At 39.6% G+C, this 576,716-nt stretch overlaps 4 protein-coding genes across 24 annotated transcripts in view; 1 reads left to right on the top strand and 3 right to left on the bottom strand.

Annotated features, from left to right (window-relative positions):
• Positions 1–47,545: 47,545 nt before the first annotated feature.
• On the top strand, positions 47,546–232,707 carry SULF1 (sulfatase 1). 18 transcript variants are annotated; one of them, XM_059861979.1, is made up of 25 exons: positions 109,327–109,695; positions 110,954–111,046; positions 125,579–125,622; positions 131,956–132,020; positions 133,940–134,037; positions 168,315–168,469; positions 168,786–169,020; positions 174,438–174,677; positions 186,950–187,101; positions 189,153–189,322; positions 198,810–198,960; positions 199,959–200,134; positions 200,684–200,812; positions 201,074–201,130; positions 202,113–202,242; positions 215,923–216,139; positions 219,430–219,676; positions 221,363–221,459; positions 221,547–221,641; positions 222,050–222,115; positions 222,607–222,779; positions 223,754–223,896; positions 224,001–224,124; positions 225,050–225,083; positions 230,303–230,474. In XM_059861979.1, exons 7-25 carry the CDS (start codon positions 168,849–168,851, stop codon positions 230,331–230,333), a joined length of 2,604 nt encoding a protein of 867 aa, XP_059717962.1. In that variant the 5' UTR covers positions 109,327–109,695; positions 110,954–111,046; positions 125,579–125,622; positions 131,956–132,020; positions 133,940–134,037; positions 168,315–168,469; positions 168,786–168,848; the 3' UTR covers positions 230,334–230,474. The 18 variants fall into 18 exon arrangements, with proteins under 18 accessions (XP_059717889.1, XP_059717935.1, XP_059717880.1 ...); XM_059861856.1 differs by lacking the exon at positions 225,050–225,083 and having other exon boundaries at positions 109,166–109,695; positions 168,315–168,478; positions 230,303–232,707; XM_059861839.1 differs by lacking the exon at positions 225,050–225,083 and having other exon boundaries at positions 109,166–109,695; positions 230,303–232,707.
• Positions 232,708–234,668: 1,961 nt separating this feature from the next.
• On the bottom strand, positions 234,669–307,798 carry SLCO5A1 (solute carrier organic anion transporter family member 5A1). The gene is made up of 9 exons (XM_059861993.1): positions 306,698–307,798; positions 274,769–274,901; positions 268,452–268,672; positions 260,979–261,143; positions 257,463–257,661; positions 249,512–249,671; positions 245,641–245,882; positions 244,027–244,091; positions 234,669–242,842 (listed from the first exon to the last, which is right to left on the bottom strand). The coding sequence occupies exons 1-9, from the start codon at positions 307,629–307,631 to the stop codon at positions 242,397–242,399; spliced, it is 2,565 nt and encodes an 854-aa protein (XP_059717976.1). The 5' UTR covers positions 307,632–307,798; the 3' UTR covers positions 234,669–242,396.
• A 74,048-nt stretch (positions 307,799–381,846) lies between these two features.
• PRDM14 (PR/SET domain 14) lies at positions 381,847–388,778 on the bottom strand. Its single transcript, XM_059844685.1, has 7 exons — positions 388,238–388,778; positions 387,904–387,960; positions 387,677–387,834; positions 387,241–387,511; positions 385,510–385,712; positions 384,144–384,245; positions 381,847–382,074 (listed from the first exon to the last, which is right to left on the bottom strand). The coding sequence occupies exons 1-7, from the start codon at positions 388,776–388,778 to the stop codon at positions 381,847–381,849; spliced, it is 1,560 nt and encodes a 519-aa protein (XP_059700668.1).
• Positions 388,779–395,704: 6,926 nt separating this feature from the next.
• NCOA2 (nuclear receptor coactivator 2) overlaps positions 395,705–576,716 on the bottom strand; it is a 188,357-nt gene continuing 7,345 nt past the window's right edge. For 2 of the 4 annotated variants that reach the window (XM_059862013.1, XM_059862005.1), the window contains exons 2-24: positions 574,241–574,320; positions 514,512–514,755; positions 470,129–470,230; positions 469,081–469,253; positions 447,218–447,321; positions 442,956–443,133; positions 441,351–441,536; positions 440,427–440,528; positions 440,190–440,330; positions 436,727–436,874; positions 433,344–434,613; positions 424,616–424,826; positions 421,302–421,511; positions 419,315–419,530; positions 418,552–418,681; positions 415,377–415,542; positions 413,259–413,537; positions 412,341–412,418; positions 411,601–411,838; positions 410,710–410,887; positions 408,274–408,472; positions 402,771–402,860; positions 395,705–399,827 (exon numbers count right to left, since the gene is read on the bottom strand). In XM_059862013.1, coding sequence (XP_059717996.1) covers positions 399,816–399,827; positions 402,771–402,860; positions 408,274–408,472; positions 410,710–410,887; positions 411,601–411,838; positions 412,341–412,418; positions 413,259–413,537; positions 415,377–415,542; positions 418,552–418,681; positions 419,315–419,530; positions 421,302–421,511; positions 424,616–424,826; positions 433,344–434,613; positions 436,727–436,874; positions 440,190–440,330; positions 440,427–440,528; positions 441,351–441,536; positions 442,956–443,133; positions 447,218–447,321; positions 469,081–469,253; positions 470,129–470,211 — 4,392 coding nt within the window. In that variant the 5' untranslated portion in view covers positions 470,212–470,230; positions 514,512–514,755; positions 574,241–574,320 and the 3' untranslated portion in view covers positions 395,705–399,815. Of the gene's footprint in view, positions 399,828–402,770; positions 402,861–408,273; positions 408,473–410,709; positions 410,888–411,600; positions 411,839–412,340; positions 412,419–413,258; positions 413,538–415,376; positions 415,543–418,551; positions 418,682–419,314; positions 419,531–421,301; positions 421,512–424,615; positions 424,827–433,343; positions 434,614–436,726; positions 436,875–440,189; positions 440,331–440,426; positions 440,529–441,350; positions 441,537–442,955; positions 443,134–447,217; positions 447,322–469,080; positions 469,254–470,128; positions 470,231–485,493; positions 485,636–514,511; positions 514,756–574,240; positions 574,321–576,716 lie in introns of those variants that run through there. The other 2 variants (XM_059862021.1, XM_059862029.1) reach the window with 2 other exon arrangements.

The following is a 576,716-nucleotide window of genomic DNA, read 5'->3' on the forward strand; positions in this document are numbered from 1 at the left end:
TTCCTGCCTCATTGCCTCTTATATAATGATCAAAATATAAATAAATTAAGATTTGGGGAAGAAAAACTTGTCATGTTCTTTGTGAAATGAAATATATTTTTTAAAAATTTGTCTTAAAGTTTTGTAAAATTCGAAAATGAATTAACCTAATAAATCATATCTAATCAGTTCAAGGTTTCTAGAATAATTTAAAATATCATTGGACTACCAATTGTATCATTTACCTTCATTCTGCTATAAAATCGCACGGGAATTTTTTAAGTGGAAAATTCAATAAATGGAACATTTTTAGTTACTAGTATGGATCAAGAAGCTAAAATTTATTTACTGTCATGGATAACTAGATTTTAAGAAAATTTTCAGATCAAATTTGTTAGTGTTGCAAAATTGCTGCACTACAAAAGCAACTGTATATCAAATACTCTGTGCCTTTGGAGCAAGGGGAAACTAAATACTAAGCAGGTAATTTCTAGAAGGCTTTTATGACTAATAGAAGAATCATCAATCATCCAGAACTCCAATCATTCCACTTACTGGAGCTGAAAGAAATCATTAGCATGGACATTTGTTTTTTTCATGCTGGACCCCTGTGCTGAATAGCTTCAACAGCTTTGCAGGTGGTTTCTGGACAGTCTCATTTGTTATGGAGTTGTCTGCTGCGTAGTTAAAAGGTGCCTGTTTAATCTGGCGGTGCAATTGGTAACTGATTTGCAGGATTTTTAGAATTATTTCAATGTTGTTCTGCTCAGATATGTGTCCTGAGTGAAATAAAGGATTTATACTTCAGAGAAAAAAAAAATGCATTAGCTTGGACATTGGGGAGCTTAGGTCATGCAGCAGCCTCAGGCTCTTGGAGACATACTTTCCTTCACCATCATTATTGTTACAGGTATAGTATAGCATTCCTTATACTTGAAAATTAAAATTAGTTTTCTTCCCTCAGAACCAATTTTCTTCTAATAGCAGATGTAACCCTTCTGCCTTCAGGAATGAGTAGTAATACTGGACATAACCACATAGCATATTGTCCCTTAACTTTAAACTTTTCTAACACACTTCTCAAATCTAGCAATTTGTGGCCTTACACTTGATGTCTCAGAGGCCTGATGAGAGCACCCCAGTAACCACCGTGTGTCCTCTCCAAGTCCTCCAACAATGCTGCATCCTGATTAAAACTTTAACATTCAAAGCTCACTGACAAGTCTATTAGTGGCAGGAATAAAAAGGAGTTTCCTCCAAATATCTGAAGAACCATTGTTAAGAAACTGAATTGGAGATAAGTGGAGTACCCTACATGTGTTCAACAAACAGCTTTGGTTTTGTAGTGTGATTTTCTAGGGCTGTGAATCCTAGAATAGCTGATGCCCAAGAGCAAACCCCAAAGGTTTGGCACAGTAGCTTTTCATCTAGATCTAACTCCAGGAACTGGGAATTTTGATGCAGGGACATTTAAACTGCTGTGAAGGAGCCAAGATTTCAGAGAGAGCAGCTAAACTAAGCGAAGTTTATCTGACTGAGATGTGAAGCTGATCAGTGGTTCACATAAAAATTTACCAAACTCTTATCTGCTGTCATTTTGCTGCACTTTCTCATGCCTCAAATATGACAGGTAATCATAAGAAATATGTACCAGGCATCTATAAGAAAGATAACAGAAAATAAAAACTCAGCGGTGCCTTTTGACCTTGACAGGTAGATTGGACCTAATTACTCACAAGAGACAAAATGATCATAGCTTAAAAGAGTGTCCATTGAAGGATCTGTGACACTTTTCTACTTAACCACTAAAAATCACTATAATTCTAAAATAATTTTCCTCAAAAAGTCTAAATTCATATCAAAATTGTTCAATATGAAGCATATCTCATGGCCTTAAGGGTTTAGACAGGAATTCAGGTTCTTCCTAGAGATAAAATTCTGTCCTCATAGGAAACAAAAAAGGCATGCAGTCAAGAATGATAGTTTCAGGAGTTAAGGCAAGATAAATACAGTCTGAAAGACTAAGACAAGAGACCAGAAACAATCTGTTCAAAGTCTAGAGCCTGAAACATATTGGACACTTTTCAGACCTTACTGGCACAGTGGCATGAAGCATTCATTCAGTATTTATTCAAGTGCAGGAAACTAAGGAGACTGTCAAATCCATAAGATTTCTCACGGTCATACTCTTAATACCAGTGCTAGAATTACCTGGCTTGTGTCAGATAAGCTTTGCAGCCTTCAGTCAGAGTCTGTGAGTGTATGGAGAAGATTAATACACTCACAGGACATGGCCTTGGTCACTCAGATCAAACAGAACTCAGTTTCACAGGATTCTATTTATATCTTCAAATACTGCTCAGCCAAATAATCATCTCTTCTTCTTTGTTTAACATTTATTTGAAATTCTATTTGTAGAACTTAGAATTACAGAAAAGTTGTTGTGGAATAAATCATCAATAGTATCCAAAATCATTTGCATCTTCAGCACAGAGGTCCAATGTAAGCAGAGCAGACTTCCAGATGTTCTAATGCCTGATTGGGATCAAGGCTTGCATAAAGAACATACGGGTGAAGACAACTTTGGGATGAGTTAGGTGATGTTGATAGAGTGAAATTATTACAAAGTTGCTCCCTTCAGAATCCTCTCTGTAAGAGTGCATCTTCCTTGGGAAGATGCATTTGGACACACTTCAGCTTCTTGAATATTTGAATCACCAAAAGTGTTGCTTTCCACACACTGTGTGTAAGAATCTCTTTGCTCAGCCTTAGACTTGCTGACTAACCATCATTCCAGGGTGAAATCATAGCAATTATCTTTTATTAGATATGCAATCTCTAAAAATACCTTGGCCGAACATTTCTTTACAGACTCCATGATTGTGAAAAGGACAACAGCCAAGTTATCTAATGTTATCAGTGTTTCCAAAATGTGACTGAAGTCCCTCTTTGGGGGCAAAACAATCACTCATAAATGGCCAAATGGAGTCCATGTATTTTCTAAGAAAGAATGCTGCATGTTAAACTGAACTTCTTAAAAAAAAAAAAAAAAAGGTATTCCCACTCTACATAAACTTTGCTTTATAATTAAATGATTGAAGTAATCCATGCCACTCTTGTTAAATTCTGTTAAACACAAAAGCTTTAAGGACATACAGTGTGCTGAAGAGCTCCTAATAAATCGCTGGCACAAAGGTTGTCCTAATGGACCAAGTAGCTAAGACCCTAATGTCATCCAATACAATCTTACATCATTGCCAGGGGGTAGGGGAAAGGGACTCTCTCTCACTTCCCAGAAGAAAGGTCATCCCTTTTCCAGTTGGGAAAACATGTCTGTGGTCCAGTTGGGTTGGGCTTCATAGTGAGTATTTTTGAATGTGAATCATTCTCTCTGTACACTTTTGTTATTGGTATTGTTGCTGTTACTGTTAACTTTCTTGCTTCATTGCAGTTTCCAGTAAATGGTTTCTTATTTCAACCCACAATTTTCACCTTTTTGTTCCTCCAATTCTCATCTCCGTCCCTGGAGTGGGAAGGGAAGGTGTGGGGCAGGAGCAAGCATCTGTGGATGGGCGAGTCTCAGAGTATGGCACTAAACTGGGGAGTACCATTCCTAAACCATGACAAAGGTTTACTCTAGTGGCCTCACAGGACTGTCAGAAAACCAAAATGCAAAAATACTATCTGTTCTTCAGTCACGAAACGCATTAGACCCCTAATGAAGTTGGTATCCATAGCAAAAATGCAAAATTTAATCTCTAAAGATTATAAGGAAGAAGAAAGAAATATATCTTGTGTTACCTTGCTACATTCAGAGATACAATAATTATTATCACATGAAGACTGGAATAGGCTGAAGGATGAAATTAGAATTAATTGGCCAAGGAATCAGTCCAGGAATTCTCAGGTAAAGGAAAAGAACATTTTATAGACAAGTACTTGAAAGTGTATTTCAAACCAATATTATAGAATTACCTGTCTGTAGGAACAGAAATAAACCCTTTAATGTGTTTGTGTTTATAATAATTTTGATTGTTTTTCAAAGCAAGGAAACAATACAATATCCAAAGTTACTACAATTATAATTTTCAAAACGTGTTTGAACAGATCCCTTCTACCAGGCTTATTTAAGGCATACAATACAAAGCTAGATACTTTCAGGTCTGTACTAGCAAAGCATCTGATCAGAGCCAATTTGCAGCAGTGAAAAAGAGAGCTGAAATATCAGATTGCTTCAAAATCTGTTTTCCTCCCTCTCATTTATTAAATGTTAATTATGTCCTTTTTTTAGAGAAATTTTTTGAATTGATTGTGTGTGAAAATAAACAGTTGTTTGGTTTTAATGTTTTTCTTCCATGCATTCTGAAATGCCTTAATCATGTTTTTGAAATCATAATCCCTATCTGTTGATTAGGAATGATTTAGCACCATAATGAAATGGTTAGAAAGGGCTCCATAAGGACCACATATGGGAATTTACATCAAAAGGCAAAATATGGAATTCATAATGTATATAAAAATACATGTATTAGATCAAATAGACTCTTTTCCACGAAGCTTTTACTCTACCACTTAGAGTGAATAGATAATTTTGAGAGACTCATTACTTGTTTGATCCTTGAGCATCAGAATATTTTAAGCAGAAGGTAAAGACATTAGACATTCCTTCAACACAGCAGTATGAAATCATTCCTCATAAAAAATGTGTAGTGGTCATAAAACTTGGGAATGCACTAGAATAAAGGTCTATTTGTACTATTATCTGTTGTGGGTTTTCTGACGTGATTGGTGCTGCTTCAATTTCAGCAAAAGAAGATTTCATGTATTGTTGTTGCATTCAGTCCATCAGTGATGCACTCTGCCTCATTGGCCTCTACTTCTAATGGCTTAAACCCAGCATAACTCTGTGGCTTCTTTTGATCAGAGTGGATATAACCAACACCTCAAAGACTGAGGCTGGCTAACAAGGTTCTGCCATCTGAGACTACTGGAGAAATTATACCTGCTACTGAGCATCCTTGATGTGAAACGTAACCTTAAGAGTCTGTTTTCCTTTTATAAAGCTGTTCTAACATCCATCAATGGTTTCAGCAAATATAGCATTTTACCTTAAAATCTTTACAGTTACCTTAAAATCTTTACAGAATTCATGGATCTGATCTACTAGGCATCCAATTCCACTGGGTGTGGAGAATCCAAGATTCCAGGAAGGACAAGTCAAACTGCACTCCAGCACTGAGCTGTGAGTTCCTAAGAATTCCTTGTTCAACTCATAGCTGAACACTAAAGGATGCCCAGCAGACTGTGAGCAGATGATTCTTTCAGCATTAGCCTGAGTCCTTTTTTTTTCCCCAAGAAGTAAAATAAGAGGAGATAACCCAGGACTTTGGGGTCTCCATGAACTCCCTTCTGACATTTCTCTATGCATGGTTGTGATTCTTTGCACTACTCTCTTACATCTTCAAGAATATTTCATGTTTCTCTATGACCTCCAGAGTTTTTTAACACCAGTCTCTTCTGTAAGGCTCACCTTTTTCTGTTAGACTTTCTTCCCTCTGTCATTACCATGTTATAGTCTTCTTTTTTTTTTTTTTTTTTGTCTTGTTTGTTTGCTGAGTCTGGTTTCAGTTGAACAATAAAGTTTTTGGAGCAGGAACTTATCTATCAGTGTATCGCTTTTATGCATCCACAAATCTTTGGGATTTTTTTCAATGTAATAGATTTGTGGGGATATAAATTTTCTAAACTGCCTGTGTTCTTAAAGGTAGCATTTAATTATGAATTAAAATTTTAAAGGAATGGATTTTGTGCCATAGCAGTTCAGATTTTATTTTCATAGTTATCTGCTCATTCGTGTGGCTATGTTGATAAGAATGTGTTTTGGGTTTGGTTTTTTATCTTTGCTATTTTATGAGCATTAATAATTCACAACTCTTGATAAATATCAAATTATATTATTTTATATCATTTATCACTGCATGTCTGAAAACATAATATCCTAGATGAAGAAAGATTGAATTTATTTATAATCAGGAGTATAGTGAATGCTGCTTCTCTGTAAGTATTATTCTAAGTCCTTTCAAATATGGCAACATTTTTGAGTGCGTCAAACCTGTCCATTTTGAGAGGATCATTGCTTTTGTCACAGATTTTATGTTCATTACCTTGGTAACAAATAGCATTAATCTGAATAAAAAGCCTGTCTTGGCTTTTAAAACCTCTAAACATAGGAATTTCTTTCTGGAAAAAGTGCTTAGCTTTTGTATACACTGTCAGTGAAATCATGTCCACCTTTTAGTTACAGTAGCCTGTATTCACGAAGATATTCCCTTTTATTGCTGACGTGTTGCCCCAGTTGAAATGGCAGTACTTCAAGTTTGGAAGGGGTAATTCCTATGCCCTATCCCTCTGGGGACACTCCATTAGAGTGAGCCAGAAAAAGCACAAAGCTCATTCTTCAATTCAGCAGCTAATCTATATTAGGAAATTGAATGCTTGCATGGTCCCTTTTCCCAGCCTGGATCGTTGGCATATTCTGGCCATGATCAGGCTGTGTAATGCCACTCTGGTGAGGAGTGGACCATTGCCAGCTGACAATACTTCTAGGACTGTGCATATTCCCAAACTCTTTTTGGGAAATATTTTGGTTGGTGAAAGGTGATGCAGGTAAAAAGATTAGCAGCGACTACTCTATTTAGCCTATCAGCACCCTGAGAATGTTTCATTTTCTTATTTAGATACAGCCACCATGGCTGAAGTTTATGGGTGCATTGGAACCAACTGCATAAACTCAAGGGAATTTAGCAGGGCTGGGATGACAGTTCCTAACTGTGATTAAATCTTTACCACAAATTGTGAGTGAGTCCTTTACGAGCTAGAATGAAAAACAGTGTTTAGTTCAAGCCTAATTAATTAGCAGGGAACTTTTCTAATGACTTTTTCTGTATCTGAATAAGGCAAAGCCTCAGAATTTAAGTAGGTTACTGTTCTGTGGCACGTCCATCCTCCATTGTCCTCAAAGGCTTCCCAGCTCATATTTAGGATAGTCTGTTCATTCAGTAGGACTCCTTTCATTCTTCCTGTGGAACCATACTGCTTTTCTTGGAGTCTCTCTTTGCATCTCTCATTCATCTGCCTTTCATCTGTATGCCTCATCAGATAAAGTTTTCAAAATCCCAGCTGCGGTTTTTTCTCCTTATTGCACTTTTTAAATGGTTCACCTGCAGGCATTTCAGAATTTTGCTATAATGTCATTCAAGAAACAGCACTTTGTTTATGTGAATTTTAGCACAAATGTTTATTCAAAACCAGAAAGTGGTACTAGAGTGAAAGACAACTCCATCCACAGCATTTGTTGAGTGACATAGTTCAGCTTTACACTGGCAGGCAGGGAGGCCCAGAGGAGTGGGTTAACAGAATGTAGTGAGGCTGAGGAGCTAAAGATACCACTGTATAAGATTTGTGTATTCATTTTTTTGCTAGTGTTAGTCTGGTCATGTATATTCAGTGGTCATTTGTGGTTGGAACAAATTACTCCTGGTCTTCCAGCTTAATTTTATGCAAATGTATCCAAAATGCACACTCTAAGATGACTCAGTGATGACGTGGGGACAACTGGGACATCAGTTTCAAAGTACACCCTGGTTCAAGTTCTAATCCACTCCTTACTTTATCTGTGTCAGTAAGAGGTCTGAGGTTATCAGAAGAAATTTTATATGAAGGTTTTGCAAATATTGTCAAAAAATGAATGTAGACAATACTAAAAACAACCAAAAAAGGCTGTCATATTTACCAGAATATCTCAAGTGAATAACTACTGTCATATTGAAACACCTTTGCCTAGTAGCAGGTAGGATATTGGAATCAAAATAGTGATATAGTGTCAAAAAAAAAAAAAAACCCAAAACAAGGCATTGATTAGTAAAAATGCAAAACAGTAGAGAAGGAACATAGAAGTGAACCTCAGGAGCTGATACTTAAAGGCACACATCTAGTCTATGCTAAATTGCAGATGTGAGACAATAAAGTTTCAACTAATTTTTAATAAACTCTTTCTTAAGGTAATTGAATTTAGATTCATACTAAGACTTTACTGTCTATATATAGCACAGCTATAAATAGCACACACATAAAATAAAAAAGTCATTAGCAGCTGTATCTCCCTTGATCCACTCAATTAGGAAACATCTGTGCTGTAGTCAGTGTTCTTTTCCATAATTGCTTAATATGGGACAGGATGATATGAAAGCAAAATATGTGTTTGGGAGATTGTAGCTCACCAATTTATCATGCATATGTTTTAAATGTTTTTAAAAGGTGCATTTTCATCATAGAGAGAAATCATACATCATGGAAGCCACTAAGTTATAAGATGTCAACTGCTTCCAGCTTCAAAAGCCAGACTCTTTTCTTGATCAGTGGGTGGTGGAAGTTAATCTTTTTTTAAGTGAAAGTAAAGTTAAGGGATGGGGTGCACAGACAGAATTTGGAATTTATTAATATAAATTCTTTCTTTCTTAGGAATATTTTTGCACACAGGTCTTGCAACACACATGATTTTTAAATTTCCTAAATTGGCAAAGGCCTCTGAAAAAGTGACAAAACTGTAGATTAAGAATGCTCAAAATTAAGTCTGAATTCCATGATTTTTTTTTTCTGTTGAAACATGAATAGTATTAATTTCTAAATGCACTTTTCTACCATGCCTTTTTTATACCTAGTAAAATAAACCAAAATCTATGTACTGCTAGTTAGTAATATTCAGTGTCAGTGAATAATTAAAATTTAGTGCATTTTTCTCCCGCTTATAAAAAAGCAAAAGAGATGAAAGGATAAATAAGGGAAAGCTTGTTTATGAAAAAAAAAATGTAGAGAGAGAATTTAGCTGTGAGTGTCTGGGCTTGATAGAAAAATACCGTGTCAGAAACAAGTTTTTAAACATTGATTTTGTTCCTCCCATAACAACAATAGTTGCCACCTTTAGCAAAAGCTGTTGTTTCATTTATGCTTCTATGTCCTTTAAAAATCTTTACAGAAATTAACTGTGCACTGTTGAGCTAAGATAACCTGTAAAGCATGGCACGTCAGCTTTAAGACATAAGAGTCTCATAGGATTTGAATTAATGATTTTGGTTGCCTGATAATTTCTTTGGTTTTGTAATTTTTTTTCAGTAGATAAAATATGTAGGTTAAGCAGAGTGGTAACCTTTTAGAGGAGGGACTGTGAGAATGAACTTTCATTGCTCTTCTCTTCCTCTTGTTTTCCTATGGGCAGGCCTCAAATATTACTTCCCATCAGTTTTTGACCTGTGGACAAAATAATCTTGATTAAAAAAAAGAAAAAGAGTGTTGTTTGACCTCTCATTTATTTGTATTCACATGATTCTGTCACTGAACTGTTGAAAAGCCCCCAGAAAAAGTGCAGGATGGTGCAAGGGGAGGCACTGGGAAGACTGGAGTCAGGGAAGAGGTAAGGAGTCAGTCAACAGAGCCTGTAAATTTTGAGATAGCTGTCTGGCTGGTTTTGTTTTGGGAGTATAGACTTTCTCACTCTTAAGTGACCAAATTATTTTTCTTTTTGTCCACACTGGACTGTGGAATGATGAGGGCCCCTGGAAGAATAAATTGGAATTTGATGGCTGTGGTAACAGAGGGGCTGAAAAGTCAATGTGGTTGTTAAAACAAGCCTTTCCTCCCATGTGTTGCCATACATGCCAGCATCAAGTGCTCCTGACAGGAGTGAGAAAATAAGTGAGATAAAATCCCAATTGGATCAGCTTAATTCAGTGATGAAGGTGATGTTGTAAACACCAAGAGAAAGGAGTGAGACCAAATAGCAAAGGTGCTATAAGAAAAACTCCAAGTATAATACATGGATAACAATGTTAAAAAATCTTGTATTTTTTACTTTCCTCTTTGCTCACAAGGAGTTCTTTTTTTTCTGACATGTTTTCCATTCACAGTCCCCCCAGATTTAACAATGTATTCAGCTGGTGTCAGAATTAATTCTTAGAGAGTGACAGCTTCTTATAAATACAATTAAAAGTCACTACAGGATGAATAAAGCATTGTGAAGTAATCTAATACAGAGTCAGTGGAATTTTGAAAAATAATATGGGTAAATAATAAAAAATAATTCTTATTGAAGTTTTAAATTCAAAATGTCTTAAATAATCTCTCAATTAAGAAGTGTGCCAACCTAAAAAAATAGAGGGTGGCAAAAATTACAAATATTGTTGGGCAGATCTTTTAGCAATATGTTAGGGCTAGCTCCATCTTCTGCCTAAATCCAGTTTTCATTATTAAGAACTAAAAGAGACATGAAGAGTTTTCTAATGCAGGTTATGTTCTGTCACTACAGAACACAATACCACTCCCATAGTCAATGTCCTAAAACTTTTCACAGTCTAAGTGCTTATCTGAAGCAAATTTGGACAGTATAAATATTTTATGAAGGTATTCTGTTGATAGAAAGGAACTTTAGTATGTAATAAGGGCAGTTTTAGGCTTCCTGTAATTAGGACTGAGTCTCAGCACAAACATAAAGAAAAGCCACAAGAACTTGTGGACTTTGTTACCTTGTGCCTAGGACAGAGATTTTTAGAAGTCTTCTAAAAAGATAAAATAAGAAAACACTTCTCTCTATTAAATATGTTTATTGCCTATTGTTTATATCTTTTACTAATCCAAGACTTCAGAGTTTTCCTTGATCTGCAGCAGGAATCAAGATGTTATCCTCTTGCTTTATAAGGGAGAGAGAAGAAATGGAAGAAGCAGTAGCTAATGACCTGCTTTTATAGATTCAGACACTTGCCATACTTTGAGCATGTTGCATGGGGCAAGGTCATTCCTTAATAATATTAAAAATCTCATGGACTCCAGCAGCACTTTGGAAAACTACATTCTTTCCCACTGAGGGGTCCTTTGGGGTTGTCAGTTGTTTTGTTTTCTCCTGCTGTTTCCCTACGGCATAAAACAGCTTTGGAATTTTTTTTCTTTTCTAGATTGTAAGTCTTCAGCTATCAGACACTAGGAAGCAGTATTTGGCATAGAAATCCTTCAAACCTTTTTTTATTAGGTTTTCGCTCGTGGTTATAAAAATCTTAACTTTTTTATTCCAGTGGGTGGAGTGTGGGTCACTCCTCTTATGTTTCTAAGAGCTTTTCATCAATAAGAATAGTGATGCTGAATATGGAACAGAAGCACGATAGCTGTGGGAATGTGGGAAAGGAAATTACAACAACAGAGGTGGAAACCAAAAATCAAGCAACCTAATGTACTCATGTTGGGGGAACTAGATAATCTCTCTGCAAGGACTCACACATGAAATTGCAGATCTGGCAGCAGAGCTTTTAAATAAAACTTTTAAATAAATCTTTTAAATCAGGAAAGGTAAAACTGGAAAAGAGTCAACATAGGATATGTATTTATAAAATAGAAATTAAATAATGGCATACATATTATGTTACTTATATGCAAGACTTCAGAACACTCCAAAAATGTAGAGGTAAATGAAAATGAAACGAAGCATAGATATACCCAACTTGCATTCTGCCAAAGCAATAAACCAAAGTCGTCTTCTTGCATCTACCAAAGTCATTTGTAGATGACTGGTTCTCAAAGACAGGGAGATAAAAATCAGTCTAATTTCTTAGAGATCCAGTAAATAATTTTATGTGACTTCATGCAAAGAATGTATTTTGTTATGATAGAGACAATTAAATTAAGAGTTGCCAGACTTTACTGAATAAAAATATCTTTATTCAAAAATTGAGTGGTTCCACTAGTGATCTTGACACAAAAAAGTAGGAGCATGCAATCAATGATTTTTATTAACAAAGGTATAAGGTGTTATTAATAAAGAGAAGGTCAGGAATATCTTATGAAGGGCTGAATAATTCTGAATACACAAAAATTCCACACATGTAATGCAAGTAATAGTACAATAGTGACAAACTGAGTATTATTGAATTAAATGGAATTTCTGCTGTAAGATGAATAATGACTGAAACAAATGAGAAGCTGATCAATCTTGGAGAACTAATTGATCATGTGACGAAAATGTGCCCGTATCATGAAGTATTCTGAAGCTAGAAAATTTAATGAAATATTTGTAATCTTATGTGGGAGCTTGTGAAATATTTCCAGGAGGTTTTTAATAGTGGTGCCATTATCAGAAGCCTTTTAAATAAGGGGAAATTCAGAAGAGCTTCCCAGACTGACATATCTGTGCAGTATTCTGCTTTTCTCTCTATAGATTAATTCAATCTGGATGGGAGCAGCAGAAAACTATTAGCAGAGCAAAAATATTGAAGAGTCAGGCAAAAGAGCTGGCTTGTTTTCAGTGCAGGGAAATGACTGATGAGAAAGCATATTTTTCTCTCTTAGTAAGGAGAGAGAAGCTAAGTGAGCTGAAGGATGTAGCTGGTATTAAGTTGAGGGGAGAGTAAAATGGCTGGTAATTTATGTAGGGTGGAAAGCCCTTAATCATGAGAAGATTTCTAGCTCAGTCTTCTTATATGGGTGTTAAAAGCACCCCTGTGGTTTCAAGATAGAACTTGGTAAATGTATTAAAGAAAATAATATGTGATTATGTATGTATTATGGCATTTACTGCCTGGAAAGTGGAATCCCCAATTCAACCATCAGTCCTATATTTATTCAAAAACTGGCCAAATCACAAGCTTCTTAACATAACAAAAAAAAAAAAAAAACCAACAACTTTCACTTTTCTTTTTTGCCCTCCAGATCTATTTTGTTTTTAGCCAAGCCTTCCAAAGGTTGAGGGCTACAATCTCACTTATTTTCTGATAAAATTCTAATTTCTGAAACCATAACAGTACTCCAGGGTCTAAGAATTACAATTCTGGCTTATAATAACACCCCAAAACCAACCAATTCTATATGGTCAGAAGACCCAAGAGTCTTCAGTCAGGCTGACACCTTATGATGACAAGGAACAGACAACTTATAGAGGCTTTTTTATACCTCTCCACAAATCTCTGATGTGCACACATTTTGAACACTGGTGTGCCATCCTCTTTCCCGTTCCCCACATCAAGAAGGATAGTGTAGCAACAAGTAAGTATTTGGGGAAGGATGCCTAGGGATTTGGAAAGGCATCCATCCATAAATTAGAATAGGACCCTTCAGCCTGGCAAGAGATTAATAAGGAATAATATCATAGATGTGTGTGAAATATAAGGAAAGTTGGTATGTATGCTTCCACCAGTTAAAAAAAAAGAAAATAACATTATATGAAGCTAGAATGGGGCAGATCCTACACACAAATGAGAGTAGCTTGTTTGTCAGTAGCTTGCAATCAAGATATGTTACTCTTTCCCTCAGGATGCTGCCAGACCTGGCTCAGAAAATCTCTGAGCTGTCTGCTGCTGGAGGTAAGCCAGTATTCTGGAGAGGCATTGTTAAAACTTGACCTGATCTTACACTTTTCCAGCCTTTGCTTCTGCCAGCATCAGCTATGCAGGTTGGAATTTTGTTTTGACCTGACACAGTCTCTTTTCAAAATAATTTTGATAAATTCAGGAATTGGTCAAGAGAATATTGCTGGGCATTTCAATAGGGTCTGGAGCAGTGACCAACTAAGAATTCATCCTATCTCCAATATGCCACAGTTTTTTTAAAAAATCCTTTACAAATACGCTCACTGGTCTCAGCTGCTTCCTCCCCCCTCAGAAACAGTTCAACAGTTCTAACTCTTGCTTTTCCTCTTTCTCAAGTCCCACAAAACCAAGTTAGGAGGGAGCTGCACTGCAGCTAATTGGAAGGAAATGGAGGAGGTTCAATTCGTCCTCCTATTTCATTGCAAACAGAATTGTTCCAGTCAGCATCTCACATGCAGTGCTGGTGAATACGTGTGGCAGAGCAGGCTGAGCCTTTAACTGGTGATTATTCACAAGAAACAGCAGACTTGGCTTGCATTTCAGAGGGCAGGCTCTGCTTTCAGTGCTTGGTAGGAAGAGAAAAAAATTATCTGTTTACTTGCAAGCTGAACATACTTTATGTGGAAATTGTGAAGAGATAATCAGTGTGAAATCCCATGCCATGGTTTCCAGAATAAAGCCACAAAATAAATTAGCAAGGAGAAAGTTGGCTGTACCTTTGCCTTACCCTATTAAATGGCAACTCCAACAGTTTTCTCAGTATTTTCAAGCTGTAGGATTTATGATGAACTCAGGTTTGGTTTTGTTTCATTTTAGGGTTTTTTGAGCAGGAAGAGTTTTGATCTTCTTTATCTCCTTTTCCTTTAAACTTTTGTGTACATCAAGCAATATAAAATTGTGATTCAGTGTGTTTATTTATGACATGTCACCTGATAGGTCCAATAAATGTAGTATCAATGTTATTTGACAGTTTTGACATTGACATTGAAGATGGCTATCACCTCCAAAAAGTGGAGGTCTTTTAAGCTCCTTTGAGAAATTTCAGAGGAAGATGCTAGCTTTACTTATGTGTTCCTGTGTCCAAATACTGGATGCAACTTGCTACCCATTGACTTAAAGCCATAACTTGCAATTAATGCAGAAAGGTTCCCTTTTTTAGTCATAGCATTTGTAGGTGCCAAGATGTACACCTGTTAGTTTGCTTGATCCTTGGAGCATAGTACTTGATTTCTCATGCATGTTTAAAAATTTATCAACTTGAAGACCAAAACTAATCAGGCAACTCCTTTGGTTCCAGTGCACCAGTCTTTCATGGCTATCTGTTATACAACCAGCTTTAACCAGGACATTTATCCAGCATGGAAATTGGGTGCTACTGTAAAACTCTTCTATCAGTAGCAATGTTTGAAATATGTGCCTTGGTCCCCTGCTGTTAAAGCGTTGCAAATTGTCAAATTATATGTGACAGACTGATTGTGATTTGTCTTTTTCATGACAGGAAAAAGTGTTTTCCTAACCCTGGGGGGAAAAAACCCCAAAACATTCAGCTACACTTGAGAGATGGTTTGGATCCTATTTAGTTGCTATTTTGTGAAAGGTTAGGGGTGGTTTTAACAGGCAAATATAAATATCTCCCAAGATAATATTTTATAGCTCATGTTTTTCTTTCCCATATTAATAGTGCTGTATAAATTTCATTAAAATTCTGTGATTGCACAACCCACCTGATGACTTGTATTAATGAAACCATTTGTCTCTTAACCTACAGGAAAATTAAAATATTTTATGTTTATTGCCTCTACTGGTGTTCTACAAAGAGAAAGTCATTCACTGAGAGCTACACAATTCCCCACTTCATCTGCAAAGGAACATCTGTAGTTGTCCTTGGTGGAAAATACTTGTGGTGTGAGCAGTGGGTGAAGTAAGGCAGCACATTCCAGTGTGAGCACCAGGGATGTACTGTGCTGGAGTCATACTTGGGTGCTGCAGTTGCATACCTGCCCCAGAGGCTTTACTTCTTAGGCAAATTGTTCTTCACATAATGACTGTGTTATAACTGGCAGAAAATATTCTCCTCTTCTCATCACAGTATAGGATAGACAATATCTGTTAAAAAGACCCTAAAATAGAGCTGGTGTGAGATATGAAGATCTTCTAAAAAATAAAACAGGAAGAAAGGAAATACCATTTTTTCAGACAAATGCAAGTATCGTATTTTTCTCCATTGGTTAGTTAATGGAGCCAATATATAGTGGTACAATTAAAACAAAAAAAATCAAATCTTCATTACCCACTGTTGCTGGAACGTGGCACAAAGTAAGCTGGAACAGTATTAAAAACAACTCCTTCAAATTTTTTTTAAAACACTCCTGTTCAGGATCACATTTTTAAATAACTAATTGAATTAGTTAAGCCCAGATGCCTGCTGACATCTTAATTAGATAATTATGTGTTAAATATTTGCTGTCTATAATCTACATCTATCTGTAACTGAAATTCAGCAATTGTGACTAATTGAGAATTCTGCAACGAATCTGAAGTCCAAACTGACTCAAGTGTAATTTACAACATGACTATGAATACAACATGGTATTCACAATTTTCTGGGCAACACATTCCAGTGCCTCATCATCCTCACAGTAAATTTCTTCCTAATATTTAACCTAAACCTACTTTTGGTTTAAAAGTTACCCTTTGTCCTGTCAAACTATAAATATAATACAGTATGATAATTATACATAACATTTTGGGAATTCATTTTGGGACTCTAGAGTTGGCTCTGCTTAGACTATTCTAGGCACAGCTGTTTATGTTCATTACCCAGTAATTTGTAATCTACTTCTCCTCAGGTTTCCACTACGGCTTTTTTTTTTTCTTTTTTAATCTCATTGTGTCTACGAGCTTCCTTTCACAATTCTGGGAGTCTAATATCTGCCATTTGTCCTGTCTCCTGATGTCAGCATCCTTGATGTGCTCATTAAAGCACTGTAGCATGCAGCATGCCAAGCCCCACTTGACTCAAGTCAAACATGCCGACACATCACTCTCTCTGACTGAGAGAGGAACCCCTCAAATGAGCCACAAACTGCCAGGCAGCAGTACACCCACACAACAGAGAGAGCTTAGAAAACTGGCTGTCATCTTCCTAGTCTTGTTATTTGGCCTATCCCTTGGAAGGGGGATTTGATGAGGCAGTGTGGAGACAGTTGTATGAAACCAAACCAGCCCACTGGGGAGGTGCTCTGAGATACCGATGCATTTCTGACACCTGCATCCACTGGCCATCCACAAAGGAATGCTTCACTTGGCTGGGCTCAGCCCAACCACACATAACCAGAGCTGCTTTCAGCTGCTGTCATTTGAGCCTCTGCTTGTTAAGCCCTTATCAAGGGACAGCGCTGAAAAATAAAGAACTTTTGCTAGAGACACAGCATATCTTACACAGAAAATTCGTTTGACCAAGTTTGAAGTGAAAGCACTTTGAAATGAAAATGCACATGACCTTTTAATAGTTTCTGTAGAACAGCATTTACAACAGATCTATTATGTAAAAAGTAACTAACTACACTTAATTCATATCCTCTTACCAGTGCTTGCCCTTCTTCTCAAGAGTGCAGAATGCATCTCTAATAAGATGGTTCAGGTCCTCACCTGCTGTGAAAGACTTGTCAAGTAGAGACTGAGTTTTACATTAACTAGGCTGCTCTCTTTTGGAAAAATACCCCTGGTACCTGTTTGGGATAGTCCTTCAGGTCACCATTATGCCTCAGAGTGCAGTTTGATTTAGAGAAAGTAATACCAAAAGCCTATAAATCTAAAAATATACTTCATGTAAACGCAGGTGAGAGAATTTCTCAGCTGATAGGGAAAAAAGTCCTCTTCAAATAGAAAATGTTGTTTGTTCTTCTTCAGGGCAGGTGGTAGGCAATGCTCTTGAGGAGATAAAAATGACTTTTATTTCCTTTCCCCATGCAGAAGATCAAAAGAAAAGTAGGCAACTGCCAGACTTAATGAGCCATGCTGAAGGGCTGCATCCTGACAGAATTAATGCATCATTTATAAAGCACTTCGTAGGAAAATGATTTAGCGAATCACATATGACTTTGATGTCTTGTAACACTACTGCATTTTAATATTCATGCAAAGAATTTAGCAGTTACAAATGACAAAACCATGCATGCCAATAGCTGGAAGAACACGTTTTGTGATCACTGGTGTGGAATGGCTACAGTTAGGAGAGTTGGGAGGAATCAGTGCACACTGTAAGTTTTGGGACCTGCATATGAGTCCTTGACTTGTACCCAAATAAGTGTCACTTAGTGTGGTGGAGAGATAAAAATGGTCTCTGGCAGGCTGTATGCTGCCTTTGAATGGTACTGCTCTGCTCATTCCAGTTGGGGCTAAAAGTCTCTGAGCAGAGAGCTGGCAATCCTGCTCTTACCCAAAGCACAGGGCCCTGCAATGAAGATCTGCTGTAGAAGGAAATGAAAAACTAAATAACTGTGCAACAGACCTCTGTGAAGGAGACTGAGTACTCCCAGATCACCCCTGTATGCAGCTGCACAGGTCCTGTTTCCAAGCACAGTGTTTTCTTCTGTTGATCAGAGGAGTGGAGCACATCTCCTATGAGGAAAAGCAGAGAGAACTGGGATTGTTCAGCCTGCAAAATAAAAGGCTTCAGGGTGACTTAATTGTGGCCTTCCTGTACTTGAAAGGGCCTACAAGAAAAATGGAGAGAGACTTTTTCACAAGAGCATGTAGTGCTAGGACAAGGGGAATGGATTCAAACGGAAAGAGAGTAGATTTATATTTGATATTAGGAAAAAAATGGTTTTTACTGTCAGGGTGGTAAGGTATTGGAATAGGTTGTCCAGAGAAGTTGTGGATGTGATTTTCTCCAAGTGTCTGTGGCCAGGTTGGACAGGACTTCGAGCCATCTGGTCTAGTGGAATGTGCCCCTGTCCACGGCAGGGGGATTGGAACTAGATGATCTTCAAGGTCTTTTCCAACCCAGGCCATTCTATGATTCTCTGATAGCCTACCAATTCTATATTTTTTTAGTAAGGATTCTGCCACCTTTTTTCAGTAATTAGGTCTGTAGGGTACTAAACAATGCAGTACTTTTCAAATTTTTCCTTGAGACACAAGACTCCAGAATGCCCAGACCTATGCCTCAGGTTTCTCAGATCTTGCAGTGGCTCAGATATTTTCCTCTAATTTCCATCCCACTCTAGGAACTCTGGCCTCTAGCTTAAACATCTTCAAACATAATTTGGCAAGCAAGCAATGAACATAACCTTATACAAATTCTTAACCCTAGTCACTTTGCTCTTCAAAAGGCACAGATGAGTCAGAGGGCTCCGGAAGAACATGCAAGTCCTAAGGCAGAGCTTTGCTTAACCTATTCTTCATCTTTCTGCAGTGAAGACCTTAGGCTAGGTGAAGTTCCTGTTCCCTTGTCTGCCCTGGCAAATCTTATTAAGCAACAGCACACCTAAAGTAGCACCTTCTAATGTGGTCTTGCTCCTGTGTATCCTTTTTCCATAAAGCCAGCCTAAGGACATGTAGTTATAACATGCAAGTTTTATTGTTTGATCCAGCAATTGAATACAAGCTCCCAATGCCTCTGTATGGTTTTGCCATTCACTTTAGCTCTAAATCATTCTTTCTGGGCAAAACAGCTGTCTGAAGTACTTCACAGCACGTTCCTTTGTCTTCAAATGGACAGGATTCCAGCATATTGCAGAAAGAAGTGGAATTCCTACTTGGAGCCAGAAATATCCTAGCTTATCAGAAAGGAAATTGGGCACTGGGTTGTCTGGATTCGTGGTGCATCCCTTACATTTTCTCCTGAACCTGTCACTCTGCCAATATACTCAGTTTTGTGTAAAATTTAGCTAGAACTAAATGTACTGGCAATCCTGGTGTGAGAAGTTCCAAAACTCAGTTTTGGGCTCACTGCATGATTTCACTGAATCAAGGATAGCCTAAGAGGGACTCTTCTCTCATTGTTTTTGCTCTTTGCCCTGGGGACAAAAAAGTATTACCCTTTTCCTCCTCCCTCAGTGAATATGGGGACTTATATATTCCTTGGAAAGATCTAGCTGATGCTGGAGATGGCTTAATGAATATTCTTTCATTTCCTGTGGTCTGCACTACATTCTCTAAGAAAAGGCAGAAAGAAAGCTCTCAAACAAAAAAACTATAAGTTGTTCACAAGAAAACCACAACAAAATTATTCTTTTGACCCCCTCTGGCAGCCTGCTTTTTACTGATTGTGGCATTTTCTATGCCTCTGAAAAAATTGATCTTTCAACAAGTTAAAAGCTTGCTTGGTTTGCCTGAATGCTCTAATGGGAAGATAAATATTACTTCTCTTTTTCCTTAATATGTAGAATGAAAATAGACAAGATCATTGGGATTTATGTGGAAAAGTGTGGCTGGCTTCTAGTATTGGATTATGAAATGCAATTTGGGATTACTAAGAACAAACATATATTTTGAAAACCTGATTAAGTACGTAGTTTGGAAGGTCAAATATGACAAGTAACTTTTTAAACTATTTTTAATGGTTCTTTTTAAGTTAAAAATTTGCCATTTCAGAGGAAATCACATTCAACTCTATTCTGGCAGATAGTAGTGCAGGAAAAGTATTTTTAAATGTCCATAATTGGTTGAGGAATACCATTATTTAATGGTTTTTAGAGAAAAATAACTGTATTTAGATGAGGGTTTTTCTTATAACTGCATTTCAGCCAAACCAGAATGAACATAGTTCATTCAGAATGTCTCCAATATGTAATATGTCCTAGAAGACTGAATAAAGAAATAATAGCATCTTACTGTGTAATACAGAAGTTTAACCTTTTATGATATGACTAAATAGAGAAGGATTTTGAGGACCTAATTTCAGGTTAACAGACTGGTTAACAATTTACTAAAATCTCTTCACACTTCAGTAAACTTTACATATTGTGGTTTTCATTCATTTCCTCCTTGACAGGTTGAATGAAAATATACAATACAGCTCTTGTATATTCATCTTTACTCCTTATGGCTCCTTTAAACAAACAAGTATTATTTGCTTTTATTCAGATCTATAAGTGAAAAAACCCTGATAGTACAATTCAGGCAACCTAGGAGGATGACACATATCTCTGAATACATTTGGAGATAAAGTACTTAAAATTGAGGACCATTTTAAAATCTGCTTCTGTTAACAATCATATTTCTAGACCACATTCATTCATGTAATGCACCCAATGTGTTGCCTCTGAGTAGTAAAATTGAATTTCATTCACAGAAATGTATCATAGTATTGCATTTCTCAAACCTAAATTGTTCTCTTGCTTAAATTGTTCTGACTTGAAAAAAAAGCTCTATCAAAACAGCTTTAAATAGTACATAGGTTTATACTGATAAAAGTGGATAAATGAAAATACACAGAGCTGAGAAGCACTTTAAAATTCTGTGTGAAACTAAACTTGTTTTTCCATTTCCCTAAAATAGTGTATTATTTTGTTTTTGAGCTTTTTGAGCAGACTGGTGTTTTTCAAACAAAAATTTTACTGATCATTTTTAGAGAGCTTGTTTCATTTTATAGAGTAATGGTTGCATTTACAATTCTACTCAGTAAATAATGCATGCAATTGAAGTTTGTTTTGAGCTGTTTAGAAGAGCTCATGATGATAAAAATATTTCTGTGGGAGCACAGAATGTTAAATCTAGCTTATTTGGGTTTCAACTAGCAAATAGTGGGATGCATCTATTTCTTTGTCACCTTTGCTGATATGTAAGCAGAATGGATACAATCAAATAGAGGTGTACCTGTACATTCATGAGAAATAAGGTTGATTTTACTCACACCTTTCCTCCAGCTCCCGTTTATCCCATATGCTCCTGTACTGGTCAGCAGCAACAAGAAGCTTTTGTTTTGTAAGTCAATGGAAAAGATCCAAAGTGAGAATGCTAGAAGATTATCTATCTTCACAAGCTCATTTGGGGTTTTGACATTACTTTGTTAAGGGCAAAATGAAACTTTCCCAATATTTATTTTGAGTTTTTTACTTAATTAACCAAGCAGGTTACCATGTTACCTGACGCCAAGAAATGGAGGTGTTTGTGTGGTAAATTACTTTTCAGAATGAAATAAATACTGGGGAGATTAAATGTTAAACAGGTGTCATATCTGGGACCAAATTCAGAGACAGTGTCAGCTGGTGAAAACCACACTTCACTAAATGCACATGCAATGTCTTATACTGATTAAACCTTATACCCCAAAAAGAAGGATTGAGAATATATGCAGAAGCATAAATTAAAGGGTGCAGGGTTTTTTCCCCTTTTACTCTTAAATCTTCTAAAATCTCTCTAGCAAGTAAATGAAGTGTAAAGGCAAACTGAAGTATACCCCACGACTTTTCCTTCTGACTTTCTCATCCAGGGCGGCTGCAAGAGGCTGCAGCAGAGTGAGGCACAGCCACATGGGCATGTGACCAGACTGGCCTTTGCTTGTAAAGGAGCCATGAGGAACAGAGCATGAAGCCAAGCAACTCTGAGCTTATCACTGCTTTTATCACTGCTTTTTTTAGAGGCAGAGTAGCCTCACAAGACAGGTCAAACTGAGACCATTCTTTACTTCTCTGACATCCTTTTTATTTAGTTGTACGTGCATAATTTCAACTTTCCATCTCCCAGGCTGGTTTACAGTCTTCTGGGATTCATAAGAAGGTCCTTCAGCACACAATCTTATCCTTCCTCATGACCAGGCCCTAATTCCACAGCAGCTCTAAGTCATGTTCATGCTTCACAAAGAGCCTCCTTGAGAAAATGACTAAACTTCAGGCACTTTATACCTCCTGTGGATTTTTCTGACCATATAGAGACATGAAAATATCTGGGCTTAGAACTTCTCCTTCATTGCCGGAAGATAGGGAAGCAGAAAAGATGGGAATGATGCACCTTTTCCTATCCAGCTACCTTTTTTGCATTTTGGACGAGACCTTCAGTCTCACTGCAGTGCAGAGAATTGTTACTCCAAAACATTTTGCTGTAAACATAGAGGGGAGGACTTGACTTTTAGTTCCATTCAAATGTCATCCCCAAGTAAATTGTCAAAAACTTTGTCTTTAAATCACCAGCTAAGGTTATCTGAGAGAATTTCAGCATCTTGGTGGCAGAGTGGGATGAAGTCTGTGTCTCTTTGACGTGTGGTTCTCATGAAATCTTCTGCCACATGAGTCTACATCCTTTTGAGGTTACTTTCTGGGAAACTTGAAGACCAGTAGTTGCTCACAATCACACAGACCTGCCTTTTCAAGACAGCACTTTGTTTTTAACTAGAAGGCTTTGTATTTCTATTCTTCAGAGTAGAGTAAACAGCAAGCCAAATGTGCATATTTGTCACCTGACACTATTTTCTGCTTTTTCACAAGGGAGTTTATTTCACAGCTTTCTTTTGGGAGGCTGGCTTAGTGCTTGCCTTGAAAATCTCATTGCTTCACTGTTTCCTCTGTTACACCTACTGCTGCATCAAGGTCTATTCAAAACTTTGTTCCTTGTTTTCACTTGCAGTCACATTAGCTTGACATGAGCTGTGCTTTCTGGTGTAGAGAGAAAAAGGGTGCTGTTCCTCTGTTACACCTACTGCTGCATCAAGGTCTATTCAAACCTTTGTTCCTTGTTTTCACTTGCAGTCACATTAGCTTGACATGAGCTGTGCTTTCTGGTGTAGAGAGAAAAAGGGTGCTGTTCCATCAGCTCTCGAGCTGTGATGGTCATTTGGTGGCTGCCTAGTCACAGGGAAAGCCATGAGAGTGACCTACCTGTGTGGTTACTGCTTGTTCTTTGTGGTGCTTTCTTCTTTTACTATGGATGGAAAAAAAAAAAAAGAATCCCTTAAATTCAGTGAGATAATTTTGTAGAAGTGCATGGGGGAAAGCAGAATATATATGTATGCGTGTATATAGATATGTGCATTATATAATATATATTTATAACTATATAGATTTGCCCTATGTAATGAAAATGGTTATGTTCTTTGTGGGCCTGCTTCTGTCACAGAAACTATGTCCTTCCTGTAGCATGTTCCCTGCATAATCCTATTGTTCTCCAGTTGAGGTGAGAATTAATTAGCCTTTGCTGTCTCCTCTGTCACTTCTTGTGACAATCCTCTTGGGTTACTCTTTAGTATGGATCTATCTACTGCCAATTCTAGCAGTCTCAGTGCTAAACAGATGTCATTTTTTGCTTTGTAACAAGACTCCAGCTCTCTCACACCAAGTCAATGGACTTCTAATCAGAAGTTTAGTGATACAGCATCTCTGCTGGTAAAGTACAAAAGAGGGTCTGGAGGGTTTTTTTTGTCTCACTAGGGTTCCAAAACAACAGATTATTTGAATATAAGTGAAAGAGCAGAAAATTAAGAATAAAATTAATTCCTTTTCTGGATTTAATTTTCCTCAGACTATTTTTCATGATTTTGGAGCTGATGCTAACTACTTTAAACTTCTTGATCATTTTAAATAAAGTGTTTGTGGGCATCCATTGTGTTCTGTCATTCTAAATATCACCCTATTTATAATTAAATTTAGAGTTGGCATACAATTCATGCTTAAGAATAAATGTGATTATGATATAGATAGTCTGAGAAAAACAATATATGTAAAATCTATACTGTTGATATTTTTAAAGTAGTCATATTTTATTTTAATAATTTTTTTGTTTGAGGCTGAGTTGCAAAAATAACTTTAGATCTAAGAAGCATGTACGTAACCACAATAAGGACAGTCTTAATAGACATATGCTGCAGTCCTGAAGCAATGGTGTTTTCTATCCTTCTCCATAGTTCCACTTTTATTCAGTATCAGATTGTACATAGATATTTCCTCCACAAGATGGTGAGTACAGTGTTTGTGTTAAGCAAATGACCATGCAGATTATTGACTAATGATGGTGTAAAAGGCTTTTGCTAGTTTATGGTGCTGTGGAGTCTTTTAGAATTACAGTAATACTTACCAAGGTAGTTGTGTCCCAGCTCCCCTTGGGCAGCTGTGCACACATCTGTATTCCAATCAGATGAAAGTTATTGTCCAAGTATTGTCCAATGAGAAGGAATTGACTAACTTTATCTCTAAAGTTCTACACAGCCCAGTTTTGAGTGTGTTTTATCTTGGACAGATTGTCTTGTAATAAAAGTCATTAGAGTAATAGAATCATAGAATACGCTGAGTAGGAAGGGACTCACAAGGACCATGGAGTCCAACTGCCAGGTAATTTTACCAAGCTTTAACTCTAACACTTTCTCTCACTAGGCCAAAAAAACAGATTTAAACGATCTCACTTGGATACTCTGATTCAAATAAATCTAAAATGCTGCAATATTTTACTTAAACAGAAATCCAAAACCATTTTGGAAAGCAAAAGTGAGCAATTGCATATTTCAATTCCTAGAAAAGAACCATTAATGATACACATACTATAAAAAAAAATGTGTAAATCATAGTATAGTTATAATCCTATTCCTAAATAGCCAATGAAGCAATTTTCTCTTCAGAGGGAAAATAGGTATCTCAGGTTAGTTGATGTTCTGTACCCAGAGGGAACATCACTGTTGATGTTTTTTATTCTAAACTGTCACCTAGTGCCATCTCTAAATCAAAATTCATTTATCTTTTCAAATAGAAAAGGTTTTTTTTTCATTTTTTTTAGATGAAGCTAGCAATTTTCCTTCCTGACTTTCACTGGCAATCCCTGTGGAAGGTGTGAAACACAGGAGAGCTATATTCTCTTTTTCCCAACACAGCAAACTTTCTAGATGGCAATTCTGCCCATTCTCACGACAGCATTTTCATCAAAATATCTAAACAGAGATTCTCACCTGGATTTTGTTTTAATTTTGCCTAGATTAGAATGAATTCTAAGACTTGGGATTTTATAATGCTACCAGATAGAACCTCCAAGGAGAACACCTATTTTTCCAGGGCCATCTTTCTTGATGTATTACAACTCCCAATGATGTGAAAAGTACCCTCCCATTCCTATTGAGAACACATTCCTAGCAAAAGAAAATCAAGCACTTACTTTTAAAATACTTGCCTTTTTTAATTGCATCAAAAGCTGAAAGACTTCTAAAGACTGAAGAAAAAAATGTTGTTTTCTAAAAGCTGAAGTATTACCAATTCTTCTCAACAACTCAGAAAAATAAGTTCAGGGAACTCTAGCAAGTACCAGCTTTCTGAAACTTCAGCAATTTATTTGAAACAGGTCTCTTAGTTTCCTCCACTTTGCTGAGTATTGGGATATTTGAATCATTTAACTTCTTGAACTGAATTATTTTGTGCACCACAAGCCAGATTTTGCAATATCAACAGCTCATCATGAAACAGAGCCAATGCAGCACCAGGAAATAGCTACAGCAAGAGAAGAAACAGATTTGTTTAATTTTAAACACATATTCCTTAGAAATCAGTGATGAGGGTAAAGAAAATCCAGAACACGGATAGTTTTCCTAAAAAATGTTTGGATAAAATTAATTTCATATTTGTGAAGTTTTCCACAGACTACTGAAGACTTAGTAGCAACTGTTGCCAAAACTTTAATTTCAGTCAGTTTTACGGTCCTTGACTTATTCCTAAAAGTATTTTTTTCAAAGAAGAGTTTTAGAAGACAGTCAGCAGTCAGGCTTTTAAAGTAGCAGGAATCTTTAAGAAAGTTTTATTTAATGCTATTTGAGATGATTTTTTTCTCTTTCTTTGGAAATACAGTTAACACCCATGCTTAAATTTATTAATTATGAGTACTGAGTGTACACATATTTGTTGTCTACCTGCGTATCGAATTCTATAAGAGCAAATAGTTTTGCCTGAAAAATGCTTTCTGGAAGAGTTACAGGAAAGTACAATCCAGACAGCTTTCCTGTGGCAGAGTTTCACACAATTTCATAATTCTATATAGTCATATTTGTAGGGGTGTATGGATAAGAGACAATTTTTCCATTTGACAGTTTCCTATACTCTATAAAAACTATATAAAAAAACACCACAAGAGACATAGATAACATACATTACTTCTGTGTGAGGTTCTTTTCACTCTTTTTATCTGTTAATACCAAGGATTGTAGCATTTGGAATATCTAATTATTTAATCTGAAAAAAAAAGTGATTTTACAATTTCCCACAGTTATGGAAGTGTCATCTTTGCATGATTTCTCTCGCCTTCTGGAGCTTGTTTATTTTATGTGTATATATAATAACTGCAGTACATGTCTCCTAGAGTACCCCATGGCTAGCACTACATTAAAAGAAGCTTTCTTCAGTTTAAAATAAAGTAAAACCAGAGAGGGATGTGCTCTGGAGTAATAAGGAAAACATGAAGATTGAAAAGTACTTAACATTACTTACTGCCGTGTTTGCAAATGTCAAAGACCATTCACAGATGGAGGGTTTTTCTGTGTTTAAAGTCTTTATTGTCCACAAGAAAGACAAGAAATATTTCCATGAAGATGTCAAGGGATACCAGGATGGTCATTAATACTGGTGTACTGAATGGGAAAAAGAAAAGGCAGAGTCAGGAATGCTTGTAATGCTGCAATGCAAACATGACCTGCAGCACAGAGCCCAACAGCAACAGGGAATACTGCAGAAACTGGGCCCACGAGTCAACTCCTTTTCTGTCACCATGGTCTCATCCCTTTAAAGTGCCTTTTAGCACTGTCTAGCTGAGAGAAGCCAGAATTTCAAGAGTAAACACACAATCTCAGATATCACCGTTGTAGAAAGAGAAAGAAATGCTAAATGTCTGGTTTGCTAGCCAGCAGAGTGAGGGTACACCTGCTCCCACCTCTTTTATAGAACTCTCCTAAACACCAGAGATTTTAAAGGAGCAGGGAGATTTACCAACACTTTTTTACACAGTGTTGTAGGACTAAAGGCAGATGCAGTCAAGTAGAGTTTAGTTTTTACCGCTAAACATGGGGGTTGTTTCAGAAACATGACCTCCAGGGAAGTTGAACAGCCCCAGATTCAACCCCAAATCACTTTCAAAGCAAACTGCTTCTGTATGGGAAACAGAAGGTCACAAAATCAAGTCTTTAGACTAAATAAAAGCAGCTACTTCATCTGAGAGATCTGTTTGATAGATACACTAAAACACAGAACGGCATTATCCAAAGAGTAATGATGTTCTATCAAAAAGGGAGGGGCAGATGAGCAGCTTTTAGAATCATAGAATCATTTAGATTGGAAAGACCTTTAAGCCCATGAAGTATAACAGTTTGTAGTGCTGACAAGTCCCCCACTAAACCACATCCCTAAGCTCCACATCTAAGTTCCTCCAAGGATGGTGACTCACCCACTTCCATGGGCAGCCCGTTCCAATGCTTGAAAACCCTTTCTGTGAAGAAATTTTTCCTAATATCCAATCAAAACTTCCTCTGGTGTAATTTGAGGCCCTTTCCTCTTGTCCTACTGTTTGTTACCTTGGGGAAAGGAGACCAAGCCCCACCTTACTACAACCTGCTTTCAGGTGGTTGTTGAGAGCGATAAGGTCTCTCCTGAGTCCTTTTCTCCAGGCTGAACAGCCCCAGCTCCCTCAGCTGCTCCTCATGAGACGTGTGCTCCTGACCATTCCCCAGCTCTGTTGCCCTTCTCTGGACACAACCCAGCAGCTCGATGTCCTTGCAGTGAGGGGCCCAGAACTGAACACAGCATTCAAGGTGTGGCCTCACTTCAGCCGAGTACAGAGGGACAATCACTGCCCTGGTGCTGGTGACCACACTATTCCTGGTACAAGCCAGGATGCCATTGGCCTTCTTGGCCACCTGAGCACACAACTGGCTCATGTTCAGCTGCTGTCAACCAGCACCCCAGATCTTTTTCCAATGGGCAACCACTTTCCACTTTCCAGCCACTCTGCCCCAAATCTGTAGCAGGGCATGGCATGGTTGTGACCCAAGTCCAGGATTCATCACTTCATCTTACTGAACCTCATAAAACTGGCCTTGGCCCATCAATAAAGGTGTCCAGATTCATCTGCAGAGCTTCCTGCCCTCCAGCAGACAAACCCTCCCATATATATGCCAGGTCATGACACTCAAGATAATTTGTTCCACATTGTGCTGGTTTTCACCTTCTCTTAAAGACCATAAAACAGCAAGACTTGATTATTTCAAGTTCTAATGTTAGAAGTCCATTTTGAAGGGAATGGATAATCAGTTGCTTGGATATATACCACCTTTTAATTATCAGAAAAGTATTTCTTGCAAGACCTTTATATGGGTTACAATTGCCCTTTCACTAGCACGGTTTCCCAGTGCCTGCCAGTAGTACTCTGGGAGACATGAGTGCACCTGCCACATGAGTTTTTTATCTTCTTATCCTCTCCCCAAAGCAGAAACTACCCATGAAGTAAAACATTTTTCCCTGGTAGGTTTTACTTTGTCATACATACATGCAGCAAAGTGTGTGTGTTAAATAGAGCTAGGTCAAAGAAATTATGGCTTCTAGCTCCTGTAGGAGTTCATTTCACTGTCTTGCACAGGAGTTGAAGATCTCTTGTCTGGTTCAAAGACTCTTATCCTTGAGTAAAATAGTTGTATTGTAATTGAGGGTCAACACTTGAATGGGAACACCCCTGTTTCACAAGACCCAGCAGCTTTTAATTTAATGACCTAATTAATCCTTATTCTTCAATTAAAGATCAACCATCTCTTTCCTTTTTTCTACTTTTATTTAACAGAAGATATTCCGTGAGGTTTTTCTCCTTTTTTGATCAAAGCACCTGAATGACTGGGTATGATGTGATGAAATTTTACAACTATACAGTGTTGTTCTGCAGAGCTATTGGTCTGCAAGTTCACAGTATTTATTGTTGTTTTAAAAATTTGCAATTTCATTTTGGTTTCCTCTCTACTTTTTTACAGGAGAGAAAAGTATCTCCTAAATTAAAAAGGCTGAAAGGATTAGGAAAGGAAAGAGTTTCAAGGTTCTGAAAAGATACAGTTGATTACAAGATGAAAAAGATAACTGAGTAAATATTTATACTTTCAATACATATTTGTTATGCTTTATGCACTGCTTTTTATCCTGAGCATTATCTTTCTTCTACCAGTTTGCTTATGGTTCCACTCGAATAAAGTAGATTCACTTTCAGCATGATTTATTACAATAAGTAAAGATTGATATCATATGCTATTAAGTCACTTGTATAGTGATGTCAAACCATTAATGATCCAAACCACTGAAATCCAAAGTATAATAACAGAGCAAATATTTTTATTTGAGCCACTGTGAAGAAATATTGGGATAGAAGGACATTAGAGTCACCTTCCAACTAATGAAATACGAATAAGTCCCCAACAAAACAGAAAAAGAAAGCAAAAGTGTGACTGAAAAAATATAAATTAATCTAAAGGATTTTGAGTTCACAGCAAAGTAGCAAAATGTAAGCAGAATGTGCAAAGATAATTCTCTCCTCAAAGCTGTAAGTTTACCAAAAGTGAAATTCCAGCCCCCTGAATGTAGGCAGTACACTGGGTCAGGGAGCATTTGTGTAAATGAAGCCATGTTCCTCTATCAGTTCTTCTTCCTTCCTTATCTTGTACTCAGGATGGCTAAGAAAGTTAAACACTCTGCTGTCTTCAGTGTGAGCCCTGCTTAGGCAGAACTTCCACAGTCAAAACACATGGGGATCAGGTCTAAATATATTATACCCAAACCCCTCACTCTATATATGAAAAATGAGACAGAAGGATCAGATTTCCTTAGAACAGGCAGAGAACATGGTGAGACTGTGTGATATACCTTTGTACAGAACCAAGACCAGCAGGTCAAAAGAGATTATCCTCCCTGTCTTCTACTCTACTGTTGTGATATCCCACCTGAAGTCCTGTATCCAGATCAGAATACAGGATCAGGAACTCCTCAGCACAGGGAAACATGGACCTGCTGCAGCAAGTCCAGAGAAGGGCCATGAAGATGCTCAGAGGCCTGGAGCACCTCTCCTGTGAAGACAGGCTGAGGGAGCTGAGGTTGATCAGCCTGGAGAAAACGAGTGTCTGAGGAGATTTTATAGCACCTTCCAGTACCTAAAGAGCCTGCAGCAGAACTGGGGAGGGATTTTGTACAAGGGCATGTAAGTGACAGGACAAGGGTTGATGGTTTAAACTAAAAAAGGGTAGGTTTGGGTTCCATATTGGGAAGAAATTTTTCTCTGTGAGGGTGCTGAGGCACAGGAACAGGCTTCCCAGAACATCCCAGAGAAGCTGTGGATATTCTATCCCTGGAAATGTTCAAGGCCAGATTGAGTGGAGCTCCACGTAACCTGCTCTAGTGGAAGATGTCCATGACCAGGGCAAGAAGATTGGAAAGAAATTAAAGTTCCTTCTGATCCAAACCATTCTATGATTCTGTGAATCACTCTAGCATTGTACATATCTCTAATTAATAATTAGCAGCTAGTCTTCTAGACGGACTGTAGTCTTAGAGAAGAGGTTCTTGTGTCCATACTAGAGAAAGGAAATATGCATTTCCCTTTCTATATCTTTGAAAACACAACTTTGAACAGTGAAACAGAAATTTATCCCAGCACATATAAAATTGTTTTAAAAGTCTGCTTTTCTTCCAAATATTTCAGTGATTTATGGATTTATACTAATCAATACTCCTTTGAACTTTTTGATATGTAATTTTGGGTAAATACCAATATTTTAATCCCACTGTCTAGTAACAGTTTTGATCCTGATTACTTTGATGTAAGACGTAGGGGAAATGAAGTAACAAAAACTTCATCTTTTCTAGGACTTTAGACTGTATATATGTGTGTGTGTGTGTGTGTGTGTGTGTGTGTGTGTGTGTGTGTGTATGTATAAAATGGTAGCTGTAGTATTGCTGTGCATAAAATCAGACCAAGAAGAGGGACCTACATCATTTCATTTATATGTAAGGAGTGATACTCCTATCAAAATCTCAAGTCATCCAGGCATATTGTCAGAGTGCTCAGGAGAGAAAAGTAATTGGGCAGAGACCTTTTCTGGCTGATGTTCTTGATAAGTAAGAAAAGTGGAAGATGAGAATAAGAGAGATGAGAGAAAAAAAGAAAAAATCTGCAAGCCACAGTAGATATCTTTACATTGTGTTTTGAGAGATGTCCAGATAGTGAACATGGAAACATGGCTCCGGGTATTGCTTCCCTGACAAGATGAGACAGCACCTCTTGGGCACAGTTGGAGGTTTGTGTGCTGTTGACGTGCTGTTAGCTCAGTGTGAGGCTCTTTGGATGCTCTCAGGCACACCTTCATTCTGTATCTGCAGGCTGCCTGCAAGCATTTCTGCAATCACTGTAACTGCTGCCCAGGAGTTGTCTGTATATACTGGAGGCAAGCAGAGTTGGAAATATGCCATGTTTCTGGCTTCTTCAAGGCTCCACTTGAAGACTGATATTGACAAAGCCAAAGACTGGTAACATGATCCTGAAAAAAACTCCAAACCCCCTAGTGAAAGTATTCGTGTTGGACGTTGATTGCCAGAGATTTGGTTTAAATTATGAAGGATTTTCAAAAGTAAATATATATGGACAAAATAACCTGAAATGAAAAAAAATCTTTCTTAAAGACAAATTGATCTGAGGGCAGGAGAAAGAAAAGGTGTGTAAATACCAGCAAGAGTGGCAGATGTTTTGAGATACAGTGAACTCTTCTTAATGCCATCTCTCAAAAGCAATAAGCAGTAATAATGCCTAACTGACATAAATAAATCCTGCACCTATCTTATAATATTAATATAGTGCAAATCTGTCTGCAGCTCTGTGAAAAGAGAGCTGCATCCTCAGCAGAGCTGTGCACCTTCAGAGACATGCAAGGCCTACAGCCAGGCGGGCAAGACATATCTTGTCTTTCTCCAGCTGTGCTCCTGCTTGTGGGTTAGCAGAAGACAAAGGGGGATAGCATTTTCTGCCCTGTGATTTTAAGGCATGTAATTAACCTGCTTCTGTTTACTGGATAAATGAATGCTCCTGGGAGAGTGAACTCTTCTTCTTTGAGGAGTGAAACAAATAAACAAAATGGACTGCCTGTTTAATCAAGTAATTGCCCTAACGATGCCCTCCTAGGCACAAACACTGGTGGGTATGGGAGAGAGCTTGAGTGTTGTTGACTTTTGGTCATGTTACAAAGGCCATTTATTTACTCAGATTTCTCCTCAGAGAAGAGCTAAATGGGCAGAGTTATTTCCTCTAATCACAGAGAACAGTTTTTAACATTCTGGACAATTTGGTTATATTTTCCCACTCTGTAGTTTTTCTTTTATTAGCTTATTTAAAAAATAATATTTTTAGAGATGTATTCCAGCTCACTAATAAAATAATGATTTTAAGATGAATGTACATATTTTCTGGGTTTAAGAATTAAGTCTATTAAGGAAATTCAAAAGAAAAATTAAACATTAATTTAGTGTGTTGCCTAATTTCAGTTCAATATGAAGTCTGGAGGGCCATATTTATAGGGAATTCACAGAGCCAACATAAATCCATGGCCAGTTGTATTCAAAGACAGAAGAGAAATACTTCCAAGACAAAAAATACTTGCTATTTAATTATTAAATTCTTTTCATACTGTCTTTCTTTCAAAACTTTGGTAATCCTTGGCAATTTTTTAAACAGCTATAGTTATAAAGTGGCAGTCCTCAGCAAATACCCACCAATGGCATTGCCCCAGGAGTATAATAAATCCAGAGAAATTTTTTACACCAGCAGAATAAAAAACATGCTCCTACATCTCCTTCAAATCTGAAGACTGAAACTGGTTTTTCATGGCATAGAACTAGAAACTAATGGAAAGGTTGAGAAAGGACAAACTGATATGGCTAATGAGGGAAGGGGCAGCTTAACAAGAGAGCCCCCAAACTGTGCTCCCACAGGAGCTGCAACAGGCTGCTGAATTGTTGTCTACAATCTGGAAGAAAGGAGATCCAACATCTCCTTGTGCAAAGCCTATTTACCCTCTCACACTGACCTCTTTCTTGTACCCCTTTGGCTGCCCTTCCTTTCTGAAGTTACAATTAATACCTCCTGCTAAACAAGCAACTCATGATCATACACACTGATCCTTCCCCAACTCATGAAAGAAACTTCTGCTTGACTTTACATAAGAGCAATGAGGTGAGCAATGATCCTATTTCCCAAAATTGCTTCTCTTCAGACAGTCATTGCCATTTTCCTCTCATTTGGTTGGACTATGTCGCAACTTCTCTTCCTCCATCAGGCTTTAGAGCTGTTGTTCTTAGAGGAACTCTCTGCATGTTCAAAGTGGGCAACTGGTGACTGAGGAAAGTAAAGTGGGCTCTCTGTCAACAAGACCAGAACCTACAACACTACCAGCTTCTTGTCGGTTTTAATAATTTAATTTTGAAGTCCTGGAATGCAGTACTGATGTGTTACCCTGTCATCATTTCTAATCCCATTGTGCCTGGTCTGCGCTCACTTTTAAAGGCCACTGTAGTGTTTTTCAAATGGTAGCTGATTGTCTCTCCTCTGACAAAGTGATGTCTGTAATTTAGGGCTGTGTGACAAATCTGCCTCCCTGGTCAGTGGCTAATGGTTCATCCAACCAGCCGGACACAGATGCAGCTAGCAGGGCAGAGACAGGAAAATGTGTGGGAGTTTTTTTAATAATGTGGTAACTTATTAATGACACTGCTTGCCTTTGGGACTTTTGTAACTCATCAGGGAATCCTATTATTCACAAGAATATAAAAGGGGGATAAAAATATATATTGTCCTTAAATCCAGACTGAGAATAACTCAGTAGACTGTCCCAAAACTTGATCTCATCAACATTTTTGTCAGATAATGTGATACAAATGAAAAAAAATGCAAACCAGCTGTTTGCCATTGTTTGCAGACAGTTTAAAACCAATTTCAAAAAATTTAATAAAAACTTCCTGTAGCTTTTGTAAGTGAAGATTTTTCCTGAGCATACTCACACAGAGTAGTGGTCTGATTTAGGGGGAGCAGTTATCTGTGTAAGGATTGAAGTTATAATCTCTTGTGCTTATCCTTTCTGGCTGTCCAGCAGGTCATAAACTGGGAATTTGTACTGCACATTTGCTAATAGTTTATGGGTGCAGTCCAGTGGCTCTCCTGACATTCCCCCTCTTACTGAAACATGTTGTAATGGCTAAGGTTGTGCATAACCTGCTAATGAGGTCATATAACAGTTGCTCTGCTACTCTCAGTTGTTACAGGAACCACAGTTCATTCTTTCAGGCCTTTTTGTAAGGCATTTTGTGATAGTTTAACAGTGAAGGAACTGTGTCTGACCAAATTTCATGCAGGCATGGGAGAGTTGTAAAGAATGCACACATCATATGTAGCAGAAAAACACAATACAGTGTTCTTTGGGCACAGTATCTTTTCTTTCTTTCAAGGAGAGCTCATGTCTAACTGGTACATATTTCATGATCCCTGTTTTTCTTAAGTTGTTTATATTTATGTTAGTATGTTAGACTGTTTTACTCCAGCAGGAATTCTTATATGAAAATATTGAATTCAAATATACTAAAGTCTTCACACAAGATGACATCTTTGTTGGTATTACTCAGGCAAGTGCTAAAGAAATGGGTGACTTTTAATGCTTATAATGAGTACCACTCTAGAGAATCAGAGGATGTAAAAGGTTTTATTTTATTTTATTTCACAATTTTTTTTCCATAGAGGAGATGGCTAACCACTTTAACAAACCTACTGCCTTGTTCAACAACTTGGCACCAACTTCAAGGGCTATTCCAGCTGCATCTGATCGATCCTTGCACAATGAATAGAGATTAAATAGGCCTTCTGGTATTACGGGTGTCTGTCTTCTTTTATTCCTACTGGACTACAAAAACTGCCCTTCACACTGGCCAGTTTTCAAACATGAGAATACAAAGTGGGGATTATTCTAAGGGGGAAGTGCTTTTTATTGGATCTAAATGTTTTTTGCCATACAAGCAGAACACAAAGATCTAGCAAGAAAAATAAACACACATTTTCTTAATTTATCTTGACATGAGAATTCAGTGTGTCCAAGAGAAACTTTGTTTACTTCCTTCTCAAAATACATTCCTTTGAAGTCAGAAAAACTAAAGGTATTTGATTTTTGTCCAGTATTCTCAGGATCATATGCCCAGTTGCAGCAATCTTTTTTTACATATTTTCTTTGAAGATGAGCTAATGAGTCACATTCACTGCACTCATTTATGTTTTATGATGGCATTTCAGAAATCATGTTGTACATGAGAGTTACGTACTCAGGCTCACACCTCTGCAGAGGCAGTGCAAATTGGCAACACAATTATGTTTGCCAGGAATGGGCACATTTTCAGAGCATACATAAGTTTATCTACAGTCAACAAAGTAACACAGTGAGAGGGGTCCACCCAGCTGAGCAAGACACTCAAAAAAATACCTTTATATAATGAAAGGAAAATTCTGGAAGGCAGAAGTTCATTTGCACAGGATATAAGGTGGAAAAATTGTACCATTGTCTTAAATCCATTTTCAGTACTGGAGTTTCAGGATGTTCTGAAGGGAAATTCAGAAATTTGTCTTAATTCTGACAGCCCCCAGTGGCAGCTCTGAGACCCAGATAACAGAGAAGGGGGCTGAGGGTATCAGGATTTCAGACACAAGTCTTCTCCACTGTCTTTACTTCAATACTTGTTCAGCTGCCTATGCTTCCCACACCACCACCCTCTTCGCACAACACACCTGGCTTTCCCTTGTTGGCCCATGTGTGCTTCCTCCAATGTACTCATGTCTTCCCAGTGTCAGGTGCCCACTGAGTCTACCATGATCTAGTCAACCTATATTTTTGTGTTTTGTTAGTTAAATTGTGTTGGCAGCACTAGAAATTGTAGAGTGTCAAAACGTTTGTCACATAGATTTCAATTGCCTCTAATCAGAGATTAAAGTGAGTGAGAAAAGATATAGGGATTTAACTTTTCATAAGAAGCATTGAGAAAAGAATTCAGAAAGCCTTCTAGACAAGATGAAGATTTTTTTGTATTGTTTATTAGTAGATTTGAGGGTCCAACATAAACCTAGCTTAAACAAAAAGGAGTTCATTCATTAAATTCACTGACTTGGGATCAGACTCTAAAACATAATCTTATTTTGCAGTCTACTAGCCTGTTGAATTAAAACATTGTGAAAACCAAATCAACATGAAGCGTTGGTTCAGACACACATGAATGTAAGATTTAAGAAATCTAGAAAAGTCAAAATGTCTTGTGTTAGCAATATTTTCATCTTTACAATTACAGCATGGTCAACATTCTTGAAAGTTTGATTTATTATATGACAAAGTGTTATGCAGGTCCAATAACTTTTGAGGTTGCACAGATATCAGTAAAATATCTAATGTGGGTTTTTTGTGAGCTTATTGCTCCTTAAAATTGCCGTAGACCACTTACTACAAAATCTGAAAGTAGGTGCTGTACAATTTACTGTAGAAGGGAAGATTATTAACTCTAATTAATTCACTACATCTCAGATTACTTAATGGCATCAAAATCCTGCTACTAAAGATAACACTAAAAATTTCCTACTAACTGAAACTTTCCTTTTCATCAAGTGACCAAATGTGATTTATCCAATGGGAACGGTCCTGATGCACTAATTTTTCTCAGATGTTTTCTCTGACTCTGGGGTAAGAACCAGTTTCTAGAGGGTGTCCTGCATTTTTCAAGGAAACGGCCTGGACAATCAAGTTGTGTCTTAAGAGCTTCAAGACTGGCTTTGGTACACAGCCACACAGCCACTGTGAGGAAATCCCAGGGTATACAGTCCAATACTGAGAAATGAAAGTTTCTCAATCACTGATTTATGACTGCTCACACCAGAGTCACTGACAGTTAAAGGAAATAATTACATCTAGCTTAACTGGAAAATATGATTATTCTTGTTTTGATATTACTAGTGTTGGTTGTTGTTGTCTAGCTGCTATTTATAACATGCAATTTTTGTGTTTCTGTTCCAGTTAAGTGTACCTTCTTCCTGACAAAACCAGAATGTTTTGTTTCTGAGTCAAGCATTGAGATTAAAAATTGAAACTGAAGGAAATTTCTAAAAGAAAGTTAATTCATTCTTGAACAACTGGAAAAAAAAAAAAAGAAATTACAATTGAAACCAGTGAGATTGGATTCCATTATTAAATTGATATTCCTTCACCACAGAAATATACTGGGACAATGTAATCAAACATTTCAGGTTAAGCTAGTTCTTATTTCTTGAAAATAATATATTAACAAAATAATTTTGGCAAAGATTTTGGCCCAGTTCTGCCAGGCATCCTTTCTGAATCAGCCCAAAATAAGTCATTGAGACCAGAAATTCATTATCCCAAATGATCACAGTTTGAAGGAAAAGTTAACCTTTACAAGTGGGTCCTAGATAAATTTCACTTATAAAAAGATGCTCCAGTTGTGCCAATTGATAGTTGGAAAGATAATATGTATCAGATTATGTGAGGCTTTTTATTCTATTTTGTTTACCAATAGATAGTAGGCAGGTGTCAGAAAGGAACATCACAGCTTGGTGTAAGATGCCAGGCTGCAATTTGTGACAATAAGAAACATAAATCAAGGGGGACTGAATCCCCGAAGACACTGACATTGTGGTACTTCTTCATCACTGCAAATAAATATCTTTACAAAAGGCCCTTTGCCAAACTCCTAAATATCTGTGGTTCAGTGCAAAGTTCCTTCAGAGATGTTCCCTTCTGAAAGCACATGGAGGCAGTCTGTATTAACAGCCTTTGGGTCAGCTTTAAAACATTTTCATGAAACTGAGTGTAGATTCTTGCACTGTACTGTCCCTGTTCCTTGGCTAATGCAAAATTTCAGTCCCTAAGCCTCTTACGTTTGCATTTCATGAGTTATATATGGAATTTAAGAAGAGAAAAGTATGAGAAACAGAAACTTTTAGACAATGAAAGCCTATGATTCAGTTGTTTCTTGAAAGCATGTCTCTCCAATCATTTAATTTTTTACTTTAAACAGTGTAAGTACTTTGCAAATCATTAGTTTTTATGCAAAATGAATTTATTTCCTCTACGAAATCTAAAAAACCACATTGGCACAAAAATAAAAGTTGCTGACACAGAAAAAAAAAAAAAAGTGAGTAGTTATTTGAAGTAATGATCAAGTTATTATATGTAAAAGGCTTACTGCCATTGCAGTAATTTTCCATCTTTTACTCTCTAGTATAGCTATTTATGATGATGAGGATGTTTCAGACATTTGGACGTTAATGTGTTAACCAGTTACCCTGGAGAAGGGAGCTCTTTGCCTCTTCCCCAAAGTCATCCATCACAAACCTTAAACACTTGAACATTTTCTAGGGAGATTAGCACTGTGTGAGTCCTAAAGCCCCACTTAAAGAGATGGGAACATTTAAGGTGTGACAGGGGAAATATGGGAAACATGAGTGATTTGAGATTTCCAGACGCTGCTAGATTACAAATGATAAAAAGCACCATTTGTAGAAAACCACAGGTGGATTGTCCTTAACTGTCCCTTCTTTGTTAAAATCCAAGACTTTCCATCCTCATAGCATTTCTCTCTAAGTAATGTGCTTGACATGTATCATGTCAAATAAGTTCCTTGAGAACTGACATTTTCCTATGCATTTACAAAGCAGATGTTAAAAATTATTTCAATTCCTTGTATTTCTTTTACAGTCCAACTTCACTAAGACCGAATACCACAGCAGCAGAACCTAACCAACTACTCACTTTTATCATTGTGGAGTTATGTAGTGATACAAGCTAAAAACCCCATAAAATAATTTCTACTTGCATTCCTGTAGTGCCAAATTCTAACACCTATCCATCTGCCAAGGAAGCATTCATCTGCAACTTTAAACAGTCCTTCCCAGTCCTCTCCCTGGTGTTTTGGTTTGGCATTCTTTTGTTGTTTTCTTGTTCTTTCTTTCTTTTTTTTTTTTTAATTTTAATTTATTTTACAGCATTTTGAATAGCCAAGAAATATCTGGTTCTTCTTCAGCCTTCACCTTTTCCAGAAAACTTGGGGATAAAAATTACAATTCCTAAAGCAATAAATGAGTCCTAGCAGTCTTTTTGTATTTTATATCTCAAAGATGAGAGAAGTGGATCTAGTGTTACAACTCTGCAGAATTCCACCATGATGTCTTAGGTACTCAAATCCAATAAAATATAATGTTCTCTTGCTGAGGGGATTTTTCTTTTACTTCTCCAAATCTTCTCCAAAACATACAGTGCATACTACACAAAATAACATTTGGGTGTTTGTTCTTTAACTTCCAAGAATCCTGTCTTGGACATTTGGACATTTTCACATTTTTCAATGCAGATAAAAAGATGTTTGAGAACGCTGTCGTGCTAGATGACAGTCACTCTCACGAACATGAAAGTGGTATTTGAAAAGACTGGGTGATTTACTGGATACATTTCAGAGGTTTCTTTGGAGAGACAGATCTTGATAAATGTAATTTTTTTTTCTTGTGTGCTTTTCTTTGTGGGTTTTTGGTTTTTTTGGGGAGGCAGTAGGGGTGGAGTTTTTTGCTTTATAAGACCTAACAACATTTTGTGCTTTTCTTCCCAGTTATAACTAATAGTTGAAGTCAGGGGAAAAAAATAGAAAATAGATGGTAATTCATTTCTATCTAAACAGTAGATATGTTAATTAACATTTCCCTCTGAGGGGAAGCTGTGTTTTCCCAACCATCACAAATATCATCCTGTGTCCAACTCACAATTCCAGAGTTCAACAGATCCAGATTTCATAGGATAATGCAGAAGGTATTTCAGAAAACTTTAAACTGTGCTTTTATAAATCCTCTACTCTTTCATATTTTGCTGATTATGTGTGTTTGCTAGCACATAGAAAGCAAATTGAAAAAGAAATAAATTCCATGAGAATAGCTTATTGTCTGAATGACAAATTGTTGAGCTTTCTGTACTTTTTATAAGTCAATCAAAAAGGTTTTCTCTTGCAGAGAATGTATTGCTCATACTCTTTTACTGCTGTCTCACTGATATCAAGCAGAATGGAGTTATACAAAGTCATACAAAGTGTTGTTATGCAATGAGAGACAAGGATTTATTAGGTAACTATGTATGAGAAACAGGAAATGATATGTCTTCATAAATATCTGAGATTTTGTTCCCTGACTGGAACACTTTCTGAACTTCACTTTCTTGGTTCTCATCCCCTCTCTCACCTAGTGATCAGTTGAAAGAAACCTTGAACAATTTTGATCTTTTATGCTCTAAGTTTACCCAAAAATTTCTAACACTGATTTTCAGATGTTAAACATAAATCTTAGTATTCATTAAGCTAAATAGAGATCCTAATTAATGTGCAATCAGTCACAGGGCACAAATAATAAACAGGAACTCAAAGTCCACATTTCATTTGAAGCGGTGAGCAGCTTCCTATGGGTAATTTTTGGGAGGAATTTTATTTATTTTTAATCAGCTTGTGCTTCTTTGGCTCTGTGCAGCTCACAGAGTTGCATACACACACAGAACTCCCTATACACAGTAGGGAGCAGCTCCTCAGTTTTGTTTTATTTCATTCTGTCTGTTATTTCTCACCTGAACAAGAAGGGATAGGAACATCACTTTATCTTCTTCCTGGTGGTTTAGGGGGTATCCAATATAGTTCTAGCGTCTCCTCTGGACTTTAGCAAAAAAAAACACCTAAAACCATCCCTCTCGCTCATTAGTGAAACATTAAATTTATTTGGCAAGGTGTTGACATTCTGATCTTGTAGGAAAAGTTTCCCACTGCAGTTGATTTGGGTGAACAAGAAAAAGAGAAAAAGACTTATTGTTTTCAAAATACTGCCTGAATTACAGGCATGTTTAGTACAATATTAATCCTCTAGACTGAGGCATGCCAGAAATGGTAGTCTCAAGCTGTGATTAGGAAGGAGGAGAAATAGAGAAGGAGACAGATAGGAGCAAGGAAGTTGCCTGTGAGAAATAGAAAGATTGTAAAGAAAACAGGAACATTTAAAAGATAGGAAACTCATTGATATTAAATTACAGCTGGCCAAAGCAGCCATCAAAAAAAAACTGTTCCCATATCATATAACTGTCCATTCCTTTCCCAACACAAAGGACTGATGTGCTGAGTAATTTCCAGGAAAAAAAGTATTAGAAGGGTTTTCTGAATTATAAAATCGAATTCATCTTCCTGTGAGGTGCAATACAAGCAAGGCTATGCAGTGGTCCATTGAGCAAAACTCTTGTTTCTAGCTCCAGCTAATGTCAAATGCAGTCTGAAGTGGAGGATCTTGTGATAGATAGACAGTACTAAACAACATATTTTTAAGAAAAACTTCTTCCTATCGACATTAGTCTTAAATCTAGTGTCTGTTTCCAACCAGAAGTTTTTTCCTAGTGGGTAGGCTTATTTTCTTCCCACTCTTCTGCATTTTATTCAGGAAGTATTTTGTCTCTATTTCTCTTTTGAATTCTCCCAAGGTTTTTAGCTTAGTGGTGCCTTGTAGTGACAAGCTTTAGTCATTTTGACTTGTAGAGATTTAATTGTTTCTACTGGTTTGGGGTTTTCTCTTACTTTCAAAGAATAGCCTCTTCTTTCATGGAAATGGGAACTCTCTTGGCTCTATATGCCTTCATTTAACCATTTAGTATTCTTATTCTCTCCAACTGACCCTTCCTATTTCTCTCCTTTCTAAATAAAGAAGTCACAGACAGTTTCAATCACTCTTCATGTGGAATGTTTTCTGCACCCATGACATCTCTTATCAGGCACTTCTATTAATAGAGAATTAGGGAATTGGAAATTTAAACTAGCACTAAATTTTGTGCCTGGGTTCTTGCTTGTAAAATAAGGCAAAATAATCCTAACTTGCTCACATACTTATTACAAATCTGTGTGCCAATTCTATTGCTTGCTTACACTTTTATTGAATATTTTGCCATTTTTGTTTTGAATCCAACAGCATCTGCTGTCTCCACTTCCACGCACAGTCCACCTTTGGGCAGAAGACACCATGATGAAAACTAATCTGGGTGTATGAAATTTGTTTTCCCTTTTGTAATTTATTTCTGCCATTGCATCATCAGTGTTTGATAGGTGACACTGGTTTTGTTTTTCTCCATCACAAATGTCACCTGGGAGGTCAGTACAGTCATTTCTGCTTCTCTTTCCCTACCCCTACTGACAGTGTGCTCAGCAGGGATGTAGTCTGGAGTAGCTGCTGGAGGATGGCATCTCCAAATGGGATTAATATGTTCTGCAATTCCTATAAGAATTCCATACCCATACCTCCTATTTCAGTCTTCTTTCATCCTGCTCATGAGCACTTTAAAACGAATGCAGCTACCATCAGGCTTTAATATGTCAGTGTTTATTAAGATTGTACATGACCAACTAAAGAAATTATTCACAGAAATTAGACATAATCTCAGCACACAATCCATGACTGAGTGAGCTTTTCTAAAATCCTAAGCAGGGGTTTTTTTTACATAGTTGCCTCATGGATCCAGCCAGCAATGCTAACTCAATACCCCCCAGAACATCTCGGCACAGCAAGTTCATAAGTTCAGCTAGCAATTTTCTTCAACACAAGTGTCAGGGACAGGACTCTTGCAGCAAAGTAAAGGGGGACATATTTCAAGGCATAGCCACAATTTTAATTCTTTTCCCCAATATCTGCCAAGTCATTCAAAACAAAAGGAGACTGCTGGCAAGACTTCAAAAGGAGGCTTGTGGATGAAGTAACTCATGATGCACTACTTTACCTGGCTAAGCTCTTGGAGACAACAAAGATAAAACACATAACTTTTGGGTCAGCCAGGAACCTCTTTGCAAAACTACAGATGGAAAGTTGCCTGGTCATTGTAAAGTAACAAGGTATTCAAAGATTACAAAGCAGTACATTGCTCTTTCATTTTGGATATTCATTTCTGCAAGACATAAATCAAGCATATGCTTTAGAGATGAGAAATATCATAAAGGTGAAGCAGAATTTTACTCTACATGGCTATTTCCTTGGTGTTACTGCTAGTTATCAATTGGCATTTTCTTCTACAGTCATCCTAGAATATTGAAAGTTCTGCCGTAAAAAAGCAGATATTTACATAATGGACAGCAGAACTGGCCAGCTTCTTTTCCTTGGTGCTAAATTTTGATATTTGGTTGCATTTTAAATTGGACTAAAAAGGCATCTCTGAGTGTTTTGAGCAAAATTGAGTCACCAATGGACTAAACATGTTCCCAGGGAGGTATGGTGATAAAATATCAACTGAATCTGGTGGTGCATAACCATTTCCTATAACAATGAAAAAGGAGGAGAATAATGAAGACTGAAAAAAAAACAAACCAAAACCCCAAAAGAGGCAAACTCAAAATGCTTATGGTAATTTGTCATCATGGCCTATTGTTTGAAGCAGCATCTCAGGACAAGATTAGAGCAAGGATCCTAAAGGGGATAACATTCCAGCTTCAGTAATGGCACAGGATAGGGTATGGAAGAGTTACTGGCAGATGAAACAGTGTTAGATAGAAGACCACAAAAATCCTCAGGCCTTCATAAGGGCCACATCAAGAAAATCACTAAAATGAAGCTAAAACTTACATTTGTTTGGCTGGTAGAGAGAGCTAGTAAAAGAAATCAAAGGAAAATATTTTGAAGCAGCAAGCAACAGGCAATGTAATGGTTGTTGCTAATTGCTGGCTGCCTTAGGAAAGCTGAAGGGAAGCTCCAAGGCCAGAGAAGTTGCAGTAGCAATGTACAGATTCCTACCTATGCACACATGCATAATGCAAACAAATACACATGCATACATCCAAGTGTGTATGTGCATTGCTATTTTCCTTATTGCCTCTTCTGGTCATTCCAATAACATTGCCAGCATAATAATGAAGTGTCCTGCCACAAGGTCTGGAAATTCAGCCATCTGTACTTGATTTCTACTAGATGGTATTTCTGTGAAAGAATGACAAGGTGAAGCTATAAAAGCAGTTAATCTTGTTTATAAATTCTGCTGTGTCATACCTGTAATGTGCAAAATTGGCCCAGAAGTGCATTACAATGAAGTAACATACTATTTTCCCATCATAAATTAGTGTAACCTCACCCAATAGCAAACACATTTCAAAATCTGTTTCATTCTTATACATTTTTATACAGAACTTTGTCTTCCATTGTGCTATGGCTACATAGCCTAAACCCACTTGGATAAAACAGATTCAGTACTTCCACTAGCCTTTTCCCCTGTCAAATGTTCCATAATTACAGTCAAAAGTTCGAATTAAATAAAAATCATTTTAATCTCATAACCTATTTTATGGCAGGTAGGTAGGGAAAGGGACTTGAGCAGCTTCTTAATCACAAGGCAGGAGAGACTGTCATATAGTTCCTATGTCTCTTACAAATGGAATAAGCAGGGATTGTAAAATACTGTCTTAAGCTTGTGTCCACACACAATGTGGTCTGTCATATTTAGCAGATTGACAACAGCATTGAAGTAAATTTAGTAACAAATTGTTAGATTTTTGGCTAGTTACTCTGAGGGGAAAAAAAAAAAGGCATGCTGAAAAATAACTAAGCAGCACTTTTTATTTGATAACCTTGCTTATAGGCAATTTTAGCACCACATCAATCCAGCAGTTCCATAGCATTATGTGGCAGCGTGAGTGTGAGAAGATGGCCAGGCTGGCACTGAAAAATAAAACCACAAGATTTATGGAAGGGAAGGCTGTCATCAGTTGAGATCTGTATGTGTCCTTGACTAGTAGCAGAGGACAAAGTGTGTCAAGACATTTTGCATCTTTCCAACCAGGCAGGTCTGTTTCGTTCAGTTATTCCTCAGCTCCTCCTTCTGCCTAGCCCTACTGGCTCCAGTGACAGAACTGAAATCCAAGAGGAGATATCTGTTGGGGACACTGTCTTGGGGGTATTTTACCCTCCCTTAAATAGAGATCGAGTACATGGAGTTTTCCATTCTCATTGCAATGAGAATGGAAAACTCTTCATCTCTCAGTATTTCTTTCAAGCTTGTTTTTTCCAGGGTTGGGAGAAGGGAGGGGGTTTCAAAAGCAATGTGGCCTTCTGCCAACAGAAGAGATGTGTTTCAGAGTCACTGGATGACCTGTTATGATACAGGGAAGTATTTGATGAAGCTGACAGGACTGTACTAGAGCAGATGCCTTGGTTGGTAGACAGGTGTGACAGACAAGAGTCTCTGCACATGTGAGCCAAAGTGGAACTGGAGAGTTACTGTTATTCATCATCAGTCTGTCAATGTTAAGGTGGAAAAAAAAAGAAGTCATATAAGCTATTTTCACCCAACAGTGTGGGATGTCCTCTGGAGTGTTTTTCGAACAGGTCAAAATTCATAAAATACTGTTACAATTACACGATTAACTTCTAGCCAAAAATATCCACAGAAAAACTTACAGATGAAAGTCTGAATTTACATCTTCAGAATGAAAGACTTTCATAGACCAAGGACAGATGCTTTGCACATATGGATGATAATTTATTATGCCTTAATCATCTTTATCTTATGTTTACTAGAAAAGTCATATAAATATGTCTGAAAGGCTTTTAAAAGATGTTTGTCATTTAGCTTTAGAAAGTGAGGAGGGTTTAAAATTACTTTGATGAAGCAAAAGATTAAAAAGTCTAAGGGAGGCTTGGATCCTTTCAAATGGGTCCCTTTCTATCCACGCTGAAGTTTTTACAAAGGATTTCTATGATCACACATTCACAATGGGGATGATTGTTCATGCTGTAAATATCTCTATTGTTCATATTCTAAATATCTCTAGTCTTTTTCTGTGTGGTCTGCCCAAAATTAAGGGGCTCGCTGAAGTACTGCAGTGTTAGACTGACATAGATGGAAAATCAGACTCCTGGCCATGTAAGGGTGCCAGAGTCAAGACAATGTCATGCATAAATATTGTGCTAATGAGTTATGTGTGGGTTGTATATGTGAATAAGTGTATTTCAGAAAGGTTTAGCTTGCTGAAGGACAATGCTTCCTCCAAAGTCCTGTCAGTCAGGAAGTAGCTGTAGCTCAGCTTCCCTCCCAAGGTATCAGAGGAAAAATCATATCTGTGGGAGCTGGAGAAGGAGAGTATTTCTTTGTTTCACAACCAGTGTTTGCTGAAGTATATTGGTCCCCAGTTCAGGGAAATTTTTCTGTCTTACTTTTGCACAGCAATAATTTATTTTGCTGTTATAACAGTCCAACCTTCATAAAAGAGATATTGCTCAGTACTTATAGTAACAGCTCTACTAATGAGCCTGATATGGGCAAAAGTTTTCAGTGAGAGAGTGACTATTGAAACTTTGATCTCCACTGGAGACTCCAAAAACAAACTCCTCAGGTTTCAAATTTACTGGCAGTCTGACACATCACTGCCATAAACACTAGGACAAAGAGAAAAGATTTTTTTATATGTCCACATATAGAAGGATATTAATTATGAGTTGTGACTGCCTGCAGAGCAGCTGTGGCTCTTTTAATGAGTAGTCTTCCAATGGCTGAAATAAAATGTCATGACTGGTGAAGATTTGCAATTGGAAAAGCTATATAAGCTATTTATAAAAGAAAATCAACCGTAAAAAAATACTTGCTAAACGTTTCTGGCTTCTGTAGTGCAGCTGTACGCTGAGCTCCTTAGTCAAATGTCTATCCTCATCACTGGTATAACCTCCCAGAAATAGCTTGGTTTAGAGTTTGAGGTCATTTAGATTAGAGTTCTCTCTCCTGAAGCTGGAGAATAACTTTGTCTTTTCTATAAAATGATCCCAAAACTATCAACCATGCTGATGTTTTCTAAGCGATTCATTAAACAGTGGTAGGACTCGTACTTTACCAAGGGATTTTCCCAAGGGATTTTCCCTAGAGTGATAGGAAGGTATCAGGACAAAATAGCTTTACAACCCAAATCTATTACAATATTCTAAAATTTTCCTGAGACTAACCCAACTCATATGAAATTGCATCATTTTAGGCAAGCTGACATATTCCTGCAAAATTGCAGCCAGGTGCACCGTGGTGCCTTAGCAATAAAAGAGCAGAGCAGGCTGCGGCGTGACCTTCCCGGCGGCGCGGCAGCGGGGCAGGGCGAGCCGGGCTCGGCGCTCCGGGCGCAGCGCGGCCCCGCAGCGCTCCGGGCACCGCGGCCGGAGCCCGCAGCTCCCCGCTTCCCCCGGCCGCAGCCTCCGCTCCCCGCCGAGCCCTCAGCCTGCCCGCCCGCAGCGAGGTGAGTCCGCCCGCTCCTTCCTCATCCTCCGCTCCTTCCTCATCCTCCGCTCCTGCCTCATCCTCCCCTCCTTCCTCATCCTCCCCGCCGCCCCGGGAGCGCCCGCGGGCGCGTCCCTCTGCCGCAGCCGCCCGGGCGCGGCGGGTGTCTGTGCACCCCACGGGACCCCGTGCGGAGGGAAGCTGTTAGACGGTTCCTAAGGAATTTCCCAGGTAAAACACACCGGAAAACCCCACAAACAGGCAAATAATAAAACCCCCAATTACGTTAGCTTGTCTTTATTTATTGCCCAATTGAAAATGAGCTTCAAATGACATGCTATGGAGACAAGAGAGGGTTTGGGAAGGACAGTGAGCACTGAGGGACTTTTAAAGAGTCGGAGAAATTCATCTTCCTTGTGGAGGAAATTAAATGTTTCTGGTGGTTTGTTGTTTTTGTCTTTTTGTGTTGTAATGGTTTGGGGTTGGGTTATTTTTTTGGTTTGTTTATTTGTTCATTTCCCAGTAAGTCACCAACAGACATTTTATGATGTTAGCCACAGCTCAACACTCTGTTGGAAAATATTTTTGTTTCAGAGTGGATAAAGCATCAGGAGTGCAGTAAACATTTTAAACTTAGAACTGCAACAGATACAGTAAATCACATGTTGTTTGCGTGTTGGAGCAGGAATCCCTGGAGCTGCAGCAAGTTCAGTCCCCACAGCAAGTTCACCTTGGGACAGTTCCCGGAGCATCTTTGGCTTTTGGAAGGCACTTTTTATGGTTCATTGTATTTTCCCTATGGCACACAGATCTCAGTACTGGTTGATAGGTAAAACTGGCCCCATTTTAGGCCCCTGACTTGTGCCAAATGCAGGAGATGAGAAAAACTAAGGTGCCTGGCTGAGTTACTTGGCAGTGGATGGAAACAAGAGATGAATCCAAGTGAGCCTCTTTCCCTCCAGATCTAGTTCTGGAAGTGGTTTGCCCTCTCTGATGGTAATACAGGGAGCCAGCACCCTAACACAGCCTCCTAACACAGATGTGGCAGTTGTACGTCCTCACTTGGGTGAAATCTAGCTCAGCTGTCATCACACCATGTCCTTGTCTTCTGCAGACAGTGGTTATTGATGGTGCACAAAGTACCTCCCAGTCTGACAGCTGTCAAAGAGAGGACACCTGTCAGCCAGAGAGAACTGTAGCTGTCTCATTTCTAGACAGCAAATAGAATGAAAACAAATGAAAACCTTCCATTCCAGTCTGTTTATTTTTTTATTATTATTTTTTCTCTTTTTACTTCCCCTGTGAGTTCATAAACTGAGTTATTGTAGCTGTTACAGAAATATTATCTGGTTACTGGTGGGATGGGAGGTGTCCCTCAGTCTGTATGGGAGGGATGTGGTCTCACTTAAGATGTGGTTCACAAAATGGAAAAGTTTGTGTAAAGGGAGTTGCCTCTGTTCCGCTCTTTTTTGAACAGGTGCCCACATTACAAACACCACCACAGCCTGCAGTCTTAGCAGAGAGGTTAACAAATTGGCTGATCCCAGCTATTCTTTCCAAATATCCTTGTGCTCTAAAATGCAACAGTACTGCTCAGTGAGAGTAAATCAGTAAGATGGTGGCCTGCCTGCACTGCCACATCTCTGTGTAAAAGAGTTTTAATTTTTGCTTCATTTTCTGTATTAGAAGCCTTTATTTAGGTTAAAGGATTTCTTCTTCCTTAAACTCCTTTCATAGCTTTTTGCATTATTAAGGCATAGAGAGGCATTCCATCATCAAGTTTTAAAGGACCTAATAAAGTTTGCCTGTAAATTAAGATTGTGTCACACCAAGGGGTTGGCGAAAGAGAGAACAGTTCTGTGACAAAGCCAATTTAATACAGCCATATCTGTGTAAAGCAGAGACTGGCAGGAGTAAGCGCCTCAGAGTCTAAGCTTGTTAGTTAATTAAGTTATTAGCAAACTTTTAGAGTAAGCTGTGTTCTCAGGAAATGAAATCACTGTAAAAAAATAACATGATAGCAATCTTGCTTCTTTACATGATTTTAAGAAACTATAGAAACTATTTAAACTATAGAAACTATTTAAAGAAACTTTCACTGATGTGCACACACAGTGCAACTGGAAATTTTCTTCCAGTTTACTTTCAGTGTGGGTGTTTTTTGGTATTAATTATAGCCTATAAATGCTTTCTTCATTAATTTTATCATAGTCTTTGTGCAATTTATTTTGAAGTTAATTATTATTTAAATGCATATCATTGATCATACTGGTTTAAGGGTACTATTCAGAGTATTTTAGAAAATGGAAAAAAAGTGTTAATCTAAAACTTTTCCAGATAGCTGATCACAAATATAATATTTTTTGTTTGTTCTGAGTGCATCCTCTACTAGTGTAACACATTTACACATGCCATATGTATTTAATGTGGTACTGTTTTTCTTGTTTGCTTTCCAGACATCATGTCAGAACTGTGAGGGCCATTTATCATCACATTTTCCTTTCTCCAACTAAATTCTGTTCCACTTGTTCTAATTCCTAACCTGTTGGTATGGACATTGATAAGACACAACAAAATTCAGGGATGCTTTGATGTTGTGGTGTCCTCCTTTGTATTTTCTTCAGCAAACACAGTCAGTGGTATAGCACAGATGACACTGCAGCTAGAAGGAGACGAGCAAGGGGAGTGGAAGAGCTGCTGGCTCAAAACCACTTGTATGATATTATCTAAAGAGGAATGAACAGTTGGGAATTTTCCAGGTGCTGGTTCTAGGTGCCATTGCAGCTATCAGCTCTCTGACTTTTAAGGTGACCTCCAGAAACATGCTGGTCAGTAATGACTAATAATAGAAACAAGGATAGACTGTTACTCCTCTGTTTTCCTAAAGACCTGGTACCACTCCATTTTCTAGACAGAAATGTGTTTCTCAGATTGAATTATTGCAAGTCACTCTCTCACAATTACAAAAATGGAAAGTAGACTTAGTTCAAATGAACACTCCCATGGCAATATTTCCCTTTCTATTGCTTCCCAAAGCAATACTTTCAGTGCTTGTATACATTTCATAAGTGTTACCAAGTGTGCATGGTATTACAGCTTTCTGGTAAATGGAGACAGGATATTAGACATAAACACGGAGGTCACTCAGCACCGGAAAGAGCTGCCAGGCACGCTCTAGCTAGAGGAAGGAACCAGCTGATACTGAAACCAACTGCTGCAATCAGTATCTATCTATATACATTTCAGGCATGAACAGCATTCAGAGTCATGTGAAAGAAGGTGATGTGATATTTTGGAGAAAAGTACACCAAGGGCATATTAAAGACACTTCAGAGAATTTAATGCAACAATTACTTTCTCTTTTATTTAAAAAAAATTCAATTAAGCTTAGATCAGAATAAATCCACAGTCAGGAGAGATTGGATAGACTAGACCTCCAAAATATAGTTCTGGAGGCCAGAAGATGCCAAGAAGGGACACAAGAAAACATCAAATTATATGACTGCAAAAAAGATGCCAACACACCTAGGGAGGTCATAACTTAAGCTGTCGGGTTTCCAAGAATATCCATTTGAGTAGCACATGGTTTCTTGTTTCAAGACAGGCATCAAAGTAGCAGTTCTGATATATTAGCAGACAGGCAGACTGAGGATGTCAATAAATGCAGCAGTCTTTGATGAGATGCTTTTCTCAAATGTGGCATGTTGATTAATCTGCTAATTAAAAGTGAATGTATGGAGCGACAATGATCCCAGTCTTGTCTACCCCACAGCTCTGCCATTGCTGTCACTGGCAGAGCACCCCGCAGCACATACTGCTCAAACTGACAGAAGGAGTTTTTCTGGCATAGTTACACCACCTCCCTAAGTGATGTAAGTTGAGCCAATATAAGCTCTCTCCTTCTGGCAAAGTTACGTCCACACCAGGAGTTCTGCAAACATAGCAATATCTGCTGGGGACGTGAATTTTTCACACCGGCAACTGACATAGCTATGTTGGCAAAACATTATAATTTGGAACAGACCAGGGAAAAAATGCATTTATCACCCCATCCTCAGCCATTTGCAAAGCATTAAAGAGTCCTTAATACTTACATTTCTCTTAACGGTTGTATTTTGCAGACAGAAATTCTTATTTCAGTGAGAGGGACAGTGTGTTGTTATATTTATTAAAAATGCACTGCTTCCTAATTCTTAGTGATTTCTATCTGTGAGGTGTCTCGTGATGGCATCTGGAGTATTTATAAAATATGAAAATAACTCAATACAGTTTGAGTGTTCTACAGAAGCATAACACTTTCAGTGACAGACTGAATCCTCTGTTTGGCTGGAATTTGTTTGGTCTTCCATCCTCACTCCAGCTAGGCTGGGAGTATACAGCACGCACAGCCACGGTACCTGGCACTGCACCACCCAACTCCGTGTGTGTCCTCCTTTTCAGAGTTATGGTCAGCATCTGTAGAGGACAAAACATGCAAGTTTTTTTTCAGAAGAAAGTAATTTTACTGTAAGCAATCTTAACAAAGTTGGTGAAGAAGCAAGTTGTTCGTGCAATGCAAACCAGAGTGACTTTTGCGCAAAGCTCAAGTAGGCACCTTCAGCCTGGAAAAAATGCAGCTGTCTCCTTGTAATCTCTAATTGTCTCATCACTAGTTGTTCCCAGTTTCCACAGAACACCAGGAGCAGGGGGGGAATTGCGAATGCTTGCATTGGCATTTCCCTTTCTGCTGCATCAAAGGTCACCCCGCCTTGCTGGGGGTTACCATCTCTCCCCTGGGCTAGATGAGATGGAGCTGGGAGCATTGTCTAGCCCGTGTCAGCCAGAAAGAGATGGGTAAGCAATAATTCACTGTTTAAACAGGCTTTAAGTAAGTTGGCTCATTTTAAGCAGCAATTCTAGCAATAGTTCAGCCAGAAAATCAGGAGTGGGAGGGTGTGCATAACCTCTAGGAAGAGGGTGGTGACAAGTAGCTGGCTGAGGGTTGCATATGGAAACCACTTCTAGTGGCACAGCAGCAGCCAAAGAAGTATGACTATGCTGACTGTTAGCACTGCTGGCAGCTTGCTACTGGCTTTATCTGGATGGAAATTGTCTAGATCACTCACTCAAAAAATGCCTATGACTGTAAAATGGGGAAGGGAGTGGAATTTCTAATATTCATGGGGTATCTTCTATCTATCACACATAAAAAAAAGAAAAGGAAAGAAACTTTCTTAATCAAAAGGAATAAAGTAAGGGTAAACGTAGGCAGGAGATCAAAAGGCATCTCTGCCAGTGAAATCCATTAGCCTTGAAGTAATCTCCTAAGGGAACTGAAGACATTCCCATTGCTTGAGATATTTAAAACTAGGTTAGACAAAACACTAGGAAGTGTACAATGGAGGACAATCCATAATCAGCAGGGAAAGGGATTAAATAGTCTTAATAAGCCTTTAACATACATTCTGTGATTTCAGTGCCAAGACTTCACATGTCCCTCTGCTCTGTCTCCTCCCTGCAGCTGCCATAATGGAAGATTATGAAATCACTGTAAATGTGAGCAATTAACTATTGTAATAGAATTTGATAATGTAATGGTGCTGCATTTTTATTCCTCTTAGTCTCAACTAAGACTCCTTTTACAGTGGATTTAAGTTGACTTTTTAGTAGAGCTATTGCAATCTTCCAGCACAGAGATTTAGAGTGATGTGTTTGTAGTAATTCCTTTGTGTTTCAGGCAGTGATTTTGTTTTTAGTTAAACATATCCTTTTTTCCCCCCTAAATTTCAAAATTCCTAAGTAGTTTATCTAAAAAACCCATCTTTAACTTCTGTGTTTAATCGCTCATCATTATTATCCCACATCCTTCTAAATTTTTTGTCTTTTGAGAGCTCAGAAGTGCCAAGAGGTTTGTCTTAGTGAATCAACAGGTAAAAGATGTGCTTTGTGGCATAAAGATGAATTAGTATTTATATCTCTGTTCTGTAAATGTTAAGTCACCGTGGAAGTATTCAGATCAACAATGTATGTTTATAAACATCTGTCTAAGAAGAATTTATTGCTTCGCAAATACCACTGTTTGCTATGATCTCTGATAATTTTTCACATTTCCTGTTGTGTCAGTTTGATACTGTGTCCATAGGTCCAGATGACTGCTTGAATCATGTTCACACTGGAACATGGGGTATTTTGTTTAGTTTCACCAGGGGAGAGGCCAGCACTGTGGTGCAGAGAGGTCCTACCAGGGGAGACAGCTCAGTGAAATCAAGTTTCATGCTTAAGGTAAAATGAGTTACAATGACTTGCAGTTGACAGCTTTTAGTTTACACTCTGATGGAATTCCTGGGAAGAATTGCTTTGTATGTACACATCCAAAAAGCCAAAGTCACATTGCAAATGAACTAAGTTTAAATAACACGTGACATTCTGTGGTTTCTTTGTGTAATTTTGCATGAGAAATATTGTACCCATAAATCAGGGCTAGTCAGTTTTGGTCTTTTGCATATTTAACAAATTTCTATAAGTAATAAATGACATTCAGCTTGGGTATAAAACTGTCTTCAGACAGCTGGGAATTCACAACTAGAATAAGAATCTTATGCAAAAAAAATGTTGTTTAAATCAGAAAAATGGTGATTTATAAATGGCTTTTTAACAGAGAGGTTATTACCGTTCTGTGGAGTTACAGCTGGTAACGCTAATGATAGATGTGGCAGTGGGGAAGGAATATGATGATTGAAAAGTGGGCTCCATTTTCTTTTTCACACCCAAGGGGTGCTTACAGCAGCAGATTCTCTTTTGTGCTCTCATTTTCAGTGGGATTGATCAAATGGTTACCTGCAAAACCTTCAAGTGGTACGCACATAAATCTAGAAGAAGCCCTGACCATAATTTCAAGATCCAGATTGAATTTTCTGTACGTAACATCATTAAGAAGAAAGCTTTGTGCTAGGTAATTGATTTTTTTAATGTCTTGAGAATTAATTTTCACCTGGAAAAATTATGGGAGCCTTTTTACAAATGAAGTAAACAACTATATTACACTGTGGGAGGTGGACCCTGACATACCCATTCATCTTAAAAGCATTCATTCTTATCAAACCACTTCAATTCTAGCCTAACTTTTTGGATGACAAAGCATTGCTCAAAGGTGAGGAACTTATTTGATGTTACTTGCCAATATTTCATTATTATTGATCTAAAATAGAAATAAAGGTCAGAGAATTTAGAACAAGGGTGAATTTGGCCTTTAAGCTGCGTCTATAACAATATGATTACAGCCTGTTTTTCCCTTGCACCTTAAAACTCAGTATAGATTGCTATATTAGCAGTTGTTTCTTATTTTCCTCATCCTATTCTTTTGACAATGAGAAAAGGGAACACATGGCTTATACTTTAGTAAATTTAAAAGTGCCAGTAAATGCTCTCTGGCATTGAAGAGCCTGGCATGGAGTATTCCACATCTACACAATTGCATTATTTTCTGAACAATGACCACCTGCAAACTGCCTTTCTCTGTACTGTGCCAGCTCCCAGACTCTGCCCAAAAACTGCCAGGAGAACTCAAGCTGGCCCAGACTGAAATCACTACAAAGACTATTTTTGCCATTTAACTGTTATGTGCATACTGCTGAATGTCAATTTTTCCGTGTTCAAAATTAGTTATGAGCTACAACCATGTCTTTAGGATTTGGTTTGCCACATTGGATGTGAGATCACAGATATGTTTGAAGCTTTTTTTTTTTGTTTGCTCTCTTGGTATTTGAAAATCTCCTAAAGATAGAAACATTAAGCCAGAACACACTGAACACACAGATGTTTCTTGGCAACATGTTTGATGTACAAAAACAATTACAAAGAGGCATAGTCATAACTTCTGCCCTATTCCTATTCAGGTAAGAGAAAGTGCAGCAAATGAATGGATAGATAATATTTTTCTAAGGTAAATAAGCTGTTCTGTTTCTGTTTAGGTTCTTTGGCATGGAGGCAGACGATTTTCTACTTGTCTTAGCAAAACAAATGCCATTTTTTCCCAGATAAAGCAATTACTAGAGAAGATACAGCAATGCACAACACCAGTTGGAGTTATCCAGATTATCTTCTCTTAATTCAGAGAATTTGATAAATAATGACACAAGAAAATATTCTGTCCCTGTGATATTTGGTTGCATTGAGATCCACTGTCACCCTTGGCACCACTGAGGTGACTCCAACATGAAGGCTTTCCAGTATCTAGGAATCCCTTCTCACCAGGAGAGATGATCCTGCCCAAAGCCCTTTTCCAACCCTGGAAACTGCCCTCACTGATATTACTGTTGTGTCATTTCAATGGTATAATAATTTACTTAGAAGTCAAATACATCTGTGGTTCAAGTCAGGATCCTTTATAAAATGACTCATTGTGTTTAAAAAAATGTAGTGATGTGAACTTTAAGAGTTTTCCAATAGCTTGTTGAGTATATTATTTTAAGTAAATGTAGTTTAACATTTACCCATTTGACACTGTTGTTGTCAATGTGATAATATTTCTAGCTTAAATCTGTGCTATCTAGGCTAGAGTTTTCTCTGAGTTTTAACACAAAAAATAAAGCAGGAGCAGACAGAGCTCGTGTGACTTCTGGAGAAGAGCCCCTAGCATTGGCATAGCTATATGAATACTTGGGAGTTGCCATAAGTTCAGGTGGCTCCAGGGTACGATGAAGAACCTGTCCAGACACACATTTATTGCAGCTGGATGGTTTTGCTTATAGAGCTGGGATCCCAAAACATCCATCTGGAAAGCATACTGAAGGCTTAAGGAAGCATAAGCAGCGTTCCTGATGATTTTAGGAAAAACTGTCTAAGGAAATTTGGTAAGACTCCAACTCACGTTTGCATTTCTTTAACCCCTTTGGCTTAAAATCCTACCTGGTTGACTAAGCCAGAAGGAAAATTAGCTGGGGTACATTCAGACATTTCCCAGCTATTTCATCTGGGTCATTCGATCCCATAGCAAGCCAATCAACTCATCATAAGATAAGAATAAAAGTGAGTTAAATAACAAAATGAAGAAACTGGATTTTAATCACAGAGAGTTCACTGTAAACTTAAGAAGCATGTGCAGAGTAACTGGATGGATCAGAGCTGTATTTGCTATATGAACTGTATATGCAGTCACAAGTGAGGTGATCAAACAGCACCCTACACTGCAGGGAACTTTCAACATCAAGTCACCTGTGGTGCCCAGATGAGTAAGGATACTTTGGGCATTGTATCCTTCCTGTTGATATGACATAGCCAGCTGCATGAGAATTTTAGTATGATGGGACAGATTAGATCTGTCTTGATAGGGCTATGCAAAGGATGGACCCAGTTGGAGGGACTGGAAGGGTGCTCTGGGCTTCTTCTGTGCTTGTGTCCCTGCCTGACCTTTGCTGTGCGGCTGTTGCATTTAAACAAAAAGGATATTTTGTCCTGGCATTCCTGCAAGCCTTATCTGGGAGTAAAGAATCAACCCACTACATCTTGTGCTCTGTATTTTTATGAGTGATCATTCTGCAGCCCGCACTATAATCACAGAGTTATCCTCAGTAGGATTTATATAGATGTCTCTTTTAAAAATGTGACCTTCAAGTAGAGTAAAAACAAAAGACATGTGAGAAGTTGCTAAACATTTGTTTTATTTTAGCTGTGCTGGCTGTAGAAGCAATGGAAATATTAAAAGTGTTTTTCTCTCCTGTTAAAAACATGCAGATTTGAATACCCTAAGAACACAATCCTAATGGAAAAAGTGTTCTTTTCATGTAACCCATTCTTGGAGTAAGAGTAATTTCAAACAAGCAGATTATCAGTTTTATTTTATTTTTTGTAAAAACTCCATGTATACAAGATAATTGAAGGTGTAATTTTAGACTTTTTATAGTTTTAGCACAATAAAATATGGTAAAATGTAGAAAAATAATCATATGATGTCATCCATTTAGTGGAATAATATTACTTTAAATACAGGTAATGAAAATCTTTGTGTCACTGAAATCAGTGGGAAAATTTCAGTGGCTTTTAAACAGAGCTGTGGCTTAGTTTTTCTTCCTGCTCTGCTTGTTTTTCAAATTTCATTGCTTGGATTTACATTTGAGAGGGCTCTTATTTATGCATACAGATTTATACATATGTGTGTGTTCGTGCAGAAATCAGCTTGAAGAGAGTTATCTATTTGCTTTTTTTGGAGAGGGCCATTACAATGACAGTGTTTGTCAGGGTATACCACAATTACCTCTGATTTCAGTGACTGGAAACAGATGAGCATTGTAGCTCCTGTTAAACAAATACCGAGTTGACAGGACAGCTTCCAGGTTAAAAACCAAGCTATATTGCTAAATAATCTAAAAATCCGTCTGTGCCATCCAGGCAAAAGACTTTGGGTGAAAGGGTGAGGGTTTTGGTAGCATCACACTGGTTTGTCTCCACTCCCACTGAGCTGATGGGAGCACTGCCCACAGCTTCAGAAGAGCGGGGCTCAGCAGTACTGCTCACAGGAGTCACATCTCACACCATTTGCTCTTTCTACTTACTCCAGAAAGAAAAAATGGCTTGACCTATGCATAGCTTTGTTGTGCTTAATTTGCCAGCTGGTGAGTGTCACATGTTTAATTCGGGCAATGTAAATAACAATCTCTTCAGTAGCTGAGATTTTCACTGACAACACAGTCGCTGAGCTTAGACAGCCGATTGCTGCTGCTGTAGAGCTAAGTCCTTAAATATTATCAAACTAATACCCTTGTATGGTCACACTGGATACAGATTAGTGAAAGCCATAATCCTATTTAATTTAACACAGTCCCAGGGATTTTCCTCTACAAAGAATTTGGTCACATGCATACTGCATAATTTGCATAGTTCTTAAATATATGGACCCTCTCTAGGAGCAGGGCTGTCTGCCAATTTAATGGCAGTTATTAAATCCCATTGTACTTTATACCACAGCCCAGATGCAGGTATATGCTAGAAAAAGCTCCTGGTTAGTTAGAATTTGTTGTGGCTCTGAGCTATGCCACAGCTAGTTCTCTCAGGTCATCTGTTTCAGCCTCAGAGGAGGGTGTTAACCCTCAGCAAAGGTAATATGACAAAGGACTGCAATTAATTTTAACCACAGTGCAGCCCAGCCAAGATCCAGCTGTCCAAGGACTCAGACAGATAAAAACTGACTGTGCTTGTACTGTCACAAATTCTAGGGTTTGTGGTTGAGCAACTCATATCTCAGTCATAGGAAAGGTCTGATTTTTATGTGCTGAACACAGTTAAGTTCATTTGCCTTCAACAGCATGTGATATCTCTGAGACTAGAGCTGATTAGACTTGGAGAATTAGGGCTACTCTTTTTTGTTTCTGGATTTTTTTTTTTTCGGTTTCCTTCTTTTTTGTCCCCCCATGCAGAACTATTGTCTGTATGGAAAAGGAGACACTGTCCCCTAGTCAAGGTCTCTTAGCTAATATCATTGCTTATCACAGGGCAGCTGCAGATTGCTAAGACCATGTGCTTGGCAGTCACAGACACACTGCAGACCTCACAGGGCACAGATGGTACAGATCTGTTGGGTGACCCTGGGCAGAGCTATGGGAGTCTAGAGGAAAGGAGATGTGCTGAAAGCAGTAAGCTATGTGGTCAGCACTGTGTCTGAACAAGTACTGAATCCCAGCAGGCTGAAACCACAGGATGATCTGCCACCTAGTCAGGACCTTCCTTTCCAAGCGCAGCATCAGTCCAGCTAATCTTGCAGGGCTCTTAGTTCAATTTTTTTTTTTTTTCCTGTTATGCAATGTTTGCAGCCGTTTATAGGCTTTAGGTATTTATTGCAGGGAAATGATGGTGAAATTTTGATAAACAGATTTCAGGGTAGTCAAGCAGCTCCAGACACAGGGAGCAATCTTCCACCCTTATTTTCCTGGCAATTTCCAAGCATGTAGGGACAAATATGTGGCCTGGCTGATTTCCATGTGTGAGTGGCCCTGCTGTCTTTAAGAGGGCTTGGTATATAAAAGCAGCTCAGGCACAGAAAGTTCTTCACCCTCTCCAGCACCATGCTGGAGGTAGAAGCTTTTCCCTCCAGGAAGCAGAGAGTGGTTTGAGCTGATTAGGTTTCCAGATTATTTTCAACAACTTAGGCACCAGCTGAATGGCTGTTGGCTTCAAGAACAGAGTAATTATTAATATTATTACTACTATTACCATTAGTAATAAAATAATGCTTCTTCCAAAATTGCCTAAGGAGCAAGCTGAGCTATAACTTCATCTTGCTAGGTGCCCCACAGTTTTGGGCTGTCATTCAAGAACACAATAAATCCTGCTTCAGGGTTCCCATTGCTGGATCAAAAGCATCAGAGCCACAGGAGCCAAAATGCTGATGTTTTATGAAATAATGCTTTCCCCAACCATCCACTGTGGTACCGAACCAACCACAGCCTGTTTTCTCAGTGCTAGCAGAGTCAGCATAAACCCCACATCAGGTGCTCCCAAAGCTCAGTTGTGTGACCTCCTCTGGGTCAAAACCTCACTGATCACAGGACTGTTGTTGCCTTTCATGGCAGCATGGTCTCAGAAGACCCAGTGGTTTTCTCCTGAAGATCTTGCCAACTACACAGACAAGAGATGTGTCAGGGTAGAAGTTTAATGGCAAAGTGAAGGGAATGGAAAGATGGTGTTTGGAGGGATGGAGAAGGAATGAAAGATTGTGAGGAGAACACACCAATGGAAAGGTGAGGGAGGGTGAGGATGCAGAAAAGCAAGGAGAAATCAGAAAAGATAGATGGATGGAGAAGCTGTTAAAAGAGAAGCTGAGAAAGAAGAGACAGAAGAAAGAGACAATACAAAGGGAACTGGAAAGCCTGGGCATAACTCTGGGAAGTTGCTGTGCTGTGCATTCCCCTAGCTGGGTTTCCCCCAATATCTTCCTGTGAGAAAAACCCAGAAAGCATTCCTCTTGCTCACAGGTAGCAGAGATACCTCACTGACACTCAGAAACAAACCCTTGCCACATCCAGAGCTATAGTTCCTTCTTTTACCTACTCTTGTCACTGGTGTTTGCTGTTCTTACGAAAGCTTCTTTAGTCTGGCAGAGATCAATAAGGCATAAAGGACAGCAGCTGCCTCAGGAGCTTGCTCATCACAGAAGGATAAGCTACTCTGTCTTCTAAAACTGGCACCTTATCAGAAAAGCAGAACCTGATGACTTTCAGCTCTTGTTACAAATATTTACATGTATAGTTGAGATTTGTCAGTTTTACTACTCTCAGTGATGCACAGCAGAGTTTGCCTTATTTGCACTGTTTTCACATGCCATACATCTTTAATCAGACTCGAGCATTGACTGGTTTAACTTTTTTCCATTGATGGTTCCTGCATGTAGACTAGAAGAATTGCTATTGCTTTGGCTTTTCTGGTGTCACATCCTGAAGAAATTATAGGAAGTAACAATTAATCTTATGCCTCCTAGATCCTTCAATTTGATTATAAATTTGGATTAGTGACATATGTTTTGGCTGCTGCATCAAGATCCAATATTATACTTCTTTTTTTTTATAATTTCATGTGAAAACTAGAAGACAGCAATGTGTATGCATCTGTATGATGAAACATATTATCATAAGTAAAATGATTCTAAAATGGTATGGTATTATCTGATTCCAAGATTAGTAGGCACCATCATACAGTTCTGTCATCTGCAATACCCATCTTTTGCTCTGTTCTGGATTCCCCCTCCCTTACTTTCTGTCCCTGACTGGGGACTGTGCTGCCCCACAGCTGTAGGAAACCACAGAGCTTCTATGAGTGTGAGGTGTGCAGGCTGCAAAAGCAATGTTTGAACACCACAGTGCCACCTTGTTTTCTTTAAAGGTCCTGTGATACTACTGGGAATATCTGTGTCAGGAAATATTAAAATGCTGTAGTTGGTATCTTCTAGAGGCCAGATTTTCCTGCATACTTTTTCTTACCCTGCTGACCTGCTGATTTTTGTGTAACTTTTAATGAGTTTAGGCCTGCTATCCCTGTTTCCAAGAAACAAACAAACAAGCAAAAAACTAGTGATGGCTTACCTGGCATCTTTTAGTCTCTTAAAATGTGTACAATCACAAAATGCTGAGGTAATACACATTGCCCAAGGAGAATGTGGCTCCTGAATTGTCCTGGCAAGCAAGCTGAGGAATTGGCTTGTGAAGAGAGGGGAAGAAGAGAGAGAGGGGATCTGGCAAAAAAGCCACTGTATGTCTACCACAGTTGAAATATCTTTGATTTATTAAAAAGAAAGGGAAGGTAGCAATCTAATTTAGAAATGCTTCTTGTAAGATTGTGTAATTGTAAAAATCTGAAGTAAATACAGCCAAAGAAAAATGCTTTAATAAGTAAATAATAAGTGATTTATTATGCTTGTTAAAAAACATGCTACACTGCAAATACTATCTTCTAAATCTGTGAACTAGTAACAAGATCACTGGTCATAATCTTTGTTTCCTCTCTGCTTTTGAAAATGCCTCAGTATATAATAATTTCTTTACCTCTAAAAATGTATCTGTTTTACTGGAAACAGTGATGAAGCATTAGTTGCTATTAATGTCAGCTGAATGTTCCACAATTTTATTGTTTCTGCACACTGAAGTAAACTATGAAATTCTATTCCTTGAAATATATACTGATTATTTTGTATTATCTGAATTTATTTTACAATCCTGCTTCTATTGGAAAGGAAACTATATTGCAAAATTTAAAGGGAAAGAGGATGGGCATGTTAAGAATAAACTCAGAAAAAGCGACTGTGATCAGGTTATCTGTCATTGTGAGATATGTATCTATATATACACATATGTATTCCTGTCCTCAAGATTTACACAGCTTTATGGAAATTCTTAACCCTTGCTCTTTCCAGTTTTTGAGGAACTTGTTTTATGTGGTGGCCCTTTACCTTCCCAGAGCTTTGGTGTGAGTTTTGAGAGAGGTGGACCAGAATTTGCAATTCTGTGGGCTTCCTCCCTTCACCTCCCTCCCTCCCACTGGGACTTTCCCATTTTTCTCCTAGAAAGCCTGTTTTATTAAATAAATCAAGCTTAGACTCTAAAGCGTATTGAGCGTGCTGGCGGAGCCGGGAGGGCCAATGAAGGAGCCCGTGGGGGTGCGGGCAGCGCTGGAGCTCCCCGAGAGGAGCACGGGATCAGCCCCACATCCCACTCTGCTGCACCACTGCTGCTGAGGGACAGCCTGGGGGGAGGAAGGCAAAGGGCTTCCTTCAGCCTCTTCAAGCTTGTGTTACAAAGCCTGAAAAAACATCTGGTCTTTACAGATTCGAAAGGAAAAACTTTTACATAGGAATACAAATTGGGAAACATATTTCTTCACCAGCCCTTGAAAACGAGTGTCACCCACCACATATATTATGTCCACCACATATATTATGTGCCTGAACAGAGCTAAATTGAAGCCAGACATATATTTCTCTTTGATGACTCCATCAAGGTATGTTTTAACTCCTCTCCCCAGTTCTTCAGTCTCTCAAAAGATACATGTGTAGATAAGGGAACAGCCTCAAACCCATGCACAGGAACAGCAGCCAAACAAATGGCTTTCAAAAGAAAAATCCAGCTTTGTAGATCTCTCTTCCTGCAAACAACTTCCTTTTCCAGTTATAAATTTCAGTTCCTAAAAAAAAACTTCCCTGGGAAGAGGCAGAGGAGACAGGGAAATAAGAGTTTGAGTAATCCTACGTATTTTGAAACTGGAGAAACCTGACTCAAAATTTCCAGCCATCCCTCTGGTAAACAGATGCAAGGACCCTCTAATTTGCATGCTTGTGTGCCCTAGTTAGTAACTCAGACAATTTTGGCATCTACACATACTTATCAAAAATAAGTTGTGTTCAACAGGCTTGCTCTGCAGGGAGTTTGAGTAGGGTACAATTGTTTGATAGCATGGTTAGTGTTAATGAGATTACCGTAATTTGAAAAACACATCTTATTTTCTATTACCTCTTACTGAGTGTCAAAACCAGCCTACAAGCTTATATATATTTAGCAGACACTGCCAGGTCTAAGAACCAAATCTTGTTGTGAACTATATTTTGAAATGCTGGACCTGGTGAAAAAAAGCCAGACATCCTCATTTGAGGTGAAACTTAAACCTTGCTTTCACTATTGCTTCCAAAGGCTCCATCATTTTTTCCAGAGAGAGATAAATGGCTATAATGGCCCCTTATAAAATCAGGAAGACAGGATGAATCAGGACAAAATGCACTTCCTCACCAATTCCCATCTCCATAGAAACTCCTCAACTCTGCTATGCCTTCTGCCTATACAGATTAGGCAACCCTGTTTTCCAGGAGCAGACAGTGAAGTCTGACGCCTGCATTGTCTCACAGAGGGGAATCTTGAAGAGCAAAATCTAAGTATAAAAAGAGAACTTTGCAAAGCATTTAGTGTTGCATTTCCCAGCTTTCAAATTCTTCCTGTTCCTTTTCAGGTTTGTAAGAAAATTTCTCATTGTAAGCATCAGTATTTGCTGCCAGGGTACCCAGAAGTCTGATGACACTTTTCTCAAACTATTTTTGCTGCAAAGGATTTGGTGTCATTAAAAGACTAGTCCACACTACCCAGTATTACAATTCATACCACTTATGGGGAAGACAGGGAATCTTCAGAATCAGACTGTGGGATGCTAATTTAAACAGAAAGCTTTATTTTCAAATTCATTGAATAGTTTATGCATGAATGGATGTGCTTTTCCAGCAGTTCAGATAAGCAGATAAAGAGAATGGTTTTTTAATGAAGTGAAATATATGAGAAAATGTATTCATTGATTATTAGGAAAAGAAGAAGTTATTAAAGCTCAGTAGATAAACATCAGCTCACAGAGTTCCTTTGTTAATAAGAATGAATTGATAGATTTATAGACTTTAAATTTGGTGAGATCATTTGATTGTCTCATCAGACCTGTAAATCAAAGACACTAAATCTCACAGTATTACCTCTGAGCTGAATAGAGCTAGACAAAACATGTTGGTAAAGCAGTACATGAAACAAAAGATGCAATTCACCTTGACAGAAGCCTTATAGCTTTGGGTCAAATCTACCTTCATTAAATTTTAAAAATAGAGAAAACATCTAAAATTGAAGTGCTGCTTTCCAGTTTTTCAGCTTTGACTAAGCATACCTATTGCGTGTTGACTTACCTGAGAAAATGGCATTTCTCTTTTCCGTGTTCTAGACTTAGTCCATAACACACACACACACACACACACACAGAGGAAAATCATATCCCTCTGAAAAACATGAAGATTTGAAACAGCAAAAGTTTCAAAATTTCTGTTGTTTCAAAGGCTGATCACTCCTTTTGTGTGAAGAGCCAAAGTGCATAATTTCTTATATAAATATGTCCAGCTTTAGCATTTAACCTTTATGATACCTTCTTGACTGCTGAAGGGCCCTCTATTTTCTTCTTATTACTCTACTGTAGTCAAGTGTCTCTCAGTCTTATTCTTAATGGACTAAATCTGTTGAAGTATTTAGTTCTCTCCCAGTAGGGTATTTTCTATGGCTTTTGAATAAGTCTGTGACTCTGCTTTAAAAAGTTCAATTTTTTTCCAATATATCTTCCTTTCTAATGAATTCATTTTTGCTGCAGAGAAAAATGAAGATGTCACCCATTTTTCCTACATTTATACATCCATGAATTATATTAGCCCTTTTGTCACAGCCTCCTAGTGAACACTTATGTTTTATTGCTTACCTACTTTGACACTAAATTATTTCAGAAAGATTGCTTTTCAAGATACTATTCTAACTTGATTTCACAATGCCATTTTAACATATGCTCCAGCTTTATAAGTCTGCAGTAGCCAAAACTCGCAGCAATATTGTCTTTTGAAAAGATTGTCTTATCCAACCATTGACACCACTGATGCACATGTGCTCTGTCGTCATTAATATATGCTAATGTTGGTATTATACACAGATTTTGTCTGAAATACTTTGTATTTGCAAGTTATTAATTGAAACAGTAATTGGATTAGGTTTCATGCTAACATGACCAGAAACATGCCCATTCAGTGCATATTTTTTATTTAAAAGTTTTGGGAACAAGAAAATTAATGTTTTGATTTCTTTACCCATGTATATCTAATCCCAATACAACTACTCCTGCATCTGCACCCTGATCCCAAACAGTCCTTGTGCCTCCATGAGATGTGGTCCCTAGCCCATGCTCTCTGATTCATTGCTTGTGTTGTCTTCAGGTTCTTGTCTGATGCACAAACTCTTCATCACATCTACATTTTCAACAAAAATTCTTTTACTTTTTTTCTGTTAATGGTTATCTTATTTTGTCTTGATGGAAATGCCTTCCTTTGCCTATCATTTACATGGTTGGAAGTACCACGTAGAAATAATATTGCTGGAATGAAAGATGAAAAGTTGTGCACTGATCTCACGCTTCACCTCTGAAGACTCTCCCCTCAGACCAGAGCCCCAGTGTTTGGGCAATTTATGCTGTATTGATTCCAAGGAGGAAAAATTACTGTCAGACAGCTACACCACATCCTTTATTAGCATCCAAAGTAGAGCTGGGATTTAGCTAATGAAGCTTAACTATCTCCTTTTGCAGCTGCTGGAAGAAGTAGTCACTTTGGAGGTGCGATTAATATCAGGGTTGTGTCCTCTTGTCACACTTAAACACCTGAAGCACATCGTCCTTGGAGAATCTGGGCCCTTGCCTGAGCACCACATGGGCAGAGATGTAATTTCTCTGTCTCTGCTCTGTCATTGTTTAAGGATGTTAAAAATATGGAAAGAGATAGGACTTTAAGGATTTAGAAGAAATTAACTGTTATTTTTGCCTTTGTGCAAAGGATTTTCTGCACTTTCAGTACTACAGAAAAGCTAATTATCTGTGGTACCTATACATGTATTAGTCAGAGATATCATGAAACTGGCCCTTGCTATATTCAGTATGCCCAAAGGCATTTTTACCAAAAGGCATTTTTAGTTGTTTCCAGCAGCAGCCACAGGACCCTGCTCTGTGCTTACACATGAGGTAAGAGTTTCTTTCTGAGTGATCATACAGCATAGGACAATGTGACAAAATTTCTTTCTATGTTGTTCATGAATAGTACATGATAGAAAGTATTACAAGACTAATTGGAATTATTGCAATAGTTTGCTTGGCTCCCTTCTCCCTTCTCTTGACTAATTAGCCTTTTAACATTACAAAATGGCTCTGGCACAAGCTGTCAGAAAGCACTGCTCCAGAGTCACTACTACATGTGAAGCTGTCTGCACACATTAATAAGGAATTTGCCACTGCTGTTAGAAATCCTTGTTCTCATTCTTTTCTTATTTTTCTTTTGCCTCTTTAGGGTGCTCCGGGTCACTAGATGTTATCTTCAGTTTATATCTTCTCATTCTTTGCTCTGTCTTTCTGCATGCTTAGGGAATTCACATGAACACCAGCTTTGTTATTTCTCTTGCACAACCATGGGTCAGCTATGGCACTCCTTGCAACCAGGAAAAATGTGGGGTACATTGCTTCCATATTAAAATACTGAGCTGGATACAGAGCTGTGAGCCTGCATTAGAAAATAGTATTTTCTCAATCAGTCTCATCATAAACTGCAGCTTGGTGTTGGTTTTTGCATTCCACTCTTTCTCTTCATTCCCTGATTTACTCCATCAAGGAATATTGAGTTCTATTGTTTTAGGAAGAACTCCTAGTAACCAGGATCCCTTTATCCCTTCCATGGACCTGCATAAATATAGTGCCAGATTCTCTCTTGAATAGTTTTATATGAAGCAGAGGACAAACCAAACTGCAAAATAAGTTGGAAGGAGCTGTTGCCACAGAGCTGGAAATTTCTCCTTCCTGAGGGCAGGGGGCAAAATAAGAGAATTGACAGGCTGAAAGAGATGGGGTTGCTCAGTCTGAAGAAAGACTGAAAGACATTAGACCCTGGAAAGCCAGAGAGACCCCAGAGCACCTTCCAGTACCTAAAGGGATCCTGCAAGTAGGCTAGAGATGGACTTTTCACAAGGGCATGCAGCAACAGCACAAGGGGGAGTGGCTTTCAGCTGAAGAGGGCAGGTTTAGATCCGATATTAGGAAGAAAATCCTTCCTGTGAGGGTGGTAAAGCACTGGAAGGGTTGCCCAGGGAAGCCATGGATACCCTATCCTTTCTCCTTTGGACTGTACTCAATTGATTCTCCATCCTCCCTGCGTTTGTGCTGGGGAGTGCCCCAGCTCATAAGCAGCACCTTGCACTTGACCTTGTTAAACTTCGAGGGTCTCACGGGACCAACTCTCAAGCCTGCTGTGGTCCCTCAAGGAAAAGGATTTTATTGTGCACTGCTGTACTGCTCTGTAAAAATTGCACTCTGCTGTCTTTTTTCCAGCAAGTGTTCCTTTTTCTCGACTTCACCGGTGAAAACTCAAACTGTCTCGCTTTCCAGTTTACGATGCCTTCAAATGGTCTTTAGCCTCTAGAGAATACTCAAACAGCAACTGTATATTGGTCTTTCCTCAGCTGATGCCTATCACTGCCCCTTCCTCATAATGCTACCCCTGTGCTCTCCAAGCCAGCTTTTTAATTTAATACCTAGAGCAGGCAGTTACCAGAAGAGTTCCTCTAGGGGAACCTAATCTGCAGTAGTTCAGATGTTTTGGTAAGAGAGTTTTTCTCAGGTATCCTATCAAGGTACTTATAAAGAAGAAAGATTTGTCTGGAAATTGCATTTTTCCTATTTTTCTTTTAGCTAATTTCAGCTTCTTCTTTGGAGAAAACCATCATTATGAACTCTCAGATACATAAATTATTATTATTTTTCCCAAAAAAACCATTTAGCACCGAGTCAGTTATGTCTCATTAAATATGTATCTTGAAAACAGCTGCAATGCACAATCAGAACTTGTTCTGAATATTTTGCTAAAGGAGTTTTGTTTCTTTCCATGGGCAATTGAAATGGAAATCTTTCTATTGACTGGTCAGGCATTTATAAAATTTGTTAATGATTTTCTTAAGGGACACATTGGTGGTATTGATTTACAGATGAGGAAAGGAAAAGGTTCATTACTGTGTTTAAACACAAGTGCCAAAAAGATGACTGTTAAAGGTACCAGGGGTTGACTAAACACAGACTCTCCGTGACAGGGTTTCTTGGACATTACTTCTCCCAGAAAGTCAAACTAAATGCTATATGCCCAATTTCCCATGTGTTTTCATTCACCATGACAACTAGCTAAAGGTGACCTTGACTTTTAATTCCATGTGTTGCCATCTGTAGTAAAAGAGAGCTAAAAATGAAAAATTCCTTAGAATTTTTCTCCCAAAGGAAAGATAGGGGTATTATTTGATTTTTCTTCTTTACTTTCAGACAGTATGATAGAAAAATTTTAAATATAAGACAGAAAGAAAAGTGGTGCAGCTGTGTATAAGGCAGGAAAACTAAAATTCAATGTTAAAGCATGTTTTACTAGGGTAGTTATTGTGATTGGTTAAATACTTTCCATTGATTCTGTTTTCCCGTGGAAAATAGGTTTTCAACAAATTATTTTGTGACTGAAGTATTTGTTTTTAATAAAACTTTCTCCACTCCTTCTTTCTTAAGATTCTCAAGTATGGAGTTAGAATCCATTTTCCAAATCAGACTCATGGCAATTGCTGTCAAAGGCTTTTTCATCCCATATGAACCAGGTTTGCATCTAGATGCCACCTGCTGTGGGAAGTCATAGGTACCCCCCACATCCAAATTGTCCTTGAGAGAGGAAAAAGGATAGAAAACACCTTTGGGGTTTGGACTGCAGGTAACACCTAAAAAAAGGTTTTCTCCTAACTAGCATTTAACTGGAGAAAGCCAATGAAGAAGAATTTTAAGCACGTTAAACAAAGTTGGTAACCTGCTTTTTTTATCCAGAAAGAATATTTCTTCCAAAACTGGAAAGCTGAAATCAATTTTCTTCTCCTCCAGAGGGTTAAAACATGTATGACCATATTCCCAAAGAATGTCTCAGCCATCAAACATTAGAGATGGGATGTTCTTCAGCTAAAAGTTCTCTAGCTTGCTACAACAATGATGTTCTCATATAGGGCATTCTGAGGTAAACACTCCTCAGTTGCCCATATGAAAGGATCCCATCCTGTATAATACAAAACAATGCATGTTTCTAAAACAAAGTGAAGTGACTCAGGCCAACTTTGTGTCAAAAGAGGGCTCTGCCATTCCATTGCCCAAATCTGGCCAGTTTTAAAGCCTTTTTAAAATGTAGTTTGAAAACTCTCACTTGAAATTTTTTAAGCTTTTGGTAACTCTGCTTCCAAAGAATATTTTTGAGTTGGGTATGTAATTGAAATAGACAGTTTGGGACTGTTTAGGCTATCAAATCCATTTAACCATGTCTGTAAGGATTTCCTGCCAGAACCCAGTGACATGGAAAAAGAAGGTGTCGTATTTTAATGAAAGAAAAAAAAAGGCTTGTACAGCTGAGCAGCAATGGGAAAATTAGAAATAGATAGCAATAGGAATTAAAGAGGGAAAGAAATTGGTTGGAAAATAATTCTGCAAGAGGAATTGAGGTGGGCAGGAGATTCGGACCCAAGGTGACTGGGCCTACAGGGGGTACAGGGTAGATAAGATGAGGAAATAGATGGAGATCTGTGAGCACCTCATCACACCATTCTCTGGGGAATAAGAAAAGATCACAGTGCTTCTGAGTCCCGCTTGTCTGCAGGCAGGACACAGCTCTTGCACACCACATCAGAGCTGCCCTTGCTGGATATGCTCTGGCTGGTGCAGATCCCATAGCAGCAAGCAATTTTCCACGCCACAAATATCAGTACTTACTGTAATGGCACTAAGCCTTCCAGCTCTGGGGACATCCAGCACAGGTTTTGATAGGAAAACAGAAGGGAATTAAATTCCCAAAGTATTTTCTATTTTAAATACCAGCTTGGAAGGCTATCATGTTGTAAAGCTAAGCCAAGAATGATGCCAGAAGGCAGCTTGCCTGCGAAATTTCTTTTCCTCAAGTACCACCAACTGGCACTTTGGGTGCACACGCCCATCCTCCTCCAATTCAGTGGGCTCCTAGGGGGATCCAAGGGAAGTCACACTGAGTGACACTAGCCTTCCACCCCAGTGAGGTGTTCAGAATTTCCCTTTGGAGACAACTTACTTCTCTTCCTTTTTCTATGCAGGAGCTTGTAAGATAGTTGCCTAAGTGTAAAGGCATCCAGATGGTCTTGATTCTACTGTTATCCCACAGGATATCATCTGCACTATACAGAGAACCTACTCTTTTTCTGAGATATAATCAAAATTACTCAAGAAAAACACTGCTGTTTGTGGGACTTCTCAGTTTGCTAAGAGCAAGAAGGAATGGCAAGAAGGGGAAACTAACCTTGTTTTTAAATTTTGGGTTGCTCTAAGATATGTGACCATTCAGTGAAAAAAAGAATTTTCAGATGGTCACTTGTCTTTGGCATGCCTTTCTGGAGGGATGTGGGCAGGTTTATAGAGAAAAAATACTCCTCTTGGAGATGCAGTAAACAAAGTAAATCTTTCTTCAAATTGATAAAGTCTTCTTAATATGAAGGACTCTCAAAAATATCAGGTTCTGCTTCTTTAAATTATATGGACAAAACCTTTTGGCCTTTTGACCTAAAGTTCCCCCTAATGAAAGGATGATAACACTTTCCCGTTGCAATTGTCCCCATCCTCAGAAACATGCTGTAAAAATAAATTCATTGTGTTCACAAAACCCTTAGATACAGTATTGTGAGTAGAGCCATGAAAATGTTCATGGGGAATTTAATAACTCCGTCTTCAGAGCAGGATATGAATTGTGTATAGTAAATAAGGCCTCTGGGCACAAACATTGTGTAGCTGCTCATTGTTTGAACTCTGCCAATCCTGTGCATTGAATGAAAAGAGAGGGATGGGAAAAGAGCTGATTTTACCTTTTCTATTTGCCTTAGAAAATTTTACTTTTGATACTTCTCAAGTTCTGAAAGCTTTCCTTGCCAGTTCTTGCAAATTTTTAAGATATATTTAACATGCAATTAAAAGATTTTTCTTCAAATCAGCAGGAGGTTTGCTTTGCATGTAGCTCCCAAATTGCTCCTGGCTACATCCAAGTTTTGATTCAGATCAGATTCTAGGCAGCTGAAAAGGGTCCATAAATATATTTGTTTTTCAGAGCAGGCCTTTTCACTGCTCCCTCATCTTGATGTCAAGGAACCTCAGCTGACTTCAGTAAGAAAACTTACTGCTAATTGTGGTAATAAGAAAACTTTACTGTATTTTTTGGCACCAAAAGTGGGCACACTTCCTCACAAAACTGACTGCAAAATTCAACATAAATCAAATTTTTGAAGAACCTTGGTTTATTCCCAATTTTTTATTTTCATTTTTAAAATTATTATATTCAGTCTGAAGTTTAACTGACAGGTTTTTGCTTGGAGTGTCCTCCTGTCTCAATTGTTACTATTGTCCTGAAAACAGTGCTGTTCATGGTGCAGACTCTCACATGGAGTAGGGGACCTGCTCTTCCTAATGGATATCAAGAAATGAAACACACACAGAATGAATCTTTCAGGAGCAGAACTATACAAGGTGAAATTTTATTTAATGTAATTTCTTTCTATGTTCTATTTAGACAGAAATTTTTGCAGTCTCCACATATCTGTCAAACAGATGGTACTGATAAATGAGCTTGGGTATCGTTTGCTTTCACTGGTCTTGTTTGTTTTCCATCTTTTTTTTTTTCTGTAAGAGTTAAAGATGTACTTTTGTTTGTTCCCTGAAAAGGTCAGGAGAAGCACTCTGCAGGAATAACTAGCTGATATGATGAGGTGAATTATCTGCCTACCACAAGACAGCCAGCATGACTGGGACTGAGCCCGGCCCAGGTAGGGTGCAGAACAACAACAAAAAAATTCAGGCAGGTTTTACCTGTTCAATTTTGAAAAGATAGCCTCCTGTACAAGTTCTTATCTGTGGTACTCAAGTCAATGATTGCAGTCTGGTTTTCTTGAAACAGCTGCATCATGTCATGCATCATCACACATGCACCTCTCTACTGAAAATGGAGGAATTTCTGTTAAACCTAAACCACTGCTTATTATATACCAAGCCTACTAAAGCCAAAGAATATCTTCCTCCCAAAATCCCTTTTTCCCAGTTAGCCATTTCAGACATCTACAGAAATAACCATCTGTAGTACAGATGCTAGGAGTTAAAGATCAAGTGGTAGACTTAATGCTGAATTTCACTTTTATGTTTAGACTTGTATGACCAGGTCTCATTCTCTAGTGGATTTATATGATTCTATTTTCCTTTTAAAAATATATGAGAGAAATGCTCACAGGCCCTTAAATGCAGCAGTATGAATACACCACTATAATTAATGCCCTGGTCTACTCCCTCTTTTTCTTTTTTTTATTTTCAGTGTGCAAGTCCTGTGGAGTTTGCAGATTGATTCAATTGCAAAGTTAGATTCCCACTGTGATAGCCGTTTTCAAACCACTGGGCCATTCTGCCTGTCCTGCCAGCCAGGGAACAATGGGTGCTAATTAAAACCCTGCTTAAAAGGTTCCCCTTTACTCCAGCATTGAGGCTTTCAGGGGGCAGACGGGGAAGGATGCCTTGTTCTGTTTATGCATATGCAAGCACTTAGTGAGCTGGGCGGCCGACTGTGGGTCGAGAAAACACTACAAAAGCCTGGTGCTTATAGGAAAGGGCTGGATTTCAACATGATAAGGTTAGTTAACAGACTAGACTGAAGAGGGCCCAGCTGTATTTTCTTTCCAAAATTTAAGGCACATTTCAAAATAGGGATCGAGGTTTTTATCATTTGCTTTTATTGAAATTCTCAGGGCTTTCTGCCTTCTTGTATCGGAGTGAGCATTTTCTTTAAGTATATTGATAAAAAGTAATAGTTTCTTTTATTTTTACTAATGAGATTATTATTTTAAACAACTGACTTTCAATTGAAATGTTTGTGCCAAAATGTATATACATAATAAAATTGCTTTCTTACATCAAGGGTTTGTTTCTTGAGCCAATTTTTTAATAAAACTTTAAGAGATCTCATTAGACACTTTTGTTGCTCAGTGGTGTAACTGAGTTCTAAGAAGTATATAAACCTCTACCATTTTCAAGGAGGAAAAAATGAGAAATGAGCTGTACCTTAGAGCTTCATTTGTAAATAAATATATAAAACTGCTCCTTTCTAAAATATGGCAGATAAAGAATCAGTTTCATTATGTCAAGCAATTCAATATGCTTTGGCTTTCAGCAAAAGCTGAAAAAGAAAACACAACACTGCAAATAAACTCATCAATAAGCCACACAGGTTTTTGTTTGATGTCATTTGTAACTGACAACTTGATCAATCTTGCATTGAATAGTCCCTTAGAAATACAAGAGAAATAGGAGCAGAATCTGTCTCATTTCTTTTGTTGAATAGCAGTTCACTTGGTGGCATTCACAAACCTGTCCTAGCCTTCTTCAGCTGTTTTTCTTGTATAAAACTATCTCGTCCATTGAGGTAGTAGAAAATATTTAATGGGACAAATTGCATGTCATTGATAGTGAATGGTTGAAATGAACAATTCACAGATAACCTCGTGGTTTGACAGGTATTATTCTAAATCTTCCTGCTTGTTTCAATCTCTATGAAGAATGAGTGCTTGTGAGGAAATCAGGAGTGCCTTTCAAATTAGTCACTCACCAAAAAGACTATTAATTTTTTTTCTTACTGCCTGCAAACACTGGATAGGTTGTTAGCTGTATAGCTATTTTAATTAAAAGCCTGATAAGATATTTCTCATTTTTATCTTTACAGCCATATGCTGTAATAATTAATATTGCTTAATGGAGCTACTTGCGTGCTGAAGACTGCTTAAAAGACTAGAGATGTCTAGGATCAGGGCATATGGCCTTTGTTGTGAGCCCCATGCACTGAGGAATAAAGACAGTGAAGCCCAACCTCCTACTCTCACTTTGTCACTCTGTGGCTGTTCACACTGTGATTCCTGCTGTGGGAAGAAGACAACTGCTTTTTTTCTCTTTTTCCCCCTTTTTTCTTCTCACTCTTTTTTCTTTTCTTTTTTCTTTTCTGTTTTCTTTTCTGGGTTTTTTTTGTTTTTTGTTTTTTTTTTTCAAGTTGTTGTTGTTTCCCATAGAAGTGGAGAGGGGAATGAGGTTGTTCGGGAGAAACCTGTCTCTGCCCTTCTGCTCTTGCATTTGCCTTTCCCATTTACTCAGCTGAGCAGGCAGAAAAGTGAAGGTTCTGAGCAAAGGGGACAGGACCTGAGTCAGGGTGCCACCCCAGCCTCTCTTCTCATGAGCACAGCTACATCCATATCAATGGAAAAGCAAGGTGCTTATGACAAAACTGTAGCCTCAAGGCCAGATGCACACATTGGTTCATGGATAGGCAGGAGCTTTGCTAAGGCAATGCCCTACACAGACATTCAGTTCAGAAAGAGCTGCCATGCAGTGTCCAAGGTCTGATCCTGTAGCCCATGTAGCATTCTGCCCCACCAGGATGAGGAGATGGGTACCACCTGAAGAGCCTCTTTCTATAACAAACACCTCCAGCTGGTGCTAAGGACCAGGTCTGCAGGGGTGTTTGAAGACCTCTTGAACAGGCACTTGAGAGGGTGAAGATAATTTTAGGAACACCTCAGCAAGGATGTTATTTCCTTATTCATTGGAGCTTTTTCAGGGAGCTTCCTTATTCACTAGAACTTTTTTCAGGCTCAACAGCAGGAGCTGAAATAATCAAATCATAAAAGCTGTTGCCCAGACCCCCACTAACAAAGAGTGAACAGCATTTTCCCTGGTCACAGGGAAAACGGTGTTGCTGTGGCTACAGGCAAGAATCCAAAAAAGATTAACAAAACCCTGTTAGTGGATAATCCCTGGAAAGGTACTCTAACAGCAGATTTCTCTGTTTTCTGCCAGCATCACCCAGTATTACCTAGCTCCCAGCTCTGATAGCTAAACCTCAAGAAGGTGTTAATTTCAGCTAGACAGCTGGCCAGCTTCACACAAGCTCACTGAATGGAGATGTAAAATCCAGGACTAGGTGCCTTTTGATCTCACCATCTCAGTAACTCATCTTCACATCTGCTCCTTCCTGTGCCACCTCAGGAATGGTTGATGCCAACTCAGGGCTTCATTTCTCACCAGATAAATAGATCTGAATGGTCTAATTTGCCTCAGCCCATCTATGTCCATTTTCCTAAAGGATCACACCATCTGTTCCTCAGCTGGATGCTGAGGATAGCCAGGAGCAGATAAGATTTTCTCAGAACACACTGCTGATTTCTCCTGGGAAACAAAGTCAGGGGTCCCTGGGAGGCTTTGACAAACTATGCCCTACTATGGTAATGGAAAACTGGACACTGCATCTCCTCTGTCCTGTGGCCTTCACAAGGATACTGGGTGAGATGGTAGCAAGAGAAGGATTTCCACCATTTTCACTCTTGGGCTGTGTTACCTGGTGGGCCCCAGTTGCCAGGGGCATAACTTTGTGTGTTCTAAAGCTGATCTAACTGTAATAAACACTCCTTCCCTGCTCTCTGCCAGGTATGAACAGGCCCAGTGTAAACCTGAGCAGTCAACTTCTGGAACAAACTACAGTTGGAATAAGGTGGGGAGGGGAACAATATTTCTGATTTTAGGGACACATTTAGTGTGCACATTAAGGCATTTAGTGATTTGGGTGCAGATAAGTAATCTGATAAGCCAGGAACTCGCTTCTCGAGACACCTGTAGTATATAAATTTTTTGCTGAAGGAAAAGAAACCATCAGCCTTGAGCAAATCTAGTCTGATCTAAAGGAGATGCTTGAACTTTTGCTGCATGATTGGCAGAATATTTTATTAAAATGCTGTGCATGAACTTTAATATATTGAATTCTCACTTTTTTATGGCATTCTCTAACAAATGTTAATGTGTCTCTGATAAGTACATCTGTTTGAATCAGTAGATTTAAGGCTGGTCACCAAATTCTTTTATTTCCAACAGCTAATTTACACAGCTGCTGAGCTTCAGTCTTGAATGAAATGCACTGGTGCCATGATTAACGTAATTGTGGGCCAACCCATTTCTTCTTATCCCCCATCCTATCAATTATGACTGAACTTTAATACCACCTGTGAGAGTGCCAGGTGGGTCACAATCCACGCTTGCACAGGACTCGTGCTGTGCAGAACTGAGCCAGTTAGGAAAGATCCTGCAGGATCTTTCATCCCAATTTCTTCTGCCTCTGTGTGTCAGTGTGACTGCTAGGAAAGTCCAAGAAGGTATGGAGCCTGCAAGAAGGTATAGGCAGCTCTGCAGGAATTCCTAACTCAGTTCTGACAATGCACATGATTTACTGTGTGCTCAGCCATAAGCCTTACCCTAGACTAACGAGCTAAAAACTTGTGATGACTGTAGTGCATGTTCTAACCTAGATATCTCTAATTCAGGCAGGTGTTTAGATAACATATCATTTAACCCAGAGCTTTTCCTCTGATGGAAAAGGAGCTCCTCTTACCAGGAGCTAGATACACAGGATATTATTTGGAATTGGCTTGTATATGTCCTGAACTTAATCAAAGGCAATCTCATCAGCCTTTTTCTGGTAAGTGTAGTCCACAAGATGACCTGCCCCTGGAGATTCCATACTCTCTGTTCTCAGAGGATCTAAAAGAATTCTTAAGGGTCTATATATCAATGGAAAGTACTTATAATCATTTTTATCAATGAAGTATTCATAACTCCCAGCGGCCAGTGTTTTGGTGGGTGATGGTGACGTGCTGTGATATGTTTGTTTATGTTTCTGATGGCCTTTGGAAGCCTATGTCTGAGTGATTTTAAGAACCCAAGAGCAATTTTAATTTATTCAACAAATTGGTGCAGTAATTCAGAAGAAAAGAGCTTTTGCACTGGGATAAAACCTGACATTATTTTGTGGGTTTAAATGCTTTTGTCAAAGTATATATGGATAAAACTTCCAAAAAGGAGTGACAGTGTGTGGGTGGATATTGATCAAAAAGGTGAATAATTGCAATAAATTTAGGCTTACCACATCAATTATGAGCATTATCCTTTCCGTATGCTGTGGACAAAATATGTTCAGATATTGTGATACTTAAATTAAATGTGATTTGAATACAGTAATTAGATCCTACTGGATTTAGTAACAAAAGGCAGGTGATGTGCACCAAAAGGAGTGTAGTGAAATTGTGCAGCTTGCTGACAGTGGAGATTTCACATACCCATACCTTTTTCTGAATTGTATTGTTTCCTGCTCTGGGAAGCTACAGAAATTGTATCATAGAGTATTTTGATAATTGAAATGCATTTATACATAATGATGAGACAAGTGCCATGCCTGTAATGTCTGCAGAGGTTTGCATAGTGGAAGTTTGCTCAAAAATTACATAAGATTTTACTAAAATATAAAAACCTGCTGTCTCAAACCAGTAGCAAGTGCTCAGTCTGAAACAAAGCTAACCAGAAAATAAAAAAGCTGCTTTCTGTTCCCTGCTAGTTCCAAGGGCCTTAACACTGTGCACGTAGTATATAAATAAACCACTGTGATCAACACCTGAGAGCTTATAAATGTCTGAATGTATGGTGACAATTTGCAGAACTTCTGCATTGCTCCCTCATGCCCACTTACAAACTATTTGGATAATCTGGAACCTGTTAGGCAATACCATACACCATTGTTTGCTGGTCTGCTCTTGGCCTGCACAGTGCAGTAGCAAACACTGCTAGGAATGCTTCAGTTTATGCTGGGGAGGGCACAGACGTGCAGCTCTCCCTCGCTGCTTGTAATGCAAGTGTGCCTGGCAAAGTGAGTTGCAATTGGACCATCTTAGCCACCTGGTAAAACCATGTCTGCTCTCAGCTACCAGTCTTACGCATCTTAGTGTTCCCCTGTTTTCACCCAGGTTTGCATTATCCTTTGTTCTGTGTGTCTCATCTCTTGTGCCACTGTGCTTTTATCAGCTGGGTGTCTGTTTGCTGTGGAAAACTAAGGCTGGAAACCTGTATGTGTTGGGCTCAGTTCACCTCTACTATAACACTGTGGTTTCAACAATACTTGGTGGCCAAATTCCCATGTAGGTCTTTGTGGCAAGCAGATGGAAATTCCACAGAGGTCTCTGGATCTTGTTCAGAACTGGCCTGAATGATTGTTACTCATCATATGTGACTGATCATTAAAAGGCTTTTAAGTGTTTCCAAGATGTTCCCCAATTTATCATACAGTTTGGATGCAGAGGAAAATATATATATATTCAAGTTCCAATTGAAGAAAAGGAACAACAAATAGAACAGAGAAAGTCTTTTTCACCTTCTACATTTCTGTCTCCCTGCTTCTTTCCTCTTTTCCACTTCTGTGCTGTTTCACATCCATCTGCCCTTCACATTTTCCCCCCCATCAGTAATTCCTATGCTGTCTAAAATGCCTTTGAGTCCTATTTCAGTTCTGGTGTTCAATAGATGTGAGTCCCATTGATTTATGCCAGGACTGAATTTTGTCCCCATAGCATACCAAATTGCTTCTGCACACACAGGGAATGCCAAATCAGTGTACAGCCATACTACTTGGTAACTATTTTATTACTCATTTACACTTGGCACGAAATTCATACCCTCATTTATGACACTGCTGAGTCTGGTTTGTTATATAAATTTGGTCCTGTACAAAGCTGACTGGCTTAGAGGACTGGCAGTGGATATAACACCCATCCCTTGCAAATTACCAGCTCAAATTCTAATCAAGTACTTAAACCAACCAAAACCTCTTTTTCTGCAATGCTGTTGCAAAAATGAGGTTGGTCTCCTCCTGGTTCCCAGTACACGTGTGTCAACACCACAGTTGATTCTAGCACCCTTGCTGGCTACGAAAGCTCCTGAGCCCAGGATTTTAGCAGGCAAGGAGACTGAACTCTTTGTCCTGGCCTAAGGTCACGGCAGGTTGATGAACAAGCAAGTCCTACTTCTGCCTCAGTTATAGCTGCCTTCTATTTTCTGGGACTAGCACCCTGGCACCTTCTACAAACATCTTGTTTTCATAAAAAATATTCTACTCTAGTCTGATTGCATAATATATGTATTTTCTCTCTTTTTAAGAGAAGTGTTAGAGCTAACAGGCCTTTGGTTTGAGTAGGAATTGCAGGATTGTGACCCCTCTGGGATCTTTGTCCTAGATTTCAGCCTTGGCAGGTGGAGCATTCTGTAACCAGTTGACATTTAGTGGCTAGTTTGTGAGTCAAATATCTTGTTTTATTTTTTCCTCTTTGGTTTGGATGAATTTGTACGGGTTTCTAAAGTATTTGGGAAAGGCATGAGCTTGTGGTGCCACTACACCTTCATCGAGCCAAAGAAATTGCTTTCCTCATTGAGAAATCTCACTTCAAAAGAAGTTGCGATGTTTTCTAAATTACTGTTTCAGCTGGCTTTTATTTCCAAATGTCTGCATCACTCAGAAAATCTGAGTTTGTCCTGGTTTGTGGTATTTCTGATTTATTTTCCTATTTAGAGGGAATCTTTTTTTTTTTTTTACATATGTCCACTTTCTTCATAAACAAAAAAAAAAAAGAACACACAAACACACACACACACACACACACACACACACACACAGACAAAGAATTTGGAGTGACCTCTGGTCTTATTGCAGTTTGAGGAAAGAAAATAAGAATGTAGAAAGATTCTGGATCTCAGCCATTACAATGAAAAACATCTGTTGAAGCCTTTGCAAGCATAAATTTATCTTACCATGGGCATGATTATTGATTAAAATCCACATAATTTTTTCTAATAAATTTAACTCTTATAAATTTTCTATGAACTTTTTTCCTAATAAATTATTTCAGCTTCATTTTGCTCCTCAATAAAGAAAGGTAGAAACTTGTTTCATGTTAGTGCTTCCGTAGAGCAGAGGTGGCTGAAGTTTATTCTAGGCACAACCTGATGGTGGTCCAGAGTGCTGGATGATCCCACAGTGCTGGCTCCTTTCCTCTCTTTCTCACTGTTAAATTACGTAAAATAGTTTCCTACTGTTGTGTTTCCATGTAAGCAACCAAACAAAGTCCTGTGGAGGTATGCTGAAGTCCCAGATCTGAGCAGCGGCTTCTCGGACTGGGAATGGGAAGGGCAGCGTGAGGCAAATCCATAAAATTCCTGTTTCAAGAGATCTCTCATATCTGAGGGCTGCAATGTCTCCAGACTTGCAGGGACAGCTAATTATGTCCAAGGCTGTCTGGTTATGAATGAGTATTACACAGTCTTGCTGGGATACTGATCTGTTTTGGGATCTGTGTCAGGGTTAGGACATGCCCGTGCCTGAGTCATAGCAGCACATCCGGAGAATCGGAAGAGGCCAGACCTGGACGGGTTCCAGCTCCCCTCCTGGACTGGGCAGAGAGTCCTTGGGAGACTCAGAGGTCTGCTTGCCACAGAGGTGTCTGCGCTCTCTCCCAAAGGAATTCTGGAAACATGAAAACACTCTTTCTCACTACAGACCCCATCACACAGCTTTCTTCAATGTGGAATTTTTATATAATTACACTGATGAAACTCCTCCCTGTGATTTATTTTCTGGAACCTCTGCAGGTTTAAGAAGGAAAGTGAATTGTAGTGAATGAATGCTCTGTATATTTCTGTTCAAACTAAAAATGTATCTTCTATAGAAAATCTCCACTTCATGCCCCTGTGTGATTTTATTTAATCTTCCAAACCCATATCTAATCTAAAGGCATAAATCACTTTGCAAGACTCAGTAAATTCAATGGGTGTGTTAGGCTACCTCAGAAGGTTAGCTAATGAATTGGGTCATGGACTTAGCAATGTTTGAGAGAAATTGTAAATGATGCCTGTTTTTATTGGAGTGAAGTAACATTTAAGCATAGGTAATACACATGATAAACTCACAACACTAGCAAACTGAAAAACACATGGGAGCCATGCGCGTGCCAATTCAAATATAACTTTATTAAACGCACCTGATTTTAAGCTACCTTTTAGTATTCCATTTAGCAATTTAATGAGAACCAGTTATAACATACTTGGGGTTTTTTTTCTGTGTTCAGAATTCAGCAAGCTACACAGCTAACATGCATATCCATTCAGGCAGGCAGAATCAGAAGAAAAAGAACGAAGGCCTTTACTGTAAGTAAATGTAGGACATCAATGTGACCTTTTAAACCAACACATCCCTTGCACACTCAGCAGAGAACATCTGAAGGAGAAGCTATCGGTGTTTCCTTGAGACCTTTTAGCAAAAAGAGTATATCATGAATTAAAGAGCTCAAGCTGTTGACTACAAGGACTCCGGCATTAGCAGAGATTGGTACCGAGCAGTGTCCATTCTTGCACAAACATCTGCAGCCATTGAAATGGCCACTTGCTCCTGAAGGCAGGGGAGCAGCCTATTATGGACATATTACAGAGTTCTCTTTCAGCTGCTGTTTGCCTGAAGTGCCAGGTGCAAAAGATGTGCTGTAAAAGAGAAGAGGGTAATGGTCACATCGATTACGAACTGATAATTGCTCACTCACTGTTTCCCTGGTGTTCAGCTGACTGGCTGTTCCAGCAATTATTTTCCTGTTCTTTATTTCTATTAATGGTGTGCCCAATATTGGGGACGGTTTCCCTCTTTTGTAGCTCTAACCCGCTATTGAAATCCTGGAAGTGTAATGTATAGCATTAGCTCTGGTGTGTCTGATTAATGTAATCACAAGCTTAGTTCTGGAAGGAATCCACCCTGTAGTTTACATTAGCTGTTAGATGACCTAAAATTCTCCTCTCTCCCCCATCCATGTGCAAAGTACTGGTTACATGTTTTTACTTTTCTTTTTGTTTATTCTTACAATTTTGCTAAGTCTGGTGAAAGAGCTGACTGCCTGCCATTTTCCACATTCTCAGTAACCTTATAGTTCTGAGCTCTGTTTTCAGATGCTCAGGGATGACGAGGGTCACAGAGCAGCATACGTCTTTGTTAACTTAGCTGCTGCATCTGTGGCTGCTGATTTATATAGGTTAGAATACAACTGTTCAGAAAAATAGTCACAAAAGCCTGCAAGCAGTTCTTTTTTCTCTCTTTTTTTTTCTTTATTTCTTCTTTCTTTTTTAATGACAATACTTTATCTTTTTTTTCCGGCTGAGATATTATGGGGAGTGACATCCTTTGTATGAAGTAACCAAACCATTGCTTTTTAAAAATATTAAAATTAAAGTCTTTCAATTTCTTCAGTTAGTATTTATTTTCTCAAGTAAGAAATCTTTGCTTACATAAGGATTTCAAGATCAAATGCAAGTTGTCTATATTTTATTCAGACTCCAGGAGTGTAGATTCTGGATTGGGTTTTGTTCTGTGGGGTTTAAGTTACAGAGAATTAAATTCCATGGCAGCATATACCAGACAGTAGAAGAGGCTAAAAGAAACAAAACCTGCATTTCCCTTTCTCTGAAAGTGAACTATTTGAAGAGGCCAATTATGGAAGTTGAGATCAATATAGCATTAAAAATCAGTTAGGATGATATGCCATACGATGACAGATTATCATATGAATTAGATCTTTGCTTGCAGGAACAATTATGACAGCACCTGTTAGAAGCTTACTGTTGTTATTTTAGTACAGCAGATCTCCTCCTATCAATGAACAAAAAACCTCAATAATATTGATTTTTTTTTAAATTTTGGAAGATTCTCTACCTGGTAAAGACATCGGGGAGTTGTGTAACACATAAAGTGCCCAGTAAAATCTGGGAGTTTGCAGGTGGGGAGCTGTAGATTAAAGTGATCAAATTATTTTTAATAGAATTCTCTAGAATATGAGACTTAGAGTGATCCACAAAGCTGGTGATATTCATGAGCCCAGAGCAGTTTTCTTGATAGTTGCAAGAAGGCTTTGAGTGGCAGCAGTTATGTACTACCATGCAAAGTTTTGAGATAAGGATTAGATTAATCCAGTCAATTATGATACTATACAAATCCCTGACAGTAACTGAAATCAAAAATTCTTTCCTCACAAACAGACTACGTAGAAATAAAAGGCAAGGATTCTGGGGTTATTGTTTGTGCTGCTGGAAGTGGGAATGTAGAAATTCAGGAATATGCACAATGTATGCTCTGGCCTCCATTGCTGCCAATGTATGTTAATTTTTTATTTCTAACCTCAGAATAAAGGTTAGCAGATCTGGGGATAACTAATTGTCTAATTCTGTGTTTCAGTGTCATTTAGTCACTAGCAAAATTTGCTGCATGAAATCATTTGTTATTTTTGATGAGCATTATTAAATCTACTCCTGCTGTGTCAGAATAAAGGATGAGACCATCACAAGCAAAGTAAAAGCAGATCCCTTTTCCACTACGAGCCATCTCAAATACCTGCTGGCTCTGCAGGCAGGCACCTCCCTGCCTTGCTGGGACACAGCTTGCTGGGGATGAGACGCTGGTACTCACTCCTTCCATTGTGAATTGCTGCTTTCTGATGGGAGCTCCTCGCAAGCCTGGGAGAAACCAGTTGTCCTTCCACATCCTTTCCATGTGGTGCTGTACAGAAATCGCCATGTGCGCTTCCCTGGGAGGAGGAGAGTGTGTACAGGAAAGTACACACTCTCTCTTAAGTATAAATCCGAATAAGCACAAATCCTCTCGTGGTTTTTGCACCCAAGCTGGGGCAGGGTGCACAGTCCTCACCTTGGAGCTGCCAGCGGAGCCTGCACTGTGGAGCTGGGCTGCATGGCAATGCCACGGCCGGGCCGGTGCTTTGTGCCAGTGCCCTAATTGGGAATGCCAGGTCTCATCCATCCAGCAAAGCGTGCTGAAAGCACAGTAGCCTGCCTGGGCTCAGCACTGTCCTACCTCATTCCTGGCTCAGAACTGAACTGTGAGCACAGCCAGACAGTTTAGGGGACTTCTTGCGGTGAGTACTGCATGTGGCAATATGTGGGAAGAGTTTTAAGCCCCTTGTCATAGTTTCAGAGAATGCGTAGGATGTTGTTCTGTGTTCTCTCTCTTTCCTGAACTTTTAACCTCATCCTACCTCTACCCATGCTCAAAATGACAGCCACTGAAAAAGGGGGATGGGGGAATGCTTTCCATTCCTTTCTCTGTTTAAATATGCAAATATACAAATATGCTCAAGCTGGACATAGGCTTTGGTACTGCTTTCACTCCCCCTCAGTGACTCCATCCTTCCAGTCAAAGTGGTGGTCCCCACGAGTCAAAGGGAGATTATTTCAAGGTAAGGTACTTTATTGCAGGACAGATGCCAAAAGAAAGCAGGAAAGCACTTAGACACTTTTAATGGACAATGGTTTTACTGATGCTCTCAACTTTGAGCTCACATATGGGGTATTATGAGCTGAGTCATCCAAATGCATGTATTTACACTTCAGAAAAAGAAAACATCTTTGGGAGTATAACCCCTTCATGTTGCTGGAGAAGGCTATTCACTTTCTAGTTCACTTCTTGCTGGTTTGTGGATATTAAAAATGAAAAGCTAAAAATAGTTCTTAACTTTGGCAGCGAGATCAACATCAATGCATATCTGTCAGTGCTACCCACTTAGCCTGTGGTCCCTCTGCGTAGCTTGACAGAGGGTCAGAGCCATTCTGACAGCTCCACAATGGGAGAAAGATGTGGTGACAGGCAGTGCTGAAGAGCTGAAGATGTCAACAGGATCTCCAAATATCCAAAGGCCTTGAAAACAGAACTCTGAGCTGCAGAAAGGCAGTAAGTTTGTCTAATGTAGGAAAGGCAATCTTGCGTGAAATGGGTCCTTTAGACAGAATCAGAGGATACCTGGAGATACAGGGGTGACTAAACATTTATGCATCCTATTTATGGACTGCCAGGATACCTGAAAAGGACTGAAGTCACTTTGCAGCCAACTATCAAACTTAACCCATCATATTTTTATAGGGAGTTGTTAAGTGGGAGTAATTTTACACTTCCCTAACAAATCCCATTACCAAAGATTTCTAAATTAACTTTCCTCCCTTTGGGGCTTTCCCCCAAGCACCTGTAAGTATCTATGGCCATATGTGGTGCATTTCAGCTGGAATAAAATTATTTCATTTAGATCACTACTTTTTATTTCTTTTCCCAAAGTACCTCATAGTTCTCAAAGAAAATAAGAAAAAGGACAGTCATTCTTATTTTATAATTTGCAAGAGCATGGGCTACTCTGGTTTAGGCTTGGAATGCATTAATAGATGCTAATCTGGTGTAATAGGTGTGATCTGGTGTCTGCATTTTTGCTGTCTGTATTCGTGCAGTTAAATATAAAATTAAGAGTTTAGGTAACACAGACTTAGATCTTCTACCTTAACACACATGTAATTAATCACTGAAGTTAACTGTGCACTGACTTTCCAAATGATATTCAGCTATTATGGGGATCATTCAGAATTTTCAGAGTTAAAAATGGGAGGTGCTGGTAAGTTCCTCACATGCCTTGTCCTGCCTTCTCATGCCTTGTCATGCTTATGGCTCTGTTAGCTGCCTGTGGTAGTGGCAGCTGAAAGAAAAGCAGCTAGAAAGGCTTGGCAGGTTGAGGAAACTTAGAAGCAAGGGGTGACATAATTGCTCTCAGGTGTGCACATAAAAATCTGTGGTGTTTTATCTACATACTCTTAGTACTCCACAGAACCACTGTGAAATACGAGCAACTCTAGAGGAAACTGAAAAAAAGATGTGGCTGCTTCCTGAGCAATCAGACAGTATCTTCAGTTTGCAGCTCCTTGTTGAAACTGAGACCTTGTCATGGTTAAAGAATTGGAGCAGGAGGTATGTAAAATCCAGTGAGGACAAGATTCCATCCTCATTGCTGCTTCCGATGGTGACAGACCTGAAGGAAGTGGAGTTAGGCACAACATTTCTTAACATTACCAAGGGGGAAGGCCCTGCTTCCCTTTCACAAATCTTCTTCCTTGCCTCCTCTCTGCCACATTCTCCCACCACTTCAATTTGGCAGCATTTTGGCTGAGACATCTCAGTTTCCCAGGCTGTCAAGAAAGACAGCAAAAACATGGGCATTTCTCTCCAGGTTTTAGAGAGCTAAATTTCTCAGATAATGGACTCTGCCACAAGGCAAGTGTGGGAGGAAGGTGAGAGATGAAGATGGAAAGAGGCAGAGGGCCAGGCTGCAAAGGAATAGAGCAGAAGAGAACATTTGGGAACTGAAGCCAGCCCAGCACTTGAAACTACAGCAGGAATGCGTGCTGGAGGCAGGGAAGGGCCACCACATGATGCTCTGCCCAGCTTCAGTGGCCTGAAAAAAAGAGCCTCTAGGAAATCTGCCACTGTGTTGAGAACATATACTTGAATTATAACGTTTCTTTTTCCCAAAAAAAAGATGAGTAATTTGGATCTGGGACAAAGAAAAAGGAAATTTTGGCTTATTCTACAAACAGGATATGGGTGTTTATTTGAGTCAGGGATATTTTTGTTTTAAAGAACTGTATGATGTGTTGCTTCTTGCTATGCTATGGATTGAGGAAGCCATTCCTAATCTCTTTTTGAAGAGACCATATTCTTCTTTTCACCTCTGACTTAAAGATGGTCTCTGGAAGAGGATTCAAGGGAAAACTTATGAACTGCATACAGAAAAATGTTAGTGTCCAGCTGACCCTCCACAAGTGTGATGCAGATGTTTCAAATCACACATATGTTCCACTTATACATATTGGATAAGTGCAAAGCCACGGATTGAGGGATTGACATCCTTATTGCCTAGTCAACAAATTTTAAAAGTACATGCTGGCATTTCAGTTGCTGCTAAAAATGTTTTACTGCTGTTCATATATCATCAGTGATACACAAAGTAATTGTGTGGTAGTTCTTGCTGGGCTCTGATTTTTAGCTATTTACAAACCTTACCTGCAGAAGTAAAATACAGTGGTATCCTATGAGTTAAATTTGACAGCTTCAGGTAAATTAGCCTAAAGATCCCTCTCCACAGATCTAGTAGGTGGAAAATCTGACTCTTGCTGGGTTTGCTTTCCCTACAGAGATATTGAGAGAGCAATAGACTTGTGCTGAACTTGTGCTGAATCTCAGGTCCTGACATTCAGTACTGACCATGCTGCAATCAGAGGCTTGTACCTATATGAGAGCTGGAGTTGGTCTTCCATACTGATCCTGGTAAAGTACTTCTTGCAGCAATCAAGTAGACCAGGTCCTGGTGTCTCACTGCTGCAGTAAGACCCATCCCCCCTCTCAGCAGCAATTTTAATCTTATTTGGTATTCTGCAGCAGCTGCCAGCTGTAGTGCAGGTGTAGCCTCTGCTGGGCCTGTTTAGAGTCCTGCTCCCACTGTCCTGGTAACTTTTCCTGGAAGTAGTTTGCACTGCAGTAGTGTCCAAAGAAAGAGAACATCTTCAACATTTATCTGGATGCCTTTCAAATGGCATAGTGTTGGGAAACCTGAGTGGCACTTGAGGGTTCTGTAACATCTCAGCTCTAAAAGTGGGTGAGGGGTTGGTGCAAACACAGCCTTGAGAACTCATCTCTTGCTCTCTGCAACAGACATTAAATGCAATTTAAAACTTTAGGAAAGCATTAGGAGCGCCCTGCACCTTTTCCCATTCCCCTGATTTTGCCTTTCCAGTTTAGCCAAGGAAAACAACTTGGAGGCAGAAGGAAAGAGGAGTCTGAGCAGCTGTTACTGAGGCCATGGTATCTTGCTGATTCAGCAAAGAAAAGAACAAGATACATTTATTTAAATGCATTGTGGTTGAACACTATTTACAGGATTGTAACATGAAGTTTCATCACTAATATATGAAAACCCCCACAGCTGAGATGAAGCCTTGAGGTCAGAGACAAGAGAAGCTTCTACAGCAGCGCTCCAGTGGGGTGAGGGTATTGCCATGTCCTAGGTAAAACTTCCCAGTTGTTCAACAGCCTCACCCCGGTCAGCTGCTCCCTGTCAGCAGGGGCTGGCACTGCTCCTCACTCCAGTCACGAACCCATAACGCAGAAACAGTCTTATGGGTTTCAGAGTCATAAATTTTGTGCTTAAAGGTAAGCATAATTACTTAATTAAGTCTTGGTACGCCTTAAAAAAAATCTATGCATTCTAGTGGGTACTTGCCAAGGCACAAAAATTCAGCAGCAGGAAAGGGTTAAACTTCAGATCTTCACAGACATCTCTGGCTCCAGGCCTCATTTGGAAGTGAGCAGGGCTGCAGTACTCTACTCAAGCACATGTCCATCAGCCAAACTTCCAGAAGCAGGGAAGACAGCATTTGCAAAAATATGCCTGATTTTTCTGGGACACGGGATTCATATGCTCCTCTCTAAGTTTTCAATTATTTCTAATGTCCAGCTGCTTACTCCTGTGAGAAGTGTTTTCTGAAACGAACATTGCTGACCCATCTATCTGCAGCTAGCAGCACTCTGAGTGGCTCCTGTTATGATGTACAGAATAGCTAATGACACTCCCGTATGCAGTTATCCTTTATTGAGCAGCAAGATCCTGGGAAGAGTTAAATAATTCCTCTGATCCAAGAACCTAATTCACTTGGAAATTGAATCAGAAACCCCAAATGAATGTACTGACTAACCTGTAAGAATGCTCTGCCTAGGATGGATGGCCACTTGGTCTAATAATACTTCATTAACTGTATGGTAGCAAAACTAACTATAGCTGGATTACTTAAAATTTAAAGGGTCCAGTATTTCCCCGACACCTTTTTTTCCCCTGTGCATTGGTCCTCACTAATTAAGGAAGTCCAGCTTTATAGGTGGAGCAATACCAAAAAAGCACCAATAAAATTTTTAAAGCTCTCTAAAATGTTTTAATACCTTATTTCATGTGGCATATACAGAGTTATGATGGTTCATAAGGTATAAAGTTTTTTATTAGCAGTCCATTGGGGAGACTGCATAACTCAATCACTCTTTTGCAACTCATTTAATGCACATCACCACGGCATTTGACTAGCATACTTAGCACAAATTGAAGTCAGTAAAATATTTGACTCAGCAGCCCATTACATACTTACACAAAGAGAGAGTTAACTGGAAACTAATTTAGGGAATTAGTGGTTGGTTACAAAACACAGCATAAACAGACCAACTTTTTACCAGATAAGGCTACATTATTCCCAAAAACCTGTAGGTCTTGCAGTGTTTTTCCTAAAAGATGTGTGGTATAAAAATTGTAAAATCAACTGTCTTGTGCTTTGACATCTTTTTATGAAACAAATGGTAAAACTGATGTGGGAGGTATAGGATTCATTTAATCTCTTTTTCCCTTTCCCAATATTTAGAGAGATTAACTTAAAATAATATAAGTAGGATTGGAAGGTTCTCCTTGCAAAAGCCTACTCCTTCCATGTTTGACAGCATCTGACACACCCAAGTTGTAAGAGCTCAGTCAGCCAGTCCCCAAAGTGCACAGAGATGGTGACACCACACACAGTGCAGTCACTTTTTAGGTGACCATCTCTCTTGATTTCCCTACAGCAGCAGATAGCAGAGCATCACAGATGGCACCTATCTGTGTCCAAAAGGGAACAGAGGCTGGTCATCCTCTGTTATTTTGTATGTCACCAGCATCAGAAGATTAATTGTGTTTTCAGCTGAGAATTTCCTTTGAATTACAAAAATCTTGGTTTAAACCCTCCTGTTTATCACAGAACAAACACAGATGGCTATAGTATACCATTTTCTTGTCTTATGATATGGCATACTGACCCTCTATAAAGAACTTGAAGCTTGTTGTGTGCAGCAGTAGAGAAGAGGAAAAAAGCACACAGTGGGGGCAGATTAAAGACCTACATGCACAAGTGTTTGAGAGACGAGGATTTTAATTTAGATCTTCAGACATTTAAGAGTAAAGACTGTTTGATTCTTCTGTTAAGGTGACAAGAATTATTTCAATCTGTTCCTACTAATATTAGCCTGTACTATTTGTATTTATAGAAGATATACTTCTCAAGGCGACACGTGGCCAAGAAATGAAAATTTCCTTGGTTGACAATAGAACAAACAAATGATCTCCTGGAATTGTTTCATGGATTTCTGATAAAAGCCTGCTGTTTACATCATTTACCTGAAGTCTACTTCACCAGCTTAAAAAGTGCCATGCTATGCAACTTGAAACAGGGACATAGGCAATAGACCAGAGAAATGTAATGACCATTGGGTCTAAAGAAACAGTTTTGCTTAGGCTTCAATGTTAAATTATTTATACAAAACAATACTCCCAGTAAGAGACTAAACTTGGCAACAAGGAGTAAAAATGTTTTATTCCTCTACATCCTTTTGAAAATCTATCTGCAACTAGCTGTGGTATATATATATATATATATATATATATATATGTATTGCAGAACTGCAAAAAATTCCACGGCACTGAATATGTTCCATTCACACACAGCTCTGACATGTCAGCTGGGTTGATTGTGTACCTTCCCAGAGCTGCAAGGGAGGTGCAGATCTCCCCTGACATTACTTGATATTTACTAGACTTGAAAAAAGATCGTGCATCAATTTAACGCGTTGTCCATCACAATCCAGAAGAAGGAGGAAGAAACAACCTAATTAATACAGAAAGCTGCAGGTATTGAATGAGGCATGAAAAAGCATGCAAAACAGACAAGGTAAATGAATGAGACTGATAAGAGTCAAAGGACACTGGGATAGCTTATACATAGAAAAGTGGTTTTTAAAGTGCAATAGCTGTTGGTATTGCAACTTCACTTAGCTGTGAACGATCCACTGCTGAGTAAGAAATAAATAGCTGATGTAGTAGATTTCTGTTCTCCCTCCCTTAGTAGCTGCTCTACAAACAGAATTTTTGGTTATTTATAAACAATTTAAAAATTACTGAATTTAATTATAAAATTACTGAATTTTGTTTAAGAGGCAGGGAATCCAGCCTCTTAATAAATGCTATAGACTTTTTTGGGGGAACATTCAGATTTTGTCAGTTTTTCTATATTCCCTTTTTCTTTTTTTGTAAATATGTATATAAAACCAGATGGATGGTGCCAAAACTGTTAAAACCACATAAAATCTCAGACAAATCACTTCAGCCAGAATTATGATAATCTTGGAAACTTCACAATTCTCTTCAGAATTCTCCCCAACTGTATTCTTAAATTTGTATGTGACTCATGCCTTATTAAATGGCACCTTAATTTGAGAACTTTTAAGTGCCTTTCATACTTGATCATTGAATCTAAATGTTCTTTTAAATTCTTTTAACTTCCTCCTTAAAAGACCATCAAAGTAAAAACCATATTTCAAAGAGCTAGTCCTTTATCAGCTGTTAATAGCTCAGTTCTGCTGAGCATACACAGGCAAAATCCTCATTGAAATCAATGTCTAAGTTCAGAGACTTCTTTTTCACTAGGCGTCTTTAAAGAAGTATGGAATTTCTGTCCCAGAAAAGATATGGCTCGAATTAAATTTCTACAGCAATTCGATTCAAGGCTACAGCCCAGGGATGGGTGGGATATACAATGGGGTGGGTCCCTCAAAGAGATATGGTCTGGTAAGCTTAAGAAAACCAGGGTAGATGTGGAAGAAAACTGGTGGCAAAGAAGGAAGCCTGGGCGCCATCATGGTGATTTAAAAGCAGAGCAAAAATGGCCCTGGACTTAAGAGTTACAGAGAACTTCTCATTGTGCAGAAGCAACTGCACGTAATATGTGTTCTGCTTTGGCCTGACACCATATGGAAATTCCCACTGAAAGGGGACTGCAACTCCAGCAAGGAAAGTGTTTCTGTTTGCTTAGCACACACCTCATCCTGTGGCCAGCTCTTGGCCCTGAAGATTGACAGGTTCTCATCTCTCTAACTAAAGGTACAGAGAAGCACCTGGAAAGGGGCAAAATAAATTTTGCATGCCATCTTTTATATTTACTAGATAGTGACACTAATACAAATAACCATGTTATTGTTAATATATAATATATAATACATACCTTTATTTTTTTTAAACTTGTGTTTATTGTATAACTTTTCCTGAATTATTCCATTTGGAAACATTGATTTCATAAAGAACACATCTTACTTTAAGTCCTGTAATGATCAAGTTAAAGGGAAGGCAGTAAACACTTGCAGCAAGATGGATTAATCAGTATCCTAACTGTAAATCACCTTGTGTTCTACTACAGTAGTGAACTCTGAGGAAACTTTTGCATGTTAGCAACAATATCAGCTATGAATTAGTACAACAGGTACTTCCAAAGCCACTTTATTAGTTTGTTATATGTTTGTCTTTTTGGCTAGTATCTGTTTGAATGCTTGCCAAAGTTAACTGCAGATAAGGAACAATAAGGAACTACCACACTTCTTCCCTCTGAGAAAACACACAAGTCCTACCCCACTTCATACACAGTTTCCTGAGTTTGAGCAGGTGTTTTCAGGCATGGAAATGGTTGTCCTTGCCTTATTAAGACATTGACATGAATATCCCTGGAGGAGCAAGGAAAAGCTTAAACAATGAAATGGGGCTTGGGGCTGAACATTTTTGTCTCATTCATTTATCTGCTGATGGTCTGTGTGTGTGTGAGTGGTACAAGGGAGATTTAATGAATAATGCAAGTATTCATTACTGTATATGAATCTAGGTATTCACATACAGAAAAATATTTGTATGCTTTTGGTATGAGCTTACTGTAGAATCAGAGGTTAGAAATCCACAGTATTCATTGGTGGCAAAAGATATGGACCTCTATTTAAGAAAACATATATATCTCTTATCTTGCTTGAATGTTCAAAGAACTAAACTCTCTCTGTAGGTCTCATGTCTTCTGTGTCTTTTGTGACCCATTTTTGTGCCTGCTATGATGCTTCTGGATGCTCTGTTGTGTCCTCAACCCTCACTGCTCATATTGACATAAAACTCTTCGAGGAAAATTCTTCAGATGCCAGTGACCTCTGGCTTAAAAAAACCATAACATGACACGACATAACATATATCATATCATCATATCATACCACATCATATCAATCATATCATATATTCTCACAACCTCTCCAAGTTACTACAATTTAAAGTGAACAAATAAGCCCATGTATCACATTTTTCCCATCTTCCTCAGGTCTGAATTCTATGATCTTAGATGATTTTTTCCAACCTTATTGATTCTGTGAATGCAATAAAAATCAGAGAGTAAAGCAAAATCGACTAATACAAGTCTCCTAAAAGAGCCCACTTGCATTCTTCAGGACATGTGGAGATGGTATTTTTGTAGTAGTGAGTTTCAGTGGAGCATTATTTCAGCTCAGAAAATGAGAATGTACCACCTTGCCATTCCACCTCGAGCACCAGCCTCTAGTATTGCTCCCAGTTCTGCTGGGGAACTGAGGATCATTCTTCCTGGCGGCCTCCTGATTCAAAGCAGGCCAGCCCCCTCCTAGTTGTAATGAGCTAAACATACAGAGTTCCTTAAGTTTGTCCCTTCAAGCTGTCTTTTCTGACCCTTGATTTACTTATTCAACTTCTCCTGTGTATAAATGCTTGTTCTAAAAAGGTAACCTTCCAACTTACCTGAATTTAACATTAATTAGTAATAATTTTGAGTGAGTGTTTTAAACTCAGTGGTTTTGAGTTTTTCAGTCTCTGGATTTTGTGAAGATAAAATAGGCCTGAAACTTATGGTAACATACACTTCTCCTTCTGAAAAGTTTATAACTTATTTACATGCAGCATCACTGAAATGCTATTACCGCTGGGACTGACGACAGCAATCAAAAAGTCACTTAAACAATAGAAGAGTGAGGAAGAAGCCAAAGTTTTGGATATATATATATATATATATACACACACACACACACACACACACACACACGTATAGGCAAAGAATAGTTCCTTTTAAAAGATTCCATGGTACATTCCATATTCACTGAGACAAGACCTTATTTTTTTAAGCTTGCATCTCAATGACCCAAACACAGTAATCATGAATGCGTGTAATTTTTTTTCCCCCTCCTTCTGCCCAATCCTAAATTTAAATCATAATGCTGAACTTGTGACGTCACTCTCAATCATTTCCACATGGCTTCACTTGTAGGATCAAAAAGAAGGTGAAGCTCTCTTGTGTCAGCAGAAAGCTGACTTGGGGGATGGAAGATAATTCAGTGAAATTTCTAGTAATGACAAGAAGACTTCAAAGAAACCTGCAGGTAAAGTACTATTCTTTTTCAGTAAATAGCTGTTCTGCCTCAAATTTAACACATTAATAGAGGTTCAGTTTTAAAAGGGGCTGTGTTCCTAAGGAGATCCTGAGTCTTCAGAAGCTTCAGTTCATTTAGAAAATCTTTCATGAATTTAAAATCAACAGGTGTATTCCAAAAAATAAACCTCAGTGGAAACAGGGTAAGATAACCTGCGTGGTGGGCAGCCCAGCTTCATATTTCCATTTTCTCTGGTGCGTTAGCTTTCTAAAGATGGCATTTTGGCTCTGATCAAATGGAAGGGCAAAGGTTACTGAATGTGAGGCTGTGGCTGCTGGAAAAGAGAACCAGTACAATGGTGGGGAAAAGCAGGCCACCAGCATTAAGCACAGAGAGATGTGGGAAACTGGCAAGAAGGAAGAGGATGTCATTTTCTGAGAAACCAGGAAATGAGCTCTGTGTGCAAGCATTTCTATTTATGGTATAAGAATTGTAAATATCACAGGAGATATTTGATACTGAGACAAGGAAATATGTGTCAGGCCTTTTAGTTTTAAGCCCTTGTCTTTGCATGGGCTGCTTTTGTTCAAGGAAGCAACAATGGAAAAGGAGGGATTTGGGGGGAAAAAAGGTTTCTGCTGCAGCATTTCCCAAACTATTTTTCCTGTGGCCCTCTCCCAAGTGAGTTCTACCGTTCATGACCCTTCTCTCCCCTTTCCTCCCCAACTCATTCAGCATCCAGCATTCAGGATTACAGCCACTCATCTCAGTTTGCAGCCTACAGACATTATCTCTCATACCCCCCCCTTCTTTCCCAGAGAGAGGGTGAGTCCTAGTTTGGGAACTGCTGCTTCCACTGGATTTCAGTTCCTGGCAATCTATCTGTAAAATACTTTGACCAAAAGGGAGCTGTTCCCCAGAGACGGTGATGCTAATTCTGCTGTGTAGTTCTGGTGTGATTTCAGAGTAATCTCCTGGCTGCACACCAGTGTTGTCCTGCTGGGCTTGTCCCTAAATGAGAAACCTCTAAAATGCATTTTTTAAGCATAGCACCTCACAGCCTTTGAGGTTAGCTGCACAGTTTGATTAGCAAAGTGTCTCTGTGCTCATTTCTATTCAACTTGGAGCCCAAAAATGTTCTCCCTCTTCTGCCAATAACCTTTATTAATTTAGATAATTTTCTTTTAAGTTTAATTTGTTCTATGTTTTTAAGGCAAAATCAAGCATTACAGGATAGGAGGATGGGACAAACCACTGTTTCTACTGCTCATTTTTAAAATGTAAAGGCAGAAAGTGTGTGACTCTTCTATGCCAGGGTCTTTCCCAGAGCTAACTCCAACTTCCATTGTATTTGTATTCACCAGAGCCACTGACTTGTTTACTGAGTGAGTGGCTGCTCAATTCCTGGAAGCCATTTACTTATCACTTACAAGATGGAGACAACAGCAGTGCTCAGCACTATCTGTTTATCTACCCAAATATGGATTTTAAAGACTCATTACAGTCATTTGACTTTGAAACCTCTCATCCCTGAATACCAGGTAAATAAAGCCAACAGGCGATTTGGAAGGATCTCTGCTATTTTATTTAAAGGTTTCCAAGACCCTCAATCACCCTGTCTCTAAAACAGTGGGTCCTTCTCCCCTGTGTGTTTATTTTCTTCAGAGATAAAGCATTGCATCTGAAATCCAGGAAGCAATAGTGACATGCTTTGGGGAGAGTCTGGAAGTGAAGGGAAACTATTAGAAGTCGTGACCTCAGTGGAAAATTTAGATGCGAGGTACTTGCCTGGCCCATGCTTATGAACCCTGAGGGGGACACACCAGCATGTCAGACACCCCATTCTTCACACCACCCTTCTTCTGACACCTATTTAGCCTCCTTGACATGCACCAAAGTTAGGAGAAATTGCCAGATGCCACCATGGCTCTTGTTATCTGGGGCACCCTGCACACTTCCTCTTTGTGACAGCAGGCGAATTAGGTTTATATAGGGAGATACATTCTTCTGCCTGAAACTCAAGTCACTGGGGACAAGGTCTATCATGAACAAAACACGTCGCTGTTCCAACCCTATGCACTCGAGAGGTTTTCCTGCCTGTCTGTCCCGCAGCAGCTTTGCTGTGAGAGGTGTCCCCACGCTCATCCCACGCCAGCTGCTGCTGTGTGCCAGGGCAGCCATCTCTGCCTGCTAGAGGATGCAAAGCAGCTCCACAGGGACTGTAGGGAGCACGTCCATCCCAGCTCCTGTCAGGCCAGCATTTGTGCTTCTGTGAGATGCAGGTGATTGCTAAAGTTGTTTCCGAGACTGCTTGTTATATAAAAAAAGACAGTGACAGAACTGCATGGAAATACAATCTGATGTAAAACCACGATGCTATTTTACTTTTCAGAAAGGTTTTCTAATGTGCTTGGATTGGCTACCTGGCTATCTTTGGCTCTGACTGCTAATCCTTCAGTATCCTTGAAAGTGTCCTTGATACTCTAAATTAGCTGATATTTTTAGAATATTTCAATTTTTATTATCAGTTATGCAATGGACATATCACTGAATATTTTTATGTCAGTGTGATTAAAATGCTTAATCCCCTCAGAGAAATTTGCAATGACAGAAATAATGGATAAAAATCAGCTCAAAGTTTAGGGAGAGCATGAAGTCAAGTAACTTTGGGAGGCAACAATTTTTCCAGAGGGTTTGTTCAGTCTCCTAAAACATTGGGACAGATTTTTTGCAGAGGCAGACTCAGTAAGAGTACTATATGTATATGGGGGATATCTTCTGCATTTATAGAACTGGGGTGCCCCAGAAGCGGGACCCCAGGCCAACACAGAGTTTCTAAGCAGCTGAAAGGACTGTGACAGCAAAGCATTGGTGTGCCCTGGCACGGGGCTGGGGACAGTTGAGAAACCAAATCTGTGTGTTTAGCAAGAATCAGACTGGTCCAGATCTCACCCTATGGACAAGAGGTGAGGCTTAATTTGGAAAGGGAGGCACTCTCTGCAGTGACTCTTGATCTGCCAAAATGATCCAAATTCATCTCCAATGAGTCTTTGGAAAACATGGTACACGATGAGCCTTTCCTGGGATGTCTGCAACATCATTCTGCTTGTGTAAATAAAGAACTTCAGAAAATACAATCTCCGCATAAGAAAACATGATGTGACTTAATTTACACATCATTTTCATAAAGGAGCACCTTCTGTCAATCACAATACCAACATTTTCTATATTGTTCAATATATTCCTGACTCTGCAACAATCAACATGTAGAGAAACTTACGTGTGTTCATATCTTGATCTAAGAACTATTAAGTAATACTAGTTAAACACTTCTGGTTTTGCTAGGTGAGGCTGAAATGTCGGCCTGTTTCTCAAAAGCATCACTGATACCACTTCTTTTTAATATGCACTGTATGAGCATAAACAATGTTCATCAAGAACACCTTCCAGGGGGTTTCCATGATCTAAACAAATGTCTTTGAGATTACTAATATTCAAAATATTAAAAGGTGCTCTCTTATTTTTGCTTGTTTTTTTACTCTCTGGAAAGAGAAAGTGAAATTTCAGAACCACAAAGGGTTTTCAAGGGTGTGTGAGTGAGATTTCTCCTTGGAAAGGTACAGATAGCTGTTCTCAAATCCAAGGGGCCCATGAAGAGTGTCTGGGTTTCTGGAATGAATTGCTGAGTTGTACGTACAGGTGCTAAGTGTGGTTACGTCAAAGTGTAAGTGCAGGAAATGAGATCACCCAAAGGTACCACAGGCACTGCAGTATTAAGAACTGGGTATTAAGAACTGCAACTGTATTTATCTCCAGGTTTCAAATCCCCCCTGTTAAACCCACTTATTAACTATTTTGTTAAAAGCTGTGAAGGAGACCAGGCTGGGAGAGAGGGATACAAAGAATTTGGAGTGAGTTTTCAATTAAAATCCACAGTCTGTTCTTTTTCTGATAATCTCTAAATTCTTTTGAAGAAATGATCATTATAACTCTGTCTAATCTGTTTTCAAAACAGACTCTGAAATAGCCATTGTGTCCGCACCTTCTGTTTTTATAACTTATGTGCTTTGATATTGTAATTGATGCAAGTGGGTGCAATTAAATCTTTATTTGGAAACTTGCACCAAAGCAAGTCATTCAGTAAAAAAAAAAGCCACCAATGTGCTTTGACTCTAGATTCTCACACATATTTGGGCTTACAATCAAAGCTTTTGTTCTGTTAAACTAACAAGGGCTGTTTAGCATAAGAAAGAGTTAACACAGACTGCCTTACGTTTTGCTAATTTTGGGAATAACAGTTGAATGGAAAAAAATTTGCAGGAAACTATGCTGTCCCAGTAAAAATGACCAATTTTTATTTTAATAAGTAATTCACCACAAATTGAGAGGTTTAAAAAAGGCCTGATGATATGCCAATGATTACTGTCACTCAGTGATAAAATACTTCTTTTTTTTTTTCCTAAGAAAGATCACAAGAGAGCAGATCAGATCTCTAGCTCAAAATTGCTTCTAAACTAGGCAGTGAATTCCACTCCACCACTTTCACTTGGGGGGATTTCACATCAGCACAAGACAGGCAGGGATAGAGATCTGCAATTAGTTGTTTGTTGGCATATCTTTATTTTTTAGTTCTGTGACACAGTTATTGATCAGCCATCACATTGCTACTTATAATTCAGGCACTGCTGTCTTAAAACTTAGCTGTGGATTGGTTTGTGTGGAAGAAATTTTTGTAGAAGGGTAAGCATGATTTATTTCAGTGAAATGATCTGTCTGCTTGGTCCCACTGCAGGGAAAGGCTGTAAAAGCACAGAGCTTAGTCAGGCTGTCAGCTGCTTCTGGAAAAACTACAGGTTAAAAGCCTTTTTCTTTTGCTCAGGGACTCTCAACTAATAGGAAAAGTCTTAAATGTAATAAAACATGGTGTGTATACGTACATGCATATATTTACATATATATAAAATATAGTTCCTTTTTCTTGTGAGAAAGTTCAGGTAGACCATTTTACCACCTATGAAGCAAAGTCATGAAAGCACACAGTGGGTGTAATCAGGTTTAAAAACTCTTATAAGTGGGTATAAAAACCTCTGTATTAATTTATCTGGAAAATACCATCTTGGCCTTCTTGAGAACCAAAGAAGATGTCTTCAAAAGGGCACCCTTTGGCTGAATACACCTCCAGCAAAAGCAAGGTTATTTAAGGAGTTCCTGTGTCAGGCTGCCTTCCTGACAAGAAAGGTCAGGCTTCTCGTGTCTCCAACAAGCATGGCAGAGACTCTAATCTCAGTCTATCATTATGAGGAAATCAAACTCAATGCCACAGAAACTTTTTTATTGTTGATGAGACTGGTTTAAATAGCATCAGGGCTAAAACCTAAAAATAATGCCCGTTATCTGAAGATTGCCTCTCGAAATAATTCAGCATCTGAGGAACAGGTCTCATATCCCATAGTAGGACAACTGCACATTAGTAGAACACTTTCTGTCCCTAGTGCCATCCCAGAGGAGGTGGCCATTGTAAAGTTTCTCCCGTTTGACTCATCTTCAGTTTGTGCGAGTTTTAAAATTTGATTTTAAGATCAACTTAAGCCCATTTAAGATGAGATTGTCTCTGAAGGAAGATGAATCTTATTTTTTCTCTCCCTTGGCTCTGTGCCCTTTCTTGTGTCAGCACTATAATTTTCATAGCTTTGTGGTCTGATTAAACCTGAGTAAAATTTAGCCACTCAAAAAACCACCAAAGTGGTCTGCCATTGTTTACACAAAGGAGCCAGCAAGAACAAGAACCGTGTGAGCAGAGCTAGGGAAAAGAATGGATTGCTCCTGCCAGAGGTTTTTGCTGGATGTGAACCTGTCCTTGGAAGCTGCATAACCTGCGGCTGTAGTATAGCTCCTAGCCACCTCTGAGGAGACAATTGTTGGACTGTACACCAAAGAACAGCCCTTACTACAGTTCTTCTGCAAATTCTGATTTTTCAGTGACTCCCTGATAGCATCCAGTTTGAAGAAAATGTTAGGAAGGCCTTGGATTTATTAAAGTGCAGATTAGAAACAAGTTTCGAAACTAGTTGCAAAATGGCATTTCTGTCCTGTTTTTAGAACTATGTGTACAGCCTTGGGAAGAAAATGAGCCAACTATAAAAAATATTCTGAATCCCTTAGGACAGTGCAGAAGAAAGAACAGCTCTGCCTTTTACATTAATGTAACCAACCAGGTTCTGCCTTCCTACTCATCGATACCAAAATGAAGTGGAAAAATATTTATCCCTCCCTTCAACCGAATATGGAATTCAAATAAAAACAAAGTAAACCAGCCAGGCAAATAGTACAACTTCCTGCTCCAGTCCCTCTAAAATTCAATTTTACTGACATAAGCTTGGAAAAGATTCAGTGCCCTAAATTACCACTGAGAGTAAATAACAGTTCCATTTGCCATGACAGGAGATTTTGGGTCAGTGTCAGCCTAAGGACAGCAGATGAAGATGAGCCTATCTGTTGGGAGTTTTCCTTTGCTGCTGTAGAAGGTTTTGCATGGACAGGGAGGGACAAAGGAGGCCTGAAGGGGTACTCAGGCCCATGGTGACATCAGAAGCAGAAAGTGCTTTTCCAGCCAGAATTCTGTTCTGTCTCTTTCAGTCCTGACCCTTTCCTCTCCCCTGTGTCCCTTGCCCTTTAGTGCTCACAGTCTGGGAAGTGCCATGGGACTGTCTAAGGAGAGAGAGGGAATGTGGCTGCTGTGCCAAAGGGCAGTGGAGGAGAGTGGTGGGTACTGAGGGAGAAAAGGGAGGATAGAAATCCATGAGAATGAAGAACAAGATCCTCCTGTTGAAGACACAGTTGAAGAGAAAGTACAGAGAGGAACAGACCAGCAAAAGGGTCAGGAATCTGTCTTCTGAGCCACAGCCTTGCAGAAGTGCCACATCCAGCGGGCTCCACAGCCCAATGTTGCTTTTTTTTTCAAATTCTTACTTTCTTGAAAACCTCCTTGAGGTGGATCAAGGATGGATGTTCCCCTAGGACCTTCTCCTAGCCCCTCCAAACCTTTACTCTTTCTTTGAAGACCTTTCAACTCCTTGCCAATGAGCTTGAATGCCCTCAGCCTCTTTTGCTTTCTGAAATTTGACTTATACCTTCTTGTTCTACAAAGTGCCTTTTTCCTTCCTTCCTCCCCCAAATCCTTCTGCCACTACTACAATACTGAATTTTGCCTATCCTTTGGAGAGCACAATTACAACTAGTCAATACAGCTGAACAATCTGCTGTACCTTGGGACCCTTAGATGGTATCACTCACTCTGTCCAACTAGCTCTGCCTGGAAAGAAATGAGAACTCTCTTTCCATTAGCACTGAACACCCTCAGTGACAGCAATACAGGACCTACACTGGGATTTTTATGCATCTTGAATGATTGTTCTGACCTGCAAAATAATCATAATGTCTTCCAGCAACTTACCACCCCTCATTAACTCCTCTCTCTTGGCCTTTATCAATATAACATTTAACTTTTCACTCTGTCCTCACTTTTTCAGTTTTCTCTACAATTAATTTCTTTTTATTGTTTTATTTTTTTCTTTTTTACTGACACAAGATGTGAGGCATAGATGTTTTCAGGAGGTGAATTAGAGGTTTTGGCAGTAGAATGAGGAACTTGCAGGATTTTGGCACCTACAAAAAGAATGGCAAGTGGCTTGGGTTGGTGGGATAGGCATGGCAACTTTCCTTCCTTTTTCCTTCTTTTTCTTTTTTTTTTTTTTTTAGAGTAGCTACATTTGAATTGTTCTCTAAATGTCATGTTTCTAAATATACTGGATTATTATGGTTTAATTTTGCTTTCAATCTATGATTTCCCTAATTTAGATCCAGTGACAAGAATTTAAATATAGAATTATATACACATAAAAATATATATGTTTTACATACATATATATTTAATTCTACTAATCTACATTACCTATACATGTCTACACATACTTTTTTAGGGCTGGGTATTGTCATTTAAGTCATTTCCATGGGCAGGAGTGGGTAATAGTTATACCCAACACAATGCTAAGAATACTTTTGCTGGAATCAAGATCAAGTTTTCTCCATGCAGTGAATACTGCTTTGCCATTCTTTGGGTGACACAAAACTCCATTATGACTTTAGTTGTGCTTACCTTAGGTGTTATGACTATGTCATGATTTATGATCAGGAGGGCCTTGAATGAGTGTGCCAGCTGTTATGGCTGCATTGCCCTACCTGTTTATTTGTATGTCCTTACATGAGATGCCAATTTCTTTGAGGTTAATTGTCTTAGCAGGTGTAACTGTAAAGTTAATTATATGTGAGGCAAGGTAAGCATATTGGCCTCTTTCTCAGTGAGAACAGAAGTGAGACTGAAAGGTCCTTGCTACTATACAAAAATTTCTGTCCGCAGAGGTATAGCTGTTCCTGCAATGTGTCTGCTCTTTCTGCTCCCAAATATTCTCATCATTGTGCCTGAGATGAGATCACAAAAGGGTTAAATGAAATGTTTTCCTAAATTGTTATGGGATTTGCTGATACTTTGTTATTATAAAAATAAAAGGGCTACAGGGGCTGCTGCTTCCTTGACTCTCTAGGAAAAAAATGAATCTGTATGTTAAACTGTGTGTATTCCCACGCTCTGTCCAGAACAACATCTTGAACATTGTTGGTTTTTTTAGGCAAGTGGTACCTTGATTATGTGCAATATTAGAAGTATGCTCAAAGGGGGAGGAGTAATATTAAACCTTCATAATTAAACTTTTCCTGATTTTGGTGAGTTTAACATGGAGTCATCAAAATCCTTCATTCTTTGTTATTGCAATTTTTTCAGGCTGAAAGTTTTGAGTAGGAGCAAAGATAACAATTATGTAAGAGGGAGGGACTTAAAGATGACCACTGCTCATCACTTTACTAATACTTAATGTTAAAAGCTATGAAACATTCTGGCTTCTAAATTTTTGGCATTTTTTCAATTTTTGTTTAGTATTGGATGGTTTACCTCAAATTTTTTTCAGTAATGAAATTGAACTCCGTCCAAAAATGTGAAGTCAGCACAAGTTCTGAGAGCATGTTGCTCTCTGAGTTCTCACACTTTTAAAGCCTTATAGACTCCATATATACTCTCTCCTTGGTGTGCTCCCTACTGCTGAGAATGGGATCACCTACCTTGTGCAGACTGGTTAAATCTGCTGATTTTCCTGCCTATATTTGCCCCTATTCTCCAGCTGTCTGGTGTGTTGAGCTCTTCCCAGACGCAGTGATCACTTGTTTACTGTGCTGGAGTTGAAACTCGTGGCCAGCTGGCAGCTGAGAAGGGAAGAACCACAGCTTCTTGGTGCATTAAATCGTCATATTAGGCTCTAGCTTGGAAAAACTTTTGCTGGCTTTGTTTTCTTTTTCCCTAACAATGACATGACAAATATACTGGGTTTCCATTTGTTGGGGTTTTTTTTGGTCTTCTTTATTTAATTCTGGGATACTAAAAAAAAAAAAAAACCAAAATTAGCTATGAAAAATCTAATCAGCTCTTCTGCTAGGGTAAGACATGTACCTTTTAATTGCAGTGACCTTGTTTGGAATTACTATGCAACCACTAATGAGGGAGTTACCTTAGAAGAAATGGCAACCAAAAAGAATCAGTGTTTTGAGAGTAGGTGTAAGTGAAGAAACACAAATTTGAGACTGACAACTACTTCAACTATTAATCTCCTTCTGGAGGCAAGTGATAGTGATGACAACAGTCTGACAAATTGTGAAGCCCTGTGATGAATTGAGTCAATTATGATCTTTTGTCTGTCTCACCTGCACTCTATCCTCTGTTCTGGTTACCCCTCAGGGGAACTGTTTTTAGTATTGCAGTCCTAAGACAGATCGTAGCTGGGTATAACTTCCATTCCATCTGATTCCATTGCAGGGAAGATGGAGCAGGGCAGAAGAACTTCCTTAAAAAATGGAAGTCTATATCCTTCCATCCCACAAGAGCTATGCACAGGCAGGTAATCCTGATTCTGGAACTGTGCCCTTAATGCATTTCTAAAGCAGTCCTTTTGTAGCTAGCACATGTATGGTTTCCTACTAAGAGAGAGCCTGTATAGGCCTATGCACATTTCCTCGGAAAATATGGAAATTGTTCAGGGATACAGAATTCTGTTTTTTCATGTGTGCTGTATGTGACTCACCAAATTTCTCAATATTTTTTGTACATTAACCCTACTGTGTTTTTTACACAGAATAATCATTGTTGGAATATTTTGTTCAGGTGAACCAGTTTGAGGAGGAGCAGTGAGAAGAAAGCTACCCAGCGGGTATATGGTTGCATGCCCTAAAAGTTATTTATTTCTTCTTCCTCTGGCCAGGTTTTTGATCTTTAGCTATGCCACTCAAATGCCTCCAAGTCTGGCAGATGAGTTCTGAGAGCCCACTGAAGCAATTCAGACAACTGTAGTGAAGGGGTGGCTGACTCCTGAGTCTTGCACTGCGCTGGGCTTTCAGCACAGAGGAAATGCTTCTAAAAGTCCATGTGTTTCTGAAATTTAGGTGATTCCAGGTTAAGAAACAGTTGAGCAGACTTTTGCACAGAATATAGTTTGGGATTTAGCTCACAAATTCTACATGAGCCTATGTCTGACTTTGGAATGCCTACATATGGAGAAAAAGAAAATGAAATGCTGGCTTCACCAGCAGCTGCTGTATACTCAATACTTTTGATCAGACCTCTTTTACTAAGGCTCCTGAACATGCATTTATGAGCCAACCTCTAAAAATCTTGGCTGAAGTTCTTAAAAGGAATTGATCTCTCTTATACTACCCACCATGAGGCCCCCAAACTGCCAAATACTTTAAGAAAGAAAGAGCAGCTGTGCCACACTAGTCATGGGTATGCTAGGCTTGGCACCCTCCTGCAGTGGAAAATAGTGGATGCTTGGGGTAAAGTGTAAGAATAGGACAAGCACAGAATATTTGTCCAGGATCCACTCCAGGTGATTCAGGGATTCCCTGTACCAGAAGTTATATATTTGTATTTAATTGCTGTGAGTAATTTTTTTTTCCATGAACTTTTCCAAACACTTGAATACATGTCATTTTTATCCCCACTGCATCCTGCAGCAAGTAGCTCCAAGGTTTCACTGTGCTCCTCATGAAGAAACACATCTTCCTGTGCTTCTTGGAACCTGCTATTTGCTGGGATCTCTAGAAAGAAACATTGGTTTTTAATTATTTATCTTTTCTTTGCAATTCAGGATTCCAAGGCTTTTTTATTATATGTCACTTTTGACAAGATATCATTGAAACTCAACAGGAGCATGAGCATGTTATTCAGGCATGAGCATGCATTTCAAGCTAGAATTTAACAGTAAACTTGTCTGTAGATTTATAGTCATGTTCTAGAACCTCTTCTGTTCCTATATAAACTCTTCAAACATAATTGAATCCAGCGTAGACATAAAATTATTCAAGCAAGCAAAAAGTCATCTTCCCTTCATATTGCCAAGAGAGATAGACTGAGGTTGCTGCAGGAATCATGAAAAATCCCCTTTGATTATTTTTGAGAGCTGAAAATGCCAGAGTTGAGAATTCCATGAGGTTCTTGAGCAGAGGTGCACGTGTGTGCTCATGTGCTTATGTTCCACATCGACACACAAAACTGCCAAGGCCATCTGTGCTGGAGGAAAGGTGGTGAGTTAAAGTCTAGGCAACACAGAGTGAACCTCAGTGCCCTGGCTTAAAGATGCTGTTGGCTACCATGGAAACCAATTGGAACTACTTACTATGTGAGGGACATGTTATCTGTGGGAACAAAACAGGAGTGACTATTTCTCAATATCACAATTACCTACAATTAATCTTGCATATTAGGATTGTCTTGAGATATTTGCATAAAGCATCATTCACTTTGCTACAAGTCTTATGTGAGTGGGGGCAGCCTGAACTTAGCAAGAGTTCAAAGGTTTGACAGTCAACTTGAGAACCTGTTTTATGATGCATAATTTTAACAGCATTTTGAGTATGGCTCTTCAGTGCAGCTTTCATTTCAGCCTTTAAACATAAACTCTTTGCAGATGGCAGTGTGCATAGAGGAGAAGTGATGGAAAAGTCTGTTATGAGCTGTCACAGCAAACTAAAACTGGCTGTAGTCACACGAGTAGCAGTTAAATTATCCTGCAACATCAGCAGTAGCTTTTAAGTGAAAACATGGTCATGCGTGATGTTTGAGGGCAAATAGAGACAAAAATTTGTATTTCAAGTCATGGCAGAGTCTATGAAGAGAAATGTGGGGGGGTGTGTGTCTCTGTATACAGAACACTAAATTAGGGGACCTTTTAAACATGTCAGTTTTACAGTATTGTGATTTGACAGGCATCAGCAGAGGCATCCCTGACTTACACAGGCCTAAAAAAACAACAGATCTCGGCCTGTGCATCACACAAATGCTCACTAACTTGCTTATGTATATTTATACTCAGATATAATAAACGATATTGGATAAGCTTTTACCACATCACAACATAAAATAATTGTATGCACATAACTGTCATTCATGTTGGTTAGAGGTTGAACCCTGCTGAATTTTCCTTTCATCTGACCAATATAAACATAGAGCATCTGTGAGGTGAGGTGCATTTTAGAAAGTGAGTCAGGACACAGGACGATGCAGCACAATTGAGGGACTTTTTGATATTCCACATCTTTGATCACTGTAGATTTTTAATGCAGTTACTGTACAATACTAGTAAGAAGTAGAGCTAAAGAAAATGCAAATGAGCTCAATAAAGGCTCCAGGGCTTTTTGGGTATGTAAGGATATCCAGCCTGTTTACAGATCACAGTCTGCTAGAATGAAACAAAATCAAACCAAACCCTTGCCCTGAAGATATAATTGGCAACATTAAGAATCTTACAATACCCCAGGGACAGTAGTTGCATCTCCACTTCACCGCATATTATTGTTTAAAATATTATTCAGCTGTTTATTTATCTAGAATTAGCAGATTAGGGAGTAGTGTTTTAGTGGATACCAAACATCTGTGATAGCAGTTTCAGAGTAATAGGCTGAAACAGACACTGTATCATCACTTTGGGGAAGAATTTAAGCAAATACAGTTGTGACTACAATTTCTTATTTTTTCTTTCTTTTCCAGGTCAGCTTTGCTAACAGCTATCTGGGCTCAGACCCCAGCTCTTGAATCTCACATTTTATTAAGTACTCACTTTGCCACTAGTCATTCAGAAACAGCCTTGTGTAAGGTATTAAAGAACAAGTAAGCCAAATCAACATTTCAAGACTCTCATATGGCTTTCATATAGCTGGGCAGAGTGTCTTTTCACAATTGCAAACCTTTCTTCAAGTTGGATGTTAACACTTTCAGAGTAACTTTTAATGCCAAAACAGCGTCCTTCCCTTTCAGTTCAAAGAAAACACAACATCTGTCATAATGTGAAATGTAGATTTAATGCAAGTGTCAAATCAGGCACTTGGTAATGAGGTAAAAACCCTTGAGATTCTAAGTCTCTCTTCCACGCTATCCTATTACAGGGAGGGGAAAGGAAAGAACTGTTTCTTTGGCACTTAGCAGCTTTTCTGTGTCCCTTATCTATCCTTCCCGGACATCTTCTGTAAATTAGTGGATTTTTCCTGGCAGTGACCCTGAGATGGAGGAAGGTGTGATAATGTTTGCTTTGTTGCAAAGTGAAACTGCCGTACAGACTAGCCACAGCCCGGGCTTGCCACGGCACTGCCCAGAGCCCCCAGCCCCGACTGGGGCGGTGACGGCTCCCCAGGGGAAGGGCAGCGCTCCCCAAACTGCGGCCGCATCCCGCAGGACGCTGCGCGGCGGTGGCGGAAGCGGGTGGGAAGCGGGGAAGCAACAGGCTGGTGGCAGCTTCCCGGCCGGGGGGCGGCAGTCGGGGCCGGGGGGCCGAGCGGGGCCGAGCGGGGCCGGAGCTGTCCCAGCAGCGCCGCGGGCGCGGAGCGGCCGCTGCAGCCGCCGAGGGCGGGCGGGCGGGCGGGCAGCGAGCGCCGCTGGGCCACCGAGCCGCACGGGGAGCGGGGGCGGCCAGCCCGCCTCCCGGGAGGCGCGGGCTCCGCGGAAGGACTCGTAGATGTCTGAGTGCAGAAGCAGAAATATTTGCTCTTCGGATATTCCCTCTTCTCCCCGCCTCGCCCCCCAGCCCGGTTTTCCTCTAGCCACTCTCCGCCGTTCTCCCAGGAAGGCTGGAAGCAGCCGCGGGGTAACCGCGGCACGGTAAAGAGCTGGGATTTCGGGATGCAGATGTCACATCGCCAGGCAAACGACTCCCGCAGTAGCACTTTATCAGGATTTCAAACTGCATCATTTATCTCTTTTAGAAAAGCATCTCTCGGAGGAGATTGCCCTCAACAGACCCACCACAAAAACATTTTAGTGTTGCTCTTGTGCTTCTGTGCATCGCACTGCGAAGGGGTCCCAGTGGTCCCTTGGGAATACAGGGAGTTGTGAGAAGTTACACAACTGGCCACCAGACTAATCCACTCCCTCTACCTTCCCGCGAGTACCTCCCCCTTCTGCTCCTTTTTTCAATAGCAGCGCTTTCTCAAAATCTCAGGTTACTTTGCTAAAGAGTTCTCAGCCTTATAGTTTCTGCCCTTGTCTCTGCCTCCAGCTCCTTAAGAGCCACCCAACCCCAGCGATTGGATTGGGCAGCCCGTCTTGACACACCACTGTGCTGAGTGCTTGAGGACGTGTTTCAACAGATGGTTGGGGTTAGTGTGTGTCATCACACTCGAGTGGGGATTAGGGGAGAGAGGCAGCCTTGCTGGAGCTGTGTGGTCTTCCCCAAGTGTGAGCTGCAAGCAAAAGAAGAAATACCTAGCTCTGGGGGAGAAACGGGAAGAATCGTTTCCAGCAGCTCAGAGGGAAAAATAAACCCGCACACTTTGTTCAGGTAAAGTAAAAGGCACCTCATGCTTTTCTCTCTCTCTCTCTCTCTCTCTCTCTCTCTCTCTCTCTCTCTCTCGCTCTCGCTCTCCTTCTCTCTTTTTTTCCTTCACGGTTTTCAGAGGAATGCTAGCACAGCACACTTGTCAAAGCCAGTTGCTGCTGCCTTATCAATGCTGCTATTGTACGGCTGACAGATAACAGCGAGCACAGCCTGATGCTTGGCTGTCTTCATAGAGCTAGCACTCTTAAAGCCGCTAAGGTCACGCTTTCGGAGGTGTAGATTGGGAAATCTCCCCTGGCGCGGTGTGTCCCAGCCCTGCGGGAGCCTGCTCTGCTCCCCCCGCAGGCAGCGCTCTCCGCCGGGCGCACACGTGTGTGCCCGGGGCGGTGCGGGGCAGCGGGGCCGGGCACGGTGCGTGCTCTGTCTGCGGGGGCGAACGCCTCCGTGCTCCGCCAGAGCCGTGGAAACGGCGTGCTCGGGCGGGAGAAGGCACCGCGGCGGAGAATTTCCTAGGTTTTGAGCAGGATGCTTCAGCAGCGTGCAGCCTGTCTGGGGCTCAGCTGGGAGGCAAACCAGAATGTTTTGAAAGCGCGTTGGCGATGTCCGTAAAGTTTGAAGACTCCTTTACGGAGACCTGCCTGGGCTCCTGACAATCGGCATCGAGATGGTTTGGCTTACACATGGGCATAAAGTTAAGAGAAAATCAGGAAAGTAGGGAAAAGCAGGGTGCAATGTAATGCTGCTCTTGCAGCTGCAGCAGAGCAGATGGATGTAATTCATTTGCAGATCTGTTTGTGAAAGTTTTACAAGTCATTGAAAACTAAGTAGCATCACTATAATGGATCATTAAAGACTTGCTATATTTATAGATTCTAAACTAGCAATCTGAAGTGTTAATTAGACGTAGGCAAAGATTTATGTTTAGGAAGGAAGGGGGGCAGAAATATAATTAGAAATTAGTTATGGAAGTACTCTGCTATCATTTTCATTTAATTCCGCTATTAAGTTCATTGATGTCTGGAGCGTGGGAAGCCCAGCAAATTAACTAAATCAGAAATGTTATCACTAATTACAGTATGTTAGCTTATCAAAAAAGATGTTTTCATTGTTTTATTCTAAATTATCTAGATGGAGAAATTAGAGGATGGATTATTTTTCCTTTTATTTGGTTTGGAGTTGTTTAGTTTAAAATTTGCTGTATATATATGCTGCTTTCCTGTGCAGAGTAACAATATTATTTGCTTCTTTTGCACCTTAACAGTTCTTCACAGTAACTGTCACATACCTCTGGTGCTTATGAATTATTGGCCTCCTACTTGTGAAAGAAATCTAACACTGTCCTCACCACTTACAGGTGAGATATTCTATATATAATACTGTATCTAATGTGTTCTGAAATAAGATCTGTTTTGTAGGCTGAGCAAGGGGATTTATAGCTGGTGCTTTGTGATTTTGGTATTCAACAGTGTAACGATGCCCATAAACCCATGTTTCATGTTGCACATATATTTTTGCCTCAAACCAACTTTTTTGTTAACTTTTTTCCTTGAACAGACTATTTGGCCTCTTTATAGGTTGTTCTCAGCTTGTACTTTCAAACACACTCTTTAGTATGAATGTGTCCTCAGAAGTCATCCACAGCAATTTGAAACAGAGAATTAGCTAAATCCCAAAAATCACTGCGCAACCAGACCAAGATTTATGTGAATAAATTTGACCATTTTGGTTTTTTCTCTCAGTATACACTTTCTCATTGTAAAAAGTGATGGAAACTTTTACAAGCTTAAAATGAAAAACAAAACCAAAGGAAAACCTCATTATAGCTCCACGTACAAGTCTTGTATATTGGATTTCTCCTCTTTCTCCCAGTGTGTCCTGTGAGAAGCTCAGTATGCCAGCTTCAGCACACAGAGGTTCAGACTTCAGCAAAGCTGAGGTGCAGCACTGTGAGCTGCAGAGCCTGATGCTGTCACTGCCTAGCTGAAACCTATCCCTCTTTGTGGGTATCACAGATCAGATGATCTACAAGAAACCATATTTTTAAAGAAAGTGCATAGCTAATTACACATGCCCAACTTGTCATTGTTTTACTAGGGGGAAAAAAAACAAACTAGTTTCTCTAGCACTGCCAGAAAATCTTGCTGAGAAACTAGAAACAGCAAATCATGTTTTTCCTTCCTTCATAATGATGGGGCTGTTTAAAAGACAATGCCCACGGGGCAGTCCAGCTTCTTGTCAAAACGTAATCTACTGTTCCAGATGGTAAACATTCAAAGACATATTTATGGTGACTTCTACATACCTTCCTTTGACATTGGCTTTTTTTTTTCCTGAGAGCACTTGTGCTGGGTACACACATGAAGTTCCCATTAGCATCCTAGCAGCTGTAAAAGTGTTCAGAGCTCACAAAGATGTTCCTCACAGTGAGATAAAAATAATCTAAGGAAAAGATCTGAGACAGTACAAGTTCCATGATACGCTCAAGGTAAAAAATTCCAGAGGTACAAAAAAAAAATCCATAAACTCCTGCATGAAAGCTGTAACACATTTTTGTTGCGGCTAATTCATCTTTGCTTGATATGGAATGCTGAACATACCAGGCATGTCTGTACTATCAACTCTGTTTGTGATGTGAGGCAACCTGCACTGCACAAAAGCTGGTGTGTTTCTTTTTCCCCCAGCTAGTGAAAATTAGGTGGGATACACTTATTGTCTTCATTGAGTTTTCAAAGTGTCACCCTGTTTTGTTTTTTTTCTCTCACTGCTCTGAGCAGTTAGGTAGAGCAATGTTTTCCAGCCAGAATGTGTTCTGCCCTGAATTGTCTTAATTATGTGTCAGTTTATTGCTTGTCAGGGGCTTCCTCTTCTTAGCACTTTATAATTGAGGTGGGTGAGCTCATTACGTCACAATATGCAACTTCAGTTTCTGCTTCTTGGCACGTCTCCTTGGCCTTTCATTGATTTTTGTCTCTGTTTCAGAGGAAAAAAATAATTATGATTGGTGTAATTTGCATTGAAAAAAAACCCCTTGGTGAATTTCCAAATGGCATGTAAATGCACCTTCAAAAAGTAGGCTAAATTAGATGTTGTTAGGAAAAAATTGCATGTAGAAATCCAGAAATATCCTAGAGATTGCAAGTAACAGTGTGAAAATTATTTTAACTGCTCTTATTCCAGTCAGGAACTGATAAAAAACAGTTTATGCTGTGATGCTGGGGACAGTGCTCCTAAATGTGCAAGCCATTACAAAAACCATACTCAGTGGACGTTAGACAGCTAAGGAAAAAAATATTTTAAAATATTTGCAAATTCTGTTCTGGCTAGAAACAGTTTATTACAGACAATATTGACAGTTTGCAGGGTTTTTATCTCGCTTTGTTTAACTTATATCCTACACTTGATAATACATACATTTATACATATATATATATATATATATGTAGGACCAAATGTTCATGCAGGATCAGGAGTTTGAGCCCAGTGTAATGCCAGGGCCCATTCTCACACTGATGAGGCAGGACACTTGTTGCAGATGTCATGGGAGTCATGGGTTCCATGATTTCCGTAGCTTTAGAAAGAGCTTTGGGGGATTTGTGTTTGAGTGGGAAGGCAGACTGATGTGATAACAATTGAGAAAGCTCCTTTCTGAGCCCCTTGAGAGCTGCAGTGTTCAACAGAGAACGAGGGTCCCGTGACAACTCTGCGGTGACATAGAAAGAATCCAATTAGTGGCCACTCCTGCTGTTGATACTAGATCTCTCCTAAAACATTTCCACCATTACCACCCCCATTGTAATCCCATCCACGACACTGATAATGGGATCAAGAGTGTCTTTTCAGAATGCCTGTTTAAATTTTAACTGCCATCCTTGGAGATTTTGAGCATATTAAATCAGAGGGCACTGAATGACACAGCTCTCAAGAGAGCTTTGTGACACCCATAAGACACAGTCGTCTTCCTCACACTACAATTTCCTAATGCCTCCATCACAGGTAAAGCTGCATTAAGTGGGCTGCAGGTGAAGTGGGGGGCTGTATGTACATAGTGAATAATCCATTGAGGTGTGGCTGTCCCTGCACTGCAGTTACCTGTAGACCTTGTCCCTGAGCTGTCACATGTGCAGAAAGCAGCAGTCGAAGGCAGTGGGAGGGGGTACAGTCCCCAGCGCTGTGCCCCAGTAGTGGCAGCAAGTCACCCTGCTTCTCCCTTCAACAAGCCTTCAGTCATCACTCTGCCTTCCCAGCTGGATCAGCAGTGTAACATTCTCTCCTGCCCCTCTCAGATTTTTTTCTCATTCACTTTCCTTGCTCCAATGTTAATTCATCATTTCCATATGATCAGAGTGCAGTAAATCCATTGTTATTCTTACCAAGAGGGGCAAGTTCAATGCTGTCATGTGCTTGGAGAAGATGCTGTAAAGTAGAAAGGCTCAAGGTTCTAAGCAATGTCACCTCAGAATGCAGCACAGTAATTATTAAATTAATGGCCAAACCAGACTCTTTTTAGCTGAATTATTTTAGCACATTTCAGTTATGTCAGTAGACTGCTTTTGAGGACCCCTGCAAGATCTTTGTTTAGTGTTGCTTGTTCATACTCAAAAGCTGTTAACTGGTGAGAGTAATTCCATTTTAATTTCATGTGTCTTAAGAATTTTATTTTCTGAGGAAACTAATGCTTGTTTCATCTTATGGTTTATGCACACAGCAGATTTAGTGTCAGTGATTTTCCCAGAACTTTAGTTCCCACTTTCAGAATCTGCTGGAAATGTTGGTAAGCCTTTGTTACCGTGTGTGCTCTATTAATCCTGGAGTTCTGAACCTTCCCAGTCATAACCACCACCAGTGGTTTGGTTACACTGAAACATTTTTTTTGTAATAGTTGACCTTTACACTCAAACGTTTATCATTATTTTCCTTTTTTTAATAATTATTTCTTTCGTAGCAAAAATTAACTTACAATTAAATATAAACTTGCATTATAGTATTTCTATCTGCAAATTTGGGAGTATTGCTGGAATATATACTGCAAGATTTCTAGATGTGGTACTGTGCTGTAGAATTCCAGGCTGTAGATCAGTACTAGATTATCTATAGAATACTTCATGGACTTTCTATATAGAAGCAAAAGACTAGAAAGTCAGTGATGTTGTGTACAAAAAAAAAAAAAAAAATCCTATCCTGGTTTGAATGTAATTGTGGCACTGCATGCTGCCATTTCTCTATGATATGACTCTAACCCATCCTAGCAAGGAGAGGAGCTGCTTGACAGCAGCTGTATTTTTGTGGTGCTTCACAGGAGGTGAACTCTGTTTGGAAAGCCCACAGAGAAAATGGGGAAGCTTTTGGCAATAGGGTTCTGGAGAATAAATGTAACAGGGAGCTGAACACAGGGGATTGCTTTTCTCAAAAGCATCTATTAAAACTGAATAGTGGTCTGTTCCAGTATTGTAATTGCAATGTGCCAAGATGTTCATTATTCTACCATGTGCACTGTTTTGTCTGTTTTCACTTAAAAACAGAAAAATGTGTTGCCAAGCCTGTAAATGTCTGCAAAACTGCCAAGTCTCCTGACTTTTATCAGTAGTCTGAAGATATTTAGCTTTCTTTGTAAAGCTTCAAGTGAAAGAGTCAAGATATAACGTGAGAAGGTCAGATCTCTGCTTTCTGGTTTTTTAAGCCTAATCCTCCTGGTTGCTGAGACAGCTGGCTTGCATGCAGCTCCAGAAACATGAAGGAAACACAGAAATCCCAAATCTGCCTATGTAAATGCATGCAGGCTGTGTGAACAAGGTGGGTTTTTGCATGTCGTGCCTGGCAATTAAAACAACCCAGTTTTTTCCTGAGGTTTACTGTAATCAGCTCCCCCTGAAATTTCTGATCGGTTGTCTGATAACTCCCATTTTGTTAAAGAGGTTTTATTGCAACAGAGGGTGAGGTTTCTTGTCTCCTCTCAGACAGCAGAATAGCTTGCTGCCCTGGAGAAACACACCCTTGATCTTCCCATCCTCTCCCTGCAGCAGTGTGTTCCCATCTCCTTCCCTGCGCCAGGTTTGGCTCTTGGCTCAACTCCTGGAGTGCTGAATGAACTCATCAGGGCAGTGGGAAGCTCTGTTGGCTGCCTGCCTACTGAGTTGGTTCATCTCAGCAAGTGGACAGAGGGTCCACATGGAACCATGAAAGTGTTGGAGCTGCTGGCTTGGGGTGAGGAGGGGAAACATGGCCAACCCTTTAGGGGGCTGTGAGCTGTGAGGTACTCAGCTACCTGGTAACACCTTCTCAACCCACACACTGGGGCACTGTGTGTCTCCACAGTAGAAGTGTGATAACAGATGTGTGTGACTGTGCCAGTGTCACCACAAGCATGAGGCTAAATGAGCACTTTTAATGAAAGCCTATGCCTTTTTATTTAGATAATAGCTGCAGTGTCACTCAGAATATAGAAAGTCCTCCCTTACCACTTCTGACTCTCTAACCCAACTAGAATTTGGAGAGAAGCTAATAAGTTGTGTGGAGAGAAAAAGAAGTGCCTGCTCAGCTGCTGCTTTAAAAAGGTGAATGAGATTCTGAGGGTGGGATCCAGGCTGTGTGGCCAAGGTGCCCCTTGGGTCTTAAATACTTACACAGCAGCTACCTAAAGGCATGTTCTCTCTCTGATCAATGAAGAGAGTCCCCCTGAAGACCCCCAGGCACTGCAGTTAGGAAAGCAGGATTTCCTTCTGTAAATCTTCAAAGGCACCTGCCTCTTTCCATATGTAGGGATGAAGCTCACTTGCTTTGCAAACATTGCTAAGGAGCTTAACCTGGAAGAACTTGATATCATCTTGAGTTTCTTGATCAGACCATAGATGAGCAATGCCATGGATAAACACTGTATTTGAACAGCTGTGGTGTAATTCCTACACAGCTCTTTAAGGTGTCTCCTATACTTTCCACAGAAGAATACATGAAGCAGGTCTTTCATTTGAACCCTGGAGATATGATTCACTGGAAAGGATGAGGATACTTGGATTAAATTTAGTTTTGGTACTGGCTGTAGAAATGGAACACTGTACTCCTCCAAAGTGTCACCTGTTTTATTGCAGGGTTATGCTGACAAAAAAATGTGAATGTAAATAGGTTACAGAAAAATGTTTTAAAAATCACTCAGTGTTGTTACTTAAAGAACGTTTCAAAGGTCTGTGGGGTAGATTAAGCTTAGGGCAATCAGAGATGGTGGTGGTGGTGCCCACAAGCAATAAAATCACAATGAGGAATAATGGATGATCTTAGAGGAATATGTTGGAATATATGTTGGACAAAGAATGGAAGAAAGAGAGAAAAGTAAAAGATTCAGGACCCATGTTTCTGGATCTACCTATGCTAAAGCTTTTGAGGATTATTTCCCAGTGACTTGACTGCCTAGGGGCATGCCAGTCACAAATTAGAGAACAGTAGTGCAATAATAAACTGAACATCCTGTAAATAACCAGCACAGGATGCCTTTTAACTATCACTTTTTTTTTTTTCCCAAGGACTGCCAAAATGCTAAGAATCGTAGATTTCAGAATAATATCTGGGTTTTGGTAACTTTGTGACAATAAAGAATTCTGCATTAATCCAAACTTGTAGAAATATTGAGCAAAGGTTCCTTTGATGTCATTCCCCACTATTTTATTTTAGCTATAACATCTGAAATCTTGAATGTGTGTTTAGTAAAACACATGTGAACTTACCTTGTTGTTATCTATTATACATCTAGGGCCAATTTATGAACTGAGACTGCAACAGACCCATAGGCTGAGACCTATCTGCTTGGCCACCAGGAGATGTAGGTAGGATTTAGGGAGACAACTACCACAGTTAGACCAATAAAAATGTTCTGAAGTGAACACAAGTATCTGTCAGGAATTCCAGTAGTTTCTTTTATCTCTGTATCGGTAGGAGGTTGGTATTTTTATACCACTGTAAACTTCTGTCCATTCCAATATATAGGCTTACAGAGGAAGGCTTCCTGAGCTCTATTCCTCTGCAGCTCAACTCCTAAGTGAAAAAGGCCACTGAAATTGAGTTTTCTTTTCCTTCTGCTTGGTATGGGGCATTCATCTAAAGCAGAGATCCTCTGAAGCGAGGAAGGGCAAAATGAAGAGACTTAGAGGTATGCATAGTCAGGGATCACAAGAGTCCTCAAAAGAATGCAGTTCAACATAGGAAAAGTGCAGCTACAGAGAGATATTGAGAGAAGTACACCACTTTTTCAGATTTTCCCCATCCTTTGCAGCTCACACCCCATTTTGTCTTTCAATAAATTGCTCTGCAAACATCTCGTCTCCACAAATTTTGCACAGTTTTGCACATCATCAACTTGTGAAGGGTTTGAGATGCAATATAACCACGTCTCAAGAAATAGGTCTGTGTTACAGCTATTTGTTTTGGTCTTGGGTACCACGGATATCTATAGCACAAAAAGGACATCTCTCAAATCCTGTGAAACCTTTAGAGAGGGTAATAGTTGCCAACATGCAAAGCAGTCTGCAAAAGCCAGATAAAACAAGGACATGGCTAAGTATAGCTGATGTATGTGCTGTCTTGGACAAGTGACATTGTGCAACTGTGTCTTGATATTGTATGTTTTGAGGACCCTGTCTACCTTGTACCTAAGGATAGAGAATTTACTGCACTTTCTGGTAGCTGCAGAGCATTTGCAGTGTGAGAAAATCATGTGTACTTTGTGTATTCCTCCTTTTACATGCCATGTAAGAATCCTTAGTTGTTGTTAAGAAACCCAGAGGGTTATTGGAGAGAATCACTTGCTGAGGAGCTTGAATCTGTGTTGAGGGAGTTCTGAAATGTTATTCACATGCCTTTCACATTGCTTTTGGGTGCTGGTTCAAGGCTGCTTTGAGTAAAGCTGTTTCCTACATACAGTTTAATGAGGTCATCAATATGGGCATCAGAGCTCGCGTTCAGGTGAGTGATGCTGCTGCTGTGACCTGTCTGCTTCACTCCTCTGATGGAGATTACTCATGCACACACCTTGGGAGCCCCAGGGCAACATACAGTGCAGAGCAAATTTTCATTTCCCACAAGAATATTTGCCCTTCAGTCACAGACCATTCAGATAACAACAGTAATTCAACCATTCTGCATTTGCTGCAGTATCATGGCTCAGTACTGAAGCCTGAACTGTGACACTGGTGCTACCATGACAGTGGAAGAAGGACACAGACATGTGGAGTACCAGAGTGTTGAATATGGTAGCTATTTGAATTATTCACTGGTCTGTTTTAGTCTCCAGCCACCAGTGACTGCCAGAGTTGCTATGTTTCCCTGCCTACAGTAGAAGAATATGCTGGGCTTTTCAGTTCAGGATTGATCTCAGTAATGCATGTATTTATGAGTCTGGGTTTTTGAAGTCATACCCAACTGTCAAACAACTCATCTCTAAAAAAAGTGTTGCAGTTATTTTGGATGAGAGCCTAACACAGGGAGGTAGGGCAGGTTTCCTAGAATGCCTCACCCATCTCTTCCAGACACCTTGCTGAGTCACATCTGGTATGAAACGAAGAGCCCATGTCTCAGTCCTTGTCTTCAAAGCTCTGTGTGGGCCACTCGCATTGTTTGAAGAAGATTTTTTGCCCCACTTCGCCATGAATTTCCAACATATACAGTTAACAGGAACAGTGATAGTGAACAATGAAGGATGAAAATTGAGGTGGGCAAGAAAGTGCCATGCTGACACTGTAGGGCGAGAGACATCACATATTAGACAGAGACACTAGGGAACTGCTAAAATAGATGGAGTAGGAGTCTGTATCATGACCGATAGATATCCCAAAGGAAGGCAGACCAGATTTGGAGAATGGAAAGAAAAGATATTCTTTTTCTCTCCCAGTAGCATTTCTTTGTGCTTGTTGCACATATCTGTTGATCCATTCACATATCAGTCTGCCCAAAGGTATACTTATCTGGTCTTCCAAGAGAAGTCCTGAGTGTGGCATTTGCCATGTATTATATTCTATTGCCCAGTAACCATAGTTAAAAATTTCCACTTTGGTAAAGCCAGATATGCCTTGGTAACTGTTCAGCTTAGAGTAGATGTACATGGAAGTACACAGGATAGATGATTACCTTGCATACCACCACTTATATAATTTGCTAAGGCTAAAGGTATTTTTTCTCTTTCTCTTTCTCATGCATCCTTCATACTTTTCCCTGTTTTGTGTACAGTACACAAATTGTTTTCCATTTACATTTTTATCTTTTGACAAAAGATGCTTTAAGATCTTGTCTTCAATGCTGTCAGGAAACTGCTTTAAATGAAAGTGTGGAGTGATGTGGAATAGTTTAAATGAAGACCAAAAGAATGTGAACTTCATCTTTTTCATAGGAAGTTTTGTTCTGTTCTGTCCTGTGCCCCGCTTAAACATATTGGCCTTTTTGACCTTTTCCTTGATGAAGGTTAAGTGGGAAATATCTTGGCTGCAGCCTTTCCAGCTTAACCAGAAAGCCTTTCCACAGTTCATGTTTACTTTCCCTGCTATGGCCATTCATCTTTCCTGAATCAAAATTGTTACACTGGATTTTCAGAGGGAAATTAATAGCTTGTGGCATTGATGATGAAGTGTCAAGCCTTCTTCTTTCATGTCTCCAGCTCTATTTTGCTAGTGATGATTTTGTCAGTTCTCTTGCTAGAGATTAACAAATCTTGGGAAAAAATCTGTTTGGGTAATGGTTCCCTTCCAAGCATCTTCTTTATTGTCATTAAGAACAAATGAACAGAGTTGCTGCATTTGCAATTTATTGAGTGCATTGCTTCTGCAAAAATCTAGAAATATTGCTATGTTTTCCATTTCTGTCTGGGCATCTTTTGTGCCTACTGCCACACACAGAGTGAGACTGAATGCTTTTGGCTAGATAGGGGGTCTCAGTCCTTGGTGTGCTCACTCCAAAAGACTTTTTCAATCATCCTGTGAAAAAAGTTTCAGAGACAGCAGAAACTGCATCCTCCGGACATCACTGCTTTTACTGGAAAGGCAGTCATGTTCTTCAGGTACCACACTCTTGAGAGGAGAAGAGCTTGGTCTGAAGGTCTCTCCTGCTCTCAGTCTCAGCAGTAACCAGAATTAATAATTGTAGAATTTTGAAGTTTGGGATGTCTCCATCTGTTATGCCAATCAAATTGCATTCCATGGAGCTTTGTTATGACACACACAATAATGTGCAGTTATAGGGATAGGTACTGTGCAGTGCAGGGAAAGAACCAGCCAATCTCCAGACTAAAATTTCATTTTGGTTTAGTTCTCAATGTATGTTTTGCCCTCACAAAGCACAATTGTATGATTAGCACTGCATTCATCCATAAATATTCCAAATGGGGATGGTCAAGTCAATTCTTTATCCCTCTGTCAAGAATAAGGAAACCCAACCTTACCTGTGAAGATACTCTCAACCAAGCCCTTCACAAATATATTGAACATTTAATATTCTCGCAGAATGAACACTGGAAGATTCAGGTTGGAAAGGACCTTGGGAGGTCTCAGGTGGTGTTAAAACTAGGCTATGAGATCAGATCCTGTTGGTCAGGACTTCATCCAGCTCCATCTTAAAAATCCCCAGAAGATATTAAGTACACAGTGTCTTGAGCAACTTGTTCTGCTATTTGGCTTTGTTCTGGGGAAGAAGCTTGCTTTGATTTATATCCAGTCTGACTTTCTTTTGTTTCAGCTTATGCCCCTTATCTCTTGTCTTCCTGCCATGCACTGCTGACTCCTGATAGAGCTTGGCTTTCTCTCCTTAACTAATTACAGGCACTGGGCAGCTGCTCTGAATCCCCCCCATGTCCAGCTAATCTCCAGGAGGAACAATGCCAGGCTCTCACTGCAGGGCAAATGTTCCATCCCTAAAACATTTTGATAGCCCTCCGCTGATCTTGCTCCAGTTCATCACAGCTGGTTTTGTACTGTAGGCCTAAAAATTGAGCCTAGGTGCCATTTAATGAGCTCTGAGCAGAGGGACTTCATGTCTGTCCTTGCTGAATTCTGTGAGGATCCTGATGGCCCATTGTTCCAGCCCACCTAGGTCCTTCTATGAGTCCTGTCTTAAGGAGATCCATTGCTACCTCCAATTCAGTGTCCTTCTCTAAATTAGAGACTGTTGCTTATCTTGCTTGAGACACTTGCCCTCAACTTGTTGTTTTCATTATCTTGCTTTGAATTAAATTTTATACTTGATTTTCATCCTTCTCAAAGACTTCTCAGTGTCTTTGAGTAAACTGGGTATTTATAAAAAGCAGTATACTAAAGCAATTCACTCCAGCTTATAGCTTGCTTATGATACATGCAGTTGTTCGCAGCTCACCTTTAAATAGATCTTCCAGGCACAGTGAACTGCAGAAAAAATATTTCTCCAAAATACATTCACATGAGAAGATGCTCTTGCTGGTTTTGGCCAGGAAGATCTTCTTCAAAGAGTATCTCAAATTCAGTGATTTGCTGTGCAGTCCAACTGAACAGTGTTGAGGATTACTACTTAAAACATATAAATTAAAACTACACAAGATTTTTACTTTAAGTTTTATTTTCAGTATGGAATTTTTTATTGCCTTCTATAGAAGTTTGGGAAGACTTTGAATGAACTTTTTGAGTCCTAAAATAGATAAATTTTAAACAACGGCATCCCACAGTCTGGAACCCTTACTATCATTGACATTAGTGCTATTATTTCCCCTGGATGTCTTGCTGATTTACAGAAATGCTGCCTTTCCTCATCTTCATGTGGCTGCAACTTCTTCCCATCATTTATTGTTGATTCCCATAGTGGTGCTTTTTATATGTCTCTGTAACTTTAGAACTGACAATTACAACAATCTAATTTTAGTCCAATATGCATATATCCTATTGATGTATGTATTGTCCTTATGAAGTTATTTTAAAATTCTGTTTGTAGCTGGATGAAGAGTTAACCAATAGAGCTGAAATTTACCAACTTAAAACACACAAAGTCCAAAGCCACCCTAGTTCAGGGAATATTTGGTGTTAATTTTAGCCTGATCTCCACCTGAGTTTGTTCTTACTTGCCCCCTTAAAAAGCCTCCTGCTCTCTGAGCTTAGCTACTTTGTGAATAGCACTGAACATTCAATTCATTCAATGCCAGCATTTAATTAGGAGCACTACTAACCTCTGGTAGTATTCTAGGAACCACAATTTCAATTTCTCCTGTTATAGGTATAAGAAAAAATATCTGAACCACTTTTTTATTAAGAACGTTGGCACGTAAGAGAAGATCAACTGTTGAGTCATCCATTATGCAATGTGATGTGACCACCTGCACCATTCATCCAATTCTTGAATATCTACAGTGGCATGTTTTCTGAAGCTCAGTCCACATCTGAGCCATTTTTGTCAGAGTTTCACAGTGTGAGGAAACTGAAAGGAAATTCCAAGTTCTGTATAGGGTTGTGGTAAGGGAGAATACTTATTTATGAGACTTGTTTATAAGGTTTAGCATTAAAAAGACTCAAAATAACCTAAACTTGAGCAATATTTGCTTCTTAAAACCTGGCTACTATCCTGCTCTTTTTGACCTTTTTGCTGAACTGAGTTGCTAGCAAATATGGTCTTATTCAGTTTTTATCCATGCTTTTCCACTATCCATCCCTTTGTAACTGGTCATAGGTAACCCTAATGTAATAGCAGTCATCACCACAAATCTGTAAGTGTCTCTGAAATGCACAGCTTGTCTAGAGTGGCATTTATTGACTTTTTGCACCAGTGCAAACTCGCTTGTACAGATGTATTGAAACTGGCTCAGCATTCCTCAAACAAATGTGACAGGGAAGCCCCGCAGGCATGTGGTAAAGGTGTTCCTGTAGAAGGGACACACGTGACCACTCTCATCTGAAGGATGTTTCTAATTTCTTTAGCAGTGTTCTTTGCCCCACAAGATCTTTGACCCTACAATGGTTGAGCTCCTCCTGCAACTTCCTGAGGAGGAGAAGTTGTCCATTCCTGAGCGGGATAATTTAGACATACAAGATCTGACAAGGCAAAAGTGTCCTCCTCACCAGCTTGTTAGGTCTACTCTTTGCTCAGCAAGATGATGGGTCTGAAATACTGTCTTATACTCCTTACTTGTAGCTTGGAGCCTCAGTGCAGATCTTTATTCTGCACTGATCCTTTGGTCTCTGATGCCTCAGGGAGATTTCAGAATCTGTCCTCCCAGCTCTTGCTCCTGTAATCTCCTGGAAATTAGAAGTCCCATTACAAACAAAGATGAATGCACTCCATGGAATATCCTCAGCTACTCTGCATCTTGATGCACACTGAAATATTTTGCAATGGTAGTTTATATGCCAAGCTATGAACAAGAAGCACTGGGGAGCTCTCCCATCAGGATAGACCTCCTATTTTGCTGACTCTGTTAAATGTTTAGTAAACTTGTCCAGAGATAGGAATATAGAAAATGGAAGAGTTGGAAGAACTAGTTTATTCATTTAATAGCATATCAATTTCCAAAATGACCCATCAGGGCCTTGAGTTTCACTGGTGAATTGATATTGTGTTATCCTGTACACCATGATATTAAGGGGAAAAATGCTGATACCAATTTTCTGGCTGTAGACTTCAGGAAAAGATAACAATATGCAATAGAAAAGCTGGATGAAAGAAAGTAGATGTGAATTTTTAAGATCTAAAACAGCTTTTATAGCTAAGAGCTTTCACAGTCCTTCATGTCGCTGGAGACACTCAAAAGATACATAGATGCTAAAAAAAACCCCTACTCCTTGAAAGAGGAGACAATGTGGCTGAAGCTTGACTCTAATCTAATTTAGATTTTGTGAGTAGGATGTGGAAAAAATGGTCTGAGTAAGAACTAGTTTCACCATCATGTTTTAATAAGGAAAGTGAATGTTTTTTTCTGTGTGCATGCGCGTGGGAGGCACAACAACAGAAGTAAATTCCTCTATCTGAAGTGTTAGAATTTTAATGTAGCTTTCACTCTTTTGGACATACTTTGCTTCTGGAATTTCCAATTTTTAAGTTCATTATAAGGACATAAAAATAAACAATTGCACAGACATGAGAGAGGCAGTGCAAGCTATACTTCCCAGCCAATTCATGAGTTTTTTGCCTCCATCTTTTATCCAGCTCTGTCAATATAGCAACATAAAATTTCAACAAAAGAGTATTTTTTTCCCTGAAGAGCAAAATTTGCTAGCACTCTTTAGTATGCAATGTCTTGAGAATGCAAAATGTCTGGTTACACTAATAAGTCACCTTTTTGACTTATAAAAATATATTCCTACTGATTACTAAAGCAGTGTTGCTTAAGGCTAATGGCATAATAGATACAAATTCATCCCATAATTCTTTAAATTTCAGTAAATATATTGCAAATGTTTACTATCTATTGTGGCAACATAAAGCAGAAGTCATAATTAGCCTAAACAAAACAAATCATAGGAGAGTTTTAAAGTGTGTTTCCAATTTCAGAAAAAAAAAACCCTCATAGATTTTTCTTTTTTTTTTTTTTTTTCACATCTTGAATCAGACATCAGCAAATGTGTTTGTATGTGTGCATTTTCCCCAAAGCACTGAGAAGAATGTTGTGTGAGAATTATCTTTTCCATTCACAGTCATGCTGCTATTTGGTCACATTTCAATCCACTGAAAGAAAAAAAGAAGGTGGGGGAATTGAAAGCACAACAGAACCGCTTAAATTATTTCAAACTTCAATGGTGCTGCAACCCTTAACAGAAGGCAGAGCTCAGTTGTGTCCATGGAACAGTTCCACATTTCTTTAAAAAAAAAAAAAAAAGCTAATAAAATTTTTTAAAAGCACAGACATTAACGAGCTAACACAAAAGATTTATTACTTACATTTATTTTCGTTTCTGTCTTTTTCTAGTAAACTTCTGCATTCTCCAAATAAGAGAGGCAAATTTCCAGCAAGTAAGTTTCTTTCCCTCCTTCCTCACCTTCATGTTTCACTTTCCTCAATTGCTCCTTAAATTTTTTAATTAAGGTCATCTTGCTTTTGATTCATTGATTGTAGTGACATTGTTCTTTATGTTCAGAAGGTGATAAGGAGTGGTCAAGTTTCAAGTCACACTAACTTTGTTATTTTAAGTACTGAAATATAGGAAAATCTGTTTTATAAGACCCCTGAGTTATTTTTCTGTCTGAAACAACCTTGTCAGTAGGCTGTGTTTCTTGCTAAACAAAAAGCTGTGTTTTGCCACTGAAAAATCTGCCAGAACAGTAAGGCAGAGGAATATGTTCATATTTTATCAACCAAGAAAGTACACATATAATTGAGGGCTCATTAACCCTCATCAAATCACATTAAAAAACTCCCTGTTTCACCTCCCCTTCATTTATTTTGAGTATCAGTTAATATTTTAAGTCTATTTTGTGGCTGCCAGGTCTTCCAAACAACAAACTAAGATGGACATCCCTTCAAATGCAAATTTATAGTTTTTTCCCCTCACAATTGCATACTGGAAACATGGGAATGCTTTACACCCTGAAAAGTTATAGTGGTTGTATAGAAGTCTATGTCAAGAAGATTCTGCTGCCTTTCTGGTGTTTCTAAGATGACACATATTTTTTACCCCTTTCCTTAATGATGGATGCTATTGGAATGATGATAACAGGAATATTCCCAAAGTCTTTGGTTCTATTCAGTATTAGTACACTTGCCAAATAAAACCAATCATAGATGCAATGAATCACAGAATGGTTTGGGTTAGAAGGGACCTTATAGATTGTCTAGTTCCAAACTCTCTGCCATGGGCAGGGGCACCTTCCACAAGACCAGACTGCCCAAGGCCCATCCAATTGGCATTAAACACTTTCAGGGATGGGGCATCCGCAGCTTCTCTGGACAACCTCTGCCAGGGCTTCACCACCCTCACACTACAGAATCTCCTTCTAATATCTTATCTAAACCTATCCTCTTGCAAGTTTGAAGCCTTTACTCCTTGTCCTGCCCCTACATGCCCTTGTAAAATGTTCCTTGCCAGCTTTTTGTAGGCCCCTTTTTGGTACTGAATGGCTTCTCTAAGGTCCTCTCAGAACCTTCTCTTCTGTGGGCTGAACAACCCCAGCTCTCCAAGCCAGTCTTCAGGGAAAAGGTGCTCCAGACCTCTAATCTTGATGACCCTTCTCTGGGTGTGTTCCAACAGTTCAACATCCTTCTTGTGTTGGGGGTCCCAGAGCTTGATGGAACACTCCAGGTGAGGTCTCATGAGAGAGGAGTAGAGGGAAAAGTAGAAGGGAAGAATCACCACTCCTGACCTGCTGGACACATTTCTTTTGGTGCAGCCCAGGACACACTTGGCTTTCTGGGCTTCAGGCACCCATTTGCTGGATCATGTTGAGCTTCTTGACAGCCAGCATCCCCAATTCCTTCTACCCAGGGCTGCACTCAGATCGTTCTCTGCCCAGCTTGTGCTTGTGCCCAGGATTGCCTCAATCAAGATGCAGCCCTCTGTACTTGGCCTCATTGAACTTCATGAGTTTTGCATGGACCCACCTCTCAAGCCTGTCACATTCCCACTGGGCGGCATCCCCCCCTCAAGGGTATCAGCTGCAGCACACAGCTTGGTGTGTTAGGCAAACTTGCTGAGGGGGCACTCGATCCCACTGTCCTTGTCACCAACCAAGATGCCAAACTGTGCCAGTCTCAATCCAGACCCCTGAGAGGCACCATTTTCACTGCTCTTCTCTTGGACATTGAGCCACTTACCCCAGCCCTTTGAGTGTGACCACCCAGCCAATTCTTTATCCAACCCACATTCTATCAAACCCACACATTTCCAGTTTATAAACAAGGAGACATTATCAAATGTTTTGCATAAATTCAGGTAGATGACGTCGGTTGCTCTTCCAATGCCATAACCCCTCTGGTTATATCAAGGAAGAAAAATCACAAGTTTTATATAAAGTAATAAAGTTATATTGAACTTAATATTTTTCTTATTTTGGAGTGTTTATTATATTTCCATTGCCTACTATGTTGGCTTTATTGTTTTTTTACTTCAATACTCTTAATGTTCAAACTTTTGGTTTTGTTTTCTACATTTATGTTATAAAGCAGAATTTTCCCCTTTGTTCTTTTGAAGTTAAGAATTGTGTCTAGTTTTGTCACCAGCTAGCTAGCAAAGCACTGGGAAGCAGACTTGAATCCTGTAGCCAGCATTTTTTCACAGTGTAGCAAAATAGACTCCTGCATCAGGCTGACATTTTTTTTCAAACATTCAACTGCTACTGTAATTTTTAGCTGTATCCACTAAAATAAGGAAAAATTAAATTATTGAAGTCGGTTGTTTCTGGAGAAAAAATATTTATGTAGCTTAATTTTATTTAATTTAAGTGGGTTGTTAATGACTGCTAAAAGCAGTATTTACTCTTCAAAAAGGTGACAGCAAGTAGTTTTATTCTGTTCCTTCTCACCCAGAAATGGGCGTGAAGGGTCATTTAATAACTGATGCTGAATTGCTCCTTGTATATCCAGTATATTGGTAGCAAGTCATCTTCAGCTGTAAGTGATCAAAAATGCTTACAAATTAGTCTATGAGATAATCCTACTGAGTTATGAATATCTAAAAGCATATGAGATCAGTTATAACTGTGCTGTTTTGAATACAGAAATAGATGTTGTATTGATCTTCATAGGCTGATCCTTTTTTTTTAAACAATAGATGTTTCCATTGTGATGGCAATACTGCTGAATGAGTGCTGAAGTCAGTAAAGTTCATAAGTTGCTGACGTTTGGTACCTTTTAACTACTCTGTCTTCCCAATCTATTATGAGCAAGGCTAGATGGCCTGATAACAGTGCCAGGCAGTGTGAGAGCTCTGTGTACACCGAAGATCCCTTATATGTCAATAATGGAGTGCAGTTCTGAGAAATATTAAGTTATATCCTTATCCAGAAATACCTCCTACTGCCTACTGAAGTCAATGAGAAAGACAAAGCCAGAAGAAAATTCAATGCTTGCATAAATCGCGGTTCCTCAGGCTGCTTTGCAATCATTCTTATTGACAGTCCAGCAAAAAATAGTATTGGGTGACTGGATTTGGATTCTGCTGTCCACTTATTGGCAATTGTGAAGTCCACTACCAAAATATTTTCCAGATCATTCTGTTTTCAGTGAGTTACATCTGCAATCATACTGCTCTTCTAACTTATATATAGAATATTTATACATATGGAAATGCACACAGAAATCACAGAGCTGTCCACTGAAATAAAGTTGTTTCTGAGTGAAATAGGAAACTGCTGCATGAGGTCATTCTTTGTACATCATAGGTCTGAGGAAGAAATGAACGTGTCTTGGGCTGAGTCTGTAGGAAGACGTAGGTCTGGTATTTTCCTCTGGTATTTTCCTCTGGTGTTTTCTCAAAGACCTCCCTTCTGGCATGAAACAGTGCGTAAATTTAGGACTGCCTGAGATGAAGTGAATCACAAACAACACTCCCTGCAGTCCCTCAGGTCTTCCTTGGAGGCTTTGTGACAGCGTTTCTTTCGAGAAATTAAGTAAGATGATTGCAGCCCCAGGAGATGGTTACAACCATGTATTGCCATGAATTTCTGGGATGATTTGGAAATATGTCCCAGGTATGGAAAAAGTCCTGCACACAGTAACCTCTCCTATGTTTTATGGGTTATCTATGCCATACAAGGAGGATTTCTCTCAGTGCCACACATGCATCCCCCCAAATTCCCAAACAATATGCCATCTGGCAGTATCTACACTCCTGCTGTTCAAAGGCAGAAAAAATAAATAATAATTTTATGTACTACGGTGGGCTGTAAGCCTTTCTCATCATGGGATGCTGTTAAGTTTCCATCTGTACCACAGTTTGGAAATGTGTTGTGAGAAGGTTCCTGGTGTATTAAGAATTTGTATTAAGAATTTTGGTAGTAAATGATGCACAGAAACCTGAGGAATAAAAATAAGAAAAGAAAACTTAAAATTCTAATGCAATTTCTTTAAACACAGAAGTATTTCAAGCAAAAAATGAATCCTTTTCCCATAGAATAAAATTATGGTATAACTTCCACTCAAAAGTTAAGTAATATTGAACTCTTGTACAGCTACAGGAAAGCATTGTATTTTCATATGCTCATGAATGTGGAAAACAGGGATCTGGAAACTTTGACATCTCCATACGTATCTTTCTGCTCTGTATGGACTTGTTAGTACCTACTTAGGTAAATGGAAAGATTCCTGTTGATTCCAGTGCTATTTGACTCTTCTTCTATATGTCATTCAAGGGCTTATTTCATCATTACTCTGTTTCATCATCTAATATTACTCTTTTGTATGGATAGATAAAGAGGTTCCTAAAATCAGTGTTTCACCCCAGATGGTGCAATTAGGTGATTCTTGATTTTGTCTTATCGTGTCCTTGAAATTAACATTTTCAGTGCGTAGTGAGCAAAAAAAAATTTATTTATATTTTAAAAAATCATCTATCTCTCTCAGTGATAGACGGAGATATTTTTACAAATGCAAAAAAGAAATTTTCTTGTCCGCATGCAGTCAGCTTGCTGGCTGTGAACACAAATGATGTAAAGATGTTTTTTAAGCATCTTCCCTCTGTTTAATTTGCTGTTCTAACCATTGTTTTCTTCATTAGCTTAGTTTCATCTTAATAATTTGTTTTATTTTCTTTGCTATTACATTCTTGGCCATTAGAAAGCCCTTTCCTTCCAAAAAATTCTTTGCCCAATTTGTTTCCCATAACACCAACAATAATAGGGGGAAAAATATTCCTTTTAATAGCGATTTAAGGGCCGAAATTCATCCTTTGGTACTTCTAGGCAGTCACCCTTTCTGTGGGATTTTCACTCACATTACTAAGGCTAAACATCTGGCCTTATGCATCACAGCCCACCTCTCCATGTAGCTACAACAAGCAACAGTCACAAAACAGAGTAAGACCTCATTAATGTTTTAAAACTGAAGGAATAATATGCCTAATCATCTTGAGGTATTTGCATACCTCTCCTTCCTTCACATCCTCTTGTTCTGTAGCTGACAGCTGATATTTCCTCACATCATGAGGCTTGGTCTAGCTAACAGAGTAAGTGGAAAAACATGTACGTCTTTTCTGACTTCTTGGCCTTTAGTTATATCACAGATTTTGCTGTGGGAAAAAAAAAATTGTTCTAACTCTCCTGTTCATTCAACCAGCTCCTGTGGGAAGGGCCCTGGTGCACTCACCCATCCCTAGCACTGGTCACCCAAGAGTTATGGCCCTCAGAAGGTTGGCAGAGCATTGCTGGCTCCTCTGATGTGGTCAAAGGAGAGCTTGCGTGGCCGTTGGGACAGACAAGTTGTGCTGAGGGTCATTGACTGTGAGAGTGCCTTCTTTTAATCCCTAACCTCCTGGCCCAAGCAATATACATGCCCAAGCATGCTGGGGGTATCCAGAGAGAAAGACAAGTCTTCACTAGTTGCCCATAACTTGATTTGACTTTAATGGTGAGCAAAACGGTTCAATAGCTAGTGACAATGTCAAAGAAACCCTTCAGTCTGATTATCCTAGCAGATACTACCCTGCTAAAAAATTGGAAACCAAACAACAAAAATAATGCATTATTAAAAGCTGGACAAACTAATCTTTCAAATAAAGATGTCCAAAGCCATATATTATGTAATACAATAATAACATTAATTTTCACTTCTGTAGTTATTTCATGCCTGTGTATTTTTTAAACACTGAGTGTTCAGCACAGATTATGACCTTAAATTTTCAAGGTGAAATTGCAGAAGACCTACTGGTTTTCAAAGCCATTACCAAACTGAAAACCTTATAGCACATTGGTTTGTATTTTGATTTATTAGGAAGCAGGCTTAACTGAATTTACGGGATGGAATCTAAATAAGTCTTGCTGGATTTCTGCTTTGCACCTGCAGAAGCAGCTTTAGAGCCCTATTGCCCTCTGTAGATACTGTATACTCCCCAATAATCTTCTCAAGAAAATAATTAAATAAGAAAAAGAATTGTTTATAAATTGAGAAAATTGCAGTACCGATGTATTTTGCTGTAACTGCTCCCTGCTGAAATTTGAGACCAGGGTCCCAGTGAAGTTTATGGGACAGCTCAATAAAACATTTGTGTATGCAATGTTTTTCTTACTCTGCTTGGATTTACTCCGAGAAGTAAAGTGATAGGTATAGTGATTTGTTTGGGGGTTTTTTCTTTTCAAAATATTATTAAGTTTATTGCTTAGAAATTGCTATAATTTCTATTGGTTTATTTATTACAGAAAAAAAAGGACTGAACTGAGAGTGGAAAAATAATGATAATATTTCTTTCTTGCATAAGAAAAAGGTAAGATTTAGAGGACCATAATGCCGCAGGTACTTATTTATGGCATATTAATAACTATGAGGTAATTTGTTAAGTTCCCAAATACTGGCAGCTTTTGATTTAAACTTATTCATACCTTCACAATCTTGGCTGCCTAAAAACTGATGATTTAAAATTCACAATCCTTTCCAATTAACTGAGACAATGAGTCTACTGTTTATGCCACTGTATTAACCTGTTCTGCATTAGAGAAGAAAAGGTTACTTTTCATTTTGTAGCAACATATTAGGCCTGTATGTATTTCAGACTCCTCAATTTTGATTTATACTATCTCCAGTTTGGGTTTATTGAAGGGACAGTTCATTCTTTCTTTTTTTCCTCCCACTCCATTCCCTGGGAGGTATAAATGCCCCAGTTATCCTGGGATTTTTTTTTTTTTTTTGTCCCAGGTACCCAGCTGTGACTGAAATAATGCTCCCCATCTGTGTTCATTGTTTGCATTGATGGTGTCTGTGTAAGTCACCAGAGCTTTCCTAATAAGGTTCAGTTTGACCTTTCAGAAGTTCTCAAATGAAGAATCTAAGTGCACTCACCAGCCTCAAAAGAGATGGACTTCTCTGCCACTGCCCTTACAAACAGCTGTAAGAAACAGTAAAGAATGACTGTCCCAAAACCAAAGTCAGCCCTCTGAGCTGTTCAAGAGTGTGCAAGCACTGGGCAGCCAGGGGCTGCCTGTTCCTCCCAGAAGGGTGATGCACCAGATGGAGAGAGATCCTGGAGAAGGGGAGCAGACAGACTGACAGACAAAGAGACTTCTCAACAGTGGAAGGGAAAGTCTAGAGAGATGTCCTTTTAACTGACAGGCTGATTTTTAGGCAGGAAAGCACTGTCTGGTGGTTTCAGTGCCCACATTTTCAAGGTGAGGGCTTCGAGCTGCCCATACCGACCTCTGGTGTGGTGACCCCTGCTTCTCCTCCTGTTTTGTGAGAGCACTGGAACTGGTGTGACAACACAGGGAGCCAAGTGAAAGGGCTGACCCACCTGAAAAATAATCTTGTTTGCTGGTTTGCTCTAATAATTTTGGCTGGCATGGTTAGTACTTGGATAGATAGCTCTCTCACCTGGCTCCCCTCAGCCCCAGGAGTGCTTGTGCTGACACATGCAGGGGAGACTCGCTGCCAGGATGGTGGGGAGGTGGTGTCTCTTCTGTCTCTTCTGACGCTTGTGCATAGTTGAGGCTGAAACTATGGCTCACGTCAACAAAGTATTTCCTGTGTTCATGAAAATAAATGAAGCAAAGCTCTTTTTTTCTGTCAGGGAAACCTTCTGACTGAAGCTGCCTATGAGATCTGGAAACTTAATAGTAGCTTGGTTCAGAAGCGGAGAAAGTTGATATTTACCAGTTGTTTTTTATCAAAGGAAAAAGAAGCGAGGAATTCAGATTAATAAAGCAGATACTGGTAGCTACCTTTTGGATGCCTAAAGACAAAATGGAATAATTTGTGCTAATTTATATATGATTTCAATATTATTTCATTTTAGCAAAGGGCAAATGAACAATTATGAAAGCAAAGACAAGTATCTCCAAAACAAAAATTTCAATTAAAATATTGCAAATATCCTCAGAAAATATCCTGACAAGTTATAGAACTTAGTGATGAACATCTAGATATTTGAACCATTCATTAGAATCTGGGTATATTAGGGCTCTAAATTTCAATTATTTTAACTATAGCAACATGCTAACTTGCAAGCAAGGTAATTATCTGTGGATAAACTTGATTCTACAGAGCCATTCAGCAAAGTAAATAGGAATTCATAAGTTAAATTTTGCAAATACATTCTAAACCCTATACTCTGTTCAGTATGAAAAGAGCTTGAGTTACAACTGTGCAATTCCTAGTAGTTATAACTATTAATGTGTTCTCCCTTTTTTGCAGGTTTTGCCCATAATAAATTCACTGAGCAAGACATATGGACTTCTATCCAATGCTATGAAAATTAACCAAGGCACATTAACTTCAGGAAATTTTCAAAGGTACAAAAATAACATGTGTATTCAGTAATTAATTTAACCAAATAAGCCATCAGCTTGTGCTACATAGTTTAAGTATTATGTCAGGTCAATAATTAAGCTGTAGTAAATCTGCAGGTTCTATTCTGCCAAACTTTAAAGGCTCAAGACTAACCCAAGGACCCTTCACATTTTAGTAACCCAGTGAATGATTACACAGATAGCTTTTCAATCCGAGGTTTGCTACTATTAACTTTCTATTTTTTGAGACATCCAGGAATTCTGTGTTTTGTGGTTATTGAACAATATCCTGAGAAAAAATGTATGCTGTCTTGCATTTATGAAAAGGAATATTTAATAGGCTTCAGTTATGTCAAGATAAAATGAAGTTTTCCTGTAGGGAAAGATATAAATTAAGCAAAAATAATGGTTTGGAATTTTCCCTTGTTTATGTGAACATGACGATTATGAAAACTTGAACCTAATCTCAGTGTCTGCAGCTGGTCATGGTAAAGAAAAAGCATTTTGCAAGCTGTCTTACATGACTTTGCCAAAGCAATTCCAAAGTATCTGTGGTAGTCTGTGCTCTCAAGGTCTGGCTGACTTTTAGGTGGAACTCATAGCAAGTTGTGTGGTGACCTCGTGATGTGGAAATTATGGCAATAGACTCAGTATCAAATCATACCTCTCAGCTTAACAAATAAAAATCTAAAGCCACATGACAGAACACAGAGCAGGAAGTTTGAAATGCTCTGAGATTCATTTTTTCCCCTCAGCTATATTATTTTCTGTCACCTCATTTACATAAAGTATTTCTGGTTTAACAATTTGCAAATGCATGTGATTTAATAGCAGGTATATATGTGGCAGAGGTAAATTTGGACTTAAAATTAAGACATTGCTAGCAGTGAAAGACAGATGGTATACATCAAGTTTATTTCGCATGCAAGTCTTTGTATGGAATTTTCTTGGAACCAGTAACTTTCTGACATGTTAGCTCATAGTTTATTTTAATTACAAAATATCTAAGTTTCCAGATCTTCAGATAATGTTTCATAATTACTAGAATTAACATAAGCTTATTCAATCTGCTTTATTTTCCCTCCAGATGTGTGGCTGCATAATGGTCCCACATAAAGCAGATATTATTTTCTTGCATGCAGCATATCAGAATATCCAAGCTTTCCTACACCAGTGATCTAGTAATTAACTTCATTTCCAACTTAATTTTCTCTCCCAGCTTTATCTAAATTTTTACGACTTTTATCTGTAGGTTTATCTATAGTTTTCCTACGTTGCTCTTGAAGAGGTTAACCAGACTAAGGCCAAGAAAATGCATGCCACAGATTTCCACAGAAGTGGAAGTTATGAATAATATGATATAAATGAGTGCTCTTGATTTTGATGGAGAGAATGGATCAGATTATTATTTGCCATACTTTTCAGTCCTACTCAATGAAATGACAAGTGATCATTTTGGTCTTGTTCCCAGTCTACCAAAGGCAGGAAGCCCAAACAGTCTTAAGAAGGTTGTTATATTGGAAGAATTCCAAGAATTTTTGCAGATCTGAAGGTTAATTTTTATTTTTTTTAAAGCTTGAACATTTTTTATCTAATGTGAAACTTCAGTGGTTCACTCTTCATTGACTACATTATCTGCTGTTCTAGAAAGATTTTACAAGTTTATAAACATACCTTTTCTCTACAGATTTAGGGTCATAGTGTCTCATACAATGAACCTATAACTGTGAATGTACAGAAATGTAATTCACATTTGTCAGTATTAGGAATGCCTTTAGAATATTTATTATGAAATAAAGTGTTATCACTTGCACCATGGATAAAATAGTTGGGGAGTTCCAAGAAAAATGTAAAGGCAACTTTTTGACCTGAAGCTTAAAAATCATGTCTCTTATGTATATAATCTATTAATGACACACTCAGTGCAAAGACTTTTCTGGCACATTATCCATTGACATTCCACGATCCAACTTCAGTTAAGTTGAATTCTACTGAACCCTGGGGGTCAGATTTTTTGAAATGTAGTTTCATTACTGCCCACACATGTATCCCAGTTCCAGCTCCAAATATATACATAGGGTTCCCAGTTTATTTTTGGGAAGTGAAAGAGCTCAAAATACCCATTTCAGTCTATCTGAAATGAGCATGATCCTGAAATGAGAGCTAGAGAAGCTTGCATGTTGCAGAGTTAAGAGAATGAGTCTGTATGAGGTCAAGAGTACGGGGCTGACCTGCAGTGTCTCCAAGGGAAACCCAGGTAGATGGTCAGATGGGACTCACAGAATAGTTCAGAAAAATCCCAACAGTCTGTAGTTTGCTAGGAGAGGCTGGGAAGCTGAGGAACAGACACATTAGAGCATGTAACATTTTCTTGCAGTTCAGTGCATCACCCTTCATTTTACTGTGTGCACACTGAGGGCCCATCGACAAGGTATTGCTGAGAGTCCTGCTTGCAGGTGTACAGCAGAGCTACTGTCTTTTTGCAGGGTTTCTTTTTCTGTGCTGTGATACTTCATTTTTATTATTTGTCCACACAGGATGCAGCCAAGTTGTGCTGAATCTGTAATAAGCTTTTCTCTAGCCAGAATCTTGTCAAGTGTTCCCCTTGTCTAGAGGCTTTTTCTTTCTCTCCTGCTAAAAGGTCACAAGGAAATACCCACCAAAAATAGGGAGGTTCTTTAGGAAAAGTCCTCTAACATATACAGAGAGGTGCATCTCTGTATTGCATGCCTATACAAGTTCAGACATGCACCCACAGAGAGATTATCTGCCAACAAGCCTGCCAAGAAGCTTGTCACTTCTGCATAGCCCCTGTGTGATCTCTACCATCAGTGACTTTAGTTCTCTGAGTAGCATATTCCACTTTTGCCGACAAAACTGATTCTTTTTCCTCTCATGTTGTCAAGTTTCTCAGTTAGGAAAAGTGGATTATGTAAAGGGGGATTATTAGCTGAAAGGTAAGGGGGGGGGGATGCTAAATGATTTCTAACTACAATACTTATAGCTGAAAAATGAGATATCAGAAAAATACACAAATTTGCCCCTTCTTTTCCTCTCCATTTTGTGACTTTCTTGCCTACATCATATTTCTGATCTGATCTGGTAAACAAGAGCCTTTTCCATTTGGTTTTCTTTCCCATCACACTCTCACACATAAGCCTTTCCCATGTTTCTCTATATACACTGTTGATTAAGATCTAGAGGGAGTTTTTTTACAGACTGTCAATACAGTAGAAAGACTGTGATCTCAGAGTTTTCCCTTTAGAAGCTGTGAAAATGAAGATTCTTGGCTTCATTTTTAGTATATCTGTAACCTACCACATGTCACTTAACTTGTTTGCCTTTGTGGCTGCTCATCCCTATTAAATTAGTTCACACCAGTAGAGCTGCAAAGAGAAAGGATGAGGTTTTTCTCCTTCGTTTCCTCCTGCTACTTAGTGGGAAGGGGTTCTCAGCTGCTGATTATGTTGCTTCACTGGTTTCCTTGCTGGCGTGTTTCTCTGCACCGCAAGCCTTAATGAGGAGCAGGCGGTCAGCAGCTCCGTGGGCAGCGCGCTCAGAGTGTGCTCGGGAAAAGAGACACGGGCAAGAGTAAAAGAGATCCAAATATCTTCCTTTCCAACCCGCACCAAAAGGAAGGCAGGAACTTTTTTTCTATGTTTACTATTAGGATTTCAAGATCAAGCTGTCAAATTGCTAGTCTCTGGAAGTATTTATGAACCTTTTCCTACATTTAGGTGGTGGGTTTTTTTCCTTGCAAGAGCCAAGTCACTTCCTTCCTGTCCAGTATCAGTCATTACTTACTGGAGAAATATAACCATGCAAGGGCACCAAAATAAACCATGAATAGTCTGATAAAAATAATATTTCACGTAAGAAATGTTTTTAAGGTGGATTTTGTAGAAGAATTGTATGTGTCATCATTTCCTCTACCTCCTCCCAAAGATTTCCCATCAGACAAACATTCAAAACTGTGATTTTTTTTCAGCCATACTCTTCTACTGCCAGTAACTTGATCCAAAAGTATCTCCACATTTTTCTTGCAAAAACGCACAGTTGCCCTATAAAATAATTTGGATTTTAATTATTATAGAATCATAGCCATAGAATGGTTTGGGTTGGAACACACCTTAAAGATCATGTAGATCCAAATCCCCACCCTGGGCTGGAGCACCTTCCACTAGACCAGCTTGCTCAATGCCCCATCCAAGCTGGCCTTGAACTCTTCCAGGGACAGGGCATCCACAGCTTCTCTGGGTGACTTGTTCCAGTGCCTCACCATCCTCATTGAGAAGAATTTCTTCCTAATATCTAACCTAAATTGATCCTTATGCCTTTTAAATCCATTCCCTACATGGCCTTGTAGAATGTCCCACTCCTGATCTTCAGTACTAAAAGGCTGCCCTGAGGTCTCCCTGGAACATTTTCTTCTCCAGGTTGAACAATCCCAACTGTTTCAGCCTGTCTTCAGAGGAGAGGTGCTCCAGCCCTCTCATCATCTTAATGGCCCTCCTGTGGATGTGCTTCAACAGTTCCATGGTCTTCTGGTGCTGACAAACCCAAGAGCTGCATGCAGCACTCCAAGTGAGGTCTCACGAGAATGGAGTAGAGGGGTGAAATCACCTCCCTCGACATGCTGGCCACCCTCTTTTTGACGTAGCCCACGGTACAGTTGGCTTTCTGGGCTTAAGGTGCACATTGCTGGGTTATGCTGAACACCTTGTGAACCAAGTTTTTTCCTCAGGGCTGCTCTCAATCCTTTCTCTGCCCAGTCCGTATTTGTGCTTGATCCACGTGCAGTACCTTGCACTTGGCCTTGTTCATCTTCATGAGGTTCACATGGGAACTAGATCATGTGGTGTAGTCTGGGAAAGCAATCAAAGAATACTCTTTTGTGACTTTACACATTAAGAACAAAACGACAAAAGAAAACTGTTAAAGCAAAACCATGCAAACAGGCAGAACTGCCTAATATCACATAAGTGGTGAGATTAAGTAATATGAAAACTGTAAATGCTTTTTGAGTGAGGTATACGGGTATATGGGCAACATTTTTTCACAGAGGACTTTTTTGGACATCCAGAAAAAAATTATATCTGCAACTGCTTAAATCTACTTGCAGTGAGAAAAGTATTTGGACGTGTGTTTATATATGTGCTATTGACATAGCAATGAAGCAGCTTACTGACTCAGGGCCAAGAAACACTAATGGCAAAACTTTCCAGCATTTGTAGTTGCCTCGCAGTTTTACATAAGACATCATTTCTTATTGTTGCCTCGAGCTGTAATCATTTTCCCTCCTGCCTCCTTACTTCTGGGGAAGAATTCAACCATGTTTCACACTTTATTCCTCATGTGGAAGAAAAATTCATGGGTTTCCAGCCAGTTTTGTGGTTCCTAATATATAGGAATGTGTACAGAGGAGAGAGAGAGGTGTACGTATAAGACTCTCTCTATATCATCCCCTTCTCAGCCTCTTAGGTGCTACATTGCAGTGAGAAAACTGGTGCTCTAGGTAATTGGATAAGCTGGTATTTAGAAGAATCTAGTCCCACCTTCTTGCTCTGGGTAAGACTTTCTGTGTGACAGTGCTAGTGCTACAGCCAATGCCACAGGGAAAACATTGCTTCACCACCTCACAGGACAGATACATTTAAGACTGTCAAGTGCTTGAGTAATGCAGTAGTGGGATGCTCACAAATGCCACAGAGAAATCCCAGGCTTCATGGCTCAACATGTATCATGTATCACACAGGGAGCACATTTATCTCCAGGAACTGATCCTGGAGGCTGCAGGCCTCGACAGTTCCCACTGAAGGCTTTCTCTGACCCCTCAGTGATCAGAGATTCTATGGGATTTTGAAATCCTGTGAGATGTAAGTTAAGATGACTAAGGTAATAAAATATAAACACTGATTAACAAAGCAGGTCTTTATAGCCATTAAATTTATATTTATAAATAGCCAGAGACATGACTGAGTGACAACGTTCAACCATGCAACAAATTGAAAGCAAATAAAGATATGATGACACAGTAATTGCAACTGAAATGAAAACATTCTTTACCAGCATTTTTAGATTCTTATACACACATTAACTTTTTCTTCTAGGCAGAAGGCCTTCCTGACTTCATAGTTTAAATTGTACCAAATTAAACCATCATGTACTCTGTGTGTTCCCGAATATTTAAAGCTCTGCATGACTATTGAAATAATCCAGACAACAAAAGAAAACAGTTTTTCTGTGAAAACTTTGAATTTCATTTGCGATTTAGATAAATTCATAAATATCCCCACGGCCATGATGCCATGGAAGTGGTGAACTGTCTTTGCACAGCCTAATGCTTAGGTTACACTTAAAATTCCAGAAGGATTATATTCTGTCATGTTCAGAACATAGTAGCTGTATTTTATGCCTCAAGGTACTCAACAGGATCATGATGAATTTTTAACCATACCAAAGAGATGTGCATTTTAAAAATATTTTGGGGTGGAAGTGGTGATTTTTATTTTTCCTTCTATCTCATAACAGTGCTATGGTACCAACTTCAGAATGCATGGTCTGATTCTCAGATGCATGGCAATTTTCATCTGGGTCTGGTGAGAAAAGTCTCTGTTGAGACTTTTCTTCCAATCTGAATATTGAATCACACAAACAACATAGGCTGTGATTAAAATAATGAGAAGTTAAGGTGGAGAATGATGCTGAAATGCAGCATTAACAATGATCTAACTATTAACTCACAGGCTATTAACTAGAATAGACAATACAGCAATACTTAGAGGTACAAAACATGGTGGTAAGAGACAGCTGAGTGGATCTGTCTCATTCCAGGAATACGGGAAAGGTAGAACAGCTCTACTGATTTCTGAAAAATTTGTAGTGATATTCATTTATGTGCAACTCTGTCATAAGTCCAATATCATAAAGGTTCTATGTCTTCTGTTGTTCATGGTGGTTACAGTGACCCTGTTAAAGCTATTCAGCTTCTGCATGTGAGTTTGCAAACATAACTTCTATCTTAGAAATCACTGTTACTAAAGGTAGATGGGCTACATTACATACATTTCTGTAGAAAAAGTTTTTTGCCTCCAAATTTTAGATGTCCTACATAGAGTTACTCATTTGATTATCACCATTATAACAGCTGAATGAGACATCTATCTTTGGAAGACTTCTCTTCTGGTTTTGCTCTTGCATTAATTCTAAATTTGTTATTCTCCAAGCAAATATTGCTGAGTTAGAAAGCATCACTTGCAAGTTGAATTTTCAGTGCAGGATAATAGTTAACGTGCATTCTTGATCTGTATATTGAATAGTGGCTAAGTAGTTCTATAGATCAGTTTTTAAATCCAAACTTGAAATGAGTGCAATTTCTGTCTAAAAACGGCATAAGAGATATCTGGCTCTGATATTTCACTGTCTAGTTTTTCGTTTTGCTTTTTTATATTTTATTTTTGTAAGACAGGTCCTTCCTGTAAGTATAAATAAAGTAAAACATTTTCATGTTGCACTGTTATTTCACTATATGAAGAAAACAAGAGGGATCATTTCACCCATCATTGACATGCAGCCATTTCAGGGATGTGTAATTTTATGGATGCTAGCAAATTAACAAGGGGCTAATGAGCACTAGAATAATATATGCTGTTAAAACTGCAGAGGAAACCGAAAAACTGTTTTGATAAAGGGAGATGTTTGACCTGCTTCAAACTATAAAAGAAAATTTGTGATTCTCCTAAGTCCACAAGCCCTAGATTAATGTTAGTGTCAAAGTGACTCTGTGTTAAGCTCATTTGATGTACCTCTGGGTTATAAGATGCTACTTTGCCAGCAGCAAAGGTCACATGTTTTCAGGTACTGACAGTGCAAGTAATGACAAGTTATTTCTGCGTTTGAGTGGATCAGGGTCTTTTTAGCTTTTATTCAATGAATTTAGCAAAGTATAGCCTCTGCCCAAGAGGGCCCTGTGCCTTTGAGCATACAGCTGAGGGAATTATTAAAACTCCAGCTCTGAAATCTATAGCCTCATTTAGTTCAGACCTCCCAAAGGAATGTTTATGCCCTTAGCTAAATAGCAAACAATTTTTACATGGGTGGAAAATTTCTTCTTGATCAGAAAAAGAAAGAGAAAGAATCATTTATATATTTAGCCCTAAGAACTTTTTTTTTAAATATGTTTAGGTATGGTAGGTCAAACTAGACTTACAATTAGGGTTATAGAAAACAACAGCTTTTGCGAAACTTTGCAGTCTTAAGGAAGGAAGCCTGATCAAATAGCTGAAACTCAGGAGCAGAGCTGAAGTGCTGCTTTCCGGGCTCCTTCCTGGGTTGTTGAGTGACAAAATAAGTCATGTAACAATACCAAGATTTGCACAATGTTGTGAGTCATCTCTAACAGGTAATCAGAAAATACATTAAGCCACTCAGATGGGAGCCTGAAACTTCCCAAACAGTCACAGAGTACACATGATTTCTCCTGTGCATTGGAGTGGTGAAGAGTGCTTTGAGAAAAGTATTGTTCTCTGAGGCAAAAGGCAATAAAGGGAGTTTAGGTTAGAATGCTCTGGGAACAGAACTTGCTAAGTATTATCTGACACCTACAATGTGTGGGGTAGGTTTTTTCCCTCCCAGCATGAGATCTGAGCAAGGGGAAATGATAACAGCTTAAAGTGGATGACAAGGGGTTGGATACCCCAGATAGCTGTCTCTTGCACAAACACAGATACAGTCGTTCTTCCCTGAGAAACAGATGCTTGGAGCCTGAAGTCATGTCCTTCCTCAGTCTCAGTGCTTGCTCTTAGGCTCTTTCTACATTATCCCAAAATTTTTGTTTGATAAGAAGCAGAAACGTCTCAAAAATGCCAGCAGTCCATCACCACATCAAGAGATCTAACTTGCAGAACTAAGGCCCCTCATCCCCCACTCCCCAGCACATGGATCTTACCAGGACCAGCTTTCCTAGGAGAGGGGTATTTACCATCTTGTCACCATTGCCTGGTGACTGAGGAACACTCCTGGGACTGGAGCTGGATCTCCAGATGCCTTCATGAAGAGGAACCCTTGAACTTGAGACTTCCAGTTTTTGATGGATCCCCAGCATCCCATGAATTTTCCACGAACAGAGTGTGCCTCACAAATAGGAGTCCTTTAGAGAATTATGCCTGTTTTGCATCTCCCAAACAGCTTTAGCTAAAAGGCAGGATCTCAAGCAATTAGTGCAACACAGACAGGGTGACAGCTGAGCAGACCCAGAAGCCCAGCATCAGGTCTCCAAAGAACTTGAGGTATCTTAAGCTGTGCAGCACGATAGGTATGGATTATTTTAATTGCTCTTGTGAAGTTAAGCCCCTGAGTTTGTCTGAAAGGCCCCTGACGTGATTTGTTGTGTACTTGCTGAAAAGCACATTGGTTCATTCTGTAGTGACCCAAGTACCGACAGAGATTGTTAATTTGTTTGTATATGTGTCACAGTTCCTAGAATTGCCTATACAAGGATTTAACTGAACCTGATTAGCTTAATCACCACAGATTTGTACATGGACATGCCTTTCTCACATCTGTGCCATTTGTTTTACTGCCTCCTTTTCTTTTTCCTTTAGTCACATTTTTTCTTAATGAAGTTTACATGACTTTAAAGTCCATAGACTTTTCTCTGAGTCTTTTCCTTTTTATTCTCTTCTTAGTTGCATTTTTATCTCTGTAGAAAGTTGCAGAAGGTGTAAAACTGGCAAAAAGAAATATAAGCACCAAAAAGATGAGACTAAATACAACTTGAAAATGCAATATAGTTTGCCCTCAAGCTTTTCATAGCAAAATTTGGGATCTGGACATCTCCCTGAGCCTGCTTAGCACAGCTGAGCAGAGAAAGGGGAACAGACCACCATCAAGTATGTTGAGATATTAGGCTTCAGGAGAAAGTAAAAAAAAAATTAGAGGACAAAACTGGCCATGCTTTCCCCTCACAGTAGCATTGGGTACTCCAGCACAACTTCCCTAAAGCAAAGGAAAAGCAGTAAATAAATATTTTTAGTACTGCAAGTGTAGTCTTATGTCAGCGTCACTCTTCCAAAAGCAACAGCATTTTATTTGCTTGTATTGACAAAATTCAGGGTTACAATTTTTGCTTCTGAATACCAGCCTGTTTTCTTCATCTGAACTTGAGGTCACAAAACATTAATATATTTTCCCTCCCTTTATGAGAAAATAAGTGTACTAAGTTTCAAACGCATGCATAAGATAGGAACATAAAACATGTATGTGTATGTGCACCTGTAAGTAGATGTCAATGAAGACATAGGAGTAACTTCTAGCCTTGTGACAATCACTGCTTCCCCAGACACAAGCTGGGAAATCATGAAAATGTATGAAACTGTCCCCAGTGTGACTATTTCATCTTCTTCCTCTTCTTCTGTCACTTTTGTACTTGTACAATAATTGTACCTTTGCATACAACTTGAAGGAGCATCACCAGGGAGATTTTAATTTAGGTATGTATGGAAGGTTGATTATATCCTAAAACTTTCAAATTTGCACTTTTCAATATCTTTTCTGTAAAATAGGAAAGGCAGTAGCTCAGAAAATTACACCAATTACCTCATCTACTGAGTTGGATCAGGACACAGACATAGGTGCTAGGATGTGAATATCTTGACTCCCATTATAGGCAAGAGTGTTTGAGTCAATACAGCCAGTGGAGCTTGGAGAGCTGCACCTGGACAGTGAAATAATTTCCAGGTTCCCCCAACTGTACAGGCTAGATCATCTTCTGTCATGAGAGCTTAAACACCTACCAGCTTTTCGAGAATTAAATCTTGATGTCAGCAGTGGAGAGGTGAATCCTATCCTGTGAAATCATTTAAGTAGATGCAGATGTATGTGTGAAGTAGACAGTGATTGAATTAAAACTGTTGTGATTGTAACATGAATAAATTCCTATTCTGTTATGTAGCCATCAGGTGTAATTAAAATCCAGTGCATGGTTAACTGACCTTTATTTACCTATCACAGGAGGGATGTGTATGCTGTATATATTCACGAGGCAAGTAACTCTAGATTATTTTTTTCATATTTAAGATATTCAGGGTGGTCAGTAAACATTTAGTAATGCTAACTCCCATTAAGCATTATATAAGTCAATTACACTTACTCATTTCCAAGGAAAATATTAAAACCAGAAGTCAGAGAGCTAGTCCTGTAGAGTTTAAACAATTCCAAATAATGATTAGTACCATACTTGTTTAGCACTAAGTATGATGGAGGCCTCAGGGCCGTGTTCTTACCACGAGAGAGGCTGATCCCAAGACCCATGGAGCACTGACAAGCGGTCAAAACAGACCTGAAGTGAGTCATAGATCTTCATGCTTGATCCCATGCATGGAGGTGAATCTGACTCTCCAACCTTCCTTTAAATAACAAGAGTCAGTCTTGCTTTTCTGTGCAAAACAAGCTGCTGACAGCCTAGAAATAAAGAAGGGTTTTAATTTCTTTTCAGCTCAGAGCTCTTAAATTTTTCTGTCCCAGCACTGCCTCACTAGGTATGTTGGTTGTGCACCCATTCAGAAGCAGGATACGGTCAGCATTTAATTATCCATGTGTTGCAGATTATTCATGCCACAGGTATCAGCTGAAGCAGAGAGCTGCATGAATGTTTCTAAAGTCCTTCCAGGAGCATCTCAACTCTATAATCAGTACAGCTGCTTTTGAGTTACACAGAACTGGAGATCATAAGCACATATAAATCTTATCTGGCTCCACAGTAAGCCAGCTCCCTGGGAAACACAGACTGGTGGTGTCGACCTGTATCCAGCTGGAGTTTAATAATTTTGGCTCAAAGCTGCTCTGCCAAACCCATAGTGGAGCTGGCTTTGGTGGCAATCCATCTGACAGATGACAAGGGGCGGAGGGAATGAAGCAATTACTTCTGAACCATGGTCCATTTTTCTAGAAGAGGAGTCTGTGATTTATTAGAGAAGGCACAGTGCTACAAGATTCCAGACAGTTTGGCCCTGTTTTAAAAATACATTTTTTAAAATTTTTAAAATTCTTCTATTTTATTTTAATATTTCAATTTCAACTATCGTGTCTTTTTGAAGTGACTGGAGGAGTTGCATGGACTTGTGTTCAATCAGAAATGTCAATTCTAGATAGCTATAGATTGAGGAGACTTTAGTGCTTTATTTAGTTTTCACAGGATAGATGTTTTTAGGCTGCCAATAAGTAATCCATTTTAAAGATGTCTATTCATCTTTAAAATGGGCTTCACATCAGGAGACTTCATTGCATCAATCCTTGGCTGACACTGTGACCTGGACTGCTCTTGAAAGCCTATGGTATGAAATAGCACTCCAGCACTAATTTTTCAATTTCTCCAAACTTTTAACACTGGTTCATATGTGGTTTCTTCACATGACAGTGAGACACATATGTTCTAGACTAAACTTGAAAGCCTAGTCTCAGACTTAGTAAAGCCTTAGCAGTTTATGGAGGCTGTAAAGTTGCTCAGTTAAAGCATGATGCTTCCATATCTGATGGAGGCACTTCCAATAAAGTTATTCCTAGAGGCCCTTGGTTTTATTTTGTCAAGAGCAGATGATTCTGAACAATAAAGTAACTCAAAAAGTTTTTGGATAATTCAGTACAATTCTTTATGACTTTATGTTAATTTCTATATTTTTGCTTTTCCCTTCAAAGGTCCTATTTCAAGTAGCAGAGGTTCTAAAACTGTAATATGAGCTTGTGTATAAATGACACCAGAAACCTCAAACATTCTGTTAGACAATGGAAAAGAAAATACATGGACAAGACAGAGACATCACTAGAGAAAATGTAACAAGAAAAATATCTTAATTGTGCTGAAGAAAATATTTCTATGGCCTGCAAATATTTTTGATTTCTATAGCAACTTCTCATCAAAAACTTTCTAAAAATATTAATTAATTGAGTCTCACAATTTGAAAGGTGAATAAGAGTTATATTGGGATGGTCCTGTTTTTCACTGGAGTAGAGTCTGATCCACTTGTGATTGATATTTGACAAAATACAAAGCTGTTGATCCAGATGGTAACAATCACATACAGAAAGTATTTCTAGATCATAACTGTAGTCAAGATTTTGATCCAAGGTTCCTAGCATTTAATGTAAGCAGTGGCAGAATTAAGACACTGCTTAAACTGAGAAGGGAATTACTGTCAGCATTGTCTGTTAAATGCATTGGGAACTGCCATAAATACAGGTAGTTCCAGCCATGCCTTGCTAATTGCCTGGGTAAGTCCCTCAATCTTCCCTTATCAAAACAAGGACCAAAGACACACCATGTGGAACAGATTCTGAAAGCTCTGTGGAGCCAGAAAAATCTGCTGCCTGTGACCCCAGAGAAAATTTCACATTTGGTAAGACTTCAGTTTGATTGTATTTCTTTGAGCCTTTCTGCTATAAGTGTTGAATAATTTGAACTATGTCAATAATTGCCCGTTTGCCTGCATGAGCTAAGTCATTTAAGAAATTACTTAGGAAAGTAATGAATTTGATGAGAGTATAAGTTAAACTAATTAATCATCGGTTAGTCACGGTCTTGTGTCTAGACAAGCATCAGTCTTGCAATATGCAGAACCTGGGGCCAACAAGTAAAAATACTCCATTTCACATGAAGCTTTTATTTCACTGCGATTGTGGTAGTGTATAGACACACTATAACTTAATTAAAATGCAAAACCCAATGCACTTTGTCCTTACAGTGTCCTTACTGTTTGCCCTTACAGTGATGTAATCCAGATACTGTACTCGTCAATTTAATTTCCTCAGCCTGTTGGAAAAAGAAAGGCTCTTTCATGAAAACTCATCTTTCCCTACAGCTTCAGAAGTTTTAAGTGTATGTATGTAACTAGCAAACTAATCTGTCTTCAAGTTGCCCCTGTTGCAGAATTGTAATTCAGGTAATTCAGAAAAGAGAATGTTTTCTGTACAATGCTCAGAACCATTCCTTTGTAGATGAAATTCAGCGCTTATCACAGCATCTAGAGCAGCTTTTGTTAGCACATCCTTTCTGTCCTGTAAGTCTCCTGGAGCTGAATGTTCTGCAGCAGCTTCAGAGCCTCAGTGTGTTTCTAACAACTCATAGCTACACATGATACAGTGCTGCAGCTGAGCTTTGATGGGACAAGGGTTTTTATATCCATAGTGGATTTTTATCCAAGAGGAATCATGTCTCTGTTTTAACTGCAGAAACTTTTCAAAAAGGCCTTTGTGGTTTCAGCTGTCATTTTCAACTTCAAGGATCTAACTTAAGGGCAGTTTAGCATATTTAGCATTTGCTTGACAGACTCTTGGTGTGTCCCTTATCTCTATCCAACGGTTTCCTACCTGGAAAGCTCCTTTCAGCTCACCTGAGTGAATTTTCAGTCCACTGGAGTGAAACTTTCAGTTGCTTCTGCAGCTTCTTTTTACTCTGTTTGTCAAATCTGTCTGAACTGTACCAAAGTTAGCAGAGCTGAAAACAGAGCAGTAACTAGGAATTAAGAAGCTGATAATACCAGTGTGGCCAAATATACTAATCATAAAACAAAACAGTAAAATTTCACTGTTTGAATAAAAGCTTGCTTGCTATACTATACAAATTCCTTTATTTTACATGCTCAGTGGAAGATGGAATAAATGTGTCTTTTTTATGGCATGATTTAGTTCATTCATACCATAGCCATAGGCAAAATTCCTCAGCACACTATATTTTGCTGTGAAAATATTCGTGTTCTGAAGTCAAGTTCAAATGTTTAGCCACTTAGATATTTGAACAAACAAAATGTTTAACATTTCATGCCACTTTTTAACAAAGTCCATTTTATACACAAAAAATTGCTCCTAGCTAATTCTTGAGTTCACTTTGTGCCAACCGCCGTGCCAACCACACTGAACCCTTAAATGCCCAAGGACCAGGTGCAGTAATATGAAAGTACAGTAAAAACAAATTACTATATTCACCTTAAGTACATTAATTGTAGAGGAGGCCCTGCATTAGCAAGGTGTCCAAGGAACTTAAGGCAATTATGTGATGCAAAACTGTAGTGCAATACCATTATTCCCAGCCTTGTAAAACAGCAGCTTTCTTTTGTCTGGGAGAAGAAACAATTCTTCTGCCTGTTTCCCACTTCTCCCCTTGTGCCCTACCAAATGAATACAAGGACAGGATCCTCACCAAAATATTCTCATGAAGAGGGAACTCTCTCATGCAGGAGGTACGTACAGCTCATATCTTGATAAGATGGCTGCAAAACATAGAAGGGCTGAAATTTCAGACTCATATGGTTCTGTGGCTTCTTATGTGGCATCTCACTTTCTTAGATGTGAGATTAGCTTTTATTGTAAGGTAAAGAAACATGGAATGAAAACCTTTTAATTCTATCAAAGGGAAAACCATGCTTCAGAGACATACAGCTGGTTTGGCTTGCTACATGGGAATGTTCCTTTTGATTCTCTGTCATTTAAGGAGGCACTGAAGAGCATGGATTAAATTTTTAACTTCAACCAACTAACTAATTACTTTTAAAAAGTAAGTTGGATAAAATTATTCAGATTTGCTTGACAATATCTTGAAAACAAATTCCCTGCACAGCTTTACATATAAAGTAGAAAAGACTTACCTAAAGTGGCTTGACTACAGGATTTGTACAAAGAACCAGAGGCAGAAACAGTAGTCAGAAAGAAATGATACTTCAAACAAAGTGGAGCAATAGTCCCTGACAGTTTGTTGATTGATTTTTTTTAAAATTTATTTTTATTATTTTTTGAGCACTGAATGATGCTTTGTTTTAGTGGAGGTAAGTTGCCCAAGCTAGCAGGCTCCATGACAGTGAAGTCATGTTTTGATTAACATCAAGACTTCTACCGACCTAAATCAATTCATTGTGCAAACATACGAGAGTCCAAAAAAGTAATGCTCAGAATTAATGATGTTTGGTTATCCATTCTCCAGTGAGGTTGAAAACACAGATGAATGTGGTGCCCTTCCCATTGTGTGTCATTAGATCTATCTTCCTCAGTCCTGAAGAAAGCACATTTTTAGCACTGCCAGCTCATTCTCCTTTATCAGACATCTCAATTTTTGGCTTCATATGATTCTAGGAAAACTTATCTCTGATTTGCAAGAAAGAAATAAACATATTTTAGTACCTAGGATTGCCAAAAATAGTTTCAAAATGCACTATCTTAGGAGCTAGGAAGCCAAAAGATAAGTAACATGAACACAGAATTTATTATTTTTTTAAAGAGTGCTATTTTGAAAACAGTTTCTTGATTTATCTTGGGCACTTGACTGACATCTTTTTTATTTAACACTTGCTGTTGGCAGGAGTAGAGTTTTCATTTCTCAGTAGTTCTTCTAATTTCTGCTGTGCAGTAAAGTGAACATCTCTGTCATTTTCATCCAGATGAACCATCTTCTTTCTTTAAGGCTGCTGTTGCTATTGAAGTAAGCAAAAGTGTTGCAAATAATTTCAGAACAGACCTTAACAAAAATATAATTTGGGAAAACTAAGCAGAGTATTTCAGACTGTGGCACTCTGGACCTCTTGTGCAGCACTGTTAAATCATCATTGTTATTATTTTATTCCCTCTGTATAAATATAACAGCAGTATAAAAATCTTTTTGATGTCTAGGATAGTGTATGGCATCACAGGAAAACTAAGGAGGTCTTCTAAGCTGATTAAATAAAACCAACAAGAGTCACAGGAGGGAAGGGAGGAGGGAAAACACTTGCTCGCCTGATCTGAGATGTTTGCAAAAGCTGCAGCAATTCTCCACCAGTTAAGGATTGAAGTTTCCCTGGTGGACTGATGACCTTTGATGTGATAATTGCTGGTTTTCCTGAAACTCCCAAAAGAGAGCATGTATAGTAGGGTTAGAATAAAAAGGGATAAATATTAATGAAGCATTGGATTTTCATTCAAAAACAGCAGGAGCCAAGCAGTTAAACGCTCCTTTTCATCCCATGAAACAGGATATAAACCAAGATCCCTATAATATTTGCCACACAGCTTACAAACCCTAATCTCTGAGTAGTTTTACAGTGTCATGTATCTCTGTGGGTACGAGCTTATTCTGTTGTTGAAAAGTTCATTAATTATCTTAGATTTTTCTTCTTTTGAAATTGTCATATAAATTTAAGTTTAATTTTTTTAAGTATTAAGTCTTTGCCTCCAACGTAACCCATACATAAGTGTCAGGGTATTAATTTTCCATTACAGTGACCTTAGAAGTTTTATTCTTCAGGTGAGGCTGGAGAAAGTGCCCTAGGATAAATGGTGAAAGTATTATCCTTCTTTTGTTGTGGTTCACATGAAAGTTTTTATCTTTTACCTGAATCCCAGCTGATCCTAAGTTACTGCTTTCCAGTATCCACTTGCACCAATTCACTGGCATGTGCTTGATCACAGAAAATAACAGGGATATGTGCTATAGTTAGTATGCAGTTTGCTTGCTCTCTCAAAAGCTGGGTGAAAAAAAAAATGTTTGCAAAATAAAAAGAGACACTATAAGCCCATTGCTTACCACAACGACTTTTTCTAGTTGTTTGGGGGTTTTCTTGTTTTTTGTTTTTTGTTTTTTGTGGTTTTTTGTTTGTTTGTTTTTTGTTTTTTGTTTTTTTTAATAGAGACAGACAGTTTTATTTATCTGGTGAAGTTACTTTATTCTGGAGCTAACTGTTGCTTTAGTCAGTAGGTGAAAAGTTACCTAAGAGTTTGCCAAAAGGCTTACAATCTCCATTTAGATTTAATTTGCATGTCTGTCGTGGCTTGGAAAAGATTGAGTATTAGCCTTTCCTCTAGCATGTCAGTCATATTGTGCTGTTATCTTGAAGTATTTTAAAGACAAATAAAATTGAGATTTTCAGACTGATTAGGTGGTGTGACTGCAAAGGCATTTTTGCATTGAAGAAATGTCTTTGTTATAGCAGCCATCATATCTGACCTGCTCCCTAGGTCAATAAAGATGAAGGGCTCTTGGTCTGGTGCAGAGGAAACTCATTGTGGCTCAGGACTGGCCCTGCTTTCACATGCATACACTTACTGCCAGCCTAGCAACATGCACCTTCTCTCCAAATGATTAATATAGCATCAAATGAGACATACTGTTTCACTGGAAAACATCCTTGTGAGGCTGGCTGAAATGGGAGGTTAAATATCAAAGGGCTAACACAAAGAAAGGGACTGATCAAACAACTTGACTATTCTGTGGTTTACATGGGTTATTTTGCTGATGATTAGGTAAAGAAAAACCTGCTGAGATGAAGAGTAAGCAATTACATATTGAGGAAACTCTCATACTTATTACCTTATTAGTAGTATTCATGGACTGAGGGACCCTCCACAGGGTGATCCCTTGCTAATTCTTATTGACAATGGCTTTGATGTGCATACATTATGTGATTTTCTTGGAGGAAAAGGCAGGAGTATATTCACTGAATACATAACCACCTAGCATCCAAGGAAAATTGCAGAATTGAGGAAACCTTTGTAAATAAAGAAGGCTGCATGTTAACTAATGCGTGTATCGCATCTTCAGCTGTCAGTGTAATTTCCTAGAAGGCTGGTTAATAAAAAGAATAAGAAAAGTAATAAGAATCATGACCACTGGTTAGTTAAAGATAGAATAATTCCCAAATTGTGGGGGAGACATAACAATGTCAACACAGATCACAACTTCAGTAATAGTTGGCTGTGGAAGTAGAAAAAACTTTGATTACTTGATCACAAAAGTTTCCTTTTACAGAACTTCTGGTGTGCTACATGTATAGATAAGACTTGGAAAAATGATACTTGACAAACATTTTCACTAGAACAGCCATTCCTGCTTCTTCCCATACTGCTTTCTTTCTGGTAAGGAACCCTGCCTCTATGCTGACAGTCATTTTAAACTCCTTTCCTGCTCCAGGGCAGGGGAAAGGTTGAGAAAAATTAGGTTCAGATGTGAGTTGATAATCAGATGTGAGTTAGATAGACTCAAATACAATTGAGGAATGGAAGAGGGCATCTTAACTGTGCCTGTGTCAGTAATGAACCAAAAAAACCCAACTGATGGTGACTACTTTCCAAATGCCAGCAAGTGTTTCTCCTTAAGGTACAAGACAGTTGTGAGGACTTTTCTTTGTGGCAGCTCACAGTCTAGGAACCCGTGAACAAAGCAGCTAAGTAATACCAATAACCTGGTTATGGGATCAACAAATTAATCTGGGATAACTGTGCTGACTTACAGTTGTTCAAGATATGATGCATTTGCTGCAACAAGTGACACACTCATTTGACACGATGAAGCTGCCAAGATAGCCCACCACACAGCAGCAAGCAGATTTTAGTCCTTGCTGTTATTGTCATTACTGATGCCTGAATGCCCTATAGATCATGCAATTTAGAATCACTTTGTCTTCAAAGAGAGTGTTGTGGATTTAAATGTAGAAGGTCTGATGGCTGCATATTTATATGCAGCAGAGAGCCACAACAGCTGAAGATTGCAAAATAAACTTCTCTGAAAATTTTGTATTAGTAGATAGGTAAATATCAGTAAATATTTTCAAGTTCCTTTATTTAGCTCCTAAGGTAATGCACACCTTACATTACTGAAGGTCATGATCTTAGCCCTGCCAGTTGCTAAGCCCCATGGAGCTGCTCACTCCCTCCCTCCCTCCCTCCCTCCCTCCCTCCCTCCCATCAGAATGGGGGAGAGAATAGGAACAGTAAAATGGAGAAAACCTGTGGTTTGAGATAAAGAGAGTTAATGACTCTGTAAAGAAGGATAATAATGCTACTAACACTCACAGAATTAGAATACATAAAAAAGTGATGGACAATGCAACTGCTCACTACTCAGTGACCAGTATCCAGCCAGTTACCAAGCAGCAGCTTCCAGCCAGCTTTTCCCCAGTTTATAAACTGAGCAGGGTGCCATATGTTATGGAATATCCCCTGGATCAATTCAGATCAGCTGTCCAGGCTGCATCCCCTCCCAACTTCTTGTGCCCCTCCAGCCTTCTCACTGTCTTCAGCATGAGAAGCTGAAAAGCCCCTGACTTAGTATCAACATTACTTATCAACAACTGAAAACATGCAATGTGCTCTCTGCATTGTTCTGGACTAATCCCAAGATGTGACACTAAACCAGCTACTAGGAAGAAAACTAACTCTATCCCAGAAGAAGCCAGGACACACCGTCTGTCTCACATTACTACAGTATGGAGCAGTAAGTGAAATTAGGCTTTTACTTTGAGCATTGACTCAAATAGAGCATTGTCAGCTTATCATTTCTCTTAATAATTCCTGAATAGTGTATGATCATTTTACAGGTAACGAGATGAATTAAGTGTAAGACAGTATTAGCTCAAATGCAAGGGAGTTGAGGAATACATCACCAAGGAGTCCTACCTGAATGATCATCAAGGATCCAAGTTCATCAAGGATTTCTAGTTCCAGTCTAGCTTGACATGTCATCATCCAAAACAAATTAATGAATGGTGTTGGTTTTGAAAAGTCTGTCTGGTATAACATCCTCAGTCATAATATTATTGGGTTTTAAGGCAGGCCTTATGCTTATGACTCCTGTAATTTAATATTATAGGGATGTATGATCTGCATTCTATCTTTCATTAAGGGTAAAGATGGCCAGAGGATGAGTTTAGCTTTCAGGGATTCAGATTTTTTTCATTTCACAGTGCAATGGAAACAAAAGACTTCCAGTGCTTTTTGTTTTTTTCTTTCCACAGCATGAAATTTTATTTAAATTTATTTTCAGATTGAAGAGTAAAGGTTTTCCATCTGATTCTCACACTTGGGAGTAAGCAAAAAGCTTAGTCTGAAGTCAGACTAGCCAAGCTGATCCTTCTTCATTTTAGTTTCAGTGCTATTGCGTTGATACCAGTGATAATCAATTAACTAATTCTTTGCATGGTAAATCAAGGAACTCTTACGAAGTTTCTTACATAACTTTTATGAACATTATGTAAGAAAACATGAAAAAATACTGGGAGTGTTATATTCCATGTATCATTTACAGAGAATGACAGATTAAAAATTTGTCCAAAAGTCCTATTCAACAGGATATTTCCATAGCAGATGGCATGAGGAGTAGTTTTTCAAGCCTTAGGCAGGTATTAGATGCTAACTTGTGACATTCATCACGCAGTCTAGAAGATCCATCTGATTCACACTAGTCAATCAGCTGCCTTGGTTTTAAGCAATTTCACGCTAAAAAGAAAATGTATCAGCAATAGCTCTTTGCCATTTGGTTACAGCTATTTGCTTCCTAAAATTGCCTTCCCACTGTGTCCTCACCTGTAAGCTAAAACTTCTATCATTTGACTGTTAACAATGGATATATATTTTGCATAGTTGCTGAACTGAATGTTTAACCATAGAAGATAGGGTAATTTATAATAAATAGGCTCCTCTTTATCATGCTGGTAAAATTTGTGACTTTCTACTGTATCACAGGTCTTGGTTGTTGCTGTTTACATGGCTGCACACACACTAGCTAATTCTATGGGTTTGCCTGTCACAATTTCCTGGTGAAATGCAGTTGCACACTACAACTTTTAGGGAAACTTTCCTGAAGTTATAGACAACGGTTTTGATTCTCATTCAGCCAGAGAAATCCTTGTTCAGCCACTTACAACCAATCCTGTTGCTGCCTGTGTGTTTCACAGCCAAGAGGCACCGCGAGGCTCTGCCTGCCCCTGCCCACCTCCAGCACCTTCACCTTCCTGCCTATGGCCAGGACCCCGTTTCAGCCTCCTGGGGTTCCCCACATCTGCCCACAGTACAGGACTCCATTTCAGCCCTGGAATGCAGTCCTGTAGGCTCCTAGGCACCCCCAGGCACTCCCCTGCATGGCCTGTGTCTGTCCTCATCCCCAGGGAGCCAGGGGTGCCTCTGTGCCATCCTGACACCCCGCTGCTGGCTGTGGGCTAGGATGGGACAGGCTGCCAAGATCCTGCCTGGCTGCTCCTGGCCATGGTCCACAGGGCCCATGCAGTGTCCTGAAAATGTGCCCATAGGTGTTGCTGGAAAGACATGAGGATTTCATTTGCAGATACATAAAAATTACATTAGCAGGTGTAAGAAACAGATGCCAACACTTAGACATTTTGTCATATCTCTTTCCCAGCTCTACCCTGTGAAAAGTGGAATATGTAACTCAATATTGTAATAAAGGCCTATTTTGGTAAGGAAAATCAAGCAAGGAAATGTGCAAGAGTTTAACAAATCATTGCAATCTTAACATAAATGCCTCTGACAGAGGTCAACAGAGCTTTTTCAATGTAGGAGATGATGGAAACATAAGTTGGTGCCATACGATACTTTAGCACAATGCAATTTTCATTTCAGATGCTTTCTACTTCTTCATACCCTGAAATGTTTGGTATATTTTTGACCCAATTTAAACATGTCTATAATCTGACCATATTATACCAGGCTGGGGAAAAGATAAGCTTCTAGGAACTTTCAATAAAATGGAAAAACAAGAAGGTGGGGTAACACAAGCAGGGGACAGAGTGTGGGTTATGCACTGTGCTCTGTGGGCGCTGTCACCCACATCCTCAAAGCTGGGAGGGGATTTAGGGTGTGTCGTGTTTTCAAAACCACCTTGATTTTAAAGGAGGTGCTAAGGAGAGGCATGAATTTTATGAAAACACATTATAAACTTGAATAAAAGAACAAACATATGAAGATGCTGTATTATCAGGGCACCATCTTTTCTTCAATGCGGAATTCTTTTGCAGTGCCTCTCTACATGCCATCACCACCACAGTAAGTGGTTTTCCCAAGCAGTTTTGATCCTTTTTTCATGCACAAATTTCCATCTCCAGATATGAATCAGGACACTAAACACATATTACAGAGTATTTTCAGTCCTGACATTTTTCTGTGTTAATGTTCAGTTCTGAGTTCTTCTGCCACAAAAGAAAATGTTTGTGCAGAAAACAGTGGGGATTATGCCATAGCCTCCTTGTAGACTTTTTCTGAAACTTCTGTTCAAGAGTTGTTTGCTTTTCACTGCAAGCCATGGAAAGGACCTTTAATTTTAGAAGGAATTTATTTGGAGTTTGTATTAATCTAAGAAACCTGTGATCCTGAGTCTCAGACTACCTACTAGTAAGACCTTATGATCAGAGCTTGCTTCCATGAGTAACCTGTACTTTTGGGAAGATTCTATGAGAACAAATGCAAGTTAATAACTTCATTTCTAGGGTAGAAAAACTCTGGGAAACACGTTAATCATTGTTTGGTTAACAGATCATAATGACATCTCACAAATAGTACATTTTTTGATAAATTTTAAGATATGGAAGTATAAAAATGATTTGTAAAATTCCATGCATGCAGAGCTGGTTATGATTTTACTTCTTTTTTTAGGAGACTTTTCCTATAAAACTGCTTTATTGTCGTTACAAATTTTCCATCAAAAATTCTTAAATTAAATCTAGAAATAAACATATTTTGCAAATGCAATGCAATAGAGACTTTGGAAAATTGTCATGATTCACCATCTGCAGCCCTGTGTTTAGAGTTTTGCAGTCTTCCAACAAATGAATGAGCAGTCCAAATGATATTTTAAGGAACAATTGGAACTTGTTGACAGTGTTAAAAATTGAAATTCCATATTTTAAAGCAGTATCTGTTTCACATAGTGAGACAGAGGATGTAGCATTTAAGCTGCCTTCATTTAGACTTTAAAATCAGTCATATGGGACATAAGGGGTCCCTCTGGAAAACTATTCGTTTAACCCAATAAATTACTCATTTTTACTTGTTTATTTTAAAGGACAACATATACAGGAATGTATTCATGGCAGATGAATTAGCTCCTGTATTATGAGCATGCAGTGTGGTTAGTGTGAAACATTTACACCACCCAGCTCATCAGAAACCAGTGAGATCATTTGTTTCATTCCAACTGTGCTCTTTGCATTTACATGGGGCCTGGCTATTTCAAATCTCTCTTTTCTCATACACAAAGTTGTACTTTCTTTCCAAGTCCCAGCTGCTTTAACTTTTTTATTAAGAAGAGAAAAAAAAAGCACCAAAAAATATTTTAAAATCGGGTTTTATTTCTGGTGAAGAAATGACCACTGCAATAATTTGAGGACATTTCCCCATTTCAAAGGACAAGGATAAAACCTGAAATTTTGGCTAGTTCTTTTGACTGAGAAACAGAATTTAGCCTTTAGCTTTTAAGAATTCTAAATAGGGGACAAATATCAGGAATTTCTTGTAAACTGTGTACAGTAACGAAATAGGTGGAACAGAAAGCCAATAGAAAGGGTCTCAGACACAGATGTTGCTCCTTGATGCTACTGTATAGTAAATTCTAGGATTGTCTTAAATAGAATATCCAGCTCTAGGTTGCCAATATGGGAAAGACCTCAATAAACTGGAGTGAGTTTGGCAGATGGCCATCAAGATGCTTGGGGGCTGCAGTCCTTGTCTCACGTGAAGAAGTTAGAGGAGAAGTGTTGTTAGCCTGGAGAAAGAGAAGCTTTTGGTGGGGTCCAACTAGAAAGAGGTCACTGATAAGACAGAGCCTCATTCTTGACAGTCATCCATGGCAGGAGGACAAGGCAAGAAGGCAATGGACATGACTTGAAATATAAGACATTCAGACTGGGTCTAAAGAAAAACAAATTTCACCCTCAGAAGAGTTAAGCAGCGGAATAGGGCCCCAGAGCACCTGGGCAGTGTCCTCCCTTGGGGTTTTCAAACATGGCTTGGTAAAGCCCTGAGCAGCCTGGTCTGACCTCACAGCTGAGCCTGCTAAGGACAGAGGAGCGGATTCTCTATTGGTCTAAACATTCCTGAATTGGGTCATTGACACAGTTTATGAGACACCTTTCATATAAGAACAGTTTATCTACATTTAGGGGAAAAAAACCCAACCATTCAGTAAAGCAAACATTGATGTTTGATAATCACTGTAAAATGAGATGCCTCTTAAATTCCTTCCTACGCAAAATGAAGAAAAATGCTATGATCATGTTCTTTGCCTTTCTAACTAATTTTCTGGGACCAATTTCCTATACATCCTAGTCCTTGACATTCCTGATCCATGTTGCATTATTCAGAAGCTTCTGCCTAATGATTACCAATTTCCATTCCCATCTTCCCTTCTTTTTGCATAATGCACAGTCCAGTGCAACAAAAGATAGACTGCCTGCTCCTCCACTCCTAGAAAAAATAATTCAGTATGTTCTGAGCACCTGAGTAGAATCTTGGCTCCTGAGCAGACTTAAAATTAATTTTATATCAAGATATACAGTTATTTCTATTTATAAAATAAAAAAGGGTATAAAATCATGTCTCTTTAATGCTGAATAGAAACTTTGCTTAATAAGAAGTGCATTGGAAACAAAAAATGTTTGCCTCAATATATTCAGCTTCATCTTCCATACTTTAAAACTGTTCTCTCATCTACAGAAGCCAGTACTGTGAAATTAAAATACCTGTATGTGTACTTGAAAGATGAAGAAAATGTTTCCCCAGGCATTTTCACTAGGAAAATGAAGGTGCATTTATATGGGCTATCTCTTAAAAATGTTTTCTGAGATGAAATTGTTCACAGAATAATTTCAGCAAGTCATTCTTGAGTTTTTTAGATCTCAAACTGAAGAGTATTTTCAAACAGCCCTTTGAGAACGGATTTTCAGAATTCAGGTTGGAATAATTGGCATTCCTCAGACAAAAAAGCTGTATATGGTATATTCTGTCCTTGAACAGGCAAATGTGACTCTAATTTCAAGCTTTTTTGACACAAGTTTTCAGATGAAAGCCAGTATTCTGATGCTTTGTACATTTTGGGCTTTCTTCATGTACCATTGATGCTTAGATGTTTTCTGAAACAAAGATACCATAGATCTTAAAATATTGTTGCACCAGGAAGGAAGAGCCTGCAGGAAGTTGTTTTAGGGAGCTGAGCAGTCCTGTTGAATACAAGAGACTTACTTCATTTGCACAGCAGGACATATATCAGAGGTTAAGTAAGTCTTAGGCACCCGGTTTGGCAGTAAAACCCATCAGTTGTACTCCTTGCTCGTGTTTGCCGCCATTCCTGTACAAAACCATTTCCACCTGATAGGACAGGACAATGCGTAGATGATTTTCTGAGTTTTCCCATGGTGGTTCAGTCACAGGTCACTCTGCAAATCTCCCTGAGCACACTCAGGTGTGTTCTTGTGGCACAGCGAGGTGAAGGGAAGGGAGAGGACCGGGAGGATTTCTGTGACAGCAGACACTAGTACCCCAAGTTTCTGGTAGCTGGGGTTCTGCCTTGTCTACCACCACAAAATGGAGCTTGGGGAACCCCAAGGGCTTCCTGATTACAAAGGAGATTTAAAGTAAGGTTGATGGCAGGGTGGTGTTGTTCTGAGCAGTGCCTCAAGTCAATGCATCTTCCTTGCTGACTAGTCTTTATGGAGTAGGATATGGAGCATGGTTTGGTTTTTTGGGGTTGTTTGTTTGTTTGTTTTTGTAACAGATTGTTTTGTTTGGTCTGTCTGTTTACTATTAATAGTAGGCTGGTTTCTCTACAGTACAGGTTTGTCAGGAAGGAGTTTATTTGAAAACACATTTCTTGGCCTGTCAAGGAGCTTTTACATGTATATCAGTGAAGGCAGAATTTATACTGTGCCAGGACTGGAAAAACTGCTTGACAAGAAGTAGAATAGTAGGAAAGATCTTGCTTTAAAAACAGAACTCAGGACCTGAGGCATTGGTGCATATCTAAGTAGCCCTATTAAATTCAGTTTGAACTTACTGAAAGTAAAACTCATTAGACTATAATGGGATTATAGAAAAAAAATTTATTAGGCTAGGAGTCCAGACCTGAAAGTGAAAGAAAAAGTCAGCAATCTGTGGGGGACCTAGATGCACAAGAACATGTTCACTGTATGTAAGCACACAAAGTGCTGGTGCTAAAAATAAATTTACTTTCTGCCCTGTAATATAATACAGGAAGTTCTCCAAAAGCACTTAGAACTGCCTGACTCCCCCTGCTATCCAGGGTATGGCACCTGTCTAAAGTCCTGTGCTGTTTCTGAGTAGTCCATCCTCTGACAATACAACTAAAAATGTATTTGGGTTCCTCTCCTAGAAATACAGGTGATGTTCCCTCTTTACAAACATGCACTTGTGTAGATTCATACAGGCAATTCCTTTCCCTTCAGTCCTTACATAAACTCCTCTGGTGCCCATGAGCTGCTGTTGCCTCCCCGGGACAGCCAGCAAGGAGAGTGGCCAGACCAGCCACGGGGTCAGGCTCAGCTTGCACTCCTGACCACCCACCCCCATGAAGGCACCACCTACCCTAGCTCCTCCCTGTGACAGCTGACATTTGGGGAGAAGTAAACAGGCCTAGAAAGGAAACTTTTTAAATGAACAGTTTTCTCTCCAGAGGAGATGTGGAACAGTGTGGTCTTGCATGGTCTCTAAAGCCAGTGAACTTAAAGAGGAATTGAAAAAAATGTGCAAACTGTGTGGCTGTGGTTCACCTCTGTGATATAATCTCCCATTGCAAGACTACTTACTGAATTGTCAGTGTGTTATTGTGTAGTATATTTTCATAATGCCCCACACTGCTGAAGTGAGCAAGTGGGCCATTATACTATTTATAGCAAAAATATGTGGGTTTAAAATGGAATTTTAAAATTACCTGAGATTCTCTCATATACAGAATTTAGTTTTTGTATTTGAAAAATAATTGGAGTCTTTTAGTAATTATATTACCTTCTAGCTGAAAAGCCACTTCCTTTAAAGATAAAAAAAATCTGATATCAGAAGCCTGCTTGGAGCCTAGCACACATCTAATTATCTCTCTCAGTCTTAATTATTTAGCAAGTGCTAATAAACTGCACGTATCATGACACTCATGTGTAATAAGCATATAAATTTAATTTATTTTTTTCCCCTCTCTTTGAAGACTAACAGACATGGAATTCAATCACAAGGCAATGGCATTATAGCCTCCAATATAACATGAGGTTTTAATAAGCCTCCTGTTTGCTGCACACATGTGCTTAAGACTGCCTGGAAACCAAATCAGTAGAAAAAAGGGATTACTTTAGATTACTTTGAAATGTGCATTGTTTGAAATGGCCTCTGGTGACCAGCTTTCATGAATGGCTGATTTTACTTGTGGGGCACATCATCTGGCTCAATTATACCAGACTCTTTTGTATGACAAGTGCACTCCTTGGCTGTGTTGAAATATGAAATTCTAAAACAAAGTAAATCAGATGGTGAGAAATAAATTAAGGTAGCTGTATATTATTAGAAGTTTGTAACTTAACAGTGGGCATTCTTCTTACTGAAAAATATGTGAGAATTTTATTTTTAAACTTCCACAGATTTGAAGTTAATATTAAAACATTAATTTTCATTTTCTTTAATGTTTTGTTCAGCTGTATTAGCAGCATTAAAACGAAATACACGTTTTTCTTCTCTCAAAGGTAGATCATTTCTCCTACACTTGTTTATTTTTAAAGTGTTATTGGAGTTTGTTGTTTCACCCTAACAGATGTAGCGTTGGAAACTTCTACCTACTAAGAATATCCCTTAACCTGTACAAAGTTATAAAAGTGGGTTAGCAAGCCTGCATTACACTTTCAAGTCACTGCAAGCTTTTTCCTTTCCTGTCAGTAACTGTTTGCAAAATTACAATGTAAAAACGTAATACAAGGTTATGATTCTCCCTACCTGCAATTACTTTAAATTATAGTTACTTTAAATTAATCTAGCCTGAGGCACTGAGGATCCATCTAATACACAGATTACATTTGAAAGGGGAGAAGATATCTGATTGATTAGTTAAGTGTGTTGGAAATCCAATAGATAGTGATTAGATTAGACCCTGATAAGAACTACATTCTTTGTGTTCACTGTAAATCCTGTCCTTTACAACCTAGATTAGGGGATTAACCTTTAAGAAGAAATGGTAAATCTTGCTTTTTCCTGACTTCTGCTGTACTGTAATTTTGTTTCCCATGGCTGCAGGCTCAATATTCCCACAGGAAACTGACCTGCAGATTTACACGGTCGTGCCTGGTAGTCTGAGATTGCAGTGTTTGCCTTTAAATACGAGATAGAAGAGTAAGATGTGAGAAGAGCTTTAACATTGCTAAACTTAAAACAGTCATCTGTCAACAGCTTTTTCCACTGAAGTGCTTCACTGTATTAGTGAAAGTGAGAGTTGCTATTGTTGTTGTAGGGTGTTACAACCCTCTAGTCGTCAAGGCAATATGATTTAAGGGAGAGATTTAAGACCTCTGAACTACTAGGTTGCTGGGTGCAGCTGAACATCTTGCCTCCCTGACCTTTTATTATGTAGTTTCAATCTATCTGCACAATCTTCATGCAATTACTAGTCTTATGAAGTTGCTAATTTTGTTGAGTCTCAAACCACACACTTGTTAAGATTCACAGCATAGACCACGTGAGACTTGGAGAAGTCCATCCATCCTGTGACACAAACATCAAAGATTCACAGAAGTTGTATGTATGTGTCTCAGGAAACCCCTTTCACCTTCTTTCACCCTGGAGTTTCCATGTATGCAAAATGTTCTCAAATACAGCAGCAATGAAAGGTGGACTTATCTCAATTTAAAACATACAACTTACAATGGTCGGTGTAAACCCTGAATCTGACATTTGTAGGGTCATGGATGGATGGATGAAGCCATCTCCAGTTTACATGATGCCACTGACAGTGGTTTCTGGCCGTGCAGGCAGACTGGCAGGTTTTTGAAATTATGCTGAGCAGGTGCCCAGCAATGTGACCAATCTCCAAGGTCATGTTGTAAATTACAAAACATTGACAACAGCAGAGTCCAAATCCTGAATTAAGAGAGTTTTTCTAGTTGTCCTTTTCCTTTCTTTTTTTTTTTTTTTTTTTAATTGAAAATCAGATTTTAAGGAAAAAGAGAACACTGGGATCATATTCCTGCAAAAAAAAGCTCATTAAAGCCAAAACTGTCAAGTCAGCAGGTCAGAGGTAAGATAGATAGGAAGATGCTCTTCTGCTTGAGGTGAAGAAAGCTCATTTTCTTGTGGTGATTTATATCCAAGGATTTGTTTCTTTGAGAGGTTTTATTCATTTATTTATAAGAGAAATCTATTAGAAAAAAAAAAATCCAAGATTATCGTTTGCATAAAGAAAACGACACAACTGAACACTTGCAATGACAAGGCCTTCTGCTTCTTTTCCATGCATTTGATGTATTTTTGTGCAATTTCCTTGACTTTTCAGAGAATTTTTAAAATGTCCTAAGTTGCAAAACATTTGTTTGTGGACTATATCTTCATTATATACAACTATGTCAATTTATGGAGGCAGGGAAATCTAACTACAGAGATCAAATCTGTAGGATACTGGATAGTAAAGAGGATCACAAAACAAATATGTGCTGCACTGGAAGTTTATTGATTTAAGAACCCTGTGATACCTTACATTCTCAATTCACTGGACATATATACATTTACTACTTATATCTGGGGAAGAGAAGCCAGAATTCTCATTCTCATGTTTGCTGATGGTACAAACCTGGGGGTAGTGACTGATTCCCCTGAGGGCCATGCTGCCATGGCATGAGGTTTGGACTAGATGATCTCCAGAGTTCCCTTCCAACCCTAATGATTCTGTGATTCTTAAGCTCCACAGTTACAGTCCACATTATTACTAGTATTATTGTTATTATTACCACTCTTTCCTTTATTGTCTGATCTATTTTTGTTTCTAAGGAAAGGCCACTGGGACAGTGGGCCTTAACCTATGACTTTGGATAATACAATGCCCCAATGTTCATGCTCAAAAGAAAACACTAATGCAGAGAAAACAAAGTTGTTTGCCCTTTGGTCATGAATTACTGATGTGGGACACTGCACAGCACAAGGTACTGGAGGTGGACATATGTCCAGTATCATTCCTCACTGTCCCCACATTTACAGACATGAAATGCATAGATATAAGCCAAATTCCCTGTGCAATGATACGTGGAACACACATTTGTAGATTATTAAATATGAATAAGTTCATATATCTTTAAAACTTATGGTGGCATATTCATGTGCATACTCAGTGCCCTGTTTCATAAACAAAGTGCATTACTCTGGACAGATTTTATTGGCCAAACACAAAATGGCATTTTAAGTGAACTGAGTGAAATTGTGAGCATAAGAACAAAGTGGCAAATGCTCTTTTTTGAATACTTGCTGCCTTTTGCTCTGTTCCAAACTAAGCACTTTTGGTCAATGATGTGAAAAATCTTGAACAGTTCTGGATCAAAATGAGTAACAAGTCTACAGACTTTCAAAAGATACTTTCCTGCCTTTTGCTTTCTTCTAAACCACTGAAAGATACTCTCTTACGAGACCTTGAAAAAAAGTCCTCATAATTTTTTATGCCACACCACACAAAGTGGCACTGTAGTCTTTCTTTGCAGTGCTCTGCCAGTGTAATTCAAGTTTCATGGGTAATTAATTCTCCATGCCAATAAGTCCCTGAACTGCATTTTATAATACTAGATGCATAGGCACAACTAAAGATGCAACTTTACAGATTTTATTCCTTGAAAGGTGATTGAAAACTATGCATTTCCACTCCTGCAGGGAAAAAAATAGTTCCTTTGGATTCCTCTGGTTTAATTTATTTACTAACTACAATTTGGTTATCATAGGTATCTTCTATATGAAAAATATACTGTAAAATTCCCATGTAGAAATACTTATTTATTTGGCTAGGAAAAAAAAAACAAGCATTTTCCAGTACCATCTTGGTTTCTTAACACGGAAAAATTACAGTCTGCTTCCTCATGTAACTTTGAAAAGGTCTATTTTAGAATTTCTCCTGTTTTTGTCTGCTTCTTGAGACAAATTTCAGTATCTTCAGGGGTACTTATATGCTACCAGCCAGTATCCAACACAAACACTGCAGCCTTGTCTTCCCTATTAACCCTGTATTTTGACAGTTTTCTTTACTTCATCTCCTTCTAAGACTGGGAAACAGGCTGTAAAAGGACTAGTTGTCAAAGATCACCTTTTAATAAAGATTTGCCATACACAAAACTGAAAGATGAGCAACAAAACACGGCATTACTGTGCTCTTGTATAAGAACCATTCAATGAAACTTGGATAATTAATTTCATATGTATAGATCTGTCCTGATATTTTCCTTTACCCATCAAGAATAAAAAAGTTAGAGCCGGAAGAGAAACTTTCATACTGTTATTTCTAGCAAAGACCTGCCTAAGGTACCTCAAACATGCTAGAGGAAAGGGATTTTTTTAAATACTAATACAGAGCAGACAGGTTGAAATGAAGAATACTTGTTAATGTCCATTTGGATTAGCGTAAATTTTCTTAGCGCTGAGGTGTAATTGTCAGGAACTTGCAGTTTCGTATGGTGAGGGATTATTCAAACACATTGGTGCCAATGTTTGCTCAGTGCAGTCAGGATGACTGCCCTTTCTGGGTCAATATTGTCTGAAAAAGTTTGCCGTACAACTGAGGTAAGAAACTAAACATTGAGTCTCACTTCATATAGCCTTTCGTGCTTTGTGATGTGAGTAAAAGTTTTGCTATTTAAAGATCAGACATCTAGAGACATTGTATTTCTGATTTTGCACCAAGAGCATGTATCTGGTGTCTGTCAGAAGAAAGCTGACTTCCCTGGTAACGCTGGTCTTTGGGGCTCTTGTCAGATTTCATGTGACTTAAGAACGTATACATGGAAATAGAACAATTTTTAAAAGTCCATCCTGGCTAATTACAGACTTCCAGTTACTTATCTGAATGTTGTGTAATCACTGAAATAGCACTTGCTGTTCAGTGGCGAACCCCTGTATTGACTTTGCAGTGCTGAAACGTTAGTGGAAGGCTGGAGTGTTGGTTGGTGTAGAGACAATGAAAGACAAGATTTCTCTGCCACAGACACTTGGGTTTTCCTTTTAAAGATGTTCACACTCTTCTGGTGTAATTACAGCCTGCCAGAGTGAGGAGCATGAAACTGTTTAGCTTGCGAAGCTTAAAATAAAAGGTGTATGTGGAAACAAGAACATGATCCTTTTTCTAGCAGTCCAGCACCAAGTCCCATCCCCTCCCTCTGCTGTGGCTTCTTCCCCTGAAATTTAGAGCATCTCCCTATTAACGCATTTTTAGGTGAGTGATTGGAGGCCCCTTTTGTCTTCTGTGTGGCTCTCATTATTTCTGTTTATTAATCTGTTTGTGGCTCATGTTGCATGTCTGAAGTCTCAGGTGTGGGTGCAGAGATCTCGTGATTTATGCTCCAGTCTAATTATATAAGGCGGTTCCCTTGCGGTCTTCCCCTTGGGCAAACTTCTTGATTGTTCTTGGGCTTGGGTGGTTTTGTGAGTTTTTTTTAATTGACCGATATCACCGTGCTTTTACCCACAGTCCCAGAATAAAACCAGAAGAAATGTATGTGGCAGGTCAATACCCTGGAGGGAGCAGGCATGACTCTGTGGTTTCTTTCCCACCCCCTTCCTTTTTGCCCCCAGATATTCCCTCCCTTCCCTTGTGTTACAGACGGGTTTTGCAGAGCTTCAGTCAGTAATGCCAAAAATGCCAAAGTGTAAGTGGCTACTCCTTCCTCTCCAGACCAATCAGTCATTTTCAGTCACTGGTTTAAATGTGCTGCAGCAAAGCCAAGCCTCTGTGCTTGCAGCAGGTCTTACAAAAGCAAGGCTGTTTGACTGACAGGCACGGAGAGGGGGCTCTGATAAGGCACTGAGACAAGTCTGGAAGCGGAGTATCAAGGACGAGGCTGTGGCAGAGCTACTGTGCATTATGGATGAGGCGCTCAGCTCTGTCGTTGATTGATTGAGGGACGGTTGTGCTCTTTCACAATGCTGGGTAAGATCGTATGGACCGTCATTTAATATGAGCCTTCTTGTCAGTGGGAAGATGACTTTTCACACAGTGATCCCATGCAGATTGCAAATGACAGCCATGCTCTCCCCTCTGCTTTTTAAGGGTTTAGTCTCTCATGCAGGTGGGTTAACCTAAAACAGCGTCAGTGCTTGCCAGGTGTCACATGCTGGAATTAATGCTTGTTCTGAGAATCTCACTATAAATCTGACTGTAAATATTGGAAAAGCACCTGTGTCTGATGATGTGAGATACATGTCCTTTATCTCTAGCAGCCAAGGTGCCATCCACCCCCTGCATAGGTATGGTGTTAAATAAAGTAGGGGAGTCGTGGAGAATGCAATTTTTTTCTAATCTTTTCTTTCAGGACAGAGAAAGAAGCTGTAACAAGCAGTTCTGGAGACTTTGAAGCACAGTACTGAAGTCTCTGACTGACAAGCCTTCTGCTTTCTCCTTCTCCCAGGGCTCCTCCTACAGATGTTCTGAACACGTCTGCATTCCGGCAATTTTTACTGCACCCAGGTACTGAATGTAAGGAACCAAGCTGCATAAAAAGAAGCGTGGGGTGTAGGAGAAGGAGCACTGTGAGGAATTTACCAGAAGTCATGTCTATACAAAATGCAGGCATGACTTCAAGCAAAAATTATTTCAGAGAGCATAGTTGCAGAATGACCAAGTTTATTCTTAGAAAATGACAGAATAAAGCTCTCATTCAACAATATGGCTTATAATCATGTTAAATGGTATGTGTCAGGCTTGACTTCCCTAAGTGTCATCCTTTCAATGTATGACTGGAAGTTTATTCATGCTTGAGCAGAATCTCTCTTCCTCCCTACAGGTCTTGAAAACTAGAGTTCAGGAACTTCTGGATCAGTCTTTTCTTTGAAATACTGGAACTACTATGAAGCCTTCTTGGTTTGCACTCATGTTGGCAGTGCTCAGTACTGAAATGCTAACAAGTCACTCTTCCACCATCAAGTCCCCGAGGTTCAGAGGACGTGTGCAGCAGGAGCGAAAAAATATCAGACCAAATATCATCCTTGTACTCACAGATGATCAAGATGTGGAGCTAGGTGAGAAATAATTGTTTGCTACTACATTTTGTCATGTGTCTTTCAGTAGTTTATGTGAAGCAGAAAGAAATTTAAATTCAGGGAAGTTGATGGTCCTGGAATAGTATCAGAATATGGGACAAGTTTGGAAAATGAGATAACAGTATTATTTAATGGCATTCATCACATTTAATTATAGACTTTAGGAAATGTATGCTTATCAAAATCCACCATGGGAAGCTTTAATCAGCACAACAAAATTATTTAATAATGCATGCAAGGACATATGTGTAAAAAACTTGCATCAAAAGCCTTTTTTCACTCTATGACTTTTTGTAGCATTTAGAAATTGGAGCCTTATGAGTCCAGCATTTCCCTCAGTACTGCATAGGTGTCTATATCTCCACATATTTGTCACAGGGATGTATGTCGTCTGACATACTTTTCCACAAAGACAAACTGGTCTAGTTTCAGGATTTAGTAATCTTAATATTTGTGTGAATTACTGAAGTGTTTAAAATCCATCTACTTTATGAACTATGCTGTATGTATAAAAACATGGTAGTTTTGCTTTCACAAGTATACTAAATATCTGAGCACACCAGTCAGTGATTTTCACATATTTTTCTTAGGGTGGAAAAAGTTAAAACACTTAGATGATGTTCCAGGAGGCCTTTGAATGTTTTCCATTAAGTAAGTTAGAAAGATATTAATGGTAGTTATGCATATAACTGATTTTTTGGTTCACTGCCCAAAATGAAAAATCAAGGAGAGAAAGAGGATCATTTTAGGTTACCCCCAAGCAAATATTTTGGGTTGTGAGATCAAAAAGGTGAAAAAATGGCAAATTAAGTTGAAATGAAATCTTGCATTCTTAGCTTTTTCTTTTTTGTTTTAATGAGAGACATATTTTTAATAGAAGTATAGTGAATTTCTAGACAAAATGCCATAGGACATTGAAAAGTAAAAAATGCTTCATGCCAGAAAACTTCATTTGTTCTACAATCACATACTTTCAGATAGAAGATTGTAGACAAAATACGGTCTGTATATAAAAGCAGTTCGTTGGATGCTAGCATTTTTGTATTTGCCATGATGCAATAATAATTTCATAGTCCTTCAGGGTTCTGAGGAGATAATTAATAAACTATATTTCATGACTGAGAATTGCTGCTTTTATGCAGCAGAGCTCCAAACACAGGCCTTTATATCTAAGCGATTCTAATCTTTTTTTATTTTTCACTCTTTCAAACCTCTGCTCTGTTTAGCCATGCTGCATAATGAATAGCTGCTCTCAGCTCTATTTTTGGTCTAAAATACAGCTCTTACAATGGGAGTGCATTTCATCTTGGTAGACTCATTCTGAAAAATTTTGTTAAAAGGGTCAAGTCAAGTCTTCCTATTTGTGGTCTGAAAGATCCTACTCTCTCCAGGGCACTCAGGGCACTGGGGAAGGTAGGTCAGCAGACACAGATCTCTGAACACAGTGTTACCAACTTGCTGTCCTCAGTCTTGCGAGAAGGTTTGCGAGTGGTGAAAAGGAGGAAGGATGTGGCGAGTCACTTTGTTCATCCTGTGGAGCTCTTCTCTTTGAAAGCTGCTCTGAATGTTCACAGGGCACTCTGGCTCCTATTAGCAGGCAGCTGAGCAATAGCCTGGGTGTGTGTGCATTCCCACTGCCTTGAATGAACACACAGGTTTCCCCTTTTCATAGATCATTTCACAGGAAACAGCATTCAGCCCCAAGATTTACTGTACTGCATCATTCGCACTTCTGCTAATAAATCATTCTGCTTATTTGAAAAATAAAGCCAAACTGTTTTCCATGTGTGAATTTTCCTCTTGCTCTTCATTGATTCCTGAGAAAAGTCTTAAATTTCTCAAAGGTCAGTGGGAAGTAACACTTTCTGCCACAAACAGAATAAAACTTGGGCATTGGTATCCAAAAATCACAAGACTGAAAGTCGCTGAATATGGATTATTTGCTATTGTATTCCCAGCATGAACATTTCTAAAAGCTATTCTAAATGAATGCTTTAACATAAAAGCATATAAGGTGCATTACAGACTTCAATAAGGAAGGATTTGTCTCCAGAGCTTGTATAATCATTGAACCAAAATATTCATCGAACCAAAATATTCATCTGACTGAGTGCAACTGATATATAGAGGAGTAATCCAAAATAAAATTTGCAAGAGGCAGGGAGTTTGCTATAGGGGTATGCACATCTTCCTATTGATCTGCACCATCCCCCTGAGTTTTGCATTTTGAGAGCAAAGAAATTCAGCAGAGTTGCTGTCTCATTCACTTTATTAGATAAAACCAACAAATTGCCCCACAACCCCAGCCACTTCCTATCTATGCAAGGAGGAAGGATATTCTAGATCAGCTGGTGGATTGCACCTTTAGCTGTATGAAGCATCCTGGCCCACAGCTCTTGAAGAAACTCAGCAAATACTTGGGCTCAGAAGGTATTTTACTTAAATTGTGCTACTGTGCACTTTCTTTACCCTACCAAGATCCTGAGGGTAGAGGACTCACTGCATAATGAAGGGGCATCTAGCTCAAGGCAAAGCATCAGCTCCCAGAACCCAGAATTTCTTCCCTCCTGCAGACAACATGCTGTAGCTCTTCAGGGCACTGGCCCCAGCTCCCACTGGGGTCAGGCTCATATCCTCTTCAGTCCAACATTTTGCTTGCTTTTTGGTCTCTTCCCCTGTCCTCCCAATTCTCTATTATTTGCACACATCAGTACCTCCAAATATGACACCCCAAACACTCTTATGATCCTCACTGTAAAAAATACTTTGCATAATGTCAGATAGGAGTAAAAACTGAGTATATTGGTAGTTACAGTGGTTTTGACCCTTTTTTACAGCCAAATGCATCACCCAGTTAAATCTATATAAACCAGCTACTGAATAGACCACTGGGTAAAGAGATCACGGCATCATCTAAATACATCACATCAGGCATAATTTGCCTGGTGTGCTTTCCATCTTCCCTAGAACTAGAGCACCAGAAAACAAGCTGAAAAAATGGGGATTTGTGCTGAGATCTGAAAAAGTCCATTACCTTCCTGGGGCCTTGCATACAACCCCTGTAAAGACAGCATCGCTCCTAGATGTCCCTTTGTAGAGATGCCCACCCATGACGAAAATCCATAACAACTTTAAACACCTGATACCTTGGTTGCCAAACATATTTCTTGAGGTATGAGAATAGACTGAGAAGTGACACTGAACTTCTTGTCTGACAAAACTCACTAACTTCTGTGTCCAAAGTGGCCATTCCCAGTTATCTGGTTGCCCTCAGGTGCTCCCCAACCGGTCATGTAGAGCGTGAGTGTCCTGCTGACAGACAGTGTGCCCTGAAGACTGTGGGCCAGATGGTAAAAAACACAAGCTGTGAGGAGAGCCACAGACAGCAAAGGATTATAACTTATATCAGCAAGTTTTATCTCCTGCTTGTGTTTTTTTTTCCAAATGAGGAAGTCTCACCTGCTTTGAAGTGCCTGTTCCAGAATTTCCAGAGGGGCTTAATCTATTATCAGTGTCAATAAGTGCATACCTGGAGGGAAAACTTAGTCATAAACAGCAGGTTTGCAAGAGCAGAGGGCTGACCAGCTGGAGGAATGAGGAAGCACTCTAACAGCTACTCATTTATAATACATGGAGGCAGGAAAGTGTAGATCAGCTCTGCTGCAGTTACTGTGCATTAGGGTACCCGAATAGCCCACTTTCTATCGGAGCACCTCGAAGCACTTTACAGCTGAGTTCCCTGGAAAAAACTGTGACTTTCAAAAATGGAAGAGCTCTGGTGAAAACAAAACAGAACAAAACAAAACAAAAACTAAAAAGTCATCCTGAGGCCCAAGATAAAAACATGTAGAATGAGGATGATCTCTCGTTTATCTTTTACTTAACAATTCAGTGAAATGCTCCTACTCATGTAAGTGGAGACCTTTTGTGTTCAGAGACCTCTCAGTTACTCTTCTTCTTTTCTATATTCATATGCACATGGTGTTCAGGAAAGCACAAATGCAGATGGTCTGCTTTTAGAAAATAAGGGCTATGAAAAACAAAGAGTCCAAAGTGATGGTGACTTTCCTACACAGTATTAAATGTATCCTTAAGGACAGAGACCCTGGCGTTTTAAATGAAATGCTGAGGACCCTACTGCCCCTTCCCTTTTTTTAACAATTTTTTTTAGACAAAAGTCTTCATATTCAGCGCTGACTTACTAGCCTAAAACCAAAACAGAGCATGCTTAACTTTAACTAGTAAGATAATTTTTAAGATTTTACTGCTAACATCTTGAGTCTCCTTGGGAGTTTTATGGTTTTACAGGCAGGTTTGCAATTGCTTTAGAACATTTTTAATTTGATTTTTAAGCAACATAAACAAAACCATCAAGAAAAATTCATGTTGTATCAGAGGAATCAACAGATTTAAATGTAAAGGACAGTCGAATGTGCAAAAAACCAAAGGAAAAAAAAAAGAAAATAAAATTCCAGAAGCCTTTTTTTACCACCAACATTGTGCAAGTACTACAATTCACAGACTTGTTTCCTAGGTACATACTGACATATCCACAGTTCACTCCCAATCTTCAATCTCTGCTCTGTTGGATAACATAAAGAACAAACTTTGACAGCCGTCAGCAAATACTGGCAGACTCTATCCAGGGCTGCTCAGCTTTTCTGCAATCAGAAATCAGTAATCCCTGCCTGTCTCACCTTGCAGTTCATGAAGATGCTTTGAAGGATGAAAAAAAATGTCATTGTTCTTTAAACAGTATCAATGCAATTTCTTGAGAAAGAGGCTGCATTTTTGCCTACATTTTTACATGATACATAATTTATAGCACAGTGCTTTAGTATCAGAATCAGACATGCTGATCTTGTATCCACAGAAACTTTCCTTTAGAAAAATTGCTACTGAATTCTCTCCTTCCTTCTTCTGTCTCTCACTCCCTCCTTTACTCCCTTCCTCTCTCTATTTCTCTCTTTCTTCTGTCATCTGATAAAATGGAAAGAGTATTAACATTTTCATTGGTAATCTCAGTATTTCATGTATTTTACTGGCATATTGACTAATAATTCAGTCTGTATAGCATATTGCTTTTCTACAGCTGCATTTGAAGAAGTAGTCACCTATAAATTTGATACAGCTTTGACTCTATTTCTCGATTAGTTCATATTTTCACTTTGTTTTGAAGTCTTAGGAAAAAAAATAATTCCATCTTTCTGGAATCCTTTAAAGTATTTTTGTTGATATAGTAAAAATGTGGTGTTTTCTTCTAAAATTACCAAAGCTGCAGAGTGAAGCACACTGATGTTCAGAGGCAAGCTAATCACTGATACTTTACTTTTAACAGCATAATATATTCAAACTATCTCTTACAGCACAGTGGTGATCAGTACCTCTTATTGCAGGGTCCTTGCAAGTGATGAATAAAACCAGGAGGATTATGGAGAATGGAGGGGCCTCTTTCATCAATGCCTTTGTAACTACCCCCATGTGCTGCCCATCTCGTTCCTCCATGCTGACTGGGAAGTATGTGCACAACCACAACATCTACACCAACAATGAAAACTGCTCTTCTCCCTCATGGCAGGCTACTCACGAGCCTCGCACCTTCGCTGTGTATCTCAATAACACTGGGTACAGAACAGGTAAGAGACAAGGCAAAGTTCTTCCTTTAAAGTGAAGATGGCATATTCAGCAATCACTTTCAATTCACTGCCTGAAATGATTGGCTGTGTGTGGCTGTGATGGAGTTCATTTCCTTCCTAGTAGATGCTGTAGTGTTGTGGTTTGGATTTAGCGTGAGAATAATCTTGATAACATGACAAAGTTTTTTAGTTGTTGCTGAGTAGCTCATATGCTAAGTCAAAACTTTTTAGTGTCTCATGCCCTGACAGCAAGAAAGCTGGAAGGGCACAAGAATTTGGGAGGGGACACAGCTGGAGCAGCTGATCTAAACCAGCCAATGGGATATTCCATACCACAGGGCATCATGCTCAGTACACAAACTGGGGAAAATCTGGCCAGAGGATGCTGCTTAGAAACTGGTTGGATATTGGTAAATGAGTGATGAACAGTTCTATTGTGTATTACTTGGGGGTTTGGGAGTTTTTTGTGGGGTTTATTTCTCTCTTTTTGCTGTTTCCCATAATTATTTATTATTATTACTATTACTATTACTATTACGTTTAATTTAATTTATTAAACTGTTCTTTTCTCAAGCCATGGATTTTACCTTTGCTATTCTCCTTCTCATCCCACTGTGGCAGGGGGTGGCGAGTGAGAGAGCAACTGAGTGGTACTTATTTGCTGACTGGAGTTAAACCACAACAGGAGCAACTGTTGTCCCAAACTGGCTGTGCAGGGCAGAGTTTGAAGATTGTGGAGAGGGAGGGTAGTACTGCCCACTGGTCCACATCTGCAGTAACAGACAAGTAAAGAAACCCACTGGTAGTGAAGCAGCATATTTTCACTTTTGGATGTCCCACGTGGGAAATAAGCTGTTGGGCAGTTACACCAACCGTGAAAGAGGTGCATTTTAGTGGCATTGTGGGTCTGAACTGGCAGTTCCAGGCGTGATTATGGTCAGTATTACGTCCTGCTTGTGGACAGCTGCTAGCCGTTTTGGAAGAAGATGTCAGGGCCAGGCTGGGAACTGGTGCCAAAGACCTCACAGGAATGGAGGGACTGTCATGGGAGCAAAACAAGGTGAATAGTATAATTTAAAATTTGCTGTGAGGCGATATTTTGTTTGCATTTTCTGAAAAGGAATAGAAACATGCCTTTAAGAAGGATTGTTCTACTGTGCACCAATAAGATTTGATAGTTTTCTTGTAAATTCCTGGTGGTTTTCCGTAGTCAGGAGATCCCTTTCCTGTCTACAAAGAACTCTTCTTATTCCTCTCGTCTATGCTTCAGCTTGATGTAAAACTCAATTCATTTCTGCATCACCTATCCCCAAAGATTGAAGCTGTAGACACGTTAGGCTCCAGCCTCACTTCCCCTCCTTAAGGTACCGGAGTTGTGCGAAGTGGTCAGAGTGCAATTTGTCCAGAAGTGTCATTCAGCTACAAAGACTCCCCTTTAGAGAGCAAGGAGGCACAGATCTCCTGCCAACTGCCTTCCTTACAATGTAACTGGCAGCAAACACAAGAAGGGATTGCTTTCAAAACATAGAGCTGGCAAATGTCTCCATGCTGTCTGCTAGTCCTAAATCTCTTAAAGCTGCTGCATCCAACGCCTCAAGTTTATCTGCCTCTGTGCTATCTTTTGTTCACCACACAGACAGTTCTTATTTCTTCTGTCTCTCTGCATCTCTAGATCTGGAGAACTTCTGCTTCCTGTATTAAAAACAGAACCAGACATATCTTTAACTTTTTTGGGCTTGGTGTTGGCTCTGACATATGAGGTGAATAGTACTTCAGTCTCTATTAAGTTGGTCTCAATGAAGTTGCCATCTGAGTACAGCACTTCTAAGCCTGGGTGGAGGTCAGCATCGAGGCTTTGGAGGAGAAAAGGAAGGAAGAGCGAATTGACCATCACTGTTAGAAAAGATGCTGAATTTGACCTAAAAGATAAGCTTTATCTCATGACTTATATCTCAGAAATCATTTCTGCTTGATGTTTGGCTGCTTCGTATGGGACCTGGCTTTAGTGTTCTTAAAAAATCAGTATCCTATTGGTTTGTCATCAACGTTTTGCACAACTAAATGCTTCACACATAAACAGGACAGCTCTGTCACTAGCCCTTTCTGCCCCTCTGAGGGTAAACACAGCTTTGAGCATATCTCCTGCACTGCCTTGTGTTAGGAAGACATGTGGAGATGCTTACTAAATGCAGACTTGACCCTATTACATAGAAAGGAAAAAGGGGTCAAAAGGAGAGGAACTGGAAAAAAGTACTATTTCAAAGGCAAGCAAACAGAACATCAGTCCTAAAACTGTCAGGATAGGTGAGTTTTAACAAAGGGCAGAAAAGAGTAGAAAAGGGAAACAAATAGAAATATCTGCATGAATCTTCAATTCTGACGGAGGTACATTGTTCAATCCTACAATACTATTGCTGCAAAGATTTATCTTTTTACTCCTTGTAAGATGAGCCTACCTTCTAATTAAGCCACAATTATTTTTTGAGGTGGTAGCTTAATTAACAGCAGATCTTATAATATATTTCTCAAGGATAGTGTTGCCTTATTAAAAAGTCACCAAAAGTCTGCTAGCTGAGTAATAATCTACACTTCATAGCTAGAAAGTTCAGTAAAATTATAATGACTCAAAAATACCTGGGAGTCAAGAATAATTGGGAGTGAAAATGAGGAAACTGTGGAGAGAGGTTGCAGATGTTATAGATACTTACCCTGTGCATTTCTACGTGTTTTGACAGTAAATCAATAATCTCTTCAATGGGAAACTGAGGCACACAAAGAGAAGTGAATGACTCAGGCCAGTCACAGTTAGGTGACAGTCCTGATAAGGCACCTGACCAGAGAGCTCCAGTCTGGATGATACAATGTACAATACCAACCTGGTACTCTGTAATAATGAGAATTTATGCATTAGGATCAAATTAATACATGGCAATGGCAATATAGGGGTGGGAGAGCATTTCTCTAACATCCTCACTTCTGTTTGCTCCAAACAGTTTTCTATATCTATAAAGCATCCATTGTCTAAACCTGCAGCACCCCTTACTAAGCCCCCTGTATTGCAATTGATCACAAGTGGGCAGGCTGCTATGAGGGGAGTTCTGCTGAAGCCACGAGGACTCCACACAAGCACAGCAGGCCCTTTAAAGTGAGGTCTGAAACGTGCTCTAATAAACTGCAGTTATAATTAGAGCCCACTGGGGAAACCTGGCAAAGGACAGAATGTTTTCTTTCCTTTTTCTGTTTTATTCTTCTACTCTGATGTGACCTAAGGGCAACGTTGCATTTCATGGAAACATCCCTTTTTCAAGATTGTATGTCAGTGCTAAATCATAGGCAGACACTGTGCTGGACACTAGCAAGGCAGGCAGCATTCAGAAACAATACTGGGCAGTAGCAGGGCAGGCAATATTCAGAAATAACACTGCCAAACCAAAACCGCTTTTGCTTCTAATTATAATTTTCCAAATCTGTTAAGGATGTTTCAATGTTTACAGTTTCCCATATTCACAAGCTGTATGTTAATGCAACAATGAACAAACTGCACAGCTTCTTGATTGTCCACAAAACTGGTAACATTAAATTTGAATTTCTAGGACATAGCAGGGAAGGCACACAGTAAAGAGGTGGAAAGAGAAAACAAAGCAGCTCTGGAGAGTTTCAGTGATGACATTTGTTTTAATTACATAGGATCCAGGCAGTCACACTGGAGAGGAGAAAGTGTCCCTCACTTTCAAATTTTTTGGAAATTGTGAGAAATGTTTGAGAAATTTTCTTTCATCTCATAGTTTTTAACATCAATAGACATTCCATCAGCTATTTATATTTAGAAGTTTAATTCATAAATTTATTAACTGCAGGAGTTAGAGATTTTGCTTTGTGCTTTCCAAAGTATTGGCTGGTCATTTGCTGTTCTTTCATAATTTCTTTATCTTCTACTGCTTTGTCCCAGTCCTACAGCACATAGTCTTGCCTCTCAGATGTACCCTTTGCTGTTACTGGTTCCCTTTGATATTCACCTACACAAACACAAAGGAAAACCCCAGAAGTGCAACCTTGGCTTCATTAGTAGGAAAGGGGGATTGTGCTACATCTTAATAACTGAGCAGCAGCCAAGTATAATCTTGGTATTTTAGAAGACAAACCATCACATGAGAACAGCCAACATTCAGAAGATATAAATAAAATGAACATTTTCTTTTTATGTAGTGGGTCATACTTTGCATACTGCAGGATTTTACATTTTTACCAGCTGAAGTTTCATCCCTTTGCAAACATGAAAAGAAGTATAAGTTTAAAATTCTTATCCTGTCTTAACACACCTACACACTCTAAACCCTCTCTGCTTAATGTTACTTTGTAGAATTACTACTCTCTAATCCCCTCTCCTCGTAGCCCTTCACAGCCAGTGTAACTGTGCAGGAGGGAGCAGGACTCTCTCTGCCTTGGCTCAGCAGCTGCTGACAGTCTCACAGCACCATGCCAAACACAGGCCCAGGCTCTCCCTTCATGAAATCCCACCTGAAAGAACAGGGAACACCAAATTAGGCAATTATTTGCTTTATTGTCTTTGGGAAGATGTATTTCCCAGGATTTTATTTCTTGCTCAGCTATATCAAGTGATTGGAATAACATTCAAGATTCATGGATGGGAGTGCTCTGATGTCATTTGTGGGACAAAAACAGTAACATGCAAAGTTAAGCAGCTCAAATGTTAATTCCTAAACGTCTTCATTTGTAAGACTCCAGACTCAAGAAGTGACACCAAAATGCCCCTATCTGGCATGTTTTGACATTAGTCACAGACTTCTGTGCAGTGATGAACAGAAATGGTCACTTGGTTGACAACTGGCTAATGTGCTCAACAGCACATGTCAGTGTGCCCATTGACATCTGTCACTTATGGGTACATTTCTTAGTGTAATGAACAAAGAACTGATAAAGCACTGAGATGACAGGAAGCTGAAAGCTAAGGAGCATTTAAACTGTGCACCATTTCCTTCTGACACACAGGGACATGTTAATCTTTCATAAAGAGAGCAAAAGCTATGACTCCTGAAGGTGTGGGCAGACAATAAGTTTCCTCTGGAGGCAAAGCCAGTGTGTTTCCTGTTCACAGCCTTGCAGTACAAATCACTGCCTGCACTCGCTATTTTTAATCTGCATCATTTCAGTGACCTAATTTGTATCCTGCCTCATGCACCCTTTTAATAGCAGAGAGGGTGGCACAATATGATACAGGGGTGGGAATGAGTGAGCAGAGAATAAGTCTTGGTTTTCAGATTATTTCTAAAGTGAAAATAAGGAGAGAGAGAGAGAGAACTCTGAGTTTTCAGGTTCTTTCTTAATTGGTATGAAATATTCTGGGAAACATCAAACATAATTTAATCTGTAAATATTTTAATTTATTAAAAATATGTCAAAATTTTCAGAATAATTTGCGCTTTCTGTCTATGAACAAATGTATAAATGAAAGTGAAATATGCTGAATGTATGCACAAAGTCCACAGAAAGTGAATTGTAGAAGAGGAAAAAGACCAGAAGAATAACATGCAGGATTTTCTAGTTCTATGGTATCACGTGAAGTGAAATTTTTTTGTTTTCTGTCCAGGACCTCATCAAAAACCACAGTATATCTGCCTACTTATGCTTAAAGCAGAATTCTATGCTATTAAATATCATGCAGAAAACCATACACTAAAAGACTTTTAACAAGTTTATGTATTCAAGTGCTTAATTTAGGAAAATCTGGGTAGAACATTTTCTATGCAACCATTTCATCTCTTGTTCACATGGCTAAATTATAGTCCCTGACTACATAACAACATACCACTTTATGGAGGGTGAAATTTCCTCCATTTGAAAAGATAGACTAGTTCTATCAAAGGACACCGTGCTGGCATCTACATGAGCAAGGATCAGGGGTTCCATATCCCATCTGCCCCATTCCACTGCTCACTTGCTGAGAAATTAAGCAAAGTGGGATTTTATCACATACATAAGGCTGGGCACACTGCTGTAGGTTTCCAGATGTCTTATGGAAGGCAGGAACCAGTGAGATTCAGGAGTCCTTTCAAACATTGCTGGGTCCTCCACTCTGACCAAAAGCACTTCTGACTCCCTCCATCCTACCCCATTAAGGCAGTGCAGTGTCCACTCCTCAGTTTTCTGGCCCTGCAAGTCATCACCTTGGCCTCTCCTCTGAGCCTTGTCCCTATGCTTGTCTGTCCTCAAGTTATTCCCTCCCTCCCTCTCTCCCTCCCTCCTCTCTCAGGTCCAGTCAGTTCTTGACAGACATGTCCTGTTCCCACTGCTTACCATTAACGATCTCCTTTTCCACCCTGATCAGCAAATCTGCTTCTCCCACCCGCCTTGTCAATCAGCTTCTTTCTCCTTTCTGCACTCATTGTTCCATTTCTTGGTTGACATTGCCAGTCCTGGGGCCCCAAGCCCACACTGCTTCTTCCCCCCCCTCAGCTCCTTTGCTGGATTTCCTGCCATTCCCCGGACTGCTTGTCCTTATCGGGTCACCTCCTGCCCTCTGCACTTCAATCAACTTTCTCCCTCTTACTGACACCACTCACAGGTGGACAGGGAATAAATATGCTGAGGTGTCCAGCACATGAAAATTGCAGGCTTTTATTCAAAGGATTCTAATAGAAGCCTCCTTGACAGAGAGACCATCATGCCTTTCACAGAGTTCCTGCTCTCAGTGCAGAGCATGTAAGTGCTATCAAATGAAATCTCACATAATTTTTTTCAGATGTTAAGCCTAATTCCTTTTCCATTACTGTGGTTCTCAAAGATGGCTACTGTTTGGGCTAAAAAGTTTCAAAAAATTCAGCCTGAGGCAGACATCCAGTGTGGAAAATTTAAGTGCAAGTATAAGAGAGTTATAAGCAACTGAAAACAGGGTCTTATAATGAGAAGTGTCAGACAACATCAATATTGGAAAGTGCTACCAGCTTGGCCCATAATACAGGCTTTGTTAAAGACATCACCCAGGGTAACAATTGCCATATCAAGTTATAGGCTAATGCCTTTTGCAACTGCTGAGTTATAAAATCCTTAATGATCTTTTTGGTTGCAATGGTAAACCTGGCAGCAACTGGGAAAGACCCACAAAACTGAAGAAAAAGTAGAAAACCTGAGGTTTTCTACTGCGTTTAAGTTACAAGACTGGGAACCGTGAAATCTGAATTATATTCTTGGCAATGCCACAGGCTTCCTGTGTGACTTGGGTCTAGCTGAAGGTTAACCTTTTGGTGCCTCAGTTTCCTCACCACATTTTTTGGGACAATGCTTATTTCATTTCCTAGGCAGTGCTGGCATACTGAGCTGGCTCCAGTGATGTGATACGCTAATCCTCTGCAAATTTTCAACAGAAGGGAAAAATTCTAGGGTTTGAATCTATGGCTTGCATAATGGGAAGAAAGCAAGGAGGAATTTACTGGAATGATTCAGAAGCTGAAGTTATGTTGGGTTCTGTCCACAGAACCATAGAATCACTGTGTTTGAGTCCTGAAATGTCGTATAAACAGTTCCTTGCAACTCCTGTGAATGGTTTCCTGACTTTGTTAAAGGAAGTGGGCTGTCTACTTAAAGCTCTTGTCTGGGTCACGGTGACTAAACCTTTCTGCAGTGTGGCTTTTTAAAGGTTTGCATTTGTTTTGACTCGGAAACGTTCCCGTAAGACCCAACAAATAACAAGGGTGAAGAACATAATATATGTCCTTTGATCCATGGAAGTGCAGAGGTGTCTCACTAGTAGATGTAGCCCAGTTCACCTGTGCACTAATCCACTAACGTTGACAGGAGTTAGAGGACTGACTCTATTGTGTAACACTGTAAACAGTAGTCATAATTGCTTGTAAAAAGTGCTGGGAAGAGAAGTCCTGGGAATTACGAGAATTTGAATCACACTCAGCTGTAAGTATTAGAGATCCCCTGGATCAAATTACATTTGTCTTGCACCCTTTGCAACCCTCTGGATCTCTCAGTCCAGTACAGAAATCATTAGCTAATTGTAAAAGGAAAACAAGACCCTGTCTGTGTCTTAAGGCATCTGTTCATGTCAGGTACCAGACATGTATATTCTGCAGCCCCTCCAGAGACACAGAGATGTCTGTAAAATTGTTCACCGTGCCATGTGTTGTTGTTTGCATAAACATAATTGAACATACTAATACAGAATACAATTATTCTGATATACAAAGCTACACTACATGTGATTAGAAAATAACAATGTGTCCTGGGAACAGTTAGCAAAACTGCCAGAATGCAGATAAAAATTGTCTTATTAAAATGCAAAAGTAAGCATTTATCTTTGCTGCTATCCCTATGGGGGCTGTTACACATAATAATGAAAAGATGTCCCTTAAAATGGCATTACTTTTTAATGAGGCTTTTACCCACTGAGTCATAATCTCCATTTTACTAATTACAAGCAGAAATGGCTTCCTAAACCCAAACTGCTGAGTCCAAGCAGCTTCTGAAGCTGAGGCTTCCCAGTCAGTTCTCAGACCTGGGCAATTCAGCAGTGTTGGGCTACAGGTAAGTTAAAGATGGGGGGTGACTCTACAAGCCAAGCATGTGAAGACCCAGCAAAGACATCTGTACATCACAGTGTCAGTTCCCAGGCAGTTATTTGACATATTCCATAGTGCTTTACTTGTTAACAATCCTCTGGTCAAATGAAAAAAACAACTGTGACACCCATGGTGATTACTTGCTGATTGTTATTTGGTCCCATGGACACCCCTGTGCTTTCTTTTTATTCTGGCACTTGTCTTCATTCAGAGTCTGAAGGGCCAGACACTAACTGCTGGTGCTGGGCCCCAGTTCTGACTCATTTGCCCTGTCCTATTCCCAGTAGTACTCAAAAGACCACACAGTACAAGGACTGAACACTTGCATTTCAGTAAAAGCCTGGCTTTTCCCTTCATCTCTCTAATTACACATGTCCTCTTGAGTTTATGACCAATAAACCATTTTTGGTTAAAGCCTTTTGGCAAATACGATCCATTGTCACAGCCACTGTTTCTTCTAGTATTCAGGTCTTTGCTACACATTTGACATGGGAATTGCTTTACACAGCAACAGGGGGAAATATCTATTTCTGCAAACTGTCACTCAGGGAGCTGCTTAAAATTTGACAGCACTGAGATTATTTTTATGATAAAATACTAAATCATTGCCAACACAAAGGTGAATGGTTCAGGCTGTCAATCCGAGGTCTCATGGCATGAACTGAAATAGGGGGTTCAGCGGGCCAAAAGGTTTCTAACAAAACATTATTAAAGTTAGAAAATTAAGTCATCTAAAGCAAGGAAACTCCACTATGAATTGGCTCTCCCCAGCGCCAAGCCATCCTTTTTTTTCCAAATTCAGTTTATCTATTTTTGTCCTTATGCCCCAGGTCATTTCATCTCTTCATTTTATGCTGGTGGCTTTCTCTCAGGTAATGAATACCGAAAGAGAGAATCAGGAGTGAGGGAAGCTGTTGGCTTTTTTAATGCCACAAATTAAATTCTGGGAACATTCTCAAATCCACAAAAGAACATCCATTGTGACACTAAAGGGAGAAGGTGGAGTAATCATCTGTGTGCTACAGTTTTTCTGAGCTTGGTCATTTTGAGACAGATTTTCATAGTCACCTCTCTTATTTATAAAGGCCCTATATCAAAACCTACAGACACTAGAACTTCTTACAGAAAAGTCTGACAATTATTTTTAAATGGATGAACCCATTTCTTTTTCCCCAGTCTTTTTCTTGGAAATTACTGAACTGTTTGGCTAAAAGGTTCCATAGAGCAGAATATAGCCTGAGTCAGCATGGAAACTATCACCACTAATGATTTAAAGTTTGGCAAAACTGTAAATAGCAGAGTCCAGGTCTCCAAGTGAGTCAATCTTATAATACATGGGGCAGTCAAACCGTCCTAAATGATAAATTGTCATAGCTTCCATTGCACAATTTGAAAGCCTCTGATATTTGTGAGAGACAGGTTGTCAGTAGAGCCCTTTACTGGTGAGCACAGCACATAGAGGTACCCCAAAATCATACAGCAGCTGCTGGTAGACCTGAGATGTCACTCAGAAGGACTGACCTCAGATTTCCCCTGTAACCACTGACTGCCCTTGGTTTTGCTTGGCTCAACAATGCTTCTTCTCTCTCAGTTCCATCACTCTCCCATATTTACTTCACTGTTGTCTCCCTCTGACTTCTCTTCCCCTTCTCCTTTTTCCTTGGTTTCCCTTCTCACAGAATTTCAGCCTTTACCCATATACTTTCCGTGATGTCTGACTGAGAGTTTAAACCAGTTTGGCTGCCTTAGACGAGAGGTATGGTTTCCATTCCAGGAGACAACCGTGCTGGGCACGTATTCCCTGCTCACTGTCACTCTCTTCACCTCACAGTTCTTGATTTCTGGTAGGCCTCAGGATAAAAAAGGAGACAGGTTGGATTGCTTTCTTGGTGGCTATGGGAAGAAGAGCTGGAAGCCTGGTCTAGTGTCTGTAGGACGTGTTTATATGTCACATTCCACGTGGTAGAGGAAAGTACCATTATATATGACTGTAATCTCTGGTTACATTTGGTATTTGGCAGTTCCCTGATTGAATTGCATCATATTTATGTTGCCTCAGACAAGTCCTAATTATGAACATTTTGATTTTTCCACCAGTTTTCCCAAGAAGTTCACCATGCCCACATCAATCAGATCTGAATTATTTTAGCCCTTACACAAATGTGCTTTTTTTGGTTAGATTGAATGTGTATAGGTTGGATGTGAGGCTTTCCAATGTGACTTCATTTCCTATTAGGAAACAAGCACAGGGATTTAAGGTATGTCCCACTGCCCAGCTGAGGGACAGCATCCCTGGCAGCAACTCTCTGCAGACAGGCCTGACTCATGAGTTGGGGCTGGCAGCAAGGACAGGGGCTGGGCACTGTGAGGGGTGCAGGGAAGGGGACAACAATCACCCAGAAGAGCTCTGTCCCTGGAAAGGGAGAGGTCTCTGTCATTCCCTCCTCCTCCATGGAGTCTGATTTTATGAGCACCAGGAGTACCTGTGTGCAGACTGCTGGGGACACAGGGAGCAGAACTGCTGGCACAGGTGACCCTCCTGGGGCTTGTAAACCTCCAGAAAATTAAAAGGGGGAACAGTGAAGATACTGAGGCATCCCAGTAAGTCACTGGGATTGAACTGGAGATAATGAATCCCAAAAAACCCACATGGCAGACCTGATCAGTGTTTTGTCACTGCAGTCCCCAGGCAGTGGAAAAGCAGAATGGACCCATCCAAACTGACTATTCGATTCAGGTCACAGACCATACACAAGAAGCTAAAGATCTCCCATACCCCTCTGTCCCTAGAAGCAAAGTGGCTGCATTTGCCAGGGTCCCATGCCAGCGTTAATGCTCCCTTCCAAGGGCAGCTGGCTGGCTTTTGGTGTCTGTGTATCTTTGCCACAGGCAATCTGCAACTCCCAGATAGCTGGGAGCCCGCTGCATTGTGAGACTGCTTTGCTTCCCACTTCTTTGCAGATGAATTGGCAGGAGCACCTATAAACCTACGGCAGAGGCTGAAATTTTCAGTCTGAGTGGGTTCTGACTTGTAACCTTGAGCTAAGGGGAAAACATATACGTGGAGTTTGGCAGGCCAGGTAGAGGATTTTGACCTCGAAGACTGCCTCCTTGTAAGTTTTGCCTTAGAAATGATATGGCAGCAAAGCAGGGTAGGGATCCCTTCTTGATCTACCCGAACATGTCCTAATGGGATAGAGATCTGTACTTCCCAGACCTTTTATCAAACCAACAAATGCAGCCAGGATAGCAAGCCTGAACTTTCAAAAAGTCAGAAGCCAAGCTCCGAAACATCACAGGACTTGCTTAAAACCACAAGGTGTTTCTCAGATGTTTCCTCTGGGCACTCAGCTTTTATTTCATATTCAAGTGGAAACCAAGAGGAACATATTCTTTCTAAAAGAAACCCTGAAAATATTTCACATGATCACTAGATTCCAAAAAATTAAGAATAAAACATAGAGTCATGAAGGCTTTCAACTCTCATAAAAGTCTGGAAATAACTTATTTTAATTTCAAAACCCTCTAAGCTATAAAAGGAAGATTTTTCGTAAAACAGCTCTGACTCATTCTAACACATTTTCTCTTCATTCATATGTTCTTTTGACTCAGACTAAAAGACTTGGATTGCAAAGCCTCATGCATGTGTGTGTGTTCTTTTTTTTTTTTTTTTTTTTTACTTCACAGCTTTTTTTGGGAAATACCTCAATGAATACAATGGCAGCTACATCCCTCCTGGGTGGAGAGAGTGGGTTGGATTAGTGAAGAACTCTCGCTTCTATAATTACACCATTTCTCGCAATGGTAACAAAGAGAAGCACGGATTTGATTATGCAAAGGTATTTTCCAGACACATAAATGCCACATGATTAATCCATATAAAAATAACTTTCAGATAATTAATTAACCAGATAATTAATTAATTAAACAACTACAACCATGAAATTGAGATGTCATTTTCTCTCCAGGGCATTTCAGATCAATTTCCACCTGAGAATATTAATCACTCAACAGAAGAATGTTCCCAAGGCTCTTCAGAGGAGCCTGGTGATGCCTCCCTCCTTCCTCCCCTCCCTCCCTCCCTGTACCTGACAGAATGTGATGTGTTGGTGGCAGAATCAAACAGCAAATAGAAGCCTTCCCCAAAAAGAATTGTGTTCCTTGTGCTACTGATCTTCAAAGTTTGCTGAGTGTTGTCAGTTATTACCCACAGAAGAGCCTTGGTTAATGTTGCTTTCCATTATAGAGTGCACACCAAAGAGAGGCTGTATGCCTGTGGTGTCAGACTCCGGATATGAGTATGAGAGTAGATAAGGGCAAGAACACGGCTGTTGGAAAAGTTCTGAGCTTGTTTGTGCTCTTGACAAAGTGTGGAAAGTATGCCAAGGGGACCTGCCCACTGCCATGAAGTTTCTTGGAAAGGCTTAGGAGGCCAGATCTCAGACAGACCAGCCTGCAGAAAGCAATCTGGAATTTCCTCAAATTGCAGCTCAAGGAAGATGATACAGATGTTGCAGCTGTGGTTTTTGACCCATGTAATGAGTTTTTATTGGAAGCTAGCGATGCCTGTTTCTGATTTTCCCATCCATAGAAATTACATTATACTGATTATATATTTATGCAGAGTAAAAAAAAAAAAAAAAAAGGAAATATAGAATACTAGTTAGTTATACATTCCTTACACTCCCTGTGTATGCAGTTAGAATAAACAGGGGGAAACAGGAGGGGAGTAGATGCTTTGGGAGAGCAGTCATACAGTCATACATTTCACTCAGGCCACAAACCCAGAAATTATCACAGCCCTGGTACCTCACACTCATTATCCATTTTGGAAATTAAAGGATCACTCACTGTCTCATACATATACTTGCAGGTTTTGTAGCAGCCAGGGCTACTGTGCGTGTTCCAAGTGTGCTGCAGGAGAGGGGCAGGGGCAGGGAACAGGGAGCGGGTGAGCGAGGGGGTCACAGCTGGTTGCCTTGTCCTAGCACTGACATGCGACACAGACCTTGTCCCTCAGGCTCTGCTTTTGCAGCTGTTCAGGGCCTCGAATCCACAACATAAGATTAGTCATGCCTGGAAGTGCTTGAAATTACAAACATTGTCTCAGCACTTTCTCAATGAAGCTCAAGCTAGACCTCCAGGCCAACAGTGAATACTCCAAGGTGGCAGGTGGTTTAATTTAAGTTTTCATCTTTTTTTCTTAGTTCCATTTCCTCCCTTTTCCTTGTAGGCTTCCCTTTGCCACCTTAGCTGTGGGTTAAGCCAGTTTATTAGCAAGTCACAACCTTAATCTCAGCAGCTGCACTGCTTAAAGTTGCACAATTAAATGAACAGAGCCCGCAGGAATTCAACTGCTCCCTGCATTCTCATTTGCAATTTCTTTGATTAAGATTTTTTGCAATCTGTTGCCTGTTGTAACTGTCTTCCACTTTGTACATATGCAAAAGTATAGTCTGAACAAAGAGTGCAATAAAGGTTTATGTAAACATAAAACCAGATTAAGATTAAATGTTATTTGGGAGCTATTACCTTGTGAGGTGTTTTATCAATGAAATTTAAGAAACATCTTTGTCAGTACTGTCTGCCATTTTAAATGTTACTTAGCATTATATTACCAAATGTGGTAATCAAATTTACTTTATACTTTCTGTTGTATCTGATTTGCAAAATACTGTCTCATTTTATGTGGCATTGCCTGCTTAAGAAAGTAATTACTGCTCAGTCTCCCCTATGCTCCCTCAAATCATACATCTCTTTGATGGTATGCTTTTACTTCCTGATCTGAGCTTTAATGAGGACTTGAAAAATAACATAATAACATGATAATATGTGATCTAATTAATCATGCACTTTGTAACTTTTGCTTTGTGTTAATCGTATGTTCCAGGACTACTTCACAGACCTAATCACTAATGAGAGCATTAATTACTTCAGAATGTCTAAGAGGATATATCCCCATAGGCCCATAATGATGGTCATCAGCCACGCTGCACCCCATGGCCCCGAGGATTCTGCACCGCAGTTCTCAGAGCTCTACCCCAACGCTTCACAGCACATGTAAGTGAAACTCACACACTGCCAGACCCGCTCCTTGTATCCGCTTCTGCGAGGCATTTGTTTATGGAGACGGCTCAGGAACAGGGAATTCAAATATAAGACACTCATGTAAGCAGAGAATGTTTGCTTGTTTCTCTTGCTGTGCTTGTTCCTTTTGCGGGGGAGAGTGACAGCTCTGACCATTATTAAAGCAGAGAGAAGCTCTTTTCCTCCTGGGAAGTTGTGGGAGATTAAAAGGTCAGTATTTGGCTTTGTAAGGGCAGCTTCTTACAATACCCTGAAAATATGTAGACACAGGTCAGGATCTGTTGGAAAGATATTGCTTCCTTCGTTTCCCTCTAAGATATGTGCTTCCTGGGCTCTAACTAACTGAATGCATTGAGAGTTAAAACACCCTTTTGAAGCTTTTGAGTGCACCAGATTTGTTTATACACCAGATACTGGCAGATTCCCAAAATATCCTATCAGACGGCACTTTTAAATAACATTAATAACATGCTTCATCTTTTCTGGTGATTAAACTATAACAAAACCCCTCAACTCTTCATTTTGTTTCTAGAAGAAAAAGCAACCTCAGGTAAAAATCTGTGGAGAGTCCACATCTGTGTATTCCTCATCTCGCTTCCTACCTTGAATATTTGGGGTCCTTTTCATTATAGTGAGATGCTATGGAAGATTTCCATTGCACTTGTGACTCCCATGGGTTTGTGGACCAGTCTTTCCATTTGTTCTGAAAAAATGTATTTGCACATCTTTAAAAAACACCCATCAACAACTAAAAAAACCCACAAAAAACATCTTTATAAAATATTTCAGCTGGATTGTACATTTATCTGTCCTCTCAAAATGAGGATGAATCAATTTCATTAGACAGTGAGAAAGCTCCTTGGCCTAAAAATTGTATTTTGGACACTCTGCAGTAGCTCACATACCAGGATGGTTTTTCAACTTACATCAAATACTTTAAAATTTCTAGGAGTAGTAGTTACTGCATGAACTGCATGGATAAACTGATTACTGGTTGGGGCCAGAAAGAGATTTGCTGTTCGTGGCACATGGTTACATTTTGTTGTTTTGCATCTTTTATCCTCTTACTGGCTGCCACTTTCTAGATATGCCAGTTTCCCTGACCTTGTAATCTTACATTCTTCATGATCCCACATTCCTGAGACCAGCCTTTGCAAGTAATGCAAACCAGTCAGCAGTATTTTGTAGTTACTTAAATATTCAGAGTAGTTTTCACCCATATAGGGAACTAATGAAGTTGAGATTTTAGTTGGTAAATAAGGTAGACGTGAATACATGAAACCTGCTATATTGGGTTGTATGGAAGAACATTCTCAGTCCTGAATTGTGTGCTCCAGCAGAAAGTAGCAGGGAACAATGGTGGAGCAAGGGGGAAAGTAAAACTACAATTTTTTTTCCCCTCTTTTTCTAGTTTCTGAAAATCATGAATTTAGGTGAAACATCCAGGTCAGTGTGCCCCATTCTCTTTGCATTGGTTTAATCTCTTTTTAAACTCTGGTGGCAGCCCCACCATCCTGTGGCAACAAGCTCCACGGTGTCACTTTGTGCACTGGGGACAAAGGGCTACATTTTCTTTCCTTCTAAACCTGGAGCTTCATTATGCCACCTGTGTCCCCTACTTCCCATCCTGTGAAGAGTAATGAATAGTCACTATATCAAATTGAAAGGATTTCTCCCGTGTCTGCTTTCAATTGCCGCTTTTCACTGCAAGAGAGTTATATCTATTTGTTCTCACTCCATTCAACAGATTGTCTCCCATTTAGTGGCACAGACTGCCTGGCCTCAGGCAAGCCATCCTGCCTGCTGGGGGACCATCCATCATACAGGAGGGCAGGATCCAAACCGCTTCCGTTTAGCTGTGGGGACGGTGTCTGGGAGAAAAGCACTGAATCATTGTATCTCACCCTACCTCTCCCCAGGCCAAAGCAACTCATTTTAGGCTCCTTGCTCCCTTCTGACAAGTGCTTGTAGGAACTTGCTTTGGTTTATCATGCTCTTGACACTTTCTGCTGCTTGGTGTTTTCAGCCTGCTTGTTTTCTAGCTTGTGCTGGTAGAACAAAAGGCTTTAGTTAGTCTCCAAATTTTTAACTGCCTCTCCACCTTATATACAGGTTACATGTTACCTGCAAAGATTAAGTAAAATTCTAGCTTAAATTAATTTTTATTTTTGTGGACTCCTGGGGTCTAAACACCTTGCTCTGCTAGGCTACTTATGAGAGCACTCAGATGTGCTTCTTCTTTTCTTCTGGTGTTGTTGATTTCTTGGCAAGCTTCTTGCAAAGAGTTTTTTCTTCAATGACCTCAAGAGATCCTTGCTGGCTTGTTTTGTGTTTCTTATTGCACTGACTGACTGCATGTGTTAAAGTTCAGTCTGCAGACTGAGAAATGAGACAAATTGAAGATAAACTGCTAATTTGGGTTTGGGTGGCTGAAGATTCCAACTGATTTCTCTATCAAAAATGTTAGCAACGTGCTCTGAAAGATATGAGAAGTTCAGTTCTCACAGAAATATTCTGTGTTCCCTAAGAAAACAGAACAAGAACAATAAAATCCCTCCTGCCAAGGTTTGTGTAATTTGAACATTTAACCCTTAGGTTTTCTTCCTTGGTGGTCAAGCACCATTTGAATCTCTTTCCTTCTGACCTTGGGTGACAGCCATCTGACCTTGGATTTTGTTTTTAAAAATGTAGTTGCTGTATCATGTTACTGTAACGCCTACCTCCAACAAAGAAGGGAAACCAGGTCAAAAGCTGCTTGCTGGCTTAACAAACTGAGATGGAAGGTTATACCTACAAACCAAGGATTAAGATAGCCTGTCAACCACATGCAAGAAGTTTTGTTTAAGAGAACAGTAGCTGAAGCAGACCCTTAAACTACATGATGTCTCTTTGCTGGTAAATTGCCTGCTAAAGATTGAAATGCTGCCTCCATAAATTAAAACAAAACAAAACAAAGCCAACATCAAAAAACAGCCCAAAAGTTTGTTTAGAATAAGTTTTCCACTGGCACATATAAAGAAGGGAGTGGCCATGGCAGGAAATACTCCAGTTCGGGGAGAGCTCTGCCCTCAAGTGTGGGCGTCTATTGGTCTCATTTCCTCGCTTATCAACATGGCAAGAATTAAATCAAATGAATGCAGCAGCAAAGTCCTTAAGATTTATGAAAAATACATCAAAGACATAAAGAAAATTAAGCATTACATGCCATCATTATGTTACAGTCCTGTCCTCCTCGGCACAAACAGGCTCTGGAGTGGCGTGGAAAGTTTTACAAAGACAAGAACAGTAATGATGTGTACACTGTTTACTTATTAAATTATTCCTGTTAATTCTTATTAACTCCAGTTTAAAATCAAACACAAACTATATCATTTGTGAAGCAGCAGACTATTGTATTTAAGCATCCATTCTCCCCTCCCACTCTCCCACTTCTCCTCTCCATAATGTATGTCCCATTTCTGGCATCTAAAAATATTTCTGAAGGTTTATCCTGGCTGCTATCATCATAATAAGTGAAATATTTTCTGAAAATAAATCATATTAATTCAGGTACTCTAACTATCCCCAGACATTATTTCCATGAAAGAAAATGGGACTAGAGAAGTACTAGATGAAAGCAATACATAGATTTTTGCTGTGGTAATAAACATCATCTGTTAGGGAGGGGAGTTGTTAGATGTTTGGAAACATTATTGTTAAATATGAAGTTATGTTACAGGACAATCTTGTTTCATCAGACAGCTGAGCTGGAAAGCTTTGACTCAAAGGATGCTCTGATGAAAGCCTGAATTATCTGTTATGCTCAGGGCCTCTGGCACTTTAACTTCCCTTTACCTTCCAGTGTGAACCAGTCTTAGGGGAACTGTGAATCAGACCTAGGCTGTTTATAAGCTGTGAAGTAAACAAACATTAGAAGCAAAAATCTGCAGGAGGCAGGTTTACTGAAGAATGTAAAAAATGGAAATCTGAACCACTGCTGACTGTGCTGAGTTGAAATACTTGGGCTGGCAGGAGGACTCATAGCCAGATTTTATGACTACCTGGAAGCAATCCTATTGCCAAGCTAGAAACATTAGGAGGAGCAGTTAGAAATGGAATCTGATCTATCTTGGAATAGATGAGAAAACTTCACAAGCTAAGAAAAACTAGGTGATATGAAAGGCAGAAGTTTATATTTCCATTTAAGATCATATGAAGGGTGCTGATATACCAGGTGTGTAGGTCTGCAATAGTGAAGCATCAAAAGAAATGTTGTAGCTCTGGATCCCCAGAGCAGTCTTCAGTGTGAGTTTGGGGTTTGAGGTGGCTGCATCTGGAATCACTGAGGCCAAGTCTCAAACATCTGTCAGTAACAATGGCACTTCTTGTAATGTGGACATGGGGCCATTAGAGTGGGTTCATGCATTTGCATCAGTAATAAATCTTGACATGTCAGTGGGCAGTGTCACTGCTGGCCCGAGGCCTGCTTGGACTCCTGACTTAGAGATAAGTGATCACAATCATCACACGCGTCATTGTGAGTATGATTTCAAAGACAAGAAGAAATGCTGGGAAATAGAAATGTAATATTCTAGTTGAACAATTAACTTCTGCAGGAGCAACAAATGATGTTTCCTAAATGAAAAAGGTGTTACATTTAACAGGCAACAACTGTTTCACTTCTTTATTCTAAAATATAGCAGTTGCGTTACACTTGGGGAGTGAAACTTTCATACCCCACATATCCAGATCTATAAATATCACTGGGTTTAAAAGAGTGCCATTTTAAAAGGCAGAAAAAGCAGACCCAGAGTGGTGAAATTCAATTTCACATTAATAATGGCCATAGCCACTAGTTATGGGTTTGGTTTTGGTTTTTTTTTACTTTTAATTTTGCCCAGAACCTAGGCATCCTGCTTTCCAAGAACAGTGTCTAAACCTGGAAGTCTACTTTCCCTGGAAACAAAGAATTTGCTTCCTTTGTTTATTTTCACTTGAAGAAACATGACCACTTGTGCCATGTTTCCTAATCATATTTCAAAGAATAATAGAGGTGCTAATTCTGTACAGAAACTATTCATTTTTCTCAATCAGTTTTACCAAAGGTATTACTTTAAAATGTTGTTGACTTTTATTTTTATGAAATAAAAATGTTCTCGGGGTATCTAAGTACTGTATTATTTTCACTAACTGGAGGACTCACAATCCAAACAGAAGATTAGCCAAACACTTTTGGGATCAAACCCCCTGAGAGCTTTATGGAATTATTCAAACCCAACATTTTTAGGCAGTATTTTTGTGAACATAATTTCTTTTGTTGAATAGAAACAGGAGGGAATTACAAGGTTGTAAATAGGGGCAAACACAGATTTTTACTATGAGCAGTTGAACAAATGTTTGGAAACATACTTGTTTCTCTCCACATTATCCCATCTGTTAGAGATGTATATATTTAGATTAATTTTTTAGAAAGCAAATGTTAATTTAAAGTTGTACTAAATTCTCAAAGCTCTTAAAACAGGCTGTACTCTCCCAATTCTTTCTTAACTTAAAATACCTTTTTGTAATAATGATTTGCAAAATGGCTGTATTCCATTTATTTCATTGAATATGACAATTCAGTTCAGTTTCTAGTAGAAGCTAGTGAAATTTGCTTCTGAATTATTTGTTTGGGGAGCCCATTTTAATAGATTCTCAAGTACAAGCACCCATTTTTGGGTTGCTGGGCATTTTTATTGTTTCTTGCCTAAATTAAAGTTATTGTGGTACCTTAAAAGCCAAATAAGATGCCTCCTTAACTTAGAAGTTACAGTTTAAATGTATGAATATAATAAATATGTTGTCAGAGAGAGTTACTGAGGCCTTTTGATTGCAGCAGTGACTGCTAATACTGCTCCTTTTCTCTCAACATAAGTATCTACTTGAACAGATGTTTACAGACAAATTAGAGATTTTGTGGATAATCTCTTATTAAAAATGCACTAATGCTTATGAATTTTTATTCCTTCCATAGTCTGTAGATCACTTGATTATCACTGCAAAATTTCTCTCTAAACTTATTCACACAGGTGACTGATCACTAAATCTCAGGGTGAAATATTCTCATTATGAGTATGCTTTTATGGAAAAGTGCCTATGCTCAGCATTTGTTATTGTTACATAACGGTTGGAATTTTTTTTGTTAGTTTTACTGAGGGTATCAATTCAAAATTCTAAGAATTTAGTCTTCCAGTGCCAGAACAGATCTGTTAGGGAGTGCCAAGTGGTCTCTGTGTATTAAGTTCCTCACAGTATGTGCTGGACAAATAAAAGTGAGCAACAGAGCAATCTAGATTTGCCCAAATTAGTATATTCTACAGGAATGACAAGTACTACAATAGCAACTTGCCAGACTTGGAGGCCATGGATAACCTGAAAATAATGGGCTACCTGGCACTGTCTGCTGATCATGGATCAGCTAATGAACTCAGCACAAGATGGACTCCACGAATGAGAGGAGGCCATGGAAGACAGGGTACACATCTTCAACTTCAATCTTCCAGTGCAAAGAGGAACCAAGGAAATGTAGATGTCAGTGATACTTTATAGCAGTACTTGTCAATACAGACAAGTATTGACAAAACTGGAGAAATAGAAACAGTGACACACCATGCCGTAATGACTTTCAAGGACTTACAACAGCTGAACATTTAACTGATATCTCCAGCTGCTTCAAGAAAAAATGTCACGATATAAAATTATTATCACTGACCAGGAAGAGCTCTGTCTACATGGAAAAGTTTTCAGTAGTCAGCAGTAATATCCTTAAGATTTACATCTGCAGTGTTTGGTTGGTTGGTTGGTTGGTTGGTTAAATTTATATCAAAAAAAAAAAAAAAAAGGTAGATAAATTTGAGGGCAGTGTCAGATCTTGTGCCTGGTAACCAGTGCCATTCTGGTGGATTTCTGAAAGGCCCAACAAACAGGGGTACACAGGGAATGTGTATAAGATGAAAGGTTTTGGAATCCCTTTCTGTCTCTTCCTTAGTACTCTTTCTCCAACATTATGGACCCCTGTTTCACATTTATCCATCAGCCAGTGACACTGGATATTTCACAGAAGGTTCCTGTTCCTTGAATTGCCTGGGAGGAAAATTCTGCTTTCTCTCTGCCTGCTGCATTTCTCACCCAGAAAATTCAAAATGCATTTGGAAAGTGTCTGTGAAAGGTTTTAACTGCCCTGCTAAACCCTTGAGTGCTGCTTTTTAAAACTATCCATTATGTGGAGGAGGCTGCTCACAATAGCCTGGGAACATAAGACCTGAGCCTGCTTCAGCAGCTGGCTCTCCTTCCTGGCACAGCAGCAGGCTGTCACCGCGCTGCCTGCGGAGCGCAGCTCACAGCCACCTCATCCCTCTGTGCCTGGGGCACTCAGGACCCCACTGGAAAAAAACCAGGGTTTTACTAGGAGATGTTGATTAATCAAAAATGAACTCTTTCATGGGAAAACATCTTGTCTGACAAACTTCCAAGGAAAAAGAGAAAAATTTGCACTGAAAGTATCCTTCTTTTCTGTGGGATAACTGATAAATGGTAGGTGACAAAATTCCTAAGGCTTGCTTCTTCAAGGGTCTCCCTCTGCTAGGACTGCTGGCTAGCCAGCAACACAGAGGGCTGTGCTCCTGACATAAATCTTATTAATATTATGACAGTATTAATTTTAAAAATCAGACTTCAACCATGGGAAATTACAAAAACTATGACTTTTCAACATGAAATAAAAGATTTTTCAACAGAAAAGGAATTCTAATTTATGCTTGTCTTTGCTCAGTGGGGAGCTAACCTTTTCATACTTCTTAATCTCTATCAAAGTCCCGTGACACTGTTGCATCACTTCTCTTTTCCCTTGAGACTAATGATTAAGTAGGTTAGTCAAAACTTGATGTGTGTATTAAAGACATACTTCTCAAATTCTACCTAACTTCTCAAATAACGCTCTCCAGTTAGAATGTGGACTCCACAAATTTATTGAAGTTGACTATCAGTTTACTGTGTTATCCTTTCAGCTGATTTTTGTCTTCAGAATATGTAGTTAAAGGTTATACATACGATATCTGATATAAAAATCAACTGCTTCCATGTAAAGAAAAATAAAACCTAAGAGAAGAACTGGTCTATGACTCTAAGTTATACAGTATTCTGATATTTTCATTATAAAAAAAGACAACTACACATACATATTTCAGCAGAAAAATGTACCTTTTGTTAACACACATTTTATAATTTTCAGTACCTAAACAGCAAATTAATATTGAATTTCATTTTTCTTGTAAACTGAAAAGAGAATAAAAATAATCAAATTAATCTAATTACCCAACAGTTCTTTTTCACTTTCTCTTTATGTTTAATTTTCAAATGTAATGCTGCTGGTTCATGTATCGTGTACTGCAATGTACTAGAAACAGGGGAGAAATAAAACCCAGAGAACTTAATGACAAAGCCTAGATTCTTCTTTCTAGAGAAGGGAACTGCTCGTATGTAGGTGAAACCATTATGGGAAATGGATATTGCTTGGTTTCTCTTCACCTTGTATTTGTCATGTATGCTAGGCATAAAAACAAGAATGATGGAGAGCTTTTGCAACATGTTCCTCTGTAGAGAAAATTTACTTGACACATGTTTTGCCACACATTTTCTCCCAAGGTGATACCTCTGGGAAAAGATTCTTGCTTCTTATTGGATATCTTTCAAAAATACACTAGCTGTGGATAGAACACCACTCTTAAATATTCCTTTTGATGTTTGTGCAAACTCCTAAAGCATCATTCTTTGCTTTAGATAGGAGACTGTGCCATAGTTCTTCTTTGTACTAGTATCAATAGCAGTGTTAGCTCAGTTTTGTTGTCATGGTTCATTTTATGCTTGTAATGCACTGTGCTTTGCACTTACATTGAAAATAACACTTCAACAGTATTTAGTGTAAAACTAACTGTAACACTGGTTGTATTCTTTATACTGACTACTAAAATTTCTTTATCCCACTGGAAAATATCTTTCTTTGACTTTTATTTAAAGGTAATTTCTCTACTGGAAGTACCAGGGCAATATACCTTAGTACTAAGTAAGAAGTCCTTTTTAATCTCTAACTTCCTTAATTTTTCTTATCTGTATGGGATGCACCATTCAGATAAACCTTTTTAATAATTACAGGTTTGTCCGAGAAATAGATTTTGGCAAATCCCAAACATTAACGTGGTACTTGTAGTGGTCTTTGAGTCTGAGAGAAAGCTTGGAAAGCAAGTGGTTAAAACATTTTGAGGAGGTGATACATGGCCCAATGAATCTGGAAAGCCACTGAAGTGATGTTTGTTGATATTTGTCAGACCCCACATGGAATTTGTGACTTAACTGTTTATTGGCTATTTCTGTGTTGGAAGAGTTCCCATCTCCCTCTGATGCCCGTCACGCTGCACAACTTTTGAGATCTGTTCTTTTCTTCCAGCACTCCCAGCTATAACTATGCACCAAACATGGATAAGCACTGGATTATGCAGTACACAGGGCCCATGCTGCCAATCCACATGGAGTTTACCAATGTCCTGCAGCGAAAAAGACTTCAGACCCTGATGTCAGTTGACGACTCTATGGAAAGAGTGAGTGCAAGACACTGCTGTGAATACAATCTTGTTAGTCGGTAACAAAATTAAATTAATTAATTCTTTCTTTACCTTCACCAACCACATTCTGGGGAAAGTCATTGTACTATGAGGAATTATTCCACTTTTTCCCAGTGGAATTGAATTCTGGTTCTCTGCAACATGAGGCCAAGCTCCTGGCTTTCTTCTTTCAACTGCTGGGTCAAAAAACCAGTGGGCTTTTTTAAAGGAAAAAGTCACTGGGCCTAGTTTAAAGCCTGGTATTAACAGAAGATGCATCACCTGTGTGTACACATGGATAGACACAGGTGCACACATGACAACTTCTATTCATTTCACACACTCCATTCACAGTTTATCCTTCAGTTGAAATCTGGGAACTGGCAAATCACAGCAACTCAGGTGTCAGTCTACAAGTGTTTGCAGAAGTTAGGCAATGCAGTGCACTGCTAATTATAGGTAACATGATACATGAACTATTAGGTTTACTTTGTATGACTTTTTGTTCCAAAATCAAGCACCATGACCAAAGATCTTCCCCTAGAGAGATTTCTTTAAACTTTAATAAAAATTTACAGCTTTTTCCCAAGACCACAACTGTAAGGAATGGGAAAGTTGTAGACTAGCACAGTAAATCAAATCTTAGTACCTTTTCCCCTAAAGCTGTAGCAGACTATTTTCACAAGCTGTGTGTGAGTACACAATGAATTTTGAACATACTAAGGAAACTACCCCACCATTACCACATTTTTTCAATTCTAATTTTCTGGAGCTGTTTAATTGTCCCCTCTGTCAAGTGTGAAATTGAACTGGAAGGTCGAGCACAGTAAAGGCAAGATGTACAAATGCCAGACCCCAGAATCTGTGTCAGCTATGTCATTGATGCCCTGTTTGGTCCTCTGTATTTAAGGGTTATAAATGATGGTTATACACGACTCTGCACAAAACATGCTTTGCTACACTTAACTCGGAGTTCTTTCTGTGCTGGGTTGCAGTTACACCAAATGCTTGCAGAGATGGGAGAACTGGAGAATACCTACATTATTTACACTGCTGACCATGGATACCACATTGGGCAGTTCGGACTGGTCAAGGGGAAGTCAATGCCGTATGACTTTGATATTCGAGTTCCTTTCTTTATTCGTGGTCCAAGTGTGGAGCCGGGATCAGTGTACGTTCCCTTATGTCTCTAGCACAGCTGTTGAGCCTAATGTAACATGTTTCTGAGAACATGTAATTATCACTCTGTCTAGTTTCATTTCGTAAAGGATGCCCTATTATTGCAGAGCAATGAGTCTCATAAACAGGCAGTTTTTTCACTTTGCATATTATGAACAAGTTATAATGCAGATGAGAAAACTGTAATGCATAGTCTTGTAGGGTTAGACTTGGGTTTTGCTTTTAAAAACGATGTGCTCATCTTTACTGCTCACTCTGTCATTCAGCATCATGCCCTCCTTGTCAATAAGATAAGAGCAGTGTTGCTGCTGCACCTCCTTGTTTAATCGTGCTTAACTTTTTCTTTGTGATGTCAGTCTGCAGTACTGGCCTATCATTCTGAGTTGTAGACTTCAAAGGGGGTTTTCTAAACTTAGCACTTCTGTAGAGCTTTACATCTTCAAAGCCCTGATAAGTATTAATTATCATTCTATTTCCAAGAGAATGTGAAGACTTACACATTGAACACATGGCAACTATGACCTTTCCTGTTGATTTGCAGTGTGCCTCAGATAGTTCTGAATATTGATCTTGCTCCAACAATTCTGGATATAGCAGGCCTTGACACACCTCCAGATATGGATGGCAAATCTGTCCTAAAGCTACTGGACTTGGAGAGACCTGGAAACAGGTGGGTCCCATGATCCTTTTTTAGCCAGTTCAGAAGCAAACACCTAAGTAAATCAACAGCTGAGTGGAAAAACAGATTCTGTGAAAATGAGTTGTGTCATGGCAACGACCACAGCTTTCCCATTTCAAGAGTCTCTTAAGTAGTAGATCTATAAAATTGCGTGTATATGTAAGTGGAGAGTTGTTTTTTCAAAAATAATTTGTTAACACTTATAGTGGTGTACTTCAGTGCCAGCAGTAAATGTCATTATTTTACTTTCAGGTTTCGAACAAACAAGAAGACCAAAATTTGGCGTGACACATTTCTAGTGGAAAGAGGGTAATTATTAGGGGTGAGAGAGTTTTGGGAGAGACTGCCTGCTGGGAATACTCCCTTGTACATGCTTTCCTTTCTGCTTCCTCCTCTTCATTTTTATGGTCAGAGAAGCAGTAAATTTTGCAAGCAAACTGACAGGCATGACTTTTTTCCTACTTTCCCACCACTGCCTTTGCAATCTACTGTGCTCCCAAATCCCTTTCTCTGAAGATATTTGAAAGCATGCTTTTCTGGTGATTCTCCTAGCCTCTTTCCCGAATACTGTGCTTGTGCCCACTTTTGTCATCTAAATAATTTTTTTCCCAAGTCTCGGTTTCAAATCCAGCTGTGTAGAATCCTTTTATCATCTGATTTTGTATTTTCTATAATGTATTAGAAGCATTCTTCATTTTTGTTCTAGCTAAGACTTATGTGTAATTGAGATTCATTACTATAATTGCTTCTCTCCTTGCTGATAACTCCTTATACTCTCTTACCTTGCCAGTTGTTGCTGTGAAACTTTTCTCTAGATAAAAACTTTACAGCAATTTCCTTTTGATATTTTATAACTTTACAGATTATGAAAACCTTTTCTGATGTATTACAAAGCAGTGCATGAAAGACACATCGTAATATGTAAGATACAGCCAAGCTTGTGTTGAGTATAAAAGTCCTGTTGTGTCTTCAGCTCCGTTTTCCAGCCAAGAAAGTATTGCTTCAAAGAATTTTGCTTTTTGTAAAAACCTACATTTATGTATGAAAGGTGCTGAGCTGTACCAGCTAGACATATTTTAGCAGCATTTATTTATCTTCTGGCAATTTTCAGCCAGTCACCGTAGGCTTTTTTTCAGTATGTGACCTACATTGAAAGTCAGTAACAGAAATGTGGGGATTTTTTTCCCTGAGAAGGCATTAAACCTTCAAGTAGCTTCACTGTTCAAGTTACATTCATCCTTAGGGCTTAGAACAATGTGTCTAAAACACTCCAATTTATTTTTTTAATAAGCAAATTTCTACGCAAGAAGGAGGAACCCAACAAAAACACTCAGCAGTCTAATCAACTACCAAAGTACGAGAGAGTAAAAGAATTATGTCAACAAGCAAGATACCAGACAGCCTGTGAACAACCAGGACAGGTAAGCCACAAGTAACTGCAGTTTTCTAGGTGTCACAGGGAAATACGCGTTTTACACTATGGGTCAAAAGAATTTGAAGAGTACGGCTCTGTGAAGGTATCTAAAAGATCTCTGTTGTTAGTATCTTCAGAAAAAAAAGAAAACCAGACAAATTTCTCTAAGCAGTGGTCAAATTCAAGGTGTTGAAGACCTGGTCCTTCATTTGCTGTCTTAGTGCAGAGCTTATCGTAAAACTCCCATGCTCAACCATAACATGAAATGACTACTTTTTCTTTGATCACGTGCATTGATAAATATGCAAGATAGTTCAGTGATAATTGTTAATAAGGGAGAGAATCTTTCTGAGCTATGAAAGCTTGTACTCAATGGGCTAGTTCAGAATTTCCAAAGCAAGCTGGTTATTCCTAAGGCTACACATTAATTCATTTGCTGGGATGAACAACTGAGCAGCACGCTTAGTAATCATCATCCTTTAATATTTATTGAAACCCTTTAAATAGAAGGGTCCCCTTGCCCAAAAACACTCCCTATTTCAGGTCACTGTAAGGATTCAGTGATACCCATACCCAAGCATTACTTTTTCTTTTTGCAGCCTTAGTAATTTCAGTATAACACCTGACTCTGATACAAAGGTATAATTGCCTGCTCATAAAACCAGAAATTACTGCACCCCTGACTGCTATGCTTACACCTGCATCTCTGCAGTGCACGCACAGGGAGAGAGCTAAATTAAGAAAACTAATTCTGACTCCAAATTCTTTTCAATCCATCCTGAATTAATGCAATACCTATGGTTACATATGAAGATGGATTTACTGGGGCGATGTGCAAGTGAGCTGCATCCTTCTCATTGACACCACCTCCAACCACGCTGGGGCACATGCTGGGGGCCCCAGCAAGTGGCCTGTGCCTGCCTTGCCGTCCTTGCAGTCCATCCCCGTCCGCACACACCTCCCCGCAGATGTGTGAGGTGATTTCTCCCAGGCAGGCGCTTGCGCTTTCCCCTCAGATGTTTGCTCAGAGCGCCGCCGGCAGCCGTGGGCCTGGCGGAGCTCTCGGCCGGCCCTGTGGAGCGCGGGCACAAAGGCCGCTCTGTGCCGGGCCGGGCCCGCTCGCTCCGCGCCACCCATGGCGCCGGGCCCCGCGCGGGCCGCGCTCGGCACGGCCGGCCCGGGAGCCCGCCTAGGGAAAGGCTCCTGCTCCGGCCCTGCCTTGCCCCTTCGCCTCCTGTGGAGTCTAGGGTTACAGTAATTCTCGGTTAATCACAGATTGAACTGGATTAATGTTTCGGCTGTCACATCCTTGCTCGGGTCCTCTGTCACGGCTCTTACCTCACACATGCTCCTTAAATGCAGCCACTTTTGAAGGGATATACACAATATCGCAGTCTCACCCAAGGGCAAAGTTTTCAGGAGTTCAAGCACTGCTGTTGTAAACAGAGATTAAATTTGAAAATCTGAATGCTTTATAAAAACTAAAGGAGATCAATGAAGTAATTTAGACTGTTAGATGCTAAGATGTTTCATTTTAAAGTAACAAAATATTTTCTTTGCAATTATTCCGTATATTTTTGCCTCCTATGCCAAAATCCAGGTTTGGAATAGCTACTTTTCCACATATGAATAGAAAAGGTTAAGTGTCCTGACCAGATACCACGCCTGAAGCAGTAGGAAACCCTGCTCACAGGCCTGTTCTCAGCCCAGGGCAGTAGACCAGCCCAAAATGGTGAATCCAGTTTGATCAAAGGGTGAAGGAAGAAGTGCAGCAAGGAGGCTACAAAAGCAATAGTGTTTGTAGTGGGTCTCCTACCTACAACTCTCATCGAGGTCTTTTCAATGCTGAAGATGTGTTGGCTGCACAGAGCCCAGGAGCCCTCCCTCACAGCTGGATGAAAGACAGGGCTGAGCTGACCTCCTTGAGAACGATTTTCAGACACAGCCATTGGTTTGTACACATTATTTTCTTTAAAAAATAGATCAAGGCTGTCCCTGACAATTCCAACATCCTGAAGGCTTCCTGCAGGGGTGCTGAAGTTAAATATGCCTATGGAAAACTTCTGTTGGGCAGAGCATCATGAGGGATGGAGCATCCTCTGGGGTCGTTCAGCCCGTGGGGCACAGACCCGTTCCTCCCACTCCCTCCACCCTCGTGCTGCCCTGGGAAACAAGGCCAGTTTCTCTGTCAAGGACAGACTACCTGTGGTGCTCACAAGAAAGCCGTCATAGAATAGGTAAAGTGTGAATTTAAAGACCAACACTGGACTAACATGAACTTCAGTGAGGCATTGCAACATGAAATAAGTACCTGCAGGATTTTTTCCATGTAGAGAAGTTCTTAAAATGAAAAAAGTTAGTAGTTAATAAATGTACCTTAGTCCAAGCATGATCCAGTGTGCAGTTCTGAGCCATCATAGTTTAATATGAGGTTCCTGCAGCAGATTTGCTCTAGTCATTTTGCACCTCTTGGAAAAGAGAAAATATTGCTGTGCATGAATTAACTTTGTTTTCTCTTTTGAGATTTGTATAGTTGATTTCAATTACATAGGTGCATATATAGAAATAAAATCTTCATTTAAATTATGGTCGTTTATAATACATCCTACGTTTACTCTAATCAGTTGCAGTTAACATCAGTTAAATTAAAATTACTTTCACAGAATGAGTGATTGCTGACAGATTCTAAAATAGTGAAATTATTGGTCTGTGGGAAGCTGCTGCTAAATGTCTGAAACTAAGAATAAGCATTTGGGGAATTAATACAGCACTAAAAGCTGCTCTTAATTTAAATTTACTCTAGTCAATACATAGTTTATTTGAAAAGGAGAACACAAGGAAGCTGAAAAAGAAAAAAAATTTTTCCTGTATTAAAATGAGGTGCGATCCTGAGATCTGCTAGTTCCAAAATCTCCAAGGCTATGGTACTCAGGATACTTGCTTCAGCTTATTTTCTCTTTAAAAGAAAATAAAGGAACCTAGCATAATAATTTTTAAATCAAAAGTTTCAAATTTCTTTTTTTTTTTTTTTTTTTAATGCCCAAGGTGTATCTGAAAATAGATCAACCTAAAAAATCGGCGGAGTTAAAGAGAAAATACTAAACATCTGTAAAATATAAATATAAAATACTTTCACTGTTAGTTTTTAATGTATTTAATTTTTCTAGCACCATTGACATGTTGCATCACTTCCATTGTAGATCACATTGTAGGTCACTGCCCCCTTGCTGTTTTTTGCATAACTCCTTAATGGGAGGACAGTTTCCAAGTGCTCACCCACCTCCTTGAGAACATCTCAGAAGTGAGATGTGCATGGGATGTGTTCACTCCTGAGCTGTGTTCCAGCAGTCACTGACATGGGTCAGCAGTGAGCCCGTGCCAAGGAGAGGAGCTCCTGCTGAGCTGCATTAGCAGGAGCTCTGCTAATAGGTCGTGGGAAGTGAGCACTCGCCTCTCCCTGGTGCCTGTGGGCTGCACCTGGAATGCTGCATCTGAGTTGGGATCTCCGTCAGCAGCGGGACTTTGGTGCGCTGGAGCAAGTCCAGGGGAGGACCCCAGAGATGGGGTGGAGGTACTGAGAAGGGGCAGAGCTGTGTTTAGCTAGGGGAAGAGAACGCAAAGGAAGAAGTTAATTGTTTCCTTTGATTAACCAATGGCTAATTCTAGAGAAGAGAGACCCAGGTATGTCTTGGAGGTGCACAGCAAGAGGTCTATCAGTCAGAGACAAGTTGCAGCAGGGGAAATTCTAAAGAGGTACATGGAAAAAAGTGTTACCATAAATATGATTAAGAACTGGAGCCCAAAGAGGCTGTGGAAAGTCCACTACAGGATACATCCAAACCTAATAATGTTGCTGCTTTGAGGAGGAGGATGAACTAAATGACCTCCAGATGTTCCTTCAGTACATGCTCTTAATTTTTTGCTTGCTTAGTACCTGGCCTTGAGGATTTCATGTTTTTTTCTTCCTCCTCAACTTTGTAACTTGGGAAGTGCTGCTAATTTTATGAACTTCTAAGTGAGTTATGGGTCACCTGCCCATGTCATATTTTGGTATAGACCAGATTTCAGCCCCTGCCCTGTCCCAGCTGTTGATCTGTGCTCATCCAAAGCACAGACAGTCCCATCACATCAACCAGATTCACTCCCCTGGAAAAGGGAGCAGGAGCTGGTGGGCTCCCTGCTCAGCTTGGGGCTTGGAGAAGGGTAAACATTTCCTTTGTGTTCCCTCCACATCTCCACATGAGAAAATTTTCAAGAAATTATGATGGGAACGGGAGGTTTCTTTCATAGTTCATATGCCAAATTTGTCACCAGTTTACATGGTGTAACTTACTGTGGTCACCTGATTGAGCCCACTTGGTTTAGCAGTGGATACTGATGGGTTTTAATACGTAAATGGTTAGCAGGGTATTTTTGTAATTCATTGATATATATTTACCCTCTCAGTAATAAGCTACACTGTACAGAAATATTGATTCATCTGCAGCACTCATCTGCAGCATAACCTTGCTTTTGTTTTAATATGGGAAACAGTTGGTGTCAGCTTGTAATAAAGCTTTGTTAATTTTCCAACAGAGCAGAAAAAATAACATGTGAACAAATGTTTCTCTGGATTAATACAACCTTATCATGACACAAATCTCTTCTCAGCTTTCCACTGGAATAACCTGAGACAAGAATATATGTTAGTTCAGGAGGTTTAGAGGCAAGCTGCTCTTAAATCCTCCAGCAGGTTATTTTTCTTGAACTCATTCCATCTTCTCACTCATGAAATTCTTCTGGATACTTAGCAAATATCAAATAAAACCATGTTAACTGTGTTTTCATTTATACTTTTTCTTTCTCTCTTCCCTTACCTAAACGTGTAATTAAGGAGTTGAGTTAATTCATAAGTATTTATTCTTTTTCTCTCCAGTCTGAGTCATAGGAATTTTCCTAAGGCATAATTCTGACTTCTGGGACCTAACACTCTTTCCCAGATCACAGTTACCTTATGAGGTCTGGTGACTGATAGGCTGGATGTCTCCAGTGTACTGCTCAATCCATTATTTATAATCAGTATCAAATCCATAGCCAAATATGCATTTTTGTCCTCTTAGAAAAATTACACAAACTGCAATCTTTTTTTTTTTTATTTTCCCAATAGAATAAAAAAAAAAAGAACCACCCTCCAAAATGAGGACTGTGAAGCACTGTGTTTAAAAGTTCATCTTTTAGATTGGATGACTCAGCAGTGAAACCCAGACATGGGTCTGTTTATTTTATGGGGATACATCTCCTACCATCTGCTCGACACTACCTGCCAGTTTGTGAACAGCAAAGGTCTGAAACTTGTAAAATCCGTGGCCTTCTGCCAGCTCCAATGAGCACCACTGACAGTGGGCAGAGCAGGAAAATGTGTCGTGCTGCCCGTGTTGGTATGACACGCGTGCACATGAGCTCACACTGTGCTAGACAGGTACAACGTTGTAGCTGCACCTTCCCTGTGCTCTCTTTTCATGTGTCTCAGCTTTAGAGATGCATAATATTGAGTTTCCTCCTGAGGAACTCTATCCCAAAACTACCCTGAGGAAATAATGTTTCATTTGGAGAAAATGCCTGAAGACTGTACTGTGAGATTTTAGTTAGATTAGGTCTCAGTGTATTTTACCGCGATCTGAGGTTTTACGGGTAGTCACTGGAGACATGTTGCTGAATCCAAACATCAGCTTTGTGGTAAATGTACAAGATTCTTCTGGCTCTGATCCAAAAAGCTTTTTTTGTAGCCTGTGCTCCTATTTCTCACCCTCTAAAAACCTAGCATAAGAATTTAATTTTATTATTGATATTCATATTTATCAAATTATCATATCAGCATTCAGTCAAAAGAACATCTATTTGCCATACTGAAAGAACACTTGCCATCAATCAGCTCACAGATAATATTGTAAAGGAAATTAGAATGGGGCTTTTTAGGTGTAGTCTGGTTTGGCTCAAGTATCTATGTTCTCATAAAATAAATATCACAGACCATACATTTGTATAGGTCAGCTTTATGACCAGCTGCAGAGTATGAATAAAAACACATACATTGGTAAGAGCTGGCCAGAAGTGTCAGATGGCTGGCCAGCCACTGACAGCCAGACCCTGAGCCCTCACTAAAACCCAACTAAAATTATGCTATGGTATATTAACATCACTCATGGATTCGCCAGATTCCAGAACAACCTCCTGATACTTGCAGGAGTCAAAAAGCACTTGGTGATCAACCTGTCTTACCAGAGCATTGATTCAAAGCTGTCTCTTTTTTGCCATCTCCCCATTGATACCATCTTTTCTTAGTAATAATTCAGTGGAGTATTTATGCACAGGCTTAACTGAAGCACATGTGTTCGGGACCAGTTATATGCCTAAAACTAAGTGCTTACTTCATGCACTTAGTGAGCAGCCCTTGTAGCTATTCCTCACTTTAGACGTTGCAGAGTCATCCCTCACAGCTGACAGGAACATGCCTCCAATTTAGTTGCTCAAGAATTCATAGGAATTGCCAGAAATTATGATACCTCTAGTTAAAATACCACTCTGTTTATGAGTTGAAACCAAATATGAAGATAAGTTCCTTTATCTGTAAAAATAATCTTTCGAGGCATGGTATTTCATATTTCAGCCTAAATAGTTCACATTTCAGCCTAAATATTTAAGTTTTTATCAAACAGAGAGCAGCTCTTCCCAGATTTGACAATTCTTTAAATTCAAGCAATTCTTAATTGGACGTATGAAGTCTATTCTGGATAAAATCCAGAGATATTCCAGGAAAATTACTGGATTTGCTGGTTTCATCTCTCTCAATGCACAACTGTGTTCAATATTTTCACTATCATCTTACTGGTGTTCTCTAAAGACCTTTTTGGTAGAGTGGCACAGTTTTTAACAAAGCAAATTCTTTAAACCTTTATTAAAGTAACTCTCTGTACCAAAAATGTCTAGACAGAAAACACAGTTTATGCAAGAATTATTTTTAACACTTTCTGTAGTACTCCTTTGTGGTTCTCTTTTTGCAGAGTTTCCATTTTAAAGTATCCAGTGAAATAGAATATAAGCTAAGTCCTCTGCAAGTTAAATGTATATGACACAATAGTAACAGATTATTATTGGTATTGCTATTTATAGCTAAAGGATTAAATTTGTCCTTTTCATTAGCTACTGTTTGTTTGCACCTGATAGTGGATGTTTATTGGATAACAACAGAAGTCTCTTGATGCTGAGCTGTAACTACAGGCAAGTTAATAGATTTGGTAGAGAATGCTATGCAGGAGAAATATTTGCTGTGATGACCTAGGTGCCTACATTTCTAGAGCTGACAATGCAGTTCATGCATATTTTAAAACTAGAGAACTGCTATAACTATGACACTTAAAATCAATCTTGTCTATACAGCAGGAATGCAAGATTTTGTAGTCTGTAAAATTCCTGGGCAATTTTCTCTTTCTTTCTTTTCATAAGCTTGTGATGTAGCTCAAAATTGCTAATTTTTATATAGCTATTTCTGTTATCTAGTGATTAATTCCTTCATTCCTTTTTTCCTCCAGTTCCATCCCTGTGCCTTTATCTGAAAGTATTTCTAAAGCCTGTCATACATTTCTGCCCATCAGTTCTTGTAGGACAAACTCCTTTGTATCTGTTGAACCACGACCATTGCATTTTTTAGGAACACTTCTCAGGGGCTAAGGCTGTATATAAATAACTGCCTTTGAATATATTCACGTTGTCAGACTCTGGAGCATGATCCAACAGAAAGTGGTTCGGTTATGAGAGAGTGGTGCAAAACTTGGAACCTGCCATTTCAGGCAGTATCTACTCAGCTCTAAAATGGAGGAGGAAATTTTTTTTTTCCACAAAAATACAGCACTTCCAAATTCCCTGAGTGAACCTGGCAATCCATCCCTGTTAAACAGCTGCACTCATGTGCAATGTTGAAGTACTGCTGAGATGAAACAACAGATTAGTATTTCTAGGGGCATTGAGGAGCCTTGGTCAGGACCAGGGTTCAGTTCTGCTCTATGGGAATGCACAGAGGACATGACCTTAACCAGCAAACATTTCTCAGTATTCAGGTCCAGTTCAGCAGAAATGAACTGCTGCTGCTCTGTACTGTTTACCGTAGACAACTAATTACAGGGCACTTTTCAATATGTTGTGTGACACAGCCTCTTCTAATGGCCCAGAGAAAGCAAAAGCAAGACAGCTCTGATTGCAGTAGCACAGCCCTGAACCAGACTCCTTTTCCAGCATTATCACATCAAGTCCCCTGGCACTCCCTCAGGTCTGGTTGCTGCTAATGAAGGAAAATGGTGCACGCATATTCAGCCTGTGACGGTATTTCCATCTATACTGTTTTTAAATTTAGAGCGTACCTTTTAAAACAGGAAAAAAGGGAAATAAGATCTTGAGGACATGTTTAAATTCATGAAGTCTTCATTTTTCAGGCCTTATCTTAACATTCCCTAAGCTGAGCAATAATACTCAAAAAGTCAGTCATACATTACAAAAATGAAAAAGCACCTGTAAAAATATTGCTGCTATGTTATATTTCCGGTTGCATGTTTCTTGGGGTTTCGTAACTTTTTGATAAAATCTGACAAGGTATTTAACACTGATGTGTCTACTGCAAATACTAGGTGTTTACATTTCATAGAAACCTTTAGCTTGCCTACTGTTGGGACATTTTTCATGACTTGTCTAATTTATTTCCCCTCTATATAAGGGAGCTGTAACTGTCTCAAATCTATCACAGTCTATTAACTGCACAAAGCTGATTGGGAGTCCTGCCTAAGTAGCTATTTACAGTAGAGCACATCACAATGATTCATTCTGAATATATAGTTTTATGCCTTAATTATAATCAGTAATGAAATATACTTAATTGTAAGGCTGTGGCACAATGGATTAATACCAGGAAATTGAGACCCCAGGTAGTTATGAAGTCAATGGGTGTTGTCTTCCTTATGTAGCTGCAAGTCACAACTGGAGCTATGCCAGGTAGCAAGGCAAAGCAAAGCCACCAAGGACAAACCATCCCTTTTAACCAGCCCATGTTCAACCCTTTGTCTTTGAAATGTCATTATGAGGACGAACCTCTATCCCCAGAAGAAAGTGATCATGCTAGTGCCATTATCCAAGGAAAAACTCCTGCTGCAGCACTGTTGCCTTGCTTGCCTCAACACTGAGGAACAGGCACAAGTACTTACATGTTTAAACTTCAGGTTTGGCCGAGATTAAAGCAGATTGACTTCTGAAGGATAGGATAGGATAGGATAGGGTAGGATAGGATAGGATAGGATAGGATAGGATAGGATAGGATAGGATAGGATAGGATAGGATAGGATAGGATAGGATAGGATAGGATAGGATAGGATAGGATAGGATAGGATAGGATAGGATAGGATAGGATAGGATAGGATAGGATAGGTATAGTGGTTTAACCCCAGCCAGCAACTAAGCTCACACAGCCACTCACTCTCTCCCCTACCAGTGGGATTGAAGAGAAAATCAGAAGAGCAAAAGCTGTAAAACTCATGGGTTGAGATAAAGTTTGATTTGGAAAGGAAAAGCAGTGTACACAAGCAAAGCAAGAGGGAATTCATTCACCCCTTCCCAGGGACAGGCAGTTTTTCAGCCATCCCTGGGAGAACAGAACTCCATCACATGTAATATGACTTGGGAAGACAAAGGTCATGACTCCAAATGTTCCCTTCTTCCCTAACTTTATATACTGAGTATGATGTCCTATGGTCTGGAATATCCCTTTGGTCAGTTGGGGTTGCCTTTTCCAGCTGTGTCTCCTCTCAGCCCCCCCCAGGCTCCTCACCAGCATGGCAGTATGAAAAGGAGAAAAGGCCTTGTCTCTGTGTAAGCCCGGCTCAGCAATAACAAGAACATCTCTTTATTATCAACCCTGTGTTCAGCACAAATCCAAAACAGCCCCATACCGGCCACTGTAAAGAAAATTAACTCTACCTCAGCTTAAATCAGCCCAATAGGATAGGATAGCACTATTTCTGTTGGAGGGACCTACAACAATCATTGAGTCCAGCTCCTGGGCCACTTCCGTGGTGTGTCGTTAGCAGTACTTTGCAAATGCCTTTTGAACGTTGACAGGCTTGGGGCAACAACCCCATCTCCAGGAAGCCTGTACAGTGTTTGCCCACTCTCTTGGTAAAGAACTGCATCCTAATGTCCAATCAACCTCCCCAGCACAACTTTGAACCATTCCCACATGTCCTATCACTGGATCCACATCACCCTCTCTGCTTTCCCTTCTCAGAGAGCTGTGAAGAGAAATGACATTGCCCCTCAGGCTGTTTCTTTCAAACAAGGCAAACCCAAAGTCCTTAGCTGCTCAGTCCTTTGACATTTTTATCTCTTCTAAGCTCCTTTGCAATTTGCTGACGGGGGCAGGGAAGGCATTGGGAAGAGCTGGCAGCCAGCACACACAAACCCAGCCAAGGCTCCAAGTGCATAGCAGAACAAACCCTCCTTGGTTCAGGGTGGCTGTAAACTAGCAAAGCTCCTCCTAGTGGGCTAAGTTCCAGGTGTGGGGTGTCAGGGCTCCACTGGTGTGGAAGCATTAAAGATCCTTTTTCACCTTTGCTTTCCCTCTGAACCTAAATTGAGGAGGAATGTGAACTGGAGGTGGGAACTGAGGTGAGAGAGAAATAGTGGCTGGAGGGTAGGTGATGAAATGAGATGAAAGAAGGAAAAGATGAGTCAATGACAAGGAAAAAGGCTGACACAGATGAAGTTTCACAACATGACTGAAACAATATAACAGCTCATTGCAGCCAAATGTCAGGGGCTTGGTTTTTTCTCTACTATTGTTTTAGAGATTTTTAATTCTGAGTTAGTTCTCTTTTTTCCTACCAAGGTGGGAATAAATCAGTGCAAGGGTCCTTAAATCAGCAGGCAGCCAAAAGCAAGAATTATCCTATATTCCTATGGCAACAGTGAATTGTTAGATTGTCTTAAGTGTCTTGTGAAATATCACTGTAAGAAAGAAGATAAACATGGGGAAAATAAGAAAACATATACAAGTTAAATTTTTATGAATACATATTTAGCTTGTGTTACCTAATGGGGTTATTTAATTGATGGAGAAATGGTGATCCAGAAACCAAAATTAATAGTCCTGAACTTCAAAGAATAGTTTGGTATTCAAACTGGGAAAGAAGGTAGAAAACAGGGGACAGGGCAGTGCATTCAGTCAGAATCTTCCTTGATGTGCATTAAGGCATTTTATAGATCTAAAGATGAGCAGAAGGACCATTACAACTGAACTGCATAAGGCATGCTTAGTGTCTGATTACGCTGGCATGGGCAGGGATTCAGGAAAGTTAGACTGAAAATTCCATCTTAGAACTCCAAAGCATCTTTATAATGACACTTTTTTAAAAGAAAATTTTTAAAAAGGAAAATAAAAGAGGAAATGAATCACATTTAATCCCTGTTTTAAATAGGGAACTATTATTGGCTTGTACTAGACACAGAGCGTGTTGTTTCAGTGTTAGTCATAATACTGTTAAAAATGATCTAAAAGGTTATTGAAGTCACTCCTACAACCTCTTGCTATGATTAATGCAAAGAGACAAAGAGAATACTTATTCTACTTTAAAATGCTGCTTTTGAGACTCCTTAAAAGCTAGTGCCATATGTTTATAAATGTAACACGTACCCAATAAAGACAGGAAATATAGTGGTGCAGTCAACTCTTATCCTGTAACAATCATCTCTTGCTGCAGAAGGAAGAGAGCACATGCTATGGGAGAACAAAATCTGCAAAGCTTTACAGCTCGTGGACACCTTTTCTTGTAGAAAATTGCATTGTCACTTACAGATGTTCCTTTGCACTGAAAGTCTGGGCACAAGTGTAATTTCTCTGCCAGTTATTGGACTTGTTCAAATTAAGGTCCTTTTACACATGGCTTACTGTTCTGAGATCAGAGTCATGCCAATCCACAGGAGGATCTCAGCATGGAATCCATCTTTAATTCAGCCCACATGTTAGGCCAGAGAGTGCACTCATGGTGCTGTGGTTCAGATTCACATCAGCTCATTCCTCAGGTTATCAGGCCACAAAATCTACCTGAGGCTCAGTTTTCTTTCTCCATTCTTCAGTCAGCATGACAGCATCTCCAAAACAGTCCAGAGCAGCCATTAGTTAATGGAGCTTACTGAAATGTGCATGCTCTGATATTAGTGTCCATTTCAAAAATTAAGCTGGCAACTCCATTAGGACCAGCATTCACCTGTCTTGTTATTATTAATGAGGCAAGAGAAAGCTACTTATGCTATTCAGTCATGGGAACCAAAAAAAGGACACAGTACAGAGAAACTTTACTGAAATGCAGCTAAAAGGTTCCAGTTACCAGCAGCATTACTGAGTTTTGTTCTTTGCAATATCCAGCCAAGCTTAGTGCTTTGTATGCAAACTCTGTTCATTGTGGCTTAAGATGCAAAAGAGAACAAAACTTACTGATTATGGTTGCATTAAAATTATAAATAAGCATAGCTGTTTCTAGTTCTACCTATTGTTATTCAGACTACTGCTGACTTAAAATCTTCACAGACTTCTTATTTTGTGTAGTGTATTGTGAGTGCCATGTATGGCAAGCTTTGGGTGTAGGCAATGGTGCTCTGCTCTCTCAGCACCTATCCATTTTTTTGTTTTTAAATAACGTTTAGGGGTTTTAAAACAGTATGATGTGGAAAGGAAATTAAAGTCCCAGTTGTTTTTTAATTTGAAATGTGAAGATGATGGGATCCACTGGAAAAATCCACCTGGAATCTTCTGGTTCAGTGATGTTGATAATTAAGTCAGACAGATATTGTGCAGACAAACTGGAAAAAAACCTGTTTCCTTTCATTCTCCCACATTTGCTCTGATATTCAGCACACATAAAATGCTTTTTACAGGTACTCCTTGCAGGGCCTTTCCTCCCAAGTCTCATAGAAATCTCATGACTTATAAATCCAAAGGAGTTTATCCAAGATAATTTCTTGTTTACTGTCCCTAAGGTTCTTCCCCTTGCTTGCATCTGCTGACTGTAGGGAATGGTTTATGTGTTTTTCTATAGATTACATCCACAATTTGTTCATTTCTTTCCAAAACACTCTACAACTGAACCAGTTCTTCCTCATCCGTGGATTGGGGATTTTTAAAATTTTTTCCTTGAATCATGCTAGAAAATCCAAGTCACAGAACAAAGTACTTTTTTTTATCAAAGAAGAAAAAGGGTGGGTGAAAACTGCCTTGCCACGACTCCTTGACTCAGTAAATTAAGACTTTTTACTTGCTCTTTTCAGGGATGTGTGTAGTCTAGATACTCTTGATTTTTATATATATATATATGTGTGTGTGTTTGTTTGTGTGTGTGTGTTTGTTTGTTTGGTTTTTGTTGGTTTTTTTTTTGTCTGGGTTGTATATTTTATGCAGATTTGAGGTGATTTCATTCAAGCTTATGTTTTCCTTGCATGAGAAAGACATTGTGGAGAATGTGACTGAATTTTTGCCCTAAAATATTTCCCTTCTCAGTTCGCTATTAAAGGGACTGCTTAAATTTAAAAATAAATTTACCTGTCTCCTTTGTCTACCTGAAAGCAGCAGGGGTTTGGAAGGCTGCTGGGAAATCACCTTCATGTCTCTCTCTCGCAGAAGTGGCAGTGCACAGAGGATGCTTCTGGCAAGCTTCGAATTCACAAGTGCAAGGTGTCGAGCGACATCCTCGCCATCAGAAAGAGAACGCGCAGCCTCCACTCCCGGGGCTACGGCGGCAAAGACAAAGACTGCAACTGTGGAGACACTGATTACCGGAACAGCAGGACCCAAAGGAAAAATCAAAGACAGTTCCTGAGAAACCCTAATGTGCAAAGTAAGTGTTACTTGATCTCTTGGACTCTGAGGCAGAGAGCAGGGGGAAATGGCTAGCAGAGCATTTTTCTACCAGTGTGCTCTTGCTTTCACCTTTGTGTCTAATGAAGATGTCCAGAATTGGTAGTTAGGTTCTGCATAATTGCCTCAGTAATAAGTACCTAAAGTGGGCCTAAAGCTGGAGAGGGACTTTTTACAAGGGCATTTAGCGATAGGACAGGGGGAAATAGCTTTAAACTTGGGCAGAGTAGGTTTGGGTTAAATATTAGGAAGAAAATGAGTACTGTGAGGGTTGTCCAGAGAAGGGGATTCCCCATCCCTGGATGTGTTCAAGGCCAGGTTGGGCGGAGCTTTGCGCAACCTGTTCTAGCGGCAAGTGTTCCTTCCCTTGGCAGGGGTGCTGGAACTGGGTATTCTTTTAGGTCTTTCCAACCCATCCGTTCTGTAATTCTAACAGCAGCAAGAACAATTTATCCCTTGGATCAGGGCGAGGAGCAGCCTTTAGGCTGCGGGGCGGCGCTGGTGGCGGTGATGCTCTGGTGCCACCTCTCGCGCAGCTCACACAAGACAGCCCGGCGGCCTCCGCGGTGATTCGGGGCTGCTGCCTGCCAAGGTGGCCGTGGAAAGCGTTTAATTGCATGGCTAAGGCTGAATTCACTCGCTGTTTGGTTATGCCCCGTACACATCTGCTCCCCGAGGCGCGGCGGGGCTGCTTTCGGACCGAAACTCTGTCCAGCTCTCTCTGTATATCTCCCTGCCCTGCCCGTCCTGTAGCGGGATCCCCGCAGGGACATGAGCGAGATCACAGTGTCCTCTAGTGGAGCGTGGCTGAAGGGATTGTACAAGCGGGTTTTAGGACTGTAGTACTTGGGTTTGTTTCTGCTAATGATTTCTACAAAAGAAGCCTATTTGAAGAGGCTGTTATTTTAAATGGAGCACGATTTTTCTTCTCTCTGCCCAGCAATGCAAGTGAATTTCTGTAGCTGAAGCAATAGAAGCAGATTTTAGAATTTGTTGAAGAGCAGGCTGTGTTCTCCTGCCCTTCAACAGGAGAGTACAAGACTGGGGAATAAAATTAAGACGGGTCTTCAAAGCAAGAAGTTAGTGAAGTTGTATGAGAAACACAAAAGTTAGAAGGTGCTGCACAGATGTCTATGAACTTAGATAATAATGTCAGTATCATTCCGAATATTTCCTGATTTAAAGCCCCCCACACTGTGGATGTGAACCAGAATCCCTGATGTTCTTTGTACATTCAACCACAATATTGTCTGTCTTTAGTTGTCTCATTGTTTGGCCTAAATACTGTCTTAATCTAATTTCTTCCATTTGTTTAGAATGACCTCAGGAACCTCACAGTGTGTACAGGCAGAGCTCTGCTGAAAAGTGTTCATGCCACAGGCTGCCAGGGTGATTCTCAAACTGGGGAATATTCCCTCAAGTGATATTTTTGTGGGAAGATACCTTCTGTGTACCTTGGAAAGAGGTGCTGCCAAGTCACCAGCAAGGGCTGAAAGGGGATTGTGACTGGAGCAAGTTACGTGGGGAGAGAAAGTAGGGGAACAGTGGAAAACATCTGAAGGAGGCATCGGGAAAAGTTGTTTTGTTATGCTTTAATTCTTTGCAATGTTCTTACATCTCTTCCCTTCTCTGCCTCCTCCAAATCAGCCTTAACATTCCTCTGAACAGAGCAGAGAAAGACTCATAATGATGAAATATTTTTAAGGGAATTACTAATTCAGGCTTGTCTTCAGATGACACATGCATGAGATGCCTTTATATTCCACCCTTTAAGCCACTTGTTTACTAAGCAGTATGATCAGAGGCTGTCAAATGCAAGAAATTGTCCCATCGGACCCTAAGAATCTTTCTACACAATTTTATTAAAGAGTACTATGGTTACAGACCAGAAAGATGCTTTGAAACTAGTTTTTCTGTTGATGAAGATGAATGTCCTCATTGCCTTGACTGAGACTTTTTCACCTGACAGCAGGTGATTGCTGAAAAGGTTTGGAACAGGCTGGTTTGAATGAAAAGGTTAATGAGGATCACTGTCTTCTCCTTTAAAAGATTCTTGCAGGAAAGACTCAGCCTGAGTCTCTCAAAGACACTAGCATAAAAACTTCACAGGAACCAATGCTGCCTGCCAAAGGCAATACTTTCTTACAGCTGTTGTTTTCTGCTAGATAAATTATTTTTAGGTAATATGGGTGCTCAGCATAAATGCAACAAATGGAAATGCCCTACAACTGACTTTTTACAAGCTTAATTTTGTATGTCTAGAGCTCCACGTGTGTGGTTTTGCAAGGCATCATTGCTAGACAGAACATGCTTTGGTGTGGACCAAAAGAACATGCTTTTTGGCCTTGACTGTCAGTTTTATCATCTTGGTTTGGGTCAAGTGCTTTTAGCAAAAGAAGTAAAAAGTATAAGTAAGGTCTTTCAGATGGAGACCAAGCAGAGGTTCTCTTGTACGTGAAATTAAAGACCTCTCAAAAGAGTTAATTGTCTTAGTTATTCTTACTCATATACACAGTAACTAAAAGAGCTGTAACCCTTCTAAGCTCAGAGCTTTCAAGGGGTAAAAGTGGCAAAATTAATCTCACTGTATCTCTGCAATACAGCAACTCTTTGGTGGTCTGTGGCTTGCACACATACATACAGATGATGTATATGTCGAAGTACATGTACATATATGTCGAAGTATATATACATATATACGTAGATGCATACAGATACTGATGTCTGATGGATTCTTACCCTCTAAATTCTTACCTTTAAAATGGAAAAGGTGTCAACCTTTTCAAAATTAATTTTCTACTCTAAAGCATGCATTAATATGTCACATGCCAATTTACAGATGGTGGCCTTGTTTCACAGTACTGAATGATTTCATTTTCTAAAGTGGTTTCTAATCCTGTGTTCTCTGATTCTTTTTAGTGTCTCTTTCTAGATATCTGATTTCAGAGATACTGTTTTTTATTTGAAGATTTAGATGCTAACTGTAGCATAAGGTCAGGCTAACTTGAAATCCAAACCTTGAAGCAACCAAAATTTCATGCTACTCATGGAAGTGTGGAGCACAATGTATCAAAAAACATTAAATAAGTTTCTGTAAAGTCACAGAAAAAAATCAACTGGTTTTATTGAACTGCATTCTTCTCTTTGGAATATGTTTTTTGTTCATGGCACGGATCATGTATATACACATGTACCTACATATATACATGTACATGTACATATACATATACATATACATATATTTGACTGTGAATGTTTCTTCTGGTTCAGAATACAAACCTCGATTTGTTCACACTCGCCAAACCCGGTCCTTGTCTGTGGAATTTGAAGGTGAGATCTATGATATAAATCTGGAAGAGGAAGAGCTGCAGGTGTTGAAGACCAGAAGGATCACCAAACGTCACAATGCTGGAAATGAGGAGGAAGGAGAGGAAACTGCTAGTGCTGCTCGTGACACTATGGTTGCTGATGGCACTGATGCTTTGGGTCAACCCAGCTCTGTCAGAGTGACACACAAGTATGATTGCTTTCTCTGTATGGTATTTCTGTTTCTTAAAACCAAATCTTCATTTTCTAGCTGTACTCTTTCTCCCTCTGTACAATATTTAGGAATTTGAAACTGACATCATAGATTTTAGATACACCTGAGCTGCATTTTTTAGGAAGTGGAATAATTTATATTTAGTACCTGTATTTTAATTGGAGACCTCTGGTTTAGGTTCTATTTCTAGACAGAAGCAGGCATCTCCAGAGGGAAATTCATACATTGTATCAAAATATGAATCTTATGATGGATTAATCACCCTCTTAAGCTGGTGCTTCTGCTGTTTTTTATAAAGTTGAGACTAGCAGTTTAGCACAGAGGCCTACATCTGAAATGACTGAAGTCCCACTCTACATGGGGACAGATTAGATCAGCTACATCATGTTTCTTAATGCTTAGTTGCTTGCAGCTGTTAGCACTAGCCAAGAGACATTAGACCTGTTTATTCAAGATACACTAAATCTGAATGAAAAGGCAAATATCTCAAAGTTATTTTTAATTTTAAAAAGTTACTATGATTTCTTTTAAAATCCAGGAATATGTAGGCAAAAAAAAACTTTCTTGAATCTCTTTTATTATATGTAAAATGTAAATAGAGTTTATCTCTTTTCTTTTTTTTTTTTTTTTTTTTTAGGAGAACACAAAGCTTAGTTTTGAATAGGAGAAATTATCCTTTCTTACACTGATAATTTCCAGCCATGGAATTATTAAAGCTTAAAATAGTTTTCCAGAAAAAAGTACGATTTCTCCATAAAGTGTTTTGACCTTTACAGAACAGCATTACTTTCAGAATTCTTTGAGTGAAGAAAAAACCAGAATTGGATAGCATTGGAAGAGATAAGCATCTACATCTTTTTTCTGTTATTTTCTCAAAAATTAAAAGAACTTATGATGGAGAGCCCAGAGAAAAGTTTTGTCTATAAAATTATATTTCTCTAATTAGGAATTGCTGTTTGTCAGCATGGTGACTTTGAAAGCCCAGCCTGCACTTTGCTGGATTTTGTCTCAGTCCACTGCCTCAGTCTTTCTTGTGCTTTTTTTTTTTTCCTCTTGCTAGAGCTGTTTTTTCAAACACAGTTGTGAATATTTTTGTCATTGTGCTGTTTTTTAACCCAAGTGCTCTGTAGACTTTTTGTTTAATGATGTGTTTGAACTCCTTCCTCTAACTTTGGTTCTTCTTGGTCTTTATTGATTATATTGATCTTCAGCCCTCTGACTGTATGTTCTCTTCCTGAGTGTTTTGCATGCTGGAAGATGAGAAGATGAGCCACATTCATGTGGCAAGAAGAACGTATTTCTCAGCAGCTGGTGGTTAAATAAACAATGGCACATTTGATTAACAAGGGGCTTTAAACTCTGAGCAGATTTTTACTTCAGTTTCAATTTCATTTCTGATTGAATAAGAATGTATTGAATTTTTTGCTTAGCAGGCACAGACCATCTGTTGTGGATGACAAGTTTTCCAGAGAAAACAGATAAAAGCAATTGTTACTATTAAGTCAACAGAGGAAGACCTCATAGAGTTTTTATCTGTTTACTAACAATATAAAAAAAATTGATTAGAAATGTTGGAAGAAAGAGAAAAAATGGGAAAAAATGGGTGGGTAACTGGGAAACAAGTGACCTTCATTTTCCTATTTCTTAAACTCACATCTACAGATGTTTCATTCTTCCAAATGACACTATTCACTGTGAGAGGGAGCTGTACCAGTCTGCCAGAGCCTGGAAGGATCACAAGGCTTACATTGATAAGGAGGTAAGAGGTATTTTAAAATCTCAGTGAAGTCTTTACACTGATAGCTTTTCAAAGAATAATTATGACTCAGAAATGTTCTGTTTGCAGATTGAAGCTCTCCAAGACAAAATTAAGAATTTGAGGGAAGTTAGAGGCCACCTAAAAAGAAGAAAACCAGATGAATGTGATTGTAGTAAACAGAGGTAAGAGAGGTGGCACTAAATACTGAATGCTACTCCAATTTCTAAGGCTTATGCATTTTCCAGGGATTTTGAGATTGAAAATAAAAAAACAAAGCTTTATTGATATTTATGACCTTTGTAGGCCTCTTTTTTAGTTAGATATGAGTAGAAGCTACTGTGAACCACAAGAAGATAAACTTTAACATTTTAAGATTACATATGTTTGTATTCTACTAACATGTTTGAATCCAGCTGTAGTTCTGCTGTAACCTAGCATAGGATCACACAGATAGAACTTCCTTAAATTAAGTTAAAATTTTAAGTCTATATAGTTCCTTAAAAAAATGTCAACCATGGTATATTTCTGTTTTGGTTTTGTGTTGAAAATAGTGTAATTAATTAATAATTCCTAAATTTTTTTCCCTGTAGCTATTACAACAAAGAGAAAGGGGTAAAGGCCCAAGACAAACTCAAGAGCCATCTTCATCCCTTCAAGTAAGGCTATTATTAACCTCTCATTCTCACAGTTGACTTTTTGGTAACTGGATAAATGTAGTTTTGGGCATTTGAGGAGTTTTTTTGGTTTGGGTTTTGTTGTATTTTTTGTGGAGAGAGGCGAAGGGAAGAAAAGGTCACATGTAGCAAGCTATCACAAGAAACTTTCAGTAGTTTTGGGCCAACTTGTGAAAGTTTATGGATAATATTTCTTCAACCTATGGATCGAAAAAGGATGAAAATAGTATTATCAGAAACTGGTCAATATTTTTTTAAGAAGATCCAGTAAAACCTAAATGCAGCAGTGCATCCTTTCTCATGCATGCTGAAGGGAACACCTTATCTTAACAGCTGGGGAAGCCGAGCTAGAAGGTCCTGTTCTCATCCTTTCACCCTTATAAAATCCAGAAAGATGTAAAAACTGCTAGTGCTGTTGCTAACCAAACAGAGACTGTTCTTAGTCAGCCATGCCCAACTTCCTCCCTGAACAGAGAAGCAGCACAGGAGGTGGATGGCAAACTGCAGCTGTTCAAAGAGAACCGGAGAAGGAAGAAGGAGCGGAAGGGAAAAAGGCGCCAGAAGAAGGGAGATGAGTGTAGCCTTCCCGGGCTGACATGTTTCACCCATGACAACAACCACTGGCAAACAGCACCATTCTGGAACTGTGAGTCTTGTGTCAAAATGCAGATGTGATCTAGGTTATCCTCTGCTGTATCACTGGTTTTTCACTTCATGCAATCAGAGCATTGTTCTGACCTTTAATGTTGTCAAAAACTTCAGCACATAAAAGGTCTACTTTAACATTTTTATTTCAAAGTATATAATAAACAACATATAGTGAACAAAATGCAGATACTATCCCTTATGACTTCTTCCCATTATTCCACTTTTTATATGCTAAAATATTTTCAAAATCACAACTGCTAGCACTTGTGTATATGAACAAAATATTAGAGGTAAGGATATTTTAAGTCTCTTTAAGATTCAGGGTATATAGATTACTATCCCATTGAGACATACTTAAACTTTTCTCAGGATTCAGCATTAAAACCCAGTATTTTTCTCACTTGTGATGATGGAGAAAACTTTATATGCAGAAATTTCAAGGTCAGGTGGTGACTAAGTTACAACTTATTTGACCCCAAACTGAAAATTTGCTAAGAACAACTTTTCATTTGGAGAAAGAAATTGTCTCCTAGTGATAATCTGTTTTGATTGTACTAGGACTTCCGCTATGTACTTTACATTTAAAAATATTCCAAAAGTAGTCATATGCATGATTTTTGTTATAAAGACAACAATTACATTAGTTAATTTCTTTTTAACTGCAGAGCAACAAAAAGTTATGAAAAGAGTTCTCATATTGCTGTGCATTCTGGCAATGCTTCAGCAACAGTCATGGGGTAAAAAAATGTCCTTTTGACAAAGTTCACAATCTAGAGAGGGGCTACTGTATTGTAATATGATTTTTATTTTTATTAAGTCTGTTCACAGCTAGTCACAGTACCCAAATCTAAATAAATGTAAATAAAAACCTATGGCAAAGCTAGTATTTTATTACTGTGATTTAAGGTACTAGTAGAAGAAACAAGCATATTATTTTGACTGGAAACTAATAACTTTTTTTTATAATTACAGTGGGCTCTTTCTGTGCTTGCACAAGCTCCAACAACAACACTTACTGGTGTCTGCGAACAGTTAATGACACCCACAATTTTCTGTTTTGTGAGTTTGCAACTGGCTTCTTGGAATATTTTGATATGAACACTGATCCCTATCAGGTAAACCCCTTTCCCTGTTACAAAATGTCATTCACCAGACTCCTCCAGGGTTTCCTCAATTTTTGTTAACAAGCATCATTTCCCTCGGCTCCTCTCTTTCTCAGCTGACCAATACAGTTCACACAGTGGAAAGAGGCATTTTGAATCAATTACACGTCCAGCTTATGGAACTGAGAAGTTGTCAAGGTTACAAGCAGTGCAATCCAAGGCCAAAGGGACTTGAAACAGGTACAAGATAAATAGTAGTGTTTATTTCCATTTTATTAACATTGTTTTCATCTATTTAAGTTGTAACGGTATCCATGAAGTGTCACTCTTCTAAGTATTGCTCTGAACAATTTGGAATTATCCATATACACCAATCATGCACATCTGCATGACCAGGAGGCTTCTTTGCAAGTCTGCACAGGTTATTCTTGACAGATATTGATGGAAAAACCCATCATTTCACAGAAATGCTGCAGAAGGGATATCATTATTGGAGCTAATCAATAACAGCTGCATGCAGACTTTCACAGCCATAACTCTTTTCTCTCTTGCAGGGTTTATTTCATTAGTTTTTGCCTCCCAGTATCAGGTGAGGCATTAAATCCTGTGTTTATTTCAAATGCTGTTTGCCTGTGTCAACAACTTCAGGTTCCTTACCACAACTGAGACTTAACATTGCAAAATTCTAATCACCAGTAACCTCCTTCATTTTTGAAGAAAGCAGCATTTCTTTACAAGAGTCTCTGAGTAAAACAAAGCTATTTTTACTTCAAGTCTCTGGGATTCATTGCACTCAACAAAGCTATTTTTACTTCAAGTCTCTGGGATTCATTGGTTGATTGAACATTGTGATTTATTATTTTTTCACAGGAATGCTCCATTCTACATAATTTGTGGTGTTGCCTCTTTGTATCTCTTTCTACATCTACCAATGTTTCTCTTTTTTCTAATTGTTTTGGGGTTTTATTATTTTTGAAAACCTGTGGGCTTTCAGTTCTTTTATGTAAAACTTCCAGGAAATCTTTGTTGGACTGCAGCTCTGTCTTTATTTAACACAGTACATTTCTTTTTAGGAATTAGATGCTGTGCATGGAAAACTACATTTTGAATGGTTTTACAAGTTCTAAACACTAACAAAAGTTACTCTTGTATTTTCCTATATCAGGAAATAAAGATGGAGGAAGCTATGATCCACACAGGTATCCACTCTTTTTTATTCTCCTCAGCAGCTTCTTTCCAAATAATTGCATGACTCCAGTCCATTTCAACTAATGTCTGTATCCTGCCATGTTGCACACAGCGTAGCTTTTGATGCATGCATTTTCTAACTACCCTACACTGAACTTGGCCATTGTTTTTTAGATCTACCATTCTGCATTTAACGTAGCTCATTGTCATAGCAAGACTTCATACAGCTCATATTTCATGCCTGTACTCCTTAGATGTTTGCCCAAGGAAAATTACACAGGAAGAATCACCTCTTTTGGGTTGCTCTTGTGTTATCGTGTTGATTTTGGATGGGTTGGAGGTGTTTTTCTGGTTTTATTTAGTAGATCTTCACAGCTGCTTTTTGAATGTAAACTAAGTATGCTTAAAAGGCTTTCTGAAGTACAAAGAACCTAGTCAAACCTATGGAAGCAAAGCAAAATCTTCTCACTGGCTTTTGGAAATGTTGGCAGATACCACTTTAAGCAAAAGCAGTGCTCAATATGAGCAGCCTGTGCTCTGAAGCCAGCAGGAGAGTGTTCAATTTAAGTGTGACAGAAAGATGAAGCTCCTTTGGGCTGGGACCAGATCAGACAAGCATGAAATAAAATTTCCTTAAAAGGTTGTATTATTTGAACTGAGGAAAGGCACCAGGTGAGGTTTTTTAAACCTAACACTTGAACCTGAGGAATACATGACAGACATCTCTTTGAAAGTATATTTTTTCTGTTTAAAAGTATACTTATTGTACCTACATGTTCATCATTCAGAGCCCTGTGTCTCCTGGTGGAGAAACCAGACAGACATATAGCAAAAACCTGAAGAGACTGAAAAAACTGTTCTTGTTCTCAGGGTGAAAAACAGATTAACATCTGTGGAGTGTCATATTTAGACTGGACTCCTTTTCACAGTTTATCAGTTTTATACATTTTCACCTCTGTACACTTTGGAGGAGTAGCTGCTGATATACATTGCTTACTTGAAAAGTAAACAAGGGAGTCCAAGGGGTATACAAGTCTACATAAAACCTTTTACACAGAGTCTTCTGTAAAGAACCTTTTCATTAGTTTCCAGGAGTCAGAAAAAAATTAAGCTAATGTATTTCAATGTGTAGATCTCAATTTAGGCAGCTACATTTGATCTCAATCAATTTAAGCAGCTACATTTTCTTTTGCAGCCAATTTTGTATTTCCTGATTTTGGGATCTAGGAAAATGATAAGCTTTCGTTTGGCTTGTATCCCACTGTTTGCATTGCTCATTACAGCCTGCTGTGAACTGGTTGCTACAATGATAGAAAGCAATCCCTGTAATTATGCTTTTAAGCCTTTCATTAGAAGAAGTCCTTGTAAGTAAGCATTCCTCATTTTAACTACAGGTCTAACAGAAATGGCATTTTTGAATTGTAGGATTATATGAAATAGAGCACGCAGGATTAATCTTTAAATTATATCTTCCTACACTGTTTAGCAACAAAAACATTTAAATTTTTGATACCAAAGAACGTACAATAAACATTTTAGTAATGTGACAAATAGCAGTATAATATAATATAAGCAATATTGTTCTGTGTTGTGGCATTGCAGACACCCAGTTTCTCAATTTACACATTCAGCATTTTGATTCAAGCCCCATCTTGGTGGAATGTTTTTCTTTTCTTAAACAAAACAAAACCAACCAACCAAAACAAAACAAAAATTACCAATTCCCATTTATCAGGAATCATTACAATGATTTAATAGTGGATCCTTTTGTTGCTGCCTGCAGAGAACAGTTGGAATAACAATGGAAAGTCATCTAAACTGCTCCTAAGGCTTCCTTCAGATCATGTATCTTCTCACTTAGACCTGTTTCCAGTTCAAAATGCCCTGAGTTAGTGAAGCACTGCCTGTGCTGCAGTAAGGCACTGGGCCAACAGGCCCATGTGGAAATAGAATGATGCTGTTTGCTTTGCACAAAGGGACAGAGAGCTTCAGCAGGGAAGAACTGGTGCCACCTCTGCCCTATGATGGACGGAGTGTGGCTCTGCAGACAAGACTGATAACAGGATGTGTGAACTGCACATTCCTCTCTTCTCTCTTACTTGTCTGAAGTTCTTCAAAGCCACCAAGGATATGATTTTACCCACCTGTCTCTAGTCTCAAAGGAGACATATTCAAATCTCTTATTAGTTTTGAGATAAAACAGGCACAGATGGCATTATAGAGGATGCCAGGGTAGGATAAATGGAGAGTAAAGCTTAACTAAAGCTTGATGTACAAATGAAAAAACAAACAGCAAAACAAAACAAAAAAAAAAAAAAGAGCAAATTTTGCTTTCAACAGCTAGCAACATTTTTCATTTTTTTTTTCTCTTTTGGATCTATGTCAGAGCTGAGAAATTCCAAAATATTGATCAAGGAAACTACTGCCATGCTGTTTCTCAAATGCAACTCATCTGCACTTTCCCATTTCATACTTATTTGTAACAAAATTTCTTACAGGGGAAAAACCTCTTCTTTCCTCTCCTCTTCCCTCTGTTTGCTTTAATTTCAGTGGGAGATTTTCATGCTTACTGCAAGTTGTGGAATTAAACTGTGAAGTAATTTGCTCAGTCAACCAAAATAGCTCTAGGACCTTAAGACTTTGCTTCCCTGTTTGTTTAACATATATGAATATAAGTTATCTCTGTCTTCAAACAAGCTATTTTCCTCTGTGTGACACAAAGATCATGGAACAATTCCCAGTGCCTTCCCAGCTGTGAAACTTCTCTGAGACTGCAGAAACAGTGCCACATTTAGAGAGCAAAAAATAGATCCAGAATGAAGGACCATGTAGCTCTGACTCAGACTTTCAGCTATTTTGTAGGAACACTGCAAATCCTTTGCTGATCTTACTCCTGTGCAGCACAGCCCCATTGCCCTGATGCTGAGCCTCCTCAGAAATCCTGTTCCTCTTTACTGGTCCCCAGACTTCCCCACTGCCCAGCCTTCCACCCAGCTCAAGCCTCTGTTCCCCTGCTGGGGATGGGCAGCAGAGGCTCTCCTGGACCCAAATGCACCTTTATAGCTCTTGCTTTGCCCCCCCCAGTCCCCTGGGCTGTCCCCAAACCTGTTACCAGTCAAACAGCATCTCTCCTGTTCCAGTTCCTGCCATAACATAACAACCCTCGTGACTGTCCCTGCAACAGTTTGTTTTCCTATACAGGCTCTGACTTGGCAAAGGAAAAAAAAAAACCAAACGCTACCAATAAAAATAATAGCAGAAAAATTTAAATATTGTTGCATCTGCAGTGTGGTTAATATCTTCGAGGCTTTAGTGACTAAATTCCTTGCAAAAGCAGCCCCCTGCCATGATGTTTTCTAGGGCCCTTTATACCTCTAAGCACCGGAAGAGTAAATCTTCTTTCTTGAAATCTCTGTGGTATTTAATTATCTTTTGTTTCAGGAAACAAATTATCCGTAATGTGACTTACAAAGATGGCTCTCATGTGGCCATGCCATGATTTCATTTCTCTTGTCTGCTTCAGGAAAAAAAGAAGATGCTATGTCATAGCTGTTCTACCAAATCCAAAAAGCTTTTGTTTCTTCCTGGATCAGGAAGACTGTCAAATGTTTGCAAAAAAAAAAATTATAGAATTTGATATTTAAAAAATAAAATATTTAAATTTTATGTTGCAAAATATTTCAAATTAAGAGCAAAGACTCAGGTGTTTTCAAATAAGGAAAGTGGTCTCCTTTGGTGGGAGCAGAGTAAGGCCCTACATTGTAAGAAAATATCAAGGTTTTTTTCTGACCATAATAGTATTTTTCTGACTTTCAAATATTGGAGAAATTCTTTTACTGTGAAATCCCAAGCTAGTAAGAAGCAAAGAATGTAATCTGTGACAGACAAAAGGTGTATCTTCTGTTCTACTTAAATAAAGAGAATGGGCAGCTTAAAATACAAGCAGATTAATGGAGATGCCAAGAACCATCTTTGGGGATGCAGGGCTCAATGTAGGTGAGGATTTGAGCTCAGTTCACATGGTTGGAATGTAGCCACTTGAACTTCTAAAGCAATTGCTACTAGCCTACCTGCCTGTACAATTTTCATGAAGAGAATAAATCATTATCAGTGAGTTAATTACTGAAGATTGCCTGCAATATCATTTGTAAGGGCAAAATCGTCACTTTCCCTGACAAATTTTTGCATTGCTTGATTTGTCTTTCCTTGTAGACCATCTTGTTGATAAAATCTTTCCAGTGAATTGAGTCTGCCCAGTGAATTAAATAAATTGGTGCTGTTCAGTGTTACTTTTCAGTATAAAATGGGCTTCACACCACAGGTGATAGAATCTGAGTCACTCTAGTTACTGAAGCAAATTTTTTAAAATATTTCAGAAATGGGTTTCTTTTGTGTCTTTGCATTTTCTGACTGTGATCAATAAAAAATGCAGCTCTGTTGTTTCTTATAGACCCATATCTATACCCTTTATTCAGACTTATTATTTGAAAAGGCTGCTAGATATTTTCTTTGAAAGCTCTTTTAAAAAACTGAAAACCTTAAGGAGATTCTCTGTTTATGTTTTGACACTATTTTACAAAGTGGTGCAGTCCTATAAATTAATTCACACCAATTTTTTACAGCTTTCATTTCCCCTAATTGCTCCATGTAAACTAAAATGAATGTTTATGAAATACATTAAAACCCCCTTTGGCTATCATTTACTAAATAAAATCTGTCTGGTTAGTTTGTAGACCATATTTTTAAGCTATCCAGAAATAAAATTCATGTGGGCATTGAAGTTCAGGTCACCAATGGCTTTCAGAGTTAGTCCCCTTTTTTATTCTTAACCATTGTTTGGTTATTGAATGTTGTGCTGGAGTGCTCAAGAAAGGCAAATGGATTATTTGTGTATTGAAACATTTTTTTCTCCCTTGAAATATCAGAGGAAGGACTTGTCTCTGAATGCCATCACAAAGCCCCATTAGACCAGATTTTGCTCTTTTTTTACTCATCCCAGGGATGTAGCAGGAGACAGGGAGTTCTTGCTGTGTGTTTGGCAGGGGCTGTGAACATAGCCAAGGCCAGAACTGTTCATCTGCTGACAGAAGAGGTGGAGTGTCTTACACTTTGAGCTACCTGCTTTATGAACAGTGGTGCTTTCAAGCCAACTGAACTAGAAACACGCATGGAAGCTTTGCTCGCACCTTTAATAGTGTTCACCAGTAGGCTTTATTCTTTCTTTCAACAGAGGACAATTATGGGATGGATGGGAAGGCTAAGCTGCCCATTTTCACTGGCGACATTGACTGGCAAGGACTGGAAGACTTGTACAGTGTGAATGAAAGTGTATATGAATACAGACACAACTTTAGACTTAGTCTGGCTGACTGGACTAATTACTTGAAGGATGTAGATAGAATGTTTGCACTGCTGAACAGTTACTACCAGCAAAATAAACCAGACAAGGATAACACTGGTCAAAGCAACGGGGACGAATCATCCACACCGTTCACCTTGGTGGAAATGACTTCTGCTGAGGAGTCCAGCGGCCTGACTGCAGAAGAGTTGCAGCTTATTGTGCCCACAGACTTTGCAGCCCTTGCTTTGAGCACAGTGAATTTAAGTCAGGAGAGGAAACTTGAATTAAACAATGATATTCCCGAGAAAAGTAGTTTGAATGATGCACACTGGAGAAATAGTCATCCAGCTGAAAAATGGATGGAGGATAAAGAATCGGACCGTTTGGATATGGATTTCAGTGGAAACGGTTTGATAGAGTTGGAGTCCCGGCATAGCTTCATGCTACAGCCCATCAGCATTCCTCAAAAAGACACTCATCAGGATAGTGACACTGTGGAAGATATATTTGAAGACCAAATGTATCTTCCCATGAGGTCTGATGAACCCTTCGTTCGTCAGACAGTAAACATATCCATTAGGGATTCACCTGTCAGTACCCAGGAAGAAGGAACTTTCTTAAAAAAAGCCAAACAGAGTCTTGCAGGAGAAAGTTCACAAATCCTAAATGCAGAAGGCAGTGCCTCAGCTCCACTCTCCTTGGATTAGATCAAGTTGTAAACCATTAAATAAGTTCTCCTTTTTCTTATTAGCAAACTAATAAAGGTAATCAAGACAACTGACATTCCATGTTTATTGTAGATACATTTTTGCAGCTAAATTGAGCCCAGTTCAGTATTTGTCTCTGTGCATTTTTTTTTTTTTTTTTATTCACATGTACATGCTTTCACTTCTCCACACTGGGAAGCAAGATTTCCAGTTTTCCATTAAAGGAAACAGTGTTAACTTTCAAATGCAGTAGCACATTCTCTGAAAGCTAAAAATTATTTCTTCAAAAAGGATGTCCAAGTCACTCTATTTCCAAATGATCCCACTCAGTTCACCCAGTATGCCTGCATAATGTCTTTTTTATCAATTATTTTAACCACTGGCAATTCTTAATGCCGTGCTTTCAAGTAAAATGCACTTTTAAAATCTGTATGCCATACCATTTATGCATCTAATACCTTACAGGTTCTTAGCTTGCTCGTTGTCTTATGAAATTGTGAAACCAATAAACAGACTGACTTGAAAGAGGTAAACAACATGGATTGTGGAAACAGACTCTTCAAACATTATCTTAGCAAAAATATTGCATGTTTTTGTTGCTTTATTAAATTTACTCTCAGAAAGGTATGGCTAATGATTGTTAACTGTAGAAAGATTTGTTTAAATTGGATTGTTTCCCTATATGTTGATATTGTCAGTATTAAAATTCCATTAATTTTTCTGACTTTTTTTTTTTTTTTTCTGATACTGGTAGAAAGGTTTACATCAGTATATAAATGTTTTTGTTGCCCCACCTGATTTTTATTATTCTGAGGAATATCTTGAAAGCATTATTATCATTTTGAGTCTTAAATTCTTTTTCTGTTTGGAACAGGCATTAAAGGGAATGATAAAATCATGTTAGGTTTTCATTATTTTAGACACAAAAGGCATATGAGAGTAAAAAATAATAGTTTTATAATAATTTTTGTTGTTGTATTCTAAATTTTTTCTTGAACTTTACCAAACATTAAATTGTATGAAGTATAACACAAAAATTACTTCGAAAATCTGTATTAGTCAAAACGTAATATTTTCCCTTGCTTTTTTATTAATTTCTAAATAATTATCACAACAGCAACAAAAAAGAATTACCTCAAACAGACGTAATTCCACGGTGACCAACTCACGGGTGTGTTTTCTGCCTGTTACATGTTATTTAGTGTAGTGAATATTTTTTGGCTATTGCAGGCACTGCAGGTTAAACTTACATTCATTACATTGTATTTTAAGTTGAAACTTTTTTAAAAAGGAGATTCTTTTAGTAGGATTTTAATAATTTTAAGAAGCAGTCTTTTTGATGGACTCTGTAAATATGTTAAAATTACTAGTTCTTTATCTGATGTATGTGTCATGGGCTGATTGATAGAAACACATATTTATGGTCATGAATGATGCTATTTGTACATAGGTTTTAAGTTACTAGGATACAAACTGTGTTTTTAAATCTTGTATAATATTTCTGTGATACTTTTATAGTACAATTCTGGCTTCGGGAAAGTCTAGAAGCAATATTTCTTGAAATAAAAAGTGTTTTACTTTACCTGCTCCAGAGAAGTCCACATGATCCAGTTTTCCTCCTGAATAAGGTTTATTTCAAAAATATGTCAACAGTTTCAGTTTTAAGCATCCATCCACATTAAAAGCGACAGGTAACAAAATAACACACAACATTCTTTTAGGGATAAATTATTCCTGGAGATGTGAGTAATGTATATATGTTTTTGTTTAAGACATGCTGTGATTTTCATTTTTTTTAATTCCAAATTCATTCGGTCCTTTCTTCCTTGAACTCCATGCACCGAGCTGCACAACCAGCAGTTCCCAGAAGTAATGAAGTGTTTCATGGAGCCATGTCTTGCTTTGCTGCTTTCTCTCCTCCCTGCACAGCTCTCCCTGTGACAGCACAGCCCTGCAGACCAGACATGGCAGGGCTTACCAAGAGTGAACCACTAGTCAGGACTTGTGTCTCCTTGTAGAAGAGTCAGCATGAAAAGGAACTTAGCTTTCAAGGTAAACTCTCTCGTACATGAACTGTATGCTTGTTTGATGGCCTCTGAATAAGAGTACTTTCATACCTAAACAGCCTCTGAATCTGTGCTTCTTGAGCTCTTCTTTCTTTTACACAGTCCTGAGACTCTGCTGCTCCTGCAGACATGAAGTTACAGGTGATGTTTGCAGGGATCAGGAAAGTGGATGAATCCAAGTGTTCAAAAAGCAGTCACTGCAATGTCAGATAGAGCCCTGGAAGAAGTCTACCCTGAAAGCACACTAGCAAGCACAGGGTGTATCTCAAAGCAGCTTTTTGTGATCTGCAGAGCAGTAGAGATGTGTCTATTCAGAAAGGCAGTGCATAGTTCATGACTTTCTGAAGGGCTCCTGGAGATGGACAGAAGAACTGGCACATCTTTGGGAGGTAGCAATGTTATGCAGAAAGTTCCCTCTGGAATTTAAGATAAGGCAGCCAGTACTGCCCTCACATCCTTGGACAGTGTGAGACACTTCCTGAGACCCCCTAGCAACTGAGAGCACTGCAGAAGAGCAAAGATATGTAGTGCTTCAGTTCCAGAACCTGACACAGAATCACGGAGTGGCTTGGGTCAGAAGCAAATCATCTGGTTCCAACCCCCACCATGGGCAAGGACTGGCTCAGAGCTGTTATCAGTAGGTGAATCCTGGTGTTACTGAGGTAAATGCACACTAGCGGCTTTGCAAAAAACAAAGAAAGAAACAAACATTTGGATCAGAGCATTATTCTGGAGTTCAGCCACCTGTAGGTTTTTGTGAGAGTTGAGGGAAGGTATTTTAGAGTGCAGGCCTGAGCACAGACCACCTCCACTCTCTCAGCCAAAATCCCTTGAGATGCCTGCAGCTGTCTACACTGCAGTCACACAAGCACAGTCAGAGGGGATCTGTGTAAAACAGTCATGGCTGAGAACCCAAGTGGCACAACAGCCTTGTCCAAGGAAGATCTGCCCAGGATTAGACTTGAGCCCTGAGCATCCGTGAGTGCCTGGGTACATGTGATGTTGTAACAAACTTCTTCCTTTAGTTTCAGCAAAGCCCAACCCTGTTTGTGCGCTCTGGCATCACTTTTCAGTGCGAACCGATGTGCAGTAAATAGGGTACAAGCCAGACAGTAATTCCAGAAATGATGTGTCACACCTGAGGGGATGCAGTGGCAGCCTGAAGTGCCGGAGCGTGTCCCCGGCCGCTCGGGCAGCAGGTGTCAGTGCAGAGCCGCGCCACGAGCGCCTCTCCCGGAGCCCGCGCCCCTCCCGGGCTGCCGGCACTGCCGGGGGCTGCACCTGCTCACTCCACCGGCAACAGCACCTGGGATCAGCTACAACTCTAATTTCATCCACTCCGTTTAACAGCTCTGGTCTTGGACACTGCTAATGTGCAGGGAGATCTGAAAGATTATTTTTTCTGTGGTTATATGTATTGGAACTGAAAACATGTAAGTCTTACTTTGAAATCAGAGAGGATCTGGACCCAATCAACACACATGATATGCTATTTTTTATTTCCAAGTATCAAGTATTCAAGAGTTTGTTTTGTAAACACATGTTTACAACAGATGCTGACAGTAGGTTTCATTAAATCACGGGTCATATAACTTTAAAATTACTCTAAGCTCTGATGAGAAATAAATATAAATTTTAAAAAAAAAACCATACAGGAGCCTAAAGTATGCAAAAATACCCAGCATAAACCAATTCTCTTTTTACCACAGCACAGCACCCACACACTCATACCATCAGACATACTCTACAAATTTCCTTAATACTCTACACATTTGCTTAATAATAAGTTTTTTTAAAAACTAAACAGTTACAGGCAGTGTGCCCACTCCATGCTCCTACAATACTACCCAGACTGTTGCTGTTCTGCACAAATCACTTGGTAGAGGTATGCACTGCAGCCAGGGGCCAAACTCCCATGTGCTCAGCTGGTGAAAAGAGCAGCTCTTCTTTCAGAAAAGCTTCCACTCAACTGTGGATCTCACTGACACAAAATTATCTTCTTTTTTTACTAAAACTCAGCTTTGGATCACTTTGTACGTATTTTTTTGCTTTGTTTGGAAATTTCCCTCCAGGTTTTCAAATATGGAGTTTGCTACAGAGGCAAATTTTCTGGCCTGTCGGTCAGAAGTGTGATTAGTGCTATTAGTGCTTTCAGTGCTATTTGGAATACAGACACCTGCCCTGCATGAGCAGATCAGGCACAGTAAGACAAAAACAATACGGTTCTGAATTCAAAATGGAAATTTTGTCTTCAAGATTTTAAAACCAAACCCCCATTTTGTAAATCATAGCTCACTTTAAAGTCAACCAGATTTGGCCTTTTTCCATTCCTAGAGATAGAATTTGCTCTTATTCTACCCCTCTCTTTCTGGTTTTTCATGAAAGAACATTCATATTTCAGATTTCAATCCTCATTTTAATTCAAATGCTTGCTAATATTGCTCAGTTAAGTGGTTCCAGAATTTAGCCCAGTGTTTCTTCTCATTACTACAGAATTTATTTTTAGCCCCTGCTTAAGCAAAGCAACTAAATAAAGTAACATGCTACAGCAGGCTGAATACATTCTACATGAGACCTCTGTGGTCTGTCTAGCTTTTACTTTACCTAGTAGTGCTGGGCCAAATCCTACAGAGATTCCTGAAATTGCTTAGCCACAGAAGAGCTAGGTAGGAATTGGCCCACCAGGAATTACAAACACTGTCCTTGTTGGAGCAGTCCAGACTTTAGGAACAGAAACACACGCAGTTGCATCACTGACATGCCTTGAGTATGTCATTTAAGTCATAGTGAATACATCGTAAAATACTTCAGTACCTATTAGCACCACAGTGTTGTTTAGTCTTTTGTCCAGAGATTATCAAGCTGTCTCACCCTTCCTCAAGGTGAACAACATTCTGGATGCTTTTTGTAGCCCTTCATGAATTCAACAGCTTTTCACCTATTCTATATAATGAACAAAACACTGTTACAGGATAATGTTGTGACAACTGGTTTGAGATTGGAAAAATAAAAAAATACAATACACACAATGGATAATGCAATAATTAGAAGAGTAGAATGGAACCTGGATAAATAAGGATCTATTCTGTAACACTTGAAGTCAAGAAAACTTTGGAGCTACTGTGAAATTGCAGAGCTACATCTGTGTTTAACAGGCTGCATTAACAAAAAAGATAGCTGAGCTGAAAGACTGGAAGGGTGCCTGCTGAAATTATTAACTGTAGCTGTTAACAGTAGTTTAATGCAACAAATATGGCCACAGGACATGGGTAGTGTTAACCTTCCTCCTTAATTTCCACAATAAATTATGAGGAAAATATAGGAAAATTTTCTTTCCTGAGGATCAGGCAGGCTTTCAAACCTTTGGCCACAAAGTAACATGTATTAGTGATTGCAGTGTAAAGGAGACAAACCCCATGAACTCACCCATACCCTGTCCTCACACTGAAGGCCCCACATCTCCACTCTGTGACAATGCTTACATGCAATCTTTTTGAATTGTTATTTGTCAAACAACACATTAAAAGAAAAAAAGAAGAAAGCCCTAATTCCCTACCAAAGAATAAATCTCCCACCATGATGTTGACTGTCCATTTTGTAAGCACTCTGAAGCGATGAAAACGCCCAAAGAATCAAGTCCAGTATGTGAAGAACCTGAAATGTGTTGATTCCAGGTGTAATCTCTAAGTAGCAAGCACTCTGTCCAAAGCAATGACAATGCAGGTTGCAGTCCTGGTAAATCTCTGTTACCAGCTGCTTTAAGCCCCTGGCAAGCAACCACAGCTGGATGGCTTCAGCTGGGAAAACCCAAATTCTGAAGCATGCAGCATGACCTCTCCTAAGCCGTTGTAAAAGACACATTACTGAGAAAACAGAAAAAGATAAACTTGTTTAGGAAGTTTTTTGTCTTCAATCTCCAAAATTAGTAGTAATAACCAGTGAATAGAGTATAAAAGCTAAACAAGCTTGATATTCCCTAGTTCACACACACTTGCTAAAGCACCAGCTTGTTAACTTCCAACACAAGGTATGGCCTAGTTCTTCAGCCTCAACACTGGACAGGTGGGGCCAAGAATCTGGCTCCAAAATAGCAGTAAGACACTTTGGACCTATTTATCATCAGTTTTATGTCAATATAACACCATGAAGGGCTGTGGTATCACGTGCACAGAAAAGTGTAGTAAGGCAGCAATTATTCAGGCATTTTGGGGGGAAAACCTGCAAGAGCAGCGCAGAAAGTGCTGACCCCTGTCCCAGAAATGCTCTCTGAAGTTCCCCTGAGCAGGCAGTGCTCTGCTCCGTTTGTGCAGGATGCTGACAATTTCTCATCTGAACCTCTAGGTCTGAGTTCTGTGAAAGGGCACAGTTGGAGTCTACAGCATTACTTGAGCAATTTCATTGGCTCTAGGGTCAGAAGGATGCCTTTATTTAATCTATCTCCCCACGTAACACACAGGTTTTCAGACAGAAATTTATAAAATAAGTGAATGGCAGGAAGAGTAAGAATGAATCTTAGACCATTCCCACAAAATATTTTGAATTTGAATTCTATTTGAAAATGACAGCCTTCCTCCACTGCTGGATATGTAAGCAGCCATACCTGAATGCCACAGGAGAGTGCTCAAGTGCTACTTTGTGCTATTCTGGTTACAATTATCACTGAAACCATGGGGGAAACACTCAGCATAGAAATACTCTTTGGATAAATGATTTTTTTTTGAATGCAGAAAGGATTCAGTCCCATACTTACAAATGTACATTATTTTCAAGTGCATTACTTAAATATATAAATTTACCCTCATATTAAGTGTTCTGCTGGATCAGAGCCATAATGAATGAATAGCTAATACTACTAATTAATAAGCAATACAAAAAACCTCCATATTTTTGAAAACAGTATATTAATTTAGGACCTTTTGAATGTACTTTTCTAATACTTAGTAGGAGATTTGTGCCTCCACTTACATAACAGTAAGTTCTGAAGAACTACATGCACTTTTAAAGATATACAGGCTGGCCAAAGAACAGAAATTTTCCAAATAAATACAAATTGTACCAAAATATTAAAAGGTTCTTGCAGCTGCTCACACTGTACTGACAGGCTGTAAAATGTCCTTGGTTCCAAATTATACTGTATTTTATCCAGTATGCTCAAGGAGAAGGAGGACCAAAACCAGAGGGCTTTTGACTAAAACTGGAAACATGGACAGTCCCACTCTCCAGATTACTCCAGCCCTGCAAAGATCTTCAAATTATCTCCTGAGGGTGCTGCATCCATAAGCACCTAAGGCCATGGCTGCATCCATTCTGAAGTTTTCTCCTTTTTGAGGAAACAAGGGTGAATGGGAGGCTAAGCAGGGACAATTAACCTGTTTACTCAAGTCCATGTATTTGGGCTACTCCTCCTCTCGTGTTCCTCACACTAAATCAGGACTAAGTGGTGGAAGAGGGATTAGTCTGTCCCTGTGATGGCATGGTGGCACTTTGACCATCACCAGATGTTGCTCCGTATTATCACTGGCTGGTAAGCTGCAGGCAGGTGACTTGGGTTTGCTACCAATAGCAGCCTGTGGGTGAGCAGGACACCTGCTTCACCTTTCCTTGTACTCACTGCCAGCAAACCTTTTGTGCTCAGGGACAGAGAGGGAAGGTGGCAAAATTTACAACTTACTGGAATTTTATATTCTATGGTGAGAGGATCTCACAGTAGGAAGGCAGCATGGGCCCCTTCACCAGATGTCAGGCAAAGTTCTTTTTTAGTTCCTGTGAAGTTGGTTTAGCACCAGGTGTCAAACACAAATACTGCAAGGGGTGCACTCGAGTCTGGAGATGCTGCTTCCTCCAGCAGTGGCAGCCTCAGAGCACAGTGTTTGGTCAGCAGTTCAGTCCATACATCGGTCAATGGCAATGCTGGAACTGACATTTCTAGGAAGAAAATATGTTTCCCCTGCATATCCTTATTGGCTTAGTTTAGACTGTTACAGATTACTCACGAGAAACCCTCTTTCAGGAATCAATCTAAAATTGGCCAGTGTTTGGGTTTTCTTTCTTTCAGAGGACGCTGACTTAACTGGTTTTATAGAAATTTATTTGCATTGCCAAAATTATCTTTATCCAAAACCAGAAAAAAATTGCTTGAAAAGGAATTACATTTTGTTTTGCATGTAATACTTAAAGAAAAATTAAAATTTATTTTCCAATTAAAAATTAAAATTGAAAGTATGTAAAGAAGGCTTTTTCAGTATTTCCAAAGTTAACATCTTTCTTTCTACATTCCACTTTTTCAATAGGAAAAGTGGAATGTAGAAAGAAATGTATTTAGGAAATATGAATGTTCTTGGAAGTCAAAGGGTCAAGATATCCTAAAAAATAGATGGTTTCCATTGCAACAAGCTCTGAAATCCCTTGAAAGCTCAGAAACAGCAGCAGCTGCAGAAGTGTCACTTTTATCACTCTCATTCTTTGGCATCAGTGCCATTAGTTCCTGACAATCCTAATCTGCTCTTCCTTGGTTTTTGTATGGAACTGAAGCACACAAGGCATGAAATACAGGACAGATGATTAATCTTCAGTCCTTTACAGTTCCCTAAAGGCTCTGTTCCTGAGGTATTTGAAAAGATTGTCACTCTTCACTTCTCCCTGTGACGATTAAAATGGGGAAGTGATAAAAATGGATGAGGGCTGGGCTAAAATTACACTTTGTCATACTACTTTGCCAATTTTCCCCGTGATATAAAATTCTTGGTGCAACAAGCATTTGAGACTGAAGCAAAAGGAAACATTTTTATCATCTATTCTGATCTCCTATAGCAAATATATATATATATGTGTGTGTGTATATATATATATATCTATATATATATGTGTGTGTGTGTGTGTATATGTATATATATGTATATATATATACGTGTATATATACACACACACACACACACACACATACACCAAACACCTTGGAGCCAAGGAAATTAATTTATTTCTCAGGACAAGAAGTGTAGAAGCCAATCATCTCAGGAAGTGTGTACTAACTGAGGACACGTATCCAGTGGCTGCATAAAAGGAAAAGACATTCTCAGGCTTAACCCAAAAAAGGCTGTTAATATGGACAGAATAGTAGGAAGAGGTCAAAACAATATTCCTCTATGTTTGGGGTAGAAGAATTGGAGTTTTCAGACAGGAAGAGTAAGAATTGTTACAAACTACATAAATGGACTGACACATTCTGAAATAAGCAGCCCCATGGGTAGTCCCATGTGCTGGTCAAGAAGATCCAGGTGATGATAAAAGGCAGTTGGCAAAGGCAGAGAGGGAAATCTACTCTTCCCAGGACAACTCAATGGATGCCAGGGATAGTACTGCCTCTATTTTAAAGGACTTGGTTCCAGGTAATGTTTGATCAATATACATGTTCTAAATTGAACAATTAAATCAGGAATAACTGTTCAAAAATATGTAGAAGCTCTGCTCTTTCCTATTTATTTTCACACAAGTTCTCTACTCAGCAAAATGCAAACCAGACTATCACTGAGTTGTCTTAAAAGACTGCTTTTTCATTTCCTACACTTCTAAGACTTCCCCTGCAGGGCACAATACAGCCTTGACTTCCCCGTGTCCAATTGAGATAATTTTCTGCCCTTTGAGACATCATTAGTACCTCATGAGCATGGCACTACAAAGCCTCCAGAGCAAGAAATGAAATGCCAAGCACATTCGATTAGAAAGTTTCAGCATCTCAACCAGGGAGAGAACACACTACAGCAATTTGGAATAAACAAAGGCCACGTCATGTCCTGTGAGTCCACACTTGCTGATAATTTCTACTCTTAGCTCTTCACCCGGAGGGCCAAAGGAGAGACAAACTCACCCTTTGCCTTCACAGGAGCTTTCAGTGAAGGTGAGAAAAGGAAAGGCAGACGTGTGGGACACACCACACAACCAGGACCTGTCCCACCAGCCTGCCCAGCACCGGGCAGCTGGAGAAGCAGAAGCATGGCAGAGAATAAGGTCTGAGCCAGCCTCCCTTCCCAGCTGCCCTGGGTGTCAGGCTGCTCAGTGCCTCGCAGTGCCAGGAGGGCAGGGAGAGCCTCCCAGCTGGCACCACGGTGGGCAGGCTGCTTGCAGCCCCCTGGAGGGGCTCCTCTGCTCACTCCTGCAGCCTGAACTCTGCTGCCACTGGCTGTGAGGGACCCGCCAGGTCCCAGACACCAGACGAGGCCATCAGCTCTCCCTCAGGACTTTCCCACTGAAACTGAACTAGACTGGCATGCAATTCTGAAGGACAGCCAAACTTCCTATCAAGATATAACCAGCTGTTTTCTTCTTCAGGAAAATTGGATTTGGTGCTAGTAACAGCCACCCAAATAACATTGCAGAAATATGCACATATCTGCTCTGGCATATGTGTATGATTCCTACATGTTAATGTTACTATAAACCAATACTGAAGTTTTTTACTTCAAGCATTACAGTATCCTATATACTTTGTGAAGAATGACTACATCCCATCAGGTGAAAATTAATGCACATTTTGACAGGATAAAGATGTTACAATGCAACATTTGCAAATGTTACCTGATGCTTAACTCTTGTATGGCTTGACATGTTATTAACAGTACTTTAAACCTTATGTTATGATTTAATTTAATGATTACGCCTGAAAATAGCCCCTTTCAAATTCAGTTGCAGTAATGTCTTTAAAAGCAAGCTTTAAACTTAATTTGCTGCACATACAAATATCCAAATAAGTTGCATAGTTTAAATAAGTTCAGTTGTGCTTTGTAGCAGAACTCACAGTAATCACTCATCTCTTAAAAATACAATTTGCAGATACAAAGTTGACAATACATTTAAGCATTTTTGTGAGTCTAGACATCAACAATATGAGTTTTTGTCACTCTTCCACTGACTTCTGCTGTTCGTAACACCTCAACTTTACAATGATATTAGATCAGAGCATGGACATTTAATGGACACATCTGAAATAATTACAAACACAATTTTTAAAACTCCATTGTTGGGAGGGGAGAAATAAGAACTCGGGTTGGTTTGAGGTATCCAGCCCTCAGGAACACATTATGGTTGTTTGCATCAAGCTTTGTTGGTTTTATCACATGTTACATTTAGATTAAAAATAGAAGGCACAGGTGTTTTACAAGGCGCCGTAACTAAGTCAACCAACAAAACTAAATATTACATTACCAAGCCAGGGGTCTATATCTCAACAGTGACTTCTTCCAATGCATTTTCATTTGAGGAATTTATTGCTTCTGAAAAAGGGCCGGGGTAGGTCTGTGCTAAGCTGTTCATTCCTTGTGCCACACTCATGTCTCCTTGGGAACTGAAGGTAGGGCAGGATCTAGTCCGTGCATAGTTTTGTTGGGGTCCAGCTTGTCCAACCATCTCACTCACAGTGTTCACCGGTGAAGCCCTCCAACTCTGTCTCAGCAGTTGTTCTTCTTTACACTTTAGGGAATACCAGGCCAGGAAAATAAAAAAGAATCCCACGAACTTGAGAGCAGCTGCCAACCCGAAGTAGACAAAGCGAAACGAGGTGACATCGTATTCCCAACAAGATCCCTGTACGCCGCAATCCTGTTGCCAAAGCATGCACGTGGTGTCAATAACAGCCCCAAAATAAATTGGAGTGGGAATGTAAGCTGAAACAAAAATAGCAAGAGAAATATTATGTGTTAGCATATTGTGGAAAACTTCTAAAGAAACTATATGCCCCAGCCAAAGACTGTAGGTTGAACATTTTTGAGATTTCTACACGGCTGCTCTCACAAGAAATGTGAAACATGGAAAACTTCCCAGCAGTACTATTTACCCCTCACATGAAAACTACCACAAATGGGAGAGAACTGAAAGAAGCCAATGCAGCAGCACCTTAACAACAGGTACTTCAATCTGCTGTCTCCAGACAGCTCTTCTTGAGCTGTCCCCCCCAAAAAACATCCAATTTTGTTCTCAGGTAGATAGAAAGTGAAATACATTATCTCCATAGCATTACCTGCTGAACATCCTTTGCCCATGAGCTGGGAAAGGTGCTGGGTTTAGATTAAGGTGAAAAAGCACTGAAGATCACAAAATGTTTTTGAAGATAGATGTAAGGGGTAAGACCATTAAGATTATAAATTTCCTTTTGAATAGACCTTGCCAAGAAACAGACTTTAACTTCTAAGGGAGCTAAAAATGCAGCCAGTCCAATGAATGCTCCTGCTTTCTCCAGAAATACAACATCTTTAAGATGACATTGAAACATCCTTCCTCAAACAAAACTTGAAGATGTAGCTTTATGGGCTTCTCTTGTTCTCTTAGAATAGACCTTGCTTGCTCTAGTCATGTATTTCATAGTAGCTGAACACCTGGAGTGTTCTTTATGGGCAGGATTGTAGAAATTCAAGAGCTTGAAAGAGAATGCTTTGAAAATAATTTTAACATCTATGCATTTTTGCTTTGAAACACTTGAGAGACATTAAGAAACAAATGCTTATTTTAAAAATTAGAAAAACTATTGTTATTGCTGAAAGCAACAGAATTCTGTTTTTGAAAGCTAAAAAATCCTTATAAAATAATATTTAGTAACTATTAATTTTTAAATACAATTTGAAACAGTAAAAATTTATATTTTTGTGAAAAGATGTTGTTCTAGAAAGTCAGTAACCAAAAAAAGTAAATTAACCACAGTTTCAGATGCAATCTTTTCAGAAGTTATTAATTTTAGGTTCCTAATACAGTTAGCCAAGCAATTAATTGCAGATTCATGGCACTGAAATACTTTTATGATGCATTTAAGCTGAACATGGCCTTTAGGGAAATGCTGAGCTACTGCTGGACTTACCAAGAGTTCTCAATAAAACAAACTGCATTCCTAGTGCAAAGGGCCGCTCCCCATCTTCCACAGACCTAGCAGGTGAACAGAAAGCTCCAGTGAAGAACAGTCATAACCCATCACCATCCTGGTATGTTTTGGCTCCACCTCATGGCTTTTTTCTCAGCTATAGAAAATCTTTGTCTAAATTTCTGTCTTTAGCTTCTACTATCATTAACTCCTACTGCTAGGAAAAAATACAGCCAGCCCCTCCTGGGCGGTTTAATCAAAATCTCAGTCATGCCTTTTGACCTTTTTTGACCTGTATAAGGCCTGAAGAATTTGATCCAAACACATTAAGGAAATTCAGAGAATCCACACAAAATGTTTATGGCTTGTCATGATAACTTTCTATTATTTCATTAGTATTAATTTATTTTTCTTAATATTTTTGAGGTAAATTAGAATTAATAGATAACTAAATCATTGATGGCTGGACTCAGTTTCTGAATTTAACAATCTTTGTGTAGTATAAGCACTTTGGAGTTACTTTAAAAAAAGTATCAGTACAAACAATCTCTTTAAATACCTTTTCAATTCAAGTAATACAAGATTCCTTCCAGTGGTTTCAAAGGAAAACTGTCAAGCTTACGAAGACTAAATACAAAGTAACAAAATTCCAAGCTGCAACTACAGTTTTAGTAAACCACAAATTACTTACTGATTTTAAAATATTTTTAATTTTTAACCTAAAGGTCTTAAGATAGACAGCTTCTAATGACATTGAAATACCATAAAACCACACAAAAATTCTGCAGTCAAAGGAGTGCAGCTGTGAAACAGTTTTGAAGTCAAGAAACTAAGAAATTGGAGACCTTTGACCAATGCACAAAGCACAGTATGTGGCTTGGGACAGCAGGTGTCACTGTCCATGGGTGTGAGCCCCCATTTTTTGTACTGAGCGCTACAAAATCCTGTTGGAGATGTCCCTTATGTACCTCACTACTGTGAAGTTCGCTGCAATACTGATCTTCATTTGTCTTTGCTATTTGCAATGCAAGGGCAGTTGTTTCTTATTACTATTATTTTGCATGTGGGAAATCCAGAGACAGAAGGAATAAAGTCAGAAGTCTCTGAATTATAATAGTGCTGTGCACACAAAAGCTGGGGTAAGGCAGAGCAGCTGGAATTCTGATGTGCCCAGCCCCGAGTGCCTGGCTTCAATGTCCCAACAGTGACCCTTACAACCATTCTGTGGATTCTTTGAAAAGCAAACTGGAAGGCAAAATTCCTCAATGTGAGAAAAGGATAATTTTAAATACTAATTTTTTTCATTTGCATTTGAAAACCCAAACTATCACTCTAAGAGGTCTGAAAATTTTCCAGGAGTAATCATTTTCTTCCACCATGTTTTGCTTGTTTTCTCTTTATAGCACCTGGAATTTACTGCACACTTCATGTTTCCGAAAGCAGATTATCTTATTACATATTCTAAATACAAACAGATTTCACCCTATCCCTGTCATCCCTTCGCTTTTTTAGACTACACAAGAATTCTATTCACTTTAAGGATACACCAGCTTCACAAGCACTGGTGACAGCAGCAATGGCAAAAATACTTAGGAAACATCTCCGAGTTCTCACCTGAGTGTCACTATGACTGCTGATGGCTGGGCACATGCTGTTATAAGGGTTACAATGAAGAGGAAGATGAGGAATGGGATGAGCGTGTTGCAGGTTCGGTCACACTTCCCAGACACAGCGTAGCCGTTCTCATTCAGGTAGGTTTTGACAATCACCAGCCGGAGCTGACTGCGCTGGCCCACAGTCGGCGGAGTGATCACCTGGCGACTCTGCACACAGGCACATTCTGTGTAATTTCTGACCTGGGAGAGCAAAAAAGAACATTTCCATGTGAAAAATATGTGTAAGAAAGACATTGCAAAGAGATATTGTACAACAGTCCTGTGGTACTTCTCAGCTGAGAATCTTCTGCCTTGAGCATCATTACCCCAAGCACAAGCAAAGTTACCTCTCCAAGTAAATTTTAAAGCTGGCCAGGACTCTCTGTGATGAGGTTGCCTTTCCATTGCTTTATTTAGTCTGAGTTTTAAAAAAAATCTCGACTATATTTGGGAAATATTGACAAAACAATTCAATCACATCTGACAGGGAGGCTGCAGAAAAATATTGTTTCTATTGTACCACAAAAAAAATGTGAGGAAATGCTCTTCAGGCAGCAGTGAAAATGCCATATTCTGAAATTCAGCAAGCTGCTGACTTTCATATTAAGGCGGTGTCTTCTGCCATGTTAATGGAAGGCTACCCAGATCTGGCCAAAGAGCAACAAGCTGCACTTTATGCTTGAAGCTCAGGAACTTCAACCTGGATGTGGGCATAGATCAGGCCAGGAGCAGAAACAGAGAATAAAGGGAAAGCAGAGACTAAAAGAGTGAGACTGGAGGACTCACTGAGAGATTCCTGAATGGACAAAGAGAATGAAATTAAGATTAAGAGACTGAATAAAGAAGTAGCATTTCACAGGCAAACAGGACTGTGATCTGAACAAGGGGAGGAAGAGCTAGATCAGAAATAGCGTTCTTTCACCTTTATGCCACTTCTGTTTTAATCTGATGTATGGCAAAGGGGTGTGCAGCAGACCAGTATATTACAGTGCTACAGAAGAAACTGGCCAGGACATATGTGATGTTACAGGAATGAGCTTTATGTTTCAATTTTTGCATTCATCAAACCTTGGACTACACAGGCACAGAAGCTACAAAATTGTCTTAAGATAGTGAATTTAAGCACTTAGACATCAAGACATATCTAAATCATGGCAATTTGTCAATTTTAATGTACACCTTTCACCTTTATATGCATCCATGCCATCATGTAGCCTCACACTTTCTTCCGCATGGGATTTAGCTGAACATCTTAATAACGCATCTATTTATGAAATATTTTACCTCCTATTTTCAAATGTGACTTCAGGTAATTTTTTTCCTCAGACTAAGAATATTCCACTACAAAGATGGAAGGACTCATATTTCGTTTGGATTTTCTGTAACTCACTATTATAGCTTAACTCTTTCAAAAAGGAGTCATCTTCAAAACAGTTATGAAGCATTGATGCTATCTCTATTTTGTAATTAAGTAACTGAACTGGATCAAAGATTTCACAAACATGGGTGACTAATTTGAAAAAACTGGAATCCTTTTTTTCAGATCATTTTCCATTATACCCAACTTAATATATTCTAAATGTAAACTTTCACGCCTTCAAATACAGATTTAGGCAGCCCACCTACAAGTGACACTTCTGTTTGTTGCTCCCGTTCATCATCCAGAACATGAAGAATACAAGACTAATGATCAACAGGGAGAAGTTCTGTTTAACTGACTTGCCCAACACCACTTAGAAACAAAGCCAATGACAGAGTCTGGTTTCCAAAGGCAGCACTCCACTCTAACATCACACAAGTACCTCACCCTAAACTCTTTCTTGCTTCCAAATGCAAATGCCAAACAAGAATCGTACAGAAATTAGACCTCTTTACCACACAATCTTTATTCATCCCCAGCAAAACTAAGTCTGTGTATTAAATGAAACAGACATAACATGACAGAAATATTAAGAGTACAGGAATAGATATATGCTTATATATATTTTATATATATATATATATATATATAAAAAAACAGGTACGAACTGTACACTGGCATCCTTTCCTCTTAGTTTGAACTTTTAAATGGTTAATTTTGAAAACACTCTATGTTATTAACTTAAATCCAAATATTATATGTTAGAAACATTTTGTGTTATGCACTAACTTACTTTTTTTTTGTATTTAAAAGCACCATACAAAAAGGATTATTTATTCCAAAAAAGTTCCTTTTCCAAGCAATATCAGCTCTATTCTATTCACCACTAGCTACTGAGTTAAAACCTCAGACCATGAAGCATCTTTTCTTAAATCATAAGATGCAATATCATGTTTCATAATCTGCAGAGCACACACTCCCAGAGTATTTCCCCACTAAATAAATTAATAGTGCTGGTTCAATATCAGATGAAATGCAACAAAGACCAAGCCTGTCTCAGTCCAGGAAAGCACAAATTAGATTATATAGACACTGCAATTTAACCACAGGCTCACACTGCAGGCTTTTCCAATTGATCAAAACAATTTTCTACTAAAAACCAGCAAGATAATCTAAAAAAAAAAATTAAGGGAAACTAATCTGTTCTCAGTGACACCAATATATGAACATGTTTTTTCAGACCATTATCCAGGTGACCTGTGAAAACATAGTGCTGAACCTAACATCCTCCTGCTTCACAGGCTGGCTCACGACTGCAAATCAGGAGACTGATACTTTTTAAGTATGCTTTCTGGAAAGCACAATCAAGCCCTAAGAAAACCAATGTTTACATAACTTCTTGTCTTTCTTAATTACTCCTTTTTAAAGGACAGAAGAATTTAAGAGTTCATTTTTAAGGAAACTAATATGACCATAATACTGTGTTGATACTTAAGTCAGATTCTACTTTTCAACTATCTTCTTGTGCCCAGTCCTGGAAACTGCCATGGTTTCCAGGCCACTGAAAATTTCCATGGTTTGGTTTTACCAGCAGGATGTCCTTCTCCAGTTCAGGATAACTAGAATGCTGGGTTGTAACAAGCAATGTATTTCCAAGAAAGGAAGTGGATTATTAACATCTTTTTAAGTTCTTGTTACTTGAGTTTGATGACAACCTTCATTTAGCCTGGAAGATGTTTAGAAAGAGGCTATGGGACTGGTAGAACTGTTTTACAAGAGCAGAATACATGGGCAGTCTTCACCTAGCCAGGCAAACCAGAGACCTATCAGTGCACTGGTGCAGGTGCAAGAGCTACGTGGGTAAAATGATGAGGCTGACACAAACATCAATGACTTTAAACAAATTCTAACTAAATTTAAACATGAGTTTAAAACACTTCCAACTACCTGAAGAGTTAAGGTCTTCCTTCAATTCAGAGAGGGAGTCACAAAAATCCCCAAACTGCTCTAAAAGGTAAGACTGAGCTTGAAGAAAGACAGTTTGACATGGCTGCCTATGTTGGCAGAGAGCTGAGTTAGATGACACTGACCCAAGGTACCCTCTCCAAGCCCTGCAGGAACAGCAGGCATGCAGGTCACTGCCACCAAGGTCTTTGGGGTCTGTACAGGAAACACCAGCCCTTCCTACCCCATGGCGTTTGCACTCACTCAGCTGGAGGAGTCACTTAGCACAAATGAACTCGTGCCTCAAATTGGTGTATAACTAAAGGAATGGGTTGGCACCATGCAAGAACAGCACTGCCAGTCTTTCAAATCATGGAAAGGCTCAGAGATGGACAAGTCACCTGCAGAAAACTTCTCTGAAGCTCAGAGGAGGGATGCTTGAGCTAGGAACAGAGAAGTCTTCAATCTGCACAGGTCCCAAGGGGCTACTCAGGGGTTGTGTGTGGGTGGTGGGTGAAGCACTTACCCCTGTGCTGTGGTTTCCACTACTGATGCAGCCAGCTAGGCAAGGATTAAAATATGTTATTCCATCTGATCCACAGACAGGCTCGTACTCATGAATCTTACATCCACAGTTAACATTACAGCTTCCAGTCAGATTCCTGTGGGCCATGGCAAGAGTGGGACTGAAGAAAGGAAAAAGAACATGCTAGTAGAGCACGCACAGATATCCATATTCTCCTGTACAGAGGGAGCAAACATCCTACTCATTAACTTTGGAACTGAGAGTTGATTGTTAGACAAAGACTGCATTACCTCGAGGTTATGTATGTGACTTAAACATATAGAAGAAAAATACAGAAGAACACCCAGGTCATCCCTGCCATCAACTAAAAACACAATAAAAGAAATAATACCAAAGTTTAAAATTCGTATGATATTTGGCTAGGTGTATTTTTCCCCTGCTGATTTTTGTCCTCTATGAAGTAAGACTTTATATGTCTATTCTAAGCTGCAGTAATTTCTTGTTGATTAGTAATGAGAGATTCAGTGACAAAATGTTAGGATTCTGTGAACTAATGTGAACTAATAGGCATCTTTTCCTACATACCAACAGCTGTTCAGAAAACAATGCTTGTATGACTTATGTATTACAAATATGTGAAATTTACAGGAAGCTCTCTAAATCTGGAAGACTGGCATGCTTTTACTATGTCTGTAAATGAATCACCACTCTGCTTCCCTAGACCATTCCTCAAAATGTGGCCAAAGCCTAAATCCCTTATGGATTTGGACATATTTCAAATGTTTCTTTCCCATCCTTGAGTGAAGACAGCTTAAACACCTGCACCGACACAGCTCCCTAAAACTACACAAATCTATGCTTGGTCTTTGAGAGCTCTGGCCAAAATGCAAACAGTAGCTTATTTCATTTCAGTAGTCCTTGAGAATTGGTAACCATACTAATGTCTGAGAATTACACTGGAATGCACAACCACTCCACGCTGGGCACTACAGAATAAACTGCTCCGTCTTGTTTGTTCTGTCTTTCTCTCAGAACTGCTCAATGGCCAGTGCTGTTTAAAACTACCTCAAGGACCTCTGCTCTTGAGCAGATCAGTAGACATCCAGGGAATTTCAGCACCTCCTCAGCTAGGCAGGAGCTGAAGAGAGTATGGATTACGTTTGTGGCTGCATCCTCAAGATCCTGTACACATGCGCACAGACCGCCATGGCTGCCCTCACAAGGGCTGCTGCTGGCTTGTCCTCACATCTGTGTGGACAGTGTGAAAATAAACAACTAGCAGCAGACTTACTGCTACCCCAGGGACCACAAGGAATGTTCTTCTGTTCCCACCTTCTACCCCTGACTAGCCCAGAGGCTTGGCTCAGGAGCCATTCTGCACACAGCGACTGTCACCCACGCTGTGTGTCACCTCAGCTCCTGTCGTTAGTGGCACTCAGTAGCATGACTGCTGCTCACAGCATTGACTGGTTTTCTTGTATTTATACACCACTATTTGCTTTTGCTGAATATGCTTGTCTTCCCAGCTGTGCACTTCTGCAGACAATTAAACATTACTAAGTAGCTTTCAAATATTTATTGACTTTCAAATATTTATTGATCACACAAATCAGGTTCACAAATTTAGCTCTTGGAGCTACTTTACACTTTATGGTCTAGCTGGATGCTAACCAAAGCCTTTCTGAGTGTTTTGTTTCTTGCTCCATAAACAAACAAGGTACACTTTTAGAAACAAGTTGCAGCTTGAGCAGGATGTCAAATATCCAGGACTGGTAGTGGTTCTGTCACCTTCTCAGCTAGCAGCTGAAATTTGTCATATTATATCCTGCTGGATTTCAGCAAGCAGTATGTAGCAACACATCATATAGCAACGGACAGATTTTTCCAGTAGTGTCTCAAGAGAACTTTCTCTCCAATGGAAAAAAACACCAAATCATCAAAACATTCCTCGGGAACATACAAATTTCAGCAGCACAGTGACAAAAGCTTTTCACACCAACGGAAGAGGCAGCATTTTTGGAGTTTCATGAAATCCTAGTCAGCCTGCTGAGCTGGATGTCCCAGATGCCTGAATACTCAGCATAGGAAGGGACTCCACAACCTGCCTGGGAGACCCTTGTGCCGTGCTCCTTTTGACAACAAGGCTTTGCCACACTGCACAGGACCAGGTCCAGGGACAGCCCAGACTTCCAGGAAAGGCACAGCTCTTGTTCCACCTCCAACCTCTCTCACCCTGCAGCACAAATTCTCCAGATCTCTTATCCCTCTACCACCTAAATCCCAGGGATGGGTAGGGTTGTTCCACAGGCAGGAGAACTGGCCCCCCGTCTTGCTCTGCTTACATAGCTAACTCACTTCAGCTGCACTGCTGAACATTACCATGACACAGAGTTTAGGAAATCGGCTTTAAAAAAAATGGCAAAAGAAATCAGGCATGCAAGAAATGAGAAGCATGAAACTGGAAACTGAACTGAGACCACTGTGATAATTTAATCTCAGGCACATTTTTTTGTTTGTCCTGAAGAGGATTTAAGTTTACAGATACACAAAACAAATATGCTCAAATTAATAAGAAGTTACTGCAAGCTCTGTCACTCCAGCTTTCACCACCTTTTGTCCTCAGCACATCACTGAGGACAAAAGGCTTATTTGGGGAAGTTCTTTTTGCTGCTTAGAGCAAATACCTTGCACACAGAGAGGTCTGCACACAAAATCATCTATTAACTGCATTCCCAAAAGTTCATTATCAGATAGTTGTAAGAGGCTCATGCTTTCATCTTCATTACCTTCACTCTTCACTCATTGTTCACTCCTCTTTCAATGGTGGGAAACAAATGAAGAATGAAGGAGTTTCAGATGCTGAGGACATGAAACCTCTATTAACATGTGTCTGTGTAACCCCATTTTCATCATATGGGATCAACCACACAGCACATACTACAACAGATTTCTTGAACGCTTCTTTCAGGAAACACTTTTTCTTGAAGGTATGCATTTTTCTGGAAGTAAGCTGAACCAAAGCACTCAACTAATCCTGCCTTCTGGCCCGGGAAGGCTGCCTACTCTCCACAAAGGAAAACAAAACATTTATGCCTGAATAACAGCACAGCACATCACAGATTTACCTGCATCAGCCATTAAGAACAGGTTCTTAGGGAGATTGCACCAAAGCTAGTACGTCCTGCTCATGAGCTGATCTGTGGGAAAAGCAGTCTAGTTTCAATGCAGCAGCTGCTGTAGAAGCATGGGATGTCTGAGAAAGAGCTGCTCTGCTTGTTTCAGCAGCGCAGATACTGCCAACTTGCAACACTGCTGCACCTGAGCTGCCAAGGACACCACAAACAGAAACCAGCCCCAAATGACAGCACTTCCTGAACTATTCTTTCAATTACATAAATGCTGCTCCTTCCATTAGTAAGATTCAACTGCAAGTTTGCTAAACATGTGCTGGGACAAAACCCAGAACCCCATCTGCCAAATCGCTTTTGTTCACTTCTCAGGGAGACTGGTCTGTGTCTCCATGACACAATGCTAGTAAAGCTGATAAAGAGAAGACCTTTATTAGATGTGACTAACAATGCAAAGGACTCTAGTTTCTAACATTTTTTTTTAAGTCATGTTTTTCTCTCCAACTATTACTCCAGGGAAGGTTTGATATAGGAGTAAAGTGAGAAAAGGGAAAATATAAAATGAGATTTATTGCCTGAGTTTTTGAGCTGTGACCTCTTATTTCACATACTCAGTCTTGGACAGAAACATCACTGTACTGGCAGACAATGAACATATATTGGGTAAATAAAAGGGGACCCTCTTCCCACAAGGTTACAATTTAAATGAAATGTAGTTTTTAAAAAAAAGAAGTCAAACTGTATTTTGGTAACATCTTAACAAATAACTGATTTTGCACATGGTTTTACTGACATCACTGTAGTAACCTACAGGACCAAGGAAATACAAAGGGAAGGAGACAACCTCACCATGCAGTTTCTATAATCTTAATATTGGACTATATGATAATAAGGATTATCTTAATTTGATAGCAGTATTTTTGGTTTGGTATTGAAGGACATTCCGGATGGCAGAGATCTGCAGTCTCCTTGTTGGCAAGCAGCTGGAATTGCAGCAATGATGCAATTTTTGTGTAGCTGTCAAACAAGGGACCCTCTCACTGTGTTAGCTGGATTCCTTCTTTGTTGTTATTGTTCTGATCCAATTAGTCACTGCTTTCAAGTTAAGGGATACCACTGGCTGATTGGACTGAAATAGATACAAGAATAACAGAAACACACACTGCTGATACAAGAGGAAGAATATAAGTATTTTTTATGTGAAATACCTCATTAAGCCAATTGCACACTTTAACTAAACTTTACTTGCACCAAAACAACACAAAGCAATCAAAAAGAGTCTATGTTGATTCGTTACATATCAGAAATGTGAGAGATGGAACTGAACTAATCAGGAATCTGTCACTATGAGTAAGCTCACCATGGATGCTGTTTTAGCTGCCTTATACGACAATACATGCAAGAGACAGGTCTGAAAAAAAACTGAATCAGGTGATCTCTGCTATTTCCCTTTTGTTCAGTACTGGTGAGGCCACACCTGCAGTGCTGGGCTCAGTTCTGGGCTCCTCAATAAAACACAGACATGGATGAACCAGAGTGAGACCAGTGAAAGTCCACTAAGATGATAAAAGGACTGGAGCATCTCTCTTCTGAGGAAAAGCTGAGAGAGCTGAGACTGTTCAGCCTGGAAAAGGCTCAGGGGGATTTCATCAATGCCTGTAAATATGTGAAGGGAGGATGCAAAGGAGACAGAGCCAGGCTGTTTTCAGTGGTGCCCAGTACCAGGATCAGAGGCAGTGGGCACACACTGAATCACAGGACGTTCCCTACAAACACCAGGAAACAGTTTTCACTGTGAAGGTGACTCGGTGGTGACACAGGTTGCCCAGGGAGGCTGTGGAGCTTCCCTCCTTAGAAATACTCAAAAGCCATCTGGACTCTTGACCAGACCATTCACTCATTCAGGACTTCCCACCTGGACGCTGTTATGGTGCAAGAGAAGGGATGCCATTTGTGGTTTGACATAAGGCTCCTTACACTGCAATTCAAACATCAAACACCCCCTCAGAACAAGGCTGGGGCACAGAGCAATAGGTTCTAAAATGCTGAGATGTATAATACAGAGGTGCCCTTGATCTTCCTGAGAACAGAAATGCTGACGACACGCCAGCAACAGCAAAACTGCTTGTGCCCAACATAAAACAGCAGAAAATCCTTTCTAATATATTCTAATCTGTGCATGCCTCCAGGTCCCATCCACTTCTCTGCAGCTGTTACAGTTAGAAAAATACTGAGTTACAAAACATACTGAATTATGAAATGCCACTGCCTGAGTGGTATGAGTATTGGTATGCACTTAACTTCTATGTTAACTGAAACCTAGTTCACCCCTCCCCTTTTGTAATGGTTTAGGGATCAGTTCACCAAAGGAAAAAACTGTATGCTTAAATGTATAAAAAACAAACAGTAGAAATGAACATATTTGTCCAGAAAGGATCCTGCAGGGTATGCCCACACTGCCCAATGCTCTGAGATCTCTGAGTTGGCGCCCGTGCAGGTAGGTCAGATATCACACATGGCACTGCCATGTTAGGGTGGAGCATCATGCAATACATTTATCCCAAACCAGGCACCTCTCCTGCTTTCCCTATCCAATCTTTCTCATTGAACTGACTTTGATATCCCTACGCTGCACTATAGTTGAAGTAGAGAATGAAGTATATGTTTTATTAAATTCAAAATGAAAGCATGCTTTTTTAATTCCATGGCCGACAACATTCTTTGATGGCTGAGTTAAAGAGTTGCCTACTAAGTAAGTGATTTAAAACTATCAAATGATTGATCATGAGAATTAAGAGAATGCTTACATATCAGATATTCAAGATTAACTTATGTGTAGTGCTGCCTTTTTACTATCATTTTGATAATAAATGTGGACTTCATCTCTACATTAAAAAAATCTATCTGAACCATGCTTTGTAACATGCTGGTCATTCTCAATTTCTGATGACATTACAGTCAATATGATTTTTATACTGATTTCAGAGAGTTTATATATATCAATAAATTGTGAGAATTCGGTAATTACTATTTCTCACCTCTTTTCTCAATAAGAACAATTACATGAATGTGGAAGGAAGTAATGTACTGCAGATTTGCACAACAGCTGTGAATTGATGCTTATTTCAATTGATGCTATGTATTTACTGCAAATGTTATTACTTACTAAAAAAACCATTAGATACTCTAACAAATCCAGCATGAAGGCTATGAATTACATGACAATAGTACACCTTGTCTTCAGTTTAGAAACAGATTTAAATTAAATGTGACTTCTCCAAACACAAAGGTACAGGCTTCTCATTAGTCAGGCAGGTACATTCTGACTTGCCACACAGATAAATTAATTACTATCAGAAATTTATGTTTTCATTCCTATTAATTTGCATCATCTACACCCACAGGCTATCACAAACATTAACAGCAGGTGGACAATCAAAGCATTCCAGCCCCTTCCCACCCCTCTTCTCTCTTTCTTCAGCCCACTAAGCTCAGATGAGGGTATACCACCACACCACTTCCTTCTACTGAGAGCCCCTCAGCAGCAAGCTTTACCTCTAGGTCTTAGGAACACAAAGGAGTAACAGCTTTTCATCAGCTCTTGACTTTCAACTGCTGCTTTTCTTTGCTCTAGCATTAAGGTTTGACAGCAGTGTAGTAACACCCAGCAACAAGCAATGCTAAACATTCCCTGTGTAAACAGTGCCTGTTTTCTTCCTCCCTTGCTTCCCATTTTACCTCTTTATTTTTCACTTGCTATCCCTCTGACCCACTGTATTTTTTCTCCATTTCATCATCTCTTTTCCTGCTCCACACTCTACATTCTCTTCAAAATATCAGGAGTCCAGACCTGAGCACTAAAAGCAAATAGACAAATGGATCTGACACCCAGCACCTGGTCATAATTAAAAGGCAGACATGCCTCAGATGTAAAAGCAAAGGGAAAAAACATTTCTTCAGATAGGTTCACACTCTCCAAACACTTACTCTGTTCCTGTGTTTAACCTACATGAAGAATGCAATTTTGAGGAAAATCTCATGTAAAAGGAAAGAAAATAAAAGCTCATGATCAGGCTTCTACAGATTCCCTTTCCAATGAAAATGTCTCAAGTTTTACCACACTGCCTTGCCTCCTAACATCCTTTTTCTTTTTTTCATGCCCTTCCATGCATTTCTTAATGCCACAGCCCAAATTCCTCACTCCCAAGTCCTTCCTACATCACACCTTCTTCCTCATTGCCGTCCTCTTCATTCTCTCTATAACTTTAGGGAATATGGTCTAGTTGCTGTCTTGATAATGATCTGGCAAGCACTGGAGGGCATTCACACAACTAGTAAGGGGTACAGAAGCAGTGCACACCACTAATGTCAATAGCACATGCCCAAGTGATTCCTCTCAAATAGGGACTGTAAACCTAAAATACTATTAAGGTGATAATTAATAAACCCATTCAGAAATAATCTTCACAATCCACTTAGTTTTTTTACAATTTTTCATGAACAGAAAACATTTTGAAACACTAAGTAAATTCTAAGTAATCTACAGAGGACACTATTCTTATTTTTCTGCATCACTGAAAGCCATTCTAATGCATTTTCTCACCCCTCAAGAGTTTTACTACATAAACTGCATTATAAACCAGATGTAAAAAAACAAGAGCCACACACTAACAGCACGTGCTTATATCACAATATTCACTAAATTCTCATTTGAACTGAAATGGCTTCTTCAGTACATCAGCTATCAGCATTTTTTTACATTTCTAGATCAGGTTTATTGGAAAAAGCTGTTTTTGCCAGAGATAATCACCCAAGATACTTACCCAGTTGTGTAAGGAATATTTATTCCCCCTAGATTAATGCTTTCACATCCAACAATGAAGAGTGTTGAAAAGCACAGCAGAGACACACCACTGCAGATCATAGCCAACTTTGCAGACTCTCTTGCACCAAGTTTCAGCTTTTTTATAATGTAGCCACCTAGGACAATACCAACACCAGCACTTGGGACAATAATCACACCTGTCAGGAAGAAGTTCAAACAGCATTAAAACAGGACCTACAGAAATGGTATAAAACATAAATATTGGTTTCATTCTGTAATTAGATGACTGCAAATGCTGCACTAAGATCTCCATTGTCTGATTCTCCACTAGCAAACTGAGTCAGACTTTTAAAACCTCTGGAGTGTTGTCAAAGAATTTATAAAAGCCTCCTTATCATATCAGCAGCAGCCAAAGCACTATAAGAGAACTATTGTACTTACAAGCAGAAACATTGTTTTGTATTTATTTTAGAATGGGGAGAAGGGCTACATACAGGTCCAGTTAAACCACTGAAATTGGAAGAAATCCAGATTTGGACACAAATCTTCCTCCTCCCATTCTCATGATTAATTCCAGCAAAGCAGAAGTGCTAACCTCAAGCAGGACCCCAGAACCCTTCCCACCTGGGAGTGCACACCCAGGCCTGACTGCAAATTCTGCCTTCTGGATACTCTACTCAAGATGAATAGCACTTTCCCAAGCAACTTGCATGAGGACAAGAGGAAATGGTCTCAAGCTGGGCCAGAGGAGGTTCAGGTTGGACATTAGAAAGAGTGGTTAACCATTGGCATTGACTGCTCAGGGAGGTGGTGGAGTCACCATCCCTGGAGGTGCTCAAGAAATGACCAGAAGTGGCACTTGGTGTTTATCGACATGGAGGTGTTTGGTCAAAGCTTGGACTTGATGACCTTGAAGTTATTTTCCAACCTTGAATCTATGACTCCACAACTCCTACCTCAGCATTCCAATTCATCTCTCCACAGATATGTGTGTGTGATCAAACACAATTTGAAAAATTAAGATAATAGAATTAGAGTAAGTGTAAGACACAAAGACGTGCCAATGAAACCTCTGCTGCTGCAGCCATAAGGTTCAGCAACATATCACCACGTTGTCCCCACTTGTCAGGTCCTGAGGTGGTAGTAAAGTCAGCAAATGTCTTGCACTGCTCTTCCCTTGTCTTTTGCTTCTCACTGACATGTGAGAAGGTCTTTATTTAAAGGCTTTGCCAATAAAGATGCATTCCAAATAGACATTGAATTTGAACTACTTTGAACTGCTACTTGGCAGATGCACCTACAGAGATGTTAAACTTTATAATCCAAATTGTTAGAGATGCTGGTCTCTTAAAGAAGCCAATAAAACTATCACTTGCAAATACCTTTACGATTATTGCAAAGCATACATTCTCTGCTAATATGTCTAAAGGTGAAAGGGACATTTTATTTATCAACATGTTGAGATTGTGAAAGCAAGAAAAGAGGGAAAACCAGCTGGAACCTTAATTATCCTGCCATCACCAATGACATTACAGAACAAAATATCATTTCAGGAGGAAGATTCTAAACAATAAGTCTTCACAGAATCAAAACCAGTCTTTCTTCCAAGAGCAGAAATTAAATGTAGAAGTTGCACAAGTTCAAGACATGAAATTTGGCACATAGTGTTTTTTGATGATGATAAATGCCAGGGTTGTTTTAAAACTGAAAGAAATTGGGACTTAATTAAAGAATTGCTGTTAGAAGACAAAAAATTGCCAGCAAAATCTTTACACTAAGAGATTCAGGAAGTACATGTACTCAGCTGGCAATGTGCGTATTAAGCATAGATGTACAATATAAATAACACGTAAATTCTCCTTTTACTAACCAGAAAATTTCTGAACTTGTCATGTCTTTTACTTTATCAGCCAGTAGCAATCTAACACAGAATTTACAAGTTTCCCTTTCCCATCTTTCCTACAAAAAATATTTATAAAATTAACAACCGTTGACACCAATGCTAAGTTTAAGGGCTGGGATTGCAGAAGCAGCGCTCATTTGTCATTGTTGCACATCCAGCCTGATATATTTAATCTTCCTCTTCTGGTTAATTTTAATAGTCTTTATCAAGTCATTTATAACAGGGGAAACAACAGATGTTAATAACTTCACACTTTAGGCAAGGTCACACTGGTTTTACCTCTGTTAATGCACTGGCTGTTTGGTATTTTTTCTGGCAAGAATGTTTCTGGTTTATCCTGAGAATGAAGTAAGTTATGGTGCAGCCATCCCACCAAGATTCATTACAGTAAAACTCCTGTGTGTGAAGCTAATCTAAGCTTCAGAGAGCACCATAGTCCCATGAGTCAATGTTTCCTCCTTATATGCAGAACACAGGGATTTCATGCCCTTAAGAAAATCTCATCCCAGAAACTCTCAAATAAAAAGCACCACATGGTGCTTCTCTGACTTTTCCCCTCCCCACTCTAGAAATGCCTTGCATTTCTTCCAGCCACTGCAAGTGACAAATTCTTCCCATGTGAGGTCTCTGTGCTTTCCTTCTTCCTTCTGCTACTTTTTGTCCTTTTTTGACAGATACCTCAGGACAGCTTCACCCCATACTTCACCTGTGTCCCCACAATTCACTCCACTCCATCATTTCTAGGGCACAGTGTCTGGAAGTATGAGGGAAAAAACGAACTAACCTGCCCAGCAATCAGCAGTTATTCTATATCAGAAGCACTATGGACAATTTTAAAAGATTATTATAAAGACAAATGTCTTTCACACAGCTAGAAGAGAAGGAAACTCATCCGCATAACACAGGCCTGGTTCTGCACAATATTTTGGCCTCTGCACAATATTCAGTAGCCAAGTTCTCATCTCTCTCAGTCACAGAGGAGTGTGAAGCTTTTGTGGTCTGTAGCTCTGTTAAAAGTTGGGCATGGCTGTACATTGGTATAGCAGGGGTCTCCTGAAATGACAGGCAGGAGAGAATCTGGGGAGTTCTGACTAGACTAGAGTGTTGTCTCAATGTAAATAAGTAAATAAGGAGAAAAACACCACCCTGGAGGAGAGAGATAACTGAAGGATGGGACAGATAAACAACTTTTCACTAAGGGGAAAAAAAGATATTTTAAAGATCAAAGAGGAAGTAAAATTCACAGAAAAGAAAAACGGAGTTAAGAAACCTTTTAAAGCACACAAATTGCAGTCGTGTCTATGGTTTTTCTAGCTTGTTTTGGGGTTTTTTCCCCCCTTGGAGACCATCAACAAATGAGAAAGCATCTGTCTAGGCCTATGCAAAAAAAAAAAAAAAAAAAAAAACCCACCACAAAAAACTAACAATATAAATGGGTGCACATCTTACTAAATACATATAACAAACATCAAAATATAGTCTGAATATCTAACCAAATGCAGAAAGCTGGATCCAATCACCTGGTTGAACACATTTTGGTTCATTGCTAATTGACTCATTTCATTAGCCAAAGCCAACCTTGCAAGGTAACACTATGTGGCAATGCCTTACCAGTGTAGATGCTGGCATTGGAAGCTGGGATGCCAAACTGTGACTCGATGAACTTGGGAATGAAGGTAATAAAAGCTGTGACAATGGCACTCTCAGCTGTGTATGACAAACTCACAAAAAGGAATGTCATGTTGCTTAAGATCCTGACAGCTGCTCTTGGAAGCTCTATAAAAATGACAAAAATGACAAACGAATGTTATAAACAATGAGTGAGAAACAAAAGCAAACTGAAACAGAACCAATTGATTTTCTTTGAGACAGACTGGCAATAATGGCTTGTTAGCAGCTGGTACACTTGCAAGACAGAAGGGAGAGTGCATACTTGGGATTGCAGCCCTTGCTCCCTGCTCTGACCCCATCTCACTGCCTCGCTCAGGGCCTCGGTCCGACTTGGCACAAACACAACTGAGGTGTGTATCAAAAAACCATCTGAAAGAACAGATAGTTACACCACAACAGAAAGAAAAACAGCAATAAAATGTAGAGATTTTGGAATTGTTCTGATATCTTGAGATTTTCTGTGAGATAACATATATCACACAGCTGAACTGACAGTACTGAGATTTGCACTCCATAGGAGGAAAAAAGATCCTATACTCCCCCTGTTACTCTCTGCTTCAAGAACCATGCTTGGAAAGCTGGGGTAGTAAAAATAATCTAATTTGAAAGGGGAACCAAAATATTTTTAGTTAAACATTCTTCTACATTATTTAAAAGCATTTACAATGATGCAGACAAAGCATAATGAAAAAATTACATCAATGATATCAAGGAATCTCAACATACATTACATACAACTCAATATTCTCAGAAGGGATAAAGCAATCAATTAAAAATGAGAGTACATCATTAACTTAAATTGAAAAAGTATTCATAGATGTTGCAATTATTCTCAAATCAAATATCAAACCCCCATGAAATTCAGCACTGTAGTTAAACTAAACATTTACATACTTTAAATTTAGTCCTGCAGTGATGTCAAATTATCATCACCCTATCCAGCACTTAATTTTTTTCGGATTAGATGCCACGATTTCAAACACGTCTTCTTTTTCTTGGGGCTTTTTCTTACCCCAGATCAAATTTTTTTCAAGTGTTATATCTAACCTACCAGTTAGTTCAGATTTTTTTCATTTGCTTTTCACTTGGTACAGAAATAGAATAGTGCTTGAATCAAAGCCAGTTGAATTCAATGACAAGAGCACCCATTAGAAATACATGTTAAGCAAGAACAACTGAGAATTTTACTGATGTTAAAAGTTGTCAAGACAAAAATCTGTCTCACTTTCTGCAGCGACTCCAGTAGGTTATGTGTATAAAAGCAAACAGAATTTCACTTGTCATGTCAAAACTTGTCAAGCTGCAAATTAGCACTTAAGTTGTCTGACTGCATCCAGTATTAGCTTATGCCAGTTGTCAAAATTTATACTGAATTCATTATGAGTACTGGGTTTATAATTTTAATGTAGTCAAATGCTCTCCCGCTACATCTATGAAGAAACATATCAAACATTAAATACAAAATTTGGTAGAAATAACTAATGAATAAATTATATTAAGAAGGAACCATATATTATTATCTTAATGGTTTTTACCACTTACAGCTTTAAAAAATTTTTAAAAAGGTGGTGCTGCTTGCAATAGAAACAACAGGAGCAAGCAGTTATGACCATGCTGATGCTGCTGTGAGAAAGGAGTCAGGAACAGAAAGAAGGATTGGTCCTGCTGGAAATTGAGCTACTTAGGAGCAGCTGCTCACCTGGGTTTAAAATGTGGTAGAAAATAAGGTATCATCACAGAGAGAAAGATAATTTTGTTAGGATGATGAACTGGGTGTTCTTTGTAGAAATGAATTGGTAGTTCTTGGCCAAGAGCTGAACTCAAGGTCTTTGCTAAATCAATTATTTTAAAGTCTCATCCAGACATCATAATACGTGGCAAAGTTTGCCCTTCCTGATAAAACTGAGCTTCAGTAAAATGTCTGCTTTAGAATTTTCAGTCAGCTAGAGAATTAATTTGGCAAAGAACTGCAGAGCTAATGAACATTTTGCTCTGGCGTTTGTATGTAGAGTTGTACTTCTGTTGACTCCTACTTACATCTCATCTGAGCACTCAGGATAAAGGTCATTACTCATTTCAAAACTAATTAGTATTTTGAAATAGGATTTCTCCTGTTAAGTAGATAAAACTTAATGTCTTGGAATAAGCACAAGTTCCCTTATAAGCATGGGAAGGGCTCTTCAGAGAACAGCTTTGCTGATTACTATAAATTTTAGCATGAAATAAAGAGTTTATTTAGTTTATTTGCATGCCACACTAATGCACGCCACCTGGAGCACTTAAGAGTTGATCTTCGTGGTTTATAAACAGCAATTGTCTGGCATACAAGGGAAAGTTGCTATACAGTAAGAAACTTGGAAATAAAAACACACATTCAGAGTTAGACTTTCCCTGATTTCCTCCCATGATCACCATCAAATCCGTGTGACAGCATCTGTACAACACTTCTGAATTTAAAAGCCTCTAATAAAAAGGTACTGTTAAGTAACTCATTATCTTTCAACCACAGTAACCATAGTAAAAAGCAAGAATGCTAAAAACTTTAAGGATCCTTTAGACTACATAATCAATCATGCTTTTAAAACATTTATATGTCAAATTATTTTTGTATGGCTAGCCATAGGCCTAGGTTTTGATTTCAAGGCAATTATTAAACCTATCAGTTTTGATTTTTTTTGAAAGACATTCTCAAAAGACATTGCATGTTTGAAACACGCCTACAGAAATTGCAATTTCCCTTACTCTGTCATCTAAACTAATAAACCCCTATCAATTACACTCCTAGAACTAAAACCATCTTTTAGCATGGCTTCTAACATGTTTATATTTCTGTATAGTAACTCAAATTTTAACATCCCATCTCTGTTTCTTTTTCCCCCAATAACCTAGTATATAACTAAGAGTAAACTGAAACCTGCCTTGCTGGATTGGTTTGCTAGACTACTGGCAATTTTCTTCCTTTCATGATCTTTGATAGTATTTTTTCTCTGGTCAGTATTCATTTTTCTCTCACTCTTGTGCTGGACCATTGCTTGATTCATGGTAAGGGAAAAGCATAAGAAAAATCTGCAAGTAATATAAGTATTCATAAATATTTCTCTAAGCAAAGCACTGTAAACAGAATTTCAATAAAAACTCAAGTAATTCTGACTTCACCTCCTTTTTCAACATTTAATATAGTTTTTTTATCCCTGTTCCTGCACACCCAGCCCAGGGCAATGCAATGAATACAATCAGGTGAACAAATCATTCCAGTCTACAGCACTATCCTCCTGCAGTCCATCAGAAAAGTCTCTTGTAAGGGTGAGGCAGATATTAGCCAGAAGACCTCCCTTCTGCTAGTGCTCCCAGTCTGGACAGCACTACCCAAGCCTGCAGCTTTGCAGAGGGTCTCAGGGGCAGCTTCCACTCTTGTGCAGTATAAAGCAGAGCTGAGATTTGAGATAGAATTTCTGGTTTGTTTATCAGAATGGAAACCAGCAAAGTGTCACACAACTATGTCAAATGTATCCTGCATGGAGGATATATTTGACATAGTCAAATTGATTTCCAGAACAGTATTTTGTTATTTTGTTATCTACTCACACACCATTTAAACAAGCTCATTCAATTCTCAGGACAGGCCTTAAGCACCTGGGTGTTGGCTGGATCATTGAACAGCCCCTAATATCCCCTCAAGAGAGGAGGGGTTCAGAGCCAGTTTGATATGATTATTACTTATTTTAATTTGAGTTAGAGCAGGTCCTCAAGGCTCCAGTTAGCACTGCTCATCACTGCATGGAGCAATGCCAATCTTTTCTATTTTGAGCTCTTCAGGACAGCCTAAGAAAGGACAAGAGGGAACTGCCTTGCTCAAGGTCAGTGGCAGTGGCACTGCAGGATCTCCAGCCCATGGTCTGCTGAACCCTCTGACATTCACAGTGCCCACCAAGTGCCCCCACACACAGCCCACTGTCTCCTCCTCCTCCTGATGCCGGCCAACTGATCTTCAGCTAGCACAGAAACTCCAATCCAGTTCCTTGGCAAAGCACTTCAATGGGCTTATCCTGCAACCACAACCCCCTCAGGACTTTATCTCGGCTGATGCCCTGACAATCATTATTATCCTGTCTCTGCCCCTCACAGGAACCCAGCAAGAAAGGCATAGGACAGCTGCTAGATGTGACAAGCCAGACAGGAATATTCTACATTTAAGAAAGGGCTGTACATAGGAGCAAAACAAAAAAACTCCAAAGGCTATAAAATACATGCAATTAATTAGATTAATTATTTGATTCAGATTAGAGCAGTCTTTTATAAGTAATATATACATTTGCTTTCTATACACTGCTCCTTTATTCAATTGCACAGTAAGTTCCATTACAGTGGTAAGTGAAAGGGACTGCAGATACAATTTCCATGGTACAAAACCCTAAGGGTATCTAGGTAATAAATGAAAACAGTAGTTTTGTCTGCTCAGATTCATGTGTTATCGGTACATATGGGATTGAACTGTGGTTTATTCATTATAAAATTTCTCTAGCTCATGTAATCTACACTACCTCTATTTTTCCCAATAAACTACATCCAATTTTTTTCTTCCTGTGACCCACTTACTCTTTTATTTAGTACTTCTGATACCTGACTCAGAAGCATTCTTCAGCTCACATTTTCCACTTGAAACTTAAGTAAGAAAAGACTGAATTCCAAGCTCTTGCAACTTGAAACAAGTGAAAAAGCAAAGTTGTATCTGTATTTTTATCTGATTTCACCTCTATCATGGGCCAAAATAAAGCTCAAGTCACTGAAGTTTGAGGATACTTGCTGATGGAGCCAGTTTTTGGTTTATTTCTTCAGCTTATACTGGCAGCCAGTGCAGAAAAAAATTCTCTTGTGACTTTTTGATACCTTTTCATTTGCCTAGAGACTTAATCATGAAATTAGGACAAGTTAGAACAAGAGAAAATAATTTTGCCAGGCTTCCCAGGTAAGATGAGATCACATTGGAAGAAGAAAACAGTTACTTTCCTTACCAAAGCTGCATAGATGTCAGAGATTTGATGGCACTGACCTCTGTCATGGCAGACTATGACATCATTGATATTTATTAGTACAGAACAGAAGATATGACCCACTAAATCAACAGTCTCCTGGCTACTGCCTAAGTGGAGTTGCTGCCCACAGTGCTATAAAAAGATGAAGCTCAGAAATTCAATGGAAAGTATAAAATGTTCACTGCATCTCAGAAGAAGCAATGCTAAATGACTTAGACACATATGATCCTTTTTTCCTTCCCATTATAAACAAAATGACCTCAGCTGAGAAGCTTGAGGCATGATCTTATTCCATAAAGCCCACTTAAACTGGAAAAATAATTAAATGACAGTGCATTCCTGCTGCAGGCCTTCTTTGCTGGAGTAACTGACACTGAATGGGAAAGCTATTATCAGCTTATAGAAAAATACTTTTTCTGCTTATCTCAACTAGCTTGCTATCTTTCTGGCATGTTTCTTTTCACTGTTCCACATGGTGAAGCTTCTCCTCTAAAGAAAACTAAAAGTTTTGTGTAGTAAAAGTTCTAATTTGGTAGCTCCAGTAATATATTAATATAGAATTTTATAGAATGTATGTTATACATCTAGGCAGATACCAAAGAAACACATGCCAAAATGAAACCTACAGAAGTTTTTATTTTTGTAAAAAACAGTCCTAGAAAACATTCTCCCAAGCAAATACTTGTTTTTTCTGTACCTGCTGTGCCTGTAGGGACAACATGGCCTGGAAGGTGAAACTGTGTATCAGAGAACCTGCATCAGCAAACCCACCCAGACGCAGTTCATCTGTACACAGGTATTCACCAGGCACACCCAAGGGTGAAGCAGTCCCTCTGCTGTCACATTGCCTGCAATCATTAGGAAGGAGTTCAGCAAAGACTAGACTCCCCCAATTCCCTGTGCTGCTGAGAAAATCTTGACATGACTAACCCTGAACTACTTCCACTAATCAGAGGCCAGTAGGTTTGAAGGCAAATAAAAACCACAACTAGTTGTGTGGATTGAGGAGAAAAAAGACTCACAAATATGAAGACTAGAGTCTTTAAAGGAGGAAGGAACATGTTTTTTTGCTTCTCCATCACATTTTCAACCACTTTGCCAACAAAGGGAGAACATGGCCTGAAAGATCTGATATTTGAAGTTCACTTTGCTTGCTCTTTGCTTGCCTTGTACCTTGAGAAGCTGATTTGTAAGCCAATAAAATCACACCAGGAAAGTTCTGGTATCCTCTTTTTTTTACTGCTGTAGAAATTAACAGTAACTTTAAGTACCCTGAGAGAACCAGTGTAAATGTAATACAGAGCAAATCAGTATGCAGGTGTGCAAACACAACTTTAAATTACACTGGGTTTAGTCTAAAAACAGCTGTTTTTTCTAAGTCTTGTCTAGTCAGCATAAAGAGTTTCATTAAAAAGTCTGCCTATCATTATATCCTGGACTTCTATCCCAGTAAAGAGTAACACTAATGTGTATTTCAACAAACACTTAAAAGTTTTGAGTTCAAATTATGTCTGATGGTACAATAGATATTTCATGGTTTCTCCCAGTCCCTCTGCATTTATCAGGCTACCATGAAATGGCACAACCAGCATTTGCATCATAGAATCCAAGGAGGACACAATAGCACTAACAACACAATGGCATTGAGGCACATTCACTCTTGTCTCACACTATTCAATTTTATGATACTATTAAGTCTGTACTGTCAATTTGAATTCTGTATGCTTCACATTAGTCAATTTGTAGCAACACTGCCCTTCTTCTCCAGGCAACTTGTCAATGATTATTTCTTACTGTTACATTTTACAGTAGTGGTTATTCCTTGAATAAAATAAAAATCTCTACTACTTGTCAACTTTTTGATCTCTTCACATTTCAAAATTAGCACAGCTTTTATTTGTCTTAGCCTTCAGAAAACAGTTTGTAGTATAAAACAGGCAGGAAAGGAATATGAAACAAATCATCTTTCTCTATGAACTTATCCAAATACAAGAATGTAACTGAACTCACATACCAGAATTCCTACTACTTGTTTCACTTACACTGTGGAAGAGCACTTTATTCCAGGAAGTTCAGCTTATAAAGCAGGTGTGACAACTGCAAACTCTAAGAGGCATAAATACATGTGGCAGGGGTCCTGTAACTATAGGAAATAGCCTGTTTGTTACAGACACACAAACACTGACAATTCAAGGAAAAGAATGTCTTACAATCATTGCTGCAACCTGTCATTTTAGAGGATGAGCATCTATTAAAATCTCAATAGCAAAACATAATAGCAAATATAGGATGTCAAAACTGCCTTCAATTACACCCATACAATCCTGGATGACCCTGCACACCAAATCTAAAGCATTTATAAATTAAAAACAAACTTTACCTTTAACATTCTCTCCAAATCCCATAGAGGCAGAAACTGAACTGTCTGTTTCTGTTTTGCTACTTGTTTTCTCTTTCATCACATCATCATCACTTGAAACATCATCAGAATTCATCTTCTTTTTCTTTTTTTTATGTCGAGGAGGGAGCTTTTTCGGAAAGGTAAACATGGGAAATATCACAAGGAGCATAGCAATGGCACAAAGGAGAAATCCACTCCACCTAATACCAGGAAAACAGAAATGCAAACAAAAGCAAACACATTACATGAAACAAAAAAATCCCAGTTACTGTTAGAAGCTGCACTGCCTAGAAAGAAACATTTGCAAAATATGAAAAACTGACATGAAGAGTAAAGAACTGGAGTGGAGGAGAACCTTTACTGCACTAAACTCCCTAATCAGAAGATGTTTCTGTTGGCTTACTTACTGAAAGGTATTTATCCAGCACCCACCAAATTTTATTAAGTAGTGTCAGCTTTAAGTCACCACAAATTTTCAGTTTTGGTCATTTTTCAGTACCAAGTGCTGAGAATTAGATATTCACTTTGACTTAGCCTTTCACAGAAAATTCCCAGTAAAGCAATATAGTATTTCTCTGGAGAACACAGAAAAAGCTATCCATGTCATGAGAAGATAAAATGTCCTGATAAATAGATCAGGGTTAAATCTGTTCTGCTTTCCAGTGCCTACCTCTCCCTGCCCTGACTGTCCAATTCTCTCCCTTCACAACTGAAGAGTTCCCAAAGCCTGAATGTAACAACTGATTCAATTCATTGCAGGGTTTATGCCCAAAACTCTGTTCTGTGACTGCAACCTGAAATAGCCTTCAATGAGAATTTCTTCTCTCCTTCTGTATTTTAAATATTGGATATAAAAATAACCCTGAAATGATCCCTTGGCTCTCAGGGAATGACCTGGCACATACCCACAGAAGGGACAAGGTGTGGGATACAGAGCAGAGCTCTTCAGCTGCATACACTTGTCCTCCCTGCAGCCAAAAAGCTTCATGGACTTCACCACAGCAGCACAGATGGACAGAAGGGCTGCACTAGAAAGTTCTGAAGAGTTAATCGAGTCAGCAGCCAGAACACTGATAGCAGAGTGTCAGATAACATCATTTCTCCTCTAACAGTGAAAGTCTAAGGGAAACATAACCTCACAAAGATTGTTCCATAAAGAAGGACAACCTCAGAATCCACCCACAAACTTCTACTTACATACTGGAAGTGCAGTTTTTACTACAGACTCATTGTACCAGGTTTACAAGGCAAGGTTTTGGTAGCACGGTGGGGATTGCAGGAGTGCTTCTGTGAGAAGATGCCATGAGCTGTCCCATGCTGGACAGAGACAGCTCCAGCCAGTTTTAAAACAGATCCACCACTACCCAGTGCTGAGCCTATCAGAATGCTTGTGGCACCTTGTTGTTCACTTATTTAAGAAAGTGAAAAAAACACTGCACAGAACTGTGTGAAGTCAAACAGCCCTGTAGACCCAAGGTGAGAGAAGGGGAGAAGGATCTCCAAGTGCAGTGATTCACCTGCAGTCGCAGGACAAGACCATGGTATCCACCTCCAGACTGTGGGGAATCCACACTGGAGCAGGCTCGAGGAGGAATCATAGCCTATGGAGAAGAGCTCTGACAGGAGCAGATTTTCAGGCAGGACATGTCACCCACAGGGGATGCTGCAGGCTGGAACATTCTGTTCCTGGAGGAACCCCACAGAAAGGACCTGTGCTGGACCAGTTAATAAAAGACTGTCTGAAGCAGAGAAGGGGCAACAGAGACAAGGTGTTACAAACTGACCACAGCCCCCTTTCCACAGCCCACTGCATCACTCCAGCGGAGGATGTAGAAGAGTCAGGAGCAAAGCTGAGCTTTGGGAGAAGGAAGGAGTGGGTTGGAAGTGCTTGTAGTTTCTTTTTAATTCTTTCTATCCTACTGGTATTAACTGGTAATAAATTAATTTCTCTACATGAAGTCTACTTGGCCCATGATAGTAATTAGTGGGGGTTTTCTCTGTCCTTATCTACATCTATGAGCTTTCCATCATACCTTCTCCCTGTTCTGCTGAGGAAGGAGAGTTAGACAGCTTGGTGGGCACCTGGCAGCCAGCCAAAGCCAACCCACCACACAAATCCATGGTGGTATTTGGAAGTTCCAGTGAAGTCAATCATGTTACTGTAATATCCAACTACAACAATGACAGCTTTTTCATTTCAAGTCAAATTGCCAGGATCGTGGTGAGTTGACCCTGGCTGGATGCCAGGTGCCCACCAAAGCCATTCTCATCACTCCCCATCCTCAGCAGGACAGGGAAAACCCCCACTAGAGAGAAAATGTAATGTAAGGCTCCCATTAGCTGCAGGGGAATCTCTGCTCTGGCACCTGGAGCATGTCCACCTCCTCCTCCTTCTTCAATGACATTGGGGTCTGCAGAACTGTTTCCACCACATATTCTCATTCCACTCTCTTTTGACTGCTGCTGGTGTTGCACACGTCTATTTCTCCCTTCTTAAATCTGTTATCCCAAAGGTGCTACCAGCACCACTGATGGTGTAAACCTTGGCCAGCCTCCTCTTTGAGCCAGGTGACATTCTTCTCTCAGGCAGAAGTGAAGTTTCCAGCAGCCTCTCACAGAAGCCACCCCTGCAGCCCTCCTGCTACCAAAATCTTGCTGTGCAAACCCAATAAAAGAACAACTTTTACATATTTTTGTACTACCTTTACACTCTTAATTATGTATTTGTTCAAATTTTAAAACTTTTTAAATTCTGAGTAGACAGGATTTCTTGCACAAGAAACAAAAAGCATTTGGCCTCATATTTGTAATGCAAAGGTATTGCAAACTTTATTTTTCAATGAAGACAAATTCACATGCAATGCTTTGAATGGTAAATGATTACACACAGGCAAACAACAAATAAACAGCCATGTGTAACACTATTTTTATTAGAAGCTTACAGGAGGCTTTTGCAAGGCAAATATAAGTGACTGAAAGTTTTGACTAATTTTGATATTATGTAAACAGAAAATCCTCCATTCATTTTAGCTGATAACACACATGGATTAGAAAGCAGACTTTTAGGAGGATTAGTCAGCACTGTCAGACGAAATAAATCCGTAGTCTGTATAAAAATGTAGCAACATCCCTTTGAGGATCTCAAAGGCAGAAGCTGCAAAGGCACTGATCAAAGAAACAATCTGTGGCAATAATATGCAGAAATCTGCAACCACCCACTCAGGAGGAAACAGTAAAGGAGACAGGGCCTGTAATGTAGTACAAGATGAAATTCAAATCCACAGGGACCGTAATGACAGCATACCAGCTGCTGGAGATGTCACAAATGCAGCACTGGATGCAATTATCTCACCATCTACACTTCACAACTTCCTGGAGAAATATCAAAGAATTGGAAAACAGACAAAAGACTGTACCAAAAATAATAAGGACACCTACAATGGGAAATTGAGAGGTCAGAACAGGAGCTTACTTTATTTAATTAATTTAATTAATTTTAAAAACCCTTGATTTTCTGTCTTCTGAAGTCAAAGAAAATATGCAGAAGAATACCTCAAAGGCATCCGCACAAACCCTAGGACCTCAAATAAAGCAATTAAAGCTAAGGAAGGACCAGACAATGCTGAAGGAATTCCTTTAAACTTCTTGTGTGGAATGTTGATGAAAGACTATATAGGAAGACCCAAGTATCAAACAGATTTTGAACTAGGAAAACACTCAGAAAAGTGTCAGCAAAAGAGAATTGGATTCAAAGTACCTGACAGACTGCCAAGGGCTACTCCACAACTAATGAGGTCCCTATACAGCACATTAACAGTTCTCAAAGACAACAGCATGATGAATGATTTCTAACAGATATCCCTACAGTTACCACATTTGAATAAAAAACTGTTTCAAACATTTGATGGGCTGGCATAGACAGCTGGCTTGTAATTTAGCTCAGAGCACCTACAGAAACCCCAGGTGTGCAAAGCCCACAAGCAGAAATCCAAGTCCTGTGAAACTCAAGAAATAATCAGATCAGACATAACCCTGAAAAATCACCATTTTACTTGACCATGTTGCACGAGAGATAAACCAAATTACATGTCCTGCAATATACCTCCTAGAAAGGAACAGCTTAAGGAAAAAATAGGCTATACTGCTTTTATTTTAGCCATATATCATAGTTGCTATATCACTATTTTGTCTGCAAGCACTGCCTCCTCTAACAATGGAAATTGTTAAACTGGGTCCCACAATAATTTACATTAGGAACCTTACAGCTATAATAAAGAAAAGACAGGAATCAAAGACACTAATTAACTTCGAAGGAAACAAGGCTCAGAAATCTCATATATGACTTCCCACTAAGTTATCTCAATTGAACCATACTTTTAAAGTGTGTCAGCTAAAGTAAGTGTTGGGATACTCTTACATTTCAAATTGTTAGATTGCATAAATAAAAATAAACTTGACTACACAGCACTTCCCTTCAAGGAGAAAATGTCACAATCCCAGAAAATACATTTCAGTGAAATGAAAGTCTACACTTCCAGAATTCTCTGCAACCAGGCAGTTAGTGAATAGCAAGGGACAACCCTCACATCATAGGACTCTTGCTGGTTTTTTAATGAGTTGACATAGATTCAGAAAGAGAAAAGAGAATGAGACACAACTGCCACTAAACTTTTATGAGAGGCCACCACAGATTATGCAACAAAGTATCAGAGACCTGATAGCAGTTAACACTCCTCAGAAATTTAAGAGAAAGAAGTGACATAGTCAAAAATGAAAAAGAAATAAAAAGACCTGGAATACCCACCAAGGAAAGCCAGACCCTACATATTTAATCAACAAGAAAAAAAAAAAGAAACTTGTGAATGACTTTTACTGACTTTCTTGCTTTTGCTATTTTACTTTTGCTGAAGCGGCTTGAGCTAAAACTCAGTTATATCAGTGGTTGTGTTATAGACACAGTCAAAAGTTTATCCCACATTCGTACAGCCCCAGTGATTTCAATTAACAGATATATTTATGGGCCTGTTGGCAATTTCTGCCAAAAAGTACTGATCAGATGCTGATTACCAGTTCTGACATGTCATTAAAAACACATGAAATGTAAGAATTTTACAAAGAATGTACAGTATTTTGCTTTGATTCCAAATCTTTTATACTAGACAAGTTCTAATTCCGACACTGCTGCACACTCACAGAGCAGATCTTTCAGTGAGATAAGTCAGTAGATAAACCACAGCACAGAGTTGTTAAACCCAAGGCCACACTCAGCTCTCAGCTTTGCCTTTCTCCTGCTGAAAATTCGACAAAACAGTGCAGCAATGCTCTTGGACTAAGTAAGACCAATAAAGCAGGACTAAATCTTTGGAGGTTTAAGAAGCCTCCAAAGAGAGAATTTTCATATCAAACTGTCAGGAAAGACCACTGCAGAATAAACAGAGACAAATACAGGCAGACTGCAATGGTGCAGTGACAAAAACTAACCCTGGGCATGAGAACTGACACTGCACCTAACACCTACAAAGCAGAGGTCTCTTCCTGGGATAATGAACTTCAGGTTTTTTCTGGGACTGCATGAAAACTTCAAGGCAGATTTATGATTTATCTGAGAAAAGGCAGTTGAAGCCTCCTCAAGACCTGCTTCCTCAAAGACACATTTCCAATGAGGGCACATCTCAAAGGCTGCCTGAAGACATCAGCTAACAATTACAGCTGCTACATCTCAGTGCTGCTGGAAGCCTACTCCTTACTAGAGAATAATGTGATGTTTACAGCATCTGCTGCCTAAACACAAGCCATCACCCTGAGAAAGAAAGACTGGAAAGGGCATGTTCTGATCCCCTCCTATCTCCTTCAGCTGGAATAGGATCAGCAAAGTCTAGTGTTTCTCATCTGGGCAGCAGAGTTCAGTGTTTCATGCTTCCAACTCTGGAAAACCAAAGAGATTAATCCAACTTCCAGTAGCAATGAGTTGGTTCTGAGCAGCAGAGATCATCCATGGCCTCCTGCAACACCAATATCCTGCCCTGCCATCCCTTGTCACTCAGTGCCCGCTGTGGTCAGGGACAGTCCTGAACAGCCAAACATAGGAGGTTTTCCATGCACAGCTCCTGTGCACTCCTGTGGCAAACTGTTCCTCTCTGTCAGAGCCTAGTGTGTAGTAATCAACAGAAACATCATCTTCCTCAGCCTCCTTCTACAACCTTAAACAAGTCCCTAAGGGATAAAATCTTCCAACCTGTCTTACTGAGAGAACAGTTTTGTTGAGAGAATAGTTTTGAAAAATGCTTGATCCTTACCAGTTCCCAATGAATCGGGGATCGCTCTGGTCAATGTACACAGTTGTCCTAGGATCAACATAGAAACCAATAAGGAGTCCTCCTAATAAGTATCCAGCTGCAGGTCCAAGTGCTCCCATTACGTACATGATGGCTGAGGAAATAAAAGGTCAGAGTCACAGATGAAAAAATTGTTTCATTATTTATTTACACATGAAATCACAAAATAAATGTTTCTTTAAACAAGAAGTTCTGCACCCTAAAACTTGAAGGAACCTTTTTTGCAACCAAGGCAGCAACTTCTGCCTAAGTCACATATTAGTAAGATTACTGCTTTCTGTACATTTTCAGTCAAATTATGCAAGTATACATTATTTTGGTACTCTAGATGGAAAGCATACCTGACTTGCATAAATTTTTTCCTATTTGGTAACATTTCCTTAAAATCAAATCAAAATTATTTAACATATAAATTTTTTAAAAGTCTAACTATTGGCAGATAAACAGAAAAGCAAAGAATAAAAACTGTAATCAAAGAGAATGCACATTCTAAATTAGAATGTACAACATTCTAATTTAGTTACCATCAGTCTAATACTGTGTATAAAAGAATAGTCCATTTTAAGAAATCCAATATTCCTATTTCAGAGATTGACAGAATACAGGTTCACAAAAGGAAAGTGCTATTTAACTAACTTGTTATCTTTCTATGGTAAAGTCACCCACCCAGTGGATAAAGAAAAGGTGATGAATGTCGTTTTTCTGTAATTTAGGAATACTTTTGTTACTGTCCATCACAGCATCCTTCAGGACAATTTGTCCAGCTGTGGGATGAGTGGCTGCAGGCTGTGCTGGGTGAAGAACTGGCTGAAGGGCAGAGCTAAAAGGGGACCACTGGTCACCAGTGGTGTTGCCCAGGGATCAATTCTAGGGCCAGTTCTGTTCAATACATTTACCAACAACCTTCAGGGAGGAGGTGGATCCACCATTAGCACATTTGCTGATGATCCCAAACTGGGAGGTGCTGCTGACTCTTTGGAGGGACAAGAGGCTCTGCACAGGGATCTACACAGACTGGAACACTGGACAGTGATTAATGGCATGAAGTTTAACAAGTCAAAACTCCAGATTCTGCAGCTGGGACAGACTAATATCAAACAAAAGTATAAACTGGGAGAGGAGTGGCTGGAGAGCCTCTCTGCAGAAATGGATCTGGAGGTGCTGGTTGGCAACAGGCACAGCAAGAATCAGCAGCATGTCCTGGAAGCCAACAGGACAAAGCCCATCCTGGGGTGCATCAAATATAGAATCACCAGCTGCTCAAGAAAAGTGATTATCCCCCTGTGTAGAGCACTGGTGCAGGCTCACCTGGAGCACTGTGTGCAGTTCTGGGCACCACAATTTAAGAAGGATGTGAAGGTCCTTGGGTCCTTGGCCAGATAAGGCCAACAAAGCTGGTGAGAGGGCTGGAAGGAATGACCTGTGAGGGGCAGCTAAGGACATAAGGCTTCTCTAGTTTGGAGAAAAGGAGGCCTTGGGGCAACCTCATTGCTCTACAGCTTCCTGAGGAGGGGATCTTTACTTGCTGGATCTTTTCTCTCTGGTATCCAGTGACAGGACACATGGCAATGGTTCAAAGCTTCACCAGAGGAGGTCCACATTGGATTTTAGGAATTATTTCTATAGGGAGAAGGAAGTCAAACACTTGTGAAAGTTTCCTAGGGAGATGCCAGAGTTATCAGTGTGTTTAAGAGGCATTTGGACAATGCCCTTAGTAACAGGTTTTAGTTTCTGGTCAGCCCTGAAGCAGTCAAGCAGTTGGATGAAACTGTCATTGTAGCTCCCTTCTAACTGAAATGTTCTGTTCTATTCCACTCCATTCCATTCCCTTACAATTTCCCTTTCCTTCCTTAATACATCCTGCGGTACCCACTCCTTCTAAGATGCTCCTGCCCTGCTTCCCATACGGTCTGGCTGTAAGTAATAAAGGCAGGGGGGTGGAAGGGTTGGTCTCTGCTCTCTGCTCACGTACCTTGTACCACCAAAACCCAGGCTCCAGCACAGCAACACCTGCTTAGCTGCTGCAGATCCTCTAGCAGCACATGAAAGAATTGATTATCTAATTCTCTGTAATTCTCTCTCTAGATCCAGATGGTAACTGGACCAGTCCCTGTCCACAACAGGAACATACAGACTCCGTTATTTTGGTCCCATCCTTAATCAGACATGCTGAATCCCAAACTGCAGCAGCTGAAGAAGCATAACTGAGTTATTAAAGCTTGAGTTTCCATGTTACCTGTTACAGCAAATTATATCTCAAGGATAAAATAAGCAAAAAGGGATCACTAAATCTGCCTGACTAAACCAAAATAACTTGCACATTTCCACCTTACACTGTGAAATACGAGAATGAAGAAAACCAGCATTCTCACAAGTAAAAACAGAACCTTACTGCAGCGAAAAAAAATCACAGAAGCCACAACAAAAGGTAAAACTGCCTATAAAAAAAAATGCTGCCAGATCACAAATTGATTAGAGTTTTATCACTCAAAAGTCTTTTTTTTTTTTTGTAAACACATTTTTGGTTTTTATGAAACTGCAATTTTGAATAAATAGATTTTGCTTTTCACATAATGGTTTTCAGAACTCTGTTCACTATTTAAATTTATTCCAGCCATGTTCCCTACTGATTGATTGTAAACAATTCTCTGTATGCCTAAAATGCTCCATCAGACATTGAAACTCTGCTCCTTAGCAGCAAGTGGCTAGATAAATCCCACAGTAACTGTTATTTGCAAAAATTCACATAATGAGGAGGGAAAAAAAAAAACAACAAACAAAAAACTATCTCCACACTCCCACAAACAATAATAAATTTTGTCCTACAAATGTTTGCTTGGAAAATTGTTTCAGACAACTACAGCAAACTCAGATCTCTGCAATCTTTAGAAAAGAAACACAAAGGAAGTAAAAGACTGACCTAATCCATTCACTTTGGTATTCACAAAAAATACTTATACTGCATTAATTCAGCTTTAGTCCCACCACTGAAAGCAGCAAAATGCAGCAACTGCTTATGTTTCAGATCACTACCCAAACAGAGTATCTTGTACACCTGGAAACTTCAGAGGACTTTCCTTGTAAGCAGAAACATTGCACAATAAAGATAAAAGTAACATTGTACACTGTTCTGCTTTAGAGGAAGAAATCCTGTTGACAGTTTCAGGAGTATTTTAAAATTACTATATGCTGTTCAGGCTTCAAGATGCTTTGTTTTTAATATAACTTACAGGCAAATTATCACTTTCTGAGTCTTTCAGAAAACACAGAGCCTCCACACTCCTGGTCAACAGCAGCAGGTAAGTTTGTAAAATTCCCATTTTAAGATACAGCATCTTTTTCAGCATCTAATAATGGTCACTATCAGAAACTGGACACCAAGTGCAAGAAACTGATGTAGACTTATAAATGAGACTAAAGAGAGCACAGCAAGCATAACACTTCAGTATTTCAGAATTAGGTACCTGAAAGAATCTGCCCCAAACTTTCAAACCTTGCTGTGGAAGTGAAGGGCAAACCAACCCCATAAGTCACCCTGGCAAGCTACTCAGGGGTCCTGGACCCTTAAAATTCTAGTCACAGCCCTCACAGCTATATTCAGGAATAAAGACGTTTTTGACTCCCAAGTAGGCCACCAGGATTACTGGATGATATAGAAAGGAAACGAAACTGGAAACAGATTCAATTAGGGTATCATCAAAAGTGAACCCGCTTCACAAATAAAAATTCCTATGGAGAATAGTTTCAGATTTTTTTCCACTCCGAACACTAGAAGGTCTCCAGATTTTGGATGGAAAGGTTTCAAAAACATGTAGATGATGTATAAGCACCTTCCTTTCAGCCAGCTGCCAGGGACTCCAGCTAACTCTTTTTGGTGCTCCCTCTTCAGGCCATGATCTGGGATCTTGATCTAGAGTTGCACAGATGCAACATCCAAGACCTTTCAAAAGGAAATAACAAACATTTTTATCAAGGGACATGCTGGAGAATTGTGATGCTGAGGCAGGGAACTCAGTATGCAGATAATTTTTTTAAATTGCTCCTATGGAAATCCAGCATTTGTCTTATAACCTCATAGCCATAAGCTTGACTGGCGCTTAGATTTGCAAGCTGCCTTAGTATGTCTAAGTTACAAAAAGCTATGCTGTAAAACAGCATTAATATGTCCTTTCCCATGATAAAACAGAGGTGATGTACATTCCATGAGCTAAAAGCTCTACTCCAAACCATAAATCATCTTCAACAGATAAAAGGAGGAAACTATTGTTAATATAGACACATGGGCTACAACATCAATCTGAATCTCTTCTGACTGGGTGGCACTGGAATGCAGGATTGCACCCTCTGAGTTCTTGCATTAGCCACGCATGTTCAATGCTGCTAAGTTGCATTACAATTCTGTGGGAACACTGGTCTCTCTAGGAAAGCCTATCTGCAGGTCACCCACTCCTACCCAACTTCACAGAACCATAGAATATTCTGAGCTGGAAGCCACCGGCGTTCCAAAGTGAATGGGATCAAATCCACAACCCTGGCATTAACGGTGCCGTGCTCTAACCAACGGAGCTGATCTCAAGGTGACTTAGAGCCATCTGAGAACTACTCATGACATTCAACACAACCAGCTTAGACTGGACCTGGCAAAAGCTTTTCCCCAGAAGCCTGCTGAGCTTGCTGCTGCTGCTGTCATGCAGGATCCTGTCTCCAGAGGAAAGCACAGGTTGGTTTACTAAAATTACATGGCCTTTAAATAAGACAATTTCAAAGACCAAAGACCCTGTGGATTCTTTAAAGTCTCCCTCTTTTCCAAAGATCTTGGTGTTGTGGTTAAGAGTTTCCATTACCAAGCACATCTCTTTGTCTTCACTGATGAGGGACAGCCTTTCCCAGCCCTCCCAAACCTGATCTTTCAGATCATAGCTCTACCTCTGACACAAACTGTAGATAAGTAAAAATATCCTGGTTTGGAGAGAGTTAGCTAAGTGACCATTTTCACCCAAGATATCTAGCCATGGCAACTTTAATTCCTTGAAGCTTTGTACTGGAGGAGCTTCACTGCCACAATGAGTATGTCCTCAGCATGGCATATCTTGGGCTCTACACCATACCAGCAAAAAGTACAGCTGGCTGTGGCTAGCCAGGCTTAGCCACAAACTGCCATCACAGCTGAGATGCTGGATGGAAGAGAAAAGGGGGAGTCAGAGAATTAGTAACCTACTTACATAAGGAATTTACCTATTCACATGAAATAAGATTAAACGATGTCATTCTTCACCACAGAAAATTCATCCTGGGCCATGTTGCAATGAATGCTGCCATTCTGACAACATTTCACAAAATTATTGCATTGTCTATTGCTTTATTCATAGAGATTCTTCTTCAACAGGAGAAAGCTTTACATACAGCCTATTGCAGCACAGTCTTTTTTGACTACAATAAAATGAGCTGAATCCTCTGTGGGTCTGAAAATCTGAGTTCACACCAAGTGCATGAAAAAACTTTGTTGCCAAAGAGTGGTTTTTTTAATCTACCTACATTACCTCATTTATTTAATTAGACAGAGGTTATAAAAATATTGTGAATGCCCTTTTCCTCTTCTAATGACACCAAAAGACATCTTCAGTAGGCTCTGTATACAGGAATGTTTAACATATGTCCCTTTGCCTCCCTCAAATGCATTTGTGAACCCTCTGTGCCTCTTTACATTAGTCATGCTAGTACCAAGTAAAGTCACAAGTCACATTTTGTGATGAACAGAAACGACAAATTAGTGAGCTACAACAGGCTGGCTTCTGGGTTCTAAAAACACACTTTGCTTAAAAAAGTAAAAACAAAGGCATGTATTGCTCAGTCCCTGTCATCTCCTCTGTGTGCACACACATGTCACCACACAGAGTTTATCACTGGAGGAGGAGGAACATTTCTGAAAGACCCCATTGTCTAAATCTTGGCAGCTTATCACCATAGTACAACTGTTCATTTCATACATGTGTAAGACAAGCAGAATTTGACCTTTATTCTGTTTTCAATGGAAGTTCAGAATTTGCAAAATCCTGCAAAAGCTACAGGGTGCATTCTGAAGGCATATTTTATATATGCATAGAAGCATGTATATGCATGTTTGCTACTGTCAGAATAGTAGAGCAACTACAGAAAATTGTAATAGATTTTGTAGGATACTTTCTAGGATATAGAACCATAATCCTTTTATATCTGTAGATTTCAAGTTTTTACTCCAAAATCTTAACTGTCATTAGCAAGAGAGTATTGATTGGAAAACAGAGATGCAAAAGACAAAATCAATCCACTAGAGTTGTGAAGTAGACGAGTAAATCCAGAAGTGTAATTTACTTAATTGAAGCAGCAATTCAGTTTTCTAACCGGCTGAACAACACTTTCATGAAAGAGCAGCACAAAGAAGAATAAAAAGAACACCAAAAGAAAACATTCATGTGAATTTGCAAGGAAAGCCCTGTGTATACAGATTACTTGTTGACAGTCTGAGGACTGAGCTTTAACAGAAATGCAAGATGAACTTTATAAAATCTTGAATATTTATGTGCCAAGAAATTTAAAGGGCTATAGATTAAAAAAAATAGTTGCAGGGTTACCACCTGGAATTTTGCAAGCAAGAGAAGCACCACCATGCTATGGTACTATAGCATCCTCTCCAGTGCTACCAGCAGACATTTCCTTGGACAGCTCTACTGTGCTGTCACCAGAGAATAAGCAGCACCTTTATTTCTCTAGGGTATAGAGCAGGTTTTGATTTCTACACAGAGCAAAGCTGACAGAAGTTTCAAAAGGGAAGAGGTCCCAGCCCTCCCTTATTCCTCTCAAGTCACAGCACAGTGATGGGATAGCAAGGATCAAGCATAAAGGAGCTTTCAAAGAAACATTGCTCCCATTCATAAAGGCGTATTTACCTCATTCTGTCCAATTTCACCACACAGAAGCTACCCTAAAAAACATAAGGTTTAACTACTCTTTTGAGCCTGAGGACACAAAACTGAGTTGTGAGCAGAAGCCAGGCAGACTTCTCAAAGCTTTTAAGTCAGGAAACGGGTTCACTTCCTTCTTTTCATCACAAACACACAATCAAATGTATCTATACATGCTTTAGGATTCTTTCTTTAATGTGGTTATTTGCTCAGGAAAAAACAATGCTTGGAGCATTCCTGCAGTTCAGATAATAATGTCCAGTTCACATCTTTAAATCACTTCCTTTCAAAATGCATTAGTGTTACATGACTTTAATAGTCTCTCAGATCCAGTGTTCCACTCAAAACAATAAACAGAGCAACAAAACTACTTCAGTAGCCTCTCTTGATCTTTGTATAGAATATATTTGCTACTATTTTAACAAGCAGATTCCAGAGATCTGGAAGACAAATTTATAGAGAAACATAATTAAAGCAAAATTTTACATGCCTACCATGGAAAAAAAAATAATGGTCCAGCTTACCAGTCTATTAAAAATGCTGGAAGTTAAATTAAATATGTTTCAATTTTATTTAAGTGACTTGCCAACGCCAGATGAAAAGCATCAGATTTTTCCTTTTCTCTTACAGCTTTATTACTAGGATATCATTTGTATTAAAAGAGATACAATTTCCTGATTTAAACAGCTATGCTGCTTCATGCTTTGCATTCACCATTTGTGGTCATGTTCTAAAACATTATAGTCATTTTCACTGGATCCAATTCTACTAAATCCATAAAAAGCCAGGAAGCAAGCCCAAAGAAAATAAACTAGAATAGGCTGTCTGTCCCAGCCTGTACTTCTTGTATACATTGCAGTGCTGCTCCATGTCACTGCTATGCTGTAGAGCCACAGTGCCTACAAAGCAATTCAACTTACACTAAAATTTCACAGACTCAGTATTTGTCTTTTGGTTATATCCACAGGTGTGTGCATCCAACCCAAAATTCAAAAACATTAAACCAACCAAAGAATAAAAGCTTATACTTGTACCATGGTGTTTCAGCTTTACAGATACTTGGATAAAGAAATGATTGCCCCAAGGAAAATTACTCCAGTGCTTAAAATGAGAGTCTTTATTTCTTTGTTCCTAAAACCTGAGAACTGTGGAATTAGAAATCCCACGGGCAACTGCAGACTGTCCCATTCTTTTAAGACAACTGTTTTGCTTGGAACACACAAATATTACTTGGGGGTCTTCATCAAAATCTGCCTTTTCTCTCTTTATATTCACCTATAAATAAACATTTGCTGATAATATTACCAAGAATAACTTGTGGTTAGCAAGTAATATGAAAAAGACGCTTCTGTTGAAAAAGATTAGTGAAAATGGCTGCAACTTCTGAGTGCAATTTCCCGTCAGTGTGGTTAACTGAATTTAGACACCATGCAGAAAGCAATTCTTATATCAGATAATTAAGCAAATCATGTTTTATCAGCTTCATAAGTTCTTAAACCAATTCTAACACTAGAATCTTCTGGTGATAATGGTATTCCAAAAGCAATATAATTAACTTCAAGCATATGGATGTGCTTGAAGTTACAGTCCCATGTGAATTGTTTGCATGGCCAAAGATATACACATGTATATTTGCATGATCAGAACCTAAACTGAAAACAAAGATGTCCTCATATTCTCTCCATGAAGTAAAAGGCATTGGCAACCTAAAAAGACGTTTGGGATTTTCTTTAAGTAGAAGTGTCAACAACTGCTTAAATGCATGAGTAACAGTGATCTTTCTTAAAACTCCCAATTTTTTTTCCATACATAGGGAATTTTGATATGGAAAAGTACTGTTATTGAATTTTAGGTATCAGACAGATGCACACACTACTTGTGCTGAACAGAGTCAGAATGTTGGAAGAGATGCAACAGAAAGCACAGCTCTGCTCTTGGCTATTAGTTTCTGTAAATCAGCTCTCAAAAACACTCCACATCTTCAAGTTTAAAGCTTATGTTGGTATGTTAAGTTATTAACACAAGGTAACATATCCCAAGAGGTTGACTAGGCATGAATTCCCAAACTGAGTTTTCAAAAGAGCATGTTTCTTAAAAAATGTTTTCTTTTGTGAATAGAAGGCAACTAGACAGAGACATTGACCATTTGTGTTAACACCTACTGAGTGACTGCTTGGTCCCTTCTGAATTCTTGGTTTGTCAGCATCCCAAAGTTCTGATTACTCCAAAGAATGAAACAATGAAATGTCATAGAAGTAGTGCCCACTTCCATATGGAAGATTATTTACTGAATATAACTATTATTTACTAAATTGCAAGCAAGATATTACTCCAAATTATTTTTAAAACCTTTAACTAATAACTGGTTAGATAATAACTAATAACTGGTTAGATCATTTCACTGTATTATTTCCCATTCATTCAAACACTGGGAGCTAAATCCACAGACATGAATTTAACATTCACATTAAGAGTATTCTTGAAGCCACTGTGACTTCTCTCTCGAAGCAGGCAGGATTTGGCACTTCTGCACTAATACTCAGTGGTGTTCCTACTAAAAGGACACTGAAGCTGTTTGCTATCTTTAAGATACTAAAGCAGCCTCTTGTCTCACTGGCATTCTTTCCATAAGGTCAAGTCAAATGGGAATATCTGATCTCTGCCTTTTAATTGCTTGGCTTTGGGGGTTTTTTAATGGTTTGGCAGTTCAGCTTACATATACAAATTTAATTTTCACTAGGGATTACCCCAGGCATGTGCTTACAGACTTTGTTGATCTCAGCTTTTTAAAACATATTCTCATGTCTTTAGCATTACTTCTAAATACACTTGAGTGGGCAGGATTGTTCACTCGCATGTCATCCCCTTTTCTTCAAATATCAAACTGTGAAAAATATCAAACTGTGAAAGTTGAGATTTGGCCTTCAAGCGGACTTCAACAGGCAGATCCCAAATAAGAAAATGGGAAAAAAAAAGAGATCAAATTTAAAATCAGAGCTGAAAAGGTCCATAGCTTCAAGACCAGCAGAGCCTAGCCCAGAAGAGTATTTCAGAGTTTTTGTATTATAATTTATTTTTAATTTGTTTTACATCATGTTCAGGTAGTCTAAGAGTACAAGCCAACAAGAACACATTACTAAGGTCCTCTCATCTCTCTGAGCTGGGAGAATACACCCACTCCCAGAGGAAAAGCAGGGAAGAGCCCAGTGAAATTTACCAGGCACAGAACCAGACGTTAAGAGTATGCCATCATGAACCATCAGAAGAACCAGGAATAAGTTCCAATTCCTTAGAAAAAAATCTATATACACTAAACACCCAATGTCTATGGATGTGGCTTTTATTGAGCACAAACCAGCTAATGACACACAAATACCTGTTTTTCAGAGGCAAGTTTGGCATGCATTCTTTTATACTTCATCATTATTCAAAGCCAGTTCCTTTGTGCCTAGAAAAGAAACTGTGAAGAAGGAACAGAAAGAGACCAAATATCTACTGAAAGGGAAGGTTAGGTGCTGATAGTAAGCACACATATATTTATATATATTCATTTTTGCTTTGTCCCACCAGCAAGACAGCAGAACAAAGAAGTAAAGGGGTAAATTACTTCAATCATATTCCCTCAGAATTAATTTCCTTTCAAAAATTGGTTTCTGCCTAGGAGGCATAGGTTAATTAATGAAAATGTTGGTGATCATTTTTCCCTTCACTACCTCTCACTAATAGACTGCAAAGAAGGGCAAGCCACACAGCATTTCTTCTTATTTTCTTTGTAAATTGCACTTACATTTTCATCTTCCAACCGAAACAACAGTAATTACACTTCATTACTCATATCTGACGCAAAATCTGCCTGTAAGCAAAAGCCCATTATTCCAGCAATTTGCAGATGACCATGTGAGTTTTAACATCTATTGTATTGCTAAAAAAATATTTTGCTACATTCAGAAAGGCTGAAAGCTGTAATAGCTTCAATAAAAATATATTAAACAGCAATTGGCAAAGTGAAATGCAGAGCGTATAGCCATATTTGAAACAATATTGAATATATTATTACAGGTCAAAGAGTCTGAAAAACATTTCCATCCATGTGTAACAGTTATAAATAGAGGAGACCATTTATTTTAGCTAAAGGACAACACCACTATTTTACGAAAATCTCCAAAGCTTCAAAATACAGTCTTCATAGGAACAACACTGGGCACTTTCACAAAGCTGAAATTATGGTGAAATATTTGATTCTGGAAATAAAACTTGAGTTTTGGGTTCTGGGTAAGGATCTCTCCTCTGTTTTCTACAGAGGGATCATAAGATAGACATGAGAGGTCATTCAACTCCATGTTCTGCCCAGGGACAAAAGAGTTTCTTGCTGTAGCACCAAACTGTATCTCTTCATCCCAGCTATGGAAAAATGTCATCAAGCAGTGCCCCAGCAAATCCTTCCCTCCCCATAGTTAAGGAGCTAATGGGTGCCTCACCAGGGAGAAAAAAATTGTCCTCAAACAACCCTGGCACTCCTGACATAGCCCCATGAAATAGGATACAGAAGCACCAAGCTGCTACTGCAGATCCCTGAAAAGATCCTCCAAAATCTGATAAAGGGACATGAATTGTTAGAGATATTCAAGAGAATCAGAGAAAATGAAATGGAGATTGCAGAGAGTCACAGAAAAAAGAGGTGAACACAGTTTTGTAAGAAACCAAATGGCAGGAAATTAATTTATATTTTTGTTTTGTACAGAAAATCACCACAGACACCATTTGTTAGTAACAAACTGATTCTATAAATAAATACAAATCTATAAATATATTTCCTTAGACCATTTTAGTCAGGTCCTGAAAGAAACAAACTTATGTCTCATGAGGAAAGGCAGATATTGACATGCAATGCCAATAATAAAAATTGCAAAAATATTTTAGCGTGACATTTTAAGTAATATGTTTTACATGGTTTGCTTTGGTTTGGTTTTGTCTCTGAGTAAAGCAAAAAATATTATTTTTTTAAATGCTAATTGTAGTCCTACGTAAACATCAAAATAATTCAATGTAAGTTAAATATTTCAACATGATCAAAACCAAATAATTTTCTCTACATTAAAAACCCTAAATCACTATACCTCTATAATTAAGATTTAATTGTATCATAATTTTTCAGAGCAAGACCATCAGAACATTTTTATCAGTATTACTAAAAGGCATAGTTTAAACACCATGTGTAGCTTTAAAAAATCACTCTAACAAAAGGTTGTCCTATTACAAATGGTAATATTATAGCTACATTTGTCTTTCTTTTTAAGATATAAATTGTCATTGTGATTTACAGCTCCATTTGCAGTTCATTCCCAGTTCCAATAAGATATGTTAATAAAATACAGAAGTATTACTTGCAGTGTTGGCATTTTCAGGAGAAAACTATTTATATTACAGGGATTTTTCCAAGAATATTTCAGAACACCATATATGGCTGAGTTACAAAATCTGAAAATTTCTAATCAGATAAAGTTACTTTCACTAATTAGGTAATTTAATTATTCAGCTGACATATTTTAGAGAAAAATGCCAATATCCTTTCATTTAGTCTGCAATTTAAAAAAAATAAAAGATTGCTCATTCTGGCTTTTTCTTTCTTCTGTGAGTAGAATTAGACATGACAGCTTTGTTTCTCAACTACTTAGATTAACAGATTATAAAGCATATTTTTATTCTTCAACAGTAAAAGATGCTTTCACAGACATAAGAAATGTAGTGGCTAGAGGCTATGTGGAAATGACTTTCCTCCAACTTTAGACACACTCATGGCAATAACGTTCTTAGCAAAATAGTTAACTCTATTATATTCTTAGGGACATGGCAGATTCTCTCTAACTGTGAGTGCTTTGTTTTAAGCTATATGGTTTTACATAAATAGAGCTTTGGATAGGGATAACACTGTAATGAAATCTGATTGAACACAGATGTCAGAGTAAATGAACATAACAGTCCTTTCTGGCCCAATAAAGCATGAAATTATCCCACCAATTCTCTTTTCATCTCTAACACAGTACATTTTGCAGACCTCATCCTTTGCAAAGGATGCCAAAAGACAAGAAGCCTCTTCACCTTCCTTTCCTGGCTATGCTGCCTTGAGACATCTCCAAAGGCCTTCCCCTGCCAAGGGAAGGGCCAGAGCTGGCCTCTGCACTTTGCCATTTCACAGATGCATCAGCTGAGCATTTAGCAGAGATTGTCCCAGCACAGGTGGTGGCCTCGGCACCAGCTGCAGCAGCCAGGGAACCTCGAGGCTGTCCTGAGCCACCCCTGTCTGCCACAGTGACTCTGGGAGCACCAAAGAACAAGGACACCCCAGAAAAACTGACCTGGAGCTGGTACTGGACGCATAGACACTGCTCAGGCAGGCTCAGGACATAATACAAAGTACCAATGAAAATCAAATGTATTTCCTGATGTAGATTTTGCTCACTCAAACAACTAAGTGACCTTTTCTTTCTAGTATCTTTGTCCATTTGCTTCCATTCTCATAGGGAACATGTTTTCAGTTACTGACACTAAGAAGATTTAATTGGAAGATTACACTTATGCACACAATCTGCAAACTATCACAGCTTTCAATCAATTTATCACAAAAAAAGCAATTTGTTGAAACTCTAATCTTATGTTTGCAAAGAAAATTCAATTTGAGCCTGAAATCCCGCTGAAATTCACTGATAGTCAGGTCCCTTGAGTTCCTTAGTCTCCTTGGGAAATTTTAACCTCAGTTATTAAATCATTCTGACAGAGAGAGAGAGAGATTGACAGCGAGGTCCTCAAGGAACAATACTGGAGTTGCTTGGAATAACCACGATTGCAAGTGTTACCAGTGGTCTCTGCTGCTGTCAGAGCTTTTCCAAGTCTAATGGAAATTGATCTGGCATCTTCCCACTCTTTGGGAGTTTTCTACAACATGTGAAAGAAGAGACATGTCTTCACACACTGTTGGATCCTTAACTACATGTTCAGATTCATACTGATGAATTTTCCAACATAACAAGTGGAAGCCCACAGCTCATAGACAAAAAATAAAAATATCCATCACTAAAAACTGAAATACCAAGTACTCCTCCAAAGAGCAAATATAAAGCATGCACTACATTTCTACACTGCATGCTATACCTAACTGCAATTGTTATCCATTTCAAGAAACTATACTGTCCTGAGATTAATTCATGACAGTGCAGACAGTTTCAACAGAGCACTCACAAATATTTACTAAACATATACATCTGAAGGTGCAGTGCAAGCCTTTGTTTAACTCTTGCAAAATGACTGATTGTCATTGTACAAGAGGCACATAATGTGAAAGTTAAAAGAATCAAAAGTAACACTAGCAAGAAGGCTCTTAAATTTTCAATCAGTTTAAATCATACTTGCTTCTAACAAACTCTGCAAATAAAAACACAAGCTACAATAAAAAATTGCCTCAAGAACAAACATCTCTCTAGCACATTGCCTTGAACTAAAACTGTTGTTTAAATTATTAATATATACTAACAGAACATTCTTGGATCCATATGATCCATATCTATACACAGATAATTGTATCTGACACATGCATATCCCTAATCCACATTGCAAGTCTCTAATAAATTTTTAAAAACATCCCAAGTCTACTTCTGACATCCATGTTGACACTATATTCAGACCACAATGGCCAGACAAAACAAAACAAGTTTTAAAAGGGTCTTTGCAGTCGACAAACACAGACCTTCATCTCCTGTAACCTCTTATATTGGTGAAGTTCTTCAGCTGCTTTTATGAAGTGTATCACAGTAACACTCATACACAGAACACAGAACTCAAAACTCTGAACACATGGCACAGTAAATTCAGCTTTGAGATCTCTCTTGGTAATTTCATTCTCCACCAAGCAGCTCACCTGCTGCATGTCCAAGGTCACCGCATGCTACACCAGAGTAATGTGTCCTTGCCCAGAGGCCAATTCTAACTCCCAAAACTGGGTAAACCCTTCTCAAACACATCATGGCTGCTCCATTTATGCTCCCAGACACCAATAGCTACTTTGCTGATCACTTTGTAAGTGCTTTGTGGAGATTTTCTGAGCCAGAGACACGCTTACAGAACCAAGGCTCTTGCTGGTTCAAGCGCATTTAAATCACCATCTGCTAACTCAAAAAATAAACCACCCAGGCAAATGTTTCTTTCAGAACACACAAATGATAGTAACACAGCATTATGCTTTTCAAACACTAAAACTGTTGGGAAAAGATCAGTAACTGAAAGATCAAAACAGTGCAGTGACAACACCAGCAGAGATGCGGCAGCAGAATCAGACACTTGTTCCTAGCTAACACAGCTGAATAACCAAATTAAAATGTGACTTCTCAGTTTCATACCTGTGAAACTGTGTAGGTAACTTTAACAGCATGCATCTCCTTTTCCAGTGGAGGAACAACCCAGAGGTACTACCCCAGGCTTTTCTCTTCAGGATATTTAGCACACAGCTGATGGACACTGCCTTTCCTAGCCATTTTTTGCGAATACGTCCATTCATTTCTGTTGTACCTTTACAAATGTCCATGGAGAAAATATTTTGACACACTAGTTTTGTTTGTTTCCATAAAATCACAGAAAATATATAGTGTTTCAATTATAGAACTGACTCAGAAGATGCACTAAAAAAACTTTGTGTAGTTTTAAAAGTAAAAAGCTTAGATCACACCATGTTCTCCTTTACATTGACTTGATACAGAGGAAAAAAATACCTACAGAAAGCGATGAAATGTCTTCAGATTGCCACAGGAAGAAAAAAAAAATAGAAAACAGCCTTCTCCTCCTTATTGCCCAGTTTCAGGAATATCCTGAAGACTCTAAGATGGAAAAAAGGAGCACTGACTAGTGGAACAGTAATTAGCTTTTTAGCACTTAGCTTTTCAGCAAGCTCACCTAAGTCATATGTTTTATGTGCTACATTTACTGTTGCTACTTTATTCCACTCAAAAGAAAAGAAAAAATAGGCAGCTTTCATTTCTGTGGAGATCTTCTTCTAGGAAAAAAAATTTGCAAAAATTTTAAATTGTTTTAGCTATTACTATTGACTGGTTTGTCCAGTTTCCTTTCCAAAGTCCTCCACTGGCATGGCACCACCACACAGTTTCCCAGAGGTCCTCAAGCCAAGGATGCCATTAGTCAAATAATACAACTTCAGGTATCTGTGGCCAGGGAGGAGGTAAAGGAAGGCCAAACAATCAAGTCTTGATCTTAAAAGATTGGAGATATTCCCCCTCCTGCATTTGTAACAAATAAAATAAAACCAAGCTAAAAGTGCATACACAGGTAGCCCTGAGACAGTGGAGATACTGATCTTTGCAGAGACTCATCAGCTTTATTTCTGAGGGGAAGGAAAAGCCAGGCTTGAAAACAAGCCCTTCCCTACTGGTGGGGTTCAGCACTGGTTTCCCCTAGCACTGATATGTGGTAGTATCCTGCCTTGTGACTTCACAGAGCTTTTTCAGCTAACATTTCTGCAGGATCACCTTCATGCACCTATTCCTAAAAAACAGAATGCATTACTCTGTCTTCCTATTCTATTCATCTCTAAATGAAAATTCCTTGACCTTTCATTGTAAGAATAATGTATTTGGAATCAGAATAAATACCTTATTGGATTGTAACATCCATCTCCCTATGTGCTACTCAGTGAAAGAACAGCACTTAATCTCAAAGGTTATTCTATGCTATTTTTTTTTTAGATCAGATTCATCATTGCAGTATCCAAAAGCAGATTACAAACACTTTAGCATGAATATAAATTCCCCTGGTTTTAAGAAAAGAAAATGAAATGTTTGAGGCAAGGAAGAACAAAGGTACATTTGGCAGCAGCCTGGGGAGATGTCTGCTTGTCTGCTCAAAATGCAGGGAGAGAAACTCCTACTGCAAAGGAGAGAAAGGGAGCATGTCTATTATCAGGGGAGACCAATCCCTATTATATTTTCTTCATTTATCACTTTATCATTCATTTTCAATACTTAACACTGTGTAAGACCAAATGGCTTTTATATTTGGCTTCTATTCTACACAAGCATCACATTTATGAATAATGTATTACAATTCATTACAACATAACCCTGAAAATTTGTATTTACAAGTGTGTAAGAAGCTTATCAATGCATAATGTAACTGTTAGCTACAGTGTGGGAGTTTTGAACAGTCGCAATAATAGAGAGGAAAAAACCTCTAGAGAAAATATTCCACTGAAAAATGTGCAATGAGGAAGTCATCATTCCAAGTATGACACTGAAGAAAAAGCCTGTCTTCCAAAATACTAAAAATATATGAGCTATTCAGCTAAACACCTCTCTGACACCTTTCAAGAAAGTGTCTGACTAAAGGAGTGAAAGTTTCAGGCAGTTGTTAAAAATCCAGACGTTTGTGGCAGCTGCCTTTTCTGTGCCTCAGATGCTGGGTGGGATTTGACCCCCATGTGTGCAGGCTGCTGCCCCAGGTGGTTCCGAGAGCCACCCACTCCCCGGCTGCCCTGGCAGCCCCACTCCATCCCAGGAAAGCCAGCACACACAGATGAGCTGCAGACCTGGCACGAACCTGCCCTGGCAGCCATGCCAGAGCAGCTGGAGGTGTGCTCGGTGCCAGTCACAAAACTCTCAAAGCCAGCACCAGGAAAGGGCAGCAGCAGGCACCCACAGCACAGGGAGTGGAGAAGAGCGCTCAGAGATCTCCTTCCAGGCAGCACATCACACCAAAACACATCTGCTGATGATAAAAGCTAAGGGACAGCCCTCAGGGAAAACAGCCTCCAGACCTAATTCCAGTTAACGCTGAACTAGCACTGCAATGCTCAGCTAAGGCTGGACTCAACAATCTTAAAGGTCTTTCTTTTCCAATTGAAATGATTCCAAGATTCTATGTACCATGTAAGCTATTACCTCAGCAGTAACAATGTTCAGCTGGAGAATCCCAGAAGACTAAGAAGACAAAAAGCCAAGCTTTTAAACTTAAAAATCCATCAAAATGGGAAAATCCAAGCATTTCTGTTCAGCTTTCTTCTCATAACATAATTATCAAAGGCTGTGACCCTCATCCAGTACTTTTCATTTATTCCTTGGAGATAGTATAGATTAATTACCTTGTTACGCAAGTCTTGGGCGATACGATAACGTGCAATAAGAATACTTTAATTGCACAAAAACTGCACTAACAGGCAATTAGTGTGATAAAACACTGTATTAACTGCAATGTGATATGGAAGTTTGCTCCCAAAATGGAATAATAAATTCTAGAGATAACCGTTGACAGAAGAGGTGACACAGAGGTATTTAAACACAGGCAACATCTAACCAAAACTAAAGTTTGTAGATTACAACTCAAACTGGATTATATTGGTGCTCCTGCACAAAGAATAAATCATCATAGAGATCATCCTTTTATTAACATACACTGCTGAAACCCATCAGGGAAACATTTATAAATATAAAAACACGTAAGCCTGAAGCCACAGAGCTGGTATTCTCGTGAGGAGCAAACGGAAAAAGCAATCCTTTCGAGCATACTGGAGTCTAGGCATGTCTTGAATGAGGTACTAGAAGAAAACAGAAGCAAGAGTTACACAGAGAAGTGACCTTCGAACAAATGGGATTTTACTTGTATTTTCCACCTAAGAATGAATGGAAGTTAAAATGAATAAAAATTGAGAATTAAATAGCAAATTGCATCTCAAAATGTCAAGCTATGCAAATAAGTATACATTGGGAGCTAAACACTTTTCCATCAAAAGTAATTTTGCCATCAAACTCAGATTAATAGAAAAAAAAAAAGGTTTATTTCTCCCTAATTGGTTTGGTCACTTGAAAACTGTTTAATAGATGACATGTCTTTCCCATTATTTCAGATTACTTAAAACAAATGTAGTACAAAAATCCCAAAAGGCCTTGTTATCTGTTTAAAAATGAAAAAGCTTTACAGACCAGACCCTGCTCCCACTCAGTATCAGGTGTACCTCATTACCTTCAGGGGGAATGTGTCACAGTTAGTCATGATTTATTAACTTTTCTGGAAAGCTTTACTAAATCTAATGTTCATTAGATATCAGGTTTGAGAAGCACAAGAGCAAGGCATCAGTAAGCTGCTGGTCCTTGTAAGCACAAAAGCATTAGTATTAATTAAACGCCTCCAGACCTCCCTTTCTGCTCTGTGCTTGCTGTTGAGCTAATTGCTTCTCTCCTCCAGCACAACTTATCATGTCTGCCCTGCTGCAGAGCAGCCAATTTCATGTTTTCTAAATGGGATGAACAGCCTGCAGACAATAACTCTGATTGCTTCAGATCTTTTCAGGGCTCCTTGTAAGACAATGGAAATGTTTTAAGCAGACAAAATGACCTTCATCTGAAGTTTTCACGTTAGGAAATGCGTTGAAATATAAAACTCAAAATCTATGTGGCCTTTTTAAAGCAAGAGCATCAATTAGAAAGATGAATAGGAAAGTCTTGATAGCAGCTGACATCACTATTGTAAAACATAATATTTGCAGGACTTAGAAGAAGGGCTTACTTAATATAAAGATTAAGAAGTACTAAAGAATCTAGGAGATATGAATAACAATTATGTTTATCAAAAAAAAAATCTCAGAGCTGATGGCACAGACTTGTGCTCTATTATTACTTACTTGACAATCCTACATAAGAGGATTACTGTCTATTTTGGCACAATGTATAACAAGAGTACACAGCACATCACCAAGGGGTAGTATCACACCCACACATATTCTTCATGTCAATTCTTCCACATCAGAAAACCACCAGATGTCAGTTCCCTGAGCTCCACACCATTTTGTTACTCAAGTAAATTAGGGGAAAAAAGAAAAAAATAAGTCTTTTTAACAGAAGTGCAACACAGACTAAAATAAAGAGCAGAATTCTTGTATAGTTCCTTGGCCCCCTGCATATAAAAATAATCATGCTGCTCCTCACACTCTCTATGCTGATTCAACAGAAAAGGAGCAGACAACAGTCCTAAGAGCATCCAGCAGCTCTCTGACACAATCAAAAGGGCTGCATCAGCTCTTCTTTTCTAACACTATGCTACTAATTCTCTTAATATCTTCAAAAACTCCATGAAAACTGCAGCAAATCCAGCACTAGAAGGGTTGCTTAGCCCTGCAGTTGTATTTTGGAAAAATCCTAATGCTCAGAAAATAATTAATCTGAGCATCCTATTAAACTAGACAAGGGAAATGTACTACATTCCTGATATACTGCACCATTTTTTCCTGTCAGGCATAAAAGCATTTGGCTCATAGTGTAGGATGCCCACCTGCTAATATAGCAGGCTGTCAAACTCTTCTACCACAACCACTCATCAGTCCTCTCACTGTCACTACCAGTTGCATCTACTCTTCCTAGAGGAACATGGTCAACTTTGGCCTAGCAGTTAGTAAAAGATTTCAGTATGCCAACTTCGGCACAGAGAAGTTATTTCTCACATACCCTGAAACGGCAACACATGACAGATCCCCTCCTCAGCCTCTGTAATACTCAATGTATTTATAAACACACAATATAAATCTGAGAATAAAAACATGGAGTTTTCTTGAAAGCGTGGCACTGCATCAGACACATGGTAAGCTCTTCTTTCAGTAGGATTTAAATTTGGAGTGTGGGGATGCAGGGGATGATGAAGAGGGGAATAAGCATGAAAGGAAGTTAATTATAGATCTATCTGATGACACAGATACTCTTTCACCTTATCCAAATACTTAAAATTTATTATTAGTCATAGAAAGGAGTAATAGCTGCTCTAATGACAGTGTAGGAACTCTTAAAATTATGTTAGTTCATACATCACTCTGTTTTTCTTGGGTTAATTGAATCTCTTATAGAAGATGAGAAGGCATATACGTACCCAAGGCTTCTGACTCACCAGGCTTAAAAGCTCTTTTCAAGTTCTTTCCCATTAGCTGGCCTGGCCAATATTAGTCCATCAGTTTTACCTCATTTCTCATAGAAGGCTGATCTTCTTTTATTTATCACAAATGCATGGGGGCAGTAACCTTAACCACTCTTTGTATTTTGCTTTTCAAGGCCACATGCATCCCTATTGTTCTCTGTGTCCTTGCTTCTGAGTGTCCTAAGCTAGTGCAATTAACCACAAACTCAGTAAGAACAATAAATGACCCCATATAAGCAAAAATCAATTGCTAACAAACATCAAGACAAGAAGCAAAAGCTTATGAGGAGAATCTCTCCATAGGCTGAGTCACAGAGGTACTCCTAAATGCAGAGGACATTCTGAGTAGCGCTCATTTTCCTCCTCCCAGAGGTTCTGGGGAAGCCATGGATAGGAGCAAACACATGGATACTATTGCCTACTTTGCTTCTGCAGTCAAAGAAATTCATATCATCCAGCTCTATCCTCACCATTATAATCACAGTATCATTAAACTGTTCAGTCACTGAGGTCAATGACTATATATAAATTCTATGTATCAAAATAGTGCAATAGCTACTTAGGAACTATAATTTAGAATGCAGCTCTTCATTTAAGCATCAATTCAGTCCTCAGCTATGCTTTTGAAAAATTATTTACAGTATGGCATTTTATTATGACAATGTAGTGCTGAGTTCAGAGTCTTTTTACTCTCATTGTGTAACATGACTAATATTCCTCCAGTAACACAATGCAGGTGTGGTAACAAACTAACAGTTATTTGTTTCAGACAACCCCAAAATCCCACTTCTTTCCCTAGGTCATGACATTAGCAGATGAAACAATTTTTAGAATTCTTATTTTAGGCCAATTATATAACTTACCAGATAAATGCCTACATTGATGTGCATCAGCACTACTATACTGCAGACTCAAAAAGCTCATGTGCTATTTTCTCTTCTGACTATAAAAATTCCCTAGGGACACCTTCACTATTTCTGTCACTAGACAGCTGTACTAAATCAAGTTGATATACATTGCCCATCATATTTACAACAATTACAGATTCTATTATTATGTAACAATTTTTTTACATTTTTTTAACAGGAGGATTATTACTGAAGCTATTTGCATCCTAGAAGGTTACACTCATCATTAAGTCCTTTTTCCCTCACTGGGATGAATTAACAAGCAGAAACATAAACTTAGATTAAAAACTCACAAAATTAAAGACTATTTTGCTACTACTTTTTAAACTCCAGCTACTGAAATGGCAGGCACCAATGAATGGCATGGAGAGGCACTTTGGGCAGAAGTGGAAAATGCTGTTCTGTGAGGAAGAAAATCATGGCAGAAGCAAAACTTCTCTGCATTCCCTGCACTGTCAAAACTCCCCAGCCTTGTTAAGGACTTTCCTGTACTCCACAGACACTTACAGCACTATCTTCAGCCCTTCCTACGGGCTCCAGCTACTGTCCCTGGCAGGTGCCTCCTGACCAGAGTCCATTCTGGCTTGCAACACACGAAAGAGGCACTAACAACCCATGCTGCTGACACTTAACCTCCTCTTCTCCTTCACTTTTCCTGGGGCTTTTCCAGCTGAAAGTTCCCACTTAACCAGCACACACAGGTTATTCTGCTCATGAATTTCACATGGATTTGACCTCTGAGCCTATGAGCTGATTCCTTTGGAACCTTTTATGGAAAAGATAGTGTTTTCAGTTGTTATACAAAGCAAAATCTACTGAGTTAACAGCTAAGCTGAATACAGCAATTTCTCTTCAAGTACAGGGAGAGCTTAACACACAGCAATGTCAGGTAACATCTTCCAGAATATTTCCTTTAGATATTTGTAGATGCAAGTGAGGCTTGCTGGACACATTCTGTTTAAGTAATCACAGGTTAGCAGCCACCACAGCAGAGCTCACAGCTATTTCCCTGTCTACTTTGGATTATCTACAAAAATGCATTACTTGAAATCACTTCTGGGAGGTCAGGTATTCAGATTTTAATCTAATCAGAGAATGAAAAAAGGAGAAGCAGGAACCAAGGTGTGATTGAAAGCACTTCAGAAGCACATCAGCACATTTCAGTGCCTACATGACACCTTAAGCCAACAGCTGTGAAGAAAACCAGGACAAACAGTGGAGTAAACTACAACTTAAGCATAAAATAGCAAATCACAAGGTATCAGAAGATACACTCAGCTAATACATGCATTAGCTGAAATATTCTGACTCTGGAGAATAGCCTAATTAACACAGAAAGAAAATGGTACTATCACAGGGGAACCCTGACAGGATTTAATTTTTGTCATTTTGAAGAAGTTGACTGAAAATAGGTAAATATGGAAAGGCACCAGTAACTTAGAAAAGCTTGCTAAATTCAAAAAACTGAAGAGCTAGTAGCTGATTTCAGAGCAGCTGGATTTTAAGAAAATCACTGCTGAGACACTCTTGAGGATTTCATTCTAATCCAGTAAACATCAAAGATAAAAGGTGCAGAGGGCAACCACCAGATTGAGGTCCCACTGTGCATGGGGCAATGTAAGCAAAGTATTAATGTCAATATAATCAAGGAAAGAAGTGGAAGCACTAAAAAAATAACCTGGCAAGCTGATGAAAAGGAAGCAAGCTGCTGAAAAGAAACCTGTACTAAAAATGGGGAAAATAATCAAAAATGCACAGGAGCATACAATTAGTGGACATGCAGTACTGCTTTGCAAGCACTTCATGTGACACAATTCATCTACCTGCTTGTTCAAATTACAAGGAAAAATATACATGCTTTTTTTTCTGACTGCATCTCCTTCAAACTCACGACAAAATGCAATTCATACCAGAGCATGATGTTTTTCACTGGTGTAAATTTGTCTTTGCTGCCAAGTAAGCTGTTTACTTACATGAGAGTTAATATTTTCTGATTAGATTATTGGGTCTAATGGCAGCATAAAATAACACTCGAATTTCTGTGTCTGCACTTCCTGATTTCTCAGGTAAGAACAAATTCCTTGTAGCAGAAAAGAAGAGCAGTTGAAAGCTCCAGGTTCCTTAGCTCTCTCGTTAATGCTGGCAGTGTCTAAATTTCTGGCCTTGTGACAGCACAACAGATGCCCAAACTGTTCAGCAGCAGAGCAGGACAGAGCCCATACATCTCCACAGTGCTGAGCAGTGATATATTTGTTCCCATCACAGGAAATGTCCTATTTTTTTCTGGGCACTTGAAAGGAGTTGGAGTATAGATTTGGCCAACTCAGGTGAAATCAACCTGCATATGCAGTGCAGAGCTGTCTCTGTCATAAATTTGCTAGCTCTAGCCCATGTGCCCAGATTGTCCAACTGAGTTGAGGTAAAAGGACCATGGTGCTTGAATAAAAGCATGGACACCAGCAATCAGAAAGCCAACAGTTTGCTCCCTCTTCCAACTGTGCCATTTCAGAGCTTTCCCATTACAGCCCTAGTAAGTCCCAGCACCCCTGTAGCTGCTGAGAGGGTTGCAGAGACATCCTTGGATTTGGGAGCTGAAATTCTGACAGCTCTGGTGACAATTCACAGGAAGACAGGTGACCAGCTTGCCCTGCCCTCAAAGTTCATGTGGCACTGCCCCATCCATCAGCAGCCAAGTCAGAGCTAGTGCTTACTTTGACCTTTCAGTCAAGAGTGGCAAAAACTGCCAGAGGGAGCCAGCTGAAATATGTGCCATTTTTGCATGGTGACTTATCAACTGTTTTCAAAATAAATAGGAAAGGCATGTAAAAACAACAAAAAAGGAAAACTGAGCTCATTCTTCACAAGAAACAAGGGTTTTTAAAGTGCTATCAGGGTAAAACAGACTCCATAGGATTAAAACAAGAGCATGAAAGTTTAATACTATTTAGTTAGTTTTCTGTTCTTTTAAAAACTATGCATTAATTCTATTCATCTACTTTAAAAACCTGAATTTTTAGATGCTGGCCTTCAGGATTAAAGAGAAGGCTGAGACTAATTTATAAAATTGCCTGTATTTCCTGCACAACCAAGACAGAAACCCATGTGTCTCTGAATGACAGTACAGAGAAATCCAGCCTCCTCTCTTTAGACTGCATAAGCACTTTCACAGCAATTAAGTCCTCCCAGGTGAGGCAGCCACTGAATGAGAGTTAAGGGAAAATGGATGAAACACAAAGCATCTCTAATCCACCTGCAACAGGAGTAGTTACAGTGACCTTTTAGAAAACAGTCAGGGTATCCAGCAGACAGCTAAAGTTTCCAGCCCCCAGGTAATCAGACACTAGATCCCAAGCCTTCAGTTCCTGGCAAAAGCTACAAACAAGCTGTTACTTAAAGGCCACTTTCATGTCTAGGTTTCCCAGCTGCTCCGGGACCACAGCAGGTGGAGACACTTGTCTGCACAAACCAGCCTTGCCGCAGAGCTTGACAGAGAAGGGAGCCGCTCTCCAAGAAAACACTATTCCCAAGCTCAAGCTGGTGAAAAGGGCACTGTCAACCTCAGAAACAAAATGCTAACCATTCTGACAAATGCTAAGCAAGGGAAACAACTGGGCCTGGGAATTCAGTGAGTTTCAGAACCCGGGATCCAACCCAGGTTTTGTCCTTTAACATAAAGAGAAAGAGAATCAGGAAAGCATGTGCCTAAGTATCTTCTTACTCCTCAGAAGGACAAAGTGCATTTTGCCAGTTACTGGAAGTGATGCTTTGTCAATACAGCTGCTTGTGAACAATGCCATAGCTCATGGCAAGGACACAACTGGAGAGATGCAGAAAACATCCCTAAGGGACATGACACTGGCAGAGCAAGTGAAGAAATATCACTCACGACATTAAATCCTGCAGGCAGAAAACTTCAGAGCAAAGGCTGCCCTCACTCTTTACTGAACTCACTGTTATGTACACATTGCTTAAAAGGACAAAAAAAAACAGCTTCACTAAATGCTTAAGAAAATGATATCCAGGATTACAGTATGAAAAAGAGATATCAGTCCACCTATGGAATAGGAAACTAAAGTGAAGAAGAAAAGTAAAATCTATCTTTCTATTTCCTCAGTTAAAGGACAATAAAACTGCACAGTGCTACTGTAAGCAATTATAAGGAACTGTGCCAGCTGCCTGATCAGCATTTTAACAAAATAAAAGGGATGCTACAGAGTGCCAGAGAAGCAAAATACTGTACCCTCTAAGTGTTAATTCACCAGTGGGAGAAAGCAGTATAATCCATATACACAAAAAGAGGTGCAGCCACTTCACCTGCATCCCAAGATGCTCCCTTCTACCCCCAGCCGAGAGCACAGTGAGCTCCACCTTCTGCTAGTGCTGCCCGGCTGAGTGTACAAACAAAACAAGTGTGTGTTTCACATTTCATGGAATGAGGCTGAGTTGGAAAGGATCCACAAGGGCCATCAAGTCCAACTTGTAGCCCTGCACAGGACCATCCCCAAAAGTCACACCATGTGCCCGAGAGCACGTTCCAAACACTTCTTGAACTCTGTCAAGCAGGGGCTGTGACCACTTCCCTCGGGAGCCTGTTCCAGTGCCCAAACATCCTCTGGGTGAAGAACTTTTTTTTTAATACCCAACCTAAATGTCCTCCAACACAGTATCGGGCAATTTCCTCAGGTCCTGTCACTGGTCACCATAGAGGAGAGATCAGTGCCTTCCGCTCCTCTTCCCTCACAAGGAAGTTGTAGACTGCAATGATGTCTCCCCTCAGCCTCCTCTTCTCCAGGCTTAACAGACCAAGTGACCTCAGCCACTTCTCATACAGCTTCCCCTCAAGGCCCTTCACCATTTTCATTGCCCTCCTCTGGATGCTCTCTAATAGTTTAATGTCTTTTTTAAATCATAGTACCCAACACTGCACACAGTGTTCAAGGTGAAGCTGCCCCACCGCAGAGCAGAGGGGGACAATCCCCTCCTTTGCTGGACTGTGCCAGATGCACGCCAGGTTTGCACAAAAACAGACTGCTGATGGATCAAGTCTCAGTGCTTGCCTCTGCATAAAACAAGATGTGGCCATCTCTCAGATAAAGCAAGATCAAGTATTTGAGAAATAAGCTCTGCACACTTCCCCTTTACAAGCAATAGAGCAAGCAATAAAAAGTACTGGTGAACACTGGTGAGGCCCTTTTACCTCAATTTTTGATTCCAAAAATCTTCCTTCTCACAAGCATGCTGTAAAAATAAACACATTATTTCTGTAGGGTTTACCAACTATAGGAATCAATGCTGAGAAAACCCTGTAGGAAACTAGCCTTTTTGGTTATCAGGAAGCAGGATGCATATTCCAAAAGCAAATCAAAAGTGGTCATAAGCTGACTGGTGAGAATAAAATTAAATGCTGGTCAGCTGTTTCCCTACTTCTAGATGGTCTGTTTTGCTCAGCTAGAAAGTTGATACTGACTCAGAAAACCTCAATGACCTTGTAGCATCCACATAAAGGACTTGATGCCCCCAGTGGGGCTCCAGTTCCTGTCTCCCGGGGACATCCATAACCCCAGAAGCAGCCAGACCAAAATGGATCAGTGGCACAAAAATCCAGTGCTTCCTGTGCCAATATCCAAGCAATGTCACATGACAGAGATCTGGCTTGTCTGGCAGCTGGGCTATGCCCTGGGACCCAGCAAGCAGAGGTGGTGGGTTTCTGATGTGAAGCTACCCCTCCTGCCCTCTTCTTTCAAGTGGGATGTGGATCTAAAGGTAGATTTAACTACAAGTATAATAAATACAATCATCATACATCCATATATAAAGATTTAAGGGAAGCCTGTAACAAAGACATGAAGGGTAAATATAGAGAACTGTATATCCACCTGTAAAACACTGGTAAGGAGTATTTTCCAGACAAAATACAGTCACAGTGAAGTGGTTTATCTAATGCTAGAAACAGCAACCCACACAAACAATCCTCATGAAAACAAAGAAGGATTCCAAAATATTTTTGAAACTTGTATAAATATTTTTTTTCTAGGTTATGAAATTACTTTACTTCCCTGGCTTTCAGCCATAATCTGTACCAAGCCCATTTGCACAGGTTTATCCAATTTTTCAGCCATTTTCCCATAAAACCTTTATCTTTGCATTTTGTAATTACAGTTTGTTCCAAAACCTAGGGACAGTCTGCATGAAATTAAACTGAGACACTTTTCTCATATCATATCCTAACCAGCCTACAGTATTCTGGAAACTGAAATAAAACATCCTTAGCACAATGACCAATTTGTTCACTAGTCATTTTGGGGGGTACTGGTAAAAGCCATTCCTGAATGCTAGAATATTTTCATTCCTGCAATATTTCTGTAAAACTTGATACTGAGTATGTGTGAATTTTTAGGGTAAATTCATTTTTTATAACAATATTCACTTGCAAAAAAAGAAAAGTATTTAAAAGTTTTTCAGCCACTATTAAAACTTCTAAGTGCCACACTTAATTTTAAAGAACTGCTTTTTAAAGTCCTGATATAATACAAGGTAAACTCACATTCAAGACAAACTGTTGGATCCCTACAAAAAAACCCCAGTGTTTAGAAAAATCACAGTGTTTTAAGTGCTAGAATTTGACTAGTAGCAGAAGCACCATCAAAAGTACAAAACAAAACTCAGGAAGTCAAATTCAACTTCAAATTGAATTGCAATTAATTTAATTGGATAAATACTTAAAAGAACCTGCACACATCAGCCAGCTGACAACAGACACATCACAGCACAGCTGAGCACAGAAGGGAGAGACTTATGAGAAGATAAAGACCACTTAGTGACTGCCCAGTTTTTACACATTGTGCAACTTCCCTTTTGGATTATCTGTGATTAAGGGAACCGGTTCTTACATTTCCTAGGCACCTGTTACAATCATAACTTGTTTTCAAGCCTGATGTCATACATTTCTCAAAGTTAGCATCACAGCATCGAAGTATCGTCAAGTTTAAGGGATGGCAGAACCCGGAGGTGACACTGCTTCCGGGTGAAGGAAGAAACATCCCACACACTGAGAGCTCACACACTGCTATGCAGGAGCCCAAATACACATCCCTTCTTGGCACCTTTGTCCTACTAAAAACAACACAGCACCTTGTAAACTGGCACTGTGCCATTCTGACAGATGGACTTAAATGTAGGCAGCCAAGAGACTACGTATAAGCATCAAATATGTTTTTTGAGAGGAGGACTTCCAGTCAGGAATGTTAAAACAGCTGTCCACATTGAGCTTGCATGCCTACACTTAAGAGGATCTGCTATCACCACTCGAGCCCTGAGCTGGATTAACTTGGAAAATAAATAAGATAGCTTCCACAGCCACATAAGGTGAGTTTTTGCAGAATCAGGATTAGTGATACTCAAGGGGGGCTTTACTGACTTCTCTTAGTGGGCACACTTGCAGGGTCAAAAAGCTCATCCATTCTCATATATTTATCTTCCTCTGGAAGAAAAACATAGAATGCAATATCAGCATGACTATGAACAAACATGTGAGTGACCTTCCATTTAGTGTTAGAGAATACTTTTTTTATTAATTAGCTGTCCTCACTCAAACATATGTATCTGTGTGACTGGGACCTGTTTCCCTGGGCTTTCATCTCTTTTTAAAACCTCAATTGCCACTGGCCTACTCCAAGACGTTTTGTTAGCCCATGCCTCCACACAGAGATACATTTTACATTTTGGCATCACTTGCATAGTTTCCCCCAGTAATAGAATCACACCACCTGGAGAACCAGGCACTGCATAACACAGGACATGAGGTGGCAGGCCTGCAGAGCCATGCCCAGGCCACTTCTATCCTATCCCTGCACCTGGCTGAGCTGTCTGCTGCCCACAAATGCCTCTCCTCAAGGACATTCAACATTCCAAACCACTGAGAAGATCCAACAAAAATATGTTTGCTCACAACAACATGCCAAACAGCATTCTTTTTCTTTCTCCCCCAAAAACTCTGATTTTACTCCTGCCCCTCAAAAAGTCACTGGCCTGGTATCTCAAGTGAGGCAAATACTTAAACATTAACAACTTAAATCTTTCCTCAGAACTCCACACTATTTAAAAAACATAACACCAATATTTCCAACAGCAGACAACATTGCTTCTAGCCCTGAGTGGCTCCAAGACTGAATGGAGGTGCTAGTACATTTTATTAAATGAACACTTTGTGCTCATTTTAATTCTCCCTGTGGTCACAATCAAATCACAGGCATAAATTTTTCACATACACTGTAGCTGGGTGTACTCATCTTTGTTCTCTTGAATCACTAAAAATGAACTTCGACCACAAGGGTCCTCTAGTATAGATCAAAGCTGCCTTCAGTGTCTGGCAGCCACAGGGTCACATGGAGTCTACCCAGCTGCTGGTGCCTTTTACCTTTGTTAACTTCGCTGCAATTAAAGTTACCTGAGTCATTTCATTACTATTTCCTGTGCTAGAGGCGCATCAGTGGTAGGCATCATTTCTCCTGCACAGTTAGGATTTCCCCCCATTGACCTTGCCTTCCCCTTTGTTGAAGAAAGATTTCCGCCTCTCTCACCGTTCACCTCTTTTACCCTTCATTCCTCACCTACGGCATTTCCTTTTCTTTTTTCGTTTTTGAGGACTGTGTGAGATCACCTACTTGCAAAAGTTCCAAACTATAATTTAGTAACCTCAGTAACGAGATGCTTTGTTTTTTCATGCTGCCAATAAAGTCAATACTAGGTTAATCTTAATTTCCATACCACTTGACCTTTCTCAGAGACAGGCAAAGGGAGGGAAAAAACACTTTGTCAAATACTTCATCATGCAGATTAGCAATGCAGTGAATACCTCTTCCTCCTTCCAAAAACCTGCAGTGCCCCAGGCTTTTTCAAGACACTGTGCACAGACTGTGCATGGCTTTAAAATGGTTCAGAGAACAGTCAAACTGCCAAAGAACAGGTCAAAAGGAATAAAAACACTGATCCAAATCACTACTTCTGTTCAGTAAAGTAGTTATATACATACACACACACTCTGCAAGTCTCTGTGTCTGTGTCTGTCTGTGTGTGTAACTTCCACATAACTTCCTTAAATGTGTGGCTAACAAGCAATTATCTCCATGGCTATCATAAAGCCAAAGAAAACTGAACTGCAAATGGTAATGCTGAGTATCCAAAACCCCTTCACAGCTCTCTCAATTCCCTAAGTGCCTCTCCTTATTTGAAAAGAATGTGAAGGGTACATGAGGTTCATTTCTTATAGAAGCATCTAAGGTGCTAATGCTAAGTCAGGGACCAGTTAATCTTCTTACACATTACACAAACTATCACGATCAAACTCCAATAAAGTTTAGTACCCAGTTATCTGAGACACCCTTTCTTCCCACCATTGCACAACTATCAAGAAGAGCTGTCTGTACCTGCTGAAAAATGTATGCCAGATTGGACACAAGTAATTTCACTGCGCTCCTTGAGCTGCCCTAACCAAACTCAACCCTGAAGGTTTTACATGCTGGTTTATCAGTGAGTTTTTAACTCTGAGATGCCAGATGATGTACCAATGACAGCAAAAATCCATTGCTAGCTCAAGGCAAATGAATGCTGGAAAAGTAAAACGAAGCATGCCAAAACTCTCTCAAAGTGCTTATTGAGCATTAACATTATAGAGACTTTAGGCTAAAGGCACAGCACCAGAATTTAGAAATGCAAAGCTTCTGTGTTAGCAGAAAGAAACTTGAAAGTGCAGGGCAAATTTTGACACTGCTTTCTGAAAAAGTCACCAGCTACTGCCAAGTGCTGAAACGCATTAGAGACGACAACTTTCTCTGCTGTTGTATTACCCGTGCAAGAGCGTGTGAGTACAACTGCTTTTAGGCACACTGCATTAGCTTCACCCGTTACTGTTATTCACCATGCCACAAAAGGTTTTAAAATAGGAGAGCATGAATTTTACTTCAAAAGGTCATTTGAGAAGGAAAACTTAGCACAGATGTTGTTCAGCAGCACTAAGGCAGAAGTACCTGTAACTGGCCCCTCGGAGATCTGGGGTTCAGCAAAGTACCCAGGTACTTAAGTTGCCTTACCTAGGTAAAGCGAGGCGTTTTCTTTCTTGACATTGTCATCTAAGTAGGTTGGTCCCAAGGTATAGATGGGTGTCGAGCCCATGCCAATGAGGATTTGGGCACAAATGAATAAAGCTACATAGAGAGAGTGGTCGTTTCCACCGGTGTCCTTGATGCAGGCCGATGAGTCCCACTGCTCTTTGGCAGTGCCATTGCCGGCCACGCACAAGCCCTCGTTACTGACGGAGGAGTTCAGTTCCTGGATCTGGTACGGCGGAGAGATGAAGTGAGGTAAGGAGAAGAGCGCAGCGCCCAGGGCGATGAAAAGCCCCCCTACGGCCAGCCAGAGCGGCCTCCGCCCGCGACCCCCGAAGTAGCTGATGAAGACCACCACCACCAGGCTCCCGATGTCGAAGCAGCTGACCAGCAGCCCCGACTCCGAGCTCTTGAGGCTGTATCTCCGCTCGATGGTGGTGATGACGCTGCTCAAGTAGCCGGAGACCATGAGGGACTGGATGAAGGTCAGGAAGCACATGCACACCAGGAAGAAGCGCGAGTCCGCCAGCACTGCCCGCAGGCACGCTCTGCCCGGGGGGCCCGCCAGCAGCAGCGCCGGCGGCGGCGGAGGCAGCAGCAGCGGGGGGCCCAGGGATACCCCTCGACCGGGCGCCGCCGGCTGGCTGCCCTCCGTCTTCCAGGGGAAGCTCCCGCTGCCGCTGGCGGCGGCGGGGAGCCGGCCAGCCTCGGCGACGGCGGCGGCGCCCTCGCCCCGCTCGGCCTCGGGAGCGGGTCCCTCGGCGGGGCTCGGCCGGCCGCCGCCGCCCCCCCCGGCCGCCAGGGGGGAGCCGAGCGCGGGCAAACTGCGGCACCGCGGCGCCTCCGCCCGGCCCCCCGCCGCCGCCGCCGGCCGCTCCGCCCCGGGGAGCCGCTGCTCCGGGGACCCCGCCGAGGCCATGCTGGGTCCGGCGGCGGCCTCACAGGAGCCCGGCCGGCTCCATCGCTGCTGTGCGTCGAGTCCGCTGAGGGGCCCGGCGAGAGCGCAGCATAGCGAGGAGGGGAGGAGGAAGGGGAGGGGGGTGGCCCTAGCCGCGGCCGCCGGCCGCCCCGCCGCACGTGTCAGCCAAACTCCTTTGTGGCTCCATCCACCCTCAGTCTCGCTCGAGGGGCCGCCCGCCCGCCGGGGCGCCCGCGCTGCCGGCGGCTCCCGCTCCCCGTCGCCGCATGCCCGCGGCGCCGCGCTCAGCAGCCGCCCGCCGGGGCCCCGCGGACAGCCTGCCCGCCGCGGGGCAGCGCCGCCCGCTCCGCCGCCCGCATCCTCCTCTCTCCTCGCCGCCGACGCCGGTGACGGAGCTCCGGGGGGTTGCTGCCGATCTGCGGGGCGGAGAGCAAGCACGGAAGGTCAGCGGCGCCGGCCACAGCGGCCCCGTTCCTCCCCGCCGCCCCGGCCTCTGCCCGCCCGACCCCGCGGTCTGCGCTGAGCTCCGGGCAGCGCCTTCGTCCCCGCGGGGGCTGGATCACGGCAGCGCCCCGGGGACCGCGCGTCCTTGGGGACGGCACATGAATTTACATAAGAGCTGGGGCGGCCTCGGCCAGAGCGCGACCCTTTTATTTGGCGCCGGATGCGACAGCCAAAGGTCGCCGTGCCAAGCCTTTTATTTTCTAGCCTAAAAATAAATGCGCTGAAATAAATACTCCGCTACAACTCGGCGGCCCGGGGAGCGGCGGCAGGCGGAGGGGAGGGGAACAAAGCAGGAGCCGGGCAGCGGCGGCGGGCACCTCGGGACCCGGCAACCCGGGGCCGACCTCGCCGCCCCAGCTCGCTCGGATGCCCCCCGGGACCGCCGGGTGCAGAGCGGTGCCCAGACATCCCTACCCCGGCAGCGGAACACGCCTTTTGCCTCCTTTGTCCGCTTTTGTCTCCCCGCCGCCTCCCGCTCGCTGCGGCCCCGCGGAGGGGTGGGCGGGGGAGGCAACGGCACCCGGGCAACCGCGCCCCGGCGGCGGATCTCCCCCACCCCCAAGAGGCTGGCCAGCGGGCAGGGCGGCGGAGCCAGCGGGGAGCACCGGGCTCTCCTCCCGGCTGCTGCGATGAAAAACGACGGGACTACTCACCGAGCGTGTGGCGCCGGGGGCGGCCGGCCCGGGCCCTGCGCCCCCGCCCCGCCTGTCACCCAACGCCGGGTCCCCCTCGGCCTCCTCCGCCTCCCCGGGCGCCGGAGCGCAGGCGCGCCCGCCGCAGCCGCCGGGCCGGGCGATGCCGCCGGGCGCTCGCGTGCCCTCCGACCTGCCCTACCGGCCCGCGGCTACCCGGCTACACCCCCTCGGCAGAGAGGCCGGAGCCCCCCGGGACGCTGAGCCCGGCGGCGGGACACGCCTTGGGGGCTGCCCGGTCGGTGCCTTTGCTCACCCTGGAACTTGCGAAGGGCTGCCACTCGGCGCTCGTGGCTGAGAAAGTCCGCGGAGCGCCACGGTTGGCAGCCCCGGGCGGCGTTTGGGATGCTTGGGATGGTGTTACATCGCCTTCTGTAAAAGGCGGAAATACTCAGAAGACGGGACCTCAGTTATATCGTCTCCTGAAAAGTGAGAAGAACCAAGGGATGATTTTAAAAATTTTTGTCTTAAAGAAAATAGATCACCTGATGATCCTTTTTGTCCAGGAACTTATCTCCAATGCAAACCATCTCCAAAACTGGGAGCACATGCAAAATACGGGAAAAGTTGTTAAGAATTAAGTCCTCATAGAGTTTTCTCCTAATCTCCTTTTTTAAGTTTGTGTAGTGCCTTGAATTGCACTGGTTTGTTTTGCTCTCAAGCCCCTGTATTTAAAGCTCTAGTAGCAGAATAAGGCTAAATAGTTCCTCAAATTATTTGTTGTGGCGTGATAGAGTGTGAACTATTGAGATATTTGTCTTTTCCATAAAATAATGCAAAATACACCAAAGAAGCATAATATCAAACACATTTAATTTTAAGCACTGAAAAGTTAGTGCTTTTCTGCCAGGATGGAAGATTCACCATTGATTTGTTTCTCCTCCTTTAAAAAAATATATAAGACTGACTCACCTTTTTTTACGTATTTATAATATGGATCAATAAGATCGTTCCATATCATATTCATGAAAGATACCATCTTCAAGTTTTATGAAGCTGTTATCCAGAGGTATTTTGATACCTCTTTGTACTCACTTAGCACTCCAACTGCTCCAACTCAATACAGCCAAAATAATATCTTTTTTTTGTTTGGTTGGTTTTCAGCCACATTTTTGCTGTTGAGAAGGTGTCCCAAGTTTAGTGCTTGTTTAGGCCTTAGTTTTATTATTACCTTAGGATTAGGATTCTTTAAAAACTCATTCTAATGATTCATTCTTGCTACATAAGGTCCTTAGGACAATTTGTTTTATTTCATTATCCCACAGCTAGTTGTTATCACTGCCGCTCCTCTCTCCTGCCTCTTCCACTGTCAGCTTCCCATGGCCACAGCTTCTGTTACTGCAGCTCTGGCACTCACTTCAGTGCACAGTAAGCTGAATAAACTCACTGAGGCAGCAGAAAACCAATCCAAGGGAAAAAAAAGTGTTTTGCTGGTTTTATGAGCTGAATCACTTCACCAAGGATGGGAGCACAAGAACTTGAAAAGAATGTATAAATGGGAAAAAAAGAGGTCCATGAGGATAGAGGAAAGAGGATAACGAATTTCAACAAGAACAAGCTCTTAACTCCATCTTCTAACTCAGCCGTCCCTGAAGACATACATGTAATTCACCTGCTAGGCAGTATCCCTTCAGTCACTCCTTTGCACTTGAACTAGTACATGAACCACTAACTGCAGTTTGTGAGTCTAATGGATCATATATATGGCACCTCAGTGCTGGGTTCTGTCCTTGGTTCACAGCAACCCCGTGCAGCACCACAGGCTTGGGGAAGAGTGCCTGGAAAGCTGCCTGGAAGAAAAGGACCTGGGGGTACTGGTCAACAGCCAGTTGAACATGAGCCAGATGTGTGTCCAGGTGGCCAAGAAGGCCAGTGGCATCCTGGCTTGTGTCAGAATAGTGTGGCCAGCAGGGCCAGGGCAGTGATTGTCCCCCTGTACTCGGCAGTGGTGATGCTGCACCTCCAGTGCTGTGTTCAGTTTTGGGCCTTTCACTGCAGGAATGACACTGAGGTGCTGGAGAGTGTTCAGAGAAGGGAAACAGAGCTGGGGAAGGGTCTGGAGCACAGGTCTCATGAGGAGCAGCTGAGAGAGCTGGGATTGTTCAGCCTAGAGAAAAAGAGGCTGAGGGGAGATCTTACTGCTCTCTACAGATACATGGAAGAAGGCTGTATCCAGGTGGGAGTCAGTCTCTGCTCCCAAGTAACAAGTGATAGGATGAGAGAAAATGGTGTCAAGTTGCATCGGGGAGGTTTAGAATGGATATTATGAAAAAATTCTTCACCAAAAGGATTGTGAGGCGTTGAAAAAGACTGCTCAGGGAAGTGGTGGAGTCAACAACCATTCTTGGAGGTATTTAAAATATGTGTAGATGTGGCACTTTGGAATATGGTTTCATGGTGGACTTGGCAGTGCTGAGTAACAGTTGGACTCAATGATCTTGAAGGTCTTTTCCTACCTAAACACTCCCGTGTTTTTTACATCAGCTTTGGGATATTGTTCTATGGCTAGGATTCCTAGCCACTGTTGTGTAAAGCCAACAATAACTTTTGTGAGATTGCAGAATAACAATAAATACACAAAAGAGTTCTCCAATCCCATGGGAAAATATAAGGGCAGAGCATTCCCAGTTTCACAGCCTTTGCAAACATTTTCAGGTACAATTTCAATTCTTTCCACAGTGGCAAACCTGTCAAGAGAGAAACTTGTTCATAGGACTAAGTGAAGATGTTTGTTTTGGGAAGTTATTCCACTAGACTACAGGTTCTAAAATGTTTGATTTCCCTGCTTACTTTTGGATCTGAATACTTAAATAATGGATTGGCAGTGGGGTATGAGCATCCAGCACCAAATGATGAATGGGAAATCAGTATTACTCTCCTCACTTGACAGGCTGAGTACAGAATGTGCAACAAATGGTGCCCAAATTCACAATAAAATACAATTTTATAAAACTTCTCCTTTAAAGTTTTACCACAGTGAATTTAAAATACACAATGTCTCTCAAGCACAAAGCAATCAATTGGTATTGCAGACCAGTCTTTTTACAGCTAGAACTGCAAAGGAACATCTTGCTAGATCAAGGACATGGGCTGACATCCTCTTTTGATATATCTGTGTTAATGAAAGACATAAAGTCAGGACTAGTGAAAGGCAGGCCCTTCATCCTAGCAGTTCCTAAGCTCCCAGCTGACAACCTCCTTCCCTCATGGGCTGCCCTGCTGTGGTAGCAAGTGCTCACACAGCACTCTCAGCTGCTCTTCTGTGAGGGACAGGACCTTAACCCACAGCTTGGTCTCATGAACTGATCAGTTCCAAAAGAGAGGGTACCAGAGCTACCAATGCACCATCTTTTTAAGGTCATACTTTAGTTGCTGGCAGTTTTGAGGCTTTACATGTCCTTGATGGTTCAGGGAGCTGGTGATGCCCAAGAAGTACCTCAACCTAGTCTATTTCAGGCCTCAAAGAGAGGAAAAACTCAGCTGAAGGGTGGCATGAGTTGATGGCTCTGCTTCAGTGTTTCTCATTTCCCGATGGGTTTTCTACTCGATGAAATGTCACAAATACAATAAATCAACATTCTTGTCTTTCTTCCCCTTTTCCTTCACACTGCTGCCATTTTTGGGCAACATCTTCTCTTCATTCCCAGCCCAATATTAGTAAAAGAATAAGCAAAACAGCATGTGCATTAGGAGGCTAAAGGACTTTAGATTCTCCTGGAGCATGAGCGCTGGGAGGCATAAAGCAAAAGGACAAGAAGTGTCACTCCTCGGGGACCCTCACCAAGCTAGTGTCCTAATGAACTCCCAAGGGCAGCTCACTGCTGGGAGAGAACAGCTCATTATTTTTATTTCAGATGTCAGAGAGAGCACTTGTAACAGCAGATCCTGTACTAAAGAGCTCATTTAGTACAAGAAATGAGCTTAACCACAGTCAGACACTGTTGGGAGACATCCACATTAACGTTTGTTGGTCTCCAGAGAAGAACTAGCTGCAGTCTCATGAATGAAAAAAAAACATGAATGCCAGGGAGGTGCAAAGTGATAGGGGAAAGGGAAAGGAAGAAAAGATAAAATCTCAGAAATAATGGTTGAATTTAGAGGTGACAGCCGTCAGTATTAACACTGTACCTGTCACAGAAGTCATCACTGAAGTCATTCTTCTCCCTTACAGTCTGCCTCTGCCATGCACTCCCATCCAGGCAGCAGCCCCAAGAAGTGCAGTGGGGCCAGGGCAGTGGGAGCAATGATTCAGTTGGCCATCCAGGGATCATCAGGCATGTAGAGGTGGTGAAGTGGCTTACACCAGGGTGGGGCCCAGTCAGAAGCAGCAGGTGATAAGGACACCTGCACAGGGAAGGCTCTGACATGCCTTGCTGTTGCAGGGCTGAATCCAGCACTTTGCCAATAACAGGGACTCTCCTTTGAGGGCCTAGCAGCAAGATCAAGCCCATGCCACCTGTATTAGTTATAGCCATGGTTTCATAGGGCTTACTGGTTTATTTTAGAAGATGCTGAGTCTCAGGAAGTTACAGTGAATCTGCTGGAGATAATTTTAACAGTTGTGTTCAAAATTAGACTTTCCTTCTCAAGTGAAAGCCCAGTGTGTGTGTCTAAAAAAGCTAGGCAAGCATCTTAAAAGTGGGCCTGACTCAGTTATTTATGTCTGCCTCCTATGCAAACACACAGAGAAAACCTCTTCTTTTGAAAAATAAACTGAAGTGTAATAAGTGTCAGGTTTTATACATAAGGAGTGTAAAGGATAAAATAAAATTTTAAAAATATAAAGCATAAAAGACACGAGAAGAAGCTAAAACATATTTTCTTTCATACATACCATTAACTTGAGATCGTATTGATAAATGGTAAGTAACAAAACAGGAGGCAGGAACAGGAAGAGACTCTAATTCCCAATCTTGCAACATATCAGACTGTGCTAGGAATTTGTCTGGTAGGGCAGAAGTACAGGGGGTGATGCAGGAAGGTTTTAGAGTCAGCGCAGAACCTTCATCTGGGCGGTGTCTCAGGTCTGAGGAAAGCAGTGAAGGCTTCATCCATCGAAGGAAAGGAGCCAGCCAGCCCTTTCCTCTCCTCTGGAGCCAGCCAGGCTGGAACCCCTCACTCAAGCACCACAGGCTCTGGGCAGCTTTGAGCCACCACTCCTTCTGCAGCACAGTGCTGCATTCTAGCCCCAAGCAAGATGTATCTAAAGGCAGATAATCTTCCAGCTAGCCATCAAAGATATCTTTTTTTTTCCAAGTTATTTACAAGCAAGACACATCAGATCATTGAACACATACTTTGTTAGGAATGTATACAGGGTCATAGTACCTAGCGGCAACAAGATGAGAAATGGTATATGCAAAGGCACATTTGGTGCCTGTAATTGTTTCCTAAGCCCTATACCTCTGGTTTTAAGCCTTCTTCTTTCCTACTGCCCCAGCAGTATCAGGCATTAAGGAGGCATGAGATAATCAATTTACATGGGAGAGGAAGAAGGGAGCTGTACTGTGTCTTTCAATGTGATTTCACTCTGTGTTCACACCTTTTCCCTGAACGTCCCAGTCCCTCTACTACATCCTGCTTTCAAAATGATATAAACATTCATCTGAAACTGTGAAAGCATTGTTTGAACCCAGGATTAAGGCCATGAGCAAAGACTAAACCAGACTTCCCTCTCACTCATTCACAAAGATCTCATTTCTCAGCATCTGCTGCTTTATTCCAATGTCACCTTTCAGCAGCCCTTTGGCAAGAGTTCTGTATTCATTTATAAGCAAGTGCATTTATGTTTGGCTAATATATGCATTATGACATTAAACAACCTTAAATATTATTCTTCTCTCTAAACTTATATGCTTTTACATGTGCTAGTTTTAAATGCTAAGTGACAAAATCAAAACACTTGGAAATAACTGCTTGAATTCTTTGCTCATATGGACATTCAAAATTCCATATTAGAATAGAACATTTGCTCATTGTTTTTTTCCCCCCACCTGATCATTAGTTTCTCTCAGGGGAAACACACTGGCAACATCACAAAATAGCAGTGCCACAATAGAAGAAACATGGAAGAATGCCAGTGAGTAAAAATATCCTCCCCAAAAGCTAGTACACAGGAACATAAATATATCTGGGAGCTCCTGGGTCATTATCCCCCAAGGCGAGTCACCAGGACAGGCTTTTAGTGGGGGGGCACAATGTAGCCTGACCACAAGCAAAAGTAACTTCAAAATGTAGGGGATTAGTACAAAATACCAAAAAACCCACAAAATCTATATTGCGCCATTAAACAAGAAAAAAACCTGTTTCATTGCCAGCTTCTTAGTAAATCTATTGTGTGTTTAGAGGTAGACACATCAAATACATTTTCCTGGCCCCTGCAAGTGTCCGAGTTGGTGCTCCAAGGTGTCACCCAGTGAGTCACCTCGGATGGGAGTTAGCAATGTGCCACTTAGAATCAGCACTTCTGCCATCACACAAAGAGAAAGAGCATTTGTCCCGATAAAGTACATGCCATTCAGAATCAATATCTTTAAATAAAGTCATGAGCAAGTTTAATTAGAGAGTAGCAATAAAGTAATTGAATATTGATGAATATAGAGAAAGGTAGCACAAAATAAGAGTAACACAAGAAAGAGTGATGAGAATAGACTCTCGTGAAACACTGGCATCTGAAATTTGATTTAATATAATCAGTTCAGTAAATCCAAAAATATTAAAAACATTCTTCAATTGCCAGTACAGAAACTGGCTCCTTCCTGTTTCAGTAGACCTGAAAAGGGAGAAAACTGCTGAAATGAAGAGAATTATTCTCTGAGATAAGTCCGTGAGACTTTTCCTACCTACCTCTGGAATGGTAAAGCCATTTCAAAGCCCTTAGGCCCTTAGTGCACCCCCACACTTAAACCAAATTCTCTACCTAGAATATGAAAACCAGAAAGGAATGTAGCAAGCTATTTACAATTACCCAGTCTGAAGCAATACAGTGTAAAAGGAGTTACAAAAAGCTAGCCACGAAAGCAGCTGGTAAATAAGTACCAATGTTCAAAACAAATTCAGGCCAGATATGAGAGCAGGGTTTTGTTGGGTTTTAGGAAGAATAATTTGCCCTGTAAGGCATATTTTATAGCCTTAGGGTCCCTATACAAATAAAACAAGCAGATCTCTTAGAGGAATGCATGCAAAATTATTCTGAAGTTATGTGTTTATTATTATAAGGCTGAAAAAAGAACTGAAGGAAATGCTTTAAGAGGAACCATATGCTGAAGCATGATTCACCTTTTATCCTTGTAAACATGTTTTTGATGTGGGCACTCGGAAGGTTCATTGCAACAAGCAGTAGTCACTGAAGCTGCTGACCTAAGAAAGCTTTTAGGCATGGCAGTCATGGAGGCTTATTTATGAAATCCATCAGTAAATTTAAACTATTGCAGCCTCCCATTCCATGTCAAAGACTACCCTGCTATTATCCTGAGCTCTGATCTGTGTGGCCCAAATTGTCCTCTGAGTTAAAGGAAAAAGTGATTCCCTGTGGTTCAGGAAAATACTTTTGGGTTTGTTCTACCCATAGGGCTGAGGTTAGCCACTTAGCTGTCACTGAGCATAAACACAGACTTTAGTCCAGTGTTCATCGCTTGGGCAGGCACTGGGGAACCTTGTTGCACTGGAGCTGAAGTGAGAGGCAGCACAGCAGAGATGTGGTGACTTGATCTGATGGGTCCAGCACACCACAGGGACTGGCATTTTTAATGTTCCCCACAAGGGACAGGTGGACATGCGTTGGGCTGAAGGGATACCTTCTCAAAGAGGGAAAAACAGGCTAGCCCCGCTGTTTGTCCAGTGAATCTCCTGCCCTCAGTGCCATACTGCAGATTCCACTGCGTACTCCAGATGTGCTCCAGCTATCTCGTTGCTGTAAAGAAGAGGAAGGTGATTGTTCCAGTGCTTCTTTAAATGATAATTACCTTTAATTATCTAACCTAAGTCACCAGCCTGTGCAGTTCTTCAGCTTAGGGTCACAGACACTTGTAAAATATTTATTGTCATGACATTTTGGGGAAGACCTATTCTAATTTTAGCTTTAGCTAGCAGGTTAAATCCTAGCAGGAAAGTGGGAAATACCATCTGGAGTAGTGAGGCATTGCCAGACCTCAGCACTTCTGCAAATACAGTTTCCATGCAACTGTGAAGGGAGGAGTCTTTATCTGCTCTCTTTCTCCACTCACCCCAGCTGGCAATATAGTCCTGGCCTGGATACTAAGTACATGTTATTTTCTCTGTTATATTTGTGACCAGTAATACAACTTGCAAAAAAGTTAGGGACCAAGCAGTATATGAAGGCTGTTGAGTCAAGTTTTTCTCTGAGCACAAGTCTTCTCAGCCGAATCAGGACAGTGCAGCCTTGCTTTCACCCAGATGGTGATCTTTCATTTCCTTACTTGCAAAAAAATGTTTTGTATTACTTTTTATGTTATTACGAGATGTCTGTAGGGACCATAAAGATCTGGGTGTTGTGCAGTGCTCAAGGACACACTGCAGAGTGTGACATCAAGGCTCTCATGCTAGGCTTGATGTCATATAGGACGTCTCTGGGACTGCTGCTGCCACTGTCAGCAGGAGCAAACATTGAGCTTTTGTCTTTACTAGTCCTCAGAAACCCTTTGGGGCTTGTGTTTGTACAAGAAATGCTGAAGTGTATTCACTTTCAATATACAGAATTGTCTGTTGCGAATGAAATTAAATTATTTTTGCATATAAAATGGCTATGTAAAATTAATCATAAATAGTTTTAAAAGAAAATCCTGCCTGTAATGTAGCACTGATGTTTTTACGTTGTCATGGTTGCCCCTGCAGCTATTATTGCTGGATTTGAAATGTCAGAAAATGGGCTTCATATCCATCACCTAAAGGAACAGTTGCTCCCAGCATAAGGACAAGACAAAATAAGTAAAGATTCAAAGACAGTTTTAGCAGGTTTCTTTAGGTATTAAAAATATTGGCAAGAAATGTTACTCCACAAAATTAAAGAGAATACTAGTAAAAACTATTATTATTTACATCCACATATGCATCTACACAGGCATACTCGTACACAGACTACTCTCATACTAATAACAAATAAAAGAAAAGTGTTGAACAGAAAAAAAACTTCAAGAAAGGGTGTGGATTCAATGGAGCTGTATAAAATTACTGGAGAAGGCAATCCAAACTGCTCTCTCCTCATATTGTATCCACTGCTAGCTCTTGTACTTGCACTGTGCAAGCAGAAATTCTCACTGATGTGTTGGTTTGTGTTCTGTGAATTAGATGTGAGCAGTGGGGAATTCAACAAGGGCTTTTTTTGGGTGTTAGCTACATCCTAGATGTGACATGCTGTCCAAAGTCAAATGGTCCCACGAGATTCAGTGGTAAAATTTCCTTTGCCACACACCAATTCTCCAGGTTATTGCTGCCTTTAACTCATTATATTGTCTTTTGAGAAACAAAGAAATGGTGTGTATCTGAAACCTCTTTATGTAGTGTCTTTGACTCTCTATCTATGTGTTCCTGTAGAACCCTGTTAGGAGGGGTCCTCTTCTCAGAAGTTTGACCATTCTTTCCTTGGCCTTGGATCAGCAATTCTGTCTCAGCAACCAGGATTTCATTCAAACATGAAGAGAAATATGGCTCCTAGAAGGATGACTTCATAGCAAAAATCAAAAATAATATTTGCAATCTTCAATTGTTTAAAGATGGTAGCAGTTTGAATGTTATGCAGGAGTTGTAGACTAAGAAATCACATCATCCAGCAATCCTTGGAAAGATTAAATCTGTAAATTCAGCAGTATTTTGAAATGTTTTGTATTGTTTAGACATGTAAGGTAGAAAAATTGTCTCTACACATAGCTATTTACACTCAGCTGCCTTAGGGGAGACGTTTTCCCTGTTGTGTCTTCAGAGAGAATTAAAACTGCAGTCCTCAGGTGCAGATGATTTCCTCAGAGTGCTGCTCTCTCAAGCTCATTTACAATTTGTCTTGTTTTCCTGCATATTTCTGACTTTTCTACCTAGTCTCCATAAAAAGATGCCTATAAAAGAGGTGTTGAGGAAACTTCCCTGTCTGACTATCCAGGAGCCACACTGGCACCACCTGAGCTGGGACCATGGCCCCTTCATAGCTTCACATCCCACACTCACAGAGCCACACCAGGGTTCCTCACCATCTCCACCTCAGGGTTCCTACAGCAGAGTTTCAGACATCTCGATCCTTAAAAGAACATAATTGTGGTGAAATAACAAAATAACAGCTCAAAAAGGGTGCCTCTAAGGAGGGACCTGGAACAGGGAAACCCTGGGCTTTTATTCCAGCACAGTCTAAGTGCTCAGCAGTCTGGGGGTCGTCACTCCTGCTGCGTCTCTGAGTGTTCCTCACCTGGCTGAGCCACAGGTCCACCAGCCCTTTGTTACACAAAGGGTCAGCAGCTGATGGGCTCTTTTCTGGGCTTCCATCACCCAGAGCTCAACCTGCAGCTGCACACCGAGCTACCTGCACCAAATGTCTTCCTCAACACAGGGGACCCTTTGCACCCATGCAAGACGAGTCCCCAGCATTCAGGTGCTCCTTCTTGGAAGACCAATAACAATTTTGGAACAGAGGACATGATAATATGGCCATTGTTCACAATCCAAATAACAATGCACAGCATCAGCTTCCAAATGTCAAGGTCATTTGTGATATTTCTATTTTGAGTAAAATGGCTCCTTACAGTTTCCATGGTTTCACCTGAAATTTGTACTGAGCCTCATTGTTAAGAACCTTGAAACCAAACCATTCTAATGTGAAAAAAGAGATCCTCCTCTGTAGGTAGTCAATTTGACTTTAAAATGTAAAGCAGTCTGTATTTACCCTGGACAAATTTGTGGATCTTTACACTGCATTTGTGAACAAAGCAAGGTGTTTGGATTATCCAGTTTGCCCTTCTTTTTGGCATATTGCACAATAAAGCATTTAATTATTTCTACAGCAAAGATTATTTTTTTCCTACAGTGGAAAGATTGGCTTTATTGTTTACTTCACATAAGGAAATATCAGCTCTATTAAAATAAACTATTGAGAAAACATTGTAGGTCACAGTCAATCAAAATTCAAAAGAAACACAAAATGCTTTAGAGATAGATTTTTAAAGTGTAGCATTGCTTCAGATTGTATTCTGTATGTCACATTCATCTGTGGAAATAGTAACAGCTATTAGAAATGCCAAATTTTACACTACAAGGTAGTAATTTTTCTATTATTGCTGTTACTTAGTAAGTATTAATGAGAAACAGAATGCTGGAAGGAGATTGAAGAATGACTCAGATGAATAAGGCAAGGAATAGTTTAATGAATTTTAAAACCTCAAAATACAAAATTAAAACTGTGGATACAAAAAGACAGAAGATTTCCATATTAAGTCCTCCAGTACTGTTCTTGCTGAGTTGCCAGGTTCAGAATGGTCCCTTTTGCAATATTACTGGCACAAATGCTGTGTTTTGTCACCAAAATGGGGCGATGCATTACAGTCATGTAGCTCCACTGGTAGAGATAGGATTGGAACAGACACTGCATAGCAAGGAAGTCTTTTATCTTATTAAATGGACACCTCTACAGCCCAATTTTAAGCAGAATATAGAACCAGATCATTATTTTAATCTGTCCTTTCTTCTTTCAATTCTTTCTTCTGAAGCCTATCTCTTTGTAAACTGTCATCAACTGAAGCTCTCATAATTCACATGACATCAGTCTGTGGTATTTTTCTCATTTGCTAGTTACTCTTTTTACAGCTGTAGAAGACACAGAAAATGTAAGAACATAGAGGAAAATTGCCATTTTATCTCAGATAAATTGCAGTTTCATGTTGTGCAAAGTCTGTTCATTTACCCCTTATCAGGCCAAGAGATTTTTAAAAGCAGTAAAGGGGATCCAACTCACCCAACTGTAGTTGTCTTAGATGCGGTCATTCGTGTTGAGTTCATGGACTATATTCAGCAATACAGAGAAAATTCAGTGGTTGACCTCTAGATACCTTTTGTTCTTTACTTTATATATATACAATGAATAGTTTGTGGAAATGTGAAAATGCTTGCAATATCTGTACACTGACATAGCTCTGAACAGTTATGCTTAGTGTCAACAGAATTTTATACAAAACTAAAATGTGTGAGGACTTAAGACTTTGGCTACCTATTTTGTATTATTTAAAGAGTTTGCATATATTTCTATATCATTTGGTGTTATTTCTTGGTTGATACATTTCTCATATGTGGGATTTTATAGTCTTTATGTTTTTAGTTATTAGAGAGGAAGAAAAAAAAAGAAAATAAAAACTTTGCATACCTTGTATGTTTTCCTACCCTTATTTAATTTGAAATCTTAAAGAAATCTGTAAAAAACCAGAATAATTAGCATCCAGCTTGCTTGCATCCTCCATTTTTCCTATCCATCCCTATTGCTTTCCTCATACATCCTTAGTAAAAGGTCTGTCCCACTGTTCTGCCAGCTATGCCTGAAGTCACCTTGTAGGTGCGCAGAAGGACGTCCAGCTCCTAGAGTGTGTGGTCTCTGCATCACAAGGGAGTGGGTGCAGACTACAGAAGGATGAATTGTTCCTGTAAACCTCACTTCAGTATGATGGCATAGTTCTGTACTCTTCTCATCTTGTTCAGCCAAACCAGCTGGCCTGAATCTGGCTGTTATAGCAAAATTAAATTGGTCAAGCAGAGCTTGAGGCATCGTGATGTAACAAAGTATTGCATCTGATACAACAAATGTGTTAATAAGCAGTTTTGTCTTGTTTAGTTTTTTAAATACAGAGTGAACTTATAAACATGCAAGATCTGTCATATTCTTTTTTATACCTCAAAACACAAGAGAAATGCACGTGTTAGAAAGCATTCCCAGCACTGAGACACTTCAAATTCCTTCATAGCTTTAATACCTAGGAGATTATCAGGTGAAAAACAACTTCTACAGGGCTATAAAGAAACAGAAATGACTGAAGGCTGAAACATCCTAGCACATCCAAACAAAAGCATAAGATGTTACAACCAGTAAAGACTATGAGAACAGTATGAATGTTTCGCAGACTGATCTATCTTAGGCAAGCTTACACTTGGGGCAAGGTGCTTTGAAAACTTGGTTTTTTCCTTTCTTGTTTTTTTCCCCAGCTTTCTTTTTCCCTTCACCTGCAAAAAACCTCCTTCAGTTCTTTCTTAAAGCTCAGAATATGCATGGTACCTCAGTATTGGAACTGCATAGCTTTTGCTAGTTTTGCAAAAGGCCACATGTTGGGTTCTTTTGATCAGAATTGCCAGCCCTGGGAGAAAGAGACATTTTCTACAGTCACTTGGCCTATCTTTCCTGCAAAATAAAATCTGTGCATACAATAGTTTCAGTCAAGAATTTATAGGGAAAGCTTCAAAGCACTGTAGACAGAGAAGAATTTCAAGTATCTCTTAGCTATACAGAGCCCTTACTCTTCCTTGGAAGACCATACGGTTGGTGCTGTGCTGCCAAGTCAGTGAGTGATAAGAAAGCACAGATTTTTAATCAGCTGTGTTAAAACTCAAGCAATATTCTGTTTCTGCTTTTAGCATTAAAGAATGTAAATATTTTTGAATGGGTTTCACATGAATAACATGAAAATACTTTTTTTTAAAAGCTGATGCATCTTAGTGTCTTAAGCATAGAATCATGGAATGGTTTGGATTGGAAGGGACCTAAAAGATCATCTGGTTCTAATCCACAGTGACAGGATCTACATGTTACCTAAGTTTAGAATTCCTTCTCTAGTCACTGAAGATGAACTTCCTGACTCATTTCCCAAATGTAGATACCAAGTGCCATTAGAGATGTCACAGGACACCTGGGAGCACTGCACAAAGGTGACAGATGTTGCACACATTACAGAGCAGACCCATGATTTCCCAAGCTTCAGCAGGACACCAGGCAGAATGCTCCAAGGCCATTAGGCAAACTCAGTAGAGTTTGGAGCTCCTCATGCAGGCTGCTGTTGGAAGGTGACTTGAGGAGCTCAGAGCAGTGGGCAGTCTGTCAGCTGCCTCGGCTGGGTTTCCATTGAGTGAAACAAAGTTTAGACAGCTCATTCCCACATAGTTAGCTGCATCTAGGTACCTAAATCTTAATGTCTGTGACCTGCTGCTGAGTCTCACCATGGATGTGCAAGTAAGGACACAAAGTTGTTGGGATTTGTAGAGAGATCAAGTAAAATGTGCATCAGGGAATACTGATGTTCTAGGGAAGAGCAATTTCCAGAATTAAACAATACTTGGAATAATATCTGGTCCCTCTCCAGAAAAGTATTTACCATTAAGCATGCAGGAAGCTTTGTCTTTATTCAATGAATCATTGCAGCATACTCTGGGAATTTAGGATGTGCTTAACAGGTCTGCTGGTTCAGGACTCTAGCTCCATCTACATACACGAATTCTGCACTAAATCTTGTGCTTGTGCACAAGGCTTTGCAGCCCCTGCCCACTGTGCATAACCTTAGTGTAAATGGGGGAAAAATTAAAGTCAAAGAAGTGGATTTCTGAGCACAGCCATAAGATAACTAGAAAATCACATCCTCATCGTGTTCAAGCACTCATGGTAGCTGCCAGTTTGCTGACATGCAGCAGCTGATGAAATTGCCTTTGCCTGAGCATCACAGGGCTTTGCCTTCAGTTGCATGTCCTCAGTTCTGCAGTACCCATGCAATTCAGAATCATGTTTTTGAGTAAGGAGTATTTGAAGTGGAATTCAATTTTAGGAAGCTTACGGACCATAATTGATTGGCAAAAGAGATGGGAAACATCTCTTACCAAGAGGTTTTTTGTGGGCTTTGGAGGCTATGAAATCAGCTTTTACAAAAATATACATTATGGATATAAAAAATATTTGACTGTGGGATGCTTCTATAGTCAATGGGAACTTTGTAATAAAAATGTTCATTTTTTCTTAGTTTACCCAGGATTTCACTGCTGTGAATTTAGAAAAAACTCAGATCTCTTCATTCCCAAGGCTGAACTGAAAGATTACAAAAATAAATGGTCATATTCTCATGGAATGAGCATTTTCTAGTATAAAATATATGGTAAAGAAGAAAATACTAATAATTTAACCTAATTTTTAAAAATAAACTAGCCTTATAATCTAACTTAAGTATGGCTCCTTATCAGAGCTGGAAAGATCTGTGTGTTGAGTAGGTTCTCTAGACCTGTCTGAGCTCTTAGACCCGATTTACTTTTTCAGGATCTGTGTAATTGGCTTAAAATTGATAGAGGAGGGGGGAATGGGACACATGGGAAGACACATGATAGATACACATGACACTGGCAAATTTCAAGTAGGAATATTTATTTTATTATTTTATTTTATTTTTCATTCCACAGTAAAGCATCTTAACAAAAATCTCCATCTTCCCAAACCAAAATTGTGTTTCATTTTTAAACCAAAGCCAAGCTTTTCTGTGTTTGGTCACCACCAATGTTTTTTCTTCCTTGAATTGAACTGTCAAATGCATTTTCAATGAATGAATTATCCAGAAGCTTTGCTGATAATTCTGCTGAAATAGCAGGAGGATGCTGATCTGCTCACCTTGTCACCATGCTCCACAGACAGCTTTTGCCAAATCTCTCATTAAAAGATGGTTTCTTTAATTTGCCTGTTACAATGAAATAGCTGGTTGTTTCTCAGATCTTATTATTACTGTAAGCCATGAACTCCATAAACATAAGAACAACCATCCATATAATTTCATAATACATAATTATGTTCAATCAGTAAAACACTGTTAATTCAACCCCAAAACACATTCTCAATTGAAGTGCAAAGGTCCCAAAGCACCTGGTGAAAGGTAAAGCTGGAAGGACTTGAGCACTGGTACTATCCACTAAGCTTCAAATACCTAAAGGCACCTTGTCACTTGTGATGTGTGGTCTACTCTGTTTCATTAAATCCTCTAGCTGAGGCTCTGGCATTTTCAAGACAAATCCATCCAGTGTTATAAAATTGGGCTAAATTGGCTGACAGTCTGATCCAAACTAATCCTACAGAAACATTAACAAGTCCCAAAAGCAGTTGCTATTAGTAGCTGATCTGTTTGAAGAAAGATGGACCAAGTGTGATGAAGAGGTTAAAAATAAGCCCAACAACCTGCGTGCTTGGTCATGCAGCTTTCTGCCTCTGTTATCTAACATGCTCACCTCGGAAGAAATCTCTGATTTAATTAGAAGTACCAATCTGGGATTCATGCACTTACATAACAAATCACCTTGGGAAACAATTAAAAAAAAAAGACCTTTGCACCAGGAATACTATCCCCAAATATTAATTATTTATGCTTGTAATAATTACAGCATGGAACTGCACAACTAGCCAGCTCACAGTTTTGGATGTGCTGAATTATAATAGTTGTAGACAATTAGGGCCAGAACCTGAGTGATAATGGTCATACTGCAGAAATATTATGTGTTTCCTCTGTCTTTCATTATTCACTGCTTTTATGAAACTCCTTCTGTTTTCTAAAATATATTCTGGCCATTGTGTTTTTATTCGTTTTTGTCGCCAGATGATCTGCCATCTAACCAGAAATCTGAAACTGGTTTAGCTTCTATTTTTAAATCTCTGCATTTGAATTAGGTTTTTTGGTTTATTTGGTTTGTTGCCTTTTTTTTTTTTTTTTTAACTCACATCTGCCACTCAAAAAAAAAATAGAAAAAGAAAAAAGAAAAGGCCACAGTTCAACTCAGTGGATTTGTCTCAAATCCTGGCAGGTTAGCTTGACACATTTTTGCAGAACACATAGGACATTTGGGATTAAAGTTACTCCTTGTAACTGTGTCATTAGCATTGTAGCAGTGTGCAGGCACTGATTATGTTCTGTCTGCCTCGCCTCCACACCTCTAATCTCAGAGCTGACCCGATTTATATCACTAGCTTTACATGGGCCTGTACATACAGAAATCCAGGAGAGGGAAAAGGGCTCAGACTCCCTGAAAATAAACTCAGCTGGCAAAGAGATTAACCCATTTATAAATGCATTTTTGCCTGTTGCTGAGTGTGCAGAGTTTCATCCATTTAAGGAACACAGGCCTGAATCCAGATACTAACACTGCTGGAAAGGGAGAAGAAAGAAATAGATGAAGTGGTATTTTAAATGGATCTATTGCCAGCACACCAATTCAAATGATTTGGGGAATTTTGGGAGGGAGGGAAGGGAGGAAACAGAACAGTGAATTTGGAGTCAACATCTCAGAGAAATCATCTGCAGTGGTTGGTGTCAGAAAATATTCTTTTCCTTTCCAAGTACCACTCATCATGGGTATCTTTGATGTCCTCTTAAAAGCATTCCCAAAGTAGGTGCAATCAGTCATCAATGGCAGAAGTTTATGTAATCTCACATTTACAGGGAGGAAAGCAGTTTACAGATGAGCACAAACATGAGACACAGTGGCCCTCAGGCCTTTGTCAAAGGATTCCCAGAAAAAACTTAGCTGACACGGAAATTACCAGTACACCTTAAGTGTCCTTGTCCCCTTCTGAGCACGAAGAGCCTTCCCCATTTTATGATCTCATTCTAAATCCAGGGTCTTCTGAGATTTGAAACACCAAACACCATTATTCTTATGAAGACCATTTCCCACCCTTCTATAAACATCTTTTGCTGAAGCATCAAATACACAGGACAAGGTTTAAAAATGGTGCTGTGAGAACTGCATTCACACAGTACCAGGAAACAGTGAGACATGTAAGGTATTCCCTGTGCAGTTTAAGCCAGATGTGAGTGGATGAGATGTGCAGATGCCAGATGTGTGCATGTGATCTCTTTGCACATGGGGAGACCTTAATGAGTGGGGATCCATGGCTGCACAGGCAAAGCACCCATGGAGCTCAGCTGGGCTTCTGGAGTTTCAACTTATTCACGCCTCTGACTCTGCTTCCCTCTTCTGATTAAAGGCAAGTTCAGAACATTTAAACAAGTTCAGAATATTTAAACAAGTCCAGAATATCTAAACTGTATTTTAGGCACTGCAATATCATCCCCAAGAGCACACATGTCTCTGGAACTTCAACTCTCTGCTTGATAAGCCAAGGTGCATCTTCCAAGATTGTGAATGAGAGCAGGGATGAGAGCTTGTGGATGAGAGGAGTTCTCTCTGTGGGCCCTGGGACTAAGGCAGTAGCTGTGTCTGGAGCAAGCCCACTGTGCTTATTTGGTGATTTGTTACAGTGACAGGGCAGAACAGGTCATTGCACCAAAAATACTGGGATTATTCTCATTTTTTACCTAAAAATATCTAGCAGTAAAATCTTCAATTCACAATATTCCAAAGCAGGAGAATGACTTTTCCAAGAGGCGATTCAGATAGACCCCTAACATAGGTACTTAGAATAATTTCCAGCACTTGTAAGTAAGATCAAAACCAGAATGAAATTACTGTAGAGTTACAAAAAATTGAGTGTGACCAAAGCGCTTATCAAAATTAATTATCCTGGGACTGTGGGAGGAGTCATCCTGCCCTTGTCAGCCAGAAAAATGTCATGATTTTATTGCTGTCAAATCTTCCTCTGAGTTAAGAGTGTCAAGTTTATTTTTGTACCTGTTACTGTTGCATGCCTGGTGTGTTTTAAATATGTGCAAAACTCCATCTCAAGAGAAATTTTGATTTTGAAAGGAAGAAAAAGGTAAGATAAGTTTAAATGTGATAAAAAGAATAAGCAAAAAAAGGAATTGAGTAGGAGACAAGGTAACAATCTCATTCACATACTTTGTCATGTGTCCATAGCCAAGGTTTTTTTTCAGACACTTCCTTTGTATAAAAACATAAATATTCAATAAATATAAATACTATATTGTCTCTGAAGGGTAATAGAAGAGACACACAAGACAGCATAATGATCAGTTCAGAAATCTATTCTACATTTAAGTGGATTTAAGGTTGAAAGTACTTGTCAATAATTCAAGGGTAAAATACATTAATGGACTACTGTAATTATCCAAAGCTCAGGCAATATAAGCTGGGAAACTGAGAATCAGGGAACTGATTATAGAACATCCAGCCATGCAATCATCAGGATTTTGTGGTTACTGTGTAGTATTATGACTGAGCAGACTTAAGGATGGTTGCCTGCCTCTGTTGTGCCTGCTTTGTCTACATGTATGTTGATTATTTTTGGTGTAAAGTAGATATATATTTAAATGTAATTGTTTGCTACAGAGATCCTGGTGACTCTACTAAGAAGCAGTCAGCCCCTCCAGTGACTGTCAGAACACAAATAAGGTTATTCTCCTATCCATGCAAACATAAACAACATACTTCAGTGAATTAGAGCAAGAAAGATTAAATTAAAAGACAACCCCTGGTCTCTGACAGCTGTGTCTCCTTTCCCTCACACAGCCCAGAACAGGACATCTTGTATCTTTGAAAATAGCCTAGAAGAAAGCGTTCTGTGTGTAAAATCCCAGAAAGCAGGCTGAAAGGGATCTCTGGAGTCCTGCCTCACATATTGCTACACCTTAACCCCATGCAATGACACTTTCAGTAGGTCACTGTCATAGACAGGAGCACAAGAAAATTACTCTTTCTAAATGCTTTGCCTTCTTAGCTATGGCTATTTAGGAAAAAAAAAATACCCTTTAAATTTAAATAAGTGAAATTCTCTTGGGAAAATGTTGAAACTACAAATGACATAATCAAATTAGTTAAAGCCTGTGTTATGGGCATTAGTCATCCATTCTGCATGTGTCCAGTCTGTTCAAAATGACAGAGAATGCCTTTGGCTCACTTTGGCATTAGAAAGGAATTGTGATTCCACTTCTGACTTGTTTTCTCAGTCAGATGGTCTACATACGCTCAAACAAATCAGAACAGCTGGAAAAAAAAAGTCAAAATAAACATCTTTTTGCTTTCTTCACCACCACTCACTGTACATCTCGAATCGAGGGTAATTAATTCTTACAATTCGTGTTTTTTTCCTGGAGAATGTGCTGCCAGATCTGATCAAAACAAAGAAACAGAACACCTGCACCTGGAATGCAGCCTCATTCAAACAACACCACACAGATTGTCCCTGCTCAGTGCCACAACAGCTGTGCTCCTCCTGCAGAGCACACAGCTGATGGCAAAACAGAAGCAAGAGTGGCACAAACTGAAAACTATCCACTCTGTCTAGCCTGTGCCTGTCCCTGCTCAGTGCCACAACAGCTGTGCTCCTCCTGCAGAGCACACAGCTGATGGCAAAACAGAAGCAAGAGTGGCACAAACTGAAAACCATCCACTCTGTCTAGCCTGTGCCTGTGTGGTTATCAGTAGAAGAAGAATATTCTGGATGATTCCCTCCCTGCTATCTTCACCCAGGACCTTTCAATGACTGCTCTGAAGCAGTTGTCACATTAATGGATGCTCTCAGCTCTATCTGCCTTCCAGCTGCTGGCTGCTTGCTGCAGAGCTGCCCAGGGAAGGTTCCCCTCCATTCTACTGGCAGTGGGTACCTGACCCACCAGTGTCCAAGTCATCCTAGAAGCCTGACAAAGAATGTTTGCACTTTGTCCCTCTCTCTGCCCCAGGCTAGGTGGTAGGAAGTTTAGGACAGGACAGCTTGGCTGTAGATTTGTTGTTCCTATCATGTTTGTTACATAACTTTGAGAACACTTTGATTGCTAGATGTTCTAGAAACAAATTAAATCAAACTTATTCTATTAAAATACTGGGCTAAGGGCTGGGCTGAAAAACTGAATGCTTAGCTATAAAGAGATCAAGTGATCAAATGGATTATTAATTTTTTATAATCCGTTGGCTTCATCTCTCACTCTTGACAAGCCACAGATACAACAGTGAACAGATCCCTGGCCAGCATTTCCTACATTTTGGTAATTTTTTTGTATTCCCCCTAACTTAGTAACACAATGAGTTCAAAGAAGCATGAAAATAAATCTCCCCATTCTCCTGGTCCTTAAAGGATAGGAGAACATCCTAGTTTCACATATATCTTCTTCTGTTCTTGCTATTCTGTTCACAGAGTTTGTTGTGTGTTAATAGGAATGGAAATGGAGCAATTTTTTCCTCCTAGATCAGCCAGTCTGAGTAATGCTTAACTTCTAATTTGAGTGCTGGGAATCGATTCTTGATACTTAATTGTGCTTAAATTAGTTCATTAGCCAGAGTTCTTTATTTTGTTATAGAACACTGAAAAACATATAAGGTTTTCCTTATCTTCACCCACTGGGCTTTTACATCCCAGTGGCATTCCACTTTGAGTCTCAGAAAAATGACAAACAGGATAGTAGAAACTATCTCCATTGTAAAACCTCTTGAACAAAAATGGAAGTTGAACCATTCTTGTAAGTAATTAGGCTGGGTAGAAAGGAGTCATTGTGGCCCCTTTCATTAGAACTGTGTGGCATGGTATATGCAAAGTTCTGGGCAGATTACCACAGCTGAGCACCTCCACAGTCACTGCTGAGGCTGAATCCTGTCCTATCTGTATGTATGTTACACGCTTGTACTGACAGCATCAGCATAGAAACCTTCCATCTAAGGCAGACCAACATATTCTGACCCATGTGCAAGCACTCATAAAGGGCATATATAAACATATTTGTATGGGACTTCCCAGTTCATTTGGAACAAAAAAATTAAAGAAATAAATCCATTGTCACTGGGAATAAAACATCCTGATGCAGGAAAATATTTGAAAAGCAACCAAGTGTATGGAACAAGATGTAAGTTACCTCAAGGATGAACTTGGATGGTTGGCTTCAAAGATGGGTTCATTTGATTCAAGGAATGGTATTGCTGCTTTGGAAAATATCCAGCAAAGCTGCCTGCCAATTTAACCTCCCAGAGGAGACAGCTTGATGAACATTACAGGCAGGAAGTCAGGAGAGTGCAGTACGGCTTTGCTCCTGAGTTATTACAGCTACAGTCACAGTGCAGGGCAGCCTGAGGCTGTTCCCCCCACAAAACAGGGATTCAGGGACTAGGCAGGAGTAGCAGAATTTGGGCTGAGTCTGACTGCTGCCCCTCAGGGGTAACAATGTGACTGAGAGACACAGCAGAATTTACTCTGAGCTCAAAGCAGTGGCAATCTTTCCATTAAGTTTAGTGTATTGATTGCAGGTGGTGGTCGAAATTACACCTGAAATATATTCCGTAGTGTTTGACTCTCTGGTGGTACAAACTTGACTGATATTATAGGAGTTCTGTCAATCAATTAAGCTATAAATCTGGCCTTTCAACTATCAGTACCCAAATATTGAGTAAACTGAGAAACTCTATTAATACACAGTAATAACATTCAGAAACACCTGGATGAGTCCAGCTGGAGCCAGTTTTATCCTCTGTAACCTCTCTTCAGTTCTGCTACACATCATTTTCAAAACTGACCCCATGCCCCTGGCTCCTGCTGCACTTGTTTAATCCCACAGTCTTATCTCCAGAAACAAAGAAAAAGAGTTAGGAAGAGATCCCCTCTAATGTAACTATTAAGGGTGTTAGCCATACATTGTTTATTGGGCAATGCATTTCACCAATGCCACAGAGATGCTGCTAGAAAATCAACAGAGCTGGTCTTATAAGCTGCTCTCATTTCCAGGAACAGCATTTGAGATAAGCTGTTCCTTCAGCAGCCAGAAGGGGTTTAGGAGCTGTGAATCCTCTTTGTGCTTGGCTGCAGGTATATTACAAGACTGATTCAGTGAGTGATATCCTCAGGGATGATGCCTTCCAGGAGATATTCACTTGAGCTGTGATAATAAAGGACACAAATAAACCAGTGGCTCCATAACCCTGAACCTGCTCTGAAAACAAAGAGGAACAAAGTAGAAAAGAATTCACAGCTGAAAATAAGATGTACAACTGGGAAGTTTGAAATTGGGAATTTTCTCTGTAACTGTTTGTCCTGATAATAGATCCAAAGTCCACTGGCCAAAAGCTACACAGGTAAAGTCGAACTACCTGGAGCTCTGAGACAGGTTTGATTGATTAAATCTGCCCTCTTTTCTGTCTGTGATTAAACCCTGAGAAAATGGTACCTGCTGTGGCCACAAGACCTCATGCACTGCAAGGCCCATATTTGCCTCCCTTGCTTGCTGTTTTGCATCCCTGTTCTGCCAGTTACTCATTTAGCTTTTCCTCATGCAGACGCCAGTTCCATGTCTGAGATACCCAGCTGGTGCTTCTCTCTAACAGACCCTGGGCCCAGGGGCTCACAGATGCATTTGTGGGGGACATGGGGACTTTTTCTGCAATGTGCTCATTTTTATCCCCTTTATCTCCACTACAAGGAAGCAACTGTTCTGCATTTTTAACTCACTGCTAGTATAGGAATCTACCACTTCTATACCAGCGAAAGCTGTTCGTCAGGCCTCTGAGCAGAGTTAATGCTTACCCCAGGTCATGAAGCAGCCTGTTGTGGTGCTCTGCTGTGTTTCATCAACCACACAACACAGGCTGTCTAAGCATAATGGATAAAGCAGGCTGAAATGTGTTATATTAACAGATCTGCTACAAGCCCAAATTCGTAAGTCTGTCCTGTGTGATATGATGCTTCCTAGAGGTGCTCAAACCAGATTTGGTATCAAATGTTGTCTAGATCCATAGCAAGAGTTTTTACTTGTATTTTTCTATCCTAATTCCCAGATGACAAATAGCACCCAAATTCCTTCCCAAATAATATGTGAGGAGGAAACATATTCAGATTTGGCGGGGCCAGCATGGTACAACACTTACACAGTCAATGCTCCTAGCACAGACTCCCTAAGGATCACCTGTACAAATAAGATGGTGAAGGATCCAGAGCTTTGGGCCAGATCCAGCATTACCAGTTCTAACAGAAAACTCCTACTCATCTCAATGGATTCTAAATTAAGCCCTCAGGCCCTGAAAGGCAGCTGCTCAGAAAATTATGCTAGGTCATGGCTAGAGACCAGGCGCTGCAGTCCCAAGGATTACTGAATATTTTATCATTCAGTTATTAAAAAACATGTGTATCAGACATCTATCAGCTTGGGCATCCATAACCCCGCCTGCTTCTGGGGAATTGAGGGAGGATATTAGCAGAAGAGCTATTTCAGGACTGCAGGAGTCTGCCTCCAGAAAGCCAATACTTTCGTGCAGCGAGGGACTTTGCAGGATATTCTTGTATCCTCAGTAGGTGTGGGGCTGACTCACGCTCTGCTGCATTAAATGGCCACAGCAGATAATTCAGGGTGAGCTGCCCTGTGCATGTCCCTGGCCTCCTGGAGACAGATCAGGGCAAGGCCAGGGCAGACACCTGAGAATAACCACCTCCTCCCAGCTTGTGTGCACACGGGGTCAAGGCCTTCTGGGTGTGAAGCAGAAGGAAAAAGCTTCTGGAAGGAGAATGGCTGCAGGGAGCTGTGCACAGAGAGGGCAGGTTTTAACAGGCATCTCAGGGTACAGCTGTGATTTCAGCAGTCAGTTCATCCAAACTGAATCAAGCTGTTCCCCACACAGCCTTAGAAGCATTGCCATTGAAGAGCATCTGGCTAACAATCTACTTGAAAAGTGGCATCAACGATAGCACAGTTACATAGGCTTTCCTCAATGCAATATGTAAACAGGATAAATCACTGTTAATTACTTTTTAATGATTGCTAAATCCTGCTATGATATAAAATACCAGTCAGTTTGCTGTTTCTAAGATTATTGAGCATAGCAATGCCTAATTGACTAATTCTAGTCCTTACCTAGCTGATCCAAGATGAATAGCAAAGCAGATGTAAGAAATGAAGTCTGTATTAAAAAAAAAATCTATATATATTACTGTTTTAGTCTTTGTGTCTCATATCAATGTTTTCTAAGACAATGAAAGATTTCACATGTAGATTCATGTATTCAAAGAAAGAGCTGAAAGTACTCCAAAGCAGTAAAGCACCTCTGATTTCTTTCCCTGTCTGACTCACTGAAAATAAAAATTTTTGGGATAAATCTCACAAGAGCTACTATGAACTCCACCTTGAGGCGGTCTGTAGTGAAACCCCATGTTCCTGAGGAAAGTGATTTAGATTGTAATATGCCAGTCTGCAATGTTCACTATACCAAAAGTGGCAGTGACAGTGTTAAACAGACTTTAATACTTGAAACATTTGTCTGTCCTCTGATTTCCACTTCTGCTCAGGACCAGTTAGTGCAAACACTGATACTCCAGAAATTGTGGCTAGAAGGAGTGGATCAGACTGAGGAGCACCATACCAATAGAAACAGACATCATTTTCTTCAAGTAGTGCTACAAGAAAAAGGAACATGGCCCAGTATTTTTATTGTAACTAGTAGTAATATGTAATACTCTGATTCAAATGTATCACCACAGCATTGCAGTCATCCTTACAACAGCATTGTACTTTCTGCCTGAAAGAGAAAGGGCAGGGAAAGCAAATGGGGTCGGATTCTCCTGCCAAGTGCTCTACTTTGAAACACGCTTTGGTTCGTGACATTCATTCAGCTCCAGACCTAAGAGGGATGGGTGCTGTTAACAACAAAAGAAAGTGTTCAGACAAGCTGGGATGCCACTGCAGTTAGTGGCCCTGTTGCCCTCCCATGTCACAGGGCAAAATAACCTGAATAGAAGCAGTGGCACTCACCTCTCTCTGGACACTGGTGGGCGTGTGGAAGGGAAAAAAGTGCTTCCTGTGCACTTATCAAACAAAACTGTCCCACACTGCCACCAGACTCCATGTTACCCCCAGACAAGGAACACCCTGGATGTGTTACCCAGTATGGCCAGGGCCCACTCAGGACAGTGGTCCTCTGCCACACCAGCATATGTCACCATCATATTTTCTGGAAAAATCCCCTCACCCAGGATTCTTCTCCTGGGAAGCTGAGAACTCTCAGAGAAAAAGGAAAACAATATTATGTCATTTGCTTCTCCTGTGTTTGCTGCTTTGGAATGTGGTTGGAGATTTTTTATCCAACAGGTGAATTGTTTTGACTTAATGACCAATCATGGTCAGGCAGTGTCGGGACTCTGGAAGGAGTCACGAGTTTTTCATTAGTATCTTTTAGCCTTCTGTCTGTATCCTTTCTCTATTCTTTAGTATAGCTTAGTATAGTGTTCTTTAATATAATATAATAATAACATAAAACAATAAATTAGCCTTCTAAGAACATGGAGTCAGATTCATCATTTCCTCCCTTAGTCTGGGAACCCTGAAAATACCACAAGCATAGAGGGAGCTGAGATCCTCTCTAAAAGCCACCCAAGACAGAGTAAGAGGCCTGTCCCACCCCAGCAAGGGCAGGCAAACCTAAGCCAGGATTCTGTAACCCCTGGAGGAAAGAGTGCTATGGGTACCCAGGGGCTGGTTTCACACCCACAGAACCAGAGTGAGAAGTGATACAGCCAGGGTTGCATGGTGTTTTGTCACAGTAACTAAACCTCTGGATACGAATAGACCGAGCGTTTGTCTTAATTAAACTGTTTAGAGGTCAGACACTCCAGTTCCTATGTGCAAGGCCTGGATGTCAGAGCTCATTGTGCAGCAATCAATCCCTCCATGACCTCCCTGAGCAGCGGTTCCTGCCCTCACGCAAGCTGCCCGCTGCTCAGGGATGACACAGACAGCTCATCCATCTGGCCACCATCTGCCTCTCAGGAGCACCGAGTCGTGCTGCTGGGCTGGGGCCACCCCACGCAAGCTGGGCTGGGGAGAACACACAGAGGCAAAGAAAATCTTTCTACAATCCCTGCAAGGACACCACAGATTTTGTCCTAAATCTCTGCTGTAACAGGTGGTTACGCTGACCCGGGACACACACGGAGTCTCTCCCCCTGATTGCAATTTTTTGTGGTTTTTGTGTGGATCAGTGTGTGCATCTCTTCCGGATGAGAGGCTGGTGTCTGCCTCACAGCTGACAGACAGAAAGGAGATTTGATTATTTGTCAGATGGAAAAAGCAACGGTGATCCTCTCCTGCAGTCTCTGGAGAGGTGAAGAGGGAGTGTCTGCTCTTAATTATGGCCTTCAGACGGGATCGTGTCCTGAGAGGCTGAGAGCAGGATACTTCTACATATATACATACATATACATACATATGTATGCATATACACATACATATACACATACATATACACATACATACATATGTATACATACACATATACACACACATATACTTGTAAGTCCATATACTTGCAAGTCACTCTATAAGTGACTCTGTGTTGGCATTTGTGGAGACAAAAAAAACTCAACTAAAAAAAAAAAAAAAAGAAAAAACCCAAAAAACCCCCCCACCTTGCATGGCTACGCTACTTTATTCACTGTAGCTTTTCACTGTGCATCAAATGTGCAAGAGCACTGTAGGAAGGATTTCCAGGAAGGCACCTCTCTCTCAACTGGCATTTTGTACCTCATTGCTGCAATGCCTCTCAGCATGTCTTGCACAGGTAGAGAATCCTGACCACCCTGCACAACACAAGTGTTGACCTGATTCAGAGAGACCAAGAGAAGAAAATCAGAAATTAATGCATTTAGGAAGTCTGGGTATTTTCAGATGGTTGCATTAAGGAAAATGAAATGTTTTGAAAGGATATTTTTAAAGCTTGTTTTCATTAAAAATGAAAACCTCTGTGATCTTTTAAAGGGCAGTGATAGTGTGGTAGACATTACTGGTCAATAACTGCAATGGCAAAACAAAGTCTTTGCAAATGCTATGAATCATTTAAATCGCCATTTAAAAACAGCACTATAACCACACTTGCTACTTCTGGAAATATTAATGAGGAAGGAATTTAGAGTGCAGTTAACTGTTTGCTGGACTGTAGTCAGGAACCTGATTCTCCTGCCACAGGAACTGATCAAACTTCTGTCTATATTTTCTGCAAGCTTTGAAATCCCTACAAGGATCTCTGCCTCACAGTCACTCCATGACTTTCCTGGACAATGTAAAAGAGGATCCAGCTCACCTAATTCAATCCATTTATAAGCCAGGGCTGCAGCCTAAGATGGCTTTGTGAGCTTCTTTGTCAATCAGACAAAGAAATAGGCATTTGAGGAAGGCAGTTCATCTTACTCTAGGCACTGTGTCTAAGTGTCACATCCTGTGGGGATGTTTACCTGCTGCTGATTGTGGGACCAAGATGCTCCTACTCACTTTTAAGGGAAGAGGTGAACTAACTGAGATCAGACCTTCCCTTCATAACCTTGAATAAAAGGAACCACGAACAGGCACAAAAAGCAGCAGTGCCCAGCTGGACAGGTCATACTTCAGTACCTTCTGCCTTGCTCTGGTTTCTCCTACCAGCCCTGGGGTAAGCCCAAAAACTGAGTCACCAGTGGTGTTATTCCATGTTGCCTGCAGAGCCTGCTCCTCTGTGGTTTTGTCTGTCTAGTCTGACCTCTGAGCTTTCTGTGAGGGCCATTCTTTTGACAGTCCCACGCTGAAATACAGTACCTTGCACAAGGAGCTCCGAGGACAGCTAATTTACTAGTTCCCTTTCCTAAATTAAAATTTAAATTATTTTTTTGATGTTAAAAATTTTTTTTTATCTTTTTCATAGCAAACTGATTTTCTTAGAATTTGGATCTTACATGTGAAAAAACTTTCAATGTCAAAAATATGAGTGCTGAGAATTATCATCTTCAACTGTTCATAGGTTTTTTTCACTTATGGGTTCCTCACGTGAGTAAATAGCACAGCCTTCATATGTTCAGACTTCCCTAGCCAACACCTTTTGATAACATCTGAGTTTGCTACCTAGCCAAAAGCTTCTAGGGAAGCTTGAGAGAAACACGGAAACACACACCCATGTGATTATATCATTGCTAAAGCCTTGTTTAGTCTGTTGTAGAACAGGAGGGAAGGTAATTTTACAAGGTCTAAATGAAATTTTGTCTCAACAGAAAAAAATCTGAAATGTTGCTCTGTAAACATGCAAATTTTTTTTATGAGGCCTTTGCTCAATGGTCTCAAAAAATGTAAGTCATCTGACGTGATTTTGTGAATTAAAATATGTGTTTTTCAGACTTGAAGGAAAGGGAAATATCTGAGTAGGCCAGCTCTAGTTTATATCCTAGTTTTTTGTCTGAATTCTTTTTTAGATTGAATGCACAAGCAAATCCAGTCCAAGTAAAAAGGCTACATTTTACACAACCATCAGTACAATTATTCTATATTTGGTCTTAGTCAAATACCAACGTGGCACAGCAGTGACACAGAAACACCTAGGACTTGATATCCAGATTTACAGCAGAGCAGATTTATGTTCATGACCAGAGACAGCAAGTCAGAAAAGAGATCTTGAACATGCCCCAAGGAGTCATATCTCTTGACAGTGTATTGATTGCTTATATACTCTATCTGATCTCAGAGCTGAATGTATAGATCTGCCTCACAATTCTCATTCTTTTTCTGCTCATAAATATGTCCAGAACCCATATATGTTTCCATTATGCATATATTACATATGACTGGTCAATTATTCAGTACAGTTGTTGTTTATACATAAAGTTTACAGCTAAATTACGAAAATGCTTTATTCACCATAAAACTTTCCCCTCTCTGTACTTAATTGGTGGGTGATTTTCATTATTCTGATCTATAACCAAGTCTTAATTACTTTGACAGCTCTTTTCTATCAACATGTTATATTATTGGGCCATTATTTCATTTGTTTTAAATCTTTACTTTGCTGGGCTCCAGAAACATGAACACTTCTGCATGTTTGAATGTGCACTGTTGAGCAGAGCAGAATAAGAAGAGGAGAACAATGCCAGTTTTCTGCTCTATTTTAGAAACAGCTGGTGTCCTTTCATCCCCTCTTCCTGTTGACTGATAAGAAAAAATTATGACCCTCTTTAAAAAGATTGGAGAGTTGATTGCATTGCATTAAATATACCTTTCCTACCCCAGCTGCAGTTGTACCTGCAGCCAAATACTTGAACAATCTGTCCTGCTTTGACTAAGAATCTGAGACATGAAAAGACATGTTGACAAAATCAGCCACTGCTCTAATTGGGGCTGTTTCTCTGCAGTTCCTGATTTCCTTGAGAGACGTGTAAATCACAGTGTTTTCACTAACACCATTCAGGAATGTATGAGACACAATTATAATATTTTTCCATTTATTAGCTCTAGAGTGTTGGGCATCTGGTGCAGAAGTCTGAAATGTGGGGGTGTGAGCTGCTAAGTGTTATCTCACAGCCTTCCATGCAGTAGTAACAGTGCTCTCAGCAAACCATTTAGACAGCAGACTTCCTCTCTGTTACCTGGAATGTTTGTTGTATGCAACTCACCTGGAAGTACTGCCCTCAGAAGTATTTGCAGGGAGGATGTCATAAACAACAGCAAACAGAAATAGTTACTTGAGAAATTGCTTCCCAATTAATTTCTCTGACTTACCAAAAGAAATGTATCTTCTTTAGGAGATATGTTGGAAATAACTCATCGAGGGAGATTTTAGAGTAACAATTCAAAATCATAATAGCTACATTTTGCTCTAGTGTTTGAAGAATATGAACATATTTTCTCTAGAACTGCTGTCCTATATAGCTGTGTTACCCATGCCGGTGGGTCACCCAAGTTTCTGTTGAAGTCATGCACCAAAGTTATCCTTGGAGTCACACCATGCTGATCAGCTGGAGAGAAAATAATCTTCAACTGTTTCTGGAAAGAGAGATGGTTAGATTCCTAATGTTCACCAAGAGAGAAAAAGAATATACAGAGATACACAGTGACCCTGTTTCACCTGCATAGAAACTAGAGCATCTGTGAATAATGAATTCCACATTCAGCAATAGTTACTTGGAAGCTCTTAGATTTTGGGACTTTATCGAGACAGATACTGCAAGCAAAACACTTTACATTAGACTAAACAGGCCAGCTAAGGCTGAATTATTTTTTAAAGATGAACATTCTAAGAGTGTGGTATGTTAAGTTCCTTACTTAGAGACCATACATCCTTTACAATAAATTGCCACATAACCGGTTCAAACAGAGCTGCCAGGCTCACATCCATCTCCAAAACATTGTGGTTACAACAAGTGTGCCATGGTGTCAGGATATAATGAAACTCCTGAAGAATCAAGGTATTACAAATACAGAAGCCTTTTGACTCTGAGAGAAAGCTCACACAATGAGAGAATAGCTGAGGTGGGAAGGAATCTGTGGAGACAACCTGGTCCAAACCACCTGCTCAAGCAGAACCATCTACAGTGAATTGCTCAGGGTCATCTCCAGATGGCCTTTGAGTTTCTCCAAGGATGGGGACTCCACAGCCTCTCTGGCAGTCTGGGCCAGTGCCTGCTCATCCTCACTCACACCAAATAAGTGTTTCCTTGATGTTCAGAGGGAACATCCTGTGTTTCAGTGTGTGCCCATTGTCTCTGATCTTAGCCCTGGGTACCAGTAAAACCAGCCTGGCTCTCTCTTCTTTGCTCCTTCCCTTCAGGTATTTATATGCATTGATGAGATCTCCTGAACCTTCTCTTCCCCAGGCTGGATGGACCCAGCTGTCTCAGTCTTTCTTACATGAGAGATGCTCCAGTCCTTAAATCACTTTAGCTGTCCTTCACTGGACTCTCTTCAATATGTCCAAACCTCTCTTGTGCTGAGAAAGGCCTTGGTAACAGCAGGCAATAGCCCTCTCTGAGAGCCAGGAACCTCAGCAGCTCCTTCAGCATCCTGCTGGCACTGCCTGTCTGACTGCAGTACTGGAAGAAATCCTAGTCCCTCACTAGGAGAGGACTTTCTTCTTCAGCTCATTGCAGAATGGCTCCAGTCCAAAGCAAACATTCATTGCACCTGAGTTCTGTTTCCAAGCTGTCCTCTGCTGCTGTAGGGATAAAAACTGGCCTTTTGTAGCCAAACATTTGAATTACGTTTTATACTCCAAAAGTAAGATACAAATCAGAAATTCATCTTCATTCATCCAGACTGGCAAGTTCTACAGCATGCAATGGAAAATACTTTCCATAGAATATTTCCCCATAAAATTAAAAAAAAAAAAAAAAACACCACTAAGAAAAGGGGGGGGATGTGGCCATAAGCTATAGTGAGCTCCACTGCATTTAAGGAACAGCCTCTGCGTAGATTGTGCATGTTAAATGTAATCATAATCTTGGAAAAGAAGAGTGCATTCAGCATGCAGCCATCCAGGAATAGAGGACAGGCCAGGCAATGGAGAGGGACAAACTGAACTCAAGTGCAAATTACTAGCCTGGGAATTTTAACAATGTAGATGACACTGTCTATTTTCCCAGGTTTAATGCAAGTCTCAAGATTTAATTTTAACCATAAAGATCCCTCTCTTGAAAATAAAAAGCAAATATGCAGCATTCTGACCTTTTTTCTTCTTATGAAAGTACAAGACCTCTTCCATTTAAAGTTTAAGATTTTTTAAAATTATTATTATTATTAATAGGAAATTATTTTGGAAATTTACTTTGAAAATTCATCTAAAGAGCAGAAGATGAAGGAAAAAACTTTCTCAGCTTGTGTCATTGCGCTGATTTTTTGTCTCTTAGACTCCCCAGCGGTTGCCGTATATCCAGCAACATTAATTGTTTGTTATTTGCAAGGCGTGCTTGCATTCGTGCCTAGGAGAAGCCTCTCGGTTACCTAAACCCTGGACTGGGGAGGCTGAGGAAAATCAGTGCCGCAGGTGAAGAGGCGCCGGCGCTCGGTGCTTCCAGCCGATGGAAGGGGAGATGGATGGGGAAGCCCCGGCAGCGTTGCATCCACGCAGCGCTGCGACACGGGGGACACGGAGCTGTGGCTGCTGCTCCCGGCGCTGTGCCAGAGCTGTCCTCAGCCTGAGGGGCCGTGACTGGCGCTCGGCAGCTGCTCCCGGCCGGGCCATTCCCGCCCTTTCCCGCCCGGGCCGAGACGCGACCAAAAAGCGCCATTTCCACCTCTGGCCAGGAGAGGGCAGTGTCAGGTCAGCTAAAGGGCCCGGAGCCGCGCTCCTCCCTGGGAGCCAAGATCCTGGATCCAGGGGTAGCCCGGGAGGGAGCGCCGTAGGGTCACGGAGTGCACAACCCTGGAATGGCTACGGTTGGAAGGGACCTCAAAGACCAACTAGTCCAACACCCCTCATCAGTCCCTTCCTCCCTCCACCTCTGTTTTCTGCCTCCATTTCCAACCTATTTGTCCTGCTGGTCCTCCTGTCACAGATTTGCGCACACTCTGGGTGCCTCTGTGTTCCCCTTGCATCCAGATTAAGCACTTTCAGCAGTGTCACTTCCTACTTCAGCACTTTACCTGTTCCCAACTCAGTCAGGGTGCTGAGAGCCCTATCCAAGCTGACCTCTAATGTTTCCAGGGTTGGAGCACACAGAGCTTCTCCAGTGCCAGTGTTTCACCACCCTCATTGTACAGAATTTCTTCCTTCTGTCTAGTAAAATTCTACCCTCTTTCGGTTTACCCATTGTCCTGTTCCAACAGGCCCTGCTAAAATGTCTGTCCCCATCTTTGTCAGAAGTCCCTTTAGATGTGGAAAATTTGCAATGAGGTCTCCCTGGAGTCTTCTCCAGGCTGAGCCACCCCAACTGTCTCAGCATGTCTTCATAGGGCAGGTGTTCCATAACCTCCTATACCAATATAATACAGCTTTTATACTCCTTCTGCGACTCTATTGTATTTCACTGCTCTATAAGGTTCAGGAGCAGGTCCCAGTAGACCCCTACTCATCATAAGACCCTTCGGCCTCCCAACCCCAAACCACCTGAGGTGGAGCTCAGTGATCTTCAGAGAGCAGAGGTTATTGTAAAGCATATGTGCAAATACACTTGTAGAAAGGCGAAAACAAGCAAAAAACTTCATTTTGAACGTTCAGAAAAGGGAGAGCAGTGCTCTCTGTAGAGGAGGTCAGCTCTCACACTGCTGTTCTGGCAGTGCAGACCTGCGTGTGTGTGAGAGGCAGCGATCGCTGCTGGCTCATCAATCCCTTCCTCCCCCACCTCTGTTTCCTGCTCTGGCTTTCTGCCTCCATTTCCAACCTATCTGTCCTGCTGGTCCTCCTATCACAGATTTGGGCACACTCTGGGTGCCTCTGTGCTCCCCTCTGCATCCAGTTTAAGCACTTCCAGCAGTGTCACTTCCTGCTTCAGCACTTTCCCTGTCAACTTTAAACCAGTGGACATAGGGGTAGGTTATTGCTGTGTGCTTCTTCCTGACACCACTTCTGCTTCCCTGCTTCAAAATTTTAGGGCAAATATCTCTCTTACTGACCCTGAGGAACAGACTCTGAGCCATAAAACCACTGGGGGGGGGATCCTCTCAAAGGTTTTTCTCAAACCCTTTGGCAGCTCAGAAAATCTCCATCCAGTGGAATTAGGTAAGGGAGTGAAGTAATTTCTATCATGGTCTCAGTGTTGTTGCACTGCAGTGAGGGCCAAGGGGAGGTTTGCTCTGTGTATCCAGTGGTCAGGAAAGCAGACAAATGGTGCAGATGAGCACACACTTCACAACTAAATGTTTCTTTGGAAGTACCTCATATTCAAACAATTTTTACCAGATCTAGGGTAAGTTTCCTGGCAGACTGTGCCAGGTTTTCGATCTAGCACTCACTCACCACAGATGATCTTTATCAGGATTACCCGAGGGCAGAGCAGACAGACAGCAGAGAGCAGACAGACATCATCCTCTGAACAATTTACTGGTTTCCATCTAATATTTTTTCATATCAAAAAGTCAAATCTCACACAATTTCCTACAGAAATGTTGCTTGATGACTAACTGCAAGCAAAACACCATGCCTAGATTCTTCTAGCATTTTTTTTTCATGTGACCTTTAGTTGTTCTGAATAACAAGAAACCAGGTAACCTACTCCTGCAGAAACACTGTACACCATTAACAGCTGTGGTTTGAGTGATTTGCACCTTGTGTGCTTCAAAGACTTGACAAGAGTTTTATAAACACTAAGTAATGAAGTATATCAGCTCTGCTTGTTAATATCACCGAGGAAAAAGAAGGCTCAGCTGAAATACCACAGAAGTCCAGCTCCCCCTTAAAAACTAAAAGGGATTTTACTTAGTCCAAACACATGTAGCTTGACCTAGATGCTTCTGTGAATAGCTCCTTGGTTTTTCAACTAAGTAAAACCAAGAACCTATTCACTTTCATCCCAACAGAGTGATCAAAGAAGCCATTGTGGGATAGTAGCTTACAGGGAGGAGAGCTGCCTATTGTGTCACCAGCTGCCCCAGCATCTCAGCAAACACACGGAGTCTAACCAGGCTCGGCTTGGCTAATCCAAGTGCTCTCAAGAGGTCACAGCACAGGCAATAAGGCTGCTGCTGTCCAGAGCTTGGGAGAGTGATGATATCAGAAAATGCTTCCTTGACCACTTTTCAGGGAATAATGCTACAGAGTTTAAACTGCAGGCAAAGTCAGGTCACACCGTGACCAGCTGCCCCACTGTCTCTCCAGTATTTATGGAAATGCCTTCATAGGTAACAGCAAGATTGCTTTATTGGTGCACAAAGAAGGACTCAGCCAGTGTGAGCTAGTTATGGACCACAATAATAGAAAACAAGGCCTATCCTTGGCAAGGTCTGCACCACCAGAAAATTCAAAGTCATCTCAACAAAGCCTCGTCCTGCCACCCACACATAAGGAGGGCATGAAATCTCTCCTTAGGAACTTGACACCCTTCTCATGACAGCACATCCGGGGTAAACAGTCCTAGAAGGAGAGAGCTTCTGGTGGAAATGGGTCTGCAACAGTGCTGTCCTGGGCTGGAAACAGCTATGGAAGGTTGAAGAGTCTGCTGGTCATTCTGGCACACCACCCTACACATCTTATACATGCTTCATCTTTTTCCATGTACCAAGAGCTGCAGTTTCCTGAATTTGTGCTGTTGTTACACAGACAGGATAAGAAGGTTCAGTCTGTTGGTGGGAGGAAAAACATGCTCCCTAGGCAGAGCTGGCAAGTTGTTCTCTTATTTATTTTATACTTCAATTTTTCTTAAGAGCAGGAGGTATAATACAGCTGCAGTGTCTTTCCTTCTGAGAGTCCTCTCACTTCTAGTGATGTCTGAACTTCTTGATCAATTGTCCTCATAGACTGAGAGACAGAAAGGCCTCAAAGACTTTATGTTGATGTAATTTGCCCAATGACTGCTATGTGGCTCGAGAGAGAAGAGCCCAAACCCTCCCACAGAGGAAAGGCAGCACCCAGCAGCTCCTGCCCAGGCAAAGGCCCTGCTCTCACCCAGCAATCATGGTCTCAGTGCAGCAGCAGTGTGGGAGCTGGGCAGTACTGGGTGTGGAAGATTGGACAACCCATATCCAACCCACTGGAAAGCAAGCCTAGAGCCATTTATAAGTATATTCACTGTCCTTTTTGCCTTGAACTGATACAATTTACACATTTTTATTGGTTTCTTGCGTTTTGCTATCCTTATCCTGACATCCAGCACCTGAAATCTACTTAACTGTGTTTTTTATCTCCTAGTGCAATAAACCTCTATTAAATTTACTGAAATCATGAAAGCTAAGTTTGCCTAAAATGTCTCAACTCCATCTTTTTTACTACTTTGAGGCTGGTTTGTGCCTTTTTATGTATAATGAGCTAGCCAGCTCATTAACTTGGACCTGTGTGATTCGGTGTGTATTTTCATGACTCTAAAAGACAAAGCTAACATTTTGTATACAGTGCAGATGACTCCTTACCACTGCTGATTGCTCTTCATGTTGGAGACACCTACATTTTCCTATCTATAAATTTAGAAGCAGAAGATCATTAGTTTGCCTCAAATAGTTCAATGATTTTGAGTCACCCAAACCAAACAACATAAAACACAGTATCCTGCCCATGGCTCACTGGAGTTCATAGGGCCTTGTCTGCAGTTTATTGCCATGAAATGTGTGGAAATAGGGAGCTCATGTGGCTCCCTCTTCTGTACATCATGATTGCTCCTTAAGACTGTGCAGTGAACACTTGAGGGACCTACTAAAGATAAAATGATAACTTCTTTGCACTTGAGAGAGGGAAGATATTGTTGGCATCTCCATATGGGGAAGCAAAGTGGTTAACTGATAGCAGAATTATACTATAAAACATATAGAATAAAAAAAGAAAAAAAAGCAAGAAATAAATTTTAAGTAGTCCTCTGTGAAGCTGAGATAATATTTCAACTTGAGCAATTATAGGATGAAATCTTCAAACCCAGTTGGATAAAATCAATAGTCGTTAAATCCTTGGTTTTTCTTTTTTTTCTTTTTTTATCTTTTTTACATATGTATCAATGCAGGTGTACATTTGTTGGTTTATCATGGCATAATAGCCATGTATGCTTATAAATTATTTCACAGATTGAAAAACATTTATTTATGAGAGGTACTGGTGTAGTGGTTTGTGGGAGCCAGCGAAGTGCTACTTCTGATCACACAGAGCCATTGACCAATGTCTGTGGTCAGATAACTTGACTTCTTCCCTCAGTCATCTCAGCTGGAAAGGGTGTTAAATGCATTGCCCCTGGAAAATGACAGTGTGCATTCATGCATTAATGTGTGTTTTACTGCATATAGGATGTTGCACTTCTCCTTCCCCTTCAGCTTGTAGTTTCTGGTTTCCTTAAGTGTTATGCTGAATCCTGTGCAAGTGATGTTTTACACTTCCTAAACCTTTTATAGCCTTGAAGTTTAAGAAATTAGATAGCACTAGCTTTCCTCTCTTGGATTTCTAAAGACATTTCAGGCTTGTCTTTTATCTAAATCATTTTATGGCCCATTAATTGAATAGATAATGTTTCTCAGCAAAGTCTGAAGGGTCATTAAGCATTTTCAGCATGGCACAGTATATTTTCAGCCAGGGATGATTTTTTTTTACAGTTTCAACACCAACAAGTGAGCCAGCCTTTGATATCCACTGTTCTTGATACATGTAAATCTTTGGGCTGAAATTTAGGCAGAAGAAATAGTATTTTGGTTGAAATTGCATGTGATCTAAGGCCATTATTGAAAAATCAGAAAAGGCAAGGGAGACATTAGCTACTGCTTGTAAGAAGACCAAATAAAATCTCCCAGAATGAGTTTTCATAGAATTCAGAGAAAGTTTTATTGTGTTAGGTAGTAAAATAGATTTTTCCAAGGAAAAAATCTGGTTATACTATGCATGTCAACTCCAAGTCAGTTTTGTAAGACAGTTTAATCTCTGCTAAAGACCTGGGTTAATCATCCAGTTAGAAGTGCTGCCAGTAGTGCCCTGGTGGCACGAGGAGCCCTGCTGCTCTATGGGACAGTCATAGAAAGTCCAACAGATAAGTCCAACTTCTTACTGTTATTGCCATTATTCTGAACATTGGGCAGCATCCAAAACAGTCAGCCCAAGCTATGTTGAGGCTCCTGAGCCATTATGTTGTTGTACATAGCAAGGAAAGGGGAATGTGCATCCTCCTTGGTGTTCTTCTGCCACTGCCAAGTGGGACCCAGTCCTGTAAGGCCTTGGAAACATGTTAAGCTGCACACACCTTTTCCTGACAGACATGGACAGGGAGATGAAATCCTGTTGATCAACTAGTTGGATATTTTATGTTTGGAGTCTGCAAGATTTCTTGGATTTTGGGAAAATGAAAACCAGTCTTAGTGGTTCAAAAATGTCTGCAAGCCTGCATCATACCTTAGGTTAATCGTAGAATCATAGAAAGATTTGGTTTGGAAGGGACCTTAAAGATCATCTAGTTCCAATCCCCCACCATGGCCAGGGACACCTTCCACAAGATAAGGTTGCTTAAATAATTATCCTTTCTAAATTGAACAAGAGTAATTACATTCCATAGTACTGCTTTTGTGGACAGTCCTTGCTCCTGAGTTGTCATAATTTGTGGTGGGTCTTTAGTTTTTAATTATTTAGTAGCTACATTTGTGGAGGATGGTTTTTATTGAGGTTGAACTGGGGAGGGAGAAAGAAAGCTGGTCATTCATATCAATATATTTTCTCATATATATATATATGTATATATATATATATATGAATATAAATATATATAACTTATAATTAACAGCTACTTTAAATCTTTAGTGGCCACATTCAACAACTACAACCTAAGAACATGGCAGATTATAGTCTATTATATAATTTTATGTCATGATAACTTCAGGGTATGTTTTGAAACACTCTGAGCTCTCTTGGTGAACAGCAAGTAACTGCACCTCATCTCTAGAATTAGTCCCTATTGTTGCAATTCAGGTGGAAGAGATCATAACTGTGTACTCACCTCTTACTCCTCCTTATGGTACAGTTGCTCCAGGGACTACTTATGAATTCACAATCAGTGTTTATTAAGCAGATCACTCAGAGCTTGCAACTTCTGTTTCAGTTCCTGTCATATCACAATGTAATAACAGGGCAAAACAGGGAAGCAGCATCATAACACATAATGTCATTTTCCCTTCAACCACTGCAGCTGCTAACATAGGGCTGAGAATCTCTGTGAAATGAGAGCAATAGATCACAAAGTTGTGCCAAGAGGTGTCAGGGGTGCCAAAAGAAAATTCTGTACACTTGTGGCCTTGTCGAGAGAATGAGGGCACTCAGAACTAATCAGCTTTTAAAGTCATCTCTGATCTCCAAATTACTGCAGGTCCTGAAATAACCTTTAAAAGGGTGTCTCCTGCACATGTCTTTTTGATGAGCACCAAGGCAAAAAGAGAACCTCAAAGGAGCATTTGCCCTTCACAGTCAGAAATCCTTAGGGTAGTAAAAATACCCAGAAGACTTGTATGAATGAGGCCTTAGTGTGTGTAGTACCTTTCACTCTGAAAATATTACTTGCCTCCCAAGGGACAGGAAAGACTCATATTTTTTCAATACTAGTTCATGCTGCATGAATTCAATGACTGAATGCTCAAGTTGGAAGATGAGCAGTCCATTCTCAAACCATGAGCCCACCAAAATAGGTGTCAATATCACCTCCAATCATAAAAGACAAGAAGTTATAGAAGGACAATTTGGGTTGTTGTAGCCAACAGCTGCCTGAGCACAACGTGGGGCAGATTCTTTAGGAATAAGTGTTTCTGATTCCATATGAATGAATGAATGACATCTGATTTCATGTAGGATTTAATGACCAGGCAATAAAGGAACTTGGCATCTGACACAAAGTAAGTTAGTGTCTATGCCAGTCCTTCTAGAAATGTGATTACAACAGTGTAACTATTGAAGGAACTGAAAGACTGAATATGTCTTAGCTTTGTAAAGCTACCAAATAGTGCATTTCTAATGCTTTTAACAAAAAACTTTGTGTGTAATATAGCTTAATAGAAGAAGAAGCAATAGTACCAAAGGTATCACACAGGCTACACCAAGTGCTGCCGTGTGAGCAGGCATGATTTCCTGCACAGGGGCTGTGGCCTAATGCCAACAGACAGATACTTCATGCAGGAATAAAAGGTCAGAGGAAGGGCTAATGGGAGAAGGAGGGTAAAAAAGAGCATGCATGGTCTCCTACACCCATTTTACAAGCAGTAGAAAATATGATATATCTTACTCATATTGTATGATTCAGGCAGTAGTAGGAATCACAAAAGCAGCCAAAGCATGGGTCACCAAGCATCCAGAGACATATGGATGTGCATATTTTCAACCGTGTGTCTATTTTGACTTCATTCAACTCATTGGCTCTTTGTTCTAATCCTCTCTCTTTCACTCCCTCATTTTCTTTCCCTCTGCTTCACTCCCCCCAAGCCACTGTACCTAACAATGTCATCCCACAGTTAACTGTTCTGTCTCATGATTTTCTCCCTATCTGAGCCATTTGCATTGAAAGGTCTCTGGGACAGGGGACACTCAAGCATTGTGTTTTCCCAATACCTGTAGGCCAACTCTGGTTCCTGTACTGATTTATAAGGTGCTAATCTACTCACTATAAGAAGACGCTGAGTATCTTAACTGATGGCACATTTAAAAGTAGATTATAGCCACTCACTACTGAGTTTGAGACCAAAACAAGAGTATACCTACTTCTCTCTGTTGTTGTTGTTATTGTTGTTGTTTTGGTTGGTTGGTTGGTTTTGTTTTCTTAGGGTTTTTTTGTAATGAGCATAGAGGACAGAAGTCCTTTAAGGAAAATATTTCTACTGTGAAATGAAACTCCTCGTTGTTTTTGATCAGGAGCATTAGTAATGTGTCCATGTGCATTTTTTCAAAAATCAAGATGATTTCTTGGTAGTGGGATAAAGGCCTGCAACCACATTAAATATTTAATTTAATGGGAAAAAGGCTATGAGACAAGTCAGAACCAAATTCCTCAGAACTCGGAGGGAGCTTGTGGCCTCCTGGTGAACACCCAGTGAGGTCCTGCTCTCAGTGGAAGCAGGGAGATCCTACTGTAAGTTGGTAGAATTAAATTAGAGATGAGCAGTAGATAAATTAGATGGGAGTGACACAATCTGAGATAAGTGATTAAAGAAGCAAACCCATTCCATTAAAAATGCAAAACTAAAAAATATGAGCTCAAATACACTTCCTCTCTAAGGATAAGTCTGTACTTCAATCAGAATTGTGGCTTCAGCTGCAAGCATAGACCTTTGAACTAGCCAGATGTGGACTAGTGCAGATGTTGATATCCGTGGAGTCCAGCAGGAGCCACCAAATACCCAGCACAACCTTGAGTTTATCACCTGTTGATTTCCCAGTGGTCTAAGCTAACACAGCACTGAGCTCTCATTCATTTGTTACAAGAGTGGTCTAAGCTAAGGCTGTTACCTGTAGCTCAGGGATTTGACAAACCATGGTGTTGTCCTGGAGATTTTTCAGGTATTTCCACACTGGAACTCCTGCCCCTGAAGGCAGAGGATGGCAGCAGAGGAGGAATGGATGGCGAGAGCAATGGCACAATTTATATGAAACTGTGAATGCAGTTATACTGCCAATTCCTCTCGGGGCAAAAAGGTCTTGAGAAGGTTCTGGTTCTCATTTTTCACCCTTCTTGACTTCACACAATTTGCTTCCAGTGCAGCAGGTGCCTGCCATAGCATACCACAGCAGCTCTGTGGGGCAATGCTGTGAACAAAATCACCAAGAGGAGGAATTCCAAAATCATACAAGGCAGAAAAGCCTCCCAAACTGGCTTTGGCAGCAAGTAGAGTTCCTATACAAAGAAAGCAGAGTATCTATAACCTGTGTCTAATTTCTCATACCAGAATTGTTGCATTTGTATGATTGGATTTAAAATCAATTTTTGTCTTATTGTGGGAGCCAGGGTAGGAAACCTTGATCCCTAAATTAGACCACGGCTGTAGATGAACTTGAAGCTTCTGCAGTCTTATTTGTGCTTATCTTGACCAAATTTGCAAGTTCAGGCTTGCCTATCGTATTTTCCCAAATTTGAGGATGGTAATGCAAACATTCACCAGAGACTAGGGGATCAGGAAAAATTAATTAAGACCTTGTGAACTGCAGCATACTACCCCAGCATTTTGCATCTTTTTATTAATCAGAAAAATTTTAAATTAACAAGTTTTCTGTATATACTTGCCCCTCCTCTATATTTAAAATACAGTCCTGTCATTTATAATTGTATTTCTGTATTATTGTTCGACTACCATTATAGTGTTCGAATATCATTATTGTTATATCTTCCATGTCTTGGAAGTGCTGGATTGAAAAAGCCTGTGTGACCTAAAATTTGTCTTACTGATATTTATTTAAGAATACTGGATAAAGCTGGGCTGTACACAAGCTTTATGATGAAATCATTTCTGTTGTGTCCTTATTTGAATTTCCGTATTTACTTAACAAAAGGTTTCACTGGGGCTTTTCTGTCCTTATTTACATAGATCCATCAAAGATGGCATAGTTAGACACAGGATGTAGTTGAAAATAGACAATAGCACAGCAGGGTTAAGGTATTGGGCTGCAGCTAAAGTGTTTTGTTAGGGAGATCTGATAAGTGCTTAGACTTTTCGCTAAAATAAAGACCCTGACAACAGTGGGAATTCAACAGGGTAATCACACTTAATGCAGACTGTTTAGAGCAATTAGAGGTGATTGGCAGTGTCTTAAAGCCCTTAAAACAGAAACAACATATAAAAAGAACTGACCTCAATTGGATTTCAGCTTCGTTGCCAGTTCCAGTCTAATGGCTTATATCTATGGTTAATGCACATAAGGGTAAAGAACTTTTTATTGATACTGTAAAGTATCGGTACTGAGGCTTCCTCTGCCACGGAACTATCAAAAGGCTCCACGTAGTATGCAGCCCTATCAGTAGACAGTGTAAATAAAGAGTGCGTACTTGCCAAGGGATAAATCTCTCTTCCCTGATGTCCATGAGTTGTTTATCAATGAATGGATCAGGAATGCCGCGGGGAAAGCAGGCAGACAGTGACAGATGATCCAAAGGCAGAATGGACTGCAAAGTGTGTTTTTAATGCAAAACCAAAGTTTGCAAAGACTCATTTACAAACAACAGTGTATCAGTTCTTATAAATAACACACAGATATTCAATCTGCAGTGGGTGAGACACTCTGATTTAAAACTTTGCCGACATACTGAAGTCACTGAAATGAGGCAGACTTTTCATTTCCCAGTGATTTAGCTCATACTCCTACATGGAACTAGGTCATGTAATGAATCGCCGAAGCAGTTACACACATCTTGGGAGCCTCAGCAGGATTTCTGTGATAGTGTCTTTAGGACAAAATTTGCTAAGGCATGGCACCCACTTCCATTGCCAAATGCTGAGTACTAGGTTGGCCGTGGTAGAAGACATGTTTGAAATTAAAAAGTCACACTTACCCACAGAGGGTATGGCCAGAAAGACAAAACAACTACCTGGGACAGCTTAAATTATGTCAGCCCAGGTAAGAATTGCCATGTGTTCAGCTGAAATGCACAGCTAGAATAGTCATGTGCTCCTATGTTGTTGTAGTGCAGAAGTTTGACATCTTAAAACCTTCATTTAGGAGGCAGCAGCTTTTTAAAATATTCTGTCCTGATAACTTTTGAATGTCTAATGTTATCCAAGTTTTTTATATGTTTTTTAAATTTTATTATTTGTAGTCATACTGTGATTGTGTGCATAAGATGTCTTATGTTCATCTAACCTAATCTGTTCTGAAAATATCTGTATTACTATATTGCCATCATTGTAGCAATATATCTGTGATTAGGATGTTGGAGTGGCTGTGGAATGATGTGCTGAGGGAACAACCATTCTGTCATGACAGTCACCCCAGACAGTACTTTTTGGTCTCCAAAGGGAAGGGCCCATGCTGAAATCCACAGCTGGGTACACTGCTTTAGCAGCAGAATTTATGCAATGTAATTTGTGTATTTTCACAAGTGCAGAATAATGACCCAAGGGAGCAATAATCCTCTGCCAATTTGAATAAACAGTGAGATGAGTATAGATCAAGAGCCTTTCTCTGGACAAAATCTACAGAAAATGAAGATTTGCTGACATACTTTGCATTATGACAGACAACAAAGAAAGCTGCTGGTTTCTCTTTCTTAATCAGAGCCCTAGGTTTAATCAATAGTCACAGTAATCCCATCTACACAAGGCTGGGAATTGCCTTGGTCTAGTCACCCAAGAGATAAGCCTTCCTTTAAGTCTGACCCACTCCCCTGGGCTCCCTCCACAAGCAGTGGAGACAGAATAGGCACCTTCACCGAGAGATTCCTCCCACCCCAAGGAGGTGTCACAAACCAGGGGGGACAAGAGGGTGTGCACAATGACCACCTGCACACAGGACATACACAAGGAGCTCACTGCAGGTACTTAGCTTGCAGTGGTTAAAGTTTAGGTGAATGTTTGCACAGGGTGTCTAGCACAGTCAGATACAGAGACAGATCCCTCATCCTGCACCTATAGATTACAAAAAGCTTTTCCTCTGCTTTCAGAGCCAGTAGGAGCAGAGCTTTCTCTTGCAGTCATACTCAAACCTACCTGCAACCAAGTGTAATTCCTGGGCCATTTGCTTGTTTCACTTTGTTCCTTACTGGTTATAAGCCAGATGTCGGAAATCTCTGCTTGTGTACACATTTTACTCACAACAGACCAGGCAATAAACATTTCATATAGTTTCTACATTAGGATAAATAATGGTTTATTCTTTTATTACATAAAAGAAGGGGGAAAAAGTGAAATTAAAATAATCTCCCAAAGGCAAGCTCTCAAAAAATGGAGAAACATCATAATTTTATTGCTTGACTAGTAGCATAATTTTGAAGTTTTTTACCTTACAAACAACTTCCAGTTTCATTTCCATTTTAATACATTAACTGGAGGCATAAGCTTATGGCTACTTAGAATGTTAGTTAATTAAAACAACGTGAAATTACCATCCTTTCCCTTGCCATGGGGAGCAAACAGCCAGAGGATTATGAGTTTTATTAACTCTCATAATGTCAGTGTTGACTACATCCAAATATCGGATCCATTATTTGTCAGTCCCCAAAGAACCACCTAGAGAAGCAAATGGGTCAAGGTTTAATTGATTGGAGCAAGGTTCTCTCTTTCCAGTGGAGTTTTGCTGCTGTGCCAAGGAGAAGAAAGTCAAGGTGTTTTGAGGCTGGGTTGTTTCTGCTCAGCACCAACCAATCACCCTCCTTTTGCCTGGCTTCTCCAGTTGGTGTTGTATGGTCAGCGACATCACTGCAACCTTTCAGCAGCTGTCAAATATCTTTACAAAAAACACTGGTCTCAACTGGCAACCACCAAGGAATTTTCTAACCAAACTTTTGGATTTCTTGTATTGCTTTGTTTCTTAAACCTCATGCTAATTTGTGGAGTTGGAATCATTACCTGGGAATGCACCCCCCCACTCCAGGAAATTCTCACCAGGAAAGGACTCTCTAGCACAGAAATTTGGAGAGACATCTGCAGCCCAGACTAAGGAATAGATCAGTGATTAGGACACTTGACTGGGATGTTGAAGACCTATTCTTCCTCTGTCCCAGCTTTGCACTAGCCCTGGGCTACTGCCAGAGGAAGGGAATTTCCCTCAATCTCCTCTAAGGGCTTTCCCCGTTGAATAAATAAACCGTTGATTGCTGGCTGATACAAATTGTGTTATTTCATAATACAAATAGATTTGTCAAACATCTGGTTGCTATTCATGTAGCTTCTAGGCAGACTTTTTCACAAAATTCTCTCTTATCTGCTCTATCAGGGACATTTTCTTGGCTCCATGTTTATGGATGAATACTAAGTCTATAAACATTTCTGCTCTCTAAATTGAGGGAATCCAAGTATCAGCAGTATCAGCACAAAAAAAGCCAAGCACAACCAGGAATGAAGGGGTAAAACTCGTTTTTTTTGGTAGCAAGTAACCCTTAAGTTAACTTCATGTGCATTAAATGATCATATAATATTGTCATCTCTCTTGACTGTATTTGCTTCTCTGTTGAGGAGAAGGAAATCAGATTTTAATTTCTTTTGTTCTTTTAAAAAGACTTGGTTTCACCTTACTGAGGAAAAGAAGGCTGGGAAGAAACATTTCTTAGCAATTTTCCATAGTAGATATTTTTAGGGATTTTATCCAGCCTTTAACACAGATATCCCTGAGCTGAAAAGCCAAGTGACAAATCCCCATGAAGATGACATTGATTTGGTGTCAGAGATATTTTCTAACCTGTGAAGAGCAAGTAACCCTGCAAAGTCTAGAACTACCACAAATTTAGCAGAAGCAGGCAAAAGCAACTGATTCCACTGTGTATTTCTGTTCAATGTTGGGTGAATATTCAGAAATTTGCTTCATTCCCATACTGAGTCCAACAATTTTTGTGATTTACATCCTGATTTACCCTCTGAATAAATTCTGGTGAGCCAGCCAGCTCTGTAGCCAAGGCATGTAGGTTAGAGGAGGGTCTGTCTCATCCTTCTGAAATTAGACAGAAATGCAGTATTTCCTACCCTTTAAACTGTCCATAAAGTGGATTTTAGATCATGCTGAAAGGAAACTTGAGAAGCAAAGTACATCATGATACTGAAAACTAGAAGTGAAACGTATGAATATAAGCATATATGTGAATACATGCATATATTTAAATTATGCACAAAATCCTTCAGAATATATTAAAATGGGAAAAACTGGAAAATACAGCACTTTGCACTATGTTTCAACAAAATAAAAGTTTCAGTTCCTGCAACTTTTGTTTTTCAAGAAAGATGTCTTTTAGTGGTACATCCTCCCATGATGCTAAGAGCTGAACAACAAATTTATAAAGTTCCCAAGGTATCCTCAATGCAACATTTTGGGAACTCATTCCCAAATGTCATTTTTGCCTTTTCCACAAACAACTATAGCTGAATGTTGGCAAATTGAATGGAACATGCTCTGTGCTAGCTTTGAAACCCAGCTTGTTCCTATATCTGGTAAAGTAAATCCCCAACAGCAATGGTAAATTGGGACCCAGTAACAACTGGCACAAGCACCCACAGCTCCACATCACTGAGAGGGATGTGATGTGACCATATAAGATATCCCCCTCTTCTCTGCTCATTCCTGTTCCTACTCAGTGTGACTCTGCTCCCTCAGCTGGTCTGATGTGGCTGCTCATGGGCACATCATCTGCATGGCACTGGAGAACTCAACTGGCTTTTTAAACATTAGGCAAATTAAAAATTGCTTTAAAAACTAATGAAAAAGCACCCACAAGCCAGCACTGTGGCTTATATCAGCAGCAGGAATACTGTAGAAGGAAAGACAAAGGGGTTTATAGCAGTCAGTGTAATAAACCTTGTGCTTGCCTATCCTCAAGAGGCTCAGCAAAACTTCCACTTAATACAAGCCAACTTCTCTTACAAATAGGAGATATTGCTGGATATTAACACTCAAAGCCATCTGCAACTTGGAAAGTTGCATGTGTTTTAGACCAAGAAAATCCTCCAGAGTGGCCTTGTTGTTTTTTTTTTTTTTTTTTTAATGGATAGAGAAGTAGGTTAAAGGGTCTGAAGATAAATAATAAATGAGTGACAGCGTAAGATCACAATTAGGCCAACATTAATAAGCATCAATTCCAAAAGATAAAGGATTTATCTTCAGAAGTGACCACCACATTATATATTTCCTACTACATTTTAATGGATAAACTCAGTTAGTATTATAGTTGAATACAAACCAGGAAAAACGTTATACACAGGAAAAGTCTTAAACATTTTTTATCCCTTTATTTTTCCCTTGCACTGCCTTGGCAACAGCCTTAGTCATTCCCACAGGGGGAAAAGATATCTGAGTATAATGTACATCCTCTGTCACACAATACTAACCTTCAAGAAGGGATCTTTCAGACATAACTAGCTTTGCCCTGCATACTATTGGCACACCATTCTCAACCCTAAGGCGACTCCCTTTCCATGGCACTTTAAAATTTGCTAATTTTAAGACCTATATTAAATACTAAATGCTCCAGACAGACTGGTAGGTCTTCTCAATGCAGTTGAAACAACCCGTAGCAAATGACTTTCCAAAGCAAAAATGGTGAGTAAAATTAAATCTTGTTTGTTTATTTGTTGGCTTGTTTCCCTCCCTCTCTTCTATTCTTACTGTTTATTTGATCAAAATACACTGAATAGCAAACACATCCCTCTGATAAATCTGGCTCTTGCTGAGCATATTAGCTTATCTGTTCCTCCATCCCATCTTTTACAAAACTGAATGCTGTGACAAATCAGATTATTTCAAACTGTTTTAAGTTTCTCAGCTCTAAGAGATTTACTGTTAACCTATGTTAAAAAACACAGTTCTTAGAGATGAGACAGTGACAATGTGCAAATTTATTATATGATATCAACATACAACAAATAATGACTGGTAGGAAACAGAACTTTCATACATTATAATAACGATGAAGAAGAAAATCCCATAATTAGTCAGGACTGACTTTATGCCTTGTCCAGCCAACAGCAGTGGAAATTACTCCAAAAAAGCCAGTTCCATGGTCCTGCCACAACCCTGGTTCACTGTAAGTCAGTGGAGTGATCCTTCAAACCTACACTCTGAGTCTAAGGGACGTGTGGGCATCTAGGAGCACAAGCACCTTCTTTTACTGATGGACAATAGCACTGCTCAAGTTATACAGATCTTCTTCTACCTAACAGATAGCCAGGAGGGGAGTTGCTCTCTAGTCCCTAAGGTGTCTTTGCCTAAAGCATTTAGAATAAAGAGGCCAAATAAGAGAAAATGTCATTGTTCTCTTAAGGAAAAGTAGCGCGAGGAGGAGGAGTAATATGTAAGTGTGATCAGATGCTTTAATAAAATTACATTCTCTAACTTTCAAGAATTTAGGAGATGAACATTTTTCTTATTAAAGAAAATGAAGTTTCTTCATGAGACTGCAAAGTCCACATCAGCCCTGGAATATAATGCTAACAGTAATGCTAATACTTCTACTAAAATTAAAAATAGCTACTCTTCTGAAGGTCATTCAAGCAGCCACTGTTACTGCAGTCATTGTTTCTGTTGCTTGAAGCAATGGAAGAGACAGTGGAGGAGTTAATACACTTCTTTAAGTGAAAACCTTGTCAAGGACCCAGCACAAAGCTGTTATGCTACTGGCACCTCCAAAGAAATATCAGGTGGTATCAGCTCAGGTAACCTACCTATCTCAGACAAAAGATTAAATTGATTATGTCCTCATTTCACAAACAAGTGGGTTATTTACCCAACTCTCAGTGACTCAGTGAAAGATTTCAGTTTCCACTCTGTTGGAAGCCCAGTGATTCTAAAAACCAAAATAATACTGAAGATAACAGACCTATTTTTTCCATATTTAAGTATAAAAGTCTTCCCAAAGTCATAAATTATTACTTCATTAGCAACTGCTCTATTAAAACTGGGTATGGTCTTTCACAAATCACTTAAATGATAGCTCTCTCTATGAAGGAAACTGGGAGGAAGAAGCAAAGACCATCATTAAACTAGACATGAACAGAAAAAAAACATTAACCCCATGCTATGAGCACTGGATATTTCGAAACAAACAAAGAAAGAAGTAACTGGGTATAATTTTAAGAGGCTAACTCTCAAACTACTTTTGTAATGAATGATTAACATGGTCTAATGTCCCTGCTCATTACAGGGGGGTTGGAACTAGATACCTTTAAAGGTCCCTACCAACACAAACCATTCTATGATTCTATTGTTCTGTGATTCTATGATTCTATTAAAAGTCTGCCTGATGTCAAATATCTCTACTTCTCACTGCTGCAAGTTTCCCATTCTTTTAGCTCACACCACTGAGCCCTGTCTGCCTGAGACAGAAGACTGCAGCAGTTATTGGTGTTACTGTGACAAACCCAGCATTAATGATGTACGATGGTGCCAGAGCTCATGCTCATGGATCAGCTGCCTATAGACCCAGCACGCTTCCAGCAATAGCAATCATGGTCCTGATGGATGCATTTGCTTTTCATGCCTTTAGATCAATTCAAACTGCAAACACCTATTGGTCATCTTTCCTATAAACCTGGATAAGGCAAATCTTGCAGGTTCTCTCAGAATTTAATGTTTCCTCATATGCCGGTTTTCTTTTCTCCAAGTCCCTGGGCAATGGTTTTGGATTAGGACATATATCCTTCATTCCAGGCAGAATGAACATAGGGGCATTACTCTATAATGAAATTGATTGAAATTGATTGAAATTGATTGAATTGGTTGAAATTCAAATTGATTGAATTGGTTGAAATTCAAAACACCTTCACTCTGCCTCCAGTCCTTGTACTACTGAAATTCTCATTACATGGGTTGGAGTTTTCCTTCAGATGAGTGCAGGAAATGCATGCAGAGGGAGGTTGACCCTACTTGAGAGGTTGTTTGGGTGAAGATTACGTACGTTAGGGTTACTCACCAATTGGTGAAATAACTGGGTTATTCAGGGACTGCTAATGTTTGTTGAGGTTTTCAGTTCTGTATTACTGCTGTCTAGATTATAACTCATGGTGGCACCAGGCGCCAGCTGCTCAGTGACCCATGAGAGATGGCCCGGAGTAGTTGCCAAGTCCTTTGGAACCTGACGTCCAAGCAAGACAGGTGAGTGGTTATGCGGCCAAACCCATCAGAGCCCTGATGAGTTCATCCTGAGTGCCAACTCCCAAAGTTAGGGCTTCCTAAATCCAGGAGGGCCCCGGCGCGCTGCAAAGGACTTACCCTCCTTGCAATTGCAACATTTTATTTCCCAGTGCTGGTGGAAACCTGCGCTGTTAATTACCTGTCATTTACAGCTGATAAACAGCTACTTTGTTGCTGTGGAGACACAGATATGGGGACACTGTCCCTTGGTGATGTGAAATTTGATGAGGTGAAATTTAGTTAAATTTAAAGCCAGTCACATAAACCTTGGGATTTTCTCCCTGTAGCAAGTGTGGTCTGAGGTATATTATTCTGTTTATCTTAAAATGAAATTGTTAAGGACCAATTTTAAAATCAGTGAAAAGAACCCAGCCCACGTTTACTGCTATGGTGGGGTTTTGGGGGCAGTAGTAAAAGTTGCTCCAAAAATGTCTTAATAAACTCACACTAGAAATATTCCTTCAAGGACCGTGTTAACAAAAAAGCTGACTGCAAACTCACCTCCTGGAATCCTTGAAATGCAGGTGGTAGGAAACTTGAAGAAGTATCAGAAGTAGTAATTTTCAATGTCTGTTTTCATATTTTTCACCAATGATCATTCAGAGATAATTTCTTTCACCTTAGATCTGAACCAGTGCTAATATTAATTTATTAGTTCCCATAAAAGAGAAAATGATCTTATGATCTCTGCTTATATGTGAAGGAAACCTCTATTATTTCTGGACACCACATTTATTTGAACTTATCAAAATACAGGCTTTACTTCCTTTTCTTTTTTTGCACCTTTGAAGAGATATTAATATATTTCCTATATTTCCACCAAAATGTTAGCCAGTACACTAGATAAATTTCTCACAGCCTTTTTTCAAAATATTGACCAGCAGAGCTGATGCTATTTTTTACAGCCTTTCTTTAAAGTGTTACTCAGCAATGTATATGAAGATGTCTTCATTTATAAGTCAAATTTTCCAGTATGCATCTCTTTAAAACCACTATTACTCTTTCTGTGGTTCTTACTGTGGTTTTCCAAGGCAAACAGGATTAGAAATGCATATAAATGTGCATCTGTAGAAAAGAAGGAAGTATTTAAAGGGAGTATTTACAGACAGACATTAAAGATAACTGGATTTCCCTTTTTGGTTTCAGTGGCATTTTATTCCTAATATCAGTGATTTTGCATTAACAGGCTCGTTTTATTTTACAGGCCTGTGCTCCTGACTGTCAACTGCAAAATCAAAACACAACTTAAATCCAAAACTTGACACATGCACCACAGCTCTAACATTTTCCCCTTTCATTTCCATCTAAAAATATAGGAAAAATTACCTGAACATTTTTCCTTAATACAAAATACACTCACTGCAGACTGAATTTATACATTGGTATAATTTAAACATATAGATTTAATTCCCTACTACAGAAGCAGGTTCAGTCTGATTTTGTCTCTCTCCAAATCTGAAAATAAATTAAAAAAAAAAAAAAAGAAAATAAAAATTAAAAATAGAAAAAAATGAAATAGAAAATAAAATAGACAAAAAATAAAATAGACAAAAAACCACCAAAATATAAAAAATAAAATAAAAAATTAAAAAAATAAGATGGACCAAAAAAGTGAAAACAAAATAGACAAAAAACCTAACATCTGAATTCCACATGTCAGGCCCTAATTATTAAGCATGTGTATATATATATATAGAGCTACACAAACAGAACTTAATTTCCTAAACTGTTCTATTCCAAAATACATATTTAAAGGTCATTATTTCATTATTGAAGCATACTTAGTCTATACATATTTTCTGTCTCACTAATCTTCATTATTTTTCTACATTATAAATGGTTTATTACAATGTTTTGAGGGTTTTGGATTTTTGGATTTTTTTGCTAGGCACTTGTAAATCAAAGTCCCCTCAGGTAAGAACACGGGATAAGAATGTCAGCTCATGAAAATTCATTTATTCCTTTATTACACTCAATTCTTTTGTGTCAGTTTCTTTAATTACTTACCTGAATTTTCCTTCAAAATGACATTTTATTTATTTTTATATTAAAAGCTGTAAAAGGTGAGTATTTTAGTTTTGAAAAGAGAATGAAATTTACCATAAGTTACAGAAATTTTTTTTTTCTGAAATTTCCAGTAAAATAACACATAAATTGTCACTGGATGTTAGTGACCTGCTACTTCATCTCACTGTGGCAAGTTGTCACAAAACATTAGACCCATCAGTGACTATAAATGTGCTATTTTTAGGCCTTTAGTATTTATTTCTTGTATGGCCTTTTAAAAAAATACCCAAGCCCTTGCCTGAATTATTGTTAATGTGAGATGAGCTGCAAAATACAGCCAGAAAGGCTATAAAATCTATAAAATCTGGTTCTTTATGAAATCACTAAGGTTTTCTGTGGTGCTGAGATTACTTACAGCAAAGCTATTCAGTAAAGAAAGTTTGAGATTTGGCCTTCTATAGTAAGCACTCAATAGACCACAAAAATAATGCTTTTACAACAATCAATTTTGTCTTAACAGTCCTTTTTTTTTTTTTTTTTTGTAAAAATAGGTTTATAAACTATGTTGCTTCATTTCACATCCAGCAACCTTGGGCTAACAGTCCCAGGCAGTAAGAGATTTTGAGGTAGGCCTTGATACTGTAAAAAGCCCCAGCTTCTACAAAAAACCATAGATTTCTTGGCAATTAGACTAGCTGGACTAAATTTCTCTCTGACATGATTTATAAATTCATCCAACTTAATTTGCTGATAGGAAGCTGAGCACTGTACCCGGGTCATTTGGTCTGATTTATACCAGAAAAGTGTGCAAAGAAAATGGAGCTTCTCTATCTTGCTCTTGTCCTCTCCTAGATTCCTGTTACTCTATAACAGGCATTCTTTTCCTTTAATTACCTTCTTCACGGCTTGAGAGCTTTGATGACTTGATTAAGCCTTGCAGTGCAGTTCCAGTCCCTACCCATCTGATTAATTAGCCCAAACCTTATTAACTTCCTAATTCCAATCAATAATGCACTGATGCTGAACTGTGGAAGGGCAAACTAAGGATAGCAATTTTGTCTGAAGACTCAGAGCCACGTACAGTCTGTTCTTTTACTTCTTCCTAGTTACAAAATTAAAGCTACCCATCAAGAATACATTTGCTCGGGGAGGCATTTTGTCACCGCCTGTCTTACCTGAACCATGTCACAATAGAACTTACACTGATGGAGGCTCAATGGTGGCACCTCTGTGCTGGGCTGCCTACTTCCAAATATTTAGCTGCTTCTTGTGGAAAATGGCACCTGCTGTCTTGGAGTTACAGTCTCCTGCACAAAATACTGATGGCACAGGAAAGGCATGGCCCATGCTGATCCTGTACAGCCTTCTCTGAACCTGTCCAGAAGTGAGGAGAGCCAGCAGTGACTTTCAGTGAATTTTAAGGATGCCAGTGGATATATTTCAGTGTTGAAGGATTATCTCAGTGCCTGCCAGCACGGTCAGAACAGCACACACATAATTCAGTGCAAGTGTAACTATGGGTGGCTGAAACTGAGCTGGGATGTGGTGATGGCACTTCTGTGGCTCCCAGCTCCTCTGTCTCCAACTCAGTCACTGGTGCTGGAGGTCTAAACTCTTACAAAGGCTTGGCAAAAGGAAGTCAGGCTTTATTTTTCAGTCTTGGGATGATCTGAATATGAAAGCAAAGAATTTTGCATGGCTGGGGCAGCTGTGAACTGTCAGGCAACTGCATTTCTCAGGCTGCCACTTTCCCACTCAGTGACTGACCAATGTCACCATTTCACATATTTGTACTTCAAGTATATGTTAGACCTAACTTGCACAGTCCATAGCTGCTGTGCCTTTTTAAAAATTATTATTCTTTTCTTGTAGCAGCATTGACAGTGAAAATGGGATCTAATAGTCTGTTCAGCAAAGATTTCACATTAAAGTAGCTCTACCCATTACTATGAAAAGTACTGCTCTTGTCTGTGTTATTTGGCTTGGTCTAGCTTTCTTCAGCTATTGGGCTGGGGGGAAATTATAGAATCAGAGGATATCCTGGGTTGGAAGGGACCCACGGTGATCACTGAATCCAATTCCTGTCTCTACACAGGACAATTAAAAGAACACACATTGGTTTTGAGTGTCAAGAATTACAAGAAAAAGTAGGAAAAACTATGACCTCTCTAATATTTTTCCATCAGGAGTAGATAGTCCTGGCAATAGCAAGGATAGTAAAAGGTACCGCTCACAGAACACTTCTCAGCAATGCACACCTGGTTTGCATTCAGGATAAGAATCAGTACCTAGAACTGATGGTGGATGCTAACTGCTCACCATTTATTCTCCAAATAGAAACACGGGGTTTCCAGACCAAGCACATCTGAATAACAAACCTTTAAAGCACTCTATGTGCTAAGAATGTCTGCAAGAGGGGTGCTGGACAGGTAGGATGTGTGGGAGGACCCAAGGGCTTCTCATTAAATGCCATTGTTATTCTTGTTTTCACTGGGTTTTCATTTTCTGATCACATAAGCAGCTCTTTTGTTCTCATTAATGTTTGCCTTTCTAAACAATCCATAGTAACAAGTACCTCCATTATGCTTTGCACAGGCCACTGACAACAAACCACAATTCTCTGTACAATACATTTTCTTGGTGGTAGTGGGCATCAAGGACTCTTAATAGTGCTATGAGGAGGATCAATTGTTCAGCTCTATAGTGCAGGAGTGTCTCCTGAGCCTCTCAGGGCCTGCCTTTGTGTGCAGTATCACTGATGGGGAGTGACATTTCTTTCTTAGGGATCCTTTCCATTAGAGAGGCTGCTTCCAGGCAAATCCAGTTGTGGAGCATTTGGAAAACAAAACATAGGTAGAAGTGGGCTTTTATCACATTTGTCCATGTGATTGATAAGGAATTAGACACTTTTCCTGCTACTCAGTAGGAAACTCTAGAAAACCACTTTAATTCCTGAACTGTTACTATTTCTCTGAACTTTTAAATAAAATGGCACCTCACTATCAGGGTTAATTTCCTAAAGCAGAATTTAAGAAAAATCTTAAAGATTCCTTCATCTCTGCATTTCCTAGATTTACATGAGCCACTAGTTTTTGGGGACAATGGCTTCAAACCTTTAGTTTCCTAAAGATATGAAATCATGTTTTTCATGTGTGTGTGCTAAGTAAGCCAGAGTAGTAATTATGCAAAGGCTATAGTGAAGCAAAGCTGTACATGAGTTTCTATCCCATGAAAACAAATATGTGCACTGCAGGTAGATCTGGTTTTGAACAACTCCTCCCATCATACCCATGTAAAATCCTGCTGCATGTGTGCTAGTCCAGCATCATGCTGGGAGTGGCAAGTCATAAAGGTTTCGTCTTTACTGATGATGGCCTTTACTGAAGAAGCAGAATTGGTGTTTTTCCTTGCATTAACAGCCCTCCAAATCCAGTCCTACAAACCTCTGATTCCTATCTACTCCTGAGATATTAGGAGAAATCAGGCTTTAGCTGGTCAGCAACTGATAGATATGGGACTGCTCATTTGTTGTTTGGAGTCACATTGCCCCAGAAGAAATTTATGAGGAGCTTAACATCCTAGCCTCGAGGGCTAAACACCAGGAGGCAGGAAGAGGCATCTTCATGAAAGAGGCTGTGCAGCCTCACTATGCCTCAGCTTCCCACCTGCAAGCAAGAAAGGAGCAGCGTGCTGATAAATCCCAGCAGAGTTTGGGAACTCCAAGAAAGAGGTGAGCAACATGATGTGGCTTCACTAACTAGAGAAGGTGTGAGGTACTTACACCGTGGCAGAATTAAGGTGCAAGTAGAATTCCACATTAGCCCAAACTAAGAACACTTCCTCCAAGCTGCTAAGTTTCATGAACATGTGAGTCAAAGCAGAAAAATTTCAAGCCAGTTTTGTAATTGGCAACTGAGCTTTGCAGGGGAATCTCATGCCCAGCCACTGCCAGCAGAAGATCCCGAGGGTCTGCCAGGCTGGATGCACTACCCAACCTGGCTGCTCTCCCAGGGCTGGCACAGGACAGGGACAGGCATACTTCACTGGTGAAGATAAGCATTTAAGCAGCTTCCAATAATCCTTTCATTCATTCAACTACACTAAGCAGATCTGCTTGGTCTTCAAAACAAAATCAAACACGTGAAGAAAGGAAAGTGCCCCTAAACTGATTGTACAAAGTCAGCATGGGCACTTGGCACCAGGGGCTGCCTGCCTGGGACAAAGACAGAGGCACGAGGCTGGCTGCAGCCACATGCATCCATGCTGCAACAGGTCACGTAGGCTTAAAGAACATCTACTCTTCCCTGTCACCAAGGGGTGTTGGGAAATGATGTAACTGCAGGGGTCTTGGCACTCCCAGCTTCTAGAGAAGTGCACAGGTCACCAGACACTTTTGGCTTGTGTTTCTCAGGGCCAGTCAAGAAATTCAGGCAGGTAAGGCTCAACATCTAGATATTCCAATCCACCTAGCCTGATTATTCCCACCACCCCAACTCTCTTCTGTTCCCTGAAACTTGCTCCTCTCCTCTCCTCTCCTCTCCTCTCCTCTCCTCTCCTCTCCTCTCCTCTCCTCTCCTCTCCTCTCCTCTCCTCTCCTCTCCTCTCCTCTCCTCTCCTCTCCTCTCCTCTCCTCTCCTCTCCTCTCCTCTCCTCTCCTCTCCTCTCCTCTCCTCTCCTCTCCTCTCCTCTCCTCTCCATTTCCTCCTTGATATTCACCTTGCTCTAATAAGATCCCTTAAAAAATCCAGTCTTGTTTTTACAAATATTCAATAGCAACTGACACCTTCTGCTTGTCCTTGTTTGCCATTACCTGTTCTCCCGTTGTTCCAGCTGCCCCTCACCCCACTCATAAACATGCAGGCCAGATAACATCACAGGACACAGACAGCAATCCTGATGGCAGGCAGCATTGAAAGAACAATCAGCTCCTGCTGCCAGGCCCTTACATACATCACCCAAAGCTGTAAGGCTGAGCACTGCAAGAGAGGAAACACAGGTTTGGTGAGGCACACAGAGCCTGGCTTTCCTTCTCCAGAGTTACTCAGTGAGAAGCTGTTTCATCATTTCATTCCCTTCTGTGCAGACACCAATTTGCAGGGATCCTGGTTTTGTCCAGATACTGCCACCAGCCTGGTGACCTCCACTTCTGACCTGGGGACATATTGTGTCCTATGGGATCCATGCCCCCAGGGATCCATTCCCCCAAGGACAGTAGGGCTAGGGTCTTTGTAAACATTGTCTGGACAAATGCTCTTGACACCAGGAACAGCATTATCTGATCTTGTATGCATTTCCCTGCAATACAACCAGACCAGCCAGGTCTGGTAGAAAAGTCTTAGTTAGGTCATGTGGAACATGACCATCTGATGTACAGGGGAAGGATCAGCCCAGGAGAAGGGTTCAAGGGCAACCCATTGTATGCATGGTACAAACCACAGCCCAGAGCTGACTTGGCTGGCACTCCTAGAGTCTGTACAACAATCTAAGTAATACCAGTAGTAATTACTTAGAAGATATTCAGTAAAATTACATTTGTTTTCACAATACTATTATTACAAACTATATATCCCATTCTAATCCATGTCACTCTGTTTCAACAGTAACTACTGAATATTCTTTCCTTGTGTTCCTTGGGACTGCAACAACGGACTACTTAAAACCTGCTGACCTATAATACTAAAGCTCCTCCTCAAATTATGCATTTTCATATCAGCTGGTTAGTTACCTGCCAAAGCATTCATAGCTTACAGGGAGTAAATTTGCTCATCAAGTGTGGGAGGTCCATGTTTTAGTAAAATGTTTTTCATTCTTCAGGCACACCTAGGAGAGGAAAAACAGGAACACAACAAAGTGAAGAAAACTAGGGAAATATCTGATTTTATGTAAAAGAAAGGAAAAAAAGAATTTTATTATTCTTCCCTATATTCTTTCTCTCAAGTATGTGGAAATGTTATTCTAAAATATACATAATGAATCAGATAAAAAAATGCAACAGGAAGGAAAGAAGAAAAGATCTGATGAGCATGGTAACATCCCAAAAACAAATCAAATATTTCAGGCTGGATCCATCTCACTCAGCATATATTTTAACAAATGGATTGCAGTATAGAAAGCATAGTGAAATTTATCCCAGGAGTCTGAGCTATAGCTTTCATTCTAGGACATTAATGGAAGATTTCTAACCAGGCTGAGTTTACTGAAACAAAAACATCTCAAGGTCACACTTCTTAGGATGAGATATGTTCAATAAAATCACTGAAAAGGGCACATATGTTCCATGCAGATATACTTACAGATGTCACTCATATATGTTCTCTACTTTTTGAAACCTGAGGTGTAATGGGAGTATATTTATGTGAAAAGGCATTTTAAAAAATCAAGAAATCAATTTCTGGTAAGAAGCCTTCATATGAGGAAATGTTTTTTCTACCTCTTTGGGTTCCTTTTTTCTTTTCTTTTCTTTTTTTTTTTTTTTTTTCTTTCCTGGCTTACAGACATTGTGGCAAAGTACAGCAGGGGCTTTGTAACAGTTTATTGATGAGGAGTGGCCAAGGACATCTGTGGTCTAGAAAACCCACTACCAATGCAAAACAAAACCCTCAACCTCAAAAACATGAAGTGAATTTTAAAAAGACCACAAAAAGCTCCAGCTCTCTCCTCCTGGGATACCCCATGGGAATTCTTTGAAAAGCAGCTTATTTTTTTTTCTGTTGGGATTTCCTATATCAGTGAGAAACCAGTTGATCCTCTGGAGCCTGGAAGTATTCGTCTTGTTCCTTAGATAAAAGATGCCATGACCAGAAAGAGGAAGCAAAATTGCTTAAGTGCCATACCTGGAGCACTATACCTCTTCAGAAGAAGCAGAGTAAAATTTTTCAGATGTGGAGATGATGGTCTCTCAATTCTGTGCTGATCCATGAAAATTACAAAGCAAATTTCACAGACATTGGGAAGTTCTGACATGGAGAACCAGTTCTAAGATTTAACCCTCAAAGTTGTGTTTTTATCGAAAATAAATCCTCACTGTCTGACAAATATTGGACATAGACAGTTTCCTTGACTTGCTGATAGTTAAAAGTCATGAATTGAAACGGTCAGCTAAACTGATGAAAATTAATTAAAGTCAGAATGGCAGTATGAACTCTGGCTACAACAGCTTAAAAGGCACTGATATCACAGTTTTATTAGACTTTATATTTCATTAGAAATACAAAATGACTGAAATTAGTGTGTTCACTTTACCTTTAGTACTGTCAATTCACATATAGCAAACTATTTATTAAAACCTATCAATGTACCTATTTAACCAAGTAAATCCTGTGTAGTGCAAAACATGAAGGAAAGTGTGATGGCTCATTTCACTTCAGGTTTCACTTCAGACTTCAGGCATGTGAATTATTACCCTGTTATTGCAAGTTTAGGCTTTTAAATCAAGTAACACAAAATCTTGTGCATTTTGTGCAGCTATGGTGGACTGCAAACCTGAAAAGTATAACATTCTTGTTATGGCTTATGCATTTTGACCATCCTAACTTCAACATGCCTTTCTAAATACGCAGACACACATACATGTTTACACAGAGCTAAATTCTGCAGTATGATACATCCTGCTTTCTGTGGCTGAGGTGGAGAAAACAGTTTTAACTCAAAAAAGTGATTTTGCCCTGGAAGTTGTTCAACTATCTCTCCAGCAGGGCCTTGAGAGCGAGGTCATACGCAGAGCAACTGCTGAGTATTATTGGGAAAATAAAAGGTGCAACAGACAATAAGAATTTCAACACAAATATTAGGGCTTGGTGTTGTTTTGAGGTTTTTTTCCTTTTTAACGACTTACTAATAAAAGAGCAAATTCTAAGCATCATAATTGACACAGCAGACAGCAGGGCTTTAATCGAGCAATCCATACCTGACTTTCTTCTAAAAATTGTGTCTGTCTTGGTTCCTTTCCCGTATGCTAATCATAATCTTGAAAGTTTAAGTAGCTACAAAGTTGTGTCAATTTGTCCATCATTTAAAATAACACAAGGGCTTCATCTCCAAGGAGAAAGTCTGCGCAAAAGAAAATTTAGCAATACAGGAGAAGAAAATTCTGAGTACACCGAAAATCCTATAAAAATAACTTCATTAAAGAGGGGCAGACATGCCAATTCTTTAGGATATTCAAAGCATTTACTAGAGCACCTGCTGCAGTGGAGTTAAATGCCCTATGCTGATGAATTCCATTTGAAGGAAATGTATCAGCTAAGCAATTATTAGATGGGTTTCTGAACATGGTTACAGAGGAATATATCCAGTGTCCCAGCAAAGGACATCATCAGGCACGTACGTGCCCGCTCTGCCCATGGAAACTCAAAAGGAATGGAATAAATGGGATTAAGAAGGTATTTGCAGCAGGACAAAGACAAGGACCTGTGAAACACCAGCACATCAAAATGTTCAAGAGGAACACTTTAATTGCTTTGGACTGAGTCAATGAAGAAATAGTAAACAGTAGTAAAATGTGTTAATCTGTTTATTAAGACTGCACTGGTGACATTGTTCCTTTGTTGCTCTTTCCCCACACACCCTCCATACCCTGCGAGAGCAACGTGTTTTCGAGCACATCAAGCAGGGGCTGTCCCCAGCAGGCTGTGGAGATGACACGTGCTGCTGCAGCTCCCTTCGAGGCCATGCCCGAGGCTGTTTCCCTTGGAGGAGATGCCAAGATGGGAGTAGGAACCAAGGCCGGCCGTGTGAAGCACATGTTGGTATCTCCCTTCTGTACAGTAATGATTTTTAAGGTCCATTAACATGGATTTGGGCTCTGCTTTGGGCATCATTCTCTGCAGTGCAAAGAAAATAATTTAACTGATCCGCGGCTGTTTTTTTCCCGGCCATTTGGAAAAAAAGAGCTGTTATCCTCATCTGTCTTTACACCAGCCTATGAGATCTAAGGACAAAAAGTGTGAATTGGCATCACACTGGCACATTAAAACATAACTACGCCAGTTTTCTCGAGTTTCTGCCAGGGACAATCAGCCCTGCTCCCATTTTAAGTGTCTTGAGAAAGCCCTCTTTCAGCAGAGAAACCACTGAGTAACAGAAGTTCATCAAAACAGCTCCAATACTTCCCTCTGCTGCAGGCTCCCACCCTGTCCTGGCTGCTGTGACAGTGCCTTGGAGAAAGTGGCACTGAGAAATCAGCAAGGAAGAGGCTTGGAAGAGACCAGCCTGGACCAGAGCCTGCTCTACACAGCTGGTGCAGCCTGGACCAGCTCAGCTGGGCCAGAAGCTCCAGGACTGGGTCATTGTGTTGCAAAGGAGCCATTGTAGTGAAACCAATAGGGGCCTTTTAAAATACCCCTACATGACAATTCCAGGGTCAGAACGGAGCAAGTCAAAGAAGGTTGTTCCCCATAGCAGGTTAAACTCCTGAGGGTGGAGATCATCTCACAGCAGGAAGGGAGGAAAGTGCTGTGCCTACCTGGGCCAAGATGCTTTCACACTCCCCATTGCCAGCTTTAGGCTACAGAGCGGGCCATTGTCAGAATCATTGTCATTATTATCCCAAAATCTGCCGCCCGACATTCAGGCATCTATCAGGAAAAGACCCAAGGTCCTATTAGTGCAGGCAATAAGCCCCCAGGAGGAGGGGAGGAAACTCATTCCTAGAGAAATTAACGTCGCTGCTGGCTACATTCCTATCAGCTCTGTTAATTCTGAGGTGACATTCATTGGTAAATCTGATTTTACCATGCTCTCCTATCAATCAGAAGAGAAGTCTACTAACAGACAGTTTTTTTTATTGTCACACACAATAATTTGCCTCACAGACACATGATGTAATGGCCCTGGGGGAAGCTGATCATCAATACTCTGTATCTATATGAAAACCATGTGCCCACCACCATCACTGTGTCCTGACTGTGTCTGTGATATCTGCCTTTCTGCTCTCAAGCTGCACTTGAGAAAGTCAGCATTTTCCTATCAAACATATTAATCGATTGTGAAGGAATGCCACTCCCTCCCCAAGCGACACTTCCAAAGAATATGATGTTAAATCCTTCACCTGGAGATGCTTCCATTGCAAATGCACACTCGAGATTTGAAAACAGTGTCCAACAAAGCCTGGTGTTTTCCTGATACAAAAGAAAGTCTTAGAAAAATCATGAGTTTTCATCTCACACCTCAGCAAGCCAAGTCCCACTGAGATTCCAGTTCTTCAAGCCGATTCAGAAATGTTTTGTCCTGTTTTAGATGGCTGACCACAAAAGACATTATCTGACAAATTCTGATAGATTTGCAATTCTAAGTTAATTGAATATTTTACCGCCAACTGCATAAAATACAAAATGAATTAACAAATAGACTGCACACACCTGCTATTTCTTTTGAGAAACAAAATTCTTGATTGTGATAGAATCTTTAACGATTTGGGTATTAAAACCCCAATAAACTTCTTGATATACTTCCATCTAAGTGAATGGAAACAGGTAAAAGCCTCCAATAGCCTTTTAGTTGTTTGGAGGGGGGGGGTGTAGGAGGGAAGGAACCTCTTAATTTCTTGCAGATTTATGTAAAATAGTCCAAACTCATGAGACTGTGCGTGAAGATCACAGTCTTTAAGGTGATGAATAGTACTAAAAGACCTCCTCACCACTCTGAAGGTAGTTAACTGAGCTGACTGCCTCGGGCGCTGACACCTTTAAACGGCATGTTTATCAAGGGAAAGACGGGTTGAATTTGCAAAATATTTGTCCTCCTTCTGGGGCCATACAGTAACCCACTAAACCGTGTAATTGCTCAATCTTCTTCTCCTCCATACCCTGCAAGAGATGACAAGCAGCGAGGAGAAAAGAGAGCCTGATGCTGAAGGAAAGCAAGTTTTAACTGTGTGCCGGGCAGGGGCTGCGGCGTGCCTGCCTGCCATGGGAATAGCTACCAGGGCAGGCTAGAGGCTCTTCCTCACAGCCCCCCGGGACTGCCGTGTGTACAGCAACACCCAACGCCGCCGAGCCCCGCCGGGCTGCTGCCCGAGGAGGGCTGTGCCCAAAAGCAAGGAGAGATGGGCAAGAGGCCGTGTGGGACTGGGCATGCAGAAGGGTTGAGCAGAGGCAGAGCTGCTGGTCTGTTCTCAGCAATGCCCTGTTCTCAGCAATGCCTGCTGAGCCCACCACAGTGCCCGGGCTCTCCCGGGGCCACCACAGACCGAGCTAAGCCAAGACACCTCTGATTAAACCACAGCAGGTTAAACTTCTGCTGAGTTTCTAATGACTGTAAAAACTCCCCTTTAGCCTTGGGTGCTATAACTATTTATGAGGTTGACCTTTAATTACTCTCTCATGGAGAAATCTTTGATAATATGTCTTTGAAAGCTTGACAAATACGGACCTACCCAGCACAGATCAATACCAATATAGTAACAGAGTAGAGCAGCTCCCACAAAAGCAGATGCTAAAAGGTATTACCAGCAAAGCTGCTTCAAAGGACTTAGCACTGCAGCTGGGCACTGTCAGCTCTTTCCTACTACCGAAGGGTTTAGGAATGTAGAAAACAAACACGCAAGGGATGCCAAATATTAACGTGGCATAAAGACTGGAAAGGGTATGAAGCATTATCCCACTGGGCCCAAGGGAACCGCAGCTGTCAGCAGCAGCAGGACAAGAGTGACTGCCATCTGCCGTTGCTGTGAAGTTTTCTGATCATCTGCCTTTCAGGGCTGGAAAAAAATTGATAGTGCTGAGTACCTAGTGTGAATGTCACACAGCTTCTTGAAAAGCAGCTCCTTAGCAAATTCACTATCTTCATGAATGCCATCCAAAGTAATAATGAAACTGAGAGTGGATAGGTACTAATTCTATATTCAGTTTACTTGAGTATTCAGTATTGCTTGACTTTTGAAGTTTTAACAGACATTGTACACATGCATGAGCATACCTATAGGTACACAAATGCACATATATGTGTGCGTATATGTACACACAAATAAAATCAAGAAGTCAGTAATATTCTGTTAAGAATGGTGAATACACTTGGAAAATGTCTACAAAGTGTTCAGGAGGGGGTTATCAGTACAACCATACAGTTCTATAAAAGAGAACCTCCTAATCCAGAATACTTCATTTTGATTTTAACCCACCTAGCAGAGCTTATTATTGTCATACAAGTTTAATACTTTGTGTCATAAGTACTATGGCAATAAGTGGGGGTTCTCCCAGGACAATGATTAAAAGCACAGAATATGCATCGTCATATGCATCATCACAATGCATTACAGGGAACTTGACACTGTTCTTACCTAATGAAAGTTGCTGCTGGTAGGATGATTCCCAAAGACATAGACTGAAGAAAATGCAAAGATAAAATTTTAAAGGTTTTATATTAATTTTTATTTTGTCATCACTGCTAGAAAAATAATTGATCCATCTACCAGACAGCTATAGTTGAAGAAAAGCATCACAGACCAAAAAGCTGTACAGATTTTGGGAGAGGTTTTAAACACTAAGAACCACTTTAGTTTTCCTTCTCTTCTGAATTTCTGCAAAATTAAATTGTTTTCTTGAATTCAGAAGAACAACTGTTCTCTTTCAGCTCTCCCACCGAACTTTTTTTTGTCATAACAACATCCTGGCCAAAACAGCTCCCAGGAGACAAAAGCAATGAAAGCCATAAAGGAAGAATGTTTTTGTCATGCCAGGCCCTACTGCTCATGTCTTACACTTACAAAACCATCAGCAACTAAATTGGGATAGAGAGATCTGTCTGAATAGATTTGACCAGTTACTCCAACTAGTTAAAAAAATCCAATGTATAGAAACAAACTATGTTCACACTGTGATAGCAGTGTTACATCAGCATAGAAACAGAAAGGGAATTAAAATCCCTAAATTCAGGGACCTTCCCCACAAGGAGGTAAGATCAGACTGCCTTTCTCTGAGCTTGCCTCCCTGCCTGCAGATCTGGCATTTGAACTCTCTCTTTGTTGGAAAGAAACTCAAAAAAGCAGTCTACCTGAAGGGGTCCTTCTCCATCCCTCATTTCTCTAATCTCCAAAACATCAGGCTGAGGACACCCTTGGGAAGGGGCCTGGGGGTGGAGTGTGGGGGGCTGAGTAAAGAGCCCAGATGCATGAGCAAATTACCAAATGTCTCTTATCCAGGAATTTTCCCTTTTGATGGCACATTTTTTCATGCTGAATTTTGTGTGTATTATATTAACTGTGTGTGTGATCTTTCCAGCTCTTAAACTAAGAGAAAGAAGCTTTAGAAGAAGAGGCATGGGTTAAATAGAAGCCTACTGTGATAAATATAGTAATATCCATACAAGGTTTCATACTGCTCTTGACTGGATGTTCACCAAAGTTTAGAGAAAAACTCGTTTTGACTGGTAAACTTCTGAATCAGACTCATTGCAATGTGTGGAGCAAAGACACCCAGCAGGAGCCTGTTTGGGCCCTGCTGCCTGCAGAGCCATGGTGTGAAGCCTTCTTTTGCTGCCAGCATAAGGAAAGAAGCTTTCAAGAAGGCAGCTCCAGACACACCAGAAAAGTAAAATCCTGCCCTCCAGGGGCCGGACTGTCTCTTTTCCAGCACTGCACATGGCTCATGGAAGAGAAAGCCCCCAATCCCTCCAGCATCCTTCAGCACTGCCATCTCCAGCACTAACCCCACTTTGATTTAGACAGAGGATGGACTCACTCCTGCTCTCTAGGAAGCTTGATTTCACTTCAGGGATTATCTGTGAAGTGCACTGTTTGGCCAGTATAATCCAAGTAATCATCCCTTCCTCCTTCCTTCATTCTCAGCAGGTGTTTTCTCTGCTCCTGCATTTCTGTTGATGACTAAGGTATCTCCTGCACTTCCTGCTCCTGTCTTGCCCATGCCCAGCAGCAGCAAGAGCAGGATGCTGCCAGCCCAGGTTCCCACTCTCTGCTTACTGATGGGTACAGCCATACATCAAGCTCTGGGGGAGGGGGCTCAAGCAGAGCAGATTCCCCTTGGGTTGATCATGGGAGTTTTCACATCCCTGACAAAAAAAATAAAATTGAAAACCAAATCCACTTTTCATTAAGAGTCTATTGGTGAAACTGATACTACAGAAATACACATTCCTGTGTGCTGCCTTCCTGTTCCATAATGGCTCTTACATTAGGGGCTGGGGGCAGGGGGGCTGCTGTTATCCATTTACTTTCGTAAAGATTGCTATTGAATGAAACCTTTAATGGGGTGTTTATGCTCCCGCTTAGCTAAGAGCTCCAAGCTGGTGGCAGAGTAGTCTTTCCCTCCACCTTGACAGCTATCAGAGAATCAATACAGGTAATCCCTCAGCTGGCCCCAGCACCGCTGCTGGGGACTGCCCTGGCCACTGCACTGGGGTCACTCGTGGGAAAGTGAAACTTCTCCGGGGAGTGACTTTTCACAACACTCCCACCACCTCTGCACCGACCCTCTGCAGCTCCAGAGGGAATGCTCTGACCCCACTTTGATTTAAACAGAGGACAGACTTACTCTTGCTCTCTAGGAAGCTCGATTTCACTTCAGGGGTTATCTGTGAATTGCACTGTTTGGCCAGTATAATCCAAGTAATCATCCCTTTCTCCTTCCTTCATTCCCAGCGGGTGTTTTCTCTGCTCCTGCATTTCTGTTCATAACCAAGGTATCTCCTACTGGCTCTGCTCAAGTTCCTGCAGTCAAAGTGGAAGGATTGCATATTCTCACTGCTACTTTGCAGGCTGATAGCACTGCAGTTTGCAGGACTGTGTGGCATTCTCACAGCAAGGCATTCAAAAGTGCTCTCTACACTACTAAATTGCTGAGCCAGCCAGAGGTTAGTCCTGTGACAAGGATTAGTCCTGTGAGTTTAAGTTTGGCTTGTCACTGCTGCAGTGGAGATAAGCTGGGGTTTCAGGACAGCCCCTACAGCAAGGCTCCTGCAGAGTGGCTGGCTGGGGATGGAGATGGAATAGAGTCCCTCCAGCCCCACTGCAGGAGAGGCAGAGGTGTTCTAACCCCAGGAACCTTTGAAGGGATGGCTTTTCAGAAAAGGTGTTCGCTGGTGGAGATGAAGCCTCTTTAAAGCTTGAGTCAAACGCCATAAAAACACAGACTGAAAGTCGGGAAGTGTTTCATCTAAGGTTTCACATCCCTCATGTGCCTAAGGCCCTGCACTAAGTGTGTTAAGGAGAGACAGAAGGGAGAAAGTGCAAGGGGCATGTGCACCAGGAGAGAAAGGAAAATGATGGCAACTGTGTCTGTAGGGGTAAAACAAACACCAGCACTTGCTGCAAAGGCCTGTAGGAGACTGGGGACCCAAGGAATGGCTTCCTTAAGAAGGGGGCAGCCAGTCAGGGCTCCTCTGGTGAATGATCTCTCTTGTTTAATGGACAATTTGGCACTGACCAATATTTGTGACATTATATTCAATTCATTAAGCTCCTTGCTGCTTTTCATCTTCCTTCAGTGGTTAACCACCTCCCTGTTCTCCAGAGTGAGCAGCAGGACAGGGACTGGGACAGCAGGGGCTGGGGACCAGGTGTTTGAAAAACAGGGATATGCAGGAGATGCTTGAGGCAGCAGATGTCTGTGGCCAGTCCTTTTGTTCACTCACACTTGCAAGCCCGAGCTTTGGGACCACCTTTTTTTTTGTCTCCCATTGTCATTTACCCAGGAGGAGCATTTCAGGAGTTAGCCTCACACAGTCTCTCTCCCTGCACCCCTCTGCTCCAACAAAACAGTTGATTGCCCTCATACTCTGGTTTCTATTTAGATCACTTTCTATTAACATTTAAAAAACTCACACAGAGTTAATGCAGAGCACTTAAAATCAGCTAGTGTCTTACAGGACTGATTAGTCCCAGGGACTTGTCTTGCTGCTCCCCTTGGGAGGACCATTTTTAATCCTAGTTAAGAAAAGAACCAGGGTGCACACACATCCTTTGCCTTAGTGAGAGCAGTGACAATGTGACCCCAGACAGGGACAACACCACACAGCCAGTTTAAGCAAAACTGAGTGAGAAACGTGGGTACCTATTGGACATAGTGTATTACTGTGGTTACTGTCATGGAAAATATCACTTCTGTCCTATATTTGCAGATGCCAAGAAATGGAAGAGATGGATTTAGTACAGCCTGTAAAGCCCCCTGAGAGCTGCAGGGATGTCCTTTCTGCTGCCTCAGCTCAGAAATAGCTCAAGGAGCATGGAGCACCACGGTGCCTGCTCAGGATGGACCTGGCAGCCAGGGCTGCCCAGCACAAGGACTGAGATTTTATACATGGTCACAGCTATTCTCTTTTCTGCTGAGCTTGCAGTGCAGCCTCCTTCATGCACATGTCCTTCTGTGACAGGCAGTCATTCTGGGAACATGCCAGATAAAGTGCAGCATGCACACAAGCTCCCTCAGTCTCCCACTTTCTTAGCTGTGTGTATAAATATGCAAACCCCAACTCCTGGCTGAGCTGGCTGGAGCTGCACATTCACTCAGCTGCTGAGAGCACAGCCACAAAAGGTTCAAATGAATGTGTAAATCATCGGGGAGGAAAACCTCAGCTCACTGGACACACACACAGGGTACAGGTAGACCGCAGGAGGATTCCCTAATTTCTCCTAACCCCCACCTAGCAAGAACAGCAATCTGTTTGCGCCAACAATCTGCATTTTGGTTTCAGAAAACCAAAATCCGCCCTGGTCTCGCGGGTGGCTCAGCTCGACCTCCCTCCTCCCTGATCCATTTCTGCCCACCCTGCTGTGAAGTGTGCAGAGCCAAGTGCCATCCCCCCAGTCCCCAGCACAGCTGGGACTCACTATTCAAAAGGGAGAGGATGACTCTATAGGGCAGTTAAATGCTACAAGGTAGCTTAATTCCTTTTTTGAGTGCTCAATCCGGATCCATCATCTTGCAAATGGGAGTGAACTCAACCCAGACCTGAATGCCCTCAGCTTTCATGAACTGTTGGGGTACTTAAGACCAAATCCATCAAGACACTGGGTGCCTTTGACTTCTTGTGCAGTCAGCTGCTGCCCAGCAGGACAAGGACTAGAATTCCCAGTAACAGACAGTTTGACTCTGTAACGACTTACAAATGACACAGGAAAGACCCTTCAGCTATTTGCTAGCACCTCAAATACTCAACTCTGCATCTGGCAGAAAACAAGCCACAGCCCATTAGTGTACACTGCAGCCTCCAACAATTTATTTTTCTTATGTAAAAGTAATAATATTAATAATAGGAAAAATGGGTGCTAAGGTCTTTACAAACAACTCGATGGGTGAGTCTTTAGGACAAAGGGGTGTTAATGTCTTTGAGATGGGGCTTAATGTCTCTACCCACCTCGAGCTGAAAGTTTGTTACAGAACCCAGACAGCATGACTACAGCCTAAACTCCTGAACTTTATGGTAATAGAAAAATGGGTCAGCAAAGCCTGTTGCAGAACCTACATAGCTTTAACTTCTGCACTTGAAAATGACAAATGTTCAAGGCAGCTTGGGAAGGCTGTACCTCAGCCTGTGGGGAAAGGAAGAGGGCAACATGCAGCCAGGAGTTTAGGATAAAAGAAGGCTCAGGCTTCCAAAACCCCAGTGGACTCTCCCTCCCCTTATTCAAATAAAGTTGCAGGACTCCTCTGTCTCCTTTATGGACACTGGCTTTTCGTAGAGTGGTTTTGTACACAATAATTAGCATCAAAATTTACATGTAAGGTTTTAATGTGCAAGACAGCCAGAACCTTCAATCACAAGTACAACCCTTCACATACTCCTTTACAGGCAACACATCAAATACTATAGCAAGGTGCAAATAATTGAGAACAAGACATTTGGGGTTTCTTCAAGAAGATGAAAATGCACACAAGAACACTACAGAGGCAGTATTTAAACATACAACCTTCATTCAGAGCAAAAGAGGAGGTTGCCTGCATGGGAAGCTAACCAGGCATTTCACAGTACTTCAAAGCCATTCCTAGTCATAATATTTCCTTAGACAGTTTATTTCAGCAAATCCTGATTATTTTTAATGGACTGAACTAACTAAAGGCTTCACACACATAATTCTCATTTCTGTTGGCCAGGATTTTGTATGTTTGTAACTATCCTCCTAGATATCAGGCAGCTGATAGGTTCAGTTCCCCTACCTGTTTCACAGCATTGTTTGTACACATAAGTACTGTGATAATTTTCTGCTCAGGAGTGAATTTTTACGTATTTAGGGGCCTGGGATTCAGCCCTCAATATTCCAAAAATTTAGCCTGCTGTATTTGAGTAATATTTGGTATTAAAATAAGCAAAACCAATAATCAGAGTACACTCTAAAACCTACATGTATAAACATATAATACAAATGGATTTGCTTATTTCACACGCTTCCTAGTGCTGCACCTCAATATTTTGTTTAACAGTAAGTGATTCAATAAATATCTAAAAAATATTTTTACCATGAAAACAATAAGAACAGAACAACTTAAGATACAAAAAAACCTTATAAATTTAGTGCAAATCAATATATTTAAGGATACAGTATCTGCACAGTATAATTAAATGTACAAGTAAAATATTTTCTATTTCTATTCTGTATTTAAAGAGACCAATAAAGTTGGTACAAAATAAAAACTTTATCTACTTTATGTACAAAATTCTTGTTAATCCTAGCTGATCTAGGATACTTTAAAGATAATTTTATCATCCCAGTAAGATTGAACTACCTGTGTTTATCGACTAGCTCCAAAAAGGACTTCCATTATTTCTCCTGGATGCAACACACAGTCCCACTGGCACAGTGAGCCCTCTCATATGCCCAGCCTTCTGCACAGCCTCCTGCCAGGTGTGGTGGTCACTCAGTGATAATTAAAACTTCTATACCAATTACAGCACTCCTTATCCTCAGCAGTCCTTCAGCACAGGCTTTTTGTTAAGCCTCCTAGTTAAGATTTCACACTGATATGGAATGCCACTTTCTGAAGAATTGAAAATATCTCACTGGCCACACTCCTGCCTTGCTTTGGTGGTCAGTGAGACATGGAGGATGACACCTTCCAGTCCTCCCGTGGAAGCAAAGCCTTTCCTGCAGACCAGGGAAGGAATTTTATGTGCAGAGCTTTAGGCACTGGGGAGTCCTGGAATCACTTTACAGTAATCCAACATAAAGCCAGGAGGAACCAGACAAACTCACCCTTTATATCAGGGCTTACTGCAAAGATTCACCTGGCCAGCCCAGACAGGTTCAGGGAAATCCAGAGAGAAGAGTCCACTGCTGGGATTGGGCTTTCCCCTGGCCTGCTCTGAGTCTACAATGAAACACCTCTGGGAGGCCACTTGACTGCTCATTATCCACACAATGGCTCACTGATGCTCAGGAATATCACCATGTTTGGTCCTCCAAACTCTTGAGAAGGCAAAACCAACCCCCACTGTCACTGCTAGCTGGGATATCAGGCCTGTATATATCTTACCACACCCCACTTCTCTCCCTCTGGGCTAACCAGCATCCTCTGGAAGAGTCGCTCTCACAGTCCTGGAGCTCTCAATCTCCCAGCAGCTAAATGATTTAAAATAGCTCTTCATTGGTCCAGCAGCCAGGATCTCTGAGGAAGTTCACATTTAAATAGAACATCACTAAAAGACAGGTTAAGGGGAAGCAGACCATGTACCTGTGGTCATTTGTCCAAACAACACAAACAGGTTAAACAAGCTTTGAGAAACGCACCTGATGAAAACATCCCTTACACAAGCTTTGATTGTACCAGGCAGTCCACAGGCACTGAAGATGCAGAAACACTCCTCACAGTGATATTTGTGCACAGAGGGGTTTTGGGAGGTAGAATTCCTTCCTGCCTTTAGAGATTACAGCATGGGAGGAGAAGGAGAGTGGCATCAGGGTGTTCCCTGTTCCCTGTGCTCAGTCAGGTGCCCTGGGTCCAGAGACCAGACCCACCCCAAGAGCCACGGCAGGTGTCCCCTCCTGCGCTGTGCGCACAGCCACGCACAAACAGATACACACAATGAGCTGGTGCGGGACACATCCGTGGGGCTCCTGACTAAGGAGCAGCGTGAATCTTCATGTGGCAGCTGTAATCCTCCTGCTGGGGGAAGTGCTGGCCGCACACGGAGCACGTGCAGCCCTTGTCCTTGCTGTGCGTGCGCCGCACGTGGCTGTCGTGGGCCGCGTGCGAGGCGAAGGCTTTGCCGCAGTGCTTGCACTTGAAGGGCTTCTCCCCCGAGTGCTGGCGGATGTGAGTGCGCAGGATGCTGGACGCTGTGAACGCCTGGAAGGGCAGGGATCATCAAGGGCAGGAAAGGAGTTGCAAGTGATTTGCTTTTTCACATGTGTAATCCCCACCTTCAGCTAACCCAGACCCCATCAGAAGCACGTTACCCTGAAAATTAAGTCCTGAAATAGCTCACGTTTCCACTCCTCAGGTAAGAGGAAAAAATAATGAAAACTCCCAGCGAGGAGGAATCAGAAGGCAACAGCTATTGCTATGCAGATGTGGCTGAGTCCATGGAGATAGATGAAGCTCAGAGAAAGATTTCTGACCAAAGATACCAGTAAATATCTTCTATGTCAGAGGGAAGAAGTCAATACTACCCTAATTAGCTTTGAAGCTCATTTATGTGTGGGAAACATAATGCAGGCTTTCCTTACAGTTTTAGTTTTTAAAGTTAAACCCTTTGACTGCCGTGGGATTCAGCTGCTAAAATTCCTCTATGCAGTCCACCATACATCATTTACAGGTTCATTTTCCCTGCTCCATCATACTCTTCTCTTTCTGTGGGCAGAGTTTCCAGCCTGCTCCCCCACCACTAACTCTTTTGAGTAGCAAAGTCATAAAGACTTCTCCTCCATTTGGGGATAAAACTCTCTCATTAAAATTTGAGCAGGAATGTTATAAAGTTGCTCATGTATTCCCCATTTTTTCTTATCCAAAGAGAGACAATTTCAGGCCCTTCACTATTTGCAGACCACAAAAAATAAGTACTCTAGTAAGTTTTCACGGCAAACAGCAATACATCTTAGACACACTTTCACTACAAACTTAAGCACAAAAAGATCACAGACTCCTATGCATAAGTCCTTAGAAGTGTATATCAAGGGCAAAAATATGTTTTGGGGAGAGAATGGTGATGCTGGCCCAGCACTGTTCCTTTAATCTCACAATGTTCCTGAAATAAGTGACCAATGATTTCCAGCAAAGGAGCTGGAAAAGCAAAGCCACCACTAGAGGCAGAAAAGGAAAAGAATAATATTTACATAGGAGGAGCCACTGAGGATTCATTAAAACAGACCCTGGTTTTCCAGCCTTGGAAATTATGGCTATGACCTAGGATAGCTGCATCCTGCATCCTGAGGACTAACAGTTCAATCTGATCCAATCCACAACAGTCCAACCAGGACTGGCTGGAGGACTGGTCAACTGTCCCTAGAGATCTCTTTACAGAGCAACTTATAAAGCTTTGCCACCTCCTCTTGTGATCAGAAGATTAAGGATGAGATTTCATCCTAATCTCTGAGAACAAGTATGTTCAGGATGATCATGGGGAGACAAAAAAATAGCCAAAAGGAGTTTCCTCAAAGTGCGCTTCATCAGGACATTTCAGCTTTGTGCTGAAATGTCCTGTCATACAAAACATTTTCTCTCTACAATATCAGGAGCAGGTTACCACTGCTGATGGGGCTTCTGCATCTGGGGACACTCCACAGCACTGGGAGCCCTACCAATATTCATCCTCCAGCAGCCTGTGCATCCACATGCTCTCTGCTGCAAGAGCTGCCAGCACTTTCACAGGGAGAGCTCACCTGAATCATCCCCAGTGGGATGGGCAGTGAGAGCAGAGCACATCTTTGATCAGGGCTGTATGGTTCTCCTTGTGCTCTTTTTTAAGTGAAACCTCCATGCCCATCTGCCCATCAACAACCTTTGATACTTCAAAGTAAGCATGCACAAATTCATGTTGTGCAGGTTCAGTTTCTACACTAAATCAGTTTATTGCAGTCCAGAAGCAGTGTCAATAACACCAAAAATTACCTATCTGATGAAGAAGTGGGATACTGGATATAGCTGCATGCTTTGGATGGTATTTGAAATGCTCTCAAGCTTCCCTAGACCTTATTTCTGCAGCAGATCACTGAGCTGGTATGAACCACAAATTCCATGTCAGATGGAGACCAGACCCTGCTTCTTCAGTCTCATCCAGTCCTGTCACCTTACCTCACAACTGCCCAGAATATACACCCACTCACCTGGTTACCAGTTCAATAAAAAGCATTTTCTTGAGAGAAAACAGAAGAAACAAAGCACAGCAGAGGGAGGGATGGGGCAGGGCTTTGCCTTACCTTGTTGCAGTAGACACATTTGTAGGGGCGCTCCCCAGAGTGAACCCTCATGTGTTTGTTCAGGCTGGAGGATTGAGAAAAACTCTTCCCACACACAGAGCACTGGGGAAAAAAAAAAGGAATAAAGTTAAAAGGAAGCATGTAACAGCATAGTTAAAAGGGAAAATTAAGTATGTGGATGATGTACGCATTTCTTACATATAACCTAGATATTCACATGTATTTATGTATTCATGTGTAAACACAATAGTAATTTTAAGCTGCAATAAATTGAAATACCCAGAAGTTTAGTCTGGTTTTAAGAACAAATTTACCTGCATATGTACATATAGATATTAAAACCATGCAAAATTTCAAATAATTTGTGTTAAAATTGTTTTTAAAAAATGGTTATTTTACAGAACAGATAATATTGATTTTCACTAATAAAAATATGAAAATTTCTGTAAAATCACCTTAAAGTATATATAAATCAAGCCCCAGTTTTAATTTTTTCCCTAAAAGATAAAACTTTTTAAAGAATAAAATAATCATAAATTTACCAAGGCAAGAGAAAGGAAAAGGAATTACATGGTATTTAATACCTCATATTTAAGGGAGTATTTTTTATCTGTTATGAATTCCATGCAGATATTCTGACATTGTAATAGTGCCATTTTAGTTACAAAATATTTTTTCTTTAAAAAATAAACATTGTAAGATGATCTATAAAATAGGTATTTGGAGAATTTTGAGGACTGATTGAACTTGTGCCATTTCAAGCACTAGAACTTGCCCGTCCCAAGGTTTTAGAAAAAGTTTGATTTTCCATTCCCAGTGCTCCTAGAGAAAACTGGTGCTAAAAGCAAGGTGTTTGGTGGAGATGAGTTAAGCATTTTAAAGATTTATTTTCATCCATTGAAAATCTGCTTCACACTCAATGTAAAACTTTTAAGCCCTGTCTAGTGCAACAGACACAGATAAAGCTGTGGTCGGTTCTCAGACCGAAGGGTGGGATGTAGGAAATAGACATGAGACATCTCTCCCCTGATCCCGGACAAGCCAAGCACCTTTAAACACAAGTTAACCTCACACTGTGTAAGGAAAGGAGCAATACTCATATGCAATCATCCAAGAAGCCCAGAAATTTTGTTTCTTTTTAAACTGAAACTATGGGGTTTATTTTCCCAACCCAAACCCAATAAATTTCTTTAACCAAGCTTTGCTGCACATGACAAGCTCTTCCTGAGCGGTCCCACCGGGAAACTGCCAGTGGAACTGGAGGAGGAACGTTATCAGCATCTTATCTGGACCAAAAAAAAAAGACTTAATAACAAGTACCCTCAGAAGAGGCAGTGACTGCGGAGAGACCCGGGAGCAGGCTCACCTTGTGAGGTCTGTGCTTTTCGTGAACGTGGAGAATATGGATTCTCAGCCTGTCTCTTTTTTCAAAGGATCGGTCACAAAGGTGACAGGGAAATTTGCGGTCCCCCTGGTCCACGCAGCGGGTGTACTTGAGATGTTTGTCCCGGTAGTACTTGTAGGCAAAAACTTTGCCGCAGCGCTCACACTTGAAGCTCTCCCCGGCTTCTGTACAGCAGAAGGGAAAGTGCCACCTCTCCGTTACACCACGGCAAAGGGGATTCAGATCAAATCTGCATCCTTGTCAGAGCTGGGATCCCCCACTACGGGGAATTTTAAGTCTCCAAGAGGGCAACGACTGTAAATTAATGCTGGCAATATCATTAACAAAATATGTGCTGTGTCTCCTGAGCGTTTGCAGGGCTCTCCTCGCCTTTTAAAAGGAGGGGAACAAACGAGAGCCCACAGTCTGCTAAAATTATTCGGTTTAGCTACTAACTTCACCAAAACCAGAATTTCATCCTTGTATATCCATAAATAGCAAGAAAACATGTGAAGAAACAACTCAGAGTTCCACATAAAAACTTCTCCCCGTATGCAACCATGGGAGAGATACTTCTTATCAAGAATTGTCTACAAATTTTGCCCACCATTCCAAAAAGAAAAAAAAAAGTCACACCTTTTCTATCGTTTTCAAATAACTATTGAACAAAATAACATATTTATTTGACTTTTTTTAAAATTTCAATTCATTTTTTACCACTGAATTTAGGAAAAAACACCAGAAAATTTTCAGGCATTTTTACATTCTTTTCTGTCTTTAGTAAAAGTAGTTTTAGATTAAGCCTTAAGATGAAATGAACAATTTAGCATCTGTCTGAATTAGACACTTCAAGATAACAGGTACAAAATTTTCCATGCCAAATTTTCATGCAAATTTGCTTCTCTCTCTTTCTGCCGCAGCAGGCTGACCCATCCCTTCCCTGCTGCAGCTTTTCCCGCACTGGCACAAATCAGTTTTGCCCATACATAAGTTTTGCTTGTAAGATCATACTTTCTGTACGTTACAGGTAGAACTACCCTCCCTCTCCTCTCACCCTGGCGTAAGTGCATTGGACATTTCTTTTGCAAGCAAATACTGGCATTACGGGATCGGAACGACTTCAGCCTGCCTCATTTACCGAGAGCGTTAATTATAAGAAAGTCAGGTGTGCAATCTTGAGATGAAAATAGGACCAAAAGTGGAATAACCCCGAAAAGCCCATCTACTTCCAAAACGGGACCCTGAACAACGGCGCTGCGGGGCCGAGGCAAGCTCAGCCCAGAACCACCAGATGTTTTACAATCGTCAGACCAACCAACACTTCAAACTCCCCGAGGAACCGCGGACTGGGAGCGGGCTGACGGCAGAAGAAAGAGGAGCCTCTTGCTCCGCGCTGCCGGCAGCCCTCGATGCAAACCACCGGATTCCCAGTGCCTAGGGAAAGCTGCTGCTTCGGGGTGCTGGATGTCGCAGGAAGGGACGGCCGGGGATCGGCTCCCTGGGAGGATGGGCGGACAGAACCGAGGGACCGGGGCTGCGGGGCCACCCACCACCGCCTCATCGAGGGGTCTGGGAAGCCTTTAAAGTAAAACGGCTGGACAAAGGTGGTGCTTGTGTTTCTTTACCTCCCCTCGTGTGAATCTAATCCAGGCCAGGCACACGTCCGTGGGAATTAAGGGGCAGTGTCGCTCAAGGGGTTGCTGGCAGGCTCACCTTCGGGGTGCTGCGGGGGTTTCTTCCCCTCCGCCATGCCCTTCAAGCTGATGGGGATGCCCAGAAATTGCACGTAGCAATCGCCGTACCACACCAGCAGCTCCTGGTTAGGGAAGATTTCCTTGCAAGTCTCGTAGAAGATTTGTCCCTGGCACTGGATAGCCGTCAAATTCTGCTCCTCGGGGAACCTGGCACAGTTCACCAGGGACATCCAGTTGCCAGCGGCTCCCTTCCCGTCGATAAAGTGGCTCAGGCCACCGCATTCAAAGATCTGGTGAGCAGAGAAAAAAGGATCAGGTTTGACCTTCCGTACACGTCCCGCTGTCACCAGTCCCACCACCCACACTGGGCCGAGCCCCTCTTGCAGGCTACGGCAGAGGGGACCCCCCGGCCCCGCGCTGGGGGTGCGGGGTGAGCCCGACGGTGCCTCCGCTACCTCCCACATCAGCGAGTTGTCGTCGTAAGTCTTGATCTCGCTCGTGTTGACCACTTTGCCTTGGAAAGGGCCGAAGCGGACTCCTTTCGGGATGGGGTCCGTACAGAAGACTCCGAGCTGAGACACGTCCCCGTAGGCCACCCGCAGCACCGAGAGCCCTGCGGGGGACAGGGGGCTGAGCGCGGCGCGGGCGGGCGGGCACGGCGCGGGCGCTCCGGGACACCTACCTTCGGGCAGCTGCAGCGAGTCCCGGTCGAGCAGCGGGGCGGCGGAGTCCGCAGCGCCTGCAGAAGAGGAACCCCCTCTTCAGCACGGGTCCTACCTCTCCGACAAAGGCCGCAGCCCGAATCAGCCCCCGGCTTTTTCCAGGTGTGGGCTCGTAACGCAAGAAAACCACCGGGAAAGAAAGTCCGAGGTGCCCCCGGCGATGCCCCTTGAGCCTGGCTGCCTGCACCCTTTTTGGGACTGTCCCCGAACCCTCCCGCACACCTGGCTGCAAGGAGCGACCTGCCGCCGAGGGTCACCCTGTGCCCCTCTCGCCGCCGTCAAATACCCCCTTACCCGAGCTGGCGGGGGACACCCGGAGCCCCGAGATGGCGTGGAGATTGCCGGTGGGCTGGCTGCTCCGGAGTGCCCCGTACAGCACCGCGTTGAGCTCCTCCTCGGTGAAGTGGTACCTGTAGCTCTGCCCCGCCGCCCCGTCTGCCCCCGGGCTGCGGGCAGCCCTGTGCGGGGGGCTCGGGTAGGGTGGAGAGAGCGACCCCGGGGCCCCCGTCCCGAGGGCCGAGCCCTCACTGGGAGGGAAGGGGGCCGGCAGCCTGGCGTAGACGGGCAAAGGAAGGCTGGAGAAAGGGTCGGTAGGCAGAGGGGGCGGCTGGCTCAGAAAAGCGGGGACCCTGCTGAAGGTGAATGGAGGCAGAGGAGGAGAGGAGGAAACCAGCTCGCCCAGGGGTTTCAAGGGCTGGAAGAAGTCGGGAGCCGTCTCGAAGTAATGGGCGGGTGGGAGGAAAGAGGGGTAGTAGGAGGCGAGGCCGGCTGGGCTTATCCCGAACGAATCTCCGCCGTCTCCGGGGACCGACTCGCCGGCCAGGGACAGAGCCATGTCGGGAAGAGCAGGGCCGGGAAGAAGAGGGGCAGACACCTGGGTGCTGCCGGAGCGGGGTCCCTCTGCAGGGCGGGACGCAGGTGCGGGCGCTGCCCTTCGCCGTCGGGGCGAGCGGCCCGGCCCCTGCCTGCCCCCCGCGGCTATATCGGCCCGAGGAGCGGGGCGGGGAGGGTGGGCACGGGCGGCGGCGGCAGCCCTGGGGGTCACACAGCCCCGGGGGCGGGCGGGGGTGCTGCCCCGACCGGCACGGCTACCCCGGGGCGGAGCCACGGCTATTCACGGAGCGGCCCGGCCGCCCCTCCCCACGTCGGGGTAGGGGAGGGGGGTGGGTGGGTGGTCCGGCCTCCCGGACCCACCTTCCCCGCCGCCGGCTCTGCCCTCCGCCCCTCCAAGCCCCGGCCCGGCGTCCCGGCCGCAGCCTCGTGGGCTCTGCCTCTGCCCAGGGCAGGAGGTCGCGGTGCGGAACGCTGCTCCCCACGGACCACCGCCTGCTGCCGGAGGTCAGGGTTCCGCGGGGCAGGACACATGGGTCCCACTCAGTGTCTTCGGGGGCTGCAGGGCTGTGGTTTAAATATGGAAAGGCAGAAAACACCGCTGAAACTCCAGTGACCTGGACACACAGGAGCAGCACAGTCACTGCAGGCTCCACGGGCACAGCTGAAGTGCTTTTACTCCAGCCTGGGGCTTCCTCTTAGGTGCTTAGCAGAACACTGGGCTCTTGCTGGGGTTTGCTTGGCTCTATGACCAGGCCTATGCTAACCTGCCCAGGAAGGGACCAGAGGAAGACACCTGACCCTTGCCTCTTGCAGAGGCGCTGGGTGATCCCCCTGTCTATGGTTTCATCCCGCGTATTTATAGGGTTTTCTCCTGCCTTCCTCCCAGGTGGATACATGGCAAAATTGCAATGAAAAAGAGGCTTGGAAGGGGCTGGAGGATCCTGGGAGCCCAGCTGTTCACTTTGCAGAGTGTCATCCCTGCTGGTGCAGTGAGATGGAGAAATCTTCAGTCCAGGACAAAACCCCATGCAGTGTGTTACTGCAGAGCTCCCTCTCGAGTAGCTCATTCCAGCCTGGGTGACACTGCACATGCAGGCATAGAGGGAAGGGATGGGCTCTGCTGCACTGTGGAGACCTTGGGGACTTGCACCCAGGGGGCACTTTCAGAGAGAGGCAGTATAGGGCTTCCTGGGACACAGCAGAGCATGAGCCAAGCTGCACACAGACACAGCTGGAGTGGGGAACATAGCCAGGCTTAGCTCCTGGAATTTTAAATGCCATTTCAGTAGTTACATTTGGTGTGCTATAAAAGTTAATTAGCATAGCTCCATGTGATCCCATGTAAAATATTTTCTTCATCCCAAAGAAAGGATGCATTAGGAAGCACTTGAAGCAGCCCCAGACAGAGAAATCTCAGCTCCAGACACAGTCACTGCCTGCACTTGACCAGAGGTGAAGCCATCCTTTCAATCCTGATTTCTTATCTGGCCTGAATTAAGTGCTCTGAAATAGAGAGTTTGAGAAAGAATCACTGGCTGCCTGGGGCAACGAGGGTGTTCAGCCCTCATTCCTTCAGGCACTGCAATTCCTACTTACTACAGTCTTTCATTTACAATCTCCCTTTATTTTTTCACTCAGGACATAAACACTTAGACAGCAAACACGAGCACACAACCCCACTGGAGAGAGACAGAGCTGATCCAGTCTCCCTCAGCTGCCAAGATCCCTTCCACAGCCAGTTTAACACATCTCTGCCCCAAAATTGAGCAGAAACATTTCTATAGTCTGCGTTAAATGTATTGGACTGATTCTCCTACCTACAACCTCCTTCTCCATCCCAGCCTCTGCAAGACAACAGTATTAAATACACCAGGGAAGCTAATATGCACAAGTCTTATGGAGAAAGTAGGAATGCAGCCTTATAAAATTTGTTTGAGATAGTCCCTTAGCTTAAATGGTCTGATTTTTCAGTTGTCTTTTCAGTTTTATTTTCTAATTTTCTCTGCTTTGTTCCAAACCTCTGTTATTTGTAAAACAGAATTGATGCTATAGTGCTTTAGGAAACAGTTTCAGCCAGGCATTTCAACACAACCTTATTGACGCATCAGTAGCATAAAAGTAGTACCAGCATTAACCTGATTTACAGGAATAAGTCTTTGAGCTCTGATTGCACAGAAAAGTTGGAGTTATATTTAGAATTAAGGTGTTGCCAGTGAATCTGAAATCTTTTGACAATGCTGTGTCCAGGTATCACAGCAAAGGAAGAGGGAGAGGGACTAGGGGAGACATGCTCACATTAGAGATTCAGGAGAAATGAAGTCAAAAAAGTACAACATGAAATTTTAAAAGTCACATCATTAATTAAATTGTAGACACAGCCAGAAACAAAAGGTTTCCTTTTTCTAGAAGCCTGATGACACAGAGTCCACGGGAGGAAAAGGCCTTGGAGAACCATTGCCGCTACACTGCAGATTAATCTTTAGATGCTTTAACATCCTCTAAGAGGTTAAAGGCATTTAGTGCATTAAACAAGTCATGACCTCGGGGAGAGACGTGGGGAAGCAGAAGGGCAGCCTTGCAGATGCACCCCCAGCAGTCCAGTCAGTACTGCGGACAGCCCCAGCCTAGAGGGCCTCCCTTCCCTGATTTTATGTCTTATTACAAAGTAATCAGAGAAGTCTATTAGCCTCCCTTCCCTGCTGCAGGACTTTAGAGTGTATTCCTTCTTTGCACTGAGGTGGGGGATGCATAATTTAAACAAGCACCAAGGGACATCCCTGCAGGCTGCTTGCATAGCATTCAGTCACCTCTCAGTTTGGACATGAGTGAGTTCTTCATCAATCTTACATCCACTCTACATCTCCCTTTCTCCAGGGTTAAAGCAGCCTGCCTCCTACACATTCCCAAACACACAAGTTACACCTGTGAGCGCCCCTGTAATCCCCCAAAGACTACAGTGCCACAGGACTCCCTGATGCTTATCTTCCCACATGTGGGCTCCCTGTGCACCAGCACCTACACTGATACTCAGCTGCAGCATGGACATGGGAATCCCAGCAATGGCACCAGATGCTGTCATGGAAATAACCTGAATTGCAATTTAGATGAGGTCAGAGCAGAAACAGTTTATTGCTATGGCTATGGAAGAGGATAGGTAGCAGAAGAGCAACTGAATCTGCTGGTGGACTATTAAAAAAGGGGGAAAACAAAATTAGGTGATTCATCTTTCCTTTTCCTGTACTAGCTGTATCTTTAGATACAGCAGCATTTTAATAGTGTTACCATTTGCTCTGTGACTTCACAAAAGTAATTAATTGCTCTCAACTCATTCCAAGTACACTGAGAATAGACAATTATCTGAAAAATATATGCACAAGAAAGAGGTGGGAAAGCCAGCCTAAAATTTGGATCAAACCAATTCTGTCACAGAGATGCAATCCTCTTCCCTTTGTTGGAGTAGGCCACTGAGTGAACACACGAGCAAAGGCAGGAATATCTGTTGTTCTTGTGTTTTAAAGACACTTGGCCCACAGTTTGCAGGAAGCTGAATAAATTACTCCAATCAGGATCACTGTGGGACCTTCCAGCATCCTGAGTAGTTGTAGAATGAAGTGAGAAAGTGAAGTATAGTCTGAAACTTGGATAGGAGAGACATTTTTCAAGCAATTGGAGAGTTTTCCCATGTTTCCTCCTCTGTCTTTGCAGGAATATCTCCTAGGGAGAAATTCCTGGGCACATCACAGAAGCTGGAACAGCTTCACCTCCCCAGCAGTTGTATGGGACTGGGGGAGTGTCTCAGTTTCCCGAGTCTTTGCTACCTTCTTAATTCTTAAATGAAGTCTAAGTGAGTGGTGGTTGAGTAGTTTAGAGCACATTCAGTAGGAACTGAAACGTTCCTGCTGCTGCATGAATGAGCTTTACCTCTGGCTGTGTGGTGGAAGAAACATCTGAATGCTCTCTCAGCTCCTTTCTTTGCACAGAGCCACCCTTTCATCATGGAGTGTTTCTGCCTTTAGTGCCTAATTTCAGGGGAGGTGGGGAAAACACCAATTGGATGGCACTCAAACTGTCACTTGGCCTGTCCCCTGCACCCAAACTGCTGCTGTTCTTAAAGCCAGAATCTTTTAACGATCCACAGAAGGGTTCCAGCTCATTGGGGTTGGAGAAGAACAGGGCATTCATTCCATTGGAGCAGGGAATTATCTGAGCATCCTTGGACACAGTGACCTCTTGTGCTCCTGACAATCACACTGGCTGACTCTGGGTTTTCCTGCCCACCCTCCCTCGTGCGTAAGAACGATGGCAGCATTTGTCTAACGACAGCAGCCACGGTTTGCAGGTTCACCCAGCAGCAAAGCTGAGCACAAATGCCAGAGACACACAGACACAGGATGCACAGAGAGGACACTGACACGCTCAGTCACATGGATTGCCATGAACAAGGCGTTAACCTCAACTGCACCCACTTGTGGTACCCATGTAAGACAAATTCAGCTGTTTCCACCTCTTCTTTAACTGGTAGAGCTCTGTGTTCACTGATGAAAGCACATCATGCCCTCCCTCTCTAGGTGCACAAACATTGGTTCATGGGTGGCCTTGCTCTGGGCACAGCCTTTCTGCCTGCCCAGTATCCCTGCCCAGAGTCTCAGCTCTCACACTGAGCTTTTCAGGTCCTTTACTTGCTGGCTGGTGCAGCTGGATGCACCAAACATGAGCACTCACACAACTGTCCCTTGAGCGCTCCACCACATTCTGGTCACACTCCAGGGTATAGCTGTCAGATTTCACCCTTTCAGGCAGAATGTTCTGTTTCAGCCACCATCAAATGTTTCTATAACTGTCCTTTAAGATCCTCTACTTGATCTTATTTTTGCTTTTTTTGTTTTTTTCTCCTGTGTGTCTCTCAAACTTCTGATCAGAGATTCAGAGATTCTGTTTTTCTTTTTCTGTCCTCCTCACACAAACTGAAAAATACAACCCACTAAAACTGGGGAATTTACAGCCTCTGGACTCCAAAATGCTCCTTAAACATAAACCCTGTAATGCAATCAAGTGTGGTTTTTTATCATCCCCAATGTAAGTATACAGAACAAGAGACTGAAGAGAAGAAACAAGATATATAAGGGCTTCCTCCTGGTCACAACATCTGGCTTAAGCCCACCACCCCGGCTTTGGCTGGAGTCATTAGCAGCAGTAACAAAGGACGCTCAGACTAGAACCTGTCTGAGGTTTAAAGGGGTCCATCACACCACCTGAGTCTTTAACTCTTGGTGTGGTTTCTTCTTCAGCTGAGAGACATCCCAAGAACCTGTCCTGAAGTGGCAAAGAGCTCAATGCCCAGCTCTGAAGGACCACTGTTCATACAGGTTCACTCACACTAATTCCAACTTGGACCTTTCCTGACCTACATCTCCTAAGGACTTCATCAATTTGTGTTCATTCTTTGTTCTTTTAGCTGACTTAGGAGTATGACCTCTTACTGTGGCTCTGTGACCTGTGTTAAAAGCTGGAATTCAGCTGAAGTGCCAGCAGGGATTTCAAAAAGGTGATATTACACAAGGCGTATATATTCACTACATGCACATGGCCAACAGAATCACTCAAGGCTGCTCTGAGTTCTGCTTTCTTCGGGACAAGAACAAATCCATCAGGAAGGTTTCACTGTGATCCCTGTTCCAGGAGACAGGGTTTGAGTTCAGTCAAGAGGCCCACTCAGGCTGCACTTGGCATCTCTATCCCCACATTTCACAGTCCAAGAACCAAGGCAGAGGGCTGATACCACTGGCTGCTCTCTGCCCTTGCCATAGCTGAACCCAAGCATGCACAACATGTAGTCCTCCTCTTACACTGAACACACATAAAGAACTGCAAGTGGTGAGCAACAAGCTGGGGAACAATTAATAACTGCCAGGCACCCCTGTTCTATCCCTGTGAAAAGTCCAGTCTGCAGGACTCAATGCACAGTTTACCATGAGAAGGACCTTCAAAAGGCAGAGTCACTTTTCCTTTGGTCATGACATCAGGTTAGAAGAACTTGTCCATGTGTCTCATGTCCTTGGCTCTGTCAACAAAGCCTGATCTAGAAAGTAAAAGGCAGCACTTCTCTTTCATAAAGCCAGTTACATCAGAGGTCATCATTAGCTCATCATATTTTGATGCCAGGAGTTTTAGCTAAAACTTTTCTATCTTCTTATCAATATTAATTAACTATAAGAATGTCTAAAGGCAAGGCTCCCATTGGAAACATTTTGTCTCTTACTACTGCTTGCTCCCGACTCCACACTGGGAAGAAACTTCCTTTCCTTGCATTAGTTTCCTCATATCACCATAATTTTGCTGAAAATAAGAGAACTGCAGGATAAGCCTTGTTTTGGTAGGAATGGCAAAAGGTTACTAGTGTTTGAAGGTCTTTAAAATAACTTTAATTTCTAAAATTTTTGATATAAGAAGTTTTTCTGCCGCATCCATTTCCCAGAGACAATATAAGATCATTCTTTACATTGTACATTCTGGAATGCTACAAGCATTCTTGTACCTTTTTTTTTTTTTTAATTGACCAATCAAACTTTTTCAACTGTCTTAAATCCACCATTTGGCATAGCAAGGAGAACAAGCCTGTAACTCTTCTCATCTCCACATTTGAGGTCCACCTCTGCTGACACTGCCATGAAAGATGCCCGTTTCATCCTGGCTGATAAAAAAAAGTACTCAAAATGAACTGTTCTCATATTAAGCCATATGATAAACATTTTCAGTCAATACAGCCCTGAAAAGATGAAAGGACTTGCCAGTAGTAACTAGCTGGAATTTCAATTTGTTACCAATGCCTGCTGCTTTTTTAAGACCTAGCAATCCATCTACCCTCCAGTGCTTTAGTGCTACTTCTTATACCCTTCTATGAACAAAAGAAGACACAAAAGAAACCTGTTGAAATCTCTAAAGCCATGTAAAACCCGAAGGCATTAAAATTTATTAAATGATGCAATAACAACAGGATTCTTTATTTACAATAGCATTATTTAACATCAAATAAGCAAATAGCATCAGCAAAGCAATATTAACTTGCATAAATGTATTTAAAATTTCTCTGAATATATCTACCTTTGCATAAACTGCTAACACTAGAAATACAAACATCAATGCAGGTGAACAAAGTGATGTTCAGAGTCAACTCCGTTTTGAAAATAAATCACAACCTGAAACACTGTAAGCTTTCTCCTGAAGAACCATAGTTTATATATTGCTTAATTTTACCCTTGTATAATCTTTTCATATACACACATCTCAGATGCAACTTCATGATGAACTGTACAAATAAAACCCACAAATGACATAAAGGGAAAAAAATTAAATGACAGTAAATGTTTGAAGAAATGTGTCCATCATCTCTATTGAACAACATAAAGATTAAGTGATGATGCACTTATTCCAAAATTGTACACAATTCACTATACAAATATAATACATCAGACAGCTATGTAGGAATATACAAGACTTAAAAACAGATCTAAGGCATTATGCTAGATTTTAGCATTTTGAGGTTCTTGCACATAGCTTTTACCTGTAGTAAGAAACTTAAAAGATTTTGTTTTAGTCTACAAAGAAACACCAGGGAGAAAATTCTAATTAAAATCAAAGCCACTACAGTAAATTTTCTTTTGTGCAGAGAATGCTTTTGCTCTTAGGCAGCATACTACCATACAAATACTAGAAAACTTTTAAATTCACACCAACAATTAATGGCTTAAGTTGCATTTCAAAACTGATTGTGTATCTTTGGGTTCTGCAAGTGGAGCTGTGCCACCCATTTAATCTGTTAAGCCCATATGAATTCCGCTTTTAAACAAAGATTAAAAAATGTATTGTATAAACTGCAAAAACATTGCTTTTAATTAATACAGGCCCAAAGGGATACCGGTGTGGGACAATATTTTAAGGATTGAGTACAAATTAACTCCTTGTAGCAAAACAGCTCACTTCACTTTTTAAACTCACCACATTACATGAACACTTAAACGGGTCGTACGACCATGTATATATGCTTATTTTTCACATTATGCGCCTTTCACATTTAATAATGTAAATAGAACACTGATTAATTGTTCTCTTAAAACAAATTCCAAGTACTTTCTCCAACAAATTTACTGTATACAGGATGAAAAATACTGATAATGAAGGGAATTGATTTGGCTTTTTGTTTCTATAGTGATCAATATGATCAGAAGATTCCTTCACTCACTTTTCTCTTTCATTACTTAGAAGACGACAAAAGTCACAATGAACCCAAACGGAGCCAAAGTGATAGGTACAATCTCCTTTCTTTCAAAATGGCAATGGATGATGAAGTTTCATAATCACTACAGATAAGGGTTTGCAGGTCTGTTGTGAAATGGGACAAATTTAAACTATTTTTTTCCACTGTGAAAAAGAATAATCTATCTGCAGAGGTTATGGTTAAGAACCAAAAAAGAATGGAATAGCAACAAAATTATTTTTAAACTCATTTACGCTTTGTGGTGCATGAAATTAATTCCTTCAAATTTATACATTTTGTATATAAGTAATTTTTTTTGTCAGATACATAATGCAAGTTCAAGACCAATGTTGTGGTAATGAGGCTGTGGAGGTTAGGGCTGATGGTTATTGTTTCCCATCAGCAGGTCAAAGAATGGCTCAGCTGACTAAGCATTCTGTTTGAGTTCGGCAACAGAATGGTGACAGCTGAGAAAGTGTTGCTTCTCCAAAATGGTGGCACTGTCTTCTTTAAGGACAAAGTCCTTTGTCATATTTTCCTCAGCCTTAACATAGAATAGCTGCTATTTTATTTGAATTCCCACCTGAATACCAAAACAAATTAAATGACAACAAGACAAACCTTTTAATTCCAAAAGGCAGGGCTGATGAGATATTATAAAATGCATTGCATTTTACACTTCATCAAAAAATTTGCATTCCGGTTAGAAAGTTTGTGGATTAGTGTCCTGGTTCCGGCCAGGAGAGAGTTAACTTTTGCAGAAGCCAGGAGAGGGCATGGCTAGGACCCAGAGGTTATTCTATAACACCTCACATCACTCCCGGGGTGGGGAAGGGAGTCTTTTCCCAGGAGAAGGGCTCTCTTCTGGATCAGCGCAGTGGCGGAGGGAGCATCGGGCATGTCGCGAGTTTCCATTTGTCTCTTTCTTGCACCCTCTGTCACTAGTACTGTAGCTGTAACTGTTTTCTTATCTCATTGCTGTTTCCAGTAGAGTTCTTATCTCAACCCATGATCTTTACCTTTTGTGCCTCCAATTCCCCTCTCCAGTCCTCCACAGGGAAAGAGGGAGGGGGAGCAAGCAGGCTCACGGTTTGGAGAGTCTCAGTGGGAGCACTAAATTAGGGAACACCATTCCTAAACAATTAGGAATCAGCAGAAAGAAAACAGGTCAAATTCATCAATTTCTTAATATTCCAAGTCCTCAGAAAGTGATGTCAGTATAGTAAAAGATAATTCAAACCACAGTGGGCAAGGAAAAAAACCAACACGCCTTAATAGTGGCCTGCTTAGTAACAGTTTTTTTAAGATTTGTTACGAAAGGATATAAACATACAAAAATCAAGAACTGGTTCCTACAGTGGCTGCATATAATATAGGTTAATTAACTGGTATTATGAGCAGAATCACAAGGCTTAGAAAATGAGAAGTCTCAAGCCTACAAATTAGGTCTAATCAAGGCATTGTGATCCTTTACAAAACACTTTTCCAGGAGACACACACGGCTAAGAAGATATCTAATTTAATACTGAAGTACCTCATTTGGAATCAACTTCACAACATGTATATCTCACAAAAATTATACAAGTAAAACACTTAAGTTTTCAACTTAAATTATTGCTTGTTTACATATAAACTGGATTTTATGTACCTTACAAAATGTCTTCGTAGTCCACACCGCTTTAAAATAATCAGAAACATGATAGTGGTGAAGTCTGTAGTGATTTCTGCTATAGGTATTACAGGAATTGTTAAGGGGATGGAAACCAGAAATTATCATGCTTTAAAGCAGGTATCTTTGATATTATGCACCAATTCTGCCACTACCATAATCATTACATGCATTACCATTGAAATCTGCTGTTCGGCAGCCAGTTCTGCCAGTTCTTCTGTGCAGATTGCTGGAAACACACCTAAGGAAATAACGGAGTAACCTGTTTTTTAATTCTATTAGAAAGAGTAAGATGACAGAGGTCAGGAGAGCCAGGTTAAAAAAAAACAGATTTGCTGATTGTTAGGAATTTAATTAAATGAGAATGTAACCAACTTGTATGTTCGGATTAATGACTTGCATCATAAACACTACCACAAAACCCAACCAAATCACCCCTTATAAACAGCCCTCTCACAGGGTAATTTTCATCTGTTTCACAACTTTAACCCCATTCAAAATTGGTCTGTATAGTTTTCTGCATCAGTTGATCTTCTCTGACTTGCTGTCAGTGGAACATGCTTGTTGGAGGTCTCTAAATGTACCAGACGTTGCTTCTATGCCCTCCTCCATGCCTCCTCTCCGCCCCAAAATGCAGGCCTTAGTCTAAAACACCAGTTTTCAGACAGAACTGAATCCTTTGCACCAGACTGTGTAAGCCAGGGAAAACAAAGCAAAAAAAACCCCAAGGTCTAGAACTAAACAGAAACAGAACAAGAGCATGGTTGTTTTTCCTTAAATACATACATTTAAATACATTCAATCTGACATGGTTTATGAAAATTGCCTGTCAACATTTACTTTGCAGGAGAGATCTAAGTTGCACTAAGGTGAATGCAGTGAACAGACTGAGCAATGTCTGTACGCTAGCTCCAGACTGTCAAAGAAGAGGCTGCTCTTCGGCAACGACCCCCGGCTCCCCTCGGGAAGGCAGGGCTGAGTCCTGTTAGCAGCAGGCAGCTGCCAGGGCTGGCAGCTCCGCGGGGACACAACAAACAGACACAGCTCTTCAAACTGGTAAGGGTTTGGGGCTGTGAGCCCAGTCAGCTGAAGAAAGGAGGAAACCACCCTCAGGGTCAGCAATATTTCTGCAAAAGAAGAGAAATGGAGTAAAAACAAATGAATTCTTCCTGCTAGGATAGTGATAGTGAGGATGGACAGGTCAATGAGATCTGGGATGCTGGAGTCCACTATCAACCGTGCATTACTGTTATGTTTTGCACCTGAAATTTAATTGGAATTTATAAAGCTAAACTATTATTTGTGTACACTGATACAACTGACCAGTGATTTAGTTCCTTTGATATCAGTGGTGGTTTGACTTCACTGCATCCTTAGGTCATTCCAATTATGCTGCATGTTATAATAACTCAAGATCATCCACCTCTTGTAAACTCCAGCTGAAGGCATAGCAATAGGGTTTAAAAGAAGGCTCATTCTTCATTCTCAGAATATGTGCAAAAATCTCTTTTAGTGCTGCATCACTGTCAAAGAAAACAACTGCTCTGGCTCACTTTCCCTTCCAAGACTCATAGTGAAGAAGGGAATAAAGAAGTAAAGCCAGCTTCAGCTACGGATCCCTAGAGACATTTTTTACCTCAACACCCTTGTGATGTCTTTACACAAATATAGTACAAACTGGTTTCAGCTGAGTTGATTATCTTCTTTCTTATTCACAAAAACATCAGGATGTGGTTTTCACAGTTGTTTTAAGACTACTCCTTCCAGTGGCTGCAATCTGTGCCTTTCTGTCTTCCTCTCCTTGTAAATGGCTGCTCCCATGGGGTGCTCAGTCAGGTCAGAGAGTCAATCCAGCCAAATCCATTTTCCTCCTCCCCTGGGGTTGCTTTTCACTCACATCCCGTGGCTCTGGCTGTGGAGCAGCTCTTTGCTCACAGCTTCCTGTCACGCATGAGGACGGCCCCGTTTGGTAGGTAGGCAGCTTCCTCACCAGTCCACGTGCATGGTGCTAGGCTGCCTTCTAGAAGCTGCCTACACCGTGCTTTGGACCTTACCACACCTTCCTCTGCACTCACACAATGCCTAGAAATGTAGCTTTACTGACAAATAAAGTCAGTGTCAAGAATTATCCTGCAAAGCAGGAAAGCAAGGTCCTAAGTTTTGTACATCTCCTATTCCCATTTAGCTGGTGCAGCTGGAGCTCCTTGGCTATGAGCAGTACTGAGTCCTGATCGTGGCTCCTCCTTCCTTCATCACAGCACAGAGACACCACACTCACATCCCCTCATGCCCTGACTAATATGGACAAACTAAACTTTGACTCCTCTTTCTAACATGCTGAGAGGTAGTTCAGGGACCCTGTTAGTGGTCTTTCAAGTGGAAACAAAAGTGAAAATCCAAATAAGTCCTTATTTTCAGGGTGGACATTTAGGAAACAGTATCTCCAGAGAGATACTAAATAAACACTCCCACTATACCAGCAACTTGAAAAAAATTATGTAATGCAGAAGTTGCCCATTAATTACACAGACTGAACTTTCTTTAAAAAAAAAAAAAAGCTTTGTAGGAATAGTTTATGGCTCAGGTGCATGAAAAAAGCAGCTGTTTAACCTCTATTACAGTTCAAAGTTCAGTGAAAGGTATTTATAGTGCATATAAACTGCATTTTCATTGACAGTCAGAGGTACATTAGTAGAATAAATGTAAAATCACAAAGTGCAGTCTGATGTACCTTTCCAAAATAATTTGGGAGGTTTGAAGAAGTTGCTTTCCTTTGGTGAAACAAAGCTTCTCTTATGCATTGCTACTGTCCCTCTCATTATCATGGCACTGACTCTATTATTATAATTTTACACCCCAGAGATTCCCTGCCAAAAGTCATGCCACTCATTTCTTTCCACCTGCACCCTGACTTCTCTCCACAATCTCTTGTACCCTTTCTGTCACATTCACTCTCTTCGACAATTATTTAAAATCTACCTCCTCCTTTAGTCTGCTTCTGTCTCAACATCCTTATTCCCTTTCTTTCCTCAGCAGTACTTGGGATTCTCTTCTCTGACAGCCAGGCTTCTCTGAGCACATGAAATTTAACTGGTTAGGGAATGCACTAAGTAGGAGACCTTCTAGCAGCCTCACAGTACTTAAAAAGGCCCACAAGAGAGCTGGAAAGGGACTTTTTACCACAGCATGTAGTGACAGGACAGTGGGTAATGGCTTTAAACTGAAAGAGAGTAGTTCAAGATTGGATATAAGAAGAAATTCATTACTGTGAATGTGGTGAGGCACTGGAACAGGCTGCCCAGACAAGTTGTGGATGACTCATCCCTGGAAGTATTCAGTGTTGGATGGGGCTTTGAGCAAGCTGGTCTAAAGGCAGGGGGTGCCCTGTCCATGGCAGGGAGTTGGAACTAGGTATCTTTAAGGTTCCTTCCAACCCAAACCAATGTATGATTCTGTAATAATGCCTTGGTATATAACAACTTCTGCTAGAGCAGAATACACTGCATCTTTTTATTAATCAAAGTGACCAGGAAATGGCTGCAGAAGAGACTCTTTATGTACAGATCTCCCCCTCTTGGAGACAGACATTTGTATGTTTATATGAGCAAGATGAAGATGTGAGAAGAACTGGCTTCTGGGAAGTTTTAAATACATAGGAATACAAAAAAAAAAACCAGGGATACAATAAAATATATATGTATGGTTACTTCTGCCTCAGTACTTTCACATTCTTCATTTTCACTAATGTTATTAACTTCTCAGACACATATTTCCAATTTCCCCTATTACTCAAACTCCTCTTCTTTAACAGCAGAGAACTTAACCGCGCCCCGGCACAGGAGGAGGCGCCGCTAGATGGCGCCTCCCCTGCATCACTCGGCCGCTCTCAGTCTGTCCGTCCATCGTCCGTCTGTCCCTCCCTCCCTCCCTCTCTGTGTCTACAGAGCAATCCTCCCTCACATTAATTACTGTTATCCAGGACACTTGCAACTTGGTAAGTAAAAAGGTACCGTACCCGCTCCAGCCTCAGTATATTCATAGTTCTGCCGTGCCTGTACCCCATTTCTTACCCGTGCTGCATCTCCGTCCTGCTTTATCATATCCATTCCAGGCAGCTGGTTTGGAAAGAGATTGCCTCCCCTCATAGCAGGATCATTAACCTATTGGTAACAAGATATTAAGGAGAATGAATCAAAAAATATTTTGGGAGGAGGGCTGGGAATGCAGAAGAATCATTACAGACCATTACACTACTTTAATGTACCAACACCCACTCCTGAGATGATGCTAAAGTCAGGGAAGTGACTGTATGGCCAGGCACTCCTCTTGCACAGCATGTATTTGACTTATATTATTCTGCTTCACAGTCAACAACAAAGATTTCATTCCTGATAATACTATGACCCTTATGCGTATTTTACAAAGCAGGTTCCATAAATTATGTCAGTGTTATCTAAAGAGGAAATCCCTGCTATCAAAGTTCTGAAAGCAGAAACATGTAACTACCTTCCTAACCTCAATAACACATGGCTTTGCTGCTTGCAAACCACCACACACTTTTTTCAAAGCCTAATGAGATAACATGTAGGCTAAATTATACCAACTACTGACTCAGTTTTAACAATACTTTTCTATTTGCAAGCAATGGGAGAAAGGTTACATTAAATGGGAAAACGTGCAGTGGCATGCTTTCCTAAAGGATGGTCTCCACAATTTTCTGAACACAGTCACAGGAAAGTTGAAGCTATGTGTTTCTGCACAGCCAAAAGGTCTGTCATGCTTAGTCATGTGTAATTTACCGAATTTACAGCATGGCTTTCTCAAAGGATTAATCTCACCATGTAGGAACTGGCATAAAATACTAAACAGAGCCCTTCAACAAGGTTCTGAAATATTAGAAGAAACAGTTTTCCTTACAAGTTTAATAGGGAAAGAAAGAAACCTCTTTCTAGGAAGACTTTCTTGAGTCAATTCTACTCCCTCTGATTAGATCCCATTCTCATGACACTCTCCCTCCAGACATATATATTGGTAAGAGCTTGTCTCAGCCTTCTCTTGTTGAGGAGGACTCATTAATTCATCATACAAGGTCTTCTCATTTCAGGTCCTCCTGACTGTTATTTCTGTTGCTAGTCACTGATTTTGAAAAATACATTCATATGCAACCACCTAAAGATTAGTTTCCAATTCTGCCAGATACAAGACTACAATTCAATGGGAAGGATTAAAAACTTAAAATATTTTTGTCTTCGGAATTCTGACTCCAAAGAAATTAAGTGCTGCAAGCCTCCTAGTGATGCTTTCTGCTCTTTGGAGAGATTTTTAAAGCCTGGATGTGAAAATTTACATCAGAAGGGAAGAGAACCACATTATTTTATTCAGAAAGAAAGATAACAGACACCTTTGCAGCTTTATCTGCATGCAATTGATGAATCCATGTTTAAAAAGTGTTTTCTGCTACTAATCAATATTCATTAGAATGTGCAAGCACAAATACCTTTTCTGATAGTTTAGTAGACAAAGGGAGGTAAAAATGAAAGCAGAAATAAAAAATTTCTATCCTGAATCAACAGCAGTCTTGGAACCAAAAGATGACTGCATGATTTGCCTCATGGCACTTAGGACAGGTATGGAAAAGGAAAGTGGCTCCAGGCCACAACAAAAGGAACAAAGGCATCAGTGAAGTTTCTATTAAAGAATCTCTTTGCCAGTAAGATGCAAGAATCCTGACTGACATGGTATCAGATATTAAAAAAAACCCCAACCCAAACTCAAAAAAATAGCAAAAAACCCCTACTATTTTGTTATATGAATACATTTGCTTCAGAAGACCTTAAAACACCCGACATTAACTCTTCTGACTGCAAAAAATTTCAATTAGAAAAGTATGGAGAAGGACAAAGAAATGGAAAGGTTTTTATAATTTTCTGAAGAAAGGTAAAGTGGTGTTATCCTATATGAAGTCTTACTAAAAATGAGCAAATATGTTTTACAATTCCTTTGCAATTGAGCAAAATTAATAGTCTCCCAAAAAACAAAGTTATATACAAGGTGTATAACAAGTAAAGTTTCCTACCACTCCAGAGCTCCTTTAATCTGGTATGCTGAACAAAATCAAAATACCATTTCAAGATAACTCTTCTTAAATGCCATAATAATTTTGGCCTGGGGAGTACTGCCCTGTGGAGATAATACACAACTACTCTGACTGGAATTCTAAATAGGGGTTTACATCACATAGTGAAAAGCCTCTTTTCTTGCACAGGTTTCAAACTGCTTCTCTGATAGCTCAGTAAATAGCACAGATCCATGATGCAAAATAAGTAACAGGCAAAACCATGGCAGTAGTCCACTTTGACAACAAGATGATGAGGACAAGGACACAGTAAAATCTCTGAATGGTGCAACACCAGGAAGGTTTACTTTCTTGATGCCTGGGAAAGCTGTTTTGGACAGGAGGAACCTGCAGACCTGGCAGCCAGCATTTCAGTATTTCTGGTAGCAGCCTCCTAGAAGAAACACTAGTAAGAGCAGCCTGAAGAGATTTAACATAATTATAAGAGAGATGATGATAATGAGACACGATCTCATTCCTCAAATATATAAAAGAGCCTCTAAGTATATAATAATTACCAAGCCCATTTTAGCCACAATCTTTTTGCTTGGTGATGCTGGGAGCCCAGGTGGTAAACAAGAGAATTTGGAGATAACATAAGTATGATCAGATAGACACCAAACTTCGTATTTCTGAGCTCTGGATGCATCTGTCTGATACAGCATAGTGCCACAAGAGAGGGAAGAGAGACAACAGAATCTGTTTGGTGCCAAGGGTAATATACCTGCTTCTCACCTGGTAAGTCAATCCAGGCACAGCTGTTTATTATTAGGTAGTAAGATCTTACTTCCAAAACCATCCAATAGTAATAATGTTGAGTTTTTTTCAAAAGCTAGAACACATTTGAAGAGAGTAACAGTGAATCACTGTTAGTCTCACTGCGGTTAGAAAGAGACAAGCATGTGAAGTTCAAATTATGTATTGTGGAACTAAAAGTGACACTGAATAAGTAAACAGAAGTGTAGGTGACAGTATAAGAAAACCCCAAAGAATGAATGAAATAGCAACAGTCAGCAGAATTACAGAAAATACAGTCATTTTTGAAAACCACCAGTTACAAGAAAAAGTTTAGCAGAGTCTAGGTCAATTGCTAAATAAAGATGTCACTTAAGTAATACACTATGCCCTGAAAACAGGAAAAAAAGGTGTCAATTTTAGTATTCAAGTATACATTTTTAGTTACTTGTGTTTCTCAATGCAAAGCAGTACAGCACATTCCAGAGGACTAAAAAGTACTGTCTCGTGGCCCAGAAATGTCCCCTCAGCTGTCAGCTGGCCACCTCTGACCTAGACCTAGTGTAAAACATTTGCTTGCAGATGACACAATGGTGGGTGGTAAATCAGGAGGAAAACAAGTTACTGTTACAGAATGAGCCACAGCACTTTGCTTTAACAGGCACAATCTAAGAAATGCAATTTGATGGAGACAGGAGGGAGGCAATACTTCTGGGAACAAAGAATGCAGGATTCATCTATGCAGAATGTGTTGAGGAGAATTTGGGGGACCATCATAAGGTTCACAGCGTGACACTGTCAACAAAAGAACCAAGGCAACCCATACACTGGAAGAGAAATTACAAGCAGAATTTCACTGTACACAGCTTTGGTACAGTCACGGTTAAATCACTGTGTCTGATTACTCCATTCATGTTTCTAGGAGGAGGTTACAACAACACAGTTTAAGGTAGATCCAAAAAAGGGACTGATGGGCTGAAACCCAAATGTTGAGATGGATAAAGAACCTCAGCCTATTTAGCTTACTGGAAGTTGGATAAATTCTATCTTGAAACAAGATCTTGTAGTCTAACAGGAAGGAAAAGCAGTGTGACAGCTGTGCCAGGGGAAACAGTAGCCTGCGTGGGAATCTTTGAAATAAAACCAGATCTCCTTCTACAATGCGGTTTGTAAATTCAGGTTCCTAAGAAAAATTGTGTAGCACAGGTATGCTGAGAAATCAGATTGGGTCATAACCTTTAAATCCCCTTTCTTTTCTTTTTTGGTTTTACTACTGTTTTACTACAGTAAATGTGTGCAACTCTATTAGCTTGGTAACTAATAATAAATAAAGTCTGCTATAATTTGGCTTAGCAGCTGGGAATATCAGAGAAGGTGACAGATTTGGGAGTATCAAAATTACTTTGGGTCACCAGTATGCAGCAGCTGTAAAAGACAAATGTGATCTGCAGCTATATCTGTCAGAGTATTCCAAGAGAAATGGGGAAGAACTAGTGTCATGCACATGGCTCTGGTGCTTAGGAAATACTGATTCAAACTAGAACAGCTGCAGAAAAGCAATGGGAGTTTAAAGCCTAAGAGACTGAAAAACCATGGCTTGTTTGGCTTCGAAGAAAAACACCACAAAACCCAAAATTAAACAAAAAAACCTACCCAAACAAACAAAAAACCCCCAAACCAACCAACCAACCAACCAACCAACCAACCAACCAACCAACCAACCAACCAACCAACCAACCAACCAACCATCTTGTTGATATAATCCTTCTAAAATATGGGAGAAGAAAAGAGCTATTTAAGGCGAAGGACAACACTGGAAAAGTAAACACTCTGTTATCAAATTCAGGGTGGAAAAAAGTCATACATTAACAAGCCATCAACATAGCCAGCTTTTAACTGGAACACTGTAGTATCAGAAAAAAATTATAGCAAGAGATTTCTATAGCAGGAGATGTTACCTGAAGACACAAGAGGTACCTTCCTGCAGATATTTCTAAGAAAAGTCCATAATTTCAAGCTTGTATTTCTGAACAAGCTGAAGGTCAGCTTTGAAACAAATATATGAGCCTGTTAATTAACAGGATTTGTTTATCAAACACTTAATAATGTACTGAGTGAGTTTAATTGCAGGTTGATAAACAGAAATGTTATTTTTCTTATTTCCTATATCCTAAGCAGCAGTATTAAATAAAAATGAGTGTGTAAACATCTTCTCAGCAGAAAAAAACAGGTTACTTACCTACTGATTCAGCAACCTATTTTATATGCACATTACAAAAAATGTGCATTTAGTGCTTGTAAAGTTGCCACATGGATAGCTCTGAAAGCTGATTGAATATTTATTGTTTGGGACTGTGGCAGTCGAAGCATCTTCCAAACCCTGCCCATATGGGCAGCTTTCACTCCTCTCTCTAGGAAGCAGCTGCCTGCCATCCAGCTTCTGCTGCTGCGAAAATCAGCAACTGCAACTGTGGCACAGACACTTACCTACTGAGAACAGGAGCTACCATCAGCATGTGCTTCCCATGGAAGTCCAGGAGCTAGCTACAAGGCTCTCTACCTTACTGGTCACCTTGGCTATTCGAGTGCAGAACTAAAACCAAAGCCCCTTTATCATAAATTTTCCAAGACAGCTAGTAAGAGAAACAATGCACTGGACCTGAAAAACTACTGGAAGTAAAAGCAAATCCTCTAGCTGTCATCTCACATCCTTAGATTCTCACCTGCTCAGGACCCATGGAGGACAACCCTGATGTAGGCACAGAGGTCGCTGAGGTCATGCTGATCTGCCCTGTCATCTGGTTCATGTTGTTCATACCACTTGTGTTGGTTGCCATGGATACACTGATGTTCATGTTATTGTTGTACATGCTGGTGCTTGCTTGCTGCCCAAAATGTGGTGGGGACTGTTGTGAAAACATGCTACAGCAAGGAATGGAAAAAGCAATGTGTCAGACTTAGAATGCTAAAGCCACTAAGAAATTTTTAAAAATATATCTTAAGCTAGAATTTGTATATCCTGTCAGTTATTCCAACTTGAAAGGAAAAACTAGTTTTCAGCTGCATTAATGTCTAAGGAGTAGATTTTCAAAATGTAAGGTCCTATGTCTGTGTACAAAAATGCATGCCTTTGCATGTGAAACTATGGCAGAGTACAAATCTAGTATGCACGTGCAAGAACAGCCAATTAGCTGTCTAAAGGAGCTTTGCATGTATTTTAAACTAATGTTGGGAGGGAGAGGAAAACACCTCTAACCTCCAGTGTTAGCACAGCGCAGGACTGTTGAGCTAAAATTGAAGACAGGGTAATAAACTTTCTTTTTTGCAAAATAGGCTATTTGCATATACAAATACCAGATTTGCACATACAATTATGGCAAGCAGGCTCACAAATATAGACATGCAGTTGTGCAGGAATTTATTTACTAGGTCTTTGCATCAGGTTTTGAAAATGTGGCACTGTAAGAAACAACATAAAGTCTAAGATAATTACCATCTTGTTTCTTTAAGGACATTTCTGAACAACTTATTGGGGAGTAACTGTGGGAAACCTCATCCTAGATTTTATTCAGTCCAAAAGCTTTCTGGACAGTATCTTCCTTCCCATTATGTTGAAAGCCATATGAGAGACTTCTTTGCATTTCCTAAAATGCACTTCACTGTTCACACATCAGTCTTCTCTAGTCTTTGAGCATAATTCAACAGCCAATGAGAGAATTATTACTGACAATGTGTCTGTTTAGAGAATGTGCATTAGATTGAAATACTGGAAGGGCTGCTGTGTCTCGGTATCAGTGGCTGACTTTCCCTTCCCTGTGAAGCACTGCTCCCACAGCCGAGGAAATCTTTCAGGGTTAACACTCAATCTTGCACTTGGGTACTCTGTTAGGCTATTGCTGCGCACTCTGAGATCTGGTGCACTGCAATGGCATTCTGGGCACAGCACCAAACCCAGAAAATCCCACCATTCTCTTTCTTCCAATTCCATGTCTTTTCAGGCCACCTCACCCCATTTTTAAGTTGTTATTTGGATGGCTGAAACAGTACACTACAGATCATTGTGAATACTCAGTGGCTTGTGTAAGCACATTTGACATGTCCCTGCTGCAGAGCTGCAGTTTAGCAAAGCCAACCATTAGACTCATGGAGCTGCCCCCGCTGCCATTTTTGGCAGAAGCCATGACAGCCTCCTGCAGATGCTTCAGGAAGACCGTGAGGATGAGGCATGGACAAGGATGAGGATAAGAGATAAATCAGCTGCTTTAGGGGGAACTTTACTTGGATTAGCCTCATCAATAAAATACTGGTGTTTTGGGTTTCTGAAATCTTTGTCAGCTAGCAGGAAAAAGGTTTGTTGCTGTGCTAGGACAGTAAGCCTGAGAACTTCAGGATGGCAAAAGCACAGTGCTAAAGACAGCTGTGTGCACCCCAGTACCAACTGATAAAGGCTGTACCTGACAGCTCCTCCCATCTTCCAAGGAAAAGCTCAGATCACTGCCATCTGGAACCTCATTGCTGCCTACTAAGACTGTTCAAAACCCATTTGATTTGGACAGACTGATTATTAGAGCTACACCCACTGGGGCAGGGGCCTCAGCCGAAAAGGTGACTGCATGCGTGAGGTATTGCTACAATGCTGTCAGGGAATGACAGCTATATGCTGACCCCCAGCATGTGCAAGGACTAATGGGCTGAACCTGGTTACACTCCAGCATTTAAAGTAGGAGGTGATAATCCAGTCACTGCAATTCCAGAGCGGTAGAATGCATTGGCTCTGGTTTAGCTGATCCAGCCATGTAGAAAGCAGTGTGGGATGAAAATCATATGCAGAAGAAATGCATCCACACAAACATTAGGGGCTGGAGCTCACTGTGCAGCACAGGTGCTTCTTAAGGGCACATGGTGTTTGATCAGTTGTAACAGACAAAGCACTGCATTGTGTGGATGCAGGTCTTTTAGCTATGCATTCACTTTGCCATGTATGAAAACAAAATTTAAACCAATTCGTCAAGCCAAATTGAAAAGAAATCTCTTTTAGGATAGATAGTTAGCAACAAACAAACACACAAACAGTTACATGAAACGAGCCCATAAATAAGTGTAGACCATAAATGACCCCATTACTCTGTGTGCTCATTTTGGTTTTCTTCTGGATTTACCTGTTACCACCCATATTCCCTTGTGCCCACCCATTCATCTCCGTAGAGGACTGATAGGCAGGATTAGCCTGAGACTGCTGAATCATGGGGCTTTGAGTGTGAGCCAGCCTTGGTGACATCAGTGGACTCTGAGGAGTGGTGGCCCCTGCGAAGCCTGGATCGGGCTGCTGACTAATACCTGGAGAAGAAAATGAGAAATTTAGCCACTGTACATTCAGAGTTAAAACAAACCAAGAGCTCATACCTGCAAATTTGATTGTAACCAGTCTTACTTTTATCATCTGGTAAGAGTAGATACCAAATTTAGAGTTGGATGGACATAATTTGTTGTATCAGCAGAACTTTCACATAACATATTATTTAATATAATTATAGCATAGCTTATACAGTAGGTATAAATAAAGAAACTGTATAACAATAACTGTATGGAGGTAACTGCTCAGAAAAAAGTGGTTTGTGGCTTTGTAAAACAAAGACAGGAAACGGTATTAAATTGGGTTAGGGGTAGGAAATTATCTAAAACTGATTTATATCACTTAAATTGAAGAGGTTTTTGTTTAGTTCACTCAAAATTCAGAGTCCATCAAGCAAATACATACACATACATGGGTCTGTGTGTGTGTACATGTATTTATCTGCATATATCTATATATAAACAAACATACACACTGCATGTCTGCTGCTGCTGCTCAAAGAAAGAGCAGTGCTTGGAGAATAATGGGTACTAGAGCTAGGAGAGTGGAACCTCCAAGGGGTCCAAACTGCCATGTTTCGAACTGTTCCCAGGGAACCAGGCAAGAGCCTGTGGAGCAGGGGCTCGGACGAAGCACCGGGGGGAACAAGGGGGAGTAAGGACTGACAAAATGCACTGAGAGGGAGCGGAACCAGTACCGTAGTTTGGAGGAAATGGAAACTGCTGTGCGTTTGCCTGTGGGATGCGCGGGTTGCTCATGGTTGCCGGGATGCCACCGGTGGCCACCATGCTGGGGGTCATGCTCAAGCCTTGCCCTCTCATCATCAGCGTCCGCTGCTGCACCTGCTGCTGCTGCTGCTGCATCTGCCGCTGCCGCAGGTGCTGGCTCAGGATCTCCCGCTGCCTCTGCGCCAGCATCTGCGCGTTGATGGGGCCCTGGGGGAAAGCCACCACCACCCATCCATCAACAACCCTTCCAAGGCAACCCAGCCAGCAGAGGCATCTCCACTAGAGCAATCTCACAGATTCCAGCTTTTTTCCCCCCCTCATCACACAACTAACAGAAATACAAAGCAGGAGAGAATAAACTTGCTAGTGCTTCTGCTGGGAAAGACTTCCAACACTGCAAGAATAATACCAGTGTTTAAGGTTGCAGTGATTTGTATCTGCAAATGGAGCAGCTCATTAAAAACACACATCTTTAGGAAATGAGAAGCATGGTTAAAAATGCAGTTATATAAAATCTTTATTAAACAATCATCCATCCCATGTAAAATGGGAATGACTCTCAGAAATGAAACAGCAAAATACTCCCTATCACATTGCAATATTTGTATTGAAATTGCACTTGCCACAAAGCATTGCTATTGCATTATATTGGGGCAAGAAAGCAAAAAAGGAAGTGACTTTCTTTTTTAAAAGGTATTATTTTTCTCACCTGTGTTGGCACTCCAGTTCTCAAGGACAGATTCATATTGGAGACGCTGCTGATCTGATTTATCAGTGGCTGCCGATTCTAAAGAGAAAAAAAACCAAACCATCCCAACACCAAAACCCAAATGTTTTTAGAAGGAAAGGGAAAAAAGAAGTGTTACATACAAAGTCAAACAGATATACTTCTCTGATGAGTTGGTCTGTAGACCTAGTTCTACTTATCCAAGCAGTGACTAATTTTCCTCCTCAAATCCTACTCCCATTCACAGAATGCTGTTTCTTAAAGAGATAATACAGCATAAAAATAACAACACAGGCACTATGCTGTTTATACCAAACATGCTCCCTTCACAGCTCCTGTTCTTTTTCACTATGGCACTGGACTGTTGAAGTTTACTCCAGATTAGACCTTATCCTGATGACTGAAGGCAGAAATTATCTTTCCTCCTTAAATACTATAAGCACTGATATCTGACAGTACTACAAACCTATGTATTTAAAAACAAAACAAGAAATAAGAATTTAATTCTCAGAAGCAGACCAAGGCCAAAGGAAAAAAAAGGATGTAGGATATAGGCAACAGGCAGCAATAAAAGCAGTCAGATTGGCAGAAGAGTCAAGATACAGCAAATAGAAAAAGATGTATATAACAAAAAGCACCAATGTAACCTTTCTCAGAGACTTAGTGAGATCTAGGCTTAAATACTGGTCATGTTCTTGTATCGTATTACACTAAGAATAATGTGAAGATACCAAAAAAGATCAAAAAAGAGAACGTGCAAGGCACTATCTTGTCAAAACTCATTGTGGCTCCTGTTAAATTTTAGCTTAAAAGCGGAATGAAGCAAGACCCGGTCCATTTGGAGCAAGCTGACTGCACATGCCACCTAGGAGAGAGAGCTGGGCACGGAAGGGGCTGTACCTGCTGCGCCTGGAGGCGGTGCTGCAGCTGGAGGCGCAGCTGGTTGGGCTGGTTCTGCACGATGCCGGCGGGCCGCAGGCCGGGCCGGGGCTGCATGCGCAGGGCGGTGTATCCCGGGCGCTGCCCCATGGCGTGGAAGCTGGGGTCCTGCATGGGCGCGTAGCTGCCCTGCGCCATCTGCGCCTGCGCCGCGTACTGCTGCGAGAACACCGGAGCCTTCTGCTCCAGCAGCATGCTGGACTCCTGGCTCGGGAAGGTCTCAGGGTCGACAGCTTGGCTCTGCAGAAATACACCAGCAAGAGGAACAGTTGGTGGGACACGGCTTTCCAGAGGATTATATGGGACTAATACAGACAGCCTGCAAAAACAACCTTCTAGGATGGGAATGTTTTGAAACAGAGAATTACATTAGCTTTCTTTACCTCAGTATAAAACTTAAAAATAAGCAGAATTGTATGAAAACATATTCAAGGAGACAAATTCCTCCTCTCTCTTTTCCTTTGTTTTGTTGGTTTTTTTCTTTAAATAAAACCCCATTATCTTTCTTGTGTTCTTTACACAGACATTGCATTACTCTTCTAATGAATAAAAATCTGAAACGACAAATGCTAGATCAAAATCTGTAAATTAAGTGATGCTGCCATATTTTTGCCATTGAATCAGAGATAAATTCAAAGGTATTATACAAATGAATAACTAGATTTTTATCAGTGTCTTTAAACAAAATAATGACTTCAAATAAAGATGCTTGAAACTATTACAGAAGCTAATGTGAACAGAGTGCCTAATTCTTTCAGAGCACTTTTGCACTAACTGATTATCCATTAGCATAAATAAACTAACAGAATTCGGAATTCCATTCTAGATAGTCCCCTAATATTTGCTCTAGCCAGAATAATTTAATAGCTTATTCCACACTGACCTTGAAAATGAAGTTAATCTAAATTTCAGTGCCCTCATGAAAGGGAGTCTTTAAGCTGCTGTAAAATGTTTGAAGGCTATTTTAAAAAACATGTTTTAAAATGAAGAAGTCCTCTTATCTGCAAGATCCTGAATTATTAATTAAATAGAAACATATTTACTGCTTAACTTCAAATAAACCATTATTCATATTTTTTGGTGGTGGCACTCCAAAACCTATATAATATTGCATGAAAGTTTCATAGCGCAAAATTGAAGTTCACCAATAAATTGTATCTCCAGCTCTACACCTCACTGACTTCTGTGTTTACCAAACAGGCTTGGAGATAGCTTTCTCATGTTCAAAGCAGAATTTCATTGGTCCTATTTCATATCTAAAATGTAGAGCTAGTTCACAGCTATGCTTAGGGTGCTGATGAGTGCTGGGGAATGAAATGGGTATTGCAGGGTCCTCTTAGAATATTAAGTCATTGTACAGACATATACTGATTTTGGAAATAAAATTCTGATGCCAGAAATGTCAGGAACTAACTTTTACTCAAAATACTTTCATTTTTACCACTTTTTTTTTTGCACCATATAAGACTGAAAAAGGCAAGAACCACGTGGAAGTCAACAAAAATAACTGTGGGGAAAAATGGATGAAAAAGCATAGAACAAAGTGTAGAAAGCATGCTTGAAATTTAGAAAAAAAAAATTACAGTTTAAGTGATTGGAATGGAACCAGCTGCCTCAGATAAATCTCATTCCTTAACACACAGTAATCAACTAAGGAAAAAATCCATAGGAGAATTTACACATCTCAGGTTTGCTAATCCAAAAGTTTGTTGCCCCATCACACTAAACTCTTGATCCTGCTCCTCGGCTCCTAGGTCTTCATGCTCTTATTTTCCTCTTTCCTATATTCTGTTGCTGGCCATGATCTTACCTTTTGTCCCCTACAGTTGTTCCTCTGACCACCATTTTTTTGTTTTGGTCAGTTTGGTCAGAAGCAGGAGACCTAGGTGAGGGTGGCAGGGGAGAGGAAGGAAGACTAAACGAGGGGCTGAGGGAAAGTTTTCAGGTGACACTGAGCCATTAAATGGACTTCCACTATCCTAGCTTGCAAGAAGTGTTTTCAACTTTTTCAACTCCACCGTGACAACATATTTTATAAAAGCAATATATAATACATGCAAAATACCATGTCCAGTATACCTGGCTCACTAGTTCTGGTATTCCTAGAGCCCTGTCGATTTCTTCTAAACCATCAAAATTCCTTAATGCCATGTAAAGCTGATCCAGGAGAGCACCCTCATCACTTGGTGACTCTGATGAAGGATGATTACACAAGAGATCATCTGGTGAGCTGCCAAATGGCTGCCTGTGAAAACATGAACACAGGGTTGGTAAACAGCTGCTGGAAAACATGAAATAATATCAGAGGATTAGTACTCAAACTGAACTAACAAGTAGAGACAGAAATTATTTTAATTGCTGCCAATTTTGGTACAAAGTTATCCTCGGTGGAAGTTATGCTACCCCAAGAAGTAACTAAATGACGAATGCCTGTCAAGAATCACAAGCGTGGTGATTCTGACAAGCAGGAAAGCCCAATAAATGTAGCCCAAGTGCTGACTGCATATTACAGGGTCAACAGAGGAACTGAGAAGTCAGTATAGAATACAGCCACTGAAGACAGGAGGAGAAATAACTTCTAAAATTTTTAAAACTAGTCGTAACTTTGAATGTCTCATGTCAGATCAAGTATACTACCACAAGTAGTACTCATTTCCATACTCTCTCCTTAGCTGGTTTTCTGTCAGGCTAAACAAGCCAAAGAGGTCACACAGATGGGTCCATGGATTGTCTGAGCTCTCAAAAACTGAACATCTGGAAGAGCTGGGCAGAAGCATGAGGGAGCAGGGAGAAAAGGACATTCCCCTTTTTGATTGCAGCAAAACACTGCATCAGCTTACCCCAAATGCACACTTGGGTATCAGTTTATACACTTGGTTATGTGCCTTGGAAGGGCATCAGCAAGAACTTGGGTACTGTCAGGCAGCATGTGATGACTCTATAAATCCTGCTTACCTCACCCCTGAATTTGTATGCGAAGCACACTTGCAGTTACAAAGGCAGAATAAAGGTTTGCTATAAACTCAAAGGACAAAACTTCCTGAGAAACAAACTAAATCTGAAATAACACCTTATCTGCAGCTAAATGACACGGTTTTGTTCTGCAGTTCACACACCTGCCCTGCTTCACGCACGCTACCACAAAATGCAACAGAAAATAAAAAGAGCAGAGCATTCTGCAGGCAAGGGCAGCTACAAAATGCACATCATGGAAGAATCCCATCCCAGATAATTACTCAGTGACAACAAAAGCTGTCACCCATGGAGGGAGGAAAAGCACTATATGTGAACCCTTTTTACATGTCTGTTTAGAAAAAACAAAGAAACATGTTTGTGTATTTAGTTTCCATAATGAGATATATGGTTGCCATGGTAGTCTAATCTCTTATGTCAAAGCTAAGCAGGAGAGCTGCTGCATCGTCAGGCTGCACACGGAATGAACTCAAGGGATGGCAGGCAGGAAAACTAATAAAAATACATTCTTTTTAATTGGATCCCAGACAGTTAAAAAAAAAAAAAAAAGGAAGGGTATATGACACACCTTTAAAACACTGCAAAGTATTAATCAAACTCAGAGAAATTTTTCTAACTCTCATAGATGAAATTATAAATCCGCAAAAAGGAAAGAGCAAAAAAAAATCCTTTGATTCAAATTGCTTACAAACTCTAAAGATAACTTTTAAGAAGGGATCTGTTATATGGAAAAACAGTTGATGAGGCTAGCAAAAAACCCTCTCTGAAATTGCAAGTGGGTGTGTACACACATGAAAAAGAAAACAGAAACATTTGTCAAATTCTGTATATTAAAAAATGACAATTACTTACAATTTCTCCATTTCTTTTATATACCCCAATGAAAATGTTAGTTTTTAATTTAAGAATTATTTTTACTCATTCAACACATAGCAACCATCAGATTATAAAAATAGCCATCTTGGGGATTAATAAAGCGAGAAATGGCAGCATCGACCAATTAATCGTCTCTGGCTGGGGTGTAAATGATCAAAATATTGGTACTTTCAGATGCAATGCAAAGGGAATTTTTTTCACTATCTTCAGCTATAAGGAAATTAACTATGTGGAGATAAGGAAATTATTCAGCTGTAAGGAAATTGTGACAAATGCAAATGTAAAAAAAAATGGAAGAATTAACTGCCTGGCTTGCTGACCAGACATGACCCTGTATTTTCTTTTAAGGTGTAGTTTTTAAAGTGAATAATTCCATTATACAAACAGTGCATTGTGCATATGGATATGCTAACTGAGGAAAACACCAAGAAACATCTCAAAAATCATGGAATATAACAAAGAAAACGCCACATATATTTATTGGTAATATTTTTGGGCATCCTAATGAAAACTAAGAGAATGTAGTCAGAATACAAACTTTTTTCCAAACATACTTTTTTTCCAAATGCATCCACCTAATTTTCTTTTCAGTGATCCCTCAATTTACTACTTACACAACTGAAAATATTTCAATGTTTTGTACTTGCTTGTCCATTTTGCATTCCTTAGACATTCCATATACACACAGTCTCTCTAAAGTAAGCTGCAGACCTTTTGGAGAAGACATGCCTCTTTTTTAAGAAGTGTAAGCTGCTTTTAACAGTTGTGCCATCACTTAAAAGTCTTGATGATGAATGAAGTTATTAAAACATTACATATGAGTTAATGAGTTGTGACCAAACTGCAGTTCTGATTACCTGAGGAGGAGCTAACTTCAGGGAAGAGGCAGCCTTCCTTTCACTTCATCTTTCCCTCCTTGTCTTTTACAGAATTTAGGTCAATTAAAAGAACCCAAACAAAACATAATTAACCATGTCCTACATCACTTAAAATGCTACCCTGCTGCAGGAAGGGACAGATATTAGGACTACACAGTCATGGCTAGTACTACTAGCACTCTTCCACATTTAGTGTTAAGTGTAATTGCTAACAACAAGAACCACAAAATCAGACAAAATCATGCTCACGTTAATGCTCCAGAGGTGAAAAATGGTGCAACTATACCTCAAATGCTGGCAGCATTCACTGTGATACAGAACTTTGAATTCATTCAACACATTACACGGCAAAGAGAGCATTTATAAATATTACTGGAACACACATACATTTCATGAGCACAAAATAATGCAGAAACTAAACTGATGTACATTTGGTGAATGTTCTATGCACAACTTTGTTTCCATGAAGTGTGTAAATTATAGGCCTGCAAAATCTCTCTGTGTTCTGATGTGACACCAAGACTCACCTGTTCTGATTACCAAAAGTCGCCTGTTCTATAGGCAAGATGCTGTCTGGCCACGGTGCAGTCTGATTTGGAGGTGCCTGCTGTTGGCTATACTGAGGTCCTCCTATGTTCATTTCCAATTCAGATGGCCCTAATCAAGAAAAAATAACCATACGACTTTTCTGAAGAGAAGCTACTTGCATGTTAATTCTTTCAATTGAGTTACCTATGTTACGGTAAAAGCAAACTAAAGCATTAAGACTTCAGCAATATTACACTTAAAAGCAGTATTACTCCTTTGTTGAAATTTGCTTTTAAATTTTGAGAAAATATGAGTATTCTGAAAGTGGCTCAAAATTATAAAATAGCAGATACAACACCATAGATGCAAAAATGAATAAGACAAGCATAAGAAAAAGACTGTACATAGAGTCAGTATTATAAAGCACTTGCTTTAGAAGTGACCAGGAACAATTATCATTCCACAGCGTTTGGTCTAAAAAAACTCCACAGTCTTTAGTGAACCAAAGCAACTTCATGTCCTCTTTCTCTGGCCACACAACCATGGAGCTACAAAGTAGCAGGAACTGTCCATTTCAAAACGTGTTAAAATTCAGCATTTTAGACACCTTCTTTCCATGATCCACAGGAAAATTTCATGGTGAAATATGGTTCTTATTGAATCTATAAACAAACTGAGGATTTCTTACTTTCTTCTTTTCCTCCTGCTTCATCTTTAACAATCCAGGGTGCACCAAAAGGAGCAGCTCCACGTGAGACTTACCCATATTCATGACCTGAGATGGAAGCATCTGCCTTGGGCCAGGCTGGCTGCTGGGTCTCAAGGGGATGCTGGCCGTGGGGTTGCGGATCATGCCTGCTTGCACCGGCCGGTTCATGGCACCAGCCGTGGGCGCGCAGGTCACCCTCACTGCGGGGGCCTGGCTGCCCCAGTCTCCAGATGCCATGGCAGGCCGAGGGGCATTGCCACCAATCATTCCTGCACAAAAGCCAAACACACTCAGGTACCAGCACATGATCAGAACAGCCTCAACACCACTGCTGCCTGAGGAGCTTCATTTTCAGCAATACCAATGCAGTAGTTTCATTCAAAGCACACTGTACCACCACAACTGCCCATCCAGATGTGCAAATCTGCAGAACGATGCCTTACACTGCTTAGTTGAGGGACTGGAGACTGTGATACATCTTACAAGAGGAAGACCCTTTTATCATTTCCGAAATGTTGCTCGGGGTAAGTGTTCCCACATGTGGCCTGCGACAGGTGCTGAGGGTGTGTGGATAGCCTTAACTTCCTTCCTCAGGAAATGAATCACTGATGTGTGTCAGTGCTTTACTTTCCAAGTGCTAAGTGAGGATGAGGACTTGACTAACAATGTGTTAACACTAAACACACTTACAAATTAGAAGGACTGAGTATCAATTTGTGTTCTGCAAACATCTTTTGGTGACTTCTTTCACTTGGAACCCAGAGCTCTCAGAGCCTCGAGGTTCACCCAGATAATCTCAGACGAATGTACAGTGCAAGGAAATTACTCACAGGAACTTTCCGATAGATGCTGAAGTTCATTACCGTTATTATAGGGGAAGTCCTCCCACATCTACTGTAAACAACTGATACGTCTTATTTACACTTGGAATATATAGAATACTACACTATGACAGTAGCCAAAAAGCCTCAAGCAAAACCCAACACAAAAACCCTGAAGTCCCAAAGACGGCAGTCACAGTATTTATATATTATATATACAGTATATATACATTTCAATTTTATATCAGTCAAGAGAGTAAATAAAACACTGATTTCAGGTCGGATTAGTGGTTCAGACTGGTTTTTTCAGTTGCATTATGCAAAATCCCAAAATGAATACTAAAAGCCACACAAACAATTATTACTTATCAGTTCAAATATTTGGTGACATAAAACCAGAGAAAAACGCTCTGAAGAGCTGCTGTACAAAATTTGCTTTAGTGTTACATCCTCAGGTTCAGTCCATTTGTGTACATATTCTATCAGATGAAAGATGTGCTGTGCTAGAGCAAGGCAGGAACACAATAATATTCTCTAACTTGTATACATAAGACGAATAAAATCCTCTAACATGTATATAGAACACGAAAGTAAGATGACACTTGAAAGAATGCAAGTTGATCTCTAAACTGCCTAAATAAAATATTTCAGCCTGTGGCTGCATGTCTCTTTTAATACTGATGCCAACTGAATACACATATTTGACACCAAATAGCCAGCTGAGAAGATTTCCAATGCCCATTTATTTACTCAGAGCTCTTACAGGGTTGTCACACACTTGCACAATCTCATATTATGCACTAGTTGAAATAAATCCATCAGCCAGACTTTTCTTGTCAAACAGGCTATATGTTTGTCCCTTATTAGGTGAACATGCTGTTAATTGCAACATCTGATGGTTCCCAAAAAGGAGCTAAGACTACTAAGTAAAGAATAATTGAGGGCAAAGCCAACATCATAAGGGCAACAGTATTGCCCATGATTTTGTTTTGAAAGACCCATCTCTATAAGTAGGTAAAAACCAGTGCATAAAAGGCAGGACTAAAAATATGCAGACAGAGAAATTCAAAATAAATATGCCAATATATAATATCCCACAAAACAGACTTCATGGAGAGTAATCATCTGCAGCAGCATCAACCCCAATGTTGAGCTGCACATGCTATAGCCTGTTACTCAAGTATATTTGGGAAAAAAAAAAAAAAGAAAATCATCTTACCTGCGCTGCTGTTGCCTAAAGTTCCTTGACTTCCTATCATCCCTTCATTCCTGCCCATCAGTCCCGGCTGAGGTATCACTGAGTAGGGGCTACTCGTTCTTATGGGTGGGAAAGTTCCTGCACCTGTTGGGTTCTGCAGTGTTATGTCAAGTGGTAAATTCTGGTTTGGTAACAACCTGCCCAGTTGCCCTGCTCGTGGGTTATTAAAAGCTAGACAGGAGGAGCAAAGAAAAAAAGCAAAGTTAAAAGAATGGAAACTTCACTAGGTTTAAAAAAAAAAAAAAAAAAGAAAAAAAAAGAAAAGAACCTAGACACAATTAAAGCTCTTGGGCTCAGCTATTTAATGTTGCATAATTTACTCACTTCATATCTGTCTGAGATACATCTCTTCTTGACATTTAAATATAAATTTCACAATGGAACATTCTGACACTAAACACAAACCAGATATGATGTATATACACAAAAACTTTAAATTATGCAATTTAACTGACAGAAGAGCCACTACAGCAAAATATACCACTATGTGATGTGCATACTACTGTCAATTACTCTTATACCTAGTAGGACTGTAATTGCATGCAGATGCCATCCTCAGGCAGATTGTTAGGAATTATCTCAGTTTGGAGAGTTTTCCAGCACAAGCTGTGCCCCTGAAGAAGTTTTCAAAATTAAGGACAGACTGACTCTATATTGGATCCCACAGCCCCGTTTCACCATGTACCTCTTAATTTTTCGGCTTTTACATTTTTTGTCATTGATAAAAAGAAATACTTCTGTGATTCAGCAACAACAAAAAAACAGCCCAGAATCAGAGCTGTGCCACCTTAATATTCTGGTAAAAAAAAGAACCATATCCTTGATGATTGCTGCCATCTTTATGTAACTACTTTCTTCTGGGTTGTGCTTTTAAAATCAACCTCTGCAAATAAAATGGCAGCCTGCCTCAGCAAAGTGAGTTTCAGACTGTGACTGGCAAGCATCTGGCTCAGCTGGTCTTTGGGCAATGTTCCAATGCATGAAAGCATCCTCTGTGTGCTCAACTAGCTCTCAAACATGAATCAAACAGTGACCTTGTAGCTTTGATTCTACTTCCAATCATACCCATGAAATGCATGCAAGTAAATGAAATATTTTTGTGAAAATACTATTTGCAATACTTTCTGATAGCTTCCCCTAGGAGAGGCACTTCTGCATTTTTGTGTTCATCACATTACTGAGAAGTTAAATTAATACTTTCTTATTTTAGATCGAAGTAGTGCTACTTTTGAATCTGAAAACTTACATGAGGTTTAGCAAGTTTGCTAAAATGCACAGAAATATCTCACAACAGAGGTCACTGACTTTTATTTTGTAAAACCAGACTAGAGGAACTCATCGTATTTTTTTTTAATGTAAGTTCTTTGCCAGGTGTATTTGCTTGTATGTGTGTACAGAAAATATATCACATTACATACACCTAACTCCTAACCATGAGATTTAAGTTTTGTCTTGTCTGCCTGTTCAACTAAGCAAACAAAACTTACTTATGAAGCAAAAATTTCTTTCGCAAGATTAGGGGTTATCACAAAATCTAAGGACTGAAGCAAAATTAAACTTCAGTGACAGTTTCAGAACAGTTTGCTCCAGAAGTTTGACACATCACATAGATAAATGAGTTATTTTATGTGCAGCTTTGCCAGCATCAACTAATATTACAAAAAGAAATTCTGGAAATGTGGCACAAAATAACAACACAGTTGATGAGCTGTGGTGGTGCTTAGATCACATTACCTCCTGCTAATTCTGCTCTTTGTCAGGATGGGACTGAAGGAGGCTCCCTATCCTCCATGTAACAGACTCTAGCAATTTGGCAGATCTAGCAGCCTTTCTACTTTTCAACAGGCAAAAATATTTGTCTGTTGAAAACAAATGTAATTCACTAAAACCTGTCAAATTAAAGTTTGTTATTTCATCAGAAAAAACAACTATGAAAAACCCCAAATCTCTTCTGGAATTGTCTGTGATTTGACATTCATTCTACATTGTTTTTTTGTGAGCATATGAGAGGCCCCTCACTTTTTCTGTGGACTTGTTTTCTGTATGCTCTTCTAGTGAACACGAGGCACAAGTTCCTAGGGGAATCAGGCACAGACACAAGATTGAGCTGGGGGAAAATATTTTAGGTTTTAATTTAGATGGGAAATAGGATGCTGCTTTTACAGAACTGCTGCTAACCATTTACAGTCATACAGTTACTGTACTGCCAGTAGCTTTAAATGCACATTTAAAGCTAGGTTACCCCTAGAAAGCCAAAAGGCTGGAAGGAACAAACAGACCTTACTTCAGGAAGAATATGCTGAAGACTTCATATGCACAGAGATTCCCTTCTGACTTTGGAGGTGTTGCTGTTAGTACCTCTATACTCACAAAAGCAAGTACATTAAACCCAAGCATCCTTCTCTGAGCAACATGGATAACAAGTGATAATTTAAGAATCTGAAGTGGCCTTAATATGAATTTACACACTAATATTCATTGATAGAATATTAGTATTTATGTAAACATTTTTAAGTAATTTGAGTGAATTTGAAAGTGGCTCAGTGTTAGTTTAATATTATCAGAATGGCTAAAAATATTATCTAAACCCCATGTACTACAAGAAAAAAACCTAGAGCACATATAAGGAAGTAAATAGATGCAGCCATCCTAGCCAACAGGAGCAAAAAATGAAGCAGTGGTTTTTCATGCTATTTTATTCAACATTAGTACTTGATAAGACTCCTGTCTTGCTTGCTTTCCAGTCTATTATGATGGCAAACCAATGTTTCAATGCTGATTTGTAAGCTGATTAATAAGGTTAAGGAAAGCCGTCAGCTGGAAGTGACTCAACTAAAAGCCACAATCTCAAATTAAAGTTGGGCATTCTTAATCTTCTGTCCTTCTATTAATCTTGTGGTTTTAGAAGAAGACTCTCCTTCATGCTTAGAAAAGCTTCGCTGCAAGAGCTGCCAGGAAAGAAAGACCTGCATCGCAAAGAGATGCACGCGCTCTCCGTGCCAAAGCCCTGCCAACAGCAGTGTCACCTGTCACCCCAGGAGGGGATGTTTGATTTGAGGGTACACCTGAAAACGTCTCCGGGGACACAGACTCTCACTCAGGGTGTGTGAGCTAGACACAGCCCCCGTGTGCCTGGAGCTGGGACGACCGCAGATGGCGCTCTGCCACCACACAACACCCGCCCAGGACCGGGAGCTGCCCGGTTCCTCCCTGGCTGACCCTGACCGGGGGTTCCCGAGCCCGGTGTACGCGTGCGGAGGACGGGGGGCACTCACTGCTCTGTGAAATCCTCATTGCTGGTTTCTGGGTGGCCACCGCCGCGCCGGGGCTGCTGTCACTGGTGAGCTGCATGAGGTCATTGATGATGGCTTGCTTGTCGACCGAGCCCGCTGGCACGCCTGGGCGGCTATCTGGGAAAAGCTGTGGTAACTGGCTGTTCTGCAGGTCATCCAGAATCTCTTCCAAGTTATCCAGCTCACTGCCTGGCTGCAACAAAGAACACACAAACCCCAGTACAGGTCGCTGCTCGCCGGCTGTTGGCCAGGCCGGGCAGCCCCCAGTGTCACGCCCGCAGCGGCCTCGGATGTGTCTGGCAACAGGCCTGATGTGGGGGAAGCTCACAAACCTGTTGGAAGGGGACTGGGAAGGCTTCCCAGGGCTAGTCTGCCCTGCTTTTGGGGAGCCCAGAGCGGCACTGGCACCCTTCAAAAGCCCCTCATGGGGACGTATGATTCCATACCCTGGGCAACAGGGGGATTCCTCCCTGTGCACTCTGTGATCCGGGCCGACAGCAGGGATAACAGGAGAGCCAGGAGCGCTGCAGATGGGGGTTTACGTAGGTATAACTGCTATTTCTTGCAACACAGTTGTATTTCTGGTCTCTTTATGACTTGATTAAAAGCATACAATCAGAAAGTTACTTTATGGCTATACCAATTCCCCACATGCCTTTTCTTTGTTATATTCAAAACCTGAACACTGAATAACTCTACACAGGTTATCTGGCAAGATCTATACATAGGATTGGGAATTTATTATACTCCTAACTTCCCAAATCATTGAAAATAACTTCTCTAGAGTATGACAAGAGAAATCTACATCTACATATGAATTTACATTTAAATTCAGCAGAAAATTAATGAAATAAAGATGGGAGAAAAATTAAGTTCACCTTACACTAACATAATTACCGACCTGCTTGTTTTTCTTATATATACCGATTTTCACTGGTCTTCTCTTTTGTCAGCTTCTCTGTCTAAAACCTCAGAATTAAAATAGTTTTCTGACTGAAATGTGGAAATCATTGCAACTATATTCTCCAATCCTAAACTCTTGATAAGGGTAAAACTTGGGTAATAATCAAGAGCAGGATGTCTGGTTTCAGTTTACTACCATCTTGAGCAGTAAATATACCATAGCAGTATTTATAACAAATATCTACCCAAAATCAGTATCTTCATTAGGAAATGTGCAAGGACAGCGGAGAGGCAGAATGAGCAGCCACCCATGAAGGATGGGGAACTGAGAAATAATACCACAAACATGCAGAACTGAAATACAATTCTTTCACAGGATACTGCAGAAATACCTGACATGGCTTTAAAATACCTACTGAGGTTCTCACAGGCTAGCTAGGAAGCACTGCACATTAGCCTATAGAGAACTCCTGCCACCACATCTAGCCTGCTCCTGGGAAGTCCAGCTGTTTTATTCAAAGGTAGCTAAAATGCCCCAAGGTTACACTGCTAAGTGCTTTTCTTGGGTGACTGACTGCAAATAATCATGGTGCTATTTTTTATTATTTCTACATCATGTCCTAGTCATATAAATTGTAGTATATGATGCAAAAGAGGAGAGAATTCACTCCATTAAAAGGCAGCACATGGGTGATCCAGAGGCTGGTGTTATTGGCAAAATGGTAGGAAATCAGAGGACTGGAAGAAATTTAAAGCCTCCAGGCAAAATCAGTGTATGCCATTCCCTATGGAAGTTCATACAGTTGCTTGTTAAAGACATCCAGAGACAGAAAATCCACAGCTTCCCTGGAGAATTGGTTTCAGCACTCTGCCATCCTTGCTACTCTTGTATTTCTTTTATAAGTCTCAATGCAAAATCTCTCACACAGATATTTAGACCCTTCCTTCCAATCATATTTTGAATCTGGAGAACTTATTGTGCTACCCCCTTTCTTTTTCTAACTTTTTCTTTATTTGAAAACACGTGCCCTTTTGTGTTTTAAGCTGAAATGAACACACAATCTCAACTTGTGAATCTTCTTCAGCAAATAACCTGTTTTCTAGGCCTCATATTTACTCTTGCTGCTCTTATGGATTGCTTTTAGTTGATCCACACTTTTGCTGAAGCCATGTCCAAGACAGGACTTAAAATGAAGCCTTATAGCTGCTGGCTAAAGCAGAAAATTTCCTCTACACATAGTATGCTTTGATGGCATATTCCAGAAATGCATGTGATTCTTTTAATTACATGACATTTACTTACTCTCACTCATCTTGTCATCACTAAGATCCCTAGAACAGCTCTGAAAAACTCCTATTTAGTCACTTCTCCCCTCATATTAAAAAAAAAAAAAAAGAAAAAATCTGAGACATTATTCTTGAGTAATGATAATAAATAGCATTTATTCACTCTGAATGTTCTAATATTTTGTTTCTGTATCTCTTCATTGCAGCTGAATCTGAACTGAGACCTCCAGGGTCTTTGCAGACATTCAAGTGCCACACCCAGCTTTACCAAGCTCTATTGTCATATCAGGTCATTTAGGTTAACTAAAACACTGAGCAGCTCTAGATGCTGCACGAGTCCTGCAGCATCTCCATTTTGACAGTGAATCCTTCAATAACCACTGTGTGTGGAGGGATTTCCAAACAGCTTCCTCACCACTCACAGCAGTTTCATCTTGACCATGCACCTCTACCCTGCCACAAGGAAAAGGGCCTTACTCAAATCTAAACACCTTGACATGCTATTTCTATTATGCCAACAATTCTGCTACCCTCTTGCTGAAGGGAAACAGGTTGGCTGGTCCAAGATTACCTGTTCTTAACAAATCCCTCTGATGACTCACTGCTTTCCAGGCAATTACAAGCAGCTGGGTGGACCCAGCACATCAGTAGAAAAGGCTGAGCAAGGAGGAATCAAAAGTGATTATATGAAGCCTAAATCTCTGCAGGGACAGGTGATAAGCAGATTCAAAAAGGTGCTCCAAGAGACAGCCATGAGTGATGTTTATAGGAGCTGCAGTTTGAGCGATGGGAGATCTGCTACAAGAAGACTGTAAGAGCCAGGAGAAGAGACTGATATAGAGCATCATAAATTATAGAAGGATGATTCAGTACTCTTTGGGGGAATTAAGACATATGGCCTTCATTACATGGATCTGAGACAACAGCAAAGGGAAGTTTTATATGTTGCAGGGGGGTTTTTTGGTTGGTTTTATGTGGGATTTTGTGTCATCTTTTCTTTTAGCATTCTGGCTACTGCAATTCTTTGTTCAAACACTACATATATATATATATATATATATATATATATATATAAAAGCAACCTCAAAACCAAACCTAAAAAAAAAATACCAATGAAGAACATATTGATCCAAATATGTCAGAAAACTGCACTCCCTAAGATGTTTCTAATTCCTCTCAGAAGTGGCAAGAAAGGACAAATACAACAGATGTAATTACAACAACCCAAATACATAACCTTCTCCTTTTTTTTGCTTAATAATCAATATTAAATACTTGAACTTTATATTTTTATCAGGGTTCTCAACTGCTACAAAAGCTCCAAGAGATTTGGAATTAACACCAACCTATGATGTTAGCCTAAGTCTTTCCAGACTCACCCTCAAATGGCACCATATGTGCAGAAACTAGCATTAAAATATTTACTTGGTTAGATTCATGGGATTTTTATTTTATTTATATTCTATATTTACTTTGTTAATGGCCTAAATTGAATTTTGTGTAAATAGAAGGCACACCCTAAATTCCCTGAGAAACAATTCTTTGTCAGGAATTAAAAAAAACCCAAAAAACCACCTGATAAAGTGCTAAGAATCACAAGAAAATTCTTGTGTGGGTATTTTAACTATGTCTAAGTAATGCAATTATGAAAATCACTGTAGAACTTGGGCACTAGGTGCCAGAAAGTGTAAGACAAATAATTCTCAGGGATACTTTTGCATTTGAAAAGTACTTATTTTATACTGTCATATACAGAAATACAGATTAAATTTAAGAGCTTACAGAAGCTGTACTGAAAGGCAGCTGCACCTCAACATGAAGTTTGGTTTACAAAAGTTGCTGTTTCAAAGCCTGGCTTCCATGGATTGTGAAGGACTGGATAAGATACTCAAGCCTCCGGAAATCTCCTTCCTGCCATAGGCATTGCCCATGGCTTGCACTGTGACCCTGTACTGTAAGGACTTACAACAGGATGTCTTTTGGTGGGGACACAACTTGAAAGTACACCTGATTTGCATAAATTTGAAATTTAGTTCATCTTCTACCTCAGAAGTACAGGCAAAGCATTTGACCGTAAGAGGCAAATGAAACCAAATCCCTGCTCCAAACTGGCGATAAATCAAAGGATTAGAAAAAAGAAGGGGAAAAGAAATTAGAAGTGGAACCAATACAGTATTTTTCTCCCTGGTAACTGCAATAAACATAAAATTGGCTAGAAATCCTATTAAATTATCAAGCTATTCTATGACTAACATTTGAAAGTAGAACTCTAATTGAAAGACATTCAGAAAATGGAATCCCCATTCTAAGGTTCTGATAGAATTTCAAGAAGAAACAAATGTTCCTCATGAACTTAATGGATTCTGGACTATTAAACCAGAAATAGGTTTTTTAAAGATGAGTGGCATGTGTAGAGAAAATATGCTAGTACTGGGAAGATACTGGTTTCCACATAAAGCATGAATACAGGAGAATTGATAAGTATGCGAGGAACACTAGAGCAGTTTCTGAGTTTTAGGACAAAAATGTACATACTTCAGATGATTTCTGGAACAGCATTTGTGCAGACTGTTGCATTGCAAAGTCCCTGTCAAACAGCCTGTACTTATGGTCTACTGAACAAAAAAGAGGAGAGTACACTTGTGGAGATTAGGGTTTTATTCCACGCTCCCCCAGGTGATTTCTCAGAGAACAAGCTGCTTTAGCAAGGCCGTATCTAACATTGCTTATGATGTTTCTCTAATGTTCCCCTGTACTTTCACTCTCCTTCCCCTCCAAGCTGTCAGCCAGTCCTTGCCACATCTGACCACCTCCTGATCACTACAGGGGCTGCTCCTGGCAGTGGACAGTCAGGGAGAGCAGGAGAAGGCAGGTTTACTGCTGAGGGACACTCTCTTCCCTTTCTAACAGTGGTGAGCCATATGAGAACTTGTGGTGCTCGACAGCAACAGCCCTACTACGGTTGGTGCTGGAGGAAAAACCCTGCTGAGTGTCCCCAGCAGGTCCCTCTTTCATCCCCTCCCCTCCAGCTGCTGTAACTGGAACAGCAGTCAGCCTAATAAAGCCTGATAACCATCATCCCACCAAGGAAGGGAAAAAGGTACGGCAGGGCTGGAAATATTCTCTGCCATTTGAGAAAGGCTTCCTGTCAGTTGCTGCTCTCTGCAGAAGAGTATGTTTAAACACACTACCTAGAAGACTGCTATTTTTAGTACAGTGGTGCACTTCAAAGCATTTCCTGCTCAGAAAGTCACACCAAAAGTAAAAGGAGAAAATGCAATGGCTCTGTTGCCTCCCAACACACTGATCTCCCTTGTAGAGGCCATCCCACTGCTGCTCTGCTACAGTTTCCAGAGAAACTGCACACTCCAGTGACTAATTACTTAAAAATACAACATTCCTCAGGGAGGAGAAGTTTTAAATAAACCTGCAAAATAGGTAACACAAGCACATGGCTAATTTTTACATATGGGAGGAAAAAGGAGGGGGAAGGATGCAGGAGGATGGAAGAATTTAGCTCAAGAATCTGTGTTCTAGTCTTGTACTAAATAGTTCCAGCTTTGATCTAAATTTAGGCAATGAGCACTTCCTGTGGGAGACCATCTTCCAAAGCTGAAGAGTTTTGATGCTAAATATTTTTAGTGATTTTATAATTGGGGTAAAGTGGTTATTTGTTTAAAGGCCTGGCCTTCAGACAGTTAAACACTTACATTATTCTATATTCCCCACCATTTCCTCTCCTACTCCATGCTGGACTTCTGTTTATTCAGCTCCAGGTTTCACTGCATTTCACTGCATTTTAAGTGGGTTTTGAAGTTCTGTTTACAACCAACATGAGCAACAAAAGCCCTTCTGTCATTATCCAGCAGTCTTCCATCACAGTGACAAGACTGGCTGCTCCATACCTTGGAGCTGAGGAAGCCCTTACCACTTTATCACGACTCCTGCACTTCTTTGTGGTTTTCTGAACAAACCCAACTCCCAGACCTTTCTGTACCTCCGGTTCTCTCTCTCCTGGGAGACAAACTCTGTCTCCAAATTTTAAGAAAAGGCAATACATCCACAGCCCGCACTCCAACCCCCTCAAATCCCTTCCCAGCCTCAGAAATGTAAAACCTAAAAATAAAAAATGAATAGACCATTCACTTTAGGAAGTTCATCATTCAGGAGACCTGATTTTCAAATGCTTGAGGTTGGCAGTGCCTGTAGACACTGAAGTCTCTTTCTTGAAAGCTGGTTTTATAGTTAGTCTCATGTTTACATTTAGGGTGAGACACAAGTTGCCCATGAAAAAGTAAAGCAGCTAGTTTAAACTGTTCACCTGTGCTACCACTTGTCAACGGGAATACCAGTGAAGAACAGCTTACCTCATCTGATTTAGTCACACATTAGGATAAGTTAAAAAAATAATAAAAACATCCTGGAGTATTTTTCTGTTTCCATCAGCAATAAAAGGAGTTTGTAGGACTACCTTGGACTAGACAACAAAGTTCTAGAGGGGACAGAACTTGCTCTCTGAGAACTGGCTTGTAGGCTGAACGGTTTCTTGTGCACTCCACAGAGATCATGAAAGAGAAAATTTTAATTCTTTTCGAGAGTTAATTCTAGGGGAACAAACCATCTGAAGGCCATGATTTTGATCTACGGATGAAGGGCATACTTTTTTTGTGATTACCAAATTTTACATTCTTGTTGAGTACCTAATTTTGGACAATCGAAGATCTCTGCTTTCAATCTAGTACTGACTTCAATGTGTAGGATTTGAACTAGGAACTGATATCTATCAGACATTTTAAAAATAGGCCATTCTTGCTAGTTTAGCTGTGAATTTCTTGATATCTGTATTTTTCTAGCCTAATGAACCATCAGTTCTCAAAGAGAATCTAAACCCTATCTCTACAGACACTAAAAAATACAGGCTTCTATTGAAAACTAAACCAACATCCAGGCTTGAGGATAAATCAGTGCAAATTTCAGTGAGGAGAAATTAGTACAATATGGCTTGGTTTCCCCCTAAAGTGTGAGAAGTACTGAAAAACCACGATTGCTCCTACATAGTGACAAGAGTTGTCAAATTTTGTAGAAACAAAAGCAGCAAAGTAACCTTAGGAGTTGCCTGGATAACTGAGATTTTAACAATGCTGTATCTACACTGCAGTGGCACATTTGGCCTGTATTTTGTGGTTATAACCACTGTTGAAAGAACTGTCTGCTAGTTATAGACTGCCAAAAGGGCAAATAAAAAAAATAATAATCCAATGTTGTGTCTTGGGGCTAAGAAAATGTCATCTATCCCTCCTCAGCCTCACAATACAATATAGAAAATATAAACAAGAATGTCTTTATGCACACATAATAAAAAGATACCATGGGTTAAAAAAATAAACAAGCTGAAACCTAGTCTACACATTAGAAAATAGACAAAATTTTTAAAAGTAAGGATATGGCTGTGAATGAGACACATGAACATTTGCATTGTATATGCATGTGATCATGATTTACAAACTAAGGCTTCACACACAGGGCTGCCTGGGGATTAATGACCAGCTGGGAGATTTGATAGTGTAGGACAAATCTAAGGATCATTAACTCCAGCTAGTTATAACCTTCCCAGAAAATGCTTTATACTAAAATTGATATTGTAATTACCCATTTTATAAATAATATAAACAGTAACACTGAAGGAGCAGATTGCTTTCACTGTGTCCCCTTTTCTTGCAAAGCTCTGAAAACTGGAGCACTCTGGGTGGACCTGCTGCTTTTGGAAAAGTGAATTCTGCATGAAAGCCAGTGTGACATAACACTTCTTAGTATAGGTCCCAACAATACAGCGTTTATTATTGTGTTGGGCAGCACAGCAACAAGTGATCTTGCACAGAAAGCTAAGAAATTCTGAATGCAAAATTCAATGCAGATAACCTTGCATAAGGAAACATGATCCCTGCACTGAATGATTAACCTTTCACAGAAACTTGAGGCTGAATATAAAGAATTTTTAAGACGACAAGAAAACTCCATCAAATCCTCCAAACTGGCACAGAAGTCTATTTGCTTTGATTTTAATTTGCAGGTCAAGCATAACATGAAGACCAGAAATGCAAAGTTGTTATCAGTCCTTTCAGACAACCCTGTTCTTGAGCATGAACCTGTTTTCCATGGGAGGAGTGTAGCTGCTATGCTGGGCTAGGTCAAGGACCCATTTAGCAAGCACAACAGCAGTTCAACCTCAGCCTGTGGGAAAAGCTGTCAATTAGGTAGCACTAACCAAGAGTCACGAGTATTTTCTCTTTGCCTGACTACCATCTGGGAAAGGCACCCTGCATTATCCATCTCCTCCCAGGCAGAGCCTGTGCTTTTACACAGCGTGATCATCACCAACTGGGAAACTGAGTGAAGACTGGATTTCAAAAGACAGGTAACAGCTTCCTGATGTGCCAAGATGCTGCTCTCAGTGGAAGTCAGATGGCAGGAATGCAGGCCTGGAACAAGTCATTCACACATAACACAAAACTTAGCTTACCTGTTCATTAGGCTCAAAGCTTATCTCTTCTTTTTCCGTCCTCATAGCTATTAACTTTGTGCTACCGGAAGGGTCTGCCTTACTGTCCAACCGCTCCAGTTTTGGGGGTATGTCTGGTAAACCAATATCTTTAGTATCATCTTTATCTAGCAAGTAGCGAAGTAGTGCATTATTATTCTTCTTAGGACTCGCTGGCTCCTGTTTAACAGTCACCTCTGAACCAGGAGCTGTGCTACTGGACTCCTGGTTCAGTTCTTTGCCTGTGGCCTCTGCTGTGAGCTTGGCCAAATCTACAGGAGAACTACTGTCCTGCAATAGTCTGTGCAAAATTTTATGCTTCTCCTTGAGCGAGGTTCCGTGTGCTGAACCAGACCCAGGCAACCCTCCTGTGGAGTCCTTGTTAATGTCTCCCATGGTACTGGACAAAGGTGAAGGCTCCATCTGATCCGATTTGGTGGTCAGCAACTGTAAGAGCTTTGTCTGGCTTTTTCCATCGTGCAGTTTATTCTGTCCATCAGGTCTCTCGCCACTGACAACTGGTGGCATGTTGCTATCGCTGTTGTCTTTCTGTTCTCCTGAATGGCAGCTGCTCTCTGCTTGTCCAGTTGTACCTTCTGATTGCTCCCCATATATTCCAAAGCAGTCTTTAGAGTCCAGGCTTCCCATCTTGCTTAGCTGGGGAGGATTCATATTCACAGGGGAATTTTGTAAATTTCCCATTTTTAGGTCAGGTGAAGCCAACGACGATCCTAGAGAAACGCCGTGGCCCTCGCTGAGGGCCTGAAGTGCGTTCAGGGAACTGTTGGTGTAGTTATGGCTATTTCCTGTGCTGCTGCAGACTCCCACAGGTGAATGTAAGCTTCCTGCAGGGGAGAACTGACTGGGTGGGATCCGAGGACTTCCTGCCACTCCAGGGCTCACACGATGCCTTGGGGAAAGCATAGAGTTTGGCTGCCCTGGGTTCATGCCGGGGCTGCTTTGAGAGGGGCTATTCATTTTTAGTGCATAGTTACTACCCTGAGGAGTGGATGCTTGTATGCTTGACACATGGTTCATTCCCCCTGAACCACCAAACCTGCCTGCTGGCATGCCCACTTGCTCCTTTGGGCCATTTATGGCAAAATTTATATTGCTACTGATGGTCATATCCTGACCTGGGTTCCCACTGCACATGGCCTGATGGGCAGGGCTGCTGGAACTAATTGGGTTCAATATCTTCCCCATTCCTTGTCCAGTCAAATCCTGATTCATTCCACAGACATTCTGCTCTCTATGTGGCGAGAGGAAGAAAAACAGCCTGTTAGCTAAATGACAGTGGCCAACTTGCAATTACATTACGGAAAAAGAAGCAAAACCCCAAACCTCACTTTAAAATAACACAAAACCCCTACAATCAAAAACAAATCAACAATTTGACAAAAGTGATATGCAACTCTCAACATGGCTGAACATGAACAGTATGGTTTTTCAGTGCCTCATTAGAAAACAATGAAAGAGAGGAAAAACAAAACTGAACCTCATTTAAATGACAGTCATTAGAAATGCTGATAGGTTACAATTTCACACTCCCTTTAATGTATCTTTCCTCTACAATTTGGCAAGAGCTAACTTCTAGAACTGAAAGAAATCTCATCTGAAACATATGACCCAACAAATACATGTTTTACAAGACAGCTGCGGACAGCTGTTTGCTGGAGTTTTGAATTTCTCTAAGTTAGCCCCACCACAAGGCTGGAGTGGGCTATTTGCCCACCAAGTTCATAGTGAAAAGAAAGTTGAAAAAGTCACATTTTTACACTGCCAGAGTATTTCAATACTGCTCCAAAACAGCCTGTGAGCCAAGGGAACTACTGGATACTTGTTCAGAATGAGAACAGTCTGTTAACAATCCAGTCCTGCACAGGCATTTAGGAAAAGGGGAGAAGAAAAACAACAAACCACACACACAGGAGCTGAAACTCATATTTTAGAGATTTAAGCCTCAAGACAGAAGAAAGAGAAAAGAGAGAGACACACACACAGAGAAAAAGCTCTTGTGAAAGCACCTGAAGGTCACTTTTCTTTTCCTCAGTAGATTTTAATTAGTTTATGGGAGGATGTAATATACTTTTTACTCTGTGCTAAAACTTAAATTAGGAAAATCAGATATATTCCCAAATACTAAAAGCTACAAAAGAGACAGAGTCAAGTAGTTTAGGAAGGAAAAAAATGAGATTCTGACCAAAAAAAAAAAAAATCAAATCAACTCTGGACTTCCAAAACCAAATACAAATGGAACATTCCTAATATGCATTCTCCACGAGACAAAAACCATTCCTACTTGCACAGTATAAGTAAGTGCAGATACACCTTCACTTTTGCTAAAGTGTGAGTAGCGAAATAATTGAAAAATACAGAGTAGTGAACCTCCTTATTCTGTATTGGTTACCTTAGGTATAAATGCAAAGGTGAAAAACATTAACTATAAAAAAGGGGTATTTTTAAAACCTTATTACAAGTACAGTAGTACCAGCACTCTGCTAAAAAAAGTGCAAGAAAATTTATGAGTACCGTTTAAAAATTATTAGTGCTTGCTTTTTAAAATGTAAGATTTGGCACTTAATAAAATATTAGGTCTATTCAGCAATCCAAAGAAAACAAATTGCAGACAGCTTTTAGTCGGATCAATCTACAATTTCTATAACATGGTTTCACTTATAATTATGTTTAGCACTGTTTTCTTCCTCTCAAGAAAAATGATACAGAGGACTGGGAATAAAGCCTGAAACAAAGTCTGATACAAATACACCAGGATCTGCAATGACTTAATAAAAATTGTATGTTAAAGTACTGATGTCAGTGATTACTCAGTCCTGACTTTAGCATATTCTTGTCTCTACTTTTTGAAAAAAACCCCAAACTAACAGTAGTGACACTCCTTAGGACTGGACATATGAGAGCCACTAAGCCAAGCACCAGAAAAGACAAGGCATAAAGGGAATCAAGAATTAAGTAACATTTTGTCTAAAGTGCAGCCCTAGTAATCATAACATGTTTTTTAAAGAAGAACCAGAACCAGTAACAGAATGTGAAGTACAAGAATTATAAGTTTTCTAGATTTAACTACTGTTGGAAAGTTTATCTACTATGTAAAATACAGGAAATTAAAATACTGAAAATAAGAACATGGCATTGAAAATCCACCATGCCATTTTTAAATTCTGAAACAATCTTACAGTCTTTTCCTGCTGCAAGCATTGATTTCAAAATCTTACTTTGTTTCCATGATATCAGTTCTGGGTCAACAGAAATCTATCAGCCTTAAACAATCTATTTGCTTTGGCAACCCTGTGCTTTGCATGACTCTTAGCGGAGTGTGGACGCAAGGAAGTGGCCAGGATTACCTGTGAAGCATATGCAAGGAGATGACAAGCTGAGGTTCACTGGTCGTCTGAGAACGGATGAGCTTGCTCTTCGTTTGGGCAGAGACGATGGTGCCATCCGACAGGGAAAAGCGATAAACGGGGCTGAAGGCCAGCCCCTGCCTCAGCACTGCAGGCAAGCACAACAACACAGGTAAACTAATGACAAACTGCAGGGCACGTAGCTCGGCTGCTCAACATCTGATGCTTAGCACTGATACTGCAGATGTGGTGCTAATTAAGCAAAACAAATAAAAAGAACATTTTGAAAATAAATAGATGCAATGCGTACAAAAAAAAGGATCCCGCATGCTGCAGGGTGATCAAATGAGAATCTGCAAGGAGTGACAGCAATAACAGGAAGATGCTATGAAATAGAATGTATTCCAGGAGCAGACAGGAAGCTCTTGAGGTCCATTTCACTTTTCATCAAATATGTGTCTAATTCCTTTTGCTCCTCAAACACTTTCTCATTGTACCATTACATCATGATGATTTGATATAAATGTCCTTAGTTTTTAGATCATCTGTTTCCATTAGCCCGTATACTCTCCTCCTTATTGCCTGCCCAAATTGTCTTGCAACAGTTACTCTCACTACATCTTTAATTTAAAAAAAGCATAAACTCTTACCTAAGAACAATTAGAAATGAGAACTGGAAAGAAAAATTATTACTTTGAAAAGAACAAATACAAAATATATATATAGCTAAAAAATTACAAATAGAATTACCTAAATCAAAACTGGGGCTCTGCTACCCTTTCTCAGGGTTGATTGCATTTCAGATTTGGGGTTTACTTCACTGTACACGGCCTGCAGCCCTTTAAGTTTTTAATGTAATTCTGAACTTCAACAAATTCAGTTTTTTAACTTCCATACACCCCTGTGACACTTCTTTAATGAAATATTAAAACATGCTATGAAAAGGAAATCTGCCAAACATTTATTCTACTGTTCACTCTCTGACATCAATGAAACAAGTGTGGTCACTTAAAATTTTTAGTCCAAAAGCAATCGCATCAGGATTGCAGACATGAAAGAAGTAAAATACTTCAAAATTTTTCATATAATCATTTAGGGAAAAAAACAGGAATGAAGCACTACAAATACATTTAATTTCTTTTTTTTTTTTCATACATCTATATTTTCTGTGAGGTTCTGTGTCTCTCTTTTTTATTTTATTTTTTTTACTTAATAGTATCATGTGATCTTCATTTCATTGCTAGTCTTTTAATATTTCCTGTTGTAATGAAATGATGTGGTTTTCCAAGTCTGGCCTTTATTCTTCTGGTCTATAGAGCTAGCACATTTTCAGCCTTGCAAGACTGGTTACGATTGCTTTCCTTCCCTGTCCCCCACAGTTATATATTGTTCTGCAAGGTTGCAAAGTATTATCTAGGCAGTGAGGAAACAGGAAGCACAATTTAAACAACCAGAAGGGGTTTTTCAGAGTAAAAATGTAACGAAAAACAAAAACCTACAACAGTGAAACAATACAAAACAAAATTTCACTGTTAGGTATGTCATTGTTTCAGTTTAACCTTTGGGCACCAGAAGGTCCAAAGCTCTTAACTTTAGCATATACCACACCAGGAAATTCCAGTACTCAATGCCAACAGGATACAAGTGAAATCTCTACTTAAATCATTTTCCAAACTAATTCTTTAAGCAAACAAGAATGTTTCCATATTCCTCTTGAGGAAATGCTATTTTTCTGACTGTGGCCAATAAAAACTTACCATATATTCTGCATTTTACACTGAGAGATAATTTTAAAGCATGTTTTTTATTTTTTATCAAGCTAATGCTGCATTTTTTTCACACTGTACTGCTGGATTACATGTAGAAGATCATTACTTTCTCTGCTTCCATTCTCAAACTACAATGACTTGAAAACTGCAAGCACAAAGATGCTCCAGCCCAAGATATGACTTGGTTTTCTTCTCCATACTGCAGGGCAGGGGAGCGAAGTATTTCTGCCATTATTCCTCTTCAGTGCTGCATCATTTGTAGGAAAGTAATTCCAGAAGTTTTCCCTCCTCTTACCACTCACTCTTTTCACTTTGACAAGAAGAGCCCTCTCACTTAGATTAATTCTACAATTTACATGATGATCCTAAGCCACAACTGCAAAATGATACAGTGTAAACTCCAAAACATTTATATTTTTACCACTTCATAGAAAGCTTAAGATAGGACTCATTCAACCTTTGGACTCAGGGTAGTAGCTGCTAATTTGGTCAGGAATAACTTCAAGAAGACTGAAATAAAGTGCTGGGATAACATAACACATACCCCGAAATCATCTCTGGCACAAATGGGTCCTTACCTTCAACTGCTCTCTAAATCCCTGGTGTAATTTTAATTGCATACTGCCTTCTTCAGTTCTGTCTGAAATCACAGCCCAAAACTGTGAACTTTTAGCACTTCTACTGTATATGCCTGTTATCTAAAATAACACAGCATTTCTGTGACCCCACTTTTCTAAAACACCACCTGAAGATTTCAGAAAAGCAGAACATATTAAAGGACACTTAACTAATGCCTCATGACTAAAGCTCTTTTTTTTGGTGTGTATTTGGTGGAATAATTTGATATTCCAGTTACAATTTAGTATCCAAGATGACATGTCTGTTGCTTAATGACCATGGTAACTATTTGTTATAAGCCAGCTGTAAACCCTGCTCTTTAAATATGAACACAAAGAATGATGCTTCTGTACTGGAAACGTCCCAGCTATTCCCAATTGGTTTTGAAATTACTTTCCCATGGACTAGATAGGGTTATTTGCTTTTATTAATTTGGATCTGTGTTACTAGAATTAGAAGTATAAGGGTTTTATGAAAAATCTCCACCCAGTCACTACCACAGAAACCTCATGGGGACCATTCCAAAGTGCAGTACTTTCCTGTTTCTTACCTGCCATAATCTTGACTGAGTAGATGTGCTTGTGGTATATCCTATAACACTTATCAGCTAGATAAAGTGCAACAGTGTAGGTTTCCAAACAGTATGAGAGGTGCAGCTCTCATACTGGGAATTTACACTCAATGTTTCTCACAGGAAATGTGACAATAAAAGTCCATTTTGGTAAAGAAAGGGAATACAGGCAATGAACTGCAATGTGTGAGTTGAGGTTTTGAAGAAATAATGGTCAGTGAATATTTTGGTGGACAACATGCAAGGGGGTCTTTCCTTCCAAAATAATTTTGACATGTTGAAGATTTAAAACACACTCCAGGATGGCACAGTTGTAACAAGAAGGCTAAAACAACCAGTGAGAAACCTGAAGACATCCCTAGAGAGCCATAAGTAAAACAGCTTGAGAAAGGGACTGTCAGTATCTGGTGATTGTTTCCTGAAAGCATAACAAAGAGAGCACAACCAAGAGATATAAATGGCAAACAGGTTAAATATAAAAAGTACTAAAAGTATGAAACCTAACCTTCCTGGTGATGCCTCTTGGCAAAAGATATTTCTCCCTCGTGCTGTGAATGGAACCTCTGAATGCATCTTCTCACCAAATCCTCCCAGCCAGGTTTCATAGCTGCTCGCATGGTACTTGTGTCCAATGATGTTATTTTGCCTGATATTAGACACATTAGAAAGTATTTGTTAGAGCAATTTCTTCAGTGAGGAAAAGGAAATAAAATTAAAAACTTCTACTCATATTTCACAATACCTTGAAGATCCTGGCGTGTAGTAAAGCTCTCTGACGAAGGAAGAAGTGGTCTTTCCTTCATTGGAGCTCTTCTTGCAACACAAATCAAGCAAGACTGCAAATCTTAGAGAAAAATGTTACTTCATTTTATTTTTATGGAAAGGGAAGACTTTTGCTTCCACAAAGAGTTCAGAAATACTTTTAAAAACTTCCTTAAATCTATTTAGACCAAAATATAAATTTTGTGCCAATAAACGCATAGACAAAACTCAGAGGGTTTGTATCTTCATTAATTCCTAAAACATTAAATAAAACAGGAAAGGTAGGTCTGTTTTCTTTCAGAAGAAAAATTAACAAGGACTCTACCACAATCCATAAGTATTGGCACATGTTTATGAATCTACCTGGAATAAAAGAGAATATACTGCACTCACAAAGAGCACATTTCTTCAACACTCACCACTTCGTACTTTTAAAGCCAAATTCCTTAAACTTGCCTCAAGTGCTTGATGTTCCTGAGAACTCACCTTCACAATAACCATTTTTACTTACCTGAATACTTACAAAACAATCTGAGGAAATTTACCTGCTGAAGTAGTAAATGGTAAAGGAAATGGTGAACCACGATTGTCTTCAAATTCTAAGAATTCGAAAAATTGCCCTTTGAAACCTTCTTCCTAGTCAGCTACATTTTTCTTACAATTTCAGCAATATAAAACTAGGGTATCTCCCTTTGAGGTAAACAGAATTTCTCTCAGTTCTCTCAGCTGGTTTAATGAATACATGCATGCAAGTGTATATCCTCATAGCCAAGACAAAAGCACATTTCTACAGTTAAATTAAAAAAAACCCCAAACCTAAGAATTCTTCCAGTTTTCAGGACTTAAAGGTCACTTTATCAACTGCTCTGAAAGTGCATTAACCCAAACTGGAAATGGTAATTACCTTCACCGTCCTCCTTGAAGGAATTTGGTTGAGAAACAGCAAAGCACTGCATAGTTTCATATTTCTGATGTGCTTCCTGGTTATCATGGCCTTCTTCAGAATCAGCCAGAGGTTTGACCAGCATCCGACAATTGAAGGTATGGCTGTTACGCCTAGGAGTGTCTCCAGACCAAGATCCCCCATTCACTGAGCAAAACCAAAATCAGATAGTGAGATAAATCTGGGACCAGACATTTCTGCTGCTTATCCACAGGAAATTATCAAGATGTTTAACAAACTGGATGGGAAATAAGCTCATTTAACAACAACAACAATTTAATTTTAATATTAAAGCCCAAACCAGCACATAACTAGGTCATTTATAAAATTAACAGATTTTAAGAGCACTGCTAATTTGTTCAGCTATTATGTTTTCACAAGTGACTCAAAATGACACAGCAGAAAGGAGAATGAAAGGCTAAATATTGGTGCATATAAAAGTTATACAGCACAGCAAAAGCCTACTGACTGGGCAGATCAAGTTGATTTATGAGACTGAAAAAAATAAGACAGTATGTAGGATCTTTCCAGTAAACTTAAAAGGTACTTCTAAAAGACATGGCTGCATTGTATAAAAATCTCTGTCCAGATTAGAAGGGAAAGAAATGAAACTAATATGCCCTTATAAAAACAGGAAGCAATACAATAGGGAATATATTGAAACACACAGTCACAGCTACAATGGGAAAGACTGAAGGGATGAAATGACCTGGGTGGAGTTGTGGATAAAACTAAAGCCTAACACGGTGCTCAAGACAAGTAAAAAAAGAAACAAAATCCTGAGATGCACAAATATAGGTACTGGACATCAGTCAGAGCGAATCACTGATACAACACATTAGGAAATGGCAGGGTCATATTTAAAATACTCTTTGCTTGCCCTCTTCAGTTATAAAATGCAATAAATGCAGAAATATATTGACTTTAGTCATTTACATTTTTGCTTCTTCAGAGTATATAAGTACAGTAATAAAATGCTAAAGTGAATTGAGCAATACTTTTCAAACTGCTGTGAGTAAATGAGGAACCTAGTATTGACTTTCTCTTTCTTTTCATCTTCTCCAACACTCAATAGCATTAAAACTAAAATTAATATGAATCCAAAAATGGCTGCAACTAACAAAAACAGTTTTTGAAAGTTAAGAGTAAGTACTGCTGAGAACAAAACCATTGAAATAAAAAAATCTAACATTAGGAGGTTTCTGCTTTTTCTTTTATATTCCTCCTTTCCTGGGCCATTTTTGGAACAAGCAGCCTAGACAGGGAACTAACAGAGAGTTCACATAGCTAATGCTGTCTTTTAGTGATTCACCCTGGAGATCCATTAAAAAATATCAGCTAACATGAATTACTAAGAGCAATTTTAACAAGGAAGAATTTGAAAAGAGTGGAGGATGCTTTTGAGAATAATATTAATCATTCATACTCTATATATACATTAAAAATAAATAATATATATGATGAAACTGTAAGTAGTGTCAGGACATTAACTTAACTTATTGAAATGCTGACTTACAAAACCAAAGTTAAGTAAGTAATGGTACAATAACAGGAAAAGTTATATACCTAAAGATTTTGGCAGCAGGATTTTGACAAATTCATTGTGGTCCCCTACATGCAGGATGCTGTATATGCTTGTGTTCATCAGCTCTTCTTGGTTGTACCTCAGGTACTGTGTCACATTCTCAGAAACAAACACAACATTACCCTCTGGGTTCACTACGAAGAAGAACCCATCTAGGGCCTAAAGGGGTAAACCAGAAAACCAGAGAGAGAGAAAAACACATTAGCAAACAATCAGATTAACAAAATACACAGAAAATAAATACTCAATTCAGAAGACATAACTGAATTTTTCCTCATCCATCCCAGTTCTTACATTATTGCCTGTAAGAGCAAAGGACACATTTCAGATTGAGCATCTAATCTTACTTATATGACAGCAGTGTAAAAGCACAGAAAGGTACACACCTTGCAAAATAATGAAACCCACAATCTCCAAGCATGATTGCAGATGGTAGAAATATATCATCCCTCTAATTTTATGTCATATGAGCAGATAAAAGGGGGATACAGTTAAACTTAAAAGCACCAAAGCTTTTTGTCTAAGCATTCAATTAACAATCTACACAGACTTCTGCAGCTTTGCCTGATTTATTCACCTCTCTAAGGATTGGCAGGAAATCACTAGAAGAGTTGTTAGTTATTTTATCTCCAGGGACAGAAATAAATAAGTAAATTTGAAAAACAGGCCACCCACAATTCATTGTGGGTCAAAACCAAGTGGATCCATACTAAATCTGAACACAGCTCACTGCAAAACAGTCTGAACAAGGAGGAGCTGCCACAGCAAGCACAGGGCATTTTTATTTGACCCAACTTGTATCCTGTGCAACTCATGTGTCGGTCTTAGCAGGCAGTTCTGTCCACTGGTTACACAGAGATGTTTAAAATATTGCACATTGCTGAGCAGTTAGCAAATCCAGACAATAAAAGAGAAGGCTAAGGATGGGTTTTATTTCTGCTTTCAGCCACCTAGCAGAAGGCTAAAGAGAAGACAGAACCAGGCTCTAGGCTAGAGGTTGACAAGGGAAGGATGAGATGCAGCAGACACAGGTTGCAAGCCAATGTCATGGAGATACAAGAAAAAAAAAAAATTCCACCATGAAGGTGGTCAGATATGGGAAGAGACTTCAAAACCACCTTCCAGGGATATTCAAACCTTGGCTGGACTCAGACCTGGGCCACCTGCTCTACTCAGACCAGACTGCAGTGGGATGTAGGCATACACAAGCTCCAGAGGTTCTTCCCAAGCTGAGTTAGAGAAGTTAAATAATGATACCTCTCCAGGGCAGGGTCAGTGAAAGCACAATGCAAGCAGAGCAGCTGAGCCAATGGCTGACAAACACCTTTCTTTGTTCTATTTTAAAATTAAAACATAATAAAGCTCACAAAAAAATGTGTAAGTGTGTACTTTCCCTGACTGCCTCTAAATTCAGATAAACCAGGTCTTTTTTTCCTCCTGTTGGCACAAATTCTCATCTCTGACATTGTCTTTTATCATTGCCTTCTTTTTGTTTCTGATAATTTTTGGTTCCTCCTGTTGATTCACTTTCTTTGTGAGCTCCACCCTTTATATGTACTTTCTTAATATTCATTACATTTTCCTGCTGAGTAGTATTTATTTTAACTAATAAAGATTTAGAAATTAGTTAATAAATTGAGGCTCTAGTATAATTTTCAGCATAATAATTTCTAGTATAATAATCAGCATCTCTGCTATGGATTAGTGTCTTAGGCTGCATTTCACCACCATTTAAAGCCAGTGTAAGCATGGCCTGTTTGATTTAGTATTTCCTACACCACAACAGCAACCTGTACTATGAAGAGCTGGACCAGAGAGCTGAGTTGGCTGAAAACTAATTAAAGAAAAAAAAGATGCTAGCCACATCAGTCCCCAGCTGGCCAACCATAGAAGCCACAGTATTTAGAGCTGGCAGAAGGGTGTGGGTTTGGCTGAACCATCCTGCTTGGCAGCTGTCCACACATTAATTCACAGGGGCTGCAAAACCAAAGCTATCACAGATGTTTATTGGAGTCCTAAGGAGAAAATTTTCAAAGGTGGAGATGGCAAGGAAGATATTATGAGGGTTACTGGCATCTCACAATAATCTTCAGTTTTCCCTACTGTTTCCTAGAGTGGCAACTTGTTTGGCAAAGAAGTGCTCTCTGTGCTGTTCCCTCCCAGCTGCTTCTTGAGTTGATCACAGACGTGACCATCTGGGCTTAGAGTAACAAAGGCCCTTGTATTTCAGTCTCTCATTTCTTTCCATTCTCTTAAGAAAATCATCTTGCAGGTAAGCAGCAGCAGGCTTTTGAGGAAGTTAGTGCACCAAGACACTTGAATATTTTAAAAGCCTCCACTTTTGCAGTAATTTCTTATTTCTGTTCCCAGATGTGAGCCACCACAATCAAAAACTTTTCTGTTAAGAGCTATTGGGAAAATGGGTGAACAAATAATGGACAGTATGATGGAAGAGAAATCAAGAAAACAGATATTTTAGATTATATATTGGAACAGAAAATACATTTGTGTTCTTTGAGATGTTGTCATCTCTCTCTTGACTATTTTTCCACACTTTCTTCCTATCTACTTTATGCTTTAAGCAAGAAATATGTTAAAATATTCTTCAGAGGCAGCTGCCTGATGAATTTTACTCACTTTCTTCAGCTGGAAACACTCATTATTTTGAGTATTCTTCAGTTTTATTCTCTAATAAAAACATACAATAACATTTCTAAACCAAATCAACTAATAAACTGTTCATCAGCATTGTTATTCTTATTATTATTTGGCAATGAGAAAACATAGGGTTTTTTTTAAGAGGTTGTATAAAAGGGTTCTGGAAAGATTAAATAACTGAATTGCATTTCCTTAAGGTGATAAAGACACAAAGAAAGTATCTGTAGTCTTTCCACAGCAAATATAGAACAACTTTCAGTCCTTTTCAAGTTTCCTGGTGTAAAAGGACCATGGTTCAATAATTTCCACAATGTTTCATTGTTCATACGCAAAGGAAAACTAAATTAAAATTGAACAACAGAATAAATGGTTGATTTTACATGTCATGTTTGCTGCAGTAGCCAATCACACAAGATATGCCATGAAAAATATAATCTTATTCTTATTTTCCTTGTCCTTACAAAACAGGTCCTTACAATTAAATGAATAGAAAATTAAAGCTAAATTTTAACATAGCCAGTGTAAGAGATGAATGCATAACCTTGTTTGATAGCAAAAACAACAACATTCAATTCAGTGAGTATGTATAATAAATATTAAATAAATTCATTTGTTACCCCCACTTTTTAAAGAACAATGCCTCCAACCTGTCTAATCTTATGTTTTGCAGTGTGAATTTTATTTCATGTGCAGTATAGAAAACTATGTCTTCATTTGACCAATTATGAAAAATAAAGCAGATACTTAAAACTGTTATAAAGGTATTCAGAAATGACAGAATAATTATGCTTCTGCCAAAGCTGGTTCCCTTAGCTTGATTCAGAGTTTGTGTTTTATGTTACCTAAATTTACATTTATTCTTCCTTACAGATAAAGTCCACAGTCAGAATGGGATGGGAATAAACAATTTGCAAGTGAGTTTAAGCAGATAAAGCAGTAGTGGCCATGGCATAAGCATCCCTGTTAACATACCTACCCAACATTACTGCTAACACACATTTGGAAGCTAGGCTTGAATCATACAGCCTTTTGGGGTATCAAAATAACTGCTAAAATCAGACAGAAATCTTAACAAACTGAAATACACATCCTGAAAAATATCTCCCAGATTACTTTCATATTCTATAGGGAAGAGTCCTGCTTCAAGCCCTGAAATGAAAATATTAAAGCAGTATAGCAATGACATGCAATTTTAGAGGAATATTATTCACTTGTATGCTGCAGTATATACTAAGCCAATGTTTAAGTGCAACAGGTCTTCAACAGCTGTTGTGGTTCAGAAAAAATAAAACATGCACAAGCAGACACCCAAGACTTGGTGTCAGCTGAAGCCCCTCAAGCTGTCTGTGTCACAAAGAAGCAGAACTCTCTGGGCCTCTCCCTACTCCAAGCTAAAGAGAGTTTCAGCACTGAATGCAAGAGAAATAAATATGCTGCCTACTCTTTAATGACATAATCCCAAGTAGCCAGGATGGCTTATCTCTCTTGACCATTCCTTTACAGCAACCTCTGACCACACCTTTTCATTTCATTCATCCTAGGAGGAGCAGAACTGCCCTAAATACAGGGATTTTGTGCTCTTTACCTCAAGCATCATTGGTCCAAGTGCATCCTTGTCGATGACACTCTGACCTGTAGATGATACATCTGCTTTTTGCACTTCATCTTCATTAGCTGCTGCTGCTTTTTCTGCAAGAGAGAATACCATGTGTTAAGCTACAGAAGACTGATCTCACTGATACACCAAGAGCCCACAGAGTATTGAGAAGAGCTGTGAAATGCTTACAGTGCAACAGTTCTGAAAATGAGATTAGACAGTCTCCCATAATGATTCAACGGAAGCACAGCTAGCCTATTTGCTTCTCAGTTTTCAGGTCTTATGACACAAATGAAATAATTTCTCCTGTTTCTCTGCTAGACATTTCACCAAACTACAGAGCCTAACACTGGGCAAAGACAAGGGCTCTTTATGAAGGTGCAGTGGGCAAAAACTAGGTTCAAGGTCTAGTAGAAGACTGATCTAAAAGAGCATGCAAAGCTTACAGCTGCAGAGCTTTTCCATGACCGCTATATTTAGAAGGAAAAACATAAGTCCACAATCTACGGTTTCAGTACTGAGAAACAGCGGCCTCAGTTCTGCTCCCATGTCTCCACCCACGTTCTTACTATCACGTAATTTTCATACCACCTTATTTACCAATATATTATTAGAACTACATACAATTTCAAGTGCTGCATTTGAAAACTGCAGGCAAGAAAATAATGATTTCAGTTCCTGGAACATAATGCCATATGTTAAAATGTGTTGTATACAGCATCACAGGTTATACCCAACTCCAAATGTAAGGGACATTCACAGAACTTTCAAACCTAGTGGGTTTATAATTCCTATCCATAATGAACCGTATTAATTTTTCTATTTCAAGAACGATGGTTTTGTTTAAGGATGATTTAATAAAACTACTATGTAAAATACATATTCTAATGCACATTGTACATTGTAAATTAATGAAACAAGTTACTTTTTGTTGTTAGTTCTATACTGAAAACAAAGTTTGAGCTCTATACTGAAAATGATTTTACTATTTTTCAAGCAGCAGTTATGTAAAAGCTAGGGCCATTCTGCAATCTAGAATATTAAAAATAATTAGAAATTTCTTATTTTTTCGTATGATGCAATAGATTACTTTACTAAACATGAAAGCACACCAAAATTTTAACAAGAATTTATGTCTTCAACAATAAACTAGAAGAACATTCATGGTATGAATTACTGAAAGTACCATGTGCAGATGGAACAAAGGGCTTTTGGAAAATCACAGAGAGTGAAAATTAAAGCATCAGTCATGCAAATTAAAATGTATCCAAGTGTACAGTATTTTCCAGTCTGTAGATCTGCAATAATGCAGGTAAAGTTCTTGTGAATTTCCCTGGCATAGGTTTTAAGGTCAGTGTGAATATGTGCTGCTCAGACACAGAGAAAAGGAGCTGCTTTTGTGAAGCCCTGGGTGCTCTCCTGTCAGTGATCACCTGCTGGCAATAAGACTTTGGTCACTTGGACTGTCTCATCCTACATTTCTATGGTTTTTTGCTTTCATGAAAAGACTCACAAAGATTTTAGCTGTCTTCTTAGGTGTTATACACTATATAACACCATTGTGAATAATGATTTAGCAAATTGCTCTGAAGATGGAGTTGCAGCTAACGGACTAATTTTAAATCACTCTGATTAGCATAATCTCATAGAAATAAATTCACCAGAAAGAACTATTAACATTTCCTCTGCCACTTGAACTCACGAGGACATAAAATTAGTATCTCTGGTTTAGACTAGGGGTGGGATTTTTTTTTTTTTTTCCTTACCTCTCGTTTTGGCAAAAAGCAGAAATTAGGTGTAACAGAAAAACAATTGAACAATCCTTCCCATGCTACAACACAGCAGAGTTGGCACCATATGATGATACGAAACTGAAAACATGTTCTAAAAATTCTAAAAGAACTCTAAAAATAGAGTTGAGCTTTTAATAAAGCCAGTGATGATATCTGTTTCCCATCTGTTCCTGCTAGCGTAAAGTGATCTCTTATTTTCACACTGCAAAATATTAGAATGGACAGGGATACCAGCTTCTTGCTCTTGTCTGACCACTGCTTCAGCCATTGATACCATCCTGATTATGGGAGAACATGGGATTATTCTCTATGAGCCAGAAATGGAGGGGCTGCAGATAAGATCCAACAATGGTGTGAAAGCACATTAATTACAGTCTCCTTATGTCACCAGCTTACAGACTACGTTTACTGATTATTTTTCACATAATACGAAATATTTGCTGCTGATTTTTTCACTCTTATAACCATGGAGTTTATACATTGATAAAACAATGGTTTTCTTTCATGCACACTGATGAGGTTTTACACAAAGGAAAAAGAGGACATTTTAAATTATTATAATAGTAAGCTGCAATACCAGGTCAGACCAAGGATCTCTCAAACATCACATCCAGTTCCTGAGAGCCACTGCTTTCCTCTCCACTTCCCTCTTTTCTCCATTTTGATTGTTTGATCCCTGACTGCTTCTGCTTCATCACCAGCTGTCCCTCACAACCATCTGACTTCTACATTTTCTTTTTCACTCTTTTCATCAGAAAGCCCAACACCTTTGTGGAATCAATAAACTCAGTGCTTTCTCAAGGAAAAAGTGTAATGAGTGGAGAAAATATGAAAATTCTATTTATACTCAAATGGTGACTACTCATGAACTACTACTACTCAATGTTCACTACTCATGAATGTTGGCTAGGCATTCTGAAAAGCAGCATAAATCACAAGTGCTCCAATATGACAGACTTCCTAACTGGATCTGTAACTCAGTTGGGTAAGAATACGAGTAGCTGGAGAGCTTAGAAGAGGCTGCACCTCCAGGCCACAAGCCACATTTAAATTTAAGTGGCACTGTATAGGAAACCTAGGCCTCAGACAGGCTCTGAGTAGGACCAGCTGTAATTCACATCACTGTCATAAGCTGCAGCTACTAATAACATTCAACTATGCAAGAAATGATCCATTTAGGACTGAATTACAAAGCCCTTGTGCAGACTTTATCAGCACATACAAGAGGAGTAAGTGCGAATGCTGTCAGCGGCGTCGCCCTGACAGTCAGTCATGGCCGATGTCTCGAAATGCAAATCTCTCCCTCAGCAATACAGCCCGTGGGGCTAATTGACAACAAAAATTTGTTACAGAAAGGCTGGAAAAAACCAATGATTGATACATGAATTTCTAATGCTGACAAAATAATGCATTATCACAAGTCAGTATTCTTCATTTTTCTTAACAGTTCCAGCTTCTGGTGTTAAGAAATGGTGCAAAAATGTAGGGTTTACTTTCCCTTTTTTACTTCTATCTTTTTTGAGTTCATGGGAGCCCAACAAAGAAATCAAAAGCTCTGAGAGTTTATACTTGCTACACTACATTAATGATCTTCTAAAGTCAAGGCTTAGGAAAACAGCTGTAAAGGCCCAACCTTGCAAAGCCTCTCAGAACCCTGTTCTCCCAGCCCCAGGAGAATCCTTGGTGCTGCCCTCTGACTAACCACAGCCACTAGATTTTGCCACTGCAGCCACATGGAGAGTGGGAGCTGCTTCCCTGACCTCACAGCCTCCAGGGACATCTCCTGCTAGGACAGTGCTGTCCCTGTTAAATGTCAGCCAAGTGCTACCAGGTATCCTTCAGGCACAGTGGCCAAAGGGCAGTGGAGAAAGAGTGTGGACAGGGAAATACAGCCTTCTGCAGCCAGAGGAAGTGAGCAGGATGGAAAGAGACTTCCCATAGCTTCATCTCCATACAGGGAATTCTGCACTGGAGAGGGAGCATTGAATTAGAAACTGGTCCCATCCTTATGAATACAGCTACCAGGGATCAGGCATATTTTATCTGAATTACAGTAGTATAAACTTGATGCACATTAAATAATTATTAGCTCTGCTCAATTAAGAGTTTAGCCTAGAGAGAGAAAAAAATTTAAATAAAATACAAGTACCCCTGAGAGAGACACTACAAAGAATATATATACATCCAATTATGTAGTATTTTAGTGATGTGTGTAATTTAGACTTTAAACTGTGGGTATGTTTACAAGCATAAGCAGTATTATACTAAAATACACACTAATATTTTCAGTTGGACATCTTCCTAGTGATCATAAACTGTATTTACTTTTCCATATTCAACATACAGAATAAAGAAGGAAAAAAAAGCCCTCAAAAATATTTTCTGACAAATTTATGAGTGGGAAGCCTCAAGCTTTATTTAAAGCTCATTCTAGATTCTGAAAGCAAACCTTTGTGAAATCACATTAGTTTAACAGAAATTCATAAGTCAGAGAAACAGAAGCCAACAGCAATAGTTGGAAGTCTCCTGCTACATTTTAACTTAGCAAGCCTTCTTGGTTTTCCATCCTCCCAACTCAAGCTATGTCAGTTCTCTCTGCATTTCTGACAGCAGACTCTGAAGTGTTAATCACAGGCATCACCTTCTCCTGGTTGTGTTTCAAACCCTACTTTCCTACAGGTGGGCAGGTAGGACCAGCTGAACCACTCAAAAAGCTCTCTTTGTCTATATTCAAGCTCTGCTCCAACTTCCTTAAGGAAACCTGCTACAGAAATATTTCCCCCTTCGTGCTCTCTGCAAAACCAAGTTGCATTTTTAAATTAAAAGAGCAAAACTTAGCCCCTGCAGGAATTTCAAAAAGATGAAGCATAATTTGAAAGAGAAAATTTGCATCAATGCAGATTTAGCTTATTTTTCACTAGAGCAGCATTTAAGGTTCTACACAGAACAAGAAGAACAAAAAAGAGATGCTGGTGAAATGTTGGGCAGACAAGAACCCATGCTCTAAAAACCACCAGAGAAAAAGGTCAAGCAAAAAAAAAAAACAACAAACCCTGTAACAGGTAAATTCAAGTTTATTATTCAATACTGTTAAAACAGGATTTCCAGATGCCCTATATATAATTCCTGCTCTTTGTAATTTTGTGAAATTGCTATTGAAATGCCACACTTATCTCAAATCACATACCTTTTTTGTACAATAGGTAAAAAAAGATAAACAAAGAGATTTGTAATAAGTGACACTAGAAAACTCAACTTTGCCCTCTTCAAAAAAAAAAAAAAAATCATACAATCAAGATCCTTGTAACACTAACAGGAACATCACTTGAAAGTGAATGTAAATGCTATACAAAGTTGAAATATGCAATTTAATTTTACACTGGAACTATCTTGAAAACAACTTATCTTTTCCAGTTTTGGTACATATTAGCCAACAACTCTTGTCTTGCTTAATTCATATATCTAAGTTTGCCCTGCATGATCCTTCTGAATTGCTGTGCAAAAATAACATCCAAACAATCAAGAAAAATGCACAAGTATCTAACTGTCCAAGGTAAGGGTAGATACAGTACTAAAAACTAAGGCTAACATAAATAGAAAGTATACTTAGCAAAGGCTGTATTTTAGCTGACCTTACAGTTTTGAGTATTGGATTAAATAACATCTCAAATATTAGATGCAATAACATCTGTGTATGACTATTGCTAAGTAATTGTATTGACTCTGGTAATGGACAGGAGGTTTTTAACATGAATAGGGCTGAAAGTACAGAAAGTGCCTTCAAATGCACCAACTTGAATAAAAAACAGAAGAGCAAAAACCAAAAAAATTGTATTTGGTAATGTGAGTAGTTTTGGATCACTACACATGATGAAGTAAAGCAGTGAAGAACGTGCAAGTTATTTTGATGCTTGGTTAACCACAGGGAAAGCAGCTCTGCCTTGTAGCTGTGTAATTCAAAGCACTACGATCCATGGCTCACTTGAAACTTGATATCCCCGTGCACGTCCTTAGCCAGTTCCCATTGCCTCAACACAAGTTGTTTTTATTCCCTGAAAGCAAGCAATTTTTCAAAACACCAGTGCCTAAGAAACAGCAACTATTTCAGCAATCAATTTTAACACCAGCTTATCCCATCCTTGTGAATAAAGTTAGCTACTATTTTAGGGAAGTGATTATATAGTGAGGTTGCTCTTTCATCACACAGCACACATCTGTCCAGAGCAAAGAAGCTCTTAGACTCTTGAATACATATTTTCCCCCAGAAACTATAGATCAAGTCTTACAGGAAAAACTATGCAGCATCTCAGGAAGGTTTTAGGAGGTAAAACAAGGGAGAATTATGCATCTGCACCGAACTAAAATTAGAAAAGCTGCCATATGGCTCTGTGAAGCCAGCAGCACGTTCTTATTCATTAGGAAGCATTCTGCTAACATAAAAACACAAGGCCTTCCTGTGCTCTCCAAATGTGTTTATCTTTTCAACATTAATGCATGATATATCATCAGGCTGCTGAAATCTCCTGCAGTGCATATTAAAAAAGCACAGCTGCACTTTTTCTCAGCACGTTTATTCACTGGGAGCACAGCTTTGCCCACCTCCCTGACACAGCCCTCTGTCAGCCCGGCTCCCCTCTGCTTGGAAAGGGCTGCACTCCCACTGCACGCTCGCCTGCCCAACTCATCTGCCCGTGTCCTGTTCTGCTCATCACATCCACATGGTTTAGCTTCATATTTACTACTGCTGGTGGAAGCACACTCCAATGGTAAATGACCCTAGGGTTTGAGCTAAAAGCCCTTGGAAAGCTGTAAGTGAAATTACTCGCTCAGGAGTAGCAGCACTTAAAATGTTGTGGTTTCTTTTTCCAGCGCAAGCTGCTCCAAGTGGTGCAGCTGCTCGCCTGTCCCACACATACCTGCCCCACCTTCCCATGGTAAAGAAGCATCGCTAAGGCACTAACTCTGTGGAAAGCTTCATATTCTCACAAACCCATCAAACATAGGTAAACATTCGTGCAGCTTTATAAGCTCTGAGTGAAGTCCCGCTCTTAGAAAATTCAGTAACAGTAGCCAGCATATAAAATTTTCATGGACACTGAAAAGAAAACAAGCACTGAAAACCCATGATGGATTCAGGAATAGCAACAAATGGAAGTAATAACACCTTAAATTAATACTAGTTTTGTCTCTTAATAATTTTGACATTTTGCCATCATTCGTTTCTTGTACAAGTCAGCATTTTTGTCACTCAATACACCTTCTGTAAGAAGTACTGCCTGAGAAATAATTGCCCCCAGCCCAGTAAAACTGGAACAAAGACAAAAATAATGAAATGCAGCTTACAAAGGATAATATTTAACTGCTGGAGAGAAAGAAGCCTATTATCTTTGTATGTATTTTTTCCTAAATATTTTAATAAGCATTTTACTACCTTCTCCTTGGTTTCTTCCTCTCATTTTGCTGTCTGTCTTTGCTTTCATCAACATCTATGACCTCTTTTCCTTCTCATTATTACAAAACTCAGTGGTCTGCTTCTTGGAAATGAGGAAGAAGACAGTGGCAGCAGTGGAAGTGCCCACTCCTTCTGCCCTGGCCCCAGGATCCAGCTGTCTCCAAGCCCCATGAGATGGGGTATTGCAGTGCTGCCTTCCTGGCACATGGCACCACTCAGAACACCAAGGCAGAATTCCATCCATAAATACACTTAAATAATATATATGAAGATTGCTAACTCTCGGATATAACAGTGACAGCTAAAAGTAATGTTATTATTGATATGTAAATATTTATTATTTACAGAACTTTGTCCCTACTATCTGTGCATTTATTTACTTAATGCAGTGGGCAAGAGATTATTCTCACCTGGTATCACCCCAGAAGGTCCCTAGTCTCTGGTAAGTTAGGGACTGGGGTCTGAAGTAAAACCCAGAGTTACAACCCTCTGTCTGCTGCTGCTCAAGTGAAGACTCAAGTGAAGTGTCCTATCTAGGACCACAAATCCTCAATGGCTTGATCCATCCCCAGCACACAACAAAAGTATGAAACAATGCAGCAATTGAAATAATTTCTTTGGTGATATTACTTCTAGTATTTTTATTTATCAGTAAAGACACAGAAGGACAATATTGCTATATCACCCTTCAAGTGAAATCTAAACTAAGACTGAAAGGAACCCTGAATCCAGAAATGATTTCTCACCCCGTGCTTCATTTAAACTTGTGGTGATGTGTCAAACATTATGAGTGGAAAGTTATTTTTCATCTCCAGAACATGGAATTAAGCTTCCATCATGACTATCCCCTACTGAATCCCTGGACATTCTGCAACATTAACCTTTTCCACTAAGTTTTCAAAAAGGTGGAAAGGAATATAATTTGGTATAGTTTCACTCCTGCAAAAATTTTAGACTGGTCTTATTACTAAAATATTTGAGTGTATTCAACATATGAACACACATGAAATGTGTGGTTTTACATGAAATGAAAGGTTGTGCTTAACTTGCAATCAGAAAAATTAAAGGCACATTTATTCCTGTGTTTTAAAGATATTCTCTTTTCCCCAAAAAGACCACCAACACTGTCTTTATGGTGTATACTGACTGATTAGGGAAATATCTAAATAAATTAATCATCAAAGTTGCCTTGCCCAGGAAAGGTCCTTATCAAAAGGCCAAAATCCAGGATGATGCTGAGACTTTCTAATTTTCACTGGTTTTAAAATGCATTTTTAAATACAGGGGTGTGGGATTCTCTTTTTGCATTTACATTTCCTAAGACTGTTTAGTAACTGGTACAATCCCAAATATCTGATTGATTACAGTGTAATGTACAGTATTTAATAAATGCCTAAAATACACTACTCAAACAATAAAGGAGTACACGTGTTAGATTAAGCACATTGGCTGTCAGTGCCTTACCCCAAAATACCCTGAATTTAATCAGTCACTTATTCTTCTGTGCTAGAATCAGATAAGCAGATTCAAATATATGTATCTGTAGCTGTATACAGAAACACATCCAGGAAATGGTTTTGCATCTGTTGCTATTTACATGATTTCAAAACACTCACGTAAACTACTCAACTGTGCATGATAACAAATGCTGCACAGCCATCAGCACTGACTTAAAATCTCTTACATTAATATGGCTGCATTTCAAAAGAAAGAGCCAAGCTAACTGACCTCTGCACTGAAATATTAGATACAAATATTTGGCATCACTTCATTTAACAAAGTAATTATTTTCTTTGGTATGTGCTGAATTAGGACAGAAAAAATTACTGTATTTCTTGGCAGATGCAATTTTATAAGTGTTAGATATTTACCAAATGAGTAACCTCATCTTATTTTGATAATTCATCTCTCAAAACATCATTGATATGAATGTCTAAATGGTGGGAGTCCAATGTTCTTTAACATTTTGGCTGAGCTAATATTTTCAAAGACAAGAAACATGGCAGAATCTGATAATTTCATTCAAAACAGGGTTCTGCTATGGTCTCAGAAAGAATATATTGCTTTTATAAATGCTAACAGCCCTCCAATTCGTTCTCTGACATGTTAAAACTCTGGCCAGATTTCGAAAATAAAGATATAAGGGTTAACACTCTTTACACTAGAATCTGCAGATGCAGTTGCCAAGCTAATTAAACTTTTGGGTTTCCAAAACTTAGGCCAAAATAACATACTAGAGAGGAGTATTAATCTAGCCAGACTCTGTTTCTTGAAGCCTAACTCTTCTGTACTCAACCAGCTGTTAAAAGGAAACAGATGACTCCCTTTCTTCGAATGCCACATCGCCATGATTACAAAATATCTGTCTTATTTTAGGATGCTGATAATAAATCTTTGTGACACACCAGATCATCCACAACAACAGGCAAAGATCTTTTTGCTTTTATAAATTGCCATTGACAACTGCATAAGTTTTCAAGAGACCTAATGTGGTCTACAAAAAAAGAAACAGGATGGCTCATGGGCTCCCTATGAAAGAAGTTTCCATAATAAAATGTAGGCCAAAATGGAGCACAGATAATTGAAGACAGCTAAGGAAGAACAGAAACAGCTTTAATTTAATGTGTCTATGTTAACATGGATTACAGGGCTCCTACTGTTTCTAATAGTCCAGATTATGGTAGATAAATCTTTTGCAAAAAAGCTCTAAATCATTAAGGACAAGTAAAGTCTTCTTCTGTAACAGCCCAGCGTTCAGAAATAGAAGCTTGGGCCCCTCTCCTTACTTGTCTAACCCACCATCACAGGCCTCAGCCAAAATTTCAAGGCAATTTAGAAACAGAAACTTTCCTATTACTGCAAGGAAAGCAGATGGAAAACCAAAACCTTCTTTGAAGAAGCTGTTTATTTCTGCATGTTAGTTATTTAAAGGGACTTTTTAATCGAAACTGTGTTTTGAGATAAATTTCATATATTTCAACAGTGGCTACATAACTTCAGGTACATTATGAATACAGGATGGCTGTGGGAAGAAAGGTAAGATTATTAAACTGCATTCCTTAAAACAGTCTCTAAAATGAAGAGATCTTCTTTCATTACCCTAGAAAATCTTAGCTTATCTTGTTGCTATGATTTACATCCAGACAAAGTCACTTTTAACCTCAATTGTATAAATTTATTCTGTCACATATTAATTAGCAGACATTTAAAAACGTCTGCTAATAGCACTGAGAGGTACAAATGGGCTCCCTTCAACAGACTGAACCATACTTAAAACTTAATTAATTAGGCGCTCCCGTTTCTGTTTCTCTAACTCAGATTCATGAAGCAGGGATCAGCACCCAGTCTGAAATATGTCAGTATAATCCATAAACAGGAAAATGACTGAACACTAATGGTATTGTTTCCTCTCTTTTCTCAGTGAGCTTTATCAGTTCTCTTCTGAGAAGAAATTTGGAGCTGTATTAACAGTTCCCCAACCAGTCCCCATGGGCAACCAGGAGTGCAGTGGAGGACGCTCCATGTTGTGCCAGCAGGTGCTGCCCAGCCCCCTCTGTAGCCTTGCTGCTCTGCCCAGCCCCAAACTCCTGACATGGCACAGCCTGGGAGTGAGGGGCCCTTGTTGGGCAATCATTACCCTGAAAATGCTGAACACATGTAGCTTTAACCGGGAACTGTTGAAGATTATGGTCTGCCTCCAGCCGTGTCCCTCCCTGGCATGAAGGCCAGTAATGAAGGTCTGCAGCCAAGCCTGAGCATTACATCAGAAGTGATAATCCAGAACATTTTCCTCCAGTTTCCAATTTACTTATTTGCCTGCAAAAAGCAATATGCCTGCTCTTCGTTTTACATTTTACCCATTAGAACACCAACAGGTGAGACCTTTGACATAACAGCTGTTATTTCCACAGTATTATGTGTTCACCTCAGCCTAAACCCTGAAGAATACTGGGGCCAAAGTCCTTATTAAATAAACCAACCAACTAACCCAACAAAAATCCCCACAAAAAACAACAGAAGAAACCATACCCCTTTCTTTGGAAAGCATTTAAGCTGTTGAAATAAAGGATATATGCTCCTTGTCTGAGCTTCAAAGAAAGAATAAGTGGCAATGCCCATCCATGACCATCACACAGCTCAGGGAAAGGAAGAATATTCTTGCACCATAATTCACAATGACCCTGAGAAAGCCAATATCCTCCCTCAGTTATATTTAATAAAGGTTTTACAGACTGGCTTCTCTGCCTGTATCACTGATATAAAAAAGTAATGGGAAAAAAGCTTACTGGGCATATTTTTCTAGATTGCCGACTGCAAACACATAATTATATTTTGAACATTAACGACAATGGCCTGACAATCTGTACTACAATGTTCACTTAAAATCAGCACCTCTTGCAGATAGACAGATGGTGGCTCAACTTTCAAGCTCAATAGTAATCACAATAATCCTTGATTTTCATCAGTGTAACACTCAGCAGTTCATTAGTAACTTTTGTCACATTCCCTAAACTATTTGATGATTTCTTACCACAGCAACTAAGAGTAAAAACATTATCAGAGGGATGATAGTGAATGGAATAAAACTGGTATGGTGTTGCTGGTCATAAAATTATGGCTAAAGCCACACCAAAGTAAAGAGACAGCAGGACTGGAGAAGGTGTGAAAAAACCCAAAAAACACAGGACAATTACTGAAAAGAAGCGAAAACAGTGCAGGCTTAAAAATAAATCCCTTCAAAAAATGGGGGGAAATTTGAAAATACAAAGAAAATCCATCTGATACAAAATTCCATTTTTGAAAATTAGTGACAGGGAGCATTGCATTCACAGGAGTCAATGGGGATATGAAGAAACAACTAAAGACAGAAAAAAAACCCCCAATCATTCAAATCTTTCCTGCAACCCAAGATGGTGAAAGGCTTTATACAAAAGAACCAAGACAGGAAGAATTTTACGTGATTGGCACAAAATACCTTGCTATTTTTTCCACCAAACATCAAAATAAATAAACAAAAAAAAAACTAAATGAGGGTCCCTCTGAGTTTTCCAATCTATATTTAGAAATTACAACCTTGATATCTTTTCCTCTTTTTTTTTTTTTAATTTCCAAGTAGAAATATGCTATATTTAAACATACTTCCTCTTAAGTGTTGAATATAGGCCCACACCTAATTTGTCTCTGGAAGTCATCTCCCTCAGAAGAATCATGGGAATGGCAGGTTGTTCCAAGTCTTTCTAGGAAATTGTGCCTCAGGAGAAAAAGTACTAGTATAAGCCTAGTGCTCTTCAGGATCAGATCTCTTAAGATGACAAGAGACCATTCTAACTGCCGAGCCAGCTCTCTGTAACACACCCCAAAATATTTCACCAACTCCTGGATCATGACAAGAACTTCCACTGAATATTTTGAAGAACATTCAGATTTCTTTGGGTGGGCTAACAGAACCTACCAATTCCTTCAGTAAGTTGCACCCGATTTCAGTTAACTTCCCATTAACAATCTGCTCCTTCCGTATGAGTCAGTCACAAATTCCATCTGTGAGGCTGTATCCTGCCTTTGTGAGCTGGAGTCCTCGGTGGCAGGCACACTGTGGAGCTCCATTCTGGTTCATGCCAGTGAGCAAAGCAAGGTGCAGGAACATGCATTTCTGCTCTGAGACGATCTGGGCCTCAGTGAAGGGACGCACGACACGGCTGCTTCATCCAAAGAACCATGTGGATACTTATTCAGATAACATGGCCATATCTGAAGCACCTCAGTTATGGAGTATCTACTTAATGGATTTATGGCCTATGGAGTTATCCACTTTAGGAGAACTTAAATTTATGTACTTTTCTGTCTCTTCTTTCCCCTCCTCTGATCTTGTGCAAGTCAAGAAGGGAAGGAGAGTATGTGTGTGGTTAAGCGTGCAGGGAATATATTAAGAGTACCCCTTGTCTTGTAAAATACATAGAGATGTGCCAACACCCCATAATGATGAAAGGAAACAGAAATCATGCACGTATTGACTCCCTAGACCTTTGTCTGAGGGCATTCACTATGAGCTCAACAGTGTTCATGACACAGCAGGCAACCGATCACTTGCTATGTCACCCTTCAATCTTCAGTCTGTGATTTTCCCCCTGTTGCCCACTGAGGGTTTTCATAAAAGAAACTGTAAGCTGAAGCAGTAATAGCTGACTTATTGTTTTTCATATCCTTGGTGATTTCACATTCAAGGACCCCTATTTTCAACTAACTGTCCATACACAGAATGTTTTGCAGCAATAACAAAATGCATGACTTAGAACAGATGCAATTATCTTGGTTCTAGTTTGAACACAGAGAAGCCTTTGATCAATGCTTCTTCAATCTGCTGTGAATCCACAGGTTTTCAGGATTCAAACATGGTATGAAAGGCATTGCACCCTATTGTGAGTAAATATTATATTATTGCTTTTCAAGCTGCAGTCTTTAAAAAGATAAAAGCTGTGTAACAAAAGCTAGATTCCTTAAAATAGATTATCTTTTTTTGACTGAAGTATCATCACTATTCACAGTGAATTTTTAATTTGCTATTCCATAAATTAAGCTGCAGACAGAGAGCCAAGGTAACATGAAGTCTCCTTCATTTACTTGCTTTATATGCTGCTGAGATTAAGACATTGCATTCTCTAATCTAAAGCACACAGCAAGATTTGGTGTTCTACAGTCAGCACCTTTTACATTGCAACAAGGGACTAAAACCACTATCATTAGGACTCAAATCAGAAGGCCACAATTGTTCTTTAAAAGCTAAACTCAGCATTTATTTTTTAGCACCTAAACTCAGCCTTTGTTTCTGACCACACCTCTAAAGACAGAACAGCTGGTGAGAAACACAAGACTCAAAAGCTTAGTCCATATTCTGCAGGGATGGATGTCAGTCTATATTTCTGCATTTTATTTTCCCCTCAAATAAAAATGCTGAATGAATTTATTATATTTACAGTTCATAAGAGATTACATGTTAAACTGGAAAAAAAACCCTGAACAAACCTGTAAAGTTTAGAAGTTTAAAGTGCTCAGTGACAATTTAAATGCAGTCTGAGAACAATACACTTATCAAGGAGGCAGCCTCCAAATCCAAAAATTTCAAGAAGAGATGTCTCCATCTCTCTTATGCAAGACATTTTTACTACAATCCCAGTAGTACACAGAACATAATATGATCCTTACATATTAAAGTAACTAAACCAAAACTTTAATGAAGATATTCCTGAAAAGAACAAAGAGGGAACACTTGACACTATTCCCCAAAGAAGGTTAAATATAGGAGAAGCAGCTCAGTCCTTTATAGCATTTCCAAGCAATGGCATTAGAGATCACAACCTCTTACACTGCAATCATCTTTGCAGCTATATAATACAAAGTAAACAGGCACATTTTGCTAGCTTGAACTAATTTTTTTTTCTCTTGGACATTCAGAATTTATGAAAGAACACAAAGACTAAAGAAAAACAAATATAAGTAGGATGCAAAACAAACAAGAAAGTTTTCCTGTAGCACTCGCCAGTAATGACCATTTCTACCTGAAAAAAAACAGAACTTCAACAGTTAAGAGTTACATTTAGTTTCTTTTTAACTTTGACCCATAACTTGATTCAAAGCTTAGATTTTCAGTCTAAAACTTCAAGTAAATTATCTCTGGCATGGAAATCATCCATCACCAACTGAGCTGAAGCCCATGGTCAGGAGCCATGTCTTGTTAGGTGACAGCCATCACATGACACCCTGCAATGCCCAACAACACCAGGACAGCTGTGAGCAATGGCCCTTAGCTCAGTCATGGCTGGCACACTTGGACCTGTGTGCGAGTGGGGCCCCACCAGGGACCCAGGGTGAGACAGAATCTCTACAACAGACCACCTCAAAACCACTGCTCAGGCTCACCACACCACTGCAGAAATGCTCCTGTCATGGTAAGGGAGGAAATGCAAACTCATGATCAGGAGGAGGGCAGGGATGGTGAAAACAGGGCTTTTCAACAGCTAACTTATTTTCCACAAGTTGGTTTGCAGCCTGCACACTTGATCTTTTTTATCTGTCTTCTTGAAGCAAGAGAATCATAGAATCACAGACTAGCTCAGGTTGGAAGAGAGCTTTAAAGATCACTTAGTCACCCCTCCTGCCATGGGCAGGAACATCTTTCACTAGACCAAGCTGCTCAAAGCCCCAACCCATCTGGCTCTGAACACTTCCAGGGATGGTGTATCCACAACTTCTCTGGGCAACCTGCTCCAGTGCCTCATTACCCTCACAATAAAGAACTTCTTCTATAAGGAGGAAGTCCAATCTAATTCTATCCTCTTTCCACTCAAAACCACTGCCTCTTGTTCTGGCACTACAGGCCTAAGTAAGAAGTCTGTCTCTCTTGTAAGCCCCCTTTACATATTGAGAGGCTGCAATAAGGCTTCCCCAGAGCCTTCTCCACTCCATGCTGAACAATCTCCCTCTCTTAATTGCTTGATCCCAGTGTGGGCACAGTTATATGTCATAAAGTGTCTTCAGCTGCTTATTCAGTAAGTAATATTAATTACATTATAACACTGCTTCCACAGAAGAATATTAATATTATTAAAATGCCTTAACTTATGTGTAGATAAGGTTTAAGCTAAGTATTTTGCATGATACACAACTCCAATAAAACAAGCAAACACCAGGAAGCTTCTCACTTGATGGGTTGCTGGTGAATGACTGCTTTTCATCAGATACAGAAAAGAAACTGATGGTCTCCATTACCTAAAACCACTCAAAATTCTTCAGTGAATCAGTAGTTCTCTGGAGTCATGAAAGTAGGAAAGTCAACATAAATTGCAAATTTAGCCAGAAAGCCTTACAATGTACACAGGAAGATCAAAGACACTTTCAATGTATCACTCTCAGCTGTAGGCAGGGGAGACAACAAAGCAAATTCAGTAATAGTTGTTGTTTTGAGTTTTGGGTTTTTTTGTAAATGCTCTGCATAAGTTCCTTGACTTCAAGCATGAAATTCTGTGCCTGTTAATTCAGTTTTAAAATCCTGTCAGACTGAAAACACAGTATATACACACAGTGATAGCCATGTAGAATTCCTTCATAAAGAAGAAGATTCAAAAACTGGCATAAAATTTGAATAACTCATCTCAAATATGATTAATATAAAAATATAATTACAGTAAAATTGACCTAGTAAAATATTTGCAAAACAAAAGCCAACAAACAAAACACAAGTCTGCATATGCTCCCTTGCCTTAATATCATGATTTTACAAGATATTTATGCACATAACTTTGAACCTTTAAGTAGTTCTACTGACTTAACAGGGATTACTCATCTGCTTAAAGTTAGGCAGTTGCTTAAACACCTTGTGAAATATGAGTCTAAATTCAGATCTGATAAATTCAAAGTAGCAGCAGCCAAAGCAACACCTCATTACAGCGTTAAGACCATGCTGCTTTCTTTTAGCAAGTGATTTTACTTGCATACTGGTGCTGGAGGCAACAATGCACTATCTGCTGGAGTGCCCCCGTGATTACACAGTACTGCTACAGGGAAGCAAAAACTGGTTTTGCTATCAAATGTGAAACCAGAAAAAGAAGATAAATATGATTAACAACAAGCCTTCTTTCCAAGTTCACACAGGTTTCCGTGCATGTCTCTCTTCATCAAGCACTTCTCCCTCTCCCAACACTATTTTACTTTCACATGGTGATTCATTCTGTCCAAGGTCTGTCTTTTAAGGCTATTCTGAAAACAAAGTCTGCTTCACATCTCAGAAATGTACATTAACAGCTAGACTGGTAATTGCCACCCAATATCCCTTCCCTCAACCACTGAAAAGCTGATCTACAGAACATAAAACCTCTTCAGAAACTAGTGACACATGAAAACTGGACTCTGCAGGAAAATGGAAGTGACATAAAATCATACTTGAGGATAATTTACCACAGTAGAATATATCCCACTGTATATGAATCTAAATAAGACAGGTGGTTGCCATCTTAAAAAATTGCTACAGAAGACAGAAAGGCCTGGAGAATAGAAGGGGAGAAATAAGAGATAGAGACCTGGAGTTTAATAAAAGGAACTCGTGGCACTTGGGAAAAAAAAAACAACAAGCAACCCCATGTCTTGCACTTTTGTCAGGACACATTCCTCAGCATTCCAACCAAAGAGGTCAGAGGAGACTTAGCTGCAGAAACTGCTGAAGAAGCTTAAGGTGATCTTCAGTATCCTCCAATCTACTGCATTGCTGATATTCAGACAGGAGGCTAAAGCACAACTAGATAATGACCAAAAGGAAATTTAAAAGTCTGAAGCAGAAGTTGTTCTAATAGTGAAATATGATAGTCTCTGCTTTAAAAGATGAGTTATTTACCTGCTGAGACTGGAGCCAGCATGACAGATAAAAGGAGCTGCAAACTAAGGGCAAGGGTTTAATTTTTATAACCTGCTTTATATCCAAAAGAAGAAGAAAAAACAAACAAAAAAACCCAAACAAGACAAAACACAAAACCCCCACAAAACCCTGAAATAAAATCCAGCAAAACAGAGACAAAGCAATCAAAAACATAATGACAAAAACCCCACTACCATCATGAGGGGAGTCAGGCTGGTGACGAGAGTGAAGGAAAAGGACTACTGTTGGCATAAAATCAAACGAGATTGATGTGAAACAGTTCAACTGACTGTCAGCTAAGGAAGAAGAAAATTCAGATTACTTTTATTTACTGTCAGAATTCTGTTGTCTTCAGATATGAAAAAACATTTCAAGCAGTACTTATATGACAGAAATTAGTATCTTAAATGCTGAAGTTGCTTCTTAAAATAAGATATGATCCTAAAATAAATCAGATACTATTTTACTAAGCATATTTCTTGAATACAATCAAATGGCTTTCTAGCTCCTTGGACGTCTGGCATATAAAGGAATGTTTATTCCCAATGGTCTTTACATTTGTCTAACACAAGTTTTTTAAATTAAGCATGTGCAAATCAGAACTTACTTGCACACATTATGAACAAATCTGTAACATACATGACCACTACCTTTTCCAAGAAACTTAACATGGACTGCAAACAACAGGAGAGCTTACATTTCAACAACTGTGTGACGCAACTGCTCCAAATTACTATTATGTTATAAATGAAAAACTGAATGAGTGCTTTCCAAAGTGCTTGAAATACAAGTCTCAAATCCCCAAGAAAGATATCCACTTAAGATTTACATGAATGCAACTTCTATTTCATCTTCATGCTATAATCACCATTTTTCATCTCCTCTGGACATTCACAAAATCTCCATCCAATCATGGTAAGATAGTATGATAAAAGTCCTCAGTAGAAAATTAAGCTTTTGTAAAGTAACTTGTCATCACTTTCCCAAGTACTAAAACCATTTCTAAACCCAGATTAAAACTCCATGCAATGGTTACATCTTCCAAATATCTTGAATTCTTTTAATGAATTTAGCTTTACACATGGCATTTATAACTTGCCTTCAAATTGTAATAAACAGAATCTCTAACATACCACAACTTAGGAATCTTTGAAGTATATGCTGTGAGAAATGATAAAAAGATAACAGATAAAGTATTCCAAGCATATATTTGCATATAAAGTAGATCAGGATAACATTATACTAAATTACACAGTATTATTAAAGCAAAAGATCTATTACTTTTTTCAGCTACCAGCCCAGCTAGCTTGACATGGGAAACAAATATCAAACCTGCATTTCATCCTTCCCTGTTCTCATTCCTAGAACCTAGAATAAAGTTTCCTTGACAAAGCTCAGTAGAAGCTATGAAACTTGTTGTTTTCAGCGGTTTTTCAAGGTATTTATAACTGACTGTGCTTTTGTAAGTAATTAGACCTTCATGTGCAATTAGAATTTTTAGTGTTTATTTCAAAGAAACAACCTCTTTACTAAAACTTCTAAATAATAAAACTGTAAATTAAGTTCTCACTAATTTAATCTAATGTGCTTTGGAAGAAATGCAGAGCAGACCCACTGTATGGCCACTAAGCCATCTTAATCTGTCTATGTCAGTGTAGAATCACTGAAGAGTTTCAGGATGTTCGTTTAGTTTTGTCCTACAAGTATTCTGCGTAACACTAAAATCAACAAAACAACTGTAATAAAATATTATTTTTAACCTGAGTCTCATGGCACTTCATGCAAGTATAGCATTATTTTAATGACTTTTGTTTTAGAAACAGATAATGCAAGTTTTTGACTGTTGTCAAGGTGTTCTAACAGGTCTTTCCAGTGGAAGACCAATTGGAAAGATTTGGAACAACCTAAAAGTTAATACATTTAAATGATGAGCATATCAAAGTGCAGGATTCCCAAGGTGTGGTGATAAACTACCTACAAAACATGAGAGAGCAATAGTAATAGCCTCACTTGGTCTGCAACCTGTTTGCATTGTTTATGTCAGATTTTCTGTGGCACTCAGCAGAAGTACAGGTAGACTGTACTGTTTGTGCAATTTGGACAATACATGTGAGACATTTTGTTAAAGAAATGCCTGTTCCAAAATAATGTTGCATTTCAGAGTATGCTGTCATTTGAATTTTTTTTAAAAGAAAAGCCTTTTAAATTTGCTATTACAACAAACAGAAGTAGCTTCTATGTAGGAATAGGTATCAAACCTTTATCAGCTCAAAGGAACAATTTAAAACATTCTGATCTTTCTTCTGAGATGCTGCTAATGACCACCTTGAAGGTCTCAGTGTTTTGCAGTGCCCTTATAGGCTTAAAATCAGTCTGTCCCAGCTCTGAGTTTTATGTGGATACCCAGTTACCAGAACATCTAATTGTCCTCAACTAAAGAACCTTGTGTAACAAATCAACATCAAAAAGAGCAATTTAGTGTCTTTATTGCTCAAGGGTTGCAAACTACTTCTACTTGTTGAAATAAACAGTGCTCACAGCAGTTTAGTCTGTCTTTAGGACTGTATATTCAGTTGTTTTCTGCAATAAGATTTTATGACCTTAAAAAACTAACTGCAAGTTCAGCTTTGGCACAGTTCTGGCCCTTGATGACTTCAATAGTTTACATATAACCTGGTCTGGTGAGTGTCAATGTTTCATAACAACATGAAAACTATTTCTGTGACATTGGTCCCAAACAGTAAAACCCTGGATTTGACGAAGCTACCATGAGTTAGAGCCAGATTTTCAGACTAGATTTTCCAAAACTGCTGACAGAATTACCAAAGTGGACGAGCAGATTTTCCTTTGTGCACTCACTTCCTGGGAAAACACAATTTTTTTTGTCCTTTTCCTTTTCTCAGGTAAAGATAAGGAGTATGTGTTGCTTGGTGACAGAAAAAAAAAATCAATTTGAGAAAAGGATGAAGAAAATAAGGGAAAAGAATATCTCAAAAGCCAGCAAGGTGCAAAACAATGATGGACATTGTGTCAGGTTAATAAGTATACTTCTAATAAGGGGCATGGCAACATCACTAGAATATCCACTTTAAAAATCATAGCAACCTAACAGCAAAGAGGAGAACAAGCTGAGAAATAGAACACTCCCTAAGATTAATCAGTTAGAACTTTGGAGGCAACTGACACAATCTGACTCCTTCCACTTTCCATTTAGCTTTGAACAGACTGATGTCTAAAACTGTAGATCTACTTACAGAGTTATACATTTAGATAAATATGTATCAAAATTATGAAACATGCAGTCTCCACTTTTATAATTTTACACACACAGTATGAAAAAGGAAAAATTATTTTCCCACAGAAAAGTGAAAAAGTGAAAGATGTTTAAATTGTTTGAAAATCAAAGGAATCACTCTAAACACAGTTTACAAAGAGATATAAATCTTCTACATTAAAAGAAAAATTATACGCACCCACTAGAATTTGAATCTGCCCCAAACACCTGCAGTGTGCCTGCCTAGACAGACCTGTGCCACATAACCCACTTCCAAAAAATTTAAAGTTTCTAAAAGATTTGGGTTTTCTCTTTGAATAGGAAATATATCAAAAGAAAAGAAATACAAAACTAATCTTCTAGACAAAGAACAGGAAGAAAACTGTCACGTTCTGCGGTTTACATTTATAACAGGACCCTATCTAGAGATTAGAATAGTTTCAAATCTATTGTAGTCGAGGATATGATGTCATCATTTAAAGGACGCAGATAATTTAGTCCACAATATCTATTCATACCAACTAAAGAAAGCAAAACGAGTATGCAGAATACTTGCATACCCCACTCTCCTGGACAGTTCTCTTTGGCATGGATTCTTACTCATCCATGTACAAGTATGTGGTTTTCTTCCCAAAGCCATCTGCTAGTTTAACTTTTGTGAAAGCTCAAGTGATTTCAATTCCATTAGATACACACATCAGACTGATCGATATTTTCTCTCTCTAAACAATTTTCAGTGAAGCTTATTTTAAAAATACTGACTATGATACTTAACACATTCTATTCACATGACTTCACAGCATTATTCATTACTGATTAATGAAAAACATGGGAATTTGCTAAAGAAAAGCTGAAGAGACTATCAGGTTAGTAAAAAATAAAATAACAATTAAGACAAAATATTGAAAGTCAATTAATTAGTCTTCTTACCTTGTTCTTTTATCTGACGAATTTGCTTCACAGTTTCTTTCAAGATTGCACATTTGTCAGGTTTAAAGTTAAAGTTGTCAATATCATTAAAATTTGCAAAAATCAGCTCTGCAAGTTCTTCAATGTATTTATTCTCTTGCTCACGATTGCGTTTCTCAGTGCTTCTTTTAGGGCTGAAAGAGGAGTTTATAAAAATTCTGTCTTTAATGTCAGTTTACTTGCCTTCTGGCCAGCTCAGAGATAATTTTAAAAGGTTTAACAGTAGTTTAACAAAATCACCTCTCTCACTACCAAAATACAACTTATGAGTTTCTCACACAGAAAGGTTTCCTCTGGAAAAAGGAAAGGAGCACTAGAAGATGTTACTTATTTTTTTTCCAGCAGTCATGCTTTTGTTTCAAAAGAGGATTGGGATTAGAAATTGAAAACACAAGATTATTTGGGTGGGAGGAGGGGGGTCAGGATTTGAATATTTACAAGTATCCCTCCCACATGGCATTGAGAATACAAAGAGTATTATATAGTGATTGTGTATGAGAAAATAAAACAGCTTAAATAGTTACACTGAGCAATCCATACTCCCTGCCTCCTTGTGAATTTATGGCAGTCTTAAGAAAAGATGAATGAGTGGTTACACTTTAAAATGCATTTGTGCTGGTAGCTGTAAAGCTGGAAAATATTTTTCAAGACCTAGATTATAATGTACAACAGAGGTGGTTAAAAAATCTCAGACTGACAAAATGAGTGACTGAAGACTTCTTGCAGTGAATGCCAAAAACCATTTAACCATCTCTCCTAAATTGTCACCAAAATTCTGCATTTTGGCACAAAGCTGGATGCAAGAATAAACAAACAAACAACAATAAGAGAGAATGGTTCTCATCCCCACCCCAAACCCTCAACAACACAGAAATACTGCAATAAAATAGTTTGGCACTGACTTCTCTTTGCAAGAATGTTGTTTGTCATCTTCTAACTGAAAAACAGAAGCACATGTAACATTTTTTTAACTCATTCTCACAATATTTCCAGAAATAAAGGGTCTAACCTGGGTCCAACCTGATCGGGATCCTTGCGCTTTCTTGACTCTGCTCTGGATGGGTCAGAGGTATTTTCTCCCATTCCACTCATCTTGAACACATATCAGCAACTAAAAGGAAGAAAGTGCAAGAAAGGGTTATGGTGGAAAAATCTTGAGTTCTCAGTTCATATTTACAAGTTTCTCATTCCATGCTCAACTAAGGTTTTACTTGGCAAACCTATCATTTGAAACAGAGCTTGTTTAAAAGGCACCAATAAAAATACTGTGTTTATGACCCAACAAAATGCTACACAAGACTCCTTGAGAAGAAAATTGGTGGTGGGCAAGTAAAGAATATAATCTCTGATTGTTATGAGTTACGTAAGAACTGATAAGTATATTTTGTGCCTGAGTTGCTGAATTTTCATGGCAAATTTGCAAGGTTGAATGATGAAAGACAAAGGAAAAGCCATAGTGCCCTACAACAAGAAAAACACAACAGAACTGAAATACATGAAATAAAACATGTGTCCCAGCTATGTAAAAGGTAGTGCATGCAGCTTTAGTTAAAAATCAGAAGATAATACCTGTTAAAAGTACACGTACAAAACTGTAGAAACAGAACTAGAAATTGCTGAGGAACTGATAAATATTTTGTACATATAATCTACCTCATAAGAAGAATAACTTGTCAAGCTAATGCAATAAAATAACACAAGCTTATAATTTGTGCAATGAACAGCCTGTGGAAATCCTGCCCTGCTCCCAGCTGTTGGTTTCCCTATGCCCTGTAGAAGCACATGAAACTCAGATTACCCATTTCTCAACAAGTACCAATATTCTGGAGGCAGAAATCACCAAAGGACATAGGGAGATGACGTAAATGATCAAAGTTCATGGAAGATGGGGCAGTCCCAGCTCAGCTTCTGCCTAGTTGCTGCCAGTTTTGTGAGGATGATGGCAGAGAGGTGTTGCTAGACATTTCAGAGAGCTCCTGTAGTGTTTGGGATTAGCAGAAAAATAAGCATGAGGGGCCTGAAGGAGGTGAGTGTATCCAAGAGGTGATTCATACCATACTAAAATAAGAGCTGGAGCCTGTAATTGTATGACCACTTCATTTTGGCATAAAGTGGAAATCAGGTATCAAAACAAGGGAGTTCACCACCTCCTTCAAGCCCTTCATTTCTGTCCCACCAGTTCCTTTCTCTCTGCTGGCCTGGTCAGCCATGCACTGAACCTAATAAAGGAATTGCTAGGGGCTAAAGACACAGTCCCCTTCCCTTTTTCTTTCTGACATTTTTAAAAATCTAGCTGCCAGCCTGTGTGTTGGTAATCAGATGTTCACATTGGAAATCTTGTTTTACCCAATGAGCCAACTGAGTGAAGATATTTCAGATACTGGCAGAAACAGCCCAAAGTTTAAGGTCTCGAGCAGTTAATGCTGAGAAAGGCTACTCACTGAAACCTGAGCAAGCAAACAATGAGTTGGAGCCATCTCAGATTCAGAACTGACCATCACCTAACATTTCCCTAAATTAAAAGTAAAAGAAAATAAAAATTTCTTTTTACTGAAAGCATTTTTTACCACAGAATATTCTGAGTTAGAAGGGACCCACATCCTTGGTGGGTTTGCTCCCAGTATGGGCCCCATACTCTAACCAACTAACCCCATGCTCTGACCAACTGAGCTGATCTCAGTATTTTCTTAACCAGTTTGAGAAGAGAGTGGAGTCATTTCCCTTCTTCTAGATACTGCTGAAGTTTCATGAGAAAGACTGTATCATGCCTGTAACACATAGCTTCCATCTGGTCTTTGACAGGAATGGTACCAGACTGTATTTGAAAGATACCTGGATTATCTTTTTCTCTACTGAGTCTGTACATGCACTCATATATCTGCATGCACATGCACACTGCTATGACTTTGAGAAGATCTCACTGTAAGCAGAGCAAGAAGGTTCCATGGCAGAGCAGACACAACTCTCCAAGGGAAGATGCACCATCACAAGCTCCACCATTCTGTCCTGGCTGCAGAACCAGGGCACTGGCAGAGCCACGCCAGCGCCAGCCACCCTGCAGAGCACGAGACATTGACTGCAGTCTCCAGAGTGGTCTGACATGCTGCTGCTGACACCCTGACCCTGACCCCAGCTGCTCCCCATCAGCTGTCTGTCCTCACTGACTTCTAGCCTCAGCAGACATACAGATCTGAATTTATCCAAGCACAGGAGGAGCGATATACATTCACAGATTAGGAACTAAGGACTTCTTGAAACTATGCAATTTCAAAAGTATCACAAATAAGAGCTCCAAGGAAGGTGCAAGATACTAGCAAGGAAACTGACAATATTTAAACAGAAGCTTTGTCAGTGGAGAGCTGGAACTGTCCTTACAGCTCTGTTTCTATGACTAAATTTTTCACTGACCAAGGTGAGAAAAAATCATCAGCATGATGAAAGCTGTACATTCCCAAGATCTGACCTCTGATCCAGACTCAGATGGTGAGTTGTTCTTTTAAAGTTCAGAAGAACAATTAGGCTGGGGAATCCCTTCATTTCTTATGCTTCCCAAGTAATACCTGAGAAATGTAAATCAGCTATTTTTCTTGAGAAAAGCAAGCATAACAGTTCACAAATACTGTCAAACTGTCATCTTCTCACTCCCCTTCCCTGCCAAGCAGTAAGAAGGTAAGCATTTATGGTGGACACCATCCTCCAAACCCCTCTCCTCCTCAAGAAAGCATACAGAAACTGTTACTGACAGCTCTCCTACCTACTCTGCCAGACCTACTTCAAAGGGAAGTTTTATTTTTGTGGGAACTAAAGTGTCACCAGCAGCTCCATCAATGCATAAATCAGTTCTTCTTGCATTCACACTAATGCTATTCCATAGGAATCCCACTAGGTCCACAATATCAGCCTCTGGAGGACATATTAAAACCCATCTCCCACCACAAACTTTAAACTTCATTCTTCTGTTTTAAGGGGAACAAAAGCGGTATCATAATTACAAAACTAGCACCTTCTTCTCTCCTTTCTAAACAAAGCAAATAGTGCTAAACAAATAATATATGTATTTATTTTGTTTGCACTTACAGGCCACTACATCTTTTTCTCAGCAGCATTATCAGTTTATTCTTAGAATGAGTTACCCATGTCTTTTCCACTCATCATATTTTATTTCTGGAAATCTACCACCTACTACCATGTTTGCTTTCTGTTCTCCTTTATGTCTTAATTAAAAATCCTGTTCTAGACCTCAAAGATTTTTATAAGCCATTTTCTTGCCTTGTAGGTGATTGTGCTCCAGAGCAGAATTTAAAATCCAGAGATGGGTGTTCTGCAAAGTGGAGAGCTAGACAGATGATATTGAAACAAGCTAAAAAATCTCAAAGGCTAAAATGAAAGTCACTCATCTGTACCTAACATACAGTACTAAAAACAAAAAGGTGTGCCCCCAAACCCTTGTCTCCCTAGGTATTTAGGGTCTGACTGGGATAGCTAAGAGGTCAGAGATTCTTCTGGAATTCAGAACTAAAATTTATTCCCTAGTTCACAGAAATGAGGAAGAATCAACTTTTAGAAGGTGTGGATAGACTCTTCCATAACACTGTTTTACCAACTAAAACAGCCAGAACCTGGGCAATGGAGATGGAGTTTCCTCTTCAGAGAGAGCTGCCATGCCTGTACTGCCTGGCATGCAGGACAGCCTCCTGGGTGCCAGGCCACCTGCCTGCCAAAGCTGGATGTTCATGAAGCAAAGAGGGCAAGGCTGATTAACTCTTGCAGTGCAGAGTCTTTAGGAGTATGGTCCATACCACTAAACTCAGGAGCAAGCAGTTCAAAGAACACTGTCTGGAGACACAAGGATTGAGGTTTATTTAACTCCCTTAGGCTGAGGAGGGTAGCAAAGCTCCATCTCCCACTTCTCAGCAATGACTCTTAATGAGTAAAAGAGGCAAGCACTCTTCCAGTTTTTCCTCATGTCTTCTGAAAAGAAAGCAGCTGTTTCATATATTTTTCCATGAGCTAATTCACAATCAAGACCAATGCATACCACTAGATGAAGAACTTGAGAAGTTTTGGGTACCTCTACAAATTAAATGCGGCACGAGCAAGAAACTCAAACCACATTTTTCTGAAGGAAGTCCTTCTGGGCACATATAGTACCAAGGAGCAGGGTCCTGGGAAATTTCCAAGCAAGAAACAGAAAATGTCATAAATTATTGAATTGATAGATGAATTTTAGACACAGAAATAAACATCTGTGGGTTGAAGCAGCTAAATTGCATATTATACTTTTTGGTTTCTGCCTTAACTTCCTCAATACATATTAGTTTATCTGCATCAAAATATCTTGGTTATTAATTATTACCAAGAGTTTTCTACTACACAAACATTCATAGCATTATATCATTCAGTATTTTAAAAAGAGAACTTAAGAATTTTGACTGCACTTTTAGATATTCCTAGGTTCCTGAACTACTCATAGAACTTCTCAGCTCAGAAAACAGAAGTCATACATCTGAAGTCTAAATTTTTCCAGGAAACATGACAATTCAAAACTAAAGACACTATGAGCAGAATGACAAGTCAGAGACTCAAAGTTTTACTCCAGTAAACTTCCCCTTAAGGGAACTACCTTAGATTAGAAAGCAGCATTTATCCTGCTCCAATGATCTTTTTATACATCTCTACAGGAATTTTCAGAAAGAAGAAAGATAAAGAAATTAAACCATTTGATCCATTCAATGCTTTAGATGTAGTGGAAATGTAAAATCAGATCTATCATATAAAAATAAAAAACAAGAAAATGTTCGTAAGGGTTATTTAGCAAAGTACAGAAAAATGATTAATCCAAACTGGGAATTAGTAAAACCAAAACCAGCAGTAATCACTACTTTGAGGAGAGAGAGATAAAGAAATGCTTGATAATGAAAAAAAACCCCATCACGATATGTCAGATATTGAACTAAATAAGTTTTATTTTAAAAGAAATTGTCTTACGAAGTTAAATTTGAATGCATGTCTGAGAGAATGAATTGTAATGCAAGACCAGGCACTCCCTTTTTCATTGTGTAAGTTTTTTGAGAGCTGTATTGCACTCCAAAATACAAACATAATATCCCACTGTGGAACTGGTATTTTGCCTTCAGTGGTGGTACCAGATTCTTCTACTTTACATTATGTTTTTTTCCATGTGTCCTACCCAAAGAAAACACCAAAACTACAAAAATAAGAAAGAGCTGAACTTCTAATGCTGACTAAGATGCTACTCAAACTTTAATTCCAGTGGGCATAAATGAGCAACAGAGCTATGGAAATATAAATACACTCACTGCAGCATTTTCCTACAAGGAAGGAGATAATTAGACAATCAGATATATTATTTCCAAAAATATCCAAAGAACTAATTTTACTCTCCCACTGATGACCCGTACCAACAGGACGTAACAGGTAACTTAATACTTTTTTCCTATTTAAGACCAGAAGTGCATTTTCCCTCTCTTTCCATTTCATTACCAGAGGTCAAAGCATGCAAAATACTTGCAAAAAACCCTCACTAGGTAATTATTCCAATTGTTAAATGTAAATCTCAAACACTGAAATATTAAAATAAAAAACTTCAGGATAGTACATATTAGTAACTACATTAATTGACACCTAACCAGTTTCTACCAGATGTGGGAGACTGAAACAACAGAGCCTGAAATATGCTTAAATTATTTTTTCTTTTCTTTTTTCTTTTTTTTTTGTTTGTTTTGTTTTGTTTTTGTTGTTATCAGTAATAAAACAATAGTCTCTGCTCCCGTTGTGACGGCACATCCTCCTTTACATCCTCCACCAGCAACTGCTAAAGTTGGAGTACACAGAGAGGCCTGATTATAAAGCAATAGTAAACATCCATCTTTCAAATGGGAAAGAAAAGCAGAGGCACCGTGAAGTGGGAGACAGGAAAATATCTAGCACAAATCACTTGTGTGAATTTTTACATCTCCTCAACTCCTCAAATGTCACGAAGGAAGATGGCATGCAGAGCAAGCCTTCCAACACTGATCCTCAGCACCAGTGAATTCAGTTAATCATCCAGAGACAATGTAGAAGAAGATAATGTGCATTTTATCTCTTATCAGAGCAGGCCATCTTCCAAACAAGGCCTGTTAAACTGTCAGATTTATTATAAGCCTAACAAATGCAGTTAAAGAATAAGTGAGGATTACACCTTCAAAGCTGCTATTTCAACCTGAAAAGTAGCAAACAAAAGGTAAAGTACCATATAGTGGACAATCAGGTAGCAGAACTGTACTACCACCCCTCCAGCCCACCAACAGATGAAACTAGTGAACATACAACTGATACAGATCAAAGAGATTTACTAAAGTCAGTGGTTTACTGAGTAACAAACAAATACTGAAATAATAAATAAATACTGAGAAAAATACTGTTTAGTGACAAAAACTATACTGCAAGTCAGTGAAAAGTTTGGCAAAAAAATTTCTCTAACAGCTAATTTGAAAAAAACAGCTTATAATTCTGTGGTTGTTTACTCAAACATACCACCACTGAAATTCATCCTTTTTTCCTGTGAATTTGCCATGACTAGAAAGCTTTCTATCTCAGTTTCAAAATTAGAAATGCACTCTGTGTAACATTAATTCTGGTAGAATCCAGAGGAAAGTTGGAAGTCACATGCAAATTCTGATTCTTCACATTTTTTCCTGCTTATGAACTCTTTTTTCACTGGCTTCATTTCAGAACTGGAAAACATTTAATATTGATACATACTGCAATCTGCAGCCTTTTCGGCAAAGGCAACGCTTGCTAGCCACTTTCCCAGGCCTCCAAAGGAAACTGCTGTCAGAGGCAGGATAAGATACTAGATCAGAGAGGGGGGGCCACTGGAGCCTGAAGCCAGCCTTTCCTTGGTCAGCCACAGCAGCTCAGGAGGAACTTTTAGCTCCCAGAACATTGCACCTGTCAGAGTCCCAGGCAGGGAACGCCGCCTGCCCGCCCCACGTGCCGCACCGCATTGGGAGAAGCTCGGCCTTTTCACACGCACAGGAGTTTCCACAAATCCACACAGACATGAAGAAGGGTTTGAAAGTGAATTTAAAAACCAAGAGGTGTAAATCCAGGGAAATACAAGGAAAAAAAGACTGCATTGTCTGGTAAAATAAGATTTAAGCAAGAGATCCGCTAATAAGAAGTGCAACAGAAAAGGAAGTTAAGAGATATATTAAACCACCCTCCTGAATTCCTGGTATAAGTAAGCCACATGCTCTACAACCAAATGATGTATTCCTATCCTTCACCACTAAACACCGGGAACCCCAAACAAAACAATGCCAATCTGCCAAAATAAACAAGATGTCCAATAGCTTGGTTGGTGATGGTAACTTCAGATTAAAAACATAAACTAATTTATTTAAAGGTATGCTTCTTTCTCAAAACAGCACTACCACCTTTACTATAGGTGAAACTGTCTGAAACCTTTGCCACCCTACAACAGTCACACAATATACAGCTAAAAGGGAAAACAGAGTTCCTACAAGGAAGGTGATGGCAGCAAGCTGAAAGACTCTAGTCACCTTTAAAGGATTTGTACTAAAACCTGACATGCACCTGTAGCCTCTTTTATCTTTTCTATTCTTTCTACTTTAAAGACAGTCTATTACAGGTAACATTAAAAGAAGATTTACGGCAGTATTTAGCAAACTCTATTCTTCAACTCCGCAAACTAGAACTAAGAAAAGAAACATAATTTACTTGGAAATGCCATTGAGCCCATGTATAAAACCTGAAAACTGGCTCCAACACCTACTACTCACAATTTTAAGCTGAAGGCTCCTTCCTCAATCTTTTCCCTCACTCCTGTGTAATGGCTTTAGAGTGGTGTATTAGACAGCAAGAAGACGACATATTCCATTTGCAGCCTGAAAGCCAATAATGCTCATGAATTTTTTACCTGACAGACACTTCAAGATGCCACTGGGAAGATCGTCTAATAAACACATTAGGCTGCAAATGGGCGGCAGCAGCTCTTTAACACATGCTGTAGCAATCAAATAAATGGCTAACGTTAATGTTCAGTGTTACAGACTGGGATTTAATACGACTTTTCTGTAAAATCCACCTACATCTTGATGGAGAAAGAGGTTTTTCTCAGCTACTCAAACCCACAGGTTTGAGAAATCCCAGTTCTGCTTGAGACTTTGCCAAAACCCCTCCAGACTGACCCCAGCTCTGTAGGCTGGCTCCTACCTTCTGTATTCCCATAGGCTAAGGCTCTTAACAGAGCCACTCACTCAGCTGCTTATGGATTAGGCTACGTCAGCACCTCTAATATGCCCAGGAATAGCAAAACCAGGCTCTAATAAAACAACAGTGAAAAAATATCAGAAGAAGGAAGTACCTTTTTCTTTTTTTCCTTAATATACAACATATTTGCTTGATTTCTACTTTTAAAGAGGAAAAGATGCATCAAAACATCATCAAAGAGGAGACAGGTGTTACTACTGAAAAAACCTTCAAGTCTCTGTATTGTAATTTCAGGTCTGGGATCCTATTTCTCTAGTTATCAATAATTGTTTGCAATTCTTAATACTCAAGGACAAAAAAGATGCAGGTTAATATCACTAAAACTTCCTTTTAAACACCAAATTAAATAACAAAATACAAGGCCAGAATATATTCATACAGACATACATATATCTATATATCTCAGTCACTCTTACATCCTTTTGTTTGTATTAGGTAGGAAGCTAAGTAAAAAACCAAAACAAACCAGAAGTTATTCTAAACCAATTTAGCCTTGTATGATGCATTTAATAAGTATTAAACTTTGGCTGCAAGAAATGCTAAGCCTGCAAACATTTTTCCTGGAAAAGGAGTCCAAATTCCCACATAAGCTGTTTATTTAATTTAAATTTTTCTACCGTAGTTTATAATTATTAAGAATTTATGAGACTGATTTTGAAGCCTATTATTCATAACTACTGTGTTTTAAAATAAAACTTTGTGAATAGCATAGCTGATAAATGAAGCAAATCTAACAACACAGAAAAGGATAATATTATGGGAACCTTTGTATTTAAACAGCTTTCATTTCCAGTTGATGATACTTCTGGAACAGTGAGTTAAGCATATTTTGACTCCTACTGAATCTTCTCTGCCAATCTCAATTTCCAAACTGTTATTTGTCCACTTAAATTCTCACACCAACTTCCTCTCCAGAAACCACCAAAGAGCAAGGAGAAAATCGGACTCAAGGGAGAGGAAACATGGAGCAACTCTCACAAGCCTAAGACACCATGGAAAAACTCAAATCCATGAACATTTTCTAATCTCATAACTGGCACAAATGTACACATTAGTTACAACACCAGAAAGCTTATACAGTTTGGTGAGATTTTCAAGATGCCTATCTTAGCAATGAGAAAAATATGACCGATCACATAAACAAAGGCATTTACACATCTCTGCAATGTGGGCTTGCCTACATTAGCATTTCACTCCAGTTAACTGCCTGTCAAACACCAGTCTGTTTGCATCAGATAAAATATATTCCATTGATAAAAAGCTGAGGAAACATGGTTCTGTATAGGTAAAAAGTAAAAAATAGAGGGCAAGCCAGACAGAAACACAGTGTGTTTCCACACAAGGTGCATACAGTAAGCAACACGTAGAGTTGTAGGACCTACACACACAGATATGAAACCTATCATATTTGAATTTGAGTTCCTTCATTTATCAATCTGAGTTTCAATGACTTCACACAGCTAGAGAGGTCTTGGTCCTCCTGGTCACTCAGACTAGCTTAGCATGTCTGCACACTCAGGTGCAATGTGATGTGCAACCCAGGCTTCAGCAAAAGATGCTTATGTTGCATGCCACCTTTCATATCTCAAACCTGGGCATCAAAATAATTTCCTTCAGCCCCAGAGTAGATAGATATTGTTACTGAAATCACATAATCTTACTGAAACTTTTATTGCACTTCAATAACTCCAACTCTATGGGTCATCTCTGGCACCTCATCAAAAACTGAACTCATGTTTTCAATTTTCACATACCTACAGCACCAAGAGGGTTCATCTTTCTCTTCTACTTAACCACCCATTACTAGGAAGCATGTTGAAATTTCAGGCCATTATTTAGAATGCCAAGTACTGAATTAAAACTCTGAGCTGCAGAAAGTGCACCTAAACACTATCTATAATATATCTACACATTTTGATACTGTTATCATGGTGAAAGAATAACCCACTGCATGCATATGTACAAGACACATACTCCACTCTTCCTTCTATAATACTGAGATGCTTTCATAAGCATACATTTCATTTAACAGTGCATAATAATAAACTTTCAAAGTAAGAATCAAGAATTCAAGCTGCTTTGTTCCTGAAGGTTGCAAGTTAACACTAGTCTGAAGTCAAACATACTTATATTCAAGTCAAACAAATGGTAGTACCCAGCTCCACAAATGGCCACAGTCATGGTAACTTTAACAACTGTCTCTGAGGTGAACTGGACTTCATTTTGATGTCTTCCGTGCCCCCCAAAAGTTCAGAATGCTGCACCACTTCTTTAAATTGTATACCAAATTATCCTGTTCAGTACAGTACCCAGTACAGTTTCCCCATCCTCTCTGCCTCTGAAATGCATTTAGAGTGCCTGCCCTGGAAAACTCAGTGTCCTCCTCAGCCTATGATGGCCTGCTGGATCCTGGTCCCAGAGGGTGCCTGCCTAGTGGCAAGGATGTGATTCCGGATGTTATGGGAGGACCAGATGGAGAGTTTGGCCTCTATTCCCATCCCCTATTTGTATGAACAGGTAGATTCCCCAGCAGGTGCTTCCTGCTGATACTGGTACACATGTCAGTGTCATCCACTTACACTGGAGCAGCAGTGTAAGAGCTGGGAAGTAGAAAAAGCTTTTTTCTTATTAAAGTTTGAGGAGCAACCAATTTAATACATGCTTTTTGAGAGAATGCAGCTATATGCATGAATGATTATATTCGTATCACCTCCCAGCATGCAGAATGTTGGGAGGCAGTAGTAGTTTTGTACTTAAAATAAATATACACTAGATGGACATGAGACTTTTGACAAAGCTAACGCGAGTGCTAACTACGCACACTGTTACTAAGCTCAAAAATTAAAGCCACCAAATTATGTCAGAGCCACACGTGAGTGTCTTGCCAACACTTATAAAGTATGATCAACTTCATGTTCTTAATACATCCATGAGCTCAAAAACTGGTCTGTGAACATGAATAATAGCTACTAACAACTTCAAATTTAATGTCCATCCTTGTTTTATTTGCTTTAGTAAAAAAATGCAACCAGCAATAACAGAACAAGATGAAAGCATAATTGTCATTTTAAAGCACTTAAAAGCATTAAACTCATAAAAATGTTGTTGTTTTACTTAGTCAAGTGCCAAGAAATAAAATATGACTAACAGCAGCTTTGTAGTCATGTGTGTCTATATGTATATACACACACATATATATATATGAATCCAGACTGTGACCAAATAAAATATTCATAGAAATGGCTATATGAGTCAACCAAAAGAAACTTTTAGTTTGTGGCTAGTCTGTCATGGAAGCTAATAGCAGGTATCTTGGAAGAAGGTACAAGGCAGCTGTAGATGTTCCTTCCCCTCGTACCTGCTCTCTGTCTCTGACAATCAGTGGTTCAAGCTTAGCTGCAGCGCAGCTGTGCCTCCTCCTCCCTCTGAACCTATCTTCAGTGATGCCTAATTCCATCTTAAATCCACATATACTTTTGGCCTCCACAATGATTATAGGCAACACCCTACAAGCTTTACAACAGCTTTACAATAAGCTCCCCAAGGCAAAAATGGCACTGTAAAAAAAATGGAACAGTTCTATGGGGAGTCTATGACTCAACTGAAATAAAACAGAATTTTATCACTGACTTCACTGAAGCTTCGATTCTCCTCCCAGTCTACTGTAAGAAGATATCAAACTGTAATTTCTCTCTTTTGTAGGTTGTAAATCATTCCATGGGCCTGAAAAGGCTATGCTTGTATCCTGTGGCCCAAAGAAAACAAACAATTAAAGCGGAATGTTAATTATGAGCCATTTTATTCTCTTTGTAAAAATAAAGTGGAATTATTTTTTGTTAATAATGAAACAGTTTCTGGTAAAGAATCACAAGTGCTAGGAAAGAATCAATGTCTACTCCAAGTATTTTTAATTTTGGATTGTAATGGAATATAATTACTAAAGACAGGAACACCCGCTACATTCACAGAAGGAGCTGACCAGAAGTCTGCAATACACAGCCTCAAAGCAAAAAATAACACACATTTATAACTACTTGGACTGAATACCTGGCAAAACTTCAGGAAAAGGACCAAAAATAATTTTATTCCAAGCAGTTCTAACAGAAGTTTCTTCATGAGGATCTTGTGTTGCTCAATCACAACAGCCTATGCTATCAGGAATGGAAAATCACAGCAGTACAGCATCCTGATGAAGTTTGTTTATGGACAGCGTGCACAGGAGAAAATTAAAATGGAAGCAGCAAAGAGGATATTCAGGTACAACACACACTGCAAATGAAATGCATTTATTACAAACCTTTGGGTTGAGTCTCCATTCACAATTTTTGTCCAATTCCTGCACTGATCCCTATGCTCTGTATCCTCACCACCCAGCCGCCCTCCCCAGGGCCCCACAGTGCACCTTCAGCTATCAGGGCAACCACGCCGGGATCAGCCTCGCTCCTGGGTACTGAGACCAGCCCCCTTCTGGAAAACCAGGCTTTCACATCTTACACCTCACCTCCAGAGACCAAAGCTTTACCTGCCAATCATAACTTTTAGTCCAACTCAGGCATCCTTCTAGGCCTGCCACAGATGAACATAAGCAGCAAGAGAAGCTAAGGAGGAATGCAGGCAGTAAAATGACTCCATCGGGATTTCCTCACAAGTACAGTGATTATCAACTTACAAACACCCTTCTCATTTACTCAGCTCCAACAGCTTGGCTTGTAGATCCAGTCCTCAGTCCTTAACTCAGCTTTCTGATTACAATTATGGGACTATTATGTATTAATGTGCTAACAAACTTACTCTATTTAATAAATTAGATTCTGAGAATCAAGGTTGTTATCGCACCTTCCCTCATTCTTTTCTAAGACTAGCCTAAATAAACAAACAACCAACCAAATAAATAAATAAATTAAATGTTGTTAAAAATCTAACCAGACAGGAGACTTCCCAATGACACTTATTGTTAAAAATTGTTCTAAGAACTCTGGAGTGAAAAAAACCCAAACATTTCAAAGTACACCTCTAGTTTACACTTTCCAAGCAGGTTTTTTTTTCTTACAATATTGGAACATTTTGCAATGCAGTCACCTTCCCTCCTTCCTTGCATGAGAAATTCCCCTTACAGAGATAACAACAAAATGGGGGAAAGAAAAAAAAGAGTGCCACACATTTTGAACATTACCAGTGTAACTCTGTTGACTATAAAAGCATACACAATTTTAAAAAGTGGGCAAACAAAATTACTCTGGTCAAAGATAGTTTTATATATGCTAGATACAATAATTCTGTAAGAAACTGCTTACGAAAGAAAACATCCCAACTTGAGTCTTGTGAGAACACAGAGCCACCTGAAGAACACAGTCTACACAAAAGGTTGATTTTGTTCCAATTTCCCCCCCTTGATACATCCTAAAAGGCATCAGGGAAATCAAAATGACTGTACAAGCAGCAAAAATTTATTTTTCTACAAAACATAGGTGCAAACATATCAGAAAGCACTACTCAGCCCCCACTATCTTGTTAGATCTTCTGTAATGAAATAAAGGAAGAAAACACAAGAAGCAGAGAGGAAGTTTCATTGTTCTTGTGGCTTCGACATTTGGTGCCGTGAACGTGACAAGCTCTCAAGCCTCACTCCACGGCACCGCCTGCCCCAGGCCTCTGAACCAAAATGTTACTATGCTGCAATTAAAACAATCAAACCGAGACCAAAGAGAACAAGCAAATAAATAGCGCAAACTTGTTTACGTTTCTGGCTCTGCCCTCACAGTATGAAATAAAGTCTCTTCAAACACCAACTACATTAATTTGAAAAACAATAATATTTTCCTTTCTCCCTCCTATCTCAAAGTAGCATGAGTTTTTCAAAGTTCTAAATAAAATAAACGAAGGCATTTCCTGTATGTATTTTGTTAATTATTAAACCGATTCTAAGAATGATAGTCACCACCACTATTCCAGTATGAACCTGGGAAAACACACTTTTAGCAAACTGCCAGTGCACTGCAGTAATGACTGATCATATGCATCCTCTCAAGCCTGCCCTTAACTTTGGAGGCAAATTTCTAAAGAGATGACAACCAGCACTCCTATACAAATCCAAACATTTAATTTTAGCTTCTTTTATTGTGGTCCAGGATTAGTATTACTGCTGTGATTTAAGGAGAAACGCCGGGCTTAATGCTGCGTACGAGAGGAAAATAAAGTCAACAAGCCTGCAATAACTTCCCAAGCAGGGGACACAGCATACTGTCTTCACTTTACTACAAGTAACTACCAATAACCTTTTTGAGGGGAATATTATTAGTTAATTACTCTTCAATATGAAATGCTGTCCTCCCAAGGTTAAAAGAAAGGTAAATACTGCTGAGATATTTAATGACATCATCATGCATAACCATGAGATAAATACGAGGTCTGAAGATTAACTGAATGTCATTCTGTTTACATGAGCATGTACTTGTAAAGAAAACTATTAAGATTAGAGAATAGAGAAAGTTATATAACAACTACCAATATTTCAGTGTGTTTTGTCTATTCAAGCTCTTGGTCAGAAAGAGAAGGCTTTATTGCAAAAACGTCTCACTCTGACATACTTGGTACTTTTTTCTTGTGCATATAAATTACTGGATATTGAATAGTAATTACTGCAATGAAAAAGACACTCTCAGGCTCCACCTACTCTTGACAGTGGGAAAATATAGATGGGTTTGTGTATTATTCTGGATGCCAGAAAACTTGCTTACAAAAATATTTCCTGTGCACTAAGATATATTTAGCCTCATAAACCCATAAAACTGTCACAGGCAACCACAAGTACACCTGTAGCCATTAAAATGGGGGAGGGGAACAACAGAAACTGCAGACTCGAATTTACATTATTTCTTTGCAATTGTTAATTAGAAACATTATCTTTAAATTCTCTTTCTCAAACAGAAATAAACTGTTCCTCCCAACTCCCCCAAACAAAGACTCCCGAGACCCCCTGCCCCCCCAACATCCAGACACCTATGATGCACACAGGAGCACACATATGCGAAGAGAAAGCACTAACAATGAAGTCACAGCACTTCAGAAACACACCTTGTCATCTTCCAGCCCTTGCAGATGAAGGCAGATCTTATTAGTTTTTCTCCGTCTTCAGATCAAGATGAAGATAAATCCCCCACTCATCACACTGTTTTTTTATTAAAAACAGGAGGGGAAAAAAAAAAGGAAAAATACAAAAAGAAAAAAAAAAGAAAAATAAAAAAACCCCCAGACGATTACCAGTAAATTTACAGCTTTAAAAATATCAGCTCTCCATTATCCCAAACCTGTGTTATGTCTTGATGTAAACCAAAGCACATGCTGAGTGAGGACGTGCGCACACAGCAGCTTATCATCTCTGTCATCTGCTTCTAATGACAGCTGACAAACTGGCCACGCTAATCCTTCCCTAACTGCTGATCAGAGAGATCCCCCTTTGACAATCCAGCATGGTGGAGTACTCGAAAATTCCTCCTGCTTCTGTTCTGTTGCTGCTCTAAAAAGCAGTTTCCTTTTCATTGAGATAATAGCCTTTTCTGCAGTCACGTGGCACCCGGGCTACATTAGCAGAGCTTGATGATAACAGAGTAACTCCCCTCCCTCCCTTCTGCTGATTTTAAGTGTATGACTCCTGGAGAAACCCAAACCTGGCACACTTGAAATCATTTTGCATCCTCCTCTATCGAAGAGCAAATTGTGCTGTCGATGTGGAAGAGGAATATAAGGGCTCTCTCTACTTCTTGCACCAAAACTAATTAGAGAATCCATTTTTAAACAGTGTCTTTGTTGGGGCATACACATTGGTCATAAACATGTCATATGAGACTAAACTGAATATTAAGCATGCTTAACACTGAGTATCTGGCAAGCTAGAATTATTCTTTTCCCCCTAGAGTACTTTAATTTTTTGCCTGTAATTTTAGTTCTGTTGCAATAAATACTCTTCTCTCAGCAACAACCAATGGTTCAAATCCCCCCAGCACACAACTCTCCTGTAAATACAGAAAAGCACAAATAACAAATGATCCACACTACAAACTCCAGTGTCAGTGCTTCTATATATCAAGTGACATCATTTATCTTGCTTTAACTCAGTACCACAACAAATATCTTATGCATTTTTTTTTTAAACACAGTGTCGAGTGGGGAAATCTACCTAAGCTTTAGCTTCAGTGTTCCCTCCTAAATGCCAAATGCCAGGCGGGTTTGCACCTCACTACTCTGAAGTTTTCTTGCTTAATTTTTTTTAAACAGTGTCGAGTGGGGAAATCTACCTAAGCTTTAGCTTCAGTGTTCTCTCCTAAATGCCAAACGCCAGGTGGGTTTGCACCTCACTACTCAGAAGTTTTCTTGCTTGTAAAAGGCAAAGTACACAGACAAGAATAATGCTCTGTCCTGCCCTCACTGAAGTAGTTCACAGACTACAGAACAAGCCTTTCCTCTTCTGCATTAGCACCATTTCCCTATTATCTAAGCACACAGCATAAACATCCCCAACTTATTTCCCCCAGCTCTGTCCTCCTCTGACTGCGCTGGGCAGTGCAGCTGGGCACAGACCAGCATAGCCTTACCCAGACATTTCACTGATGGCATTTCCAGACTATTCAAGAAAGCTGTGGATGAAGCACTGTAAAGTAATTGTCAAGCCCATAGAACCACCTTTGCAGCTTTGTACCTACCTGCTCTTTTCCTATATGATCAAGAAACAGAATTATCTCTTTTTGCTTTAGGGTAGATATTAGGAAAAAAGGTTCTTCCCTCCAAGGGTGGCTGGGCACAGGCTCCTCAATGAAGTGGTCACAGCACTGAGCCTGACAGAATTCAAGGAGTGTTTGGACAATGCTCTTGGGCACAGGGTGTGACTGAGGGATGGTGCTGTGCAGGGCCAGGAGCTGGACTTAGTGATTCTTGTGGGTCCTTCCCTGTAATTCCTTCTACTTCCATCTTATCCCAAAACACCACTTCATTCTCCTTAAAGACAGCATTGATCATTAACTTATGGTTTCTCCAGGAAACTGGAAAACAGTTTTAGGGACTGTGGCTGTACTCACAGGAAAATAAAATGGAAATTGTGAAGAAATAGTGGCTGTCCTGTACATATAGTTTTTGCCAATGCTGCCACATCACCCCTTCTATTTACCCTCCTCCCTAAATACAGCTCTACTCAGGAAGGCAGCCCTGCTCAAGGCTCTGGGGAAACCTGCTCCAACACCATGATCAACATTATGAGCTCAGGCCCAACCTTTCTGCAGCAGAGCAGCTGAAAGTGAAATGGGAACGAGGCCCCTTCTGGAGCAGTGTGGATCCTATTTTCTACTCTTCTCTTTTCCATGCTATAGAGGGAATCTGTGAGACAGATCCTCAGTCCAGGAAGAAATAATCTGGATCCATAAGGAGAATACATTCAGCAGAAAAACACATTCACAGTAAATTGAGGGGGTTTATTTTTCCCAGGCCTTTCTCAGTACGTCCCTCCTTCTCAAAGCACTACACTGCATATGGGAAGCAAAATGAACATTATTTAGAGTTACATACAACTTTTACCCCAATAGAACAGGAACTGCTTTGCAATCTTAATTTTATCTCATTTGCATTTTCCATATGAATTCCTTATCTAAAGAAGATGCATCAAGCATACAGGTCAAATTGGAAAATGATACTAATGGGACAAAACCTGAAGATTAGGGAGAGCATCTCTGATGTTCAAGAAAATATATTAACAGACAATCACCAGAAGGAAAATGAGCTTTCACAAGAATGCACACACACAAAACACTTCACTTGTGAAGTACAAATCTAAGGAAAACATAAAAAGTGGAAGCATCCCAGTCAGATACCATAGCTAGAACTATCTCACTAATATTTACAGGAATCATAAAATGAGAAATTTAAATTCAAAATAATATGGTGAGCACAAACACAATAATCACAGCGTTAAAGAGTTATGTGTAAGTAAAAAGGAGGTAAGAGAAAAGAGTCATTGTAGCAATAAAACAGGAGTTGAAGGCTGAAAAAGCAGTGAAAGTACACAGATGTTGTTAAAAAGATTGCTTAGTGAAGAACAGCATACAGATAAAACTAATGGAGAACTAGGAACATTCCACTGCAGTGTACAGACTAATTCTAGACAAAAAGGGAAAGGAGAAATGAGTGGAAAAAATACTCCTGACAGAAAACACTGCTTTGAGTGGGAATAAGGGAACATGCAACAGCAAAGAAGGAAAGGCTCTATGGCTTTATCAGGCAATGAATACATGCTTCCAATGAAATGACAGAGTTGTTGCTACCTTTCAAATAGTTTCACAGGCATCACACACTCAGTTTGGGAATGAGCAGGTGACATTCAAAACGAGTTCTAGCATTACAGACTCTTTCATGTTACAATAAGTCACAGATCTTACACAGCAGAAGAGGTTCACCTGAGTTTTCTCTAAGAAATATATCTCATTAATACTTCATTTTCTTCACCCAGCTACACGTGACTTTGCAATAGACATGGGGAAGATGCAGCTTCACTAAAACATTCATGTTTATGTTCAAATAATTGAAACTGATAAACAGAACATTGTCCTCATTGCATGCATTTCACCATTTTAAAAATTTTATTTTATTTTTCCTCCTTTTTTTTTCCTTAAGAAAGAGTGAATCAGGCAGACAGGACATACCACAACAATCTGGTGTTCTTTGCCCTTCTAACATACCCACACCTGAGCCAAGGACTGGTAAAGTCATCTCAAAACACCTCTTCAGTCTTTTTAATTCCAAAACATAACTTTTTTGTTCTTCTTCTCACTCTCTATACCATACCCAGGAGGATCCAATTCCACCCTCACAATCCCTACAGTCCTATCAGGCTGGAGCAGCCAAAGGGGTACCCAAATTGACAGCTATAGCAACAGCCCTCATCTGCAAAACAGCAAGATGTTTCAAACTGTGTTTGTAAGAGTTTGCAAAGCTGACTCACCAGGCTTTGTTCAAGGCACGAGGCCACTGACTTTTAGGAAAGCTGACTGGGCAGCATCAAGTCTCACTCCTTGTGAGAAAGACTGGAAGGGCACTGCACCACCACAGAGAACAACTAGAAATTCTTAGGACTGACTGCTATGAGGCACTATAAGGATATTACTGCTCAGATAAAGAACTAAAACAGTGTAGTGATTTACACGTGTTACATTTCAATAAATGTAGACACAAACATACAGTTTTCAAATATCAAGTATTTTTTTCAAACTCCTCTAACTGAACATTACACAAAAACATTGTTTTTTCAAGTCAAAACTGAAAACCTGTTGACTTAAATGTCAGCGCCATGGACATTTCATCAGTTTAGGAACTCCTAATTGAAAACTCCTAATTGAAAACTAGGATTCCTCCTTTTACCAGCTGATGAAAAAGAAATAGAATACTGGATACAAATCTCGTTTTTCTGACCTTCACATCTCCTCTCGAAGGGCCCAGAAATTGTATCACTGGAATTTGCTGCATTTGTCATTGCTCACTGTCAGTCTCTGTATTAGCAGTACAGGCACCTACAGGGCTAAGAACCTTTTCATTTCTGTCCATAGAGGGCAATGAAAAGACACTCCCTCCCCTCCCAACCTCTTAGATATTACTGTTGACTTCTCTCTTCATTTCATAAAATGTCCATGCTTCTTGAAGACAGCTCATCAAGGCTCTCATAACTCTCATAAACATCCACTCAGAGCATTCCATGTGCAAGTATCTGCAACATCTAACTGGAGAATTCAGTACTGAGGTGTGTGCCATACACAGCAATTAAGTTCTGTATGGGCATGTCCACTGACAATCGTGTTCTTTTTAAGACAAGTTTGATGACTATGGTTAATTGAAATTTTTGAGTAATAGCTGATGAGGATTTATTTTTTCTTTTTTTTCATTTTTTTTTAAATCTCTACTGCTTCACTTCTTTGCCTTTAATTAAGAAGGAATACAAGCGAAGAAAAAGGGGTTCTTTCAGTGCAATCTGGAAATGGTCAGCTCCTGGCTCAGTTCTTTCTCCTCCTGGAGACAAAAAAAGGTTTTTCCCCACTGCCTAGAGCCTCTGAAGCAGAGTGCTTGCCAGTGCTCTCTATGGGTTATACACAGAGAGGTGCTCTCTGGTAGAAATGGGCCTCAGCCCACAGAGAGAAAAGTTCAAGACCATGAGTTGCTTCCATCCATGCTGAGAGTACACGAGAAGAACTCAGCAAAGGAAGTTCAGCAAGCAAAGAAAAGCAGAACCAGAATGGAAACACTAGAGCATAGAAAAAAAAATGTTGTATTAACACACAATGTTACATAAATGTATTAACATCTAGTGCTACCCTGCATTTTTAACAGAATGTAGCTAAGTTATGAAGAGTCTGGGATTTTTTATAAAGAAATTATTTTATGCTCTACAGAGTGTGCCTTCCAGTGAATATATTTTTAAAATCAGCTCAAACTCTTTATTTTACTTCATCTCAAAACAGAAGTACTTCTAAGGACTTTTAATAGTAAAATGTTCCCAAAATCTGCAGACTGACTACTGGCAAGATTCAATGGCTGAGATTTGAATTAGATGAAAGTTTTAACTAGATAAAAGTCAGACAAGAAAATGTTTACTATTAAGAGCAAAACAAAACCATACTTATTAATCCAAGGATAAGGTAGGTTTTCTTTCATGTAGTCTTATCTACAGATAAAATATTTCTAAATTACATCATATGACTCAATCAAGGTAGAGGATTAAAGATAAAATAATTTGGTGAAATTTCAAGGTTTCTGATAAGCAGGCAGGGCAGAACAGTGTAACACTCCAGCTGGCCATAACAGCAACAGTGTGTGAACTCAGCAGGATTTGATACATTGCCTGTGTTTCCCTTGAAACAGAAACTTGCTCCTGTGCTTAATGCAAGTGGGACCTCTAACTTTTAGTTCAGGATAAGGCAAATTATTCTCCCATAGCTGGAGATGAACACTCAGGCCTCCGCACCTAGATCTCCTTTTTAAGAGAAGACTAACATTTCCCAGGAAGTCACAAAAATCTCGTGTCTCATGAATGTTCAACAGTCTTCTAATTGCTACTAGCTTGCAGACACTGCCTTGCATTTGAAAAGCCAGTTCCCACAAGAAGCAAGCAGGAAATGCACTGAGACTGTATCTTGCAAATCCTGAAATTCTGGGCTTTCACATCTTTCCAAGAGACCTCAATGAAGAAAGGAGATGCTACTGATTACAACTAGTGTCACTTGGGAGAAACTTGAACACAGGGACAGCTGCTTTTTACAAATTTGAGAAGAAATAACCAGCTAATTTAATGTTGCATCATCCACTCTCATCAATTCTAACAAGCACCTGAAGCAGCACTTTGTGATGCTGAGTGGTGAACTGTGACAGTGAACAGCAAACACTGATGACTGCCCCCTTGCCTTAACCACTCAGCATGTGGTACACAGAAAAACAGAGTCATGCTCCAAATTTTGGTATTATTAAACATTCAAAATATCAGTGGAAGAGATGAGGTACAGAAGAGAAACTGAAGAAATTTAGGTTTTCTATTAATAGATTTCAAGCAGTAATTTCCATCAGCATTAGACAGAACCATGAAACTTAACTGAGCTCAAGCACAAATACTCCTGAGAACTACAAGAACTGGCACTATTTGATCAGAAAACCAAAAGCCACAGACTGCAGCCTACCGAACAAAAAGTGAAAGGAAATGCAGGAGCATTGAAATTAATTTGACTTACAATAAAATCATTAAATATTCTGCTATGAAATAAATATCAACTTCAGGACAATTGGTCTATGCTCATTTTTATAATGATGCAGATGTGACAAAACTGGCATTTAACTTCAGTACTGTGTAAACTCAGAAACTACAAATCCCACTTGTGAGAATAAAAGAGGAAAAAACACCACAACCTTTGTGACAATGCAACAGCAATGACTGAATGCAAGTTATTAAAGAATTTTTAAAATAATGTAATTACGTGTTCAACAGAAACCAGACTTGCTCACTTTTCACACAAAAGTGCAGGTTTGCTATAAGCAGCAGTAATAACAAATAACATCTTTCAAGAATGTAAGACAATACTCATTTCATTTAAGTAAAGAAGCAACAGAATTTAGGTATGCAGGTAAATATTTGCAGCAGAAACAAGACAATTCTTACAGAGATTTAATTCTGAGCAGAAAGGCTACACAATCTCAACCAACCCCCAGTGTGGTTAGCACTGAATATTTAAGTCTATGATAAGAGGAAACATGTCAGAACTTGGGTCTACTACTAACTCTTATAAAGTTCAACACACTGGATTCCAAAACAGGAATCTGTTTACAACTTTACTTTGTGCTAGGTTTTCCCTAAAATCAGCTGAAAAGTCAGTTCATATGTAAGACTGAAGGGAAAAGATCAGAAGCAGAATACTGCTTGATCATTTTAATCTGAAATATTTAGAACGTATAGCAAATCCTGTCCCCTCCTGATGACTCCTACACACATTTACGTCTCATTGTACATCAGTATGAAAAAGTCAAACACAGTGTTTGAAAATAGATGGCAGACACATTACAACTGCTATCAACTGCAAACAGCAGGCCTGACAGATCTTCCCTCAATGTAAAATGAGTGACCCACACCATGTTCATACACAGTATATTTTCCACAAAAGCAATCTCAAGAGTATTATTTTAATGAAAATATCAACAATACAGGCAGCACACTTCATTTTCTCAAAGACTGCATTTGAGCATGTTATATTGAAGCACAAGAAGATACAAGGTCTGTAAATGAGTAGAAAAGTCAAGTTTGGAATGGGTATTTCATTGCCTTCCTTTTGGCAAAGAGATTCCCATTTTATCTTTCAAACACATGGCTGTCATGACTCATCTTGAAAAAGCAGTGCTTGACAGTTTACAGGATTATTTCTTAAAATCATTAGCAAATAACCTTTAATATGAAGCTTATGAGTAATTTAGATTTCTACAAATTGCCAGTCCCGAGTTCTTAAGAACCTATGTTTTCTAAGCTCCAAGTTAATAATGTAATAATATATAATATTGTTTAAGCCATTTGTCTTGAGTGAAGCAAATATCCTTTTGAGAAGAAATTACCCAAGTTTAAATTAACTGTCCTTTCTGCTGTGCAATTTCTTCCCCAAAACTAAGGAGAAAATAGGGCATGTAACATATCAAGATAATAAGAGCTCAAAGAAAATATTTTGTTGGCAGTTTTAACAGCAGTATGGCAAAGACAGAGACAATTTGAAATAATCTGGACATAAAGTCATATTTTGCCTTCAAAAAGCAATCACAATCCAGTCAAAGCAACTGTGAGAGAACGGATGTGCTCTGTTTCCAAATTACACCTCCACCTGAGAAGCAGGATGCCCCAACAGGGTCACCTTAAACTCCAAGTACATGGCTACTACCATTGTCCAAAGGCAAATCAGCTTTACTTGCTAAGCAATATTTCAAGACCATCTTTTGATTTCATTTTGTGATGTGCATTTTGATCAACTGCTTTGCAGATGACACTGCAGTGCTAATTTTGAATGATAAAGCTATGTGGAGTCCTGGACATGGGAAGGCTGATTTTCTCTGTATTGCATGTGACCAGCAGGTCAAAGAAGGTGATTCTCCCCTTCCACTCTGCTATTGTAACACCCCACCTGGAGTTCTGCATCCAGCTCTGTGGCCTCCAACACAGAAAAGGCATGGATCTGATGGAGTGAGCCCAGAGGAGGGCCACAAAAGATGATCAGAGCGTTGGAGTGCCTCTCCTATAAAGACACAGAGAGTTGGGGTTGCTCAGCCCGGAGAAGTCCCCAGGAAGCCTTACAGAACCTTCCAGCACCTAAAGGGGACTTACTGGAAACCTGAGGAGGGACTCTGTACAAGGGCATGTAGTGACAGCACAAGAGGAAATGGCTTTAACCTGAAAGAGGGTAAGTTCAGATTAGATATCGGGAAGAAATTCTTTACTATGAGAGATGCTGGAACAGACTACTCAGAGAGATTGTGGATGCCCTATCCCTGGAGGTGTCCAAGGATAGGATGGATGGAGCTTTGAGCAACCTAGTCTAGTGGAAGGCTTCCCTGTCCACGCAGGGGAGCTGGAACAGGATGATCTGTAAAGTCACTTTCAACCAAAACCACTCCGTGATTCCGTGAACCACATTGTGATTCCACAATGCTATGGGAGTTGTGGGGTTTGGATACTATTGTTTTGGAATAGCTACACAGACACTCTGATAACCACTCATATTTTTGAAAATGAGTGGTTCTAACTTAGCAGAGCCAAAGTTCAGGGACAATCACTCTACTCCCAGAAGAGAGCCTGACAGGAGTGGATACAATGAAATTTAAGTGAACTGAGGCCATGAATTAACACTAAAGGGAGCTTTGTTCTCAAACTGGTGTCATTCTCTTGATAAGCATGTGTGACACTGAATTTGCTTGCTGATGTTACTGTTCAAAAAAAGTTAAGGTGTTAGGAGGCTGCTGAAGGATTTTTTTTCCCCTGAAAGGCTTTTGGAAAAAAAAATCCCATGGAAAGGGGTGCAATGTACAATGATGGCCATCCAGAAATGTAAGCTCTTCCAGATCAAGAGGAAAAGATATCTACAGTAAAATAAATTTTACAAACAATGTAGAGAACCAATAAAAAAGGCTAATCCATGTCCCTATCAGCCAAGAGATGCAATTTCTTAAATTACCTGCTGCTTGGAGACTTTGGATTTAATGCAATTCTGAATACACTGGCTGTCAGTACTACATAAATGCACATCAGTAGGCACTGAGGGGCACATGTGAGAACACTTTTGGAGAGGAGCAACAGTGGAGAGCCCCCAGTGGAAGCAATGAATGGTGTGTTGGAAATTAAGTAACAGGGCCAATTAAAATACCTCAACTTTAGAAAACCAGGTAATATGAGACTACAGCTCCTGTCTGCAGGGCTGTTCTTTTCTACAAAAGTGTGGGTTTTTTTAAAAATCCTGTGGTTTAAATATAATTTTATGATTTGAAATATTTCATAATACAAGGGGAAAAAACAGCAAAGGAAACATTGAGCTAAGTATCCTGTACATAACACTGACACTAACATTTGTATTTGCAATGGAGATTACTGAGATGGATAAGGAGAAAGAAGCAACAAAGTTCCCATTTAGGGTTCAGGTTCTTAGGAAGTTTCCATGACACAGTATTCCTGCAACTTCTAATACATCACACTCAATATTTGTGCTTTACATAAATTAGATTAATTACTTTTATAAATATATAGCCTGCAGTACCTCAGTGTTCTTAAGAGTCAGAGTGGTGGGTAGATAAGAAAAACCAGACTAGCCAAGATATCAGATTCTAAAGGTGTGAGGAGGGCTAGATGAAAATATCCAATAAATACAAAGACCATGCAAAACAATGCCTGAAGTGTAATGGAAGAGAACCAATAAGGAAAGCAGCATAAAGGGAAATACTTCCAAGCAGATGGCTCCTTTTAACCAGGCACTTTACTACGGTCCAAAAGTACAGTCTTCTAAAGGAAATGTATTGATATGTAGAAGAACTTCTAAAAAAATTTTCTAAAAAAGCACCTACTTGGGAATAGCACTGCTTCCCTTCACCATCACAACCTGATTTCCAGTAACATCTTTCCAATCCTTCCAACTGACGTAAGTTCAGCTGTAGAACTGCCCTTTATCCAAAAGTGCAGTAGAGAACCTAATGTATCCAGGAGTCTGTAATCTCCAAGAGAAGTCTCAAAACTGGTGCAAGAACCCTCTTGCCTCTGTTGTCAGCACTGGAAAGTCTGTGCCTATTCCCAAAGAGTTAAAAGCTCTTTGGGATTTAGCTGGATACAAATCTGACCTAATATTTGGACTTGAATTAAAGGCCAAGCACTTGAAATTTATGCTAATGTCACATATCTCACTTCTGGTAATTTAAGAGTGCTCCACTGAAGACCATTCCTTATACTCTTTCAGAGGCCAAAACTGTTACAGAGAAACCAAATTATTAAAGTAGCATATGTCAGCAGGAACAAGCACAGCAGTTCTGCAAAACCTGTGCTAGCTGCCTACTGATTTCCAAGCACAGTTGAGAATGTTCACATTGAAGTGTAAAGGCCTGTTCTTGCAACAAGCCCATTCTTGCTTTCTGCATGCTTTGTATCTTTACCTATACATACATATTCAAGATAAGCTATGCATACACACACATATAACATATGCCTAAATTAATAAAATATATAATGTAAACAGTAAGCAGAGAACACAACTCTTTTGATGACAAGTAGGACCTACACCAAATTCTAGGAAAGAAGAAAAGAAAAATCGGTTTCTTTTAAAGCACACTGCTGGTATGTCAATTAGAAAACAAATGGCTACAAGCACTAGCAGTAATCTCTTACCCTGTAGTAACTTTACCATGATTTTGATGCCATGAAACCCAATATCTGCCTCAGCTATGACCTGTTTTTTTTTTTTTTGGTCTCATAGTAATTCTTTTTTTTTTAATGTTTATTATTTTGAAAACTACATTTGCACCTCTCAGACAAAGCCGGGTATTAACAGTTGAAACAAATTCCTTGGAGAAGCCAATGTTTCAATATTATCACACACTCATACACATAAAACTATATTACATTTCATACAATGAACACTTTTTTAGGTAGAGCTATGAAGGTAGGACTTTTATTCTCAGGGGAAAAAGGAACAGACAAGATATCCATAACCTTACAGTCTGCATGCTGTGCATGTCATGTAGCAATAAATAATTCATATTTTGACCTTATGGGATCCCTTTTACTCATGGATTTCAAAGAGCTTTTGCAAAGGTGGATATATGTTTTATTATCAGAAGTTTATAGATCTCAGGATGAAGAGAGACATAAAATTACCTATTCAAGGTCATTTAGTAAGCCAGGTGTATTGAAGTGGGTAGTTTCAGGCATTCTGCCTTTTTGGTTCAAGTTGCAACTTACAGGAACACTACAAGTGTCCAGATATTTCCTTAAACATCAGTGAAACCTGCAAGAAAGTATGATGGATGCTATCTCTGTAAAAATACAGAAAATCTCAACATATTCCTGGGTGAGAAAGGAGAAAAAATGACTAACTCTAGGTATGTGGTAGCAGGATAGTACAGGAATTCTCCAGAATAATCTTATGCAAGCATTCTGGAAAGGGCATTGGATTCACAGGCAGAGCTGTCAGGATCTGCTAAAGAGGGATGAAAACAAAGCTGTCTTCCTCCACAATGAGATTTTCTTGGAGACTACATCAGTTACCAGAATGAACCTGAAGAAAGCAGAAGCAGTTCTACAATAAAAATTATATACAGAGGTGAACAGTAGAAAATAATATATTTTAGAAAGACTGATTCTGTTTCCAGCAACTTTACCAGAAGATAAACTACCAGCACTTAAGGTATGTAAACCAGAACTAAACATATTAACTATTCCAGTAAATATTATTTTTATTTTCATTTGCTAAAAAGAAAAAAAAAAGGCATTTCCCCTGATGTCAATAATTAACTGATGAAAAATACTTTAAATAAAAAATAAATATGCAAAAAGCTTTGTATAGAAAACAACTCCAAACTGATACAGAAATATGAGAACACTTGTGAGAACATAGCACTGGAAAGACAGTTTGCTAGTTAACACCACAGCAATAATGCTTTGGATTAAATTCTTAAGTCTTGCAATTCTCTGAACTGCCTTACCTAACATTAAGTACAGGGCTCCATTCATGGCCTTAACTGTAAAGATTATGTGCAAGAGCTTTCTTGGAGTAAGCTTGGAATGTTTTTTACTTTTCAGGATGGAGTCCTTATGTTGTCTCAGACTGCTGAGAACTTAGAAGCATATAACATGCATAAATTATCTGTTCAGCTGCCCTCTGAAGTGCAGCAGTAGCAGGACCCAAGGTCCTTACGTGTTAGCCAAGAAAGATAACAAAGAAATAAGCCTTGGGTTGTTTCTTTGTATTGCTTGTGTTTGTTTCTTTTTCCCCAAAGAAAGAAAGTACTATAATCTGCCAGAGAGGGAGCTTACTGTGTTCTAATAACAGAGATGTTTAAACAAACCAAAGATTTATATTTTACAGGGGGAAAAAATTATCACCACTGTTATCACTACTGGCTTATAACAATTGGTAGCAAAACACTATTTCATAAAAGGTCAGCATTTCAAAGCTAGATTTAACTAACACCACCACTGAAATGTTTCCTTTACATAAAATTAGGTTTCAAAAAGAAAAAAAGAAGTAACAAAAACACACACTCCTTATTCTGTATGTACCAAAATGATGTAAACCCAAAACCTAGTGACAGGCAAATCAAACTACCATCATAGGGAGGAAAAAATCCTATCCTGCCTTGTCTATGCAATCAGAATGAAATGGAGTTTAAGGATATCTAGCATGCACTAAGAAAAGACAGATTTGCCAGAATTTTCCTGGGATTAATTAAAGTGGAATCATTTGAAATCCTTCTCTTCTTTCCAAGCCTCTCCAAGCTGAATTTACTCCATTTAGATAACAAATGCAAAGTAGGCAGGAAGGCATGTGCTATTTTCAAATCAGAAAAGCAATCTGGTTTGGAGAATGGAATTTTTTAAGCTTTCAAAATACAAAACCATTCAGAACACCAAACAAAATACATTCCTCAATTCCTTTGTGCAAGTGGAGTCCTTCAGACAGACAACGAAATGTGCCCCTCATGAATAATTTCCTGCACAAGATTTACATGAAACCCTCAAAAGTCTTGATGTTCATGCCCAACTGCAAAAATATTTGATGTAGCAGAGAGATAAGCAGTGCTTCTTGTTGGAGCTGAGTCTCTGATTCCCCTACCTTACAGCTGGTGTGTAAACAGGAGTATCAGCATTGAGGACTGGGATAAGCACAAGCCTCTGTGCAAAAGGTGAGGGACCATTTAGCGCACACTGCACGTGTTTCATCACAATTTGCCCTGTACCTTCTCTGTATTTAAGCTCCTTACCCTTTTTTTCACCACTACTTTCACCACCTGTGCTTAAGCAGAAATTATTATAAGCTTATTAGCTCTAAGTGGTCACGTCCACAAACATGGGGAAGGGTTGGTGCTTGGTGCCAATCAGCTTTCACTAATCTGCACCCTACCAGTGATCCCACTGCTCCTCGGGATGCACTGTCAGGAGGTCAAACTGTTCCCTAAGCCATCACGGGCACAAAGATCATGTTCCTGGCTCCCTCTCTTCTGCTGAAGGCATGTATCAACCTAACTCCCACGTCTTATGGAAAATGAACGTGTCCAGTTACTTCTTTGATTTTGAAGTTATTTGTTATGTCACAGATATTGTGCAAAGCCAGAAATCTTCACAGTTTAGGTGAGGAGAAGAGAAAATCTCAGAAGATCTGCGGAGTTCCTCAAGCATTTACAAATGAAGTGTATCAAATTCAACACTTTAGTGTTACAAATATTTCACCTTGATTTTGATACTTTTTGTGAGGGAAAAAAAATAGACCTGAATCTGAACCTTGTCTACATTTCCACTAGCAATTACATGCATCAAGAAAAAAAAGTTCTTTTAGCTAGATTTGCATGGGCAAATTACTGCTTTTATCCTCCAATTACACAGCCAGCACTTAGCTTGGTGAGCAGCACAAAACATAGCTGTGTTATACTACATGCTACAACTATATTCTATTACTTTGTTTGTAATGGTTATGCAATGGTTTACTGACAACTTTAAAACTTCTCAATATCCAAAATACTCTTGTGACCATAGCTCACTTGCAGAAACCGAAATATTACTGTTATGGTGGTGATGATGCTCTCCTGACATGCTTATTTCAAGCCCAGGAATTAAATTAAACCAGGGAAGTACCAGCACAGGTGAGCAATACCTCAACACAGGACAACAAGGAAAGATGCCAGCAGGTTTGGAAAGTTGTCTTCTGGAGGCAGAAAAAGCCCACCATTTTACTTGAAACTGTATGCAAGGTGTGGTCTAAGAAACAGCTTTTGTCACTTACTCTTTCAGAGCACATACAAAGGAAAACTAAATTAGGTATTTAGATAACACTAAAAGGAAACTGAGCTTACCCTTATTGCACACAGGCATTTCACCTACTTACCAAATGGTAGATAAGAACTTTTTCTGCCACTCATAATGGAAACCTTCGTACTCAGCTTTGAGCAATCCTAGAAGAGTCATTTTAACTATTTTATTTCCAGCAATGATTAGGAAGTATGAGCATCTCTCTTATACTGTGGCAAGCAATAGTGATCAGAATTAAAAGAAGAATATGCAGCCATTATAAAGCACAGGTCACTGTTACGGGTTTAATATACCTCCACAGATTGGTTGATGTGTTAAAAGGTTTTATATTTTAAAGCAGCATACAGAGTATTCATCAGGTAACTATAATTGTTCAGGATATTTCAGGAACTGGAATACAAGACTAGTTATTTACATAATAGCTGTGAAAAGTGCACATCCTTCAATTAGATTTCTATTTTAATCAGTGAAACTGCGGGAATAATCCCATAATATTTCAATAATACCATTTCAGTAATAATGCTTCAATACCTTTTTAGACTTCAAAAAGAAGAAGAATATTACTAGACAAAACAAGTCTGGATATCCTGGTTCCAAAAATCCTTTTCTTTCCCAGATATGAAACCCACCTCTTTAATTCATTTCCCTTTTTACCCCCTGTATTAACAATCATCTTTTTCTATAGAATTGGTTTTGGATTTGCATTTCTCAAGTACAACACATTCAGAATACCTCTGTGAAGCTGGTGCTTATGAGGCAGAAAGCTGACAACAACTGCCCTTAATTTCAGGTGGAAGAGCTGTCATGCAAAGAAGCCTTAATTCATTAAAGTCTTGAACACAACAGACAACCACCTCACATTGAAAAATTATGCCACTACCTTTAAATTAAGATTACTCAATGGGGTTTTAATGAGATCTGTGAGGTAACCTTGCCAACCCACTACCTCTGGCAGAGGCCACCCTAACGCCCCCAGCCCAGCCTCCACAGGCAGCACAGAGCAGCACTTGTGGCTGGGAGCCCACTCTGAAGAGCTGGGACATAACGGGTCCAGGAAAATTTTGAGTGTAACTCAAACCTGGTGATCTGAAAGCTGCTCATCTATAAAAGAGGGGAATGCACCAGTGGGATTTTTAAATGATCTAAAGTTTGTTTTGGTGGTGGGTTTTTTTGTGTGTGAGGGGGGTTATAAAACTGTAGAAGGAATTAATCTATGACAGTGTGCTCTGTTTGACATTTGAGGAGAGTAGTTTCCATTTCACTGCGTTTTAACAACAAGAAAAGTTTCGAAATCTTGTGTGACCAGATCAAACTCATGTAGTAGCAGTCACTGAGCCGTTTAAGTGCCTTAAAGCTTGCAGCAGCAGCTCTTTGCTGCAGGTACAGGCATGGCTAAAATGAACACAATTCATCTCCAAAAAGAAATGGAATTACACCCAGAAGTCTATGTACAGTGCAAGCTTCAGCATGATTTGAAAGGTAAAAAAAAACCAAATCAAATCCAACCAACCACACTCTATCAGTATTTAAAAACTCTCCCTTCCTCCAAAGAGCATTTTCCAGTATCTTATTGAGCTTACAACCATATGTTTGCAATTTCTACTCTCCATAGAAGTCATTCTGAAAAACCAAAGGAAAATTTTTTGTGAACCACAAATACAATAAAATAACCCCCTCCATGAAATGGTCTAAAAAGCTTGGATTGCTTCTGCTCCACCTCCCCACATCTGGCACTCGCATCAGATTTCAGGCCAGAAGGCAACGCAAAGAGACGGAAAAGGAGATAGTGGCTGGATCCCAGCTAGGAGGAAGCGTGCCTTCTATAACTCACTCTTTTCCCAAATGCCGATATGTCAAAGCCTGATAGGAGAAACAATTGTGGGAGAAGTTTGCACACGTACATACATAAGATACACAAACATCCAACAGGCAGTGAGTTACACAAAATATGCTCACATAACTTCAGAACTATCAGTCTGTGCCAAAAGGGCAACTGGGCTTCTGATTTTCTAACTGACAAAATTTACAGGAAATGGGCAATCATTGGTTTCTAATTCACAGCACTTTCACTTCTTCTAATTTTCCATGTATTTCATAGGTACAACAAAACCAAGAGACACTGAATAATCGAAACGCCACAGTCTTGCCAAATTAGCGGTTTATTGATTGGTGTTTTTGAAGTTTAAATTTTGCAAACTTTAAACTGGTTTAAACTCAACCAGGAAGATGCCTGAATCTACAGAAGAATCCAAGGAGCTGATTGGAAGTGCTGTTTCCCAGAGGTCCCTCTGGAACCACATTCTCCTCATCCCTTCAAGCCTGCATCAGCAGCACAACAGCATAAACACTTCCACTGAATCTTTCAAGCTTAGCAATAAATCTACTGCAGTCTGAATTACCGAAATTATTCAGACTGTTCAAATGATTTTTTTGTTCCAAATGGACTCGGCACGCTGGTCAGGAACTCGTCGAGTCAAACACGAGCAACAAAAGTGGGATTCTTCTTGCTAAGCTAATTGATGGCCCTACAAAAACAAAACGCAACTGCATATTTAAAACTTTCAAAGACGTCCTGTATTAGAGCTGCAGAGCGCCTTCCCCTCGGTGCCTGCTGTAGTATGATCGTAATTGCTGTGAAAGGGCGAGAGACCGACTATACGTTAAATCCTGCCATCTGTAGGTGCTTTACACAGTTCCATTTGCTGCTGCCGGGTCAAAAGTTTACCCTATTTTCGCTTGTTCATAACCAATCACACAAGCCTCTGCTATGCGTAATCTTTGACCTACTCTCAAAGCAATTTTTGTATTATATAGTCATATGATTACACTGAAAAAACCCACACATTTTATTAAGAATACAGTTCTTGTTGGTTAGCTTTATAATTATTATTATTTCCATATTCAGTAAGCGTACTGTACCGACCTTGTTCTTCCCAGTTAACTCCCTTGGAGCACAATCACAGAGCCATGAATTCTCCAGCATTTCTGGCTAGTTGCAATACAGAACCACATGCAAAACAGAGCTGGAAAGCATTCACAGTATCTGTCATTTTAGAAGTAAGGGGAAAGAACTGCTCGATCTGTACTAATAGGGAGAGAAGACTTTTTGTAAACATTTAAATTAACGCTCATAGTAAAAACGAAAATTGTTTCTGAAAATTAGGACTGCCATAAGAATATCCCTATATATTTACCTTAAGAACTAAATATGCAAAAATATACTTCATGGAAACATTTATGCTACTGATATTACTATTATTAAATATCAAGGGAACAAGCAGTTTCATGAACAACAGAATTAATTAAGCCTCATCTCCCACAGATTTATACCTCCTGGTTGGTTGACTTCGGTGTCTAGAAAGGTGAAAGCTTTGAAGGAAGTTTTTCCCACAGCTGGGACATTTGTTTAAAGCCTCTCTTTTCCCATCACTAGGATTCCCAGACAACTAACAAGATTATTTCATGCTGCAACCTTTCCCTCTGTCAGGGCACCTTTAGGTAGTTCCACCTATACTCAGCTATTTATTTGCACAAAACCTGCGGGATCTGAATTTCAAGCTCTCCACTGTGCCAAAAAATGTGATCAAAATCAGTAATAGGTTCAAAAGATAATGAGGAGAACTGAAGGGATATGTGTGCATCTACACAAGTGCATGGTGTGTCCTCATGAGCCTTGTTTCTGTAGGAAAAGAGGTTAAAAATAAAGGACAATATTTGACCTTCTTGCTATTTCACAGAAAGCTAACTTATAGAAGGACTCAACTAAACAGCTGGCTATACTAATAGATCACCTAAAAGTAATACCACAATATTTAAATCTATCTTGCACATTTTGCTAGACGGTTCTTAAAGAAAAACAGATACACAGGCCCCATTTAACTTCTAATAGGAGATAAAACCAGATACTTTCTCCACAGATATGTATTTTACTGTAATCTATGAATTGTGATACAATTGTGATGTTTAAAATTATTTTTAATCTAGCATTTATAGAAGTCTGTTCAATCTTCAAGAATATAAACACAAGTCAGCACTAGCATGAATAGTTACATTGCTCCATTTCACATTTGACTTTTAGTTGCTAAACCCTTCATAAATGTAACACGAGAATATAAGACCAGCCCTCGCCACTGTGATCAGTGAAGTAATATAAACCAGAGAATAATCAATCAAATAACAGCATTAAGCCATTTCCAACCTGGTAATAAAATATGTTCACATGCAAAATTCTAATAGTTATGAAGTCAAATCATTTACTAAGTGACAGAATAAAAAATTACCCTAAATAAATAACTCAAGATGTAAATTTTAAGGCAACACCAGTCTACCATCCCACCTCTTTGGTACAGCAAAGACCATCCATAGCACTTAGCAGCTCTTACAGCAAAGATAAGACTTTACATGCGCAAAGCACATCTCCTTAGAATTCTATACATGAAGTCATATATTACTTCCATAAACTGCTCAGTCTAAGTCAATGAGATGTTTGGAAAACAGAAAAAGCTACTCAAAATGTTTCATTTTTTTTGTAGAGAAATAAATAAAACCCCAAATAAAAGATAAGTCAATATTTTAAAGCAATGAAAGCAGTTCATCTAACTGGCAAACATGGTGGCATGGACATTAGCTATTAGATATTACATAAAATTCTATACAACAAGAGATTTATTATGCATATTAATACATAAATACAAAAAATAAACAAACTGCGTGCACATATACACACAGCCTTCAGACGTCTGTTAACAGGACTGATATCACCTATGATCCAGGCCAGGAATAAGTGAACAGTCTTTCACCCAGGGGAAAGCAAGATGGATGCTGTTACAGGAAACCTACTCCACTCAGCTTATCAGCAGCAAAATGAACAGAGGAAAAAGCTCAGTACAAATGGAGAAATGAAGACAAGGCAACAGAACTGACTCTTAAGAACATAAAGGAGAAGGCTGAAGGTACCCAGAGCTATCTACAACATATCTCAGCACAGGGAAATTTTTCACCTTGGCACAACAGTCTGATCTAGAGCAGAGCTCAAACAACTGAAGCAACAACTTATCAGGAGATAAAAATACTGAATAAGTGAAGTTGAGAATTCAGGAAACCTGACTCAAACCCCGAGATGATCCAGTAGCACAGAAATGCTATAAAACCACTTAGTGCTTTATGTAAGTTTGTGCAACTTTTCTAATTTTCTTACAATGCAAAAAGCAATTTTAGAAAGTTTGCAACTGAGCATGAATTTATATCACTCATTATATTACTGGAGCAATTTGGAGAATTTAACACTGGTCTTGGTAATATGATTAGTTCACTCATATGGGCCCCATTCCTGATAAGGAGAAAAAATCTGTCCCCAGCAAAGTGATCATCTGTGCCAGAGGCAGAAACTTTTCAGGAACCTGATGAGGCTCAGGGGAATTTACAAGTACCAGGATTTTATGTAGGTTCCCAGAGCAATGACATGAGCGATCTGCAATGCAGAAATTTTTCTTTCAGTTTTATTTAAGAACAACAATTCTGCTACACAATTAGAGACCAGGCCAATTGCAGTAACTCCTTACAACCACATGTATTTCCATTTGACTGTATTGGAATTAAGCGACCCAGATTATTTCTATAAATACACATACAAAAAAGTAACAAGTTTCTTCTACCATCAGCTGACTGAATCATAGTAAATTGAGTTCTTCAAGATATCACCCAATTTGTACATGATTTTTCTACTGTTTCGTTTTCACCTGAACCATTTTCGTTAGTACAAGAGCCTAATGATTTCCTAGGTGTGAAAATTCTTAAAACAATGAATCTGAAAAAAAAAGAGTTAAAAAAAATATAAATCATATAAAAATCTAAATCTTAACTTAGTATTTAACCTTACAATGATAAAAACATACAACCAAGCGTGGAGACAATTGTTAGAAGCATTTGCTTTGGATAATAGGCACAGATTAAAAAGGTACTCAGTGCTCTCATGTAATGGATATGTATATTATCTCAGGATAATAAAAATTTTATAGACTACCACTGCATGACAATGAAGAGTACACATACAATTTTATTAATATTATTATTGTTTCATATATATACATCTTCCCATATTCTTTTTGGGTTTAATAGTTACAGTCTCAAATTAATCTTGCAGTTCTCCTAAAAGGCAATATAAAACTATAATATCAAAATCCACTCAAATATTATTATTTGACTTCTCAAATGGCAATTAGAAGTTTGAATCTGAATTACTTCATATGCAAATAAGGTGCTTTTTATATGGCAGAGTAGCTTGGAGTTGATAAGGGCATTTTTAATGAAGTGTTTTAAAGGATGTGGTTTTCTATTAAAAGAGGTCACCTATTACAAGGAGTTGGCAATTCTGTTTCAGTGGTTGGCTGCAGAACCTCCCACCAGCTAATTCTCACAGACTTCACTTCCTAGTCCTTGGGGTAGTCACCAACCTGGCCAGCCTGCACATGCCACAAGTAGCCATCCTAGAAATATTATCAAGATATTATCGTGGAAATAAAGCCAGACCACAAGAGAAGGGAGGCTCCTCCACTCCCTCAGAGCCAGCCCTCTAAAGCGGATTGTGGCAAGCCTCCAGTGCAGTCCAGTTGCTGGGCAGCATTTGCTGCAGCGAAGCTGCTCTCCATCTCCTTTGGTAAAAAGCAGAGCAGATGGAAATTTCCTGTAGGCTGGTCTCGGCCCAGAGACCACTGTTTGGACGATCCTCCTTCAGGAATAAGAGCAATCCATTCATTGCAACAAGCTGACTGGCCCTACTGTCTTTTACAACCCAGCTCGGCCCAATCCCTGCAGTCGGTGATAAAGCACAGCGCAATGTGAGCACATTTCATTGCCTGTGCCCGGGCAGGAACTAAGCCGTGAAGGAAAATATGGCCATGTCACGCTAAGCAAAGAAACACATGAGTAACTCTGGCAAGCACCTAAGATAAGGCTTTTCTGAATGACTAAAGGTAATGTTATATTGATGTTATGATAAATTATTACCTATGGACACAGACCAAGCAGACACAGCAGCAGAAGCTGTGCAACCATACTCTTCACAGAGGCAGCTGAATGCTCTTGTCTTAATGACATTGAAAGATAAGAACAGAAAGAAATCCTTTACACAATAAAAAATGTTATAAATCTGTCTGTCCTGTCTGTCTGTCCTGAAAGTTTCCAAATTTTAATTAGAATGAAAGAAACATTTCAATCTATGTAACCACCATGGACTTTTTACAAGACTCAAAGGAGCTCTCACTTTCTTTGGTGTTCCCCTGTCTGTCCATCATAGCTAAAACACTATGGAGCTCAAAGCAGAACTCTGTCCTGACTTCTGTTCACTTTGCAATCACTGTTGTACATATCTTGTTTGCTGTGCACGGGCTGCTAAGACTGCTTTTCCAAACTCCATTCAAACATGAGTCAAGGTGCTGGTCATTGATGTAGCTTTTCTGGTTGTTCCAGTTACAATAAAATGGGTCTGTGAGCTTTTCCTGAAGAAATTAAAACATTGGAACAGGATGAACAGTCCTTTTAAGGCCTAAAGACAAAAGGTGGTCACTATGAATTTATGATATTTCACTATTTATCTGACAGTTGAAGAGGAAAGCTAGGAAAGGGAAGGGAAATGTTCTATATTATGTTTAGGACAGAGGAATCGTTGTTGAGCTCTGTCTAAAGGTTTCTCACAGGGCTTTGCAAAATGCAGCGCTACCTATCACACGAAGAAAAGGCACAGTCAATCACTGTATGCAGCCAGTGTTGCAGCTTAATTTTATGCAGTGCTTCCCTACAGAAAATCTCCTGGGTGAGCAAACTTTCCCTGGAAAAGCTCCTCAATGGTCCTTTCCACCAAGTAGAGTACATGGGGAATATTCAGTAGGTATTTGCTGCTCAAGTGCATTATATCAGCAGAGACAGAGAGTGTGCAGGCCTTGTCTGGATGGAAAGTTAGGGCTCTCTTCAAAGGCTCTCCAAGCAGCCTAAAGCATATTTAAACCAATTTGAGAGTGCACGGGAACAGAAGAGGAACTCTTTCTCATCCTTTTGTACTCATGCTTTTCTGTCACACTAAGTGCATGAGTAGAGTCAAAAGCAGGATGGCTGAACTAACTCAGAAAAAAGCTGTCCAAAAAAGCTGAGCAATCAGTCCTCAAAAAATTAATGATAAAAGACTTTGAATAAAGCCAATTTGTAATGGAATGTAAGAAGGGAAGTCCCTAAAGAGAAAAACTGTCTACCAGCTCTGCAGCAGGTTTTGCTGCCCCATGCAGTTTACCATGGCAAGATGCCAACTTGGCAAGACTCACTCTTCTCCAAGGAGCCTGGCAGAGATCCAGCCACACTCACAGGTCTCATTGCTGCTGCCAAACTGGAAGGGCAACTGAAGACCCTCTTCTGTGAATCTGCAGATCTGGTTATGACTGGGGGTATTTGTGTTTCAAAATGTTCTTAACCAAGTCAAGTTCCCTCTGTGTTTATACAGTGACTGAACAGGCGAAACAGAATACTTAACCCAGCTACAGAAATGAGCCACAGATTGTTAATTATATGGCTATTTGCACTTTGACTGGAAGAGGAAGTAAGCTGGTTATAACTACTTTGGGCTTTACTCCTGCAACTGCATTGAAACCACATTTATGACAGATGAAACGATGTAATTTACATAAATGTAGGCGCTTCCTGTTTTTGAAACAAGTCGTGGTCTGCTTGCCCTTACCTCACAGTAACGTCACTGGAACCAGAATGTATTAAATGTGCTCAGCTTTACTGATTTCATGATCTTATTTTGGTAATTATTTTTAAATGCGTAAATAAAATACATATTTTGGATTACTGCTGCCAAGCATATCTATTCCTAGGACCTAGCTGTGCTCTTTAGGCATTAGGAAACACATGTTTTTCAAGCGTGAGACTGAAATGCCCAGCTACCACTGGAACGTGCTCAGTCCCTGGTGACGTGGTCATGGTCACTCTTAGATGAGGAGGCAGGTGCATCACACTCCCCTGGCAGGCAGGCTGCACTCTGAACTGCATATGCCAGCAGACCTAACCTTTCCCATTCAATATGCAGTATTTCAAGTAATTTGTAATAGCAGCAATAGTGAAAACTTTATTATGTTGCACAGTGTGGTGTTCATTGTGGCTAGTATATGTTCAGTTTTACAGACAGTGAGTATGAGGAGTAACCACAGCCTTACTAGCATAAATTGAAGAAAATCACAATTTGACTAGAAGATAATTTTGCAAATATTATTTTAAAACCCTAATAGGCAGGAGCATGTTTCCTGTCCTTTTCTCTCATTTTGCTGATTTATGTGAACTGGAACTCACAAACCAAACTTCTGCAATAAGTACAATTATGTACATCAGCACTCTTGCTTTTCCAGTACGGTCATTTTCCTGCAAGATTACAGAAGGAAGACTGATCCTACTGTTCAACCGGAAAGCAAACGGATGTCCACTAATTCCTGATGATAAAATGTGGCAATTCTTACCAAAAAAGCCACACAAACCCCCATTTAATTTACAGTGTATTCCTCCAAATTTAGTTCGGAACATACTGTTTCAAAGTCAGGTATCCCTCTAAATAAAAGATATTTACATAGAGAGCCAAAATCCTCAACAGAAAGAAGGGGCAGCATTTCTACCACCTTTGTTTTGCTCTCCAAGACCACAACCTCATATTTCATACAATTAGATCCCACCCTTTAGGCTTTAAGAACTCACCACCTTCACAGTGCTAACAGAGTGAACAATTACAGAACTCTTAGTCTCATGTTGCAAGAAAACTAAATAAAAATTCAGTTTAAAAGTCCTTGTCTTCAACTTGAAGAAACACTAAAGCTAAAATTTCACCAGATTGATTGATTTCTCTCTACTTTAAAAGTAAACACAATATACAGTCAAGCAGGCATTTCTTAAAAATACCTCCCGTGGTTGCCTTCTCAACCAAGACATGGTTTTGAAGGCAATTTACAACTACAAGAGGCGGGTCCTGCCATGCCTCCTTTCCAGGCCATCTTCAGCAGACACATTTGTCCAACTCTGCTCTTAGGAAGTTCAAAGAGGTCAAGAGCCAGCCAAGTGACCCAACCAAAAATGCATTGAGCTGTCCTCTGGTTTGGCTCCCTGAGCCAGCTCAGCCCAGAGCTGTGGCTGCAGTGGCACAAGGGAGAGGGGGTAACACCTCAGCACAGAGGGTGCAAGCCACACTTCTGGAAGCTGTCAGACCAAGGCCAGCTGCCATGATGTCACATTTGCGGCATCTCCACAAAAACTGGCCGCATGTTCAGCCCCTAACCTCCAAACAAGAGAGGACACACAAAAATCCAATTCATGATGTCCATCTAGAGCTGCTCAGACTGAAGAAACTCACTGAGCTACAAAGTTTCCACTCGTCTTCTTTTTTTTTTAACTGAAGCCTACTGTTTCTACACAGAAACGCTCAAGTCCAGATCTTCAAAAACTAATTTCCCAAAGAAATGTGAGCATTTCTAATAAGGAGAAGAAAAAAGGACTTAATGAAGGCAACCCAGATTAGCTAGATGACACATCATAGTGGAACAATTCTGCTGTTAAAGACCATGCAGATGTTATGATGGAGGCAAAGAAAGCCTTTCTTTAGCTACAGCACAGCTGCTGCTAACAACTTCAAAAAGACTTGGCACAGGATTTCAGCCACAAAACTTTCCCCTCACTTCATTTCATGAACATCATCTGCAGCCTCAGTGAGCTGCACCAAGGACAAAACCAACACATGGGGAGTTTGCAACAATTTATTGGCAGTGGGGCAGCTTTTTGCACTGGCAGGACTCACATGCACATTCAGAAAACTTGTCTGTGCATCTCCATTCCTCCTCAGCCCAGCAATCCCTCAAAAGTAATGATAACCCACATTGCTGTCCTCCTGTTCATAGCTCCATTATCTTCTAAGTTAAAGAAGACAAACTACTACATAATTAAGAAATACTGCAGCTTAAAAACCAGCTGTAATCAACAGATCATTTCCTTTCCTTTTCAAGTAACATTAGAAAGTGTTATCAACTTTCATCCATATCCCTCATACACTAAGCTACTCTAAATAGACACCCTGACCACATAGCTGAAAATATCATAGCTTACAATTACCCTGGATGTGCATGGTTAATGCCATTCTTGTATTTTCCATGTAATATACATAGCACACAGAAAGTATATATTCACTGTCTAAATTCAAAGTCCAGCTTTCCCCTTCAAATGTGTCAAAGAATTACAACCAGTTATGGCTGTAGTACATAGCACATAGGAAGTAGTACATAGGAAGAACTTGCATTGATTTTATAATATTTAACAGTAAAGCACACAGAACTGAACTTGATCTGCATTACATTTGTGATTTCCTTTCAGTGATGACAGTGTTAAGATATATAGCTGAGAACTTTAAGATGCATGCATGTATATGAGATAAAATAAAAACATTTCTGACACATGGGAACAAAATCTTGGAAAAACTATTTTTACTATCTTCCTTTTTTCTTCTCTTATTATTCATATGTCAGCTTGTTGACTCTAAGACATTCTTAGGCATCTAGCATGTGAAGCCATAAACTGCTTTGTTACCTACAATGTTTTTCCCACATCTGCAAATCTACAAAGAATCAGTCCAAATGAGAAAACAGCAATAGGAGCAACTAAAACTATTAATATTTAAACTTCCTAAGTAAAACAGACAACGTAAAAATGCAGAAACAAAGAAAGAGAAACAGAAATTAGAAATAGAAATGTGCTAGAAGAGGATTTTTTTTTTTTAAAACTTGCTCAACTGCTTCACTACCAAGAACTTGATACAAAGCTGAAAGCCCACAACTTTAAAGACTATTAGTAACATTGATTAAAATCAGTGAAGAAAACTCATTAAACCAAAGGTAAAGCTTGAAATACTAGAAACATTAACCACAGAATTACTGTATTCATAAAAACAAAACATTTTGACATGACCTACTTCAATAATAGTAAAAAAAGTTAAGAGTATGGGCTCTAATCCCCTGACTCTACTGATCTTATAAAACACCATCTCCTTTTCAGAATTAGCAACAGACTCATGAAAGTGAACCAATTTGTTCAACAGATGTTTCAGTTGACTCAAGAAAAATTTTACTTTTCTGTTGTAGAAACAGAGTGAGCTGAGTAAAAATCCACTCTTATTAGCAGCATTTGAAGTATATTAGCTCACAATTAGCTGCCATTTCCATCCCTTCTTTCTCTGACATAACAGAAAACATTTTCCACACCGGATTAGATGTGACAGTGAAATAAAGTAGGCACACTGATAAAAACAAGTCACCCTCCTTCTCTTCCCCCCCCTCCCCATTTTGTGGGACACGCAGGAATGGCAGAGTTTGTATTTTCCTTGGCGTTCCTGTCCCACATGAGCTGATAATCTCCCCGGTGGAGCTGTGCCAGTGCTCTGCCCTGCAGGCCCACAACACCCCTGCTGTTCCAGTCCCGTGCTTTCCTCCAGCAGGCTCTGCCAGTGGTGAGATCCTTTCGTAATGTGTGCTATTGCATCAGTCTAATTGCAACATAACTCTCAATATTCTAGATAAAGCAAATAATTTCATTTTTAACTTCTGCTCATAAAATACAGATTGTTTCCCTGCCACCCCCACTGCCTTTCTCTGTTTATTTTCAAAGATTTAAAGAAAGACTTGCACACTGCACAGCAGTAGTCAAACAAAAATACCTCATGTTTTCTTAGAAAGCAGCACTTAGAAATATTGCTCAACACCTAAGGCATTAGTGCAGCCTTTCACAGAGCTGTATGTAGTAGATCCCCTGTGAGCAGGCTGGAAGGGGAACGTACATTCTTACTCTGTGTATTTAATAGAATATTCAGCCATTATAAAACCTTCATAGTTTCCCACTCTCTCTCTTCCCTGCAATAGAGAGAAATAGCTTATCTGGCAAACACACTCACTATGTTTCTAGGCATTGAAAACACGCTCTTGGTTAATTCATAAAACCTGATTTAATTTTTTTTTTGAATTCAGGTTAGCTAAGTTGAAACAATATTTAGCTTAACTATGCCTGGGCCAAAAAATTCTCTGTTATCTACTGATTACAACAGCATTGCAACTAGGTATGGACATCACACTGGGAAAATACAAACCCCATGCCTGAGGAAATGCAGATGAAATTCTGACTCCAAGCCATTTTGATAGTGGGCATTACAAGCACTACTTAGTATCTGATACAATAACCAGACACGAGAGTCATGTGCCTGCAAGAATGATGAATTTACATGTCATTTTAATTTTATGTACATATATTATCTGAGTTGACAGCATCAAAAAATGCTGTGCTTCCTGTACCCCAAATCACCTTGCACAATATCAATGTCTACACTAAAATTAATCTGGATGCGAGCACTCATAGGAGGAAATATCAGAAGCTAAGTCTCAGAAAATTTAAACTTTGCCTTTGTTTGCTTTTGTGGCACAGTACACGTCGCAGTTATGTCATACCATTTCCACAGCACCTCTGCACTGCTCAAAAACGTACAAAATTACCACTAATCAAAACAATAATCTGTTTAACTCTTGGCATTTGGAGTATGGTCCTATACCTGATTTACTGCACACTACTCAAACTTTTTTTTGGAAGACAGAACAAGTGATTTCTTTGTGAATTCAATGGTGAGCTGAGTGCTCCATCAACATAATGGTTAGTCCTACCCTTACTCTGTTACTCCTAACCTACAATAACTGTGTTATTCCTAGCTTCCTAACTAAAGCAGTGACAGCTTTAAGGTCAAAATGATTCTCCAGCTCTGAAGACAACTTTGTCTCCAGTTTGGCATAGCTCAGAACTACTTTTTTCACAGCACTTGGCATTACATTGTGCTTTATATAGCACCTCCAAACCTCAGCCCCCACTGCCTCACCCCCAGCCACCAGTGGTCAGTACTTTTCCAAGCAAGATCCGAAGATCTCAAGTCATTCACAAGAAAGTAAGACACAGTGAGCAAAGACATAAGAAAAGCTAGGATTGAGCAGCTTACCTAGCATCACCTAGGAAGTCTGCAGCACAGCCAGGAAGGGAGTCCCACTCGCCAGGGCAGCATGCAGCTGCACAGAGCACCAGAATGGCTCCTGCCTTCTGCAATCCCCTGTCTCGTCCACCACGCCAGTCCCGACTTCTGCTGGAAGTGAGGCGGGGTACTCCAGAGAACAGCCTTCTCCAATGCATCAACCAGATTCATTCCCAGAGCAAGTCCATCCTGTGCACGGAACCGAGCAGGAGTCCTGCAGGAAAAAAACCCCAGCACATTAGCATGTGACTTATACTATTAAATTGAGGGGCTTCCTCACAAGGGGCCAAACAAAAGTGATTTGCAAAGCTCAGTTTGGACAATCCTTGACTTGGACACTGCCACACTGGAAGAATGTTTGCATTCACCACTTCTAGAAATAAGAAATGGAGACATCAGACAATGTCACACAGGTGCATACAAAAAAACAGCAGCAGGTTTGAAATCTTCAGATGTACAATGCAGCTTTTGTGGGAAAGTAGTATCAAATTGGTTGCAAATGTGAAATTATTCTCTGCATGGAAATTAGCCATAGGTGATGACTGAAAACATCCTCAAAGAGCATCTACTGAAATCAAAGAGTGTTTACTTAATATTCAAGATCTCTGGACCTTCCAGAACAAACTTCTCTGCCTGTTTTCCTCAAGCCATATCCTCTGGTCCATGCTAATTCAAGACCTGGTCCTTCTTCGTTCCTACCTTCAACAGCCCTGTCAAGTCTCTCCTTACGCTGCTCCCCAAGGATTTTCATCTCTCCCAGCTCAGTCACTCCCAGGCTTGGCTAGCAGTGCCACACTCTCCCCTTGACTTCCCCTTCTTCCTTCATTCCCCCAATATTAACTCTCACTCCCCCACTACATCTACCTCCCCTGTTCACAGTCTATGGCATTTCAGGGCCAGGACCACACTAGGGTCCCACGCCTGCCAGTGTCCCTCCCTGAGAGCTTCTGGCTCTCAGGCACAACGGTACAAACCCAGCTTCCCTCTCCTCTTTCAGGCCACACAGTTTTCACATGCCCAAGACACCATGTGAGATCTGTCATTTCTTTAAAAAGTTAAAGTTGTTTCGATCTGAGAATTTTGCAGTGCTGACAAAGGCAAAGCTGTGACTCGCAATCGGTTCTTCTTCCCCAGTGCCCTTCACACCAGTGCTTCCCACACTCCAACTCCTGGTTTCTGTTTCAAAGGGAGGGACATGGAGCACTTCCAAAAAAAGACTAGGTTTTTTTGTTTTGTTTGTTTGTGGGTTTTTTAAAGATCTACAATGAGAAACAACTTTTTCCACACATGCTCACAGAGAGCAAAATTATTTTGGCAGCAAAAAAAAAAAAATTAAGCTGGCGGCAACTGCCTAGCCCCAAAGGCTAGCATTTTGTAAAGTTATAAAAAACTCCAAGGAACATCCTACACTGGGAAGTACCAGGCAGCCTTTCTTACTGCAACTTCCAGAACTCTTTTTTCAGCTTAACTCATTCAGCTCACTCCAACAAGAACTGTGCAAATCTTACCACCTGTGTGGTCAAGCTGAGCAGTAGCAGCAGCTGTGGGTGGACAGTTCTGGGGTGAACCCCATGCCATGCAAGCTGCCTTTGCCTTCACCACCAGTTTTGTGGCATGCCTACTGCAATAGAGCAAACAGCATCATTGGACAGCACACAGCGCAGCTGGCATTTCTTCAGATGTTCTCATCCTGGAGGTACCAATGACTGCCTGAAAAGCTACAGCTGCTCAAAAAGTACTTCTAGGCCAGGAAGACCTGAAGTAAAATGGGTTGGCTTCATTCCTGATTAAGGTCACACACAGCTAATGGAGATAAGTTAAGCAAAACCATTTTACTTTATATTTGCAGTAAATCAGGAGCAGCCCTGTGTAAGCTACAAAACGAAAGGATAACTTCACACAGTACTATTGCTTGTGATCACCTGCCCCTGCCTGGAGTGGAAACAGACTTCTTAAATGAAATACTGGGAAACTTCTTCTTTCCTTTTCTCCATTTAGCTATTTAGTTATTTATCTCAGCATGAAAAACAAATGCAGCATGCTGTCAATATACTAAGAAAAGAATATATATATATATAAAAAATAAAAAGGAAAACCTCTCAAAACAGATAACATTCTTTTAGAGCAAAGTCCATCTTACAGGTTTTTATATTGAGCTTGTAAGAGCAAAGAGGGCAACAATTTCCTGATGGCTCTTGAACATATTCTGTACAAATAAGGTCCAGAAGAGGAGACTAGGAAAAGAAAAACATTCACATGCTCAAAGACAGATGCTAATTATGATATGGATTAAATGCAATATGACATTTACTTTTCAATAAGAAATAATTATTTCTAAAGCATGACTAGCCATTCCTACAAGGTCATATTTAGTCTAGAGACATTTGATGCACCTAATTCTTAACAACTATGGCAAAAGAAGTATGGGGACCCACATGCACACTCCTAGAACATTTATGTTAATTCTTATGAAAATAAACTGAGAAGCTTTAACCTCAATATGTAAAACAAAATGAGCATTAAAAGCACACTACTATTTTCCAAAATTATTAATAAATAATTTTATCATATTTTGAATTCAATTTAGCAATGAAACTGGTTATCAAACATCCATATTAGCCTAAAAATATAATCAGGTTGAATGAAACTTCAGTACTTCAAATGTACAATCATGGAAACTACACAAAACTTCTTGCTTAAAAAACAAGAGCAGAATTTCATGCACTATTTCATTTGGCAGAGTATAACACATTTGCTGTCAGCAAAGGACTTTTTTCAGCGAAGAAAAAGGAAAGTATCTGAATTCATACAGCATTGCCCAGTGATTAGAAGTATCAGTCACTGCTAGTTGTCTCTCAACTGTAAGCAGCTGCAATGGATTTTGTTCCTACAGACCACTATACTGTGTTCCTAAAAACTCTTCTGAAATCCAGCAGACCTCCAAAAAACCTATGTGTTTGTTTAACATAAACTAACCTAATTATTTTGTCATCAAAATCTATATTTATGGACTAAAACACTACTTCAAGTAGGAAAGCTTTAATGTAAAACAAATCATAAAACACTGATAATGGATATGCTTGAAAAGGCTCTAGGATTGCACGTATTTATATAAGATTTGCGAATGTATAAACACTTGGTTATATATGTCAAGAAAAAGGTGAGGCTCAGTGCAGTGAACTAAACATCTGAGGACTAAGCTTCTTTAGAATAGTGGATTCCTACAAGGACTTAAGACAGCTGGCTGAAGTGTATCAAATATCTTCCCTAACGGCAAAGACTCATCCAAGCCCATAAATTCATTGTTTCTATTTATTCTGTTTTTTTAAAGTAGTTTCCAGCATTTTTATAATACAAATTATTCCCTGAAAACCTTCAACAGCTTTTTATTGCTAATACAATTATCACAAAGCCACACTACAATGCAAACAGTGTGCTTGCTATGATCAACAACACTGGCATCATTTGGTGAGGGATTCTTCTCTATATGAATAAAACAAATTCTGTTATAAATTCTGTTAGGGAAGCTGTTCTTCAAATCATCATAAGGAAAATAATTTCCTACAATACTAGAACTTTCAATCACAAAAAATCCCCAAATCACGATTCCTTTTTAATCTCAAAAAGTTTCTCAAAGAATTCTATAATCCTACATAACTATAAAATCCTAAATACTAGCACCAACAAAAAAAAACTAGTTCATGCATTGATCAACACGTATAGTGCAGTTTATTCTTTCATTTCAATCTGTTCAGATATCATGACACAATGAGTTCAGTATAAAACATTATGGTTCTAATGCAAATTAACATACTCCCAACATTAAGGTTACTGCTCCACAACACATTGCACACAGCTGCTCACAGCTTGCCTTCACACTGAAAAGTAGATTAAAATGGAATAATGGACTTCTACCTGTATTCTATTGATTTTATTGACTTGGGGCATATTATTTAAAAAAAAAAAAGTTAGTAACTAATACTGACAACAGCACCTACAGCTTCCAACTGCTGCGGCACCACATCCCTTAGTTTTGTGTCTCAGTTTTGTGTCTCACTGTCATACGAAACAAAGCCCTTGCCTTGGTGCCCTGGTTAGAGGAAAAAGGGATGGAGTTTCTAGCACTGTTTGATTTCATACCACCCACATCATGGCAGGGACATGGTTTCAACAGGAGAAAGCTGAGACTGGAAGCAAAACCCAGGCAGGGCGTGTGCAGCTCCCAGGGCCAGCCTGGCTGGCCTTGTCCCTCTCTGCCACCGGCAGTCCCTTCCCCATTCCTCTGAACCGCAGCATTTCTGCTTTGGTGCTGAAAGACAGCGCCAGCAAGCCCCAGAAAAAAGAAAATGGAGCCCACTGGAGCCACATGGAACCCACTGGAGCCACAAGGAGCCCAAGCCACATCCATGGCAGCCACAGCAGCCACTGGAGCTGCGGCTGGAGCCCGAGATGCGGCCAGAACCACCGAGCGTCCCAGTCCCACTCCCACAGCCAGGCCAAGAGGAAGGGTCCCCAAAGGTGTTTCAAGGCCCTGTCACATCCCACCAGGCTCAGTCTGTTTTACCACTGTTTTCCAGCTGGGAGGGAAGGTCGGGAGCATCCCTGCTATGCTGCCTTTGTTTTCCCATCCACCACATGGCTCAGCATGGGGCCAGCAGCCATTCTGCCTTTGGCTGGGAAACCACACTGGGTTCTGTCTTTGGGAATTGTTTTGGTTTGTCCAGTGGTAAATCCTCTTTTGTGAGTAAAACACTCACTTTATTACATTCTTTTATTAACATTGCTGTGGTTATTGCAATTTTCCAGTAAATTGTGATTCCATTTTATAATCTCTCCTAGTGTTTCCTCCACTACCAGAAGGGAGCGGGGGGAAGGGGGGCAGCTTCAGTGGCTTTAATTTGCCCACTGGGTTTTGAACTAGCACACTCAGAAACCAGGTCAAGCACCATGGGCACCCACAACACCAACCCTCCACTGTTAACCCTAGCCACCATTGTGAGTTCAAGGTAATTCTGTTTCAGTCAAATATTCTTCAGGTCAAATGACCTTTCCATTTTTTAGCAAGTATTGAGGGAAACACCAGATGCAAAGAGTCAACGTGTCATAGCTTTGTGGGCATCAGCTCATGTCCCCCACAGACTTTTTCTTGGGATCTGCAGCAATTTCCAGCAACTCAAGCACTGTTCTGACTGACAAAAGCTTGGTTATGTCATGAGCACTTCTTTGAGACCAACATTTAAGCTCACCTCACTTCATGTACTCTACAAGAGAATTTGTTTCCCTTAGTCTATGAACAACAGTGCCAAAATAGCTACAGAGCAAACAGTAAAAAGGTATATAGCAGTATGTAACCCATATGCTGTCTACTAAAATCAATCTACTTATAGTCTGCTGTTTTCAAAACAATGCACCTGGAGTCTCAGATTTGTGAATACTGGAAGTCACATACTTAGGTGTGATGTAACTTATTTTTAAAGTAAATCAGAGCTATAAAAGCAAAACTGAGTACTAACACAGATACAAGGATATCTTGCATAGAAAGTTAACAAAAAGTCCTCAGAATAAATGCATATACTCCTGTAGTATTCTCTGGCCACTGAGGTGGCTCTTAGGATATATCTCAAAGTGAAGATGACTCCTGGCACACATTTGGCTTTGGTACTGTACCAAAGCAAACCTTTTAAAGTTATCTCCCTCTTATTACTGTGGCTTGCAGCAGAAAGACACTGTGACCCTTTTGTGAGCAAACCCCCATTTCTGTCACAGGGCTTTATGACTATTATAAAACTCTGCTTTAGTTTTCACCAAGGTAATTTTCAGAAATTCAAAACTACATGATATAATTCATCCATTTTCCAGAGAGACACGAAAGTTATCCACAGAGCAGAGAATAAAAAATATGAGAACTGAGAAATATTATTGCTTCTAAACACATAAAAATGCATGTTATGCAAAGGTTCCTTACCAAAATAAGGAACACTAAACTCTATTAACCTCTATTATACTGTTTGTGCCTAATTTGCAAAATTCTTTGAATAGAATGCCATTTTTTACAATACCCTGCTATGCCAGCAGTGCGCTTAGCTCCAGAAACTGTAGGTTTTGAGCCTCAAATCCATGATGAGAAGGAGCAGAGAATATTTTCTAACAGTATGGTGCCTCAGTGCTTGACAGCTCTGATTTAATACACTGATTTCTCCTCTACTGTCTGGGCTACATTTGTAAAACTTAATAATCTCCTTTTTGGTATATCTTTGGAACCCACAAATCATTCCTCTCATGGAAACCACCCCAAACACCATCACATTATTCTGGAAAGAAATGCTCAAAGTGTGCTGTCACACCAGAGCACTGAGCCAACCTAACAGTTCACTATTAAAAAGTTCCCTGCATTCATCCTATGCTGCTCAATTTATCCTGCCATGCCAAACTGCCTCAGTCACTTGTTGATGTTTCTCCCCTCTGCACAGACAGATTAACTCTTGCCAGCCCAAAGACAGGAATCAGGCAGTTCACTGCTAGGTAAGTACATTTGATTAAGCTAGACCAGCCCTCTGAAATCTGAGGACTATTGCCAGCTCCTGTCTCTTTCCAACTCAGGTTGAAGAATCTTTGAATACTCCAAACAGCAGTTTCCAAGCTGTAATGCATGGTTGATAGCCTCAATAACTGCTCCATAATTAATCTGGCAAAACTACAACATATACCAGCATTATAAATGCCTAAATTTCACAAAGTGATAGCTGCTACCACAGCCAGAAAGAAAATTTAGTAAGTGGAAAACATCCTCAAAAACTTAGGGAAGCACTTAGCAACAAAGCTTGCCTGTCCCAGGTCCCTGTACAAGAACTGAAGAAAGCCCCCAGTACATCAATCTGCCCCACTCATGGTTTCAGTGGCACTTCTTTCACCTTCAGCTAGTGTGGTGGACACACTTCAAAATCCACAGTGCAGCAGTTACAGAGGTTTTTTTTTTAAGTTTTTCAGCAAAGAGGGAAGAAAAATCAACACTAACTTCAGTATTTTGGTTCAAATTGTGCTGCCTGATTCATTTTTTTTCATTTCTTGCCAAGCATGGGATTTTTTGCCCCCTTTAAGCCAAGTCACCACCAACTCACTATGAAACCCAGGGAGACAGCTTCTCTATCACAATCGGGTTTTTATGGGAAATGGCTTTAATACTTACCTCTAGTGACAGTTACAACACAGAAACAGAGAATTATTATATATTAATCCTACGCATTCCCAAGTCACAAAAGAACATACAGCATTTAAATACACATTTCAAATGAGAGAAATCTACTCCATTAACCAAGAAAATACCATGCATATACATTTATATAGATTACATTATATATAGAAAAAAAAAAGTTGAACAATATATAAAAAAATAAAACAAAATTGAACGTTATCTATAAAAATATAAAACATACACAACATATATATTTAATTTCTAATTTCTAAAAAAAACTGTCCCAAAAGTGCTACTCAATTCTTCTAAAAATCAAACCAGTCCCAATGTTATGACTAAATTTGGTGACTCATCTCTCGTTTCAGGATTTTTCTGCAGATATCCCCAGAAATAAAGAAACTGCTTTTGTTTCTCCTAAGCACAAATGGAGTTAAGTTGCATCTCTCAAAAGAGAGAGAATATTTTAATGGTTTCAAGTGTTCATTAAGTGCAAGTGGGATCAAGTGAAAAAGTGGCTATACCTACAGCTCAGTGTAACTGCAGTCCCCAGCTTTCACCAAGCAATGTTCTCATGCAAGGTAGGGTGCAAAGAAATTCTGACTACACATAAATTAAAGGAGGTAAAGAGAGCTTCACACTTTGCTCTAGCGATTGGTCACGCTCACTGCACCTATTCAGAGCACCCTGAACACCCCCATGGCACGTTTCTGTCCTCCTCTATTTCACAGACTATTGACCCACCTTATCCACTCCTTGAGTCACATGAGCACGACTCCTCCCTTCAGCCCCTTTTGGGGAAGCTAAGGGCCATTAACATGGCTGCTACCTGACTGGTTTCTAACCAGGCAGGCCAGTTTTACTGCTACCTTAATGACTGCAAACGAGACAACTGCATTTTCCAGTTTTCTGAGTAGCCACTCCAGCAGGGCACACATGGAAACACTGGTGCACACGCCTGTCCATGGCCCTGCAGACTCCTAGCTCTTGCATCACACTGGTGGCTGATACCCCTGCACATGCACAGGGCAGCTGAGCACGCAAACCAACCACCTTTAGATGCAAATGATTTTTTTTCTTTAAGAAGTGGCCAGCTGGCAAGCCTAACTCTCTATCTCCTCTTGCATGACAGCAGGACAGATTCCCATTTCTATCAACAGACTGCAAAAGGTTTTGTAAACCATCCTTCGGCTTCCTGCCTCACATTTCTTCTAGTTCCTCTTTCACCCCACTTCCCACACCCCTCAAATCCTCATTCCCACCTCTCCTCCTCCTGGGCATGGCACAGGTCTATCAGAGTGCCAGCTCTGTGAGCTGCACTAGGAGGATGGGCAGAGGCAGTTTGGAATATTACACTGGAAGGTGTTAACGGCCACCATCAAATGGTTCTTTCATCTCCAGGCAATTACAGAGCTGGGCCTACTAACCAGATGCAAGGGGCTCCCTCTTCCCCTCATGTCTTCCTTCTGCATCCCAGACAAACAGAAGTGCCATCAACTTGAGTCCAAGGCCCTATAAACCAATTAGAGGTTTATTTTGAACTTAAAAAGAAGAAAAGGAGTGTTTTGCCTTTAGAGATGTCAGAAGGAGTTTGCAAACCAACGGTGCAACTCTGAAAGAGACTCTTGTAACAACTCCTGTCTGCTTAAGAGGTGGCTGAAAATATGCAATTTGATTGCTGAAGTTGAACAACATTGGAAATCCTCAGAAGTTCTTACAACAATCCTATATATAAAAAAGAATTTTTAAAAGCTTCAAAAACTAGATGAAAAGCATGTAAGATTGGTTAGGTGCTTTGTACTAATTAGTACTGCTTTTATTATACAGGGCAAGAAAATGACAATTTTTTTCCTAAACTGGCAGTGAACAGCCAATTCAATAAGCTGCGTTTTTGTTTTCTGTGACAGGGCAGTGGAAAAATCTCTTTCATTTATTAGGTCTGCAGAGACCAAAACTGGCTGGGTGTCAAACCTGCTTTGTAAAAGCCCAGATCCATTCAGCCATGTGTAGATTCCATAATTCTTTATGACCTGTTCTCAGTATCAGCTTCACAAAAGATGAAACTTTCGTGTCTTCCAGCAAGTGTTAGTGCAACCCTTTATAAAACGAAGCAAAACCTGAACTGACAGTTCAACAGAGAAAGGAAAAAAACCCACCCTAATGGCAGTGCCAAATTAAATTAGTTTTAGATTTTTTTTTTCTTCCATATGAGCTTTGCATAAAGATATAAAATGAGGTCCCTTATAATGGTGGATAACCAAGCTGTATAAAGATGTAAATTTTAATAGCTCATTGCTCCATGACCCACTGCATGCACCTATGCTTAAGTGACAGTTTCATCACCTCACTAGTGATTGCAGAGTATCCAGAATTTGTCATGGGGACAGACAGGGCAAGGCCTTAAGCTGAAAGGTCTGATGGCAAACTGAGATAGTAAAACAAACTTTTTTTTTAAGAGGATGGGGCTTTCAAGATAGAAGAAAACTAGGAGGGTGGAATGACTGACTGGCTTTTAACTACAAGAATAGCTAGATGGCTTTGATAAACTGAATAAAACGTGCTGCCCTGTTAAAAACTACCTCTCGCATCAAATCAGGTGCACACTATATTACATCCAGGGAAAAATATTAAATTTCAATTTTCAGTAAACACATCCAGTATCACATTCTTACATTTTTTACAGCAGAAGCTTATGAATAACAGCACTCATAACACTTTATAACCTCAGTCAGTTAAACTGAAATAACTAAATAATCATTTTATTCAAGTGAAATATTCTTGGCTATGCTAAGATTCCTCTGTATCTGTCTATACTGACAGCATTTGCTTGAATCATCCCATTGTTTTGGCAATACATTTTTTTACCTATTGCATTCTTTAAGGTAAAAAGAACTACAAGCTAACTCACAAACGTTTCCCACATTATTAAGTACTGTAAATAATCATTTTACCATTAAACCAAGGAATTCTTGTGAAACATGCAATATGCTTCACATATGCTAGAAGTCTAGTGTCCTCATTCCAAACTCAGTTTGTAATCTTGCATCTGACACATATGTAAACATTAGTAGTCCTAACAATACCTTTCCATGCAAGCTACATGTATTTATCAAGACAGATAAAGATGCACACATGCACATGATTTTCTTCAAAGTTTAATAAAATCTGCAGGGTCTTTAGGTCACCGGAAAATACGTGTGATTTTTATCACCACCACATAAACAGCCTCCTTTAATAGTCCTCTTTTCAGTATGCAGCCTGCAGATCACAGGAGCACAGAGACTCTGAACTTCAGTTTCATTTTCACAAGAGCACAGGGAACATTACACAGCAGCATTTCTCATATGGGGAAGGGAATCTGTGCTCCTCACACACAAGTCTGCCACAATTCAATCTTCTGCCATAATCTGCTGATGGTTTTAGGGTAAGGAGTAAAAATTTTAGAAGTAAACAAAGGCAGCATTCATGAATACAACATGGAAACAATTTAGAACTGTTTTAGGAATAGGATGCTCTAATCTGGCTCATTTAACATTTTAGAGATCTGCTGCAAAACATTAAAACTCTAACCTAATCTTTGTTCCTTGTTTGAAGCAGAACAGCTTTGTGTTGTCTCTAAAAATAGGGAGGGAGCAGAGGGGGATGGGAAGGGGACTGAATAAGAGGATAAGTGGGAGCGAGAACTGATACACTATACTGGGCAGTAATTTTAAAAAGACTAGGGACTGGTATTCTTAATACTATGGCTTTCCTAACAAAGTCAAGCACTTTCTCAATTACCAAATAAAAAAGGTCACCCTGTACTTTTTATTTTGTACATGCACACACGAAGGAAAAAAGGAAAAGTTTTGTTTCATCTATTACCAAAACCATCATTCTGCAGTCAACACTTTTAATGAAATACAGGCCAAAGGATTAGTCAGAACAGATTCATGGAAAACAAAGGAAATCTGTATGAAAATACAGATAACTAAACTACATAACTAAACCCAAAAGAGAATCCTGCTATTTAGAGAAACCTTGAAATATTGTCCTACAAGGGTCCCTGCAAGGCCTTGCACTCACCCCAGCTCCACAGCAATTAGCAGCAACTTTAGTAGCCACTGCCCTGAAGATGAGAAAGTGTACTAACATCATCATTAAAGCCCTGAATTAAGTATCAAGTGTGTCAGCAATATAGTCCATGTGTATTAGAAGTCTTAAGAAAATTCTTTTTTTCAGAAAAGGAGCAGTCGGGGATCTGGCAGGGAAGGCTGTGGGTGATGGGACAGGGAAGGTGGTTGCTGCTGAGCTGTTGACCAGCTGGAAAGACAAGCTATTTCAAAGCTACAGGGTCACCAACAAGATAAGAAAGTAAACTAATTGCGTCTGTCACAGGAAAACTTGTGATGAGCCAGAGGATGGGTCCTGGAGAGGCAGAAGCAGCACAACCCAGCACTTTCCATGGCTTAACAACAGGCCCATCTCAGCTGAGGCTTTATGTGAGTAAACATGACTCCAGGAGTTTTTTTCAGAGAGTTATTTTTAAATACCTGACCATACGAGCTTCCTTGGAGTAGGAAAAAAGGGGAGGCAAAACTAAACAGTAATTACACATATATTTAAATATAACATTAAAAAAACCACAAAATATTTAAACTTACTAGAAATGCTTGCTTTCATTTTAATTTTAAAGTTGGCAGTGGACCTGGACCAAAAAAAGGTTATATTCTAACTGAGATGAAGCAGTGTGGATTTTCTAAAACCAGTCTTTAAAACATATAAGAGGGGGAAAAAACTCCCAAACTTGCCCAGAATCTTTCACTTAGAAAGTGGCAATTTAGGTTTGAGCTCTTACTCAGAGATGTGCTAAAATCACTCAGAGCTGGAAGAGCTGAAGTAGAAAAGGAAACAGAAGTAAGTGCACAACAGGAGAATGTGGCTGTACAGAGCTCAGTTAACAACACCCATATCAACACATTAGGTCAGAAGGTTTGACACAAAGTTTTCCCAAGAAGCATTTGCACTAATGCCAAAAAAGTCTTTATCTACTTCTGCTTTAAAATATGGACATAAACACATCAGGATCTATGTAAATCATCTCCAAAGATGCTGTGGGATGCTCATGGTCACAAGCAATAAGCATTATCAAGAAAAAATGCTGAGAAGAAAGAAAACAATTACATCTAATGGCATATTTTGGAAATACTGATACTGTTTGACTGCTGGAAATCTAAAACCAGTATTTTTCCATCAGTACTTGTTAATATATTTAGAATCAAATTCTGTAACAATACCTAAAATTACAAAGCAAACAACTGCTTGAAAACATGTTTTCAGTACACAGAGAGAAGTATCTGTTTATCAATCCACCTCAAATCAACCGTCCCCTTCTGTTTACTTGGGATACTTTTACCTGGCACTAGCAATAATGCATGCAAAAATTTGCATAGTTCTGCCACACTTGTGGCTAATTATCTATTGCTGAAGTCCTCAGCAAAATTATTTGTCAAACAAAATGTCATGACAATGAAATAGTAGAACTTGACAATGGAACAGTAAAATTTAAATATTAAAATTACATTACCTTATCTCCATATATGACAGTAATTAATAGCCACTGAAAGAATGGGACCTTTTCCTGGCATGCACATTACCTTTCAAGATTACTTAATTGCTTACTCCCTAATATTTCCTTAGTTTTCTAAGCTTGGACTTTTATATAATTAGAAAAAACTGATTTTTTTTTTTTTTTATTTCAAGGAAAGTACACTCACCCCATATCTCAGAGTGGAAAACACAGACAGCTAAGCCTTTTCTCAAGTAATAAACTCCCAAAAAAAAAACACCTAAAGCCAACTCTCTTTTCCCCTGAACCCACCAACAGAAGAAAAATACCAGAAACAGCCAGCCCCAAGTGATACTGGTTAATACTTACAGGTTTACTCGTTTTAATATTTGGATATTCAATATATTTTCATTTACTATGTGTACGTCTGCATTTCTGGAACAACAGAGCTTCTCTTCACACGGCAAAGCACCATCTGCTGCAGACTAGTTTCCTTTCTGCTACATATACCCCATACACTTGAGATGATCTGATATGTTACTTCTGGTTTTGCACAATTACTGCAGCTAATGAAGTTTGTGGTTGTTTATTAGCGAGAGAAGGAAGAGTTACATCAGCTTTAATCCAAAAACTCTGTGATGCTGTATCAATCTTTCCTACAGTGGCCATCTTAAATGTCCATTTCATTACAAAATAGGAATTTCTTTTATGAGCTTCTAGAGTTTCTCTCAAAGTACACAACTTTTAAAAAAAAAAAAAAAACCAAAAAACCAAACCCAGAAAGACCATGAGCACTCATACCACATGTACCACTAACCATCCACAGAGACAGAATAAACCTCTCTATTACATACACATTTGAGAACCAGCAAGTTGTGCACTTACTTGTATTTGCAACATCCCTACACATCCCAGAACCCTTCATTCTAACCAGTGTTTGGGTTAATGGTTGGAATCAATCCTCTTTGAGGTCTTTCTCAACCTAAATGACTCCTACGATCTAAGGTAATGCTTTTTGGGTTCCCTCACCTTAAAGAGCTGATGAAAGGCTAAAGGCAATGAACTGAAAGGGGAATGAAATAAGACATGTAATATTAGCTTTCTTCAAATTTTATTCCTTGGTATTTATAGCCAGTTACAAGACAATAGTTAATTTGGCATGAGTGCAGCTGAGTATCTGCAGGAGACTAAAGCCATTAAAACCATCTGCAGACACCAAGTGGAAGTAAGTGATCCTAGGGCTACTTCTTTCTGCTATTACCTTTGTATCTTGAAGAGGCAGTGCTGCTTTTCCATCCATATAATTCTCAATGTTTGACAAAGTTAAGTTATAAAACTGAAAGAGGAAAAAGCACAAAAAAACCCCACACAAAATCACTTCACCCCACCAAAACCAGGTTACACGCTGGTGTAACCAGCGTGTAGCCTTTCTCTTTGTTTCCACACCAGGGTACCCCAAAAACCCCCAAACAACTACAGCACAGGAATAGAAAATCAAGCTCTTGAGTAAGGACCTAACTGAGCTTGCCTGAGGAAATCAGTTTCCTCACATGGATGAATTATAATGCATCTAACCACACAAATTCCAACTGTGCTGCCCTCTGCACTCCACCACAGTATTCACTGCATTCAATGTTTTGTCTTACTTCCATTGCCCATTGCATGACTGCACGCACCACTTGGTGCAGCACTCAAATGTTCAGTGTCGAGTATTATTTTCATAAAGGAACTTTCTATGAAGTTCACAAGTAAGCTGACCTGCTTCACTTACAGTATCATTTGTGTTTAGGATCAGCATTATGCTTTCAACATGAGCAACAGGCAGCATCTAAACGGAGGTGATTATTATGGAAACTTAGGCCTTTCTTTTCCACAGTACTTAGGAAATCCATTCATTTAAATATTCAAACCACGTAATCTCCTGACTCAAAGTACAGCTTCTCCTTGAGAAGACTGAGCACTCAGCATTTTTGCAAATCAGACCGAAGCTGAGCACATGCAATCAAGATGAATACTCAGTGCCGACCTCCAAAAAAAGCTGAACGACATGCGAGCGTCACATGGGGAGCTGGGGGCAGAGCCCAGCGCAGAATTCTGCTCTTTACAGCTGCCTCGGTCAGAAGATTATTTTTTGACTGCAATCCTTGCCCAATTCAGCTTTAGGCAGACACCTACCACAAAAACTTGGTGAAGATGGAAGCAATGAAAATCAGATTTCACATTCGTATTGAGATCTGTCAGAATATCCAACAGTTTGGCTTTAAATATCACCTTCTCCAATTTTTGCCCCTTTTTTCAGCCTTAGACGCCACAATTTTTTATTAATTAAATTTTATTTTATATATATGCACATTTCTACATATTTATACAGCTCATATAAAAACAGGCTTCTGTGTTTTATATATCTATAAAAGACTAGAGCCAAAATGTTACTGAAATACTAATCAATCAGACTTTGGGATGGGGGATGAGGGAGCCAATTCTATAATTTAAGCAAATTAAGTGTGAAAGAATGAAGTACTCATTTTGAGGAAAAAAGGTCATTTGATAAAAAATTTCTCAATTAAATGTGAAATACATAAAAAACATACTGCTAATGCAACTCTGCTTTTCTGGCATATTTGTTGCTGAACTGCTCATTCATGAACTACCAGCATGAGCTTGAATACAAATGCAACGTTTAAATTACACAGCCCCAATTCAAGATGTCTGTGAACTAAAAAAAAATTAACTATTTCAAAAAGCCAGGTGTTTATCATGCTTGGGAACTCACATGATAACATTTTATACCTTTCCTTTTGGGTTCCCTTTGAAGGACACTCACACTATTTATGTGTGTAGTGAGCAAACACCTGATCCCATTACAGAGAAGAGATTAACAAACCAGAAGATCTGTTATGATCTACTGCTCTCTCTCTCTCTCTGTGTATATATTTCTGAGCAGAATGACTAGAAGAAACATGAGCAAAAAGTGATAGTAAATTTATTTATTTTAAACTAGAGTTACAGGGCTTGTTTGAGAAGAAGAAAGTCCTGATTCATACTCCTTGGTCCCAGGTCTGTTTCTATTTCGGTTTTCTGGGGGCTTTTTCAGTGGCTTTGGATCAAAATAACAAACACAGACTATTTTTCAAAATTCATATGGGAACATTGTACTGCCCTTGTACAGCTACTGCTGGGGAAGAGAGACTGGACAACAACCTTCACTTTATCACCTGAAGTACACCTGAGCTCTCTTTCAGGAACATATTGTATCTTAGCATGTAACATGAAAGCTACTTATCATTCCTCCCCCAAAAAATCAGATATTATCTTGTCAAATAAACTATACTGGTTAGTTTTAATTATATTGCTGTATTTTAATTCCTGGTTAATCAAGACCTTGGTCAGCCTTTACAAGATTTTATCTAAGACTGGAGTTAGTCTGTTAACACTAGCATAAGTAACATCCTGCCAAAAACAGTATTAAACTTTTTCTCAGTATATCTAAATTTTTCCACATGTGACAAGTTTAGGTGTGAGTGTGAGGCTGCTCAATAAAAAAGAAAAATCGACATTATCGGTCCAGATAACTCTACAGATAAGCCCATGAAGTTATGGACAGAAGCTGACAAACTCACTTAGTATGTTCAACTACTTTGCTGTTTCATATCCTGCTGAGCCAGAACAGGAAAGGCAAGTGTTTCATCATCAGCTCAAGAGCTCAAAACATGTGAATATTAATTTTTTTAAAAAACCAAAATACAAGATAAATACACCTTTCATTTTCTGTGTCATTAATTGCAAAGCTACAGTTTTCTCCTTGGGTTGCTTTGCTTTTGTTACTTTCTACTATCACAAGCTACTATCACAAGCTTCTGATTTAGATCCAGCTTCTCCCCTCATCCTGCCTTGCTTTGATTTGTTTCACATCATTCCCAAGTGCCTTAATTCTCTTCATAATATTCATAGCTTTCAATCAGTTTTAATCTGCAGTGTTGGTGTTCATTGAGACTTTTTAAAAGCATCTCTTTTTCAAATCACGTGGCTTATCATTTGTGTATTTCACACTTTTTAGAGTGTAAAATACACAAATACACACAAATTTATAAGCACCTAGCTTTAGAGAGCTTTTTTTGTCCACCCCTAACTAGTCCAGACCTGATCATGCCTTGAAACTTGCAGCATTTTTTTGTTGTTGTGCGCTCAATCATCCTTTTTCTTTCAAACAATGGGATGCAATGCCTTTTTTTAAAAAAGTATGGTGCACAACATCTTCCATAAGGACGTTACCATCTCCATATTTATAATGCTCAAAGTAATGGTACTACCAGAGGGAAATTTAGTATGTATTCCTCAGTTTGTAATCTCCCATGGTATCCTCCTTTTCTCCCGCTCTTCATCTCTTGGGAGGGCCAACCACTCTCATCTACAGTGTGACTTTAGCAGATCTTCATCTTACACTCTGTTACAAACATTTAGAATTATCTCCCACAGGGTTGTCTAAAAAATCACAACCAATTAATGACACCATTTCTAGCAAGTCAGATTCCCTCAATAGTCTGTTTCAGTTTTCCTATCACAAATCTGCATGTGAAGTGGGAAATGTAATTGTTCACTTTCCTAACAAAAGTGAATGCTTTTCTAAAAAACCTAATCAGTGTATACATACTTTTTTCCCTTTGCTATATATTTATAACCTTGATCAGATGTCAATATGCTGGAAACAGCAGTCTAAAAAGTCCACAATGATTTCCCAAGAGACTCCTTAACTTGATTCTTGCCTCACTTTCATCTCGCTGCCTTTTGGGGAAGTAAGCTCACTTCATTCACCACCATCTTCATTTCATTGGAGTGGAAAGTGAACTGAATGGAACCAGGAAGATTCCAACCACAAAGAAAAAGAAATATACTTCAAATGAGAAGCAGAAAGTGGCAGAAACTATGGACTACAAGTGTTTTGCAGCAAAAGTCAATCACAACTGTACTCAAATTAGCACAGCTGCAGAATTACCATCGGCATACCAGCACGCATGACACGACAACTTCATCACTTTGCTCAAATTAAAGTCCAGCATCACTGAAGTCCTCCTACATTATTTTGTTTTCAAAGGCACGTTAAATCCCTAAATTATGTCAACACTCACTGAAGAACACGATCACAACTCCATTTAAAAAGTGGCTGGCTTATTTTGCGGATGACATCACTTAGGAAGGAAGGTGCTTTGTATTAGAATGGCTGGCACACTGCATCTCTGCTTTCTGACTCCAGTTTATCTTACCCACCTGAGTATTTTCCATCATTATTTCTCATGCACACAAAGATCTACCATTCATTAAAAGGGCATTATTAAATTAGTATCATAATCTCTGACCCACATAACTTTAAAAAAAATCAGAAGATCAACTTTATTTTCCTTATTAATGAAATTAATAAAACAGCAAGGCATGACAATGCAGTAGTCTCAGTCCATGGATATATAAACAACAGGAACCATACAGATCCCTTTCATTAGTAAAGGAAAAGTAAGAAATAACTAAATTAAGCTATGATCTCAAAGTAGAAAAAGACTGATTTGAAGATATTTTATTATAGTAGTTCTACGATGTTTTATACATTTTAAATTTTCTCAAGACTTTAACAAAATCATAAAATTACACATTCACAGAATCATTGCAGTTGGAAAAGACCTTGAAGATCATCCAGTCCAACTGTTAACCTCACACTGCTGTATTCACCACTAAACTATGTCCCCAAGCACCACAGCCACATGCTTTTTGAACACTTCCAGGGATGATGATTCCACTTACTTCCCTGGGAAGCCTGTTTAAATGCCTGACCACCCTTTCAAGTGAAGCAATTTTTCTTTATATCCAATCTAAACCTCCCCTGACACAGCTTGAGGCCAGTTCCTCTGTCCTGTCCCTTGTTGCCTGGGAAAAAAGACCTAGCCCCATCTCACTTGACTCTCAGGAGAGAGTGTAAGGAAGCTCCCCTGAGTCTCCTTTCCTCCAGGCTGAACAGCTCCAGCTCCCTCAGCTGCTCCTAGTAACATTTGTGCTCCAGACTCTTCACCAGCTCCTTTGCCCTTCTCTGGACTTTCTCCAGCACCTCAACGTCTTACTTGTCCTGAAGGGTCCAGAACTGAACACAGGATTCGAGGTGTGGCTTCACCACTGACAAATACATGGGGACAATCACTGCCCTGGTCCTGCTGGCCACACTATTCCTGATACAGGCCAGGTGCCATTGGCCTTCTTGGCCACCTGAGCACACACTGGCTCATGTTCAGCCAGTTGTCAATCCAGCACCCCCAGGTCCTTTTCCATCATGCAGCTTTCCAGCCACTCTGCCCCAAGCCTGTGGTGCTGCATAGGGTTGTTATGACCCCCAAAAAATCATACTAAAATCAAGAAACATTGGTTTATCACTTTCGCATTTCTGACTGACATAAGAAATGCTTTAAATTAAAACCTTTCCAAGGTAGTGACAATGTCAGAAAAAGATACCAGACAGTTATAAGATTTGCCAGAAAGGCTTCATCCCATCACACAATAAATGAGTTTCTGATTTAATAGGAAAAACAACACATTTGCAGGCAAAAAAAATTCCACTTCTTCACAATTATCTAAACAAACAGATAGCATTACAAATAGGAAGCAGAAGTCTTATGGGAAAAAGCAAACAATCTCCTCATTAAAAAATGCCCTTTGCTAAGCACTTTTACATACATTAGAAAAGTTACAAGTCTGCTGATGCCATTATGCAACTTTTATGCACTTATACAAGCTGCTTTTCATATACAGTGGAGTGTGTTAAGATATAACCAATTACCTAATTGGTATAAAGACTCAAAGAAAACTCTTCCATGTGTTCCCAAAAAGAGAAAATAATGGCATCAAGTCTCTTTGCAAAACAACAGGGATATAAAAGATTTAGCTTCATATGCCATCTGTAATTGTGATGCCAGACCAATGTTTCCCAGAGCACCGATCTTTTTTCTACAATTGCATCTAAAAATTTTTTCCACTACTCTAAACAGAAAGAAAACCTCTCTGATCTGACACCTTGAGACAGGTTACTTGAAAAGTTTTATTAGCAAAAAACTTTACTTATATGAAGGTCTACACCCAAATAACAGATGTTTCAACCACCCTACAGAATGGGTTTTAGTTAACAAATAAACATTAACAAATAAACAAATTTGCAAGCTTGTTCTGAATTAACTTTTCTTCTTAATCAGTTCTAGTCCATCATCTCAAGACTAAGCTTGGACTTCACTTATGACAATGCAATGGATCTTGAATGCACCTTTGAAATCTAAACTAGAATTATTGGTTAATTTAACATGCAGACAATGAATTGCTGACTCCCATGGCCACATTTTTAAACACAGATTACTTAAGCTAAAGCATTTGGTAAAATAATAAGAGTCTTCCTTAAGAGTCACTCCACAAGCTCTATGACTAACAAAGCTTACTTTCCTACAGATTTGTGCCATGTGGTTGGTTGACCTTGTAAAGCTCTTCCCATGCTTGAGACATGGATGAAATCACCCTAACCTATGCCAGCTCCTTTGGATCTCACACTTTTTCCTCCTCAGTTTAGCCACTAATAATGTCTCTCTCCCCCTGACTTAACTTTCTGTTGTTATAAATGTCTTTTTAAGATATTTATTCTTCCTCCCTTTGAGATATTTGTCAATATTTTCTGAAAAGGGCTAATAATTCAAAACTAACAAGCGATGAAACCCTGAGACAGTCAGACACTGTAATCATACTATTTTTTACTGCAAAAACAAGTTTAAACATTGAACTTCTAAGGTCTCAATGATCACCTTTCAAAGAGAAGGCCGGACATCAAGAAGAATTTCTTGATGGAAAGGGCTGTTAAACATTGGTGGTGGAGTCACCATCCTTGGAGGTGCTCAAGAAACAACTTAGCATGGCACTCAGTGACAAGGTGGTGGTCAGTCAAGGACTGAACTCTATGATGTCAGAGGTTTTTTACAACTTCTGATATATAGTGAAAGAACAGCACCTCTTCTCTCACTTTTGTTGTACTACACACGGAAGAGAAGCCGCAGTGAATCATAGAAAGCCTGAATTTCTGGAAGCACAGAGCTAAGGCACTGCTTTGCCTGGAAATTAAGAGTGATATTGAATCTCCTACTGGTTTTGACCTAACTAGCCCCTTGCTAAAACTTTAAAACAAAGCAATTGTTCTTCAAAAAGTGCTAAACCTCACAAGTTAATGCTTAGGTTTCCCCCTAGGCTTAAACTCCATCAACCAGCAGTGCTAATTAGACTGAGCTAGGCAAATCCATCAGGAACATACCTTTAAAGCCCGGACTAGACAAGACTGAACACTAACATAAATTGAGTGGATAAATTTATTAGCATAACTACCTAGCAAATATCCCACTAGGCTTGTAAGCATTAGTGCAATCATATAAACAGATTAAAGGTTTCTTGTAACAAAAAATAGTGGTGACACATTGTGCTAAGTGAATGCACACAAGCTAAACACAATATAAGCTTTGCCTTTAATTGAACACAGGCTAAGATCTTCCAGCATCACCTAAAAAATAAAGGTCTAGCTTTAATATCTCTAGGATATGATGGTATTACCTCTATGATGAAACCTTCAGCAAGTCATTATCAGTAACTGCCTTTGGTTCTGATGATGACAGTTCTGCAGTGAAGCTAAGGTCCCTGCAGCCAGCACAAACACAATACTGGTGAATGTTATTGTACCCCCAGCACCCTGCATACACTGTAAGAATGCCTAACTTTTTACCAAGGGATCATCTATGCTGTGCAACTACCACAGAAAATGGCAACAGGCAATCCATGTAAAAGGGTAAGACTATGCACAGAAATCTGAGGTTTAAGCAACAAACAGCTTGCACCAACATGAGTTCCCCTTCTCCACACTAAGCAAGACTTTAATTCTAACTCAGAAGAAAGGGCAGCTCATTATTCCTTGGACATTTCAGCAACACGTGGGTGAATGGTTATGGACTGGGGCACAGTGGTGCCATGCAAGTAGAAACCTGAATTCTCCTCTTACTACAGCTTCAGGTGCAAAACTCACAGAACCACAGGATATGACAGCACCCACAGAGTACAGACTACTTCAGAGATGAATACAAGGAGGATTTATTCATTTAGTATTTCTATTTCTAAAGAAAACTATATAGAATAATTCCAGATTATTTTCTGCTCAATTTCTCCAGCTTTTTGCAGTTGCGCAGTTTTATTTGAGGTTATCACACAACTGGGAAATCTTGCTGCCTGAAACATCGAACAGATTAAAATGCTGTGGTTTTTCTAGAACTATCTTATTGGAAACAATCCTTACATTCAAACCCCTCTAAAGATGTTAAGCGTGTGCCAAGCTGCCTATTTTAGGCTTGTCTTCCATCCATCTCCTTTATAAGGGCAAAGTTTTCCAAGTGTGAAACAAACCAAAGCACTGATTATATATTTTAGATGTCACACTAAAACCCTAATTAAATTACCAAACAATTATTCAATTATTTCCCCTTAACTTTTGCAAAATAATGTAGATTTCAGTCTCCCTCAACCCACACTACTGCCTTTCAGAGTTTAAATCCAGAACTAAATGCAATGACCACGCTACAAAAAGTTTAACAAATGCATACTTTAATAGCTTTCTATTTTTTTCATCATCCAACAAGTAGTCCAAATAAGACAGATCTTATAGGAAGAGAATTTTCAGTGGACTAGAGAAAACAAGGTCCTGATAGTTCTGAACTACATTTTAGAAAAATCAGTATATAAAAAAAAAAAACTCCTGTAAATTTACTTCAATATGGCACAAAAAAATAAACAGAAAAGACACAGCAGTACCATAACAAAACAAAAAGAATTTCTACAGACTAGCCTTCTCTTATGCAAGTTAAGGCCAGATACCAATTGTATGCATGTGGCTTCCCGTGAATGACGTAACCAACAGCAGAATTCCAGTCTTATCAGAGACCTGAATGCTTTCCCAAAGACAATGCACTCAGTTTTTCTTACTGCTGAATCTTTCTTGCCTTTTCAAGTCATGAAACCTTGGCTCCAACCTGATGAACGCCCAGATCTGATGGAATTTGAAAACAGACAGATTTCCTAACATGTTTGATGTTTGGCTATAACATCATGATTCTTATTCTTGAAGCAAAACAATAAAACAAAATTTAAAAGTAAGCAGAAAAGTGGAAAACAAAACCTTTAAAAGGCACTGTACTCACCATTCCTTCACTGATTTAATATCATTCCAGAAAACTTAAGAGATGTTAGATTTGCAGCTCTCATTCTCATGGCGGAAGGCACTTATTTCCAACTCTAAGTTATAATCTGAAGCCTGGCAGAGTTTTGGGGTTGGGACAAAGGGAGCACTGGTATTTTGGTTTGGTTTTTAATATACTGGTCTACAAATAAAAAGCAAACAAATACACCACCACCAGCCTCCAAAAAACAAAGTCAAGATCCTGAACCAGTAACTATTTTCCATCCCTGACTACAGCTGAAATAGTCCCTCCTCACAGCCTCCTGCTCTTCAACATACAGTAACTGTGTTGTAGCTAAAAAATGCTTTAAGTCAACTGAAAATAAGAGAACCATTCTGCTGTATTTTTAATTTTGCTGTATCTTTATGGCCAATCTTTGCTTGCAGCCTTTGCAAGTCAACTGTTTCAAGCAGATGGGAAGTAAAAATAGTACTCAAAATAGAGGCAAAAAAAATGTTTTTAAGGCAGTGAAATAAAGAAAGCATTACTCTACTGAATCTCAGTTATGTTAGAGAGCACTCTCGTAAGATCCTAAGAAACACAACTAAAAGACTTAAAACCTGAATAAACAAATACAGGCTACAAGTACAGGTATCTGGCCATTTTACAGGAGAATTGTTGGAATATTAATTTTCCAATCTACTTCAAAAAATCCAACTCATATTCTAACTCACCCTCTTTTTTAAGTTCTTATCTGTGATGAATTCACTCTTTCAACATTTGTAGCCTTCTTGCCAAATAGTAACAGTATGTAACTGTACTTAACTCTTTAATATACTACTTTTATGTGCAAAACATTTTATATTTCATAAAAGAAAAAAATTTGAGTGAGGATACTGGGAGTTCCACTCCTCTGCAAAGAATGTATCTGGGAAAAATGTAAAACCTAGGTGTTTTTTCATCATTCTGCAGAATTGGGGCAGAGGGCAGGAAAGGCAATGCGTATAGGCAATATTTTAAAAATTTCAGATCTTTTTCATATTAAAAATTTGAAAGGCCATTTTAGAACCACTGTATTATTTCTCAAACCTCACTGCTGCCTAGTAAACCTACAGAAAACAACATTTTGCCACCTATCACAAAAGTGGACAACAAATACACATTTCTGGTCTCTTCTCACTTTTTTGTAGGACAATTCCCTGTTTCCATCCAGGAGAGCCAGAAAGAATAAGCACATTACAAAGGAATGTCACTGCTCAACTCCTTGACACATTCTCTTTATATTTCAGTATTCATGGAAACTAAAATCATCGTGCTTTCTCAAGAAGGTTATCACGCTAAAACGAGACTTTCTTGTGAAGAAATGAGGAAGGCACAAGAGATGTCCCTCGGAACAGTCTGCACACACACCTTAATGACAACAATCTCTTCAAGAAATCTTGAAAACCTATACAGTTTGATCTTTCTATTTACATTTTTGCATCAAAGGGCACGGCTCAGAACACTGAAGTGTACAACAACTACTTAAGAGTGAACATGAGGAGCCGGGAATTAAACTGTAACATCTCTCATGCAAACAATTATCACGTTCTAGATCAGACTAAACTTGTTTCCACAGAAATTAACTATCCCCCTTATGATCATATTTGAGGAGCTGGTCCTCAATGTAGCCAGATATAACATGTTAGCACATTATAAAATATTTCAAAGGTTGAAATACTTAGCAAAGAGACTAGATGTTCAGAAGGTGGTTGAATGAGGCTCTCAACCCAAGCAGCAATTTCAAGACATACTAGGCGCTGTATTTCCACAGAAAATGTTTCCTTCAGACATGAAACAAGCAACCTTAGAACCTTTCATTAACATTCAACATACTACAGATGTATCTGATTTAGGAAGCTGTGTCAACATGACTTCAGTAAAGTTATCTTGCTTTTCAATAAACACAGTCAAAATGAAATTTCTCACAAGGATTCTAATATTTCAGCTACATTAATTGCAAATTCATAAATCTTTTTCTAGTCTCCAATGCCAATTCTGCCCCACCCATAGTCCATGGAAAACTTAGATAAACAAGCCAAACAGGCAAGAAAGTCTCACACATTTGAGCTTGGTGTACATTAAATGCGCTTTATGCAAACACTCTGTTATGTAAACATTTATGAATAATTTCTTTATATTTAAATTAAAAATTCAAATGGAAATACAAGGCTGTATGACACAAGGGTTGTTTTAATTAGTAGAAATAAATTAATCTTTGTTAAATGTCAGCCCATTTAAACAACCAGAGCCTATCCTTGGGTTTTGAGGGGAGGGGGAAAAAAAGTCATACGACAGTATTGGTGAGAGAAGCAAGATGCCCATACCAAGCACGCTAAGAAATGTGGAGTTATCACTGCAAAAAGACAGTTTTTGTTTTAGCAGGATCTTGGCATGGGTGGAAGTGAATTAGCATTACAGCAAGCAAGGGAATACATCTGCAAAGCAAAACCTACAGACATGTAATTTGTATTAGCAACGATACATACCAAGCTGTTCCAGCAAGACCTTGCCACTTAGAACAGAATATTTTCGTACTCCAGCCACACAGACCCCAGAGACTCAACCCACATTTCCTGATTTCTACAACAAAGAGTGTCATTAGCTACCAGCATCATCAGGAATGCAGTACTACAGTAACCATACTTAAAGAAACCTTTCATCTAGTTTGGGAAAAACAAAAGTATGGTGAGACTGGTATGACAAGTTAATCAACTTTTAAGCTATTAACCTTAGCTTCAAACAAGACAGGTCAACTAGTAAGCACACAGCCCTACACATACAGAACCTGCACTCAACTCAAGTTAATACAAGCATTAAATGTTCAGTTTAGTCTGCTTATTCTAATTCTCTACTTCCTTTTGTTTTCATTTGATTCATCTATCAGGTAATGCATAATTTCATAAGATTTAGCTGCTAAATACAAGTCTCAAAGGAGGTTCTCTTTGCTACAAAACTCCGGCATTGGATTCTATTAAGAGCAGAGATTCAAGAGTTATTTTACTAATATGCTGCTCCTTGAAAATATCTGCACTATTAGGTTGGAGTTATGACTTTTCTGGATTTATCTTTTTCTGCAAGTTGTGTTTAACTCTTGATTTTAATAAAGCACTAAAATGTTCTTCTGTACTCAGACACAGTTGAGTCTTATAATTCCTAGTAATCTTAGGACTTTTAATTCCTTACATTCTTGTATGTAATTTTACTATGCCACAGCCAGTCTAGCTACAATGGGAGCCAAGACCTCTCTATTCTGACCCTGTGACTATGCCTCTTACTGTTACACCTTTTGCCATCTTCGTATGTTTTACTAAAACAACACTACTGCATATATTTTGACTTTAGCTTATCCCTGTAATAGCCTGTTTCATAAAGTACGTAATGAGAACAACGTGCACAGATGAGGAACATATCAATACAAACAAAAAGAAGTCCCTTAGGGTTCTCATGTCAAATACAGAAAAACTGTACTATATTTTTGAAAAAAAAATGTTGAGGGGTGTGGAAGGGGCATAAGAGCCAACACATAGCTACTGAAAGAATATATCATTCCTACTTCACCTGACCAGAGAACATAAGATGGGGTATTCATGAAATGTCTTCCAGCAACCCCACAAATCATCTTGCCTGGAACAAACCTCTGTTTCCAACTCCGTTCAGACAACTAACACCTCTCCTTGCGTACCCACGCTGGCTGCAGTAGTGCCATTGATTTTTTGACTACATGTGTGCACTGAGCTTCTAGAGATCACAGGTTAAGTAGTAGAGATAATCCTGTTGCAGTTATCTGTAATTTGTTCACATAAATGTTGATTATATTGGCCAGGCTGGTGGAATAAAACCACTTGCTGTTCTACAGTGTGACTGCGGAGCCCTATGTGCAGTTCAGCTAAAAAAGTGCAATGGAGATGGTATTCCTGGCACAGAACTCTATTTTCTTTAGCCTGCAATTCCTTCTGTATTTTGTTTACCAGTGGCATTACATGAACGGTTGTATCAGTAAAAACTGCAACCTTCAGGTAGCTTATGTTCTAAAAAGCTTTTTTTTTTTGTTCCTAAGTTAATTACAATCATTTGTGTATGTGCTTATTTAATGTCAGAGCAATATAAAGGAAAAAAATACCTGAAGGACAACTGAAGTATCTTGATTACTCTAAATCTTGATTAATTTAAATTTTTTAATATATTTCTAAATGAAAACTGTAGAACTCCTCAGATTTCAGCAGCACTCTTCTTCTCATCAGCTTGCTTTTCATTAACTGTTTGATTCTCAGATCTCTAAACTGCCACTTCAGAAGTCAAGCTACAATTAGTCACTGAAAGTGCTTGCTAGATGAGACTAAGAGAGTTCCAGTTGCATCCTGATTAAATCTACACACACCAAACAAATTAACTTTGTAATCAAAGCTATCAAATATATCTGCCTTTTACAATTTGAACAAAACTTTTGGTTTTCAGTACAGATACCTAGGAAAGCAAGGCATTTAAAATTGCAACATGCCTGCCAGCTTCAGTTTTTGGACCAACTGGCCAGTGTCCTCTTGAAAAAGAGAGAAGAATATTCCAGATAGCTGAGAAGTTAAATGAAAATCAGGAGTAGGTAACTCAGACATCCTTAAACTCCCTCTTTTTTCTTTTTAAGCAAGTTTTTTGGTCATTTGCAAAGACCCTCTTCAGAATTAAAGCCTCTGTCTTACAAGGTTTACTGGAGAAGTTGATGACACTCTGTAAGGGTTTCCTACTATTCTCAAGATTGCTGCTTGCATGGTATTGAGTTCTATAGATTTGGAAAAACCTACCATCTTCTAGAACAGACCATAATAATTCTTTGTCCAACAGTTAAGTACATAACACACACACATAATCTAGCAACCAAAAAATTTACTATTCCTAAAAGCTTCAGAAACCACGATAGGCAAAAACCTGTAATTTCAGTTTTGCTTTTAAAAGAATGGAGTTTCTAGTAATTTAAGGCCATTTGTTTGTCAAAGTTGAATTTGGCCCAGTGTGAGCCAGGCCACCAAGATGAAAATGCCAGGCATACCCAAAAACATCAAATCACAGTCTTTTCAACACAGTCTCAATGTCAAACAGCAACAATGAAAAAAAGAAATAAAACAAAGACTTACTGAGGTCAATGGGACATTTCAAATAACACTGCTATGTACTTTCTAACGAGACTTGTTAGCAACCCTTACAGTTCAACTGCCTAACTACTTTCATCATAAAGGATCTTGAAAGCTTTTCAAGCAGAAGTGCCTACACCTCAGTGGTTTACAGTATACCTTTGATATTCAGCAGAGGAAATCCCCATGGGCTACAAAACTGTTTTCATTTTGTCCCATGAAATTCTGTTCACTTCTGGATGATGTATATGCTGGTAAAGTCCAAATTTTTCTCCTCTCTTGCATTCCTTCAAATTTTTGGCAGCATACAGTAGTCATAACCACTGGTTACAAAGCAAAGGCTCATTTCACCACCAAAGCAGCAATGTAAATGTCAGAATAATTTTAAATGGTCAGCAGAAAACTCTTTCCTCCAGCATCCTCTCAAAGGAGACCTTCCAAAAACACCATGAGGGCCAGAAGATCCCTTACCTCCAACCACGATACAGTGGTTCTAAAAACATCAGAATTAGCACACAGCTCAAGCAGCCAATACTCCACATGGTGGTAACAAATTAAAAAATTTCCTTCAGTCTTGGACAAGGGAAAATAATGCATGAGATCAATCATGAAAAGGATTTCTCTTGCCCATCCAAACACTTAAAACCCAAAGTAAACCACCCAGCATATCAAAGACTGGTGACAGAAAATTTTGTAGATTAGCTGAAGACATTTTTGTAGTTCACTTGAAAAGTTTAAGGCATCACTGCTCCAATTCAAAATTATTGCTTCCCACTTATTAAACCCCAGAATGTTTCTGCATATATTATTACAGAATGTAAATTAGGTTCAACACTCAGGAGTTTGAAACATGGGAAATGGTAGCTTGACAGTCATCAGTGCTGCTTTGGATATTCTACTGTGTCATGCAAACGCATTATGATTAAGATTTTTTCCTATGTAATATCATTCCTTCATTAACTTTATCTTCTTTACTGTTAAGAAAAACAACATGCTGAGAAAGGCAAATGAGCACAGCAACCAAACATAAGAAGAGCAGGACCCTCCCTCCCACTGAATAGCAACTTCCAGATGACGAAGTTACTCTCATTCACATATTCTAAATTCATTGCCATAGGAAAATCTCTTCTGGCAAAACGTTTTTCTTCCTCAAGATACTAAGTACTTTTTTCCAGTATCAAAGCATTGGCCTAGGGAACCTTGAACTCTGAATTTCCTTTTTTTTCTCCCCCTCCCTTCCTGCTTCAGAACAGAGAAGCACAGAACAGAGTTCACAAATGATGGTAGCACCAGAGCAGGAGGCACATTACATACCTCTGCCTCAAATGGAAGCACATACATAGTTTCACCACACTTTAAGGACCATTGCCAACTTTATTTAGTGCCCCTAATTCTGGGACTGGAGGTATAAAATACAAATCAGTTGACAACTGTCATGCTCATAATTTCCCCATGTCTATTAACTTCTGTCCTATAATCTCTGGTCACAGGACAGACACAGAGCTCACACTGAGTGAAGTAAGAGGGGTATACTGTGGGAATCAGCCACAGCCCTCATCCACAGCTGCAGGTTTCAACTGATCCTAATCCAGGAAGGTTCAGGGCTGCATCTGTTACACAATCAGAGAGATAATCTCAGAGGCCAGTACTGTCTGAAATTTTCTTCTTGTTGATTCAACTTGCATGGAGCTATCCCTCCATTTGGGGAAACTACACCGGAGACACAGTGACACTGGGAACACGGAATGGCTGAGGTTAAAGGGACCTCTGGAGATCATCTAGCCCAGCCCAGTGCTCAAAGCAGGATCAGCTACAGCAGGCTGCACAGGACATGGTGAAATGGGCCTTGAGTATCTCCAAGGATGGAGACTCCAGAACTACTAAATGCAACAACCAAAGTCTAAGTAGGTTTTTCATTTATGATGCGCCCATCAAACACTATTTGGACATTCATGCCCTGCTTTAGTTTGAACTATGAAAGTTCATCCAACTTTGGGACTGGATATGCCTTAAAGACACCTGAAAGAAACATGCTTTGCTGAGCACAGTCACCAGACTCTCCAAGAAAAGCTTCCCAAATCTGTATTCATATAGTCTACAGGCTAGAGCTCAGTGGTTCTGAATGGTGTGAATTAAGTGTTCAAGGAAACGTTTACAGTTTTTAAAGAAAGACCTCCCAGAGTAAATAATCTTTAACAAGGAAATTTCTTGAAGAAATACCAAGTAAAGGAAGAATTCTACTAAGGGGAAAAAGTAGCACTTTTTTTATACTACAGAGACTAGAGAGACATGGAGGGTAAAATTACATTGGAGGAAGATTTCAGACCTGTATCAGACACCAAGCAGTCTTAGAAGAGGAAAACAACATCTTTAACAAGAAGTACCAGCATATCAAACATTAACATCACAAAAAGAGTCATACTTTGATTCACTCCAGGATGAAGGATGAAGACCTGACTCCAAGGTATGTAATCCTCCAGGTATGTAATCCTTAACAATCCCACAGAACTGATGTAATTTTGACACAAGAGGCGCGCCTGCTTAGAGAAACCCTCGTGAATTCTCTTATCCCCTTGTTTAGCCAGCTCTGAGCAGCAAGTAATGCTGAGCCACACCTGGGCATCTTTGATCTTTCCTGCTTCAGAGAGAAGAATAACCACTAGCCCAGACAGATGGATAAAGTGGGTCAGAGTAGTTCTTCATGACATGAAGTTTCTTTCAGTCAACAGATCACCTGTCTCCTGGAGCTGTCTCCTGCAGCCACAACACGTGACAGAGGCAACTTTAGCAGTCCTGCTTTAGCAGGACTCTGGTACTGAGACAGCATCTCAGTGTCACACCAGAACTTGATGAACTTTTCCGTAAGAATAATTTTAGATAGGTATTGCAGACATCTCAGAAAGCCTCACAGAATTCCCACAAGTCTCCACTGACAGTTTAGAAAGGAGGAGGGGTGGAATGCTAGAAAACAGGCCCTCTACATAACTGTCATCCAAGAGGCATTTCAAAGACCAAATACTTTGGTTTTAACCACCCTGCTTCTTTAGGGCTGCCCCTAGGCCACCAACAAGACAGGACCTGCCTCCTCTCCTGATAATGAAATAAAAAAGGCAGGTGCAGTCAGAGAGCACACCAGACCCTCCAGCACACATATCAACATCAAGCACTTTAGCAGTCTAACACTCACTTGGCACAGGAAAGACATACAGCTGAAGCAGATGGGTGGCTAGAAAAGGGGAGTTTGTAGGGGAAAATTTACATATGGACATTCTTGGGCTAAGCACCTACTGACTGCTATCTTACACAGACCTCGGCAGCAAGAAACAAAAATCAAAGCAAACAATCTATGACTTGGTAAAATACAAAGAGCTTAACTAGAACTTACCATTAAAAGCAACTCCTAACTACTTTCAGGTAAAGAGGAGAGTACAGCTATATGTGACAAGGGCACAGCTGATGCTGCTGTATCTTTGCTGGAGGGCAAAGCACACACACCAGTCCTGGGCAGCTGTGCACATCTGGTATCCCGCATGAACAGCTACCCTGGGCAATCTGGGCATACACCCAGCATACCAGGTTTCAACTCAAACATGAACACAATGAAATAATTACATAACAAGAAATTGCCTTTAAAAACCAAAGCCAAAAGCTACTAGATTCAAGAGGTCTGCTAATGTCACAGAAATAGCACTACAGTTAGACTGAAAAAATGCTGCTATTTTCAAGTATTTCTAATCAAACAAAACCACACACAGAATGACTAGGCTGGAAGAGACCTTCAAGATCATCGAGTCCAATCCATACCCCAACACCTCAACTAAACAATGGCACCAAGTGCCTCATCCATTCTTTTTTTAAACACATCCAGGGATGATGACTCCACCACATCCCTGGGCAGACCTTTCCAGTACTTTATCACTACTTCTGTAAAAAAATTTTTCCTAATATCCAGCCTATATTTCCCTTGGTGCAGCTTAAGACTGTGTCCTCTGGTTCTGTCAGTGGCTGCCTGGAGAAAGAGGCCAACCCCCACCTGACTACAGCCACCCTTCAGGGAGTCGTTGAGAGTGATAAGGTCACCCCTGAGTCTCCTTTTCTCCAGGCTAAACACCCCCAGCCCCCTCAGTTGTTCCTCACAGGGTTTGTGTTCCCAGCCCCTCACCAGCCTTGTTGCCCTCCTCTGGATGCGCTCAAGCCTCTCAATGTCCTTCCCAAAGTGAAGGGCCAGAATTGGACACAGCATCAAGGTGTGGCCTCACCAGGGCCGAGTACAGGGGAAAAATGACCTCCCTGCTCCTGCTGGCCACACTATTCCTGATACAGACGAGGATGCCACTGGCCTTCTTGGCCACCAGGGCACGCTGCTGGCTCATGTTCAGTCAGCTCTTGACCAGTACCCAAGGTCCATTTCTGCCTGGGCACTGTCCAGCCACACCATCCCCAGTCTGTAATGCTGCAGGGGGTTACTGTGGCCAAAATGCAGGACTCGGCACTTGGATTTACAAAACATCATCTTACTGGACTCTGCCCACCCATCCAACCATTCCAGATCTCTCTCCAGAGTCCTCCTACCTTCCAAGAGATTGACACAAGCTCCCAGCTCAGTGTCGTACGTAAATTTACTAATGAGAGACTCAATGCCCTCATCAACGTCATCAATAAAAATATTGCCCAGAACTGGCCCCAGCACAGAACCCTGAGGACACCACTGGTGACTGGCCGCCACCTGGATGCAGCACTGTTCACCACCACTCTCTGAACTACATGTAAGAAACTACGAACCAAAACCTGAAAGTTTTACTACACAAGCAACTCAGACTTCATTCTACGACTTTCCAGCCTGAACACAAAAATAAATTTAACCATTTTAACCTTTTTCTGTTACTGTCTGCAGTTCTGCAACTTTGATAATCTTCAAGTCAATATGTCCACAGCACTCAGTTACAAAAGCTGGACTTGCTCACATGTCATAAGTGCTGAATCTGGGGAAAAAAAATTAGCATACCAAATTTCCAGCTCAGGAGATAACCCTATTTAATATGGTACATGTTACTCTCTTATATGTTATGTAATGTTTTCTTTAAAAACAAACAACAACAAAAAGAAGAAAAAGAATGTGTTTAATTGCTACTTTGAAAATCCAAGCTCATGAAAAGCCCATATGTGGAAATGTATTTATTCCCAGTTTTAAGTGATTCCACATGTACAGCTACTCAAGTGTAAAAACTTACACATCTTCCAATACAGCAGACCAAACACTAAAGATTTGGGAAAATGTTGTAATAGTAGATTTATCTAAGAAAAAAAATCATGACAGTCCGTGTTATGATTTTTACAGTACTAACACTAAATGCACTAAAATGCATGTTCATGCAGTGTCCAAAAGAATTATACAATAGGCTCAGAAGTAAATATTAAAAAGCAGCAGGTTTCCAAAGACTGATTCAAAAGGCCATGGTTGGCACATGGTTCTATTTAGGGCATTTTCCCTCTAAGTCTCCACTAGAAATGCATGGTGGTCTTGAATATACTGAAGGAGGAGAGCTGTTTCATTGCTAAAAAGTTCTGGAATACGCTGGCTCAATTTGAGCTTAAAAAAAAAAAAAAAAACCACACAAAAAAACCCCAGTATGTTCCAGAAGTCAAATAGTTAACCTTTTCTTTCATACATATGCAGTAACTATTAGAGGTTTTATAGAAACAGTACCTAAGTAAAAACTAGTTACTAAATAATGTTTTTAAATACATCCAAGCTATTTTGCAAATTGGTGTCTTTGGAGCTGTGTTCCTTTTTTATAGTCTGAAAGGTAGAAGCTGCTCATTCTAATCAATTATATAACCCCTTTTAAATCTGAAAAGCAAATATAAACTCTCATGAGTTTTTCAAGACCTGAAGGCCCTCTCATTAATTAGCTTTAAAAAGCCAATTAAAAGAGGTTTTCTGAACATCACTCAGACAATGTTTTGTTTAAATAACTGCTTAGGAAACACCATGCTATTCAATATTTAAATTAATAGTTAAACAACTCACTGAAATTCTACAGCAGAGTTCACTATCCTTGGCACACAAATCAGAAGCATTACTTTGTTCCTTAAATAGCCCTAAACCTCCACACCAACAAGTAACAGATTTGTCAAAACTCAACTATCTTTCATTTACCTTTATAAGATATGTAAGCACAGGAAGCAAGCAGAAGTTATTTCTCAGCTTGAGCCAGCCCTTAGCTTGAGCCCAAGCACAAGAGCAATTTCTGCCCACCTACATCAGTATGGTAACACCTGTCTTTGTGATAAGCTGGTACACCAGCCTTTCAGGTAGACACACAATGCTCATTTCAAAGTGGCATGGATCTAAATATACTCCAGGGTATGTAATGAACCTTAATTCTATGCATGGCTGACAAACTCATGTTAAAGGGTCTGTTCATCTTCAGAAACAGTACAACAAAAATACTCAAAATACAACACATCCCACTGGCATTCAACACTCAAAACCTATCAGTGGTTAATGACAACCTGATTGCAAAGATACTCACAGAGCCATAAGGGGAGAAAAGGAAGGTGCTCCAAAAGTGTCACCCACCTCCAGATGGACTTAAGGCATTTCAAATTGCTAACAATTTCACTATCATTATTGCTACTAAAACTCCTATAGCCTCAGAACTATTACATCCTGGCAATACTATATTCTCCAGAACTGAGCTTTTAGTCTTCCTGATACCTACTGCATTTACCTTTTTGTTTGTCCACCTGATAAAAAGCCAATGCACTTTGCCAAGACACACACCTCAGACAGGCAGTTAGTACGTATGTGCTTCAGACTGTATTTTTTATTGATTAGTCAGATTTACACAGTACTGTCAAAATCTGATTTTTCTTCCTAACTCACCTACACATTAAGCTATCCTTTTTTGCTATTTATAATGTATACAATCATCCTTCCAACCCTCCATTATGATGAACTCTTACACTAAAGAGGCAAAACCTTTGCATATGTTCACAATCCACCCAGAAACAAAACCACAAAGTAATAAAACTTTTTTTTCCTTAAGTTTCAGAGAGTGTTTATTTAAGGTTAAATTATTATTTTCTTCCTGTAATAGCAACTTTTTCAAAGTTAGTTAAAATGTTTGCTATTACAACCTCTACAGGTTGCCAAACACTTTCTGGGTACAAAGTCACAAGTTCTGTGGAATGCTGCTCTGTGTACTCTGCCTCTGCCAGCTCAACTTCCCTAGGTAACACACGCACCACACAAACACCAGGTATAAGTGAGGAGTTAAAGGTCTGTGCTTTTAAATTTTGTTATCTACAGAACACACAGCGGGTTCCACTTGACCACTCAAAGCATCATCTTGTGGGTTTCCCTAAGATCACAGCAAGTGCCATGTCAGTGCATCCCTTCCACACAGTCAAAAAGGTTTAAAAGATAATCCAGTAATTCAAGTAATCACAGGATTTGTACAGAATTTAATAAAAAAACAGAACAAGGTTTCCCTACTCTATGATACAGTGAAAAGGCATGTCAGCACTCCCTCAGTTTTAGAATTCATTACTTTTTGGAAAAAAAAAAAAAAAAAAAAAAAAAAAAAAAAAAAAAAAAAAACCCAAACAAAAAAAAACCCCAAACTTTCCCCCCCCCCCCCAAAGTGCTATTCCAAGTAGCATTATTCTAAAAAACCACTGTGCTTCCATTAATGTATGGTACTAGTAAACAAGTATATATGGTAGCATGTTAATTTCTATTCCTCGTCACACAAATGCAACACATTTAAATTCTTGAAACAAGTGTCCTTGTGAACTAGGATTCAAATAAACACCTTGAAACATTCAGGTTCCTCTTACATGTTAAACAACTAATACGACATATGTTAAAACTTAAGACTGAGATTACTGCCTGAACATTCCTGCAAAACTTAAATTGTGCTTCATAATATTTGGAAAAGCCCCAGAGGGGAAAACATGAAGTCTCCTGTCAAATGAGCCCTTTTCCAGAGCAACATATCTCATGTCTGACGAATCCTGAAATGTGCAAAGGGGCAACCAAGCAAAGATTGCTAAACATGCTAGAGATCAATACCTTTGCACAAGCAGCACAACCTGGAGAACTAAGCATGGGACTGGCTGCTTCAGTTTATGCTGCTGCAACAACAAACACGTATCTTCCTGATTTCTTACATGAACAAACTGATGTGCAGTTATAATTACACAAGTTCTGTAAAATTCCCTGAAGAGTTCTCGATGTCCCAGTAAAGCACAAAAGTGTGTCAAGGAACAAATATTACTGCCTCCATTTTTAGGAACCTTGGCAGTTTAAAAAAAAAAAAAAAAGGGCAGAAATGACTAAGCCAAAATAACTAAAATGCTCACATAAAGCCAGACAGCATGATAGAGGCATTAGAAATCTCAACCTCAGCAAATGCTCCAACTGTCAAAATCAGCATTCTTATTAAAAAGAGGGCATGATTTTGGTTTGCTTCTGTAAAACATATAAGAGTCCTCTAAAACAACTAACTCCACAAAGCAAATGTTAAATACAGATTATTATCAGATTTTTTTTTTCTTCTGGCTTATCTTAAGGCAGCTAATGAGAGCTTTTATGAAACACTATGTACAAATATCATAGAGAATAGCTATGCAAGCAAATTCTAAGAACATTTCTCCTTGCAGTCCCTCAGAACACAAAAAGTCACAAATTACTATAACTGGGGCTAGAAAGGCCTTGCATATATATTAGAGGTGCCATCAGAATTCATTCCTTCAACTTTGCTTCAAAAAAGGCTCAAGCCTATCCTCATGATAGCAGATGTGTTCAAAATGCTATCAGGAATAAACACTACCATATCAACAATTTATATTCAAAGAAAACTCTTCCTATCACATAAAACTTAAAATCCACAGTTCTACAGCTAAGTTGAATAGTATCCTGACCTCTCAAATTTAGATGTGTCATTAAGGTTTTACAAGCGCAGACAAAAAAAATCAGTAATTAAAAAAAAAAAAAAGGCAGGGGGGAAGGGAGGAAAGGAATTTAAGCAAGAGCAAGACATGAATCCAGTTTTTATGTGAAAACAAGGTTATATAGTTCTGAAGTGCTTCTGACAGTAAGCAGAAAATGTTAGTCATCCCAAGAGTTGAAATATATACCTGGTTTGCCTGAGGTCTTTCCCTCTCAATATTGTTGATTTCTGACCAAAAGTTAATTTAAAATAAGCTAGTCATATCTACCAAAAGTACAAACACATGTAACAACTACAAGTCAAGCTCAAAACAGGTAAATTTCTACTGATCTACAGAAGTAAATCTTCTTTTCAACCCTGCAAAGAAATTTAATGTTCTAATCAGCAGGCAAAGGTAGATTATTCTCAAGCCTGTGTGTACCCAAACACACAAATGGAAAGAAAGGAGATGCAGTAAAACCTGTTCCAACATGCTGTACATTAGAAATCTGACGCTCATATTTCATAGGAGCCAAAGTAAATGAAAATGCAATGAAAAGCAAGCTAAGAACAAGGCAGAACCAGTAAGTACAAAGCTTCCATACATTATACTATTGGGGAAATTCACTGAAACACATTTTTGTAGTTTAAAAAGGGCAAAAAGAAAAGAACTCCAGATTTATTCTTAATTCTGTTTTGAACACACATACACACACACACACACACGTCCTTCATAAGCGTCCTTGGATCTTAAATTAAACATACTCTCCCCACAGCTCATGAAATTGGCCCTATCAGACAAAAATGTTTGTCTAAAGATAGGTAACTAAACCAAACACCCATCATTCAGCAGAAAAAATGTTAAACAATGGATTTAAGAGTACTACTAGTTTACCATGAGGATTCAAACTTTATGTATGGCAGTCTTCTGATATTACATAGCTTAAGAAAAACAGCTCAAAGAAAAACTCCAGCAAAAAGTAATTTCAAATACAATCAAATGTACAGAAAAACCACTTGTCCTTTTGTGTACAGGCCATTCAAAGATGGCTTTCCTATCACAACTCTGTTGGGCTATTTGTGAGATGACAGGTAATTATTTACACACAACTCTTCAGAGCAAAGACAGACATAACGTGCAGTTAAGACAGGCAAATGAAAGATAGCTGATGCCTGCACTGACACTCTCCAAAACAGTCCTGATATAGAAGCCTCTTTCACAAGAATTCCCACTAATTTACAACAGGAAAGGAATCATCCCTAAGTAGCCAGGCTGAGATTTTACTGTGCAATTGGTTATATGACATTCCTGGTGACAAAAGCTGTTGACATTAAGGCTGAATAGTCGAATTTGCGCTAGAAGAAAAACCACCTTGTATTTCACTTTCAAGGTTTTTTTCACTCCTGACAGCACTTGAATAGTTCAAGAATTTTGTCTAAAAGTTTAAGACAGTTTTTACCAAACGCAATCAAGGAAAGAAGCCTTATATTCTGTCTTACAAAGACTGTTTAACTTGCTTTTCAGTGACTTTGTCATTGCCTTTGAATTGTCCATTTCTTCTTGAACTCTCCAGTTCCTAGGAAATGCATAAACTCCGTGCCCAAATGTTTCAGGACTCATTTTCCCCGAAGGCCATTCCTCAACAGGACGAGCTCGCACATGTGGCCAACTGCTATATTAAGGAACAGGATTAGTATCTGAAAACCGATCAACATCCACATCACCGCTGGACAGAATAATTGCAATCACTGCAGCATCGCTCATCGACAGGCCCGCAGTCAGCTCCGAGCATCGCCAGCGCGGTGCGCCAGAACAAGAACGCAGCTTTAAAAACTCAGTTGTTTTCCTAACAGGGTTGTCACTGCTGTAAGACGTGACTTGGAAAGCTTATGAGGTGCAACTGAGTACTTACTCAGCTGGAAGTAATAGAGTGATACTTTCACAAGAGCCTTTAAAAACCAAGTGTGCAAGTGATGTAACACCAGCAGATAGAAAAAGGACAGGAAAAACAGCATGTAGAGGAGAGGAATAAAAGGCATTTATGTGAAAAGTAGAATTGTTACTCTAAGGGTTGTTACTCTTAGATCTTTTGCCTGATAATAACAATGCATATTTCAGTAACATCCATTTGTGTATTACACTTGGGAGAGCACTAAACACTCATTTAATTTGTAGAACAGCACTAGATGCAATAGCCCAATCTCTCCGCTTCTGCCAGAGTTTATAACAATTTATTTATTTACTTGGTTATTGGAATCACAAGAGGCTGGACTTTTAACTTCTTCTATTGACCAAATCCTGAGCTACACAGAAGGAATAATTCACATAATTATGTTGAAACAATGCCATACTAAAACAAACACAGAAATTCATGAGTATTGAAATCGCTGTTTCAGCTCTCAGTTTAGGAGATCTAGAAACAGAAACCTTAGAATACACTGGTAGATGAAAAATAAGTGTCAGTCTTAATTTAGAATTTCCTGGTTATTACTGCTATAAACAGTACAACAGAAATTTATGTACTTTGAGATATCTTAGAAGATATCTTACACCTTAGAATAAAACATGTCCTTAAAGTATGGTTATAAAGAAATCCATCATAGTAGCTGTAGTCAAATATACAAATTAATATATTTACAACGGAACTAACATGCCATAACAGTGTCTTTGCCAAAAACATTTGTCACTTGGCTAGAATAAACAAGTATCTTAAGTTTTTAAAGCCTTTCTGCAGTTCAAAACTCTCATTTATCTCGATGACTGTGTTATATTAAAATGCACAAAAAAATCTGCATTTAGGAAAGGGAGATGAGAGAAGATTTTTATATGATCAGAATTCTGACTGGTGTTCAGATGTATGCAGATAACATTACCAGTTTTGCTAGCACAAATTAGGTCGTATTCATTTTTATGGTTTCTGCTACCAAAGGGAAACAAAGGATGACAGCACTCCATTTTAGTTTCTTAAATGCAGAAAAAATGAAAAGTATCATAAGTACAATTCAAAGTGGTGCTCATTTGGAAAGCTGAGGAAAAATATTTTTCAAAAGGAGAAGTGCTAACATTTCAAACCATTATTTGAAAATTCTTAAGGGAGTTGAAAGAAACAAGGGCAGGATTACAGCAACAGCATTAGGTGCAAACAGAGTCTTGTAAAGTACTGTGGAGCAAAACAAGTGTATGTATGTATGTGGAACATTACGTAAAAGGAAATAAATAAATGAGTCAACCATTACATTTATTGTTTTAAAATTACCCATTAAATTTTATTCCATCATTTTCAGCAGACTTCAGTGGATAACCACACCATCTTATTCTTGTAATCACAAGTCCTTTTCCCACCATTTTGTTTTCTCCAGAATCAAATCTCATTTGAAAGAGGATCATAAATGTATTAGGGCAAAAGAAATGGCGTCCATTTTCTGTTCCTTTTCGCTTATCTTGCCACCACATGGGAGTGAGGAAAAGGGGTCACTGCTGCAACTACAGACAGCTCAACCTCAGGTCAGGAGCATTCATTTCCTAACACACAGAGGTCATCAAAGAACTAACTTACCAAAACCATTTTCTTTGCAAGTACATTCTCAAGAGTCCTGTTAGAATAAGATTCATGATGAACCTTTGATTGAGACTGAGGATCACCTCAAGACAACGCACTGAACAGACCTGGCACTTACTACAGGTATTTAGAACCATAATCTGGTTTGGCAGGATGGCAGTTTTACAACTTGAGCTCCTGTGACCACAGAAAAGGGCCACAGTAGTGGCTATTCCTTATTTCAGAATCTCCCTTCCATCAACACAGTCTGTAAAAAAAATGTCCAACACCATAATCTCCCCCTCATATGTAACAAGCATTTTTCAGATGTCTCATTATCTTTGAGAAAAGGAAAATAAAAATCTGACTTAATTCTACGCTACTTAACTTCTTACACTTGTTAAAGCATTAAATAATGTTTCTTACTCTCCATTACCATTTCCCAAGATATTCTTGTGAAAAGAGGCTGAGAGCTGGTGTGAGTCTATAGCCTGAGCTATGGGATCACCAAAGGACTCCATGGCATTTAATTCCTTCTTAGGAGGCACTTCCCAGACACACTAGGAAACAAGGTGGCAGAAATCCTTTTACCTGTTTGTCAAGGATTCATAAACTGCCATAAATTAACATATAGTAACAGAATCTAGCTAAATCTGTAAAAAATTTAAATTACACACTTGATTATGGATAACAGGACTATGCTAATTAAAGGAGTATCACATGAGTTTCTCAAGGGCCACCAAAAGGTGATGAAAAATGGATTGTTAGCTTTTGACCATCTTCAGGTGGTCAAAAGCTTCTCTACCAGAGTAAGGTACTTTGTATTCTTTTTTCTAAAGTCTAAAGAATGGTTGAACCTTTTTAGGTCATGTTTTAGCTAAGCTTCTACTTTCTGCACAGCCATTTAAATTACAAGTACATTTTGTGGTAAAATTTTAATCTACTAAAATATAAATGTGCACAAAAGAAAAACAATTAAGCTTCATCTGCAAAATATATTAAAGCTGCCAATACAAAGTGCACACATGAAAAATTAAGCCTGTAAAAATATATAATGAAAGACATCTGGCACAAATGTCAGCCTTCACATGCTTGTTTTGTCAGCTGTCAAATCATGGTAATATACGATGTTAAAAGGCACACTGACAGCAACATTCCTGGTATTTTAAAGAACAATCATAAAATGCATGCATCTGCATTGCTACCAAAATAATTGAACAGGGCTGGTGGTCCATAGAAAAATATTCATGCTTAATGCTTCTGAATCTCAAATGAAACTCTGTCCCAGAATATTTCTTTTCCACACAAGGCCTTCTGAAAGACTTACCTGGAGTTACTGCATGAGTTATTACTCATGCAAGTCTTTACAGCTATGGTAGGTAAATACTGTTCCTAAGCAGCAAATGACATGGGGTCAAGGAATGCTTGCTATTCATTATATACTTACCTTTGTCAATAAGAAAAGTATTTTAAAAACATATGCAAGAGGGACAAAAATTTCCTCCCAAAAATTCCCTGCTTGACTCCATCTCAAAGATTAAATTATTTTGACACATCTTGCTGATTTAAAAAAACAATGTTTTTCCTCCACATCAAACACAAGTTCCAGTTACACTTTGTACTTGAGCACACGAAGCACTAAAACCTCAGGATGTGGTCCCATTACCATCTTATAGTCTATACAGACTAACAAGAACTTGGAAGGAAAATGAAAATATTATATCGATATAGGTTTTGAACTTCATTTGTTTCTTTATAAAATAATGATTGAGAGCAATCATTTGTACCATGGGACAAAAAGGAAAGCTGTCCAAGATTATGCTACCTAGCTGAAGATTTTATATATCATTATAGTCATCATCTCCTGGAAACCAAAGGAGCAGTAGTAATAAGAGTTAGTCATAAAGACTCCAACCTAGCTTCCTGTTAAATATATAATCACGTTGCAACAAAAACACATTACTTTTAAATAACCATTCCTTAAAAAGTATGCCTGAATTTTTTTCTGCTGTAGTCAGGAAGCCAAAACAGGTCTGCATTTATTCACATACCAGGCACACTGTGAGATTTTATTTAAATGTTGAGGAAGGTGAATGAAGAAAGTTTTCACTAGAAACTAAGTTTGTAGTTCAGTTGTTGGGATCCTTTCAATTTGCAAAGTTAATTTCTGCCTTGATGTTATGAAGTAGAAAAGTTTTAGTCTCTCTGAAAATTACTTTCAAGACAGAAGAGGAGACAGGTGAGACTTAAGGGATAAAACTATGACTTGGCTTTCACAGACACTGCAGCAGGCACTGGACTTGGTGAATCCCAGTAGAAGTGATGGGCTTTCCTAACCCCAGTAGGAAAATTTTATTAGGTGTCCTTTTATAATGTAAATTGAAGCAAAGTCTTCCAACCACTGAAATTCAGAAACAATGAAGCCTAGGCTAAAACTGGCTGAAGCACAGCTGGCCTCACCAGGAATATCAGACCTGGCCAAGGGCATCTTCTAACACACAAAAATCTGATGTGCACAAAACTGGCTACTAACAGCTTGAGTTTGTGACACCTGCCTCTACTATCCTGCCTTGTGAAGGACTTTTCCCCTCCATCATTTTACTGAGTAATACTTAATACAGACTAACTGCATAAATCTCACTGCTTTCACTGATCCCAACAGCAACTAAGCACATAAGAAAAGTTCTCATAGTGGTGTAAGCCTACAGTCACTTGTGGCAAAAGATACACATGCATACACCTCAGTCTTTTCAGTAAGTTTTTGTTATCACCAAGGCTATTAAAATGAAGCTTTCCACATGAGCAGCAGCTCGGTGAAATATTACTGCCACTTCAAATGCTCTCTGTATAATATCAAATACCACCAAGGTGTTTAATCTGATTGATTATCTGAGGCTGAAACAAACAACTTGCAGCACTGACAGTCAAAATCATTATGTTAGATGTGGGGAAGGACAAATGAAGGCCTGTACTGATCCAGTGCCAGAGAACACTGTACATTTTCTTTCTGCCTCTACCTTGAAAATCAAGAGACTGAGAAAAAGAAAAAGGATGTTAAGACATGACATTTTGGCTAATTCAAAGATGAAAAACAAGACTTCAGCTATCAGTAGTAACTTTAATTTTGTACGATGAAACTATCTATAACTTGCATATTTAACCTGAATTTCTCAGTGTATGGAGTTTTTCACACTTTTCTATAAAGAAAGGGAGGTGTAAATTTTAAATACTCATATACACTACAGAAGATTATATTAATACTGTACATGTTTTTTTCAACAGATTTTGAAGCACAGAAAACAGTGTCTTCCTGTAACTTATCTTTTGATTTTTAATCTAAGAAGTCTTAAACCTCATAATCCCTCTGCTGCATGAAAAGGTGTTTTAATCCCCAGGTGACAAGCAGAGACTAAGGAGCGTGGAAATTTAGCTTGACAAAGACGCACTTGACTGACTTTGTGCCCTCAGCCATCCCTAATTTTGCTCTCCCATAATGATTTTCTGATGCACATGAGGGCTGTCAACAGGTAAGGTCCTTCTTTCACTAACAGGATGACAGTCCTATCCCTGATGACGTAATTTCTTATACCCTGCAGAAGCACAGTTCCTTTGGGGCAGTGGAAGGGCAAACACACGCACACACCATCCCACAAGCACACACAAACATGTTTTATCTCAGTCGTGATCACATGGGTTTCACTTCCTTCAGAAACTAGACTAAAAACGACAAAGGTAGAGAAGATACATAAATACACAATTATCAGATTCATTTATTCTCACACCTTTTTTATCTCTCTCCTGCTCACTTCCTCAGTAATTTTTGGTAAACCTTCCCTGTTACATTGTACCAATCATCAAAGAGAAGCTTGGGAACCATTCTGGCATCCATGTAATTCTTGTAAAAACACTAGGAAGTATAATCCTCTCAAAACAAGGATCCTAGGGAACTAGGGAAGCAGTATTTGGCTTTTTACCAATCGTTTCACAGCAAAGGTAATTAGTAAGTTATATACCACTGGAACCAATACCAGCACAAATCCAGCTTCCCTCACTGCTTGCTCTCTCTTCTAATGATGCCAAGATCGTGACAGGCTTACTTAACATGGTTATTGTTTCCAGTTTCAAACCCTTATACTTAATTAAGTTTGAGCTCTAGATGATCTGTCTTAAGCAGCCAAACAAACCAAAAATACTCCAACTCCATTACCTCACCTTTTTCCCCCCTCGCTATAGCAACAATGCATCAGAAACACTTCAGAAGGATTTCATTTGTGTTGAACAGCTAGGATTTGGTTAAGTGCATGTGATAAGCCACTTTCAAAATAAATTACACAGCTTATGTTTCAGTAACAGTAAGCATCTAGATTCTGGTCAGTCTTTTCATATCAAAAGAACACTATGTATCAGGAGCAAAAGTCTGTGATAGAAGTCATCTGAAAAAAACACTAGATGAGTAATAAGTTGCATTTCATGCATATTCGGTATAGTCTTCCACCACCTGACAAACTGGAAGAGCTGCCCCTCTGTCTCTTGCACAAAAAGCTATTGCCTTTTGGGATCAAAAAGTATCAGACATTTGCAAATGCTTTAAAAGTTTTACATAATACATAATCTCACACACACCCCCATCCTAAAGGAATTCCATGATTTCCGTTCAAATGCTGAAAAGATTTGGAAGAGCTGAAAAAACGGAGACAGTGATCAGCATCTCAATACTCCTTTCAAGAGCCAACAGGAAATGATAACTAATGAAAAACTCCAAATATTATTAATACAGGAAAATATGTCCAGCTTTGACAACCAAAGCAGTCATGGAATAAACACTTCCATCTTCAGTAGCTGCTAAAACAAACACTCTTTTACAGGCTTTGACAGAGAACAGAATTCATTTCCCCTTTACAGCTGCAGTGTTTCAAAGTCAGTTAAACATCAATGTGACAGCCTTACTTGTGAGAGCTCAGACATTTACTGTATTATCTTAGCTGGACATGAGCAGAAAGCAGAGACTGTGAAGGCAGAGAAGGCAGGGGGGAGAGAAGGAAATCAAGACTGTTTTTCTTAAACACCTTATGAAGTGTTCATCTTAGTTTTTGCCAGAGAGTTATTTTTCTTGTCCATTTATTCTGCATTTAAAGACTCAACTAAATCAAACACAGCACAGATCTGGAAGGCAAAAAGTTCACTAGGATGGAGCTTGTTTGCACAGATACTATGGAGCTAGAAACTTCTCACTCTGTCATAGCGTGCTTCTACAAATGAAACCCAGCTGACTGAGCCATTATCAATGTTTACAAATTAAACTATCTTATTTGCTGCTAGTCACCACCCTAGTGATTTTCTCATTAATATCTAGAAGACACAGTTTAGTCTCTCACCCTAATTTTTGCCACTGGCTTTTCTGTACAACCTCAACCTCACAAGACCATCGTGAACCTTAACATATATTAATTTCACACTGAGCAGCAAGCATGCTAAGTACTTAATAGTAAGCAGTTAGGAATATTGGCCAGATGTCAAACCAACCCTAACAATGGCACAGGCCACTAAACTGAGGATCATGAACAAAGATTAGACACTAAATAACTGTAGTAGCCATTTGCAAATTGAGGTTCTGTGGAAAGCTGGCTGCTCACATGATTACGGTCCTGTCTACTTCCAGGTGTTCAATTACATTAAACGAAATTAAAAATACATCAATACATGTTCTTACTACTGGTTTCACATGAAAGCAGTTGTTGCCATTGGGGGAAATGCTGTGATCACAAAGAGAAAATGTCTTATGAATTACTTACACAAATGGTTTGCTGAGTGACTAGTTCTTTCATGACAAATGATACCTACAATACTGAAAAGTTTTCTATTTGGATTCCATATTTATCACTTCTCTGTGCATGCTATAAGCAAGATTGGAAAAAAAAAAGAAACTACATATCTACTGTTAAAAAATAAAATGGAGAAAAAATAGTAGCTAGCAAATACAAAACACTGTCACATGAAACAGTCTGTGTAAATTATGTTATTACATGGCAGTCTTTTTTTCTTCTTTGAGCCAAGTTGGAATTTTAGAGCAAGCCTGAGGATTTGTGGCCATTTCACTTGGCATTTATATTCAGGAAATCTCCAAATCTCAGCTAATCAGAGTTTGAGCCACCTTTGACCTTCTGAAGGGTCACTTCAGTTAAGGGGAAGAGAAATCAAGATGGACTTCATCTGTCAATAATAAAATCACTCTTCTTCACTCTTCATAGGAGCCTAAATCTCAGGATTTCTGTTTCACAGTAATACTTTGAAGTTTCTGTCTGGCCATTGACTGACTGCCCACATTCCCCTAAGATACCTTGGTTAGTATTTCTCCCCTAGGAAAAAAACAAGAGAAGCAAATAAACCCCTCCCTAACAAAAGCTTTTTTACCTGTGCTTCTCTAAGCCACCCTCTTCCCCAAAAGCTCGAATGAGTGACTTCCAGGGAATGCTGCCCCAGCCACACTCAAGGGATGCTGTATTTTGATTTAACCATTTACTTGCTAAATCTTAGTGTTTGGAGGGCTGCAAAGGTTTTTCAGTGCTGTTTTGCTGCACCCTCCTCACTCCAGCACCACTATTTTTAGTAACCAGCAAATGGAGGCCTGTAGGACCTCTCCTATCACCAGAAAGCTATCAGCTTGAAGTGGACAAGCAGCCCAGCTCATGCATGCTAGCAATTCTTCAGATAGAGGCTTGCAAGCCCAGCCCTGCCTGCTTCTGCTGCAACTAGCACTTCACTACATCCATTTTAATGCAGGAGAGGTCTTTTTTTTTCCTTTTGTAAACAAACCTTTGATCAGAATACTATAAAATAAACGTGTCACCTTTCTCTCTTTATTTACCTTATTGCACTATGTTAGTTACATAAGTGTCAGGTCTCAGAGAGCCCAAAAAAACTCACATCCTATAAAAATTCCCTTCCCCTACATGTGTACAAAACTGATGACTGCTGTTTTACCTAGTATTTCTTCCCAAAACTGAAAATCCTCAGATTTGGTCAAGACTGCAATTTCCATATCAATTACCAACTTCAGAAACATTATACAAGACACAGAAATACAATTTAAAATTTATTTCAAATTGATACATATCTAACTACACCATAATAAATATAGCTGCATTAATCTTAAAAAGGAACAAAAAATTCTCAGAAACAACAGTAAGTAAATTCTGTTAAATATGCAATTCAAACTATGTATAGACCCAGTTACTCAAATCAGAAATCTTAAGTGAAATCCAGGCACGTGGTGTGTGGCAATGGAAAGTTCTGTAGGACAGGCTACACTCAGAACAGTGCTGGAGCTGAGCCCACGACTCATGTCAAAACTGATGTCAAAAAGTCTTGTGAATTTTCTCAGTATAAGCAATGCACACTGCACAGCTTGTCTCCATTCAATACTCCTCATCATTAAAAATGATGCATTATGCTAAGATTTCATTGTCTCAATTTATATCCTGTGACATCACAAACTAAAGATGTTTTTTTAAAAATTCAACTTAACTTATAAGACAGAGAAGTAAGCTGGGATATGACTAGTTTTGTTATGACTTCTAAAGGTGAAGTGTGGCTGAAAAAAATGCAACAGCAACATGTACCAAATTTCCAATATAAAATAGTGGAAAGTAAAATGTTAGAGTGAATAAATTTTTAACTGAAATTCCTCTGCTTTTACTCCCCCAAATTCAAGTTACTAAATAACTGGCAAATAGTATGACACAGCATAAAACAGTTGAGTACTTGTATTTCAGTAATGTGCAAATTAATTTAAAATGTTTTGGCAGGATAAACTTTACATGCATAAACTTGCAAAACATACAAGCTGCTTCTTTATCTGCTTATAAAAAGCAGAACTCCCTTCAGTTCCAGTCACGTGAATTAAATTTCATAATCAATTTTATTATGAAAAAAATACAGATTCTTCCTGCTGGGGCACAAAACACTTATGCAAAAAGAAGAAACACAAAACAAAAACTTCTCCTTGAGTAAATAACACTGAAGACAAAACAAATAGTAAAACCCTAACCCCAACTCCCCCCCAGTTAAAGAAGACATTTTCCCCTTATCCCTCAATTATATTAATCTCCAATTAGAAAGCTGATGGTCAGTAAAAAAAACAAAACAAAACAAACCCCAAAACAAAACAAAAAAACCCAACAAACCAACAAACCCAAAAATAATCAACAAAACCAAAACCCAAACAACAACTACAAAAAAAACCCTTAATCACCACCCTACAATTTCAACCTTAAGTTAGATCTTTAAAATAAGCCTCATTCATACAAAACCTTAGCCATGAGGTCACAATCCTAATTTAAAACAACAAATTTTCCCTTTTGGTTCCATTATAAGGTGATAGCTAGCACCTCTAGTAATTTAAAGACATCCCATTTTCCTTGAGGTTAACCAGACAGCAAATCAAATAATCCCACAGAGGATTCAGAGCAGGCTTGACCCATTATTGAAGTGTTAAATTAGAATTTCAAAGAGTAACTCCATAGTCACCCTTCACAGGGATAATTTTTAATTCTTCTCCTGTGAAATGTGAAGTTAAGTCAATACTTGGTGTTTTATCTCATAACAAAAGCAGACAAAAATACTGCTAACTCAAAACAATCTAGGTTGATTCTTGTTTAATAAAACAGCGAAAGGGCACTGCTTCAATGTTTTAATAGGCAAGTTCTCTCTAGCATTTTTTTACAATTTCAGTATTAATTCACATTGGTAGAGAGAAGCAGGAATTTTATTTACATTTTATGAAATTAAATACATAAATATATTTATTTTCTCAACACAATCCACAAAAGCCAATGAATCTGAATTTTGCATATGGAGAAAATAATGAGGATTGACCCCATTTTACAGCTAAGAAAATGAGGAACTTCAGCTCAAGTGATTTGTTTAGTACACTTCTGGCAAAACTAGCACTGAAGAATAAGCCCCTGGTTCTGTAGAACAAGGTCCATTCCTGCCATTACCAATGCAAGTTCATTCCCATGGGTAACATTACAGGGAAATTTCAATTACATGCAGGGGAAAATATTCCAAGTCCCCAAAATCTAAAAAACGTTCCTGCCACCTTATGTAAACTACTGGTGGAATTTAAAAAAAAAAATTGTCAAAAATATGTTTAATTTTCGTAGCTGACCCTAAGCCAGCCTACATAAATCATTTTAGCTGTCTGCTCAACACAACAGGAGAAGCTTAGCACAGCAAGAGCCACAGAACCCATCACCAGCATGGTGTAAGAGTGGTTGGTATCACCTGGTATCCTAAACAAACCAACAAGACAGAACTAAAAACTGATACTGCAACCAGTACAAATTACAACATAGAAAAAAACACAAAAACCCCACACCTCTTTAATTATTAAAATATGCAATAAAAAGTCTCACGTTGTTGCAGATTTATTCTCCTCCTCAAGACATAGTCTATGTAAGAAAATACCAGTTCCCTTTTACTGACTTCCTTCCCTGCCAGTGGTAAGTAAAATCATTTAAAAACCAATAAAACACAAAGCTGTCTTTACATTCAGCTAATGCAAGTGAAATATTAGCAGAAGCAGGCTTGACCTGATATTGGATTTTACATTTTCATCTTTCCTGTACTGCCAGTTAGCTCAAACTTTCTGCAAGAAACCTTATTTCCCTTCTCAGAATCTCATCTCTTCAAAAAAGTCCCTACTCCCCTGAGGAAATTCTAAGGGCAGGGTCACAGTCGTCCTTTCTCAGCTTCCGCAATATAACTCGAGTAGAAATTATTTACGCAAGTGTAACAGAACTGAGCACAGCTCTTTTATGAAGAACTTACCACTATGCTTATGCAGCAATATTTCCACAAAATCAGGACAGTAAGATAGTCCCCAAATCATGTCAACAGCAAGAAAAGTTATAGCTTATGGTCCTTCCCACCATAACACAACGTACTCCCTTAGTGGGTTTAACTTTTTAAGAGTTCAATTCTACCACTGCTGGCCACTTTATACATAGTTCACACTTTTACTTCTCAATTGCTCTGAGATATCTAAATAGGTCTCATTTTGATCTTTTCAGGTTTTCAAAAATTCATCAGTTTTACACCAGAAAATACCCCACCCTGACCTTAGCAACAGATTGGGAAAGAAAAGATGGCGTAAGCAGTGGCAACCACGTGAAACTTTAATTGTATTACATCTTTGTAGTCAAATGCATCCATTTAATTATGGACAATCATATATCTGATACAAGGAGCAGAGCTGTGCCTACAATGAATTTTTTATTTCAGCCACTGAACAGGAAAAACACATTTTAAAACTGTTACAAGTTGTGCAAATAGTCAATTCACCAGGAAAAAATGCCCTTGTTTCAGATAGCTTACTTCACGTTGAAGTAGGGTAAGCTATTCAAAGCATTAAGAACATCCACAAGGGGATGTAATTGCTAAATATATCTGTGAATGTATACCTTAGCTTCCTCTGCAGTACCTTCTCTGAGAAGAAAACCTTATGGGTAGCAGATAAATAAATTACATCTAAAAAAGTAGGCATGAGAAGAAACTACTGCCCTTTACTCTAGGACACATGAAACAGATAGGATGCTCACCTCCCCTGTAGGAAAATCAGTTCTCTGACAAAGTATTTACACATCAGTAAAAAAGCAGAGCTATTCCAGAGGCAGCAAAGCTCTGCTCAGAAACACTGAGTGGCCCAGAGAAAGCAGCCATCTCCTGAGAGGAAGGAGACCCAAAAGCAAACCTCTGCTCTGAATCAGGAGCAGCGCAATTCCCTCCTCCACCTCGCTGAGCAGCGCGATCCCAGCGCTCAGAAGGCGGAGGCCTGCTGCTATCGGCCCTCCAGCCTCTCCCTGCTCCAGCAAAGATGGGTGCAGCCCCAGCGCCCAGGCCGCCTGGCACATTTGCAGGTACAGCCCCTGCAGCCACCCCGGGTGAAGCAGGTGACACTCTGGGCCACCGCTGTAAAACACTGGCCACCTGCCCGTGCCCAGCGTGGCACAATGGGGAGAGGCAGGGCCACGCTGGTCCCAGGAGCAGCCGGGGAGTGAGACCAGAAGCCAGGGAGCAGGGAGCCATCTGACCCACCAGCTGTCCCTCTACCCAGGGCACAGGCTGTGCCACTGAGATGGTGGCCCTGCAAGGGGCCTCTCCCTGCACCCTGCAGCAGCTCCCACTCAGAGCCACGCAGGTGGCTTTCCTGTGGCTTACTGACTGTTGAATCTTGCCGTGACTCTAGCCTTGAAATCCAAAACTTCATTTCAGAATTTCCTAAGTGAGCCATTACAGCCTTTCTGATTAGCAGGGACTTTTACCCCCTTCCTCAATGAAGCTACTTACGAAATTCCAGCCAACTCATTAACAGCTTTACGCTAGCCAAAAATAAATTTTCAGTAAGCAATTCCCCCTCAAAATACACACATACAAGTTTAAGTCTCTAGAAAGACTCTCACAATCATGGATCAAGTTGTCCTGACACAAAACATGGGACTATCCCAAAGCTTTACGAGATTGTATCAGAAGACCACAGAACAGTTTTCCTGGAAGCTGGGGGCAGAAGGAAATAGCTCAGAAACCGAGTGATGAAGCAAATAAGAGGACGAGCAAGTAAGATGCAACTTTGATAACTACTGTTACTGGAATCAAGTTCAGCAGCAGCAGGCTGCTAGGGTTTTTTCCCCCTTTAAGTGCCCACAATACCTAAAACAGGACCAGAGCACCATATGCATGGTTCCATGCCTGTATTTAAAAATAAATACATACTATTGTGAAACATATGTGCTATATACAAAGCACATTTGGCACTAACCAACTAAGGCTGAAAATTAATAGAACAAATCTATTTAACCATTTAGGTTGTGACACACAGCCTGTGATGTACAGTAGTGGTGGTAGCATGGTTGGGGTGTGACAGTGGTGGAATAGCAGGTGACATCTCATATAAAATGGCCTGGTTTGGGGTAGTTTGGGTTTGGGGTTTTTTTGGCTTCCGTAGATTAGTATTGAGTATGTTTTAAGCGTAGCAACAATAGTGTTATACAATTTGACTCGCTGGTATTGGTTCCTCAAATATTTCAATGCTGATGCAGTGGGCTGACCATGGTGGGATGCCAGACACCCACCCAAGACCTCTCTCTCACTCCTTTCTGCAGATGGACAGGGGAAAGAAAGTATAACAATGAGTTCATGAGTAGAGATAAGGACTGGGAAGGATCACCCACCAAACACCATCATGGGCAAAACAGGTTAGAATCAGAGATATTAACTGAATTTATTGCTAACAAAATCAGAGAAGGATAATGAGAAGTACAAAAGTTTAAACACACCTTCCCCTCCCCCTTCCTTCCTTCCTAGCTCTGCCTTCTCCCACATCAGTGCAGGAAGAGAGAATGGGGGTTATGGTCAGGTCATTACCTGCTGTCTCTGCCACTATTTAGGAAGTGGAATCCTTCCCCTGCTCCAGCATGGGGTCCCTCCCATGGGAGACAGTTCTCCAAGAACTCCTCTTAGGTGAGTCCATCTCAGGAGCAACAATTCTCTACAAACTGCTGCAATCTGAGTCCATCCCATGGGCAACAGTCTTCCCCAAACTGCTGCAGTGGAGGTCACTTTTCCATGGGGTGCAGTCCTTCAAGGACAGGCTGCTCCCCTTTGGGTCCTCCACAGGATCACAAGTCCTACCTACTCTAGCATGGGCTCCACTCTATAGGTCTGCAGGTCCCTGCCAGGACCCTGCTCCAGCATGGGCCTCCCACAGGGTCACAGCCATCCTCTCAGGCACCCACCTGGTCCAGTGTGAGGCTCCTCCACAGGCTCAGGCAGATCTCTACATCCCCATGGATCTCTATGGGCTGCTGGGGCAGACCTGCTTCACCATGGTCTTATCACGGGCTGCAGAGGAATCCCAGCTCTGGTGCCTGGAGCACCTCCTGCCCCTCCTTCTGCACTGACCTTGGTGACTGCACACTTGTTCCTCCCACACATTCCCACCCTGCTCTTCTCTGCCCGCAATTAAAACTGCACAAGGACTTTTCTTCCACTTCTTAAATGTTACCTCAGAGGTGTTACCACCATTCCGAACCAGCCCAGCCTTGACCAGCAGCAGGGTCTGCCTTTGGCACTGCCAGGGGTTACTGGCAGAAGTGCCAGTAACTCACTGAGCATACTCACTGCTGGATAAGGAGGAAGCTTCTCAAAGAATCTACCCGTTACCAAGGCTTGGTCATGCAAACCCAATACAGCTGATCGAGAGCCTAGAACGTGGATATTGGCAAAAGAGTAAGCTCATGAGGAAGGAAAGACTAAAATCACAGTCAGGGACAAGGAATATTTTAAAAATTAGTAGTCATACATCAAGCTCTATGGGCCATCAGCTGCAGATAAACCCTATTCCACCACAGGATACATTCTGGAAGTTACATACTGTAACTCGAGACAGAAAAAGTTTTACATGAGTTCTGTTCAGCAGGACTAAGCAATAAAAACACAGTTAACCAGGATCTGTGAAGAGAAGCCAAGCAAAAAACCACATCTGAAAACTGAAAGGCCATAAAAATTAACCCAACTGAAATTTCATGTGTTGGCCACCTATTTTAGAGAAATGTTGATGGTTTTACCCCATTTTAAAATACTATTATAAACTGTGTCACCACACAGTAGTTTCAAGCTCACAACCAGAAGAAAGAAATGTAGGGGATGTCTCACTCTCTTAAAGCAGTAAAATAGGTACCTAGAGATTGAAGGACACAAGAATCCAAGGCAAAAAGGGATCTTCAATTCTATGTGTTACTCGTAAGGATAATGTTTTAAAGTTTAAGTGAGAACATTCAAATATAAGCTAAGAAACATGCTGAAAAAAATGTGAATAGAAACATTTTAATTCCTCCTGACACTACTACAGCTTCCCTCAAGGAAAAACCAAATTGCAATACCTACTATAAAGCTAATTCTTTTCTCAATTCTAATTTTAAATATTCCTAATTTGCTTATTGTTGTCATTTTGAAAGATACAGAGTTTGGTGTACAGAGAATGCTGCAGTTTATTGATTTGGGATTACCGAAGGAAGAAAAGTACTAACAATGGAAAAAAAGGCAAGAATCCAGACCATAAAAACAGATGTTGGAATAGGAGAACAGAGTATATTCTTCATTTATCATGGCTACAGTTGCAAATAAAGTTTTAGCAACACATTTACACACATACTGTAACAAATACTGTGTACAGAAGAGCACCAGTACCCTTTTTTGGTTGTGGTGAGATGACTAGAGGAGGTTTCTGTAACATATTTGAATAGTTAGAGCCCTGCACAATGATACTGTAATACTCATCAATATTTCTAAATCATTTTCATAATACTCAATTTCTGTGACTTATCTAGGACCTTTCATCTGAATTTTTCAACATCCAAAGTTTGTTTTAGAAAGAAAACCTGTAATTTCTTGGCAGTCCAGTTAATATAAAAGCAAATTAATGAGAGCGAAACACATTGTACAAGACTTTATATTATAATCATCTACAAATTTCCTTACCATTACAGCAGATAAGTCTTCTGAGCATAACATCCCCACACTGTGGTATTAGAAAAATTCACCCACTCTAATGTACACAAATATCCATGAACCACAAAGCATTGTACTATAATGCTGTCAAATAAACAGACTACTGGAATTCAATTTCCTGAAAGCCAAGGCAAAATCTACTGGCCTTCATCTGAAATACCAGTACCATTTCCAAGCCCTGTATTTAATTAATACTATTTACTGTCAAGAGCCAGGCCACGTAAATATTTCACTCTTCCCAATTCAGGGACTAAAGGCAGGCCCAGAGGAAAATCTGCCCAAGTAAATGCATCTTATCTTCTTTGATGATGCAAGTGCTCAGTTGTCCTGTTCTTGACCCCTCTAGAATTCTGAGGCTCCAATACTGGTGATACAATGTCATCAATCTATATATAAAATATACATTGATTTTTCCACAGATGATAATGACAGCTATTTCTTCTGCTAATGCTAATACAGTATAACTTTGTCCATATAAAAAGGTTCCTATCAAGGTAAGAAATGAAAAATCTTAGCAAAGTCCATTACAAAGTCAAAACCAATATTTAAGAAGTGAATAAAATCAAGTTAGCAATCCCATTTCCTAAATATTTTTTATTTATCTCACTGAAACTGCAATGTTCAAAATAATCTTCCAGGATATAACTACATACAAAAGGCAAGCTTCAATCAATTGAATGAGCATTTTCAACAGTCCTGGATATATATTAAGTTTGGTTCCATCAATGCAGTAAAAAGTTCACTGACAGAGCACTCCATTTAAATCAGTTTACAGTAGTTAATGAGTTTTACAAATATAAGAATAGTTTAATCCAGCTTTACAATGAATTTGAACATTGTGGCCTCAAAACTACTAAAGTACTTTAAAAGTACTTTCATTACTAACAATTCTGCTAGTTGCAAGCATAAGATTTCTATCTACAGTACTCTAGATTTTCATAAAATTTAAAGGAAAGAAATGCAATATACTACATTTGTGTAAATTTCAACTTTTCCACAAAATAATGTTTTTCATAAACTTCCAGTTCCAATTTTAGGGGGGAAAAAGCTTTTAGGGGGCAATTGTATAAATCTCAACAGATACTCATTTCCTAATACTTCAGTTCTCATCATACCACCCACACAGAACTTCACTCTCAGATTAGGAGAACCATTTTAATGCTGATTACATTAAATTCACCATAATCAAGCATCCACTTTTACAAGCATCTTCATAGGCAATTCATGTTAACTAATGTCACTACTGAACGTCAGTGACTGAACACAGAATAATCTTATCACATTTCATGCAAGACACAACTCCTCAGTTCTGAGGTCTAGCAATGAAAACACATTCCCTTTATTTATCACAAACCAACTCAATGTAGATTAAGTATCCTTCACAGAGAAGACCAAATTCATTAAAGATTACACATAACAATACATTATTTCAGCTATTTCAGAAACACAGCTTCTGTGGGAATTAGGGTGCTCTGAACTGACTCCAGGGTTCTGGGTAAGCACCATTCTAGCACTGCTTTGCAAGCTCACAGAAGCTAGCCTTATTCAAGTTGGATAGTTGGCATCTACTGTAAGTTCCTCATTTGCATCCTTTAATTATATACCCAAGCCTCTGAAAACTTGTTTCGATATAAGGCAGTTTTATTTTCAGTACTGCACTTTATTTTCAGACAGCATTCCCTTTACACAAACATGTATTAAGAGAACACAGTCAAAAATGAGACATTTGTCAGAATTCTCTGTATCTACTACAGCTGTAAACAACAAGCACTATAACTCAGAATGAAAAGACACACAAATATTTTCTATCACACTTGACACTAACTACAACACAAACGACAATAAAATCACTACAAAGTTAGATGGAAACAGACTCTCCAGATCAAGAGCGACAGAAAACTGAGATTTCTCTAATCTATGTCCTTTTTGCTGAGAAATATTCCTTACAAAGCAAAACACTTCATGAAAAAAGGAGAGAGAGATAAAAAAATGCTTTCCGACTGGTAACTTTTAGACTGGAAATTAAGACAGATTTTGTATGTTTGGGTTTTTTGCAAGTCTAAACTTATCATCATTCTAATTGCATCCCCTTTTTTGTGAGCACACAGCAGCTGCTACCCACTACCTCAACTAACATGAAAAATAGTCCAAATAAGCTTTAACTAGTAGGTTCATTTTCCAAAAAACTTGATACAGTGGCAGACAAGCTGAATGTGCACAATTTCAGTCAGAGTCGTGGTGCAGTCTCGTAGCATACAGTCAAAACCAACATCTATAATTCCACAAGCAACACTAGTCAAAGCCTAGGCCCAGATTTCTTAAATAACACTCCAACTGATGGATCCTTCCAACACTAGTATAATTTCAGATGGGTATGCTGGTTAAAATAAACAGCTACAGCTCTTTGAACTTGCAGCAGAGAAGGTGAGCATGCAAGTATGTCAAATACTAGGACTGAAGCCCTAGACAATCAAAACTCATTAGAAAGACTTCCAAGGATTCAATGGAACCAAAATTTAAAACTATTCTTTGGCTTATGGAACCTACTCTTGCTAATCAGTCTATAATAGGAACACAGAGATAACCACACACTAAAGTAAAAGGATATTTTGGGTGAAAGCTACCTCTCTGCTTCATCCTCGCCCTATAAATCCTTTCATGACACCCATTTTTTTACAGTGGTTTATTCCTCAATGTCATTACCATAGACTTGACATACAAATATTCATGTAATATTTGCTCTTATTAAAGGTTTTGGACTTCCTAAACACAGAAACTGTGTTTTGGTCAGCATGTGTGAAGTTACCAGATTATTTTCTATCACTGTATCAACCAAGTTGATAGTGATAGAATATAGTTTTGGTGCAGAACGTAGCAGCATTAAGGAAAAGACAGGTTGTTTTCTTTTTGCTCCATATAAATTAATTAGGAAAAAAACCCAAGTAATTATAGGGAAATTGTTTTTTATTTTCATATTTCCCTAATGCATTCAGTTTTTCAACCAAAATTTGAAATTGAGACAACTGAAAACAAACGTACGATCAACCTGACAACAAAATTTCACGTTCTCTATAGAAAATCCTGGCAGTGACATTCTTCTCTTTATTATACCTATACCTAACTCATTCTGAGTGCTATTCACTAGGAAAACAATATTTTAGAGTATTTGCATTTTTTTGAACAATTTGCTTAAATGATTACAAAAGCAGATCACTATTGAGAAGACCTGCACAAGTACCTTATGATTATGCAGTCCAGGTAAGTAGTGTAAATAAATAATAACTAATATGGTGTAAGCAATAAGTGTAAATGAGTAATAACATCTCTGTGGCTAAGAATTTTCAAGTTATTACAAAACAAAAATAAATTATTAACCAGAATTATAAACTTCATTGAATAGAATGAACTTCAGAGTGTTTTATCTGAACTGAAAAGGGAAAAGACAGAAGAAAGCACTGGAAAACTGCTTAACCTGTTTTCTCATTCACTGATGCTAGAAAATTAGGAAAGTTTAAAGAAAAGCATTACTAGTTTTCAAAAACTGCTGAACACAATTAACAAAAGAGGAAATGACACTTGATATGGGCTTACATAATTTTACCCATATTTGGTTGGCATTTTATAAACAGTCATCCCCCAAACAACTAAAAACTCTTTCAGCAGGCTCATTTCCCACCTCTATATTTAGTGTGCAAGCCTCAAAAATACATATTTCTGACCTTAATAAGTCACTCTATGTGTTATAAGACAACATTTATTCATGAGTACACTGAAAAGGTTCTCACATAAAATCTCAAATGCGTATTTGTTGTAAAAGATTTATACCAAGTGAATATACTGATATATCAAACATACCTAAAATAAAACCACAGCATTTATATTCTACTTTCTTTCACTGCACTACCAAACTATTATTAGTCTGCATTTAAACAATCCGCAGGGGTCTCTTTTTCTAATTCTCAGTGGTATTATCCCTTCTTGAGAGCAGAGTTAAACAGGCACAGCACTGCCTGATGGAGTCATAAGACAGTAATTCTTGAGCAACAAGCAGTTTAAGTCATCAGTGTCATTATACCAATTTCAACCCTCAATTTAAGTAATTTATTAGTGCACAGAGTTGGATGGAAAAGCTTATATTATTTCATATTCAACCTTTGCCATAAGACAGACCATAATCAGCACATCTGAAAAATGTCAATTCCTTAGTTACAGTATAAAATATCAAACAAACCTAATGAGAAAGGCTGAAGGGATCAACATGCGATATTCCTTCTCAGCAGAAAGTCCCATTCCTGGTCCTGGCACCAAAGCAAGGACCCTCTGCTTCCATAACCAGTCTCACCATCATTTTCAAAGTTTCCAAAATGTTAGTCTTTCCACCCAGTGTACAGAATCCCACGTTACTTAAAACCAAGGTTTGTTCTGCTGTATCCACACAATCAATTTAAGACATCTCGCATCAAACTCCCCAGTGAAGAAGATAGAACTGCAACACAATCCAATTAAATGCAATAGGATATAGACAACTCACCGAGACTCAGCGATGCAAACAACGATTTCTAGGGGCTGTGTATGCAGAGGGCCTTGCTACTCAGACACATCTCAAGTATGCTAGGAACAAATTTGAGAAAAAAATATTAGTCTTTTTTTTTTTGGAGATGGGCATAGAAGAACAAAAATATGATGTTTAGCACATTGCTGTTTTAAGCAAAACACAACAAGGGAAACACAAACTTTGTGGAGCGTTATCTGCTTTTCCAGACATAACTACAACCCCCTTCCAGTTGCACAATCACTCCAGTCACACAACTTCCTTTCTACCTGCTGCCTCCTGCAAATTCACAGTGATAGCAGCTAAAATGTTTACATTAACTTACACAGTACACAGCCTCTATTTTCTCTAAAGAATCTGTGAGAACTCTGAAAGTGCCTGGTTCCTTTTTTTGGTTGACTGCTTGATTTGACAGCACATTAGTTTCAAATCTCTAAAAAGGAGAAACTGGTTTTCTTTCAACCATTATTATAAGTTGCATGTACAGAAGCATGTTTCTTCTCTCAGCCTCCACCTACAATACTCCTGACCCAAGTGACAAGCATCAGAGAACAGAAAGCCTTTCTCTCATATGGAGTCCCATAAAGCAGGAAAGAGTCCATAGAACAGAGGCCATACATTGCACAGCAAAATAACTCCTTCAAGGGAGGAGGAGTGTGCCACTGCCCACACAAATATTATACCTGAATTTCTGTTTGTAGGTCAAAGAGCACTTTATGACAAATATATCCAAGCAAACCACCAAAGAAGAGTTTTCTACTTTTTTATTTTGACAAACAAAAAGGCAGAACATAAAGCAAATGAGAACACAAATAAAATGAAAGATACACTACAAGAGTCATCAGCAAAAAAACCCCACCATACACTAATTATGCCTCGAGAGTAGCAGAATTTAGAATCAACCTCTTTCTTTGCCATTCCTGCCATCTTACAAAAACCTTCTTCAAACAAACTCTGCCTAAGTTCTTTCACAGACAGGATACCACTACAGTAATAGACTATTTAAGGGCACCACTAACAAAGAAGTGTTCTTACACAAAATATACACATGGAAGATAAGCCTACATTATTTCCTCAGGAATGTCCAAAAAGCACACAAGCTCTGTGGATCACAAACTCAGGGCTTTGAGTGGGTCCTTGTTGACAGAAAAAAACATCTTGCCTTGGAATAAAATGGTAAGTAAGCTACTAGATCTTTTGGCAATTCAGAGAGACACCAAAGAGAAGACAGACTCAACAGCACATGGGGGCTGCAGCCCCAGCCCACAGTGGGGAGACCTTTTCCCCTGGGGGGCAGTAAACAGGACACTGCCTGTGCAAACAGGAGCATTTCCCACTCAGCTCCTGTCTTTTACCTGCTAGGCACCAGTGAATGAGTACTCTACTACCATTTTGTTTCTTGACAACTAAGGTGGCTGCTCACTTTTATTTTCCTGCTGTTTTTCCATATTTCTTGCATCCCACCTCCTGGTCTCTGTGGCCTCCAATACAGCCACTCAAGGGTCTGTACACAAGTCACGTGGCTCCTGACCATCACAGCAGTATCCACAAGGGCCCACTGGAAAGGACAAGCTTTGCTGATTTTCATTTTTCTATTCATAAAATGTAACAATAATATTGTCTGAAAACAAAGACAATGCATTATAGCTTCACAGTAGAAGCACTACCTTCAAAACACAGAAACATGACTAACAAGACCTGTCTTCCCAAAAAATCCTCTTGAATTATACAGCAACTAGAGACAGGATCATGTACTTGAACAGATGTATTATCTAGTATATTTCTGATACATTTCTCTAACTAAACTAGACTGTCAGTGAAGAAAAGAAGTGATGAGCATGAAGTTATGGACAATGAAACGATCTCTTAGTCCTTTGCCTTCCCTCCTCAAGCCCATTCCGGAGGCTGAAGAAAAAGGAAGCCAACTACCACCTATGCCTGTGCAAATTTACACCCAACCCACAAGAATCAGGAGCTTCTTGGGATGACCCTCAGAACTCAAGGGAACTACTCCTGCAAGAAGCCAGGTCTCACAGCGGCATAACTCTGTTAACAGTGGTGCACCAAGGGCCACGTGAAGAGCAGAACACTGCCTCAAATAATACACAAATGATCAACATTACCTACGATATAAAAATGGAATGCACCACAGCCACACCTGCCATTTTCCAACACCACCATCCAATCCTCCATCCCACAAAGAGTAACAGAAAACTGTTTTAAAGGTCAAAAAACCTCAACTAAAAACAATTGATATGGAACAGAACAACACTGTCTTCTGACTTCAGAACACTTTACATCTTTATTTTCCATTTGTGCACTGTTGCTTCTTTCCCTTCTGGTCTTCATTCCAGGTACCTAAGGTGTGTTTACCTCCGTGGTCCATAAAAATGTCATTGTGAACAAAACACACAACATCAGTGGTAAAAACCACAGTTCAACTGAAAGGGAGTGG

Source organism: Haemorhous mexicanus, chromosome 1 (genome assembly GCF_027477595.1).
Source record: "Haemorhous mexicanus isolate bHaeMex1 chromosome 1, bHaeMex1.pri, whole genome shotgun sequence".
NCBI classification, from domain to species: domain Eukaryota; kingdom Metazoa; phylum Chordata; class Aves; order Passeriformes; family Fringillidae; genus Haemorhous; species Haemorhous mexicanus.

Coding starts and splice junctions, on each gene's coding strand:
- SULF1 (XM_059861906.1), top strand. CDS start 168,849: ATGAAGCCTTCTTGGTTTGCACTCATGTTGGCAGTGCTCAGTACTGAA. Junction 200,135..200,683: donor AGTGTGGAGCCGGGATCAGT/GTACGTTCCCTT, acceptor GTTGATTTGCAG/TGTGCCTCAGATAGTTCTGA. Junction 222,116..222,606: donor AGCCATCTTCATCCCTTCAA/GTAAGGCTATTA, acceptor CTCCCTGAACAG/AGAAGCAGCACAGGAGGTGG.
- SLCO5A1 (XM_059861993.1), bottom strand. CDS start 307,631: ATGGCCTCGGCGGGGTCCCCGGAGCAGCGGCTCCCCGGGGCGGAGCGG. Junction 268,673..274,768: donor CCCCGATTCATTGGGAACTG/GTAAGGATCAAG, acceptor TCCTGGTATTAG/GTGGAGTGGATTTCTCCTTT. Junction 261,144..268,451: donor ATTTGGAGAGAATGTTAAAG/GTAAAGTTTGTT, acceptor TCATTTTTATAG/AGCTTCCAAGAGCAGCTGTC.
- PRDM14 (XM_059844685.1), bottom strand. CDS start 388,778: ATGGCTCTGTCCCTGGCCGGCGAGTCGGTCCCCGGAGACGGCGGAGAT. Junction 385,713..387,240: donor ACCCCCGCAGCACCCCGAAG/GTGAGCCTGCCA, acceptor TCTGCTGTACAG/AAGCCGGGGAGAGCTTCAAG. Junction 384,246..385,509: donor AAAAGCACAGACCTCACAAG/GTGAGCCTGCTC, acceptor TTTTTTCCCCAG/TGCTCTGTGTGTGGGAAGAG.